This window comes from Ovis canadensis, chromosome 20 (assembly GCF_042477335.2).
Source record: "Ovis canadensis isolate MfBH-ARS-UI-01 breed Bighorn chromosome 20, ARS-UI_OviCan_v2, whole genome shotgun sequence".
Classification (NCBI taxonomy): Eukaryota; Metazoa; Chordata; class Mammalia; order Artiodactyla; family Bovidae; genus Ovis; species Ovis canadensis.
The window spans coordinates 27649847-28226562 of record NC_091264.1 but is presented as its reverse complement, the minus strand read 5'-3'; the positions used below and the strand labels follow the sequence as shown (position 1 = coordinate 28226562).

Genomic DNA, 576716 nt, shown 5'->3' with positions numbered 1-576716 from the left:
CTTTACCTGCGTGCTAAGTTGCTTCAGTCGTGTTCGACTCTTTGCGACCCCATGGACAGTAGCCCGCCAGGTTCCTCTGTGCATGGGGTTCTCCAGGCAAGAATACTGGAGTGGGTTGCCATTCCCTTCTCCAGGGGATCTTCCTGACCCAGGGATCAAACCCAGGTTTCCTGCATTGCAGGCAGATTCTTTACCATCTGAGTTACCAGGGAAGCCCATTTTATAGTAGATTATTTTAATCAGGATTATGTTTAGTGGGTCACTATATCATGCCCCCTTTAATATAAATAAGGGTCGTGGTCCCGACACTGGATGGAAAAGAATTTCCAGACCTGAGAGCCCTGTTTTGGGGGGCCAGGCTCGCTGGAGGCTGACGTTGCTCGGCTGAACTTGTGACTAAAGATGGTCCCCTGGCTCGATGTGATTTTAGACGTGGCGGGAAGATCCCCTCCCACACGCGGGTCTTTCCCCTGTGGTTCTAGGTTACACTTTACGTGCGTGCTAAGTTGCTTCAGTCGTGTCCGACTCTGTGCGACCCCATAGATGGCGGCCCACCAGGCTCCCCCGTCCCTGGGATTCTCCAGGCAAGAACACTGGAGTGGGTTGCCATTTCCTTCTCCAATGCATGAAAGGGAAAAGTGAAAGGGAAGTCGCTCAGTCGTGTCCGACCCTTAGCTGGCCTCAAACCTCACCGTTATTGAAGCTTATCTGTAGATCCGCAGTGGGTTGGGGGACCGGAAGCCCCAGTGTGGGAGAGAGCTCTCTCAGAAAAAGAATTCAAATGGCGATTTTTACAAAAATATGCGACCCTGGGGACACCACGCCGGGGTCCATCGCAGCCTGGGAAGGACCTGTTGTAAACCGAGGCAGATGCTGAAGCCGCAGCTTCTAAACCCAGCTCACTGCTTCTTAGAAATGGAGAAATGAGCGAAAGCGCTGACTGGGCACTGAGGAACGGCTTTCTGACGGGTCAGGAGGGCCGGGAGGGGCGTGGCCTCGAGGAGACGGCAGGAAGGGGCGGTGCCTGAGGCTCCCCCCACACCTGGCTGACCTTCCCTCCCCCGCCCTCTCCCGCGCCCCGGTGGGCTCAGAGCTCAAAGAATCTCCCAGTTAGTGGCAGCCTCTCTTCCCCTTTCCCAGCAGTCAGGGAGGCGTGCTCTACGCAGAAATAATGGCCCAGTTTGAGCTTACCCTCACCTGGGGGTGCCTTGAGAAGAGAAAGCAGTGCCTCCTGAGGGAAAAGCGGGTGGGCTGGTTCTACACCAACCCTGACTGGACTTTTCCCTCTCTGGGTCTCAGCCTTCACGCTGATTCAATGAAGAGGTTGGGATAAATCCGTTTGTACCAACCAAAGGCTTGTGAGAGCCCAAGGTCTCCCAGAGTCTTCCTTGTTGTTGTCGTTCAGTGGCTTAGTGTTGTCCGGCTCTTTGTGACTCCATGGACTGCAGCACAACCAGGCTTCCCTGTCCTTCATTATCCCCCAGAGTGATGTCTTCCTAGCCAGGGACTTTTAAAGGAGATGATGGTGTCTAGTCCCATTCTATTTCATACAGTTTTACTAAATTAAATAATCATTTTCCTCACCCTTTCTAATTAGAAGGCCTTTCTAATTAGGACACAAACCCAGAAGTCATAAAAATAGAAGATTGATAAATTCCACTCCAAAAAATTACACATATATATTTCAAAATTTTCTGCATGACAGAAACTATGATAACAAAACTAAAGGATAAACAACAAACTTGAAAAAGTATTTGTGGTTAATGTCATAAACATACAGCTGATTTTCCCTCATAAATAGCTGGTCGCTCAGTCGTGTCTGACTCTTTGTGATCCCATGAACTGTAGCCTGCCAGGCTCCTCCATCCGTGGCATTTTCCAGGCAAGAATACTGATGTGGATTGCCATTTTCTTCTCCAGATCATAAATAAGGAGCTCCTCCAAATCAATAAAAAATAAAAACAAAACCTACAATCCTCAATAGAAAAAAATGAACAAGGGATATCAACAGACAATCTGCAGGCAGAAAAAAATTCAAATGACTCAAACATTTGAAAAGATGCCAATCTCACCTGTAATAAGAGAACTGCATATTTAAACTAGCACTAACATACCACTTTTACCTATCAGATTGGCCAAGATCAAACATTCATCAGTACCCTGAGTTGGCAAAGATGTGTAGAAACAGCACTCAGATCTTTCTGCTGAGCATGTAAATTGGAACAAACCCTCTGGAGAACAGTCTGGCAGCAGCTATTGAAATTATAAATGCATGTTGAATTCAACCCCGTAATTCCACTTTGCTGTTGTAGTTTTTACATTTAAAACCACCTAACCCTATTAACTGCTTAAAAATAAATTAGAACAAATTAAAAAGCTTCCCCCAGAGCAATGGGAGTACTTACTGAGTGAGCAAGTAGTTCTTGTGACTGGCCTCTCCAGGGCACAGCTTCTTACTCAGCAGCACATGATAGTCGATGTGTATTTTTTGACCATTAAACAACTTTAAATAGTTTTTCAATACTGTCATTTATCATTTTATGTCTAACCACAATGGCTAGTTGGTTAGTAAGGAGAAAGAGAAAAAATATTGATGCTGAAGCATAGCAACTTCACGAGGAATCTTGCAATTTGCCTCAAAGTGTTCATTGCCAGGTTTATAATTTGCATTCATCTTTGATTGAAATTATTGGGTTGGCCAAAAAGGTTGTTCGGTTTTAAGTGAAAATATAAGACATATTTTTCATTTTCACCAAGAACTTTATTGAGCAACATGTTCACCAACCAAAAGAACTTTTTGGCCAACCCAGTATTTAAAACACAACAAGACATCTTGGGTTCTTCCAAAAAAAAATTAAAGCAAATGCTGATTTCTTCCAGTTCGGCTTTGCTTTTATTGGAAATGGAGACCGTATAGTGTTAAATATGGAGACATGCTTAGAAAAACCAGCCTGAAAGTTTCTCTCCCACTGAGTAGAAACCATGCTTAATGTATGGCAGGGAACCTGCTGATTACTCATGATGGAAAATGCAAGAATTCCATGCACCACGTCCTGAAAGTGTTGATGTTCCAACATATAAAATGGTATCAGTCCACTTTTAAATACATTCAATCCCTACCTAAACATGATATAACTTATCATTTTGAAGTTATCCAACAAATCATGTTCTAGCTTAGATAGTAAGTGGCAGTTACACTGGAAAAACTCAACATTAGTCTTTATACATTACGTGGCTCAAAACAGTAAAGAATCTGCCTGCAATGTGGGAGACCTGGGTTTGATCCCAGGGTTGGGAAGATCCCCTGGAGAAGAGAATGGATACCCACTCCAGAATTCTTGCCTGGAAAATTCCATGGACAGAGGAGCCTGATGGGTTTCCATGGGGTTCACAAAGAGTTGGACATGACAGAGTGACTAACATACACACTTTAGTTAAAATGAACTCTACTGTAAAACTTTAATAATACGTCTCTAATATATACATATATATGTTACTGAAAAACACTTAAATTTTTAAAAGTGCTGAAATGCCCTTTAAAACATTTTTTTTGGCAATTCTCAATACTTATTAGTGTTGAAAATGTCAGAAACTTTTAAATAAATAAGAAATGCTATCCAACTTATGACATTCTTGGCTTCTACGACTTCACAGCTGGACATATGATTCTTTAGCATTTGGTACCACAGCTACACAAATACTGATAAAAGAAGTCAAGTGAGAGTTAAACTTCTTTTTCTCGTGGATCGTTCCTATTTTCAGCAACTTAAAAATACTCATCCAGATTTGCAAAACTTCTGCGTGTTAGTCGCTCAGTCGTATTGAGACAAACAAAAAAACTTCTAGTGTCTAACTATCTAGGTTTTTGCACTTTATAGATGAGGACACTGAGACCCAGAGGTTGACATCACTTGCCTAAGATGTGGAAAGCCAGATCTCCAGCTCCTTGACCTGTCACGCAGACGTGGCTGTGACTATAACAACCCCAGCCTCCCCCCTCAACCCCAGCCCCGGCCCTCTCCTCCCATTCTCCTTGTAATCTGGAGACAAACCTGGTGCTTTGGTGATAAAGTAACTCGGAACAATGGTGCCTGGGGTCTGGGAGGTAGGCCAAGCCTGAAGGGCTGTCGAGTGGCAAGGGCCTTAGTGGGGACCTTTGTAGGGTGTGGGGGGCATTAAGTCAGCGTCAGCAATTCTGTTCCGTGGACCGCTCAGTGACGCTCAGTGCTCATCAGTGCCTGACGGGGCCAAAGCCCCTGGAAAACCGCCTGACCAGGCTTTGGTAAATGTTTAAGCACTGGGGGTGGGGTGGTGGTGGTAAGGAGTAAGACTTGGGACTGAGGGGGTTAGGGAAGGGTGTTCAAGTGCAAGAAGCACAGAAACAGAGACTGGACCCCCAGGGGTGGTTGCCCCCACCTCCATCCTGCTCCTCCGAGGCCAGGAAGGGCCAGGAAGGGGCAGCACGGTCCGCTGGCAAGGCCCCAGTTCAGAAGTCCCGCTCTGAGCCATTCCTAGCAAGAAACTCATTTCCCAACTCCTGTCCCAATCAAGATCGGCTAAGTTGGGACTGGGCACTGCATTGGAGTTTGGCTGATTCTTTTTGGGGGTCAGACTCTTTGGGGGTATGCAACTATCTGGCCTCTCTACTCCCATCCCTTTGCCATCTCCTGACTGGGCCAGTTCATGGACCTCTGCCTTCCCAGGATCTTAGACTTCTCCCAGGCACAGAGCCACTGACCCCTGAAAGTCCCCTGGCCCAGGCAAGTGGAAAATAGTAAGAGTTAGTGTAGCTGAGTCATAGAGGAGAGAATGCGAGCTGGACCCGTGAACAAGGCCTGCTCTCCTTTGGCAGAGTCCACTGGGCTTCCCCAGTGGACTTGCCGCCAGCCAGGAGCGCTTGCCTTAAACAGCCAACTCTTCCTCTTCACCGTCAGGTTCGTCATCACCACCATTTGACGACTAGGCAGAATATTGCACAACTGGAGTTTTGTTCCACATATTGTGTCTGCCCTGGATTGGAACCAGTTCCTTTGGGGCCAGAAGATCACTTAGCCCTGTGTTGAGGCTGTTGGTTCCCACTTCTCCTAAATGGTCCAGTGTTCCCCTAAATAGTCCGTTTGGTGTTTGTAGTGACTTTATAAAACACAACCACTGCAAATAATGAAAAGTGGCTGTTTATACAAACATGTCCTGGCTCCTTTCTAAGGCCTAGAAGTAATGACACCCCAGTAACAGCAGCCCAGGAAGCCCCCAGATCTTAGTTTCTAAATACCACGCTCCACTGGAACAAACCAGGGCTCCTGTAGCAATGGCTGATTCAATGGACCAGAGCAGGGAAAGTAGAGCCTGGCACATTTGCTTGTGCCAGAATATAACAAAACGCTCAGAGAATGGTGTGTGTGTGTGTGTGTGTGTGTGTGTGTGTAAGTCACTCAGTCGTGTCTGACTCTTTACAACACATGGACTATAGCCTGTCAGCCTCCTCTGTCCATGGAATTCTCCAGGCAAGAATACTGGAGTGGGTGGCCATTTCCTTCTCCAGGGGATCTTCCCGACCCAGGGATCGAACCTGGGTCTCCTGAATTGCAGGCGGATGCTTTACCGTCTGGGCTATTAAAGTTTGTCATAAATATATGGTTAAACAAATAATGCTTTAATTGTTAATGTATTTTATTTATTTATTTATTTATTTTCGGCTGTACTGGGTCTTCATGGCCACAAGGGATTTTCTCTAGTGTGGAGAGCAGGGGCGCCTCTCTACTACATGAGCCTCTCATCTTGGTGGCTTCTCTTGTTGCAGAGTACAGGTTCTCGGGCACTTGGGCTTCAGTAGGTGTGGCATGTTGGCTCAGTAGTTGCAGCTCACGGGCTCGAGACACAGAGTTCAGTAGGTGTGGTGCACAGGCCTAGTTGCCCTGCAGCACGTGGAGTCTTCCCGGACCGGGGATCTAACTCCTATCTCCTGCATTGGCAGGCAGATTCCTTACCAGTGACCCAACAGGGAAGCCCTAATAGGTGTTTATTAAAAGACAGGTGGGACTTCCCTGATGGTACGGTGGTTAATAATCTGCTTTGCATAGCAGGAGACACGGGTTCGATCCCTGGTCAGGAAACTAAGATCCCACATGAACAGAGCAACTGAGTTCTGCACACTGCGACTACTGGGCCCACAGGAAAAGATCCCACATGATGCAAGTAAGACCTACGTGCAGCCAAATAAATGATTAAATATGTTAAAAATAGAGAGAGAAGGTGACAAAGCAAATGTGGAGAAATGTTGAAGAATCTGGATAAAAGGGACAAAATATGGAGAGATGTTGAAGAATCTGGATAAAAGGGACAAGGGCATTCTTAGCACTGTCCTTGCAGAGTTTCTGTAAAGTTGAAATGATCTTAAAATATTTAAGATATGTAAAAATGAAGTATACCCAAATGCTTTGCAAACTGCAGGGAAGCTAAGGAGGGGACTGTTGTTATGTAATGTGTTAGAATGTGTGATTATTCTCAGGAGGTATGCTGTGCGTGTAAGGGGGTGGGTGACAGTGTTGCCAAGAAGTGTGTGCTTATTTATTTTACATCCCCCAGATTAACCCCTTCTCTTCTGGGGCAACAGGTGATGCAATCCGAGCTGTGGCAAGAGAAGGGCCACACCTGAGCAAACATGGAGCCCAGGCTCAGCTGGGATGAAGGTCGTGCCAAAGTGTTTATGACTCTTCATGCCTTATCATCCCTTCCTGTCACAACGGAGTGTTTCCCTGCCATCTGTTTATACAGACATGTGTAAAACAACATGGCCTCCTGCCTTGCTTGCTCAGAACCTTGGGAATATCGATACAGTGATGCTGGCTCAAACAACTTGCTTCCTGCTTCCTGGGCTGAGTTTTCCCACCCCGTGTAGTCTTCTGTCTCGGATTGGAGAAGGGACCCAGAACAAGGAGTAGGGAACGTCCAACTTCAAGTCACCCAGCAACGTCAGGCAGGATGGGGTCGACTGCGATTCAACGCACTCGGTGTTTTGTTGTCATTGTTTAGTCACTAAGTTGTGTCTGAGTCTTTGGGATCCCTGTGGACTGTATGTAGCCTGCCAGGCTCCTCTGTCCATGGGCTTTCCCAGGCAAGAACACTGGAGTGGGTTGCCATTTCCTCCTCCAGGGAATCTTCCCAACCCAGGGATCAAACCTGCATCTCCTGCATTGGCAGGTGGATTCTTTACTGCTCATGAGCCTAAAATGGACAAGGCCTAACATCAGGCAGTGAACAGGCATTTCTTTAAACTGTTCAATCAGGCACAGAGAGGCACAAGAAGGGAAAGACACCAGTACCACCACTACCATCACCATCCTCATCATTACTTTTATGGGTTGTGTCTTCTCCAAAAACGTTGAAACCCTGCTACTCAGAATGTGACCTTACTTGGAAATAGAGTCTTTACAGATGGTCAGAGAAGATGAGGTCATTAGGGTGGGCCCTAATTCAATGTGACTGGTGTCTTTATAAAAAGGGGGAATTTGGACATAGGCAAACACACTAGGAGAACACCATGTGAAAGCAGAGATCGGGGTAATGGGTCTTCAAGTCAAAGAATGCCAACGCTTGCCATCCAACCTAGGAGAGAGGCACGGAACAGATTCTCCCTCGCACTGTCAGGAGGGACCAGTCTTGCCAACACCTTGACCTCAGACTTGCGTGTACTGGGAGACAATAAAGAACAGTGAGACAGGGAATTCCCTGTAGGCCCAGTGGTTAGAACTCCAAGCTTCTTGCCATTCTGAGCACTTTACTTATCTACTCCTTACTGCAACACTAGGAGGTGGGTCCTATATTACTATCCCCACTTTCCAGAGAACATGCAACTGAAGCTCAGAGAGGTTAAGTCATCTTCCCAAGGCCACACAGCCAGAAGGTGTCTGTGCACTGGCCTCAATGTTCCTCCAGGACTACTTCTTTCCTCTCACTCGCACATATGGCACATTGTGCGTGCTCGATTGTGTCCAACTCTTTGCGACCACATGGGCTGTACCCCACCCCCCCAGATCTCCATGGGATTTCCCAGGCAAGAATACTGGAGCGGGCTGCCATTTCCTTCTCCAGAGGATCTGCCTTACTCAGGGATGGAACCTGCATCTCTTATGTCTCTTGTACTGGCTGGCGCGTTTTGTTGCTTTTTGTTTTTTTAACCAGCTGAGCCACCAGGGACAGCCATCCTTCTCCCCAGCTGTCAGCTGGTGTGTCTATGCTCCAAGCCCATCATCTCCTCCCAGAAGCCTGCTTTAATCAAGCAAATGCTTCAGCCTCATTCCCATGCTTCTCTGGAACCTAGGGACACAGGAGCATGCAGGGATCATGCACTGGGGTGATGCCTTGCGTGGAGTCCTGGCCCTAGACCGGGTCCATTCTTTGCCCTTAGATTACCTGCGTCCCCACAGGCAAGGCTGTCCCAGCCCCGATGCCGGCAGCCATTGGCAGAGGTGTCAGTCACCTTTGCATCCAGTATTCAGGTGGATTGTGATATGCTTTTATTGCTCTGGTTGATAACCAGGGCATTAGCCAGGTACACAGTAATCATGACTCAGAAGGAAACCAGGCTATGCGCAGGTATTCCCAAGGGCTATCAGAAAGGGCCCAGGGGGCATTTAAATTTCCAAGACCAGTGAGAGCACATAGCTCTCCATAGTTCTCATTGTCCCTGGCACTTTTCTCAGCACATCCAAATGTTTGTTGAATTATGTGGACACGTTTTCAACCCAACCAGAGCCCCTAACTCTTTTTTTTAAATCAAATTTACTTGCCCTTCTCCCATCCCTTCCCATCTTTATTCTAATAAATATTTCCCGTTTAAAGGGATATCAGTTTCAAAAGCTCTAATGGCATTCTCAGGTTTGGGCCTGTGATTGATACTTTTAGCCTATTGTCTAACTGTTAGCAGAACCTATAGCTGTTTGCAGAACCTGCAGGCACTTGTAGACTGCAGGTGTTCACAGAGCTTGTCTCCTTTTGCAAAGCCTGTAGCTCTTCACACATCTCACAGCTGGCACAGCTGTGTGCAGCGCCTACCCCTACCCCTATTTGCAGAGCCTCTGGTCTATGCATTTTTCTCTGATTTGTTTGTTTGTTTGTTTGGTTTGGTGGGGAGGGGCCTGCACTGGGTCTTCATCACTGCACATGGCCTTTCTCTAGCTGCAGTGAGTGGGGACTTCTCTCTGGTTCCAGGGCAAGGGCTTCTCATTGTGCTGACTTCTCTTGTTGCCGAGCACAGGCTCTAGGCGCACAGGCCTCAGTAGTCGCAGCAGGTGGGCTCAGTGGTTGTGGCGCACACACTTAGTTTCTTCAAGACATGTGGGATCTTCCCAGACTGGGGATTGAACCCATGTCCACTGCATTGGCAGGCAGATTCTTAACCACTGGACCACAAGGGAAATCCTGTTGAGTGTTTTTTTAAATTTCAAATCACAGTTTTAAAGAGTAACTGCTTTGAAATATATAGCTGTTTGCCGAACTTGAAGGTGTCTGCAGAGCCTAGCGCTGTTTGTAGAGACTGCAGCTGTTGGTGGAGCTCTTTCTTATAGGCAGATGCTATGAAAAGTAAAAGTTAAGTCTCTCAGTCGTGTCCGACCGACTCTTTGGGACCCCGTGGACTGTAGCCCACCAGGCTCCTCCGTCCATGGGATTCTCCAGGCAAGAATACTGGAGTGGGTTGCCATTTCCTTCTCCAGGGGATCTTCCCGACCCAGGGATCAAGCCCAGGTCTCCCACATTAGAGGCAGACGCTTTAACCTCTGAGCCACCAGGGAACATAGGATGTTTGTTAAAGGCATTATAAGCTTAGAGTGAATAGATGTGTGCAAAATCTGTTGAAAGTGATTACCATACCTTCTGGATGCTTGGTTTCTGGCTGGGCTTTTCTCTTCCAGCTAACAATGGGCTCTTCTTAGGAAACAGAGACTGTCCAGTGTGATGCCAAGAGATTCAAAGTTCACTGTCAGTATAAGGAAAGGTCACTGGAAGAAGAGGCTTTCTCTAATGTTGAGGAACAATCATGGACCATTCATGGGCCACTCAGAACAATCCACAAAGGCACATGGAAGAGGTGAGCTACTTGGAGGATCAGCTCTACTGGTCCCCACGTACATGTGGAGAAGCATAGCTGCACTTCCTGCAGACCCCTCCCATGCCGTACCCCTCCCCACCTGGTGCCCGCAGCTTTCAAGCCGCACCCCCCAACCCTCTCCCACTCCATGCATTACAACAAATTGCACTACCACCTCTGTCCTTTCCTTCTCCTTCATTAATATTCCTTTCTCTCAGAGTGCTGGTCCTAGCAACCCCTCCAGGAGAACAGAGAACTGAGAAGTAAATTCGCAACAAGTTCTTAGCCTCTGGGATGTGCTACCCTAACGAGACATTTACATTTTGAAATAAGATCTTTGGAGGCTGCCATGCCTTCTTCCCAGTGGCACTCCCCCCAATGGTGAGATCGGGGCACGGTGACAGACAGCAGGCCTGAACAGGGTACAAGGCAACCTGGCTGCCCAAGGGGAAGGCTTGTCCTGCAGGCACACCCCACTTTTTGGCCACAGCTTTAGTCGAATTGAATCTTGGTTAATCGAATCCTCTTTTCCCAGTGACTCATAGGCCCATTTCAGAGCAAGGACGTGCTGGGAATGAGAAGTGGTTCCCATCCAGGCATGAGCTGAAAGAAGATCAGTTGGTCTCAGGCAGTGGTTGTTACTGAGTAGAAAGAGCTGCCTCTCTATGGCCGTGTGCACTTGTTTTCTTAAACTGCAGCTTGGACTCTGACTCAGTACATGTAATTGATGGCTGTTTTGGTTCTAGTCCTCAGCTCAGAGGCTGAACCAGCTCTCGCCAGTTTCTGTCTCACCCCTGGGATCTTTTTGCGTCTTTGTCTCAGTGAAGCTTCCTCTTCCTCTCCAAGCTCTGAAGCAAGCCACAGCTGCCAACATTTTGGTTTTCCAGCCCGAGAACAGGAGCGGGGCAGTTTGATCCACTGTGGAAAAGGCAGTTGCCAACAAACACCATCTGGGCACTGTGACCCCCGAATCTGGTTCTTCAGATTCCTGAACTCCTGGTCCTTCATCCTCACTGCTGTCTGGGCCTCTTCTTCCAGATGTGCCAAGAGCATCTTACCTGTAAAAAGCCCAAGATCAGCTCATTATCTCTCCCTCTCCATTGGACTCTCTCTGCAATCCGTGCAGTTGTCCAGGCTAAATGAATTCTCTCTCTCTCAGTCCTGAGAGTCCTACCTCTAAAAGGTCCCATATTCTCCAACTTCTGCAGACCGTGCATCATTCCCCTCTCATCCTTATCCAGGCAAAACAGCAGCCTCCTTCCTGCTGTCAGCAGCTCCCATCTCTAATCCAGACCCCAAGGATCAGTATTTGGTCAGTCAGTAATAATGACTGAGCACCTGAAGGAAAAGGCAACCCACTCCAGTATTCTTGCCTGGAAAATCCCATGAGGAGCCTGGTGGGCTACAGTCGGTGTGGTTGCAAAGAGTTGGACATGACTGAAGTGACTAAACCACAACAACATGCCCATTGCAAGGGATATCACAGAAAACAAGACAGACAGTGATGCTTCGAGGAGTTTGTAGACAATAGAGTTTTTCTTTTAGCACTTGTCTGGAAAGAATGTTTCTCTGCTGTTTGGTTTTTATATTTTTAAGACACAAGACACAGGTGGTCATTGAGATAGAATTTGAAAATGCACTTAAGTATAACCAGGAAACTAAAAATCACTCTCTTTTTTTGTTGAGACCTTTGATGTATAACATTGAGCAAGTCTAAGGTAAACAACACATTGATTTAATACGTTTGTATATTGCAATGTGATTGCCACCATAGCATTAGCTAACAGCCTCCCTCAATCACATAATTACCATTACTTTTTTTTGTGGTGAGGACATTTAGCTTAAGATCTAGTTTCTTAGCAAGTTTGTAAAATTCACTCTTCAACTTACCACTCCTTCTAAACTCCTCCTATCATCCCCTAACCCCCTCCCCACCCCCTAAAAATATGGTTAACCTTGTTAGGTGTATTTCTCTTCAGACATTTTTCTTTCTCTTATTTGATTGTTTTAAAATACCACGGATATCCCTTCCCACCTCAAATGTATTTATCTACTCAGCAAATATTTATCACTAAGCATCAGGCACAGGACTGGGTGTTAGGATCACAGAGACAGACAGCCTAGTGGGGGAGACAGCAAAGAATCACACGTATTGGACTTCCCTGGTGGCCCAGCAGTTAAGAATTCACCTGGCAATGCAGGGGACATGGATTCAGTCCCTGGTCCAGGAAGATTCCACACACTGCAGGGCAACTCAGCCCTCACGTCGCAACTACTGAGCCCTCGCTTCACAGCCTGTGCTCCACAAGAAGGGAAGCCACCGCGATGAAAAGCCCGCACACGGCAAGCAAGAGTAACCCCTGCTCTCAGCAACTAGGAAAGCCTGTGAGCTGCAACAAAGCCCCAGTGCAACCGAAAAATAAATAAAAGAAAAGAACAGCGCACATTAATACATGATTCTCAACTGTGATGCTGCTCGTGAAGCCAGGGTGTAGCAAAGCATGAGTACATGTGATGGGGCCTTGAGCTCATCATGAGGACTTGGGGTGGTCAGAGAAGGCTTCTCCAAGGAAGAGTAGGGATCACCAAGATGGAAGTGTTGGGGGAAGAGTGTTTGGGGAGGTAGAGACTGAATTCGTGAAAAGGCTGATATCTCCATTAGCCATCATGGATACGCTGTCAGGGGCCCACCACACTGAAAGGAGCTCATGCAGATATTTTAATTTCTTTTAAAATCAGAAGAAAAGAAATGGGCTTTGGGTTGAAGAAAACGTTTCAAGTGTAAATATTCATGCGTTGTTCTTCAGGTTAGTACATTTGTAAAATGTACTGTATGGAAGAAGGGACCCCCACAGAGGCAGAAGTGCCCTTGAAACTCACCATGTGGTCCTGGCATGAAGGCCACATGGCTGAGTCAGAGAGAGTGGCTCGAGATGGTGGTGGGAGAGACGACCGGAGGGGCAGGCAGGGGTTGGATCCAGAGGTCACGGTAGGTATGCAGGACTTTATCCTTGAGCAACAGAAAAACAGAGACGTGAAGATTCTCTGAATATTTGGTTTAATCTCTATAAAGAAAAATGTCTTTTTTTTTTTTTTTTTAGGCCAAGCTGCATGTGGGATCTTAGTTCACAGACCAGGGATGGAACCCACCCCCCTGCAATGAAAGTGTGGAGTTTTTACCACTGGACTGCCACTGAAGTCCGAGAATGTCTTTTTCTAAAACCACAATGCCATATTATACCTTTAAAATATGAATATCTGGGAATGAATAGGGTGATGGTCTATTAACATTGGGAATGTACTTAAGACCACTGAATTATAAGCTTAAATATGATTAAAGTAGTAAATTTTGTTACTATATTTTGTCACAATAAAAAAAAAAAGGTATCAGATAGTCAGTGGTCCAGCAAAAAATTAAGCAAAATTCCTTAGTATCATCAAATGTCCATTTGATGATGTTAACTTTCCCAATTGTCTCTTAAAAAAATTTTTTTTTAATTGCAGTATAGTTGATGTACAATATTATGTTAGTTACAGGTGTATGGTATAGTGATTCACAATTTTTAAAACCTATATTCCACTTATAGTTGTTACAAACTTTTGGCTATATTTCCTGTGTTGTACAATACATCCTTGTAGTTTATTTTATGCAGAATAGCTCTAATTATTTCTTAAATGTTAGAAATTGTTAAGCTCTTTTAAATGGCAACCCACTCCAGTACTCTTGCCTTGAAAATCCCATGGATGGAGGAGCTTGGGGCAGGCTACTATCCATGGGGCTGCAAAGAGTCGGGCACGACTGAGCAAGTTCACTTTCACTTTCACTTTTAGAATCAAGAACCAAACGAAGTCTCTACATGTAATTGCTCTCTTTAAAGTCCCTTGAAATCCATAGATCTCTGCTGAATCTTTCTCCCTGCCTCTCATGTTTTTTTTCTTTTCTTTTTCCCCTGTGACTTATTTGTTAAAGAAACCAAGTCATTTGACTTGGATTTTATCAATTAAACCCCTGTGGTTTACTTCAATATATTCCTCTGTCCCCTGTATTCCCTAGGAATGTAGTTGTAGCTAGAGACTTCATCAGATTCAAGTTCAGTTTAGGGCAAGTCTATTTCAGGGTGGTGTTGGGTACTTCCCATGGGGGCACCACTTTGTCTCCCTTCTGGGGAGGTTGACGGCCACTGACACTCACTGCCTAGGACACCAGTCCTTCAGGAATGGCCCCCTGGTGTCAGGCAGGGAGGGGAGAGCAGGTTGGAGGCCGAAGTGGCCTGCAGCATCTCCCTGTCCCTCTGGGAAGGGCTTGCCAGAAAGAAGGGGAAGCTGTGGTCCCTGGACTTTTTTCTCTCCACTGCCTCTGAGCACCAATAATTTTCACCCTAGGTAGGGAAGCTTTCCTGTGTAGGTACCTCCTCTTGGCAAATGAAGACACCCTCAGCTGGGCTTTCCTTGTGCCTTAGGTGTTCTGCTGTGAAATCAGTAGTAGGGCCAGCACTGCTGTGCCCCAGGAGGTAAAAATCTGACTTTGCAGGGATATGGGACTGGATGCCGGAGGTGCAAAACTCACGAGGGTCCCACCTTGTCTAAGTACTCAGAGGTCTCTGCCACCAGACCAACCTGGGTCCCTATCCTGGCTTCCCCACCCACCAGACTGGGTGAGTTATTTCCCCTCCCTGAACCACAGTTTCCTCGCAGGTAAAAAAAAAAAGGCAGATAATTACCAGGCTTACCTTAGAGGGTCCTTGTGAGGTTAGACGGAGTGACGTGTTTCAGCGCTGATTGCAGTGCCTGACATGTGAGAAGCACTCAGTGCCCATGACTCCTATCACAGCATGGCTTAGACTAGCCCCCTCCGTCCCCTGACAGTACGGTGGTAAAGAGTAAAGGGGCTGGACCGTGCACCCAACGTGTTCACCTTCAGTAAGGTCCCAACCAAAGGCTTTTCCAGACCAGGTCAGCTTGGGTCGTGGACACAAGGATAGGAGAAGGTTTGGGTGGCTGGTTTGAGGACTGAGGTGCTTTGTGACCAGGGCAGAGATTCCAGTCCCTTACGATATTAAATGAATAGCCCCTTATGTGTTATGAATCCCATAATAAGCTGTGGGGCTCTGAGCCTCTGCAGCCCCAGTGCCTGGTGAGCCATTGCCCAAATACACATGTCTTGGGTCCCCAAGGCCAAAGTCCTGTGTGCACCTAAGTTCTGGTTATTGCCCAGCTAGCTCTTGGGTGTTGGCTCAGGAGGCAGAAATTCCAGGAATCCCAATTCCTCCTTCCCCTTGGCATCGTCCTCCTCCACCTCCTCTTCCCCTCCCCGCCCCCTTCTCCACCAATCCCCAGGCACCTCTCCCATCTGGGGGACAAGTGGCCAATTGTCTCTGAGATCTTTCTGTCTCTTGGGTACAGCTGTGGTGGGGCCAGATGGGGCTGTCGCAGGTATGAGACAGTAGCTTTGAAGGAAGGCTTCCGGGGTGGCTTAGAGCAGCCGGGGGTGGGGGGTGGGGGGGCAGGTGCGGTGAGGGAGGCAGGGAAGAGGCTCCTGTGTGAGCCAAGGACTCAGGCAGTGGGGGATGGGAGGCAGCATATCCTGGGTGCCAGATTCCAGAGTGCTGGGGGTCTTGCCTACAGTGGCGTAAAGTAGAGGGGCTCCGAAAACGGGGATGAGCCCCAGAGATTCTTAACCTCTCCTGAGCCATCCCAGCCTCTCACTGCCCCTGCCCCTGTTCTTCTACTCCCCACTGTCTCCCCTCTGGACTGTGGCCATCCCCTCCTAAAGGACACAGCTGCCTGGGTGAGCTCTTGAATATACTACAGGGATCAGGACATTTGCTGCTTAAAGCACTCCCAGGCACATGAGTTGGACTCCACACTTAAACTTATTTTTGTTTCATACACTCCTCTGGCTGTCTGGTGAAGCCTGTGGACTTCTTCCTAGTAAAATGTTTTTCAGTGCCTAAAATAAAATGTGCCGTGTCCCAAAGGCAACCAGTTATATCCAAACACCATTATCAAAATAGTTCTTAAAAATGAAGTTTGTGTGTAGTAATATATGTGGGTTTGAAATAACATGTAATATTAGAAGGCATATCAGTGGGTCTAATAACTGACATCTTTTTGTTTGTGACAATATTTAGAAATATCTGCCACCCCTTTCTTGTGATAGCCAAAGAACCATGCTGTCTGTGGGTGACCAAGTCTCAGGGGCTGTTAGCACTACTGCAATTTGCCCTTGAAGAGGATGCTAAAGTTCAGGTAGAGGTTAGTTCAAATAAAGGTGTAAAATGTTTTTGCATTCAAGTTCGTGAAGTCCAACTCATGTTTTTGCCTTCTGCGTTCATGACTGATTTTTGTCCCCACCCAGTGCACCTGGTGAACTCTTACCTAGCGTCCAAAGTGAATGTCAAAGTCACCCTCTCTTTGAAGTTACTTGACTCTACCAGATAGGATTGACCCTCTCCTTTATGCTTCCTGCTCCCAGCCCTGGATAGACCTGTACTGCTGCTCTGTCTCCTGGTCATGCAAAGGCCCTCTGGGACAAGGGCAGTGTCATACTATACTCCCTGTGCCAGGTACAGAGTCTGGCATGAAGTAGTTGCTCAAAAACAACAACAACAGCAAAAAATCAAAGGAGTGAAAGAGTGAATACATGAATGTATGAATACGAAGCGCTGCAAGCAGTCACCTGACCACTCTGGTAGGGTCAATATGGTACCATCATCCTACAGGCAAAGAGCAATTCTTCCATTGACCATCCATTCTTCTTATCTCTAAAGCTCCTATCTGTGTTAAGCATGACCCAAAGGGAGCAGGCTGGAAGGGACCAGTGGGGACAGGCCACCATCTCCAAAAGAGGAAGGCTACAGGGGAAGTTGCTCACTGAAAGACAGAGACAACAGCGGTATCCCCACAGGGCCGCCAGGCCTTCCCGGCCATTCTCGGTCAGCCCCTCAGAGCATAGGTGACCTGAGCCAGCAGGGTGAGGATTCTCAGCCCAGAAGGAAAAGCCAGGAGGCTGCAGGGAAGGTGGAGGAGCCATGAGACAGCAGGTGGTGACAGCACCTGCCCAGGTCGACAAGGAGAGCCACAACCTGTGGGCTCAGATCACCCTGAGCAAGGAACCTGGGGCAAGTTACTCCACTTCCCTGAACCTCAGTGTCCCTCACGCGTAAAATGGGCTAATAATCCCCCATGGTGTCACAGCAACCATCAAATGAGCAAACAATGACTAAATGCTTTATTGATCTGCATTATCTCATTGAGTGTTTATTGCATTTCTAGTACAGAGTGAACACTTAAAAAGCACCTAATTGTTATTGCTACAGGCAAATTTGAAAACACAAATTAGCTCCCTGGGCCCTCCATCCTCTCCACTCACCTTTTCTTCTTCTTTTTTTCACTTGCCGGTTTTATTCACTTACTTTTTCATTGGAGTATACTTGCTTTACAATGTTGTGTCAGCTTCTGCTGTACAGCAATGTGAATCAGCCATGTGTATACACATTTCCCCTTCCTCCTGAGTGTCCCTCCTAGCCCCATTCAATCACCCCGATGCTCCCTGCCCAAGGTGCTTACAGAGTCACCCAGCCAGGAACAACTTTGGTGGGCGGTCAGGGTGCGGTGTTCCTGTGAACCATCAGAACTTATAAAATTTTTTCAGTTTTTGCATGAGTGCATTTTTTTTTCTGAGAAAATGTCCATAAATACTCAAAGCAAACAGACAAAAAAAGGTTAAGATGCACAGAGTCTTAAAGCCTTACTCCTTCCCTGAGTTTCAAAAGAGATCTTAGAGGGAAGGACAATGTTTAACACAAAGGGATGACCCTCAAATGGTAGAATCTCAAGAGTCAATGATAGTTGGAGAGAAAAGTTTGGAGGTAGGTCCCATAACTCACGCCCTGCTGTGTTACAAATGAGCCCATCTAAGGAATAGCTTCAGGTGATGTCTAAACTGCTTGCAGTGAGGGCCTCTCTTGTTACGGAGCTGTTTTGGGGGCAGTAGAAATTTCATATGTTGCCACACAGCAATTAAATTCTAATATTATCATGTTCTCTTTTAAAGGAAAAGACACTGGGAATTCCCTGGTGGTCCAGTGTTTAGGACTCTGCGCTTTCACTGCCAAGGCTCTGGGTTTAATCCTTGGTTGGGGAACTAAGACCCCACAAGCCAAATATCATAGCAATACATACAAACATACATACATACATAAAGGAAGATACATTAAAAGGGCAATGGAGACCTATCAGAAATCTTCAAATATAAATAATTCAAAATCCATGCTCAAGCTCAACCCTTAATTTATGAGGACACGTTTCTCCATAGCCTAACTGGCTCTCAGAGCAAAGGACAAGTAGCTTTGGTGTTAAGAGTGATGGAAACCCTGATGAGGCAACACTTATGTGATTTTATCATGATTACTTAGCCATATCTGTTTTCTCAATGCCCAGCTAATTCTTGTCCCTTCAAATAGCTAACACTGGATTTACAAGTCTAATTTTCACTACTTTTTTTTTAAACTGTGTTTTAACCTTAAACTTTATACATAACATAAAATTTTTCATCTTAACCCCTTTGAGGTGGACAGCACAGTAGAGTTAACCATATGTATCTCATTAGATACCAGACCTCCAAACCTCTTTCTCCCACAAAACCGAAACTCTAGATATGCAGTGAATAATTCTTTTCTCCCTCTCCTCAGCCCTGGAAATGACTGTTTCAATTTCTGTTCCCAAGAGTTTGACCAATTTGGATACCTCATATAAGTGGAAGCCTGCAGTACCTGTCTTTTATGTAACTGGATTATTTCAGTTACCATTATGTCCTCAAGATTCATCCATGTTGTAGTATATGACAGGTTTTCCTTCTCTTTTAAGGCCAAATAATATTCTATTATCTGTGTATACCATTTTCACTACTTTGTGTGTGTGTGTGTGTGCTACAACTATATTGCTCAAGATTTCATTTTGTGCTGTGATTGTATTTTGTGTTTCCTGGTATAAAACATAAAGGTAGTCTTATCACGTACCTTGAATTTACTACTCAGAAACCTTTCTAACTGAATAAACAGAGGCTTTGTAGACATGAAAATTTAACAGATACTTTCCCCAGGTTTCTAAATGATCCATTAGAAACAAAGCAAGTTTATAAATTAACTAATAGTCTTTCACAGTGCAAGCTATTTTATAAGCGTTTGTAACTGTCTCTCTTCCAAGCAATACCACAAGACGAAAATAAAAATAAAACCTTTTGAGTTGAGAGCTACAGGTTTTTGTTTGTTTGTTTGTTTAAGGATACAGGTTCTCAGGTGATGTTGAACAACTTTTAATTCTTTCAATGGTTTTTTATATGTCTCTTTAGATCAGTCATGAATTTCAGAGGAGGATTATTCCCACTGAAATTCCTAAACAAAATACAAACAGAGATAATCCTAAGCAGAAATAAAATAGTAAATATCTTAACATTATTAAAGGGTCATCAAACCATTCATTCACCACGAGGATAAACCCTTCATCTAACTGAACCGAGGAAGAAATGACCAAGGTGAGTTGGGATCATTTTGCGGGCAGGGTTTGGGAGCATGACCTTGGAGAAAACAACTGATCTGCTCTACCAGTTTCTGCTGAGACCCACCGGACTCGAGTGAAGGTCTAGTCTAGTACCAAAGTGAAATTCAGTCATTCTCAAAGCTGATTGCCTTGCAAAGAATAGCACTCCAAAGCAATTACCACCCGTAAGCATAATAATAAAGCCATTGGAATGTATTTTTATTAGCGGTATAAGAAAATACACCTCCTCCCCCCATATACCTACATTTTCCTTTTCTGTCCCTGAGGCTCCAGCTGTCCAGACATTCACAGGTTTCAGTACAGTTTCTATTTCCCAAAGCCCCCACTGTCTGTTGTGCAGAGAATGGGCACAGCTCCTGATCTCCATCAGAAATTGCTGATCCAAATGTGTGGATGGGGCCAGGGAAAGGGCGGAGGAGGGGAGGAGAACATTCAACGTAGGATGGAGCCAAAGGAAAGAGGGAGAGGCTGGAGCAGGGAGAACGGAGAGCTGGGTTAAGGGGGTTGGGAAAATGCAGGAAGGTAAGGAAGGGGGCCTGCAGGAGGAGAGGGTGAGGAGAGAATGAACGTGACATGGAGGGGGCGAGAAGGAGGAAGGGGTCGGGGAATGGAGAAATACCGTGGAAAGTAGAAATGATAAAGAGAAAAAAAATCTTCGAATAAAAGCCAATTCACCCCAAACTCTTCTGCAGTGTGTTTGTGAGACAGGGAGACTGAAATAGGAAGAGGCCCTTTATTTTCTTAGGAAAAGAACACAGACCAGAGGTGGGAGAGGAATGGGAGAGAACTTTCCAAACAAAGAGAGAGTCTGTGGCCTCTCCAACTGCCCCGACCCCACGCTGGGTAAACTGTTCACACTGCAGTCCCCGACATTATCCAGAGAGAGGGGTCTGCTCTCCCTCCAGGCTGAGCACTGGAGCGTCATTGTGCAGGGTGAGAGCAGGGCAGGAGTTAAGAAAGAGGCGTCTGTCTGGAGTGCATAAGGGGCTCTGGATGGAGAGTAGGTCGTCTCCAGAGGGGGCCACCCCAAGGCCTTTGTTGAGGGGACTCGGCTCCCAAAGGCTTCAAGAGCGCAGAACCTGGGCTTTCCCAGTTTCCTGTCTCAACCTGCAGGGACACACACATGGTTCCGCAAAGGAGAAATGGAAACATGCACAAACCCAGGGCATTCCTTCAAACCTGCATCCCTAGTCCCTGGGTTCCAGCCTGACTTGAAGATATCCAGCCCCCAAGGAAGAACTACCCTAACTTTTGACCCTTTGAGCAAAGGCCCCCTCTCCCCCAAGGTGAAAGAAAAAAAGGCCAGGGGTCAGTGTGCAGCCGACTGCAATGCCTGCCCCCATAGAGGGGCCTGGGTCAGGGCCAGCTCTCTTACAGAGTGCTGGAGGGAGTGTGCCCCCTCCCTAACTTCTGACTTTGAACAAGCTAACCCACACAGGCTTCAGTTTCCTCACTGCAAAGTGGGTGTAATGACAGGGCCTGATGAAGATGCCTGGAAAGAATATAGTGCAGCCTGAGGCTTATGTTATTTATTATTAGGCTGTGCTCAGTCGTGTCTAACTTTTTGCAACCCCCATGGACTGCAGCCCGCCAGGCTCCTCTTTCCAGGGAATTTTCCAGGAAGAATACTGGAATGGGTTGTTGTTTCCTCCTCCAGGGGATCTTCCTGACCCAGGGATCAAACCAGCATCTCCTGCATCTCCTGAATTGGCATGTGGATTCTTAACCACTAAGCCACCACTTGGTAAATATTAGCAAGCTGAACGAGAAAAAACCTGGGTTAAGTGGTTTTTGTTGTTGTTGTTGTTGTTGTTGTTCTGTTTTGTTTGTTCTTTTAAAAAATAAATTTGGTTCATTAAAAAAATTCGGGTATAATTAAAATATAACATTAATATCAGATGTATTATATTCAGTTCAGTTCAGTTCAGTTCAGTTCAGTCACTCAGTCGTGTCCGACTCTTTGCGACCCCATGAATCGCAGCACGCCAGGCCTCCCTGTTCATCACCATCTCCCGGAGTTCACTCAGACTCACGTCCATCGAGTCCGTGATGCCATCCAGCCACAGGTTGTTGCAAAAGTAATTGCATTTTTTGCATTGTTGAAATTTGCCATTCGCTGTTGGAATACATTCTTAAATAAATGTGTTTATACATCATTTTCCTGGAGGAGGGCATGGCAACTCACTCCAGTACTCTTGCCTGGAGAATCCCCGTGGACAGAGGAGCCTGGCGGGCTGCAGTCCATGGAGTCGCAAAGAGTCAGACACAACTGAGTGACTAAGTAAGTTTACATATACGTCATTTTAACACACATTTCTCAATTTGTGATTTTTGCTAATGATGTTACTTGCTGTTTACTTTATATTTATTTTAGACTATAGAAATGACGTTAGACAAAAAGCACATTCGATTGCTTTTTTAATTTGAGTTCAAAATGGGTTGTAAATTAGTAGAAATAACTATCAACATCAACAACACATTTAGTGCAGGAACTGCTAATGAATGTACAGTGTAGTGGTGGTTCAAGAAGTTCTGCAAAGGAGATGAGAGCCTTGAAGATGAGGAATGTAGTGGCCAGCCACTAGAAGACAGCTACCAACTGAAAGCATCATCAAAGCTGACTCTGCATGAGAAGTTGCCTAAGAATTCAATGTTGACCATGCTATGGTTGTGTGGCATTTGAAGCAAGTTGGAAAGGTGAACAAGTTTGATAAGTGGGTGCCTCATGAGCTGACTGAATATCAAAAAGATCATTGTTTTGAAGTGTCATCTTCTCTTACTGTACACAACAACAACAAATCATTTCTCAATCTGATCGTGACATGCAATGAAAAGTAGATTTTATACAACAGCCAGCAATGATCAGCTCAGTGGCTGGACTAAGATGAAGCGCCAAAGCACTTCTCACAGCCAAACTTGCACCAAAAAAAAAAAGATCATGGTCACTGTTTGGTGTTCTACTGCCCATCTTATCCACTGCAGCTTTCTGAATCCTGGCGAAACCATTACATCTGAGAAGTATGCTCAGCAAATCGATGAGATGCATGGAAAACTGCAATGCCTGCAGCCACATTGGTCAACAGAAAGGGCCCAGTCCTTCCCCATGACAATGCCTGACCGCACATAACACAACCAGTGATTCAAAAGTTGAACAAATTGGGCTACAAAGTTTTGCCTCATCCACCATATTCACCTGACCTCTTGCCAACCAACTTCTGCAAACATCTCAACAGCTTTTTGCAGGGGAAATGCTTCCACAACCAACAGGAGGCAGAAAATGCTTCCCAAGAGTTTATTGAATCCCAAAGCATGGATTTTTATGCTACAGGAATAAACAGTCTTATTTCTCATTGGCAAAAGTGTGTTGATCGTAATGTTTCCTATTTTGATTAATAAAGAAGTGTTTGAACCTAGTTATAATGATTTAAAATTCACAGTCTGAAACTGCAATTACTTTTTCACTGCTGCTGCTAAGGCGCTTCAGTCGTGTCCGACTCTGTGCGACCCCATAGACGGCAGCCCATCAGGATCCCCTGCCCCTGGGATTCTCTAGGCAAGAACACTGGAGTGGGTTGCCATTTCCTTCTCCAATGCATGAAAGTGAAAAGTGAAAGTGAAGTCACTCAGTCATGTCCGACTCTTAGCAACCCCAAGGACCACAGCCTACCAGGCTCCTCTGGCCATGGGATTTTCCAGGCAAGAGTATTGGAGTGGGCTGCCATTGCCTTAACCTAACACAATGTAATGATTTGATATTTGTATATGCTGCAAAATGACCACCACAGTAAGTCTAGTTAACATGTGTCATACACAATTACAGAGAATTTTTTCCTTGTGATGAAGACTTTTCAGATTTACTCTCTTAGCAACTTTCAAATATGCAATACAGTATTATTCAATTATAGTCACCATGCTGTCTGTACATTACACCCCCATATCTTATTTTATAGTTGTAAGTTTATACATTCTAATGCCCTATACCCAACCTCTAACCTACAAATCTGTTCTATGTATTTATGAATTTATTACATGTTTTTTATTCTCCATATAAGTAAGATCATGCGGCATCTGTCTTCCACGTCTGACTCATTTCACTTAACATGATGCCCTTAAAGTTCATCCATATTGTTGCAAATAGCAAGGTTTCTTTTCTATGTATTTCTTTCTCATTTATGTATTCTTTATTAGTATTCCAGTCAGTTCAGTTCAGTCGCTCAGCTATGTCCGACTCTTTGCAACCCTATGGACTGCAGCACAGCAGGCTTACCAACTCCCATAGCTTGTTCAAACTTATGTCCATTGATTCGGTGATGCCATCCAACCATCTCACCCTCTGTTGTCCCTTTCTCCTCCTGCCTTCAATCTCCCAACATCAGGGTCTTTTCCAAGGAGTCAGTTCTTCGCATCAGGTGGCCAAAGTATTGGAGTTTCAGCTTCAGCATCAGTACTTCCAAAGAATATTCAGGACTGATTTCCTTTAGAAGTGACTGGTTTGATCCTGCAGTCTAAGGGACTCTCAAGAGTCTTTTCCAGCACCACAGTTCAAAAGCATCAATTCTTCAGTGCTCAGCTTTCTGTATTGTCCAACTCTCACATCCATACATGACTACTAGAAAAACCATAGCTTTGACTAGACAGACCTTTGTTGGCAGAGTAATGTCTCTGCTTTTTAATATGTTGTCTAGGTTGGTCATAGCTTTCCTTCCAAGGAGCAAGTGTCTTTTAATTTCATGGCACCGGTCACCATCTGCAGTGATTTTAGAACCCGAAAAAATAAAGTCGCTCACTGTTTCCATTGTTTCATCATCTATTTGCCATGAAGTGATGGGACCAGATGCCATGATCTTAGTTTTTTGAATGTTGAGTTTTAAGCCAGCCTTTTCACTCTCCTCTTTCACTTTTATCAAGAGGCTCTTTAGTTTCTCTTTGCTTTCTGCCATAAGGGTGGTGTCATCTGCACATCTGAGGTTATTGATATTTCTCCCAGCAATCTTGATTCCAACTTGTGCTTCATCCAGCCCGACATTTCACCTGATGTACTCTGCATATAAGTTGAATAAGCAAGGTGACAATATACAACCCTAACGTACTCCTTTCCCAATTTGATATGCATCACAGTTTCTTTGTCCATTCATCCATCAGTGGACACTTAGGTTGTCTCCATGTCTTGGTTATTGTAAATAATACGGCAGTGAACATAGGGGTGCATGTAGCTTTTCAAGTTAGTGTTTTCATTTTCTTCAGATAAATACTCAGAAGTGGAATTGCTAGATCATATAGTGGTTCTATTTTTAACTTTTTGAGGAACATTCATACTCTCTTCCATAGTGGCTACATCAATTTACATTCCTACCAACAGTGCTGGCAGGTAATGTGAACCCTTTTCTCCACATCCTGGCAAACACTTGTTATTTGTTGTCTTTTTGATGATAGCCATTCTGACAGGTGTGAGGTGATGTCTCACTGTGGTTTTGATTTGTATTTCTCTAATGATTCATGATGTTGAGCATCTTTTCATGTACCAGTTGGCTGTTTGTATGTCTTCTTTAGAACAATGTCTATTCAGATCTTCTGTCTATTTTTTAATTGAATTGTTTATTTTTGATAATATTGAGTTATATGGATTCTTTATATATTTGGGATATCAATTCCTTATCAGGTACATGATTTGCAAATATTTCCTCCTATTCAAAATGTTACCTTTTCACTGTTGATAATCTTCTTTGCTGGGTAGAGATTTTAATTCAATGTAGTCCCACTTGTTTATTTTTGCTTTTGCTGTTTTGGCTTTTGGAGTCAGATCCAAAAAATTATAGCCTGATGTCAAGGAATTTACCACTTATGTTTTTTTCTTGGAGTTCTATGGTTTCAGGTCTTACATTCAATTCTTTAATCCATTTTGAGTTAATCTTTATGGGTGGTATAAGATAGTAGTCTAGTTTCTTTTTTTGCACGTGACTGTCCAGTTTTCCCAACACCATTTATTTGAAGAGACTATCCTTTCCCCATTGTGTATTCTTGACTCCTTTGTTGTAAACTAATTGACTATATTGTGGGTTTATTTCTGGGTTGCCCTTTCTGTTCCATTGATCCATGAGTTGTTTTTAATGCCAATATCTTATTGTTTTGATTACTGTTGCTTTGGAATATAGGTTGAAATCAGGAAGTGTGTCGCCTCCAGCTATTTTCTTCTTTCTTAAGATTGCGTCAACTATTCTGGATCTTTTGTGATTACATACAAATTTTAGGATTGTTCTATTTCTGTGAAAAATGTCATTGCAATTTCAATGGGGATTGACTCGAATCTGGAGATTGCTTTGGTGACTATGGACGTTTTAACAATAGTAATTCTTCCAATCCATGAGCACAGGATATCTCTCCATTCCATTTATTTGTGTCTTTTTTCATTTCTTTCACCAGTGTCCTACAGTTTTCAGTGTACAGGTCCTTCACCCTCTTAGTTAAATTTATTCATAGATATTTTATTATTTTTCATGCCATTATAAACAGAACTGTTTTCATTTCTCTTAGTGATAGCTCATTATTAGTGTATGGAAACACAACATAGTTTTTATCCTGCAACCTTACTAAATTAATTGATTAGTTCTAGCAGTTTTTGTTTTGTTTTGTTTTTTGGTAGAATCTTTGGGGCTTTCTATGTATAACAACACGTCATCTGAAAACATTGACAATTTCACTTTTTTTTTTTTCCCAATTTGGATGCCTTTTTTTTTTTTTTTTTAATTCAAGACCCATTTGTTCTCTAATTTTGCCAACATGGGAACATCCTTCCACGCAAGATCTTACAGCTTCTCCAACTACCCAGCTGGAGAATTTTAGGATGAGGACCCCAAGGGGTGCCTGCTGGGCTGTTGTCACTGGAGATAGGACCCCTGCTGCCACCACCACTGCCCCCCTTCCCCAATTCTGTCCTCTCCACTAGACTTTCTGTCATCTTTAGTTTCCCAGGAGTTTTTCAGATTCCAAACGGCCTTTGCTCATACTTCTGTACGTGCCTGCTCTCTCAGCCCTGTTGATCCACACCAAAGGGCTAGACGTGCAGGCGTGCATAGGACACACACATCTATTTCTCAGCACACCAACATTCCACACAAAACTATCTTATACGCCTTCAGATTCTTCTTCATCAGAGGACATTCCCAAGGCCATGACTTTCTCTAGCTCTGCACTGCCCTTGTGGGCAGACTAGACATTTGTGGTCACCAGGCCATGTGAGTCAGGCAGCACCCCCAGATAACTGAGGATCGTACCCTGAAGCTCCTCAGCAGGATCCCCATCTTGGGTTGGAGGCCTTATAACAGCAGCACAGTTCTGGAACATTCTGTCCTGAAGCGAGACCTGGAGTGACCAGAGCCATATCTACAGGTCTTACTCTTGCTGACCAGCCTCACAGGACCAAGTTGGGCCAAAGGACCTTGATCTAGGTCTGGATGCCTTTTATTTCTTTTTCTTGCCAAAGTGCTCTGGCTTTGGGTGTGTGCTTTTGACAAATTCATAAATTCACTCACTCCATTTCACAAATGTTTGAATGTTTGCTATATAACACACACTGGGGTTATGTCAGCAAACAGTCCAGACTCCGCAGCTGTCATCATTTTAGTGTTTTATATTAGAAGGAATTTAGTACCAGGAAGAAAATAAGACCAACAAGGAGGATAAGGAGTGTGTGTGTTTACGTGTCTGTGTGTATGTGGGAGGGGGTGTTGCATTTTAAATGTTTGGGAGTATGAAACAGGTCAAGTGTTTCCTGTAGAGTCATAGCGTGTTTGTGGGGAGGGGTATGCACAGGGTTGCTCTTTCCTTGATATGGAGGGCTGGGGGTGGGTTGGAGGGGCGCTCTCACCAGGGCAGGTGAGACTGAAATGAGAGGGAGGAGTCATGCACGCCTTATTGACTGGTTTAGTTCCTGATATCCTCTGACTCTCTACAGCCTCCCCAGTCCCTTTCTAATGGCCTTTCCCCTGTCTTACAGGAAGGTGTGTGAGACAGAGACGGAATCAGGTGTTGTTGGCAGAAACATGAGCAAATGAAAATTGGCTTATAAGGAAAATAGCAATAGTAATAACTTCCTGGCCCCAGTCATTTGGTACACACTGATTTTAGTTCATACACCAGCACTAGTAAGAAACGTGAGGCCATGAGACCACAACCTCTGTGGGCATACGGGGCGCGCATCTGCCCCTGGCTGTGGCCTGGGGCTGGGGGAAAAGAGCGCATGAGATCGGGAGCTGGTTCCAGCGCGCACCTAGCGGTGACTCTGGGGCCCGCCACCCGCCCTGCGCGGGGCGGGGCCTGCACGGGGGCGGGCCCTCGGCAGCCCCTCCTCCAGGGCCGAGAGCTACAGGCCCTTGTAAAAGAGGCTCCCCGAGGCGGGCGCGGTGCTCACTGCTGTGGCGCGCGGAGGAGTGGTGCACGTGGCTCCGGGAGCTCTGCCCCGGGTTCCCTCAGCTCCTTTCCCTCCCGCGATCGGGGGCCCTCCCCCGGCCCCTTTTGTGTCCGCCCACCCCTGGCGCGCGTGAGAAGGGTCCGCACAGTTCCCCCGCGCTCAGTGGACCAACTTGGAGCCGCAACTTTGTTGGTGGAGCTGCGCCGGGTTGAACGGAGCACTGCGCATGCGGAGCTCCAAATTCAAACAGCTGTTTCCAGGGGCTGGAGAGCGGGTGGGACTGGGAGTCGCTGGGGCTAGGGGAGGCTTTCTCCAGGAGGCGGCCTCTCGGGAGCCATGGTTGACCGGGGCCCTCTGCTTACCTCGGCCATTATCTTTTACCTGGCCATCGGGGCGGCGATCTTCGAGGTGCTAGAGGAGCCGTATTGGAAAGAGGCCAAGACAAGCTACTATACCCAGAAAGTGCATCTGCTCAAGGAGTTCCCGTGCCTGGGCAAGGATGGTCTGGACAAGATCCTGCAGGTGAGCCGGAGGTTTAGGAGTGCTGAAGGGGAGCCCCTCGCAACTTTGGATGACCCTCACTCTCTGTGGGTGGTCCTGGGGGATGATCGGTGAGGATATCTCACCGTGAGTCTGACCACTGGAATCCGTCGTTCACCCATGGACACAGGAATCAATGCACGCGCGCGGAGGCTCTTTGGAACCCAGTTTGTGCCGAGAGAGAACTTAGGCTTGACCCGCGGGTGAACTAGGGCCCGAGGTGGCTCGGTGTGGGTGCGCGGGTACCTCCCTGGTTGGAGGAGGCTGTGGGGCGGATAAGGGCGTTTATCTTCCCTTGGAGACGCTCCCAGAGTTCGGGGCACCCCCTGGCGTCTCCACCTCCCAGCTCCCGCGCCAGACCGGCACCCCGCCGGCTCTTTTTCGGCTTTTCTTCACCAGCCCGGGGGAATGGCGCCAGGCTCCCTCGTCCCTCGCAGGGCTCGGGATTAGGGGGCGGTCGGGGCTCTGTCGGGCCTGACCCCCTCCGGGATGCGGGCTGGTGGCTGGAACGCTGGAGACTCGCGCAGGCTTCCGGGAAGGCTTATCTCGTGGAGACATCCCCGAAGGGCTTGGAGTTCAACTTTGTGAAAGTAACCAGTGGAACAAAAGGACAGCACCCGGGGCGTCCCTTTTCGAGGGTGGGGGAAGGGAGGAGAGGTTGTGCAGAATGGGAGGTGGAGGGAGAGTTTCTCCTCCGTGTTGGGGTAGATTTCGTGTGTACTATAGTTGACATTAATCTCACTGGGATAAACTGCGGGGCTTGTTTGGGGACCGAAGGCCTGTACCCCAGTTTCTCGAAGGTTCTTAGCTTCAGCCGTTCACCCTGCTTGGCCTACCGTAATGGCCTCCCTCCAATGGAACCACCAGACCTGGGTAAGAGCCGGTGAAGGCTCTAGGTGGTGAGGTGGAGTGCAGATACTGTCCAAGGTGTGACATTTCTCTTGGGGTAAAAGAGGTCAGAAAGGAACTTTGATGAGGAACGATGTTTAATCTACGTTGCCTCTCCAATCCTCTATGGCTGTATAGTTGCCTCTCATTTTTCCGGGGGCAGTGTCCCTGTATGTAAAATGGGAAGGAACCCGTCTTCACGTGTCTTTCCTGCTCTGCTCTGTTGGAAGGTTGAAAGCATTAGAAAGCATGACAATGTCTTGCCTGTGGATTCCCCTTTTTGTCCTCAAATCGATGGACACCTATATACCCCTGGTGAGCTTATAGGTGCCTGCTGGCAGCTGGTCAAATAGATTTGTCCTCTTAGGAGCCAGTGAAAAGTTTAGGTTAGAAGGTTGGGTGTTGGATTTTAGTGGCAGTCTCCTGTCTAGGAGCAGTTTCCGGGGCTGGGGGCTGTTGGGAGATGAGTTTGGTGGGAGGATGGGCTTCAGGAGGGAGCTGGGTGATCTCACCCCTAAAGCAGATCTGGGTGGCTGTGCCTTCCTTGGGATGGGTGTCTGCCCCTTCCTTGGGATGGGGGTCTGCCCAGTGTGTGCGTGTTGGGGAGAGGGGGGGTCACTTTATAATTTCCCTTGAGGAAACAATTCCTCTGGAGAAGAGTTGTTGTTTACTTTGCTCCAGGGCTTTGTTTAGAGGGGGAGGAAGGCAGGCGGGGACGATAAAGAATCGAGCTGCCCTCGAAGTGTTTCCCTCTCTGCGGCTCCTCCGCCACTGCAGGGGAAGGAAGGAAAGAATTCAAGGCTGAATGTGGGAAAATAAACTTCAAAACACGAGGAGTAGAGAAAGGAGGGGTGGTGGTCCGGGTGAGGCACCCGGGTGCAGCTGGTGGTTATAGCTTTGGAGGTTAGACAGCTTTCTTAAGGTGCTGGAGCAAACAAGAAGTCTGACATTTTTGAGGTCCTTTTAAACCCACCAGCAATTAGCATTCCCCTATCCCCCTCTCCCAAATCCAGCAGGTAACTTTAGGAGAAAGATTTGGGCCTCAGGCTAGTTTGATTGGGACATACTTATAGACAGGCCAGCCTCTCAAGCCATATCGAATATGGCAAGTCCTCTCCCTTCATAGGAAAAACCCCAGAAATGAGAATGGACCAGTGGAAGCGTTATCCCAGCATTGCTTTCCGTCCACAGAAACCTGCCTGGCATTGCTCTCTGATCTGGGACTTGGGGCACTGCTTCAGGTCTCAGGAAATTGGTTTAAGGAAAAATGAAAATTCAAAAATCTTCTTACCCTGCTAGCTGCTCTGGCATTTTCCACCTGAGTTCTGTGTTTTTATCAAGTTCAGAATAATCACCTTTGTAATCCTAACAGAGTCCCTGGTTAGGAATTCCTGGGGTGGGGGCCAACCCCCTGCCCCAAGGGCTGTTGGAAGGGAGGGGGAGGTACAACCTGGTTTGAGGGTTTTCTTAGAGTGGGAATTTTGTGTATTCTTTCAAAGAGGGAAAGGGAGTTAAGGCACCCTTCTTTAGATCTTTGGAAATAGTCCCTGAGTTGTCAGTTGCTTCCTCCCTCTGCATGCTGTGGTTGAACTGAGGTGGAGGAGGCTGACTTTCAAACGCTCTGTGCCACACTGGCCCCAGGCCACGTGGTCGCCCTCCTTCCAGCCTTCGGAACCATCTTGAACCCTTGCTCTCAAGCCTGCTCCTCCAGCTGCTGGGTGAGCCTCTTCCTAAATTGCAGAGGCTCCCACAAGAGGAATTGGCATTGGCTGAGCACCTGGCATGTTGGGCGTTGTGGGCGGCAATCAGGATTTTACGAGAGAGGCCCTAAGCTGGTTTTGCCATCTGGCTTCGCCATTTACCCATCAAACCATTTGACTTGGCCTCTCTTTCCTCACCTGCAAAGTGAGCTTTGAATAAGGTTTGAGTCTGGCGAGGGTCGAATAGATGGAAGCATCAGGCATTGGGTGTGTGCAGGTGTAACTGAAAACACCGAGCCTTGCATCGCTGCACAACTGAGGACGCAGTGACCAGGGCAACCTGCTAGGTCCTTTACCTGCCTTAGTCAGGTACTCTTTATAGCACCCTTCAGTGTTCAGATAAGGAAGCTGAAGCTCAAGAGAATGACCAGGAGGGCACACACAGACTTGGCTAAGACCTGGACATCTGCCACCAGAGCCTGCTCCTTGTCCATACACCCTTGCCCTCCCCCTTAGGCATGTGAAGCTGTTGGTATGTCGGTGAGCTTAATAAATTGGTTCTGCTGGACTCTGGTCGGCTGGGAAATTCTATTTTCTATTTCCCCTTGAACAGGCATGGGCACGCAGGCGTCTCCTGTGTTGTGCCTGGCTGAGTCGGCACCTCCTCCCTTACAGCAGCCGTCCACCCCACCCCGCTTCTCCTTGAGAAGCACAGAAAAACCAGAGGGTTGGGATGCCGGGCAGGAATGAACCTTTCTCAACCTTCAACTCTGCAGCGATCCTAAACAGGAAGGTTTTCCAGGGCTGACTGTGTGCCAGGACTCTGAATAAGCACTTTACTTACACTCTGATCTTAATCTAGTCTTCCCTTTTCAATCAAGATGAAGACTTGAAAAGATGATGTAATTTGCCCAGGTTCTTACAGTACAGGGTCAGGTTTCAAACTGAAGTGAAATTGAAGTATATTGCAGAGTATATGGGAATTAGCCAACAAGTGTTTATTAAGTGCCTGCGGTGTGTGCGGCAGTGGGCAAAGCACTGGGAATGCAAGGATGAATTAGACACAGCCAGGCTCAGACTGGCCTGCTGGGGAGAAGGATGGAAAAATCCACCTTGACAAGACAGTGAGCCAGGGCCCCCAGGTCCAGCCTGACTTTAGCGGGGGCGGGGGGGGGGTGCCACTCAGGAGGAGATGCCCTCCAGCCAGAGTGGGATCTTGATCATTATATGTGTTTTTTTATTGTTTGTTTTCTGACAGCGCCTTACCCCACAGCCTGGAGTAGGAAATGGCAACCTACTCTGGTATTCTTGCCTGGAAAATCCCATGGACAGGGAAGCCTGGTGGGCTGCAACCTGTGGGGTCCCAAAGATTGGGACCCAACTGAGTGACTGAACACACCCCACGGCATGCAGGATCTTAGTTCCCCAACCAGGGATCGAACCCGTTCCCCCTGCAGTGGAAGCACAGAATCCTAACCCCTGGGCCACCTGGGAATTCCCAAGAGTGGGAATAGGGAATTTATGAGGGTGTCAGAGAAGAGGGCGTCGGGATGAGATCAGTGGACGGTATCACTGATGCGATGAACATAAACTTGGGCAAACTTCAGGAGATGGTGAGGGACAGGGAGGCCTGGCGTGCTGCAGTCCGTGGGGTCGCAGACAGTCAGACAGGACTGGATAACTGAACACCAACAGCAAAGCAGGAGAAGAGCGGGAAGAGGATCCTAGCAGAGGGCCAGGAGGGAGACCACAGGCTTCACAATGTGGCTCTTGGGGATCCTTTGTTTCCTGGGGGTGCAGGGGTCACCCCAAGCCCTGCCTTCTGCTGGGGCCCCATCCTAACCAAGTATTCTTGGACTGCTCACAGAGCTGACCTGTTCCTGGAAGCCTCTTGGATCCCACCGACCTCCTTACCTGCCTTGTCCTCTTCCGAGGTTTTCTGTCTGCCCAGTCGCTCTCCTTTTATCTTCTGGGCCCTTCACACTCCCCCACACATATTCTGGTCCATAGAGTAAGGCTGATTCCAACATTGAGATTCTGACACCAATCTTCCTCCTAAAAGTTTAAAAAAATTTAACTACGAATCATGTAAAATTACATCTGACCAAATGCTCAGACTGGGCACATGACTTGAATTTGGTGGTGGGGGGCGGGGGGAAACTAGGGTTAACATGAAAGCCTCTTTTGTTTCAAGCCTTGTTGGAAATTGTAAAGCGCACTGGTCCACTTAACTGCCTTTGTAAGTTAAAGGAGCACAATCGATCTTTTGATTATCCAGGATCACAGAAGCCTCTGGGTCATTCAATCGAAACAACTCTCACCGTCTAGGAGTGCAGAAGTGGGAAGTGGAGAGGTTGGGTTTTTTTGAGAGCAAACAGAAGAGGTTCCTTCCTAAAGGCTCTCGTTTTCTTATTTTTGTTGAGCTCAACATCAAGGGCAGCCAAAACAACAACAACAAAAAATTCTCAGATTGATAAATCTGCTTTCGTTACCTACTCTGGTTAGAATTTTTACAGTTAAGGTGAATTTTTATTGAATCGTTTTGAGTTTTACTAGAGCCCTTAGGATGACTACAGATGGCATAGTAATAGAGGCTTATTGAAGGCAGAGATTAGCAAGTGTTGAAAGGTTCTCGTGAGGGTGGGGGGAGTCCTGTAGGAGGGGGACACAAGGGAGGTGATGACTGCGGCTTCTAAGTGTTTTCCTGGGGTTTTGCCCTATTTATAGTCTGGCGTTTAAAAGAAACACAGTCCTCCGGTTTTGGAGGCTGTGCTTGGCTGGCTCTGACCTCAGGCCAAGAGCTTTCATCTTGAACTTGGTTGTTTGCTGTTAGATTGGCCTCAGCCTTTGAACTCCATGTGTGTGGTGAGGGGGCGGGGGAAGCAGGGGCAGGGAAGTACAAGGCTTTGGGGAACAGGGAAGCCAGGCTCCTGAGACGGAACCTCGAAGAGAGTCTTTGTACAAACTGAGATGCTAGAGCCGAGTAGAACCACGAGTGGCCTCCATCACTGGGATGATAGAGAGAGGCCCAGTGAGGCAGGTGATCGTAGGAGAGCATGAAATAGCATGTGAACACCTCCAGATGTTCCTTGGAAGGAGTGGAGAAGATAGAGGTGAATCCCCTTGGAGATTTTTGCTGAGAGTCCCTCCGGACCCCTGGAATAAATGGGGGAGCCCTGACCTCCTCCTTCTCCCCAAGGATGCGTTGACACGGATAAGAGGGCCTGCTGCTCTCGGCAGGCATCTTTGTCCACGTGCCACTTGGCTCATCGGTGTGGGCCCCTTACTGTTGCTGAAAGAGTCACCACCCAAGCTGTGTGTCTGTTGGCGGCCCCTGCATGCATGGCATTATATCACCTTCACAGGTTGCTTATTGGAAACAGGGCTTGACACGCGGCAAGGCTCATTAAGTGTTAGCTGCCGCTGCCGCCGAACTCCTAAATGCCACTTCTACGTGATGCCCCTTCCATACCCCAGTGTAGAGGGCACGGAGTCAGATCTTCATAGAGCAGAAGAAAGGGCAACTGACTTTCTTTTCTTTTAATTATAGTGAAAAGCACATACCAAAGTATACCCTTTGTACCTTTTTCCTGAGTGCTGTTGAGTAGTGTTACGTGTATTCACGTTACTGTGAAACACGGCAAAACTGAAACTCTAGACCTGGTAAACAGCTCTCCTTCCCCCCACCTCCCGCCTCTCCCCAGGGCTGTGTGACTACCATTTTACTTTCTGTTTCTGTGAATTTGGCTACTCTAGATAGCTTACAAGTGGAATTGTATAGTGTTTGTATTTTGGTTTAAAATGGTACAGCCACTATGGGAGACAGTGTAGAGATTCCTCAAAAAATTAAAAATAGACTGCCAGGTGTGTGTGTTTTCCTGGCTCAGCAGTATCTATTTCTTTGCAATTCAGTGGACTGAAGCTTGCCAGGCTCCCCCAGGCAAAAATACTGGAGTGGGTTGCCATAACTTCTTCCAGGGGATTTCCAGACCCAGGGATCGAACCTGGGTTTCCTGCATTGCAGGCAAATTCTTTACTGTCTGAGCCACCAGGGAAGGCCACATGATCCAGCAATTCCACGTCTGGGTGAACCACCTTTGTATTTATTTATTTATTTGAAGATTTTTGGGGGGAGGGGGGATGTGGACCATTCATCTTTATTGACTTTGTTCCAGTATTGCTTCTGTTTTATGCTTTTTATTTTTTTTTCCCGGCTAGGAGTCCTGCAGAGTCTTAGCTCCCCAACTAGGGATTGAACTCGCTCTCCCTGCATTGGAAGTTGAAGTCTTAACCACTGGATGGCCAGGGAAGTCCCTCCGCCACCCTTGTGAAAAAGCTAGAGAGAGGGCAGGATGGAGGGTCTGTTTTCATTGCAGCCCTCCTCGGGGAGGTGTGAAACTGCCTGATGGTTCTGGGCTGCAGCCATAGGACAGAGGGGTGAGGGTCAGATGACCAGGCTGTCTGGGTTGAGCCAAAGAATTTGAACTCACCAAATTTTTGCAATTTTCCAGTAAGGGAGTCAACAGCATTTCAGAAAGATTCCTCTTCCTTCAACAGCTGTTTGTAACTTAAAAGAAGTGGAGCATTCTGTTCTAAACTAACGTTTCTGCGGGCTGAGGCTTTTACCCCCTCGGTGTTCTGATAAAGATGTCTCCTCCCTCTCTTCTGATGTGAGGGAGTGTGGTTTTTTCCACCAAAGCCCACAGAGCTCACAGCCCCATAAAAGAGCCCACCCACACTCCCTTACACCCAGCTTGCAGTTAGGGTACCTCTCTCTCCCTTCCTTGTTGGTCCAGGTCTGGGTCCCCTCCATTCATGACGCCTTAGTTGCCTTTTTCGGTAATCGTAGGGGGTGGGGTGCTCCAGCTCTGTATAGCTGCCTGAGGTGTCTCGCCTTTTTGTGAGCAATTCATCTGACACCCCAAACTTCAGAAACCTGGGCAGAGTTGGGGGATCACAGGGGGACCCCTGCCTGCCAGCTGTCACTTTGGTGTGACAGAAACCTCACTTCGAAGCCTCAGAAACTAGATGGGGCTTAGCCCTCTGGAGCTCTGTCTAGCTGGGGAGAGAAACAGGGCTGTAGTGCTGAAATGAGGGGAAATATAGTCCTGGTGCCAAGTGATGGGTTGCAGATGGTGAGGCTGGAGAGATGGACGAGGGTCAGGGGGCCTCGGAGGAGGCAGTTCCTGTTTCCTGAGGCCTGCCTGTAGAGCCCTGTGGCCTGCGGTGGGGAGGGGTCTGGCTCTGAGCAAAACGTTGCACCTGCCCTCAGGGAGCCCCTACTCTAGAGAAAGACAGGTAAAGAGGTTGCTACCTGAGTGGTGTTCATAGGTGCAGCTGGAGGTCCCAGGCGTGTACTGTTGAGAGGTGAATTTCTGCTCTTGAACTTAAAGTGGAGGGGGGAGCATTGAGGTGGGCAGAAGCGATGAGTGGAGTGGGCTGCAGCCCCCGTGAACTTTCTGCCAAATACCTGCCAGGTGCCAGCCTGGTTCTTACCTGATCTCATTGAACCTGTCCTGTGGGTTAGGTGTTATTGCTCTGCTGAGGTCAGGGGATTTGCCCAGGGCGGCATGGTTAGCTAGAGGCTGAGAGTCACCCTGCCTTGCTGATTTCAGAGCCTTGGACCTGAAGGGAGGTAGAGTCAGGAGGTGGAAGTGATGGGAGTGGGCAGGGATCGGGGCCCGGGCTGCGGATGATTCCACCTAGCAGTTGCTGAGCACTTGCTTCCCACTGGCAGTGGGAAAGGTTTGTGTGCATCATCTCATAGTCCTGGGGCAACCCTCTGCTGGAGGGTTAGCAACCCCACCTTAGGGCAAGAGCAACAGAGTGGCTCCTCCAACTTCACTCTTTTGCCCGAGGCTGTACAGCTAGGAGGTGGGAGAATGTGGATTTGAACCCAGAGCCCACACTATGAAACATACAAAAACAAGGAGCAAAGGCCCGGAGGTGGGAAAGTATGGGGTATGTGTGGTGGCTGCAGAACCCTAGGGTGCATCGGGAAGTTCTCTGTGTAATTGGCTGAATACTTAGCCACGTGACTTTGAGCAAGTCAGTCTCCTAATCTGTGAAATGGGACTACAGTATAGTATTGCCCTCATTCCTGCAGAATCCATGTAAACACACTTGACCGGCCCAAGCAACTGGTGATTTCCTCTGTTAGCTGCTGCTCTTGTTACCCAAAGCTCGGCCTCTCTGTACACCAGTCCTGAATCAAATCCCAGAGACAGTATTGGCTGAAGTAGAAACGGATAGCTTTATTGTGTTTTGCCAGGCAAAGGGAAACACACTGGGCTTCTGCCTTGAAAAAAATAGATGTTTCTTGAAAAAATGGGTGTCTCTCATCAAAGAGCTTGATGAGGGTTTAGAATAGTGAGTCCAAAGTGGGGTCTCTTTGGGATTAGAGTGTGCAGAGTTTCGGGTGGTCAACTCCTAATATTGATAAGTTTCTCTGGTCCCTTTAATCTTGCCTCAGGTGGTTTCTTGGCTGCTCCTTCCCTGATTAGCCGCCCTTTGGAACTCGGGGAAGGTCACAGAGGCTGGAGTCTTGCCTACAAGAAATGGGGGACAGAAAGGTGTCCAAGCCTAGGAGCCCCACAGGGCCGTACTCTGTTTGACTCTGGCACCTCCATCTCTGGGCTAGGGGCTGTTCCCAATGCCTACTTCAGGCCCCGCCATGTATTGAGCTCCCAACCTGGAGATGGAGACACGGATGATAAAGCCCACCAGAACTCCTGGTGGAGTCACCCACCATTTTTCATTTCCTGCAGACTCATCCACCTCCCAGGAGAAAAGGAAGGTGTATCGCCTCTTGCCTTCCAGCAGAGCCCTGCCTCCTCCTCTGGAGAAAGGGGACGAGTCCTGGGAGGATCCTGGGTCCAGATGACCTCACGGCTGACATCCCTGGAGGGTTGGTCACACCGGATGTGGGGTCTAAGTTGTGCCCTCCTTGGGGTCAGACACCACCCACCTCCCCTCTCCATGGGTCCTTGATAGCCAGGTCCCGCTGGCTGGCTTTGAAGTGTGCATTCTGTTTTTCCCCTTCTCTCTAAATATTTGGGTTTCCTGCTGCAATATTTAGGCAGGGTTGTGTCCTTCTGGCTGGTGTCAGCTCCCATGGCACTCTGTAATCAGGCTGCCTGGCTGGCTCCTCCTGTTAGGCAGAGGCTTGCCCCCAAGCTCTGTGAGAAGTGTCGGGGTAGGGGGGACCCGGGGGCAGGGTCAGCCTGGCTCTTCCTGTAGCCTAGTGGCTGGTCCTGTGGGTTGCCTGGGGACTGGTAGGCCACAGCAGCTGCCAAGGACTCAGTGGAGCCCCTTCCTTTGCATGTGTGCCCAGTGCTTGGGGCCAGAGCTGGGGCTGGGAAGCCCTAGTCTGAACCGCTCGCTGTGAAGGGAATAGCTGGTTCTAACTTGAGTTCTGATTCTGCTGCAGTACTGGTTTGTGCTGTGTGACCCTGGTCAGATTTCACCTCTCTGGACTCTACTTCCCTGGACTCTGTATGTGTTAGTCGCTTAGTCGTGTCCAACTCTTTGCGACCCCATGGACTGTATAGCCTGCTGGGCTCCTCTGTCCATGGGATTCTCCATAGAAGAATACTGGAGTGAGTGGCCGTTTTCCTTCTCCAGTGGATCTTTACTGATCCAGGGATCGAACCTGGGTCTCCTGAATTTGCAGGCAGATTCTTTACTATCTGAGCGATAGGGAAGTTCCACTTTCTTGGAGTAAGTTCATCCATTCATTGAAGAAGGCTTGCTGCTGCTAAGTCGCGTCAGTTGTGTCCGACTCTGTGCGACCCCATAGACGGAAGCCCACCAGATTCCCCCGTCCCTGGGATTCTCCAGGCAAGAACACTGGAGTGGGTTGCCATTTCCTTCTCCAATGCATGAAAGTGAAAAGTGAAAGGGAAATCGTTCAGTCGTGTCCGACTCTTCGCGACCCCATGGACTGCAGCCTACCAGGCTCCTCCGTCCATGGAATTTTCCAGGCAAGAGTACTGGAGTGGGGTGCCATTGCAGGCCTCGTATATTAGGCCTAGCTGGACTGCACACTTCTCTGCTAGACTACACACTTCCCTGGTGGCTCAGACAGTAAGGAATCTGCCTGCAATGCAGGAGACCCGGGTTCGATCCTCATGAAGTCACAATGAGTTGGACATAGATGAGTGACTAACACACACATACCCAGCATAGACCGCAGGAGCCCCATGTGGGCAGGGCCCACACCCTGGTTCTAGCCTGGTAAGCGACTTGCTTGGAATCTGTTTGTGGGACCCCTGGGTGCCCAAGCAATGTACCTGGCTCTGGTTGGGAGGCAGAGAGCTGTGTGGGCCTTTGGGTTGGAAGTCTAGTCGCAAGGGACCCAACCTCCTACAAACTCAATGGCCATGAGTTTGAGCAAACTCTGGCAGATAGTGAAGGTCAGGGAAGCCTGGCGTGCTTCAAGTGCATGGGGTCGCAAAGAGTTGGATACGACTTAGCCATTGAACAACAACAAACCTCCTGCAAGGTCAAGGTGGTTACCTGGGTAAACCGAGCCAGGACAGGCTCTGGCCCCAGCGAGCAGAAGGGAGGCGGCTTTATCAAAATAAAGCTGCATGAGGTGGGGCCTCATTGCCTGGTGGTCAAGCATAGGCTTTCAAGTCACACAGCCTTCGAAAGCTGGACCCCGAGCCTCTGGCTTCATCAGAAAGTGATGGTTCCCATCTCGCTGGGCACAGAGACCACCCAAGGACACACGTGGAAGGTGCACTCCGATCTTTTCCCCTTTGAGGGACTTTACAAGACCAACAGCTCTGCCTCTCTGGATCTGTTTATCTGCAGGAGTCTCCTTATTCCTTTCCCCTGGGCTTCGCAAGACCCATCGTAGTGAGCAGGCCTAGCAGGCCTAGCAGGCCTGCCCTCCCCATGGGAGGTGATTTCTGCTTTCAAGGAACTTGAGACAGAGCGGAGACCCATTCCTTCCTCCGTGCGGATGTTTACCCAGTGTGTATGCAGGCCTGGTGGAAACCTGCTGCAAAGAGGATGAGCAGATCCTCCCGCCTGTCAGGGAGTGTCCCCAGACCCCGTGCCATGGAAACCACGGGGCACGTGGACATGCAGGGGGGCGGGGGGAGAAGCAGGGAAGAAGGAGGAAGGCATGACTGCAGCCTGCCCTGGGCCTTCTCTACCCCTCGCCCACCCCTCGGGGCTGAGCTGACTGGGATGTCGGCCCCAGGGGATGGAGCGGGACTGTTGCCCAGTGTTGCCTGCAGCACCTGGGTGACCTCTGGGGTTTGCATCCCCTGGCCCCACTGGGTTCCCATCCTTGGCCTTACTACGGGCTTCTGCACAGCCACTCCTCTGAGGTGCCTTCCTGTGACCTCTCTGAGGTCTGACTGGGAAATGTCATCCCCTTTGCTTGATGGGAAAACTGAGGCCTGGTGAGAAGCGTTCATTCATTTATTTATTCTGGCTGTGGTGGGTTTTCCTTGCCGCATGCAGACTTTCTGTAGTTGTGATGAGTGGGGTCTCCTCTTCATTGCGGTGCCCGGGTTTCTCATTGCAGTGGCTTCTCGTTGTGCAGCTCAGGTTCTAGGCTCACAGGCTTCAGTACTTGCAGCGTGTGGGCTCAGTAGGTGTGGTACACGGGCTTAATTGCTCCACAGCATGTGGGATCTTCCCTGATCAAGGATCGAACCTGTGTCCCCTGCATTGCAAGGCACATTCTTAACCACTGGACCACCAGCCTTTAAATCAAAGCCCTGAACAGCCTTTAAATCAAAAATCTTCATATGTGTTGGGTTGCAGAGCCTTTATTTCACTTACACTAACCTGGCCTGATTTCCTAACCTGCCCCACCCCAGTACACCCTTTCCTGGAGCGCCAGTTTCCCTACCCACTAGTGAGTTTTTCTGGAATAAAAAGCAGAGGTTCAAATTGTGGTCAACCCCCTCACCGCACAGGGTTTGGGGGGCCATCCAGAGCCTGGGGCAGAAATGACCTGATGCCTCGCTGGTCCTTCACAGGACCCTGCTCCCCAAGGGTTTGAGCCTAAGGAGGTGTTGTTGGCTGGTTTCTTGGAGGCTGGCGGGGATGAGGGAGGAGGAGGGTCTGGGCCTGTGTGCTCCTCCTGGCAGCAAGTCATAAAATGTGAAGCTATAGGGAGCTTAATGGTTATCTAACTAGCCTCCCTTTACAGTCCTGGAACCAAGGCCTTGGGAGGTTATGTAACTTTTCCAAGGTTACTGTGCTCTCTAGGGCGGGGCAGGTAGAATAAAGGAGTAGGTATTGCTAAGTGGGGCAGTTAGGGAAGGCTTCTTGGAGGCAGTGGCCTTGGGAAGTGGGAGGTGGTCACTGCTGCAGCGGTCAGGGATTCTGATAGAGTTGCATCAGGACCACCGACTCAGAAAACTTGTCATGGTTTCCCCCGCAGACTTAGACCACACGGGGGGAGCAGAGTCCAGAGCACATGGGCCACTGCAGAGACCTAGGCTCTGAGTCTGATCCTTGCCAAGAGCCAGGGTCCTTGCAGTGGCCCCAGAAGATCTAGACTCTGCTCCCTGTGGGGTCTTGCCTCTGTCTGGATCCCTATCCTTGATCCCTGCTGCAGACTGGAGGCCATGCCCCTAGGGTGAGGGGGCTGTCTAAAACCCTGCACGCTCACAGCACTTCTCAACCTTTACCAGGAACTCAGGTCTGTGTCCACTGATAACGTCAGTCACCTTGCAGGTGGGGGCAGAGAGAGGCGTTCCAGCCGTCACTCGACAGCAGGGACCGCAGCTGGCACCTGGTGAAGGAAGAGCAGGTGGGAGCCGACCCACACCGCAGGGACTCCCTACAGGGGGACCATAGGCGCTGTGCAAATTCATGTGCAGATAAGACAACTGAGGCAGAGGATTAAATAAGTCATTCCAGGTCACGCAAAAGCTAGTTAATCGGCCTGAACCCAAGCCTCTGGGTTCAGAGCCCCGCAGAGTTGCCCCGTTTAGACTCCGTGATGTCCTAAATCAGGGCCTCTTTTACCAGCTGTGCTGGGCCAGCAGCCCCTCCTAGAGACTGGCTTTCTCCTTGGATCCTGTTGGCTCTAGCCACCCCCTCCCCGCCCCCTCCACCCCAAAGCACACCGGGCTTGCTCACTGGCCCTTTGCTGGGCACCGCTCTCTTCAGCCTTTGTGGGTCCTGACATCGCTGTTTCCTGACCTGGTTTAGGTTTGTTCACCATTTGCAGTGTGAAAGGTTTGAGAGCAGGAGAAACCTGGGTTAGGTAAGTCAGTGCCACAGTTCAGGGCCAGTGCCGTCAGCTCCATCCCTGCTCCCAGCCCGCTCCCCTGGCATCCTTATGGACCTGTCAGGCCCTGACCCTTCACTGCAGGATTTGTGGGTCAGGGCACCCAGAGTCCAAGCTCTCAAGAAAAAAAATCAAAGACCTGGAAGAGGGAAGTACAGCTTGCCTCTTGGCGATGGGGTTCCTGTCTGAATCTCCCCAGCAGCTACAGCCACACTTGTGACTCGTCCCCCACTTGGCTTCCCCAGGGCTAATCCCTCCTGGGACTGTGGTCTCCCCCTGAGGAGGGGACAGCTCTTGCCTTGCCTTTCCCATCACCCGCTCAGATCTGCCTGCATGACTGGGGTCAGGCTGGCTATTTTGCGGCGAGCAGAGGACCCCCGGGGGTGGGTGAGCCCTCCATGGACGTGAGTGTTGGTTTTGGCTTGGGTGCCCCTTGTGTCTCATTCAAGGTTCTTGTTCCCCCCATGCCTCTGGGTGCAGGACAGCACCTGTTCAGACTCTCCGGAGGAGAAAGAACGGCAGCCACATGCCCTCCCCACAGCTCCTGTTCAAATAAAACTCTCTCGCCTGCCTCCCGGGTCGAGGAATGCATCCTGACAGTGTTAGCTTTGGATTTGTGCCCTGCACCGCGCCGCCCCCCCCAACCCCACCCCGCAGCATCCCGCCCCCTTTGGAGCAGTGGGTGGAAGGGCTGCCTCTGGCCGAGGGAGAGTGCTGAGTGGGCTGAGCTCACTGGTGCAGTAATGTCTTGTCAGCACCCCCCGGGGAGCAGGAAAAGGGAGGGTGTCCTGGTTATCAGCTTTTCAACACCCTACCTCACCCAGCCCCCGGGGACACGGGAAGACAGAGCCGGGTCCTGGGCCTGGCTGAGCGGACTTGCTGTGTGACTAGGCAGGTCCCTCCTCTCTCTGAGCCAAGGACTTCTTCACTAAGGCCGATTAGAGTCTCACTGAGCGCCAGCACTTTGCCCATTGCTGGTTCAAGGTTTGTGGGAATTATGAGCTGTATTTAGACATTAGCCTTGCCTTTGAGGTAGAATCTGCTTGCAATGCGGTAGACTCAGGTTCGATCCCTGGGTCGGGAAGATCCCCTGGAGAAGGAAATGGCAACCCACTCCAGTATTCTTGCCTGGAGAATCCCATGGACAGAGGAGTCTGGTGGGCTCCAGTGCGTGAGGTCACAAGAGCTGTACGTGACCTACCTACCTACCTACCTACCTAAGGCCCTGCAATGTTATATGAAGGATTATGCAGGTACAGCAGGCTGTAGGGGACTTTCATATGCTCCAAGGTAGAAATGTTGCTATAGGTGGGGGTTGGGGGGAGATGCCAGGGAGGGCTCCCCTGACCTTGAGGGTTGCCTTCTATGAGCCCCCTCATTTTCTGAGCACCTCCTTGCCCCCACGTTAGAGCACATTGCTCTGGGGTTGTGCCTTGTCTGCACCCCTTCCCTCCTCCCATCAGGCCCTTAACTGTGCCCCACTGGATCTGAGATCGCTCGCTGTGTGAGAGGGTAATGATTAATGGACATCCGAGCCACGATGCCGTATCTACCTCTCCTTTGACCTCTGTCCCCCAGTCCCCACAGCCCAAACGTAGGACCATCAGAACCCACCTCCAATCTGCAAAACTCCTGTCCTTCCAGTGGGGGCCGTGCCTGGCCCGATTCTACCCTGACCTCGCAAGAACTCTGGGACAGCCCCCCACCCCCACCCCACCCTGCTGCTGTGCACAATGCTCCTGAGCGGGGACACTCTGTCCTCTGTTGGGATAGGTCCATAGGTTGCCTGGAGAAGTGCGTCAGTCTCCCTCCCCAACGCCCTGCCCCCTCCGCACCCCAGGTGTGCATGTCTGGACCCAGAGCTGGCTCCCCAAGCCCACGCCAGGGCAACTTCCAAGTCGTGGGGGGGGAGTGGTGGGCACTTTTGAGTCCTGCTCTAGACAGTGCCCGCCTCCACCAAGCCAGGGGTTCAGAGTTCACAGGTTTCCGTGAACGGGCACGCCCGCTCTTTTTGAAATGCCCCAGAGCCTAGAGCTGCTTGATCCCCTGTCTCTCCTACTTGCTCTGTGTTGGAGTCATTGTGTACAAGTCTGAAAATTTTCCCTTCCCGAAGCTGGTTTCCATCTGTGCACACACTCTCCACTCCCCACCCCCCCAGCACCCCGCCATGCTTCCCTGCCCCACCCCACTGCTCTGCTTATAGTTGGATCCCTGCTTATTGAGCGACCCGGTGGGCTTTGACCTGGGGAGTGGGAGACCTGCTGGGGCCCTGGAATACGGGGCGGTTTTCCAGGGCTTCAGTTTGGTGTTCTCAGTGGGCTGAGCTATGAGCTAGACTGGAAGTGAGACAGAAACGAGACGGGGGTGAGGGCAGCCTAGACCCGTTTTCTGAGTTGGTGCCGTTTTCTGAGTTGGTGCCGAGTTTGGGTTGAATCACTGAAACTCGATGTGAAAACAGAAGGCCAGCGGTGCTGAATTGGAAGCAGGGTTATTGATGCCTTTTCTGTCTCTGCCTCCCTAATTTTCTGAAATGCTGTTGTTTTGCAGTTGTACTGTGAGAAATTGAATTTTCTGAAAGGGTAAGATGCACGCACATAGCATCAGCCACTTCTACCCTGGCTATTTTTAATGCATGAGGTACACAAAGCACAAAGAAACACGGGTTTAACGGCAGCGCACACTCTGAAAACTAGTATCACCTCTGAAATTGCTAAACAATGTGTGATTGTTTTTCAGTTGAGCTGCCAGAGGGCTGACTTCCTGGGCAGCAGGGCTGTTGAACACTTTGAAGAGAAGGGTCTCAAAGACTGGAGAAACCAGGCGGGCTTTCAGTGTGCAGACCAAGAAGTCTGAGATTGAACACAATCTGGTAGTCACCAAGAAGAGAATGCAGAGCTGGGGGAGTTGCAGGGGCTGTCCCCTGTGCTGGGGTCAGTGTCTCCTACAAGGAAAGGGGTGCTGCAGAGACCAAGGCCTCAGTGTGTATTCAGCCCTTACCATTCCCACTGGGGCCCAGGAAGACTTTGCCTCCTTGCCTTTAGGGATGGACCGCCGCCCCCGCCCCCAAACCACAAAAAATATACCGCAGGCAAAGGAAAGAATTGGGACAACCCACGACCACGCATGTCATTCAGAGTCAAGAGTATGCTACAGACTGTGACCCAAGGCTTGGGTGAGCCCTGGGGGTCCGGGGGAAAGCAGGCCCTCCCTGCCTAAGTAGATGTGTTGTGTCTGACTGCATCAGTATGGTAATTAGCACTCACAGGCCACGAATCGGTTTTAACATGATGTTACTAACTATTGTACCTGTTTAGTTTTTAATTAAAATTAATGAAATTTAGGGACTTCCCTGGCAGCTGAGACTCTGTGCTTCCAATGCAATATGGGGTGTGGGTTTGATCCCTGGTTAGGGAGCTAAGATTCCACATGCTGCACAGCATGGCCCCAGAATTTAAAAAAAATTGAAATTAATAAAATTTGAACTTAGTTCCTCCATCACACTGCCCACAGTCCTAGGGCTCAGTAGCCACAGGGTTCCTTCAGCACGGAGAGTCTGCTAGTGGAATCTGCTGAGGTTCCTAAGGGCACGTTGGCTTCTCTTGGTGTTTTGTAGATTCTGTCCTGCTCTGGGGTGGGTGAGGGCAGAGCTGGCCGGCAACCTTGGAGTGGGGAGGGTGATGTGCTGAGAACCCATAGATGGAGCGGGTTGCCCCGTCCCCCGCAGTGGGACGCTTGCAAGCTTCTCAGAGGTGAGCATCCCCCAGACTGGTTTGCCAGGGTCTGTTGACTGTCCTGTCAGCTCTGTCCCTCCAGACTCAGGGGAGTGTGTGTTTGGTAGGGACTGTCCTGGCCTCGCCTTGGCTTGCCTGCTGCTTCCTCCTGCCGTCTTCCCATGTCGTGTAATGCCTCCCATCTGCCTGTCTGTCCTTAGATGCGAGGTCCGACTGGGAAGGGCCTGTGTCTTGTTCGTGTCTTCTTTTGTGCTCAGCTAGTACTTAAGGCAATGGCACCCCACTCCAGTACTGTTGCCTGGAAAATCCCATGGACGGAGGAGCCTGGTAGGCTGCAGTCCATGGGGTCGCTAAGAGTCGGACACGACTGAGCGACTTGACTTTCACTTTTCACTTTCATGCATTGGAGAAGGAACTGGCAGCCCACTCCAGTGTTCTTGCCTGGAGAATCCCAGGGACGGGGGAGCCTGGTGGGCTGCCGTCTGTGGGGTCGCGCAGAGTCGGACACGACTGAAGCACCTTAGCAACAGCAGCAGCAGTACTTAAGGAGTCAATCGACCTGAGCTGCGTCGTGTGAGGAAAGATTGCCTGGGACTCTGGTTGCATCTTTCCTTGGGTTAGCTTAGGTTGGGTGGTTGGTTCTGTACGGGGTTTGGGGGCTGGTGTCTGGTCAGCCGTGGCGTGTGTACTGGGCGTGTGTGAAGGACAGGGAAGCCTGGTGTGCTGTAGTCTGTAGGGTCAAGGAGGGTCAGATGCGGCTTAGTGACTGAACCACAACGTAGGGGTGGGAACAACTCCAGAAAGGGGAACAGCTCAGGGCCTCCGAGTGGGAGGAAGGGTGAAAGGAGCCCCATTCCATCTGGTCCTCACGTCACCCTGCTGTTTCTGGGAGGTGACCCATGGGGCAGAGGGCAGACCGTGTCCTGGAAGCCCACTGCTAGGTCTCTAGTTTAGACCCTAGCAGCCCAGACAAGACTGCCATCTTCAGCAGACCTGGGGGTAAATGGACCTCCCTGGATGGACCTGAGAAGTCTCCATGCCAGCTGCCACTCAAAGTATTTAATGAGAAACTCGGTTCTGCAGGGGGGCAGGATGTAGCCACTTGAGGAGGAGGTCTTGCTCCCCCGCTGACCCTTGCATGACTTGGAAATCTGCTGGCATTTGCTTTCCTGTCTTTGAGCCTCCCCTGGCCACACACAATGCACCGGGAGGCTGGGAGAAAGCCCTACCGCCAACAGCAGCAGGTATTTAGAAACCAGGAGTTCCAAGTCGGGGCATCTTCAGCTTTATTGGCGCACCTGCTTCATGCTCATCACGTTCTTGCCTATTGAGCCTTTCGACCCATAACCCTGTGAATTGATGGGGGGAGGCGAGAGGGGGCAGCACTGTCTTCCATTGGGTCAGTCAAGAAACTGAAGCCATGACGAGGAAGGCTGGGAAACATCTGATATTGTGCAGGTCTGGGTGTCAAAAGTTCCTGCATGACCCTAGGAAGGTTAAGGGCTGCCAGAGCCTGGGTAGGTGTTGGGGGGGTTAAGCAGGCTTGGAAAAGGCCTTGCTTAAAATCAACGCCCTGATGAGGGAGGATGAGGGAACGTGTGGCCTGGTCTTGGTCCTTCCTGCCTCCCGGTGTCTCACCATGGGGCTGTCTCAGAGTCTGGGTTCTCCCGCTGCATCACTGGGGGAGTTTCCATTTCCTGTGGCCTCGCCTGTCCCTGGTCCTGAGCCCCAGGTCAGAGGATGGGAGGTGTTCCTAACCCCCACCGCAACCCCTCTAGCTCAGCCTCTAGAGGTGTGAAGAAGGTTGGCTGTACTTTTCCACACCTTCATACAAAACAGCTCTGTGTTGCATTACCCTGGTCATGCCGTGGAAGAGGGGTGGCGTTCTGTCCTCCCAGGGTGGAAAAAGCAGAGGTAGTAGCTGTGCCTTTGTGCTTTATGCTGGGCAGGAAAGGCAAGGGTGGTGGAGTGGCCGGGGTCGGGGGCACGGGTTGCGTGTATCAGGCTCTGTTCCTTTCCCCCAATTTGGGGATCTCTTTCATTTCTCATCCCTGTGATCTCCAGATAGGGGCCTTGGTGGCTGGAGCCCTGATTCACCTGGTGTGGTGCCATGTCTGTGTCCAGCCGCCCGGCCGGGGGCTTGAAGAGTCTGCACCTCGGGGCACCCAGCCCCCCTTGCATCCGGCCCAGGGATGCTCACAGTTGTCAGCAGCATGGTCTTGGCCCTGGTCTCTCATGGTGTCTTCTGGCGATGAGAGCCATCGAGGCAGAAGGCGCCCCACCCTGCAAAGAGTACCACTCACCCCAAAACGCCTGTGCCAGCGCACTGGTGGTTCCTTGTGCAATTTATTCCAGAGACGATGGAGACCAGCTGTTGTCCGTCTCCAGCTGGAGACTGAACCAAAGGAAATGGGCTTGGACTGCAGCCGGTGGGGGGATTTAGGTTGGAGGCAGACAATAAGGAAGGGTTTTGTGGCAGGTGGCTGGCTCTCGGGGCTCCTGCAGGCGGCTTTGTGGAGAGGGAAGAGGGTCAGGTCGGGTCATGCATGGAGGCAGCAGGGCCAGGCTGGGGCGGACAGGGGTGGTTTGTAATAAACCGACGTGGAGGGTGACCTCATGGGTATGGAGAGGCTCCGCTGCCACTCCTCGTGCAGGGCTGATACCACCGCCTAGTATCTTTCTGGCTTTTTCTTGTTTTCATTAGTGAAGAGGTTTACAGTTTAACCACCTGGTCATCTTAAACAAATGATGATAAATGGATAGACTTAATAATCCCTTATCGTCAGAACCCTAAACTTCAAGGATGGGCAGTTACTTATTACCCGGAGCTGCAGCCACAGCAAACGGAGCAGGAAAGGAGGGGAGGCAGATGGAGAGGCCGCTCGCGTGGCCCCTGGTGGGGGCAGTTTGCCGGGGGCCTGGGATGTGGTCCTCTGAGGGCCGGAGGTGAGGGTGTCAGCCACATCCTTCTCCCAAGGGCACGGGCATTCCTGGGTGGCATGAATGTGGGGTTGGTGGGCAGCTTTCATCTCCTGGAGAGGGGGATCCGGGGGTGTCAGTTGCGGGGGAGCCTTGTCCTCAGGATCCCAGGAGAAACAGAGCTTCATTTTTCCCCCCTCCCCTGCCTCCAGGCCCCCACCCTTCATCACCCGCCAGCCTCTTCCCTCCAGAATCCTGATGGTTCCAAAGTCTGCCGTGCAGCTGAGTCACCAGGGCTGGGACCTCTGGGGGCTCTGGACTTGCAGACAGGTGGGGTGGGGTGGGATGACAGGCACACTGGGCAGAGAAACACAAAGCCATTGGCCTGGGCCGGCCACCTCTGCCAGGAGTGCCCACCTCATCCAGCCGGAACCTGTGTTACATACAGCATCAGCACCCACCTCTGTGCCCTGGAAGGCGTACGTCTCAGAGACTGAGTCCCTCGTTTGGCCAATACTGAGTACCTGCCAGTGACAGGTTCTGGGAATGAAAATGAGCGAAACCTCTTTCTCTGAAAGCCTTCAGAGCTCGTGGTCTACCAACCAGACAGCAGATCCTAATAGAACATCCTGGGGCATGGGGAGATAAGTACTGTCGCAAGCTCTGATCTTCCAGGTAGTGGTCGCCAGGAAGGAGGGTGTTCCAGGTGACCCCTGCCCAGCTCTGCGTCTACAGCTCTGGAGGCCCTGTGCCCTGGGCACAAACCCCAAGAATGGAGAGGACCTCACCACCGCCCCCCATTCTTCCCAGTTTACTTTTCTGCCCAGCACACACCCTGTATGTCCAGCACTACACGACACAGCATTTCACGTAATCTGCATCCCAACCCAAGAGAGTCTTGGTGCCCCTCCTTTCCAGAGGCAGAAGGGGAAGCTCAGATCGGCGAGAGGACATGCCCCAGGTGACCTGCTGATGAGCCATGGAGTTGGGGGTTGAAGCTGTGTGTGTCTGTGCCAAAGCCCAGTCTTAGCTCTTCTGCCCCAGGTCTGCCTACAGAGGGTCCCGACTTGAGGGTGTGGTTTCCCAGTGGGTTAGCTTGTCCCAGGGTGTGTTGTCCAGGCTGCCGTGAAGACGGGGGAGGCAGGCTGGCACAGGGAGGGGCTGCTGATGAGCCCGATCTCCGTCAGGTCGTCAGCCCAGGACCGAGAGACGGCGGATCAGCAGTTCCTGTGACCTCCTTTGTGGCCTGCTTGAGCGCTGTTTTTGGAAACCTCAAGGGGCTGGGGACTTGCCTTGCTTTCTGCTTCCATCCTGCTGCCAGGTTGGGGTAAACCAAAGGCGTCTCTGGGGAGGAGAGGGGGACATAAGCAATCATGCATCTGATAGAATCGCAGGATTAAACTGCACACCCTTTTCTAGCTCTCCATCACCCGGGTCTGCCCCTCTCCTATCACTCACCTTCCTTGCTCCACTTTGGTTGGCATTTCTGAGCCTGACCCCAGGTGGGGGCGAGATGGATAGTCTACTTGTTTGGTGGAAAGGGCCCTCAACTGAGAGTCAGGGGGCTTTCGGCTGGTTCTGCTCTGTCCTTTGTCATGAGCTTGCTGTGTGACCTCTTCTGTGTCACTAGCCCTCTCTGATCAGTTTCCTCAGCTACAAAATGGAAATACAGTATCCATGTTGCTTGCCTAGCCTACAGGGTCTTGAGTCTCGAATGAAATTAGGGCCAGAGGAGTTGTTGGTAGGAAAGATACCTGATGAATGGGGTTTTGGCCAGAAGGAGGGAGATGCTGGCTCTGCCTCCAGAGCCTTGTTACAGAGGAGTTGAATGGAGCCCAGAAAGATTTGTCAGCTTGCCTGCAAAGGACAAGCCAGGAGCCAAATCCCCTGCAGGGACCTCTCACTCCCTGGTGACCTACACCCCTGTGGGGAAGGAGGGCCTGTTGGAGGGGTCCTGGCTGACTAATTTCCTGCCTTTGAGTTGTTGGCCCAGAAGTTGGGAGATGGCTCTTGGTAACTATCAAAGTAGAAAGATATCCACACCCCTAGGATCTGGATTCTGGGGGCAGGGAAGGGGCCTGGTCATGAATCCAGGCCAAGCATCCCAGACAGGGCAGAGATGCCAGCAGAAGGCCATGAGCCAGGTCACAGCCGCCCTGGAGCACGACAGTGGTTGTGATTTGGGGATCAGGAAGCTGCAGGTGGGTGAAGGGTGTTCTTCTTGTCCCTTAAGCCTCACTGGACATGCCACCTGCCCCAAGTCCTTCAGAAAATGAAGCAGAGAGTGGAGTCTGAGAACATGGCTCTGGGGTCAACTGGTGTCTCTGTTTGGGTGGGAGGGGGTTCTTGCCTACTCCCCAGGGTCGCTCTCGGGCAGCATGGCTGTGGGACCAAGACTGGCCCTGGAGGTCCCCTGTGTCCGCTCATACCGGGATTTCCAGTGTCACTCATCAGCTGGGCCCTCCAGGTGCCTGAGAACACTTGCTGACATCCCATCCTGAGCTCCGGCCCCTCCAGCCCTAGTCTGTTTGCTTTAGCCAAACCCACAGCCCTCCATGGGGCAGCCGATCCCTGCAGGACTCTGCCCTGGCCTCCGCTCTCATGGGGAGGCGCCCAGCTGCCCCAGGGGAGGAGGAGGCATGTTACCGACCCAGCCTGAGAACAATGGGGGCAGGGTCACCTGCCTTGTTTTCATTGTCCCTCCTGAGAGCAGACGGGCTCCCGGGCCTGAGAAAGTCGGAAACCCAGAGGTTTCTGCTGAAAATGCGCTTACCTCTGGCCTGGGCTTTCCCCACGAGCGTGAGACCTCGCAGTGCCTCTGAGCTCTGCAAGCTGCTGAGAGATGGCCCAGGAGGGGAAACCCGAGGGCAGATGGGAGGACAGCCATCCATCCCTGGCTGCCGTGCTGACCCCTGGGGCGGGCTGGACTGGGCCTTCCCCGTAACTAGGAGAGAGGGTGGTTTGAATCTAGGACGGTGGTTTTGAAATGGGCTGCACATAATATTAGTTATCTGGGACAGCTTTTCAGCAGCTTGGTTCCCAGTCCACACCCCAGACCATTTCTGTCTGAATCTCCCAGGGTAGCACCCATGCAGGAGTATTTCCCCAAGCTGCCCCCAACCCCGGGTGGTCTCCACATGCAGCCCGGTTAAGAAGCAGTACTGGTGACCCTTCCCCTTGGGAGATGCCTTGAGGGTGGGGTTGGGTGCCTCTTTCCACCTTGCCTGGTGAGGATGTGTGGGTTTCTGGGGTTGGGAAGGGATTGTATTTTGTACCCCAGGGCATCCTCCGGTTGCTGTTTCCTCCCTGGGCTGAGGGAGGGCAGCCTGGCTGGCACCAGGCATGGTCCTTTAGGGACCAAGGCGCAGTGAGGCGCCTTCCTCATCCTGCAGTGGGATCTGGGGGGATCAAGGAAGGAAGTGGGGTGAAGAATAAGACTCGCTTCTGACTCAAGCAGCCTGGCTTGCTGGGGCCTCGGGAAGAGCTGGAGCTGGTGGCCAGTAGGCTGAATCCTGAGAATGAAAATGTATTTTCTCAAATGGGCTGTGGATTTTGGGGTGGGGGGGAGGTGGCGGGAGGGGAAATGGAGCTTGGGAGGTGCTGAACTAGGCTCAGAAGTTATGGTTCTGGACAAAGGAAAATACGAATTATACAAAAGTGTCCCCTGCTCAGACAGGGGGACCCCTGTGGTCCTAGGCCAACCTTGGTTCCTGGAGAATCTCAGTAAGTGACCTGAACTGAACCAAGGTCTTCAGACCCTACATTAACTTCCTAGTGTACCAACCAAGTCTCCAGCAATTTGTCTTTCCTTCTTGGCTCCCCTGCTGGCTCAGATGGCAGAGAATCTGCCTGCTGTGCCAGGGACCTGGGTTTGATCCCCAAGTCATGAAGATCCCCTGGAGAAGGGAATGGCTTCCTACTCCTGTATTTCTTACCTGGGGAATTTTATGGACAGAGGAGCCTGGCAGGCGACAGTCCATGGGGTCACAAAGAGTTGGACATGACTGAACGACTGATACTTTCTTTCTACTAAAAACATGATAGGTATTTGGGTAGACACTGGAGCGGGCTTCCCTGGTGACTCAGTGGTAAAGAATCTGCCTTCCAATGCAGGAGACTCGGGCTCAACCCCTGGTCTGGGAAGATCCCCTGGAGTCAGAAATGGCAAGACACTCCAGTATTCTTGCCTGGGAAATCCCAGGGATGGAGGAGCCTTGCAGGCTGCCGTCGATGGGGTCTCAAGGAGTAGGACACAACTGAGCAACTAAACAACAGGCATCGGAGCAAAACTGAAAAAGCAGATAAGCAGGATTGGAGCAAAAGTGAAAATGCAGATAAGCAAAATACAAGTCTACAAAGTCCACATTGCAAGGGCCCAGGTCAAGTCTTAACAGAGACAAGATAGGGCCCTGCCCCCACGTCTCTGCACCTGTTCCCCGCCTGGGAGAGTCAGGGCCGGGGTGAGCCGGGCCCACAGCTGGGAGGCAGGTGTCAGGGTGGCGCCATTGGGCCCCTGCCAATGCCCGGCTCCTAAACAGATCCTGCCCTCCTAGCCACACTTGGCCACCTGGGCTGCGGGGAGGGTCCTGCACATCTTGCCTCCTGGCTGGGGAGCTGGAAGGCTGAGCCCTGCACCCACGTCACCCCCACTTAGGCAGCAGATAAGGGGACTAATCTGAAGCTTGCTAACTGCTTTCTGAGCACCTAGGTCAACCGCAAGGAATACCTGTGAGTGAGGCCTAGGCGTTGTGTTTATTTAAATTCCGGGTAGTTCCACTGGGTGGGGGGAGAACCCCTGCCCCAGGGGTTGGGTGGCATCCACCTTTTCTGAAGACTAGCCCAGCACCCCTCCCCAACCCTGTTGGGGAAGATGCTTTTGATGCTTTTGAGCCATGGTGTTGGAGAAGACTCTTGAGAGTCCCTTGGACTGCAAGGAGATCCAACCAGTCTATCCTAAAGGAGATCAGTCCTGAGTGTTCATTGGAAGGACTGATGCTGAAGCTGAAACTCCAATATTTTGGCCAGCTGATGCAAAGAACTGACTCACTGGAAAAGACCCTGATGCTGGGAGGGATTGAAGGCAGGAGGAGAAGGGGACGACAGAGGAGATTGTTGGATGGCATCACCGACTCGACAGAGATGAGTTTGAGTAAACTCCGGGAGTTGGCAATGGACAGGGAGGCCTGGCATGCTGCAGTCCATGGGGTTGCAAAGAGTCGGACGCGACTGAGCGACTGAACTGAACTGAGGAGCTGAGTCAGCCTGAGCCCGGGCGAGTGAGAGGAGTGGAGATAATGGAGGGCTCAGATAATCGTCTTCACGCCTCTAATTTGTCCTGGGAGTAAGAGGTTAACAGATACTCACCTTCTCGCCAAGATACTGATAGTGTAGGTCTGCCGGCAGTCCCCGAAAGACCTCAGAGGGAGGGCGGGCCACACAGCTGGACGGCGAGCTCTACCCACTGCGCCCCGCCAACCCCGGCCTCTCCCCCGCTCAGGCTGCCGCAGGGAGCCCCAGTGCGTGGGCTCCGGGGTCCGCCCCTGCTCTCCTCTATCTGCTCATCAGTTTGCAGTGTCAAAGAACGTGAGAAACATTGTTCTGAACAAGCCCGACTTGTTCAGCATCTATTTGCCTGAAAAGTGCCTATGATAGGTTTACTAATCCCCACTTCTGTCTGTTCTGTTAAGACTCTGCCCCCGCGACCCATTGCCACAAACTCCCTGTGGGACCATGACCCCACCCCAGCCCCCTTCCCTGAGGATGGACGCACAGTCAAACGTGGACGTACAGGAAGAGCCCAGCCCAGAGACGAGGAGGTGGATGGGCATTGGGCTGACAGTGGAGCCGGGGGATGTCTTAATGGGGGCTTAACAAAAGGTTAAGAGACGCCCTCATGCCTGGCCTCCACCCCACCTTAGTGAGCACGGGGTTGGGGACCAGCGTGTGTCCTTGTTCCGCCGTGCAGGTGGCCGGCCAGGGTGGCTGGGAGCCCCTAGAGGGCAGAGGTCCAGAGAGATGGGCTGTCTGAGGGCTGCGGTGGTGCATCCTGGGTGTGCCTGTTTCCCTGCCTCTGCTGCCTGGGGGGAGCCTGGACACACCCCCCAACCCTCAGGCCTCCTGACTCCAGGGGCCCCTACCTGCTGGTCTCATCCAGGCCTGGCCTCCAGGTGCAGAGACGTAAATTCCACGCCCTTTGATTTATCTTTGTGGGCCTGCAGTGGGGTGTCAGGTCACTGCTGGGGCTGGTTTCCTGAAGGCCACATGTACCGTGTGGTCATGACCCTGACTCCAGTCACCTTCATTCAGGGCTTCCGGGGTGTGTTCAAGAGTGGGTGCTGTTTTTGACCGATGGAGAAACTAAGGCTGATAGTGTGTGATTTACACAGGAACTCGGTGCCGGCACTTGAGAGAGGACCCCCTGCCCACCAAGTAACCCCCAGGTCCGCCGCACGTGTCCATGAGCCTCTGCCCAGGGTGGGGGCACGGATCTGGTTGGAGAACCCTATCTCCCTCCTTTATAGCCCTCTTCCTGCTCTCCGCACACCCACTGCCTCCCAGAAGAGTTTCGGAGGGCGCAGGCCCCCTCTTCTGGCAGGAGGGACGGTCCCTCTAGTCACTCCAGGGACTCTCCCAGCCCCACTGCCACTCGCTCTGCCATCTTGGGCAAGGGGGCTTTTGTTTGCCCCCCTCACCTGACCCCTTTCCCAACCCCTGACCTCCAGGGTCTGCCCTCTGTTCTCGAAACCTGGTGACCGCCCCCATCCCTCCACCCTTGGATGCTTGTGGTCCCAGCAGCCCTGTGTCCCTCCCCTGACCTCACCAGCTCCACTGGGGTTTGACTCTGCTTCCCACCCTCTTGCCAGATAAAGCTGTGCACCTTGTTGCTGATGCACAATATAATCCACGGGGTGGTTTATGAGATCTGCCTGCAGAGTAACCCTGAGAAGGAGCTGAAGGAAGGATGTGGGAGGGGGAGTCAGTCGAGGTCAGGGAAGATGCCCTCATTCTTACGCACTTAATAAATGTGTGCTCCGCAGATAAAAGTCCTGCCCTCACGGAGCTTTCTTTCTAGGGGAGTCAGTCTCTGCATTCCTGTGGCTACTTCCTTTGCATTTGTCTGACTGTGTTCTAGAAACCTGGGGTCACTCCTGTAGCCGAGAAGCCTATACCCTACACCCTCGTCTGTGGACAGAAGAGGTGTTGAGAGCCAGACGGCCTGGGTCCACGCTCTGGCTCCACCACTGCCTTGCAGGTTACTCAGCCTCTGTGCCTTGTTTGCCTCAGCTGTAAATGGAGAGAAGAGAACCTCCTTTACAAGGTTATAAACATTCAACAGGCTGATTTAAAATGCTTTGATTGGTGCTTGTCGTAAAACAAGTGCTCAAATATCAGCTACTGTTCAAATATGAATTATCATAATCTATGAAATAAGGAGTAATAAACCATGCCCTACCTCCCAAGGTGGCCGGGGGGCGGGGGGGGTGGGCCAGGAGGGCCAAGTGAGAGACAGTCATGTTCTTCCTACTCTTCCACGTGCTTTGCACACATGACCATTGGCCTCGTTCTCTTTGCAGTCCAGAGGGACCAAGTGAGCGGAGGTGGAATGGGTTAGGGACGGATGCAGCCAGGGATGGTAAGGGACAACCACTTGGGTGCCTCCGACATGTGGGTCCAGCAGAGGCTGGCATCCTTGAGGTCAATCCTACGTGGCCAGGAAGGGACTCTGTGATCCTAGCGTGAGGCCTGACACAGAGCTGGAGACAAGGTGGGGAGCAGCCCTGTGGGTGCCCCGTAGCCGCCATCCACAGGCTGGCTGCCACCCGAAAGTGTTCTCTTATGGCCTGATGAAGGGGAGGCTGGACCTCAGCCCTGCTGCCCATGTCCGCAGGTGGGCAGGATGGGCCCTTTCTGGAGCTCTGCAGAATGCATCTCCGGGATGGGGGTGCCTGGCAGCTACCTTTGCACAGGAAACCCCAGATCCCTGGGGGATGAGGCGCCGTAGGGAACTCAGACTTCATGGACAGTGAGATTCTGAGAGAGTGGAGTCAGGGCAGCATGTTGCTTGAAGCCTAGGCAGAGGTGTGAGTTGTCTCCTCCCAGAGAGCTCTGTCTGAGTGGATGGGCTGGTTTTAGGGCACTGTTTTTCCAGGTGGTGCAAAGGGGTGGAGATATGCACTGGCCTCCTTCCTGCAGCCAGAACCCAGATCCCGGCTGGCTCCCCTGCCCACCCCGCTTCGTAGATTTTAGCATCCCTTAGGCAGTGGCATCCCACTCCAGTACTCTTGCCTGGAGAATCCCAGGGACGGCAGAGCCTGGTGGGCTGCCATCTATGGGGTCGCACAGAGTCGGACACAACTTAGCAGCAGCAGGTTACTTACTTAACCTCTCAGCCTCAGGTCCTCGTTTGCAAAATGAAAAAAATTATGGTGACTTCCTAGCAGGATTCTTTGCTCATTAAATGGGCTGGAGGCACACAAAGTGCTCAGCCCAACGTTTGGTGCATGGTGACCACCAACCCCCCACCAATAAATCACAGCCACTTCTTTGCAAGGATGACAGGCGGGGCAGGGGTGGGGCGGGGATGGAACTCCATTCTGTCCTCAAACCAGAGCTGGGCCCAGGCTGTCTGTGGGATCCCCCTCTCCCATCGTTCTCTAGGGTGATGTGGAAAATGAAAATATTGTCTTGTGTGAATCTGGAAGCCAAGTTAAATCTTGTGCGTGAACAAGGTCCACCTTCTCCCGAGAAAGCAGCTTCCCTAACCCTGGGGGACCAGATGATGTGTCTAATGGCTCTCCTCACCCAGGGATGACCTCAGTCCTGGGTCAGCCTCTCTGTTCTGAGGGAGAGGGTCCCACCAGCCTTTGGGACCCTGCCCCTGACCTTAATCCGTGAGATGTTCCGACTGGAGCCACAGTGACCCATGGTGGGAACAGGGAGCAGGCTGCCCAAATTCACATCCGGACCTCTGCTCCCTAAGCCTCGCTTTCCTCACCTGTCAGGTGATGTCTGGCAAATTCGGGGAAGAGCCAGTCAGGGAATATGTATAAAAGCCCCGGCAAGAGGCATCTGACACACAGCAGCACTGAAATCCTCCATCTCCCTGCATGGGGATGGAGGCAAGCTGATCCGCAGGCCAGCTGCTTGGAAACCCTGGGCAGAGAAGCTTGGGGCATCCAGGAGCAGGGAGAGCAGGGAAGGGAGGGAGGTGAGGAGCCCAGCTGACTTGCAAGAGAAAGTCTAGAACCTGGCCCAGTTCTGCCAGTTAAGCTCTCAGCCTCTGTCTCCTGACCTGACCTGTGGACGTAACTACTGCCACTGGACTGTCGTAAGGGTGAGTGGCGCTTCTGGCCCTGGGGGGCTTAGGGCTCTTTGGAATGCCCCCATTTGTCCGCCCCTCTCTGGGTGACTGTGGAGAGATAATGGGGGTGAAGGGGACTGTGCATAGGGCTGTGACTCCCTGATAACCCAGGACGGAGGCCCCAAAGGACACACCATTGGTGGGGTGAAGGGCAAGAAGCCAGCTTTGCTGCTGCAAAGCTCCCAACAGTAATGCCTTCTTCAGTTACCCTGTTTTGCCAGCTTACGTGTGATGTCTCCTTGTTATTGTTGTTTAGTCGCTCAGGTGTGTCCAGCTCTTTTGCAGCTCCATGGACAATAGCCCACCAGGCTTCTCTGTCCATGGGATTTCCCAGACAAGAATCCTGGAGTGGGTTGCCATTTCCTTCTCCAGGGGAATCGTCCCCACCCAGGGATTGAATCTGTGTCTCCTGCAGGCGAATTCTTTACCACTGAGTCACCAGCACTTAAGTAAATGGTTCCGGAGTCACAGGTAACCTTCGGCAGTCCGGTGGGGCTCAGTGGGTACAGTGTGGGCATGGCGGTGGGGCTGTCCTGAGCATCGCAGGGCGTCTCACCTCTCTGGTCCCTGCCCACTTCATGCCAGCAGCATCCCATCAGCCACGAGAGTAGATGTGCAAGAGGACAGGGATTCCGTCCTCTCTTGAAGCTCTCTCCCTGGTGCCCAAACGGTGCCCAGCACATGGGAGGCGCCCACTCAGGCAGCACTGGCAAACGTTCCCAGAGGGTGCTGCCTCCCCAGCTGAGAACCCCGTCTGCAGTCACACCTTCAGTATCCCTGAAGGGTACTGGTCTTCCTGGGTCTAAACTTCCTGTGATCAGAAATGGATGTCTAACCAAGGGCAGTGCATTCCGGCGGAACTCATTATCCAACGCATGCACAGCTGTTGCCTCCAGGACCTTGGCCCCTAGGTTAGCATGTCGTGAAGTCTGACAGCCAGGAGTGGAGCAGAGTGCCCCGCGTGTGGCCTGACCTGCAGAGGGCGGTGGGCTGGTTGCCTCCCAGCCCTGAAGAGAGAAGGTGTTGACACTGCCCGAGATTGTATTTCTTTTGGCAGCCACCCTAGTGTTTGTTGGGTTGTGGTCAGCTAAAACCCAAGGCCTTTTCCCTTTGACCCTTTGGGTCAGTCTGTTCTAAGCCAAAGTATAAGACGTGAAAAATTTAAAAGACGTTAGTTTGGGCCCTTTTTTTTTTAAAGCTAGATCTCAACTTAAAGAAAATGGATTACTTATTTATTTATTTTGGCTGTGCTGGACCTGCTGTCCCTGTGCAGGCCTGTCTCGAGTGCCGGTGAGCGAGGGCAGCTCTCTGGATGTGGTGCACAGGCTTCTCCTGGTGGTGACTTCTCTTGTTGAGGAGCGTGGGCTCTGGAGCTCTTGGGCTTCCATAGTTGTGGCACTTGCGCTCAGTAGTTGGGGGTCCCAGGCTCTCGATCACAGTAGCTGAGGTACAAGGGCTTCATCGATCCGTGACGTGTGGGATCATCCCAGACCAGGGATTGAACCTGTATCTCCTGCGTTGGTAGGCGGATTCTTCACCACTGAGCTGGCAGAGGCGCCCTGGGCCCATTTTTCCAGTCCAGATGGTGCCGTTGCAGTGGGTCAGCTGTCTTCCCACCCCAGCCTTGTTCCCAGGTTTGCACCTTTTGCAGATGAAACTGGTCAGCCATCTATCTCCTTGCTGTGCTCTGGATTAAAAGATTCAAGGGGCCTGGTCTTTGGCACGATGATGGAGACCTCGGGCCACACTGATAATGATCAGTACTTCTTGGGGTTGTTTGTCTGCCTTTATGTGGACCGGGATTAATCCCAGTTCCTCCCTGCATTTCTCTGTCTTCTCCACACGAATATCTTTGCACCCATCTGTTCCGCTGCCTCGCTGCTATCTGGATTGACTGCATTCCACCGAACTTCAAGGCTTTGCAGTCTCTTTGGAGTGGGAGATGCACTTAGCTGAGCATGACTTGCTCTGGTGAACCTGTGCTAGCAGCTTCCAGTGCCCACCGCTTCCTCTTTGAATCCGCCAAGTGCTCTGCTATCTCCAGAGAGGAGTCAGCGAGAGTTCAGTTTGGAGTTTCTAGAGTCCACCCTTTCCTTTTGTGTGAGAAGGAGGTGGGGAGGCAGCTTCTGACATCTCTCCTGTTCCTCCGAGACTCCACGGGGTTGACCAGGGGTGGGGTTCCAATGCTGTGATTTCCCGGTCAGTGTCAGCCGTCTCGGGCTGTGCTTCCTGAGGACGGCGCTCCTCTCGGCAGCCCCCACCCCCATAAGATGGGGATCTCAGATAGCAAAGACTGCAGCCAAAGGCGGCTGAGTGGTCCTGCTTTCCTTGCCATCTGTTTACACCCCGGGCCCTGGGACATTTCATTCTCCTGCTTAGAACATAGATGTCATGGCTTAGGAAACCTTTTGAGTTAACCTACAACCGGATGGACCAGTTGGCCTCTTTCCTATCTGAACGTCCTGGTGTAAAGCGTCTGGCCAGCTCCGTGGCACCCTCTTTCTACTTTGCAGAGAAATGAGCAGGAAATAGCAGGGCGGGTGGGGAGGGGGTAGGCAGGGCAGTGAGCCGTGTGGTTTGACAGCCTGTCAGATGAGCATGTCATCATGGAAAATTCTTGACAAAGTCTGCAGATCCACTTACACTGGCCTTCTGCCGCTTCAAACAGCACACTCCTTCAGGACAGCCCACCCTTCTCTCATTTCTCACCAAACTTCAATCATGCCACGGGTAGAACTCCAGTTTTCCTGTCTCCTTCTTACTCCCGTGCGTGTCTCTGTCTTTCCTCGGTCCTAGGCTTGATTTCTAGGGGGAGTTTGTCGCGTTCCTGGTTTCTGGGCTGGATGGTCCATCCTGGGCCTCTCCCTGGGGGCAGGGCCAGGACCCCAGATCTTGGCACTTCCTTGGAGCCGCCTTGTGAAGCCCTGGCCCCCACTGATGGTGGGTGGAGTGAATGGAGGCAACCCTCAAGGATGGGGTGGAGGCTAGGTGGACAGGTTTGGCAGCTGTCTGTGTTCCTGGAATAGATAATAAAGACCTCTCCCTGGGCCTCCCAGTAGACCTCCCCAGGTGACCTCTCACCTGCTCTCCAAAGTGGCCAGGAGCTTCTTGGGAACTGATATGATGGTTTTGAGTCAGCCTGAAAAGTACACACCACCTTGATGACCAGACCAGCTGATGGGTCCACCCTCAGAAGATGGGTCCACAAGCTTCTGAGCTGACCTTAGCCGGTGCCCTGACAATGGGGGCCGGGGTATGAAGGGCCTGTGTGTGGGGGGTGTCCCTCCCAGGGCAATCCCGAAGTAGCACACTTCTCTGGAGGTCCTTCTGTCTTTTCTGTACCATGTCTGCCCTCTTTCAGAGGCATAAAATCTGGCGCGGTTCTCAAAGTGTGGTCCTTGGGCCATAACATCAGCATCACCTGGAAACTTGTTAGAAAGACACGTTCTCTGACATCTTCCAGAGCTACTGAATTCAGTTTACTGGGATTCATAGTCTTCCCAACTATGTGTCCTTGGGCAAATTACTTGACCTCTCTGATCCTCTATAAAATATTTCATCTCCTATAAATTGAAGACAATAATTGCCACTTTCTTATTGTGATGATTTAATAAGAATACTTATAAGGAGGTTCATAAAGTGCTGACCTCCTCTCTGATCTTCACTGTATATCTCCTTTTAGATAGTATCTGATGCTGCAGGACAGGGCGTGGCCATCACAGGGAACCAGACCTTCAACAACTGGAACTGGCCCAATGCGATGATTTTTGCAGCCACAGTCATCACCACCATCGGTAAGCCTTCTGAGATCTTCAGGATACCCTCTCCCATGCCCCAGCTCTGGTCACATGACCTCGTTGGGGTTAAAATCGAGCCAGCTGCACGCTGTCCTTTTGACACACCCCTGGAGATTTAGTAAGTGCTTGGTGACTGGCCATGCGTGGGAGACTGTTTTCTTCCAGAAGTCCTGACCTGGGCTCTTGGAGTAGAAAGGACACAGCAGGGCCAGAGCCATGTGGGAGGTCAAGCAGGTTTAGTCACTGCATAACCCCCAGCCCCTGCTTACTCACCAATCTGGGTGTCTGCACTGGTTATCTATGACTGATAACCAGCCATCCCAGAAGTTAGGGGTTTAGAATATAACTTATTCCCTGCTGGCTCCGACAGTGAAGCATCTGCCTGCAATGCGGGAAACCTGGGTTTGATTCCTGGGTTGGGATCCCTAGAGAAGGGAATGGAACGGCTCCCCACTCCAGTATTCTGGCCTGGAGAATTCCATGGACAGAGAAGCCTGGCAGGCTACAGTCCATGGGGTCGCAGAGAGTTGGACAAGACCGAGTGACTTTCACTTTCACTTTCTTGCAATGGTTCAATCCCTGGTCAGGGAAGATCCCACATGCCCCGGGGCAGCTAAGCCCATGCGCCACAACTACTGAGTCTGTGCTCCACAAAAAGGAAAACCATCGCAATTAGAAGCCTGCACACTGCAACTAGAGAAAGCGCGTGCACAGCAGCAAAGACCCAGCACAGTCAAAAATAAAACAAGGAGTTTTTTTCAAAGAAAAGAAATGAATGGCCGTCTTCGGCGACCATCTGCTACAGTGCTTCTGGAGTGTCTACCCAGGGAAGCTATTGACCTACACCTTCTAATTTGCACAAGGGTCCCATACAGACTAGGACAGGACTTACTAATGGTGGAGGCCTAGTCCACCTTCAGGGAGCTCCCAGTCTGATGGAGAAGACGTAGCCCATACCATCATTTGCTGTGAATGATCAAGATCATAGCATGGTCAAGGAAAATTTCATTGCTTAGGTATTGATATTAGATCAATGTCAAGTGATCTTCGAGAATGGGCTTTCCTCCAGCTGTGTGTGGGGAAGGGGGTGGATGTGGGGGCCACCCTGAGTCTGGGTCCGTCACCCACTGTGGCCCTGTTGGTCTCACTCTCTTCTTCCTCAGGTTATGGCAACGTGGCCCCCAAGACCCCCGCCGGGCGCCTCTTCTGTGTCTTCTACGGCCTCTTTGGGGTGCCGCTCTGTCTGACGTGGATCAGTGCCCTGGGCAAGTTCTTCGGGGGACGCGCCAAGAGGTTGGGCCAGTTCCTCACCAAGAGAGGCGTGAGCCTGGTATGTCTCCATCCCTGGGTCCTGGGCAGAGGTGGGGAGGACCCTGGCAAGTGACTGTGGTTGGGGTGGGAAGGATCCCTGGATCCCAATACGGAAGTGTCGGGACAGATGGCAAGCGAGCCATTTCAGAGCCCCCTGCCCTCCCAGGTGAGGCTGGGAATGTCACTAACCCCCCTCTTTCCATGGGCAGTGAGCCTCCTTGCAGGCCTGGCGCCCAGCTGGCCTCCCCTCTGGCTACCTCCTCAGCACACGCTGGTGCTCTGCTGGGTTCCCCCAGTCTCCCCCGCCCCAAACGTTGTCTGACTTGGTCTCCCTGCCCATCCCTCAGCGCAAGGCGCAGATCACGTGCACAGCCATCTTCATCCTGTGGGGAGTGCTGGTCCACCTGGTGATCCCGCCCTTCGTGTTCATGGTGACGGAGGAGTGGGACTACATCGAGGGCCTCTACTACTCCTTCATCACCATCTCCACCATCGGCTTCGGCGACTTCGTGGCCGGTGAGTCCTGCCCCTTGCCCCTGCCTCCCTGCCCTCTCTTCCTCTGCTTCTCCTCCAGTTTCAGCTCAGCTGTCCTTGCCTGGGGGCCCCGGTAGGCGTCCAGTGTTCTGGGTCTCCATCCAGTGGGGTCCTGACCCGGCCCTGCCGCTTATAGGAGGAGCCCAAGACGGAGAGTCATTGCAGGCATTTTCCCTTCTCCTTTCTTGCATGTGTGCTGAGCTGCTTCAGCCTTATCTGACTCTTTGTGACCCCGTGGACTGTAGCCCACCTGGCTCCCTCTGTCCATGGGATTCTCCAGGCAGGAATACTGGAGTGGGCTGCCATGCCCTCCTCCAGGGGATCATCCTGACGCAGGGATGGAACCCAAGTCTTACGTCTCCTGCACTGGCAGGCGGGTTCTTTACCACTAGTGCCCCCTGGGAAGGCCCTTTCCTTTCTTAGAAGGTGGCTTTTCTCTCCTTCTCTGTTCGTGTTTTGTGTCTGGCCTCTTCCTCTCTTCTCCCCCGTCATGTGAGCTTAGGGGCTTAGGTGCACTATGGGCTAGAGACAGGACCTTCCGCCTGCCAGGTTTGTGTCTGTTACCCCAAGATCCTGTGGGCTGAGTCAGGGGCTTCTCCGCATCACAGCTGCCTCCTTCCATCGCTCACAGGTGATGAGGGCGCTGTGTTGGACACTTGACTCAGAGGCCAGAAACTTGGCTCTTGCCACAGGCAGCTTAAAAGACAAGAAAGGCCTCCTCCCAAGCTGCCCCGCTCCCTCTGGCCCGGACTCTCCCTCCCACCCCTCCCCTCCTTAATCCAGGCGGCGATAAGATTCTTTGACCCCTTTGTCAGCCACTTATGTCCTTGTGCCTGTGGGCTGCACAACATCTTGATTCTTAATCTTCCTGAAAAACCCCCGATCGCCTTTACTGAGCCGATGTGTGCTTGCCCCAATGCCTGCTGCCCTGGCCGCTGACCCCTGCCTCTGCCCCAGGGCCTCTGATCTCTCCCCGCCCCCTTCCTTGGAAGCAGGGACAGGTCACTGCCCTCCCGCCCCATTGTAAATGGAGGCTTGGAAAGCTGGGACTGGCAGCTGAGTGGGCGAGAGAAGCAAGGGAGGCTTGAATGCTGCATTGACTCTGGCAGATCTGAGCCTGCTGCCCTGGAAGACAGATTTAGACGGAGGCACAATCCTGTCTTTGTCTAGCTGATGCGGCCCAGAGCAGGCTAAGGAGAAGCCTTTGCATTAGGGAAGCACAGAAAAATGTTTTAAGTATACTTGCTTAGCTCCAGCAAGATGCCAAACCCTTGCCTCAGTTTCCCCATCTGTAAAATTGGTTAAAAAACAAAAAGGAATAGCGCCTACCAATCACAGGGTGTTAAACAATCAGATGAGTTGCTCTGCACATGTGCAGAGGGTAGGGCCCTGGTTATCATCATAACCTGCTTATGACCAGAGCCCTAAGCAAGATCAACAGCACCTCCTGTCTGCTAGGGAGATAGCCCCTTGCCTTCAGACCCCCTCCAGTCTGATGAGAGGTTTATAGTCCTTGCCCTAAGGGAGCCCCACTCTAGAAATGGCCCCCTTCCTGCAGTTACTTGTACAAGTTACTCCTAGTCTCAGGGCAGGAAGGGGGACATAGGATAGATAATAATATGGATCAACATGCCTGGAAATGTAAGGTGAGATCTCCACGATCCTGGAGGGTGGGGGAGTGGCCAGAGCTGTGAGGGGTAATCCAGGAGGGCTCCCTGGGTCAGGGGTCTGGAGCCTGGCCTCGAAGGAGAGGGCACGGAGAGGGCAGAGCCCTACAGGCCACAGGAGGAGCCAGGAGGAGGAGGGTAGAAACAGGAAGCCAGGAGGCCAGCCAGACATCAGCAGAAGGAGAATCAAGACTGTCTAGGGTATTCTTGCCGGGACCTGTGCTCTTGGATGTCCCAGGCCGCTCCGCCAGCCTCACTTATGCTAAATGAGTGAGTCCATGCCCAGTAGGAGGATGCCAGCTGCCCTCTCACTTAATTTCTATGTAGGTTTTAATGGGACTGTAACACATACACCCAAAAGAGTACACAAAACAGTGTTGTGAATCAGTGTGTTGGTGAGTCATTGCAAGGCCAAGGTTCATGGCTTAGTTCCTGAGCTGGGTGCCGGCTTGTCTCCACCCACCCCCCAAACCCCTCCCCCTCGAGCCTCCTGCAGCCCAGGGAGCCACTCTCCTAACTTCCGACGGTGCAGGAAGGCCAGGCTGGGGTCCAGGACAGGCACACGGTGGCCAGGCCAAGGTCCCCCAGGGTGACGGGGTGTCAGCGTCTGCACAGGCATCCTTTCTTTTTCCTGGTGTATCCCCATCCCTGCTCTGTGCTCTCGAGCCGCGTCTCGGGTGACATGGCCCTGGCCCCCGGTGTGTCTCCGGGTCCCTGCTGGCCCTCTCCCTATTCTCTGGGCTTCCTGACCCGCCCGCAGGTGTGAACCCCAGTGCCAACTACCACGCCCTGTACCGCTACTTCGTGGAGCTCTGGATCTACCTGGGGCTGGCCTGGCTGTCTCTGTTTGTCAACTGGAAGGTGAGCATGTTCGTGGAGGTGCACAAGGCCATTAAGAAGCGGCGCCGGCGGCGGAAAGAGTCCTTTGAGAGCTCCCCACACTCCAGGAAGGCCCTGCGGGTGGCGAGCGGTGCGGCGTCCAAGGACGTCAACATCTTCAGCTTCCTGTCCAAGAAGGAGGAGACGTACAACGACCTCATCAAGCAGATCGGGAAGAAGGCCATGAAAACCGGCGGCGGTGGGGAGCGGGGCCCGGGGCCGGGGCCCCCCGGGGGTGGGCTGCCAGCCCTGCCCGCCTCCCTGACCCCCCTGGTGGTCTACTCCAAGAGCCAAGCGCCCAGCTTGGAAGAGGTGTCCCAGACACTGCGGAGCAAAGGACACGTGTCGCGGCCCAGTGGAGAGGAGGCCGGGGCTGGACCCCCCGAGGAGGGCTCCCCCACCTCCGAGGTGTTCATTAACCAGCTGGACCGCATCAGCGAGGAGGGCGAGCCATGGGATGCCCAGGACTACCACCCACTGATCTTCCAGAACGCCGACATCACTTTTGTGAACGAGGAGGCTGGCCTGTTGGATGAGGACACCTCCAAGTCCTCGCTGGAGGACAACCTAGCCGGCGAGGAGAGGCCCCAGGAGGGGGCCACAGCTGAGGCGCCCCTGAACCTGGGCGAGTTCCCCTCCTCGGACGAGTCCACCTTCACCAGCACAGAGTCGGAGCTCTCCGTGCCTTACGAGCAGCTGATGAACGAATACAATAAGGCAAAGTGCCCCCAAGGCACATGAGGGGGGGCCGGCCCCCCACCCCGCTTCCAGGGCTTCTCTTCTCAGCCTGGGGCATCCTGCCATGGCTGGCCCCTGGCCCCTGGCCCCTGGCCCCTGGTGGGGGGCGCAGCCCTGGAACTGGGAGTGGGGGGCCAGGGGCCGCCCTCACCTTCATCCCCTGCAGCTAGATGCCACAGGTCAGACACGGTGCCCAGGACAGGCCTCTGTTCCCCAGCGAAATGGGTGCCCTGGTAGCGGGAGGCACCTGTCCCGAGCACGGCGGGCGTATCTGATGGTTCACAGACATGTGGGCTGGCAGGGCCACTCCTAGCAAGGCCTGCGTCCGCGGGGGTCGTTGTCCTGTGTTAGGTTAAGACCGTCACACGGCTCTCTTAGGCTGGGGGCTTGGCCATGTGCATTCACCAGTATTAACGGGCTCCTGTGTGCCTGGCACCAAGACAGGCATCTTGGAGAGAGAGTGAGAGTGGTGTGAGAACCTGGGCTTGGGGCTGGGCACTTTAGCACCTCGGGGCCCTGCCTGGGGTTTGTGTTTAACCGCCCCCCAGTCCCACCTCGTCTGCCTGGCAACCCCTGCTGCAAACCTCAGGAGGGAAGAGTCTTTCTAGGGGAGGTGTGGGGAGCTAACAAGGCAGATGCTGAAACACTCCTGATAACAGGGCAAGTCCCAGGCGTGGCCCACGGTCCCACTTGTGGACTTAGTGGGACGGAGCCCAGCCCAGCGCCCCGTTCCCTCAGTCACCCTTTGGCCAAGCAACAGCAGGCAGCCGAAAGCAGTGAAAGAGAGGCTGGGGCTCCAGGAGCTGCAGGAGTGGGCTTATTCTGCCCCGGCTCCTGCCCTGCTGACTCCTCATTCCCTGTTCCCTGAGAATAAGGGCCTCGCCTCTCCCCGGATTGCTCTTGGCTCGCACGTGGGGAACGGCTAGATATGTGAATCCAGCTCCTCCCTCCAGCTGCTGTGTGTGTGTGTGTGTGTGTGCGTGCGTGCATGCGTGTGCGTGCATGTGTGTGTGTGAGAGAGGAAAGGATTTGCGATGGGGGGAGCAAAAAGATAATGTGAAACTGTACACAGACTGTTTCTGGCGAGGGACTGGCAGCATCCTTGGGTTCTCCGAGACATGCACCCTAGAGCCGGCTGCCTCTGCCCTGCATGTTTCATTTTGCTCTTTTGTTAAATGAACTGCTGTTTTTTAAATACCTGACATCTCTTGTTGGCTTCAGAGCCAGAGAGGGGAGGAAAGGTGAAAGAGTGGGGTCCCAAGGGTCGGGATGTCTGGTGTTCGCTCTCCTACCCCTCAACCCAATCGGACCTTTCTCGGTGACCTCAGCCAAGGTCATGGTGTCAGAATGGGGGGAGGGCATCAGTCGCAGGCGACTGCATGCTGGGTTTCGCCTGAACACCCCTTCTGCCCCTCAGGCCCCTCCCCAGTGGTGTTGGGCCAGAGAGGGCCGGAACCCCATCCACCCGCAGCAGTGAAGGTGATGGGTGTGGGTATCCACACCCCACTCGGCCCCTAGCCCAGGGATGTGCTTGCCTGGCATCGGGGTGGGAAGGAGCGGCCTTCTGTCTTTCTGTGAAATGTTTTAACGAGTTTGTCTGTGTCCTGACCCCATTTGGCTGGGGTGTCACTGGCTGTCCTGGAATCACACACACTGTATGTACATACTGGAAATGATGTAAAATGTAATTTATTTTAACATTTTTACAATAAAACGTGAGATGGACAAGCCAGCCTGGTGTGTGCTGTGGGGACAAGGTGGGGGGCAGTCCATGAGGGACTGAGACAGAGGGGACCAAGGACAGCCTGGGGGTCAAGGGGAGAACTGGAGTAATCAGGAAGGGAGCAAACTAATCAAAGAGGTGAGGAGGCGGAGAAGGGGCAGGCTACTTAAGATGTGGCCGGGGCAGGCCTCATGGAGCAGGTGACAGCTGACAGGCCCAAATGAGGACAGGGAAGAGCCTCGCAGAAGGCGTCCAAGAATCAAGAAGCAGTCAGGAATCAGGCGAGAGGAGTAGGGGGGACTGTGGCTGGCTGGTGTCACCGGTCTGCCAGGCCCTGTTCTACACACTTAACACAACAGTCCCGTGAGGTAGGGATTACATCCCCGTCTTCAGGCAAGGAAATGAGCCCAAGAAGTGACTTGGGCAAATCTGCATAGATGGTGAGCCTGGGCTCAAATCCATGCAGCCCCAAGGACCAGAAGAGAGCAATCGCCTGCTTTGTCATTGCTTGTCTGGTGTCCCCTGAAAGGGTGTTCAGGTAGGTGAGTTCGGCCAGGACCCTGGAGACCAGGCCTTCTGAGCTCAGGAGGACAGGCTCAGTTGGGCCTGTCTGCATCCTTTAAGAGAGGGGTCCCCACCCTCCAGAATCTGATGTCTGATGGTCTGAGTTGATGTAAGAATAATAATAGAAATAAAATGCACAATATGTGTAATGCACTTGAATCATCCCCAAACCACCCCCCCGCCCCAGGTCCATGGAAAACTTGTCTTCCGTGGTCATGGTGTCAACAAGGTTAGAGACCGCTGCTTTAAGGAGGAGGATTTGCAGACTTTGTGTGTGGTCCCAGTGGGTTTGAGACTGGGCTCTTCCAGGGCAGTGTCAGGGTTCCCTTCCCACACTGCACAGGATGTTCGTTAGAAGTTTGAATCTGTTGGGAAAAATGGAAAGTTCTGTGATTTCAGGAGTGAAGCGCATTTTTCATGAGGGTGTGGCTGTTTATAGAGGATCATGTCTTTAAAATATCAGCGGGTTCTGCAATGACTTGATACCATCCATCCCTTTGCCAAAGCATCTCTCCACCTCCCTCCCTCCCTCTCCCTCTCCCTCTCCCTCTCCCTCTCTCTCTCTCTCTCTCTCTCTCCCTCTCTCTCTCTCTCTCTCTCACACACACACACACACACACACACACACATACACACACTTCTCTGGTTTGCTATAGGCCCTTACAGCCTCAACATATCGGAAAAGCCCAAACGAACTTTCTGGCCAACCCAATGACAATTTTATTTACTACCTTAGCACATGGCCATCTCACAAATCTCCTTCACCCACAACCCAAGTGGCTCCAAGCACTCCCATTGCACAGGGCTTTTAGCCCCCTTTGCGGTGAAGGACACAAAGGCTCTCAGAGTATGACTTGACCCGTCACAGCTTTGTAGAGTTGCTCACAGATGATAGAAGGAGCAGAGTTGTCTTGGGCCACTGTGATTAGCCGAGATGAGTCAAGAGCTATCTGAGTGGAGCTTTCTAGCAACAGGAAGTGGTGGACAGCAGCTGGAGCTGCAGGGTGGGGCCCAGGAGGGATTCCTGAAGCATCAAGGGCTGAGGAGGGGTACCGTGTGTGTGGAGGAGGGGATAGCCCACACATCACCACCACTGTGCCCGTGAACTCCTAGGGGATGGCAGGTAAGGGACATGGTTTAGAAGCTGAGAGGATCCTGGCAGGGAAATCCCCCTCTTAACACTGGATATGGGGGTGATTGTCAAACCCTCGGAGTTGTATGGGTTCTGGAGCGTACATGTCTACTCCCAGCAGCCCTCCAGGCCTGGACCTTCCCCTACCTGCTCCCAGAAGCCTTCCCATCCTAGTTCTGAGCCAGCACCCCACTGTCCACCAGCAACACCTGGACTCTCTATTCATTCTGTTAGAAGGAATTCTATTCATTCCTCCAACTAGTGCTCACTGAACACCCATCCTGGACCAGGCTGTGTCCTGGGCACCTGGAAAACTACAACGTATAACATGAACAAAAATCCCATTCATGGAGCCTACTGTCGAGTTCCCCTTGCTCTCATTTCTGGCTGTTTTTCATGGTCTGTGCTTGGTATTTCTGTCCTCTCCATACCCCCAAGACTCTTAAAATCTTGTCTCTTCTATCATATATCTTTCAGTCCTCACCATAGGTAGTATTATCATTAACCTCATTTTACAAATGAGGAGACTGAGGCAAATACAGGATTTTTCACAAATTCAAGCATCTGTTGTGCATGTGCGTGCTAAGTCGCTTCAGTCGTGTTCGACTCTTTGCAACCCAATGGAGCATAGCCCACCAGGCTCCCTCTGTCCGTGGGATTTTCCAGGCAAGAATATTGGAGTGGGTTGCCATGCCCTCCTCCAGGGGAATCTCTTCTACCCAGGGATCAAACCCACGTCTCCTGCATTGGCAGGCAGATTCTTTACCACTAGCACCACCTGGGAAGCCCCAAATAACTATTAAATGGCAGCAAAACAGCTTCCCTGACTTGCGTTTCCGATCTTCATTCTACCTTCTGGAAAGTTCCTAATCTGCTAGGGGAGACACCTCTAGAAAACAGATGGTCTCAAAGATCCTGCAACCTTAGTGGGAGAGGCGCTCAGAAATACGAAACAAGCACGAACTCTGGATCCCAGCTGGGCTTCTGACTCCTGTGTGACCCTGGAGGAGTCCCTTAGCTCCGTGCCAGCACCGAGCAAACGAAATCGGGATGTTTGTGTTTCACCCACTGACTGGAAAGGTTATCCTCAGCCTCGATTGCATGGAAGCTTTCTGGAGCCTGGGGCAGAGGCAGGGGGAGGAAGGAGGCAGGCTGGGCTGGGCCACTCCGGGTGGGTCTCCAGAAATGGCTGCCTCTCCTGGGGGAGAGGCTTGGGCCTCAGGCTGAGGCTTGGGCTCAGCCCTGCCTGTCAGTTGCCCATCCCGGAAATAACAGGTCCCCAGTTTTTAGATTCACACACAGTTGGTCCAGGAGTCAGATGCCAGCTTGTGTCTATATAATGCAGTGAGAGAACCTCCCAAAATCTTTGCCCTTTCGCTCCATCCTGACCACCACCCAAGCCACTACAGCCCCTCACCTGGACCTCCTCAACAGCATGGGGCCTGACCTCTGGTTGAGCGCCACAGAGCCCTTGTCAAATGAATTAATGAGCCCCCTTATCTGGTCTCCTCTGCTTGGCCATTGCTGCAACCAGCAGGCTGGAGCCAGACTCGAATCTGACCCCTTGTAGCTCCTGCTTCATTTTTTCCTTTTTTTGGACCACACTGCACAACATGTGGGATCTTAGTCCCCTGACCCAGAACCGAACCCATGCCCCCTGCATTGGAAGCCAAGCCCGGAATCTCGGAGTCTGAACCGCTGGAGCAGGAGGAAAGTCCCTATCTCCAGCTATAAACCCCTCGGGGCTCCCATTGCCCTTCCTGGCACCGCCTCCCACTCCGGTTTCATCTGTCCCCTCCATGTCTCTGGGCCTCAGACATAACGAAATTTCCCAAATGAGCCAGGCCACCCTGTTTGACCCTGCCACGTCCTCCATGTTAGTCGTTCAATTGTGTCTGACTTTTTGCAGCCCCATGGACTGTAGCCCGCCAGCCTCCTCTGTCCATGGCAACCCAGGCCATGCCAACCCACTCCAGTATTCTTGCCTGGAGGATCCCATGGACAGAGAAGCCTGGCAGGCTACAGTCCACAGGGTCATACAGAGTTGGACACAACTGAAAGGACTCAGCACTAATACAGCCCTCTGTTGGGAGTGCCCTTCATTTCTTAGGGATGCGTTCTAAGACTTATGGGATTAAAGGTAGATCTCAGCTTCTCCCAGAAGAGTTCCACCATTACTGGCCCCCACCCCTGCCCCCTCTGCACTTGGATCCTGGGTCAGATGTCCCTCCCCTGAACCCAGGGCCCCTCCTTCAGCAAGCTGGCTGTTTCAATGCTGTTCAAACTGCCTATCTCCTGTTCTGCAGCCTCCGAGAGATGAGGGAGTGGCTTCTTCACCTTGGTTCCAAACCACAAGCTAACCGGCATGGAAAAGGGCTCAGCTTTTCAGTGTTTACTGAACGGAGGGTGAGGGAACCAGAATCCTGGACCCTCCCATTGTAACAGCCCCTCTCTTCCCCGGCCAGAGGCCAAATCAGGAGGTGAGGCTGATTCCAAGAGGGTGAGTCCCTGCAAACCTGGGTGGATGAACTTGAAGGACCTTGTCACAAGCTCTGTTGGCCTGGTGAGTCACCTAATTGTGCTGAGTCACCTGAATCTGGTAGGCAGGCCAGGGACGCACTCTATACTTCTTCACACTCCAGGAAGCCCCTCTGTCTATGCCCCCTCTCGCGTCCCCTGACACTGCTCTGTCCTCACCTCTCATCATGTCCAAGGCGGTAGTGCCCCTTCTGCTCAGCACTCCCTGAAGATGGGGCCTGGGCAGCCTAGCCAGCAGCCCCCAAGTCCCCGTGCTTCCCTCGGGAATACCTCTGCTCACACTGACCCCTCACCTTGGTTTCAGGGCTGCCTAGTTTACAAAGCCCTTTCACTTCCTTTCCTGTGGGATTACTCAACAGCCCAGGAGCCAGGTATAGTATTTTATAGCTCAATTTAAGGGGGTTTTTTTTTCCCCATGAGGAAATTTATTGTTTGGATTTGGTTGTCCAGGAGAGCAAGGCCTAAGAACAGAACTGGAAGATGGTTGGAAGAAGTAGCAGAGAGGGAGAGGAGATAAAGATAGGAAAGGGCACAGGGCAGGCCTTCCGTGGTGGTCCAGGGAGTTCACCTGCCAGTGTAGCAGGGGATGCAGGTTCACCCCCTGCTCTGAGAAGATCCCGTGTGCCTCTGGGCAACTAAGCCCATGCACCAAAACTACCAAACCTGTGCACCCTAGAACCGCCACAAGAAAAGGCACTGCAATGAAAGCCTGCATACCACAACCAGAAGTGGTCCCTGTGTCGCAGCAAAGACCCAGTGCACCCAAAACTAAATTAAAAAAAAATTTTTTTTTAAGCGCACAAGATAACTAAGGGGGCATTGTTGAGCTAGTCTCACTGCAGACAGTCGGGGCTGGGGCTGGATCCTGCTGGGACCCCCCCAACCCGAATACACCTCAGAATTGTCCCTCTAAAGGACCGGAGACCTGTGTTTACCCACCAGTTCCCAACTTTGTTGGTTATGAATGGCCCCAAGGACCTAAGTAAACTTAAAAGCTTTTGCAGGACGAAGGAAACTATAAGCAAGGTGAAAAGACAGCCCTCAGAATGAGAGGAAATAATAGCAAACAAAACAACTTGACAAAGAATTAATCTCCAAATTATACAAGCAGCTCATGCAACTCAATACCAGAAAAACAAACAACCCAGCTGAAAAGTGGGCAGAAGACATTTCTAAACAGACATTTCTCCAAAGAAGACATGTAGATGGCTAATAAACACATGAAAAGATGCTCAACAAGACTCATTATGAGAGAAATGCAAATCAAAACTACAAGGAGGTATCATCTCACACCCGTCAGCATGGCTATCCTTAAAAAGTCCACAAACAGTAAATGCTGGAGAAGGTGAAAGTGAAGGTGCAGTCACTCAGTCATGTCCGACTCTTTGTGACCCCATGGACTGTAGCCTTCCAGGCTCCTCCGTCCATGGGATTCTCCAGCCAAGAATACTGGAGTGGGTTGCCATTTCCTTCTCCAGGGGATCTTCCCGACTCAGGGATCGAACCCAGGTCTCCCTCACTGGGGGCAGACGCTTTAACCTCTGAGCCACCAGGGAAGCTGGAGAGAATATGGATAAAAAGGAATACTCTTACACTGTTGGTGGGGATGCAAACTGATATAACCACCATGCAGAGCCTTTAAAAAACTAGGAGCAAAACTGCCATACGATCTAGCAATCCCCCTACTGGGCATACACCCTGGGAAAACCATGATTGAAAAAGACATATGTACCCCAACGTTCACTGAAGCACCATTTACAATAGCTAGGACACAGAAGCAACCTAGACGTCCATCACTAGAGGAATGGATAAAGCGGTTGTGGTACATACACACAATGGAATATTACTCAGCTGTAAAAAGGAACACATGTGAGTCAGTTCTAATGAGGTGGATGAACCTAGAGCCTATTATACAGAGTGAAGTAAGTCAGGAAAAGAAAGACAAATATCATATATTAATGCATATATATGGAATCTAGAAAGATGGTACCAACAATCCTATGTACAGGGCAGCAAAGAGACACAAAGAATAGACTTTTGGACACAGTGGGAGAAGGAAAGGGTGGGATGATTTGAGAGAACAGTCTTGAAACATACATTACCATATGTAAAACAGTCAGTGGGAGTTTGATGTATGACACAAGGACCCCCAAAGTGACAACCTGGAGGGATCGGGTGGGGAGGGAAGTGAGAGGGGGTTTCAGGACGGAGGGGTCACATGTATGCCTATGGCCAATTCATGTTGATGTATAGGAATATTATACTTTACAATATTGTAAAGTAATAGCAATTAAAATTAATTAATTAATTTTAAAAGGAGTATGGCCCGAGAAATATCAGTCTCCACTTCCCTCCCATACAGGCTGGATGTGGCCCACCATACCGTCCAATGATACCACCATCTCACACTGTCCTCGGCAGACTGACCTTGCCACTCCCCAAACAAGAAGTGGGGTCCATTGGTGGACTTGCATGCGTTCTGGCCCTGGGCTGTTTTGATTGATAGAATACCTCAAGGTGATCTGTGTTAAGAGGCCTGGCAGCTTCTCCTTCCATGCTCTCAGGGAAGCCAGCTGCAAGGTAAGAAATCCAAGTTCCTGGAGACCCAGGCCCTAGAGGGGATCTGCACAGCTGAGGAGCTATCTGGGATGTTCCTGCCCCAGTTGAGGCTGCAGGAAGAGACTGGCCATTCTCCAAATCAAAAAGTCACGAGCAAATACAAGATTGGTATTGTTTCAAACCTCTATGTTTGGGGTTGGTTAGTTATGCAGTGGTAGCTGATGAGAACACAGGCTGGGCTTGCCCCAGGGCTAAGAGACCTCCTGCCAGGTTTTGGAGAAAGTCCTGGAGTGGGAATGCAGAGAGCCACCTAGGTGCCCTGGGGAGGGGTTCGGGCAGCAAGTACAGACTATCCACCATAGCCGCACTAACTTTCTCAGTGAGCTGCGGAAGCTGGACATGGGCACAAACAGCACCTACTGCCCTGACATGCAATCTCTCCTTACCAGGAGGTCCCTTCCTTAAACAGGACCAAAGCTTTTTACCATCAAGATATTGAAGTCTCTTCTACTTTGGGGTCTTCTGTCCTCTCTGCTATGTCTGAACCATACTGGGAGGCCTGGGATCTGCTACCATCTAGCCTTGCATCCTAAATAGGCCACCTCAGCCATTTACAGGATGCTTACTTGCCTGTGACCTCAGAACACATTTAATCCCTGCCACACTGAGAGGTCAGGATTATATGCGGATGACACCACCCTTATGGCAGAAAGTGAAGAGGAACTAAAAAGCCTCTTGATGAAAGTGAAAGAGGAGAGCGAAAAAGTTGGCCTAAAACTCAACATTCAGAAAACGAAGATCATGGCATCCGGTCCCATCACTTCATGGGAAATAGATGGGGAAACAGTGGAAACAGTGTCAGACTTTATCTTTTGGGGCTCCAAAATCACTGAAGATGGTGATTGCAGCCATGAAATTAAAAGACGCTTACTCCTTGGAAGAAAAGTTATGACCAACCTAGATAGCATATTCAAAAGCAGAGACATTACTTTGCCAACAAAGGTCCGTCTAGTCAAGGCTATGGTTTTTCCTGCGGTCATGTATGGATGTGAGAGTTGGACTGTGAAGAAGGCTGAGCACCGAAGAACTGATGCTTTAGAACTGTGGTGTTGGAGAAGACTCTTGAGGGTCCCTTGGACTGCAAGGAGATCCAACCAGTCCATTCTGAAGGAGATCAGCCCTGGGATTTCTTTAGAAGGAATGATGCTAAAGCTGAAACTCCAGTACTTTGGCCACCCCATGCGAAGAGTTGACTCATTGGAAAAGACTCTGATACTGGGAGGGATTGGGGGCAGGAGGAGAAGGGGACGACTGAGGATGAGATGGCTGGATGGCATCACTGACTCGATGGACGTGAGTCTGAGTGAACTCTGGGAGATGGTGATGGACAGGGAGGCCTGGCGTGCTGCGATTCACGGGGTCGCAAAGAGTCGGACATGACTGAACGACTGAACTGACTGAACTGAACTTTGGAAACAGAGGCACAGAGTAGGTATATAACCTGCCCAAAGTCACACAGCTAGAAGCAGAGCCTGGGTTCAAACCTGAGACCCCAAAGCCTGTGCCAGTAAGTACCACACACCCCTGCCAGAGCAGGGTTCAGGGGATCCAGAGAGGGTGCCCTGGCTGCAGCTCCCAGCTCCCCATCCTCTGCAGGACCAATGAGCACATCCCAGCCCTGTGGTGACTACCCAGCAGTCACAGAGGATTCCTGGACTCTGTCTCAAGAGCTTCTGGGGACTTCCCTGGAAGTCCAGTGGTTAAGAATCCACCTTGCAATGCAGGGGATGCAGGTTCAATCCTTGGTCAGGGAACTAAAATCCGACATTGTTCAGTTGCTCAGTCAGACTCTTTGTGACCCCATGGACTGCAGCACACCAGGCTTGACTTCTCCCAGAGTTTGCCCAGGTTCATGTCCTTTGAATCAATGATGTCATCCAACCATCTCATCCTCTGTCATCCCCTTCTCTTGCCCTCAATCTTTCCCAGTGTCAGGGTCTTTTCCAATGAGTCAGCTCTTTCATCGGGTAGCCAAAATATTGGAGCTTCAGCTTCAGCATCAGTCTTTCCAATGAATATTCAGGGTTGATTTCCTTTAGGACTGACTTGTTTGATCATGCTGCTGTCCAAGGGACTCTCAAGAGTCTTCTTCAGCCCCACAGTTCAAAAGCATCAATTCTACATGCTGCAGGGCAACTAAACCCTCCCACCACAACGAGAAAAAGCCCTCAAGCCACAGTGAAGATCCTGGTGTGCCTCAACTAAGACCTGATACAGCCAAATGAATAAATAAATAAATATATTAAAAAAAAAAAAGTTCTGACCCTGCAGATGTGGAGTAAAATTCAGAAATACTCAGGTTCTGGAAATGCCAGGCTGATGATCTCAGAGGGCAGGTTTGCTCTGTGTTTCTGGCATCATCTGCCAATCCCTCCCTGCCTGTGTTTATATTCTGCATTGAAATCTGTGTTTACTTCCAATTAGCTAAAACTTCCTCCTCCTTCTTAGATTCCTTCACCTGCAGCTCTGGCCAGCTGAGCTGTTCATCTGGAGTGTTGACATCACACTATTCAATTCAAAGGGCAGGTACCTGTTGAGTCCCTTGTGGGCTGCCTGGAGCACCTAGTGCTGGTGACTGAGGGGGAAATGAGGAGCAGACAGTAACCCATCAGGTGGTCACCCTGTTTGTGTGTGTGTGTGTGTGTGTGTGTGTGTATCCATCCACTCACATTCCCACCCTCAACTGTTCACTCCAAGGGAAAGGTTCTGACCCAGGGGGTCTGGAGCCCATTCATACCTGCTCATGAGAACTAGTAATTAAAGTTTCAGAAATTTTACAAGCTGATGGTATTAAAAATTAAATTATATAATCAAACTGTGTGAGTCTCCTGCATTGGCAGGCAGATTCTTTACCACTAGCGCCACCTGGGAAACCCTCAAATTGTATGCAGAGCAAAGGTGAAAGGACTCCAAACGCATCATTTCCTAATTACTTTACATGTTAATACTCTCCAGGCTTTTGAGGTTACTGACATCCCTTGGAGGAGCCCAGTGGACACATTACATAATGGTATACTACTGGTTCTCTTGCCAACTTTATTTTTACGACCTCATGCTGTAGCTTAAAATAGCCATAATGGAAGTATTTACACCTCAGAAATGAGCAAACACTATAATTAGGGCTCTCCTCTCTGTAGACAGCCAGATGTTAAATATTTACCAGCATGTCATGGCACTGATCTGGATGGGTTGTGTGGCTGGATAATAGACTGCAGTGAGGTTTTGCCCTCCTTGGGAAGGAGCAAGCAATGTCAGGATTTCAGGGAGAACATACTTCATGAAGTGCCCCTTCCAATCCTGTGGGCCTCTGAGACCATTGCTGAGAGGGGGTGAGTATTCAAGGCCAGGGGTGCTGATTGTGAGGGTAGTGGGTGGGCAGGTGACACCGGTACTTGTCCCATGTATGTATACAGAAGAACACACAGCCAAGGGCCACGCTTCAAATTAGAGGAAGAAAGGGGAAGAGAGGCCTTCTGTAGAATGCCTATCTGCCTTCAGCTGGAGTTCTCCAGCTGCCCAAAATCTAGTCCAGGGCATGCTCCCAGTTGCACTGTGGTTTCAGAAAAGTCCTCATTCCCTGGGTGTCCTTGTAATTAAAGGAGAGACCCTGTTGGCAAACACTAGGTGTGATAACTGAACCTGGACTATTGGCGGGGGTGGGGTGGTGTTGGGAACCTCACTAAGGCTGCAAGAATCATATCACTGAGCAAGAACACCATTGACACACACAATGCTGTGCCTGATTTAAGCCAACACAAGAAGGACTCTAAGGCCTTCCAGAAATTCCCTGCCCCCAATGCAGGGGAAGAGGTGACTTCACAGAGGATGTCCAGGGTCCTAGTTGGAAGTGGATGCTGCCCAGCAAACCCAGCCCCACCCCATAATCCTCCCAGAAGCTCACTCCCTCCTCAGTGAGCCAGTCGTGGTCCAACCATGCGGTGAGCTGCACAGCAGGGGCTAGGGGCTGTCCCTCTAACAACCGCCATTCTTTAGTGACCACTTGCTTTGGGACAGGCTCTGTGTGGGACTTGACAAGGGGCCCCAGGGAAAAGGCTCCTCTTCTTTTGTTCGAGTCCACTTCCATCCTCGCTGTGTGTATTGGTTACAGGAATGGAAGGAGAGTCAGTAGGGTTGGAATGGGTGGGTCCATCATGACCCACATGGAACTGCTGTGTGTTAGTCCAGGTTCTTCAAGAGGTGGGTGTTGGGTTAAACCAGAAAGGACTATGTCAGGGAAAACATCTGTGAGAGGCTGGTGGCACCATCTGACCAAAATGCAAGTCCCATCCTGGGTGACTGAGAGGGAGGCAAGTTTGGGTGAAGCAAGTTAGACTGCCCTGATGGCTGTGGGGGGTTAGGCCAGGATCTGGTGAGCCCCAGATCACTGTCTGGAGCAGCCCATGGTCTGGGCATAAACATGGTGGTGGATTTCAGGGGGAGCAACAGGGGTCGTTGATCAGTTACCTACCTATGGTTGGAGGTCTGCGGGCACTCTTTCACGACTGCCATCACAATAAAGGCAGAACGCTGAAGAATTGATGCTTTTGAACTGTGGGGCTGGAGAAGACTCTTGAGAGTCCCTTGGAAAGCAAGGAGATCAGACCAGTCAATCTTCGAGGAAATCACCCTGCGTACTGTTTGGAAGGACTGATGCTGAAGCTGAAGCTCCAATACTTTGGCCACCTAATAGGAAGAGCTGACTCATTGGAAAAGACTCTGATGCTGGGAGAGATTAAAGGCAGGAGGAGAAGACGGCAACAGAGGATGAGATAGTTGGATGGCATCACCGATTCAATGGACAAGAACTTGGGCAAACTCCACACTTTGGAGAACAGTGTGGAGATTCCTTAAAAAATTGCAAATAGAGCTACCTTATGACCCAGCAATCCCACTGCTGGGAATACACACCGAGAAAACCAGAATTGAAAGAGACACATGTACCCCAATGTTCATCGCAGCACTGTTTATAATAGCCAGGACATGGAAACAACCTAGATGTCCATCAGCAGATGAATGGATAAGAAAGCTGTGGTACATATACACAATGGAGTATTACTCAGCCATTAAAAAGAATACATTTGAATCAGTTCTGATGAGATGGATGAAACTGGAGCCGATTATACAGAGTGAAGTAAGCCAGAAAGAAAAACACCAATACAGTATACTAACACATATATATGGAATTTAGAAAGATGGCAATGACGACCCTGTATGCAAGACAGCAAAAAAGACACAGATGTGTATAATGGACTTTTGGACTCTGAGGGAGAGGGAGAGGGTGGGATTATTTGGGAGAATGGCATTGTAACATGTATACTATCATGTAAGAATCGAATCGCCAGTCTATGTCCGATGCAGGATGCACGGTGATGACCCAGAGAGATGTTATGGGGAGGGAGGTGGGAGGGGGGTTCATGTTTGGGAACGCATGTACACCCGTGGTGGATTCATGTCAATGTATGGCAAAACCAATACAGTATTGTAAAGTAAAATAAAGTAAAAATAAAAATTAAAAAAATAATAATAAATAAATTAAAAAAAAAAAAAAAACTTGGGCAAACTCCAGAAATGGTGAGGGACAGGGAAGTCTGGCGTGCTGCAGTCCATGGGGTCACGAAGAGCTGGACATGACTTGGTGACCCAACAACAGCAATAGCAGAAAGTGTGCTCACATAGAAGTCAGACAGTGGAGAGAGTAGGATGGAGCAGGCAGGGGCACAGAGGAAGGCAGAGGGGCATGAATGTGGGGTGTACAGTGTGTGTGGTGTATACATGCATAGCATGAGGTCAGACAGAGACAGAGAAAGGGGGCTGAGGGAAATAGAAACATAAAGATACAGACAGCAAGAGAGACAATGAACAATACAGAGAAGACAGCTTTCTAGCCCCCAGCTCCAAACTCTATAAGGAATTGCTTATACGTCCCACAAATGGCAACCCACTCCGGTACTCTTGCCTGGAAAATTCCATCGGTGGAAGAACCTCATAGGCTACATACAGTCCATGGGGTTGCAAAGAGTCGGACATGACTGATCAACTTCACTTCCCACCTCTGGATCCCCCGAGATCACCTGCTGAATCCTAACCACAAATTTTCTTTCTGTGACTAGCTAAAGTGGTCTCGGGTCCTTACCCCAGGAGAAGCAGCTCGAGATAGTAATGAGACGTCGTTTCTTCATGCTCCTCTACCACAGGCTGGCATGATTGTACACTAACCTAGATTTTCTCAGCAGTCCCTGCCTCTCCCAGGTCTTCTATTCTGCTCTTCTCCACTTTGCAGGTAACTTCACATTTGTGGCTGCTGGCTTTTTTTCTATCAATAGATGTCTCACAGGTATCTGTCCCATCTTGGGCTGCCTTAAATGTCAGGTTCAGCCCTCTCCTGTCCTCGGGCATGTCACTTAACCTGTCCGCTGTTGTTCAGTCACTCAGTCATGTCCAGCTCTTTTCGATCCTATGGGCTGCAGCACGCCAGGCTTCCCTGTCCTTCACCATCTTCCGGAGCTTGCTCAAAGTCATCTCCATCGAGTTGGTGATGCCATCCAACAATCTCCTCCTCTGTCGTCCCCTTCTGCTCCTGCCTTCAATCTTTCCCAGTATCAGGGTCTTTTCCAATGAGTCAGTTCTTTGCATCAGGTGGCCAGAGTATTGGAGCTTCAGCTTCAGCATCAGCCCTTCCAGTAAATATTCAGGACTGATTTCCTTTAGGATTGACTGGTTTGATCTCCTTGTAGTCCAAGGGACTTTCAAGAATCTTCTCCAGCACCATGGTTCAAAAGCATCAATTCTTCAGTGCTTAGCCTTCTTTATGGTCCAACTCTCACATCCATACATGACTACTGGAAAAACCATAGCTTTGACTATATGGACCTGTGTCGACAGAGTAACATCTCTGCTTTTTAATATGCTGTCTAGCTTTTCTTCCAAGGAGCAAGCATCTTTTAATTTCATGGCTGCAGTCATCATCTGCAGTGATTTTGGAGTCCAAGAAAATAAAGTCTGTCACTGTTTCCACTGTTTCTCCATCTATATGCTATGAAATGTTGGGACCAGATGCCATGATCTTCAGTTTTTGAATGTTGAATTTTAAGCCAGCTTTTTCACTCTCCTCTTTCATTTTCATCAAGAAGCTCTTTAGCTGCTCTTCGCTTTCTGCCATAAAGTATCCTCTGTGTATCTGAGGTTACTGATATTTCTCCCAGCAATCTTGATTCCAGCTTGTGCTTTATGTAGCCCGGCACTCCACATGATGCACTCTGCATGTAAGTTAAATAAGCAGGGAGACAGTATACAGCCTTGATGTACTCCTTTCCCATTTTGAACCCATCTGGGCCTCTGTTAAATAACCAGTCTGGGCCTGTTATTTCTCAGGAAAACTGGGAACTATCAGTTCAGTTCAGTCGCCAGTCGGGTCCGACTCTTTGCGACCCCATGAATCGCAGCACGCCAGGTCTCCCTGTCCATCACCATCTCCTGGAGTTCACTCAGACTCACGTCCATCGAGTAAGTGATGCCATCCAGCCATCTCATCCTCGGTCGTCCCCTTCTCCTCCTGCCCCCAATCCCTCCCAGCATCAGTCTTTTCCAATGAGTCAACTCTTCTCATGAGGTGGCCAAAGTACTGGAGCTTCAGCTTTAGCATCATTCCTTCCAAAGAAATCCCAGGGTTGATCTCCTTCAGATCAACCTGCCTCAAAGATTAGCATGTGGGGCCCAGGGCCACAAGGGTGGCGGGTACATTACAGTCCTTCCACTCACTCTAGGTAACGCTTGACAATAACTCACTGAAGTTCCAGTGAGAAATTTGGACAGCTCTCAGTTTCCAGGTCAGAACCTGACCATCTAGTGCCCCTGTTTACAGCTGCCTCCAGGAGTTGGGAGGCAGTGATAACCTGAGCTTTACCTGAGGCCTCATTTGAATAACTGTTTACATTCCAATCCTTTGTCTCTCTTAATCTTCTCATCAGCCTAATGGAGGAGAACTCAAATTCCTGTTTTGCATGGATAATCTTGTGGCCCATTGGCTTGCCTGCAGTCACAGAGCTAGGCTGCCCTTCAAATCTCCAAGATCACATGGGGGCAGCCCTCCAACCTCTGGGCCTCCAGGTCAGCAGTAGGTACCATGTGAGTCAGAGTATCCAGCTTGGCCTGTCTCCAAAGGACCACTCTTGAGATTCCTCCTTAACTGGCGGTGACCCTCCCTCCAGTGTCTTTCTGTCCCTGGTTCTGAGCAAACTCTTTAACTGAGTTCCACTGGAGCACCCCAGAACGCCTAAACCTACCTCTCAACTCAGCACAGAATGTTACAGCTGAAGAGAATTCATTCCTTTAGGGAGAATCTATTGAGCACCCATGGTAAGCGAAGTACCATTTTAGCCATTGAATATAAGTGATGATCTAATGATTAGATTCTGATCCAATAGCTCTAAACCCTGGCTATGTATTAGAATCACAGGGGCCCTTTCAAAGTATGTTACCCAGATCTCACTCCAACCAATGAAATCAGAATCTTTGCAGAGGAAAGGAGGTGAGACCAGCTATCAGAATTTTATTTAAAAACTTCTTAAATAAATAAACTTCTTAAATAAAGATGGGGACTTCCTTGGCGATCCAGGTGTTGAGAATCCGCCTTTCAAAGCAGGGGACTCGGGTTTAATCTCTTAAGGGGGAAGTAAGATCCCATATGTCGCAGGACAGCTAAACCTGAGCACGACAACTAGAGAGCCCGTGCTCCACTAAAGAGAAGCCCCAGAGAAAGTCCAGGCACCACGATGAAGACCCCGCAAGGCCAAAAGTGAGTTTTAAAAATTAAAAGAAAAACTCCCTAGATGACTTTAATGTTTTCCCAGGATTGAGAACCTCTGATCTAGTTGAAACAGAGATCCCCCTCATGTTACAGAAGAAGGAACTGCAACCCAGAGATGGGCATTGCTTTGCCCAGAGTCACAAATCTGAGCCTGGTTCCTCCACCTTCAACCCGCCCAGTGCTCTTTATGAAGTCAATTGGTAAGAATTTACTAAAGGCATTCTTACATGAACGTGGGGTAGGGCAGAGAGAAAGGTGCTGAGTGTGGTGGATACATTTGAGATACTTTCCCTACCCATTGTTCTTCCTGAAGATGGACAACCTAGGTAGCTGTCTTGGAACCACGTGACTCACCTTGGTAAACCTGATTGGACTAGAAGAGGAAACCTGAACCAGGATGAGCCATTGAGATGGGCTGGCTAGGCATTTGAAATTAGGATGACTCAGTCGGTAAAGAGCCTGCTGCAGTGCAGGAGACCCAGGTTTGATCCCCAAGTCAGGAAGATCCTCTGAAGAAGGGAATGGCAACCTGCTCCAGTACTCTTGCCAGGAGAATTCCATAGATAAAGGAACCAGGCAGGCTGCAGTCCATGGGATCGCAAAGAGTCAGACACGACTGTGGGACTAACTTTCACTTCACTTTGACCTTATTAAAGACAGTGAGCTGTGGGGACCTAAACCTGAAGTCATGGAGGTTTGGGAGCGGTGGCAGGTATTGGGGTCATGTGTAAGCCAGAGGGTGGGGAGAGGAAGGAGGTATGCAGAGAGGAGAAGGAGAATAGAGCAGACCTCTGGCGAGAGAGATGGAGACATGACTGGGCAGTTTCTGTTTCCCCTGATAGCTGTATCCTTTCACTGAAGTGAAGTTGCTCAGTCGTGTCCGACTCTTTGCGACCCCATGGACTGTAGCCCACCAGGCTCCTCCGTCCATGGGGTTCTCCAGGCAAGAATACTGGAGTGGGTTGCCATTTCCTTCTCCAGGGGATCTTCCTGACCCAGGAATCGAACCCATGTCTCCCGCATTGCAGACAGATGCTTTAACCCGAATCTCACCTTTTGTAACTGCTACGTTCTTTGACACTCAAATGGCTTTGACCAATGTAAGTATGGGGAACAGTTCATGCAAAAGTCTATAGGCACCAAAGACCCTTAGGTTCCCCTTACCTTGTCCCCAGCTCTTAACAATGTCCCTCTGAAGCCTGAGTTCCCCGTCATTCAAAGTATTCATGTCTCCCTCTTGGAGATGTCAGCAAGTTGATGTCCTACTCAACCACATGATTCTGAATTTCCAAAATGAGTGGGCAGAGAGGTATTTTAAGATTGTTTTTTCTTTTTCTTGGCATCCAGTGCCCCTTGCCTGACACCTGGTCCCTGGCAAGGAAGCCTGTACCCCTGGGGATGGGAGTGGGGCACACAGCAAACAAAGAGCACGAGAAAGTTCCTTGATCCCCACCCCCAGCATCAGTGCACACGTCCCCGTGGCAGGAGAGTGGCAGGGGTGTGAAAACAATGGGAGCCCATGAGTCATGGGGTAGGCAGGATAACGTTTCCCCAAAAAGGTTCCCTTTAGCCATGTCCGGAGTCACTGACGTAGGCAGCTGCCAGGCAGTGACACCTGGAAAGACCTTCAGTTCTGGGCAGTCACTTGCCCTGCCCTGGATGACCTAGATTTTCTTTTTTATCTTTTAATTCAACTTTTATTTTTAGCAAAGTGATATATGTATATAAATACTTTTGAAAAAGTCAAATAATACTACACAGAGTATCGGAAAACAGCAATTGCCGGCCTCACCCTTCCCCACCTCCAATCCCCAGAGGCAACTTCTTTTAGACTTCCCAGCCTTTTCTTCCTATTTTTCTTCTACTTCTTTAATAACATATAGCTGTTTTTGAAAATTCATTATTTTTTCAATTTATTTTATTAATTTGGTTACCCTGGGTCTTAGTTGAGGCACAAGGGGGTTTTTAGTTGTGACGTGTGGGATCTAATTCCATGACCAATTTTCAGACCTGAACCCCCTGTACTGGGAGCTCAGAGTCTTAGCCATTGGACCACTAGAAAAGTCTCTCCCATTATTATTTTTGCTATCCTACGATGAAAGTGAAAAGTGTTAGTCTCTCAGTGATGTCCGACTCTGTGACCCCATGGACTGTAGCCGGCCAGGTTCAGCTGTCCATGGAATTCTCCAGGCGAAAATACTGGAGTGGGTTGCCATTCCCTTCTCCAGGGGGTTTTCCCAACCCAGAGATCAAACCAAGCTTCCCACATTGCAGGCAGATTCTTTACAGTCTGAGCCATCAAGGAAGGTTACTTTAGTTAATACTATATATTATCTTCCTATCACAAAAAAAGAGAGATTAGCTCCATTCTATCCCCAACACACATATTTTTTTCTCTGTCACCCACAATAGTTCTCAACTCAATGTCAACACTATTATAACTATGTAAATATTTTTAATGTACTTGAGTACACTTATTTTTTCTTGCATGATTTTTTTCAAGTTTTTTGTTTGCTTAACTGGGTGTGTTCCTGTTAATAATTAACTCTCAAACTCCCTGCTATATTTGTAAAACTTCCCTCAGAAGAATAATCTACCAGTTCCAGTTTTTGTTTTTTTTTTTTCTTGGTATATAAAAAGACCCGCTTTCGGAACCAAATAATTTCTGCTCCTGCCTGGCTGGATGGTTACTATCTAGGACAGCTCGCATCCTGAAATGTCTCTTCACCATTAATTGGGAATTCCCTTTGCCTTCTTCCTACATCAGACCCCCTATTTTCTTTTCTTTTCTTTTTTCTTTTTAAAAATAAATATTTATTTACTTATTCTTGGCTGCATTGGGTCTTAGTTGAAGCACACAGGCTTTGTTGCCCTGAGGTGGGATCTTATTTCCCCAACCAGGGATCGAACCCACATCCCCTACATTGGAAGGTGGATTCTTAACCGCTGGACCACCAGAGAAGTCTCCCCTGTTTTCTGAAAACAATCCTTTCTGTTTTTCTTTGTTTACTTTCTTGGTTGATGGAGCATATCCTTCAGTAGCCTTTTGAGAAATGGTGCAAGGGTGGTAAAAGTTTTGAGAGCTTGTATGTCTTAAAATATTTTTTTTTCTGCTTTCATCTTGACTGATAGCATGGTTGGGTGTCTAATTCTAGGTTGGAAATTTTTTCCTTCAGAATTTTGAGAGTTTTTCCTCTTTGTCTTCTAGCTTCCTGGATGGTTGTGGAGAAGTTTAATGATATTTTAATTCCTGGGTCTTTTTATATGACATGTATTCTTTTTTCCCCCTCTTTCTCTCTCTCAGAAAACTTTTTGGAAATCTCTTTATTCCCCAGTACATTGGTTGGTGTAATTTCTCCTTCACAGTGCTGAGTCCACAGGCTCCTGTTAATCTAGAAGCTCATTCCTTTTGGTTCCTTTCTGTGCTTGTTATGTTCTATCTTTTGGAATTAAACCTCTTTGATTGGCTCTCTGACTTTCTGATCTTTACTTTTTGTCATCTTATCCTACTTTCCAAATGATTTTTAAAATTTCATATCCACCTTCCTATTGGTTAAAAAGCAAGTCTCTATTTTTATTTTATTTCTTTTTCTTCCTAACTTTTTATTTTAAAAAGTTGCTAATACACAGAAAAGTTGAAAAAAGAAGTATACATAGCTTTCTTTTCCCTGCCATCTAAGTTAGTGCTGTTCGATAGAAATAAAATGTGAGCCACATATGTAGTTTTAATTTTTAATTTTTTTGGTAATTTTAAACTTTATAGTAGACACATTAAACTGGTTAAGAGAAATAGGTAAATTTAATTTTAATATTTTACTTAGTTCAAAATATCAATTCTACATGCAATCAAAACAAAAATTATTAATGAGGTGTTTTTCATTCTTTTTTATTGTACTAAGCCTTTGAAATTCAGTATGTATTTTATACTGATAGTGGATCTCAATTCAGCTGATGTCAACACAGCTTCTATCTCAAGTGCATAGAAGCCACATGTGAAAAGTAACTACTGTGTTAGACAGTGTAGGACTAGATTGAACAATTGATAATGATATATCTACGACCTGCCTGTATGTTTTGGCAGAATTATTAGAAAGAAATTTGTAGACCATACTATACATGATTTTTAAATACTTTAGACTGCAGATTCTAAAATTAAGGATATTCAGTTACACAGTCACACTTAAGAAAATTAACAATAAACCCCTAATAACTTTAATATCCTAGCCATATTCAAAATTTCCCCAATTGTGTCCAACTTTTCTTTTACAGCTGGTCTATTTGAACTAGGATCCTGTCTTAACTTTCTTCGGTCGGTAGGTCTCCTTAATCTTTTTTTTTTTACCATCTTGTGTGGCTTGCCAGATCTTAGTTCCCTGACCACAGATTGAATCTGGGTCCTCGGCAGTGAAAATGCTGAGTCCTAACCACTGCACTGCCAAGGAATTCAAGGAATTGCATCTATAATAGTTTTATCTTTTTGTTTCTACAACACTGACATTTTAAGGATCTAGGCAAGTTGTCTTGTAGAAGGCCCTCATTCTGTATTTGTCTGATTCTTTTCTCATGATGTTGTTTAATTTTATCCCTCTTTCCCTACCTGCTGTATTTACTGCAGACTGGAAGTTAGATTATGGTAAAATCCAGGTGAAATATTTTTTGCAAGGATGTTACATAGATTGTTATCATATTTTTAATTTTCAAGAGCTATTTCTTTTTCTGTGAGTGTTACTTTCTTTAGCATTCTAGTCTTGTTGCAAAGGTTGCAGTATTTTTATTATATCTGTGACTATTAATTATCTCAAAGAGGCAAAAAAAGATATTCTGCTTTCTACATTATCTCTTGAGTTGTTTTTTTCTTATTTGCTTATTCTGGCTTCTCTTTTTCACAGTGACACCTCTCTTGCAATGCCTTGTGGCCGTTGGCTGTCTATTTATATTAATATTTAAAACTAAGGTGCTGAGAGGATTTAGTGACAAACTTTTTTCCTTTTTTGGTGACTTTTTCATTGAGAAACTTTTATTTTATTGACTCATTTACTTATCTATGTGTTTACTTCTGGCTGTGCTGGGTCTTCATGCTGCTTGTAGCCTTTCTCTAGCAAACAGGGCCTACTCTTCACTGCGGAGCACAGGCTCTGGAGTGCCTGGGCTTCAGTAGTTGTGGTACAAGTTGCTTCAGTCGTGTCCGACTCTTTGTGACCACACGGACTATAGCCTGCCAGGCTCCTCTGTCTATGGGATTCTCTAGGCAAGAATAATGGAGTGGGTTGCCATGCCCTCCAGCAGGGAATCTTCCTGACCCAGAGGTCAAACCCGTGTCTCTTATGTCTCCTGCATTGGCAGGCAGGTTCTTTACCACTAGTGCCACGATGGGCTTAGGTGCCCAACGTGTGGGATCTTAGTTCCCAGACAAGGGATCGAACCCATGTCCCCTGCATTGGGAGGTTGATTCTTTACCACTGGGCCACCAGGGAAGTCCCTGAGAAATCTTTAAATGCCAGTATCTGTAGGACTCTTCTCTTGGGACAGTTTCCCTAGAGAGAATCCCTGGAATTTGCTGGGGGCAATAAACCTGTTTCCAATGTTCTGATGCTGAATGGGGAAGGGCTCATGGAAACTTAACGTTTGGTGTTCAGACTTGCACTTAATCCTCTGCCTCAGCTGTGTAATCGTCTCTGTTGGTAAGCCAGCCCACTTTCTGCCAGAGTAGGGTAAGCAGTGTCCAGCTGTACAAGAAGCGGGAGGGGATCTGGGGTTTTCACAGTCCCTTAACCCACTTCCAAGCAGTCTTCTTCAGCCCCACCTCCCTCTTAGAGGGATCTGGCATTTCCAAGTGCAAGGCGCCCTGAAGCAGCACCTTCTTAGTGCATTCTGCCCATCCTCCCACCCCCGCCTCCCCACCCATGCAGTTAAGGTACAGCTTCTGCCAGGCTAAGTAACTGTTCATCCCTTTTTGGCTCCCGGAATCTTGCTGACTACTGCACACCTTCACTCTTCTTGTCCCTGGAGGCTGTGCCTCATTGTGATCATCTTGGTGGTATAGGAGACCACAGAGATAAACAGCAGTCAGTCCTTTGTGCTTTCTCATCAGCAATGACCCATTCCCTGGAGGTAAAAATTGAGGCTTAGAGAAACTTTGAGGAGATCCCATATCCAATTTCCAACTCTACTAAGACAGCAGCATGGCCAGAGACCTGGGAGAAGCTTGAAGCCTAAATTTTCTGCTCTGGGGTCTGGCTCCTGGCAACCAGGGAAGCCAGGACCTTGACTTAGATGCTAACATGGCCCCTTTACCCAGTTACATCTCCAGACTCCAGCACAGCACTCCTGCCTGTCTGCTTGCTTTCTCTGTCTTCCAGGGCCTGGCCCTCCCTCTATCTCTAAACTTCCCCTCTTTTGCTACTTTTCTTTCTTTTCTCTTTTTTATCTCACTTTCTTATTCTCAGTGTCTCTTCTTCCTTTTTTCTTCCCTCTCACCCTGTTTTTGTCTGTTTCTGTCTTTTCATTTCCCCCCATTTTTTGTCTCTGCCTCACTCCCTTTATCCATCCCCGTCTCCTTCCTTTGGTAAATCAGGACCTTTTTGATCCACACTAGTGATTCTCAGCCAGGACTGAGTTTTCCCTGCTCCCCCAGGAAACACCTGCAGCTGAGGGAGGCGGCTGGTGCCACCGACAGCTGGTGGGGAGAGGCCAGGGATGCTGCGAAACATCCTATGATGTTAGGCCCTACAACAAAGACTCACCCAGCCCAAATGTCAGTAGAGCCGAGGCTGAGGACCACGGGTTCCCTGTAACCCCTACTTCACACATCATCTCTAGTTAGTCCCTCACAAAGAAGGCAAGAATGGAGAGCAGAGGTCCAGAAGAGGGGCCACGCCAGCAGCTGGCTGTGCTGTGTAGCTCAGGCAGTGGATGGGATGCAGCCTTGGGAATCTGCTGGTGTCGTGAAAGTGAAGGTGAAACTGCTAGCTGCTTGGTTGTGTCCAACTCTTTGCCATCCCATGGACCACCAGGCTCTTCTGTCCATGGGATTTCCCAGGCAAGAATACTGGAGTGGGTTGCTGTTTCTTTCTCCAAGGGATCTTCCTGACCCAGGAATCAGACTTGGGTCTCCTGCACTACAGGTGGAATCTTTACCATCTGAGCCATCAGGTAAGGTCTGACACCTTCTTAGGGTCAGACAATATGGCGGGAAAGCTCTCCTTAAGCCACTCTGGCTGCTGCTGCCAGCTGGTTACTTGGCTGTGAGACCGTCCCTGGTCCTGGCTCAGGAGCACAGCCGGCCCTCCACCCACACCACGCTGGCCTCTCCTGCTGTTGTGAGAATGGGAGGAGTAGCCTCCTACGTGTGAGCAGTGGAAACCCACCTCTTCCTGAGCCCAGCCTGCCAGAAGCACCCCTAGAATCAGGATGTGGTGTGATGGGGGCCCAGACAAGAGCCAGCCCAGCTTCCATGCCTGTAACCCTATATTATCAAAGCCTCCACGGACTGCATGGATTTCTTCAAGTTGGTCAAAATAGGGGAGGATTGTGGGGCGGGATGGAGTCTGGCCTTGATGAACTCAGTGAAGGAGAGCAAGAGGAGATCCTGGAGAGCCCTGGCAGGGTTCCCTGGCTCCAGCTCTATCTTTAGATTCTGGTCATCCTCTATGGTCCCTGAATGTTCCTTCTCCCATTCTTACATAGTTATGGAATCTTTACCTGGACACATGGCTGCCCAGCCAAAGACTACATTTCCCAGATGCTCTTGCAGCTATGTGTGGCTTCATGACTAATTTCTAGCCAATGAGATATGAGCAGAAGTGCCAGATGCAACATCTGGATTATGTCTTTAAAAGAAGGCTGCAAATATGATGGCAGGAGCTGAAGCATCTGTTTTGGACCATATGAAGCTATGAGTCGATGGTGACAGAGTACCAAGGTACAAGATGCCTAACTCTGCACCATCACTGAGCTGCCATATTAACTCCATACCACCTCAGACTTTTACATGAGAGAGATGTGAGATTGTTTCTTGTTTAAGCTACTATATTGTGGGGTCTATTTTTCAGTAGCAATCTAGCATGTGTCCTTAACTAACTCCTTAGAGAAGTCTTGCATGAGCTACTCCAAGTCTCAGTTCAGTTCAGTTCAGTTGCTCAGTCATGTCCAACTCTTTGCGACCCCATGAATTGCAGCACACCAGGCCTCCCTGTCCATCACCAACTCCTGGAGTTCACTCAAACTTATGTCCATTGAGTCGGTGATACCATCCAGCCATCTCGTCCTCTGTCATCCCCTTGTCCTCCTGCCCCCAATCCCTCCCAGCATCAGAGTCTTTTCCAATGAGTCAACTCTTCGCATGATGTGGCCAAAGTATTGTAGCTTCAGCTTCAGCATCAGTCCCTCCAATGAACACCCAGGACTGGTCTCCTTTAGAATGGACTGGTTGGATCTCCTTGCAGTCCAAGGGACTCTCAAGAGTCTTCTCCAACACCACAGTTCAAAAGTATCAATTCTTCAGCACTCAGCTTTCTTCACAGTCCAACTCTCACATCCATACATGACCACTGGAAAAACCATAGCCTTGACTAGACAGACCTTTGTTGGCAAAGTAATGTCTCTGCTTTCTAATATGCTGTCTAGGTTGGTCATAACTTTCCTTCGCATCCCCAGAACTTTTCAGATGACAAACTCATGATCCAAGATCACATTTATAGTTAATTTATGACAGACCTGAGGCTTGAAGCCAGATTCAAGCATTGGCCTGGCTGAAGCCCAAGGTTCTTTCCATTTCTGACATTCTAGGATTCTCTGAAACCATCAAGGGGTATGGCTAGCACCAGGGAACTCTGGCTTACTGGAGACTTTTACACCCAGCCTCATTCAATACAATGATCTTTCATACCCTCTGCCCTCTCCAACCAAGTTCCATCTTAATTCAGGACCCTTTTTTGCTTTTTCTTTTTCATTGTAGCATGCAGGATCTTCAGTTGCATCATATGAACTCTTAGCTGTAGCATGTGGGATCTAGTTCTCTAACCAGGGATTGAACCCGGGCCCCTGTATTGGAAATGCAGAGTCTTAGCACCAGGGAAGTCCCTAACTTAGGACCTTTTCTTATGCTGTTCCCTCTGCCTGGAACAGGTTTCTCTCTCCTTCAAATCTCTAATGACGCCTCTTCAGGAAAACCATACCTATCAGTCCCACAAACCTGAAAACTTCAAGAGGGCAGGAACGATGTCTGTTTCTGCTTATTGTCATTATCTTGGTGCTATCTCATTATCATGGTGCCACAGTTTTGAAACAACTGTGAAATCAATGGATAAATGCTCCCTTTGGGAGCATAGACATACCTGTAGTCTGGAAGATGGCTGGGTTGACCTCACTGGGCCCTTGCAGACCCAGGAGTGGAATCCATTAAGAGGGATGCTTTCATCCATGCCGTGCCCACAAGGAAACAACCCTCCAGGGTCCAGGAAGCGCCTAGAGAAAGTCCTTCAGAACTTGACCTGCCTCTGACTCGTAGGTCTGGGTGGAATAAGAGATTCTGCATTTTTAAGAAGCCCCCATGTCATGCTGCTGTTCATTGACCACACTTCGAGTGGCAAGCCCTGGGGGGCCTCAGACTCCTTCTAGGAGTCCATCTGTCCCCTCTCCTGTTCTGTGTGCATGGGGCCCCAGAGCCTGGCTCCTCAGTCCAGGGAGGCAGATCCTTTGTCCTTGCAACTTCCCAGGACAGCAACCAAGATCACGGCCCAGTCTGTTCACCCCAGAGGAGCCACATGGCAAACCTGGCAACCCTGCAGCCCTGTCCCTGCTGCCAGCCACCACTTCCTTCCATCTCTAGGCTGATTCTCCATCTTGGCATTGGCAGCTGCTGTGACGCCCTTGGACTAGAGCCATCTCTGTAACTCTGTGTTTTGCCAGGGTTAATTGACTTTAAAACACAAAGGCTGTGTCTGTGTGCATGTGTGTTTAGGAAGGTTATATCGGAAAAGTGAACACAGCCTTGTCCACAGGGGCCCCCTTGTTGTATGGTGTTTGCATGTGTGTATCTGTCTGTCCGTCCTCAGGTCCTGGGCCTCTGACTCCAGTGCAGGACTCTGCGTTGGTGAAATCTGAAGGGGAAGGCAGGAAGGAAAGACCGGGCACCAGCAGCTTCATCCCTGGGCCTCCTCTTTCTCCTCCACTGAATAAACATCTTGTTTGTCCACCAGACAGTGGCCCCAGGGCTCACACTCCTCCTCCTGCCCTCTGCAGGGCTCAGGACCGGCTAGACCTGCACAGGAAGTCTGACTGAACCATAATCCGGCCTGGAAAGTGCCAAGGAGGAAGGCGCCATGCCAGGCCTGTTGACGGACCTGGCAGTGGGAGGCCAGATGTACCCTCATCACACAGGCTCCGAACGCCTCCTCTTCCCCGCACCACCCCCACCTCCCCGGCGCCACCCGGAGCACAATGGGGCCATTTCAGAGCAAACCCTCAACCGTGAAATCCGTGCTCCCAGGAGGAGTTCCTAGACCCAGCCAAGAAGGCTCTGGGGCTTCAGAGTGTAAAATGAAACTCAGCTTTTGACCACCCATCTCCTTCTCCGCAGGGGCCTGCCGTGACCAGGTGGAGGGCGGGGGACCCAGCACCCTCACAGCCCAGATCCCCTCCTACCGGAGGCAACTAGCAGAGGCAAGGGCAAAGAGAGAATGAGCTCCTTGTCTCTGGAGACACGCCCTGTCGCTGGGAGGCCGGCGATCTTGCCACTTTGAGCGGCTAGGGTTATAGATGTCAAATTCTTCATCCCTCTGCCTCTGGGGCTGACCAAATTGCAATGAAAACCACTAGTCCTGAGTTCAAAGAGTCCTAGAAAAGTCACCTTCACAGCTTCTCTGCACCGCTAGGTCCCTGGGGACTTCCTCTCCTCCATCTCTCATTTGGACAATATTAATCCCCCGGCAGAGCCTCTAGTTTCCAGGTTTACAAATGAATTGGAGGTGGTTTGTTTGTCGGGACAGAAGACAACTAAGGTCATGAAAGTGAAGGAGGGTGTTTTACAAACACGACTGGAATTGCACCCTATACAGGGTCTCTTCCTGCCCACCCCTTGGCTCTCCTTCACATGGAGGCCCAAACAAGGGCCATGAGACACATCCCTGGAAGAGGTGGGCTCTGGGAGCCAAGGCGGGTGTGTATTGGGGGCTTCTTGGCCTGTCTCCCGTGGGGAGCTTGGACAGCTTGCAGTCAGCCCCCCTTCTCCCTTTCTACCTGGAGCCTCCGCTGTCTCTTGTCCCTGTATGGGCTCCTAGGCTCCCCACATCCTGCTTCCTCAGCAGCCAGACCATGTATCTGGGCTTGTGAGGCTGGAAATGAACAGCATCAAGGGTATAGGGGTCACTCTTGTCCTGGTCACTATGGAGGATGCCTCCCCAGTGCGACTGCCACACAAAGAGCCTCAGAGTGCACAGTGGAATCCAAGGCCCCTGAGTTCCTGTGAGGTCTGGAGCCTCAGCCCCAACAGCACGGCCCCAAGATCTTCCCCGACTCATCACTGAGTGTGTTTCTACAGTCCTTGGCGTTGGGACCCTGTACTTGTACTTACTGAGATTTGGTCTTGACTGTTTTAAGACTTCTCCCAGATGCATGTGAGTGTATGCATGTGTTTCTGTCTGTGCGGACGCACACTAGAGAAAAAAAAAAAAGCAGAGTGGGAGAGAAAGGAATAGAGGCAGCAAGACAGTGGCAGGGAGGCAGGGAGACAGGGGGATGACCCAGCAGAGACTGATGGAAACTAGAAACTGTGCGTTTCCTCTCAGATTCTCTCTCTTCCCTCAGCAGGGCTGTATCTCCCCTTAGACTGGGGCTCCCTGAGGCAGGGCTATGTCTCCCCTCAGACTGGGGCTCCCTGAGGCGGGGCTGTATCTCCCCTCAGACTGGGACTCCCTGAGGCGGGGCCGTGTCTCCTCTCAGACTGAGGCTCCCTGAGGCGGAACTGTGTCTCCTCTCAGAATGAGGCTCCCTGAGGCGGGGCTGTGTCTCCTCTCAGACTGGGGCTCCCTGAGAAGGGGCTGTGTCTCCTCTCAGACTGGGGCTCCCTGAGGCGAGGCTGTGTCTCCCCTCAGACTGGGGCTCCCTGAGGCGGGACTGTGTCTCCTCTCAGACTGAGGCTCCCTGAGGCAGGGCTGTGTCTCCCCTCAGACTGGGGCTCCCTGAGGCAGGGCTGTGTCTCCTCTCAGGCTGGGGCTCCCTGAGAAGCTGACCTGCCAGGGAATGAGGAACCACACATCCTCCCAGTGTGTACACCGTGAGTGTGTGATGAGCCTCCTTTCCCTAAGTCTTCAGAGGCTTCTGTAGACATTCCCTGGGAATTCCCTGTTTCTGGGCTGGAGGTTAGAGAAACCCCAGCCCGGGGGTCCTCATGAACAGAGACAATGCGGATGGACTAGTATGTACGGGACTCCCCACAGGGCTGCCTGACCCCCGCTGCTGACCCCTGCTCCCCACCCCACCCCTCATTCCTTCACTCTGCCCCTCTGTCTGCTGTGGGCTGAGAGGCGTGGAGTCTGAGATCGGCCACCCAAGGCAGCCCTGACAGAGCAGTCCTACCACTGTTATTTAGTCCCTCAGCCATGTCCAACTCTGTGACCCTGTGGGCTGTAGCCTGCCAGGCTCCTCTGTCCATGGGATTCTCTGTCCAGGGGATCTTCCTGATCCAGGGACTAAACCCACATCTTCTGATTGGCAGGCCAATTCTTTACCCCTGAACCACCCGGAAAGCCCGCAGTCCTAATGGGGGTGGTCAGCAAACCCAGCTCACAGGCACCAGTGATGGGCTGAGGGACAGCCTGTCCAGGCTTGGCACAGCCAAACCTCCAGCTTCCTCCCCTCCTGCCTGGCCAGCCTCGTGACCAGGCCTCTCTGCTCATCCCTTGGGCCTGTGTGGATGCAGAAAGGCAGGCCCTTTCTTCCTGTCATGATGCTTCTTTGGAGGAGGAGAACAGATCCAGGAACCAGGAAAGACTTGAAAGAGAGAGACAAGGAGGACAAAGGAAACAAAGGACAAACCGTGACGAAAGTGGTGTGTGGACACGGCAACTATGAAATCAGATGAGGTGGCGATGGGTTTTTAATCATCTGTCTTACCATTTTTGCTCTGTCACTGGACAAACAGAACTCCCATTAGAATTTAATCTTCTTCAAAGCTGGGGTCTTTTTGTTGACCATTGCACCCCATGGATCTAGCTGCCCAGCACATAGTAGGTGCTCAATTAATATTTGTTGACTGAGTGACAGATTCTCAGCTGGTGTGGTTTCATAGAATTTGGCCTCTTGTATCGTGCTTCTTTCTTTTTTTAAAATTATTTTTTATTGAAGGATAATTGCTGTACAGGATTTTGCTGTTGTTTTTTTTTTCAATTTTATTTATCTAATTTATTTGGCTGGGCTGGGTCTTTGTCGCTGCATGGGCTTTTCTCATGCGGCTCCCTAGTTGCGGTGCCCAGGCTTCTCATTGCAGTGGCTTCTCTTGTTGCAGAGCATGGGTTCTAGGGCACTTGGGCTTCAGAAGCTGAAGCACGTGGGCTCAGTAGTTTGGCTTCCGGGCTATAGAACACAGACTCAGTAGTTGTGACGCACCAGCATCTGGGCTCTTTCTGGATCAGGGATAGAACCAGGGAAGCTGCGAGGAAAGCCCCTCTTGTATCCTAAACTCTGAGACAAGAGTTTCCTCTGTTCCCTATCTCCACACACTCACAGCCCAGGCCCATGTGGGGCTATGTGGGGTGGGCCCTGCAGCCAGGAGACCTGGGTTCCCGCATCGACTCTGCTCCTCTCAGGAGCACTTGTGATCAGGCAAGTGTCTGCCTCAGGTCTTGGGTTTTTTCATCTGTGAAATGAGAACGGATTAGTTTAGTAGTGGGGAAGCCAGTGTGGGTTTCATCATAACTCGGTCCCCAGGGAGGCCACAGTGAGGGCCTCTAGTGATGTTGAGTTGGGACTGAATGTGGGCACTTGTGGGAGATGAGGCTTCTCCAGCATCAAGCCCAGTTCCTGCTCAGAAAACCCTGCGTGTGTGCATGCTCAGTAGCTTCAGTCATGTCTGACTCTTGGCGGCTATGGACTGTAGCCCCCCAGGCTCCTCTGTTCATGGGGTATCCCAGGTAAGAATACTGGAGTGGGCTGCCATGCCCTCCTCCAGGGGATCTTCCTGACGTAGGGACTGGACCTATGTCTCCTGTGGCTGCTGCATTGCAGGTGGATTCTTTACTTCTGAGCCGCTGGGGAAGCCCCAGGAAACCCTGGAAAGGCCTATTTGAGTCAAAATTGCGTACCCTGAAATCCGATGAGCCTCTCAGTGGAGGAGGAAATCTAGGAAGGGTCCTGGCAGCTCTGAGAAGTTGGGGTGAGTAGGGCAGGAGGAAGCAGAGCCCCTCCTCACCTCTGCAGCCCTCAAGTGCCAACCTGCAACTGAGCATCACACGGGCGCCACTGCCCCCTTGTGGTCACAGTTACAGCACAGCTGAGGAGCTCGTCCCTGGAGACGCTCCAAGTACCAGGGCGTGAAGAGCTCCGGAAAACCAAATTCTCTCCAGCTGGCGTCAAGCTGGGGAACTTAGGGGATCTGTGCCTCTGGCTTCCCTTCCCCCTTTAGGCCCAGCCTCCCAGAACAGAAAACACTAGAAACCAAAGCCACACGGTGTGGTGTACCCAGTCGGAGCTGGGAGATGAGACAGGGGTATTTAAGCTGCCTCCGACATACTGTGTGTTCTGGGGAAGTCAGATAACCTCTACGAGCTTCCACATCCTCGTTTATAAAAGGAGAATAACAATTTCTGTCCTGCCAGCCTCAGTTGTGAGGGCTTGTGAAACACCCTTTGCATAAACCCCTGTGCAGGTACAAAAGGTTCAAGAGACAACCATGAAAAGGAAAGCCTGAAGGAGGTTCTCAACCAGGGGTCCCCAGGGGCAGGCCCCCAGGATGCTCCATCCTTTTGCCTTTAAGAAACTCATCTCATCTGCAGAGCCCCCCAGGAGCCACAGAGTGTCCCTCCAGCCCTCTCCTGGGAGCCTCACCTGGACCCCGGAGTGAAACACCATCATGGGACCTCAGTACCCTCACGTTTGCAGGACAATCGATGCCCAGGAACCTTGATGCTTACCCTTTCCAGCCCCGAGGTACACAGAACAATAACCATCTTTTCTCCAGTTTCTAGTGCCATGTTCTTCACTCTGTCTGACATCTCATCACGAACGTTCATATTTCTAGCAATAGACTCTCTCACGGCTATTTAGGCTTTCTTTTTTAAAACCACGTTCCTTCAAACTCTTCAAGCCTCGATCCATTGGCTATCCTATTCTGAAGCCACATCCACATTTTTAGGCACTTGTTCCAGCAGCACCCCAGAAGTGAGGAAAGAGACACAATGAGGTTCTCCCTCAGCCCTCAACCCCACTCACACCTGCTCTGATTCTTGGCCTCCAAAACTGTGAGACAATACATTTCTGTTGTTTTAAGCCAGCGGTTCATAGTCGCTGTGTTACAGAAACCCTAGCAGGACTTCCCTGGCATTCCAGTAGTTAAGACTCTGCGCTCCCAGTGCAGGGGGCACAGGTTTGATCCCTGGTGAAGGAACTAAGATCCCACATGCTGCACAGTATAGCCAATTTTTTTTTTTTAACTAAAAAATAAAAAGATGCAAAAGCCCTAGCAAATGAACACACACCATTTCATTCTCTCCCTGGTTCTGCTCCAGCCCCAGAATGCCCCTCCTTGAAGGCTCCATCCCCACCCTCCTCTCCTTGCTCTCCAGTTGCCCCATCCACTCCCCTGACTGTCATCCCGGCATCTCTGCAGTGGTCCTAAATAGATTCACAGTCCCCACAAAGCTCCACGAGTCAGGTCCAGATTGGCCTCTTGGCAATAATTGTCTCATTGTTAACATTTCCTGCCCTTATCATGTGCCAGGCTTGGGGTTAGATTTTTCACTTGCACTCTCTCCCTGAATCTTTCTTAGAGGAGAATGCCAACATTATTCAAGTTCCCCAGGGGAGACTGAGGCAAGATTGTCTTTTTGATCACAGCCATTCTAACAGGTATGAGGTGATATCTCATGGTGGTTTTGATTTGCATTTCCCTTATGATTAGTGATGCTGAGCACGTTTCCATGTATCTGTTGGCCATCTGTCTTCTTTGGAATCATGTCTATTCCAATTCTCTGCTCATTTTTAATTGATTATTGCTTTTTTTTTTTTTTTTGCTAGAGCTATATGAGTTCCTTATGTATTTTTGGATATTAACACTTTATAAGATAAAACATTTGCAAGTATCTTCTTCCATTCAGTAGGATGCCTTTTCATTTTTATTAATGGTTTCCTTTGCTGTACAGAAGCTTTTTATTTTTAACATTTTAACTTAATTAAATTCATTTTTTTCCCACTGCACAGCATGCAGAACCTTAATTCCCTAACCAAAGATAGAACCTGTGTCCCCTGCAGTTGAGAGCACAGAATCATAATGATTGGACTGCCAGAGAATTCCCATGGAAGCTCTTTAGTTTGATACAGTCTCACTTGTTTATTTTTGCTTTTCTTGCTTTAGCTTTTGGTGTCAAATCCAAAAAAATCATTATATCAATGTCAAGGAGCTTACCACCTATAGTTTTTGTGAAGTCTTATCTGAAGGCCACGGGCTTTCCAGGTGACTCAGTGGTAGAGAACCTGCCTGCAAAGCAGGAGATTCGGGTTCAGTCCTCGGGTCAGGAAGATCCCCTGGAGAAGGAAGTGACAACCCACTCCAGTATTCTTGGTGGAGAATCCCGTGGACAGAGTAGCCTGGCAGGCTGCAGTCCATGTGGTCGCAAAAAGTCAGACACTACTTGACTAAACAACAGCAAATCCCAAGGCCACAGATTCAAGACGATGCACCACGGCCACAGAAGTGGAGCCCAGAAACAAGGTCACCTCTGGAACCGACTGAGCCCCTTTGTAACCTTTGCCAATCCCTACCCAACATCACCAGCAGGCCTCCTGACCCCATCTCAAGCAAAAATGCCCTTCCCAGTGCTCACCCCATAGCTCCCTAACCAATCACCTACTGCCAACCTTCCAGCAGAAATTTTCTCTATCTTGAAGTGAAGTTGCTCAGTTGTGTCTGACTCTTTGCGACCCCATGGACTGTTGCCTACCAGGCTCCTCAGTCCATGGGATTTTCCAGGCAAGAGTACTGGAGTGGGTTGCCATTTCCTTCTCCAGGGGAATCTTCCCGACCCAGGGATCAAACCTGGATCTCCCGCATTGTAGGCAGACACTTTACTGTCTGAGCTACCAGGGAAGGTCTTGAGGTCTCTGTCTTGAGGCTATAAAAATTGGCTACTAGACCATAAAACCCGACATTGTGAGCCACGTGGCAGAGCAGTTCTCCTGGGTTTCCTTACCCTACTGCTCTCCACCCAGGTGCCCTTTCCCAATAAAATCTCTTGCTTTGTCAGCAAAAAAAAAAAAAAAAAAATGGCTACTAAACCACGAAAAGTGTCAGCTCTCCCTTGAGCCAGCTGTCTATTCTAACAGTGCCTCACGATTATCACTGCTCCTTGCCCTTAGTAAACTCACTACTTTCTGAGATACTCTGTGTCTGGAAATTCTTTTCCAACCCATGTTCAGACTGCCACGACAGCTTTCTTCTAGGAGCTTTATGGTTTCAGGTCTGACCATTCCAGTCTATAATCCAGAGGATCCTCCCTCCTCCCAGTTTTCTCCCTTCCTCTACCTTAGTGACACCTTCCTGGTCACACTGGAAGGAGTCACCCTCTCCTGTGAGAACCTGCCTGGGATCTTGTGTGCGCTCAGCATGCCTCCTCCACCCCAATTCTCCTCTGACCATTCGTATCCTGCTGAATGGTATGTCCAACCAATGTTACTTCGTGACCATTCCTACTGAAGATGCGCTGGCAGATGGAAATACATCCTGAAGGGCATAATATGTAGACAGGACCTGAAATGCTAGGTGGTTTATGATATATGCCAGGTCATAAGGACTTGGGATTTCAAAAAAGGAAAGATAAATACTCTGAGAGATAATCAGACAAAGCTTCCTTCAAGAGAAAAATGCCAGTCATAGCCCAAAAAGATTTCATGAAATTAAAGAGAATGATTGTGTGTGTGTGTGTGTGTGTGTGTGTGTTAGAGGTGGGTGGGCAGAGGGCATCTAGGAACACCACTTTTGGGTCATGAAGAGAGCTTAGTGAACTCCTTGGTGACTAGTAATGTTTCTTTCTTTACCTGTGTAATAGTTAGCTGGCTTAGTAAATAATTCTTGTTTTGTTATTCAGATAAAAGAGACTATACTGTCTCAGAGTTTAAGAAACTCAGGGAGAAAAAAAATGCCAGGCATAAATACAGAAGATTTTGTGAAATTAAAGAGAAAGGTAATATAGTTCAGTTCAGTTCAGTCGCTCAGTCGTGTCCAACTCTTTGCAACCCCATGAACCACAGCACACCTGGCCTTCCTGTCCATCACCAACTCCTGGAGTTTACCTAAACTCGTGTCCATTGAGTTGGTGATGGCATCTAACCATCTCATCCTCTGTCGTCCCCTTCTCCTCCTGCCTTCAATCTTTCCCAACATCAGGGTCTTTTCAAATGAGTCAGCTCTTCACATCAGGTGGCCAAAATATGAGAGTTTCAGTTTCAACATCAGTCCTTCCAATGAACACCCAGGACTGATTTCCTTTAGGATGGACTGGTTGGATCTCCTTGCAGTCCAAGGGACTCTCAAGAGTCTTCTCCAACACCACAGTTCAAAAGCATCAATTCTTCTGCGCTCAGCTTTCTTTATAGTCCAACTCTCACATCCATACATGACTACTGGAAAAACCATATAAGTAATCGCTAATTGACTCTGAAAGGAAAAATGGTCAAAAGAGTTTCAGGAATGAGAATCTAGCCCCAGGATAGTCAGTTTTGCTGCAGGAAGTAAAAGAGTAAAAGGTAAAGACCCTAATGTGTCTTCTTTGTCTTTGTACCACCAATACCCAGAACAGCAGTAGGCACTTGAGAAGTGAGCGTTTGACTCTCTGTATTTATTCTTGAGTTATCAAAAAAGTTGAATGGAAAATTATTGATTTCATTTCGGAACCCAGAAATATGTACACCCAAGCTGACCGGAAGAAGAGCCATATGACTACTGCACTACCACGTTATGGCAATAGTGATAAATTACAGGCTAAACTTCCACAAAGATATACCCTCTTGAATGCCAAAACATCCTGACAAAGATTGTGCTAGTGCTTCCCTGCCAGTGTCTCCCCTTCTCCCCAAGGTCTCAGCTAGCAGGACTCCCACTAAAGCTTCCGAGATAGGCCATTTCCAAGCTGTTCCTCATAATGCAATGGAGGTCTGCAAACTCATTAAAATGCAAAACGGACAGCAGTACTCTCTATCATTTAAGTGTTTAGGGTTCTGTCTAAGATGACTTCCCTTCCAAGCTCTAAAACAGGTGTTTTAAACTTGGGATCCAAGTTAGGGCTTCAGGGGATGCATAAATCCTTTGAAATTGTTTGACAAAGGGTGTAAGTACATGCATACGTGTGTCTTTTCTGAAGAGGGGCTCCATATCGTTTGACCAGATTTTCAGCAAGATCTGTGACTCCAGAAAGATTACAGCACCCATTCTCTGGGGTGACATAGGCCAAGGCAACCTCTCTATGTGTTTTTAATTTAATTTATTGATTTATTATTTTCGGCTGCACTGGGTCCTTGTTACTGCGAGCAGGCTTCCTCTAGTTGTGGCGAGCTGGGGTTGCTCTTCGTTGCAGTGCAGAGGCTTCTCATTGCAGTGGCTTCTCCTGCTGCTGAGGAGGACCGGCTCCAGGGTGAGAGGGCTCAGTAGCTGAGGTTCCTGGGCTTAGCTGCTCTGTGGCACGTGGAATCTTCCCGGACCAGGGATTGAACTCACGTTGCCTGCATTGGCAGGCAGAGGCTTAGCCACTAGACCACCAGGGTAGTCTCTAAGATGATCTTAAAAGGAGGACAGGGACTTGTCTAAATAAATGAGACAGAGAAACAAGATGCTATTGAACTGCTCAGCATAAAGATTTGATCCCACTCCCTCTTCTCCAACTCTCTGCTCTTGACTCTCCCACCCCACCCCCTCCTTTCCACCACCCACGGTGAAGAGTAAAGAGGGGTTCAAACTTCCAGGTTTATAGAAGAAAGGAAGAATTTTATAGCAGTGGGGGCCAGGGGTGGGGGAAGGGGATAGATTAACCGGAATTAGCTTGAGGCAAAGGAATCAGGCCATTCAAGATAACAACAATTTTTTTTTTTCCAATCCCCTTATTTGTCTCCAGATCAGGTGCCTGAGCTCTGCACAGGAAGTTGATAAATGATTTAGTTCTGCTTTCCGCTTGGGGAAAGCGCCTGCTTTATCTCTGTGATTGCTTCTTTATTTGGCAACTCACAAACTTATCTGTTTTCCCTAATAAAATTGCCTGGCCCCTCTCCATAATGTCAGCAGGGCTCTCTGCTTTTCTCTGGACTTTAATATTGTTTAAACTTCAAACTAATTGGACTTTCACTTTGCTTTATTTTCCCATGCTAGACCTAGCCATTGGCGGTTTGGGTTTTGATTGTTTTGCTCCTTCACGAAGTTTCACATGTGAGGCTCCCGAGGATATCTGTATTGCACCTTTTCCCCCCACCCTTTCTTTCCTTGTGTAAACATCTGTCTTCCTCCCATCCTGGGACAGACACAGCTCTGGATGAGGCAGGATTTACAGAGGTAAATAAGGCTCAGGCTGTGTCCTCAGGGACCAGCTTTGCATTTCCTTAGCGAGAGTCGCCAGTGAGAATCATGCCGGACAAGGGTGCCCAGGCTAGGAGCCAGCGGGGCTGAACTCCATCTGCCACTCTGCTTTGCCAAGCCATGCACCCCGGAGCAGAGCTTGTCGACCGCAGGGAGGAAATGCAAAAGGGTACCATATGGGCCAGAAGCAGCCCTTCCCCTAGTGTATAGTTGCTGCTTGCTGAAGTATATTACCGTCCTGGACACCTACTTAGAAGTCCAGAAACTCAGATTTGGTCTTTCTCTCTGAGTTTCAAATTCTTCACCTGTATAATGAGCGTGTTGGACTCAAGGATCTGTGAGGGCCTTTTTGCTTTGAGCACTAATACTAGTAGTTGTCAAATTTAACTAAAGTAGCTCCATCCATCCATCCACCCATCTATCCACTCCATCTATTTTAAGAATATGAGCATCCGGGGGAGGGATGGGGTTAAGGCATTGCAGAACAGAGATGTGACCTGGTGAGACCTTTTCCACAGAGTGTACCCTCTTGATCTCGAGGGTACACTTCGCCTGCCTTTGACGATGATCCTTTCCCTCCCACTGGCAGCCAAGGTATTTATTAATCCATGTCCCACTCCAGTGAGCAACCATCATGTCATTATAGATGCAATCAATACGGTCAGCACCTGCAGTCGGCCACGCAGCGTGGAGAGGCTGGAGTGTGCGTGGGTTGATCCACTTGCTGCATTGACATAAAATACCACTGCAGCCATGAAAGCTAATGAACTTCTCTATCCCAGCCCCTGACCCTATAAGGGGTGGTGGGTGGTTTTACAATCAAAGAACCAGCAGCCTGAATGAGAGACAACAAACAATGATAAGTATTGAATCAAATTGACTTTGGGTGCCTGGAGAGGGCATAGAGCCACAGCCGAGCAGCAGGGTGCTGGTGGGATGCAGAGACGTGAAGTGAGAGATTTCTCATAGGGGAGGGGTCATTCTTCTGGAGGCCCCATCCTGGGTAATAAAGCAGGCTGGCCAGGGGGTTTCTGCTCTGTTGGAACCCCTTGCTTCCATCTGACTCATTAATTTTGTCTTTTAAACCTAGCCCTCTGCCAAAGAGGATTTGCAATGGCTAGCGATAAAAGTACTGTTAGTCAATCAGTCATGTTCCACTTTTTACGATCCCACCAGGCTCCTCTGTCCATGCAAGAATACTGGAGTGGGTTGCCATTCCCTTCTCCAGGGGATCTTCCTGACTCAAGGAATGAATCTCGGTCTCCCATATTGCAGGCAGACTCTTAACCATCTGAGTCACCAGGGAATAAACTTAAAATGAACCAGAAAGCTGTAAAGCCCCACAGCAGGGAGTCCTCATTCATTCAATGTTCTGCTCGCTGAAATTAACAATTCTCTACATCACACCCAGCTGTGTGCTGGATACGCAGGGTGCTTTTGTTGGTTGGTTGTGTTTTATTTTTATTTATTTTTCCTTGCACTGGGTCTGTTGCTGTGTGCAGGCTTTCTCTAGTTGTGGTGTGTGCGCTTCTCACTGCAGTGGCTTCCCTTGTTGGAGAGCACAGGCTCTAGATCACGTGGCCTCAGTAGTGGTGATGCACGGGCTTAACTGCCCTGCGCCATGTGGGATCTTCCTGGACCAGGACCAGGGCCTGGACCTATGTCCCCTGCACTGGCAGACAGACTCTTAGCCACTGGACCCCCAGCAAAGTCCTGGATATTCGGTTTGATCCATATAGCAGTTTACAAGGTGATTGAGGTTCAAGATGTTTATTGAGAAATTGAGTCCCAGACATCAGATGTGGGGACACAGAATGGGCTAAGAGAGAAAACAAGCCCTGGTGACTCAGACAGTAAAGAATCCACTTGCAATGCAGGAGACTGGGGTTCAGTCCCTGGGTCAGGAAGAGCTACCGCACACGGGAGTGGCTACCCACTCCAGTATTCTTGCCTGGAGAATTCCAAGGACAGAGGAACCTGGCGGGCTACAGACCATGAGATTGCAAAGAGTTGGATACGACTGAGGGATTAACACATAGCAACACAGTGACAAGAGAGAAAAGATTCAGGTTTTAGTTCTCATTCCATTGTTTCTGACTTAGGCAATGCAGGGCCTCAATTTTCTCAGCTGTAAAATGGGTAGCTGGGCTAGGTCAGTGGTTTCCAGGGAACTTGTTAAAGCTGCAGATGCCTGAGATCCACAGAGATTCTGCTTTCAAATATCTGCAGAGGAGGCCAGAGTCTGTACTTTAAATGCTCTTGGACCTCTGTCCTGGGGGTTTCTGATGTTGGGGTCTCTGGACATATTTTTTTAAAAACTCTAGGCCAAATATCTGAACTTTAAAAATTTTTCTTTTTTTCTGCCTGTGTCTTGAAGCTTGTGGGATGTTAGTTCCCCAAACAGGGATTAAACCCAGGCCCTCAGCAGTGAAAACATGGAGTTCTAACCACTGGACCACCAGGGAATTCTTCTGATATTTTAAATAACAGTTATTCTCTAGATGGAAATATTTCATAGTCCAACGGCAGGCAGAGGGTAATCAGCTTGAAAAATAAAGGAGCCAAAGAAGACGGCAGAAGGGTGACTTTGGTGTGTGTGGGATCCTAAAAGACGCTTAGGCTCAAATCACTCCTTTCAAGATGTGTGAGGCTTGGCTGTTGCTGTGGTTCTGTCTTCCTCCCACGCCCAAGGGGAGAAGCGGTGCTTTTAAAGCTACTGATGCTACCTTGGAGGGACTTCTCCTGTGGCTCAGTGGGTTAAGAATCTGCCTGCAAAGCAGGAGATGCAGGTTCAATCCCCAGGTCCCCTGGAGGAGGGCCTGACAATCCACTCCAGTATTCTTGCCTAGAGAATCCCATGGACAGAGGAGCCTGGAAGGCTACAGTCCATAGTGTTGCAAAGAGCTGGACATGACTGAAGCGACTGAGCATGCACTCACGCCAACGTGGAGGGCAGGTACAGAGAGAACAGGGAACAGAAGTGTGGGGATGATTATTTGGATTCACCAGTAGAGTCACCTTTTACTGTTAGGATGGGACCAGTTTTGTTTGTTGGTTTGTTTTGGAAAAGTATTTAAGCATACTATATTTTCATAACATTTTAAAACATTTAGTGAGTACTCAAACTTAAAACTAAACTAGTACTTAAACTAAAACAGATACGTAGCAGGATAATACCTAAGAGGTGATCTTTAGTTGAATAAATACAGTTTGTTTTTTTTTTCCCCCAGCCACAAAACTCAGGGTTGACTTGCTTGGTTAGGTGAAGGCAGAAAAGAAAAAAGTTTTCAGGATGGAAAGCACAAGTCCAGTCTTCAGAGTAAATGCAGAGTCCATTTTGAAGCATAGGAAATGTTCATCAAATTCCATTCCAGTGACTTAAGCTGGAATTCCAAGTGCAGCCCCTGGATTGTCCTGGGCGTGACACGGAAGGCAAGTGTGTGATCACTTGAGGCTGTGCGTGTGGGAACATGGATGCCACTCATTGCACAGCAGTGGGAACCTGAGTGGTAGCTGAACTCCAGAAGGAGTGTATGATTTTATGCCAAGAAACTAAGGATCTAGAAGATGGGCACCTGGGAACTCCTTGAAGGATCTTTATTCTTGGTGACAGTCTAGGAAATCCTCTCCTGGTCTGGAATCTGACAAAGGAAACAGGTGCAGACCCCTGTGGTGACTGGCCACAGGTTAGGGGGTGGTTCACTCGCCCAGAGTGGTGGCATCCTCTTGTTAGCAAGATCCTGTTGGCACCCCTGGGACAGCATCACCTGTCATCCATCATGATTTAAGGAGTGAGGCTTCTAGAACTGGGTTGGGGCTGATGGCCAGTCACAAGCTCCCTTCTGGATCCAGATCTTAATGAAAGAAGGATTCACTGAGAAAGCAAATCATGATTTGGAAGACATGGACTGGCTTTGTGGGCAGAACCTGATGTTCAGAGAGGCCCCAGGCTTGGTTTAAAGTGCTGCTGTTTCCATCTCAAAATTCTTTAATCCCTTTCTCTTTAAACTTGTGTTTTGGCTTCATGAGCACAGAATCCCCCTGGAACGAGGATGCCTGGGAGTTGAGTGAGACAAGACGTGAAGCAAGTACGAGGTAAGCTGTAGGGCGGCTGACAGCCTAGAGAGGCCACGCTTCCCATGAGGACCAGAGCTTGCTTCGGACACAGAAAGAAGGCAACGATGTCCTGAGACCCACGAATGACCAAGGAACTCCCTCAAACTCTATTCACTCATGCTTCATGCTACCCGCCTGTATTTGCAATCACTTGCACTGCCATAGAATGAAGGAGAAGAGAGGGCAACTCAGTAGCTTTTTTCCCCTCAGACTTTCTTACTTAGTTGTAAGTCAAAGGCAGAGAGTGTTGGTAGAATGTGGATGAATCAAGAAGCAAACCATTTAGGGACTGCCCTGGTGGCCCAGTGGTTAAGACCCTTCGCTCCCAATGAGGGGACCTGGGTTAGATCCCTGTCAGGGGACTAGATCCCATATGCCATAACTAAGAGCCCACATATCATCCTACTGCCAGGCATGGCATGCTCAGTCATGTCAGACTCTTTGCGACCCCATGGACTGTAGCCTGCCAGGCTCCTCTCTGTCCATGGACTTCTCCAGGCAAGAATACTGGAGTGGGTTGCCATTTCCTTCTCCAGGGAATCTTCCTGACTCAGGAATTGAACCCATGTCTCTTGCGTCTCCTTCATTGGCAGGCGGATTCTTTACCACTGGACCACCCGGGAATCTCCAAGAGCCCACATGTCTCAATTAAAAAAACAAAAAACCCTGCATGCTGCAAGGAAGATCTCAAGTACCACAACTAAGACCTGGCGCAGCCAAATAAATTTTAAAAAAGGAAAAAGAAGCAAGCAGTTTAAAGTATGTGGTTAGTTTTGTGGGGTCATTTCCACTGTTCTGCTATGAACTATATACACATACATTCAGGAGCTACAAAATGAGAATTGTGTAATTTTTGTGATTCTGCATAAGAGATAAGTGTTCCTATATTTGCTTTTAAAACTGCCATCAGATAATGTAAAGATGAATGGTTAAATCTATGCTAATAGTGAACATTTTTAATTTTTCTTTGCTTAGATTGACATTAAATAACAAGTAAAAGACACCATGCCAAGTCAAGAGACCCAGAAGAAAGGAAAGAGGTATATGTTTTAGTACTTTCAAGGACATTTTTTCCTGCTTTTTGACCAAAGGAGCTGTATTTTCATTTTGCGCTGAATCCAGCAGGTTATGTAACTGGCTCTGGGTAGATGACACCTCCAGTTCTGGAAGGTGTGCCAGAAGCGCAGCTGGGCTCAGAGGACCTCTCTGTAGTAAGATTTGGTGAGTGTGTCTTCCTGGAGTTATGGTCACTAATGTTTGAAGCACTGGTGTCTCAGTTCTGCTTATATTCATTTCTGTCCTCAGCTGGCAGTTGCCTCTTCTCCCCAACAAGAGCTGTTTCTGCAGCATCAGTGGTGTACCTCCTGTCACAGACCTTCTGATCAAAAGAGGAGCAAATCTGGTTTTATTACATCTCGTTCCCCCGACCCACCTCCATAATTCATGTTCTTAGACTCTCTGCCTATAAGCTCTCACTTCCTCTGTAACCAAGGGTCCTCACTCTCCATCCCCCCATTCATCCTCCTGCAGAGCCAGGCCTCTCTGCCTGTCCAAGTCATTGAGGACTTGGGTTTCCACTGCAAGGCTGTGCATCCATTTTCAAGGTGCACTTTGATGGGACGCTGTGTCCAGAGGTCAGTGTCCAACTTCTTGGCGCTTCCAGCTTAGGCCTAGCTGACACCTCATCACTCAGTTTGGAATGGAAGTGGACTCTGCATTTGCTGGCCATTCTTCATACTGTGTGAGACATAGCTGTTGTTTGTCCTCTCTGAATTTTTACTATCACGCCTTGGTCATCACTCCAGGACAATTATTTAAAATGAGAGTTTCATCTGCTTTGTGCACTAGAGATTCTTCTTAGCGCGTCCTGAGATTTGTGATAGTATTTGATTCAATTACTGAGCTCAGTACTTCATACATTCCCATCTTCTCTTGCTCAAGCAATAACAGTTCCCCAGCCTGCTCAAGCCTGGAAGTCTTTTTTTCTAGGACATAATTGGGAACAGGCACCATCTTCACTTTATTTAAATTATCTTTATTAGAGAGTCTTCCCTGCCACAGGAGGTTTTGTAAAATTAGTAGTCAGAATGTGTGACCTTTCCAGAGAGTTCCAGCTTTCCAATGAATTCATCACAGTCCGCTCTTTCTCACTTCCCAAAACAGCAAGTACGTTTCCTGTGTATATGAATTATTTCTTCAAGTCGTCTCATCGTATCTTTAAGGACAGATACTTCCCTAGGAAAGTGTTGTTTTTCTTTTTGAGAGGGGGAGGTCCGATTTCTCTAAATGATAGTCGTTTCTGTTTTGATGTTCTGTTCTTAACTGGATAATTTTTATTTTGGAAACTTCACACCTACGGAAAAATTGAGAGATCAGTGTACTGAACATCCTATGTACTCCTCCACAAGAAACACTAATTGTTAACATTTTGCCACCTTTTCCTTTTCTTGGTGTGTGATATATCCTTTTTTGGCTCAATAATTTGGAAGCAAATTACAGATGTGACATACCTGCCCTAAATATTTCAGCATCTATCTCCTGTAAATAAAAGTATTTTCTGACATTAACTATAATACCATGCTCACATCTCATAAAATTAACAAGTCCAAAATTTAAAATAGCACTTAACATTAAGTTCTCCTTATTTCACCCCAAAATGAATCTGATAACTTAAAATCATTCATTCTACCAAGATCATTTGAAACCACTGTGCAATCTGTTATTCAATCGCTTGACACCTACACTTCATGGGAAGGAGTGTTCCTCCCAAAAGAAACTGTCAAACACACCACTCCCAAGCAGGCAGTAAAAATCCTATGTTCCCAGGGCACATTACAAAAATCCAGCTTGGGACTTTCTTGGTGGTCCGGTGGTTGGGAATTTGCCTGTCACTGGGGGGACTTGGGTTCATTCCTGGTCCGGGAAAACCCCACATGCCACATGGTAACTAGGCTTGTGTGCCACAACTACTGAGCTTGTGCTCTAGAGCTGGCCAGCCGCAACTGCTGAGCCCACCCGCCTAGAGCCTGCGCTCTGTACCCAGAGAGACCACTGCAGTGAGGAGCCCACACACTGCAACTAGAGAGGAGCCCCCCACTTGCTGCAGCTAGAGAAAAGCCAGTGCAAGGACATGAAGACCCAGCATAGCCAATAAAAAATATCTTTTAAAAAAACTATTTAAAAAATCCAACTTGGCCAGAGTTCCTCAAGCACAGTGGCCAGTAGCATCTTGCCATAGCAACTTAGGAATTCTTCACTGCTGTCAGACATCGGCTGCTCTTCCGAATTTATTTCTTGATCGTATTCTAAAGCACCAATGCTTCCAAACTCAAGTCTGGGAAATTTAACACATGTGCGTCCTTTTTGGGCATTTCTATTCCAACCAGAGACTCAGATCTCTCTCAGATGATGTTCCTCATGTAATTTCTCTCTCTCTTTTTTTTTTTCGAGTATCATTTGGGTTGAGCCTCTAGTAGTTTCTTCAAGAGGAGTTCATAAGAATAATCTTCTCCAAATTCTGCAAGTCCAAAAAGGTTTGATTTTCTGTTTTTCAAATAGAAAAGTGAAGTGAAAGTTGCTCAGTGGTGTCCGACTCTTTGCAACACCATGGACTATACAGTCCATGGAATTCTCCAGGCCAGAATACTGGAGAGGGTAGCCTATCCCTTCTCCAGTGGATCTTCCCAACCCAGGAATTGGACCAGGGTCTTTTGCATTGCAGGTGGATTCTTTAACAACTGAGCTATCAGGGAAGCCCTTTAAAATAGAAAGCTAGGTATAGCAATTTTAGATCACACATTCTATCCTTTTGAGGAGTTTTAGGATTTGTTCCACTGTCTCCCAGCATTGACTGTTGGTTTAAAGAAGTCTGAAGTCAGTGTGGCTTATTTTGGTCTCTTTTGCTGAACTGCCTTAAATAATCTTTTTCTATGAAGTCCAGCAATTTTGCTAGGCTATGTCTTAGTGGTGAGAATCCTTATTAACTTTTCCTGGAATCAGCTGCCCCCTTTTAATAGCTAGATTTAAATTGTCTTTGATTTCTGAAGTTTTGATGAATTGCATCTTAAAATATTTGTTCAATTAATTGTTCAATTTGCTCAAAATTAAACATTTGTTCAATTTCCTTGGCTTTTCTTATCTTTTGTTTTTGGGTAGTGTTCTTGTATTTTTTAATCGAGGTATTATGTACAAGAAACCACCCAGATTTAAGTATATGATTTGATGGATAAGTTTGAATATATCTATATACCCATGAAACCATTGCCACAATCAAAGAGTGAACACTTTCGTCACCCCCAAATCTTCTCTGTACTATTTATTTATTTATAAAGATTTATTTGGCTGCACGGGATCTTCAATCTTCAGTGTGCCATCATGATCATTAGCTGTGGCATGTGAACCCTTAGTTGCAGCTTGTGGGATCTAGTTCCCTGACCAGGGATAGAACCTGGGCCCACCGAATTGGGAGCATGGTGTCTGAGCCACTAGTCTACCACAACATCCCCTGTACCCTTTGTACTCCATCCATGTGTCCTTTCTTACTGTTCTTATCATTGCCATGTGTCATTGATCTGCTTTCTATCACTTTAGTGTGCATTTTCTAAAATGTTATGTAAGTGGTGTCATACTCTGTGTACTCTTTTGAGGGGGGTCTGGCTTTTATAATTATTGCAATTCACCTTTGCTGTGGCATGGATTGGTAGGAGTGGGGCAAACAGACATCCTTGCCTGAACTTCAGTGGGAATTTTCCCTTGAATCCTTCAGGTAATTCTTTCTCCCTCTCACACCCTCTCTCTTGGCCTCCACTGGTACCTTCTTCACACACATGCACTTCTCATTCAGCTGAAGACTCAAGAGGGCCCTGCCATATCCCTAGCACCCTCTCCCTCTCTGTGTAGCTTGTTTCCCTCTGAAGACTTTCTCTGAAAAAATCTAGACCCCTTAGCCTCTCAGGTCTTCCAGCTCCTTCTACTGAACTGAGAGACCACCAGGCTATGATTGGGTAACCCCCTACCCAACCCATGAAAATATCTAAAAACCCTCTCTCGGAGTAATCTGGGACAACTGTAGGGCTGGCCCATTTATTTCTTCTCAGGGACTACTGAACATCACTGAAAGATATCCAGTTTTTGTTAAATGTTAATTTATTTGATTGAGCCAGGTCTTGGTCGTCACACACAGGACCTATTTCTCTGACCAGGACTGAACCTGGACTTTCTGCATTGGCAGCATGGATTTGTAGCCACTGGACCGTCAGAGAAATTCCAAAATGCTTTGTCTGCTTTTTCAGGTTGTTTTTTTTTTTTTTTTTTTTTTTTTTCAGACAGAGGGTAGATCTGGTCCTTTATTATCCTATCTTGTTCAGAAGCGGAAGTCACCATTATTTACAATTTTGATGAATAAACCTTGAGTGAGGAGTGTTTTTTCTTCACACTTGCAAGAGTTTATGCAGGAAGTTAGGTTCCAAGGCAGCAAGTATTTTCCTTATCACCCAGGAATGTAAGTGAGTTTTTCCTTCTCTGTAGACAATCGACAGAGACTGCCAAGTTCTGGTCCTAAAGCAAAACTTCTCCTCTCCTCATTTTCACACGGAGAGTTTCCTGCAACACATCTCGACCGTGGGACTCCTCACATCACCCCTGCTCCTTCCTCCCTCAGGACCAAACTAGACCCAGGGAAGCTCCAGTTCCTGGGCTGGGCACCCAACTCTCACTCTTCTAAGTATGGGATTCAGGTTTTAAATCTTAAGGTTTGCCCCTCACCTTGCATAAATGTACTTTGCGGGACTTTCTTGGCAGTCCAGTAGTTAAGATACCCCACTTCCACTGCGGTGGACGCAGGCTCAAAACCTGATTGGGGAACTAAGATTCCACATACTACACAGCGTGACCAAAAAGTAAAAAAATATATATAATTTTTTTAAAGTGTACTTTGCAAACTCTCTGAGACCTGCCTCTCCATTCTTTCCTATTTCCTCCCTTGCTCCCAATCAATTTCTACATCTTTTGACTTCTTTCCACCTATTTAGTTTTGACCATCTTATAATTTTGACAAAGTTAGGGTTTGTCTGGTGGCTCAGATGGTAAAGAATCTGCCTGCAATGCAGAAGACTGGGGTTCAATCCCTGGGTTGGGAAGATCGCCTGGAGAAGGGAATGGCAACCCACTCTAGGATTCTGGCCTGGAGAATCCCATGGACAGAAGAGCCTGGTGCGCTACAATACCTGGGGTTGCAAAAGAGTCAGACATCACTGAGTGACTAACACACACAGAGCTGAATTTCTGTTTCATATTCTTTTAGGTGATTTCCAGAAGAACAGGGAAGCGTAAACTTGAGGCCATCATCTTCAAAGTGGAAGGTAAGGATTCTTCAGTTGCTGTGGCTGTTTAGAATATAATTTTTGCATCCTCATTAAGCCTGACACAGTCTCTGATCTCTCGTACTCTATAAGGTTTAAAGCATGACTACTAAATACAGCAATGCCCCATAACCTGGGTCTACATATTGAGGCAGACTATGGCTTCCTTTCCATCTGGGATGCATGGAGATCTTTCCTCTATTGAGTCTGGGGCTTCTCACACATTGATAAAGCTGGTGAGAGTCCAAGTCCATGAGGCTGTCTGAAGTCTGTCTTCCAAGAGCCTGGGCTTGTGAGTTGAACAAACCTGAGCTTGAAGCTCAGCTACAACATTTACCACTTGTTGGACCTTGTCTTCACCAGCATTCTCCAGAGTAGAACCAATAGGATGGATCTAGTGAGACAAATAGATAAGATATAGATTCTAGATGGTGGTGGTTTTGTTGCTAAGTTGTGTCCGACCCTTATAACCCCATGGACTGTAGCCCACCGGGCTCCTCTGTCCATGGGACTTCCCAGGCAAGAATACTGGAGTGGGTTGCCATGCCCTTCTCTAGGGGATCTTCCCAACCCAGGGATCAAATCCATGTGTCCTGCATTGCCGATGAATTCTTTACCCCTGAGCCACCAGGGAAGACCACAGATACTAGATATAGATAGATATAGAGATACAGAGAGAGGATGGAGGTAGATAAGATATGGATGTTATTTATCTATCTAACTATATCAATTTTCTGTCTGTGTTATTTATCATTAGGAAGGGGAGTTTAAGGAATTGGGTCTTGTGATTGTGGAGGCTGGGAAATCCAAAATCTTTGGGGCAGGCTGGAAATTCAGGCATGAACCGATGTTGCAGTCTTGACCTTGAAGGAAGCTGAAAAGCAGAATCCTTCCTGAAGGTGGTGGGAGGGAGGGAGGGAGATGGACCTCAGTCTTTCCTCTTAGGCCTTATCTGATTGGATGAAATTCAACTAGTTTGAGCTTTAGTCAACTGATTTAAATACTAATCACATCTTTTAAAAGTACCTTCAAGGCGACATCTAGATTGGTGTTTGACCAAACAACTGGGCAGCACAGCCTAGCCAACTTGATATGTGACATTAACCAGCACAGACCTTGAGTAACTTATTCAATCACATTGAGTCTCAGTTTTCTCATCTGTGAAGTGGGAATATTTTTATACCTTTCTTGGAGGACCATTATGAAAATAAGACTGAATATGTAAACCACCTAACATAGCATCTGGCAAATTGTGGACACTCAATAAATGAAATCTACTCTTGTTGTGCCTAGACGATACACCTAATATGGTCTCCCGGAATCCAGTTCACTCTTTCCCGTGTCCCTCCTTCTGTATCTCACAGCTAGAATTTAGGCTGAGATACGCTGAGGAAAGATTTGGAAGGAGGAAGCAAGCAAGATGTGCCAGCCACTGCAGGATGCCAGGTTCCAGTTACTGGTCACCAGTTTCTTGGGTTTATACATGGCGGCAGCCCGAGCCGTGACTGCAGTTGCCCGACCTCTGGCCTGCAGCTGTGGAGGTGTGACTTCAAACTGTTAGTGACCCCCGACTCCTGTTCCTCCTACAAGCATCTCATTGATTAGATATAGATATAGATTGTTTATTATTGATTTAGTCAGTTTTAGCTGCAATCGGTCTTCATTACTGCCAGGGCCTTTCTCTCTCTTTTCGTAGTTGTGGCGAGTGAGGACTACTCTCCATCTGTGGTGGGCGGGCTCCTCTTGTTGTGGAGAACAGGATCAAGAGCATGTGGGCTTCGGTAGTTGTGGCTGATGGGCTCAGTATTTGAAGTTCTGGGCTCTAGGGCACAAGCTCAACAGTTGTGGTACATGGACTTAGTTGCTCCAAGACATGTGGGATCTTCCTGGACCAGGGATCAAACCTGCACTGGCAGGGAGATGCTTTACCACTGAGCCACCAGGGAAGCCCCCTAATTGCTTATATTAGGTTGAACTGCTTTGGGTTTGAAACACTTGGAGTGGTTTCTGTCTCTGCCCTGAGTCCTGGCTGCTGCAGAAGACTCCACCGAAGGTCACTTCACCATGTCCTCCTCTCTGCATCTGGGAGGCTCTGCAGGCTGGCACTCTACCCACCAGATCTGGGAAGGTTCTCTGGTGCGTCCTCAGCGGGCCCTGTCAGAGAGAGACAAGGCCCTGTGATCAGAGCTGTCACGATGACGTGGGAATTGGAGAAAGCATCCGCAACAGCCAGCCCAGCCCAGGGCATTTGATTGGCTGCACTGGTGCCCTCGCTTTGCATTGAGATTTCAGTGTAGACAGATAGTTCCACTAACTGGAATCTTCCATTAACAGGATGTTCTTCTTCTGGAGGTTGCTCAGTCCAGAGCTGGGCATTAGTCCTCAGCAGCCAGATTTTATTGCATTGTACTATTTATAGCTGTAAACACCCGGGCATATTTAAAGAAACATCTCCTTCAAAAATAAAAATAAGAAAACCCCACCCGTGTTTCCCAAATGAGGACACAGCCCACAGACCCTTCATTACGGGTAGTAAAAGTGGTCTCTTGACCTCCCCTACCCTCCTCCCCTAGTTTGGAGGGTGATATAAAGAGTGAATCATAGAACAACCCTTAGCGTGCTGGGTGAGAACCACAGACACACTGTGGGTTGCTGGGTGCTGACTTCATAATGAGCCAAAAATTGAGGGTTAAGAAAACAGGGAGAAACAGAGGACCAGGGAACATGAAGACAGACAGGTTGTGACTGCTGAAGGCAGGAAGGGTTTACAGAGGGGAGATGCTCAAGGTTTTTAATAAAAATAGCTTTTACCTTCATCAGGTGCCTACTGTGTACATTCCATTTATGATATTTAATCCTCACAAGCCTGTGAGGTAGGATTATTAGTCCCATTTTACTTATGAAGAAACTGAGGTTTAGAGGGATTAAGAGATGTCCGCCAACACCTCGGTGGAAGCACGATTAGAGTCTGAGCCTAGAGCAAGACTTATAAACGCTGTGCTACGTCGTTGACCCTGAGGATGCTTGGAGGTGTTATACCAAAGAAGGGAATCAAACCCCATTAGGAAAATAACAAGTTGAGAAAATTCTCAGTTAATTGAAACAAAATAGGCTGGATGCTTTGTTCTCATTGCAGGGCTTATCAGAGCCTTTAACATGCTATTGAAACTGATGGAGAGATAGACCATTGAGAGATGGCCAGGAAGGAAGAAGACAAAGTCTTGTTTTCACACATAGTTTATAGAGAGAGCAATGTAATTGCAATTACCTAAGCTGGAATCAAGATTGCTGGGAGAAATATCAATCACCTCAGATATGCAGATGACACCACCCTTATGGTAAAAAGTGAAGAGGAACGAAAAAGCCTCTTGATGAAAGTGAAAGAGGAAAGTGAAAAAGTTGGCTTAAAGCTCAACATTCAGAAAATGAAGATCATGGCATCCGGTCCCATCACTTCATGGGAAATAGATGGGGAAACAGTGGAAACAGTGTCAGACTTTATCTTTTTGGGCTCCAAAATCACTGTAGATGGTGACTGCAGCCATGAAATTAAAAGACGCTTACTCCTTGGAAGGAAAGTTATGACCAACCTAGACAGCATATTCAAAAGCAGAGACATTACTTTGCCAACAAAGGTCCATCTAGTCAAGGCTATGGTTTTTCCAGTGGTCATGTATGGATGTGAGAGTTGGACTGTGAAGAAAGCTGAGCACCGAAGAACTGATGCTTTTGAACTGTGGTGTTGGAGAAGACTCTTGAGAGTCTCTTGGACTGCAAGGAGATCCAACCAGTCCATTCTAAAGGAGATCGGCCCTGGGTGTTCTTTGGAAAGAATGATGCTAAAGCTGAAACTCCAATAGTTTGGCCACCTCATGCAAGAGTTGACTCATTGGAAGAGACTCTGATGCTGAGAGGGATTGGGGGCAGGAGGAAAAGGGGACAACGGAGGATGAGATGGCTGGATGGCATCACCGACTTGATGGACGTGAATTTGAGTGAAATCCAGGAGATGGTGATGGACAGGGAGGCCTGGTGTGCTGAGATTCATGGGGTCAAAAAGAGTCAGACATGACTGAGCGACTGAACTGAACTGAAGAAAACATTCTACATCCAATCCCAGACAAAATACCAAGCAACAGAAATGGAGAAAAATTTGTGTGTCCAGCAGTGGACAGATTTTCAGTGCAGGCAAAAGTAAATACATACACACAGTGAGCAGACCACACACTGGGGGGAGACTTGACTAAACTGGTTATCATTAGGTGAGGTATGCCCCGGTGCTTGTAATTTGTGTTTATTTTTATTTTCTGTCCTCATGATAGAAACATCTGCTGTTTTTATACTGCTTCAAACAGAGCTGGCTACATAAGCAAAATGAGAATGCAGGGCTTCTTGTTCAAGAAGCAGGGAGAAAAATGCCAGTTAATGTACAAAAATAGTGAGCTTTTTTCTTTTTTCTGTGGTTTCTCAGCTAATTGTGGTGGGGTTTATGTGCTTTTTAAAGTCCTTCTAGGTAAAGAAAAATGAAGGTTTTAAACTTTGAGCATGAATTTTTACTGTTCTTTATATTGTGCAACGCCAAGTTTAAAGGGCTTCTCTGAGCATAGGACTCTGTGTGGCTGTCCAGATCGTGTGCCCATGAAGCCACCCTCATCTGGTGAACAAGAAGAAACACTTTTGTTCTACAATTTTAGAGCCGCTGATTTTATGCACCTCAGACAGTACTATTGGATTTCTGACATTTACGGCGTTTCTCCTGTGGGGAGTTATGGCACATTTTTGACCGACAGAATCCACCTTTGAAAGACGATAATGGCCACTTCATTAGAGAGAGAGGAGTCAGCAAGAAAAATGTTTCCCTTGCACTTTTCCAAGCTGTAAATGTCACTGCTCATTGCGAGGAAATGTTTCCAGGGCCAGGGCTGATAAGCCCATCAGGCAGCCTCAGGTGAAGGCATTTCATAAACATGTTTGAAACTTGCTGGACGGACTCAGGGCTGAAGGGACTACAGGAGAGGCTGAGAAATGGTTTCCTTGGAGAAGAACAAACAGGGGTGGAGGCAGGGATACTGGACATCCCCTGGGAGAGCCTGGTGTCTCTAGAGGCTGCCCTGGGCTGAGTTAAGGCTGCTTGTCCATCACTTCTTGGAGGCATGAGAGGCAGGCTTGTGTTTACTGATCCTGCGGGTTGCAGCCTCTCAAACCAGCTCCAATCTCTCATCAGCTGGGGGCACCACGCTGACTAACCTCCACACCTGAGCACCATGGAGGGTGCCGTGGGTCCTGGGTGGCAGGAGTTGTTTCTTCCGGCTTGGTGTTCTCTGCTGGCCGTTCTTTCTGCTGCCTCCACTCAGACCTGTTTTTTATGTGAAGGTCCCAGCTGCCACTTGGGGCAGTGGGCTGTCTGCTTTCCCAAGATCTTTCATTTTTCCTGGCTGCCTCTGTGGTGGGGATGGTCGTGCCAAAGCCCCTCTATCTGGTAAAGGATCTCCTGCCATTTCTCTCTGTCTGCATCCCTCCGTGGTTGATGACCCAAAGCCCTCTGATGACAGTATTCTTAAAAAAAAAATAATAATAAAAATATCTTGGGTTTCACCCCCTTCCCCCAACCAAGGGCTTCCCTGGTGGTCTAGTGGTGAAGAATTGGCCTGCCAATGCAGGGAACATGGGTTTGATCCCTGGTCAGGAAAGATCCCACATGCCCAGGGCAACTAGACCTGTGTACCACCAACTACAGAGCCCATGTGCCCTAGAGCCTGGCTCTGCAACAGGAAGAGCCACTGCAATGAGAAGCCCGGACACTGCAACTAGAGAGTAGCCCCCTGCCCCCATCGCAACCAGAGAGGAAGCCCACATGAAGCAATGAAGGCCCAGCACAGCCAAATAACTAATTTGTGAAAAGCTCCCTTGGAACCAGAGGGCCCCAGAAGGGCTCATATGGCTAAAAGCCCCATGGGAGCAGCCCAGTCTTTGGCTGTTCTTCTGTCTGAGCTTCCCTAAGGGCCTCTGCAGAAACTTCAAGATGCTGTTCTGTATGTCTGTGGCACGTCGTTCACCCGGTGGTCTGCCATGGGCTTTCGTGTTATATTCTCGGTCAGCTGTTGAGCATGATCTGGAAAGGCTGTCCATCAGGCTATCAATGAGAGGGCTGCGCTCTCTCCTGGTCCTCAGACATCACCTGGTCCAACACACCCACCTGGAGGATCTCACTGGTGGCTAGAGCAACCCACTAAAGGGGAGACATGGTGGCTCCAACGGTAGAGTGGCTCCAAATTTATGTTAAATTTTTCTGCTTTAAAAGTATTGGATTGGCCAAAAAGTTCATTCAGGGTTTTCCAATGATCTTATGGAAAAGACTTTTTGGCCAACTTGATAATTTTACTTCATCGATCTTTTTTTTTTGTTGTTTTCTAAGACCTTTAAATTTTTTTTTATTTATTTATTTTAATTGGAGGCTAATTACTTTACAATATTGTAGTGGTTTTTGCCATCCACTGACAAGAATCAGCCACGGGTGTACATGTGTTCCCCATCCTGAACCCCCTCCCATCTCCCTCCCCATCCCAACCCTCAGGGTCGTCTCAGTGCACCAGCCCTGAGCACCATCTCATGCATAGAACCTGGACTAGCAATCTGTTTCATATACGGAAATATATATGTTTCAATGCTATTCTCTCAAATCATCCCACCCTCACCTTCTCCCATAGAGTCCAAAAGTCTGTTCTTTATCTCTGTGTCTCTTTTGCTGTCTTGCATATAGGGTCATCGTTACCATCTTTTAAAATTCCATATATATACGTTAATATACTGTATTTGGTGTTTTTCTTTATGATTTACTTCACTCTGTATAATAGGCTCCAGTTTCATCCACCTCATTAGAACTGATTCAGACACATTCTTTTTAATAGCTGAGTAATATTCCATTGTGTATATGTACCACAGCTTTCTTATCCATTTGTCTGCCGATAGACATCTAGGTTGCTTCCATGTCCTGGCTATTGTAAACAGTGCTGTGATGAACATTGGGGTACACATATCTCTTTCAATTCTGTTTTTTAAGGCTTTTTAAAAAATGTATTTCCATTTTTTAAAACATCTTTATTGAATCTGTTACAATATTGCGTGTTTTATGTTTTGGTTTTTTGGCCATGAGGCATGTGGGATCTTACATCCCCCCGATCTGGGATTGAACCTGCAGCCCCTGCATTGGAAGGTGAAGTCTTAACCACTGCACTGCCAGGGAAGTCCCACTATATCAACCTTTAGGAGGCTTCTGTGACTTTCCATATTTCTGGTGAATACATTTGAAAAGATGATGCGGTGGACACAGGTCACTCAGCAAGTGTGGGCTTCCCTGAGCTTGGAGGCCAGGCCGGGCTGGTTTCAGTGTTTCCTTGCTTCTGGCTATCGTTCTGAGCTCTGACTTTCTGAAACCAGGTCCTGGTCGAGCACCACAGCGTTGGCTGCATGTCTGTCTGCTGGTTTCCCAACGATTGAGGGTTTTATTAACTAGCAAATGTACACACACACACAGTGACGGTGAAAGTCACGCAGTCGTGTCAGACTCTTTGCAACCCCATGGACTGTAGTCCATGGAATTCTCCAGGCCAGAATACTGGAGTGGGTAGCCTTTTCCTTTTCCAGGTGATCTTCCCAACCCAGGGATTGAGCCCACATCTTCCGCACTGCAGGCGGATTCTTTACCAGCTGAGCCACGAGAGAAGCCCTCATATACACACATAAAAGCACAAAATATAGTTTAAAGAAAAATCTTTAGGATCTGAGCACAACTCTTTGAATATCCTTCACGGTAGTGACTCTTTATCTCTGAAAGTATATTTGATTTTTGGAAATGGACGAAGATCATTTGGAGTCTGTGATACGTATTGTGATTCATGATAAGAAATAAATACTTGGTCTCGTCCCCAGTCCCTGATACAAGGCTCCTAAAGTCCTTGTAAGGTCCTCAGTGATAAGAGCACTGGGAACATCTTTTGTTCTAACGAGGCAACTCTGGGTGGGCTCCTGAGCGGGGGCCAGTCACCAGAAAGACCAAGCCATGATTCGAAGCTTGGAAATTTCAGCGCCCCTCCCACTTCTCTAGAGAGGGAAGAGGGGCTAGAAATGGAGTTAATAATGATCATGCTTACGTGAGGAAACCGCCATAAAATCTTGATAGTATGGGGTTAGGAGAGCTTCCAGGCACATGAACTCATCTGCATGCTGGGAGGGTGAAACACCCCAAGTCCACGGAAGCAGAAGATTCCTGCAGCCGGGACTCTCCCGGACTTTGCCCTATGTATCTCTTCCTCTGGTTGTTCACCTATATCCTTTATTATATACTTTACTGAATTGGTAAATGTGAGAAAATGTTTCCCTGAGCTCTGTGAGCTGCTCTAGAAAGTCAATTGAACGCAAGGAGGGGTCACAGGAAAACCTCTGAAACGTAGCCAACCTGGATAGAATCTATGGACTTATGAGTGGCATCAGAACTGTGGGGTAATCTCGTAGGACTAACCCCTTAACCTGTGAGATCTAAAGCAATTTCCAGGCAGATGGTATCAGAATTGAGTTATACTGATAGAACTCCCAGCTGATGTCAGAGACTTCCTTGGTGAACAGAAAAAAACACACATTTGGTGGCCAGAAGTGTCAGAAATGAGGTAGTCTGTGCAGAAGTAAAGGAGAAAAACACAGCAAGAGAAAGACTGAGATTTTTCCAACATAGAGCATGCTAGTTTAGTGGGCTGTGAATTCACGTGGTGGATAAACTGGTGAAATGGGCAATCATGGTGGGGGAGGAACGACAGAATGAAGGCACACATATATAGGTGTGTTAATATGTGCGACTGCCACCCTGAGCCCAGCATTCTGCCTGGTACGGCAGTCGTGGTCCTTTGCTCATGTGTGTGCAAAGGCCGTGTGTCCTTTGGCCGCACTACAGGTGGATACTATCATCACCATTTTCCAGGGGAGGAAACCAAGGTCAGAAGAGATTAAAAAAAAATCCTCCATGACTTAGTGGTAAAATTGAAACTGGAATCTAATGAGAGCTTTTTGAAGTTAAAATTTGGAAGAAACAGAAAGAAGAACATCGTGGTTACAAAGCAATGGGATGATTTTCTAATTTGGCTCCAGGAACTGGCTCTGCAGATTATTTTAAACCAACGAATCTGAAAATGTTTTCAGAGACGGCAGCAGCATCATAATAAAACTAAAGTTCCCAAGGAAACCAGTGTGATGGGAACAAATGCCTCCCTATCCTGCCTCTACATTATTTTTGTTTGAAGTCAGAGAATTTCCTAGTCCCATCTCAGATACAGGTCTTTAGAACCCGGGATCTTGGCACTAGAACAAGCCCAGGAGACATTTATCAGCACCCTCATTCTAGGTAGGTGAAGTTCGGTTCCAGAAACAGGGAGTTACTTACTCAAGCTCACTCTGTGAACTGACACCCATGTGCTTGACAGCTGGCAGAGCTATCTCCCCACTGCAGGCTGCTTCCTCCCAGCTGTGCCCACCCCCACTGATACACCTCCCTAGTAACAAGAGTTAACTTAAAAACAAAAACAAAACTGTGTCAGACACTAAAAAGTGCATTATCTTATCAAGCCTTCAAGGAAACATTATGGGTGAGAAGTGTCATTCCCATTTCGCAGACAGTAAAACCGAGGTCCCAGGAAATCTAATGATAGGATCAGGAGACTGAGGCTCTAGGATTTGAACCCAGGTCTACCCATCTCCAGGTCCCATGCATTTAACCACACTGCCTCGTTTTGGCCCAGATTCTTCTCTGTGTCTCTTCTTGTGTCCCTGAGGAACCCCGGGGGAAATAAGGCACATTCCACTTCAAGTCACTCTCCCTCCTGCCAGTCACTTCCCCTCGGCACGTTTGTTTTGCTGGAGGCCTGCTTTCTTCCCTGGGAACCGGAGGAACAATGAGCGGTGGCCACGCCCCCGGGGCCCCGCCCCCATCCTGGACCGCTTCCTCAGCTTCCCCTTGCTCACGCTTGACCCCGGCGGAGGCTGCGTTGGAGGCCCCTCCAGCTCGCCTACCAAGTGCGTCAATCACTTGTTTACTTGCTTTTCCTGCCTGGCTCTGGGGGTTCCGCTGGCTATTTCTTCCCTCTGGAGGTTCTCCTGAGGTGAGCTTTGATCTTCAGATTGGAAGGGGCAACAGGAAGATGGTGAGAGATGCGAGGAGTCTTGTCAGCATCTGACTCATTCTGTGAAGAAGGAAAAAAAAAAAAAAATCCTCTCTTAAAGCAACTTGAGGATGCTGGTGAGAACTGTGGATCCCTGCCAGTGCCAGGATGGAGGTCTTCCTTTTCTCTGGGACAAAGCTGGAAAAGGGATTAAAATTTCCACAAGTCCGAAGCAAGTTCCCCCAAGCCTTTCTAAACTTAGGCACCCGTGTAATTGACTGAATAATAAACGAGTGCGCAGCCTTTTCACACACAGCCACGACTGCAGACCCCCTTTCCCACCACTGGGGGGAGGTGTTTTTAGGTGTGTGTCTTCTCTTGGACAAGACTGCTTATAAAAACCACGAGCGGCTGGGTCTGATTTGAGAGGTGGCATGGAAACTCCTCTGGGATAGTGCCTGAAATCCAACCCATCAGACAGCTATTTAAAAAAAAATTTTTTTTTTTTTTTTGGCTGCATCGGGTCTTAGTTGCAGTACGTGAAATCTTCGCTGTGGCATGTGGAATCTCTCTAGCTGTGGTATGTGGTCTCCAGGGCTCTTGGGCTCAGTAGTTGCAGTGTGTAGGTTTAGTTGCCCTGTGGCATGCGGGGTCTTAGTTCCCAGACCAGGGATTGAACTCGAGTCCCCTGCATTGGAAGGTGGATTCTTAACCCCTCGACCAGCAGGAAAGTCCCTAGACAACTACTTATTTGGGCTTAGGAGAGCTTTCTGGTCCTCAAAATCCATATTAACATGAAAATGTACTACTGGGTAGGGACGTCTAGACATTAAAATGTCAGTTAAGGTCCCAGCACAGAAGGGACACTCAGAACGTTTTATCTGAAGGTTACCAGTTAACTGAAGGTATATGATTTCATTACTTTGCAGGGCGCTTTGCTTGTTATGTAAATATCTACTATTAAGTAAATTATATGTATAGGACTGTATTTTAAATATACGTAGAGTTGAAAATATAGAACGTTTAACACCTGTGTACTCACCACAAAAACTGAGAAATCAAACATTAACTGGTATCTTACAAGTTCTGCAAATGCTCCTCTTTAAATAAAACCTCCAAACTCTTCTTTGGAAGTAATTGCCATGTTGACTTTGGTGCTAATCATTCTCTTGATTTTCATTATAGTTTTTACTAACTAGGTACATTTTCCTAAACAATGTTTGTTGAGTAGCTCAGGATGACAGGGCAGTGTTGTCTGGTGTTTTGTTTTTTTTTTTTTAATTTAATTGTTTATTTTGACTGTATTGCTGCACGCAGGCTTTTCTCTGGTTATGACATGCGGAGGCTACTCTCTTGGGCTTCTCACCTTGGTGATTTCTCTTGTTGCAGAGTACAGGCTCTAGAGCGCGTGGGCTTCAGTAGTTGTGCACATCAGCTTAGTTACCCCATGGCATGTGGAATCTCCTGGAACAGGGGTCATACCTATGTCCCCTGCATTTGCAGATAGATTATTAACCATTGGACCACCAAGGAACTCTGCCCCTGTTGGATGAAGGTGTTCAGGAGAGAGAGAAACTAAACAGAGTCTCTGGGTCAGTCTGGTTTCAGTTTCTTCAAGAGGTTACAAGAGGCCCTTCTGGGGAAGTAGGTGGACAAGGTCATGAGTGGATCTTGGGAAACCAGAGCTGGACATCTTCAGCCATCTTCTAGGGCTGCTGTGGGGGGTCAAGTATTCAGTATCCAGAAGAAATATAGTCCCAAGCGTGGGCTGCTCTGGGTTTTCTGCTTCCCTAGTGCTCCTTAAGTAGATCAAAGTAGAGCACTTCTTTGGGGGTGAAATGAGCATCCTTAGCTGATCCAGAAAATGGGCTATGCTGCAGGAAAGGCATCAACCTCATTAGAAATGACTAAGGTAAGTCAAGAACAAATCATCTCAGCTACACTCACCCAGGAATTCTCTCAAGTTAAAAACAAAAGAGTCAGTAGCAGTAGGGATCTTGGTGATGACGTGTGCATGCTAAGTTGCTTCAGTCATGTCTAATTCTTTGCGACTCTGTCAATGGGATTCTCCAGGCAAGAATACTGGAGTGGGTTGCCATCTCCTCCTCCAGGAGATCTTCCCAGCCCAGGGATTAAACCCAGGTCTCTTATGTCTCCTGCACTGGCAGGCAGGTTCTTTACCACTAACACCACCTGGGAAGCCCCCTTGGTGACGATAACTCTCTACCTATCTACGCTTTGAGACATTCTGTTCTAATCTGGACTGGTTGTCTTGGATGCCTTATACACAACTGGCAATCTGAGTTCACTGTTTACCATCCTTTTGGGTATTTCTTAATCCTTCTTAAAAGTGCTGGAGCTCCTGTTTCCTGTATTTAATGCCTTTCTCTTTCTTAGCTTACTTTTTTTTGGTGGTGCATGCACTCTAGTAATTCCCTGAGAGAGTATGCATCAGGAGAGAAATTTGTTGAGACTATACAGGTCTGGAAATGTTTTTATTCTATATAACTTGAGTTATAGTTGAGCTAGTTATAGAATTTTAGATGGGGATAACTGTTCCTATTTTGAAGGCATTTCTCCATTGTCTTCTTCCTTCACATATTACTGCTGAGAAATCTAAAGCCATTCTGACTCTAGATCTTTGGTAATAAGGGGAATTATGGGAAAAAAATGTTTATCCATTTTCCCCCCATATACCTCATTTTGAGTAAACAATGACTGTGCTTGGCATGCTAAGTCACTTCAGTCATGTCTGACTCTTTGAGACCCCATGGACTGCAGCCTGTCAGGCTCCTCTGTCCATGGGAATTCACCAGCAAGAATACTGGAGTGGATTTTCATGCCCTCCTCCATGGGATCTTCCTGACCCAGGTATTGAACCTGTATCTCTTATGTCTCCTGCATGGGTTGGTGAGTTCTTTAGCACCTGGGAAGCCCTCTGAGGATTAAGTTACCTGACCTGATGTCAGACAGCTATTAAGTGGCTGAGTTAGGATTCATACCCCAGTCCTGTGATTCCAAAATCTTTTATTTTTTAAATGATGTTTTTCAGAGTAAAGAAATACATGTTGTCATAGATACATTAGAAAACATAAAATTCCAAGTAAATTAAAAAAAATAAAGTCACCAAGACTATTGGGACTCGCCATGATTTATAATATATAATAATAATTTATCATTTATTTGTGTCTCTTAATTTGAACTGTTTGGGTTGGTAAACCTATTCTCTTTACACTATATAGCATCAGCCAAGGGCAGCAGGAATGGCCAAGAGTCAGGGCCTGGAAGGAGAGAGAAGGGTTCTAAGAAGGTCCCTAGGTTGAGAGTTGCTTCAGATTGATACGGTTCAGTACCCTGGAGAGCTCCATAGCAGTACCATCTATGGGAGACTCTGCAGAAAGATGGCTAGGAGTTCTCTATAGTTTTGAATTCCTTTCCAACAATGTGATGTTCAAAGAGACCAAACAGACCTGGAATGGGGGAGGAAGCCAGTCTCTTTGTCTGATTCATTCTCACATCTCTCTAGTTTAATGAGTTTTGTGAGAGTAGGTCATTATTTTCATTACTATGCGTTTTCTCAGGCTGTCTCCCCAGCTGGGGATGCCTGGCTCATTTCTACTTATCCTTTAATGTTCCATTCAATCACTAATTTATCCAAAAAATTTTTTGAGCTCCCTCTGCCTTCCCCTCAGAAAATGTCCCCCCTTTCTTCCTCTGCATCTCTCTTGGTCATTACATACGCTACAATAGATTATAATTGTCTGTCCTCCTAGCTTGACTATGCGTTCCCTGAGGACAGGGACTGTATCTCAGTTATTGTTGGTCTTAGTAAAAACTCAATAAATAGTATTAAATATTTAATAAATGAGTGAATTGCCTGTTGGCAGTTGGGAGCTATTGAAGGTGGTTCTCAATGACTTTGCGCCTCCCCCCTCGTCCCCCTCCCCCACACCCAAAAGACATTTGGCAACGTTTGGAAATTTTTGTTGTTGCACCTCAGGGTGGGTGGTGCTAGTGATACAGTAGGTGGAGACCACGGATGCTTCCCAACATCCTAGCAAACACAGGACATTCTCCACAACAAAGATTAATCTGGCCCCAAATGTTATTCATGTGGAGGTTGGGAAACCCTTTTTAGAATAATGAAATGGACTTAATCTAACTCTTCTTCAATCAGTTTATGAGTCTTCAGAGAGCAGTGAGTCCAACTAGGTCATTTTACAGATGAAAAACTGAGTTAGTTGGTTGTAGGGTAGGGCAAGAACTTGTACCATGGCACCATTTCCACATGGTTAATGTTACTTTTCCACCTGGCTAATGTTACTTTTTAACCATCCAGGACTCTGACTGGTGAAGGGACAGAATGTTTTTTCATATGTGTATATATATATATATATATATATATGTATATGTATATGTATATGTATATGTATATGTATATGTATATGTATATGTATATGTATATGGAAAACATATATATATATATATATATATATATGAGAGAGATAGAGAGGCTTCCCAGGTGACACATTGGTAAAGAATCTGCCTGCCAGTCCAGGAAATAAAGAGACACAGGTTTGATCCCTGGGCCAGCAAGCTCTCCCAGAGTAGGAAACGGCAACCCACTCCCATATTCTTGCCTGGAAAATTCCATGGACAGAGGAGTCTGGCGGGCTCTAGTCCATGGGGTCACAGAGTCAGACATGCCTGAGCATACGTGCGCGCGCACGCACACACACACGTTTGCTTTATTTTTGGCTATGCTAGGTCTTTGTTGCTGCCGTGGGCTTGTCTCTAGTTGTGGCGAGCGGAGGCTGCTCTCTACTTGCAGGGCGTGGGCTCATTACTGCAGTGGCCTCTCTTGCTGTGGAGCACGGCTCTAGATGCACGGGCTTCCACAGCTGGGGCACATGGGCTCAGTAGCTGCGGAGCACGGGCTTAGCTGCCCTGAGGCACGTGGGATCTTCCCAGGCCAGGGACTGAACCCACGTCTCCTGCACTGGCAGTCATGTTCTTTACCACTGAGTGGCCAGCAAAGTCCTAGAATGGTTTTCTTAATGCACGTTATCTGGGGCTCATCAGTTAGGTTTGGGGAACAAGGATGAGAATGTAAAGACTGGAGAAAAAAAAATGTTTGGCATCACAGAACAGGCCCAGCCAGCCTCTTCCCACCCCATGCTCAAATCAGCCTCTTTTTTTTTCCTTTTTTACAAAGATGTGCCACAAATCTAGGACTGAATGAGAAGAGTTTCTCAATGGCTCATTTCTGAACAATTCAATCTGCTCTGGGAAATGAGAGATTAGCCTTTGGAAGAGTAAATTATTTTAAGCCACTCTACATTAGAACCAATTAGAGCTCTGGAGGTCCCAGCCTGCCACAGGAGAATTTACTCTAATTGCTACAAACCAAGGTCCAGTATAACTTTCCTCCCATCAGCAAATAGCAGCATTTGGGCAGAGAAACTCAATCTCCAAGGGAAACTTTGAACCAAATGTGATGGCTATCTCCCTCTTCAAGTGCCTCAGATTTAGAATGCTTTTGATCCCAAAGAATGCCCCAACCATAACTCTCATGAGGCAAATCTGCTATTTCCCCAGCAGCAATCACAATGCTCAGATTTCTCCCATTCAGCTCTGTTGACTTAGAAAAGCCAAGTGATCCAGACACAATACACAGCGAATCAGCAGAGGAAAGAAATGTATAAAAGAAGAATCCATGTGTCATCTTGAATAAAAGTACCTTCCAATAAACTTGGTGAATTGTCTTCAAGGGAATCAGCTGAACATGTTAATCATTTATTGTATAGCATAACTGTCTGGTGCATATGTGATTAGCTGGAAATGATATTTGTGGGCCCACTGAGGCTATGAAATGATGCAGAGGGGTAGCTTGTTGGCACAGGAACAGCTCAACTTTCTTTGCTAAAGTTAGCCTTGGAGCATCAGAGGCTGTTCCTGAGTTGGTTGCTACTGGCATGAGAATATGGGGACAGAAAAGGACAATAGACAGCAGGTCCTAGTAAGAAAAATGTCTTTCCACCTCTATTCCTTGTTCTCTCCCTCTCTCCTGCCCCCCCACCATCCATGAACACCACGAGGAGGAATAGTTTAATAACTCAGAATTGAGACTCAAATAGATCTAGGTTTGAATTCAGTTATACTTTTTTCTGAGCCTTAGATTCTTCACCTATAAATTGGAACTAATAGACCTTATGAACTGTAGCATGCCAGGCACCTCTGTCCATGGGGATTCTCCAGGCAAGAATGCTGGAGTGGGTTGCCATGCCATCCTTCAAGGGGTCTTCCCAACTCAGGGATCTAACCCAGTTCTCCCACATTACAAGTGGATTCTTTAGCATCTGAGCCACCAAGAAAGCCCAAGAATACTGGAGTGGGTAGCCTCCCACTCCAGTGGGAGCCACCAGGCTCCTCTGTCCATGGAATTTCCCAGGCAAGAATACTGGAGTGTGTTGCCATTTCCTCCTCCAGGGGATCTTCCTGACCCAGGAATCGAACTGGGGTCTCCTGCATTGCAGGAGAATTCTCTACCAGCTGAGCTACCATAATGGGATATGGATGGTCAAATATAAAAAAAAAAAAATTCTCTGTTAGGTGGCCACTGGAAGTTCTGAGATCTAATGATTTTCTAAACCTCTTCACAAGATGTAAAATGGCTGGGTTTGTGGTTAACCAAATTGTTGTGGGTTTTTAAAATATTTATTATTTTATTTCTAGGGGCTTCCCTGGTGGCTTAGTGGTAAAGAATCTGCCTGCCCATGCAGGAGACGTGGGTTCCATCCCTGGGCCAGGAAGATCCCCTGGAGGAGGAAATGGCAACACACTCCAGTATTCTTGCTTGGGAAATTCCATGGACAGAGGAGCCTGATGAGCTACAACCCATGGGGTCACAAAGACTTAGTGACTAAACAATAAGAAAATTTTATTTCTAGTTTATCATTAATTTCAACTAACCAAACAATTGCTCAGTTCTGTTTTTAGGTTTCTAGTGAATAGGTTTGGCACTGAGCCGGCTTGGAGAAAGTTCAAAACTATTTGGACAGTGCAATAACCTACAGTTTAGAGAGAATGTCAAATGAGAATCACCTTTCCATTGGTCCAAAGAGAGACTGCTTTTCTGGCGGCTCAGCTGGTAAAGAATCCACCTGCGATGTGGGAGACCTGGGTCCGTTCCCTGGGTGGGGAAGATCCCCTGGAGAAGGGAAAGGCTACCCACTCCAGTACGCTGGCCTGGCGAATTCCATGGACTGTATAGTCCATGGGTTTGCAAAGAGTTGGACACGACTGAGTGACTTTCACTAATTCACTAAAGACAGATCAATGCTTCTGCCATGAAAGAAAAAGGGGGTCAGTTGGTGAGTTGAAGTTAGCATAAATATAGGGTGGTGATGGGTATCTTAAGTGCAAAGGTACCCACAAGCAGCTTGTCATCAGAATAATTGGAAAACTATTACAAAAATAGACAGATTCCTGAGTCCACCCTAGAGAGTCAATGGCCATGGAGCAGCTCAGGATCCTGCTTCTTTTCAATTAAAGTGCCAAGCTGATTCTGATGATCAGTCAACTTTGGAAACAGCTCAGAAGGTGGATGATTCAGGCTATTTCTTTACAAGTGGCTCACTGAGTATTAGCATCTCTATTCCATTTACCTTTGCAAAGATCTGACCCATGTCTCTTCAATATGATGTGAGAAAAGTTTAGGAGAGTCTTAAGAGGCACTTGGAGCTGATTCCATTTCAGAGGCAGTGGTTGTGGACTATGTACCTGAGAAATGACACTCTCTGATGACTATCATCAAATACATTTTCAACATTCAAGTCTAGCATACCGTAAGACCTAAACTTTAGGGTATAAACTTCCATCAATCCCCACCAGGCACTCAAAGTGTCTTCCAATATACCTTGAACTTTTCTCACTTGTTCATATCTTCCTCCTCCATCAGCAATGAGCTCAGCTCCACTAATAGAGGCAGTATGACCTGGTACTTAAGAGGCTGGCTTTGAAATAAGGCACGCTGGAATTCTAGTGTGGTTGTGAGCCAACTTGCACTGTGCTGGTTAACATCCTTGGGAGGCCAGGCAATAATATGGAAAGTGCCTGAGCACTCTCAAGTTTTGCCTAGAGGGAAAACATAAACTTCTATCTTGTTCAAGTCACTATTACTTTTGGTCATTGCTCAAGAATCTGAAACTACATCCTAACAACTAGTAAACCAGCCACTGCAATATAGATGAGAAGAGTTGCTAGAGGAGATGCTCTTGGTGCTTCAAGAGCATACCTGCAGGGACCAAACCCTACCTGGAAGGCAAAGCCTAAGAGGCTTCCTAGCCAAGGTGATATTTTAGTCAAGTATATAAGATGAGTAGCGCTTAGGGAGGTCAGGAAGGGAGGAAAGGATGCCCCAGATAAAGAGGAAAAGTGTAAGCAAAGTTACATAGGCAGGAAACAACAAGGGATGTTTGGGAAACTGTCGTTTAGCATAGCAAAGAGCTGAGTTTGAATGGGCAGTGGGAACTAATGAGGCTGGGGCCTGGGAGTGGATATTGCATGGCAAAAGAAGATGGTGTGGTAACATGATGAAAACTCCTGAGAATCTGAGCATCTTTGAGAATCCCTCAGCTGAGAAACAATCTGAGAATCTCTCACCATGGAATCTCTCTGTGTCCTTAGCAGCTCCTGGTGAGAAAGGAGACAGAAAGCCAAAGATAAGTACCATATGGTTTCCCCTATTAACTTTCTAATGGAGATCCCAGATTCACAGAGGGTTCAGTCCATTGTTCCTACCAGTTGGATTCTTGTGAGGCAGACAGGGATCCCCAATGCCTTCTACAAACCACTGGGGACTGTGGGAGGATGGCTGATTGATAGGCCAGTCAATGCCACCTGAAAGCAACCTCAAAGTGAGGTCAGTGTCTGAGTAAATTTAATTCAAGCCTATCAAGGTAAGGGCCTTCCCTGGTGGCTCAGGTGATAAAGAATCTGCCTGCAATGCAGGAGACCTGGGTTTGATCCCTGGATCAGGAATATCCCCTGGAAAAGGGTAATGGCAATCTACTCCAGTATTCTTAGACATGACTGAATAACTAACACTTTGAATTTTATCAAGGTAATGGGAGAAAGGGATTTGTTTTGGTTCAAACAAGCTCTGGAGAGTGACAGGAATCTGGAAGAAGACAGGAGCAAAAGTTCTACGTCAGTTTTTTGATATGGGAACAATTTCAATTTAACCATCTCAGATGAATAGTGTCTTCCTTAGTCTAAGAACCTACCAAGGTACCAATTCTCCACATGCATTCCAATTTGTCTGGGTTAGAAAGATCTTTTCTTTCCTCTGTTCTTCCCAGGTCTTCAGTTACCCACCAAGTATGGACCATGCTGGCTTCATAATCTCAGTTGCCCATGTTGACTAAGGGTCTACAATGGGCCAAGTACTGGTAGGTACTTCCTATCTGCTCACCTCATCTTGATTATCTGCCTGTGAGATACTATCCCCATTTACAAATGAAGAAATAGAGGGATAAGAGCCTTTCCTAAGGCAAAATAAAAATTAGAAGCTAGGGGGTTTTGTTTTGCTTCTGCAGCTCAATGAATTGTCACAGTCATTACTCATGGAGCTGCCACCAAGTCAGGAGAGAAGCTTGTCAACATCCTTTCCCCCTCTAATCACTGCCTCCTCCCTCCCTACTTCTCTGAGACCTCTTCTGCTTCCAAACTTCAGCTTTATCCCTGACTACATACTACCTCCCTTAGCCTCATGGAGCAATTAAAAATTCAGGGACTTGCCTATGACTGCACGTATGTCAGAGCTGGGACCTGAACCCATGCGTTTGAAGTCCTCTATAGCTTGATTTATTTCTTCCTTTCTGCTTACCTAAGTCTTTTCCATCTGCCAAGGTTGATCAACTCCATGCTTCTCCATGCAGCCTGTTAGAGCCCCCCTGTTTTCACTGATCTTTTCCTGTACTGGTGAGTTCCTTACTGCCTGCTTCACTGACAGGACACTTAGATGCAGATACTGCCTGGCATTGTTTAGCATTTCACATTCTTGTTTCATCTTCCCTATGAGTGTAAGCATTTTTGGAGGTCACTTAACACCTGTTTATATAGACACTTGAACGTGGTCCACACAGAGGAGGAGGCAGAAGTGGATTCCTGGGCTCTGAGGTCAGACTCAGGTTCAAATCCTGGTCTCACTAGTGGCTTGCTGTGTGGCAGTGAATTACTTAACCTCTGTCTAAATGCTTTCTTGAAGAATTGTTGAGAAAATTAATTCAGGGTGTAGCATCATAGTGCCTGGCACACATTAATCATTCTGCAAAGGTCAACTATTATTGGAACTCGACAAGTATCTATTGTTGGTTGATAGTGAGCTACTCAACTGATTCTCAAGGTTAAAAAAATTTATTTTCAAAGAAAGGACTAAGATAGAAAATCTCTTTTCCATAGGATACAGGTCGAGAAAAACAACACGCATGTTGGAAGGAGGCCGGATACTGGATGGGCATAGCCTCACTCCCCCTCCCTCATGTTCACCTTACTAAAGAAGCAGTAATGGCTCCCCAGCGTGCAGAGCACTGAAATGACTAACAGCTGAGCAGGCGACAACCAAGCGGAGCAGGGCCCTGGCTGTGTTCCCACCACTAAGTCATGCAGAAGAGGCCATCTTTACCTCCTCCGAGCCTCCACAGCAGCTAATGCTATTAGGATAAAAGATGGGTCCATTTGGGCCCTAAACCTTGATGTTCAGGTACTCTACAAGGTCAGTGACTGGAGAGAATGCAAGAGCTGAAGCAGGAGTTTCCAGAGAAGAGGCTGAGCAGCTGTCAAGAATCAAGAAATACACCACTCTGGGTATGTATGCATATTTTAACCAAACAGTCTATTTCTTCAAAGGACTACAAAGGGCAAAAGCTTGCCTTCCTTCTAACTTTATTCCCACACATCACAGGAGCAAGCTTGCCTGAAACATACCACCTATTGCTTTCTTTATTCTCAACTTGCAAAGAGATTCTTCCCCAGATACTTTCAGAAAAAATTAAGGAGAGTTTGAGGATGGGATTTGCATACAGAGTATCTTTCCTGTAATTCTGTGGGCTTTGTCTGATCATCTGTCTTGCAAGTTGTAGGAGGCATTTCTCAGAGCATCAATGCTAAGCAAAATAGAACTCAAAATAGAACAATGTGAGGCGTATCTGGTGGGTGGAAAACTGTCATAACCTGAGATTTTGGAAATTACAGGGAGTTAAGGAGATGCAGAAGAGGGTAATGAGGATGTTTCAGATAATGGGATCAGACAGGACTGACAGCAGAGACTGCTGGGCTCTTCTGGACCACAAGATCCCTATAGTTGGGCTGGGATTGAGGGACACAAAAAGGCAAAACTCAAACCAGCAGTAGCTATTAAACCAAAGCAAGTTCTGACCATTAAGCCAAGAGCAGGGGGAGCAGCATGAGCAGGGAGGGGCTCATGTGCCAATATTTTCTAATGTAAATGGAAAATGGACTATCATCAGAAATATTTATTGTCAACAGCAATGCCCAGGAATTATATAACCTCATCAACTTTCTTCCTCTGGCCTCAGTTTCCCCATATTTAAATCTGAAGTCATACTACTCCCCAGTCTCAGTTGGTGACCCTCCTTTGCTTTCTCAGGCCTCCATGTGTAACTTTCTATTAATGTGTCTGCCTCTCCAACTAGACCATAAACTCCTATGGGATGGGACTGTATTTTATTCCTCTGTGTCCTCAAAGCCTGGCACAGAACATGGCTTGTAGCAGGTGTTCAATCAACATTTACGGACTGAATAGTCTCCAAAGTCCCAGGAGGACAGAATCATAGAATGACTAGATTCTGTCCTCCACAGAGTTCACATGAAGTGTTGGCCTAGTTGCTTCCCTAGGAGCTGTCCGGATCAGGCTACTTCAGTTGAAACACTGTGGCCTCCCTTCCCCTTCTTTTCTTTTCAGTTCAGTTCAGTTCATTTCAGTTCAGTTCAGTTCAGTAGCTCAGTCGTGTCTGACTCTTTGTAACCCCATGAGTCGCAGCACACCAAGCTTCCCTGTCCATCACCAACTCCCGGAGTTTACCCAAACTCATGTGCATCAAGTCGGTGATGCCATCCAGCCATCTCATCCTCTGTTGTCCCCTTCTTCTCCTGCCCCTAATCCCTCCCAGCATCAGGGTTTTTTCCAATGAGTCAACTCTTTGCATGAGGTGGCCAAAGTATTGGAGTTTCAGCTTTAGCATCAGTCCTTCCAATGAACACTCAGGACTGATCTCCTTTAGGATGGACTGGTTGGATCTCCTTGCAGTCCAAGGGACTCTCAAGAGTCTTCCCCAACACCACAGTTCAAAAGCATCAATTCTTCGGTGCTCAGCTTTCTTCACAGTCCAACTCTCACATCCATACATGACCACTGGAAAAACCATAGCCTTGACTAGACGGACCTTTGTTGGCAAAGTAATGTCTCTGCTTTTGAATAGGCTATCTAGGTTGGCCATAACTTTCCTTCCAAGGAGTAAGCGTCTTTTAATTTCATGGCTGCAATCACCATCTGCAGTGATTTTGGAGCCCCCAAAAATAAAGTCTGACACTGTTTCCACTGTTTCCCCATCTATTTCCCATGAAGTGATGGGACCAGATGCCATAATCTTCGTTTTCTGAATGTTGAGCTTTAAGCCAACTTTTTCACTCTCTTCTTTCACTCTCATCAAGAAGCGTTTTAGTTCCTCTTCACTTTCTGCCATAAGGGTGGTGTCATCTGCATATCTGAGGTTATTGATATTTCTCCTGGCAATCTCGATTCCAGCTTGTGCTTCTTCCAGCCCAGTGTTTCTCTACATGTACTCTGCATATAAGTTAAACAAGCAGGGTGACAATATACAGCCTTGTCATACTCCTTTTCCTATTTGGAACCAGTCTGTTGTTCCATGTCCAGTTCTAACTGTTGCTTCCTGACCTGCATATAGGTTTCTCAAGAGGCAGGTCAGGTGGTCTGGTATTCCCATCTCTTTTAGAATTTTCCACAGTTTATTGTGATCCACACAGTCAAAGGCTTTGGCATAGTCAGTGTAGCAGAAATAGATGTTTTTCTGGAACTCTCTTGCTTTTTCCATGATCCAGTGGATGTTGGCAATTTGACCTCTGGCTCCTCTGCCTTTTCTAAAACCAGCTTGAATATCTGGAAGTTCATGGTTCATGTATTGCTGAAGCCTGGCTTGGAGAATTTTGGGCATTACTTTACTAGCGTGTGAGATGAGTGCAATTGTGCAGTAGTTTGAGCATTCTTTGGCATTGCCTTTCTTTGGGATTGGAATGAAAACTGACATTTTCCAGTCCTGTGGCCACTGCTGAGTTTTCCAAATTTGCTGGCATATTGAGTGCAGTACTTTCACAGCATCATCTTTCAGGATTTGAAACAGCTCAGTTGGAATTCCATCACCTCCACTAGCTTTGTTTGTAGTGATGCTTTCTAAGGCCCACTTGATTTCACATTCCAGGATGTCTGGCTCTAGGTGAGTGATCACACCATCGTGATTATCTGGTTTGTGAAGATCTTTTTCACGAAGGGGCTTCCCTGATAGCTCAGCTGGTAATGAATCCCACCTGCAATGCAGGAGACCTGGGTTCAATCCCTGGGTTCGGAAGATCCCCTGGAGAAGGGAAAGGCTACCCACTCCAGTATCCTGGCCTGGAGAATTCCATGGACTGTATAGTCTACGGGGTCGCAAAGAGTTGGACACAACTGAGTGACTTTCACTCACTCACTCATCCTTTCTTTTGGTTTGAGTTAAACTTTTTATTTTGTGTTAGAGTATAGCTGACTATTATTGTCCATAATTTTCCCCAACTGCACATATGCACAGTTATTTTTAGTACTTTGTAGTTTCTCTGTATTTTGTTGCCCAGGAAAGGTATGTCCAGGTGCAAGTACTGGAGCAAAGGGTCCCAGGTCCCAGGTCCCAGCTTGTCTCATGCCCACTGAATGGGTCTAGAAATGCCCAGGGGACCAGGAATCTCAGTCCAATGATCTACCTGTCATGGGACAACCGCCTCCCAGGTGAACAGCCCACCTTGCAATTGATGGGAGTCTTCTTGAGGGTCAAAATTGAACATCGACCCGTCCTCACTGGCATGGGCAGTGCTCAGTGCTCTGGTCCTGAGGCTCCCAGAAGCTCCTTGTCTCCAGGGCCTGTGTTCCTACCAACCCAGGGAGTCTGATTTCCGGTTACTGTTTGCTTATCTGCCAAGTTTCTCAATTTCAGTTATCAGCAGCAGGCCCTCAGTATGACAGGTTGTCTTTCAGATTTCAGCAGAATGTGCCAAAGCCCCAGCTCAGAGGCAACTGGTAAATTAAATGCCAGAGAGCAAGGACATTCCTACACCTTTCCTCTGGATGCACAGAGCAGCTTCAGGGCCCGCATCCTGGTAGAAGGGACGAGGATCTCACCTAAAAGATGATGCTGTGAAAGTGCTGCACTCAATATGCTAGCAAATTTGGAAAACTCAGCAGTGGCCACAGGACTGGAAAAGATCAGTTTTCATTCCAATCCCAAAGGAAGGTAATGCCAAAGAATGCTCAAACTACAACATAATTGCACTCATCTCACACACTAGCAAAGTAATGCTCAAAATTCTCCAAGCCAGGCTTCAATAGTACATGAACCATGAACTTCCATTCAAGCTGGATTTAGAAAAGGCAGAGAAACCAGAGATCAAATTGCCAACATCTGTTGGAGCATCAAAAAAGTGAGAGAGTTCTAGAAAAATGTCTACTTCTGTTTTATTGACTATGCCAAAGCCTTTGACTGTGTGGATCATAACCAACTATAGAAAATTCTTCAAGAGATGGAAATTCCAGACCACCTGACCTACCTCCTGAGAAATCTGTATGTAGGTCAGGAAGCAACAGTTAGAACTGGACATGGAATCAACAGACTGGTTCCAAATCAGGAAAGGAGTATGTGAAGACTGGATACTGTCACCCTGCTTATTTAACTTATATGCAGAGTACATCATGAGAAATGCTGGACTGGATGAAGCACAAGATGGAATCAAGATTGTTGGGAGAAATATCAATAATCACAGATATGCAAATGACACAACCCTTATGGCAGAAAGCAAAGAAGAACTAAAGAGCCTCTTGATGAAAGTGAAACAGGAGAGTGAAAAAGTTGGCTTAAAGCTCAACATTCAGAAAATGAAGATCATAGCATCTGGTCCCATCACTTCATGGGAAATAGATGGGGAAACAATGGAAACAGCTACAGACTTTGTTTTGGGGGCCTCCAAAATCATTGCAAATGGTGACTGCAGCCATGAAATTAAAAGACACTTGTCCTTTGAAAGAAAAGTTACGACCAACCTAGACAGCATATTAAAAAGCAGAGACATTACTTTGCCAACAAAGGTCTATCTAGTCAAAGCTATGGTTTTTCCAGTGGTCATGTATGGATGTGAGAGTTGGAGTATAAAGAAAGCTGAGTGCTGAAGAGTTGATGCTTTTGAACTGTGGTGTTGGAGAAGACTCTTGAGAGTCCCTTGGACTGCAAGGAGATCCAACCAGTCCATCCTAAAGGAGATCAGTCCTGAGTGTTCATTGGAAGGACTGATGCTAAAGCTGAAACTCCAATACTTTGGCCACCTGATATGAAGAACTGGCTCACTAGAAAAGACCCTGAGGCTGGGAAAGATTGAAGGCGGGAGGAGAAGGGGACAACAAGGGATGAAATGGTTGGATGGTGTCATCAACTCAATGGACATGACTTTGAGCAAGCTCCAGGAGTTGATGATGGACAGGGAGGCCTGGCATGCTGCAGTCCATGGAGTCTCAAAGAGTCAGACACAACTGAGAAACCGAACTGAACTGATAGCTGATTAACAATGTTGTGATAGTTTCAGGTGACAGTGAAGGGATTCAGCTGTATGAATACATGTACCCATTCCCCGCCCCCCCCCCCCCCCACCGCAAACCCCTCTTCCTTTCTGTTTTCCTAACTTCTTTATTCCCATCTCCTTGGACTGTGCCACTCTAAAGCCATTCTTCTTGCTTCAAACTTCAAGACTGAGCATCTCATACATGTGAAATATCGACCAGCCCTCTCATCACTTCCCTTTCTGTAATCAAGTCCATAGACCTTGCTTAGGTCTTATGTAGGTCTGACCTTAGCTTCCCTTGGAAGAAGGTCCTGAGATTTGAATGGAGGAGGCTTATTGGGGAAATGATTCCCGGGAGCACTGATAGTGGAGCAGGGAAATGAGGCAGGTAAGGGAAGAAAGGCGACATAGGATGCTTTTACGAGCAGGTCCTGCTGTGGGTGGCGGAGGCTTGCTTCTCCTGAAGACCCCTGGAAGATTCTGTGGAATGTATCTCAGAGTCATTCCTCCCAATGAGGAGTGAGGAAGCTGGGGTATTTATCCACCAACTCCAAAACTGGTTGGAGGCTATTTGATGGTTGGGGGGGGGGGGAATGATCCCCCCACTACTGCTGGTCTGCCTCATGCACTAGTTAAACACACTCCTGAAGCCCCCAGGGGCTCACAGAAACAAGCCATCAGCATGTCCAGCAATAGTGAGAGCTGAGGGGATCCAGGCAGTGGCACTGACACCTTATGTGACACGGTCTAGTCTGATGTACCAAAGCCTTCCGTTTTCTCATCCCAGTTTGAATTAAAACATTAAATTCTCCAGTTGGAAGAGACTTGGGAATCATCTACATCAACCAAATCCCTCTTCGGCCCAGGATCCCCTCTACAGCATTCCTGACAAGTGGTTTGTCAGCCTCTGCTTGAATACGGCTAGTGTCAGGAAACTCAACTGCACTGAAATTATTCCACTAGCTGGCTATTTCTGGAAAAACTGAATTGGTGGAAAATTCCTTTTAAAAAAAGATTCCACATTTGTCACCTTGTAATTTGAAACTTTTGACCTACGTTCTGCCTTTTGCATGCATGCTCAGTTTCGTCCAACTCTTTTGAGTCTCGTCCAACACTGTGCAACCTTATGGACTGTAGCCCACCAGGCTCCTCTGTCCATGGAATTCTCCAGGCAAGAATACTGGAGCAGGTTGCCATGCCTTCCTGCAGGGGATCTTCTTGGCCCAGGGATGGAACCCAAGTCTCCTGTGTCTCCTGCATTGGCAGGCAGACACTTTACCGTGGAATTACCTGGGAAGCCCCAGTTCTGCCTTTTGGATCCCCACAAAATGATTCTGTCCCCCATTCACAATAGCCCTTTTAATAGCTTCTAAAACAAACTGGTGTTTTCACTATGACTCTTCTTCTCTGACCCAAATCACCACTGCCTTTACTACGCTTACTAAAATATGGTCTTTAGACCAGTTATTCTCAACCAAGGGCAAATTTGCCTCCAGGGGGGAGTTTCCGCAGGGGTCCCCAACCCACCAGGCCTTCTGTTAGGCCCTGGGCTGCAGAGCAGAAATTGAGCAGCAGTCTACTGAGTGAAGCTTCAACACCTGATCTCCTTCGCTCCCCATCACTTGCATTATTGCTGAACTAACCTCCCTATCCCCACCCCAAGTCCATGGAAAAAATCATCTTCCATGAAACTGGTCCCTGGTGCCAAAAAGGTTGGGGACCACTGATTTGGCGTCGTCTGTGAGAGCTGGACTGTGAAGAAAGCTGAGCACCGAAGAATTGATGCTTTTGAACTGTGGTGTTGGAGAAGACTCTTGAGAGTCCCTTGGACTGCAAGGATCCAACCAGTCCATTCTGAAGGAGATCAGCCCTGGGATTTCTTTGCAAGGAATGATGCTAAAGCTGAAACTCCAATACTTTGGCCACCTCATGGGAAGAGTTGACTCATTGGAAAAGACTCTGATGCTGGGAGGGATTGGGGGCAGGAGGAGAAGGGGACGACAGAGGATGAGATGGCTGGATGGCATCACCGACTCGATGAATGTGAGTCTGAGTGAACTCCGGGAGATGGTGATGGACAGGGAGGTCTGGCGTGCTGCGATTCATGGGGTCGCAAAGAGTCAGACACGACTGAGTGACTGAACTGAACTGAACTGAACTGGAGACATTTTTGGTTGCTACAATAACCAGGGAATACTATTGGCAAGTATGGGCTGGGTCAGGGATACTGCTAAGAATCCTACAAGATACAGGACTGCCCCCCACAACAAAGAATTATCTGGCCCCAAATGCCTAAAGTACCAAGGTTGAGAAGCCCTGCTCTAGAAACATCATTATCCAGACCACTCTCCTCTGGACACTCTGATGGCTTGTCATATAAGCAGGAGAGCATGGTGGTCCTCTCTCAGACAATGGGATTGACTTTAGAAGCTGAAGCATCCACCACATATGCCCCCCTTCCCCAGCCTGGGGTCAGGGAAAAGCTCCAATTCCTATTGAAGCAAACTTCTCTCAAGTCAACGATTAAGAAGTAAGAACAGATATAAAAACATAAGTGCCAATCTAGGAGGTAGTGTTCCCTCTAAGCATCTACACAACCCTTTAATCATGATAAATTTAATTAAATTTATTTTGGTTTCTTTTTTTTACCCTAAAGATATAATTGTAGATTTCTCTATCAAATTTTTATCACCTGAAAATATGATAAATGGTCTTTTATGTTTTTATGCAAGGCATTCCTAAAAACATCAGATAGGACAGACTGATGTTGATCCATTTCTTAACACTTTTTGGGTAAGGCTGTGTTTACCAGCTATGAAGCCACTTAATTGTTGTTTATATTTATTTATCCAACCTAAGAAAATATCAGGTCTAGATGGTTTTAGTACTAAGTCTTGCCAAATATTCATGAACCAGTTAATTCTTACTTTATTCAAACAGTTCTAAAAATGGGGGTTGGGAGGGGAGATGGAGACTTCAGCTTATTTCATAATGGTAGTATAATCCTAAATCCAGAACTTGTCAAGAACAGTATGTGAAAAAAAAACAACTATTGAAAAATCTCATTAATGCACATAGGTACAAAATTCTTTAAAGATTACCAAACTGGACCTAGCTTTGAATTTTATATTTTATAAAGTGGCTGAGTTTTGTTTATTCCAGGAATAGAGGATGGTTTGATAGAAAGTCTATTAATGTAACTCACTACATTAATAAATTGAAGAGGTGGGTAGGAGTCAGGAATGGACCACAGGTACAGAGAACATTCTTTTTTTTTTTTTCTTAAGTAGCTTTTTCTGTGTAACCAAACCCACACCATTTATGTGATATGAAACAAACATTTATTTTTCATACATCTTGGGTAAGCTGGGGGCAGCTATTTTGGGCTGGGCTTAGCTGGTCAGTGAGTCAGCCATATCCACAGAACTCTCATTATCCTTGGACAGCTGGCTAGTTGTGGCAAGTCCATCTCATGGCAGTGCAGAAAATTAAAAGGGCACATTCAACAGGAAAAACACACATCAAGCCCCTCTACCTGCATAATGCCTGCCATCATCCATTTGGCAAAAACAACTTGGATGTTTGAGTTCAAAGTCAAAGAATGGGGAATTATACTCTCCATAGCATGGATACCCTAGGAAGACATGTGGGTATTTTATTACTTATAATTTACAAATATGACATACATGTACACATATTACGTTTATTACGTGCCAATTTATATACACATGAAATATGGTACGTGCAAATAAAACTTAAATTCACACATTAAGTACACTTTGGGATCCTTCTTATTTACTAGGCTCTCAATCTTACCCGAAAAGGAAACGGAGTTAGTTTGGCAGAAGGTGTTCTTCATGATCATCTCTTGCATCTTTACTTTTTCCCATTCTTTCACCCTCTTCCAAAAAGAATTTAAAGAGGTTTACAAAGCACTGAGACAAAATAAATGTATAAGCAGAAAACAAAGAAAAGGGCAAATAAGGTTCCCGAAGCAAGATGGAGCTAGAAATGCCAGGACTTGGCTGGATATTCTGTTTGCTCCGCTTATCCTCTTCCCACCCTTCTCCACTGTTTAACAGCTCCTGCATCTTGGGCTTCTCCTCTAGCTACAGGATTCACTGAGTTCTGATGACCACTCTGTCTTGCTGCCTGAGGCCCAGAGGCTGGTAACACACACTTTCTATGAACTTGCTGCCTCCTTTAATCTTGCCACATCTTTGTTACACGAAACTCTCCTTTCTTAACCTTTTCAAAAGTGCCATGTTTCCTGCCAGAGAGCCTGACTGCAATAGCCCACAAATTGTATGCCTGAAGTCTAAATGCCTGCTAGAAGTAGATGACAAATGCAGTTCTAAGGTCGCAGTGTGATTACTGTCGACTAAAAAAAAAAGCACAGTGTGAGAGTTGTGAGTTAAGTTTTATTTGGAGCAATGTGAGGACTGCAGCCCAGGAGACAGTACCTCAGATAGCTCTGAGAATCTGTTTCAAAGAGATAGGAGGAAAGGACAGTATATACGTGATTTTGGTAAAGGAGGAATACATGCAATTAAGCACTTTTTTGGTGTGTGTGGAATTTCTTCTGGTCTTCTGCTAGTCACAAGAAACAATTGTCACCATGCAGGATTGTAGTGCTTTTCTAGTTACAAGGAGATACAAGAATTGGGCTCCTAAAATCAGTTCTAAGACTATCTAACTATCTGAAGACCTATCCTGCCAGTTTTCCCGGAGCACAGAGTGCCTCATTTCTGCTCTCCACCCTGAGCTCCATCAGGGGGTGCTGAAGGTCAGCAGCTGCAGCAGCACATGATTTAATCCTTGTAGAGGTAGATGGCGGGCACCTATGGCAAGTAACTTACAGCTGACATGACCAAGTGGGAAATAACAATCAATGAAAGAATCTCCAGTCCCTCCAGAGAAGCAGATCTACTTTGGATGGGTAAAAACTTACCCATCATTCTACCAAGATGGGTAAGAAACTTTCTGTGACTTCTCAATGGCAACTCTTTGTGGTATAACAACCCCATTCTTTTTTGTCTCACAGATCATCTCCAACTAGTTAGGGCTCAGTCCTCGTATACCTTCTCTTCTTATCCTCACTCACTCCCTAGTTGATTTCACCTAGTTGCATGGCTTTGATTATCACACACATGCTCATGACTCCCAACATGTATCTCCAGTTTTGACTTTTCTCTGAATTCCAGTTTTCACTGTTGAACTGCCTCCACTGTTTATCCAATGGGCACCTCAAACTCTTGGCATGTTCAAAACAAGACTTGCCAGTCTTCCTCTATCTCAGTAAAGAACCTAGCATTTTTTTTACTTGGTTTCTAAGGTGTGCGGATTGGTGACAGAGGGGCTGGTGGAAATATGTCATCCTTGATTCCTTTTTTCTCACACTCCACATCCAATGCAGCTGCACATCACATTGGCTCAGATATTCAAAACTATATTCAGAATCTGACCAATTCTCACCAACTCCATCACTCCCACTCTAGCCCCCAAAGGCCCAGTCTCTCTTATACCATTGTATTTTCTAACTGGCTTTCTTCCTTCTGTCCTTGCACCCTAACAGCACGCCACCTCCAGCAGCAAGTGTGACCTTTTAAAAATACGTCAGATCATGTCATCTTGTACTCAAAATCCTCCTGTCACTTACCATCACACTCAGAACACAGGGTAAAGTTTTGACTATGGCCTGTAAGGCCTTATATCAACCGACCATTGATGATCTGTGAGCAGGTCAAAGTACTTGAGCTCTCAGGACTTTTGTACTTGCTGTTTCCTCTAATAGAAATGCTCATCTCCAGGTATCTACATGCCTCCACCACTCACTTCATTTATGTCTCTGCTTTTAAACGGCAACTCCTCAGAGAAGCTTTCCCTGGTCACTTGCTCAAAACAGCCCCACCAACCCTATTTCTTACTTTACTTTTCTTCACAGCAGTAACCAGTACCTGTTGTTGTTTAGTTGCTAAGTTGTGTCTGACCTTTTTGTGACCATATGGACTATACCTTGCCAGGCTCCTCTGTCCAGATTCCCCAGGCAGGAATACTGGAGTGGGTTGCCATTTCCTTCTCCAGGATATCTTCCTGACCCAGAGGTCAAACTTGAGTCTTCTGCATTGCAGGCAGAGTCTTTACCACTGAGCCACCTGGGAAGCCCATGATCAGTACCTGAAAGTGAAAGTGAAGTCATTCAGTCAAGTCCCCTCTTTACAACCCCATGAACTATATAGTCCATGGAATTCTCCAGGCCAGGATACTGGAGTGGGTAACCTTTCCCTTCTCCAGGGGATCTTCCTAACTCTGGGATCGAACCCAGGTCTCCCACATTGCAGGCAGTCTCTTTACCAGCTGAGCCACCAGGGAAGCCCAAGAATACTGGAATGGGCAGCCTATCCTTTCTCCAGGGCATCTTCCTAACCTAGGAATTGAACCAGGATCTCCTGCATTGCAGGCGGATTTTTTACCAACTGAGCTATCATAGGAGCCCTTGACATATAGAGTTCTTGATAAACATTTGCTAAGAGAATGAAAGACTCCAATTCTAGTTCATCTAGTTCCTTGACTCACACTCAACAAGACCCCAAAAATATCTGAGTTCTCAATTATGTGAGTGTCACTTAGCTAGATGCTTCAATTCAGTTCAGTCACTCGCCATATCCGACTCTTTGTGACCCCATGGGCTGCAGCACGCTGGGCCTCCCTGTCCATTGCCAACACCCGGAGTTTACTCAAGCTCATGTCCATTGAGTCAATGATGCCATCCAACTCTCTCCTCCTGTCTTCCCCTTCTCCTCCCGCCTTCAATCTTTCCCAGCATCAGGGTCTTTTCCAATGAGTCAGGTGGCCAAAGTATTGGAGTTTCAGCTTCAGCATCAGTCCTTCCAATGAACATTCAGGACTGCTTCCCTTTAGGATGAACTGGTTGGCTCTCCTTGTAGTCCAAGGGACTCTCAAGTCTTCTCTAATACCAAAGTTCAAAAGCACCAAAGCTAGATGCTTCAGTTCAGTTCAGTCGCTCAGTCATGTCCGACTCTTTGTGACCCCATAAATCGCAGCATGCCAGGCCTCCCTGTCCATCACCAACTCCCGGAGTTCACTCAGATTCATGTCCATCGAGTCAGTGATGCCATCCAGCCATCTCATCCTCTGTTGTCCCCTTCTCCTCCTGACCCCAATCCCTCCCAGCATCAAAGTCTTTTCCAATGAGTCAACTCTTCCCATGAGGTGGCCAAAGTACTGGAGTTTCAGCTTTAGCATCATTCCTTCCAAAGAAATCCCAGGGCTGATCTCCTTCAGAATGGACTGGTTGGATCTCCTTGCAGTCCAAGGGACTCTCAAGAGTCTTCTCTAACACCACAGTTCAAAAGCATCAATTCTTCGGCGCTCAGCCTTCTTCACAGTCCAACTCTCACATCCATACCTGACTACTGGAAAAACCATAGCCTTGACTAGACGGACCTTAGTTGGCAAAGTAATGTCTCTGCTAGATGCTTAGAGCTTTAAAATTCTAAACCGTCCCTGACCGGAACTGTGACCTTTTGGGTGAGTAGTGATTGGGCGAAGTCTGTACAACCTGCCTGCCAGTGAGCAGTGCTAGCCCTTTGCCCTTTGCTAAGACTGGCAAACCGCTGAAAAGGAAAAACACAGGCTGTATCCTGCCTTCCTTCTGACACGAAAAGTCCCACAGGTCATGGGCCTTTTTCAATGCCACGGGACCACCTTCTCAATCTGGTGCTAACCTGTGGAGATGCTCCACCTGTTAGGGAGCTGATCCCTGACGTGAGAGAGCATTGCGGCACTTAGCCTAGGGCAAAAGCTGGAAACAATGAGACAACCTTTATGTTTAGGTTCTTAACCACGTAGCTCGAAGATGTGAACACTGCTCTTACACGTTTAGAGTGAATAATTAGCTGCGAACTGCCCACTGAACGTCACACAACAGCGTTGCGCTAGCGCGCACGCGCAGCAGAGAGCGCCGCCACGCAGGCGCACTGCAGCCCGGAACCCCGCAAAGTCGGGCCTGGTTCCCCGCGGGCGAGCGGCGGACGGGCGCGCGCGCGCGCGCGCTTTTTGGGAGCGCGAAGAAGGGGGCGCGCACCATGGAGCAGCGGTTAGCTGAGTTTCGGGCGGCCCGGAAGCGAGCCGGGCTGGTGGCTGAACCCAGCACTTCGAGCCAGAGTACACAAACCTCGGGAGAGAAGGCAGAAGCAGCTACGACTCCAAAAGCACCCTCAGGCTGGCTAAAACGGTTTCTGGCGTGGAAACCGAGGCCACCGAGTGCCCAGGCCCAGCCCAGCCTCGCTCAGGTGAGAGGAGGGAGGCCTTACCCCTAAGGCACCTGGCTTCTGAAACGCCGACGTGGCCTGTTGGGGCTACTCGGCCGAGGCTCCGCCCCGGCACCACGTGGTGGCCTGCAGGCGCCGCCCCCACGTCGTGGAACGGCCCGGCCCAGGCCACGCCCCCCGGGGCTGGAGAAGCCCTTGGACGGCGGAGGGCAGTCTATGGGGTCACAAAGAGTCAGACACGATTGAGGGACTAACACACTTTTCGCTAGCTGAGAGGGGCTGCTGGCGCCTCCCGCCGGCTCGGCGGCGGGGCCTCGCGGCCTCGCGTCTCCTGCCCCCTCCTGTTCTGCCCTGAAGAGTGACCTTGACATTTTCTTTACAGCCAGGGACCCATGCATCTTCGGGAAGTTGAGGGTCTAGGGTCCCAGAAGAAATCACCTCTGCCCTTGTGTTATTCACAGCGAGTTGAGTGATCGTTGTGCCCTCAGTGGCTTTGGGAAACGGCTCCACAACCGTAGGGGCCACAGCCCTCTGCTAATGGAGGGGGAAAGGTCTAATTGGGTGCTGATGAGAAGTGGCAGTAATTAAAGCTTGATTTGATTTCGCATCTGGGCCACTTGCGGCCAGTCGCCCAAATAGCCTGCGCTTAAGAAATGGTGTTTGAACACAGAACTCGCAAAAGTGTGCTGACTGCCTATGGTGGCATGTGTTGTGTATCACTGTTGAAGTAGCCAAGCCTATTCAAGTTTAACAATTAATGTTTAAGGCGAAAACAATAGATTACTATGATAGCTTTTACAACCTATTGTGAGTGTGTTAGTGGTTCAGTCGTGCCCAGCTCCTTGTGATCCCATGGGCTGTAGCCTGTCAGTCTCCTCTGTTGATGGGATTCTCCATGCAAGAATACTGGAGTGGGTAGCCATTACCTTCTTCAGATGATCTTCCTGACCCAGGGATCCCACACAGGTCTCCTGCATTGCAGGTAGATTCTTTACTGTCTGAGCCACCAGGGAAGCCTTATTAGCTTTTGGTAATCTCTCATTCCTCTCTCTGTATCTTGGTTTTCACTCATGAGTAACGTGGCAAGGTGACTTGAGTGTGAGATTGGAGCATGCATGTGGGAACACAGGACAAAACATCAAGGGAAAATCTGTGAGGTGGTCATTTTACCTCCTAAGTGCAATAACGGAGAAGGCGATGGCACCCCACTCCAGTACTCTTGCCTGGAAAATCCCATGGACAGAGGAGCCTGGTAGGCTGCGGTCCATGGGGTCTCGAAGAGTTGGACACGACTGAGCGACTTCCCTTTCACTTTTCACTTTCATGCATTGGAGAAGGAAATGGCATCCCACTCCAGTGTTCTTGCCTGGAGAATCCCAGGGATGGGGGAGCCTGGTGGGCTGCCGTCTATGAGGTCACACAGAGTCGAACACGACTGAAGTGACTTAGCAAGTGCAATAAGTGCCAGAAATTCCTTTTGAAAAGTAAAATGTGCCTTACTCCTCTTAAAATTTCCTAAGATCATCTATCATTGCACCACATCTGGTTATATGGAATTTTTTTTTTGTAATCAAGAACTTATTACTTAGTTTGAATTAGATATTATTCTCCATGACACACAGGGTTCCTACTGACTTGCAGAAAGAGTGTGCAGGGTTCAAACAATCCATTTCCTTGCATACAGTTTGTCTCAGGATGACTTTATTGTGGGTTAGAACTCACAGAGCACAATTGCTTAGGATTTTAGAATCCATTTCCTCTACCCCTTTTCCTCCCCACAGTTACAAAACATCTAGCCTACACAATGAGTTTTTGACTATGTCTCATTTCCAAAGGAATATGAGATCAGTGAGTTGAATCTAGAGGAGCTGAGCTTGGAGAAAATTTCCATTATTGAAAACCCCCAAGCTGATGGCCTGACAAAGGGATGAGAGGCAATGCTATACCTCCTATGCTTCTTATCAGTTACTCTGTTTTTCATAAGGGACTTTGTCTAAAACTCATTTTCATTTACTCAGTATAATTCCTGAGTTTGCTCTGGTGTGAAATTATCACTAAATTGCTACCCACCCCCCACCCCTGCCAATTTCTGATCTATCTTTACCTAATAATTTTGGTGGCACATAGTGGCTTGTCTGAGATTTCTTTATCCTTCTATTCGTAATTGCTTCTTTTTGCTGGCCATTGATACGGAGGCATCCACCTCCTCCTTCCCTCACTCTCGAATTTAGCTTGGGGAAAAGCATTTCCCCCAAATTAAATATTTCTTTCTGCATCAAGCTTCTACCACAGTGGAACAAAAATGCCTGTAATTTTTTTTTTTAATCCTGCCAAGCCCCCACCCCACCCCCGCCTCCCTCCCCAGGCCCCCAGTGCACCATCTAGCCCCAGGGTCTATTGACCACACTCATCCTGCAACTCCTCCCCTCCAGGCCTTGGCTCAAGCTGGCCCACTGTTCAAATGCCCTCTTACTTTGGCATGACCTAGCCAGGCACGGAGAAGGGGATGGCACCCCACTCCAGTACTCTTGCCTGGAAAATCCCCTGGACGGAGGAGCCTGGTAGGTTGCAGTCCATAGGGTCTCAAAGAGACGGACACGACTTCACTTTCACTTTCACTTTTGCTTTCATATTGGAGAAGGAAATGGCAGCCCACTTCAGTGTTCTTGCCTGGAGAATCCGAGGAACAGGGGGGCCTGGTGGGCTGCCATCTATGGGGTCGCGCAGAATCGGACACGACTGAAGCGACTTAGCAACAGCAGCAGCAGCAGCAGCCAGGCACAGGCTTTGCATCACCCCTTCAGATCCAGGAGTCGTCTCTCAAGTTCTCCCTTTTTCCCACCAGCATTCATTCACTCAGTCACGTGCCCATTACGTTCCAGCTACTGTCCTGAGTCCCAGGAGACAGTGCAATAAAGACAAGGCCCTGTTCTCACAGAACTTGCTTTTGAGTTGAAAGAAAAGAATGATTAGTGCTACAGAAGGGAGGAAAATCCAGCATGCTGTGATAGTGAATCCAGGGTGAGGGATGCAGAGTGTCACTTTAAATTGGGTGGGCAGGGAGAACCTCATAGAGGAAGTGACCTTATCATTTTTCTTAAGAAGGAGCCACTCTTGAGAAACCTGGGACAAGGACAAGGGCCCACATGGTGACATTTTTGCTGAGGTTTGTGGAAGAGGGAGCCAGCCAGGTGGTGTGAGGGGAAAGGGCTTTCCTCTCAGAGGGAACCACAAGTGCAAAGGCTCTGAGGTGGGAAGCACTTTGGTATTCTGGGAATGGAAGTCCCCTCCCTAAACTGCACCATATATGCTGTGGTGCCTGTGGTGGCCACAAACACTTTCACACACAGCTTTTACAGTAGGAGGTGCACTGGTTGGAGGCATCTCTGGAGCCCTGCTCTCCTTTGTTTGTTCCCTTTGCCAGTTTAACACCCCTACCCCTACCTCATCTCCTTCTAGCTCTCTAATCCTTCCCCTTAGCATCTCCCATGAAGGCCCCTAGTTAAGTAAAAAGGGCTTTAAAGGGAGATCATCCTAGGATCCTGGACCAACCTCATCTCTGCCCATCACCAGCCATGTGACTTTAGGGGAGTTCCTTGCATCTCCTTATCAGTGTCTCCTTATCAGTAAATTGGGACTAATAAGACCTGCCTCCTGGGTCACAGGAAGTTACTCAGTAAATGGTGGCCATAGCATTATTCTTATTAGTGTTCCTTTAATAATAAAATAAATTCAGTTTACTGTGAATTTCAAGTTGTGCACATTCAAGACGCGTTCTGTATCCATCGTCCATCATTTCTCTCTGATCTCCTTGTCACCAGCCTCATCTCTGCCTAGTCCTCTCTTATTGGGCCTCCTGCATGAGCTATTAACAGTTTACTCTGTTCTTCTCTTGCAGCTCATTCTCTGCCTGACATCTGGAGTAGTCTTAAATACTAATCAGATTGTATGCGTTCCCTGCTAAGACCATCAGTGACTTCCCTATTGTGCACACTGGTTGAATCTGAAAGTGACATTTATTTATTTAATAAATGTATGTAGAGGGGGTGGGGAGTGTAGCTGATTATATGTCAAAGAACTTTCCAATCTAATGGAAAGGTAATAATTGCAACGCATGCTAAGTCACTTCAGTCGCATCTGACTTTTTGCAACCCTATAGATTGTAGCCCTCCAGGCACCTCTGTCCATGAGATTCTCCAGGCAAGAATACTGGAGTGGGTTGCCATTTTCTCCTCCAGGGGATCTTTCCAACCCAGGGTTGATACTAAAAACAACAACAACAACCAAAGGTCTAACAATATAGAATTGCTAAAGCAACATGAATCAGATGACCTATATACTTTTTGGAGATCAGATAACGGTTTTGGTACCTTTTAAGTTGCCACGTGAAGAATACGGGATATAACTGAGTAAATGAACTAAGTCTGCTCTGTACAGAAAACTTATGTGTGCAGTGCTGTTTGGCTCTGGAGACACCAAAAGATAATCAGCAACAGTAGGGTGACCTCATGCAACAACTAGGGACACGTGATCTGTATTAAAAGAGAGACGCTTGAATGACAAACAGTTTGGTACTCAGTGAGAAAGAGGCAATTAGAGCTCTGGGAGGCAGAGGGGCACCCTGCTTGATGGCCCCAGAGGTCAGGGTATACATAGTTCACCAGCCATGCTTGCCTGGAGAGAGTAAGTTCCTGAGAAATGGAGAGGAATATTCCCGGCCACAGATGGGCAATGTCTTTGGGTTGTAAGACCAGAGGATTCATTTCTAGAGCAATAGATTGTGGATCATGTTGTTCAGGAAACTTTCTACAACATTATTTTACAAACTGCAAATCATGACTCATTCGTGGGTAGTGAAAAAAATTTTAAAGGTCTTATCCTAAATTAACTAAATGGAATTTTAAAAATAGAATAGAAAACCAAAGCTTCATATGTAATCAAAGTGTTGATATGTGAAGACTTTTTTCCTGATACACACACATATATATACACCATATATATTTTTTGGGGGGGGAGGGGTTTGCAGTACAAAATGTATTTTTTATTGTGGGTCATACCCAAAAAAGTTTAGAAAATACTGGACTGGAGACCAAACTCGAAAAAGCTCCTTGAATACCTCTGTCTCCCATTACAGCCAGCACAGGGGCCTGTGTTCTGGCACTTCTGTCTTTTGAGAGAATGCAAGGCCTTGGATTCCAGCCCAAGGAGTTTAAAATTTAACTGGTAGGCATTAAAAATGTGTCAAAGGTTTGTGAGCAGAAGGTTGATGGATGTTGTGGCAGATTTATTTAGCAGCTGTAAATGGTTTGGTGTGGGGAGAGAAGGGTTAGGAGGAGGGGAGTCCAGTTAGGAAACCCTGGGGCCGTATACGATGGTCACGGGATGGAAAGGTTGTGGCTTTTTTTTTTTAACATGTAGGATAGTCCTTATTTTAGAATCATGCCACTCAACAACATTTTAGCTCATCTAATCCAGTCAACAAACATATATTGATTCTGTGTGTGAAGCGTGTGCCCGGCTGCTGCCTTATCAATTACAAGGAATTACTGGAGGGGCTACATTAGCTCCTGTTAGCAGCAGACTAATCTGATGAAATGTCTGCCTCAGATGGGAACCCACCTGAACGCTGTAAGGTTTTCATCAAGTCACATTTCACTGATCAGTTTTGGTTCAGAGCAGGATGCATGAGAGCTCTTGGGAGATAGCTGTCTTAGAGAGCAGGGCAGGAAAACCAGACACCAGTGAGGGGGAAGCCTTCCCACGCAAGGACTGCTGCCTCTCCAGATGGGTTTGGATCCTCTCGGCCACACTGCCCGTCATTCTTTCTTTTGTTTGTTTGTGTGTCCTAGGGAGCAGCTGGGCCTGGGGGCCTCGAGTCACAGCCACCACCGAGTCCAGCTGAAGCCACACCACCGCCACGGCCCCCGCCGCCTCAGCCCCTGACCCCGAGGGACCGGTCTCTCCTCACCAGCGTCACCTTGTTGAAGGTGCTCCTCTGGTTGGTCCTGCTGGGCCTCTTTGTGGAACTGGAATTTGGCCTGGCCTATTTTGTCCTGTCCCTGTTCTACTGGATGTATGTGGGGATGCGAGGCCCCGAGGAGAAGACGCAGGGAGAGAAAAGTGCCTACTCCGTGTTCAACCCGGGCTGCGAGGCAATCCAGGGAAGCCTGACCGCCGAGCAGCTGGAGCGCGAGCTGCACCTGAGGCCTCTGCCGCGGAGATAGGACCAGACCAGTGGTGGGCCCCCCAGAGCCCTCGCACCCCCTGGCTTTGACTGAGGACAGCTTGCGGGTCAGGTCTGTGACCCCACAATTCCACACTTCACCTAAGCTCCTGCTACAGTTTTATCTCAGAACTTCTTTTTCATTTTGGTGAAACTCCTGGAAAGACACTCACTGTGGGTCTGATGCAGTTTATAAAAATTGCACACTCAAGACAGGAGACCTGTTTGTCTCTTTATTTGAGAGAAGTGATTCTTAGAACACTAGGAGGGCTTTGGGGAGATAACTGTTGAAAATATTGAGCTGTTTGAAGTAATGGTTTGGTACATCAGAGCTATGTGTTAAAAGTAAATATTTTCTTTAAGTCTTTTTTTTAGAATTAGTTACAGTAAGTCCCTTGCATACATACATGACTTCTGTTCCAAGAGTGCATTTGTAAGTCCAGTTTGTTCCAAGTCCAACACAGTTAGCCTAGGTACCAACTAACCCAATTGACTATATAGTACTGTACTTTAATAGGTTTATAATACTTTTCACACAAATAATACATAAAAAGTAAAACATTTTAAATCTTACGGTACAGTAAGAAAAAGTACAATAAGTACAGTGAGAAAGTACTTGAAAAGTACAGTAGTATGGCACAACAGCTGGCATACAGGGGCTGGCATCAAGTGAATGGGCAGGAAGCATCACTGACTGGAGGAGACAGAAGTGGGAGACGGCAGAGCTGAGGGATCATCAGCGACAGGAGATGGAGGGCAAGCTGCAGTGTCACTCGCGCCTGACGTTGACGTCACAGGTTCTGGCTCTGCTGGATTCAGTTCCACCTATCCTCTTGAAAACACAGTCTTAGTGGTGTCTGAGTTCTTTTCTTCTTGCCATAATGACATGGCAGCACTGGGTTGCATTCTGAACGGCTGCTGCAAACTTTGTGAACTATTCTACATTCAGGTCCGGTGCCTCAGAAACCTAACAGGGCCTCTCAAAGAAAACCCCTTTACTATTTCCTGCATCACGAAGCTCTTCAATTCTTCAGTTACTTCTTCCTCTTGTCTCTCTTTGTGCTTTCTCTGGGCCTCCAGCTCCTTCAGGTCTTCACGAGTAAATTCTTCATGTTGCATAGCAACGAGTTCAATGCAGTTGTCCTCTTGCAGATCTAGCTTGAAATAAAGAAACTATACTACTGTGCTTATACAATACTGTACAGAAAAGTACACAGAAGCACAACCGCTTGTCGAGGATGGACATACATGACAATATACGCCAGACACGTGAAGTGACTTACGAGACTGAACTTGCAAACACACTCACATCTTTAAAAGTTCACAACTTGAAGGTCCCTATGCAGGAGACTTACTATAATTAATTTGTAATTGACACATTTGATTTACACATTAATAGTTTCAGTTGTACAGCAGAGTGATTCAATTACATATATATGTGCATGCATGCATTCTAGGTCACTTCATTCTTGTCTGACTCCGCAACTCTATGGACCGTCACCCACCAGGCTCCTCTGTCCATAGGATTCTCCAGGCAAGAATACTGGAGTGGGTTGCCATACCCTCCTACAGGGAATCTTCCTGACCTAGGGATTTAACCTGCATCTCTTACGTCTCCTGCATTGGCAGGCAGGTTCTTTTTATCACTAGTACCACCTGGGAAGCCTATATATATATGCATATATATATATATATATAGTCTTTTTCAGATTCCTTTCCCATATAGGTTACTACAAAATATGGAGTATAATTCTCTGCTCTGTACAGTAGGTCCTTATTTATTATCTATTTTATGTGTAGTAGTATGTATCTGCTAATCCAAAATTCCTACTTTTTCCCTCCCCCCCAACTTTCCCCTTTTAACCATAAATTTGTTTCCTATGCCTATGAGTCTGTTTCTGTTTTGTAAATAAGTTTATTTGTATTGTTTTTCAGACTCCACATATAAGTGATATCATATGATATTTGTCTCTCTCTGACTCATTTCACTTAGTGTGATAATCTCTAGGTCCATCCATGTTGCTGCAAATGGCATTACTTTTTCTTTTTTACGGCTGAGTAATATTCCATTTCCTGTTTATATTACATCTTCTTTATCTATTCACCTGTCAGCGGACATTTAGGTTGCTCCCTTGTCTTGGCTATTGGAAATAGTGCTGCACTGAACATTGGTGCCCATGCATCTTTCCAAATTATGATTTTCCCTGGATATATGCTCAGGAGTGGGGTTGCAGGATCACATGGTAACTGTCTTTCTAGTTTTTTAAAGAATCTCTGTATTCTTCTCTGTAGTGGCTGTACCAGTTTACATTTCCCCCAACATTGTAAGAGGGTTCCCATTTCTCTACACCCTCTCCAACATTTATTATTTGTAGACTTTTTGTTGATGGCCATTCTGACTAGTGTGAGGTGATACCTCATTGTAGTTTTGATTTGCATTTCTCTAATAATGAGCAGTGTTGAACATCTTTTCATGTGTCATTTGGCCATCTGTATATCTTCCTTGGAGAAATGTCTTTTTAGATCTTCTGCCCCTTTTTTGTTTGAGTTTTTTTGTTTTTTCAATTGAGCTGTATGAGCTGTTTGCATATTCTGGAGGTTAATCCTCTGTGAAAAATGCTATTGGTAATTTGATAGGGATTGCACTGAGTCTGTAGATTACTTTGGATAGTAATATCATTTTTGACAATATTGACTATTCCAGTCCAGAAACAGTGTATCTGTCCTTTTGTGTTATCTTTGATTTCTTTGATCATTTTCTTAAAGTTTTCTGAGTACAAGTCTTTCATCTCCTTTAGTTCAGTTCAGTCGCTCAGTCGTGTCCAACTCTGTGACCCCATGAATCGCAGCATGCCAGGCCTCCCTGTCCATCACCAACTCCCGGAGTATATTCAAACTCATGTCCATCGAGTCAGTGATGCCATCCAGCCATCTCATCCTCTGTTGTCCCCTTCTCCTCCTGCCCCCAATCCCTCCCAGCATCAGAGTCTTTTTCAATGAGTCAACTCTTCCCATGAGGTGGCCAAAGTATTGGAGTTTCAGCTTTAGCATAAGTCCTTCCAATGAACACCCAGGACTGATCTCCTTTAGAATGGACTGGTTGGATCTCCTTGCAGTCCAAGGGACTCTCAAGAGTCTTCTCCAACACCACAGTTCAAAAGCATCAATTCTTCGGTGCTCAGCTTTCTTCACAGTCCAATTCTCACATCCATACATGACCACTGGAAAAACCATAGCCTTGACTAGATGGACCTTTGTTGGCAAAGTAATGTGTCTGCTTTTTAATATGCTGTCTAAGTTGGTCATAACTTTCCTTCCAAGGAGTAAGTGTCTTTTAATTTCATGGCTGCAATCACCATCTGCAGTGATTTGGAGCCCCCCAAAATAAAGTCTGACACTGTTTCCACTGTTTCCCCATCTATTTCCCATGAAGTGATGGGACCGGATGCCATGATCTTCATTTGCTGAATGTTGAGCTTTAAGCCAACTTTTTCACTCTCTTTCACTTTCATCAAGAGGCTTTTTAGTTCCTCTTCACTTTCTGCCATGAGGGTGGTGTCATCTGCATATCTGAGGTTATTGATATTTCTCCTGGCAATCTTGATTCCAGCTTGTGCTTCTTCCAGCCCAGCATTTCTCTACATGTACTCTGCATATAAGTTAAACAAGCAGGGTGACAGTATACAGCCTTGACGTACTCCTTTTCCTATTTGGAACTAGTCTGTTGTTCCATGTCCAGATCTAACTGTTGCTTCCTGACCTGCATATAGGTTTCTCAAGAGGCAAGTCAGGTGGTCTGGTATTCCCATCTCTTTTAGAATTTTCCACAGTTTATTGTGATCCACACAGTCAAAGGCTTTGGCATAGTCAGTGTAGCAGAAACAGATGTTTTTCTGGAACTCTCTTGCTTTTTCGATGATCCAGCAGATGTTGGCAATTTGATCTCTGGTTCCTCTGCCTTTTCTAAAACCAGCTTGAACATCTGGAAGTTCACAGTTCACGTACTGCTGAAGCCTGGCTTGGAGAATTTTGAGCATTACTTTACTAGAGTGTGAGACGAGTGCAATTGTGCAGTAGTTTGAGCATTCTTTGGCATTGCCTTTCTTTGGGCTTGGAATGAAAACTGACCTTTTCCAGTCCTGTGGCCACTGCTGAGTTTTCCAAATTTGCTGGCATCTTGAGTGCAGCGTTTTCACAGCATCATCTTCCAGGATTTGAAAGAGCTCAGCTAGGATCCATCACCTCCACTAGCTTAGCCATTCATCTCCTTGGATAGGTGTATTCTGAGGTATTTTGTTCTGTTTGATGTGATGACAAGTAGGATTGTTGCCTTCATTTCTCTTTCTGATCTTTCATTGTCAGAGAATAGGAATGCAGGAGATTTCTGTGAATTACTTTTGTATCCTGTATCTTTACTAGAGTCATTGATGAGCACTAGTAGGTTTCTGGTAGCATCTTTAGGATTTTCTGTGTAGAGTATCATGTCATCTGCAAACAGTAATTATTTCTTTTTTGAGTTGGATTCCTTTTATCTCCTTTTGTTCTCTGTTTGCCCTCTCTTCCTGCTCTGTTGGTCGCTTGGCCTGAGATGTTTCAGCACTGGAGCCTACAGGCTTTTGGTTGGGGCCAAGTCTTGGTGCCAAAATGGTGGCCTCCAGGAGAGCTCATGCCAATGAATATTCCCTGGTACCTCCACCACCAGACTCCCTGTACCCACAGTAAGCCATGGCTGCCCCATCCTCATGCTACCTCCTCAGGAGACCCTCCAAGATCAACAGGTGGCTCTGGCCCAGGCTCCTATGATGTCACTGCCTTCACCTTGGGTTCTAGTACGAGATACTGTGTGCACTCTCCAAGAGTGGAGTCCCTGTTTCACCCAGTCCTGTGGACTCCTACCACAAGCCCCACTGGCCTTCAAAGCCAGATAGTCTAGGGGCTCCTCATGGTACTTGACCGTTAGACTGGGGAGCCTGGCTTGGGACTCAGAGCTTTCACTCCTGTGGGAGAACTTCTATGATATAATTATTCTCCAGTTTGCAGGTTGCCCACTTGAGGGGTGTGGGATTTGATTATATTGCAAATGCACCCCTTCTACCGTCTCATGGTTTCTTCCATATGTCTTTGGATGTAGAAAATCTTTTTATTTTTTTGTAGCTTCCAGTCTTCCTTTTTTTTTTTTTTCAGGGTTGGGGGGGGGCACTTCCCTGATAGCTCAGTTGGTAAAGAATCTGCCTGCAATGCAGGAGACCTCAGTTTGATTCCTGGATCAGGAAGATCCCCTGGAGAAGGGATAGGCTACCCACTCCAGTATTCTTGGGATTCCCTGGTGGCTCTGCTGGTAAAGAATCTGCCTGCAGTGTGGGAGGCCTGGAGAATCCCATGGACTATACAGTCCATGGGGTCGCAAAGAGTCCGACACGACTGAGCGACTTTCACTTTCAGTCTTTTATTGATAATTGCTCAGCAGTTTTGAGTTTGGCGTACTCGTGAGAGGAGGTGAGCTCAAGGCCTTCCTACTCTGCCATTGTGTCTCTAAGTCCTTTCATATAATTTTTACAGCATTTTTTCCTCCGGAAAGTTGAAGTTGGAAGTTTTGGGAATTTTCTTGTTTTGGGTTTCCCCGCCCCTCCCCTTTCTGCTGTCTGTCTTGCCTTTTTGGTTATTAATGCTGTTGAAACATCTGCTTCTCAGAAACAGACTCCCATTTGCCCATCACTATTTTTTATACTCCTCAGTTATTCTACCTCCACGCAGTGAAGGAAGAATAGAGAAGACAGTGTTCTAAGTGACAGGTGTGGGGAGAGACTTCACAAAATCAAAAATACTGGGAGATTTGATAAATGGCTATTAATGATGAATCCAGCAAGAAAATATTCTTGAGTACGCACAAAGGGAAGCTCTGGAAGTGGAACTCCTGCCTTACTGGCTGCTTGGGTTGTTTCTTATATTCTAAAGACTCAAGAGTGAATGATGACTTTGGCTGTGGGCCTCTGGTGGGAAATTATGTAAATCATAGTAATCAGCCATGAACTTACAGCCGGGGCTCATTAAAATTGGGCGAAGCAAACCATTGAACAGTTGTTGTTTTTTTTTTTTTTAACACAAATCATACTGATTAGTAAGAGGACTCAAGCTTGAAAGCAAAAGTTTTTTCTAAACTTCAGATTTTAAGCAATTAATGTCTCCTTGGTAGGTTTTCAACTTCAGGATTTAGTTATTCTTACATTGGGGCAGTAACATTAATATCCAGATGTTACTAAATAATGGAGGTCTATTTTCTTTGTGGGATCTTAGTGCCCCAACCAGGGGTGCCAAACCCACACCCCCTGCATTGGAAGGATAATTAAACACTCGACTGCCAGGGAAGTCCTGTAGGTCTGTTTTCTTTTTTTAATTCTTGCCTGATTTACTTATAGCAAAATCCTAATTTAAATTCAACTTTTGTTCATTGAATTCCAACACTCTACTAAGTACCTGCGATAGAATAATGAAATAAGCAGGTGTTTTCCCAGTTCTTGGAGCATTCAGTCTAACTGGAAATGGGGTGGTAGACAAAATAAAACAAGCAAGGCCAATAATGGAGTGAGATAAGTTTTAGTTGTAGGAGTGTAGAGCAGATATTCTCATGAATCACACCTAGTAGACAACCCCATGTGTTATATTCAGTAGGTCCTTTTTGATTATTTGATATATATTTGGCTTCCCAGGTGGCTCAGTGATAAGGAATCTGCCTGCCAATGCAGGAGACCTGAGTTCGATCCCAGGTTGGGAAATGGCAACCCACTTGCCTGCGGAATCCCATGGACAGAGGAGCCTGGTGGGATAGTCTGTGGGACTGCAAAGTTGGACACGACTTAGCAACTAAACAACAACAAACCCCGTGTGTTATATTTAGTAGGTCCTTTTTGATTACCTATTTGATACATGTTAGTGTGTATATTTGGAGTAGGCAATGGCACTCCACTCCAGTACTCTTGCCTGGAAAATCCCATGGATGGAGGAGCCTGGTAGGCTGCAGTCCATGGGGTCACTAAGAGTTGGGCAAGACTGAGTGACTTCACTTTCGCTTTTCACTTTCATGCATTGGAGAAGGAAATGGCAACCCACTCCAGTGTTCTTTCCTTGAGAATCCCAGGGATGGGGGAGCCTGGTGGGCTGCCATCTATGGGGTCGCACCGAGTCGGACATGACTGAAGCGACTTAGCAACAGTAGCAGTGTGTATATTTAGCCCTCCTTGAACATTTACTTGCATTGCTCCTCTCCAGCCCCTTCCTGATTGGGAATTTGTCCTTCAGAGTTATCCCTTGAGCAGAAGGTTCCCTTAGCTCATCAAGAAGTCTTGAGACTTCCCTGGTGGTCCAGTGGTTAAGACTTTGCCTTCCAATGCAGGGGGTGCAGGTTTGATCCCTAGTCAGAAAGCTAAGATCCCTCATGCCTTGTGACCAAAAATCCAAAACATAAAACAGAAACAATATTGCAACAAATTCAGTAAAGACTTTAAAAATGAGCCACATACAAAAAAAAAAAATCTTAAGAAAAAAAAATTTTAAGTCTTTTATTCTGTGACTCCTGTCTGAACAGGACCTGTAGAACATATGGGAAGTAGATGAATTCCTATTAAACATGCAAGTTTCTATTAAGATACATGATTTTGTCTTCTGATTTATTTTCTTAAGGCTTTCTTCATCTTGATATTTTACTTGGGCTTTTCTATTTCATAACAGCCAAATACCAAGAAGAAATATCTTTCCCTGGTAAAGGTTTGCTACAAAGCCCAGGGCAATAAGTATTATTCTAGGAAAGAATTAATTTGCATTTTTTAAATGTGTAATTCAGACTTCACCTAAAACAAAATGCCTGTAACTCTGAATTAAGAATGTTTGGGCCAATTAGTAATCCTAGCAAAGGAGAGAGTTCTCTGAAACACAGCACAGAAGAGACTCAATTTAAGAGCCGACTTCACTAGCATCCTTTGAAAATGTAGCCATTTATAATGAGGTGGGGCCTGGATTGCCTTAAACCCACCTTTCATGGGATTTTCTGTGAGTGGTTTGTCAACTCTCCTTGTTCATCTCTTCCCAAAGATTGCATGTAAGAGGCAGCATTGACTTCTAGGAAAGGTAGACCAATTAAATGCCTGGCAGGGAAAAGATGAAAGGATGGGGGTATGTATTTGCTGTTCTTATCAGCCCATTAAGCTTCAGGTTCAGTCTTTGATTTCCTGAATTTAGAAAGGCCTGTTGATCTCAGAATTTCCACTTAGGGCCTGACCATTAGCCCAGCAAGCAGCTTCCATTAAAGGCTGCTTCTGCCATCAGGGAATTTGAAATCCTAGAGATGTGTTCAGTCCCTGTGATAGCTGTGTGCACGGATGAGGTCCTCTCCATCCAAGTCTTATGAGTAATTGTGAATAAAAGAATGCTTTTATTTGCATTATTCCATCCCACCTATTCACAGGGATTGCTACATGAGCCTCTAAATTGTAGGGCTGGAAGAACCCCCAAAATGGCCTCGAATGCATCCCCTACCCCTGCCTTCCCTGATAGCTCAGTTGGTAAAGAATCCACCTGCAATGCAGGAGACCCTGGTTCGATTCCTGGGTCGGGAAGGTCCCCTGGAGAAGGAATAGGCCACCCACTCCAGTATTCTGGCCTGGAGAATTCTACGGACTGTATGGGGTTGCAAAGAGTCGGACACGACTGAGCGACTTTCACCCCTGCCTTGGTCAGGACTGCGTTTTATTCCTGACTAAACATTTTCTTTCCTAGTGATCCCTAAAGAAGATGAATCCAGGTACAAGTTCAGGCATTAGTTAGGAGGTTCTTTCCTGAAAGAGCTTGAGCAGCCCCTGCTTATTTCTTTTTAGTCTAATCTCAGTGGGCACAGAGCACCCTCCCAATTGGTAAGCCATTACTTAGTCCTCTTAGTCATCTCTTGTCTTTGGGCTGAATCATCAGATTGTACCCCTGGGATAACCATTTTCGAGCTATCCCTGACCCATTCTGCAGGTGCAGGTTCTGGATGACGCGAATGTCCCAGTTGGTGGGTGCAGTGACATTTCTCAGAATCTCTGGCATTTTACCAGTATTGATTTAGGCGTGTATATCTTGTGCTATTAGGATCGTGCTTTGAGTCCAGAAAGTTTTCCACATTTGCCTTTTGACTGATCTATGCATTAGGATTAAACTCACAAACTCTGTGCCAAAAAAAAAAAAAAAAAAGGAAAAAAACCTAGAAAGATTTACACAGTTGGCAGAATCAGTCAGGCAGAAAGTAAAATTTTAACTATGTGTTTTTATTTCTTGCCACTCACACTGTTGACCTATTTGCCAGCAAATATTTGTAGCTGCTCTGAGCGTGGTGCTGCTGGGGACACGTAAATGAGCCTCTCCAGGCTGTGTCCACCGTGAGGGACAGGAGGCAGGGTGGGGCTGGGGTGCCATGGAGCATCTTGCCACTAGGGGGTAGCATAGAGCTGCAGCTCTTAAGTCGTGGGTCCCTTAGCCTCACACTTAATTTATGTAATATAGAAAACCCTCTGGAATGTTGTCTGAACCACTTGTACCGCTTTTTCAGACTTTCTCTTCACTTTAAGATTCACAGGGGAAAGAACTCATCAGAGGTCCTGGGAAAGGCCGAGAAAGCTACCAGAGTGATTTATACACAGACTTTAAAATAAAACCCTCTCTCTAGACTTAGCAGGCAGTATTGCAATGAGGGGGTCAGCACTGTGCTTGTCCATGTCTGAGCTTTGTCGGGGGAAAAAAGACAAAGAACTCACCCAGCTGGCAGAAAAACTTGATCCCTAAGCCAAAGGAAGTCAAATTTGAACTGTCTGCTTTGTTTTTGTCACACATACTTTTATTTCACCACACTGGAGCATTGTGAGTTGGTGGAGAGATGCCGTTGAACCCAAATTTGTCAATGACATCTGCAATCCTCACCCTTGGAGATGTGTCTTTTGTTTGGTAGGTGGGTTTATCTTACCAGGCCCTAAGTGATCTGGCCCCTGCCTGCCTTTCCCAGTTACATTTACCTCTTCCATATTCATTCTACACAGAAGTTTGGGATACTAAAAAATAAAAAGCCAGACAGTAAATAGTCTTGACCACTCAACTTCGCCATTGTGGAGCAAAAGCAGCCATAGAACGAATGTGAACAAATGAGTGTGCCAATAAAACTTTATTTATAAAACCAGTGGTGGCCCATAGTCTGCCAGCTCTTGCTCTCTTAACATACCAAATAGACTTCTGCTTTAGGCTGTTTGCTTAGAACTCACTCCCCCAGATGATCCTACGACTTGTTCCCTTACTCCGTTCACGTCTCTCAGATGTCATGTCATCAGAAAGGCTTTCTCTGACTACCCAGTCTAAAATAGAGCTCTGGGGCTTCCCTGGTGGTCCGCTGGTTAAGAATCTGCCGCCAATGCAGGGCTCACGGGTTCCATCCTTGGTTTGGGAAGATCCCACCTGCCACAGGGCAACTGCTGAAGCCCACAGGCTTCACAACAAGAGAAGCCATCACAGTGAGAAGCCGGCACTCACCACAACCAGCACACAGCAACGAAGTCCTAACACAACGAAAAATAGATGAGTGATTGAATGAATTAATACAATAAAATGGAACTCTGCTCTCATATCTCCATTCCTCCCCCCCCCCCCCACCGCCATGATAAATACTTCATGGAGTTGCTTTACTAATAATACTGATCACATTTTGGTAACTCCTCAAGAAAAGCATGTGTGTTTATAGCCAGAAAGTGTATTTTTTTCAGAGTATCTTTTATATGTGTTGCAGTCCATTTACAGTGAACAATCTCTATGTACAGAAATAGCCTTGCTATGCAGAGTTTGTTTTCATTGCATTCCTCTAATGACTTTTCCCCTGAGATTTAGGCCGAGTTTGGCAGTGCCAAACATATCATATGGTGACTCGGCACAGGGTGATGTGAAAGAATTACTTTTACTAGATCCTCATTCATGTTTTCGGCTCTTCCTATAGATTATAAGTTCTGCCCCATATGTAATTTTCCCAGAACTATTTATGGAAAAGGAGAATTTGCTAGAAAATTTGCATGTTTCCCAGAAGCAGAGGAAGCTACAAGGCTGGTCAATACAAAGTGAACAGGGAAACTGGGAGGTGATCAGAGAGGAAATTCATGTCAGGAGCTGGTAACTTTGGAGGACACAGCTCCAGGGAGGAGAGAGACGTCAGATCCTAGAGTCCACTCTAGGGGTGCGTGATCTTCCTGCTGAACCCTTGGGAAATCTATGTTAGTGCACCGCTCTGAGTGAAGCTGAGTGAAGTCTCTCCATGTGTGTGATGCAGAGTGTGTGTGCCACACTTCATGGAGATGACACCAATACTGGAAATCAGGTGACTGGACATATTCTCAAGGCATCTACACCACGGATGCAAAGTATCTCAAGAGCCGTGGCATTTCTAATGTAAAGAGTGACACCAGGGTTAATCCAGTGAAGGGACCTGAAAGGCAAGGGATCCATCCTGCTAGAAGAGAGGCTGTATCTGAAAAGCAGGAAGAGTTCAAGGCAGGAGAATGTGAGAGAACTGCAGTTGCGGGTGATGCTAAGACTCCATGGACATGGCGTCTTTTCTGAGCTTGTGGTCCCATCATACTGTGATTGGCAGTCTTCATGATCTTTACTAGTTTCTAAAAGAAGGTGTTTTTGTAAATGTCTTATGTAAAGTATGGTGTTGTGGATGGTTTTCTTGATTGCTAAGAAATTATGCTCAAGAACTCTACTGCGTTCTTAAGGTAACATGATTCTTTTATATGATATGAATGCACAGAAGATGCCTTTTCATCTGTACTGTTAACTGTATCTTTCCAAAGGATGCTATTGGAAAGACACTGATTAAGTATAACCAGAGTGAGATATCTTTAACTTGGGTATATGTTCTCTACTCTCTGCTTCCCATACCAGGATTCAAAAGATGAAAGACCTTGAAGGTGGTTTCATTGTATGTTGTTGTTTAGTTGCTCGATCATGTCTAACTCTTTGTGACCCCAGGGGCTACAGCCTGCCAGGCTCCTCTGTCTGTGGGATTTCCCGGGCAAGAACACTGGAGTGGGTTGCCATTTCCTCCTCCAGGGCATCTTCCCAACCCAGGAATCGAACCTGCTTCTCCTGCAAGTCTCTTACATTGCAGGCAGAATCTTTACCGCTGAACCACTGGGGAAGCCAGTTTCATTGTAAAGTGGCATCTAAATTAGCAGGTACCCGGGGGGGGGGTGGTCAATAAAAATAGTAAATTCAGTCTCCTAGGAATTCTGAAGGTTCTGAAATTTCTGGGGGACAAAATACATGGCAATAAAACACTAGTCTTTTTAAGCCAGAAATGTACACAGATGGTTATAGATTGTTGAAGAATGGACCTAAAAGGCAGGATAACCATGGCCTTTTCGTTGTAGCTATTAAACTTGCATTCCCAAGTCTTGACCTGTGTTTCTAACTGCACCTTAGGTCTTTAGAACCAAAAGGCTTCTGTAAACATTTATTATTCAAGTCCTTGTTCTTTCATCCTAGAAAAACTGAAAGTTTAAAAAAAGGAAAGAAAGAAAGAAAAACTCCTTGCAATCTCTCCAGGTGTTACCAGCCTGCTTCAGCCCCAGAGAGCTCCCATCCTTTGGCATGGGACTGCTCGGTGTTTATAATTCTCAGCTATTGATTTTATTCTTGGAGGTTGTAACACCAATAAATTCTGAGGTCTATTATAGGTCCTACATGAGGAAGAGCCACAGTAATTCATTCTCACACTGGAGCCCTGGATCAGTAGGGGGAATTTTTTTTTTTTTATTGCATTTGCTCTAGGCTGTGGGTCTTTTTCTAAAATCATTATGTTAGTTAAAATGAGCCTTTGTACCAAAGAAAATAATCTGTCACTGCTTGGGATTAGAGAACTCTCCAGGGGAAGAGCTCAGATTTATGGAAAAAGGAGTTAATAACTGAGTAGATGGGCCCCCTGGCTTGGCCCACTGGAGCTCACCGCTTGTAATCCTTATTCTTTTCTGTACCTCTGCAATCTCCTCTCCTCTTTACTTAGGCTCTTCTTCCCGTTTAAGCAGCCGCTGTTTTCCGTTATTCACTTTGCTCATGTTCCATCTCTTCATTGTCTCTTTCTCGCCTGTCCTTCCCACCCTTGCGGATACTCAGTCTCTTCTCCTTCCTCATCCCCGTATGGAACCTATTTCCCCCTCTTCTCCAGCTCCCTGGCTACATGTGCCACCTGTTCCAGTTTGTATTGCGGTCCCGCCCCCCTGCCACTGTTTCTGGCAAGAGAGACCTGTTTTCAGTATTTCTCTTTAGAGAAATGTGTGTGTAAGAGAAAGGTGGGGAGAAGTTGAAAGATACTGAACAGCATGTTTATAGTCTTTTGAGAGGATAGTAACAGAAGACTCTGGGTTGGGGCAGGGGGCTTCCTACTCCTTGGGGAATGTCAGCATTCTTGACAGATGAGTGAGATCCTTCACAAATTCTGTGTGGAACTCACTTATCCCCACCAGTGGGGATCCATCCCTGGAATGTGGTTTCATATCACATGTGAACACAGATGGGTCTGGCGGCCAGGAATTCTCATTTGTTTCCTCCAGGGCTGGCCCTCAGCAGAGTGGGCAGCTCTGCTTGCGCTTTCTTTAGGCTGGAGCTAAGCCCTGTTAAGCCACTGGGCACCCTTTCCCTGCATCATTGTGACTGCCATGCACACAAATGTGGTGGTCATTACTGGTTTGGGCAGGTGTTTTCCTGGGGGTGGGCAAGGGAGAGGAACCCTCCTGGCTCCATCTTGCTCCTGCTGAGTGGCAGAGCAAAGACCCAGAAAGATGAGACTGTCAACAGAGGAGTGAAAGAGGCTGAAAGCAGCACTGGTACAGATAAACACAGATGTTCTGCCTGCACTTAGGAGCTGGCTGGCTGTATTTGTAGTTTGCTCTCAGACTCAGATTTAGGACTATTAAGCCTGAAAGGGACAATTCCCACAGCTTGTCTAAAAGAGAGCTGTGTTTAAGGAGACACTTGGATAAGCGTAGTGATCTTTATGCGGGGGTGACTGAAATGGTGGAGGGCTCAGGGAGAATCTGCAGTCACACTGCTCTTCTGTGAGAGCGAGTCACAAATTAGGGGGAAAGTTCATTTTTCCAAAGATGAATCTCTTAGGGCAGCTCTATTCAAATTCTGTGGCCGCTTCGCAAACACGGTTTGTGCTTTTTTAAAAGATGGATTTAATGGACTGAGTTCATTTAGACAGGAGATCAAATGAATGAGCAGAATTAGAATACACATCCATTTGGCTGCCAGTCATTGTGTAAGCCACTCGACCACCCGACTTCTCTAATTAAATGACATTGCAGTCCCTGCACAAAGGCTTCGATGGATAAATTAGTACTTGGTAAGTGCTTTGAAGATGAAAATCACGATATGAGTAATGAGCCAGAATTTTTCCTCCCCTGGGGCTGGAAATGGCATCTTTTGTGTTTTCCTGCTGCACTGTGAGTCACCTGGGTCGACACTGCAGGAAACCTCCTCCCCCCAAGGAAGAGTTGGAGAGACACAGTAAGGACAGGTTTTTATTTGACTTACAAGGCAGATTAGGACAGAGTGTGAATCCATTTGCACCTGTACACGAATTACATGCCACACACATTTGCTACCTGTAGTCGCGGGTCATATTTTACATGAGTTTATATATTAAGAAATCGCATGAAGATTACCTCGTTTAAACATTCATGAAGCACAACATCCCTCAAGAGAACTGAAGACAGAAATTCTGTTTTGTCCCTCCCGAGAGCTTCACTCACCTTCCTCTTGGTGCATCTCAGCTCTGTATCCACTGACCCCTGCTCCAAAACGTTCAGGTTTATCTGCTCCGAGGGTATGATGATTATTTTTAGTGGGAGAAGCTTAGAGGAAATGCAGATTTGGAAGTAACACATGAACCATTTGGCAAGATCGAGCTCTGTCTGTCAGCTACGAATCTTGCCCCTTCCTGACTACTCTCACTGGCTCCCCTTGCAGAGAAACCTCAAGATCTAATTTGTTGTATGTTCCAAACTTGGCTGAGAGTACCGCCCCCCCCCCCAAATCCAAATATTCTCATTTATATATATATATATATTTTTTTTTTTTTTTCTCCCGGATTGTACAGAGATAATGAGTCACACTAGATTGTCTGGGCTATGAGAGCTTTGACAGGCCCCATCAGGAAAGGTTGCTTAACCCCAATGTAAGTTAGGATCCATGCTACTGGTTGCAGCCCTCCTCACTGTACTACAGTGCAAGATGCGGTATGTGACTTCAGCCCTGACTGCACCTCCCTTCTAGCTGTACCCTGAAATTGGTCACAGTCAAGAGCATGGCACTCCTAGCACAGCTGGTGGGCTCACCTCTTACTGATGCAGCCAGGGAGAAGCGTGGGAAGCCCACTGCAGGGACGGGAGGTGAGAGGGGGTAAATGTTGCGCTGGGGAAGAGGTAGGATGCTTTAAGGGGAGAGTGTTCCCTTGCTGGCTGAGATCCCAAAAAACCGGCTAGAATGGCAGAAGGGGAAGAGGGAAAATTCACTCCTCAGATAGACTCAGATACAGGCCAAGTCCAAAAGACTTTGAGAGTTAATTGGAAAACAATTATACTTATCTGCTTCCTGCCAATCTGTATCCACAGACAGAGCAGAAGTAATTATAGATAACCGTGGATACACTGTGGCGTTAAGTGTTTCAAATTATACTGCTTAACAACGCTTCCTTGATACAGCCCGCAGTGTGGGGACCGGAGAGCTGGTTTGAGTCAGCAGATAATACCACAGGGGCATGGTGATGCTATCTGCAGAAGTTTCTCACATTGGGTCATGTTTTCCCCCAAGAAAACTTGCTGCAGCCAAGAAAAGGAAAAAAAAAAAAAGAATTGATTCTAATTTGGTTTCTGTTGTGTATTTAGGATGTCATTCACATAGCTGTCTTAGCGGAGGGAGCCGACATGTCTTTTATAGCTTTTGGAGCCAAAAGCAGGGTCAGCACTGTGGATTAGAATCAATTCAGTGGAGGGAAAATAAACCTTCGGAGTGCATCTTGCCTTCCCTGGGCACGTCGCAGGCATTAGCAGTAATGGGAGCTCTGTCTGTGCATGGAGAGAAAGCATCTAGCTCAGTCTCCCACCATTCTTGCCCCGCTGCTGTGCAGTCCCCTGACCTTCACAGTGGGGAGGGGGAATGATTCTGGATTCATCTCTAACTTTATACTGCTATGCACAGGAAAAAATACACACACACACACACACACATACACACACACACACGCACAGTCTTCTTCTAGAAGAAACAGAGGAAGAAGTGGGGACAGGAGCTGCTGAAACGTGGCCCACACAGATAAGGGGGCCAAGCCTGTGGGCACCTGGATGTGAACTGACTCTATTTGCCCTCGGTGGCGGCTGTGCCATCTTTTCCAGGCTTGCTAGTCGTCTCCAACTTCAGGGAGTACTAGAGAGGCAATGCTGAGGGTCAGGTTGTTAGGTCCTTCTCTAGGCTCTTTTAGTCCACTCTGCAGGGCTACTAGAACACACAACTTCTCAAACGAGCACAGGTGCATCAGAAAAACACTAAGCCAGCCCACCGAAAGACCGCTGGATTTGCTATCCGAAACGGCTCCTTGCTGCTTCTGTGTACACTTGAGCTCTAATGCATCTCATTTCTTAATCTGAACACAAGGATGAATGAGGTACGTGGGACGACAGCAAAGCACACCCGCCCCTCTTCTCAGTGGCATAAATCACTGAAATGGCACCTGCACCGACTGACTTGTCTCTCTTCGCTGCTGTGTTTTCTCTTTAACAGAAACTCCACACAACACTGCCAACTTTCACCAAGAGTGTCCTGAATGGCCATTTCTATTTTTCATCTATCCTTTCCAGAGGCTTCACTGGACTGGGAGGCAGAATTTGGCCTGGGTCCTCTCCTAGTTCAGCCACCATCTAGCCCTGTGACCTTGGGCAGATCACCTCTGTGAGCTTCCCTCCTCAATTCTCCAGATCAGAGCAATGAGATGTCCGAGATCTTTCCCTGCTGAGTCTCTGAGAACTCCACTGCTGTACTCTCCAGGATAAAAGTGCATTGAGACAACTGCAAATCACGCCTGCAAATCAGGAAAGCTGCTCTAAAGGGAAGACAATGTAACTGGTTTGTCTCAGTTCTGTGGTTTAGCTGCCCCAAAAAGATTCAGATGAAAAAGATCAGTTGACATGGTTTAAGCCCCTCACAAGGTCAGTGGGGAGCTGGCCAGAGTGCTGAACTCGGCTTCCATTCATGACAGTCATCAGACCTGGCTGCACCGCTCACACACACAGCACCTTACCCTGCCCCAGGACAGAGGCAAGCAAGTTTTCTCGGCAAGCTCCAGACTTTGGGCACCAGGCATGTAAACAGCCAGAGGAATTTCTGAGCACACTGCATTCAATAATTCCCAGATCTGTTAGAGAGCTATATTTAGTTTGGGAATAGCTTTGGAAAGAGTGCATTGCCACTAAAATGAATATTAATAGTGTGGGTCTTAGAGCAAAGAAAATATTTCTTCAATTCAGTATCTGGTATGTATCTGACAAGGAAAACGTTACTTGGTGTTTAAAAGGCTTGGGGCAATTGAGGGTGTGATGAGCACTCTGCAACCAGGAATCAGTACCCGTTGGGAAAAGAACTTAGAGCATAAAACCAAATTGTCTGAGCTTCCTTCCCAAGTGCCTAACTAAACACTTTCTCCCCACAATCTTTCCCCTCAAAAATTTATTTCTTGATAATAATATTAATCTGTCTCTTCGTTGTTGTACAGTTTATTAATGATTCTCAAAAATCTTCCAGCTTACCCAAAATGGAAACACTTGCACCAGAGCTGGATCCCACCCAATCAAACACACCAGCACTCTTCTCACCCTAGCCCCAACTCCAAAGAGAAAACCAATGCCTATTGGGCTGTCTGCCCTCCTGACTGGGGAGGCAGGAATGTCCCCACCCCCTGCTCTCTACATTTTCTCAAAGAGGCAGCCTGCACAAATCCTTTCTTTAGCCTGAGGTTCAACTTCCTTATTAACATAGACACAGCACTCCACTGAAGCTGAAGTATAAGAGGTTTTCTGCTTGATGTGTTTTATGTACCATTATTATTTTCCCTGCACATCCTGTGTCTCTCTGAGGGGCAGAGGAGAGTGTCTGGCACAAGGCTTTAGGGGAGGGTTCCCGCCATTCAAAAAAAGGAGGGAAAGATCAATTCACTTAGGAATTCACCCGGAGACTCTCCCTCTGCCCTCCCAGAAGACGTGCGCTCCCAAGGGTTCTCCTCTGCTCTGCGTCCTCTACCTGTGAACTCAGTTGCCAGCCTCCGTAGCGTGGCTGTTCCCCTTCTGTCTGGGCCTCTGCAGTGGTGCCACATGCCTGCTTTTCCTCCGTGGCTAGATTGAAAGGTTTTGCCTGTCTAAGCTTCCCTGAGGCTCATTATTTATGGGATGAGACTGGAGGCAGGGCGAACATTAAGTAGCTCAAAGCACGGATGAGTCAAATTAATAACTACGGTACAGCCCCAAACAACATCAAAACCACCACTGTGATTTACTGCTTGTTTCCACCAGTTGGGAAAATTCAGAATTGCACGTTTGTACAGACAGAAACTATTCACAGCAAAGACAGAGAAATGAGCAAAGTATATACAAGCTCCCACGTTGGGGGAATTTCACAGGGAAGTAACCAAAGGGAGGGGAAGGCCACCCCCGTTGATCATGGTGGGGACTGGTAGAGTTCCCGGAAGAGTCTCTTTTTGGTCACATCCCCTAAAGTTAAGACAGCGCACTCAAACGCCCATGCAAGGTAAGTAATCCAGTCACAGGTAAAAATTATTTCCATGGAGAGGGGCAGGCTGTCTCTCTCTCAGTGCCTGTGGGTTCCCAACAGTAGAGAGTAATCTACATTCCCAGCACGGACATTCCTAAAGTCCCCTAGATGAGCCCCACAGGATTCTCGAGCATCTCTAGAATACAAGTCAGAGCTCCCACCCAGGGCTGGACTCCTCCACAGTGAACCTGCTCTGGGAGCAGGCACCAAAGCAACTCAAACACCCAAGGAAGCAGTGGGGGCCAGAAAGGGGAAACTCTGAGGCACCTTCTCGATGTTCATTCTCAACACCACCCCCACAACCACTTCTAGAAATCGCTGCTGGAGGGTGGGCAGTGAGATGAGGGGCCAGAGGAGGGGAAACAAGCCTGTGCCCAGCGTCCCCTAAAGAGGAGGCAGGCAGGGGTGGTGATGCCAACCGGAGGCAGGCAGAGTCGGCTGGCGTTACCCGAGCTCCGTGTTTAGCTGAAGTCGTATCCGCCTCTTGCAGAACCATGTCCTCTTACAAGGCCACTAATAAGCCATTGACCTTGAGTTTGAGTCTGGGGCTGATGTTCTGCTCTGTCTGGGGGAACCCCAGGGGCCTTGTGGCTTAATGAGAAGAAATCCTCCTTGTTTTAGCAGCAATTGCTTTTTCCTCTTCACCCGCCACAGTGATCAAATTAACAGGTTGCTTCTCCTCGGAATAAAATGTGTCCTCAGGTCCCAGGAGGCACTGCCCATTTGCCTGTCTGATGCGCTTGGGACGGGAACGCAGGGAAGGAGCGTGTGTGCCTGTGGTGTTCCCCCGGCCCCCTGCCCCCCAGTCCCTGGGAGGGTCTCTTCCACCTGGGGTGGCCACCCAGGCCGGCAGTGAGCCACATGGAGGGAGGCGCCTGAGTCTCAGCTGCAGGAGGTCTGGCAGGAGGCTGCGTACACGCTACTGCCTGCTGTGGCCCCGCAGCTCAGGCTGCTGGTGGGACACTTGAAGGGCTTCATGCTGTTCTCCCTCTGGACGTGCAGGTGCTCCAGCCGCCAGCGCTCCCAGCTCTTCCGGAACTCCATCTGGACCTTCCGCGGGGAAAGGAGGGAAGCAGAGGCCATCAGGCAAACCAACTGCCCACGAAATGGCCTCATGATTACATTAGGAGGGAAGGGAAAAAAATCCAGCACTTTATATTAAGAGACACAAGTCAAGGGCTTCAGGCACCTAAATTAATATCGCCATAAAATTGTTTCTTGTCGTCTCCTATTTTCTGCCTCTTCTCAGGAGGGAGATGGGCTTTGCCGATCTAATTGGTCTCTCGCATCTCTAAACTCTTGTGACTCAGCTAAGTACCTTTCACAATCCATCACAGTATCAGTCAGCGGAAGAGAAGGAGTGGCAGAGAGACGTGGGGAGAAGGGAGGTGGAGAGAGAAGAAAAGGAGAAGAGAGAGTCTGACTTCAGAGCCCTCTCGGACAACTGAGAAGAGGGACAGCCCGCCCCGCCCCTCGCGGTGTCAACACCAGACCCCTCTAAACTCCCCCAAGGGCTTTCATCCTGGCTCCAGGATGGAAGGGAAGAGGAGCTGCGGAGAATGAGGCTGGGACTAGCAGCAGCCTGAAAGAGCAGGCTGCGGACAAGCACTTCTCAGCCTGGATTTGAACTAATCCCAGCCAGGAACTGGACTCAACCCACAGAGGGTGCAGCCCAGGTGAGTTCAGCCAAGCAGAACTGCTGCTGTGCTCAGCTCAGCAGAGCTCAGCCCTCCCCGTCGGCAAGAGCCTTCTCGAGAGGGTGGAAGCTTGGAGCCCATGTGGTTAGAGCAGAAAGATACAATCCAAGTAACAGTGCAGAGCCCCAGTCCCTTGAAGGCTGTGGCGATGCTGCGGCTGGCTCCTGTGATTCCGGTCCCCCAGAGAGGCTGCTGGAAGCTGTACAGCCAGCCCAGGGCATCCAGAGAGCTCAGCCAGCGGACACGCCTCTACATCTGCTTTCCAGAGCTTCTCTGATGCGCTCCACATGTGCCACCAGAACTCCCCACTCCAGAGTGTCTGGGGCCCAGGCCTGCCCTCTCGGGCTCCATCCAGCAGGGTGGCCAGCTGCCAGCAGCTGTGGGTGCGTGGCTCACTGCCAACATCCCATGGGTCTCTGTGCAAACACCGCCCTTCTCTTCCCGCAGGGCTGCCATCCATCTCACTAAGCTCAGCAAGGTGCCTGGCATGGCCACATGCCTAGCCCTTAAAAAAACTTTATCTGCACTGAATGAAGCTGAGATGGCCCAGAGCCTGCCTGCCAGGATGGTCCCCAGGTCCCAGGCAGCATCTCCAAGCCCAGGCTGGGGTAAGGGAGGGAGGCTGAGCAGACGCCACCCACTGACTGTAGCTCTTTGCCAGCTCACTGCCCAGATGAAGGAGTGTGATGCGTGTGTTGATAGCCGGCATGACGATGCCTGAGTCCTGCAGTGGCCTCTGCTTGAGCAGCCGCAGGAAGGCCAGTCTTGTGGCTCAGCCCTTCACTGGGGAGATGAGAAGAGAGACGGCCAACTGAGGCACATCCCTGGGAAGCCAACTCAGGGACCAGAGAGGCCTAACAGATACAGGGAATTGGACAGGACCGGGACTGTGTCCCCCTCTCCCTCCCTCTCCCTCAGCCCTTTCCATGAACCTCTGCTGTGCTCCCCACCCCAATGACAATTGTCATTAGAAACCATCATTTACAGGGCACTTACTATGTCCCCAGTATTCACCATAGATTGTTAACTTTCACAGCAACCCTGTGAGGCAGCTCCTGTTAGTCCTTGCTTAAAGGTAAGGAAGGGCTTCCCTGGTAGCTCAGACAGTAAAGAATCTGCCTGCAATGGAGGAGACCTGGGTTCCATCCCTGGGTTGGGAAGATTCTCCAGAGAAGGGAATGGCAGCCCACTCCAGTATTCTTGCCTGGAGAATCCCATGGAGAGAGGAGCCTGGTGGGCTACAGTCCATGGGGTCGCAAAGAGTCAGACATGACTGAGCAACAAACATTTTCACTTTCACAAAGGTAAGGAAACTGAGGGGCAGAGATTTAAGTATTTCTCCCAGTCACAGCCAGGATCTGACCCTAGATCTGGGCTGACTCTAAAGCCGGGCTCCTAACCCTCGGTCTCCTGCCACTTGGACTATTTAGGCCACGCTCGTTTCTGGCCGTGCCTCCCCCGTCTCGGTAGGTACCCCATGAGAACTGGGACCATATCCTCCTCTCAGAGCTTGCACAGTGCCCGGCATAGAGCAGGTACTCCATACGTGTTCTCTCAATGAGCCAAATGAATAAATGACTAAATGAGCACTGAACATCGGGTTCCTTCTTTTACTGAGCTCTCATAATCAAACAACAAAGATGGCCACACACCCTGGACTCCTGTCCTGGCGTTCCCCCCAGCACGGTTTCTCACACTCAGGTGGCCCTCATCCCTGCCTCCCAGGCCCCTGCACCGGGCACCACGCCAGGCTCTGGGGTTTGGGATGAGTTGGGGGAATCACACAGCTGAACTGGAGCAGAGCTGGGACCAGCACTCAGGCTCCTGAGTCACCAGAGCCACAGAAAAGCCACCCCCAGGCCTCCTCCCCTGTGCCCACACCCTGCCCGCTGGCAGCTGGTGCAGGCCTTGGTGGCCACGCAGGCCCAATGCCAGGGTCACAAGTATCCGGTATTTCTATGGCAACCTGGGTCTGGAGAACAGCTCTTACAGACAGAGGGCTCAGCCCAGGAACCACAAGTGCTTGGTGACATGTCTGTCCGTGTGTCCGGAGGAGCTGGGCCCGAGATGTCTGGGGATGGTTGAAAGGAACCAGGCGGTGCGCCTGAGCAAGGCAGGCACTCTGGGCCCTCTGAACAGGGTCTCTTGGACCCCACGGCACCAGCCTGAGGGGAGAGGTCAGTGGGGATCAGGGCAGCAAGACCTCCCTGGTCCCACTCCAGCCACCAGGAAGCCACCGGAGGGGCACACCCCCTTTCCCATGGTGGGCGGGGCTCTGGCCCATGCATATTGAAGGAGGTCTCTCCCTCCACGAAGAATTCACCCCAATCCCGACTCTGCACTATTTCCAGGCCAGACCTGGAGTGTGTCTCTGACCGTCTCTGATCTTCCACGTTCTCACGTGAGAGAAATGAGAATCTCGAAACCAGAATTTCAGCAGGAAAGTTTTTGTGGGGGAGGCAGAGACAAGCAAATGAGACGGTGGTTTTTAAGGCCCCAAGAATGTGACTTGTAACAGTCACCACCCTTTACATCACATGGAATTTTCCCTGCCTAGCCCTATTTGTTCCCTCAGCACCTCAATGCTCGAGATCTGTGATCCACTTGTGAGCTCATGTGCGTAAGTGCACACGCATGGGCCCACAGAAGACATCTGAGGAGTAGGGGCCAGTTTCTTATACTTCTGCACCCCCACCGACCCCACCTTCCCCACTCCCACCCCCAGCATCAAGAGCCCCTTTACATGAGGCTGTGTCTTCCCCAAGCTCATGTGTTTGGTTGGGGCATCCTGTCCACGCACATGTGTGTGTGTATGTTGGGTGGGGGAAGAGAGAGAGGGGGGGTGATGGAACAACACAGGGACAAGACACCTTCTGAGTGCCGGTGCCTAGTGGGGTGAGCAGCGATTTCAGCTGAGCAGCCTGAACAACCCCACTGGACAACCCCAGGACAGTCAGCGTAGCAGCCCCACCAGGAGTCCACATCCCTCCACGGGCCTTACCTCGTTGTTGACAAAGCAGTACAGGATGGCCACCATTAGCCCCTGGAAACAAGAGTCTTGTCAGCAGAAGGAAGAGCAGGGAGGCACCCTGCAGGCAGGCCTGGTCTGAAGCTCCCAGGGGCCCCAGCCTCAGCATCTCCCTCCTGAGACTGGGCAGCCAAGGCAGGCCCAGGAATGGAGGTAGTGGGCTCCTTCTCCTTGCATTTCCAGAGGAATGAGAAGGCCCCTTGTTCAGAAACTGCAGAATTTCTTCAACCAACCTCTCCTGGAAGAGACCCAACCTGAGAAAATACACTTATCACATGGAATTTTCCCTGCTTGGCCCTATTCATTCACTCAGGAGCCCCAGTGCTCCAGATCCACGATCTGTGTGTGTGTGTGCATGTGCATAAGTGCACACACATGGGCCACACAGACATCTGAGGGGTTGGGCCAGTTTCTTACATGTCTGCACCCCTGTTGATATTCAACTCCCCACCCCCAGCAACACCTAATACTAGTGGAGAGGCTCAGTTCTCAGCTTTGGAAACTACATGACCTGGAAATCTCGTTTTAACATTGCCGAGCCTCAGTTTCCTCCTCTGTAAAATGGGAGACTCCTGCACACCGCCTGGGATTCTGGGAGGATGAACTGCACAATGTCTATAAAGCATGTGCCACTAACGAGCACCCAGGGGATGGCAGATGCTATGCCACGCTGGGTGCCCAAGGTAACATCCAAGAAGGCTTCTCATCCAGTGCGCTCACAGAGAAGACTGGCCTACGTGTCAGGGTACCTGGGACTCTGGCTCTGCTCCAACCACATCACCTGGGGAAGGGCCGCTTTCAGCCCAGGCCCCGGGCTGCCCCTTGGTGGTGCAGGCTGGTCTCGCCCCATCCCCACCCTGGGACTTCTGAACTGGGGCCCCCTGCCGCGAGGTCACCTGGAAGGAGGTGAAGGAGAGCTCCGTGAACAGCTTGACGAAGCGCAGCACTCCCCGGGCGTGCTCGTCCATCACGAAGGCGAAGATGACCTCGTGCGTCCCCAGCAGGGGGATGAGTGTCAGCGTGGACTTGGCGAGCCTGGGGGGTCGGGCAGGGACATCATTCTGGACCTCTCTCATGGACTCTTCTCCCTCTTCAGTGCTCCCAGCGCCCACCAAGGCCTGGCACCTGGGTCACAGAACCCTCCCCCACCGAATGCCCAGGGACGGGCTGCCTGGAGGGGAGGAAGTAGAGGTGGAGACCCCAGAAGCCCAGGAGCTGCCCAGGTACAGGGGTGAGACAAGACTTGGGAGCTCAGGCCAGGTCTGGGTGGAGGAAGAAAGGGCACATAGGGATCCAGGCTTAGCACCCAGGGTCTCCCTCTCTGCCCGAAGGAAGGGCTCAGCGTGCCCGACGAGGGCGACTCCGTTACGCTACCTGCACTTGGTGTCTGTCATGCACATGAGGTTGGCCTGCAGTTTGGACACCACAATGCAGATGACCCGGACAAAGATGAGGAAGTTTACCTGCAGGGCAGAGGGGAGGGCGACTGGAGGCCCTCTCAAGACGCCCTCGAGACCCCATCCTCCCTTAGCACCCGGGCCCACTGCAGCTCCCACCACCTGCCCACAGCATCACTCACCCCGATGGCGAAGAGGATGGGCAGCCGGATTATGAGCCAGTAATTCATGTTGGAGTTCCTGGTCCAACAGCTGGAGCGGAGAGAGACACACAGGCCCTGGCTCGGGCACACAGAGCCCCCAGCTCCCAGTGCAGGCACCGGGCAGCCCCATACACAAGGGGACGCAAAGTGACACACACACACACACACAGCGCCACACAAACACTGCTACAGAGTCACCCGACAACCAGTCCCAGGACACACACACTCATACTCACACACACACACACACACACACACACACACAGATACGCACAGCCCCTTCATGAACCTACAATCACAGTCACATGTGTCCTCACCTTCACACACAAACAGCAGGAACATTTCACTCACAGCTGTTACAGGAAAGCCTAGGGGGACATCACCTACCCCCACAGACCAGCACGTTGTCATCATAAAATCCAGGGAGAGGGAGGGTGGGGGATTGCAGAACTAAATTCATAAATTTAGCTCCTGGTGCCTCAGTTTACCCTCCCAAGAGGCAGTAACTGCACACCCCAGGGGCCAAGGAATCCCGTGGGGTTTGAGGATGGTGACCTCAGCACACCCCTCAGGCCCTCAGAGCAGGACACTCACCCCTCGTCCTCATAAAGGTACTTGACGATGCCCCAGGGGATGACAAACAGCAGGGGAACACCTAAGAGGATGGGGGAGAGAGAGGGCAGAGGGGCTGGCAGGCCAGAGCCACTGCCAGACACACCCGGAGGCCCCCATCCGGGCTCTCCCACCTCCAGCCCCGCTCCTTGCCTGGCCCTTGGCCACGTTTTCTAACAGGTGCAGAATTAGGTTGGTGTGGGTGCTTCAGAAATGCGGCAGCAAGAGGCACCCTTCCCAACTCCCCACACTCCTCCCTAGAGAGCAGTCCCCACCACATGGGGGCCATGTCCGTCCTCACAGTCCACCCCCTCCCATGCGTCAGGGGCCAACTCTTTGATGCCACTCACCCCTGCCTGGGCCCACACACCCATCTCAGTCAACTCCTGTAGCACTGAAAGCCCCTCCAGGTACTCGCCCCAATCCCCACGCAGCTGCCCGTGGCTGGGTGGAAGCCTGGAGCAGAGACAGGAGCCCTGTCCTTGACACAGAGAGCCCAACTGACCATGCACAGGGGCCACAGTGACACCAGCTACCACAATGCTGCCCACATGGATGGGGCAGGATAGTGTGGCAGACAGCCTCTAGGATGACCCCCAATCACCCCACCCTTGGTATTCACACCTGGGTGTGGTCCACACTGGATCCAGATTGGTCTGTGTGACCAACGTACGCAGAAGTGATGGCACGCCATTTCTGAGATTAGGCTGTAGAAGGTCTTCAAGATTGTAAAAGGCAGGTTTTGGGCTCTTTCTTAATCTGGTCACTTGCCCTGGGCGACACCAGCTGCTGGGTCATGTGGGCACTCAGAGAGCCCAGTGTGGTGAGGAATGGAGGCCTCCAGCCAATAGATAGCAAAGACCTGAGCTTCCTGCCAACAACCTCGAGATTGAGCTTGGAAGTGGATCCTCCAATCCATTAAGCCTTGAGATGATAGCTACCCTGGCCAACAGCTCCATGACACCTCTCTTGGAGATCCTAAGCCTGAGGCAGGCAACTCAGTTGAACCCGGAATTCTGACCATAGAAACTGCGAGATAAAGTTGGTGCTTTAAATACCTAAGTGAGAGGTCCTTTGTTACACAGTCATAGGTAACTAATACAATGGCTGCTAGCTCCTTAAGGACAGAACCTAATTCATCTGCTGGGCCTCAGTGACCATCTCACTCTGGAGTTCAGTATATGTTTGCTGACTTACGATTGGATTGTCAGACTTCGCTGTTGGTCCAGTGATTAAGAATCTGCCTGCCAAGCTAGGGGACACGGGTTTGATCCCTGGTCTGGGAAGATTCCACATGCTGCGGGTCAACTAAGCCTGTGGGCCACAGCTACTGAGCCTGCACACCTATGGCCTATGCTCTGCAACAAGAGAAGACGCCACAGTGAGAAGCCCATGCACCACAACTAGAGGAGACCCCGCTCGCTGCACCTAGACAAAGCTGGTGCGTGGCAGTGAAGACCCAGCACAGCTGGGTCTTTAAATATTAAAAAAAAATTTTTTTTTAATTGGATGGTCCATCCTCATGTGACAGATGAGGAGCTGCATCAGCAGCTAAACAGGCCACAGTTGGGACTAGAACACAGGACTGCAATCCCACCGCCTAATGGCTCTCAGCACCAACTCTGTCTACGCCTGTCTCTGTTGGTGCCTCTCAGGGATGGAGATGTGGGTGTCCGAGAGGAATAAGAGTGTGCGCCTAAAGGTGTGTGGACAGGATGTGTGTGAGGTGGTAGCAGGGAGTCCATGTGTATGCAAGTGTGGCTTCAGGAAGGGCATTTCCAGGGCAGAACCCACTTCATCAGCTTTCCTGTGGCCATCACCCACATCCTCAACACATGGATGTCCACTCAACAGCAGCTACCGAGCAGCTTGCGCTCCCGGAGCAGCTGCACTTGACTGTGCAGATGGTCAAGCATGGAGGAAGCGACGTGGCTCACGGCTGACCAGCACAGTCATCAGATCGCCTTCTCCTCAGCTATTCATTTTTACATGACCCTGACCTCCCATCATCCATGCTGCTTTAGTAACAGGCCTTCATGAGACTGGACAAGAGGCAGACAGCTTCCCAAGGCTCCAGCACATAGCACAGAGCCTGTCACGTAGAAGACGCCCAGTGAGAATGGAATGAACGAATGAGAGTCAGTGTATCAGTGAGACAGGGGAAAGAACAGGCCTGAGCCACACACACATCTGGACGCCTCTGTCTTCAACATGCCCAGCCCCCTGCTGGCCTTTCTCTGAGACCCTGCCCCACGACAGGGGTGCTCACTCATGTTAAAAACCAGAACCTGGTGACCTTCATTCATGCATCAGCATCTCCTTAACCAAGTCTTAAACAAATGCCGGCACAGCTCTGCCGCTTGCAAACATTACACACTCCCTGCTGGCTTCATCTTTCTCCCATTTAGAAAATCAACAAGACAGGCTGGAGAAAGAGGCTTGAATGAAGACACGCAGTCTGGCTCTGAGAAGCGATGATTTCCTAGTATGTCACACGCCTCCCCCCTGAGAGGCCTCCTTCTGGTGGGTTATGGGAGTGTCCGGCCACCCGTGGACAACAGCAGAGCCTGACAGGCCTTTTGGGGATTCCCCCGCTGTACCAGTGTCCTAATTTTAATTCCTGCATTTGCATATGCTTCCCAAGCATCCCACTTGCGCCGAGAGCCTCCTAGCATCACAGCAGAGCTCTGGGCTCTCAGCGACTCTGTCTGTCCTTCTGTCTTTGCTCCTCTGTCTCTCTGTATCTCCCCGTCCCAATTCCTCAAGAAAAGGATGATCTGAGTGGGAAGAGGGGGTTCCCCCTGGGTCCTGCCCTTCTGCTCCCTCAGACTCTGGGTCCCAAGCTGGGGCATGAGGTGATGGAAAAAGACTGGAACCCCCTCCCTCATTGCCCCCTCCCTCATTGCCCACTCAGAGACACACAGAACACTGTGTGTCCCAGGCCCCCAAAGTCTCCACCCACCACCCATGCGCCTCTGCACACATCACACCGATCCTTCCATTGCTTCCGCCCTCAGGTCACCATGGTGACAGCACTCCAGCGCTGATGCTATTTCCCAGAATGGACAGAAACAGTCCCCCACTCTGAGGACCTCCTTCCCGGAGCTCCCCTTCATGGCCTAACTCCACCCACCCCTCCAGTTGGCTGCAGGGCTCTTCAGCTTTGCTCACTGCCAGTCTGATGCCCCTGCAGAATGAAGAGGCATGGGAGGGGAGGAAGCCAAGCAGGGAAGGGCTGGGCTCTGGTGGAAGAGGGGAGGAAGGGTAGGAGGAAAGAGCTGTACACTGAGGGCAGGCCCACCTGCCCACTGCAGGGACCTGAGTTTGCTTGGCCGGGCCCTCAGGGGCTAAAGAAAATCCAGCATGACAGGCAGTGGGGCCCAGGGCCTGGGAGTCAGGAGGCCTGGGCCCAGCACCTGCTCTCTACTGCCTCGCCCTCAGGACACTGATCAGAGCCCCTTTCCAGACGCTCTTGTGCAGCAGGGCCTACGGAACAAAGCAGCCAAAGAGCATCAACAAGGGATGAAGTCTGAGGATGGGGCAGGGCAGCTGAGGGGAACCAGACAGCCCAGAGCCAGGGGCCAGGAACCCAGGGCACTTCCCAAGGAGGCAGGTGGGACCAGGCACAGCCTGGCAGGGGCTCAGGGGAAAGAGTCAGTATGGGAAAGGGGGGAACTAAGAGGGGAGCATGGAAATGGGAAGAGAGTGGGTCGCATTCTGGTGTGAGAGGCCCAGAGACTGCCCGCTCCTGGCTCCATCCCAGGCGGGTGCCCGAGGGCCCCTCCAGAGGAAGTGTTGTTGCATCTGTTTCTGGGGTAGAGGGTGGAGGTCGGGGGTGGAGGCTGGTAGTGGGTGCCGCTAGGATGGGTGCCTCAGCCCTGCCCCACCCCACGCCATTCTAACTGGAATCCCATGTGGAGAGAGGCAGAAGCACAACCAGAAATGTTCCAGCAAAAAAAAAGACACAGTGGTTCTCGGCAAACTTTTTTGGCTAGAACATTTCCAGCTGGGCTCCAGGCACTTCCGGGGTCCACCCTTCGCTCAGCTGGCTTCCGGCTGACCCTCTCCCACTCCATCACTCAGCTCAAAGCTCTCCTCTTCATCGGGTGACAGAGCCACGCCCCTCAGCCCCACACCCAGCAACCCCCACCCTGAGACCCAGGACTGTTCATTTCCCTCAGGGCTGGGGTGCCCAGGACTGGGGGTGGGGCTCTGTCCCCCAAGGGTCTGAGGGGCCGGGATCTTTGAGACTGGTACCATGATGGCCAATGGTACGTGTCGTGTGTTTGGCCAGAGAGGCGAAGGCCTCTGCTTCCACTGAGGGGGGAGAGTCATGCAAAGGCAGAGAGGCTGGACGATGACTTGACAGTCTCATTGGCAGCGAGTCCTGTGCTCAGGAGGGGGTTCTCCAAGGGGGCCCTACCCATTGGCTCAGCCGTATGTTCTGAGTACCGGGTTGGCCCTCTGGGTAGCCTGAAGGCAGCAGCTCCAAGAGGGATCAGGGTCTCCCACCCACTGCACTCAGTCGGGGTAGGGGTGAGATGAATGGCGGCGGGCCTTACCCCAGCCAATGCTCAGGTAGAGCCTGAAGACGCGCTGCTCGGAGAAGACGGACAGGGCCAGCAGCGTGTACAGGTACACCCCCTCCACCAGGAGCCAGTAGTAGTTGGCTGCCACGCAGTACTGCATGAGCAGGAACACCAGGCGACAGCCCAGAGACTCCTGGGGGCAGAGGAAGGGTCCCAGGGGACAACGGCTCGGCCCCTGCCTCTCTTGACCCCCCTCCCGGTCCCACCCCAGCTGCTATCCTGCCAGAGTGAATACAGGATGACACAGCTGACACCTTCCCGCCCGGGCCAGCGCTAAGACCTTGACCTGCTCTATCCAGCTCATGGGGTCCTCACTATCCTGGAGGAATGAGACTAATTATCCCCATACTGGTGAGAAAACGGAAGTTTAGAGAAGTAAATAACTTATGCCTGCGAACGAGTAAGTGGTAGAACTGGAATTCAAACCCAGGTCTGTCTCCAAAAACCACTCCCCGGAGTCAAATAGTACTCTCTCTATGGGCAGGGCAGTCTCTCCCTCCTCAGAATGGAAGCTCCTCAGGGTGGACAGCCTCTCCCATCAGACTGGGGGCTCCTCAGGGTGGACAGCCTCTCCCATCAGATGGGACTTGGGGCTCCCCAGGGTGGACAGCCTCTCCCATCAGACTGGGGGCTCCTCAGGGTGGACAGCCTCTCCCATCAGATGGGACTTGGGGCTCCCCAGGGTGGACAGCCTCTCCCATCAGACTGGGGGCTCCCCAGGGTGGACAGCCTCTCCCATCAGATGGGACTTGGGGCTCCCCAGGGTGGACAGCCTCTCCCATCAGACTGCGGGCTCCTCAGGGTGGACAGCCTCTCCCATTAGATGGGACTTGGGGCTCCCCAGGGTGGACAGCCCCTCCCATCAGACTGGGGGCTCCCCAGAGTGGACGGCCTCTCTCATCACACTGAGGGCTCCCTGACGACCAGGTCAGAGCAGCTCTTGCCTTCCTTTGTGCCAGGCCTTGGGGGGGGGCGGTAGGGAAGCCTGCCCTTCACAGACCATCCACCCTCCCCAAGCCCTCCCTGGACACACCACACACCTGGTAGGAGAGGAGCCCGTCCCACTGATGCTGCTGGGCGGCCGTGCTGTACATCCACTTGAGGACCGCGTCCTTGATGAAGACGGACAGTGCTCGGAGGATGAAGGATGCAAAGAGGTTCAGATGAATGTAGTTCCGGGTACAGTGCAGGTGTCTGCAGGAGAAAGCAGGGCCTTCCCTGGCATGATGACCGACAATTATGCTCCATGGGCCCTGGTTCTCAGGCATGTGTCTGTCCCTGGGACTATGCTCCTGTCTTTCTTCCTCCAAGATGCCCTCATTTCCCATAATCTTGAAAATCCTTTGGATTTCACATCCTGCCTATCCATGACGCCTTCAGCTGTGTGGTGATCGCCACCCCGCCCTCATCTACACACTACACTTCTCTCTGCAGCATCTTCCCCCCTACAAAGTCACGTGTAACCCAAGTGATCTGTATGAAGACCACTTTCCCCACTGAGGACTTGCTTGGCTTCCTGATGACAGCCCATGTCTAACATGCCTCCAGGCGGCCTTACAGTGACAGATTGGGGCTAAGCACGTGGCAGGAATTCAAAAAGTGCTGGATACAACTTCAATATCCTTTCGTGTAAAAACAAACTGAAAATATGAGGACATTTCTTGACCCAATGAGGGCTGTCCATCCAAACAAGGAGCCAACCTCACTCTTAACTGAGAAATTTTTAAAAGATTCCCTTTAAATCAGCAACAAAATAAGGACGATCTAGCTGTCAGGTTTAGTTATATCACATCTACTTAACTTTGTCCTACAAATCCTAGCCACTGTAAGAAGGCAAGGGGAAAATGGATAAGAACTGGAAGTAAAGACAAAGTTGTCACTGTTTGTAGCTGATCTTCACAGGAAATCCAAGAGAATCAACACACAAAGTATTAGAACTAGTCAGAGTTCATTCAATAAGGTTGCTGATATGTATGTTTATGTACATCAGCAATAAACAATTAAAAAGTAAATTTAAAAATTCATTTGCACTATTTTTAATTAGTACCTGGAAATAAGTCTGACAGAAGATGGCACAATTTCTATGGGGAATACAGGTAAAGCTTGCTTAAAGTAATTAAAGAAGACTCAAATTAATGGAAGAGTCACCAGATTCATGGATAGAGACACTATCTTGAAAGTGTTGATTCTCTTCACGTTAACCCATAAATTAAATTCACTCTAATAAAAATTCCAACAGTGTTGGTTTTCCTTTTGATGGAATTAAAAAAAAACTTATAAAGAAGAACAAAGTGATTCAGTTATGCACTTCATGTATCTATTCCTTTTCAAATTCTTATCCCAATTAGGTTGTTATAGAATATTGAACAGAGTTCCATGTGTTATACAGTAGGTCCTTGTTGGATATCCATTTTGTTTATTTATTTTTATTTTTCTGGCCACGACGTACAGTATGTAGGATCTTAATTCCCCAACCAGGGATCAAATCAGGGCCCCCTGCATTAGAAGAATAGAGTCTTAACCACTGGACCACCAGGGAAGTCCCAGTTATCCATTTTAAATATAGCAGCGTGTGCACGTCAATCCCAAACTCCCTAACTATCCCACCCTTCCTCCCTGGTAACCATAAGTGCTCTAAGTCTGTGAGTCTGTTTCTCTTTCATAAATAAGTTCTGTTAATCAATTATGCTCCAATATAAAATGAAAAGTTAAAAAAAAAACTTATAACGAGCGCCAAGGGGACTTCCCTGACAGTCCAGTGATTAAGACTCTGTGGTTCAAATGCAGGGGACGTGCATTCAATCCCTGGTTGGGGAAACTAAGATCCCACATGGTATGCAGTGTGGTAAAAATAAATAAATTTATTTATTATTATTTATTTATTTATTTATTTTTTACTTTACAATGTTGTATTGGTTTTTTAAGAGCCAAGGGCCAGGAATAGTACAGACATTCTTAAAGAATCACAATGTAGGGGTCCTGCTGTAAGAAAACCAAGATTTGAAGTAGTTAGGGCACCATGGTTATCAACAAAGGGACAGGTAAGTAGACCAATGGAAAACAATCCAGGTGACAGAGACCCACCCAGGTGTAGATAAGGCTTGCCACACAGCAGAAGCCAGGGGTGGAAAGGGGGCTATCCATAAGTGGTCCTGATGCAATTAACTATATGCATATGTGGAAAAATGAAATTAAATCTTTTATTTTCGCTATAGACAAAAATAAATTCCAGGCTCACCAAAGAGCCATAGGGGATGTGTAATACTTATAATGCTAGGATAAGGAAAGCTTTCTTAAGACCATAAAGAAATTTGGCCTTTGGGGGAAAATTTTTGATAAATTTTTTTATCATTGGAAAGATGAATTTTTATTAATTGATAACACTTACTGATGAATTATGTTTATCAACAGAATCAGATACTTGATATATTTCATTCTGTTAAAATTAAGACTTTTGTTTGTCAATAGAATCAGATACATTGATATATTCCATTCCATTAAAATTAAGGCACCATACAGTAAGTGAAAAAATAAACCACAGACTGAGACGATATATCCTGGATTACTATCCAGAATATATAAGAAATGCCTAAAATCAAAAGAAAAAGCCAAATCAGCCGATAAAAAAGTAAGCCAAGGATATGAACAAGCAATTCACAGAATGAAACATAAAAAGTCTGCTGGATCTCTCTAGGAATCAGTGATATGCAAATTAAAACCATAATGAGATACTTCACACACTTCAGATTAGCAACAATTAAGTCTAAAAATAGGAAATATTGGTGAGGATGTTAAGCCAAGGGAACTCTCATATATTACCAGTAAGAGGGCAAACGGGCCTGACCACTTTGGAAAACAACCTCACAACACCTAATACATTTGCAACGGCACGTCGTATTCAGACCAGGCACTTCTACTAAGAGGCATGTGCCCCTGGAGCCACGCACAGTCATGGGTAAGCATGTTCATCTTAGCAATGTTTATAATTGAGAAAAGAAGAAGAAAGAGAGAAACACTTCAAATGGCCAGTAAAAGGACAACAAATAAACTGCAATATATCATACAATGGAGTGATGGTTCAGATGAATGAAACAGAACCACCTGTATCATTTGTGAATGAACCTCACAAAAATACAACATCAGGCCTAAAATAACACTGCTGAAAGGTATGCCCAACATGCCATTAAAGATACGCAAGATCCATGCTATATGGTTTTTTTTTTAATTAATTAATTTATTTTTTTTTAGATCCATGCTATATGGTTTTATAGATACTTAGAAATACAATAAAAGTATAGACAGAGGCATCAGAATTATAAGCAGCCCCAGAGGAGTTTCTTCTGGTGGGGAGGAAGGGTGATCCTGAGAAACTTAACCTTGCCACTGGGCTCTAGTTCCTGGGCTTCAGGGTGTGTGCATAGGCGATTATAGTCCCAGACACTGTATTTTCAGGTCTCTAAACGTTTCCTAATAAAAGGGGAGACTATTCTTGAGTGAATGTATTTATGGAGCACTGACTGTGTGCCCAGCCCTGACTGTGCCAGAAGCCATGGGGACGCAGGAGGAATGCCACCTCTCCTGCTCCTGCTGGCTGGTGTCCTGAGCTCCCAGCCCTCGGAATTCCTCCTGCCCTTGAACCTGGCCCACCGCCATCAGTGCAGAGGGCGTGGGAAGGGCCTGGTACTCTGGAAGAAATGGGTAGACCTGGGGAAGAAATTTTCCATGGGAGCTGACAAACTCCAAAGAGAGCAGAATCGCTAACCCGCTGAGGTCTCCTAAAATCATACTGAACTCCCCATCATTTGAGACACAGGCTCACAGGAGAAGACCTCCTCTCCTCCCATCATCCACCGTGAAGGCGTGAGGCATGTGTTTGCTTTTCCTTTTTTGCAGTATTACATGCACACATGTACATGGTACAGATTAGCCTAAGTACACAGAGCTGTGGGCTGTGTTTTCAGCCTCAGAGTCTACGGTGTGGCCTCGCTGGATATCTCTTAGGAGAGGACCCTGCTATGCTGTCGCTTCAGTTTGGTGCCCCCTCCTCTATATGGGGACAGAGCGACAGGTCAGGCGGAAGCAGCCCCCTTACCTGAAGCCTAGGAGGATGGCCGAGGCGATGACCAGCGCGGAGAAGGAGAGCGCGTAGCCCACTGTGTAGACGACGTAAAGAGACAGGAGCTGCTGCTCCGGAGAGCTCTGTGTGCACACGGGGGACATGGCATACAGGGGGTGCCCACGATCCTCCTCTCCCACAGCCTGCTTACCCAGGGGACAGGGAGACTCAGCCCCACTGGGATCCCGGAACTGAAGAAGGGAATCACCTATGGTGACGGTCCCTGGATTTCAAGGACCTTGTTCTGAGGCCAGAGAGGTGAACACACACCACCTGTGTCCAGAAGGCATGGTGAGCAAAGCCCCAGAGGCAGGAGGGTGTGCAGGTGGAGACAGACCTACCCACCAGATGGCCCGGGTCCCTGCTCCCATGAAGTTGGCCCCCTGCTGCCCCCTCCTCGCCTCCTCAACTCACGCGGTCCCCTCGCTTGGAATCCTCACACTCGGACAGGTCCCTCCAGGGCAGGCTTGAGTTGTCCTTGTGCAGCCATAGGCCGTCCGCGGTGCAGAACCGGTAGACATGACCCTGCAGCACTGAAGTGGATACACAGGGTGAGCCTCGGCCCAAGGCCAGCTGCCTTGCCCCTTCCCCACCCAGGGGTCGACCCTGTGACCCCTCCACACATGCACACACACACACACACATACACTCAGGTCTTCCTCTCCTGCCACATGTTTGTTTCACCCAGGAACAGGAGAGGTCACAAAGGGGACCTGCCCAGGCCCCGCCTGGGCCTTTCCTCTTAGCCACCCTGGAATGCAGTTTGACGAACCCACACTTTTGCTATAAGGCCACACCATTTCCAAGGCAGAGGAACCAGAGATCAAATTGCCAACATCTGTTGGATCATTGAAAAAGCAGGAGAGTTCCAGAAAAACATCTACTTCTGCTTTGTTGACTATTCCAAAGCCTTTGACTGTGTGGATCACAACGAACTGTGGAAAATTCAAGAGATGGGAATACCAGACCATCTGACCTGCCTCCAGAGAAATCTGTATGCAGGTCAGGAAGCAACAGTTAGAACTGGACATGGGACAACAGACTGGTTCCAAATCAGGAAAGGAGTACGTCAAGGCTGTATATTATCACCCTGCTTATTTAACTTATGCAGAGTACATTATGAGAAACGCTGGACTGGATGAAGCACAAGCTGGAATCAAGATTGCTGGGAGAAATATCAATAACCTCATATATGCAGAAGACACCACCCTTATGGCAGAAAGCAAAGAAGAACTAAAGAGCCTCTTGATGAAAGTGAAAGAGGAGAGTGAAAAAGTTGGCTTAAAACTCAACATTCAGAAAACTAAGATCATGGCATCTGGTCCCATCACTTTATGGCAAATAGATGGGAAAACAATGAAACAGTGATAGACGCTATTTTGGGGGGCTCCAAAATCACTGCAGATGGTGACTGCAGCCATGAAATTAAGACACTTGCTCCTTGGAAGAAAAGTTATGACCAACCTAGACAGCATATTAAACAGCAGAGACATTATTTTGATAGCGAAGGTCCATCTAGTCAAAGCTATGGTTTTTCCAGTAGTCATGTATGGATGTGAGTCATGCTGGACTATAAAGAAAGCTGAGCACTGAAGAATTGATGCTTTTGAACTGTGGTGTTGGAGAACTCTTGAGAGTCCTTTGGACTGCAAGGAGATCCAACTAGTCCATCCTAAAGGAAATCAGTCCTGAATATTCACTGGAAAGATTGATGCTGAAGCTGAAACTCCAATACTTTGGCCACCTGATGTGAAGAACTGACTCACTGGAAGAGACCCTGATGCTGCGAAAAATTGAAGGCGGGAAGAGAAGACCACAGAGGATGAGATGATTTGATGGCATCACTGACTCAATGGACATGAGTTTGAGTGAACCCCAGGAGTTGGTGATGGACAGGGAGGCCTGGCATGCTGCAGTCCATGGGGTCACAAAGAGTCAGATACAACTGAGTGACTGAACTGAACACATGATTTCCAGGTCCCTGCCTCAAATCTCATTCAGACAATGTTCGATGCTGATAAGCTATGGCCCTGGCAGACCCACAGCCACCTCTGAGATTTCTGATTCTTGGAACTCAGGGCCACCTCCTTGAGCAACGTAGACCTCAGCTATAAAGTGGGCACAGAGCTCCTGAGAAAAATAAAGAGACACAGCCCTGCCCTCAATGAGCCCCAGTCTGAGGGGATACAGCCCCGCCTCAGGGAGCCCCAGTCTGAAGGGAGACACAGCTCCGCCTCAGGAAGCCCCAGTCTGAGGGGAGACACAGCCCCCCCTCAGGGAGCCCCAGTCTGAGGGGAGACACAGCCCCGCCTCAGGGAGCCCCAGTCTGAGGGGACACAGCCCCGCTTCAGGGAGCCCCAGTCTGAGGGATCACAGCCCTGCCTCAGGGAGTCCCAGTCTGAGGGGAGACACAGCCCTGCCCTCAGGGAGCCCCAGTCTGAGGGGACACGGCCCTGCCTCAGGGAGCCCCAGTCTGAGGGGACACAGCCCTGCCTCAGGAAGCCCCAGTCTGAGGGGAGACACAGCCCTGCCCTCAGGGAGCTGCAGTCTGAGGGGACACAGCCCTGCCCTCAGGAAATTCTAACCTGATGGAGGAGATCCAGTCCTATTGTCAAAGATGACCTGATTTATCACCGAGGAAACCAGAACTGAAAGAGACACATGTACCCCAATGTTCATCGCAGCACTGTTTATAATAGCCAAGACATGGAAGCAACCTAGATGTCCATCAGCAGATGAATGGATAAGAAAGCTGTGGTACATATACACAATGGAGTATTACTCAGCCATTAAAAGGAATAAATTTGAATCAGTTCTAATGAGATGGATGAAACTGGAGCCGATTATACAGAGTGAAGTAAGCCAGAAAGAAAAACACCAATACAGTATACTGACACATATATATGGAATTTAGAAAGATGGTAATGATGACCCTGTATGTGAGACAGCAAAAGAGACACAGATGTATAGAACAGACTTTTGGACTGTGAGGGAGAAGGAGAGGATGGGATGATCTGGGAGAATGGCATTGAAACACGTATACTATCATGTAAGAAACGAAGTGCCAGTCTATGTTCGATACAAGATACAGGATGCTTGGGGGTGGTGCACGGGGATGATCCAGAGAGATGATATGGGGTGGGAGGTGGGAGGGAGATTCAGGATTGGGAGCTCATATACATCCGTGGCGGATTCATGTCAATGTATGGCAAAACCAATACAGTATTGTAAAGTAAAATAAAGTCAAAATAAAATTTAAAAAAATAAAAGGAATACATAGCTAATGGCAGAGGTACAGTCCTTAGAGACTCTCTGTTCAAAGACGGGGAGAACTGGCTCCTCCCTTCAAGTAACACCAAGTAGCCAGAGATGGAGGCTGTCCTCGGAGACCTCCCAGTCTGAGTGGGGAGCCCCTGTCCTCTAGGAGTTCACCGTCTGAGAGAGGAAGGAAGCACAGTGCCTGACTTCAGAGAATCAAGACTCTCACAGAAAGAAGAAGGTGCTGAGAAAGGAATAACACCAATGCGAAGAAGAGAGGTCACACACAGGCCCAGCAGAATTGGGGGCAGGGCGTCCCTGTGCCCCTCACACCCTGCCTGGGCATCTGGTGCCGGAGCAACTGCCCTGGCAGGCCTCAGTGTCCACCACCCAGGGAGCGGGTTGGCTGGTGGCCCCAAGTTTGCAGTGAGGTCACAGTGATCGGGGCTTACTCGTGTCTGAAAGGAAATGTAAGTCTGACCCCAGGGCCAGGAGACCAGGGACAAAAGCAGGGAGAGATTTTGCACCGGGGGTGGGGGTGTCAAGGAGGGGACTGGGGGCCAGGACAAGTTTTAAAAGACTGAAAAGACTTCCCTGGTGGTCCAGCGGTTAAGAATCCGCCTTCCAATGCAGGGGACACGGGTTCTACCCCTGGTCCAGGAAGATCCCATGTGCCGGGGAGCAACTAAGCCTCTGTACCACAACTACTGAGCCCACATGCCACAACTAAGGCTCAACACAGCCAAAAATAAATTTATATATATATATATATATATATATATATATATATATATATATATATATATTTAATTCTAAAGGAAAAAAAGATTTTAAAGACCAGATTCCCCAGGTGTGGGAAGAAGGCTCAGTGTGAGGGAGAGAGACAGGCCCTGGCTGGCAGCGGCTGCTCAGAAGTTTCCAGGTGGAGAGGCAGCAGCAAGGACAGGTCTGCGCAGGGGGCTCATTAACACACATGTCTGACAGCAGCGGCGCCAGCCCAGGTCCACCCACCAGGGTCCAGGAGGGATGCACCATCGAGGCTGGGGCTGCATTTCCTAGCTCACAAACTGTCAACCCACCCGTTGTTGTCATGTGCCCGACATCATTTTAAGGGCTGGGGCAACCCTCTGCCTACATGGTCAGACACCTGTCAGTGGGACCCTGGTCCCCTGAGCCAGTCCCCAGCTTCCAGCTCACTCTTTCCTTTCTCCCACTGCTCTTCAGAGACCCTGAGCAGGGTCCTAATTTAGGAGACAGCAGGTATCTAGTAATACTGTGGGGCTAAGTCAGCTTTTGGCATCACAGCTTCTGGAAGAACCTGTACTTTAAGAGACATCCCCCAGGGAAGAGAAACAAAAGCCTGAAAAATCTAATGGTGGGACTTCCCTCAGCAGGAGACGTCCCCCGACACAGGATGAACAAAATCAGAAGAGCATAAAGGCAGAGAAGGGGAGGCACCAGGTCTGATTCTAAGCGACTGGATGAGCCCCCAGACATCTCTTTGATCTGCTGCATGAGTGCCTAGGACTCCTCCCCAGGAGTTGAGTCATCTGATACAACAGCAACACCAGCCTTCAGGGGTAATGACCCCAGAGCAATGATGGAGATCTGGGCTGATTCTACGGGGCATGAGACTGGTGTCAGAGCCTTCTCTAAGTCCGTTTAGATGGGAGGAAGTGGGGAGGGGTGAGGAGGCAGAGGGGCCAGGGAAGGGAGAGGACCCAGCAGTGGAGCTCAAACCATGGAAGTACCACCGACCCAGGACGCAGCCTGCAGCAGTGTGATCCTAACACTCAACTCGCCACAGGGGCACAGGCTCTGGCAGCCAGGAGGCACACAAATGGATGCTTTCCTTCCCCTCTCAAGCCCTCTCTGCAGGCTGCACTCTCACAGAATCAGGTTTTGAGTACCTGCAATATGCCTGACACCTGAGAACATCACAACCACCTTACAAGGTTAGGCGCCAAGAATCCCATTTTACAGATAGAGAAACTGAGCCTCTAAGAGGCCGAGTGACTTGCCCAAGATCATCCAGCCAGGGAGTGGCAGAATCAGGATCACAGCCCCTGGCCCTCTGCCTCTAGAGGCCAAAAGGCCAAGAGTCAGCACCCGAACTCGCTGCTAACAGTCCACCATGGCCACGTGCCATTGGTCTGTCCTTCCTCTGGGCCTGGATTCACCAACCTTCCGCATCTTCCCAGCAGGTGCTCTTGGCAGTGTGGGCCCTCTGCACCCAGCCATTCCCGGGCTCTCTTCTCAGGGTGAGCTGGGAGGATGAGGAGGTGGTGGGGAGGTGGAATGTGCACAGATGTGTGTGTTACGGGCACAGTGTCAAGGGACCACTGCATCCCTGCAAAGCTCAGTGAGCCTATGCAAATGCGTCTGTCAATTACCCTTCATTAGCAGCAAATATTAAAAGCCAGGACTGTTCCTGGCCTGGCTGTGGTCCCCAGGCACCCATCTTGGCTGGAGATGGGGTGGGTCAGGGCCCAGCCCAGCTTATCAGGCCAGCCTTATCTGGCCCGGGAGCTACTGGTATATCATAACCAGAAGCTTGGCTCTGGTTTTGTCAACACCAGGAGGCAGCCGGCCACGAGCCAGGAAGCCTAGGGAATATTTCATTAAGTCAGACCCTGGTGCTGGAAATAAAACCCCCAATTAAACACTTCCCCTCCCGGAAACTGCAGCGGCGTCCGTAATCAAGCTAACAGCCACCCTTCCACGTGGACGCAGGCACTCAGGGCTGTGGAGAGGCGCTCATGAATCCATTAGCTCCTGTACCCTGGCAACAGCAGTGGCCAGCACAGACTCCTGGGCCCCCAGCTTCCAGGCCAGGATGCCGAGATTCAAAGTGGGCAGTCACTGGACCTCCCCGGAGTTCAGAAATGAGGGTCAAAGCCAGGGCTGGAACTAAAGGTGCCAGCTTGGACTCCGGGTGAGGGGCTGTGCCTCACATCAAGGACTAGAGGAAGACCTCAAGCTTAAATCCTGGTCCTGCCCTCGACCAGCTATGGGACCTGGGGCAGACCTCCCTGGGTCTCAGTTTCCTCATCTGTAAAATGGAAACCACAATAACTTCCCAGGTCGGTGGTGTGAAGACTAGAAGTGAAAGCATGTGAAATGCCTGGTAGCTCTGTGTGTGTGTGTGTGTGTGTGTGTGTGTGTGTGTGTGTGCGCACGCGCGCTCAATCATGTCCAACTCTTTGCAACCCCGTGGACTGTAGCCCGCCAGGCTCCTCTGTCCATGGAACTTTCCAGGCAAGAATACAAGAGTGGGTTGCCATTTCCTTCTCCAGGGGATCTTCCTGACCCAGGGTCGAACCCACGTCTCTTGCGTCTCCTGCATTGGCAAGTGGATTCTTTACCACTAGCGCCACCTGGGTGCCTGGCTGGCCTTCAGAACACAGTCACAGTGAAAGTCCTGCTCCTGCCCAACCCCGTCCACCCCCACCCTGGCCCCAGTTCCTCAAAAGAGTGCCCTTCACTGGGGCCAGGGTGGGGGTGGACGGGGTTGGGCAGGAGCAGGAACTTAGGACCCTGCCGCAGCTGAAATCCCTCCAGGACCAGCAGGGGGCCTCGGCTTCCTTCCGCAACCCTGGCCTGCTGCAAAAGCTCCTCCAGAGAGGCACCTGTCAGAGTTACCAAGAATTGTGAGTTATAGGCTATTTTTAAAGCATTTTATGACTCTCCTATAATTAGAACCAAGCTCACAAACAGGTAGGGATCAGGAGAGGGTGCAGCTAATGAGACTGGAATGATTTGTAACGAGCAGCTCAGCTGTTGGCCGGGAAGTGAGGTTGCTGGAGGGCCCTCAGGTGGCAGCAGGCTCTTGGACACCACTCGAGCCTCTTGGTTTCCAGAGAGAAAATCTTGTGGACACAAGGCATCTCCTCTGAAGCCCTTCCTTCCCTGACTCACCTGCCCCCACCCTTTCCGTGCAGTCCCCAGTTCTGAATTAGAGGGGTCTGCATTCAAGGACTTGGCTGATGTCCCTGGGATGCTGTACAGTTCTGAGGCCTGGACCCATTTCTGAGCTGGTGCCTAAACATCCTCCGCCGTGGAGGGCCTTCCTCTCCCTCATCCATCTCCATCCACCTGTTCTTTAAGGCCTGGCCCCGATGACACCTACCTCCGGAAGCCTTCCTAATGCCACACCCCAGGCAGAAGTGGTGGCTCTGACCTCCCTCAGCACCACTTCCCAGGCTCCCGAGCAAGCTCTTCAAGCCCCGTGGGAAAGTCACCCCTTCTCCCCAAAGCCCACACACTCACACACCTCTAAGGTCTCACTGACATCCCCAGCTCTTAACACAGACCTGCCCTGGGTAATTGTTTCAAATTTAATTATTTCTCAAGTCATTCCTCTGCCCTGCCCTGTGCCCTAGAAGGCTGACCCCTGTGGACAGTATCACTTGAGTTCCTGGCCCTTTGCTGGGTTTAGCTAATGGGAGGCACTGGCAGGAGGTAGGAAGACAGTTGGAAAGGGAAGCTGGGGTATTTCTCCCTTGCTCCCTTTTTGCCTTGATTCTGAGGTTCTGGCAGTGGTTTTTGCCCCTCTGTGATCACGGCCCTGTCCTGCTGGTGGCCTCTCCAACACCATGACCTCCAGCTGTCATGAGGGCACCACAGCCCTGTTCCTGCCCCACTGGGACCTAGGGATACTAAAGCTTCCCACTCTTATAGTCCTTGGTGCGTTATGTCCTTTGTTGTTTAATTGCTAAGTTGTGCCTGACTCTGCGACACCATGAACTGTAGCCCGCCAGGCTTCTCTGTCCATGGGATTTCCTAGACAAGAATACTGGAGTGGACTGCCATGCTCTCCTCTAGGGGACCTTTCCAATCCAGGGATTGAACCTGTGTCTCCTGCATTACAGGCAGATTCTTTACTGCTGAGCCACCAGGTGAACCCAGACCAACCTCTGAAGTGGTCCCTCTATCAGGTTCTTTTAAGATTCCCAGCTGAGTGTGTTTTCTCCCAGGACATTGACTAAGATCTTCTCCTCTTTCTTCCTCACACTCCTAATTCCCACTACAACATTTTCACTTAGGGCACTCCCTTGATTAACCCAAGAAAGTTTCAGAACTGCCCCCACCCTCCTCCCCCATGCCCTGGGAGGGGGTGAGGGAAGCCCCCCGTGCCAGCTTCTGCCAAGGGGACAGCCAGGACAGGCCAGAGACAGCAATTATGTTGCAGGAACCCAGGGTGGGTATCTCTGTGGGTCCTTGACTCAGAGAGAGGGGAGAGGGAGGCAGAGTCTGTGATCCCAAGCGTCAGAAAAGGGAGTGAGTTAGCTTGGTCAAAAAAGGAAGTGAGGTGGGGAGCTGGGGGCGGGGGTGGAGGCTGGCAGGGGGCCTGTGCAGTGGCTGTTATCTTCATGGAGAAAGCAATAAAACCATGTTCGCTCATAAATGGGCACCACCAGGACCTATTTCCTGCTCAAATAAAATTAAAGGTGATGGATGGAGCCACAAGCAGCAGGCAGAGCTGGGGGTGGCTTAGTGCTGAGTGATGGGCCCTGTCCTGTGCCTGGCTCCCCGGGGTCTAGAGGACCAGCCAGCCAGCCAGTCCCAAACCTTTGGGGAGCCGGGAACCTGTGTGTATTGAGGGAAGCGGAGAAGACAAGTCAGGTAGGTGGAAAAAGTTAACAGAAACCATTTTCTAGGAATCTGAAATCCTCCCAACACCCCCATCACCTAGCTATATCCCCCCTCCCACATGATGTCCAGAGGCACAGAGAGGTCTAGAAGTTCAGTCAAGTTCACACAGCCACTTGGAACAGTGTGAGGCAGAATCATAAGATTTCATCTCCAGGGAGAAGGCAAGCAGTTCACTGCCCTCCCTTGGGGTAGTCCAGCCAGCAGAGGCCCAGGTCGCTCCCCTGTCTCCATGCCCAGACCCACATGCACAGGAACACACATGTGCCCGCACACTGGCGGAAGTCTGGTGCAGAAATGACACACGCTTAATCTGAACCAGACTCCTGGGTTGATTCATGGGTCTGCTATTCACTCACTGTGAGAGCTTGGAAAAGTCACTTAGCATCTCTGGGCCTCAGTTTCCTCCTCTGTAAGAGGGGAGGGTCGTCGGAGTACTAGATGAAGTATTCTTGGAGTACTCAGAGCCCTGAAAGGTTGTTGTGAGGATTAAATGACTGCAGGTACATAAAGCGCTTAAGGAAGAGCTGCATGAAGGGCACCGGGCTGCTCTGTCTCACCCAGGGGCCTGCCTCTTTCCAGCCCAGGCTCTCAGCATGCACCTTGGGGTAGGGGGTCATACCAGGAGGGGACAGCAGGAGAGACAGTCCTCAGGACTCCAGCTGGGGCTTCGTCCGACCTCCATCCCGTGTTCTGAGCTGAAGCTGACGCCAGGCCCTGCCAGGTGCCCTGATGTTCCACTAAGCAGCTGCCTCCTCCAGGAAGCACACTGGCTTCCCACAGCATGACCTTCGTTTCCCACCTGCTTCTGGGCCAGTTTCTGCTTGGTCTCAGACCCCTTCAATGCACTGTCATTAAGAGCACAGGCTGCCTTCAAATCCCGGTCCTGCCATTGACCACGTCATCTAGAGTGAGCGGCGTAAACTTTCTGGGGGCTCGGTTCCCCTATCTGTATTACAAGCATACTGGGGGGTTGTTCTAAAGATTACATGAATACTTGCCTTTTAGGGCAGGATGAGGCACAAAGCAGGCACTGAATAAGTATCGTTATTATAAGACAGTATCTTTTCTCCCTTCCTGAGACTGTGAGCTCTCCGAGGCAAGGGTGCTTGTCTCCTGGGACACACGGGGCGGGGGGCGGGGGGGGGCACACGGTCTCCCCCTCCAGTCAGAGCTCTCTCTGCAATCTCTGTAGGTCTCTGCACTCCAAAGCCCCTCTCACCTACCCAATTACACCCTTCCTACCACAAGGTGTCCCGTACAGGCAGCAGTGAGCTGGGGAGGGCTGGAGGACAATCCTACTAAGGCCTGATCACCACTGCCTGGGTTCCTCTGAGCAGTGAACCCCTTGAAAAGTCGGGAGGTGGCTCCAGGGCACTATCAGGTAAGCGTTAGTCACTCAGTCATGTCCGACTCTTTGCAACCCCATGGCCTATAGCCCGCTAGGCTCCTCTGTCCATGGGATTTTCCAGGTAAGAATACAGGAATGGATTGCCATCCCCTTTCCAGGAGATCTTCCCAACCTAGGGATCGAAACTGTTTCTCCTGCATTGCAGGCAGATTCTTTACCATCTGAGCCACCAGGGAAGTGGGGGACCTACAAACACATGCATACACACACATAGCAATGACGCCTCAAACCACCCCCACCCAAGTACCCAAGAACTTCCTGCCTGATTCCTTTCCTGATTACTAGAAGCAAGCGGGTGCTCACATTTCTTTCTTAAGTCAGAGCCTCATGCTTTCCCTATAGCCACCTGCCAGAACAAGCCTCAGGCCCAGGTTATACCTGCTATCACACCCTACTGCTCCCCACCCCCAAGGAAAGGTAGGCAGACCACCATGAGGAGGCCTAAAGACCTCCGGGGGTGGGGAGACTGTGTCTCAGTGGAAAGGAAGCAGCAAGCACCCTATGCCAACCCCACCCCCACCCGAGCCTCCTGGACACCAGGGAGGCAAGGTCCATGTGGGGAAGGGGACTCACCGCTGCTGGCCCAGGGTAGATACCAGGGGCAGCTGACATTCACAAAGGAGCCTGGTGACCCATCCGGCCAGCAGGCATAGTCATCGAAGGTCCGGTTGCAGAAGAGGTCTGGTGCAGGGGGAAGGAGTTTAGTCCGAGCCTGGCTGGGGTGCTTTCCGCTTTCCCCTGCTCCCCATTTGGGAGGCTACCCAGCAGAAAGCTCCCTGCCTAGCACGTTCCCACCCAACAGGCACCACTTAGCAGCAGTGGGACTCGGAGCCAAGTACTTAAGGTCTCTGTTTTCTCATCTGTAAAATGGGGTTGATTTCCCAGCCCACAGGGCTGTGCAGGGACAAACAGCGTACGCAGCAAAGATACCAGAGCATAATAAGTGCTTAATAAACAATCTTCATGGCCTTTTCTGAAATTCCACACCTCCTGTGACTGGGACAGTGCCTCAGTACCTCTCCAGCCCGAGATCACTTCCTCAGGCGACTGGGTCAGGACCGCTGCTCAGGAACAGAGGCCTGTCTGGCTTCAATCCTCTATTCTTTAAAACAGCCCACACGAGCTCCCTAAACGTTCATTACTGTAAGTATGTGAGTGGGGCCTCCAGCCCGGACATAAGCCGGGAGGCCCTGAGGACACAGAACGGAATAGTCTGGTGTCAGCTCTGGAGGGGCCCTGGCAAGGGGTACAGCGGCTACACGGCTGCACCCCAAGGCATAGGGCAGATGCAGGTCCTAGGCATAGGCAGAGGCAAGGGATGCCAAGCCAGCTTGGGGGGCCTCTGGCGGCTCTGGGGAGCTGCTGGGTGGGGGCCCCGCCTGCTCTCACCTGCGGCCGGGGGCGGGGCCTCGGTCAGGAAGCGCTGGCACTGGCGACGGTACTCTCGCCATTTCTGCACGGTCTCCGAGAGGGACACGGCGGCGCCCTGGGGAGAAGAAAGAAAAAGGGGCCCCTTGGGTCCAATTCAAGTCTATTTTACCCTCTGCCCCACACACTTGGTTTCTTGATCTTTAGGGGATCTTAGGGCCCCAAACCCCACAGGCTTTGGCCACCTTTGCAAGGGGGTGACAACCCAATGAGGGGCTCCAGTGGATGTTTTTCAGAGCATACCTTGCTGCTAAGTCGCATCGGTTGTGTCCGACTCTGTGCGACCCCACAGACGGCAGCCCACCAGGCTCCCCTGTCCCTGGGATTCTCCAGGCAAGAACACTGGAGTGGGTTGCCATTTCCTTCTCCAATGTAGTAAAGTGAAAAGTGAAAGTGAAGTCACTCAGTCATGTCCGACTCTTCGCAACCCCATGGACTGCTGCCTACCAGGCTCCTCTGTCCATGGGATTTTCCAGGAAAGAGTACCAGAGTGGGTCACCAGTGCCTTCTCCGAGCATACCTTGAGGTGTAGTAAATGTCCAGCTCATGGCTACTGAAAGGATGCTGTTGGGGTGAGTGGAGGAGGGGGAGGGGAGAGCATGTGTGTCTCATTCACGGTTTCATCTGCCCCCACCCAGCAGAGATTTCCTGAAGGCCCTGGGGTTCATGACTGCCACGGGCTCCTTTCCAGTGCCCAGTCAACCTGCCTGTGAAGTTCTCACACTTTCATCCACCATTCTAGAAGGGGACACGCAGGCTCAGAGTGGGAGAGGGGCTTAGTCAAGGTCACACAGCACTCCAAGGAGCTGAGCTGAGGCTAGGACCTGGAGCCTCCCAGATCAGTGACTGTTGGAGCAGTGGATGATGTGGGCTGCAGTGGGATTCAGTGCTGCAGACCTTGGTACTATTTCCCACTACCACAGGGGTCCCCAAGCTCCGGGACCTAATGCCTGATCATCTGCGGTGGACCTGATGTAATAATAAAGTGCACAGCAATTGTAGCACACCTGAATCACCCTGAAACCATCCCCCCGACCCCCAGTCCATGGAAAAACTGTCTTCTACAAAACCGGTCCCTTGTGCCGAAAAGGTTGGGGACCCCTGCTCTAGCGTCCCTCCTACAAAATGCAATCATGTCATCTGGGAGGTCAACACAAGCCTGCACTGTCTCCTTCTAGCACAACAACATGGGTCAAACATCAGCCCAGCTCTATCAACTGGAGAAGGAGAAGTCTTGAGGACATGGGGTGAAGGGTCAGAAAAGTTCCAGGACACAGAGATCAGGCCTGCATTGGGAGGGGCCCCCCTATCTGTGAGCAGGGGGATAAGAAGCTCCACTTTCAGATAAGGTAACACAACTGGCTTTTAGACAGACCCAAGCAGATGCCCCCAAGAGAGAATTATCCATTCCCAGACTCTGTAGTGTACTTCCTCTACATATGTCTTGGGACTGTGTTTCTTTTTTATTTGTATTTTTTCCTGAACAGGCTTAAGATTCTAAATATTCTTCACTTAGAGGCTGCAGACACACAAATGACCAGGGAGCCCCTTGGATAAAATTTAGGACCTATACATAATTTAAAACAAAATTTCACTTTTTAAAATCACAACAATAAGCATTTGTGCTGAAATTAAAACAGCTTCCTTTGGGGAGCTTGCATCCTTGACTGGTGGTGCCCTAAGCACACTGGATCTGGTGTCTGGGTAATCTTGCCCAGATTTAAGCTGAGTTGTGGTTTGTAACAGGGATCCCCAGTTTCTGAGATCTAATGCCTGATGATCTGAGGTGAAGTTAATGTAATAATAATAGAAATAAAGTGCACAATAAATATAATGCACTTGTGGGTGTGTTAAGTCGCTTCAGTCATGTCTGACTTTTTGCCACCCTATGGGCAAGTTCCTCTGTCCATGGGATTCTCCAGGCAAGAATCCTGGAGTGGGTTGTTGTGCCCTCCTCCAGGGGAACCTTTCTGACCCAGGGATCGAACTCCAATCTCTTATATCTCCTGCATTGGCAGGCAGTTTCTTTACCACTAGCGCCACCTGGGAAGCTTGAGTCATCCCCAAACCATCCCCTCACCGCGGTAAAACTGTCTTCCACAAAACCAGTTCCTGGTACCAAAGAGGTTGGGGACCACTGGTTTATGAGACGCTTCCCATAAAGACACAGGTTGTCTTGGGCTCATCCCTGGCTGCCTAGGAAGCCCTGGGGAAGGGGGGAAACAAGCTTGCTTGAGCCCCAACCACACTCTTAGAGTAAGTGTGCTGAGACCACAGGTGGAGATATCTGAGACAGTCCTCTTCTGAGGGCAAAGGTCAAGTGTATTTGTAAAAAAAAAAAAAAAAAAGAACAAGAAATCAAACCCAACAGCAAAGGCAGTATCACAATTTTAGCTACAACTGGGGGTCCAAACAGTTTTCACTAAAGCCGGTCCTGGTGGCTCAAACCCCCAGACTCGCTTTCCTTCTCCTCCTGCCCCTGAAAATGGCAGCTGCTGGTGGTTGGGACAGGGAGACTGGGAAGAAATCCCACTCCATCTCTCTTTCCAGGAGGAAAGCAGGCAGGAAGCAAGGTCACTGCTGGGAACTGGGACAGAAGGTGTGTCAGGGGCAGGGAGTGAGAACAGGGAAGCTCGTGGAAGCCAGAAGTCTGGAGGTGGAGGTGGGGAGTGGGGTTAAGGGTAAGGACAACACCAGGAAGGCCAGGCTGGCCACCAACCTCCAGGGGACTTGGAGGCAGAGGCAGCCCTGTCACTTGCTCTGAGCAGAGTTTTGGAAAAGAAACTATCTTCAGACTGGGGCTCCCTGAGGACAGGGCTGTCTCCCCTCAGACTGGGGCTCCCTGAGGCTGGGCTGTCTCCCCTCAGACTGGGGCTCCCTGAGGCAGTGCTGTGTCTCCCCTCTGACTGGGGCTCCCTGAGGCTGGGCTGTGTCTCCTCAGATTGGGGCTCCCTGAGGCAGCGCTGTGTCTCCCCTCTGACTGGGGCTCCCTGAGGACGGGGCTGTGTCTCCTCAGACTGGGGCTCCCTGAGGCGGGGCTGTGTCTCCCCTCTGACTGGGGCTCCCTGAGGCTGGGCTGTGTCTCCTCAGATTGGGGCTCCCTGAGGCAGCGCTGTGTCTCCCCTCTGACTGGGGCTCCCTGAGGACGGGGCTGTCTCCCCTCAGACTGGGGCTCCCTGAGGACGGGGCTGTCTCCCCTCAGACTGGGGCTCCCTGAGGCAGCGCTGTGTCTCCCCTCTGACTGGGGCTCCCTGAGGCTGGGCTGTGTCTCCTCAGATTGGGGCTCCCTGAGGCGGGGCTGTGTCTCCCCTCTGACTGGGGCTCCCTGAGGCAGCGCTGTGTCTCCCCTCTGACTGGCGCTCCCTGAGGCTGGGCTGTGTCTCCTCAGATTGGGGCTCCCTGAGGCAGCGCTGTGTCTCCCCTCTGACTGGGGCTCCCTGAGGCTGGGCTGTGTCTCCTCAGATTGGGGCTCCCTGAGGCAGCGCTGTGTCTCCCCTCTGACTGGGGCTCCCTGAGGCTGGGCTGTGTCTCCTCAGATTGGGGCTCCCTGAGGACGGGGCTGTGCCTCCTCTGACTGGGGCTCCCTGAGGACGGGGCTGTCTCCCCTCAGACTGGGGCTCCTCGAGAACAGGGGCTGGGTCGCCCCCTCAGATAGAGGGCTTCCTGACAACAGGGTTCGCTGCCATCTTCCTGCACCAGCTGAAGTTCTTCAAATACTGCTCACTTCCGCCCCACCTCTCCCCAGTCAAACACACAAACTCCCAGACCTCTGGCCTCTCCCCACCTGGTGTTTATGGAAGTAATACTGTGCCAGACTCTGGGTGGCAGGTCTGATGGAGGGACATGGGGAACACAAAGATGAGGGCAGAGCCCCTGCCTGAGAGAATCCGCAGGCTCCTTGGGGGTGGGGTGGGGACAAATGCTCTTCAGGACACAGCAGAGAAGGCAGGTGACACTGCTCAGGTTGAGGCGGAACTCGGTGCAGATCCGAGAGTTCTGGCGGGGTCAGGGGGCCCTCTGGGGGCTGTGAGCGGAGGTTAAGCAGGGGATCTGTGGGGAGAGATTGGGCCCAGCAAGGGCAGAGGGTGGGCATTTCAGCAGGGGGCCCGGCTGGAACAAAGTGGCAGAGGTGGGACACTACAGCTCCAGGGAGCAAGCCGAGGACAGCTACGGACCGCCGTTCAGGAGAATCTTCTCAGGACCCGGGGCAGCTGGGAGGCTCTGGGCTGGAACAAGGCTGAGGTTACTCGGTGTGGCCAGGCCCGGGGCCCAGGGGAGCATGGTTACACGGAGATGCGTGAATAGCCTTGGCCTTGGGAGCAGAGCCAGGCCTGACCCTGGCTCCCTCATATATTGATTTTCTGACCTTGTCCAAGAGTTTTAACTTCCAGCCTGAGCTCACACCTGCACAGACTGGAAATAACCATAGTCCCTCCCTCTTCATGAGCATTAAGTGAGTTGATGCTAAAGGGCCCCAGTACATGGAAAACTCAGTCAACAACAGCTGTCCTGGATTTCTGCTGTTGATGGGAGAAAGCAAAGCGTGGTCCGGGCAGCCAGGCTCCCCGGGGAGTCAGGGTCGTACCCCTCCTTCATTTCTAGGATCAACAAACTCCTGGCAGGAGGAAACAAACATATTTTCTTGCCAAGGACCGATCACTCAGCTTAATTCGTGGCATCTTCCAGCTGCAAACGTAGCCAATAGCAAAGCCTCCATGCCTTTCAGCAAGCAGGAAACTGCAAGGAGGGGCCTGGTCCTGCCCACTGGCTGCCCCCCACCCCCGCCACACCACACCCTGTCCCGCCCCATTTCATCCCCCTTTGATGTGAGGTTCTGCCCTAGGCCTGGAGAGGAGGGGCTGCAGGGGCTGGGTGGTGGAGAGGATTCAGTGATGGAAGCCCTGCCCCTCACAGGCTGCAGAGCTGGCTGGAGATGGGGCACTTGATGGGCCTGGGTGAGGGCAGGCTGGCAGTTTTTAGAATCAGGACTCACCAGGTGTTATGGGCACTCTCTGCATGGGGGTGAAGGCAAAGGGGGGCAATGCCTGGGTGGAGGTCACAGTAAGGAGGGGGCATCTCTCAGATTCAAGAGTTTGGGGAGGAAGCAGGAGGTGAGAAAGAAGAGGCCAGGAAAAATAAAAATTTTTTTTTTTTTTAAAAAAAAGAAGAGGCCAGGAGGGCGCACTGAACAGACAGGCACAGGTCCTGGGCATAAATCCCAGTTGTCTGTTAATGTGGGACTGATGGGACAAATTTTAACCTTCTGGGGCCTCAATTTCCTCATCTGTAAAATGGGCACATCGCTCTTCTCTAAGAATTCCAGGACAGTTCCAGCAAGATAAAGTAGCAAAAAGCTTTAGGAGTTATCCAGCCCTGTATGAATGGGCAGTGTTCTAAGGAGGAAGAGCAGGGAGAGAAGGATGCAGAGCGGGTGGCTGCTCTCAGGGTGAGGGACTTTCCAACACCCTGGGAGGGCACACCTCCAAACACTGGCTGCTAACCTGAAGAGTTCCTCCTACAGCTTCCTGTCTCAGTATGAATAAGTGCATCAGATTCCTTCCTTCTCCGGGAACCTTTCTGACTGAAGGGAAGGAGGAAAGAGAGGCCTCTGAGGTGGGGAAAATGGGAGAGGAAAAAGAGGGCTCCAGTGGCAACTCTGGGGTCTACCAACTGGTGCAGCCCTGCGTCTTCCCCAAGGCAGGACCCCCGGCCTCATCTTCTCTGCCCGACTTCCAGAGCTCAGCCATCACCGACGGCCTCTGAGACCTGCAGGGATGGGGCTGCTGGTCCCTGCGCTCTTGGCCCCCTTTCTTTTTCCTTAAAGACTCCAGATGCATGAGCAGAAGGGCAGGGAAAGGAAGACCGTACACACATTCTCACATGCACAGATCCCTCCCAGGGACATGCTGCCACACACGCTATCACACATGCCGTGGAGCACACGCTTACACACTAAGACGCAACAGAGCCTCTCTCCCACACACGAACTCGCAGACGGTCAAGCACACACACACAGACCCCTTGGTTGACATATACTCAAGTCACACTGTTGCACACATAGATACAGAGAAAGAGTCACACGTTCTGTCACAAGCACATGATTTCTCACCCACACACGGACACACACTGACAGACACCCATTCACACTCTAAGAGGTCTGTCATACAGACACACACACACACACACACACACACACACACACACACACCCCTCCCCACAGATGCAGTGTCACACTTGGAGTCACACTGTCAGATACACAATGACACGCTGAGATGTTTCAGACACAGGGACTCACAGGCAGGAAGTCACAGAAGGTCACGTGAGTGCAGAGGAGAAACAGGGGTTCATACAACCCCTCTCCTCCCGTCCCTCTCTCCTTATGTCTCTCTCTGTCTCTTTCTCTGTCTCTGTGTATCTCTGTATCTCTTCATCTCTCTCTCACACACAGGGAGGAACCTACTCAGGGGCAGCCTGCCACTAAGGAAGAGCCTACTTCTCCTCAGAGCCAGGCATCCGAGGGCAGGATGTGGTTTCTTGGTATCTCCTGCTTTGATCCCCACTAGAGGCCATGTCTGGGAGGGAGTCCAGCTCAAGAACGAAGTTGCACGCTGACCGTGGCGTCCCCTGGATTCCCTCCACCCTTCACTAGAGGGGCCCCCACCCCCAGCCCTCTTCCACCACCCTGGAGAAGGCTTCCAGATGTCCGAGGACAAGAGAGGGTCAGAGCCCCTGAGTGACTAAAGCTGCTGTCACGGGATGCCAGCGTCTCAATCCGCTCCAGAACTATCTGGCGGGGCTCGTGATCCTTATTTACAGATGAGGAAACTGAGGTTCTGTTTGCGATGGTCAGGAATATTTGAACCCAGTCTTGGCTGGCTCTAATTTTGGGTGTCAAAGGCTTGCCCTCAGTAGACCAGCTCCCTGACAGGGGTCTTGGGGAGGAAAGGAATAGGGGAGGGGGTGGTCCTTCCCAGCAATGATGGAGTGGCCTAGGTCCCCTTCTTCAGAGGTCAATTCGACCACCCCCCCTGCCTGTACCCCCTCCAGCCTGGCCAGGCTGACTGTGGGTAGCTCACTCGGTTTTCCCTTTGGTCCCGCCTGGATGGGCAGGTATTAGGCACCAGCCCAGCCCTGCACCCCTTTCTCCTCTCTGCTGCTGGTCTGCTGGATTCACTTTATACAGGGAACCCTCCTTTTCTGAGATTTATTCCCCCAGCAGGGACATGGAGGGAGCAACCTAGTCTTGCTGATCTCATGAACAGAAAATAGAAGGCAAAATCCACCAGTGTTTATAGAGTCTTACACGCAGGATGAGTTGTGTCGCAATTACTGCAGTCTGACCTCCAAGCTTGTCACTCAGACCTCCGCGGGCCAGGAATGCTCAAAGCAGGGGCACCTCGCGAAACTCCCCTTCTCTGCTCAGAGCCTGGCTCACCCTGCCCTTCTCTGTGTCCCCAGGACTAGAGATATGGCCCTAGGATATTAGGCTTTTACTCTCAGGGGATCAGAAGAGAGGGGATCAGAAGAGAGGGGGTTCAAGAAGCCCCACTCCTCTGGGCAAAGGAACTTTGGGGAGAAGACAGGTGGCCTCCACAACCTCTCTTTTTTTGCTTAATCTGCAAACTTGGCCTGGAGCAGGATGGGACCAGGCACCAGAGCCTTCCACCCCGACCCTGTCCCAGCCTGAGGAGGAGGAGGAGGGGGAGGAGGGAGGAGGGAGGAGGGAAAGGAGGTAAAGGTGAGCCAGAGCAGTCTGCAGTCCTGGCTCCGGAGAGATCCCAAGCATACCAGGGAAGCCATTGTGCGGCAAGGGCAGGAGTTGGGCTGGCAGACAGGAAGAGGGAGGGGAATGAGTCTGGGAAAAACACGGGGGCTGAGGAAGGGCTGGCACCTTAGCTGGGAGACGCATCTGTCCACATCTGGATTCTCAACCAGGGATGGAGTCGGCCCTCACCCAAGCCCCTACTCCTGCCTCCCACCTGGGACAAATTTCAAGGCCTGTACAGGACCCCTCCCCAAAGCTTCAGGTCTAGGGGTAGGAGTGGGAGGTCACGGGAAAACACAGTCCCCCGGCACAGGACAGGCCACCCAAGCCTGCACCTCCTCTCTGTTCAAGCATCTCACAGCATCTCTGGACAACTCCCCTCTCCTAAAGCAGGCTGACACAGCCCCCAGCCCAGGAGCCTGGAGGCAGCAAAGGCAGAGAGGGGCTGTAGGGGTCCCCCGGGGTCAGGTCTCCAAGGGCGTGGGGAGGCCAAGGTGTCTCTGAGTGTCCCAGTATGAGCTCTGGTGCTTGTTGACCACCAAGGAAGTCAAGCTGGGGGTGTCAGATGAGTGTGTGTATGTGTGGAGGGTGCTGCCTGCTTCCAGAGGAACAGGGAGCCTTTTCCGTGTTTGCCTTGGGGCTGGGGAGCCGATGTGGCTCTCAGGTTCCCTCTGGGAGGTCAGGAGGAAGGACAGCAAGCTGCCACCGCAGGGTCCCTGGGGCTGTGAGTCAAAGGCTGTGCCAGGGGAGGAGAGTGGAGCTGGGGGTCCACACCCTGGCCTCTCTGCCTTCCCGGAGGGTCTCCCATAGCGAGCGGTGGCGGGTTGGGGCACAGACACTGCGGGAAGGGGTCTGGGGCAGAGTGGGAGAGGGCAGCTCGGGCTGCAGCCGAGCCACTGGTACGGGTCTGGGGGAGACGGAGTTGGGAAAGTGGTCCGGGGAGATGCCGGGCGCAGAAGTCAGCGCAGGGCGGCCGCGGGACAGCCGGTGGCCCGGCCAAGGGGCCCCGGCGGCCAGGAAGACGGGCGCCTGGCCGGGGCTGGGGGAGCCGTCCGCCGTCCGGGTCCCCACCTCGGCCACCCAGCCCGGGGCACTCCACTGTCCTAGGCCCCGCTCTCCCGAGGCTTGGGTTCCCGCCGCCCGCGGAGTTTCGCTCAAGTCCGGGACGCCCGGCCCGCCGCAGCCCGCACCGCCGCCAACCCCGCCCCGGGGCCCGCGGGTCTCACCTGGGGCCGGGGGCCGGCCCTGCCCACCGCCCCGAGCAGCAGCAGCGCCAGGCGGAGCGGCCCCGGGGCGCCGGCCATGGCGGGGCGCTCAGCACCGGGCCATCGCTGCCACCTGCGGCACGGCGCGCGCCACGGAGCCCCGGCCGCGCGGGCGGGCGCGGGGGAGGAGCCGGCGCGGGGCCGCCCCGCCCGCAGGAGGGGCCGGGCGGGTCCTGGCTTTCCAACCCGGGCCGCCGAGGCCCCCCCCCGGCCGGTCCTTCTCCGGCGGGAGGTCCCGGGCACTGCGCTCCGGGCCGGTGCGCTCGGGTTCCGGGCGCGCAGGAGCCCGGCCGTCCTCATCCCGCACCCGCACCACCTTCCGGATCCCTCTGCTAAGGAAAGCCAAACCGCCCCCAAGCTGTCCAGGGTACCCCAAAGGGAACTGGGGCCGGAGAAGCGCACAGGACTTGGCCAAGGTCACACCTTCCGTCAGACCCCTTCTGGAAAGTGTAACCCCAAGAGCTGCGAGTGGCTAGGAAGATAGATCCACCCGGAGGGGTTACCCCGTCCCCAAGTCCTCTCCTCCTCGAGTTCTGTCCCGAAGGCGGCCCTGGGACAACCAAGGTTGAAGGGACAATGACAAACGATCTATGGAGCCCTGCGGGTGGGGAGGGTCTACAGGCTCACCACCCGCCTCCCGCACCGTAGCCCTGCTCTGAGTCCCCGGGCTCTTATAACCCCTGTGCCCACACGATTACGTGCGCCCAAGGCTGTCCTCTGCCCTCCTGCGTCTTCCTCTCGCTGCTTGGTGCCACTCTCTATTTTACCTGCCTTTATATCCCCACACCCCAGAGCAGTGCAGACCTGGGAGCAGGGGCTGGTGGGGCCCAGACTCACCGTCAGCCAGGCTGTGGGAGACAGTGCCAAGAAAGCACTGACTTTCCTGTTCCCTAAAGACAGTGAGGAGACCCAGTGGGAAGAGGGAATTGTACCCGCCTGCCTTCCCGCAGTCAATCCTAAAGGAAATCAACCCCGAATATTCATTGGAAGGACTGAGGCTGATGCTGAAACTTCAGTACGTTGGCCACCTGATTCGAAGAACTGACTCATTGGAAAAGACCCCGAGGCCGGGAGAGACTGAAGGCGGGAGGAGAAGGGGATGACAGAGGACGAGATGGTTGGATGGCATCACCGACTCCATGGACATGAGTTTGAGCAAGCTCCGGGAGTTGGTGATGGACAGGGAAGCGTGGCGTGCTGCAGTCCATGGGACTGAAGATTCGGGACACGACTTAGCGACTGAAAAACAATCGCCCCCCCCCCCCCCCGCCCCCCACACCACCACCACCAACAACAAAAGAACTTTGAAGTGGAGTGGCAGCAGTATTAGCCTGGAGCTACATGGAGCATGTCTGGACCATTACAAAGGGAAAGGGAGTCTGTTGGAGCAGCTGCTTCTCAGGGAGAGAACAGAACATCTCAAACCCCAGAGAGAGGTGAGATGCTGGGAGAAGGGAAGAGGAAGAGCTGGGAGGAGGCCTCCAGTGGGAGGAACCAGGGGCTCCCATTCAGCAAGTTCTGCCTCCACTACCTGAGGGTCATTTATTCCCTCTTGCCCAGGTGATGCAGTGGTAAAGAATTTGCCTGCCAATGCAGGAGATGTAGGGGATGTGGGTTTGATCCCTGGGTCAGGAAGATCCCCTGGAGGAGGAAATGGCAATTCACTCCAGTGTTCTTGCTTGGAGAATCCCTTGGACAGAGGATCCTGGTGGGCTACAGTCCATGGGGTTACAAAAGAGTGAGAAACAACCGAGCGACTATGCACACACTACCAAGAAGTCAATTTAACAATCACCTTATGTGCCACTTAGGATTAGCTGAAAGGGACAGAAAACCCCGAACAACAGTGGCATAACCAAGGACTCTGTAATGTAATGCAAAGTCAGAGGTTCAGCCCAGGGCTAGGATGGGGTAGGGGGTTGGGGGAGAGGGAGGGTTGGATTTTCTCTGGCTGGGAGGAGAGCTTTGTGTTCAGTCAGTGCAGGGTAGGCACCCTTAGGAACCCAAGCATGGATGGGCAGCAGTGGAGGGATAAATGCCTCAGTGTCTCACCCCTTGGATTCAACAATTCAGAGGTGTACTGCAGTCTCCCAGAGGTCCCAGTGCGATGGAGCCGCAGCTTCCCAGATGGTCACTCGGGTGCTCAATAAAACACTCACTTCCTGGTCTGTCTCGCCTTCCACCAGCAGGGTACTAGTGCTTCCTGAGGGCACCTCCTAAAGAAAAATAAACTAGTTGGGGGGCTTCCCTGGTGGCTCGGTCGGTAAAGAATCTGCCTGCAATGCAGGAGACCCGGGTTCAATCCCCAGGTTGGGAAGATCCTCTGGAGAAGAGAATGGTAAACCACTCCAGTATTCTTGCCTGGAGAATCCCAAGGACAGAGAAGCCTGGCGGGCTACAGTCCATAGCATCAAAAAGAATGGGACACAACTGAATGACTGAGCAACCCACCTGTGTGTGGGTATGGACTGTAGCCTGCAAGGCCCCTCTATCCATGGGATTCTCTGGGCAAGAATACTGGAGTACAAATCTTTACTTTAAAATTTTTTAAATTCTTGCTGGGCAAGCCCAGCTGAAGACAGGGGGCAGAGAAGAGAAGCCAGAGGTGGGGACCGGCCCCCTGAGCCCAGAGGTATTTGGGTGGAAGATGACTCTCCTCTCCTTTGAACACGCGGGGGTCCAGAACCTCTGAGTCTGCTCTGATTCTGATGCTGCCTCTGGTCTCAGCATGCATTAACACCATCCTGGATTCTGTCTCCTCATTAGACTGAGACTCCGGGAGGGCCAGCATGCTGGATTTGAGTGCTGGGTTTGAGTGCTCAGCGTTGGCAGACCCCTCCCTCCCCTCCAGGAGCTGTCTCCGGGTATGACAGGTGATACTCTGTGCTGTGCTCTAATGCTTCCTTGCAGATTCTAGAAGGCTCTGTATTGAATATGGGGACAGTTGGTCTCCTTAACTTGTAAGTAAATATCAGAGTAGGTCCACAGTCTGATTAACCCCTCAATTTTTTTTTTTTAAGCAACTTAACTCTCTCCATCCCTTCTTACCTAGTCCTCTAGAGGGTGAGCTTTCTCATACCCTTACCTGACCTTGTCCCTGACCCCATCCATTGGTTCCCCATCACACAGGACCAAGTCCTCCAAACTTGTTAGCATCTAAGAAAGCTGCCTGGATTGCCCCAGCTCACCTCCAAGCTGGACCTCTGCGCTTTCGAACAAGCAGTCCCCTCTGTCTGAAGATTCCTCCCCCACCGTGCCTGCCTGAGCTCCCACTCCTGCTTCAGGACCCAGCTCAGGCAGTCCCTCTGGGAGACCTCCCCTCCGCTCTGCCCCTCAACACTGCCTCGAGACAGCATAGGTGCTCTCACTGGCAGCAGGAACCTTGGAAGGCTCCCCTAAACATGATTGTCCTCCAGGATCCCCCAACTTCTGCTGGCCCTTAGAGCCTCATGAAGGACGCGCCCTCACCACGAAGCTTTCCATCATCCCCCCAGTTCCTCAGGGCCCCAGTCCCTTGTGTTTACTGAGGTCCTCTGAGCACATGGGAACCTTCTTTACTGTTACTGGTTGATTTCTCAGTTTCCCCGAGGTCTCTGAGCCCCTGGAGGGCAGGGGTCTTGTTTCACTCACCTCGATAGCCACAGCACCCAGCACAGTGCTTCTGGCATTCTAGGTGCTCAGTGACTCTGGTTTGAAATAACACATGATGGGACTTCCCTGGTGGCCCAGAGGCTAAGACTCTGCCCTCCCAATGCAGGAGGCCTGGGTTTGATCTCCAGTCAGGGAATTAGCTCCCATATGCCACAACTAAGAGTTTGCCTACTGCAACTAAAATCTTGCATGCTGCAAATAAGACCTGGTACAGCCAGATAAATATAAAATGAATATTTTAAAAAATAAAGTAAAATAACACATGAAATGTATTGAAGCACTTACCGTGTTCTGTCATGCCCTTATTCTGACTTTCCTTCAGTTTGTGGGCTCCTTGAGGGGCGTGATGTTCCCATGTTCATCTCTGCATGTCCTGCATCAGCACAACCCCAGGTACAGCGTAGGCACACAATAATGCTTGTTGCAATTGAAACAAGTCAGTTCAAGTATCCAGTACATAGTAGGTCCTGGAAAACATATCTTAAGACGGATGTGCTGGAAGAGAGGACAGATGATGTACTGGAGGGGGTGGTTTGACAGCCCTCTTCTCCCGCCCCTCACTATTATCAGGACACTCCAGCTCAGACTCTGCTGTGGTCTGAATGTCTGTGTTCCCACAGGTTCACAATTGAAATCCTAACCCCATACGTGATGGTATTTAGAAGTGGGGCCTTTCGGGGGTGATTGGGTCATCATAGCAGAGCTGTCATACATGGCATGACCCCAGAGGACCCCCTCCCCCTTCCACCGTGTGAGGGCGGTGAAAATGGTCATCTATGAAACCAGGAAGCGGGCTCTCCAGAGACCAAATCCACAAATGCCATGATCCTGGACTTCTAGCCTCCAGTCATTTGTTGTTTATAAGCCACGGTGTCTATGACACTTCGTCTATGACTGTGTCTATGACACAGCTCAAATGGACTAAAACAAGCCCCACTAGAACATAAGGCAGGAAGCGCTCCCTAAGAACAGGGACTTGAAGGGATGGAATACTGCTCCCTAGGCAAACACTAGGGCTTCCCTGGCGGCTCAGATGGTACAGAATCTGCCTACAATGCAGGAGACCTGGGTTTGATCCCTGGGTCGGGACGACCCCCTGGAGGAGGGCAAGGGAACCCACTCCAGTATTCTTGCCTGGAGAATCCCCATGGACAGAGAAGCCTGGTGGGCTACGGTCCTTGGGGGTTGCAAAGAATCAGACGGGACTGAGCAACTAAGCGCAAGACAGCACAGACTAAGGCTAATCATGAACAGAAACAACAGCTGCCTGGTGTTGAGGTCCCACTCCAGATCAGGTGCTGCTAAACGCTTAGTGTGCCCTGATTGCCTCAAGTCTGATGAGTGAGTACTATTACACCCGATTTATGGATGAGGAGACTGAGGCTCAGGGATGACAAGTGAGCTGCTCAGAGAACAACATGGGCGTTGATCCTGGGTCCACCCACCCCCAAGGCTGGTAAAGGAGAGGAGACAGGCTCCAGCTCTGCCAGCCAGTCCTGGGAGCATCTCTCCTGTGGCTCCTGCCTCCCCAGCCCAGAGCTCTGGATCCAGCTCTTTACCCCCACACCAAAGGCTGCTCCTGTGGCCCAAAGTGAGGCTTCCACTAAGAGACCTTGGTTTTCAGATCATCTTCAGAAATGGGAACGGGAGCAACTGATCTGGGCAGCTGAGGAAAAGATGCTGTAAGGCCCTCGACCTAAGGGGACAGAGCCCAGGGAAGGCCCCCACCCCCTCTGTCCCTTATTGAGGGGAAACCTCTCAGTGGGAGACCTGGCCAGTGGGCAGAACTGAGTCTTTCTGTTGAGGGAAGGTAAGGAGGGAGGGGGAAGCAGAGGGCAAAATGCGCTGGGGTGGGGAGAGAAGAAAGCACTGCGAAGGAGGACAAGTGTCTCTTGTCCATACAGCCAGGTTCCTTCCGAACTCCAAGTTCCTAAGAAGCTTGTTTATTTTCCAAAGCTCAAGACCATAGCCCTGTTCTGGCAGACCGGATGAGGAAAGAACCAACACGCAACCTAGAATAAATACATGTGCACACTCAGCGCACACACACAGACATACACACATACACAGCTACACAGATCTTAGGCTCTGTAAGTCCTGGGTTGAAATCCAGCTCATCACTCACCGAACATCTCTGAGCCTTGCTCTCACAGTCTGTAACTTGGGGATAATAATAAAGACCAATATTTACAGAGCCTTTGCCTTGAGCAGGGCAGTGTTCTAGGAGCCGTGTGAGTGTTATCCAGTTAATGCTTACTGTTGCCCTCGCCCTACTCGTCTCCAGGAGAGTCTGAAGATTTGCTGCTAGGAGGAGGCAGAGACCACAGGAGTGGGCCCGGGAATCTGTCTTCTGCCAGGAGTCAGGGGAATGTGCCTGCCTGCGGCTCCCAGGGTGAGGGAGTGTGCCATGCGGTGTGGGGGAGGGAATGCCCACCAGGCCAGGGCTCCACCCCTTTACTTCTGGCTTCTCTTCTCGAGACCCTGCCCTCTGTCCCCCTGACCCAGAGCTTCTGGGAGCAACCCTGCCTTGTGAAGTGTGACCATTTCTATCCCTGTTTTACAAAGGAGGACTCCCAAGTGCAAAACAGTGGAGTGACTAGCCCAAGATAGGTCAAGAGAGCCTGGATGCAGCCCACCCGGACCCCTCGCACTGACTGCACAAACACCGCCACACCTGGCAGGATGGTTGGGCCACCACAATGGCCCTTGTCCAGAACCTGGCACTTGCAAGTCTTCCGTAATTATAAGCATTACCGCTGCCACTGTTGTTCCCCGTGGCCCTCCGTCTTCCCAGCCGTGCCAATGCCCAGAGCTCCAGCTCAGTCCATCCCTTCCTGGTCCAGATGGCTACAGGCACCCCCAGGTCTAGGGGCGGGAGGATGCTGGCTGGACAAGAGAGGCTCTGTCCCCTGTGCAGTCCCCCTGTCGCCGCCCCTATCCTGCAGTCCAGCAGAGCTTCCCAAGTACTGGGTCCTGTTCAAGCACCTGGCAGTCAGCTGGCAGGATTTATAGCCTCTTGAGCTACAGTGATTATCGCTCTTTTGGGCAGAGGCAGCACCACGTGTCACAGTGTCGGTTTCCTAACTGACTCCTCGTTGAGAGAGAAGTCAGTGCCATCACTCCCACTTTACATGGGGGGAAACTGAGTCCCCAGGAGTCAGGGGATTTGTTTGAGCTCACTTAGCAAGGTCGGCAGCGTTTGTGCATCTGTGGAGCAAGGAAGAGAAAAATGAGGTGAGAACAGCAACATTCCTCTCTCTTCTTCACCTGGGGATTCCGGCTAGAAATGACTGGGATCCCTCCATCTCCCCAGCAGGGAAGGGGTTATAGTGTCAGCAGCGGGGAGAAGGTGAGAGAAAACAAGGGTGCAGGCGGGGAGAGAGTCATCGTGCGGAGAGGGGCTTGGCGAGAGCAGGACCTGTGAGGGGCAGGCGTTGCCCTAAGAGCTGTCTGCCCTCTTCCCTTTAACGAGAAGGTGGTGCAGCAATGCTGGCGGAGAGCTCCCCAGACCTGCCGTGTGTTTGTTTCCTGGGGTTGCTATAATAAAGCTCCACACTGGTGGCTTACACAAAAGGATGTATTGTCTCACAGTTCTGGAGGCGTGAGGTCAGAAATCAACGTGTCATCAGAGTTGGGTCCTCCTGAGAGTTCAGAGGGTGAATCTAGTCCAGGCCTCTCTCCCAGCTTCTATAGCTTCAGGCATCTTTGGTTCATAAATGGCATTCTCCCTGTGTCTTCACATTTTCTTCCGTGTACATCTACCTGCTTATTTAACTTATATGCAGAGTACATCATGAGAAATGCTGGACTGGATGATGCACAAGCTGGAATCAAGATTGCCAGGAGAAATATCAGTAACCTCCGATAGGCAGATGACACCACCCTTATGGTAGAAAGAGATGAAGAACTAAAGAGCCTCTTGATGAAAGTGAAAGAGGAGAGTGAAAAAGTTGGTGTAAAACTCAACATTCAGAAAACTAAGACCATGGCATCTGGTCCCATCACTTCACGGGAAATAGATGGGGAAACAATGGAAACAGTGACAGACTTTATTTTTTGGGGGGGCTCCAAAATCACTGCAGATGGTGACTGCAGCCATGAAATGAAAAGACACTCCTTGGAAGAAAAGTTTATGACCAACCTAGACAGTTTATTAAAAAGCAGAGATATTACTGTGCCATCAAAGGTCCATCTAGTCAAAGCCATGGTTTTTCCAGCAGTCATGTATGGATATGAGAGTTGGACTATAAAGACAGCTGAGCACTGAAAAATTGATGCTTTTGAACTGTGGTATTGGAGAAGACTCTTGAGGGTCCCTTAGATCCAACCTGTCAATCCTAAAGGAAATCAGTCCTGAATATTCATTGGAAGGACTGCTGCTGAAGTTGGAACTCCAATACTTTAGCCACTTGATGCAAAGAACTGACTCATTTGAAAAGACCCCAATGCTGGGAAAGATTGAAGTTGGGAGGAGAAGGGGATGGATGACAGAGGATGAGATGGTTGGATGGTATCACTGGCTCAATGGACATGAGTTTGAGTAAGCTCTGGGAGTTGGTGATAGACAGGGAAGCCTGGTGTGCTGCAGTCCATGGGGTCTCAAAGAGTTGGACACAACTGAGCAACTAAACTGAACTGAACCTGTCTCCAAACTTCCCTTTTGTACAAGGACACCAATCGTTGGATTGTGTGTGCCTGTCAAGTCACTTCAATAGTGTGGGACTCTTTGGGACCCCATAGACTATAGCCCCGGAGAAGGCAATGGCACCCCACTCCAGTACTCTTGCCTGGAAAATCCCATGGATGGAGAAGTCTGGTAGGCTGCAGTCCATGGGGTCGCTGAGGGTCGCACACGACTAAACGACTTCACTTTGACTTTTCACTTTCGTGCATTGGAGAAGGAAATGGCAACCCACTCCAGTGTTCTTGCCTGGAGAATCCCAGGGACGGGAGCCTAGTGGGCTGCCATCTATGGGGTCGCACAGAGTCGGACACGACTGAAGTGACTTAGCAGCAGCAGCAGACTGTAGCCCACCGGACTCATTTGTCCATGGGATTCCCTCAGGCAAGAATACTGGAGTGGGTTCTCCATATTGGATTAGGGTCCACCCTAATGACCTCATTTTAACTTGATTACCTCTCTAAAGACCCTGTTTCCAAACAAAGGTCACATTCTAAGGTATTAAGAGTTGAGACTTCAAGATATGTTTTGTGGGAGAATACAGTTCAGCCTGTTAGTTGTTGAGACCACCATATTTCCCAGTCTCCCTTGATGTTCCATGTGGCCAGTGGATCGTGGAGGAAAGTGGTATAGGCCCAGAAAACCTCCCACATGATTCTCCACACCTTCTCCTCCTCCATACCTTCTCTGCCTCCATCAACCAGCTGGACACAGATGATCCAGTGGAGAACTCCAAGGCCCACCAGACAGAAGGAGCCTGGGTCCTTGGATAACTGCATGGGACAGAGTTTCCTGCTGACCTGCCCTGGGGTGTATCATGTTAAGTCACTGAGACTGGGGAGCTGTCACTGCAGCTAATCTACCCCTAGAGACACTGCTGGCGGGTGTCCCTGGGAGCAGTGCTGGTCAGGCCAGGGGGGCCTTCTGGAGGTACCCCTTTTGTACCTGCGAGTAGGTGAGTGAGACCCCTCCTTCTAGGTCTGTGTCCTCCTCGCCTTGGTCAGTGGATAGCAGCATCACAGAGGACATTTGGGATCATGTGGCCAGGGCTCCCATTTGTCCTTATTCATATGGCTCCTATCTTTATATTTTTATTTGTTTATTTGTCTTGGTTGTGATGTGAGGGATCGTCAGTCCTCATTGCAGCATGTGGGATAATTAGATGTGGTGTGTGGGATCTAGTTCCCTGACCAGGGGTCGAACTGGGACCCCCTGCATTGGGACCATGGAGTCTTAGCCACTGGACCACCAGGGAAGTCCCTGGCTCCTATCTTTCACCCCAGGCTATTCCCACCTGTCTGCCTGCTCTCTGGGGCACAAGGAGGGGATGGTTATGACAAGAGCCCACAATGCCCCCTCACTGAATTAACGCTGTGCAAGAAAATTGGAAACGTGCCCAATCTCATGTTTGGAAATCAACTGAAAGGAAGCACCACACTGGCCTTCTCATTGTACAGAGCCTTTCAGCACCTCGTCGAGGCTGAGGAGCCCACTGTGACCAAATGAGAAATGAAACCGTAAACCAGGTCTAAGTTAAGTGGTGTCCCCAGGCTGATAGGCTAACCGGCCCACCAGTGACAGTTTCTTCATCAGAAACTCTCCCTAGCTGTTTCCCTCTGGTAGCGCCCTTCAGACAGCCAGTCACAGGCCTCACAGGCTGGGGCAGGAGATGCTCTGTGGAGGGACTTGAAGGCCCCAGAAGTTCTCTCTGAAAAGAACGGCTCCGAGCCAGGATGGGGAAGCTGTCCAGGATTACTTCCAGGGCTGTCAAGGACAGTGTAGAGCCTAGCAGAGGCCCCCAAGGCAGGGGAGGATGAACAATAGCCCGAGTCTTGCCTGATCGCACACTCTTTAACAAACTCAGGCTGGACAAAATCATCTCCCTTGATGAAAGCGAGGTGATACTTGCGCACTTGCTTCTCCTAAATAGCATAAAACAACCACAAAAGGGAAAATGCAGACGTGTCCAGGCCAGCTCCCAGCCGCCCGCACCGTCATACCTGAGTGTGGATCTGGTGAGCATCTCCGCTGCCTCGGACCTCACAGGCCACACCTGGGGTCCAGCTTGAAGCGATTGCAGCCACCGAGGCCTGCAGGATCTCCAACCCTGTAGGTGCCTCCTGCACTCCACAGGATCACAGTCCAGAAACTTCCACTCGCGTTTCTGGTCCTTTCTCTCAGTTCTGTCTCGATTAGTGATGATAACATGTTAGGATTTGAGACTGGCCTCTCGCTGGAGGAAACTCAGAGTCTCTGTTGTTGCGGCCTGACCTCTAGACCTGGCTTCGAGTGAACTTGCGGCTTTGCCCAGCAGGTGACATTTTTCTGAGGACCCAGTCTATTTCATTTTTCCCCTCCCGAGACCAACCCAGAGTCACTTCCTTCCTTGTTATGAAAGCTTTCACCCTCCATGCACTCGATGATGCCCTGGTTTCTGGCTCATTTGCCAAACGGGATGGCAAACAAAGCTGATGAGCCTACCTGGCACTTAACGGCTCAGATGTCCCATCCCACCAACCCCCAAGTGCTCTCAGGGGGAGCTCCTCAGGGTGGGGTAGGCTCACAGAATTAATACCAAGCATGACAGTTTTGCCATGGAAAAGGGCACAAACACTTCTCCAAAACAAAAGCTGAGTGGTGTGGGAGAGTCTGGAGGGCCCAAGGGTTCCAGCAGAGGAGGCTGTGGAGAATTTGGCAGCACCTGGGCTGGCTCAGCTGTGGTCAACACCAGGGCCAAGGTCCCTGAGCTCATGGAGGAAAATCAAGGACAAGGAGGTTGTCCCCATCATCAAGACAGGTTGTGTAGATCCAGGACACAAAGATCAGGTCTCTGCCCCGCCCATCAAGGAGTTCGAGATCATTGACAGTTTTTTGGGGCTATCCTATCAAGGACAAGGATCTGAAGATCATATCATGCTGGGGCAAAAGCAGACCTAGGCTGGCCTGCAGGCCAGGTTCAAGGTGACTGTAACCACTGGAGACTGCAACAGTCATGTTGGTCTGGATGTCAAGCGGCCCAAGAGGTACACACGGGGCCTTCATCCTGACCACGTTCTTCATAATCCTGGTGGGCTGGGACTGCCGGGGGAACAAGATCAGCAAGCCCCACATGGTGATACAACACTGCCCTGGGCATCGTCTTGGCCCCTGTGCCCAGGAAGCTGCTGCTGATAGCAGGTCTCTGCCAGCTTTGCCAAGGTCACTTCAACATCACATCCAAGACCTGCAGCTTGACCTCACTGACCCACACCACAGTCTCCAGAGGTGACCACCCCGCCCCCCGCCCCCACCACCCGATGGTGCTTTTACACCAAGAAAAATCAGTGAATTAAACCTGAAAGCAATGACCTTTCTGGTGGCCCAGTGGTTAAGACAACACGCTCCTGACACAGGAGGTCCAGGTTCTATCCTTGGTCAGGGAACTAGATCCCACGTGCTATAATTAAGACCCAACACAGCCAACCTAAAACCAAACCAAACCAAAGAAAAATCCCGAGAGCAAACCAACAAACAGAAGGCCCACAGACAGAAAGCACGGCCGGGTACTAAGGAGCAAGTTCTCTTGCAGGCTGTCTTCTACTCCCTGGTTTAGCGGGAAAGGCTGGTCAGGTGTGGGAAGACTTGGGCTCTCACCCTGGTTCTTCTGCTATTGTCCTTTGTCCCCTAAAGCAAATCTCCTCCACTTCCTGAGTCTCGGTTTCCTCACCTGTATAATCATCCCTACCCACAGGACTGTTGTGACATTCAGAATGAGAGGATCCACGTGTTGAGAGCACTGGAAATGGCTAAGCCCAGACATGAGGAAACCCCATGTCATTCCCACAATATTCTTGGCCTTTCTTGGCCCTCCCGGCTGTCTTCAAGTGTCCTGTGCTGCAGCCAACCAGGGTGTGTCGTCATGGTGGTCGTCTTGTCGGCCTGCCTTTATCCACATCTGGCCTTTGCTCCCGCTGTGCCATCCCCCTAAAATGCTCTTCTCCTCTACTGCTTTTGGTCAAATCCCATAGATCCTTCATGGCTCAGCTTAAATTCTACTTCCTCCAAGGGCCTTGCCCAGCCCTTGACTTGAAAAGGTCGAGTCTCTCTCCTGCACTCCCACGCCCGATCTTTCACTGTCATCACTCTCTGCCTTGCTTCGTGGCTGTTTGAGTGCAGACTGTGTGCTTTGCTGCAGCACATGCCTGAGGCCAGGGTCCCTCTTGCATCTTAGCTGAAGGTTAGCATGGAGCTTGTGCACAAAAGATGCTCAAAATCACCCTATTAATTGGCAATGAATTGAGAAGGACCTCAAGAGATAATCGATGTCTTTGGGGCCTGGAGGCAGAAGATGAGCAGCCAGGCTCTAGGCAGCAGGTCCATAAACATCTTTTGACAGAAAAGCCCAACCTCAAAGCCCAGCAATTTTAGATTATATTTGCACGGGAGGCTTTTAAAATAGCAAAACTTTAGATTTATGTCTGTGAACAGATGTGGAAGGGAAAATCAATTCCTCATAGTATTGGCTTATTTGTTTTTTTATCGCAGTGCTAAATATTATGCAGTGAGTGACAAATTAATACGTAAATTGATCTGGAGACACATCCTCCAACTCCCTTGGATGAGAATGGAGTGAAGACCAGCGGGACCTCATGGCTGGACGTGGCCGATATCTAATGTCGTGGGTTGGTCAAGCTGGAGTTTCCCAAGAAGATGACGGAAGTGAAGATGACTCTGATCAAGACTGCTCTTAAAGAGCCCAGACTTTTCCCCAGAAGAGAGCAAATGCGTGCGTAATTCGTTTTGGGGACAAATGGTATGGAAGACGGGTACCACCTTGCCCTTGGCTCTGGAGCCCTTCTGGGGCTCTTAGAGGATGTTAGGAGAAGACCTTGGCCATACCCTAGCTCCTTCCCAACCAGGGCCTCCTCCAGGATGAGAGGAAGAGACAGACCCAAGAGGAGTGACCTGGCAGGGGCCTGCCTGCCCCAAGTGACCACCTGCTCTCCCCTGGTGGGGTCCCTGGAGCAGATAATGTGAGCAAATGAGTGTGAATGTGACCTTCTTCCTGAGGGCACCAGGCCCAGCTCTCCAAGGAGCCTGGAAGGCAGAGCAGGCACGTGAGAGGCAAGGACGAGGCCGGATGAGGAAATGCATCAGCTCACCACCTGGGTCAGTGGTCCCACAGGGTCCCTGAACAGGGGAGGGGCCCGAGGGTGCTGTCAGATCCGGGACCCACCAGGGAACCCTCTGCGTGTGCCAGTTGACTGCTGGAAGCCAAGGACTGGCCTGGGCTCCTGGAGAAAGCAGAGTAGGCAGAAAGAGCAAGGCCATCCTCTAAAAAGATTCCATAAATGTGGAAAAACACTAAAAGTGACTGCTTTCGCCAAGAGAGGGGATGACACATAACAGGCAAAGCTTCTGATTCAGCCTAGCGAAACGCCTAGGTCTGGAGAGAGACAAAGGGAGAGAGATAGGGAGAAGGGCTATTAGGACTGCTTTCTATTTGTCTGGCAGCCTTGCATTCAGGTTCTCACCGAGGGACAATAGAAGAGACACAACAGAAAGGGAGAGGGTTTACGTAATCACAAAGGAATACCCAGAAACTGCAAACGACAGATGGGTCCTTACCCCCCAGACACGGGCTGAAGTCCTCGATCACCTGTCTGGGGAGCCTGGGGTCCCAGTAACAGAAATACCATGAATCTGTCAGCTGGGAGACAGGCAAAGAGTCCCCTTTCATAAACACCATCTTGAAGAGGTTGTGAAAGTGCCAGGAAATTAGAGGCTGAAGCATTGAATATCTGCATAGGGTCAAATGAGGACTTTGCCTGGAAATGGAGAGGAGGTGCTTTAATTAATCAGCCCCGGCCTGAGTGAAAATGAGGGGTGGCTTCTGTGGGGGAAAGGCAGGGAGCTGTCAGAGAGACACATGTGCGAGGCGCAGAGGAATTTCCGTGCTCCTTGATGACACCTGTTCAATTAAAACTGTTTATAAAGAAGCAACTGTAACCCTGTCAGCCTGCCACATCCCACACTCCCAACGTGGGTGGTCACACACGCACTGGGGGATGGAGCAGTGTGGGTCCCCGCCCTCCCTGCGCCTTTTGAGGGGAATGGAACAGATTGGGAGAATCTGCTATAAACCAGTGGCTTCTGAGGAACTGGTATTCATTCAAGGTAGACAAAGATTATTTTCATTTCTTGAGCATGACTCCAAAGTGTTTATATTCATCTCAGAAGGCTATATGTAAATCAAGACTTGAGTGTTCAAAGAATATGGTTCTTTTTTGCGATCAAAGCTGGATGCCAGAAGACTGAACCAATGGAAGTGGACTTTTATCCAGGTGCTGAAGGTACAAAAGTCATCTTCCTCTAAGACCGAATACAGCTCTCTTTCAAGGAGTCTTAGAAATTTAAGGCTGTGAGCAAAGTAGTCATGAAGAATAGATGCTTTCAGATTTCAGTTGTTCTGTATTTTGCGGGCTTTTCAATGTCTATCTGGTGTCTCCACTCAGCCCCAGGGGGCTCCTCCAGGCAGAGACCCCCTCTTCCCCAGCCACTAGGGAGGGACAGGAATCACACACCCCTAGGTCTCTTCTCTCACTGCTCCAGGCACTGGGAAATCTCCCTCCATTTCAGGGATGTTTGTCGGCATGCAGATGTCAGATATACTCTCGCTGAAGTTGTTAAGCTCCTCGGAGGAGGCCGTAAAGAGGAAGCCAGAGGAAACATGTTCATCATTTGCTTTCAGATCAAAGGAGATGGAGAAAGAGGACGAGAGGAGAAAAGCAAGTGTGTGGAGGAAGAAAGGTAGTCCATGGACACCGTGCACCACCTGGGTCCCTCTTGGATCCCAGGCTCTCCTCTCCGAGCCACCAGGAGTGTGGGCTGCAAATGATGTATCTGCCAGGTCCCCTTGTCCCCAGGGCTCGTGTGGGGCCACCAGCAGCACCCTCCCTGTCTTACAGCTCCATGGGGTGGCTGAGGCCTTTGCTGGGACCGCATTGCAGCCTAGCTGCTCCCTCTGCCCACTCCTGCCTCCTTCACTCCCAAGGAGTGCTGTTCCCAAGAGATCTCCCCAGGAAATCTGCACTCAGATCCCTAGGTCTGAGTCTGTTTCCAGAGAATCTGACCTTAAGTCAGGGAGGGAGCAAAATGTTTAGTGTCTGTGATGAGTGGACAATTTTCATCAAATGTACCAAAGGCTCCTAAGCCAATGTTTATACAGCCCTAGATGACCCTGGGTGGATTCCTTGTCCATTCAGTAGGAGGCCTATTTGGGGGATGTATGCTACAGGTCCTAACCCAGAGTGTTGTCCTGTGACATCTTTTTATATTAAAACAAGATCATTTTTTGAAATCTTGAAAATCTATTAGGCACCTAGGTTTAAGTCACTGAGCTATTTTAACTGTGAGTGGCTTTTTGGCAAAAATGGAAAGGCTCTCCATAGTCCTTCTTACTTTTTTTTTTTTTCATTTAGGATAGTGAATTTTCTTCCATACTTTTGCTCTCTTTATCCTTTGCTAAAGTGTGTTCTTTAAAATACCATCTTAGTTTCTTTTTCTTCTTCTGCATATGGACAAGGAAGCCACCCTACAGGGGGCCTGGGTCCTAGGACCAGACTGCTAGTCTTCTCACTGAAGAGTCCAGAGCTAATTCCTTCACCTCCTTCCTGTTAACAATACACCTGCTGGTCTAGAATGTTCAAGAAAGCCCAGAAAAAGCATGTTAAACGAACCGACTAATTCCTTTCAAAATTCTTGAATTTTAAATGTACAATTTGCTTGCACACCATACAAATGCTGCTATTTTGAAATTCATTATTTATTAAAATGAAATAGGTTTTGGCTGTGCTAGGCCGTAGTTACTGTGCGGGCTTTCCTCTAGCTGCAGCAAGCAGGGGCTACTCTCTACCTGTGGTGCCCAGGCCTCTCATTACAGCGGCTTTGTTGGTTGCGGAGCTCGGGGTCTAGAGCGCCAGAGCTTCCGTAGCTGTGGCACGCGGGCTCGGTAGTTGGAGCACAGTGGTGGAGCACGGGCTAGGTTGCTCCATGGCTTGTGGGATCTTCCCGGATGAGGACCGAACCTGTGTCCCCTGCATTGGCAGGCGGATTCTTTACCACTGAGCCACCAGGGAAGCCCTCAAATGCTGATATTTGCCTGACAGTCTCTCTCCCATGCACCTTATCCTTTCCATCCAGACAACAAAAGCGGCTCAAATGAACAAGTCAGAGAAACACGGATGCACCATTTTCTACACACAGTGATTAATTTTATCTCATTACACTCTGGTTTAAAAAAAGAATCCAATACTGCCTTGCAAGGTTCATCAGAGCATACACTGGGTCCAAATCTCAGCTCTGTCAGTTACCAGCTGGGAGAACTTGGGGAGAGTATTTAGCTTTTTTGGGCCTCAGTCTCCTCCTCTGTGAAATGGTGATAATGCTATCAGAATTCATAGGGTTGTTATAATGGCTACATAAGTTAATTCATGTCAAGGGCACACAGTAACACAGTGCTATTAAGTCACAGGCCTCATCGTGGGCAACAGTGAGCGCACAGATCTTTGAGTCTTGTTTCAGAGACCCTGGCAGTTATTTATAAGCACTTGGCTAGGAAAACAGCTCTTTTCCTCAAATTGTAATGACAGAAGAAACATCCAACTAGACTCTCCAGGCTATAAACTGCTATATTTTTCTTTTTTTCCATTATGACAGAATATTAAATATAGTTCCCTGTGCTATACAGAAGGACTTTGTTGTTTATCCATTAAGTACTTAATAGTTTGCACATGCTGACCGAAGATTCCCACTCCAACCTTCCCGCACGTGTCTCCTTTTTGGCGACCACAGATCTGTTCTCTGTGTCTGTGAGTCTGCTTCTGTTTGGCAGATAAGCTCATTTGGGTCATATTTTAGATTCCACATATAAGTGACATCACATGGTACTTGTCTTTCTGACTCACTTCACTTAGCATGATAACCTCTGGTTGCATCCATGTTGCTACAGATGGCATTATTTCGTTCTTTTATATGACTGAGTAATATTCCATTGTATATATGCACCACGTCTTTATCCATCCACCTGACAATGGATGTTTAAGTTTAAACTGCTATATCTTTTCCTGCTCACCATTCATCTCATCAGCTTAGTTTCCGAGTGCCCCAATTTGAACTCCACAGCACCTTTCACATGACCTGTTTTACTGCCTTTCTGATGGTCTTCTTTCTCATTCCAGCGCTCACTTTACTTTGTCGGGTATGGAGATATAGCCTCCCCACTCACCCACTCACTTCCGTTCCCGTGGTTCCCCACGGTCCTTCCGTCATATTCCCAACACAGCCCCTGCAGCATGACCTCCTTCCCCATCACTTGTCTACACTTGCCAGTCAAATTGGGCCACGTGCTGTTCTCTCCTTGTGCATTCACTCAACACTTGTTGGGGTGCCCCAAAGCCAGACTCTGCTTTCCATAAGCCTGGGACATGATGAGGAGACATACATACATGTTATTAATTCCCAGGGTGAAAATTGCTAAATTCAGCTGCAATCCAAGTGAAGAAAGAGCAATAAACCCTACCTGAGGGAGTGCATGGGCTCATGGAAGCCCTCACAGAACATGAGGAAAAGATCAAGCGGTTCTGGGAGAGCTTTTCTTTGCAGCTTTATTGAGGTATAATTGAAACACAGTAAACTGAACACGTTCAAAGAATACGATTTGGCACATTTTAACATGTCTGAAATCACCGCAGTCAAGAGACTCAACACGTCTGTCACCCCCAAAGTCTTCCTCCTGCTCCTTTGCAGTCTTTGTCTCCTTGCCTGTCCTCCAACTCCTCACCGCAGATAACCACTGTTCTGTTGTAGCTACTGATTAGTTTGCTTATTCTAGAATTTTGTGTATAAATGGAACTATATGTTATGCATCTTTTGCCTGGCTTTTTTTTTTCACTCAGCATAATTATTCTGAGGTTCATCCAAGTCTGTTCATTAATAGCTTGTTTCGTGTTACTACTGAGCAGTATTCTGTAGAACGGGTGTGCCTTAGTTGGTTTATCCATCCAGTTGTGGTTGGAATCGAGCTGTTTCCAGTTGTGGGCTATACAAATGAAGTTTCTACGAGCATTCATGGGTGAGCCTTTGTAGGCACCATGCGTTTGTTCCTCTTGGGTAAATGTTCAGGAGTGCAGCGCCTGGATCATATATTCAACTTTTAAGAAACCATCCACTTGTTTTCCAAAGCGGTCGTACCATTTTATTACTACGTTGCCTCTGGCAATACAGGAAAGTTCCAGCTGTTCTATATGGGAAAGTTTTCCTTGATAAGAGAAACAACATGAGGATGAAAATATTTCACGTTCCCTCAGCACGAAATAGTCTGAGTAGCAGAACAAATTGAGCAAGCTGAGTGACAGGGTCGGGGACAGACAGAAACGTTACTTTAGGCCAGCTCATGGAGGGCTTTGGTATTTGGAGTGTATGTTGCAGAAGATGGAAAGTCTTAAGGAGGACTTTACACAGTCTGGTCCCTGTCTCTGGACATCCCATGGTTTCCCATCTTTATACTGTTCTTTCCCTCACACCGTTCCCTTCCTTAGAATGCATCCATCTACTATCTTGGTACCATCTGTGACCAAGACCCAACTGAAATGCTACCTTGTCTTCAAGTTCATCCCTCACCCTGAGTTTAACCATTTCTTTGCACTTCACCCATGGTCCTGAGGCACCTTCACACTACGCGTGAGTCCCGTGTTCACCTGAGGTCTTTGATGAAAGACAGTGGGGCCTGTTCATGCAACATCACCCTCAAGGCCAGTTCCTTTCACAATATATCTCGGGCCACTTCTCTTTCAGTCTTATTTTTATGCAAAGTCCAAACTAAAAGAACATTTTAAATCAACAAAGGCATAAATCCTGTGGCACATTTTGCTGAGACCAAAATGAGACTATGTGGACTGACTCTAAGGAGGAACTAAAAATTACTTTTTCTCTCTTCCGGCTTCAGCCGGCTTAACCACCTAAGTCCTTGGTCCTCTGCTCTTTTATGCTCACCAGGTCTCCGTCACTCAAGTGTGGCAAATTATGTAATTAGTAAAAGAGCAACAATTTTTCTGAGAAAATGGTTATGTGCTTATTCAAGTTCAATGGCTCAAAACATCTAAGGAAAGCATTAAGCGAGCCCAGAGAAGGCAAGCTGACCTGGGCCCCAGCCAGCTCTGTGCAATAGGGAGAGTGGAGGGGTGCTGACCACGAGCAAAACTAGTTTTGGGGGCACCACTTGGAAGCCAGGTGTCCACTCCTGAGGAAGCCTCAGCACCCATCTCTCTCTCCTCGGGGTTGACACAGAACAAAATAATCCTCAACAGTGGAGAATTCCCAGGAAATGCCATGTGTGTGGCTTTAAACAGTCTGATCCATGATCTTTGCTAGATTCACACCCTTCCCATCTCTTTCCCAAATTTTTCATAGGACATTCGAGTCATTAGAAAACACTGGACTGGGACGTCCCTGGTGATCCAGAGGTTAAGAATCCACCTTGAGGGGTTCCCTGGTTGGTGGCTCAGTGGTAATCTGCCTGCAATGCAGGAAAAGCAGGTTTGATCCCTGACCCAGGAAGATCCCACGTGGGACCAACTAAGCCTGTGCGCCTTAGGGCCCATGCTCAGCAACAAGAGAGCCGACGGTGGTGAGAAGCCCAATCACTGCAACTAGAGAAAAACCCACACAGCAAAAAAGACCCAGCAAGCCCAAAATAAGTAAGTAGAATCCACCTTGCAATGCAGGGGATGCGGGTTTGACCCTTGATGGGCAAACTAAGATCCCACATGCAGAGGAGCAACTAGACCCGTGTGCCGCAACTACTGAGCCCATGGGCCCAGCAACAGCCGCCACACGATGCAAGGAAGATCGCGCGCTGCAGCTAGGACCCACAGCTGCCAGATAAACAAGTAAATGTGTATATATTTTTAAAAAGAAAAGAAAACATTGAATCTAATTGTTATTCTCTGAAAACATACCACGACATCCAGGGGGTTAGACAATGTGACTTGCTTCAGTAATTTTGGCAACTGAATGGGAAATGAATACAATGTGCCTTATTTGAGAACTTGTAGTTTGGTTTGCTATAATGTGTTTTGCTTCTGCTCTGCTCACCCAGACAGAGTGGTTGCTTCCAGAGGCTAGCTTCTCTGTTCAGGTCAGTCTTTCCAGAGGATGTTATCTTTTTAGTGGGACTACAGGCTGAGGGAAGAGCCCAAACACCTGGGGCTCACTTACTTGATTTTTTTAAGAAACAGTCCTGGAAAGTGCTATGGCTTTGACATCGAATCAGGATCAAGAGCACACCAGAAGCCATGGCTAGAATACACTGCACCCTATAATGCACTTTCTACTGTTTGAAAGTACAGAAGACCAGGGGTCTCTAACCTTTTTGGCACCAGGGACCAGTTTGTGGAAGACGATTTTTCTATAGATGGAGGGTGGGATGGTTTAGGGATGATTCAAGCACATTACATTTATTGTGTACTTTATTTCTCTTATTATTACATCGGTTCCACTTCAGGTCATCAGGCATTAGATCCCCAGAGGTTGGGGACCCCTGCTCTAGACTATTGGAGAAGGCAATGGCACCCCACTCCAGTACTCTTGCCTGGAAAATCCCATGGACAGAGGAGCCTGGTGGGCTGCAGTCCATGGGGTCGCTAAGAGTCGGACACGACTGACGACTTCCCTTTCACTTTTCACTTTCATGCATTGGAGAAGGCAATGGCAACCCACTCCAGTGTTCTTGCCTGGAGAATCCCAGGAACGGGGGAACCTGGCGGGCTGCAGTTTCTGGGGTCTTACAGAGTCGGACACGACTGAAGCGACTTAGCAGCAGCAGCAGCAGCAGCAGCTCTAGACTATGGTGGAATTTCTTCTGGGTTCTTCTCTAGACACCTTACCTGGGCTCTTTCTTTTCTCTGATCAGAGTGACACAGGGATGAAAGGGGAGCAAGGCAACTTGAAACAATTCTAGAACAGAGGGGAGGAAGCTTGAGGATTTCGCTGGGGGCAGGTAAGAGGATTCTAGATGGGAAGACCATAGAGACACTTCTTCATTAGCCAGAAGCTGCCTGACTGTTCAATATAAGACCCCATCTGTTTTGTTAAATTGACAATTTCCTTTAGCAGGAAATAAAGGTTCATATCGAGTTTCAGACTAGCTACGGAGTAAGAAATAGCTCCACTTTTTAAAGACTTTGCTGTTTAAGGCATTCAGCATGTAACCTAATTCCATTTGATGGAGCTTGTTTTTTCCTTCTACATTTGCTGCCTAGAAATGTGTGCTTCATTATCTCCTGTGGAGCTGGAGTTGGGAGGGGAGAGCTCTCTGGGCCTCAAACACACTTAAAAATAATACTGAATAAAATTAAATTGCAAGGGCAGCTATCTCAGTGGATTTTCTGTCTCAAATATTTCACACCACCAGCTATAAGTCCCAAGGGGGTACTGAGTGGACCCCTCCAGTTCCCACTTCACAAACATGGAAAGAAGACCAAATGCAAAAGAAAACATACTTGCATAAACTCAGGCTTGGGTCGATGTTATTCAAAGGAAAGGTGGGTTTTATCTGAGAGAGACAATTGCCTCTACTAGACTCTTTCTGGGGATGCAACAAATCAATACTTTTAATTTTTGAAAATTCAAATCTTCCAAAGTATTCAAACATGAAAATAGGACTTTATCTAAAAAATAATTATAAATGGAATATGACTGCCTGGAATAAAAAAAAACCTTTACTTTTGAAACATCTTTCAAAATATTGATATGAGAGAAAACACACACATACAAGTGATTGTAAGATATCAATGTTTTAATTTAGAAAGAGTAATCAAGCAATTATCAGGGAGAACGACACGCCTCCCTGAGTCTCTCGACAGCACTGACTGCCCACGTGGCTCCAGGGCCCTCAGCAGGTGGAAAGGAACTTACTTGATGTCACACAGAAGGGCCACACCTCTCAGGATCCAGTGATCTGGGGAGAGGACTGTTCGCAAATACACCACAGTGATGAAGGTCAAGTCAGTCCGCCTGGGCTTCTTGTAAATGGGACACACGTACAACTTGGGGTCCTTGGGTGCCGTGGAATTGATGGCAAAGATGTGCAACACGGGCAGCTGTGTGAAGAGCACCTTGGGGGTGGATTCTGTGAGCTTCCCATTCCGTCTGTCCCAGGCTGCTCCGTCCATGTACAGCCCATAAATGTATACGCCTTCCTGGAAGAGCCAAGTAGAAGATAACAGGAAGTTCTAAAAAGTTACCTGCTGTGAGATGGGCACCCAGTGCTGTTACGAAGGTCATCAGTTTGGAAAGAGAATGCACTGCAATCTTAAAACGCTACCCAAAGAAGAAAACACCAGTGGATACATTCCTTGGTGAAATACTGAGCCCACTGTTCCTCTGTGGCATAGCTGGAGGCTATGGTCTTCCCTGGTAGCTCAGCTGGTAAAGACTCTGCCTGCAAATGCAGGAGATCCCAGTTTGATTCCTGGGTTGGGAAGATCCTCTGGAGGAGGGTATGGCAACCCACTCCAGTATTCTTGCCTGGAGAATCCCATGGACAGAGGAGCCTGGCGGGCTACCATCCATGGGGTTGCAAGGAGTCAGACATGGCTGAGAGCATGACTTAGTCAGACATGACTAAGCACAATACGGCACATGAGTGCTACAGAAATGCTTCTATCACTGGTGATTTGAGCCTGGGGGTAACCAGCCTGGGACCAAAGACTCAGCCAGCAGCGCCAGATTGCCTCTGCTGCAACCAAAAGTCTCTGACAAGGGTGTTCTGAGTTGGTGCGGGGTCCTGCAGAAGCACCCAGGACAGGATTCAGAGCTGGGTGCCACTCGGGATCTCAGCCTGCACTGAGCAAGCCAACAGGTGGTTCTAACTTCATGTGAGTGCCCCCAGAGGTCAGACATGCAGAGCAAGAGCAGAAGTGATGGGCAGGGTGGGGGAGAACCAGTCCAGGAGTGGCTGACCTCATCCTGTATCTGCCTTTCACGCAGTAGGACTTACCCTTGAGGGCCTCACCAGTAAACCAGGAGACCACACACACACACACACACACACACACACACACACACACAGAACAAAATGTAAAAGACATGACTTGAACATCGACACACGCTTGTTAGAGGGGCTGCCTAGTGAACAGCACTGACTGAGGCCAAGTGCGGTGACTGCAAGTGAAAGGTCACAGTGGGTTGGAGTGCTCAGGGAGGTTTGTGGAGGACAGGGCCTTGGAGGGTGCACTGTGCTTGGGAACACAGAGGAGAGAGGGTGGGCATCAACAGAGGCAGGATCATCAGGAAAGTCCAAGCATTTTATTTAGCAGCAGGGCCAATGGTTATAAAATAAGTTAGGGCTTAATGGCAGAAGACTGTTGATACCAGACTGAAGAGCTTGAACTTTATCTTGTAGGCAGTAGGAAGCCATAGAACATGAGCTCAGTAAGAAAAGTCTAAAGGGAATCATGGGGCAGACTCCAACAATCACACAAGCTCATAAGACACACTTATGTAGAAGATGGTGGCCATTTTTCATCTCCAGTGAGGATCAGGTAAGAGAAAGGAAATCTATATTATAATAAAAGAGAGGGAGGTTAGCTACAAAGTGTTTTCTAAAATCTCCCTTGTGTGCTAAGAGTATAAGAACCATACCTCTTGAACCAAAATCTGAAGTACATGATTTGACAGGAAAACCATGGGCAATCCCAGAAAATTAGCACATTAGATACCATCATTAAATCTGGGGCATGGTATGGTGTGTGCACCAGGTCCGACTCTTTGCAACACCATGGATGATAGCCCGCCAAGCGCTTCTGTCCATGGACTTTTCCAGGCAAGTTGTCCTTTCACCCAGGGTCCTGCAGCTAAGAAGGGACATGACTGGAACTGGCCCCAGAGGTCAGGACTGCCAATCCTGTTAGTTTCTACTGCCCTTAACCCTCATTAACTCTGTGAGTGCCCCACAGCAATGGATGGAGACGTGTAGAAAGTCATTTTGAGCACACACAAATGTAACTTGTAATTACAAAGAATGCAGTCTGGGGACTTCCTGGTGTTTATCATTCATTCCCACTCTGGCAAAATGCAGGGGGAGTTGGCACTGAAGTCTCCTGGTTACAACCAAGGAAACTCTCACTGCAAAGCCAGAGGACCTGATGGAGATGCTCATAGGTCCATGTTCAGCAGAACTTGAACTTGGAGCCCCAGCTCCAGAAGAGGCCCTGCTCTTGCCCAGTGGCACCTACCACAGGGGGCGATGTGACCTCCTCCTTGGTCTGCCGCAGAACTTCGTTGTGGATGGTCACGGAGTCCAGGGCCCAGCCTTTGTGGGCACGGGTCACTTCTTGCCTCATTGCAGTCAGGAAGCCTTAGAAAAGGAGAAAGAAGTGATCGTGATGCCTTGGTGCAGACTACTCTAGTAACAAGAGGGGGAATTGTGTAGTTATCTGCTTATCCATCGCCAGATGTGTGCCCATCTGAGAGGAGCTGACATCAAACCTCAGAAGGGATGTTTCTTTCAATGTTTTGTTTCAGTCAACTAAATATGTCTCGCCAGCAGACAGCCGGAAAACAGCACCGTCTCTGCCTCAGACAAGGTCGCAGTTTGAAATTCCCCTGGGATTTCAACTACTCTAGTCTTCTAAGGGTTGTAACCCAGTGTTAGCATATAGTCTCTGTTTGAAAATCCAGTATCAAGCAATAATATTGGAATGGTAAAATATTCTGAGAACAGCATTCCAATTAAAACTGGAATCAAACCATTATCAAGCATCTATTTGCACTAATGAAATAATTTCATTTAGTCTAGGAAATAAGGCATAATGCCAAAATAGAAAGCCTGACTTTCAATTTGATCAAACAAAGCAATCACACCGGAAAGGAACGCTCCATGTTTTAATGTGCATAATACAGTTATTTTAAGACAATACATGGTTCTGTATATTGTGGCCTTTCTTTAAATGTAATATTTGCAAATCATTGCCATGCAATTCAATTAGAGACGTCTCTCTTGGAGAGTAGCATTTCATATTTTAAAACTATACCTTAAACTTCAAAATGGACTTCAAAATCTTAGGATACTTTCAGTTCAGTTCAGTCCCTCAGTCGTGTCCGACTCTTTGTGACCCCATGAATCGCAGCACGCCAGGCCTCCCTGTCCATCACCAACTCCTGAGTTTACCCAAACTCATGTCCCCTGTAACCTATATATTACATTTTGGCCTCCATGTTAATACTGGAAATCATGAGACCCTTTATTCACAATCACAAGTACATTTTGGAAGTGCATGTCCCTATTACTCCTAGATACATAAGCTGTGAGAACTTTAATGCAAAAACCAACACAAAAGTGGTAATATTTTATCAGGTTTGAATGGGAGTGGAAAGAAGAGGGAAAGTTACAAGGCATAAAGGCAGGCAGTGAGTTAACACCTGTTAGAATTGGAAAGAAAGAATAGGAACTCCCCTGGCAGTCCAGTGGCTAAGACTCTGGGCTTTCAATGCAAGGGACCCAGGTTCAAGCCCTCGTCAGAGAACTGGACCCCACATGCCACAGCTAGGAGTTCACATGCTGCAACTAAAGATCTTGCATGACCATGACCTGGCACAGCCAAATGGATAAGTTGTTTTTTTTTTTTTTAAATAGATAAAGTAGGACTCTAGCCTGCCTAGTGAAAAAGTCAGGCTCTCTATATTCTCAAGTCCCCCCCTCATTATTGTTAGACACTTGGGGAGGTACTCATTCATTCATCCATCCATTCGCTAAGTCCCTTAGAAGTGGCCACCATATACCAGGTATGCTAGAGGTGAGATGCCCACAGTGATGAAGAGGCCATCCATGGACCCTGCATTCAAGGAGCTCAGCCTGCAGGGAAAGTGGACAGAAGCAGGACATACACCTTGATGCCATTGTAAGTAAAGAGGTGAGAACAGAGTGGACCACTCAAGAAGACAGCTCAGGGATGGCTGAATTGAGAAGATGAAGTCAAAGACTATTGAAAATAAAAGAGTTTTCCAGATGGGATAATTCCAGGTAAGGGAATAGCATGTGCGCAGGCACGGAAGTCTAGGCCTACAGGTGAGGCAATAGTGGCAGATGAGGTTAGAACAAAGGCAGAGGCAGGGTTTAGGGTCAGACTTTGGACCTGGTGACTTTGTGAATGGTGGGAAGCCACTGATTATCTGAAGCAGGCAAATAATTTAGTTGTATCTGCATCTTATAAAGTTTACTCAGAGCTCTCACTAAAAGCAGGATTTAGGAAACTCAAGAACCCCTGCATTAATCCAAAAGAAAAGTTGGTCAGTCAACCAGAGGACCTAATTGAAGGTCTTTTTTTTTTTTTTTTTTTTAGGTTCACTGGGAGGCATGTGGAACTTCCCTGACCAGGGATTGAACCCATGCCCTTTGCAGTGGAAATGTATAATCATAACCACTGGACCACCAGAGAAGTCCTATAAGTGATTCTTATAAAGTTAAGGTTTCATGGAACTAAGAGTGCCTAGTAGGAAAGGATGGTTTTACGATGCAAAGTGTTAAATACAGGGAGTAGGAAACACGGTAGACATTTGCCTGCAGCAATTGCTGGTCAAGACCCTTCTGTAGTCTACATGTGGAGTCACTTGAGATGGTCTGATCAAGTATGTGATTAAATAAGGGGGATCCCACTTTTTTTAGTAGTCAACATGTCGTGTGTTTGGTAGTCAGGTGTATGCCATGCCATGACAACTCGCTTTAGTTGTGTCCAGCTCTGCAACCCCATGGACTGCAGCCCTCCAGGCTCCTCTGTCCATGGGATTCTCCAGGCAAGAATACTGGAGTGGGTTGCCACGCCATCCTCAGGGAATCTTCCTAATCCAGGGATCAAACCTGGGTCTTTTATGTTTCCTGCATTGGCAAGCAGGTTCTTTATCACTTGTACCACCTGGGAAGCCCAGTCAGGTATATATGATCACAGTAATAAAATCTAATCCTCCATTCTAAGTGACTCCATGAAAATGTCATTTTCATCACTCAACTTTAAGCTTGCATCCAAGTAGAATACTCAGAATTAAATTGACCCTATTTTATGATATTTTAAAATTCATCATTGATCTATGAATCTACAAAGTCATAATGCATAAGGCATGAATAATGACTATCCATATGCACTAGTTGAAAAACTGGATTTTTCTATACTATTTTAAGTTCCAAATTGCAAATTTGACCTCACTTGCTATGGCACTCAGAACAACGTAGTAGATGCCAGGTGAGGGGGTGAGAGAGATCCTTTCTCATGTAACACACCCAAGACAAGGACCTCAGTTGATGGCGGAGTGTTCTGAAAAAGTTCTATTATAGTTAAGGAGATACCACCTTCTCTCATCTCCCTGCTGGGGAATACGCATGATATCGTCTGGCTGACTTCAACAGTAAGCCTCCAAATGTTTAGGAAGCACTCTTGGTTATGCCAGGAGATGAAATCTAGAATGCATATTACCTTGAGCTATTAAGAAAGGAAAATGTTCAATAAATAATTTGAGGCCTGAGAGCAGAGGGTAGGAAATCATTCCATGGCTCATTCCCACTCAGAACATGGAGAAGATACATATTTTTTTTCAAGTTTTGATAGCTTTTTTTGGGCCTCCTAAAAAGAAGAACATGATCTTGCAGAATTCAAACTGAATTGCAAATCCACTGAATTGCTCTTTATTGAATTTTAAAAATGAATGATCATCTTTCTTATAGACTGATATCAAGTCTAATGAAATCAAAATCTCTTGTTTTCTGAAACCTATATAATTTTAAAAGACTATTGATATATTTTTCTTTATAAAGGCTTGAGAAGTAGTACTTTTGTCTTGGCACTAATTTAATTTTAATAATTCTTAAGCCGAATTTCAATCATCAGTGGTGGGAAAAGTGATTCAGGCGTTCATGTGTTTGACTCAGAAGTGAGAAACAAAAAGTTGGGGAAAGTCCTTAACAAAAATAATCTATTTTTCTTGAGATTTCACTACCCACACAAAAATGGGTTTTGATTTAACCATTCAAACATCTGAGTGTCATGTGGGCTAACTGAGGTGCTTTAAATTTTCTTTGCCTTTCTAACTCATACAGTATAATGAATTGTTAAAACACTCGTCAAGCTTGTTCTTTTGCAAAATGTACTTTTAAGCTTGGATTATACTCTGGAAACTCAGGCCTAAAATAACATTTGTTATGTCTTAATTCCTCTAGTAGTCATGACCCAACATTTCAGCAAACAAACTACTGTTGTTTGACCTGTGCAGTCAGTTGGCTTGAAGGAAGCTGTAGAAAGCTTTTGGTATCAATTCAAACAAGGTCTTGGAAGCGACAGAATAAACAACTAATCAGGAATGCTATTGTTGTTGTTCAGTCACTAAGTCACATCCAATTCTTTGCAACCCCAAGAACTGCAGCATGCCAGGCTCCTCTGTTCTCTACTACCTCCCAGAGTTTTCTTAGATTCATGTCCATGGAGTTGGTAATACTATCTAACCTCTGCTGCCTTCTCCTTTTGCCCCCAATCTTTCCAGCATCAGGGTCTTTTCCAGTGAGTTGGCTCTTTGCATCAGGTGGCCAAAGTATTGGAGCATCAGCTTCAGCATTAGTCCTTCCAATGAGTATTCAGGGTTGATTTCCTTTAGGATTGACTGGTTTGGTCTCCTGGCTGTCCAAGGGACTCTTAAGAGTCTTCTCCAACACCACAGTTCAAAAGCATCAATTCCTCTGTGCTCAGCTTTCTTTATAGTCCAACTCTCACATCCATACATGACTACTGGAAAAACCATAGCTTGGACTATACAGACCTTTGTCAGCAGAATGATATCTCTGCTTTCTATCTCTGCTTTTCGGTCCAGGTTTGTCACGTCTTTGCTCCTATCAAGGACAAGTGTCTTTTAATTTCGTGGCTTGCAGTCACCATCCACAGTGACTCTGGAGCCCAAGAAAATAAAATCTGTTACTGCTTCCACTTTTTCCCCTTCTGTTTGCCGTGAAGCGATGGGAACACATGTCATCAAACCAACTTTTTCACTCTCCTCTTTCACCCTCATCAGGAGGCTCTTCAGTTTGTCTTCCCTTTCTGCCATTAGAGTGGTAACATTTGTGCATCTGAGGCTGTTGATATTTCTCCCCGCAATCTTGATTCCAGCCTGTGATTCATCCAGCCCAGCATTTTGCATGATGTACTCTGCATAGACGTTAAATAAGCAGGGTGGTAATATACAGCCTTGACATACTCCTTTCCCAATTTTGAATCAGTCCAGTTCCATGTCCGGTTCAAACTCTTGCTCCTTGACCCGCATATAGGATTATCAAGAGACAGGTAAGGTGGTATGGTACTCCCATCTCTTTAAGAATTTTCCACAGTTTGTTGTGATCTACACAGTCAAAGGCTTTAGCATAACCAAGGAAACAGAAGTAGATATTTTTCTGAAATTCTCTTGCTTTCTCTATGAATGTTGGTAATTTGATCTCTGGGTCCTCTGCTTTTTCTAAACCCAGCTTGTACATCTGGAAGTTCTTGGTTCACATACTGCTGAAGCCTAGCTTGAAGAATTTTGAGCATAACCTTGCTAGTGTGTGAAATAAGCACCATCATGAAGGTTCTTCTCTATTTCACAAGGAGTTGGTTGGTATTCTGTAATGATGATCCTATAGGCAACGCTTTCTTTCCTTTAATAAATGAACCAGTCCTTAGGTAATGAGCCTTTGGTTGTTCAGTATTTCCTGTCTTGTCTGTTACTAAGCCTCCCATGAGCATTTTGAAAGATGAGCAGAAATGATGTTCCTGCCATAAGATTATGACAGGCAGTTTTTTCCCCAAAATGAGAAGCGAATGCAGTTCATTGGTAAGTTAAATAAAAGGTCAGAAATCATTAAGCAAAGATGACGATGATTAACCCAGTTGAATAAAAATGCCTCAGGCACCTTTCCTGATGCTTTGTTCACTGCTGTAAGGTAGGGATCTTAATCTTGGCTGAAAATTTGAAATATCTGGGAAGACTTTGAAATTTCCAATTCCCTGGTCATAGCCCAGATAAGTTAAATCAGAATCTCTAGAAGTGGGACCAGGCTTCAGTACTGTTTTAAGGCAGGGTTTCTCAAAGTTCACAGTTAACACCAAGGGAAAGATCGCTTATTAAAATGCTGTTCTGATTCAGTAGGGAGGTTGAGATTAGGTCCTGAAGATCTTCATTTCTAGCAAGCTCCCAGGTGATGTTGCTGCTGCTGGCTGCTGGCCCACATACTGAGTAGCAATGGACTAAGGCCCAGGTTCCTCACATCTTAGAATGACCCAAAGATATTTTAAGACTGATTATATAGACTCTAATGAACTCATCCCTAGAGGTTCTGAAGTCACTGGTTTGGGCCCCAGGGATTAGCATGTATTAAAACCTCCCCATGTGATTCTACTCTGCGGGCAGGATTGAGAACCTCTGCTCTGTAAAAAATATCTGTGTGACAAGCCAATAAGAGATCACAGACGCATATTTGTTTGCAGAACAAATTTGGCAAGTGGAAAGAGACATGCCCTATGATACAAGCAAAATATGAAGAAGGCTGTCAGTAATGCAAGCTGAGTCTTCTCAGAGTCCCCTGACATGCATGTATTTTCTGAAATGCTGTTAATCCAGGACACGGAGTATAAGCTGGAGCACTGGGGCTAATTCTCTTGGCCAGTTTGGGATCTGCTAACCCCGCTTGGTCTCACATGCCAAAATGTAATTTTGTAACTGCTGTACCTTGCCTGCCCTTTCTCTGCTACTCCATGCCTCCTCTCCCTTCACCCAACCTTACACCTCTCTGCTCCCTCCCCAACCTTTACGCTGTTCCCGCTGGAGTGGGTCTGTGGTTAACAGACTCTCCCATGTGTTCCATGTCTGCACAGAACATTCTCTCTACTTTCCCTTCCTGGAGGCTGGCTCAACCCTAAAGACCCTGTCCTCCCCAACTGCCCCTCCACCCTGGATGAGAATCTCTGCTGCTTGGACAATCACCCTCTGTCCACACGCCCCTCCCCTCACTGTCCCTGCCCAGTGCCCACTGGTCCCCATTCACAGAGCCTCCTTCTGCCTTCTGGGTCTCTTCAGAATCCCACTCAGCATCTTGACCTCTCAGTTCCAAAGACCTGGTCCTCAACTCCACCCCCTTTTCCTCACTTCTTCCCCTATTTAGAGCAGACCCATCTTTTTCATCACTCACCAGCAGAACTCCACTGCTAAACAAATCCAGGTGAGCTTCTTCTTAAACCCATTCCAGGCTGCTGAGCAAACTGAGACGAGCACACAGTTGCCACCATGGTTTAGCCACCGCTAGCCTTGATGGGATTGTCAAAGCCATCTAGCAATCCTTTCCTCCTTAGCCCTTTCTCGAACTTCTGCTACTCTTCTTAAATCTCTCCTCTAACACCCTGCTCCTGAGATTACTTTGCCTCCTCACAGGGAAAAATAGAAAGCATCAGATGGATGGAACTTCTCTTAACTTCTTGCCGCCATACCAGCAAACTCATTGGCATCGACGCTCATTCCTTCCTTGTCACCTTGTTACAGCAGGTGGGGTATCCCTCCTCCCACCTGGAGTGCATCCCTCCACTTGGGGGACCACTCCTGCTTCTTTCGTCCCCTTTGCGGTATCTTTGTTTTCTCTCTCTCTCTCCTGGCTTCTTCTCACCAGTATTTGAATAGGCTCAAGCTTGTCCTACCATTAAAAGAAGGAAAAAAATATTTTCTTCTTACAACTGCTCCTCCAACTCCCTTCTTCTCTTCCAAGTCCAATTTCTCGAGGGAATTTTCCATGCTCTCCACCCTCACTCTCTGTCTCCCCGTTTTCTGGCCTCTCACTCACCCTGAAATCTGACTCCTCCACCTCCCCACCCACTCCACTGAGACTTCTCTCGCCCGCAGTCTCCTGGTTGATAAGGCTATCTGGCCATCTGGGGCCCTACCTTACTTGACCTCTGGCAGCGTCTGTTACTCCTTCCCATACACCCCATCTTCCACCACACTATGCATTCCTGGTTTCCCTCTTTCAAGCTGTTAGGATGTGAGGGGCTATTTACAAGAGTCAGGGTGATCTGGAGGGTGGGCATGTACAAGCAAACGGAGCAGAATCCTGGTGAGGATGGTTTAGGGGGGAGATGGATAGCTGGTAGTCCTGGTGAGGTTTCCAGAGGATGGAATAGTTCACGGAGACAGTTGGAAGTAAGAATCAGAAGCTAAGCCTGGGACTTTTGATGAGTCGGTCATAAGTAGAGAGAAACAATTGCATCTGCGAGAAGGACTGAGGTCATCAGTGAAGGGACCAGGGCCAAGAGCAGAACTTGCCTGAGAAGAGCCCACAAAGTGGGCTGAGAAGCCGCCCTCTGAGAGGTAGGAGGAGAAGCGAGGTAGGTGGTGGATGGAAGCCAAGGTGTGAAATGAAGCTAGCAGGGGGATCCAGCCCTGGTGGCCTTGGAGAGAGCAGTTTCCGTGTGGTGATGAAGCCAGCCAAACGACAAGGAACTAAGGAGGGTGAGGACGGTGGCCATGGGCAGAGACCACGAGGGCTGTGGCTGAGGCTGAAGCCAGGGCATCAAGCCCCTGCCCCGCAAGGGCGAGAAGGATGGGCTCCCATTCACTCGGAGGTGCTTCTAAGGCGGCCACAGTCCTCCAAGGATGGGCTCCCATTCACTCGGAGGTGCTTCTAAGGCGGCCACAGTCCTCCAAGGATGGGCTCCCATTCACTCGGAGGTCCTTCTAAGGCGGCTGCAGTCCTCTGGTCCTGGGATTTAGGGTCAGGGCAGTGAGCGCTATCACCCAGACTGAGGTCTGGAACCCTGGCAACCCTTCACCCAGACTTCCTCAGATGTTAGGGGCAGCTCTGGGGCACACTTGGGATTGTTATAAGATTAGAAAAAAATCCCCAGTCCCTTCCAATCCTAAAGTTCTATTAATAACCCTGCTGTACTCATCTGCCCAACAAACATCAAGCTTTTATGACTATCTTCAAGATAAGCATCCAGAAATTGCTGGCAGCTGCCAATGTTGCCTTAAAAACAAATACACAGGACTTCCCTGGACAGTGGATCGGAGTCCACCTGCCAACACAGGGGCACAGGCTTGGTCCCTGGTCCAGGAAGATTCCACGGGCTGTGGGCAGCTAAAGCCCATGGACCACAGCGACTAAAGCCTGTGTGCTGCAAGTGCTGAAGCCCGAGCGCCTGCAGCTTGTGCCCTGCAACGAGAGAGGCCACCGCAGTGACAAGCCTGTCCTCTGCAATGAGAGAGGCCACCGCAGTGACAAGCCTGTTCCCTGCAACGAGAGAGGCCATCGCAGTGACAAGCCTGTGCCCTGCAATGAGAGAGGCCACCGCAGTGACAAGCCTGTCCCCTGCAATGAGAGAGGCCACCGCAGTGACAAGCCTGTCCCCTGCAACGAGAGAGGCCACCGCAGTGACAAGCCTGTCCCCTGCAACAAGAGAGGCCACCGCAGTGACAAGCCTGTCCCCTGCAATGAGAGAGGCCACTGCAGTGACAAGCCTGTCCCCTGCAACAAGAGAGGCCACCACAGTGACAAGCCTGTCCCCTGCAACGAGAGAGGCCACCACAGTGACAAGCTGTGCACCACAATGAGAAGTAGCCCCCATTCACCACGACTAGAGAAAGCCCACATGCAGCAACAAAGACCCAGCACAAGCAAAAATAAATAAATGGTTTTTTTTTTAAAAAAAAGAACAAATACACAGGCAAGAGGTTATAGGTGATTTTTACAGGAACAAAAGATAACAGGACAAAAATTGTCCATCTCCTTGCTTCAGTAGACTCCCTTCTAACTGAAAATCTTGATTTGTAGTAGTGGATACTAAATTGCTGCTGATATCTGCTACAACAGACCTGGTGTGGCTTGTCAAGACCCTAAAGAACAAAACAGAAAAGCTAGAGCAGTTTGGCATCCAAATGGCATCACGCTCCAGATTGAGTTCAACATTTGGAAAATAATGACAGTGCAGGGTCTCACGCCTCTGTGTGAGAGCACGTCCAGCCTCTGCCTCCCTTTCATTTGCAGCACCTGTGAGTCACACCAAACTGAATGGCAAAGCGAGGCTATCAACTAAAAGGTTCTGGAAGGCAGGCAATTTCCTTGGCTTGAAGTCAAGCGCATGTCCGCTCATAATCTCTGAGTTTAAACACATCCCTATCTACGACACAGACACACACAAATCAGAATCTAAGTCATGTGTACATGATGCTCTGAAAAGGTACACCTGTGGGAACAAGAGACCACACAATCCTTCAAGAACACTGAGCAGCACAGTCTTAAACGATATGTGTGTGTATGTGCGCCAGTTACTGCTGGGAAGCCGCAGTGGAGCACAAAGGTTCTCCTGAGCCTGAGTTATCCACTGAGAGGCAGTTCCACACTATGCCCAAAGCTGGGCCATTGAACAAATGTCACAGGGTCATGGGCACAGAGAGCTTGACCACGTCAATAATCAAATCTAATTGCCACCTGATTGAGCTCATCAGTTGCTACAGAAATTATTGTGAAGGGGGCTGAACACACGAGATTAGTTCCAGGGTGGCTGGCTGACAGCCTCTTCAATAGGACAAAATATCAGACCACCACACAATGACAAAACAGTGCTACAAACAGGGTGAGATCAGACACAGACTGGGGCAGGGAGAGGGTGGCAAATGAGGCCCGTCATCTGTCCCTGCAGCATCATTTAGGCCCAAGGGCGCTCACCAGGGGCATAATGGGAAACACACATCAGACAGTATCAGATGCCAGGTAACATTACAAGAACACAAAACAAATGGTCATAGGTGAAAGAAACATTTTCAAGTAGTCTACAATCTAGGTGATTTTGACTATATATATTTCTGAAAAAATTACGGCATCTTAGCAAACAGCATTGTGTTTTATCAAATCATGGTTTCTTTAAATAATTTACTTAGAGACTTCCCTGGTGGTCCAGTGGCTAAGACTTCGCCTTTCAATGCGGGGTGTGTTTGTTTGATCCCTGGTCCAGGAGTTATGATCTCACATGCCTTTCAACCAAAAAGCCAATACATGAAATGGAAGCAATATTGCATAAAAAATTCAGCAAAGACTTTCAAAATGTTCCACATCAAAAGAAAAATCTTAAAAAAAATAGTCATTGAAAAGTAATTTACTTAAATCTTTTGGGCCAAAACATTATTTCATGGAAGGGGACTGGGTTAGATGATATAAAACCCACGAGTTACACTATGTCGAGAAATCAATGCCAAGGTCAGATAGTGGCCAGAGAAGCTTCCACCTGGAGAAGACTTTATCTGCTTGCACGCTGCCTGTGAACATGCATGGGGTTGCTGCAACCTCTCTGATTTGGCCAGGTAAGATAGAACTGCAAGTGATTTGTCTCCCATGTCAAGAAAAGGCAAAGGAAGCAGAGAAGTGATTGGTAGGTAGGGCAATCTGACTTCCACTCTTCTATGCTACAAACAGAAAGCAAGGCTGTAGGATGTTTGAATAAGTGCAAGACTTTCAGAGACATGGAGAGCCATGAGAGAAGGAGTCCAAGTTCAGTTTAAAAACAGAAATGAAGAAAAAAAAATGGAAAGGATCAACGTTATTAACAAGGCAAATAAGAAAACTGATTTGTATTTATATTTCTTTAAATGTTGCTCTGGTTTGTAATACTTCTTAATAAATAGTAACAAATATTAGTTTATATTAATACTTTGCTATTGAAAGTCACGATTCTAATGGAAAAAAGCAATTGCTCAAAGAGACTGTGCTGTGGGAAAGCCACGGACAAATCAACCCCACTCCCTTGGCTTCTAAATGTTAAAAACACACTTAACAATCTCACCTTTTTTTTTCCTAATCACTGATTTGAAGTCTGCTGGCACACCTGCCCAGCTGGATGTCCCTCCTGCACAAGCTGACGAGTCCAGGGCTCCCTGCTCATCCTCCCAAGTGGCCCTTCTCCCAAGGCTCCCGGTCTTGTGTTTGGCCTTCAGCCTCAGCCACTGCTACCTCCCACTCTCTCAAAGATCCCCATTGAATCACCCCATCAGATCTGCCTCCTCCTCTGCACCTGGTCAAGGTCTCGGGCTGTCTCCCTTGGACCTGGTAAGAGTCTCATTGCTGTGGATATCCTCCTTTCAGTCTACTCTCTGCCTTCACCTCATTTTTGGTGACTTCCTATTGCCTTTATGATGCCGCCCAAACACCCCCCAAAGTCCTCACCCCCCGACACCCCTGCTCCTGCTTCCTGAGCTCAGGCCACACTGGTCTCTCCCTGGACAGGCCTTGTCTGCTCAGGTCTCTGTCCGGGATGCTCTGATCTCCAGCCTCTGCCTCTGCCAACTCCACTCACCAGCCCCGGTGCAGCTCTTCTCAAGCCCGGCCTCGGGGGAAGGTACCTCTCTGTCCTCTCTGCCTGTGCGGCACTTGGTTCTACATGGGTGGAGCATTTACCACATTCTGTTAAAATTGCTCATGTTTATGTCCTACCGACCAGATTATGGGTGCCTTTGGGGCAGGAACCGGGTCTCAAATCTCTCTCTATTGAAAGCACCTAGTGGATAGGCTGGCAAATGAAAGATGGTTGAACAATCCTAATCAAGTTAAATGTTATTTCTATAAGCTCCCAAGCTGGGAATAGCCTGGTGACAGCTTACTGAAACTGAGGGCTGGTATGGAGGAAAGAGACTCATAAGTAGAGACAAGAATCAGAACCACAATAAAAATTTTTTCCTCGCAAAATTCAATGGGAATTCTGGGAGAAAAACAGATCAGTGAAATTTTGGGGCTGTTCTTCACAAATCTAAAGTCTATTGACATAATAATGTGCCATGTATTGGGTTGGCCAAAAATTTCGTTTGGGTTTTTTGATAAGATGGTACAGAAAAACCTGAATAAACTTTTTGGCCAACCCAGTATAATTTGCTAAGTTCCTAAAAACCATCATGATCAATGTTTTAAACTTAGAAAATGTTAAAGCACTTGAAAATTTATGAACTGAATGAATGCATGTACACAGAGAACAAATAAATGTCTATTTATTAAGTATTATTTATACAAAGAAAAATGCACAACTCACAAATATAAAGCTTGATAAATTTTCACCAAGGGAATATAGCCCTGAAACCAATATCCAGATCAAGAAGTAGAACATTCCCAGATCCCTTGAACCTCCTTGTGCCCTTTGGCAATCACTGCCCTTTCCCACAAGGGTAACCACTATTCTGACTTTTAAGACCTTGGATCTATTTTACTTATTTTGGTTCCTTGCATAAATGGAATCATACAATATACATACATCACAAAGAATATGGTGTACATACATTATAATGTGTCCTGCTTGACTTCCTTCATTTAATATTATTTTATGAGATTCAACTATACTGCTGAGAGTAATGATGTGAGTGTCTGCCAAGTTGCTATGGAGTAAGGATAGTGCATCCTAAATTTGCAAGTGTGAATACTTCACAAATTGTATTACTAATGGGCCTATAAGATGCTGGACTGTAAGGAACCCAGTGTCTCTTCATTCTTGCCAAGAGTTACTTGAAAAAACTATCCATGTCATAGCAAGAAAAAAAATTGTTGCATTTCTGAACTTTTATGAACTCTATGAGATCTAGTCTGAAACTTATTCAGTAAATATTTCTATAATGAGGGAATATATGCAGTGGGATCACAAAGCACTTTTTCAGGAGAGGGGAAAAAAATACAAGCAAGCAGGGACAGACTCTAGAAGTGCACTGAATAAAACTTCTGCCACACGGTCATTTTAAAAATCAGTCTAATTTTCTGAACCTTAGGAACACTTTCCTTTGCATATTCTGGTGCTTCATTTTTGTCACTTTGACAAACATTTAAAAACTAATGTTTGAACAAAACCTTTTCAGTATTTCACATTGTTCTAACCACCGACTTGCTTGCTTAAGTGGGTGAGAAGAAAAATGGAATTTTGCCCCTATATTGTGGAAGCAATACAGCAGCCAGAATTTCAGACTGAATTCGTAAAACAAATACAGAAGGTTCATCTGTTGGTCTACACCTCCAAAAGCACAATCCCAGCACGCAGCAAGCCGCACCCCTATACCGTTCTGTGTAACATACATTTATCACACAGCGCTACTATACAACCACTCACGACGTCCAAGTCCTATGAACACCTACCTTGAGGATTGAAGAAACCAGTCATCCAGAACACATTGGGCCTCCCTTCAAATATCCAGGTAGAAAACTGAGCATTTCTTTCCAAAAGTTCAGTAAACCAGAAGCCCAGAGTGGATGAGTCCCAGGACACTCTTTTCCAGATCTGGGGTATACGGGCATCGTACATGTTGTCCAGAGCATCTCTCAAGTTCTGGAAAAAAGACGTAGTTAAAATCTGAGAAAAAGAAAATTCAACAAAAGAGGGAAACGGCTACTGAGATGGTCACAGCTCACCTCACTCATAATGATCGTGCCTTCAATGGCCAATTTTAGATCACTCAGGCTACTGCGAAGTATTGAAATGACTTTTTGCATTCTGTCAATTTCTTGTCTGAGAAATATGTTCATTGAATTAAGATGCCCCATCTTCATCAAACGAGCTTTCACCTAACACAAAGCATACAATAATGGAGATGAAAAAAAAAATTATCTGCCCGTTCTTTTCCAAGGATTCCTCCTCTCTCTAGTCTCTTTTTCCTCTGGATGTATCTCTACAAGCCCAAGTGAACTCTAAAATATCTCTTGCAGAACCAAATTCGCCATTAAATTTCCCATTTTCTGGGCTTCAAAAACTCCTGTCCAACTAAAATGATTTTTATTTCGTACTGATCGTACTTAGTTGATAATTGGAAAAGTACTTTGAAAAGCTGAAATAAAATTTTACTTTTTTTCCCCTTTCAAATGATTAAGTACTAAAGTGTCAGTTAAATATTCTTTTGCAATTTAACCTTTGTAAGAATATAGTCTGGAATACTTTTTCTCACAGTGCTTGTAGAACCATTATTAGAAATGTCACAGAAAGTGAATACAGCCAAAATCTTTACAGAACAGTTACCAATAAATATGATTGGCTGCAGTATCCTGACTGTTGTTGCTCTGGCCAGGGTGACTAAAGAGAGCCTTTCACAATCTAATCAATGAAAATATTTGATTTTGTGGAAGGGCCATAAAGCACCTGTCATTTTTTCCTTCTGGTATATAATTTATTGGTTATTTTGAAGAGATCAATAATAAAGCATCTGGTCACAGGAACAATAAAATATAACAATTATTGGGAAATAGGCCAATACATATACACATTTCAATTCAGTGACATATGCCCCAGAAAAGACTGACTATGAATACTGGCAAGAACTCTCGAGAGAGCTGAACTTTCTGTGGGCCACAATCAAAGAAATGCCAGAACAGGAGGGGTGAGGATAGATACATGGAGTAGGAGGGAAACTGGGAATGAGGCCCCAGTCCGCAGAGTCACCAGAAAGCCAGGGAACTGCAGCATTCTTGGATGCCCACTTGCTCCTCTTGAAGAGGAGGAGTTTCCCTCATGGGAGACTAGAGACAGATGTGCTCTAGGCTTATCTGGACCACCCTCCCTCCGCATGTTACAGAACAGGTTTTCTGGCATGGTGCCCATGTTTCCTACTCAGCAGCGGCCATCTCTGTTTAACTGCAGCTGGGCCACTTCTGGTGTGTGAGGGACAAGAGGGAAACAGTGATGTGAAACTGAACACCTGGATGGGACTACCTGCACAGGTTGAGCAAGTGATCTTGAAATCCTGGTTACATATGCCAGCGTGCAAGCTCAGTTGCTCAGCTGTGTCCAACTCTCTGTGACCCCATGGACTGTAACCCACCAGGATCCTCTGTCCATGGGACTTTCCAAGCAAGAAAACTGTAGTGGGTTGCCATTTTCTCCTCCAGGGGATCTTCCTGATCCAGGGATCAAACCCAGGTCTTCTGGGTCTACTGCCTTGGCAGGCAGCTTCTTTACCACTGAGCCACCTGGGAAGCCCCCTAAACGTGCCAGTGGAGGTCTCTAACCCAGTCTGACACACCAACCTTCAGGTAGTCACCTAAATTCCTGGTTCCAGAACTTACGATTTTGCAGGCTCCATTGCTCTTCTGTTCTCGTCTTGAGCCCTTCAGCCTCTAGCGGCTAAATAGCTTATATATCATCCTGCTTAGATCATGACTGCATTGAGGAAATTAACATTTTAAGGAAAAGGGAAATTATGGAAACACTTTTGCAACCAACACAAGTGAGAAATCAAGCCCAGGTGTTGGCTTCACTATGAAATTGATAGCCCCGGTAACTCTGATATGCTAACAGCCCCAACAAATCACCTTGCCCGACACTTACAGACACGTGCTTAATGTGTCTTAAAACTTAGATTCTAGAAAATCTAAAATCAGAACTGGTTTTACTTTCAGTATCATTATTGTTTCAGCTTAAATTTTTCTTTTTATTAATAAGTAAAATATTTGCTGTACTCTTACATAGAATTTTCATGTTTCTGAAACCAGTTAGTCTTTTCTACAGTAATATGTTTTTAAGTCAATACTGCAATTATGTTTCAATTAACTAAATGTACCTTACAGCCACATTTTTAAGAACACATCTCTTCTGTAAAAGGACACTAAAAAGTAAGTAATCCTGGAAGAGGAGGCTGCTTTAGATGTCTCTTAGTACAAACTCCCTCCCATCTGATAATACATTTAGGGATACCCCTCCCACTCAGATTCTGCTGGGGTGATGACAGAACAGAGATCTTGGTGAAGTAGTCCCAACTAACCCCAAGCAGCTCAAATTATCCCAAGGTCTTGAAACTCTCCTCTGGTAATACAAATCTGCAATCTAGTCACAGAGAGTGCATTTTATCTCACTTTCACATGCCAGAGGGAGGTGGGAAGGGGGTTCAAGATGGGGAACACATGTACACCCGTGGCTGATTCATGTCAATGTATGGCAAAACCAGTACAATATTGTAAAGTAATCAGCCTCCAATTAAAGTAAATAAATTTATATTTAAAGAAATAAAAATCTTTGAAGACAGGTGTTTTGCCTCATCTGTCTTCTGATCGTTCACAATGGACCACACCAAGTATGGACTTACAATACTTATCCACTTAAAAACATTTTTCTTCCCTGACTATAAACATCTCTATGTGAAGTCACTGATTTCAGTATCTTAGCCAAATTCTTGGTATCCATCTACACATCAGAAGCAAAAATTGTTTTAAGAGGCAAGAAAATGTTTTTTATTTCTGGGGGCACTGACTGCAGGTGGGAGGGCTGTATCCCAGGCAGCCACATCTCCCAGACTCAGGGATGCCGGACAGGGAAGACACAGGACCAGAGAAATACCTCCATGAGGGCATCAGCCTTTCACTTTTTGGTTGGAAAGCTAAAATTGCCTCAGCCCAGTGTTGGATTCACATGAAGCTCGCCATCAGTAGTGAGGGGTGGAGACTGAGAACAGGAAAGAGGAGGCCCTGGATGGCCTGTCTTCTTGCTTGAAGAAGGAGGATGTCTTACAGGACTTTCAGACTGCCCAGAAATTTTACCACAATTAAAAATTTATTAAGATCAGCAGTTCTCAAAGTGTGGTCTGGGACCCCTAAAGCTCCTGAGTTCCTTTTAGGAGGTCCATGAAGTTAATTTTTTTTTCATAGTAATTCTAACACATCATTTGGCTTTTTACTTGCCTTCACTGAGGAGTGTCTAGAGGCTGCATGACCTGACCTGTGGTGTCACAGCAGACAGGATGTACCAGCAGATACAAGGGTCTATCTGTCTTCTAGTAAACCAGATATTAAAGAGATGTACAAAACCCCCGCTTTCTCTTTGAATGGTTTTGTTTTGGAAATACATTTATTTTAAAAATATAACTGTTATGCTACCATGTGATGGGTTTATTAATGTCATTTCACAATAAATTAATATTTTTTTAATTTTAGTTTACATTTATAATATATTAAATATCAGTCATTATGATCCATATATAGGCTTCCCCGATGGTTCAGGCAGTAAAGAATCTGCCTGCAATGCAAGAGACACGGGTTTGATCCCTGGTTTGGGAAGATCCCCTGGAGAAAGAAATGTCAACCCATTCCAATACTCTTACCTGGAGAATCCCATGAACAGAGGAGCCTGGCGGGCCACAGTCTTTGGGGTCACAGAGAGTCGGATATGACTGAGCACTCACACACATAATCATAAAAGTAAGAGCTATTTGGGGTCCTTGATCATTTTGTAAAGTGGTCTTGAGATTAAAAAAATTGTTTTGAGGAAAAGCAATGTTGATTAACATGCAAACATCTGCGAGATTCAAGAAGTAGAAAATTATTGCCATCCAAACTGGAGAGTGAATTCATATAAATGGCTTGCTTTCCTATTACCTGGCTGAAAGGACAAGGAGAATAAGACGTACGGAGGGCAAGAGAGAGAAGCAAGGGCTCAATTTAAATAATGGGACAAAGCAGGCTTGGGTAAGACAGACAGGGAGAGTCTCAATCCAGAGGGTTAAAAAACCCAAAGACAGAGGAACCCAAAGATGGGCAAAGGGTACAGCAGAGGCAATTGAGAAGGAAAATGAAACAGAAAAGAAAAGTACAGATTGTAATTTTGCAAGAGGCTTGAGCAAGGGTAAGCAAGAGAAAACCAAAAAGTGAAAAAGGATTGAGCAGGGAGAGGAAGCTACTGAAATGTACTGTCCGAGGACTGTGCTCAGCCTTGTGGAACCCAATGACAGCCCTGCGCGCCGGGGGAAAGGACAGCTTACCTCATGGGGAATGTAATCAGGAGGCAGCTTGCTCAGCATGTCTTCAGATAACCTGTAAACAATGGCTTCCCGAGTCTCTCCCACGCCGCCTCCACTCTCTTTGGGCTGAATGTTGGTAATTGTTTCAAGCACAGCAGAAGCAGTGTTACTCTGGTAACTGACAAAAAGAACTGAACTGTTCAGAATGCAGCAGGAAAATGCACCTTCCGAGATAATTATCAACGCTAAAACAAAATGATGAATCACTTAAGTCAAATCCAGCCCAAAAAAAGGAAAAAAAAAAAAGGAAACTTTACCATCGATCTATGGGAATGAAAAAACTTGAGATCTGCTCTACTTCTTCCTATTAGGACATCAAGAACATCACAGAAATAAAAGTTCTTTATCTTCAGGGAAAAAGATTCCATGAATGCCTTTAATAAGCCAAAGCAGTGCTAGCCAGCCTTGCTTGTACTAACCTAAACCCCTCAAGCTGAACAAGAAGCCCACCTCCTTTTATTCTCCCCTGTTTATGGACTGGTCCTAAGCATCCTCCATTATACAGCAATTTTTTAGCATGAAGAGCACTGCTCATAATTCTTCTCTGAATTATAAATTATTAAATTTCTTGGGTCTTTTCTGTTTTGTCTTCTCACTTTCCCACTTGTTTTATGGTTCCCAAAGTGATATATAGGCAGCACTTGTCTAAATGCAACTACTTATCCTTAAAATTCATATATTCAATAAAGATTTACTGTGTACCCGGCAATGAGTTAGGTATTAGGAGATGGTGGTGAACAGTTCTTTTTCTCTAGGAGAGAAGGGGGACATCAGTCAATACTATCATAATAAGTGCTGTGCAGAAAAAGAACATGATGGTTTAAGATCATATAGCTTCTGTCTGTCTCATTCTCACTCTCTAGTTCCTTTTGGGGGGACTGACCAGATGCTCTGAGGTGCACAAACTTATTTTTTGTCCCAAGGTTGCTGAGTCGACCAGCAGTCTAAACACACAGATGTGGTGTGTGTGTGTATGTGTGTATAGCAATTTATACCAAAAGATCAGGGAAGTTCTCTCTTAAAATGTCATGTAGGGAATTCCCTGACGGTTCAGTGGTTAAGAATTCACCTTGCAATGCAGGGGACGCGGGTTTGATCCCTAGTCCGGGAACTAAGATCCCACATACTGCTGGGCAACTAAGTCCTTGAGTGCCACAACTACCGAGCCCACGCACTCTGGAGCCCGCACAACACAACTAGAGAGACGTCCTTGCACTATAATGAAGAGCCTGCTTCAGTGAAGGATCTAAGACCCAACGCAGCCAAAAATAAATAAATAAATAAATAAATATATGTAATGTAAAATTGCCTTATTTTAAAAAAGGTCATCCCAGTGCACCAGCCCCAAGCATCCTGTATCCTGCATCGAACCTAGACTTTCATGTTGATGTATGGCAAAACCAATACAATATTGTAAAGCTAAAAAAAAAATAATAATAATAAAATAAAATAATTTTAAAAAAGAAACTGGAGAAAAATAAATAAATAAAATAAAAAAGGTCATAGGTAAGTCGAAACCTGAAGAATAAGCAGGTCAGCCAGACAAAAATAGGGTGGAAGTGGGAGGCAAGAGAGGACATTCAGATAAGAGGTAGGGCCTGGAGGTGAGAAGGACTTCCCTGCATTTGAGTAACAGAGACAAGTCCAGTGAGACTGGAGCTAGAAGGAGAGGTAAGGATGCATATAAGGCAAGGACCAGACCATGCATGGTCATGTGGGCTGTTTGAAGAATCTGACATTATCCTAAAGGCAACAGGCAACCACAGAAGACTTCCTCAGCAGGGGTGTGGCAGGACCAGATTTAAATTTTTCTGTCTTTCTTGAACTCCTAATTTACCATCTATAAACGTCTCACAATTAAACTGTTTTGAGTTACTGTTTTGTTTTGCTTGTAAATTTTGTCTCTTGTCCAGATGCAAACCACATTTACATTTCCTTACGAAAGAGGTTAGAGGCAAATTTAATAGGAATCCAACAAATGCTTAAGATTAGTGATTTGTTTTTCTGTTATATTTCCTGAAATAAACCTTGTAATATGGCTATAGGTATAAAAATTTTTAATGTGCATATCTTTTAACCCATCAAGTCTACATATAAGAATTCATCCTCAAGAGAGAACCAGACATTTTAATTTCTGACAGTATAGTACAACTCTCACCCTGAACAACTTCAACGAAAATAGCTAAAAATGCTGGATAAGACATGAAAAACATTACTGAACTGGCAAGAAACTAAGAAATCCTCAGGATCAAAGGAAATATAGAATGAAAGCTGGAATCAAGAAACATAAGCCAAATTTTACCCTGCGGGCATCAACTAAACCCTGGTGTTCTCAAGTGTCTGTTGGGTTGGTGCAGTGAGAAAAGAGGTAAGCCCTATGCCCAAGGAAGAAAGCCTAATAGGAAACTCCTACATAAATTTGGGACTTCACAGGGCTAATCACTCAGTGTTAGGGTTAACTAGAAATAATCTGCCTATCAGAAGGGGATGGTAGGTAAACTGGTCAAGCTTAGTGGGAAAAAAATCTTTCCTAAAAATTCTTAATTAATTATAACATTCATTCATATTACTTGTGTGATTTGAAAAACCTCATGCCAAAAATTTATTTTAAGATGGTCTCAGGAAACCTCAGGTGGTACCGGGGAGATGAAAACAGAAATCTTTTCCGGAACAATATGCCTTCGAATCAAGTCTCAAAGAATCCAACAGTTAATTTCCAATAAACATGAGCTCACAGCCAGAAGTTAAAAATCTTGTAAAGAAACAGGCATTGTGAGAAAGAGCCAACTAATCAAAAGGAAGTAGAACCACACCTGCAAAGATCTCAGATAGTGAATTTTCAGATGCACATTATAAAATGTTTTTATTGTATTGGAAAACAAAAAACATGATTGAAAATAAAAGTATGATACAGGAAACAAGTATGAACAGGATTTTGAAAAAGAGCCAAATAGAACTTGAAAATTAAAGCTTGCATTAGTTTATTCTATTGCTCCTGCAACAAATTATCATAAAATAAGTGATCTAAAAACAATACAAATGTATTATTTCATGGTTCTATAGTTAATAGGTCTGATACGGGTCTCACTGGGCTAAAATTAAGGTGAGCAGACTGGGTTCCTTTCTGTTGGCTATTGGGAAAGATCCATTTCCTTGCTCATTTGAGTTTTTGACAGAATTCACTTTTTTTGCAGTTGTAGGACCATTGTCCCTAATTCCACATCAGCTATAAGGACTCTTCCTAGCTTCTAGGGTCCATCTATATTTCTTTGTTCATGGCCTCCTTCCTACACCTTAAAAGTCAGAAATGGCCAGTTGAGTCGTTCTCTTTGAATCTTTCTTGCTTGTACAATTTCATCTCTCTGACTCAACTCTTCTGCCACAAAAGCTTATGTGATTAAATTGGACCCACCTGGATAATTTAGGCTAACATCCCCATCTCAAGGTCCTTAACCTTAATAGCATCTATAAAGTCATACTTGTCACATTAGGTAACATATTTACAGCTTTTAAGGATTAGGATGTGGACATCTTTGGGGGAAGTCTCTACCCAGTAACAGTTAATGATGGCTTAAACAGAAGATTAGATGTAGCCAAATAAATAATTAGAAAACAGCAAAACAGATCTCAAGACATTATCTGGAATCTGCAGAGGGGGAAATAAATGGGAACTATAAAGTTAAGAGGCATATAGGCTAAAGTAGTACATTTTAACATACTTCTAGAAAAGTTTGAGAAAGATAGAAGGAGAATTAGAAAGAGATAATAACTGAAGAAATAATGACTGAGAATTGATGAAAGATTTGAATCCTCAAGTTCAGGAAACTCAGTGCATCCTAAATAGGAAAAACAAACAAGTAAATAGAAACTCACGTGTAGATACATCAACATAGCACAAAGATGGTGGAATAGAAGGATGTGCTCTCATCTTCTCCTGAGAGAACTCCAAAATTTCAACTCACTGCTGAACAACCACTGAGAGCAGAATGTTGGATCCCACCAAAAAATATACCCCATGTCCAAGGGCAAAGGCGAAGCCCCAACAAGATGGCAGGAGGGGTGAAATCACATTTAGAATCAAATCCCACACCCACCAGCGACTCTCAGAGGGCTCAAATAAAACCTTGTGTGCACCAGGACCCAGAGACCCCGCAGAGACTGAGCCAGCCCTGCCTTTGAGTGTTTGAGTATCTCCTGTGCAGTCACAGGTCAGCAGTGGCCTGCCGCGGGGACAGGGCCTCTAGCTGCAGCAGGCCTGGGTGGCACGGTGGATGGTGTAAGTCCTCTTGGAGGAGGTTGCCATTAGCCCCACCATAGAGCCACCGAGGAGATGACCCAAAAACTGGAGAACAATTATACCAAAGAAGTTTTTGCACTGTTACTAAAGTTCTAGGACCCACAACAGAGTTCCCAACCTGGGGATCCAGCAAAGGGACTGAGAAACCCCAGGGAAATTGACTTTGGAGGCCAGTGGGATTTGATTACAGAACTTCCACAGGAGTCGGGAAACAAACTCTTGGAGGGCACTAACAAAACCTTGTGCCCACCAGGACCCAAGGAAAAGGAGTAGTGACCCCCCAAGAGACTGAGCCAGACCTGTCTGTGAGTGTCCAGGAGTCTCTGGTGCAGGTGTGGATTGACAGTGACCTGTTGTGGGGTCAGGGGCACTGTAGAAACAGTGCTGGCATAAGTCCTTTTGAAGGAGGTCACCATAACAACAGGGAGGGAACACAGCCCCACCCATCAACACAAAATTAGATTAAAGATTTACCATCAGAATAAGACCCAGATTCCCCCAGAGCCAGTCCTTCCCATCAGGAAGATTCCACAAGCCTCTTATCCTTATCCATCAGGGGGCAGACAGAGGAAAACCACAGTCACAGAAAACTGGCCAGGTTGATCACGTGGATCACAGCCTTATCTAACTCAATGAAACCATGAACAATGCCACCCAAGACAGACGGGTCATGCTGGAGAGTTCTGACAAAACATGGTCCACTGAAGAAGGGAACGCCTTGAGAACTGCATGAATGGTATAAAAAGGCAAAAAGATATGACACTGAAAGATGAACTCCACAGGTCAGTAGGTGCCCAATATGCTCCCTGAGAAGAGTGGAGAAATAACTCCAGAAAGAATGAAGAGACAGAGCCAAAGCAAACAAACAAACAAACGCCCAGTTGTGGATGTGACTGGTGATGGAAGTAAAGTCTGACGCTGTAAAGAACAATATTGCATAGGAACCTGGAATGTTAGGTCCATGAATCAAAGTAAATTAGAAGTGGTCAAACAGGAGATAGCAAGAGTGAACATCGACATTTTAGGAATCAGTGAACTAAAATGGACTAGGAATGGGTGAATTTAATTCAGATGACCATTATATCTACTACTGTGGGTAGGAATCCCTTAGAAGAAATGGAGTAGCCCTCATAGTCAACAAAAGAGTCTGAAATGCAATACTTGGGTGCAATCTCAAAAACGACAGAATGATCTCTGTTTGTTTCCAAAGCAAACCATTCAGTATCACAGTAATCCAAGTCTATGTCCCAACCACTAATGCAGAAGAAGCTGAAGTTGAACAGTTCTGTGAAGACCTACAAGACCTTCTAGAACTAACACCCAAAAAAGATGTCCTTTTCATCATAGGGGACTGGAATGCAAAAGTAGAAGGTCAAGAGATAACTGGAGTAACAGGCAAGTTGGCCTTGGAGTACAAAATGAATCAGGGCAAAGGCTAATAGAGTTTTGCCAAGAGAATGCACTGGTCATAGCAAACACCCTCCTCCAACAACACAAGAGACAACTCTACACATGGACATCACCGAAATCTACACCAAAATCTACACATGGTCGACACCAAAATCACATTGATTATATTCTTCGCAGCTAAAGATGGAGAAGCTTTATACAGTCAGCAAAAACAAGACTGGGAGCTGACTGTGGCTCAGATCATGAACTCCTTATTGCCAAATTCAGACTTAAATTGAAGAAAGTAGGGAAAACCACTTGACCATTAAGGTATGACCTAAATCAAATCCCTTATGATTATACAGTGGAAGTGACAAATAGATTCAAGGGATTAGATCTGATAAACAGAGTGCCTGAAGAACTATGGACGGAAGTTCATGACATTGTACAGGAGGCAGTGATCAAAATCATCCCCAAGAAAAAGAAATGCAGCAAGGCAAAATGGTTGTCTGAGGAGGCCTTACAAATAGCTGAGGAAAGAAGAGAAGCAAAAGGCAAAGGAGAAAAGGAAAGATATATCCATCTGAATGAAGAGTTTCAAAGAATAGTAAGGAGAGATAAGAAAGCCTTCCTCAGTGACCTATGCAAAGAAATAGAGGAAAACAATAGAATGGGAGAGACTAGCAATCTCTTCAACAAAATTAGAGATAACAAGAGAACATTTCATGCAAAGATGGGCACAATAAAGGACAGAAACGGTATGGACCTAACAGAAGCAGAAGATATTAAGAAGAGATGTCAAGAATACACAGAAGAACTATATTAAAAAGATCTTAATGATCCAGATAACCACAATAGTGTGGTCACTCACCTAGAGCCAGACATCCTGAAATGTGAAGTCGAATGGGCCTTAGGAAGCATCACTATGAACAAAGCTAGTGGAGGTGATGGAATTCCAGCTGAGCTATTTCAAATCCTAAAAGATGATGCTGTTATATTGCTGCACTCAATATGCCAGAAAATTTGAAAAACTCAGCAGTGTCCACAGGACTGGGAAAGGTCAGTTTTTATTTGAATCCAAAGAAAGGCAATGCCAAAGAATGTTCAAACTATTGCACAACTGCACTCATCTCACACGCTAGCAAAGTAATGTTCAAAATTCTCCAAGCTAGGGTTCAACAGCACAGGAACTGAGAACTTTCAGATGTTCAAGTTGGATTTAGAAAAGGCAGAGATCAAATTGCCAACATCCATTGGATTTTAGAGAGCAAGGGAATTCCAGAAAAACATCTACTTCTGCTTTATTGACTATTGCAAAGCTTTTGATTGTGTGAATCACAACAAACTATGGAAAGTTCTTCAAAGATGGGAATACCAGGCCACCCTACCTGCCTACTGAGAAATCAGTATGGAGTTCAAGAAGCAACAGTTAGAACTGGACATGGAACAATGGATTGGTTCCAAATTGGGAAATGGGTATGTCAAGGCTGTATATTGTCACCCTGCTTATTTAACTTATAGGCAGAGTACATCATGCAAAATACCAGGCTGGATGAAGCATAGACTGGAATCAAGATTGCAGGGAGAAATATCAATAACCTCAGATATGCAGATGACAGCACCCTAATGGCAGAAAGTGAAGAGGAACTAAAGAGCCTCTTGATGAAAGTGAAAGAGGAGAGTGAAGACACTGGTTTAAAACTCAACATTCAAAAAACGAAGATCATGGCATCCAGTCCCATCACTACATGGCAAATAGGTGGGGAAACAATGGAAATAGTGGCAGACTTTATTTTCTTGGGCTCCAAAATCACTGCAAATGGTGACTGCAGTCATGAAATTAAACGATGCTTGCTCCTTGGAAGAAAAGCTATGACCAATCTAGACATTGGTCATATGTCTCTCTTTAATATGTCTCTGCATATTAAAAAGCAGAGGTATCACTTTGTCGAGAAAGGTCCATCCTGTCAAAGCTATATTTTTTTTCAGTAGTCATGTATGAATGTAAGACTTGAACCATAAAGAAAGCTGAGCATCAAAGAATTGATCTTTTTGAACTGTAGAGTTGGAGAAGATTCTTGAGAGTCCCTTGGACTGCAAGGAGATCAAACCAGTCAATCCTAGAGGAGATCAGTCCCGAATATTCATTGGAAGGACTGATGCTAAAGCTGAAGCTCCAATATTTTGGCCAACTGATGCGAAAAACTGACTCATTGGAAAAGACCCTGACACTGGAAAAGATTGAAAGCAGGTGGAGAAGGGGATAGCAGAGAAGAGATGGTTGGATAGCATCACCAACTCGATGGACATGAGTTTGAGCAAACTTTGGGAGTTGGTGATGGACAGGGAAGCCTGGTGTGATGCAGTCCACAGGGTTGCAAAGAGTCAGACACGGCTGAGCAACTGAATTGAACTGAGACATATCACCATTGAATTGTTGAACATTAAAAACAAAGACAATATCTTAAAAGCAGTCAGAGAGAAAAAGAAATTATATAGAAGGAAATGACAATCACACTGGCAACTGATTCCTCAATAGCACCAGTGAAAGCCAGAAGGAAAGAACAGTAAATTCTATGTGCTAGGATTAACTGCAAATACAGAATTGTATCCCATACACAATTATCTTTCATGAATGAGGGCAAGGCTAAAGATTTGAACAGACATTTCAGCAAATGGAGCAGTTGAACTGACAGCCAGTTACACATAAAAAGATGTTCAACCTCATTATTTGCTAGGAAAATACAAATGAAAATCACAATGAGATACCACTTCACATTTAAAAGAATGATTATAATAAAAAAAAAATCCAGATAATAACAAATGCTGACAACAATGTGGAGAAACTTAAGCCCTCATACATCACTGGAGGGTATTGTAAATTGGTGCAGATTCTTTGGAAAATAAGTTGGCAGTTTCCTAAAACGTTAGGGATAGATTAACTATCTGACCCAATAATTACATTCCTAGTTGTCTGAGAAATTACATTCCTAGTTGTCTCTACATTCAAGAGAAATGAAAAGACTTGTCCACACAAAGACTTGCCTGTGAATGTTCTACCAGTATTATTCATAATCATCAAAAAGCGGAAACTACCCACATGCCCATTAATTGTTGAATGGACAAACAAAATGTGATATATTCATATGTGAGTGCTACGTCGCTTCAGCCGTGTCTGACTCTTTGCGACCTTCTGGACTGTAGCCTGCCAGGCTTCTCTGTCCATGGAATTCTCTAGGCAAGAATACTGGAGTGGGTTGCCATGCCCTTCTCCAGGGGATCTTCCCGACCTAGGGATGAAATCCGTGTCTCTTAAGTCTCCTGTACTGGCACAAGGTTCTTTACCGCTAGTGCCACCTGGGAGGCCCATTATATTAATATATATATATTGGAATATTATTTGACAATCAAAAGCAATGAAGCACTGATACATGCTAAAATGTGGATGAACTTTAAAAACATTATGCTAAATGAAAGAATCCATACACAAAAGACACACAGTATATGATTTCAAGATATAGGAAATGTCCAGAAAAGGCCAATCTATAGAAATAGAAAGTAGATTAGTGGTGCTCTGAGGCTAGGGGCGGGAGTGTGAGTTGACTACAAATGGGCTCATGAATTCTTTGGGGGTAATGGAAATATTCTGAAATTAGAGAACTGTCCACTTAACATGAATGAATTTATGACAGGAAAACTATAACTCCATAAAGCTATTTTTTCAAAAAAGAAGGGCAAAATAAGACATTTGCTGGGAAAAAAAAGTTTACAATCAACAGACTCTCAGTGAAAGACATTATAAAGTGTATATTTCAGAAAGGAAGATAATTATTCTGACGGAAGATTTGAGATGTAGAAAAGAATGAGTCCATGCATGGGTAAACATTATGGTATAAAACAACAATTATATGTTTCACTGTGGTGTTAGAAAAGAAAGAAGATAAAATTAAAATGCTGACATGCCAGGAGAGGAGTAATGTAGTTAAAGTTTCCTATGAATTTAATTGAGAAGAGGGTAAAGAAGTTCGTTTTAGGTTCAATTAAAAATTAATGTTAAAATTTCTAGGGTAATCAGAAAAAGAACAGAAGCACAGTACATGACTTCCAAACTAGCCAAGGGGGAAAACACAAAGAGAAAAATTCATATTCAGCAAAAGCTCAAAAAGGAGGAAGAAGAAAAGAAACAAAGCATAGAAACAATATAAAAAAGGCAATGTTTTATATTTATTCTTAGTATTTTATAAATGCTCTTGTATTTATTCAACATTTAATAAATTGGTTTAAAACTAATCAGACAAATATAAAAAGATGTATGTACAAGACTGCTTATGACAGTATTTGTAACAATAAATCCTAAACAAGCTCTATAAAAATCTATACATCTAGTAAAAATGGTGATGTAGTTCTATATTAATTGATAAGTTAGAGTTATTGAATTGATATTATTCAGTGAAAAGTGTTATTCACTCAGCTGTGTTACTCTTTGTAACCCCTCGGACAGAGGAAACTGGTAGGCTCCTCTGTCCATGGAATTCTCCAGGCAAGAATATCGGAGTGGGCAGCCATTCCCTTCTTCATGGAATCTTCCCAGACCTCCTGCATTGCAGGCAGATTCTTTACCATCTAAGCTACCAGGAAGGCCCATGAAATGAAATAGCATAGTACAAAACCATATGGTATGATCTAACTTTTTCTTGATAATATCAAGTGTATAGTAATAGAAAAACTTTAGTATGATGAGTTTTTTTATGTGATTATTACTTTGGGGCTTTCTATTTTGTATATTGCTAATTTTTCTCAATGAAAAAGTAAGATTTTTTTAAATAAAGAGTATTAAAACCATTTCATTTTGAAAAATAGAAAAAAAAAAAAAGCCCTTAGATACAAAGCCCACCACAAGGGTTAAGAACTCAACAGAGATGAATCAGTGAGAAATGTTTTAGGTTCCTTAAAACATGTCTTACAAATCCCTAGTAACATTTATGCTCCACAAAAAGGCCCTCTTCTGCATTTTCTTACAGCATATGGAATGAGAGTCTTACTTTTCTCTTTCTACATCTCTTTCTTCATCTCTTTCTCTTTCTTCATCAAGGTTGTATGAATTAAACAATCTTTTGTGAAACACCCTAGTAACAGGAAGAATTTTAAGGAGCTATAGCTAAAATTATCCAGGATTCTCTGCTTGTGAAAAATTGTATTTTGTGAACAGAGGGAATTCTATTCAGCTAGGCTTTAATTCATTTAGGAAACCAGCTGAAGAATGGAGGAGACGCTTCTATCTTCAGCATTTTTATTGATTGGCATCGGGACGCAGACCTGCGTGTCCAAACAACTGCATCCATTCCGAAAGTCGTGGCTGAAGGACCCAGGCTTTACAGCTGGATTTTGAGTCAGATACAGTGATTATGAGGGTCCTGTGTCAGATCAGTAAATGTCTGTAATCCAACCAGAGTTAGGGTATTAACTCCACATGACCTTTAAGCATATGAATCACACAAGAAGGCCCAATAAGGTAGGAGGTGATTTTTAACAAACGAAAATGGATTTTGTGTAATTTTACATAAAATTTTAACCTCTAAATTAATTTTTGTTGAATAACCTCTATTTAGATGTTGGGGTTTTAGAGTATCACAAAAGACATTTATTTTAAAAGATGGAAGATGAACATGTCAAGCACGCACACAGTTGAACATATGAATAGAGAGCAAAATATTCTGGTAAAATGGCACCAAAGACACTTGCAACCCATTCCTAAACTTTGAAGAATGGTGTTATCTCAGGTTTAAAAATTGTACCACCGGGAAGAGTGGGGAGAAGGGATAGTTAGTGAGTTTGGGTTTGAGATGTACACACTGCTGTATTTAAAATAAATAATTGAATATTGGAAATAAAAGCAAAAATAAACAAATGGGACCTAATTAAAATTAAAAGCTTCTGCACAACAGAGGAAACTATAAGCAAGGTGAAAAGACAGCCTTCAGAATGGGAGAAAATAATAGCAAATGAAGCAACTGACAAAGAACTAATCTCAAAAATATATAAGCAACTCCTGCAGCTCAATTCCAGAAAAATAAACGACCCAATAAAAAAATGGGCCAAAGAACTAAACAGACATTTCTCCAAAGAAGACATACAGATGGCTAACAAACACATGAAAAGATGCTCAACATCACTCATTATCAGAGAAATGCAAATCAAAACCACAATGAGGTACCATTTCACGCCAGTCAGAATGGCTGTGACCCAAAAGTCTACAAGCAATAAATGCTGGAGAGGGTGTAGAGAAAAGGGAACCCTCTTACACTGTTGGTGGGAATGCAAACTAGTACAGCCACTATGGAGAACAGTGTGGAGATTCCTTAAAAAACTGAAAATAGAACTACCTTATGACCCAGCAATCCCACTGCTGGGCATACACACTGAGAAAACCAGAATTGAAAGAGACACGTGTACCCCAATGTTCATCACAGCACTGTTTATAATAGTCAGGACATGGAAGCAACCTAGATGTCCATCGGCAGATGAATAGATAAGAAAGCTGTGGTACATATACACAATGGAATATTACTCAGCCATTAAAAGAATACATTTGAACCAGTTTTAATGAGGTGGATGAAACTGGAGCCTATTATACAGAGTGAAGTAAGCCAGAAAGGAAAACACCAATACAGTATACTAACACATATATATGGAATTTAGAAAGACGGTAACGATAACCCTGTATGCGAGACAGCAAAAGAGACACAGATGTATAGAACAGTCTTTTGGACTCTGTGGGAGAGGGAGAGGGTGGGATGATTTGGAGGAATGGCATGGAAACATGTATAATATCATATAAGAAATGAATCACCAGTCCAGGTTTGATACAGGATCCTTGGGGCTGGTGCACTGGGATGACCCAGAGGGATGATACGGGGAGGGAGCAGGGGGGTGTTCAGGATGGGGAACACGTGTACACCGTGGTGGATTCATGTGGATGTGTGGCAGAACCAATACAATATTGTAAAGTAATTAGCCTCCAATTAAAATAAACAAATTTAAATTTTAAAAAGATGAGTCATCGACAAAGACCTACTGTATAGCACAGGAAACTCTGCTCAATGTTATGCAACAACCTAAACAGGAAAAGAATTTGAAAAAGAATAGATTCATGTACATGTATAATGGAATCACTTTTCTGTACACCCCAAACTGTTACAACATTGTTAATCAACTATGCTCCAATATAAAAAAAAAGTTAAAAAAATTTCACATATGCCAAAAACATCATGCAAAGCATAAGAAAAATGAAAATAACTCTGAAGGGGGGACAAATCCTATGAAAAAAGGTGATGGGACAACAACATGAAGTTAGCAAAAGTGAGGGAGCCACATGCTATCATACACATTTTTCAGAAATCTAAATTTCCACATGATTCATAGTATTCCAAGATCTCATCGAAGCTTTAGATACAGTGAAGGCAGGATATGTGGTGAACGGCTGTATTAGGCAAGATATAGTTGTCATTGTCACTTTACCGAGCATCATGAAATATTAATACAACATTAAATCTCTGACTTTATCACGAACTCCATGTACCCACATTTCCACTGACTCCTAGGGCTCTCTGTTTCCTGAGTCAAACAACCCCCAAACCTAACTCATTGTTTTATTCCCCTTTTCCCTTCACCTGAACTGTTTCTTGCCCCATCTCCTCTGACAACATCAAAGTCTTCGTCCAGCTGCTCAACCTGTGAACTCAGAAATAGCCTTCTTCTGATGTCATATTCCCCAGTGCTTCTTGGTTTCCAGGTCCTACGTTTAAATCATTGCTAGGATCCATCTAGATAATTCCAGCATCTTCATCCCCACTGCCTTCAGAACTGCCCCAAACTCTTCTGAGTGACACCCCAAAGCTTCAAAAGCCAATCTCTGCATTTGCCTCAGCCTCTAGGTCAGAGAACACCTCTCTTCAAGCCCGTCCTTCCCAGGTTTTAGGTACAAAGGACTCGGTTCCCCACATACACCATATCCGTCTCTGGATTGTCCCTTTGTGTAGGTGCCCCAATCTATGTCTTTTCTCTCACTGAGCTAAAGTGTTTATTTATTTTAAATATTTGTTTATGTATTTGACTGCGTTGGATTTGAACTGCGGCATGCGGGATCTTCCTGGCAGCGAATAGACTCTCTAGTTGAAGCACACAGGCTTCCGAGCACATGGGCTTAGTAACTGCAGTTATGCAGGCTTAGTTGACTCGTGGCTTGTGGGATCTAAGTTCCCTGACCAGGGATCAAAACCCATGTCTCCCACATTGCAAGGTGGATTCTTAACCACTGGATCCCCAGGGAAGTCTCTATTTATTTTTAATTGTACATATTGCAGGTGTGCAACTTGATGACTCCATATACATACGCATCCTTCCAGCTCATCACCTTCCTCTTTTCTTGCTCTCTGTCCTTCTTGCGGCCTCCTCACCTCACCCCTATTCCTGGCATACTGCAGTCACCTCCTCCCCACCCCTTCTCTAACCTGAGAACTCCTGCACATCCTCTAAGGTATGGCTCCAATGTGGACTGTCTCACTAGCTTACTTTGACCCCTAAGTTGGAATTTACTGCTCCTTTGCCTTTGCTCTCATAGCAGCATGAATAATACCTCCTGATTTTAGAGTTAACCATATCACACTGCGTAACTATTTGCCACTCATCTATCTTCCCTAACAGACGATGAGCTCCAAGGGCAAGGACTGAGCCGTACTGATCTTTGTATCCCCAGGCTGGCTAGGGAGTAGGTTCTCAATAAATATTTGTTTATTGAATTGAGGCCAACTAGCTTGGATTGCATTAAACCTCAAATATAAAGGAGAACAATTCTCCAATATTTAAAGGGCATGAAAATTTAACTATTTGTTCCTTCTTATGGTAAAAGTATAGTATATTATCATTACTGTCCATTTTTTCCAGGCACATTCCCACATACAAAGGGATATATATATATATAAATGTATTCCTCAAAACACAAGAGAATCAGATATAATTTAAACATGATTAAATTTAAACAGAGACCTTTAAAGTTTACAGAGAAGAAGACAACAGTAAATTTCCATGCATACAAAGAAAACCTGAGCTCATTCTCCCTACCTGTTCTAGCTACAAATAAAAGAGGGGAAAGACTCCATATCTGGGATTCTCAGGAGCTCTCTCGGCTCCCCTTCAGCCTGAATCTTTTCTGGAAACATGCTCTGCACCAGTGGCTGGGTGTCAACAGTGCATACCAGCGCAGACATGACTCACTTGCTCCTGGCTGGCACCAGTCATGCTCACCAGCTCTCCAGGGAGGGACCAATGGAGTTGTTGGTGCTAGATTTCACCTAAGAAATCACTTTCATGGTGGATGATTTCATATTTTTATGAGGGGATCTGAAAATAGTCCTCACACTATGGATGAGGGGGACAAACCCCTGAAAAGACGACCAATTTTCACAGGAGCTGGACAAACTCTCCAGATCGCATCCCCACCACATTTTATTAGGCGCAGAATGCCAGGGCTGTACAGCTTACATTTCATTTTTCCACAAACTTTCTGTTTGTAAAGATAGGAAAGGCAGAAGCCTAGTTAGCTGGTTAGAATGGAGAATTGTGAATATCTCTATATGCCTCAAGTCTTCCCTGGTGGCTCAGAGGTTAAAGCGTCTGCCTGCAATGCAGGAGACCTGGGTTCGATCCCTGGGTTGGGAAGATCCCTGGACAAGGAAATGGCAACCCACTCCAGTACTCTTGCCTGGAGAATCCCATGGATGGAGAAGCCTGGTGGGCTACAGTCCATGGGGTCGCAAAGAGTCGGACATGACTGAGCAACTTCACTCACTCACTCACTATACGCCTCAAAGCCCAAGGGCTTTCAAGAAAACAGTCCTTATAAAAGCTCTGAGATGAAGAACAGGAACTCCATGAGCTTTGGTCCCAAGGCACTTCTAGAAGAAAATCTCTCTTTGGAGTAAACACAGGGCTTGCAGGTCACACTGGGCTTGCAGCTTTGTGATTTGAGGGAGATGTCTAGGTCATCTCTGTTGGGTGGGACAGTCGTGGGTCATGAAAAATAAAATGCACACAAAAAAACAGAATGGGCTATAAAATACACAATTAACCATCTAATGAGCTATTAGTGCACTGTCATATCCAAGCCAGCCTAGATTTATCTATATCTTCACATGTGAAATATCAATGGGCATAAATTTTTTAATAAAAACCTGAAGCTCAAAAGTCAGCCAAAACTAAAGGGAATACAATTAAATTTATCCTGAATGGAAATGAACATAAAAGTTGTAATAAGACATTTGATAAATTTCAGAAGGTAGAAAAATATGCCTAACTGCTAATGACTACAAGAGGGAAAATAATTGTTTCTGACATTGAGGTGGTTGGTATCTTATAAATCTAGATAATAAAATGGGAATAAACTATGCACTTTTTATGGTTCCTATCACCAAGGTATCTAAGCCCTTGGGAGAGATTTTATTTCTTTTAAAGCATTTATTCAGCTGGATTTCCCCCCTCTACTTCAGGGATTGGGCATGCTTAAGCAGGATTGAGGAGATGGTCCCCTCTCCCCTAAATTTCCTTCTCTCAAATTTATGGCCACTAACTTTAGAGTACAGATTCCCATCAACAGGTTCTCTACAGTGGCCCAATTACAGCCGCTGGGCCTGTCTGGAAGCAAGAGTGGTGTTGTACAGGGTGGACAGTCAGAAAAGCTAGTAAGGATTCCTGTAGCTGGTACATCCACACAGATTCAGTCAGCGCATCTTAGAGAGGTCAGTTCAGTTCAGTTGCTCAGTCATGTCCAACTCTGCGACCCCATGAATTGCAGCACGCCAGGCCTCCCTGTCCATCACCAATTCCCAGAGTTCACCCAAACTCATGTCCATCAAGTCAGTGATGCCATCGGCCAACACCTCTCTAGTTACAACTGTTGTCTCTGTACAAATGTGATCAAACCTCTCACCTGGCTCCAGTCCACATGATACACTCTCTTTCCCCTCAGACACATCCCATCATCTTTCCCAACTCAACACACCCAGACAGGACTCTGTAATTCCACACCCCCCACCCCAGCGCAATTCTGTTCGCCGTCCTCCACCATCCTGGCTCCTGGACCAGGAATAACAGGGAATCCTTTACCTCTTTCATCCCACGTAGAACGTGGAGAGTCACTTCTATTCGGTGTGGGAAGGGTGTAGTTGAGAGGAGACCAGGGGTCGGTTTTAGCTGGGAAGTTTATGGGTTTCCCTGGTGGCCCAGATGGTAAAGAATCTGCCTTCAATGCAGCAAACCCAGGTTCGATCCCTGGGTCAGGAAGAAACCCCCCGGAGAAGGAAATGGCTATCCACTCCAGTATTTCTTGCCTGGGAAATCCCATGGAGAGAGGAGCCTGGCAGTCCATGGGATTGCAGTCGGACACGACTGAGCAACTAGCACCCTTTTGACCGCCATTGCTTACTGCCCCCTGGTGGGTGGTGGGGGAACAGTGAGGCATTGGGGCACAGCCCACCAAGAAGGTGGGTTCAGTTGCCAGAAAGGGGGAGGCTAGGAATACAGTCACCTCATATTTCAGAGACCAGAGGAAAGAAACATCAAATTTAGAACAAAGCTCACTCAGAGGTTAGGAAAACGACCAAAGACAGGTGTAGCTTCCGAGCTGAGCGGGAGACAGAAACGGGCCAAGGTCCCTGGAAAGAGGGGGACCCTAGGGAAGACCCTCGGACAGACTAGAGGGGGACGTTCAGAACGCAGAGAGATAAGAGGAGGGTCACAAGTCTTTCCCACCAGCTAGTTGCTTCTGGCAGAAACAGTCCTCCAAGCGAGGCAGAGTTACAGCACTTTGTACGTGACCTCACTTGGTGTTATGAGAGGTTGCGAGACCCTGATGCTCGATCTGGGGAAAAGCCAGCTTATTGAATCTGGAGCACACCTGCCAGCAACGGCAGATGAGCCTCTGGAGAGGGCTGAGAAGAGAGACTTGCCACATGGCATAGAAAGTTCGCTGTGTTCCCTCTGTGCAGCAGCTAGCAGCAACAAATAGACGGAAACCACAGAAGACTCTCGGTCACTGCTCTGTGTTCACCAAATCGGTCTCCCTGTGGGGCCGGTTCTCAGCTTCACTCTACCCTCTCCATCGGTCCTCATCCCTAATCTCTGCTGGTATCATTACACACGTGTATTCACAGGGTCTCCAACATGGCCTCTTAGTCCAAACAGCCCTTAAATACAGGGAAAATGTGCTCAGTTTCCCTTAAAGTAAGAGGAAATAAAGCTATGCTGAGAAGCCATTTGTCACTAGTCATATTGGTGAAAAATAAGCTTCACCAACACTCTGCTTACTGAGTCATACTGTTGACTGTGTGACACTGTAGGTGTCGATTGTTGGTGAGATTGTAAAACAGCACAGTCCTCTGTAAGGAAAACTGAAAATATGCATTAATCCTTGATCTAGCAATCCCACCCACAGCAACTTACCCTGAAAAATACATCTCTAACAATATGGGAAAACCATGAGCATGAGACTATTAATTGAGGAACTACAGGAGACAGCAAAATATTGGAAACAACCAACAGGCCCATCCATAGGAAAATGGATGAATGAGCTATAATACATATGATCCAGGCATATCTGTTTCTCTGCACTTTGGTGTTTTGCTCTTCAAAGAGACTGTAATTTTTACAAATCGAAGGTTTGTGAAAACCCTGTCAGTCAAGTTTATTTGCACCATTTTTTCCAACAGCATTTGCTCATTTCATATCTCTGAGTCACATTTTGGTAATTCTCACAATATTTCTAACTTTTATTATTATTTTATTGTATTTGTTACAGTGATCTGTGATCAGTGACCTTTGATGTTACTAGTATGACCTGCTGAAGACTCAGATAAAGGTCAGCATTTTGAAGCAATAAACTATTTCAAATTAAGATGGGTACATTTGTTTTTTAGACATAATTTCTACTGTACACTTAATTGGCTACAGTTAAGCTAGTGTGAACATAACATTTATATGCACCGGGAAACTAAAAATATCATGTGGCTTGTTTTATTGTGGTAGTCTGAAATATCTCTGAGATGTGCCTTTAATGAGGAAGATACCTACGAACAGGTAGATGATTACAGGATCACTGTTAAGTGAAAAAAGTGAGACACACACAAATATATATGGCGATATATATATATGGATATTATATAGTTACATATATAATTATATGCATAATGGCAATTTTGTATCAGAGAGAAAGGATAATAAGAATATATATGATACTTATGTATGAGCAAAAAGAAATACAGAGGAGATAAGCCAGAAGCTAATGCATTTGGTTGCCTGTGACAGAAGGGGGAATGGTGGGAGGGCTGAGACTTTTCTAAGAACCACATTATATAGCTGTGACTTTTGAGCCATATTCATGTTTCACATATTTAAAACAATCAACAAAAAATTTTTTAAAACCCTAAAATGTAATATAAATAGAAACAAGTGAATGCACCTGTACATCAACTGATAGCATAAACTCACAGAAAAAACAATCTGAATCACTTCTGAACACAGCACTCTGAGCACTCTCAATGGGATATATTCTAGGGGACAAAAAGAACTGCAAAAAAGTCTTGACCTCCAGTTGGTACATCTGTTGTTGGTCATACGGTACTGGTGGTGAAATGGGATGGGTTCCTATAGTCCTTTCCCCTCATGTTTCAGCCTGCCTTTTGTCTGTGGAAAAACTTTAACCAAAGAATAAGTTTAATCAGAAAAGAGAGAAAATGCAGAAACAAAGGAAAATAGTCCAACAAGACTAAATAATAACAGTTCAGTCATTAAGCACACTCAAGAACTTTTAGTATCTCCTCAAGGGCTATAGATAATGTTCTAAGCCACATCCTATGAGCTGTCTTACAGATACTGAAACCCCCACCAGGTGGAAGAACTTAACTACGTGATGACTAGGCTTGTCGCTATGACAAAAACTGCCACAATTCTAGGAATTAACCTCAAGGAAACGGGAACAAACTGACCCTGGAACTAAGGATTAACTGTACTTAAAACAATCAGGATGACGCTGGTTAGACCACCGATGACAAATTTTAAGATGACTGTCAGAGCTGACTGTACTATTTCCACATGTAGCCCTCTGCTTCTGTCTATGAAAGCTTCTGCCCCCGACTGTCAGTGGAAGGGAGTCAGCCTTTGGACAGGTGTCTGCCCTCCCCACCGGTTGCCGGCATCCAAAGTAAACCAAAGTTTTCCTTCCACCAACTTGCTTCTTTATTGGCTTTTGAGCAGTGATCAGCTGGACCCCACTTTCCATAACAGTGTAATTTGGAGCAAATGAGTAAACAAACTGAAGTGCTGAGAACCTGAGTTCTCCCCGTGGGAGAAAGGAGATCACTGTGTGAAATGAGCAAGGACAAGGAAGAGCTCTGAGGTGTATTGGTACTGGAGTTACCCATGAGCTCATGATGTTTTAAAAAGACACATATCTCCTATCTCTGCCCACACACACACAAATAGATGTGGTTATATATGGATATAGCTGTAGATGAATAAACAAATTGACAAATACAGGACAAAAGAAAAGCTCATGGAACAAAATATTAACAGTTGGTGAACCTAGGTAAAGGGTATATGGAAGTTCATTGTACCAGCAACATTTATGAGGGTTTATAATAGTTCAAGAAAGAAAGTCAAGGAAAAAAAGCACAAGTTTGTCTTTATCATTGCCTCCCATCTGGATTAGTTTGGTTGCTCTTCTCTGGACTTTTCTGCTGTTGCTGCTGCTGCTAAGTAGCTTTAGTCGTGTCCAACTCTGTGCGTCCCCATAGACAGCAGCCCACTAGGCTCCCCCGTCCCTGGGATTCTCTAGGCAAGAAGAGTGGAGTGGGTTGCCATTTCCTTCTGCAATGTATAAAAGTGAAAAGTGAAAGTGAAGTCGCTCAGTCGTGTCCGACTCTTCGTGACCCCATGGACTGCAGCCTACCAGGCTCCTCTGTCCATGGGATTTTCCAGGCAAGAGTACTGGAGTGGGTTACCATCGCCTTCTCCGTGATGATAGAGACCGTACCTTTTTTCCTGTTTCCCTGGTTTGCAATAACAACATCATTCTGGTGGGGAAAGCAGACCAGTTTTGGCAGCCCTGGTGGGAAAGGTGGATCTTGCATTTACCTAGGTTGGGGGCGGGAGGACCCTCTATGAAGGGAATACTAAACGGGTATACATGAGTGAGACAGGAGGCTCTGGGTTCCCACACCCCCAGGGCAGGCTGGGCTGGGAGCCCTGCCCTTGAGTTTCTGAAAGCCCCAGGGCTCTTGCTGCCTGAAGTATGGGCTGTGATTATTCAGGAACACAGTCTTCCTTCCCAGGCACGGGGTGGCCAAAAGACTGGCTGTAAAATGCCGATGGGGAAGGGTAAGGGGGCCTGGCTGCGGAGCTTATGCTCCATAGCGAATTGTCTGGAAGCCAGGCAGCATGGCTTTTCCAAGCAGGTAGAGTCCTCGTCCGTGCCAAGGCTGAGTTGCTTCACCATGTTCTTTTGGACTTTTCTAGCTCTGGTTTATCTCTCTTGAGAGCCGGTGACCAAAACTGCTACAACAATCCAGTCAAAGGAATGCCATCCCTGTAAGCCAGGGCGAGACACTGTCAGCCTGGTTTCCTATGTTCCTTGCTAGGATCTTGCGGTACCCAACAGGATCAGACTCTCTGGGTACCAGCCAATGTGGCTCCTGGGGCTCTTGCCAAGGATGGAATCAGAGTTCAGAGCCCTCACAAATGAACCATTTCGATGGCTAATTTACAAGTACATTAAAACTTACTGGCCATTTTTCTGCCCATTCCCTCAAACTCATGAGATCTTTCTGTGGACTATCTCTATTAATTAGACTCTCCATGGCCTAGAAGAATTTACTACCGCTGACACGTTCAACAAAATGTGACACTATTCAACAAATAGTGCCTGAGTAGCAGGTACTATTTAGCCCTGGAACTACAGTAGTGAAAACAGGCAGACATTTCAGACAGAATGGATTAGAAGATTTTAAAGGGAGGAAAGGAAGCCAGGTTGATAGACGACAAATAAATAGATAACTGAATAGAGAGGTGGTGATACAATCGACAGGAAAAAAGCAGGCAAGGAGGATGGAGTTTGGGGTGGGAGTTGGGGAGTGGTTTGCAATTTTTAAATAAGGCAGCCAGGGAAGACATCTTTGAGTAGGTGACATTAAGACCGGAAGAGGTGGAAAAGTGAGCCCCAGTGATATCTGGGGGAAGGATGTTCCAGGAGGTGTACTCTATGGTAGGAAGGACCTGTGGTAGGAGCCATCTGGCCTGTCCAAGTAACAGGAAGCTAGCAGAAGCTGGAGCTAAGCAGCACAATTGCCGGAGAAGGCAAAAGGAGACCGGCTGATAGGTCGGGGTCAGATGGCATCACTGGGCTTTGCAGGTCACCTGCAGGTCATGGTCAGCTCTTGCCCTTGACTTGGAATGAAGACAGGAACCTCAGGAGGGTTCTGGGCAGAGGAGCGGTTTGACACATGTTTCTAAAGTCTTAGCTAAATTAAAACTCCTTCCCACGACTTCCCCAGTGGTCTACTGGTTAAGACTCCATGCCTCCATTGCAGCAGCCACAGGTTCGATCCCTGGTCAGGGAACTAAGATCCCACATCCCTCGTGTGGCCAAAAAATTAACTAATTAATTAAAAACAGCTCCTTCCTTGTGTGCTCTCTTTCAGATGATATTAATTCCCAGCTGGATTTCTGAGGATTCCCTTTCATTTCTTCACTTCTTTCCTGTCTCCTGCTAACTTACAATAGTCTCTTAAAATAACACCTAGAGCTGCCACCAAAGCGCCATAACTGTTCTGTCATGGGGTCTGAAATGAGTGATGGCCATTGGTGGGTCTTTGGAGGTCACGCCCATGACTTTGAAGATGAAAAGAGGCGTGGTAGAGTTTAGAGGATGTGGAGGGGTGAGAATGAACGTGAGTGACAAAGAGGCCAGGAGTCCAAGCCTTCTGCTGGGGCAGGGAGCATGCTCAGAGTGGAGAGACGACACAGCGGGAGCAGAGATGCTAGGCCAGGACAGAGAACCAGGAGGTGGAGATGTCCACGCCCCATCGCAGAGCTGCTGGACCTGCCGCTGCAGGTGAGTGACCAGGAGCGAGGCACAACTTACTCCTCCCAGCTGTCACAGCTTAAAATCTGCAGCAGGAGTCTTGGTTTCTTCCGTTTCCTGAAATGAGGCACTCTGCTGGACAGATACCCTTGGTCTTTGGTCAGTGAGCCCCAGGCATGAACATCCAGGCAGGTTCTCAGCTGCGGCTTCTTGGAGTCCTCTCTGTGGAGCTGGGTGGTCTTGGGTTCAGGTAGGGGGTGAGATCTCATCCAAAGGACAGGCCTGAGAAGGGGCCTGGGACTGGATGCATGTCTTGTCTCTTCCCTACCACCTCTTACCACAGTGACCAGGGCGGGGACATCATGCAGAGCCCTTCCTCCTGGGCTCTGCCTCTGTGTCCTTTGCACCTGTGCTCATTGCATCCTGCCTTCCAAGGCAGCTAGCTACTTACACAAGGATGCAGGTGAGCAAGTAGAAGGAGAGGGGCCATCTCTGAGAGGACCCGCAGAAATACATGTCCTCCTCCTCTTCTCTCTGCCCTCCTGAACCTTTCACATTCTGTTTATGACCATTATTTTAATAGATTTTTTGAGATAAAAGGCAAAGAACTAGGAGGGTACCATCCTACCAGATCAGTAGCATCAAGACCAAGAACGCCAACTGGTTTTATGACACAACAGAGGAGAAATAATCAATGCATAAATTAGAGCTTTAACACTGTCATAAACTCCAGAGCAGTAGGATTTAGCGATGGGCAAGCAGGCCAAGATAGGACAAAATTGTAATTGGGAGATAGGAAGTGACACTACTGTTTTTCACAGTGAAATAAAAAGAAGGGAAAGGAGAGAGATTAAGAGAGAAAATGAAGTGCACAGACTTTGCCAGGCTGGGTTATATCCTTTCAAATTAAAAAACGCTGGGAACTTACGTGATATCGGCATTTGGGTGAAGCCCAAAGACTTCGGGGTTATCTAGAGATGGCAATGACTGGATGTATTCGAAATACTGATCCAAAGTTTTGCACACAGGGATTTTATACCCTGTATAAAAACAGAACGACGGTTCAAACATCTTCTCACTGAACCAGACCTATATCGGAGAGAAAACAGGAGAAATAAATGGAAGAATATCTAAATGAAAACCCCAAACTGCCACTGTCAAGGAAATAGGGTCACCTTATTTCCATTTTAGGCATTTTTTATATCAGGTTTGAAAGATCCTTAACAAAACCACTGACAGTATAGTTAGACATATGCGTGCATGCTCAGTTGCTTCAGTCATGTCCGATTCTTTGTGACCCCAACAGACTGTAGCCCACCATGGGATTATCCCAGCACGAATACTGGAGAGGGTTGCCATTTCCTCCTCCAGGGAGTGTCCCCGACCCAGGGATCAAACCCACTTCTCCTGTGGTTCTTGCACAGCAACGCGGCTGGATTCTTTACCACCGAGCCACCTGGGAAGCATAGTTAGACATAGATTAAGGAAAGAGAGAGGCCACAGTATAAGAACAATGAAAGCCGGTCTCTGTTTAACACCAAAGAAGATCATTTCTAAGGGTGAAGAGGAGACAGCCAGCCTTGCAAGCCCACCCTCTACTGGAGTAATCTGACAAACCTTGAGTTCACTTTAAAAAGGCAGGGGAACGGATTGCAGAAGCAATAACCACACACATAGACACAGACACGCACACACACACACACACACACACACACACATGAGAGCACATCTGGGCATTTTCACTGCCTCCCTTCTCCCCAGAAACAGGGCTCATGCCTGGGGGCTTATGCTTGTGCTCAGCGTGGCCCGCAATGGCACTAAACACCATACAGCCAGGAAAACTTCTTACAAGTATCTCCCCTCCCACCCTGAGCTGGAGAGCACCCTCTGTTAAGTAAGTTATGTCCCTGGACACAAGAAGCAAATATATCCAACCACCTTATTGTTTGCCTGAAGACATCCCTTTCTCATTCTGTATGAACTGATTATTTATAAGGTAACAGCGAGAGGACAAATAAATACTTGGTGTGGATAGACTTATTCTGAAGTGGAGGGGAAAAAAAACGTTGAATGCCTATGAGCCTGCTTTGAGGCAATGACTTCTGTGTCTAAAGGAGTGATTTTCACAGAAGGGAGGGAAATAATGAGATGATGGGAAGAGCAGGGATGCAGGCTGGATGTCCGAATCACTCAGAGGACTCCGTGTGGAAAGAAATGGGGATTGTGGTCACACTTTCTCTGTTATCTTCCCTCCATATCCTGCCTCCTCCAGCTCTTTTTAGGTCCAGTGATTGCTCTGAAACACCCTGTTCCTGATTCTCCCTATTTTATTCATCACAGTTCTCTTCTGTTCAACTCCTGTCCACAAGGCATTGAGCTCGGAACAGGAACAGATTGCAAAGACGAGACACACAGTCCTTTCGTTCAAGGAGCTTGTGACCCAGTAGAGAGAGAAGCCAGTTACATAATCACCATAATACAAAGTGCACTAAGGTAAGAGCCAGAGGAAATAAAAATAGGCAGAGCACTAAGGAGGCGAGCCAGGAAGAAAGAAGAGCCAGATGGATGTCAGGCAAAGCTTTATCTAGGAGGTGATTTTGGAGATATACCTCGAAGGATAGGATTTTCGCAAACGAACTTGTGACTGGGGAGACCACTCATGCAAAGGTATAGAATAACTGATGCAAAGATGTAAGGCAGGTTGGGTACATGATGAAACCAGTGTATTTACCCTAAGATAAATATAACATAGAGGGAAGAGATCAGACAGAAAAAGTGAAGTGAGGTCATATTATGGATGACTGTGGATGTCAAGGAGAGGACCGGTGCATAACTGAAAAAGTGGGGAGCATTTGAAAGTCATCAAAGAAAACAGTGCTATGATTATAGTCATTATTTAGAAAGATGAGGTTTTTAGTGATGCAGATGACAAGGGTGGCAAAGCGTGGCCCTGGGGTCTTCAGCACGCAGACAGCAAATGACCACACTGAGTTCTGAGCTGCCAGGTGACATATGCGTAAAAAAGCAAAATGAACATTCTTCTTGCTTTTCCACTTCTTTAATAAAGTTCAAAAGCATAAAGAGTAAATCCAGAAATAGCTAGACTTAAAACCACAAAAACAGTTGAGTTTCACCAAATCTGGAGAACATATTTGGTATAATCAAAATACAGAATATGAAATCTACATGGAGTTACTTCAGGAGACTCTGAAAGGTAGCCTACAAAAATAAGCAGACATTCTTCAAGGACAAAGAGCAAAGTTCTACAATTACTGGTTTTAAGGGACACAGGCCATAAGATAATGAGAACAGAGAAAACAGACAAGGATTCAAAGCTCCAAATTGCAAGTCACAGTGACAGAGGATCCGATTTGAAGGCTCTGGTTTTCAACTGAAGCAATTTTCACTCAGGGAACACGGACCAGGTAAAGTGGCAGCAGATGACAAGCCTTTGCCTCCCTAGTCACCACATTCTGTTTGAAGACATTAAGCTGAATGTTGATATTTTTCTATATTGAGCTGTCTTATATAAATTTTTAGGAGTCTCCCAGGTGGCACCAGTGGTAAAGAACTAGCCTGCCAATGCAGGAGACTTAAGAGATACAGGTTTGATCCCTGGGTCAGGAAGATCCCCTGGAGGAGGGCATGACAACCCACTCCAGTATTCTTGCTGAGAATCCCATGGACAGAGGAGCCTGGTGGGCTACCATCCATGGGGCTGCAAAGAGTTGGACATGATTGAAATGACTTAGCATGCATACACTCATGTATTTTTAAAAGTAAGTAAATATTTTTATACCAGGCAAATACTAAATAATCAGTATTAAAAGTCAATAAAGGTCAGTTCCCTTTCCTTATCTTCCTTGACCTCTCTCAGTTGACATTTCTTCTTTTTTGATACATTAAAGTATATTAAAGAACTCAGAAATTTGTCCTGTTTCTTTTCTTTTTTCATCCTTTTCTCTACACTTTCTTCTTAGATGATGGTCTCATCTCATCTCCTGACTTTAAATGCCATCTACATATGACAAATTCCAAATTATTTTCTCCAGCCCTGAGCTCTCTTCTGAGCTCCACCCTGTAAATCTAACTGCCTGTTTATCTCCATCCATTCTGTTATTCAACAAATATTTATAGAGTGCCTACTATGTGAGAGCTCCCTTCCAGGTACAGCAATGCATACAGGTGAAGGCCCTGCCCTTCTGGAACTTCCAGTCTTAGACATCTCCACTTGGATGTCCAGTAAGCATCTCAGAGGTTACATGATGAAAACAGATGACATGTGCATATGAAAGCAAAAATTAGGAAATTTCCACCCCCAGCAAAATTTCTTTCCCCAGATATTCTTTCTCTTCTCTGTAAATAATCCCATTCTCCATCCAGTTACTTAGGTCAAAACTAGGAGTGATCCTTGACCCCGCCCCTTCCTTCCCCATCAGCATTCTGCTGGTGGTATCTGTACAATATGGCCAGAATCTATCCACTTTTCACAGTCTCCAGTGCCAAAACTCCAATTTAGGTACTTGTACAATTATTCTAACAAATATGCTTACTAAGACATCTTTTTTTTCCTCTTTTAAATCTCAGATACAGAGGCGAGTTCATCATATTCCTGTATTTTGTTATTCTCAGGTCTCTAGACCCTTTTCATTTTAGTTTTTCCCATTTAGCCGTTATATACACTCCTAGTCTCTTCTTGGGGGGCTTCTATTTAAATATACTTGATATATGTCCCTGAAAGCATGTATTTATCCTTGAGAAATTATACAGGTACCACTCTATGCTGCTGCTGCTGCTGCTAAGTCGCTTTAGTCGTGTCCGACTCTGTGCGACCCCATAGACGGCAGCCCATCAGGCTCCCCCATCCCTGGGATTCTCCAGGCAAGAACACTGGAGTGGATTGCCATTTCCTTCTCCAATGCATGAAAGTGAAACGTGAAAGTGAAGTCATTCAGTCGTGTCCAACTCTTAGCGACCCCATGGACCACTCTATAGGTCTCGTTTTATTTTTGAAAGCTCTGCACTCAATGCTATGTTCCTAAGATTTATGCATGATGTCATATGGACCATTTTTTCCAGGTGCTGCATTGTATTCCATGACAGGCATACAACATTTAACTCCTCAATTCCTCCTCTAACTCCTTATTTAACTCCTCTAACTCCTCAACCTGACAGACTCCCAGGTTGCTTTCAACTTTCCACTCTCCCAGACAGTACTACGGATAACGTCCTTGTACATGTCCACAAACCTGTCTGAGAATTACTCTGTGACATACACTCAAGAGTGGGATTCTGGTTCAGAGAGAAGTCCCATCATACACCACTGATATGACTCAGTGCCACCAGTGCACCTTTGAAAGGTGAGCGATGGTAATACATGTGCTCACCCACTATGCTTATCCATTCTCTCAGGCTTCTTATCTATTCTCTTAGGCTTGTTCCTCTCCACAGTGGATGCTGTGATGTGCCACGAAATCCTTCTCCAGGACCCAGGCACTGGCTCCCCCGGCTGTGTGGAGTACTGGCTCCTGAGGGCTCACAACATTGTCCCTCCCAGGAATCGTCCTGGAAGGGAGCTGCCTCAACTAAGATCATGCCCTTGGGGGAAGGGAGGACCACAGGCAGAATCCATCTAAGAGTCCACTTTTGGAGAACCCAACTGACAATGGTCACCTGCACAGTCTTGCCACGACATTTTTATGTCCATACATTTTATACAAATATGTGGGGTTTTTTTCCTAGAAATGTTCTGGGATGTATCTACTCATAATATTTAATTTCAGTTAAGTTTTGCTCAATTACTTGCCTGGAGATCTGCTTCTGCATATCCTTACCAACACTTATCATCATCCACCTTTCTCCAAATACAGTTTCAAGAAAAACATTAGTAAAGGTTGAAAAACAATTCAGATTTCTGCCCAACCTCCAGTTTACCAAAACACCCCCAGAGCTTATGCTTTGTTGTTAAGTCTCAATTTTGTTAAAGTGGGGAAAAAAAATCTAATTACCAATTTAGATCCTAATACAAAGAACCCAAATAACCATAAAATACTCCTATATCTGATTTTTTTCCACTTAGGTAATGTATATTGCATCTTTAACATGTAAAAGTTTTAAGAACAATTTGAGCCTGGTAGATTCTTGCCTGAAGAGTCCCAGGGACGGAGGAGCCTGGTGGGCTGCCGTCTACGGGGCTGCCGTCTATGAGTCGGACACGACTGAAGCGACTTGGCAGCGGCAGCAGCAGATGTCCTTATACCGTTCATCCTTGGTGTGAAAGCCAGAATTGCTAAGAGATAATATTTTCTAGAAAATGTTTACTCATGTGACCTATGCAGATTTTACTGGGAAATGAGGAAAAAAAAAAAAAACTACTTCATCAATTTTCAATTATCTGTCCTAATGGAAAGAGATGAGAAAACTCAAATTTTGGCTCATTCTCCAGTCACTTATCTTGGGGCTTGAAATTGCCCTGAAGACTTGCAATCAGAGGAAAAGGCAGAGGTATTATGTCCAATATTTTTATAGGAGGGGAGGTGGACATGAACAGCTAGTCTATGATTATAGATCATTGAGAGTTGACCTTTGTTCTGTTCTGGACCACAAGTAGATTGCTAGTTGGTTTGGTTGGCTGATTCTTTTCAGCAGCTCTGCTCTATATTTTTTCCCTTTCAGTTTGGCTTACCTATTATGAACCAAAAATATTCTTATTTAATAGGAAGATGCAATGAGATGTGTTTCTATGGTCTTTTTTTCTAAGTTGACTTACTCTAGCAAAGCAGTTAAGTAGACGTTTATCAAAGTCATCGGTGACTCTGCCCCCATACTGCACCTCTCCAATCATGTACCGAACAGTATTCCACGACACACCCTTTATTAAAAAAATAGAAAAGAGTTATTCATTGTCAACTCAAACAAATAATTCTAAACATTTCGATTCTTTCTCTAAAAGAAAGCTCTGAAAAAAGAAGCACTAGCTAGACTGCATTTAAAATTACTCATTATCTTATATTAATAACTCTTTTGCTCTTACACGACTGGAATTGCTATGGTTTGTTCACCAAAGAAAAACTTACAATACTAAACATCAGTGAATATACTGCTCATTGATTATTTAAAGTAGGGGGAAAAGAAGATTATTTTTCAGTCTGTGGATGTAATTACCTATTATGTTCATTATAGTAATGCCAAGCTGTTAGAGCAGAAAAAAGTCACGTTTAATGAGGAAGGGAGAAAAATCAAGTAATCAACGCTTGAATATGCTTTCTTAGTAATATATTTTCTGAATCTGTATGAGAACATCTAGAAAATTATTCACAAGGTTTTTCTACAATGAAATCTTTCTCTGACTCATTGTGTGAGCTATGAGTACATCAAAGCATTTATTAATTTCCATAGCAATCTTATTCTAGCAACACATTTCAGATATTAATAGTTCTTTATTTTTAAAAAGTTTCAATACATTTGGGGTAGGAGAAGTAAGGATGCTTGATTTTTATTTACTTTCTCTTGGTTAAAATTTTATTTTTCAGCTACATTGCCTTTCAAAGCAACTATTTCAAGATAACTGTCATTTGTACATACAAAAAATGATAAACAATCACAGATACGAACCCATATAATTTTTTCATCAAAATGTCATACTCAAATTTAATATCCCTTTGTAATTTCTAGGAAAAATAATGGTTTGATTCTAGATTTCTCCCCTAGCCAGATAACAATTCATCATGGCTCACCCTCATCATACTGGTACGTGTAGAATCTATGATTATCTTTGTGAGAAGGTATCTACTGTGAGAAGGAAGAGAGGGAGAGACGACAGGCAACTCGTATTTACTGAGTCCTGACTACACACCATACACTGTGGTTTCATACACAAATACTAACTTATTTATTCCTCTTGGAAACCATGACCATTTTATAGATGAAGAAACAGGTTCTGAGAGGCTCATAAACTTGCTCAAAATCACAGAATGAAAAACAGATTTCGAACTCCTTGGAACACACATGTGAAAGAACTGAGTTTGTGTTCTTAGTTCAGTGACCCTGAGGAAGCCCATCATTCTCGTTAGCCTAGTGTTAGTCATTCAGTCCTGTCCGACCCTTTGAAACCCCCTGGGCTGTAGCCCGCCAAGCTCCTCTGTCCGTGGGATTCTCTAGGCAAGAACGCTGGAGTGGGTGGTCATTCCCTTCTCCAGGGGATCTTCCCGATCCGGGTCTCCTGCATTGCAGGTGGATTCTTTCCCATCTGAGCCACCAGGGAAGCCCTCAGCCTAGTACCTCATCAGTAAAACGGGGATGATGTATCTGCCTTCTGTATCTGCCTCGCCCAGTAGTGAAAATAAAAATGAGAGCCTGCACGCATGAGCACCTTGAAAACTGTGAAGTGCTACACGACCGGTGATCGTTGTCACAAATCACCGCTATTTATCTGCATAGCATCTGTTAAGACGTGACTTAAGGTGCAAAGGAAATTTCACATGGGCTGGGAGACAACATTCTCACTTCTGAGGATTCTGAGGCAGCATGACTGAGATGAAGGAAGGAAAGTCTGACTCAAGGTACACTTTCTCCGGAAGTACACTGAGGCACTGGCGTGTGACGTGAAGAAGGCTGTGCTGTTTCTGAGAACGACGAGTTCATCCATCACAGCTCTGACTCCTGTGCGTGTGCTTGGGAGAGACAGAGGTAGGGTGAGGGCGGGGGGCACAAGTGTGAAATGGAGAGCCCAGTGCACTCCGATGGGCAGTGGAGGTGTGACTGGAAACGGCTGGACCAGTAAACAGGTGAGTGGAATGACTGATCCCTTTTGGAAGAACTTGGGGGAACATTAGCAAGATCACTGCATATCCCAGACTGCGAATGTCTCTAGAACTTTGATTTAAAGACAGCAATGAAAACAAACAAAAAGAAATAATTTCACTCACTTTCTTAATGTCACATTCATCAAGGTGATTCTGAATAAACTGAACGCTGGCTGAAAAGTCGGCAGAATTGAATTCATACGGAATATTCCATCCTAAGGGACCAAATTTGCGTCGCTCCTTAAAAACACCAAAGAAAAGTAACTATTGAGTGAGATTTTTAACTTGTATTGCAGCTGATTCCTTTTTATTATTAAAACAAACTACAGTGAAATTAAGGCATGATACTGAAGTAAGTTGACATCATAAAAGAATATATCCCAAACCATTACTTGGTTTGGGATACAGCAAACATTAGAAATACTTTTCCTTGGCTCTAAATGGTTGACAAAAAAAGCAAATCTCCGGCTATTTGCCAAATTGGAGTCCGGGGTTTAAAAAGTCTAGGTCTCCATTGTCAGCTCAAAAAAGTGCAGTAGGTGCTCAAAAATAGCTGTTGAAGGAATTCACTGTTCTAAATTGGACTCTTGAAAGTTTCAAATGTTAAATGTAAGGGTTTGAATTTTTGCTTTTCAAGTTGAATAACCTAAGCTCACAAGGGTGTTCAGACTCCCTGCTAGTATCACTTTGTAATCTTGCGGTTTCAGATTTTGAAAACTAAACATTTTCTATTGTAAAACATGACATAACTGCCTTAAAACATATTGCCCTTGTTTGTCCTCTCCTGTGAAACAGTGGTTAATCATTTCAAACCATCAAATTACTCATAAATAATCAAACAGGGCTCAAGCCAAATGACTCAATTGCTTTGATATTCTGAGACCATTTTAAAGGTATGGGAGTGTCATTACTGATATTTCCAGAACCTGATCACCTTGCAAGCCACATATATTAACTCAAATGTTACCATACCTTCAGCTTTCCCTGCCTCAACATACAGTCAGTCTAAGAAAAGTTCAATTACTTATTCAGGTTAGCTCCTGACCTTTGATCCAAGTGTCACTCATGCAGACAGTAGAATCCTGATCCATCTGTGGGAAGATATAATTCCACTTCTCTACCTCTAAATGTGCACTAGCTTTTCCTTCTCTTTTTTGCTTTCCCTAACCCAAAACACATACACAGATATAGACACACACAGACACACACACACAGAGTTTTCACAAGCCATTCCAATACTTCTTTCTGCAGCTGTTCCATGCTTTAGACCACGAATAACACTACCATTTAAAGGAATCTAAATGAACTTTAATTTGGGCAAATTCACGGACAAGTCAGAGAAGAAACTGAGAAAGTGAGAAGCTTTAATTACTGATTTTTGGTAAAGAAACCACCTGCCAAGGCAGGAGACACAAGAGATGCAGGTTTGATCCCTGGGCCAGCAAGATCCCCTGGAGAATGAAATGGCAAACTGCTCCAGCATTCTTGCCTGGAAAAGTCCATGGACAGAGGAGCCTGGCAGGCTACAGTCCATGGGAGTCACAAAGACTCCCTGGACACAAGTGAACACACACAGCACAGGATATGCTTTTAAGTGTATCCTAAATCAAAATTAATTTGGGTCCAGATGTCCTGGCCCTGGGAGATCAGACTGAGGACAAACAACCCTTAGACATGTAAACTGCTACCATTATTTCTAGAACTGTTCTTCTTTAGGTTGGGTTGTCAGGTATCAGGCATTTGTATGGAGTGACTCCCATTTCCACTGTAGCTAATTAGATCAAAGGTGGACAACCAGCCCAAGACCAGCAACATCCCCTCTCCCAGGAATCTAAACTTAAGAATTCAGAATTGGTATTCAGAGTTTGTCCTAATCAGAGCTCACCGAGGTGAGCCTCGTTCAGGTTTGTTCCAGGAGAAAGGGTGGCTTGGAGGATCTATAGGACACTAACACAAAAATGCATTTGGCTAACCCTTGAGTCTCTAGAATTACTTCCATCCTGAAGACTTCAAAGTGAAAAATGCAAAAATACACTTATAATTAAAATGCAAATGTTTTCCCATTAAAAGAGAGAATCATCTCTAAAATAGTTTTACCCATTTTGACTTAATTTTTAAAATTTACTGGTCAATTAGACAGGAGACTGAATGAAGAATAATTCTTCCTTTCCAATTACTAAAGCTGCTTAAATTGGCTCTACAGAAACATTCCCATTTACATGCACTGAGTGACTGCAATTCAGTTGTTCCTTAAAATGTGATCTTTGAAAACTGTCCTAATGCTGAGATTTGCTTCATTTTACATTACTATCAATTTTTATTTGTAAACATTCACTTCTTAGGTTGGTTCAATAAAATCACAGATGGTTTAATTCCTCTTGGAAAAAAGGACAAAATCTAGGTATCTTTTCTTTCACAAATGAGATCATTTCACTTTCTTGCTATCTTTTTGTACTTATTGATTCCTATAAGTGACAATTAAGAAAAAACAACACCTAAGTAGCACCTTGGAGTTATATCAGGATAGACTCAAACCATTGGGACCTAAGAACTCATTTGGAAGCTCAAAAGCAGAGGACTTTGCTAGAATTTGGAATATTTTTGAATATTGAATCTCTCCAATCCAATTAGTGTTTTTGAAATTAGGAGTCCTAGGTGATAGCATAGAAAAATATTAGAATCAGTGCATTTGCAAGAAGTTTTAATCTAGCTGAGAAAATAAGACTTAGAAACAAGGGAAGGACAACACGGTAGTAAGTATAATTAACTGTCAAAATTTCACAGACGTTAAGCTTGAAGAAGACATTCAATCAAGGGCTCCTGGGAAGAACGAAACTGCAGCTGGTCTTTGAACAGAAGGGAGAAAAGAATCCCGAGCTTGGTCAAGGTCAGGAGCAAAGACAGGAGTGCAGAGCTCATGATCTGTCCAGAGGGAGGCTGCAGAACTGTGCCACTGCAGCAGGGGACAGCCTCTGCTGAGTATATCTGGAACTACAGCCCCACGTGATGATTCAGGGGTGGATGGAACACAGATTTGAACATCAGGAGAAAGAGCTAAACCTGACTCAGCAGAAAGGAGTTGTTAATCCATTACTAAGTTGGAGAGTCGTGATTTTAGGAAGACTAGTCTACTCCCTACTGAATTTAACCAATACAGTTCCTTCTTTCTGTTCCAAAGGATATGTAAAACACAGCTACCAACACAACATGGAAAATGTGGAATCCTCCACAGAACACCGAAGAGAAGCTGTTCAGTGGAATCATCATTTTAACAATGCCAAAGCCATTCCCAGTTTTATGTTAGAATCTACCTCAGCCTTACGATCCTCTCTCCCACAGTCCAGTGCAGAAACATTTCAGGCTCATCTTCAAAGCAAGGCTCTCTTTAGAGCATTGCATCCTATTTATTTAATAACTGGAGCTAACATAAAATGAAAAATAAAATCCATACTGGACAATATAAGAGAAACATCAATAGGTTAAAATAATTAACAGAAATAGTCAGAACCTCTGGGGAAAACTATACAGGAATGTGTAAAAGATATTTTTTAAAAATTCTGTATCATGTTACTATAATTATTTTCAAGAGATGTGCACTAAGAACTTTATTATCACACCTCCCCAAAGCAAGAACTGGTATTCAGAGTCAGAATGTCTGCGATCCAAAAATCTGCAAGCAATAAATGCTGGAGAGGGTGTGGAGAAAAGGGAACCCTCCTACACTGTTGGTGGAAATGCAAACTAGTACAGCCACTATGGAGAACAGCGTGGAGATTCCTTAAAAAATTGCAAACGGAACTGCCTTATGACCCAGCAATCCCACTGTTGGGCATACACACCGAGGAAACCAGAATTGAAAGAGACACATGTACCCCAATGTTCATCGCAGCACTATTTATAATAGCCAGGACATGGAAACAACCTAGATCTCCATCAGCAGATGAATGGATAAGAAAGCTGTGGTACATATACACAATGGAGTATTACTCAGCCGTTAAAAAGAATACATTTGAGTCAGTTCTGATGAGATGGATGAAACTGGAGCCTATTATACAGAGTGAAGTAAGCCAGAAAGAAAAACACCAATACAGTATACTAACACATATATATGGAATTTAGAAAGATGGCAATGATGACCCTGTATGCAAGACAGGAAAAAAGACACAGATGTGTTAGCGGACTTTTGGACTCAGAGGGAGAGGGAGAGGGTGGGATGATTTGGGAGAATGGCATTGAAACGTGTATACTATCATGTAAGAATCGAATCGCCAGTCTATGTCCGATGCAGGATGCAGCCTGCTTGGGGCTGGTGCACGGGGATGATCCAGAGAGATGTTATGGGGAGGGAGGTGGGAGGGGGGTTCATGTTTGCGAACTCATGTACACCCGTGGGGGATTCATGTCAATGTATGGCAAAACCAATACAGTATTGTAAAGTAAAATACAGTAAAAATAAAAAAATTTTTTTAAAAATTTTAATTGAGTATTTGTCAAGGCTTAAACCTAAAAAAAAGTCAGAAAAGTAAACACTTTTCTGAATGAGGAACTGCTAACAGTGGTACTCCCTGAGCCCCACAGATATCGCCATTTTTATTAAATATTAACACATATTTTAAGAGCCATGGTAAAATTTCCAAGTTTGCAACTGCCCCTGCAGGCAGTTAGAGCTGCTAATCAAAGACTCTTGTAATAAACCTCACAAAGTTGTGTATCACCCATAAGTCCCAAAAATGGGCTTCAATGTGGCAAGCCAAAGTGAGAAAGAGAAATATCCAAAGCATGAAAAGGACATAAAAATGACTAATGACACCTCCCCCAAGGGCAGTGGCTCTTTGGCAGTTATTCTCCATTCTCACCAAATACTAGAATCACTTGGGAAGTTTTACAAAGGTCTGAGAACTTCACAACGCCTCCTCCAAGGAATTCTGGATCCAGGCAGTGGCTGAGGATCCAGTCATTAGGATAAGATGCTTCAGATTTTCACAGGTTCAGTTTGCTGGACCACAGCTTAAGATGCTCAGGGTCCATTGTGGTGTGCCACAAGGGGTAGCGCATGGGTCATCAGTGGGAACAAAACAGCCAACGTTTTCCTGACCTTCTGCAGGAAGTGTAGGCAGGAGACTATAGATGGAATTGTTGAGTTTCAGAAGACCCAGACTTTGGAGGAGGATATATTTAAAACTAAAATCCTGAAGGGCGAGTGTGGGCTTGCTCTGAAGCCCAGGATAGTGCTACATTGGACATTCTGGGAAACGGTAGTGAGAGAATATTGATACCAAAGGGGTGCTTCCCTTGTGAGTCATCTTTCAGAGGATGCAGGAATTGTCCTCAAGAAGTAGTGGCCAAGTAAGTGGAGGCGTGCACCAGGGCACTGGGATGAAAGGCTCCCATGGGGAGGGCAGGAGGACTGGCTGCCTGAGGCAGAGACATCAGCTGGCTGCAGTGAGAGCTGACTCGGCAGCAGTAACCTCGGAGCCAAGTTCCTGGAGGAGGAGGGAGGGAAGCTGGGGGAGCAGGGAGTGAGCAGAGCTTGGTGCAGAATTGGTTGGTGCATCTATGCAAGTTTCCATAGCGGCACCCAGGTCACCCCCTTCCCCTGGGCAAGCCTGCTCCCACCTCAAGACACCCTCTGCCACTCTTCTACCCAAGAAAGTTGTCCTTGACCAGTCAAATCTACTTCCCCTCCTTACAGGAGAGGAGGGGTGCTCATTTCATCCTCTGCAACAAGAGTAGGATCCACATAACACACGATGCCCTTGAGCTGGGCTGCATGAAGCCAAACCATGGTTCGGTAGGAGAAACACACTGGAGGGCAGGTGGGGGTTGGCTGTTTTACCACTAGGTCCTGCATTCTCATGTGTGATGGACTCCAACATGAACCCTTTGGAAGTGAGCAGACTCTTCCCAGTATAGACTCCCCCCCCCCCCCCCCCACAACTCCACCATGTCCTTCACCTGCCTTTCATCTGTAGAAAAACTTCAGTCAAAAATTTAATCAGAGAGGTGAGAAAATACAAAAGGAAGAAATAATAATAGCTTCAGTTCAGTTCAGTCGCTCAGTTGTGTTCAACTCTTTGCGACCCCATGAATTGCAGCACGCCAGGCCTCCCTGTCCATCACCAACTCCCGGAGTTTACCCAAACTCATTTCCACTGAGTCAGTGATGCCATCCAGCCATCTCATCCTCTGTCATCCCCTTCTCCTCCTGCCCCCAATCCCTCCCAGCATCAAAGTCTTTTCCAATGAGTCAACTCTTCGCATGAGGTGGCCAAAGTATTGGAGCTTCAGCTTCAACATCAGTCCTTCCAAAGAACACCCAGGACTGATCTCCTTTAGAATGGCCTGGTTGGATCTTCTTGCAGTCCAAAGGACTCTCAAGAGTCTTCTCCAACACCACAGTTCAAAAGCATCAAATCTTCGGCACTCAGCTTTCTTCACAGTCCAACTTTCACATCTGTACATGACCACTGGAAAAACCATAGCCTTGACTAGACAGACCTTTGTTGGCAAAGTAATGTCTCTGCTTTTGAATATGCTATCTAGGTTGGTCATAACTTTTCTTCCAATGAACAAGCGTCTTTTAATTTCATGGCTGCAATCACCACCTGCAGTGATTTTGGAGCCCAAAATAAAGTCTCTCACTCTTTTCAGTTTCCCCATCTATTTCCCATGAAGTGATGGGACCAGATGCCATGATCTTCGTTTTCTGAATGTTGAGCTTTAAGCCAACTTTTTCACTCTCTTCTTTCTCTTTCATCAAGAGGCTTTTTAGTTCCTCTTCACTTTCTGCCATAAGGGTGGTGTCATCTGCATATCTGAGATTATTGATATTTCTCCTGGCAATCTTGATTACAGCTTGTGCTTCTTTCAGCCCAGTGTTTCTCATGATGTACTCTGCATATAAGTTAAATAAGCAGGGCAACAATATACAGCTTAGTCATTAAAAAAAAGGTCAAGGACCTTTGGTTCTTTCTCAAGGACTACAGACAATATTCTGAGCCACTTCCTTTGAGTTGTTTTACAGAGACTGGAACCACCACCAGGTAGAAGTTACCTGTATATTGCCCACAAGCACACAGACATCAGACCAGCTGGAACCAAACAACTGATGATGCTGACTCCTTCTCACCTCATCACCAACTAGTCAGAAGAATGTCCACAAGCTGACTGTAAGACTCCTCACTACCCCCTCCAGGCTGGTACACGCAGTTTCAAGAACCTTAGTCCACTGTGGCCCCCTTTGCCTGAGAAAACAATAAAGCCATTTTCTTCTACTTCACCCAAAACTCTGTCTCCACATCAGCACTGTCTTGTCAGCACTGGAAAAGAGAGGGTGATTTTTGCCATCAATTTCCCTAGTCCAGAAACTTCAGATTATGTGACATGAACCAATTCCCTCTTCTTTTATTCAATCTCTAAAGGACAAAAGTATACACATCATGTTGTAGAAAGCAAGGGCTATCCAGGAAAATTTGGAAGAATCAATTCACCGATTAACAAATCAGGTATTTGGCTTTTATATCCAACAATAGAAAAATATAAGCCAAAATCTTTCTTTGCAGAATAGTCCTTCCTAAAATAGTTGTGTCTTGAACTCTAACATGTACACAAATCACTTGGGCATCTTATTACAACACAGATTCTGATTCAGCAGATCCAGGGTGGGTCCTGAGATTCATCTCTTAGAAGTCTCCAGGTGACATGAATGCTGCTGGTGCAGGAACCACAGCCCCTAAAGAATTCTGGATTTTCTATCAGACTCACTCTATCCTAACCAATTCACTTTGATTCATGGACTTACCGTTCCACGTTCCTATGCAATCCTGTTCTTTATGTCACTGGACTTTACTTTCACCACCAGACACGTCCACAACTGGGCATCATTTCTGCTTTGTCTCTCTCTTCATTCTTTCTGGAGCTACTTCTCTGTTCTTCCCCAATAACATACTGGACATCTACCGACCTAAGAAGCTCATCTTTCAGTGTCATATCTTTTTGCCTTTTCACACTGTCCATGAGGTGTCAAGGTTCCAGTTTGTGGATCACCCACCTGGTGACTTCATGGTGGGGGCTAATGGTGACCTCTTCCAAGAGGACTTATGTTGCATGCTGCACACCCCAGGACTGTGCTGCCCGTGCGCCTGTCCCCACAGCAGCCCACTCCTGACCCGCACCTCCACAGGAGACCCTTAAACACTCACAGGCAGGTCTGGTTCAGTCTCTTGTGGGGGTCACTGCTCCTTTCCCTGGGTCCTGGTGTGCACAAGGTTTTGTTTGCACCCTCCAAGAGTCTCTGGCGTGCATGAGAGAATGCACTGGTCACAATAAACACCCTCTTCCAATGATGCAAGAGACGACTCTACACATGGACATCACCATATGGTCAATGCCCAAATCAGATTGATTATATTCTTTTCAGCCAAAGATGAGAAGCTCTGTACAGTCAGCAAAAATAAAACCAGGAGCTGACTGTGGCTCAGATTATGAACTCCTTATTGCAAAATTCAGACTTTAAATTGAAGCAAGTAGGGAAAACCACTAGACCATTCAGATATGACCTAAATCAAATCCCTTATGATTATACAGTGGAAGTGAGAAATAGATCCAAGGGATTAGATCTGATAAACAGAGTGCCTGAAGAATGACAGATGGAGGTTCGTAACATTGTACAGGAGATGGTGACCAACACCATCCCCCCAAAAGAAATGCAGCAAGGCAAGATGGTTGTCTGAGGAGGCCTTACAAATAGCTGAGAAAAGAAGAGAAGCAAAAGGCAAAGGAGAAAGGGAAAGCTATACCCATCTGAATGCAGAGTTCCAAAGGATAGTAAGGAGAGATTTTTAAAAAATTAAAAAAAGAAAGCCTTCTTAAGTGAACAATGCAAAGAAATAGAGGAAAACAATAGAATGGGAAAGACTAGAGATCTCTTTGGAAAAGGAAGTGGCAAGCCACTCCAGTGTTCTTGCCTGGAGAATCCCAGGGACAGGGAAGCCTGTTGGGCTGCCGTCTATGGGGTTGCACAGAGTCAGACATGACTGAGGCGACTTAGCAGCAGAGATCTCTTCAAGAAAATTAGAGATACCAAGGGAACATTTCATGCAAAGTTGGGCAAAAAGACGGAAACAGCAAAGACCTAACAGAAGGAGAAGAGATTAAGAAGAGGTGGCAAGAATACACAGAAGAACTATAGAAAAAAGGTCTTCATGACCCAGATAACCACAATGGTGTGATCACTCACCTAGAGTCAAACATCTTGGAGTGTGAGGTCAAGTGGGCCTTAGGAAGCATCATTACAAACAAAGCTAGTGGAGGTGATGGAATTCCAGCTGAGCTATTTCAAATCTTAAAAGATGATGCTGTCATACTGCTGCACTCAATATGCCAGCAAATTTAGAAAACTCAGCAGTGGCCACAGGACTAGAAAAGGTCAGTTTTCATTCCAATCCCAAAGAAAGACAATGTCAAAGAATGTTCAAACTATTGCACAGTTGCAATCATTTCACATGCTAGCAAGGTAATGCTCAAAACCCTTCAAGCTAGTCTTCAACAGGATGTGAACCAAGAACTTCCAGATGTTCAAGCTGGGTTTAGAAAAGGCAGAGGAACCAGAAATCAAATTGCCAGCATCTATTGGATCATAGAAAAAGCAAGAGAATTCAAGAAAATCATCTACTTCCACTTCATCGACTATGCTAATGCCTTTGACAGTGTGGATCAAAAAACTATGGAAAACTCTTAAAGAGATGGAAATATCAGACCATCTTAACTGCCTCCTAAGACATTTACATGCAGGTCAAGGAGTAACAGAATTGGACATCAAACAACGGACTGGTTCCAAATTGGGAAAGGAGTTCGTCAAGGCTGTATATTGTCAACCTGCTTATTTACCTTATATGCAGAGTACATCATGCAAAATGCCAGGCTGGATGAAGCACAAGCTGGAATCAAGATTGCTGGAAGAAATATCAATAATCTCAGATACACAGATGACACCACCCTCATGGCAGAAAGTGAAGATGAACTTAAGAACCTCTTGATGAAAGTGAAAGAGGAGAATGAAAAAGCTGGCTTAAAATTCAACATTCAAAAAACTAAGATCATGATATCTGGTCCCATCATTTCATGGCAAATGATAGGGAAAGAATGGAAATAGTGGCAGATTTTATTTTCTTGGGCTCCAAAACCACTGTGGACAGTTACTGCAGCCATGAAATTAAAAGGTGCCTGCTTCTTGGAAGGAAAGCTATGACAAACCTAAAAGTCGCTCAGCAGTGGCCTACCCTTTGCGAACCCATGGATTATACAGTCCATGGAAGTCTCCGGGCCAGAATACTGGAGTAGGTAGCCTTTCCCTTCTCCAGGGGATCTTTCCAACCCAGGGATTAAACCCAGGTATAGACAACATATTAAAAAGCCAAGCTATCACTTTGCCAACAAAGGCCCATATCGTCAAAGCTATGGTTTTTCCAGTAGACCTGTATGGATGTGAGAGTTGGACCATAAAGAAGGTTGGGCACCAAAGAACTGATGCTTTGGAACTGTGGTGTTGGAGAAGACTCTTGAGAGTTCCTTGGACAGAAAGGAGATCAAACCAGTTAATCCCAAAAGAAATAAACCCTGAATACTCATTGGAAGGACTGATGCTGAAGCTGAAGCTCCAATACTTTGGCCACCTGATGTGAAGAGCTGACTCATTGGAAAAGACCCTGATGCTGGGAAAGACTGAGGGCAGGAGGAGAAGGGTGACAGCGGACGTTTTGTCTAACTGAAAAACATTTAAAACATTTCTCTAATTGAAACTAGGAGAGGGGAAATGCTTGAATTACCCACACTCCTTGCGTAATCATAGAGCTGGACAACAGAATGTTAGAAATGGGAAAAATCTTGAAAGATCACTTCCTTCTACCTTGAAACACAGATGGGGAAACAGAGGCCCCAAAAGGGACAAAACTGGACCAACCCTATGTAGCTAACTGATGTCACAAGAAGTCTAAAGCCCAGGCCTCCTGACTCTCTATGAAGTGCTCTAATACACTATGATCGGATTTTAAGAGATCTTCACAATATTTTTTTTTTAATAGACATGCCACTGTGAACTTCATGGCCCTAGTAGTAGAGATTATTTTTGTTAGTTTTAATCCAAATACAAGTCACGTTAAGTGCAAGTACACTTTGGTTCCATGACTGGCCCAGAGTCCTTTTCTTCTTTTTAGCACTTGGATAATGGCCACTAAAAACACAGATTGCCGTCTTGACTGTATGGAAAATACCCGCAATCGTCTATCCATGATAAGCATGGTGGAAAAGTTGAATCACTACTAGGAAAGAATCATAAAATTTACTGTTTGTGAATTGGGCATTAAATATCAGAGTTAAAGCAATATTTGTATTAGAGTGTGATAAGGTCTAGCAAACCCAACAATTCCCAGATAAGAATGTATGAAATCGGCTTCAGTGACTTGAAAACCATAATTTACAATCAATCCAGAGGCCACAGTGGAACTTAGTAAAAATAACCACCCACAAAGCATTTATTCTGACTTTAACTTCTCAGGGTGGGAGACAGAGAAACACCAGTTGTCCCTTGGCACTGCCCTCTCAGCTGGGCAGTGTTTTCCTGGTAAAGTGGAGGCAACAGGGAACCTGTGGGTAACACGCCCAGTATTTCCTGGGGTGGGCACCCAATTCCCCTCCAGTTTTGGGCAGGGCAGGGAAAGACAAGGTCAAGCTCTGCTGGCCGCTGGGCACAGTTGAATCATGACTCCTGGTTCAAACCAATTGATTTATTTTGTCCTCACTCCAACTTCAGGAAAAGAAGAAATGTAGGAAAGAATTCAAGGAGCCCCTATCTCTCTGTGAAATCAGGAGTGAATCAAGTACATTAAAATTACACAGCCTGGACTTCCCCGGTAGTCCAGAGATTAAGAATATGCCTGCCAATGCAGGGGACACAGGTTCAATCCTTGGTCCAGGAAGATTCCACATGCTACAGGGCAACTAAGCCATAGCGCTACAGCTATGGAGCCCACGAGCTCAAGAGCCCATGCTCTGTCACAATGAGAGAAGCCCATGCACCACAACTCTCTCTAATAACTCCCACTCACCACAACTAGATAAAGCCTGTGTCCAGCAACGAAGATCCAGTGCAGCCAAAAGCAAATAAATTACTAATTTTAAAAATTATATAGCTTTCAAATACAGAACAAAATCCAAAATCCAAAAATAGAACAAAGTGGTGACAAATGAAAAAACAAAAACCAGAACCCATGGAGACATTGCTGGGTAGCCACATAGTACAAGCAAATCGGAAAGAATCTGAAGAAGACAGCCGACCCCTGTGACTCATCTTCCAAACACCATGACCACCACTGTCCCAGTGGGGACGAGGGTTAAAACATACTTGCATCCAAGGCAGGCAACATGGGGTGTGACTCCTGGATTCACCATTTCAGTTCAGTTCAGTTCAGTCGCTCAGTCGTGTCCGACTCTTTGCGACCCCATGATTCGCAGCACGCCAGGCCTCCCTGTCCATCACCAACTTCCGGAGTTGACTCAGACTCACGTCCATCGAGTCTGTGATGCCACCCAGCCATCTCATCCTCGGTCGTCCCCTTCTCCTCCTGCCCCCAGTCCCTCCCAGCATCAGAGTCTTTTCCAATGAGTCAACTCTTTGCATGAGGTGGCCAAAGTACTGGAGTTTCAGCTTTAGCATCATTCCTTCCAAAGAACTCCTTTGGATCTCCTTGCAGTCCAAGGGACTCTCAAGAGTCTTCTCCAATACCACAGTTCAAAAGCATCAATTCTTCGGTGCTCAGCCTTCTTCACAGTCCAACTCTCACATCCATACATGACCACAGGAAAAACCATAGCCTTGACTAGACAGATTCACCATTTAGGAAGGACCTTGACCTCTCTGAGTCTCAATTTCCTCATTTTCCAGATGGTGATAAATCCTACCCTGAAAGGTGGTTATTAGCATTACATGAGATGGTATATACAACATTGCCAAATGTCTCTGAGTCTCAATTACCTCACTTTGCAGATGGTGATAAATCCTACCCTGAATGGTGATTGTTAGTATTACATGAGATGGTACAGAGAACACTGCTGGACAGCATAGGCAACTTTCAAGATCCAGTTCCTATCAGCGCAATTCGTTTGTTCATCCCACAAACATTTATTGAGCTCTGGCAATGCTGCAGCTGCTGCTGTGACAAGCGGAGACCCAGCAGTTACAAAAGGACAGTCGTTGCTCTGGAGAATCTTACACTCTGGGGTCGAGGTGGGGGATGGGGGCAGGAAGATGCTTTCAATACATAAGCAAATATGCACATCCTGTGCCAGGTGGGGAAAAAGTGCCGTGAAGGAAAAAGAAAGTGAGGTGAGGACACCAGACGTGGAGCAGGGGGGCAAGCATAACGTCGTTAGTGTCTTCTAAAAGCGCAAACGGTTCCCAGAAGTTACCTGCACAGTGGAGTGCAAAAACGCTACAGCGTAAAGCATTGGCTTCCACATGGGCAAATTACTGATATCCAGAAGGTCTTGATTAATTCCGGCAAATGTTCTTTTCAGACCTGCGCGAACGCCTTGGGGTGGCTCATTAGTGAATTTGAGAGAAGTCTGTCATAAAAAACAAACAGTGAAAAATAAAAATGTAAATAGTACTTTTGTTTCTATAAATTACTGTGAAGGATAAAATAGAAATGACAAGACATCAGAAAACAATATGCTTGTGGTAAATAAAAAGGCACCGTGTAAACTAGTTACATGGATCAGAGCTAAAACCCAATAAATTAATACCAAGTCTTATCATTCTCCTGTGGGAATATTTACTATATAACCTTGGTGATTATAGTCAAGATTTTGATGATAATGGCATTAAGATTTTACAATACAGACTTGACCCAAAAAAGCCCGTTACGTTTGCCATCTTTCAGTAATGACAGAAGTGGCATCTTCATTTGTATAACTCTCAAGGAAAAGACACTCGTCTCATAGTAACAAACCTGAAGCAATGTAATGGGAAACCGAACGTGCGGCTCGGTAGTTATCCACACTCGGAAAGTATCATCGATGGTTTCTGTGATGGTTAAAGTCTCCAGCAATTCTTCCATGAATTCCAGGCCAAGGTGACAATTCTGCAGTAAAACCCAGCCACCCTGTATTCAAAAATGACTTCATGTTAATTCCTCATAACTTTTTTGCTATGATTTAAATAAAACAAAGTGTACATACAAATATTTTTTGAACTTTTGCTCGGGGTATGTGAATACTCTGTTTTAAGCACATATATGTTAATGGAATTATTATACGTCAATACAAACTTTTTTTCCCTGCTTCTGGTAAAGCTGGTTACTTGGAATCAAGCGGCTTAAAAATGACTGTTACTCTGTCACCCCTGGTTCAGAAGGGAACAGAAATTAAAACGAAGTCAGACTTTATTAAGTACAGTGTGTGCACCATCTAATGGTGGGAACGGGTATTTTGGAATTTGTAACTTGTCCTGCCTAAGGTAAATCAGAAGGGACTCAAGCCAAAGCCAAGCCATCCACTGTCACAAAGAGATGCACATGACCTCATGAAAGCTGGAGGAGTTGACGAAAATTCATCAACAATCAAGTTAGGAAGAAAAGAGAGAACTTTAATAGAGCCAAACTGAGGATTATAGCCTGGGAGACAGACTCAGAGGCTATGACTGTCCCACCTGTTAGAAGTCAAAGACACAGGCATACACATTTTCAAGACAAAGGATCATACATCAAAATGACATGCTGACATTTCACATGAAGTTCACCCAAAGATACACAGTCCAGGTAAGCATATACAAAGACATGCTAATCTTTAAGAAGCTACATTGTTAGTGTCAAAGAAATGGGAAAAAGTAAACCTCATCTTTGCATTGGAGCAGGCATCCCCACCCCAGAGGAGGTCTGGCTGATGCATAATGCAGACACAGACTGCACAGGGGAGGCAAGAGGCCCAAACGAGCAGCCAGAGCCAATTTTACAGTATAATTTTCTTCTCCTTCCTTGAAATACAAATTTTACTTCACCAGAGGCAATACATTTGGTGACATTTGCTACCAGTATTCTTGCCTGGAAAATCCTATCTACAGAGGAGCCTGGTGGGCTACAGTCCATGGGGTCGCAGAGTTGGACACAACTGAGTGACTGAGCATGCCTGCTACCGTAATACTAAATCCTTTTTAAAATTTTATTTCTTTTTCATGGAAGGATAATTGCTTTACAACATTGTGTTGGTCTCTGCCATACATCAACATGTATCAGCCATAGGTATACATATGTCCCCTCCCTCTTGAACCTCCCTCCCACCTCCCACCCCAATATTAAATCTTATTCTTTGTCATCTCTCCTCCCAGATGTTCCTGAAACCACAAAATTTATTAAGCACTATCTAAATATTGATAAAACCTTAACAATATGTCATATAACCATCACAGTTCTATAAGAACATAGTTTACTAGCCAGCTGATGCTTTGATATACTTTATGCAACAACATCAAATAAATACAGCTACAAGTTATTGAGCTCAGTATACATATGGTAAGGCATATATATTATGCCTATACTGAAAGAGAAAATACAACTCAGATTGGCTTAAATAGCAAAGGGGACTTTTTGGTCTAGACAACCAGATCGTCAAGAAGATGAACTTCATGATCAGAACTCTGGGTCCTTGTGGATCCAGTTACTCTCTGATTCCCTGCTCTGAATTCCACAATGTCAGCTTTATCCTAAATCTTTCAAGTGACGATGTGGCTGTACCTGTTCATGCTTTGTCTGTATTATTTCTGTTATTTGTTTTGCTTTGTTTTTGCCTATGCCACATGGCATGTGGGATCTTAGTTCCCCAACCAGGGATCAAACGCACACCCCCTGCACTGGAAGCTCGGAATCTTAACCATTAGACAGCCAGGGAAGTTCTGTTTGTTTTTTTATAATGCCAATATTATCAGTATTTATCCCACCTTGAGACACAGAACACAGAAGTTATAAAAAAACTAATATTCCAAAGAAAGTTGATGTGAATGCTGTATTCAAATGTAAAAGCTTCTCACTCATGGAAACTAAAGAAATTATTTAAGGCCCAAAGTCAAACAGTCAGATCATTCAACAGAGTGAATCATTTTATCTGAGTAAAAATAATTATATATAATTGCTTTGGTATATATAAATTAAATACCATATATTATTGAATTTAATTAACTGATAAAGATTAAGGCTTAGGGCACTTGAGAATTAATGGTTAGCCTGAAAACTTGATGACCCAAGCAGAGTTTTAGCCCATTAACCCTCTCCAGTCATTAATTCCCAGGGAAAAGTTGCTAGGGACATTATGAGATCAAAAGCTTAAAAATAAACCAAGATCTTATTTTACTTTTATAAATGGTGCAATTTCTTATTGCTGCTGAAACTGCTATCAACCAAGCTTTTCTAGAAAATTAATGACCTGTGTATTTATTAGGTGTGATGAAAAATATTTCTCAACATTCCATCCAGCTTGCAATTTTCAGTAAAAACTGTTATCAATATTTAAACATAACACCCTCAAATATTTCTTATTTGCCCGAAACTATCCATTAATGAAAAATGAAAGGCTCACTTTAACCGAAAATTGAAATTTGACTGTCTCAATCTGTCACTTCTTAAGCACTATCTATTAATATTAGATCATGACATTCCAAGACTGCTAGAGCTGCATTCTTTATGAACCAGAAAGTGTATCTGCCAAATTACCAAAAAATATTTAGTGAAAATAAAAATGGAGCATATGCTCTAGAAAATGGAACAAGTTTTGTGGGGATGTCAGGAGCCAACTAGCTGGAGGTTCAAAATCCTTAAGTAATCAATGTTTACTCTATATGCATAAACAAAAATGGAAAATTGAGCATCACAGGAAGAACACTCTACCCATCATGGAGGTGGTGCTAGGTAGACCAGATGGCCAGAGGAATCATATCAAGAAAGTTGCATGAAGAGTCGTTTCCATTGCTACATACCTGCTGCATTGACATCTGAATCAGCTTTCGAGCATGTACTTCTTGTCCTTGCCCCATTGAGATAGTTCTGCATTCTGTAATACAGAAGGATCACTATGATAAAATGTAAATTATATACCAGGATTGGGATGAAAAATTAATTGCTGAATTGTCATAGCCTCCCTCCCTCTATGGCTTCTAAGGATATTCTGCTATTCAAATAAGTCTGGCTTTTGGTTGTGTTGATGAGAGAAAGGAGTGGAGCAGACTGGAGGCACTACATGGAAAAGGAAAGAATGAGAGAAAGACAAAAGGCATGAAGCAGAGCTTTTAAAGAGTTCTGGGGTCTTTGGAGATAATGAGGAGACAGACTGATGGGGAGAGTCAGCTGCAACGTTATCACAGGTATTTAGAAGGAAAGAGGATTTCTCAGTTTTGCTCTATGTTTTGATTAGAATAATTTTTTGGTGTTTTAGCAGATGTCTCAGTAAAGATTGGCTACCAATCATTTTATTCTTTTACGACGTCAAGCTTGCAGTGTTTTGTCTGTCTGACTGTTCGGGTTTTGTTTGCCCATTTGTCCATTTTCTGAGATGGAACTCGTAGCAATTCATCCCCATGAGGACTATATTCAGGAGTAACTGCTCCTCAGGATCAAATCCTCTTGGAACTGAGAAAAAGGAGCCTGAAGAAAAAAGTGGCAACCACTCCAAGATTAGAGATGTGATTATAATTCAGCAGAATCTACACTATTTAGGCTTGTTAGTGAGTTTGATGTCCCAGGTGGAGAACCACACTTGTGCCTGTCATATGAATTCACCAAATTGTAGAAGTCTCTGAATCATACTTGGGAAACTGGAATTGGAAATTAACTTTGAAGTAAGCTTTTATGGACCCAGGTCTTCTTTAATTTTAGAGGCATGATCTCTAGATCTCTAGAGGCACAGGGAAAGAAGGTCAGTGGAGATGCTGTGAAGCAATGCATGCTTTTGACTTACTCTACTGGATCAGCCCAAGTCCTCAGAAAAATGGGCTGCCGTGGTTGGGCAAACAATGAGGCTGATTTGGAAACTGCTGGTAGAAGCTACAGAGAATGAGAAAAATTCACAGGCTGGAGACAGCAGCATGTCAGGAACCAGGGAAGAAACTGCCAGGGCACACCATTTAACATATAGCACCATGGGATTAACGGCCAGGGATTCCGTGAGTGCTGGTAGGGTGTAGCATTAGAATTATTTGTGGACTCAGGGTCACAGGGTGAAACTTGGCAGTGTGTGCCTGAGAGAGGATTGGCAGAGCACTGCTTGAAGAACTAGGAAGTGCAATTGTCCATAGGTCACTGAACACAGCTGGATTCTCCCAACAAAGCCCTCATGAATCTCTCCTGCTGAAGGGGAACTAGGCACTGTTCCCAGGGCATATGAGAAGAACCCACAAACCCTACAAAAGAAGAAAAGGAAGGTGGAACTCGAATGGAAGGAGGCTGTGAATTGTACAAAGAGACACTGAGTCTCTCTTGTTTTGGAAGAACCCACAAGTGTTGGGTAGGCCAATGGAGGAAGGTGTGATATGGACAGTAAGTATTAACACAAGAGCGTGAGCCATAATCTATCTCCTCTGCCCTTCCGACTCTTCTGTGATACACTGTTTAAAAGGAAGAACTAGTTTTTGTTCAGGGGTAGCCTGAGTTTCTTGTCTCGACCTGGGTAAGAGGTCAAGAAGATACTTAAAGGCATCCCTTCAAAATAAACCCAGAGTCTGAATGTGACCCCTTCTGGATGTCTACACTCTCATGCCCCTAGTCCATCACCTCATGCCTGTATTCTTGCAGGAGCCTGCTCACTGGTGACCTCTCTCCCACTCTTTCTCCTACTAGTTATTCTTCCCACAGCAGACAGAGGGATTTGATTGAATCCCGAATCAGATTACGTCCACCCTCTGCTCAGAAACATCTGACGGTGTCTCATTTCATTCTGTGCAAAATTCAGAATCCAATTCAAATTCTGACCTCTATGACCCTACACAAATGGGTCCCATTGCTCCCGCAATCTACACACACACACTTTTTAGGATCCCACCACAATTCACTCACTCTTCTCCAATTGCACGGGCCTCCTCCCTCATGTCATCGTCAAACTGAGGTGGTTTTACTTCTTTTCCAGTGTGAATGCCATTTATTTCTTCCTTTGGTCTGACTAAAACTTCCACTACAGTGCTGAGTAGAAGTGCCAAGTAGACATTCTTCTCTTGCTCCTGATGTTTTGGGGAAAATATCCCATCTTTCAGCATTAAGCATGATGTTAGCTGTGGGTTTCTGTAGGTGCCCTTCATCAGGTTGAAGAAGTTCCCTTTTATTCCTAGTTTGTTGAGGGCTTTCATCATGAAAGAATGTTGGATTTTTTTTCAATGCTTTTTCTGCAACTATTGAGATAACCGTGTGATTTTTTGTTCTTTATTCTATTAATATGGGGTATGAAGTGAAGTGAAGCTGCTCAGTCGTGTCCGACTCTTTGCAACCCCATGGACTGTAGCCTACAAGGCTCCTCTATCCATGGAATTTTCCAGGCAAGAGTACTGGAGTGGGTTGCCATTTCCTTATCCAGGGGATCTTCCTGAGCCAGGGATTAAACCCAGATCACCCTCATTGCAGGCAGACACTTTACTGTCTGAGCCACCAGGGAAATATGTGGCATTACATTGATTAATTTTCATATGTTGAACCAACCTTGTATTCTTGGGGTAAATCCACTTGGTCATGGTGTATAATTCATTTTGTGTGGTACTGAATTCAACAGCATTTTGTTGAGAACTTTTGCTTTTATAATTAGCAGGATATTGGTTTCCGTCTACTGTCTTTGTCTAGATTTGGTATCAGAGTAACATGGTCTCATAGAATGAGTTGGGAAGTAATCTCTCCTCTTTTATTTTTTGGAAAGAACTGGTGTTATTCATTAAACATTTGGTAGAATGTGAAGGCCTCTAGTCCTGGATTTCCTACAAATCAATCTTTTTACTTCTCAAAGCTCTATTTGGGTTTTCTATTTTTTCCTTAGTCAGTTTCAGTAGTTTTCTCTTTCTGATAATTTGCCCATTTCATCTAGGTTATCTGTCTAATTTGTTGGCATAATTGTTCATAGTATTCTGTATGATCTTTTCTATTTTTTCAAGTCAATAGTGATGTCCCCTGATCAAAGAAATTTTCACATATTGAGGTATGGGAAAGTCATTCTGACTCATACATGAGTTTACTTGAACTTAATGCTAACTAAAACAGCCTGTTTGTGGCTGTTTTACATACACTGTACATTAGCTCTAACTGTCAGAGAAAAGGGTACATTGACCAGAATTAAAGAATGCATTAGAAATAAAAATTTCATAAATTCTTCCCTTCCTGAGATGATAGTGCCAGTACTTCATCAATGATGAGGCTCCCTTCCCAGGTGTCAAGGTATACTGACTTGCTATACTGTACTTGCTAACCTGTTTTTTTCTTGAAACCTTGAAGGAATGTGTCCTGACTTGTTTGATGCTGACTTTGATGTCCTGTTTGATGTTCTTTGTTCTGACAAGATATGAAACGATGCTGAAAGCCATGCTTCTCTGGAGCAGCTCCTCTCACTTATCTGAGAGCTGCCAGTCCTCAGTCTGGCTCAAATAAAACTCTTTTCTATTCCTATTATAGTTTGTCCATTGATTATTTTCACTGACATCCCTCTTTCATTCCTGATTTAGTTATCTTAAGTCTTCTCATCTTTATTCTTGGTCGGTTAGGGCAAAAGTTTGTCAATTTTGTTGATCTTTTCAAAGCAAATCCACTTGGTTGATTGATGCTTTGTTGTTTTTAACCCTCTCTTGCATTTTTTTCACTCAGATACTTATTATTTCCTTCCTTTTGGTTGCTTCAGGTTTAGTTTGCTCTTCTTTCCTTGGTTTCTTAAAGTGGAAGCTTTAGTTATTGATCTGCAATCTTTCTTCATTTTTAAAATAGGTTGATAAATATTTGATAAATTTCTGAATAGTCTGGAAAAACTAGATTGATTGACGTTGGAATAGTGAGGAAGCTTCGCACTTGAGGAAGTTCAAAAGACAAAGACCAGTGAGAGAAGAGGCAGTGCAGGCTGAATTTCCAGGGAGAGCGGGGAAGGCTGCCAGGAAGGACATCATGATGGGGACTGCCGTAAGGAGGCAGGATGCAGAGGATGTTGCAGGAATTGTTTTTGCAGGTATAGCAGCATAATTGTCCTTTGGTGGTATGGGACGTTTTCATTTTCTGGTTTGCAGACTTTTTCCCCCCCCTTTTTTTTTGCTGCTTGGTTACATTTGAAAGACCTTTAGGAAGATTTCAACTGCTTTTCTGTTTCTTTCCAAAATTTGACTTGAGTGTCTTTCACATCTCCTCTTTCTTTTTAAAATTTTTTTAAAAATCAGATTAAATGATATATGTTTATAGTGAAAGCTTTGTAAAATATAGGAGACTACAAAGAAGAAAACAAAAATCACCAATATCCTTCCAGAGAGATCTACACTCTAATCATCTCAGTGCACAATCCGCAATCACTTACCCTCATTTCAAAATTCAAAGCACTCTGAAAACTGACAGCTTTGCCACAAAATCACTTTGGTGGTAAAAGCTGACCTGAATGGATATGAGCCTATTTATAGTCTTTATTTATCCCTATCTTTATAAATATTAATATTTTCATCTGTGATGTATTATATAATACATGAAATATTACTTTTCTAAAAGCTGGACAATTCTAATTTCTGCAGTGCATCTGACTGCAAGAGCTTTCAATAAGAGATTACAGACCTATCCATATTAAAAATTATATATATATGTACAATAATACATATACATGCCGTTTTATATATCTACTTCTTAAATATGTTGTATTTTATTGTCATTAAACATTACTGATAAACAGTTTTTAATGGCAGCACAATGTTCCATCATGTTAATGCATTCTTGCCAAGTTAGCCACTATCCTTTTGTATATTTGAGACATTCCTAATTTTTTAATACTATAAATAGCACTAGACTTAACATCCTTGTAAATGAATCTTAGTGTGCATCTTTCAGTTTGTTTTATGATAAATTGGTATGTGTAGAATAGTTGGGAAAAAGCACTCAAACATTTTAAAGATTCATGGTGTATATGAAAAAGGACTGCCAGTGTCTCCAGCTGAAATAGAATATTGCAATTCCCAACCTACACTTCTACCTTTTCTTTGGAAACTGGGCAGGGCCCTGTGGAGCCCTCCCAGTTACAGAAATCTTTCCTTATCTGTAAGAAAAAGGCTTTTTTCCAGACCTTCCCTGAGATCCAAAGGGCAAACTCAAACAGTTACTGATTAGGGAAGTGAGGAAATGCAGAAACAAAAGAAACGTAGTCTGAAACACTTCGTGCAGGACTTTCCTAGTGGTCCAGGGGCTGAGAATCAGCCTGCTAATGCTGGGGACATGGATTCGATCCCCGATCTGGGAAGATCCCACACGCCGCAGGGCAGCTAAGCCTGTAGCTCCACAACTACTGAGCCTGTGTGCTGCAGCTGCTGAAGTCTGCGCCCCCTAGAGTCCATGCTCTGCATCAAGAGAAGCCACGACAGTGAGAAGCCAGTGCATTGCGACTAAAGAGTAACCGCCACTCGCCCACGTACAGCAACAAAGATCCAGAGCAGCCAAAAATAATTAATTTTTTTTAAAAAAGAAACCATAGCCCAGAGATAAAGAGTCGTTATTTCCTCCTAAAGGGGTATACGTAACAATATATCTTGGAGCTTTTTCTTACAGGAATTATTGCCCCACCTAAGCAGAGGATGGTAACTTCAGGCCGAGCACACGGTTCCTGGAGCACCACCCTGTTACCTCACCGCCAGCCAATCAGAAAAAAGTCCTACACCCTGCAGCCCTCACCCCAAATTTTGCCTTTAAAAACTCTTCCCTGAAAACCATCAGGAAGTTTAGGTCTTTTGAGAACAAGCCACCCACACTCCTTGTTTGGTCCTTGCAATTAACCTTTCTCTGCTCCAAACTCTGACCTTTCCGTTTGTTTGGCCTCACTGTGCATCAGGCACATGAGCTTGGATTCAACAGCAATTTGTGTTTTAATTTTATTTGCGGCGCTTTTGACATACCAAAGTTTGAAAACTTCATCCAAACTTCTTTTCCTCTGATTTTGGATTCTGGTATTACGATTAAGGAAATCTTAGCCACTCCAGTAGTATCAACATATTCTTTTATAGTTCAAATCTTTTAAAACCTTAATCAACCTAGAATGTACTTTAGAGCTTAATCTGAGGTAAGATTCTTGCTTTCTTCTAAAGTTAACCTGCTATGGCAACACTGTTTATTGACTAGCCCATTTTTCTTCCACTGATTTGAAATGTGAATCTCATCACAGGCTAAGCTATTGTATATACTAGAGTCTAATTTGGGGCCTTTCATTTTGCTCTATTGATCTGTTTATCTACTCTGAGCCAGTTCCTCACTGATTAAATTATTGCAATTTGATAAAGTTTAGAAATCTGATTGGGCTTGTTCTCCACATTCTTCTTTTTCCTTTTCAAGCTGTCTTGGCTATTGTTGTCCATTTATTACTCTAGATGATCTAAGATCCCTCTACTATCCAATTAGGGGGAAAATGATGTTGGAATTTCAATTAGACTTGCATTCAATTTATAGATTAATTTAGAGACTATTGACATCTTTACAATACTGAATCTTTATAATGGGGATGTGGTTTAACTCTCTATTTAATTTATCCTACTTTCATGCCTTTAAGAAAGTTTTATAGTTTTCTTCTAATAGGTATTCTAAAGATTATTTCTCAGTTTTATTTTTATTGAGATACTGAATGGGATTTTTACATTTCAGAAGAATGTTTCATTGATTTTTAAAATATATTTATTTTTGTGACCAGCTACCTTACTAAAATACCCTGCTAAATCTAATAGCTTTTCAGTTGATTCATTTGTGTTCTTCAGTTAGACAATTACACTATCTGAGAATAATGATGGCTCTTGTCCCTCTTTTCCAGTAGTTATATCTTTTATTTATGATTCTTACAAAGCATTAGCTATATCCTCCACAGTAATACTAAATGAGAGTGGTGATAGCAGACATCTTTATCTTGTTCCTGACTTTAATGGGCATCACGTCTCTAGTTGTTCACCAGAAAGCATGAAGCTGTTTGAAGTTCATATTCACTATCATATTGATACAATAGTCTTCTGTTCCCATTTTTAAAAGCCAAATACAAATGCTGAATTTTCACAAAATGCCTTTTTAGCAATGATCAGGGTAATGGCAGCCTAAGGAAAAAGTCTTTCACTTGTTGTGATGAGATTTCTTAATACTGTGTCTTTCTCAGATTTGCCCATGCATCCTACTTGATCAAGGCATGCTGCTATTTTTTGCATTTTTTTATATTATGCTAAATTCTTCCTGCTTGCACTTAGATTAAGGTCCTTACATTTATATTAATAAATAGGATCAATCTGTTGTTTTCTTTCTTTGATATAGTGACTATCTTGGTCTGTTTTTTATATCAAGATAATGTTATTCCCTTAAAATACAGAGGAAAATGCATCCTATTTTCCTATGTTGTGAAATGGAATATAGAAAAGTTTTAAAGGACCTACCAAAAAAATCATTCAAGCTTAGTGTCTTTGCAGAAGTAATAATTTTAAAACTTGTAATTTTCCTCATCTTAATTATCGGTCCATTCAGACTTTTCAATTTTTTCCAAGAAATTTTTGTAAATTTATATTTTTCTACAAACATCCATTTTAATGAGATTTTTAAACTTTTTTTAACCATAACTATATATCATTATCTTGTTACTTTTTTCACCTGTATATACTTTATTTTACTCATTTTCTCATTTCTATTTTTGTTTGCTTGCATGTTCAGTCACTTCAGTTGTGTCTGACTCTTTGTGACCCCATGGACTGTAGCCCACCAGGCTTCTCTGTCCATGAGATTCTCCCAGCAAGAATACTGGAGTAGGCTGCCATGCTCTCCTCCACCAGGGATTGAACTCTCATCTCCTGTGTCTCCTGCACTGCAGGCAGATTCTTCACCGCTGAGCCACCAGGGAAGCCTAATTATTATTTGTAAGTTTATATTTCATTTGTCCTCTTTCATTCGTGTCTGGATTCTATTTTCAAATCCATTCTTCTTCTCCTTCACCCAAGCTCCTAGTAGGATTTTTCTCATGCTAATACCATCTGTTTTCTTCTTCTTTCCCAGGCATCCAGTGCTTTTGTGCCAAATTTATCTTCTCTGAATTTCTCAACACAGAGCCTGACATGTTCCATAGTGAGAAGTTCTCCTTTTTTTTTTTTTTTTTTCTATGAAAACCTATTTGATCTGGTCCCATCCCTCAAGTTGCTGTCAGGGAACTTGCTAATTCATCCTCTAAATCCACTGAGATGGTTGGATGGCATCACCGACTTGTTGGACATGGGTTTGGGTGGACTCCGGGAGTTGGTGATGGACAGGAAGGCTTGGTTCGTGGGGTCGCAAAGAGTCGGACACGGCTGAGCGACTGAACTGAACTGACTGACTGAAAGGCACTGAGGGGATGAAAAAAAGGCCACTGACAAGGGATTTGGGAGCCCTGAGGTTAAGTCCTGAATTATCTGCCACCAGCTAGTTCTCTGGCCTTGTTTCCAGACCTTAGTTTCCTCAGCTGTAATACAAGGCACTCGAATTCCAGGATTTTTCAGAATTTTGTGAACCTTGAGCACTTTATGATTATCTATTATCCAAATAAAACATCTCTAGTTGAGACTAGAGTAATATGTTATTCTGTCTACATAATAGTTTCATTTTACAGCTATTTGGGGAGTTTTTAACCCAAATCAGTGAACAGAATGATGCTTCCTAACATTCCTAAACATTCCTTTGCTCTAAAAAAAATGAGCAATGAGTTTCTTATAAACATCATTGGATCCTTCAGTGTTAAAATTAAATCTAATGTGTTTCCTAACAAAGTAATCAATAGAAGGTTGAACAATTGCTGGAAAAACTAAAGAAGTATCAAGAAATGGAATCACAAAATTGCCAAGCAAAGCAGTATGATACTGTGTAATAATACTAGGTGACAGCATTGTTCTGGCCTTATGTACTTATCTAAAGTTATAATCTCTCCCAAAGGAGACCCTGAATTATTTTCTTATTTCTGTTCTTACACCAATGTCCTAGACAACAGCATTGTTTTGAGGTAAATTTGAAATGGTAACTTCAGTGGGAACTGCCCCTCTTCTAGGAAGAGTATCCCCTTCTAAGAAATGCCCCCAACTCTAGGCTCCATATATGTGGTTCTTGCTATGAACCCATTTACACAGCAACCATTCATTGACTGGCCCAGAAAGGAGTACACAGCCAAAGGAAAACCAATGAGCTTCTTCCTTGGGTATTTGGACCTGGGACCAAGAGAGTAAGAGGAGTTTGCCTGGGTGAAAACAAATAGGGCCATCCCAGGTACAAAAGCCCCTCTGTGGTCCCCATTTCTTGTTTGTAGAAAAATGCTTTAGTCTCTTAGGCCTTCCCAGGGTTCCAAAATGCAGACTCAAGCACTTACTAATTGGAAACAAAGGAAGAGTAGTGGAGCAAAAGTAATGATAGCTTCAACAACAATCCTAACTTCTCAGGACTTCCCCAGCGGTCCAGTGGTTGAGGCTCCATGCTTCCACTGCAGGGAGCATGCGTTCAAGCTCTGGTTGGGGAACTAAGATCCCACATGCACATGATAAAGCCAAAAAACAAAGCAATCTTAGTTCCTCCTCAAGGAATATATATAACAGTCTGATGAATATCTTTGAGTTGTTAGGGACAAGCTAAGACCCTTGCCCAGATGGAGGGTGTATGACTACATGCAGTCCACAAGTATGGAGACACTGGACTGGCTGGAACCAAAAGGCTGATGATTAACTACTACCCTTTTACTTCACTATCAACCCATCAGAAGAAAGTCATGCACCCTGTAATTTCACTCTAAATGCTGTTTTTAAAAATCCTTTCCTCAAAATCTTTTGAGCATGAACTGCCTATTCTGCAGATTATATGGCACCTGCAATAAACACTGTGGGCTTTCCAGGTGGTGCTAGTGGTAAAGAACCCGATGGACAATGCACAAGATGCAAGAGATGCAGGTTCAATCCCTGAGTTGGGAAGATCCCCTCAAGGAGGGCATGGCAACCCACTCCATTTCTTGCCTGGAGAATTCTACGGACAGAAGAGCCTGGTAGGTTACAGTGCATGGGGTTGCAAAGAGTCGGACAGGGTCGCATAGAATTGGACACGACTGAAGCGACTTAGCACGTGTGCATGCACGCGCAAACACTGTACTTTCCTTCACCACAACTTGGGTCAGTAAAATGGCTTTACTACCCGGCAGGCAGGTGGATTCAGTTCAGTAACACTAGTAGTGCTGAACTTACTGAAAAATGTAAGTGTTGAAGCCCATGAGCCACTGGAATCCATGAATTCTGTTGTGTGGAGATTGCTTTGTAGCAAGACAAAAGAGGAATCTATATGCAGACAGGACACTGAAGCAACTGGACAAAAATCCATGGAGAAGTAGATCTCAGAGGGATTGTCAAAGTTCAAAGCTTTGAGAGGAGCACCACTCTAAGGCTGATACAGAGGACTGCATACTGCAGTGAATATTAGAACAAAATGGCCACCTTTAAAGGTGGTTAACGAGACTCTCCAGTCATTATGTATGAATGTGAGAGTTGGACCATTAAGAAGGCTGAACGGTGAAGAATTGACACTTTTGAGCTATGGTGTTGGAGAAGACTCTTGAGAGTCCTTTGGACTGCAAGGAGATCCAACCAGTTAATCCTAAAGGAAATCAATCCTGAGAATTGATTAGAAAGACTGATGCTGAAGCTGAAGCTCCAATGTTTTGGCCAGCTGATGTGAAAAGCAGACTCATTGGAAAAGACCCAGATGCTGGGAAAGACTGAAGGCAGGAGGAAAAGGGGACGACAGAGGACGGGATGGTTGGATGGCATCACTGACTCAACGGACATGACTTTGAGCAAGCTCTGGGGGGCGGTGGGGGGCGGGTAGTGAAGGACAGGGAAGCCTGGGGTGCTGTAGTGCATGGGTTGCAAGGAGTTGGACACAATGGAGCAACTCAACAACAACAATGAGACTTAACCATGAGTATGTGCCAAGAGAACCTGGGAGCTCTTTGCATTGGGTCTCAGTGTTCAGACAGAAGTAGCTACTGAATCCATGTAGCACATAGAATGGTGTGATGACAGTGATGAGGAGTGAACAAAGACCATGCTACCTTAAGCTACCGGTTTACAGTAACTTTAGTGCAGATGTGGTAAATACTTGGAGATCACTAAACAGATTTTATATTATGCTTTTTCTAGCTAGATAATAAATTCAAGGTTTTATTTTATATTGTAGATTTAGGGATTCACAATCACTTTCATAATCCTTATAAAGACAAAAATGAATTGCTCCTATGAGATATAGGTATAGAGATATGAAACTAAGAAGATTCCAAAAGGCAATTCCAACAACATTCAGATTTTCAGAGTATTAAGAGAAAACTGCTCTCCTATAAACAGCCATCCTAGAAGAGAATGGCTCAATCATGATGTCTTTGCATCATTCGGGTACTTTTTCTTTAGTCCTGTTGACTCACACTTATATGTTTCTAATTCCTTACCCTACCTCCTTCCCTCAGAGTAACTTTCCTTCTCCCCAACATGACCCCCTAATTTTTATCTACTTTTAGATACTACTCAAAATGTCATCACGCTTTCCTCTATAGCCCACGCAGTCCGGGCAGCTCTGCCTCTCATCCCTGGGCATGTCCGCACCTCTGCTACAGCAGTTTGTCACGCTATCTTCTATTGCCTGTTTACATGTCTGTCTTTCCCAGCTATGTTGTATTCACCTCTGTACTCCGTGAATCTAGCACACTGCCTATACTCAGGGGTTATTGAATGAAAGTATCAATGAACGAATCCTTAAATTACTATGCACTATAATACAAGGGTTACATTTTTTCAATTTGTGACAAAATAGGCTTTGTTATAAATTTATACAGACACAGCAATAAAATTTGCTGTTGAATGTTCATTCTTGCCAGTCTGCTATCCATGTGGTATGGACATCTGATTACAACTTTAAAAAAATCAGTACATGATGGATGAGAATGTTCTTCTCTGCACAAAGATATCTATACCCTCCTTCTAGGAGATCCGAAAATGGGGGAAAGAAGAAGTTTAATATTTTTTCTAACTCAGTTTTATGAATATATTTATAAGAATCGGCTATAAAATTATGAAAGGAAAAAACTGAAGCAAAAACATGGAGGCTTTGCTAAATCTCATAGATTGCTGTTCATACCCAGCTTCAGTTTCTTGGCCAGCGCGTCAATTTGAATTGTGGGATCGGATCCCATGGACAGAAAACATATCAGAGGTGTTCTTGTATCACTTTCTTCCCAAGTTTTCTCCAGATTTAAGATAACTGGTTCTGTATACTTTTCCTCCAAAGAATCTGCAATATACTTTCTTGCTTGAAAAACAGTACGGTCTGGGCACCAAGACCTAGAAATGGAAACAAGTTAGAGGAAATAAATTCAGATTTTAAAAATTCTATTTAGTTCTAAGCACTTAAAGAACACATAGTTAATTAGCAAAAGGATAACAAGCAAATCCTCCTTTTTGCAGATATGTGTAAGATGGACGGCGAGATTTTCAGTCTTCAGATGAGTGCAAGTTTAATCGTGTGGTTTTGATGCCAGGCATTGGCAAGGAGCAGGGCAGAGTTAGTTATGTTGCCACTCTAGAAGGGAACTTAGAAATCCGTTAACTTTCAAGTGTCTCATTTTCAGGAGAAGCAGTGACTATTCTGAATTTTTTTAAAATAAATTCCTGTTGGGTTTTTAAAAAATCTATTTATTGATTTACTTGGCTGTGATGGGGCTTATTTGCAGCACATGGAATCTTTTTTTTTTAATTTATTTTTGGATGCACTGGGTCTTTGTTGCTACATGCAGCCCTTCTCTAGCTGCAGCGAGCAGGGGCTCCTCTTCAGGCTTCTCATTGCAGTGGCCTCTCTTGTTGTGGAGCACAGGCTCTAGGCCCGTGAGCTTCAGTAGTTGCAGCATATAGGTTCAGTAGTCGTGGTCATAGGCTTAGTTGCTCAATGGTGTGTGGGATCTTCCTGGACCAGGGATGGAACCCATGTCCCCTGCACTGGCAGGTAGATTCTTATCACATGAGATCTTTGATCTTCATTGAGGCACACAGGATCATTTTAGTTGAGGCCTGTGGGATCTAGTTCCCTGACCAAGGAATCAAACCCAGGCCCAGGCATAAGAGTGTGGAGTCTTAGCCACTGGACCATCAGGGAGGTTTTAATTAGCTACTTAACACACACACACACACACACACACACACACACATATCAGTGATTATCCCTAGTAACTAGACTATCAGCTTCAGGTAAGCAATTACTCATTCAAACAAATACACAAGAGCATATCCACTCTTTGATAGATATTTATAGAGCAAATACATTAGGGCCTGCTCTCGATGCCAGGGATACAGCAGGGATGCAAAAGGGGGTGTCCTCTGGCCGCTCCAGTACACAATGGGGCCTGGCCGGCTGCACACTGGGAGCTCTGCAGTCTTCAGAGGGAGATAATGTGTCAAAGGTGACAGAAGTTGCTTGATTTGAAAGCATTTGTTAATACTTAATACTATCCATGTAGCCTACACTGTAGCAGGTTCTATACACTGTGACTCATTAAATAAATGTCATTTGATATTTCTGGATCACAGTCAAGTGCTATGGTTTCTTATTGTTTAGTAGATTGCATTATTAATTTGACATGTATTCAATTTTCAAAGGATGGATGAAAGATAGACACATGTCATCTAATAAAAACAAATAATTGTTCTGTTCTGAGGTCACCACTGCTGACAGCTCTGATCACTCTCAAGGGGTGACAACATCTAGGAAACAACTTTTTCTAAGAACACTCAGTGGTATAATCTTAGGCAAGACCAAAACTACTCCAAAATAATAATCCTACATCTTTTTGTTATTCTTTTGGTGGTTTCATCCTCCCCAGCTCCACCCTCCTGTCTTGTCCATCACACACACACACACACACACACACACACACACACACCCCTTCCAATACAGAAGCCTTCTTTGAGCTACTGTATACTGAGAAAACATGAAAAGTGAGAAGAAAAAGAAAAGAAAAAAAAATCAACATCCATTTTAAACTTTTGCTTCCATTTCAATAGCTACAAACACCATTTGTATGTTTTAATAGTACAATCTTCTTGGTTTTAGCTTAAAAATTGCCTTGTAACTCTGTGAGATCTACTCTTTTACAGAAGTAAATTCAATAATAAATGATTTACTCAGTGATAAATGGTGGCCAAAGTGAATAGTAAAAACATTTTCATATATGTTTTGCTAAAAGCACTGTCATGAATACATTGTTAACATATGCCCTTCACCATTTTTATTTGCCATCCCAAACTTCAATTTGGAAGCATAAACATCCATTACAGTCACTACTGGGACACAGGGAAGTAAACTCACTGAGGTGGGATCTGTAATTTGACACTATGACAAGTGATGCTTCTAGGTCTGATAATACCTGCTCTCACCTGATAAGTAAAAGTTTGCGGCAGGTATCCAGTGAGTCATTATATCCATCAGGGATGATTTCCTCCTCTGGAGCATCTTTATCAAACCAACTTTTCCACCCTTTCTCATTACGAGATATCTAAAATACACAAGCTAATTAGCAAGCCTCAGGAATATATGCAATTAAAATTAAACAACGTAAAAAGGTCATTCTTTACAGGTAGATAATTTTTCTATATAAATTTATTTATTCTAACGCATATATACAGGTAGATAATTTTTTAAACATAACCACACTGTCTTACATTTTTCTTCAGAATCAATGGCTCGAATAGCTTGGATATTGCTATTCCCTTTCCCCATTGCTTCTCTACATTATTCACTAAAATGAGGACCATGTATCAGTTACACTCAAAGACTGGAAAGGAAAAATCACAGACCAGGGTTTCTCAGCCTTGGCCCCATAAGCATTCAGGGCCAGACTAACTTTATGTTGTGAGGGGCTGTCCTGTGCATCGCAGGATGTTTCGCAGCATCCCTGGCCTCTCCCCACTAGTCACCAGAGCACCTTTGCCTCTAGTTCATGGCAATCAGAAACGTCTCCAGAATCATCATATGTACTCTGGGGTGTGCACCAGGTTGCCTTTGAATGAGAGCCGCAGTTGTCTTAAAGCTGCATTTTTTGTGTGTCAGCTCCTCTGATTCAAGGGCTTGTCACCAGGAGGTCCCAATTTAAATGACCCAGGTGTGTTTGGGTTTACAGATCTATACTTTTTCCCTAGTCCTTTATTACCTGGTTCATAATTTCTGCAAACTGTGGAAGTTTACTCAGTTCCACAAGATTCAGCCAGGTCATATCGAGGATCCAGCGAAACGGCTTGGGCGGGCAGGCTTTCAGATCCAGAGCTGCTCCCCCTGGGGAAAGGCATTAGTGGGAATCAGGTCAGCTTGTGCTCCATAGTTTAGAAATTTACTTTCAAATTAAGAAAAAAAAATCCGGATAACCATATCACACACAAAAATGGGAAAGTTGGAAAATAATCACATTACAGAAAATGTGGTTCTCTTTTTTGTGTACATTTCCTTTGAGTCTAAGTGATTTATACCATCGTATACAGATAGCAACTCCTTGTCATTTTTCCATGCAAAGAATTTTTCTCAGGTGGTTGCAGGTGTTTGCCTTTTTATTGTCCTTAACTATTTGATATCAGTGAATAGATTGATCTTTTCATAGGTGAGTTTAAAAATCACTTCTTAGTGAAATCCCTCCTCCAGAAGCTTGATATTCAATACTATTTTTCAATCAGGTCAGAAAGACGGATACATGCATAGGGAGGGAAAAAGGAAGGAAGGAGTATAATACATCTGTGGGTTTTAAGGAAGCAATTAATGTTCAGATCATTTACTCATTCATTTACTCAACAAATACTCACTGAGCCACTTCTCTGTTTCCAGAATATTCCAGGCACTAGGGATACCAAACAAGACCCCTGCTCTCACCAAGTCTAGTAGAGAACATATGTGAATGCACTGGAACATATTTTGGAGCAAAATGAAAGTTGTTCAGTCGTATCCGACTCTTTGCAACTCCATGGACTGTAGCCTGTCAGGCTCCTCTGTCCATGGAATTCTCCAAACCAAAATACTGGAGTGGATAGCCATTCCCTCTCCAGGGGATCTTCCCAACCAGGGATTGAACCCAGGTCTCCTGCATTGCAGGTGGATTCTTCACCATCTGAGCCACCAGGGAAGCCCATTTTGAAAGCAAATCAGCAGTTAAATGAGCACATTCAATGTGACAATCTCCACCAAGAGGTATGACTATATTTCAGTTTAAAAAGTTCTCTATTGAATGTCTTTAGTAATGTTTTATCATAATTACTCCACCTCTGCTGTTTAATTCAGATGCATAGGAAATAGCAGTTCTTGAACTTTTAAACTCTATAATCCTCTTAAAGAACTCATCAAATCCCGCCATTTCACTCATTAGCTTGGGGACAGAAACAGGGGAGGTGGCGGAGGGAATTACAGGTCTCTGCTCTCCCCTCTAGCATCTTCCTGAGAAGGTGAACCACCTGGAGTACCTTCCTGTAAATCCTTTCCCTCCACCGTGGAGTCAGGGGCTCTGAGTGCCGCAATACCCCTCCATCCCCACAGTGACCAGATGAAAGAGAAAGCCTTACTCTAGGATCATTTCTGCTAACACTGAGTTTACCGTAGGAGAAGCAAGCCCTAGAGAAAGTCACCTGCAGATTTAAGGGATTTTCTCCTCTCACACGGACTTCCCAGGTGGTGCTAGTTGTAAAGAACCGGCTTGCTAATACAGGAGACATAAGAGATGAGGGTTTGATCCCTGGGTTGGGCAGATCCCCTGGAGGAGGCCATGGCAATCCACTCCAGTATTTTTGCCTGGAGAATCCCATGGACAGAGGAGCCTGGTGGGCTACAGCCCACAGGGTCACAAAGAGTCGGACACAACTGAGCAACTTAGCATGTATGCACGCAGTGCTCTAACACGGAGTAAGACGTGTCCCTTTTCTTCTTGGTTGTCTCCCCCCAACACACACACACACACACAAAATGATTTCATGTCATCACACACCTAAAAGACATCGAGAGAAGACATTTAAGTTACATAGGTGGTTTCAACATACCATGCGCCAAAACTAACCGAGAATAATCACAGCCTGTCCTGTTCCCCCCAAATATCCTGGCTCTGCCACTTACAGGCTACATAAACTTGGACAAAGAACTCAATTTCTCCCAGTACCCCCTTCTGTCAAATGAGTATAATAGTAGAATACATCAGATTGATTGCTGTGAAGATTAAATAAATTAATGTATGTAGAAAGCTAACAACCCTTGTGGCCCAAAGTAAAAGCTATACAATCATGAGCTGTTATTTTGTCATTAACTCTCTGTCTGTTTTGTAAGGCTTGGGTCCAATCCAACCTGAAAGGCAAGAGAAGACCCCCTAAGGTGTCTTTTTGTCTGTGGTTTATGACAAAAGAAAGATGATGTCTTTCTAAAATAACCAGGCAGGGGGAACAGGTGTATCAATTACTCTATAGTACAGGATTGCCCCTGGTAGCTGTTCCATTTTTCAAAGTATTCTGACATTCTCAGTTGAAGAAGAAAGTCAAAGGCACCTTCCAGATATTGCAGAAAACAAGTAGGAATTAATACAAAAGGATGGTCACTCTTGGGAAATCAAACATTTCTGCTCTGATAAATAAGTCCCTTTTCTTTCCCCTTCAAGTACTGAGTTCAAAATGGTAAAAGACATCAATGATCTAAGGGCCATATTTGTTAACTTTGTAAAAAAAAAAAAAGCATTAAAAACAAAGTTCTACCATCTTTAAAAAAATAATTTGGTCAAACTCTAAGCCAGTTTAAAATTACTACAAACTGTAGATTAAACCAGTTTTGACTTTTTAAAAACTCTCACTGTGTGCTGTGCTGACTGTGCTTCTGACAATCCACCTCCCATAAAATTCCAAATTAATCTTCTGTAGCATGGTTCTGTTCATACTACTTCCCTGCTCATAAAATATTCCATGACTCCCTATCGTCAAGTAAATTAAATTCAAATTCCTCTCACTGACTCTCCTAACCTTACACAGTCTGGTTCTGAATCTCCAGTTTTATGAAATGGGGTCACAGATGTGCTCTAACCACAGCTCAGAGGTGTAGCCTTCTTTTTCTGTGACAAATCAAATCCTCCTCACAAATTCCCACCCCAAAGTCTTGCTGTTTGTCGGTCTCCTCTGATTTAAAGACTTTCTTTCAAAGAATCTCATCTCTTTTGGGGAATGGCCGTGGCTTGGCTGGTTGTGCTGGCCAGGGAGAAGTAGAGTGGGGTGGGTTTGTGTCTTGATGGGGAGATGCTTCAGATCTACAAGGTAGAGTGGGGTGGGTTTGTGTCTTGATGGGGAGACGCTTCAGATCTTCAACCCCCCTCCCCTCCCCACCCCACCTCTCCTCCGGTCTTCGTCTGTCTTAGTCACAGCCTGGGATCCTCTGAGCCATGACAAATCCTATCTGGGGGCATCAGGCTGCTGTCCACAGAGGTTGGTACTTTGTCACTAGCTACAAAGTTCCCCTGCCCTGCAACTTCCTGATTGGAACCTCAGCCCTCTCTGCATTTCCATGTCCACACTTCTGCTGCTAAACCTCGGGCTTATCCATCTATCCACTACCTTCCACCATTGATGCTGTGATGCAGCTTCCATGTTGGATGTAGCTCAGGGCAGAATGCACTTCCCTGCTCTCTCCGAATTTAGATGAGGCCATGCATCCTTCTGGGCTTCCCTGGTGGCTCAGAAGGTAAAGCGTCTGCCTGCAATGCGGGAGACCTGGGTTTGATCCCTGGGTTGGGAAGATCCCCTGGAGAAGGAAATGGCAACCCACTCCAGTACCTTGCCTGGAAAATTCCATGAACAGAGGAACCTTGTAAACTACAGTCCACGGGGTCGCAAAGAGTCAGGCACGACTGAGCGACGTCACTTCACTATGCATCCCTCTATAGCTAATGAAATATGAGTACAAGTGACTCGTGTGACGTTTAAGAGCCAGCACACAATTTGCCATATCGTGTCCCTTTTCCATAGTGATTATGGCAAGCAATTTGGATTCCTGGGTGACCGTGACAAGCAGGTCAGATAAAAGAGTAAAGGAGAAGTACACTTCTGCTGTGTTGAAATTCAGGGATTGTTTTTATGACCACAAAACCTGGCCTATCCTGACTAAAACTAGGTTCCCACTCTGACACTTCTCCAACTAGCTCTCCTGCAACCGTCGTGACCGGAAATCTTTGCACAGAGCAGAACTCTTAGACTCATTTCTGACCCTCTCTTGGCTCCTACACCCAGTCCTTTGCCATTTTACTTTCATGATCTCTCATATCTGTTTGTCTTTACTTCCCCGTTGTCTTCACCCTAGGATGGGAATGCAGCATTTCTTGTGGTTGGGAAGATTTTAACAGACTCCCTTGAACTTCATTAATCCTACACTTCTCTGCCAGAGTCACCTTCCTAAAGAACAATAAAAGGATCACATCACCACCTCACACAACCCCTTAATTTCCTACCAGATCAAGAAATCCTTCCCCTGGGAATCAAGGCTCACCAATTTACATACTCCATTCATTTCTTTTCTCATGCTGCTCTGCTCAGCATGGAAGTTTTCTTCATTTCTGTCTATCATTCAATGTCCATTTCAAATGCTACTTTCTTCTTTTAGGGAAGAAGGGCAGCCAGAAAATGATTTACTAAACAACTTACCAAAGAGCAAAAAATATATTTATATAGAAAAGATTGGAGCATTTTCCCATGTATCAAATAACGTAGAAAACTTCACAGCTTAACCTGCAAAGGCAAATTTTCCAAGGAGCTTTTTATGATCTCACTAACGACATGCAATCGCTCCCTTCTTTTAGACATAACATTTTGTTTAACTGAACTGAATGAAAATACTGCTCTTTTCTCTTCTTAATCATACTTTGTGTGTGTGTAATATAGTTTTATTAAAATATAAAAGAGATAGAGAAAGCTTCTGACATAGACATCAGAAGGGGGCAGAAAGAATACCCGCTTGCTAGTGTTAGCAATGGAGTTATATACTCTTCAATGAATCAAAAGAATGTCTGGAGTTTGTAAGGATCTCACCACACCTACACCCGTAATTTAAATTTCTTAATCATACTTTTAACATGGAGATAAGCAATGTATAGGATTCACTTTAAATATGAAATACAAGTGTGCTTTCTTTTTAAATTTACACTCTTATAACATCACTATAATCCCCTGCTTAAGGAATTGCTCTCTTGCAGTAGAAAGCTCATCCTCTGAATCACTATTTCCCCTTTTGGCATTTGAATGTCCTAATCCTAAACAACAAAGCTCAAAACTTAACGACATAACTAAAAATCGCAGAGTTAACACAGACCTGAAGTAAGTCAACTTGAGTAACCAGAGCAAAATGAATAGAAATCGGGTCGGGGTGGGGGGAATGAATTTCACTTCCAATAGAACTTAATTCCTCTGTGTATTATAAGAATGGGTCTACAGGACATCAAAAAGCACATCAAAAGCAATCTCCTTTATGTAGTACATCCACATCCCAAGCCCTTCACCTTTAATGAGAGCCTGAAACTCTCTGTGCTTCACAGTTCCTCTCTGAAGATCGATCTTTAAGGTCATGAGGAGTACAAAGAGGAACTTGTGGTTCTCGTACAAGCCTCTGACAGAATATGTAAAAACTTCGTAGGTCAGATATTCAATAATATTTGTAATTCTCTTTTGAGGCAGCGGAGACTTCTCAGACCTGCAATATGTTTTAAAAATCAAAGAAGTAAAAATCCGTTTCTAAGAGAGTAGGCACACACACACAATTTGTGCGGGGAGGTTGTTGGGTAGTGAGGCCCCACCTGGCCATGGACTGGTCAAACAGTTTCAAGAACTGGGCCAGTGAGGTCTGGTACATGATGTTGACCATGCTCATCTCCGTGATGAGGAAGTAGAGGATGCTGCCGCGGGTGGCCGCGGGCCGGAACTCCTCCTGGGCAGTGTTAATCTTGACCTCCGTTTCTGCAGCGACGTGTAGTTTTTCACTGACTTCGGCGGCTGTCAGCTTGGTGGTGCGGAGGACACCGATGAGAGATTCATCATCTACCAAGGAACCTGAAAACCAAAGAGGAAAGCTGGGGAACGCAAGATGGGCAATTCACAAAGAGAGATGCATCACTTCCCTATTCATCCCGTTAGTTTTCAACTTGACTTCTTCAAAGCCCACAGGGTGAAAGGGTGAATCCTGGGACACGGAAAGGCTTCTAGTCCAGCTATCTATCTGAGGCTTCACTTCATTCCAACATTCTGGCCTGAAAATGTGCAAAAGGCAGTTCTCAAGAGAGCCCACATGTCTGTTCTTCACATGTCTAAAGAAAACTCATGTCTCCCACCAGTCCCAGTGGTTTCAGCTGTTTCTTATGTGACGGTGCTCTTGCCTCCTTTATCATCTTGATGGGTCTCCTCATATGACATCATGGGCTTTTCCGTCCCATTTGTCTCACAGCGCAGGCTGACCCAAACATTACCCACTGGCTTGCAGGTGAACTGTACACTTGCTACTCCTGCTTTAGTCCAACAGGCCTTGACACTGAGAACTCTGGTCCTCCTATGTCTCTAATAAGTTAGGAGATAGCGGAAGTGTCTGACCAGGAAGAAAAATGCTGATTTTAGTTTTTCGTTTTACCCTTCTGAATAGACCTAAACATGTCTATGACAATAAACTCAGTTTTAAGACACGTAAAGATGCTCTGGATGTGCTGAGCTAACAGTCAGGATATCTTCAGAGTGCAAAGTTCTGGCCCACCTGGGACCAGGTGGATGCTACTGGAAGGTGGGCATGTTAGGTCTGTGAGAGAAGTCCAAATTGTGACTAATCTTACAGGAAAGAGGTCTTGATCCAGTACATTCTTGGCTGGATCAGGGGAGGAACCCTCAGTCAGTCCTTGTTGGTAATATTTACAATGCCCAGAGGTATCCACCCAAATGGCTGGGAGAAGTCACAGACCAAGAGACAGGCAACTTCATCAGCACAAGCAGTGCAATTAAGGCAGATAAAAGACCTTTGCCATGAAGCCACCTTAAAGTGCTAGAGGCTGTTGTGAGGGTAACACTTAATGTATTTCTGGGAGGGTAAGTTTTCCCTTTTTTAAGAACATATACACACAGGAGTTAAGGTGCTTCTGGAAAGCATTCCTTTGCTGTTGTTCAGTTGCTAAGTCTCATCTGACCATGACTCCATGAACTGCAGCACACAGGGCTTCCCTGTCCTTCACTATCTCCCAGAGTTTGCTCAAACTAACATCCACTAAGTTTAAGTATTTATTATTAGTTCGCTAATGAACGATAGAATTAAGGTTGCTGTATTTTGCCTATTACAGAACAGTATATCTCCAAATCAGGGGGTGGAATGATGACCTGACTGCCCAGAGGTGAACCTATCCCAACATCTAAGTGGGAGGTCAGGTCAAGTCAAGAGGGACTGAGCTCTGTAAGTGTCTCTGACAAGATTACACACATCAAAACCCGATGTGGCAACAGCTATTCAACACCAAATGAAAGAATTGATCTAAAAACACACACACAAAAATTGAGCACATTAGTTTCCTTCAGGCAAGCAAATTAGCCTATTATGAGTTACCTAGCTGTATTGGGAGCCCTTGTTTTTCTCAGGAGAGAGCAATTATACCAAGAAAACTGTGTTATTATCAAATGCTCAGATGCCGGTTGCTAATTTAAACATCAGATTCCCTGCAGTCTCTCTGTAATATCTAGATGGAAATTGCCTCGCTTGTTTTTGCATTGATAACTCAACTGTTTCCTGACATCTATAATCATGAGGGCATTGAAAAGAGGGTACAAGAAATCTATCCACAATCCATTATGTGATTATTTCTTAATAACACAATACCTTTTGTAGCACTTAATTTGTAGAGGAGGTTATCTTCAAGTTCTTTCATCTTCCGCTTATTAAAAGTCACATCCTCCAAAAGTTTAACCCTCTCAGACTCTAACTCCTGTTATTAAAAAACAAACAAACAAAAAATATCATCAGAAGTGTAATTATCAGTTATTATGGCGGCGGCTGCTGCTGCTGAGTTGCTTCAGTCGTGTCTGACTCTGTGCGACCCCATAGACGGCAGCCCACCAGGCTCCCCTATCCCTGGGATTCTCCAGGCAAGAACACTGGAGTGGGTTGCCATTTCCTTCTCCAATGCGTGAAAGTGAAAAGTGAAAGTGCAGTCACTCAGTCATGTCCAACTCTTAGCGACCCCATGGACTGAAGCCCACCAGGCTCCTCCGTCCATGGGATTTTCCAGGCAAGAGTACTGGAATGGGTTGCCATTGCCTTCTCCGTCAAATGACACTGTTGTTAGTCAAATCTGTATTTTGGTTTCTCTCGACCATTTAAAAAAAATTATGCCCACTAGCATTAAGTTTCCGTAGCACGTACACTGGCATGCATGGGATAACTCTGCTAAAATAATTCTATCCAGGCTTTTTCCACCTCTACATTTATTTAAATCAGAGTGTCCCGTTCTCTTGGTCCTGTTCCCACATACCGCCCTCAGTGAGAAATACTAACTTTATTTGCAGTCAGAAGGGGCAGAAACAAAGAGGCATTAAAACCAAGAAATGAATAGAATACTCAAGTGATTGGAGCTTCTGAGTTGGGACCTGACTACAGGAACACCAGGTACTTGACCTGACATAGTCAGTTGCCAATATAAATCCACTTTCCATTGTTTTACATCTCCTTCTATCAGAATGGCTAAATTAGATGTTTGGAGGGTATATTTTTTTCCTACATAAGTGACGCTTTCTTAAAATTATACTTTGAAAAAAATTTTTCAAACTTTCAGAAAACTTGCAAAACTGGTACCGTGAACTCTCATATACCCGTCACCTATATCCTTCATCAAATAACATTTTGCTTTGCCATTATTTCTCCTCTATAATAATTATCACTGCTAAACTGTGTGCATGTGTCATCATCCTTTACCTTTAAAAACTGAAACATATCTCCTAGGAAACAGGACACTCTCTTATACAACCACAGTGCAATTTGCAAATTCAGAAAATGTAACATGACTATAATACTCATGCTAAATATAGAGTAAATTAAATGGTCTCAAAAGCATTCTTCACAGCATTCTATTTCGATCTTACATGGAATCACACTGTACTTAGAACTTCATTTAAAATGTGTTTTTAAACTACTTATTTGAGAAAGTTTCTCAAAAAACTTCCAGAAATTCTTCCTAAATCAATTTGTCCATGAAAACCCACAGCATGGCAGTTATCTGTACATCTACGATGGCTGGCATCATAAACTTGTGTGTAGGCTATATCCCTCTAACTAGATTCTGAGCATCTACAGGGCGGGAACGTGTCCCCCTAAATTCATTTTTTTTAAAGATTTATTTGTTCATTTTTGGTTGCCCTGGGTTTTTGTTGCTGTGCATGGGCCTTCTCTAGTTGTGGAAAGCAGGGGCTACTCTTTGTCACGTGTACGGGCTTCTCATTCCGGCAGCTTCTCTTGCTGTAGAGCGTGGGCTCTAGGGCATGCAAGCTTCAGCTGCTCCAGAGTGCTGGCTCAGTAGTTGTGCTGCACAGGCTTTTGTGGTACATGGGCTTAGTTGTCACTTGGCATGTGGGAATTTTCCCAGATCAGTGATTGAACCCATGCCCTCTGCACTGGCAGGTGGATTCTTAACCACCAGACCACAAGGGATACTCCCTCCTACCCATTCATTTTTTAAAATGCAGCAAAGAGTCAGACACGACTAAGCAACCGAGTACAGTTGCTAGCAGAGACAGGCCTAATACCCCTGTCCTCTAACTCCCATGCTAGGGCATACTGCCATTGTACTAGCGGTTTGGGGGTATTTGATGGGTTGGTGATAAGATCATGGCTGTGTCTGACTTTGTGACCCCATGGACTGTAGCCTGCCAGGCTCCTCACCCATGGGATTTTTCAGGTAAGAATATTGGAGTGGGTTGCCATTCCCTTCTCCGGGGGATCTTGCCAACCCAGGGATCAAACCCAGGTCTCCCGTATTGCAGGTGGATTCTTTATCATCTGAGCCACAAGGGAAGCCCAAGGGGAATAATTAATGAATTGTCTGCATTAAAACAGTCACCCCCTGGGTGGCAGTATAGGAATATGTGGACAAGACGAAATCCTGTTAGCATCCTTTTCAGTGTGATATGGAAAAACAAGCATTGTGGTACAGCAGACACTCGTGAGTTTTACAGCATGACCTGTAGACCTTATCTACGAGGCTTGGCAGGGTGGAAAGTCCATGTGCTCTTATGGGTTAGGACCTTATTCTCCCTGGTCTCCATTTGTTCATCCGTAAAGATGGGGTATAAGAGCAGGATTGTTAGGAAGGTTAAACATCACAGTCATGAGAGTTCATGGACCAGTCTTGTAACTTTTCTGCAAGTGTGAAAAAATTTTTTCAAAGTATAATTTTAAGAATGCATTATTTATGTAGAAAAAAAAATACACCCTCCAAACATTGCAGACTATTTTCCCAGCAAGGTTGGTATGAATACCTTAGCAGCTCTCTTGAAGAGGAAGCTAAGGCCCAGAGGAGTGGGTATAGGGGGTCTGGGGCTGAGGAGTGTACCCTAGACAGAGGTATGGCCTGCCGTAAGAAGTTAGTGAAGCTCTCACTGCGGATCTGAACCGATGAGGCAGCATCTCAGAACAGATCAACAGCACCAGGCAGACCAAGAGGGAAGGACTGATTTTCAATAGTTGATACCATGTGGCCTTAAGAAGTGACAGAGGCAGTGAACTGAGGGGCCTCTGCTCTCTGCCAGACTCTAGAAGTGAGAGTGCCCTTTCTGGTTTGCATAAGCCCTGGGCTGTTTTTTTGGGAATAAGATCACACAGCTAATGAAAGGGGAAGCTGGGACTGGGCCCCTTTCACCCCACTACTCTGGCTGTCTTTCAAGGGCTTGCCCCAAGTCAGCCATTTCTTATTAACCAGGTGGGATTTTACTTCTCATTTTACTGAGCCCTCTATTTTTTGGTGTCAGTATCCTTCCCTTTTTGAATCTTTCCTTTGTATCTGTTGCCATCTATTCACATCTCCTCTTTTCCTCCTTTTTCTGCCATTCTTTTTCCACCCTCCCATTACTATTTCTAACCTGGCCTTCTCCTTGAACCCTTAATACTAAAATTAGTTGTGCTAAGTCAATTTCAGTCGTGTCCAACTCTTTGCAACCCCATGGATCATAGCCCATCAGGCTCCTCTGTCCATGGGATTCTCCAGACAAGAATACTGGAGTGGGTTGCCATTTTCACCTCCAGGGGATCTTCCCAACCCAGGGATCAAACTCACGTCTCTTATGTCTCCTGCACTGGTGGGCAGGTTCTTTAGCGCTAGCACCACCTAGGAAGCCCTTAAAATTCGTTATATTTAAGCAAATATAAACTTTCTCAGATTTTATGAAAATAGATTTTATACAATTAAAATATATAAAATTATATTTTATATATAACATTTAATGTTTTCTGAGCTTTATCTTAAAACTTAGTTTATCAGGCCCTTAAAATTTTCCAGCTTTAAGTTGTTCTTTGCTTTATCAGAACTCTCAATTCTACTTCATTTCTCTGCTTCAGTATAAGTTTATTTAATTAAAATAAAAGTAAGGCTCCCTACATCATTAGATTATTAGAGTGTGGTAGTTCTTGCCTGGAGAATCCCAGGGACGGGGGAGCCTGGTGGGCTGCCGTCTATGGGGTCGCACAGAGTCGGACACAACTGAAGCGACTTAGCAGCACTAACAGCAGCAGTATCAATTATAGCCAAGTATATCAACTACTATTGCAGTGTAGTAGTTAAAACTACTAATAATATTCATCCAGAGCAATTTCTTTTTCTTCAAGATCATCATTTCATTGAATTTTTCAGGTGAAAACTCAAGATCATTCATCTATAGGGCTGCAGATATGAAAGTCAATATATCCAGCACCTGAAAGTCAGAAGTAGCGAGTGGTGTGTGTGCACAACATGCTTTCAGGGGTCAGAAAAGAGGTGAGTTGCACGATTTCTCAACAGGACCTGAGACTACAAAACAAATATTTATGCTAACAAAGGTAAATATGATTTGTTTCATTTTTCCCTTTCCATATAGTCAACAGTTTCCTAATACATTAAAACATTATTATAATTTATTATAAGTAGAAGTTCTTTACCTTGAGACGTTATTACCTGTTTCTCTGTTAGAATTACCCTCCTTAGTAACTGGTTCTCAAGTCCTTTCATGGTAACAGTAAAATCAATGACTGACGTTTTAGCATTGATCTCAGGGGTAAAGGCAGGGTTTGGTAACTTTGTCGTAATATAAAGTTTAAATGTATCCATGACATCACATTCCTTATCGCCGACTTTCACCTACATCAATTCAAATATTAAATTACACACAGCTTAAAGGGCAGACAAGGAATTTGGGTTCAATTTAGGAGACAATTTACCAAAGGTCAATGCAGTGAAACCTGAATGAATTACAACAACCAGCTGTAAAACTTTAATCACCGAACTTATACGATAAATCACATTTTCTTAGAATAATTTAAACTTGTGGTTTAAATTCTGTCTCTGCCTAAAGATGATTTTAGCCATGATGCCAAGAAAATTAAATGAAAAATGTATCCAAAACAAATGTTGAATAAAGCAGTGGTCCCCAACCCTTTTTGGTACCAGGGGCTGGTTTCATGGAGGACGATTTCTCCACGTCCTGGGGGAGAGGGGTGGTTTGAATGATTGAATGATTGAAGCTCATTGCATTTATTGTGCACTTTATTTCCACTATTATCACATTGGCTCCACCTCAGATCATCAGGCATTAGATCCCAGAGGTTGGGGGCCCCTGGAATAAAGGAAAACTCAGACATGTCTAACATTTGACTGCTTTTCTTCACCTGAGGAAAGTTCCTACTACAGAAATTTGTTGTGTTTATAAGAAGTGCTATTTCTTTTTGCATTTCGCAGTCGTATCTGAAGGACATTTGATAAGAGATAGGGTTAATGAAACTTTCAGAGGAAAAAAATGTCAACTTTTTTCCTCAGAGAGATAACACTTATCTTTAAATTCTAAAATTTTAAATGACTTAAATGTTTAATTAATATTAATCTTGCATATGAGTGAAAACCACATCACTAAGGCACTCAGGCATCACGGCCTTCACATTGCAGGTAAGAATCTGGGTCTTTTTAAAGCCCTTTCAGGAATGGACGTACTAAAACCTCCTTTGGCATATTAAATATGGCATATGAAAGAATTCACATTATGAAGAAAATTCCTCTAAATAAATCTATCTTTATTTAATGAGAAAATTGGCATTCTTATTCACTGATTTTCATGAAATTAAGTTATTCAGGGCAAAAAATTATCAATCAGAAATGCTGTCATTTAGTAAAAACAAGAAAACTAAAAGAATGAAACCAATTAAAAAAGAAACACTTGTACTGAAAACAATTCATGTTATCACCAGTCATCAGAAACCATATTCTGCTGCTTCCAGCAAAGTTCATGAGTTTGAATTGAAAGTTAATAGAGAAATAAAATCAATGTCCCTCAGTTCAGTTCAGTTCAGTCACTCAGTTGTGTCTGACTCTTTGAGACCCCATGAATTGCAGCACGCCAGGCCTCCCTGTCCATCACCAATGCCCGGAGTTTACTCAAACTCATGTCCAACGAGTCGGTGATGCCATCCAGACATCTCATCCTCTGTCGTCTCCTTCTCCTCCTGCTCCCAATCCCTCCCAGTATCAGGGTCTTTTCCAATGAGTCAACTCTTCGCATGAGGTAGCCAAAGTATTGGAGTTTCAGCTTTAGCATCAATCCTTCCAATGAAAACCCAGCACTGATCTCCTTTAGGATGGAATAGTTGGACCTCCTTGCAGTCCAAGGGACTCTCAAGAGTCTTCTCCAACACCACAGTTCAAAAGCATCAATTCTTCAGCACTCAGGTTTCTTCACAGTCCAACTCTCACAGCCATACATGACCACAGGAAAAACCATAGCCTTGACTAGACAGACCTTTGTTGGCAAAGCAATGTCTCTGCTTTTTAATATGGTATCTAGGTTGGTCATAATTTTCCTTCCAAGGAGTAAGTGCCTTTTAATTTCATGGCTGCAATCACCTGAGCTTGTAAAGAACAGAAATGGTATGGACCTAACAGAAGCAGAAGATATTAAGAAGAGATGGCAAGAATACACAGAAGAACTGTACAAAAAAAGAGCTTCACGACCCAGATAATCATGATGGTGTGATCACTCACCTAGAGCCAGACGTTCTGGAATGTGAAGTCAAGTGGGCCTTAGAAAGCATCACTACGAACAAAGCTAGTGGAGGTGATGGAATTCCAGTTGAGCTATTTCAAATCCTGAAAGATAATGCTGTGAAAGTGCTGCCCTCAAGATGCCAGCAAATTTGGAAAACAGCAGTGGCCACAGGACTGGAAAAGGTCAGTTTTCATTTCAATCCCAAAGAAAAGCAATGCCCAAGAATGCTCAAACTACCACACAATTGCACTCATCTCACATGCTAGTAAAATAATGCTCAAAATTCTCCAAGCCAGGCTTCAGCAATAAGTGAACCATGAACTTCCAGATATTCAAGCTGGTTTTAGAAAAGGCAGAGGAACCAGAGATCAAATTGCCAACAACTGCTGGATCATCGAAAAAGCAAGAGAGTTCCAGAAAAACATCTATTTCTGCTTTATTGACTATGCCAAAGCCTTTGACTGTGTGGATCATAATAAACTGTGGAAAATTCTGAAAGAGATGGGAATAGCAGACCACCTGACCTGCCCCTTGAGAAACCTATATGCAGGTCAATGTCCTGAGACATCACTAAAAATGCCATTTTATTCAGTGAGGAAACAGGTTTTACTGTAAAGAAGAATACATGGTTTGGAAACCACCTTTCTCAGAGCTGCTAAAATATACATATTTTGTGTGTAACAATAATATATCATTATCACCAGATGCCTTTCCTTAACATCTTGTTTAGTTTCAGACAAATGGCTATTGTTAGCAAGATATTGTTCTCGCCCCTGTATATATATACATATATATATATATATTACATATATATATATTTTAAGGAAACACTGAACATGAGTTTGGAAATAATTCTTTCAGCTTCAAATACTACCACCTGAAGAAAACTGTCTTTGTTGCTGTGCTCAAAAAAATAAGTAGATGTCACCATTGCTCTTTTCTTTTTTCAAAGCTTACCTTGAAAGTGGTGCCCGACTTAATGAAATTCTTTTCTAATACATTATCCAGGGCTGGATCCAGCTCTTCACGGATGTCCTCAATAAGAAGGGGTCGGCCCAAGGAAAGACTGTCCTCCAGGTGTGTGCGGAAATATTTATGGTTCAGAGAGGTTACCTAAAAATAAAGAGTTCATTGCTGCAGAAATGTTACAAAGAATGTGCCTGTTTCTGAGTGGAAACCAGAAATATTTGGGCAAGGGGCCAAGAATTCTAAGGACTGTCAAGGAAGCTTTAATTATAAATATAAAAGTAACAAACAAAACATAATTTTCAAAACTTGGGGGGGGTCACGACTTTGTGGAAGCCCTGGGTGTGTAATGGGGGTCTCTCCCATTGAAAGAGAAACAAGTGTCATTCCTTAGTGGAAGTTAGAGCTCTGCTCTGGCAGGTGGAAGAGAGGTAATCAAGGATTAACCCTTTAAACTTACATAGCTACAATCATTCAAAGAAAGCAAACTAACTTGCATTTTTATGATACTCACTTATCTTCTCAGGACACCTATGAGATGAATAAGTGATTTTTTAAAAAGCACAGGGATGTCAGAAATGACATACTGAATCAACCTAAGGTTCATCCGTGTTTTCTGTCTCAGTGGCATAACATAAGAATATGGTACTTTGCATAAAATCAACCTAAAAGACTATACATTTTCAACATATTCTTACATTTAAAAAAATTAGGATTCTGAATGTCTGGTGGGGTTCTCCATTTTTAGATCAATGTTTGTTATTAGTTAAAACACCCCAACTGGGCTAGTTGATCTTTGCATTAGCCAACGGACTTGGAACTCCTTACTTCTTCAGCAATCTCTCCCTCTACCTGTGAGGATTCCCAAAGGTTCAGTCCTCAGCTCTCCACCTTCTTATCCTCTATTCTCTGAATTCAACTATTGCGGTTATGCTACTGTGAGTGCTGATCTTAAGATACAAGAGAGGGCTTCCCTGGTGGTCCAGTGGTTAAGACACTGGGCTTCCACAGCAGGGGCACAGATTCTATCCAAGGACTAAGAACCAAGAATTTAGAAAGACAATAATGACAACCCTATATACAAGAAAGCAAAAGAGACACAGATGTGAAGAGCAGACTGTTGGACTACGTGGGAGAAGGCGAGGGTGGGATGGTATGAAAGAATAGCATTGAAACATGTATATTACCATATGCAAAAGAGATGGCCAGTGCAGGTTCAGCGCATGAAGCAGGGCATCAGAGCTGGTGCTCTGAAACGACCAGATGGATGGGGTGGGAAGGAAGGTGGGAGGGGGTTCAGGATGGTGGGACACACGTACACCTGTGGCTGATTCATGTCGATGTATGGCAAAAACCACCACAATACTGAAAAGTAATTAGCTTCCAATTAAAATAAAATTTAAAAAAAGATCCCTCATGCCACAAGCAGCCAAATAAACAGAAGAAAAAAATAAAAACTAAAAAAAATTAAAAAGGAAGATCCATTGAGACATCAGGTGACTCAGTTCAGTTCAGTCTCTCAGTCGTGTCCGACTCTTTGTGACCCCATGAATCGCAGCACACCAGGCCTCCCTGTCCATCACCAACTCCCAGAGTTCACTCAAACTCACATCCATTGAGTCGGTGATGCCATCCAGCCATCTCATCCTCTGTCGTCCCCTTTTCCTCCTGCCCCCAATCCCTCCCAGCATCAGAGTCTTTTCCAATGAGTCAACTCTTCGCATGAGGTGGCTGAAGTACTGGAGTTTCAGCTTTAGCATCATTCCTTCCAAAGAACACCCAGGATCTCCTTCAGAATGGACTGGTTGGATCTCCTTGCAGTCCAAGGGACTCTCAAGGGTCTTCTCCAACATTAGGAAGGTGAAATTTAAAAATAGTATCTCTCACTTGCAATGAAAAGAGGTGTGGAATTGAAAAATAAGTCTATCTTTGTCCTGTTTTAATCAAAACAGAACTAACTAAAAACAGAATATCTTGCACACGATGGAACTTTCCCCCTAGATGAATAGCTTTATTTATATACATGATGTGCTGTGCAAGACCTCACTATAAGTTGATAAGGTAAATGAATCCAAACAAAGAGCTTTAACTAGCTTATTTAAATAAGATGAAATAAGGTCCCAAGAAGACTGAATGTAATTGTCCTGCTCTATTCCCCAAGAAGCAAACTCTGTTTTTGTGATGTCTTTCCCAAGTGTGATGGTTAATTTTATCTGTCAACTTGACTGGGCTAATGAATGCCCAGATAGCTGGCAAGCATTATTTCAAGGTGTGTTTGTGAGGTTGTTTCTGGAAGAGATTAGCATTTGAGTCGACAATCTGAACAAAGATTATGGCCCTCGCCCACGTAGGTGGGCATTGTCCAATCCATTAAGGACCTGAACAGAACAGAAAGCTGGAGGAAGTGCCAATTTGTTCTCTGCACAGGTTAGGACATCCGTCTTCTCCTGCCCTTGGACATCAGCTCCTGACTCTGAGGACTTCAGACTGGGCCTGGAACTGACCCCATGGCTCCCGCGGTTCTCAGGCCTTCGGGGTTTGGACTGGAATGACGCCACCAGCTTTCCTGGGGCTCCAGCCTGTGGGCAGCAGATCAGGGACTTCTCAGCCTCCATAAGCCCATGAGTCACCCCTTCATAATAAATCTCTTTCTGTGTATCTGTACCTGGATATGCTTTCAGTTCTGTTTCTCTGAAAAACCCTGACTAATATACCAATTAAAGAAATAATTTTCAAATTGTTGATTTATTAAATTACCTTTTAACCACCTTTAATATCTTTGTAAATGTGAAGTAATATCTTGGAGTCATAGTTTCGGGTTGGATTTGCTTGATTTTTCTTATGGAGGAATACTGTGTGGTGGCCACATGAGAGTCTGTACCACCCACACAGATACTCTGGAACTAGGTCTTTACTCAGTGAATTCTTCACAGGGGAATTAAGCACATACATTCTTTATTCAGAAGTCTGAGCTGTAGGTGCTGGAAATGGCTTTGAAGATGACCTTGGTAAAGCTGCTAAGGTGAAATGCAGCCCTGGACATGCCAAATATGTTTTGTTTTTCATTTATAAAGTGTTTCATTTTTCATTTTGCTTTCCTTACCGAGCACAGAAGTGACGGTTTCGCTTCATTTTCTTTTCATTTAAGTGTGTTTGTGCACGTGCTTATCCACATATTCAGAAAAATACTATGCTGTCTGAGTCAAAAAGATGCAGTTCAATTTACGTACATCCCAGAAGTTGATGGTTTTTAAAATAAGGAAGTGTGTCTGATATATTTCTCTTACTTCCTCAGGAAGCTTCTTGGGATGAGGCTGCATCAGGAAGGACATGACTGAAGACTATTAATGAATTAAATGGAAAAATAAAGCCACAATCAGAAAAAATAAGACCAAGATGAGCAGGGAAATCAGCAGCCAGGGGGGGCAAGAGGAGTGAGGAACGGAGCTAGGAACAAGTCGCAGCTGAGCTGGACCCGGGGCCTGAGCTCAGGACGAGGAAGACCCTGGTACACACCACTCATGCACGTCTGCGTGTACAGCTCCTCAGAAGCTACTTTCCACCAACCCCACGTTTCTCAGCTCTTCCCCTCCACTTCTACTCTCTGATCTTTGCCAGGATTTTTCTGAGTTTTCTAAGTCAACATAGATTGGAGTCTTAATTAGGTGGGAGAGTCTTGGGGGGTGCTCCAGAGCAATAGGCAATGTCCCCGTGCCTGCAAAGTCTTGATCTCAGAAGGAAATCTTTCACTATTTCACCACTAAATGTGGTGTTTCTTGAAGGCTTTTTGTAAGTACTCTTTATCTGATTAAGGAAGGGCCCTTTTAATCTTGGGCTTCCCTCGGGGCTCAGATGGTAAAGAGCCTGCCTGCAACGCAGGAGACCCAGGTTTGAGCCCGGGGTTGGGGACATCCCCTGGAGAAGGGAATGGCTACCCACTCCAGTATTCTGGCCTGGAGAATTCAATGAACAGAGGAGCCTGGCGGGCTCCTGTCCATGGGGTCACAAAAAGTTGGACACGACTGAGCCACTAACTCTCCTAATCTCAGTTTGCTAGAAGTTTTGATTTTACCAACTTATTTTTCCTGCGTTTATCAAGATGACCACATGGTTTTTTCTGTTTTTTTTTTTTTTTTCCTGTAATGATTACACACTAATTCAATAAATGCAGAAAACGTATAGATGGCATAAAACCATAAATCTAACAAGAAGTTTATGGAGTTGTTGTTGTTGTTCAGCTGCCCTGTCATATCCAACTCTTTGTGACCCCATGGACTGCAGCACGCCAGGCCTCCCTGTCCCTCACCATCTCTGGGAGTTTGCCCAAGTTTATACTATAAATGAAAGTCATGTCCAACTCTTTGCAACCCCATGGACTGTAGTCCAGGGAATTCTCCAAGTCAGAATACTGGAGGGAGAAGCTGTTCCCTTCTCCAGGGGATCTTTTCAACCCAGGGATCAAACCCAGGTCTTCTGGATTGAAGGTGGATTCTCTTTCTCCAGAGGATCTTTCCAGCGCAGGAATCAAACTGGGATCTCCTGCATTGCAGGTGGATTCTTTACCAGTTGAGCTACCAGGGAAGCCAAGCTTCTAATATAGTAGAGATAAAAGACAAATGTGCAGAGAACAGTAATTTAAGGCATACTTCTAGTCCACAGCAGAAATACAAGGTGTGTGTGGAATCAGGACAGGCTGTATGAAGCTGTGGATTTAGGCAAGTCTGGTGAAAGGTAGTATTGGATGTGGACTCTGAATAATGCTCATGACTTTCATCTTGGATATAAGTAAAGTGGGCAATTGGGTGGAGGAAACATTCTGGTTAGTATAATAGACACACTACAAGCAAAACTTTGGGTCCTTATGGCTTGAAACTCAGAACAACGTCGAGGAAACAGTGAATAATCCATATTGTAATACTGAATTGAAATATCAATGTCACAGGATCCTCAAAGGAACCAGGAATGTTGAAATCCTGCCCGTGTCTACCTCCGCCTTAAGAGTAACACCTTGGTCGATTCTAAGTCCAATGCTGAACTCTAGAGTACGAGCACGTACCTGAGTTAGGCTGGAGCAAGAGGCTTTAACCTGAGGAATCACAAGTCCTGTGCTTGATATTCTCCCGCAAGCACAATCTCAGGGCCCAGAATAAAAGCCTCATCCAACATGAGCAAAAGCGATGCAGCCAGGGCAATGGACAGAGGGCAGGAAAGTGAGACCAAGAGAGATCACAAAAGAGAGAGAATAATCAGCATCAGGACTTCCCTGGTGGTCCAGCGGCCAAGACTCCCTGCTCCCAATGCAGGAGGTCTGGGTTCGACTCCTGTTCAGGGAACTAGATCTCACATGATACAACCAAGAGTTCACATACTGCAACTAAAAAAGATCTCTTGTGTCACAACTAATAATCTGGGCAGTTAAATAAATAAGTAAATATGTTTAAAAAGCAAATGATCAGAGCCTTTGCCCCAAATCACTGTCATAAAACTCAAAGGTGTGAATTAGCAAACGACTATCATAGAGATGACAATTTAATGACTAACAGATTCAACTGAAATTGTGGGAAAACTTCATGATTTCAAGAACCACCCACCAAATGGTACATACCTGCAAGTCGTTTTCCTTTTCCTTTGATTTAATCCACGTTTTGCCTTGAGTCTGTGGGTCGATGAGGAGTGGGTATCTGGTGGCCTTTGTCACAATGATGCCATTCTGAATTGAGAGGTCGTCTCCTGGTAAGCCCTGCAGCCCCCACTCACCAATCTGCATAACAGGAAATGGATGTGGCCACGCAAAGGAAGACAAGAAAGCTTTTCTTAGTAATTAACAATGCCACAGATAATTTAAAATTTAGACTTTTTTTTTTAGATTAGGACTATGCAACATTCACGTAAAAACACTCAAAGTTACAAATGTGAACCAAATGACACTAAATTTATCATCTAATAAATCCTTTCCCTAGTAACCCCAGACTGGGTGGGATCTAGATTGGCTGGAGTTAGCAGAGACGATGAATATTCTGAGAAGTCAGAGTAGGCAAGCCCTAAGGGTTCAGCCTCTGAAATTTCCCCTTCCTGCCCTCTGGTTCTGCTCACATTGGGGAAGGGGCACTGCACAGCTGGAGGCAGAGAAATTAGGGGACAAGGAATATCACATTGGCATGAACTCATCAATGACAGTTTTCTAAATATTCCTTTCAAAATCAAGAAGGCGCCGTGCTCAGTCACTCCATCATGGCCAACTCTTTGTGACCCCATGAACTGTAACCTGCCAGGCTCCTCTGTCCATGGGATTTTCCATGAAAAAATACTGGAGTTGTTTGCCACTTCCTACTCCAGGGGATATTCCTGACCCAGGGACAGGACTTGCAACTTCTGCATTGGCAGGGGGACTCTTTACCACTGTGCCACCGGGAAGCCTGACTCCACATGTTCAATGAAATCACCCAAGATGCAGAGAAGCCTCCACTTCGTTAAATTATCTTAGCTCCTCTGAAGGCCATAATCAGTGTGTTTCCAATACATTATCTAGTACCTGTGGGGACCAGCTGAACACTGTTTGAATTGGAAAAGATAATTTTTTGACTTTTAAATAGAGATAACTTGAAATTAATAGCTTGGCTTCCCTAGGGAAACTGCAACTGGGGAACATATTTACAAATCAAAAATCAGCTCGTGAATACAAATTGCCTGGAAAGCATTGAATACCACAAGAGGTCTGTAAGATATACTGAAAATTAACAATGGCATCAAATTCCTAGCAAGAAAGGTTAGTCTAGCAGTGCACGCTATCACTCAGCAATGCCAGAATGTGCTATTGTATTACACTGTTAGACATTATAAAAAGATGGTTAATAATCAAAAGAAGGTTGATAATACCAATACTTACAGTGTAGCTAATGCCTACATCTTCCTAGAATGTTTGTAAGAGAATGAGATTCAATATGAGTGGTGTGAATAATGGAGGATTATAAGAAGAGCTCAATATTAGAAAGCCTGTAGCTCAAAAATTGTCTTTTCACTCAAAGCAGTGCAATTGAAGACGTGGGTTTGATACCTGGGTTGGGAAGATCCCCTGGAGAAGGAAAGGGCAACCCCCTCCAGTATTCTTGACTGGAGAATACCATGGACAGAGGAACCTGATGGGCCACAGTCCATGGGGTCACAAAGAGTCGGACCTGACCGAGAGACCAATTTGAAAGCAAGATTTCTTAAAATGCAAAAGAACTTTTTGTATCACAAAGAAAAAATATTTTGTAATGCTTCACCACTTTGAAAATGATCTTTCCAATTAAATGCAAAAAGAATAAGTCAGGCATACCTTGATTTCTTGTGAATAAAATGAAACTCAACTAATGATATGAGGAAAGTAACACTTACTGTTGGAGGATCCACCAACATTGAAATAAGATTCAGGTTTTCAGTGAAAGGAATCTTCCGTGCTTTCAACTCTATCTCCCATTGCTCTTTCAGCAAATAGTTCCTAAATATCTGATTGAAAGGACCAAGGTAGGACAGGAATCCAGTGCACAGCAGAATATCCCCTACAAGCCTGTTAAGAAACAATAAAGTGGATCACCAACACGTTTTAAGCTCTCCCAGTAGGGAATCTGAAAGGCCATCGGGCAGCTTCGTTACTAGGTGAACTTCTTCTCTGCTCCCTGCTTAACACTTGGCAACAAGACATGGAGAGGGTAAAGGAGCCAGCCTAAAGGCTCCAGATGGGGTAGGAGTGGCCGCATTTCGGGTAAGTCCAGGAGCAAGAAAGAGGCTCCTTCCTGAAGCCTAGAGAGCCTGAAGCTTGACTTCCAGATGAGGAAGAAACAAGTCCTAGTCCTGTTCATATTTAGTCTTGATTAAACCACTACTTCTTTGTCTTCCTCTTTCTTTTTTCTTTTGCCATTCTCCTACTCCCCTCTCATTCCCTCTCTTTCAGTTTTCAGAAGGCACCAGCCCAAAATGCCCTTCCATTTAGAACAAATTGTCAGTCTACACTTTCAAAATCCTTGAGGTGAAAGGTGTCGAACTGGAACCAGTATCTAGATTGTTCTGGCAAATCCAAATGATATCAGAAGCACCCCCACACAAATAGTGAGTTAAAAAATGTTTCACCAAGTTTTCTTCTCTCTGTTTTAGAGTGTGGGTCACTCAAGCTCTAAGCACTTTCTTAGATGGTGGGATCCTGGCATGTGGACATGGAAACAGAGGAGAAAAGCACTTCAAGGAATCTGACTTTATGCTCCCCCATGTCACAAGAGGCAGCCTTTAGGGTGATGACTAAGAAGGAGAGCAATTATAACAAAGACTAAAGTTGATACCTATTAATCTGAGCTTTGAACTCTTTGCTTTGCTGAGTCCATCGAACTTTTTCTCCACTCAGTCCATCAATGAGGGTGGAAGCTGCCTGCATCTTTTTCCGGCACATGTCAGCATCATTAAGCAAATCCTACATTCATAAAAGGAGAATGTCTCAGAGAACTTTTTAAACTGCTTAATCAAACATCCATTATATTGACATGTAAAAATACCTGGAGGAATTTCTCAATGTGCAAAATAAATATAATCTAAAAATACACTGTCAGTAAAATTTTACATATTACATTTTTATAATTCATTCATAATACAGTTATTTCACCTTACAAAATTTCAAAAGGAGCCATTTTGAAAGGGAGAATCCAAATTTCATAGCTTAAATAGGATTTCTATTAAATATTTTCAAAACAATAAATATACCTTTTAAAGTCTTGGATTTAATAATGACTCTGAGCTCTTTGCAGTTTATAAAGGATTTTTTTCTACAGAAAAAAATATACACAACAGTAGTATGCTGCAGCCAGCTTGTATCAGCTCGAAGGAGTCAACTTAACATTTTTTCAGAAAATCTGTGAGCTGGCGTTAAACACAGCCAGTATTAAAAACTAAATTATATAAGCTTACAATTAAGCCCATTATATTAAAGGTAATGAATAATCAAAATTCATCAATTCCTAATTGTTGACTATATTTTTGTATTGTCTATACTCCTGGATTAATTAAGTTCATCGCATCTGCATGGTGGCAATAGTATGGCGTGCTCATTTTCTCTCTCAACTGCCTCATCGATAGCTTAGAACTGACAGTGGAGGAGGTACCTAGACCGCAGAAATGAGCAAACACTGCAAGTCAAGGCTTTCTTCTCCCCTCGGCCCCTGCCCCCACACACTGATCCTTTCCTGCAGGTGCTGTTGGAGAGGATGGGGTGACATCCTCAATCCACCCACTTTTGATGCCTGAGCGGGTGAGGGCTCTGAGCTCTGACTGGGCCCCTGGTCCAGGAGTCTTGGTCCTGTTTCTTCCTGTGGCCTGGAGTTTGATGCGGAGGGCAGTGATGCCCAGCTCCTTGCATCTCTGGGCTACATCCTGGGCAGCCGACAAGGCAGCGTATGGAGAGGACGCATCTCGGTCAGCCTCCACCTTCATACCACCAGTTACATGGCAGATAGCTTCCTTGCCAGAAAGATCAGTGTCGTGGATAAAAGTGCTGTTGAGGGATGCAAAGATGTGCCACACACCAAATACACTCTCTCCTTCAGCCGCCCGAGGGCCAAAGCTGGTGCCCTGTTCTTCCTTCTTTTCCTTCCCTTTGCGAGGTGCCATTTCTGCTCATCTTCTCCAGACTCCGCCACCAGAAAGAGAGCCAAGCTGATCGTTGAACGTTTACCAGATCACCGCTGCTACAGCCTATACCATGAGGTCATATTAGGATCCCCGTTTGAGAGTAAAGTTAGTAGGTTAGTCACTTCCACTGCACAATTCATAGTAAGTGTCTGATATAAATCTCAAACCCACAAACCCAGTGTTCTGACTCCAAAGTCAGTACTCCTGTGTATCACATCACAGCAAACAATTATTAAAAACAGAAAAAAGAATGTAGAGTCTTGAAGGTCCAAAAAAAGTAGACGTGGCCAGTGAGAAAGGGCACTCAGGTCAGTATTTTTTCGTTGTAAACATCTGCCTGATCCCTAAATACAACACATACTGGGTAGCATTTCAGTATGTCATATCAGCAATTTGTGCACATTTAATCTCACCATTTTTTCATTCATTGCTGCATCAAATTTGGCTTGCACTTTATCCAGCTCAGCTTGTTTTTCATCCAGCAGTGCCTGGGCCTTGCCCAGTTCAGCGTTGGCAACTGCTAAGCGGCCCTCCTGCTTGGCCAGGTTAGCCTTAAAAGGAAGAAGAGGTGATTGGTGTAGAGGTGTATTAGTGCTGTGAAACTTTCATGCTTGTAATTGGTAAATAATAACACAAGTTACTACATAATTTTTGGCTTATTTGGAAGTTGTTTATTTCATTGTCTTCAGCTGGGGAAGCAGAGAAATGTCATTGAAGTTCCTTTTTTTCCTTTTAATTATTAATGTTCCATATGGAAAACACAGAAATGTATGGGAAGGAGAAAAATAATCACTTGTGATTTTACACAGAAAAGAGTCTATGAGTATTGTGTTAACAAATGGATAACTACCATTTTGGTATTTTTTTCACTTAGAGTAGTATAATCATTTCCTTACTTCATTAAACACTTTCTTTATGAACATTAGTTACATGGCTGCATGATATACCACAATTTGGATATATCGTAATTTCCTTAACTTATATACATTTCTTCCCCCCTCCATTTTAAACTGTTATAAATCCTATTAAGTATGGAAACATTTAGTATTGTTTTGATGGTAAGAATTTTTGAACTGAAATGGCTCTAATGAAAACCAGTAGCTTTTCATCTTTCTCTCAGTCCTACGGCATGATAATTACTTGTTTTTTATAAATTTCAAGTAATTAATTAGTAAAGCAATATAGCTCTAGAGGTTTCTGGGGTAGAAGTTCCTTGATAACTTTCTCATTTTCTTTCTCAATATTTGCGGTTTTGAAATTAGCTTTTTCTCGGGAAATTTTCATTTCACTTAGATTTTCTAATGTATTTACAAATAACTTTAAATTTTGCCTCAATTATTTAAATCTACAATTTGTAATTATATGGATTTACGTACTATAGGCATTTATTTTTGTGTATTTTCTTGTTGATTAGTTTTTGTATTTATGTGTTTACTTATTTGGTAGCATTGGGTCTTGGTTGCCGCGCGGCAAGTGGGATCTTAGTTGCCTGACGAGGGGTGGAATCCACATCCCCTGCACTGGAAGGCAGATTCTTGACTACTGGACTGCCAGCGAAGTCCCTGATTAGTTTTTCATACATATCATACATATAGCTGTTGTTCAGTCACTAACTCATGTCTGACTCTTTGCAACCCCGAGGACTGCAGCATGCCAGGTCTCCCTACCCTTCACTATCTCCCGGAGCTTGCTCAAACTCATGTCCATTGAGTCAGTAATGCCATCCAACCATTTCTTCTTCTGTCATCCCCTTCTCCTCCGGCCCTGAATCTTTCCCAGCATCAGGATCTTTTCCAATGAGTTAGCTCTTATATGTATGTGTATATTGCAAAGCACCAATTCTTTAATTTTGCTACTTTTTTCGGATTTTTAACATTATTTTTATTAACTCTTTCTACTTTTACTAACCTCTGTGTGTGTGTATATGTGTTTGTGCACACTTATATATATATATATATATATATATATATATATATATATATCTCCTACTCTTTAGTTCTCTGGTTCACTTAAAGGTTAAGAAGGTAGCATTTTGGCCATCTCACAAAGTTTGACAGAAAGCAACAAAAATCTGTAAAGCAATTATCCTTCAATAAAAAATAAATAAATTTTAAAAGCTTTCATAACTAGATTTTTGTCATCATTTCCTAAACAGAATTGACTGTTTTTTTTTTTTTAAGTGTTCTAATTTTACTGCTTATAGTCAGAGAATGAGGTTTCAGCAAGTTTTGCTTTTGGGGATTGAATCAAAGTTTTCTTTTGGGACTGAATATCATCTATTTTTGTAAATATTTCTTGGACATTAGAAATAATTTCATATACTTTGTTCATATCGAAGAAAGTCCAATGTAGCTATTCAAGCTTAAAAATAACATATTATAAAATCTCTATATAATTACTAATTTATGCCTGCTCAGGACTAGCTAGATAAAAGCGCAAGACGAAACTGTAGAGCTCCTTGTTTAAAAATTATTAAGGACTTTAAGAGGGTAATAGCAGAGCATTAAGCCAAGTATGGTCCCTTCTAAAGCTGGCCTTCTGCCTACCAGACCTGTCATGGATTGATAGTATATCCCATAATCTCAAATTATAGGAATTAAAAAAAAAACTCCACATAAAATATTAATGGATTTTGGCTTATGTAATTTGATGTTATTTTTATTTCATAAAGCATTATTACAATTAATTCTCGCTGTGAATCATAATTTTTACCCATAAAAATAACTGCTCTTATAAGTGCTTTTTTTCCTTGAATTCTACATTTATAGTAATATTTAGTGTATTTGCTATATTTGCTTATCATTTCTCTTTGTTAAAACTTTCCTATTTTTAATTTTTTTTTCTATTTTTCAAGTTGCCTCTGTGCACAATTTAAAGAGTCAGCCATTTGTATAAGGCTTATTATGAAAACAGTAACCCTCTGCCCACTTGCTCACCACGTTCAATTCCACAGAACAACCACTTCCAACTTTTCTAGCTTTATGGGATGGGCTGGGAGCAGGAAGTGGGGGATATTATGTGTCTGGGTGGTATATTTTGTTAATCTTTTGAACTCCTGAAAATGTATTTTTGTTCTCTCAGACATAAAGGACAATATGGCCTAGTATAGATGGTATGTGTGCAAGAGAGAGAGTGAGATAGAATGTGTTTATTCCTTAGTACTTAAATTGCATCCCTAAGAATATCTTTTGGGGACTTCCCTGGTGGCCTAGTAGTTAAGACTTTGACTTCCAATGCAGGGGGTGTGGGTTTGATCCCAGGTCGGGGAGCAAGGATTCCACATGCCTTGGGGCTGAAAAACCAAGACACAAAACAGAAGCAATTCTGTAACAAATTCAATAAAGACTATAAAAATGGTCCACATATTAAAAAAAAAAAAGAATGTTTTTTTGTTCCCTCATACATTGAGGATAAGGAAATGGCAACCCACTCCAGTACTCTTGCCTGGAGAATTCCATGGACAGAGGAGCCTGGCGGGCTACAGTACACGGGGTCACAAAGAGTCGGACACGACTGAGCGACTATCACTCACTTGCTCATACTGAGGGCAGTTTGGTCAGTCACTAAAGTCTTAGAGGCCAGTAATTTCCTCTGCATATGTTTTTCTGTTATTTTCTAGTATTTAGGGTTGTGGCATGACTGTGACGTCCTGATTTCTCTTCTTTTGTAAGCCATCTTCTACATTTTGTTTCTTAGGTACCTATAAGCTTCTCTTCCTGTCTTTGAAATTTAAAACATTTCTAGGTGTTGATCTTAATTTTCATAAATTTTGTTTGGAATATAGTAATCAAATTCAATCTCCAAACCTAATCACCAAACTTAAAGATATGGCCAATTTTCTTTCATGATAGCTCAGTCATGTCTGACTCTGCAACCCCATGGACTGTAGTCCATGGAATTCTCTAGGCCAGAATACTGGAGTAGCCTTTCCCTTCTCAGCAGATCTTCCCGACCCAGGAATCGAACTGGGGTCTCCTGAATTGCAGGTGGATTCTTTACCAGCTGAGCTACCAGGGAAGCCCCAACTACTATTTCCAATAAACTCATACCTTGTATAAGTCAACAAGTTGGTTTTGGTTTCTTGTCTGTGACGCCAAGAAGCATGCAACAGTTGTAAAAAGAGTGAGAAACAGTGACAGGGCATACAGAGAAAAAGAAAAGCCTGGTAATGGAGAAACCTACCTTTGTTCATCTAAATTATGCTTTGTTTTTTAACGGCAGTGATACTGATGACTGATTTTACTAAACACTGATTTACTGGGAGAAGGAGGGAAATTTTTACCTTCAGAGGCAACACTTCTCTGTTGACTCCATAAAATGTTGCCATAGCAAGTGTCCAAGACAGCAGACCAGCCACATTCCCACAGACTTTTTTGGCACTTTCAAAAGTGTAATCATCCATGTTAAAATACGGCTGTAGTAACTCAACAGTCTCTTCATTTATTGTGTCCTTGGGGAACTGCTGAAGACTCCACAGGAATCCTGTTGCACTCATCAACTGAAAAAGTATTACAGCCTGTAAACTCTGGAAGAAAATACGTACTTTCCTTCTGAGTTAGTATGTACTTCTAAATTGAATTTTTTTTCAAAGAAGTAATAATTGATTGGCTCTAAACATACAAATCAAGACTATGGCAGTAGTCAACCTACAGCTGTAAATTGCAAGCTGTCTTCCTGTTTCCATGGAGAAGAGCAAAGAAGAAAAACAACGTAAGTTTCCCATCTAGTGAGTGGCGTCTAAATGCCACCAACCACACAAGCCCCTTTATATAGACTGAGTTGGGTTGACCTCAAGATTGTGCCAACACTTCCTTCACTGAGTAATATGCATTTAAGTGCATATTATGTTTTTTTTTTAATTGGACTATAGTTGCTTTACAATGTTGTGTTAGTTTCTGCTGTAAGCAAAGTGAATCAGCCACACATACACATATACCCCCCCGCCTCTTCCTTGCATCTCTTCCCATTTAGGTTATCACAGATCACTGAATAGAGTTCCCTGTGCCATACAGTAGGTTCTCACTAGTTATCTATTTTATACATATATTATTTGTGTGTGTGTGGGGGGGGGGACAATAATATTCTATGGTCCAGATGTACCACTGTTTATCTAACTACTCACATACTGAAAGGCATCTTGGTTGCACCCACGTTTTGGAAATTATGAATAAAGCTGCTATAAAAACCCCTGTGAGCAGGCTTTCATGTGGATATAAGTTTTCAGCTCATTTGGGTAAATACTGAGGAGCATGATTGCTGAATTGAATGGTAAGAGTATATTTACTTTTGTACCATGGCTTCTTTTTCAACATCTTTATTTAGGTATAATTTACAATAAAATTTCCCCATTAAAAAAAAAAGACTGTGCTAATACCAGGTATGGGTACCAGACAAATTTTTATAAAAAGCAGGCATTCACCTTTAAAATCTTACATTTTAAAGAGGCATTACATTTTGAGAGAGGCAATTTAAGATAAATTCTTCGGTATACAATGATCAATTATTTGTCTGCCATTGTCTCTGGTCTATATTGAGTGTCCTGGGATGCAGACACCTGGTACACCTCAAAGGACTTATAGAGATAGATTTTACTTACTTTTAATGACTCGCCCCATGATGGCTTGCAGCAAGGTTTTTCTGGATCCATAGTGACAGGGTCAATTTTCTTTTGAAATAGTAACAGAACACAGTCCATGATTCTCATAATAAGATGAGGGGGCTTTGCAAGTTTCCTGACTGTGGCAATATCATTTGGCTTGATAGTCTGTATTCGGGGTTAGGGATCAGAATATTTTTTGTTGAGTAGTATTCCTAGTCATATGGAACTTTCATACTTTTAAAAAATTAAAATGGAAAATTTTAAAACATGTTTTCTTCCCAATTCCTGACATTTACATCAAGGGTCTGCATTCCAAGATTCTTACATAATGGATCTTTCATGGTTAAGTTAGGGTTTCTGTTTCTTTGTTTGCATTTCCCCCAAAAGTTCTCAATGAATTGGTTTAGAATATCACTACCAATCATTGGCCATCACCCCAGACCTCCACTAGCAACAACTGTCATTAATGTTTATCATTTAGATAATTTCATCTTCAAAGCATAGAGTCTATATTACATATGAGTATTAGAAGAGGGGCGAGGCCCTGAATATCAGAAACCTCACCTTCAGTTTTCATTTTGAAGGTTGCCCTGTCCATGGAAAGGAGAGAATCCGAAGGAGACAAGAAAAGTTATTGTACCATATGACTCATACAAATATTTTTGAAAGCTTCTATCTGTGAGCTGAGTTAGAAATAGGACATCTCCTGACATTTGAGTCCAGAAGGACTGGGACATCATATGATCCATAAAAACTCCTAAGACTTGTTTGGCTCAGTGATCACTCTCATGTGTTATCATAGGACCCACAAAAGAAGTGAGGGTGGAAAGTGTGTCCAGGTCATTGTCACGATTTTATTAAATGATGATCCTAAATCTATTAATGCATTTAACAATCACAGGCATTCTCCCATAAAAAATAAGAGCAAAACCAAAATAGGCCTGTCCTCAGAATCTTTCAAACAGAAAGAAACACAATTACCCTAAACTATGATTATCTGCCATGGCAGAAGTCTAGGAGTGACAGGAAAACAAAGGGGGTTCAGGACTTCCTGGAAGGGGTGAAATCTGAGCTTGGTCTTGCAGACTGACTCTTACTAGTTAGTGAAAGTTAGGAAAAGTCAGTGTTCTTGGCAGAGAGAGAGAGAGACCCATTTAAAAGTAACAGACCACAATTATTGCAGAAGCACTTAGGTGTTTCCATATGGCTGGATCATGTTGTGTGTAGGGACAAAATAAGATAAAATTGAAGGGGCAGACAGGAGCCAGGTATCACAGCAGTAGCACGAATATTTATTGAGTTCCTTCCAGGTACCCAGTGAACTATTCATTACTTTTTAATGCGTACATTGATTTTTCAAAGATCAAGGAAGAATCAGAATCTTGACAGAGACCCAAGAGAGTTAAGTAAATTTTACTTGAGACTATCTATCATATGGGCATGAGAAGCAAATGGAGATCTGCTTGCCTCTGAAGCTGTCCCTTCTTGCTTCATAGTCCTGGGTACCTATCTTGGGACTTTAAATTAGAGAAATGGGAACCGTAAGAGGATTTTTAAAAAATGTTAAAGAGTGCATGACATAACCTAGTCAGGATGCTGAAGGAACTGAGAAGGCTGTCTGTATAATCTGAATCCCTTAGGTTAAAGTTTAAGCCAATAACCACTAGCATTATTCCTCAGTTCTCATGGAAAGATGCTTTGTGGAATGAAAGTAAGTTACGGCAAGTTCAATTCAGTTCACTTCAGTCACTCAGTCATGTCCAACTCTTTGCGACCCCGTGAATCGCAGCATGCCAGGCCTCCCTGTCCATCACCAACTCCCGGAATACACTCAAACTCATGTCCAACAAGTCGGTGATGCCATCCAGCCATCTCATCCTCGGTTGTCCCCTTTTCCTCCTGCCCCCAGTCCCTCCCAGCATCAGAGTCTTTTCCAATGAGTCAACTTTTCGCATGAGGTGGCCAAAGTATTTGAGTTTCAGTTTTAGCATCATTCCTTCCAAAGAACACCCAGGGCTGATCTCCTTTAGAATGGACTGGCTGGATCTCCTTGCAGTCCAAGGGACTCTCAAGAGTCTTCTCCAACACCACAGTTCAAAAGCATCAATTCTTTGGCACTCAGCTTTCTTCACAGTCCAACTCTCACATCCACACATGACCACTGGAAAAACCATAGCCTTGACTAGACGGACCTTTGTTGGCAAAGTAATGTCTCTGCTTTTGGATATGCTATCTAGGTTGGTCATAACTTTTCTTCCAAGGAATAAGCATCTTTTAATTTCATGGCTGCAGTCACCATCTGCAGTGATTTTGGAGCCCAAAAAAATAAAGCCTGACACTGTTTCCACTGTTTCCCCATCTATTTCCCATGAAGTGATGGGACCGGATGCCATGATCTTCGTTTTCTGAATGTTGAGCGTTAAGCCAACTTTTTCACTCTCTTCTTTCACTCTCATCAAGAGGCTTTTTAGCTCCTCTTCACTTTCTGCCATAAGGGTGGTGTCATCTGCATATCTGAGGTTATTGTTATGTCTCCTGGCAATCTTGATTCCAGCTTGTGCTTCTTCCAGACCAGCATTTCTCATGATGTACTCTGCATAGAAGTTAAATAAGCAGGGTGACAATATACAGCCTTGTCATACTCCTTTTCCTATTTGAAACCAGTCTGTTGTTCCACATCCAGTTCTAACTGTTGCTTCCTGACCTGCATATAGGTTTCTCAAGAGGCAGGTCAGGTGGTCTGGTATTCCCATCTCTTTCAGAATTTTCCACAGTGTATTGTGATCCACACAAAGGCTTTGGCATAGTCAATAAAGCAGAAATAGATGTTTTTCTGGAACTCTCTTTCTTTTTCCATGATCCAGTGGATGTTGGCAATTTGATCTCTGGTTCCTCTGCCTTTTCTAAACCCAGCTTGAACATCTGGAAGTTCATAGTTCATGTACTGCTGAAGCCTGGCTTGGAGAATTTTGAGCATTACTTTACTAGCATGTGAGATGAGTGCAATTGTGCAGTAGTTTGAGCATTCTTTGGCATTGCCTTTCTTTGGGACTGGAATGAAAACTGACGTTTTCCAGTCCTGTGGCCACTGCTGAGTTTTCCAAATTTGCTGGCATATTGAGTGCCGCACTTTCACAGCATCATCTTTCAGGATTTGAAATGGCTCAACTGGAATTCCATCACCTCCACTATCTTTGTTCATAGTGGTGCTTTCTAAGGCCCACTTGACTTCACATTCCAGAATGTCTGGCTCTAGGTGAGTGATCATACCATCGTGATTATCTTGGTAGTGAAGATCTTTTTTGTACAGTTCTTCTGTGTATTCTTGCCATCTCTTCTTAATATCTTCTGCTTCTGTTAGGTCCATACCATTTCTGTCCTTTATCGAGCCAATCTTTGCATGAAATGTTCCCTTGGTATCTCTAATTTTCTTGAAGAAATCTCTAGTCTTTTCCATTCTGTTGTTTTCCTCTATTTCTTTGCATTGATAGCTGAGAAAGGCTTTATTATCTCTTCTTGCTATTCTTTGGAACTCTGCATTCAGATGCTTATATCTTTTCTTTTCTCCTTTGCTTTTCGCTTCTCTTCTTTTCACAGCTATTTGTAAGCCATGCCCTGTGGGTGGGTCCAAGATGGGTGGGTCATGGTGGAGAGGTCTGACAGAATGTGGTCCACTGGAGAAGGGAATGGCAAACCACTTCAGTATTCTTGCCTTGAGAACCCCATTGCCGGGGTCCAGCCCCGTTGGAACCAGGGTAATTCAAAGGTGGACGGAGTCAGTGAGGAGAGATTTATTTAATTAGAAATGTAAGATTAGATTAGGAAAAAATAGTGTAGTAGAAAAATGAGTGAAGAAAAGAGGCAGATTAACTTGGTTTACATGGAAAACCAATAAAGTTCCAGACAAGGAACTTGCACCGTCTACATTGGGCCACAGGCGCCCGCTTGAATAGCGGAGGGTGCCCCACCTTGGGCTCCCTCTCGCGTGGGTCTCATAACCCCGGGCAAGTAGACTCGGTGAGCCTCCACATTCCAAGGGATCAGCCTGAAAAGGAGAGGGAGGGAGAGGGAGCAAGAGAAAGAATCGACAAGGGGGAGGCCAGGCTTGTGCAAAAACCCCTCTCCGACTTTATTATTTAAAAGGTGTTTATATACCCTAAGTTTTACATAATGGAAGATACAGAGTCATGCAGGGGCAGAAGTCCTGACCCTTTCTGTATATCTTTTTGTATACAGAAGGTCTCAGGTGATTTACATTATCTTCTGGCCAAGAGGCTTGTTAACACTTTCTGGCTCTCTTCTTTAATGAATGTTAATCTCGTTTCCCCTGAAGTGTTTTTCTTTAATCTACATCACCCTTAAAGCACTAACGTTACATCTCTATAGAACAAAGGCACAGTGGGTTATAACTAAGATGGTACTTAACTCAAAGATCTATGTTGCTACCTGTTTTTTCTATATACCAACTATATCAACAAACAAAAGATATGAAAATTTGGCAGCAAGTATTGGCTCAACAATGAGATGCTTAATCAGTTTTATTCTAATGATCTTGACTCCTCGGAAGCCCCTGCATTCCTAGGATGTTTTAAGCTTCCTGTGCCTGCTGCAAACAATCACATGTGCAGCTGTAAGAGTCCTGCAGGCAGGCTAAAAAGCCATCAGAGGGGTTCTTGGATTGAAACACTCGTATTATGTCCAGGAGACTTACTATATAAAAGTTCTAAATTAACCTTTCCCAGAAAAGGGTGGTGAGGGGATAGCCCCCTGTTAATGTTAGAAGAGTGGATGAAAAGCATAATGTAGTACGGCAGGCAGACTCTGGTTTTGGGGGTGGATGCTCAGGAAATTTCAGGGGTTCCCCCTGAAGCCTGATCACGCCCTTGCGTTTTGTCAGGCTTCCTTCCTCATGACCTTTGCCATGGGCGGGGTTCCTCACGCTGGCTCCCGTCACCCCATGAACAGTATGAAAATGCAAGATGATAGGATACTGAAAGAGGAACTCCCCAGGTTGGTAGGTGCCCAATATGCTACTGGAGATCAGTGGAGAAATAACTCCAGAAAGAATGAAGGGATGGAGCCAAAGCAAAAACAATACCCAGCTGTGGATGTGACTGGTGATAGAAGCAAGGTCTGATGCTGTAAAGAACAACATTGCATAGGAACCTGGAATGTTAGGTCCATGAACCAAGGAAAATTGGAAGTGGTCAAACAGGAGATGGCAAGAGTGAACGTTGACATTCTAGGAATCAGCAAACTAAAATGGACTGGAATGGGTGAATTTAAATCAGATGACCATTATATCTACTACTGCAGGCAGGAATCCCTTAGAAGAAATGGAGTAGCCATCATGGTCAACAAAAGAGTCCAGAATGCAGTACTTGGATGCAATCTCAAAAATGACAGAATGATCTCTGTTTGTTTCCAAGGCAAACCATTCAATATCACAGTAATCCAAGTCTATGCCCCAACCAGTAATGCTGAAGAAGCTGAAGTTGAACGGTTCTGTGAAGACCTACAAGACCTTTTAGAACTAACACCCAAAAAAGATGTCCTTTTCATTATAGGGGACTGGAATGCAAAAGTAGGAAGTCAAGAAACACCTGGAGTAACAGGCAAATTTGGCCTTGAAATGCACAATGAAGCAGGGCAAAGGCTTGTTAGGACCTAACCTGAGCCATGACAGGCTCAGCAAGCTACACTAGGCCTAAAAGTTTCGGATTCTCATAGACCTGAGTCATGATTCCGGGAACTATACCCCCGAGCCAATCAGGAGAGTCCCCATTCATGCCATGCTTGAGCCAATCCGGATAGGGATGCGGGATTTAAAATTCACGCGCGTACAGCTTAGCCGATCATCACACGCCAGCTACACTGTTGCTGAGACAAAGAACTGCCTGTATAAACGCAGTTGTTACTCAGAACTTGGGGCTCTTGTCGGATTCCACTGCGCTGGATGAGACCTGAGCCCTAGCTCGAGCTAGCAATAAAACCCCTTTATGCTTTTGCATTGCTGTGGATGTCTTATTCTCTCAGTTTTGGGGACTTGGACTCTGGGCATAACAGGCTAATACAGTTTTGCCAAGAGAACGCACTGTTCATAGCAAACACCCTCTTCCAACAACACAAGAGAAGACTCTACACATGGACATCACCAGATGGTCAACACTGAAATCAGATTGATTATATTCTTTGCAGCCAAAGATGGAGAAGCTGTATACAGTCAGCAAAAGCAAGACCGGGAGCTGACTGTGGCTCAGATCATGAGCTCCTTATTGCCAAATTCACATTTAGATTGAAGAAAGTAGGGGAAAACCACTACACCATTCAGGTATGACCTAAATAAAATCTCTTATGATTATACAGTGGAAGTGAGAAATAGATTTAAGGGACTAGATCTGATAGAGTGCCTGATGAACTATGGACGGAGGTTTGTGTCATTGTACATGAGACAGGGATCAAGATGATCCCCATGGAAAAGAAATGCAAAAAAAAAGTTATGGGAAGTAAAGACTTAAAAAAATAAACTTAGGAAATGTAATCAGCAGATATATTTGCTTCAAGACTCAGAGATTACAATCACATTAAGAAAGAAAATAAAGAATTCAATTCAGTTTTCTGATTACAAGAATCCCATGACTAAATTTTATGTAATGAAACATGGTGCCAGCTAGGACTTGTGTTGGGAGGGAAAACAATGCACTGCTCACATTCAGGGCTGCTTCTGCTTCTTCCAGTGCAGGTCTAGCTGCCTCGAGCTTGGTCTCAGCTATTACTTTTTCACTATCGATTTCATCCACTATTTTTTGGGCTTTGTCTTTTACTTCTTGCACTTCATTTTTCACTTTGGCTGAAGCCTGAGCACTTACTGTGACTTCTGCTAATACCTGTTAAAGAAAGGAAACGTGAGGATCAATAGAAACCTTTTCAGCATAATTTACAGATTTGAGTATATGATATAAAACAAGAAATGAGAGAAAATTCATCCCCCATTAAATTGTCTATATTTTAGGATGTATTAAAGTAACTCCTCTGAGCAGTTCTGTCGTCTTTGTTTCCTAAGCTTCTCTCGGTCATGAACTATATTAATAAATATTTTAAACTTTCAGAAAAATGATATTTATACTCTGTGTTATTTCTAGAAAATTAAAACTATTCAAAGTCAGTGCCACGGAATAAGGTCAGAAACCATATGAAGCCTCATGTAATAACAAAAAAAATAGCTAATGTTTGTTGACTGCCTACCATATATCTGGATGCTAAGGGTCTACCTTATGTCATATGCTAAGTGCCTCTCCCAGGCTCTAATATTTCAATAACTGGCTAAAGGTCGAGACTTAAGCATCTATTCTTAAGTGACTGCGAGTGGAAGGTGAAAGCAGCCTGAGACTGGGGGAGAAGCAGTAGGTAGAGAAGTAACACATATATATCCCTATCACCTTGGGAGGAGCATCTTTAAAAAAGACTCAATCGACTCTTCTTTTTATTCTTTTCCTTCCTTAAAACCAACTTCAGATCAAACTTGGGCTACCCCCAGAAACCTAGAGTCTGCAGAGACCTTAAAGAGAAGATTTAATATAATTTATTGTCAAGCAGAAATTTCCTATACAGATGACAGAAAATGAGAGAGAACCAGAGAAGGAAAAGAAAAACAGTCTTAGACCAAGTAGAGGATATAATAGTTTAGGTATGTTTTGGTATAAATTAAACAAAAATATCTAATGGTCTTTGTAAATGTTGCTATTGTTGTTTAGTTGCTAAGTCGTATCCGACTCTTTTGCAACCCCATGTGGGCTGTATCTTACTGGAAATAACCTGTAGGTTTATATTCTGTTTACTTTTTAATAACATTTTTAAACAATGCTTTTTTTTAAAATGTGGGAAGATATCCTTCACAGTGTAAATGCCAACTCACTTCATCTGCTTTTACGGAAGCCACTGCCAACTCCTTCTCCTTTACTGCAAGATCCTGAGAGAGTTTTGCAACAGATTCACTTGCCTCCATCAGCTTATCAAGACCTTTACAAACACACACATAGACACTTTCACTAAATATATGATTATCCCCTCATCAAAAACTTATTCAATATTTACTACTTATAAAGAACCATGGGCTGGGTGCATGCTGTCTCTTCAGTCATGTGCAACTCTTTGCAACCCCATGGACTGTAGCCCACCAGGTTTCTCTGTTCATGGGATTTTCCAGGCAAGAATACTGGAGTGGGTTGGTGTGCCTTCCTCCAGGGGATCTTCCTGACCAAGGGATCGAACCCATATCTCTTATGTCTCTTGCACTGGCAAGCAGGTCCTTTACCACCTGGGATGCCACTAGGGCCCCCTGGGAAGCCCTAAGCCACCATAATGTATACTATAACAAACACAAAATAGCTATGGATAAGATATCTTAAAATACATATATTATAGAAGCAATAATACTGACCATATTTCTAACAGTTTCGGTTCAGCAGGAAATGAAGAAAATAGGTCTGATTGAAGAATAGCATCTAGTTACATTTAAGGGAAACTCATATTGCTATAACAAGTAAAATGAATTTAGCCAGGAAACTTATTTGACAAATGTATGCTCTCCTTGGCTTTGCAAACAGTTTGTAACTATCGTTTTTTGCCTTTGAATCACATTGCAGCTGAGACGGCAAATGAGACATAATATATTAACATTTTTGTGGTTCTCTGCTATAAAAGTGAAAATAACTGCTAAAACTTCTGCAACTGTTCCTGAGACTCTCAGTGCTCTAGACAAAAATAACTGGTTAACTGAAAATCTCACTAGGCGCTAGACAGAGGTGTGCTGGTAAACATTTAGAGTCTGGGTCTGGAGTGAGGGCATTCATTTGGATGGTTCCAGTTTCCACAGTGTAGATAATCCTGCCTTGTCTGATTTCAAGCTACCAAGAGGTTCTCAGCAACACACCATTATATAATATTTCTACCACAAAGATAGAATAGAAACAATAATGTTCCCCAAGAACATTAATAATAAAATAAAGTAAAAATAACTAAGAAGTAACGAGTTTTTAGTATTGCTTGCCCTCATTAACATAATTAATTTAATTGTAAGTTTATTAACTTTTAATAAAGGCTGTGGTTATCAACCAGATCATAACATTCCTAATTTAACAATCAGTTCCCATGAGCCAGTGCAGGCAGCTTCAGCACATCACTGATTCTAGAGCATCATATGCAAAAGCTGTAGGAAAGTCATGAGAAAGCCAGCAGAAGGAAGTCTCTCTTACAGGGCACCCACCATCACTGTAACTTCACAGACCTTTATGCTTTGTGACCACATTCTGCGTAGAAGTAAAAATACAGCACTAAGGCATTTCAGGATTATTTGGGCCAAATGCTTTCTGGACATAAAACCTGTTTTCCTACTTACGCTACATACACTGGACACTTAGAAAACCACTGCTCACGTAAAGTCTCTTTCTGTTTTCATTTGTTCACGTTTGTTTCTGTTTTGTCTTTTCCTTTGTCAGAAATCTGAGAAGCAGTAACACGGCAAAGTTTACCCAAATTGAGGGAAACGGCAAAGAAACCATAAATTGAAATTGTGGTCAGTACCCAAGAGCTGGCTTTTCCCCATCTGTTAAGCAGCAGCTCAACAACCACGGTGACTCAGTACCCAACAGGATGGACCCAAAGCTGAAAGAGCTGGAAGAAATGGTTCCCCAAGAAAAACAGGCCACCTCTGTTTACACTTATTCTGCCCAGACTTTCTTGACAGGTCAAAAGACCCATAAAGATATCCCTCAAAATAATCTACTACCAGCAATATTTCAACATTGATTATAAATCAATATTTCAATTTGAAAAATAAGTATTTCATTTTCAAACAACAATGTCCACCAAACAAAATATTGGGATCTCTTTCAGACAAGCCCTAAAAGACCAGATTCTGTTCCACTTACCAATATTCATACGTTCAGCTTGTTCATTAATATATTTCACCTTTTCAGTGTAAATGTTTTTATAACCATTTATAAATGAGAGGTAAGACTTGGGAGTCACGTGTGCTCTTCGGCGGTATCTGAGAGTAGAACAGAAAAAAAGACCTTCAGGTGAGGCAGCAGGAATACTATATCTCTAACTGATTCTTTGACCTGACCCTTATCCACATTCTGGGCTTCTGTTTCCTCTTCTGGAAAACTGAGAAGAGACTCACTGTCCTACACCTCCTAGGATCTTGTGAAGATCAAAAAATAAAACAGCATATGTAAACACACTTTGTAAACTTTAATGTTCTATACAGATATTAGGGATAAGTGGTTGAAATGAATTTGTGCTGAGATCTGTTTTCATTCACCAGGTATTTGCTACACATCTCTTCCCCACTAGAAACCCAGATAAGTGGGCTTACAAAGGTGAAAGCCAATCTCTCCCCTGAATTTCTGGATTATTGTTGAAATCAAGGCACATTTGATCCAAACATCCAACTCACTATGGTTTCAGTATAGTAATTATATTTAACAATAGAAACAAGTAAAAGGAAAATTTTTTATACAGGAGAAACTCAAGCCAAAGAAGAGATCTTCACATACTATAAATTTATATTTTTATATTACATTAAGTTTATTTTATATTAAATTTTTACTTTCAGAGTTCTGAACATTAAAAAGAATTTTTAAGGACTCTGGCATATATGTGACTATAATAAAACATTATATAAATATTTTTTAAAGATTTTTTTTATGCAGGCTGTTTTTAAAGCCTTTTATTGAATTTGATACAACTCTGCTTCCGTTTTTGGCTGCGAAGCATGTAGGATCTTTCTTAGCTACCTGATCAGAGATCAAACCAGCACCTCCTACGTTGGAAAGCAAAATCTTAACCACTGGACTTCCAGGAACGTCCCAAATTATGCATATATATTGCATTCAGAATAAACTTCTACAATAAGAGGATATGAAAACTTTGAAAAATACACCAAATTTTCAAAAATAAAGACATGGGTTTTTGTAGCTGCACAAAGGTGAAAACTTCTCTTCACAAGTTGACAGCAGCAGAGGTGGAGTGCAAGTTAAGCAGAAAGAAAATCTTCCAACAAAGAGAATTAATATATGCAGATTTACCAAGAGAATCTGGGAGACTATCTATGACTGTTTAAGAGAATGGTCCATGTACAGTTTTAAGTAAAGAAAACGACACAGGATAAACAAGTTTTTGTGAGATAGGATCCCCTACCCCTTGGAAAATCAATTAAGTGCTACCCAGACTCTCCATCTGGTCCTATTACTTCATGGCAAATAGATGGGGAAACAATGGAAACAGTGACAGACTTTATTTTCTTGGGCTCCAAAATCACTGCAGATGGTGATTGTAGCCATGAAATTAAAAGATGCTTGCTCCTTGGAAGAAAAGCTATGACCAACCTAGACAGCATATTAAAAAGCAGAGACATTACTTTGATGACAAAGGTCCGTCTACTTAAAGCTATGGTTTTTTCAGTAGTCATGTATGGATGTGAGAGTCAGACTATAAAGAAAGCTGAGGGCTGAAGAATTCATGCTTTTGAACTGTGGTGTTGAAGAAAACTCTTGAGAGTCCCTTGGACTGCAAGGAGATCCAACCAGTCAATCTTAAAGGAAATCAGTCCTGAGTACTCATTGGAAGGACTGATGCTGAAGTTGAAGCTCCAATACTTTGGCCACCTGATGCGAAGAACTGATTCCTTAGAAAAGACCCTGATGCTGGGAAAGACTGAAGGCAGGAGGAGAAGGTGACAACAGAGGATGAGATGGTTGGATGGCATTATCGACTCAATGGACATGCGTTTGAGTAAGCTCCGGAAGTTGGTGATGGACAGGGAGACCTTGTGTGTGTCCATGGGGTTGCAAAGAGTTGGACAGAACTGAGCGACTGAACTGAAGACTCTCTGTGCAGAAAAATAGGCCCAGTCTTTCTGGGAGGTACTGCACGCCCTGAAGCTCATCCATGAACCCTAAGGAAGAAGTGCTCTGTTATAGAAACCATGTTGGCCCACCTTTATTTATAGCAATCATACCAGTGACTATCACACTTTGGAAAAGACTGCTATATTCTTGAACTGTCAACACCAGCTTTCACATCATGAACACCATTTCTGCTTTTAGGGACTGGACTCTTCTACTGTCAATTAAACTTTAGTTTCATAATTATTTGTCAAGAAAACACAGACAAGATTAAGTGATGCATATACATGATCCCTTAGCATAAGGCAATAATGAAACTTTAGAACTGTGGACTTCTTTAACCAAATAAATAATGAACTTGAATAAGAAACAAATTTTAAACAGTTTCTAATGAATTATTTTAAGTCATTTCCAAAAAATAAATTAAGCAAGTGAATTTAAATAATCATTAAGTATCTGTTACTTTGAAGCCCGGAGGGAAAGGAATAGTTAAAAGTATGGACACTAGTTAATTTTAAAATCTCAATTATTTGTCATCATTTTATTACATAATCACTAGAAAATCAAAGCAAGGGACAAATCTAAGTGCAGCTGGGATTTCGAGCTCCATCACTGTGACGAGTGTCTTACTGGATGTTCCATTTTATTCCTCTTTGGGGTGAACCTTGTGTTTCTGTAGCTATTACACTTATGCATCATCACTTACCTCTGGAAATAACTTTCGCAGCTCTCTGAAACCATGTCGTGAAAGAGGCCCATTGTTTCTACGACTTGTCTTTTAGTGTCACTAGAGCAGACAATACTATAGCCTGAAACGAAATAGGAGGCCACAGCAACCAGCGCCTCCCTAGGCCAGCGGCTGAACCAGTCCATGGTGCAGCCCGATATCAAGCCAGGAAATTTCAAAGAGCGGGCACGGAACTTCTCACCAACCTAGCGACAGAAATGTCAAAAAGTATTATAAATTTAAAAAAAATTATATATTAAAAAAACACAGAGGGATTATAAGTCAGGCAGAGGGATTATAAGTCAGGCAGAGAGACCTTTTTATATTCTGAGCCAACAGCCTGATACAACAAATTCTTTTAGAAATCTTCTTAACTGCATGAATATGTAAATTAAGTGTCCAGGTGCAAGGAGGTAATAGTTCCACACTCTTTCCTTTCCTAAGACTCGATCTGCTCAATTCTAGAAGCTACCATGTAAGAAGACACTGACATCTTCTTTGCCCATGTGCTACAAATACACAATGGAATATTACTCAGCTATAAAAAGGAATGAATTTGAGTCAGTTGTAGTGAAGTAGATGAATCTATAGCCTGTTATACAGAGTGAAGTAAGTCAGAAAGCAAAAACAAATATTGTATACTAACACATATATAAGAACCTAGAAAAACAGTACCGATGAGCCTATTTACAAGGGAGAAATAGAGATGCAGACAAAAAGAACGGACTTGTGGACACAGCGAGAGAAGGGAGAGTCGGAGGAATCGAGACAGTAGCAGTGATATATATACACTATCATGTAAAAGAGAGATCACCAGCGGGAAGCTGCTGCACAACACAGGGAGCCCAGCCTGGCACTCTGTGATGGCCTAGATGGGTGGGACAGGAGGTGGGTGGGGGCTCAAGAGTGATTCTTAAGCAAAAAAAAAAAAAAGCTAAATTTGATACTTAAAATTTAAAGAAAATTTTAAACAATCTGACATTAAAGATCTGTTCCAAGAAAGGAAAAATGGATGGAAAAAAAAAAAGGAAACTGACAAACCACATTTCTAGAGAGAGACAACCAGGACAGTGAAAGGCCTGGAACCAGGGCAAGTGAGATCTGCAGAGGAATGGGAGGTGTTTGGTCTAAAAAAGAAACGACGTAGGGAGTCTGCAGAAACTTTCCCCAAATATCTGGAGAGCTGAATGCAGGAGAGGGATTGGATTCACTTTACAGGACAAACGAAATCACAGGTGAAAAGTCAGAGACAAAATTCCACTGTTTGTAAAGAAGATCTTTCTGGCTGTTAGACTACCTAAAAATTAAGCAAGATGCCCTATAAGTTAGTGTGCCACCTCCCCCACCCCCAAGAGCGGAACTGCCTAATAGAATTTTCTATGATGATGGAGAGGATCTGTATGTGTGCTTTCCATAGTAATCTCTAGCCACGTGCAGCTACTGAGTATTTGAAATGAAGCTAGTGGGACTGAGAAATTGGATTTTCATTTTTACTTAATTTTAACTGATCAAAAATCAAATGACCACACATGGCTAATGGTTAGAATACTGGATAGCACAGTGAGTGAGAGACATTCAAACCTACATCAGGGACATTCTAGATGGTATGACTATATTGGCGCTAAAGCTAGACAAGACTACATCACCAAATCCCTTAAAATCAAATAATTTCTGTCTCTAGGCAATCAAAGTTGTAGGGTATGCAATAATTGCTAACAAGTATACTCAATTTTCACTCTTTAGTATGATTTTGGCCAGTGGAGATTGGTGGTAGTAAAGAAGTAACAAGTGTTCATTTCTGAGCAAATCATCTCATCAGAGAAGGTGAACTAAGTACATTCAAGGAAGTAATTCCTCCTACATGGAAATAACTAAAGTAAAAACTCACTGGAGAAAAGCAGAGAACAACGTGCAAGTTCTTCCTTGATCTTGAAATGAAGTACTCATACAGATTATCGAAGGTGGGAGGATGGCGAGGGAGCTCCCTTTTCATGACCGATATCAGCCCTTGGGTGATTTCATCCATCTCGTCCCGTGCAAACAAATTGGAGATCTTTGAGGAACAGGCAAGAAAGGGTTCAGTATTTTGAGAGTTCCCCACGCCAACGCACTGCCAAAGTCTGGTCCTTCCCCATTCCCCCCACCCCCACCACCACATGTCATTTCTTTTCATATTTTTTCCTGCGTCTCTACAGTCAAATCCCTAGTTTGCCAGAAATTACAAGAGTGCAACTTTTTATTTAGCAGCTTAATCAGGAGCAAATTAAGTTTCCTTTTGCTCAAATAGCTATTACCAAAAAGCCATCTTGTTTACCATTCCAGTCACCACTTTAAATGTCCAGCGATGCCTTCCGTTCTGATTCACAGTCAGTCTCAACTATGGTTCCAGAATAGTTAACTAGAGCATGCGAAAGTAAGCATCCATACTGTGAAGGGAAGACTTCACACGCAAGGTGCGCTTGCAGGGCTGGCCTTTGCCTGGCATCCGAGAAACAGGCTTTTGGAAGGAATCCGCCATGACTAATCGATAAGGCTGTTCCACTGTACCTAGACTATTTACAAAAACATTGGGATATGTGGTGAACATCTGCTTTCCTTCTGGGAGTCTGGAATTTTGGCAATTGTGGCTAGGCAGAGAACAACTACATGACCAGCCCCTAAGAGAATCTTGAATTCTGAGTCTCAGATGAGCTTCCTGGAACAGAAAGAGCACGTTTCTGCACTTGACTTCACGTTTCTTCACTTTCATTTCACACCAAAAACACATTCTGTATGGACCCTGTAGTGAGAACATATTAATAGGAAGCATGTATATGGATTTCCCGACTCCCCCGGATGTGTCTTTTTCTTTACTGATCCAGCTGAAAACCCTTACTGTGCTGCTGCAATACATCTTAGTCATAGGCTCAACATATGCTGAGTCCTGTGCATCCTTCTAATAAAGCACCACGCATGTTGGTGGTCAAAGAAGTGATGATAAAAATGGTGTCAGCAGTGGTGACATTCAGTTCAGTTCAATTGCTCAGCCATGTCCAACTCTTTGCAATCCCAGGGACTGCAGCATGACAGGCCTCCCTCTCCATCACCAACTCCCAGAGTTTATTCAAACTCATGTCCATTGAGTCGGTGATGCTACCCAACCATCTCTTCCTCTGAAGTCCCCTTCTCCTCCTGCCTTCAATCTTTCCCAGCATCAGGGTCTTTTCCAATGAGTCAGTTCTTCGCATCAGATGGCCAAAGTATTGGAGTTGCAGCTTCAGCATCAGTCCTTCCAATGAATATTCAGGACTGGTTTCCAGCAGGATGGCTTGGTTGGATCTTCCTTGCAGTCCAAGGGACTCTCAAGAGTCTTCTCCAACATCACAGTTCAAAAGCATCAGTTGTTTGGTGCTCAGTGTTGACATACACATCTACTTACAGGTAGGGTAACTTTTTCAACCATTCTATACTCCTGATATTTAGATACATAAATGATATAGATAGATAAATTTTGCTTCTCCTAAAATAAATTACAGGATCAAGCCAAAGATTTATGAGACAAATAAGGAACCATATTTAAAATGGAAGAAAACATATAAAATATCTGCAGGTAAGCAGCATTAATTTCACAGAAACTTCAAAAAAATGGATTGAACCTCATGTTCTAAAATGAAAAATGGGTACCAAATGGCTTCATTTCTTTTTTAAATAATTATTATTTATTTATTTGGCTGTGCCAGGTCTTAGTTGCATCTGTCCAGGATCTTTGCTGCAGCATGCAAACTCTAGTTGCAGCATGTGATATCTACTACCCTGACTAGGGATTGGTCCTGGGCGCCCTGCGTTGGGAGCTCAGAGTCTTAGCCACTGAGCCACCAGGGAGTCCCTAAACACCTCACTTCTGAAAGACTGCTGCTTTCTCTATTCAGATTTACACTTTAAAAATATGACTTCTTTCTCTACTTTGGAGACATACCTCCCCTGAAGATAGCAGGTTGTTGAGATATTCTAGAAATGCCTCATCTTTTATTTCGTTGTCAGTAAAGATAAAAGTGATGCCTTTGCCATCAGCACCAGCAACTTTGTACAAGGCTTTTAAATCATCTGTGAGATTACTCACATTATAAGACCTAAGAAGAGAAGGAGCAGAAAGCTTTAAATGAAAATATAGTCATCATTTATCTCAAAACACAATATAATCCATGATAATTAGAGCATAATCTGTACCTGCTCCAATAGATTCTAAGTTAATAGTGCCTGCTAGAAAACACAGAGCTAAACAGCTGTACATTACCACTCTAAATAAATAGGTTTTATTTAGCTTGAGAAGTTAGTGAGGAATTTACTACAAGTGACTCAGACAGAATAATTGGGAACAAGGAAAACAACTTTTATTCCCTACAGTCCAACAGTGCTCAGCCAACAGATGTTTTCCCAAGTGAATATATATGTAATATTTAAAACTAATCAGATATTTGGATGAGCTTAGATTGGTAAGAAGGTATAGATAAATTATAAGTAAAGTTAGTGATAAATTACATATAATGGTAATTTGCACATCTCATTAAGCAACTAGATTCAGAGATGCATTATGCAATGTGATATAAATAATAGAAATGTTATAATTATGTGGTCACAGATTCTGAAGAGAGACAAGCTTGGTCTCTGTTTTTCTTGTTTACCCTGTTTCCTACTAAATGCACGTGCTACCAGAAGTGATATGATATGTAAAAACAAGGCAGACATTTTCTTAAATGTGGCATGTAAATCCTCGTGGGTAGATGCCAATGAAAGGGATTATAAAGAAGTCCTTATTTGAAGGAGGTTTCATAATGTAAGTAATAGGGAGTTCTGTGTAATCCATAGGGTCTAATGGAAAGACTACTGGCATTAAAACCAGGAAGACCAGAGTTCAAATCCCTGCCCTGCAGTTTTATAAAAGTCCCTTCATGTTTTACAGTTTGTTTCCTCATCTTCAAAATGAAGATAATTACCAATTTGTAAAGGTTATTATGGGCATTCGAGATGATGTAGCTTCAGTTCAGTTCAGTTCAGTCGCTCAGTCATGTCCAACTCTTTGAGACCCCATGGACTGCAACACACCAGGCCTCCCTGTCCATCACCAACTCCCAGAGTTTACTCAAACTCATGTCCACTGAGTTGGTGATGCCATCCAACTATGTCATCCTCTGTCGTCCCCTTCTCCTCCTGCCTTCAATCTTTCCCAGCATCAGAGTCTTCTCAAATGAGTCAGCTCTTTGCATCAGATGACCAAAGTACCAGAGTTTCAGCTTCAACATCAGTCCTTCCAATAAATAGTCAGGACTGATTTCCCTTAGGATGGACCGGTTGGATCTCCTTGCAGTCCAAGGGACTCTCAAGAGTCTTCTCCAACACCACAGTTCAAAAGCATCAATTCTTCAGCACTCAGCTTTCTTTACAGTCCAACTCTCACATCTATACATGACTACTGTAAAAATCATAGCCTTGACTAGATGGACCTTTGTTGGCAAAGTAATGTCTCTGCTTCTTAATATGCTGTCTAGGTAGGTCATACTTATATGCAGTGTACATCATGAGAAACTCTGGGCTTGAAGAAGCACAAGCTGGAATCAAGATTGCCGGGAGAAATATCAATAACCTCAGATATGCAGATGACACCACCCTTATGGCAAAAAGTGAAGAGGAACTAAAAAGCCTCTTGGTGAAAAAGGAGAGTGAAAAAGTTGGCTTAAAGCTCAACAGTCAGAAAACGAAGATCATGGCATCTGGTTCCATCACTTCATGGGAAACAGATGGGGAAACAGTGGAAACAGTGTCAGACTTTATTTTGAGGGGCTCCAAAATCACTGCAGATGGTGATTGCAGCCATGAAATTAAAAGACACTTACTCCTTGGAAGAAAAGTTATGACCAACCTAGATAGCATATTTAAAAGCAGAGACATTACTTTGCCAACAAAGGTCCATCTAGTCAAGGTTATGGTTTTTCCAGTGGTCATGTATGGATGTGAGAGTTGGACTGTGAAGAAAGCTGAGTGCCAAAGAATTGATGCTTTTGAACTGTGGTGTTGGAGAAGACTCTTGAGAGTCCCTTGGACTGCAAGGAGATCCAACCAGTCCATTCTGAAGGAGATCGGCCCTGGGTGTTCTTTGGAAGGAATGATGCTAAAGCTGAAACTCCACTACTTTGACCACCTCATGCGAAGAGTTGACTCATCAGAAAAGACCCTGATGCTGGGAGGGATTGGGGGCAGGAGGAGAAGGGGATGACAGAGGATAAGATAGCTGGATGGCATCACCGACTCGATGGATGTGAGTTTGAGTGAACTCCTGGAGTTGGTGATGGACAGGGAGGCCTGGCATGCTGTGATTCATGGGGTCGCAAAGAGTCGGACATGACTGAACAACTGAACTGAAATGAACTGAGGTTGGTCATAACCTTTCTTCCAAGGAGTAAGCTTAACTACACTTAAATGTATAAATAGCTTACTTTTATTTTTTTAACCTTTTTATTTTATACTGGAGTATAGCCAATTAACAATGCTGCGACAATTTCCGGTGGACAGCAAAGGGACTCAGCCATACATAAACATGTATCCATTCTCCCCTAAACTCCCCTCTCTCCCAGGCTGCCACATAACATTGAGCAGAGTTCCCTATGCTATACAGTAGGTCCTTGTTGGTTATCCATTTTAAATACAGCAATGCGTACATAATTCTATATCCCAAACTCCCTAACTAACCATTCCTCCTATTCTTCCCCTGGCAACCGTAAGTTCATTCTCTAAGTCTGTGAGTCTGTTTTAGTTTTGTAAATAAGTTCATCTGTATCATTTCTTTTTAGATTCTGCATATAAGAGATGTCATAGCTTATTTTTAAATTAGGAGAGGAAGTGAAGCCCTTCTGGGTGGCACTATAGTTAAAAGTCTTATAGATCTCAGCAAAAGGAATACTATCAAAAAGAAACGATCTATCCCCTCAAAATAATTCCTAAGGGGGAGAACTCATTAAAAAGGGAAACAGGTAAGTTGGTTTTCTGAGAAGTAGCTGCACCTGTGAGAGCGACCTAGTCCACATCCTTACTCAGAACTGCCCGGTGTTGATAGAGTAACCCTCTCACTGACCACTCAATGAAGTCACAAAGCCATTTTGCTCATTTTTAAAAATTAAGCAGACTGTTAGGCATTGCTTTTACAATATATAGACATGGTCACAGCACACCCTTTCTAGGTCCAGACTCTTCTCGCTGCTTTCTTTCATATCTAAGCCTCTCGAGGAGTTTTAAAATTTGTTTATATTTGCTTCTTTCACTTCCTTAATGGTGGCTTCTGGCCCCATCTGATCCACCCAAAGGTTTGACACCACTCTTCATGCTTTAATCTCGTTTTTAGGCTAATTCTCTGGCTCCTGGGGTTTCTGGAAACCACTCCAGATTTCCTCCGCTGCCTGGCCTCTTCTCCTCACTCCCCCTGCATTGTTATACCCACCACTTCTATCTCGAGGAGTATACTCAGACATGTGCAAGAATATTCATAACAGCTGTGTTTGCAAATCAAAAACCCCGCAAATGTTTATCAACAATATGATGGATAAGCAACTGTGGCAATATGTGATAGAATGGAAGGCTCCACAGCAATAAAAATGGATAAATTGCTGCTGCATGTAGCATCACGGATGAATCTCACAAACACCGTGCAAGCAACAAACACTGGACACTAAAAAAGGAAACCCCATACATTTTGACTGACATAAGCTAAAAAATAGGCAAAATAAATCAATGGGCTTAGAAGTTAGAATATTGTTCCCCTTAGGAGGGTAGTGACTGGGACAAGACCAAAGGTGTACTTCTGGACTGCACCCCTTCTGGGTGCTAGTGATGATGTTTTATTTCTTTATCTGTGAACTAACTACATAGGTGTACTAACTTTTTGACACTCATGATTTGTGAACATTTTTTTTAATGTATATTACCCTGAAATAAAAACAAAAAATACAATAAATTGTTGTAATCTTTTTAATTTTTGTTTATTTGGCTATGCCCAGCAGCATGCAGGATCTCAGTTTCCTGACCAGGGATCAAACTGTTACCTCCAGCAGTAGAAACAGGGAGTCTTAACCACTGAACCTCCAGATAAATCCTATTGTAATTTTTTAAATTTTATTTCATTTTTTAGTTGAAGGATAATTGCTTTACAATGCTGTGTTGCTTTCTGCCATACTACGATGCAAATCAGTCATAATTATATATGTAATTTTTTTAATCGAACATTTCACTCCAGTGAAATCAACGATAGAGAAAAAAAAATATTGGCGTGTTTCATTTTATCTTACCTGGTTAATGTTATCTGGAATATTTGATATCCAGCTATAAAAGAGGCCAATCTTGAAAGACTTTGTTTTCCTGAACCACCGACACCCACAAGCAATGCATTTCCACATGATGTTCGGATTATTCGTGAAATCTGTTTTGAAATAAAATAGTATATATTTGAAAATAGAATTCAGCTGTTTACATCTGCTTGCAATAAATGGGTCCACGGTTTGACCACATGCTTCAAGACTACATTAGACTTTTTCATTTAATGTAAAAGGTTTCATACTGATTTATTCAATTCCAGTTCTTTCATTGCCCATCTATATTTACATCATGAAAAAGAGTGCAAATTGGCTTTCCTATCTCCTATTTTAAAATGATTTTCTCTGTGTGTGTGTGTAATTTTATTATTTTCATACTCAACAGGTAATGGAACTGCTCTTCCCAATCTGCAGGAGCAGTTTACAACTGTTTGCTTATTATCATCAGTCTAACACACTGACTTAAGCAGAAAACAAATGCTACTTAGCTCTACAACAAATGCTACCTCTACCATATCTCTGCCGGTGAAAATTTTTTTAAAGTATCAAAATTCTATTTACAATGGAGGCATGGAAACATCTGTAGAAAAAACTTAGGCAAACAGCCTTTAGCCTTGTGTTGCTTTTCTAAGGAGATTCCCTCACAGAGAGGATAAGGCCCAAACTGTGGTTTGAATCTTATGCAGGTCAGTTGGAGACATTGCTAAAAAGCTGTCTTTTACATTAATACCACTGATTAGAGCTTCCCTGGTGGCTCAGAGGTTAAAGCGTCTGCCTCCAATGCAGGAGACCTGGGTTCGATCCCTGGGTCGGGAAGATCCCCTGGAGAAGGAAATGGCAACCCACTCCAGTATTCTTGCCTGGAGAATCCCATGGATGGAGGAGCCTGGTAGGCTACAGTCCACGGGGTCGCAAAGAGTCGGACATGACTGAGCGACTTCACCTTCACCACTGATTAGAAGAAAATCTAGATGGATCATTAAATTCATTTATCACCACAACAAAGAATTTTTTAAAATTCAAGTTTTACAGGGGGCAGACACCTTGATATGTGTCAAATCTACTATTATATTTTAAATACGTTAATCACTTACGTGGTTTTGCACCTAGAACAGGGTACCAGGCCCCTAAGACCAAGCCACTGTGGGTACTCAATAATTATTTGTTGGGACTTCCCTGGTGGTCTAGTGGTTGGGAATCTGCCTTGCAATGCAAGGAATTCAGGTTCAATCCCTGGTCTGGAAACTAAGATCCCACAAGCCTCAGAACAACTAAGCCTATGGGCACAACTACTGAGCCCACGTACCACAACCAGCGAGTCCATGTGCCATGATGAAAGAGCCCGCATGCCACAACTAAGAGCCAACGTGGCCTAAATAAATAAATAAATATTTTTAAATAATAACTATTAATTGTTGAATAGATGAATGTAAATTCGCCAATTTTGCAGAAGACGATTCTATAATAAACACAGAGTCAACTGTCTCCTCTTTATGAAAACCTTCCTATTCCAATTTGTTGGAGAAACTCCTTTTTCCTCTATAAATTATACAAACAACTCCTTCTGCAGCCTTTCACACCTGGATCCAAGCCATACTCCTTTCAGGTCATGCCTCCAGTTGGTTCCCATTTTTATCAGTCCTGTATATCCATGTTTCCCCTTTCCCCATAGTCTGTAGGTCAATCATGAAGTCAACATTTTTAAACACATCAACTTCTCCTCCACGGGCAATGGGATTTCCATTACACCAAAACATAGTTTGAGGGAATATTTTTTTCCTAGGGTTCTCCAGCTTATTGTCTAAAAAGGTAAAACTCTGACTCAGCGAGTCAAACACAAAACCCCTCAGTTTGCCCTTGAAAAACATTTGCTGTCATATGCTGCTGCTAAGTCGCTTCAGTCGTGTCCGACTCTGTGCGACCCCATAGACGGCAGCCCACCAGGCTCCCCCGTCCCTGGGATCCTCCAGGCAAGAACACTGGAGTGGGTTGCCATTTCCTTCTCCCATGCATGAAAGTGAAAAGTGAAAGGGAAGTCGCTCAGTAGTACCCGACTCTTAGCAACCCCATGGACTGCAGCCCACCAGGCTCCTCTGTCCATGGGATTTTCCAGGCAAGAGTACTGGAGTGGGCTGCCATTGCCTTCTCCGTTGCTGTCATATAGATGAATTCAAATAAGAGGTTTCTGATTAAGCCTTTGTTTTGTAAGAGAGTGAACTGACTTAACCTATAGATTCTCTTCTATTAACTATCAGATACTATAAAAGTATTCTCTAAAATAGTTTATCTGTGAAATTCACTAAGCTTTTACATTATCTATTTATATCAGTAAACAATCAATAGTGAGAACCTTAATAAGATGAGTCATTGCATCTTTGAAAAACACCAGATCAAGAGATGTTCCTCTAATGATTTCATTGAACTGTCTCTGGTAAAACTGGAGTTTTTCAGACAGAAATTCAAAGGATGGTACCTAAGAGTAGGGAGAGAGAAAAATAATATTTAAGACCCCAAATTCAGGAATGCTGTAATTGTAAAGATATTCACAAGTAATCCTTTCAAAAAAAAGTTAAACCTAATGGATTTCCAAAAATGTGTCGTGAATGAATTGACTTTTAGTTATTTCCATTTTCAGATCCTGAAGCCTAACTGGTTGGTTTCCAATATGAAATTATTCATAACCTTTTCCTTTAGGAATCCTAGCAACAACTACTATCCATGTTAATTAAGGCTGTAATATAACAAATGTATTTCTCAGTTTTTATTTGCTTCTTAACAGTGCTTAGGGAGCTTTAAAAATATATAGAAATTTTACATTGTTTATGTAGTCAAATTATTCTGAAATCAACATTCACTTATTTCTTTTGCAAATGGTTGCTCCCCATTTAATTCTTTGACCAATATTTATTTGGAAATTACTGTATGTGATCCTGTTTTTAAAAAATCTCTCTGGAGTCTTGTTTCAAGCATCATTAAATCTATATATTAACTTATGGAAAACAATGTGTGGCCATTTAACCAAGTAAAGTTTTATCATGTTTATTCCTAGATGTTTTACATATTTGTTGCTAACTGAATGAAATACTTTTATGTTGTATTTCCTAGCTTGGGATTATTGGCAAGAGATGGCAATCCTTTTTCTATAAAGAGCAAGGTAGTAAATACTTTAGACTTTGTGGCCCATACGGTCATTCAACTCCACCTTTGTAGTACAAAAGCAGTCGTAGACAATATATAAAAAAATGGGCTTGGTTGTGCTCCAGTACAAGTTTACTTGTGAACATTGAAATATGAATTCTGTGTAATTTTCATGTGTCACACAATATTATTATTCTTTGATTTTTTTTCTACCCATTTAAAAATGCAAAACCCTTCTTAGCTCACAAATCTGACAAAAACAGGCAGTAGGCTGGATTTGGCCCATTGGCTAATATAGAGGATATTTATTCAGTTATAGATCTATATCACACTTGGTCATATAACTGAAAGTTGGAACTGATTTTTAAAAATCTCTTGGATTATATTAAGAGACAATCATATCTGTCAGTAATAACCCTTTTGTTTTTCCTATCTGATAATTACATCTATTTTCTTCTTGTCATTTTGCTGCACTGCCTAGAACTTTCAAAACAATATTAAGTAATCGAGATAACTGCACACACATTTGTCTTATACCTGACTTTAATGGGACTGCTGCTGAATTTCTTTGAAATAAATATTTCACTTGGTGTATGATGACATGAAACACAACATATAACTATTGTAGAAGTTATGACAACTCCAAAGTGGGACTCTGGTGCAGGGAGAAATATCTAGCCAGATGAGTGATCGAAAAAGACGGAAAATAAATACCAATTCATAGACTTTGGGCACTTCAAACGTGGTGTCTTCGGGTTCATCTCCAGTTGGTTCAGGCATCTCACGGAGAAAATCTACAAAGTACGGTTCAGGAAGAATATATGACCCCACATCTGGGCTAACATTTTCTTCAACCGAACGGACAAGTTGTGTATTAAACCATTGCTCATCATCAGGCGTTATAAACCTAAAAGAAAAATACAGGAGTAAGAAATGCAAACTAGGAAGGCATCTGTTCTAACTGAACATGGTTTTAACCTCTCTCCACATCTTCTCAGCCCTCACCCTGTACATCCATTACCTCAAAATACAGAAACAGTATGTTCAGCCTTCTGATCAGAGGCAGACCGAACTCCATCCAAGAGAGTTATAACACTAACAGTGTCACTTACAGAAAATACTGACTGTCTCTCTCTGTGGCCAGACTTAAGCTCCTCTGAATCCTCTTCCCAACTAGGCCCCAAATTTTGGACTTCCATGTCCTTCTTTGCATCACCCATTTTTAGCAAGAATCCCGTTAGATCAGTTTAGGCAGCTGCCGCTGCTAAGTCGCTTCAGTCGTGTCCGACTCTGTGCGACCCCATAGACAGCAGTCCACCAGGCTCCCCTGTCTCTGGGATTCTCCAGGCAAGAACACTGGAGTGGGTTGCCATTTCCTTCTCCAATGCATGAAAGTGAAAAGTGAAGTGAAGATGCTCAGTCGTTTCTGACTCTAAGCGACCCCATGGACTGCAGCCTACCAGGCTCCTCCATCCATGGGCTTGTCCAGGCAAGAGTACTGGAGTGGGGTGCCATTGCCTTCTCCAAGTTTAGGCAGAATCCTCCCATAACCCCCTTATTTCCTCTTAGTAATTTCCCATCCAAACTCCCCCATCTTGTTCCCCAGTTATAATTTCCCACTTTTCCCTGCTTGTATTCAAAGTTGAGCCCAATTTCTCAGCCCTACTGCAAAACCTCACTGTATAGTCCCTACATCTATCACAATAGTCTTGAATAAAGGGTGAGTGTCTTATTGTTTTAACAAGTGTGATTGATTTTTTTTTCTTTAACAAAACAGGTAAGTCCCTTGGGTGAGGCCCAAGATCCCGGAAACTTGCAACAGAAGAGGAGAATTTGACAGCCAGCAGTGGGAGAGCATCCTCTTTCTGGGTCTGTGTGCACCCAGTGTATGAAGGTCCTTTTCACACTTATAACATCAGAGTGGGAAGGGAGGAAGGAGTGGGACTAATATTTGACAGAGGCCACTTTATGTGAGACATTGCAGCAGGTCCTTTACAGCTTTGTAAGAACAGCACTGGGTTTCTCTGGTAGCACAGCAGTAAAGAATCCACCTGCCAATGCAGGAGACAACAGGTTCAATTCCTTGGCTCAGGAAGATCCCCTGGAGAAGGAAATGGCAACCCACTCTAGTATCCTTGCCTGGGAAATCCCATGGACAGAGGAACTGGATGGGCTACAGTCCATGGGGTTGCAAAAGAGTCAGCTGTGAACAACAAGACCAGCATTACCATCATATTTTATAGAGGAATGAACAGAGGCTCAGAAAGATGACTTAGTTTATGTACCAAATGTCACCATGCAACCGAGCTCTCACTACACACATTTCAAGTTTTTTTAGAAACTATACATAACTAAAATTTGCCTCTGAATGTTGTCAACACGCTGATAATGCGGGCATATTTTTTAAATGTCTTATTGAAATAATACTCAAGGAAATTGGTGGAGTGTTTTTTTCAAGGTGACCAGCAGGTGGGAAATGACATCCATGTGTCACAAGCCTCAGAGCAATTTAAGAAAATATTCTACTTATTTGAGTCGCCAATACAGGAGTTAATCTAGTAGTATAAACTGCTTATATATTACATTTAAACTCAAGCACTGCAATATACACCTGTCCGCAATTACTCTGTTGCACTCATGTTTGAAAAGTGACAGAAGAACATGAACTGAAGCACACTCGTCGGCTTTTATGGTTAACATTCCTTGCCAAATTCGGGAAAGATCTCGCAGATTGAAAATGTAATGAAATTTAGAAGGAGTAGGCAGCATCTTCACCTAGAGTTGAGAGAAAAAGTAACACTCTTCAATTTCAATTCAAGATAAAACTAAAAATCTTTTAGAATGATTTTATTTCACCGTTCCAATTTTATATAAAATAGACTGGGCAAATAAATTAAGTTTATATTTTTGTTACAGCATTTATGGAATAAACTGAAATATAATTGTAAAGACCATAACGCTTTTAGTAGGATGGACTCAAGATAACACACTAGATGCAGACTCCAACTCTTGTTCTACCCCCATGAGTTGACTTTGATCAAGCCATTGCTCCTTGAGTTTTTAAAAACTGTGAATTGTAAGAATAAGCATTCCTAATCATTATTAACCTTATTAGTATGTCTATAGAAATTGTTGCTACTGTTGTTCAGTTGCTCAGTCATGTTCAACTCTTTGTGACCCCATCGACTGTAGCATGCCAGGCTTCCCTGTCCTTCACTATCTCCCAGATTTGCTCAGATTCATGTCCATTGAGTCAATGATGCCATCCAACCATCTCATCCTCTGTCACCTCCTTTTCCTCTTGCCCTCAGTCTTTTCCAGCATCCGGGTCTTTTCCAGTGAGCTGGCTCTTCACAGCAGGTGGCCAAAGCATTGGAGCTTCAGCGTCAGTCCTTTCAATGAATATTCTGGATTTACTTCCTTTAGGATTGACTGGTTTGATCTCCTTGCTGAACAAGGGACTCTCAAGAGTCTTCTCTAGCACTACAGTTAAAAGGCATCAATTCTTTGGTGCTCAGCCTTCTTTATGGTTCAACTCTCATACCCATAAATGACTACTGGAAAAACCATAGCTTTGATTATAAGGGCCTTTGTTGGCAAAGTGATGTCTCTGCTTTTTAATATGCTGACTAGGTTTGTCATAGCTTTTCTTCCAAGGAGAAAGCGTCTTTTAATTTCACGGCTGCAGTCACCATCTACAGTGATTTTGGAGCCCAAGAAAATAAAGTCTGCCACTGTTTCACTGTTTTCCCATCTATCTGTCATGAAGTGATGGGTCTGGATGCCATGATCTTAGTTTTTTCACGGTGAGTTTTAAACAAGCTTTTTCACTCTCCTCTTTTACCTTCACCAAGAGGCTGTTTAGTTCCTCTTTGCTTTTTGCCATAAGGGTGGCATCATCTGCATATCTGAGGTTATTGATATTTCTCTCAGCAATCTTGATTCCAGCTTGTGCTTCCTCCAGCCCAGTGTTTCTCATGATGTACTCTGCATATAAGTTAAATAAGCAGGGTGACAATACTGCTTTCCCAATTTTGAACCAGACTGTTATTCCATGTTCAGTTCTAACTGTTGCTTCTTGACCTGCATACAGGTTTCTCAGGAGGAAGATGGTAGTCTGGTATTCCCATCTCTTTAAGAATTTTCCATAGTTTGTTGTGATCCTACGTCAAAATGGAAATATGTCATAACAAAAAAACTGATTGTGAGCTGGTGGTCATGTGGTTAAGAATAATGAAAGTTCATGTCTAAAGTCAATAAAAACCATCTTTTATAGGTTGCTTTGATTAAGGTCCTGAGTGCATTTGGATTTCCACAAATACATTTGTTTATCATAATCTAGATTTCACTTATGGATCCAAACTCGGTCAATATGCTTTCATATACCTCTATATCCACAATAGAATTGGCAGGCAAGTATGATATGCAGCTATAATTACTTAGTAGTTTTTGTGGGTTTTGCTTGTTTGTTTGAACACTAAGTTACTTATTATTTCTACCCACTTCTAAATCCAAATAGGCAAAACTATAATATGACACCTTTTACATTCTTATACAAAGAGGTACCAGTTAAGGGATAAACTTGAGGCATTAGGTGTGGGAAGTACTGCTACCCAAGTGTAAAGATTGTAATTGATGCCATCAGCATCATTTTGAAAGTGAGACAATGAGAACTTTGGAAATATAAAGCAAATTTTCCATATGAGTAATTCAGGAAAGTAAATGCTTTCTTTAGCACTTATTCATGGAATATGCCCTTTCTATATTGAAAAAGTACCCTATTGAGTTTACAGGGTAATTTCTACAGGCTAATTTACAGTGCAAGTTAAAAACAGCAGGTAGCAAGTGAAGATAGAATAAAGAGAAATGATATATTAGCAACCACCTTTCACTTTCCCTCTTTGCTTTCAGTTCCATTCCAAGCTAAAATGTTCATACTACTCACCAAAATGCAAAGCAGGCACTTATATTACAAATATGCAAAAATAAAGGGATAAGGCTATGTGAACATTACTTTTTCTTTTCTGTGAAAAACTGCAGCTATGATGGCAGCTGTTGGCAACTTAAGCAACCATTAGGGAGAATTAAATGAAGTCCTTTCTTACCCTATTCTTTCGTATTTATTAATCTGCTTCTTACCTCATCTTTCAACATTTTCTTTTAATTTTTGTCAACTTCTTTTTTTTCTCACCTGCTTCTGCTTTAAAGCTATGTAAAGTAATAGAAAGTAAAGAGATATACTAGGCATGAGTGGATTAAAAGAGTGCTTTGTGAAAATGGGAAATTTGAAGAAAAGATACAAAGAAGGCTGCTTATTTGAGGCTGGGGAAGAGTAGGAAGATTCATTCATTTTTTATGACTATTTTTGAGTATCTCCCACTACCCTTACCAAGATATCATGGTAAATAGGACAGGTAAATCTTCTGCCATCAGGGGCCTGTTCAAGTGGGAGAGCCTGGCAATAAATAGGAAGCAAATATAAACTAACAGACAAATAATCATGATAAAAGTCATAGTAAGAACAAATGAAGGATCAGGAGACAGATAAGGCCTATAATGGGGTCATGGACAGTTATTTTAGAGAAAATCATCTAAGAAAGCCCCTCTGATGGTAAGATGGTGAGAAGAGTCAAACAAAGTACAAAGGTCCAGAAGCATGAAAAGCTTGCGGGTGTTCAGGAAACAGCGAGAAGGGCAGTGTGGCTGCAGAAGAACAATGGGAGGGAAGTAGGGTGTTTATGTATGGCCAGTGGCTCGGTCATGTCCGACTCTGCGACTCTATGCACTGTAGCCTGCCAGGCTTCTCTGTCTGTGGGATTTTCCCAGCAAGAATACTGGAGTGGGTTACCATTTTCTACTCCAGGGGATCTTCCCAACCAGGAATCAAGCCTGTGTCTCCTGCATTGCAGGTGGATTCTTTACCACTGAGCTACTGAGCGGTGAGCAGGGGCCAACTCAGGCTGACAGGCCAGAGGGCAGGTGGAATGTTTCACTGCAGTGTAACTGGGAATCTACTGGTGATTCTAAGATTGAGTAAGGAGCAACTTCCCTGGTGGTCCAGTGCTTAAGACCATACTTCCACTGTGGGGGACACGGGTTCGATTCCTGCTCAGGGAACTGAGATCTCATATGCTTGTACTATGGGGCCAAAAATAAATAAATAAAATGAAGGAGTAGCATCATCTATTTGTTAAAAAGAGTATCTTTTAAAACAAAGGGAACCATGATCTCCGATATACTTTTAGAAAAGCATTTTTAGGACCATGTAAAGAACAGATTCTAGGAGGACAAGGAGACTGATTAGGAAGCTGCTGCCTGGTCTAGAGGGCAGGTAATGGAAACATCCATCAGGGTGATCACAGTCAGGTGGCAGTAAGCACTCAACTTCTGGATATACTATTTTGAAAGGCTGCTTACTAAGATTTGCTGATGGACTAGATGTAGGGAATGAGAGAGAGAAATCAAGGATGTAGTCCTGTGTTGTAGCCTGAGAAGCAGGATAATTAAGATAGGAAAGTCTGATAGAGGACCGTATTTACAGACATGTTAACTTTGAGATCGTTACTAGACATCAAAGTGGTGATGTCTACTAAGTAAGCCCATTAGAAACAAGTCTGGAGCTGAGGAGAGAGGCCTGGGATGGAGGCATTGATTTTGAAGTCATCAGCCCAGAGATGGTGTTTAAAGCCACAAAGCTGGATGAGGCTACCTGGGTAATTATGGAGGCAGAGACGAGGTTCCAGGATGGAGATCAGGTGCACCACAGTGCTTAGAGGAAGGGGGAGAGTGGGGACTTAGAGAAGGCAGCCAGTGAGGTAAGAAGCATGAGGCCTTTCTGAAGCCAAGAGAAGAATGTGTTTAGAGGGATCATCAAATGCCTCTAAAGGGTCAAGTCAGAGGAGGACGAAATCAGCCTCTGGATTTGGTAAGACTGCGGTCCTGATGACCTCGATGAGAGCAGTGGAAATGAGAGCTTGTGCGAAACGTGTTAAAAAGATAAAGAAAGGTGAGGAAGTAGAACTGATTAACACTCATGAAAGAGGCTTTGATGGAAAAATACCAGGAAGACCGAAGTAGTCCAGAAAAATATGTACAAGGACTTGTTAAATTGAACAACAGTCCCACTGGAAAAAGACGGATCTTATGACAGAGAATTATCTCAGACATTCAGACGTTCTGAAACTCCAGTCTGGAGCAGGCCCCATGCAAAGAACTGGTCACTGCAGCAGGGCTACACGGAAGAAATCCCCCAGTTCCCCCAGGGGTCTGAGAGGCTGCCACACTCCAGGTTTTCCCAGGACATCAGCTTCTGTCCAGATGTGCGTAAACGGCCAAACGAACGTCTGAACTATGACAAGTAATCCTCATCTCCTTCACCACTTTTTTTTTTTTTGGCACATATATCAACGCTGGGTTTGTGTGTGTGTGTGTGTGTGTGTTTAAATCTGACCTATCTTTAATTACTTTTTCATGAGTCTACCTTCAGACTACCTTCAGCTATCTTTAGCTATCTGGTGATAGCTACAATGCTCCCTGAGTTTTACTTAGAGCATTGATCTCTGCAATAAAATCTAGACTACTTTATTAAGTACATTGTATCCATTTACTAATTCATGCTCCACCTCAGAGGAACCCACAAGCTGGGCTTTAAGTTCTGACTAGCTAAGAATATCTGGAAATCCATGTAGTCACTCAGTCAACATCTGAGTGTCTGACACAGTTTGGCTCTTGGGGTTGGGGAGGGGAAGACAGACATAAAGAGTTACAAATCAGAGAAATAAGTGAAAAAGCAGTGTTCTCATTTCAGCAAAAGTCTACTTTATCTTGAATGCAATGTCTGGTTTACAGTAATATCTCATACATATGAAAAGCATCATTCAGTCAGAATATTTGCTCCCTGGAAGGAAAAGGTGTCATAAATCTATTCGAGCCCCTAATTTATCTTTTCCCCAAAAAACACTGCTACCCAATATGTGATGAGAACTTCCTGAGCCACAAGGTGATAACTAGACTGAAAAATTAGTGACTTTTTTCTTTCCTGATTACTGATAACGGACAATTTTGTACCTTAGTCCACTGCCATAGCACTCTGCTCGCTGAAACCAAATTCAAAATCATGTCACATATTTCAGGTTTGAACCTTCTGCAAGAATCAAAGTACCCACAGCCAATAACTCCTGAAAAATAAACAAGATTGAAAGTACAAGCTTACTTCAAGATCACAAAGCACATGTTTATCCCAGTGAAAAAATCATTACAAGGTGTGAAGAATTTCTCTCAAAGAATCAGCTAAGACTGGGAGTCAGCAGTGGGACCAGCAAAGCTTAGTACGCACTGAAAAGTATTTTATATGTATTAACCCTTTTAATTTTTCCAACATCCTACGAGAAAGAAACTGAGGTAGGTATTATTATTATTTCCATTTCACTTATTTTTTATTGAAATATAGTCAACACACACTATTCTGGTATTTTCAGGTGTACAACATAGTGGTTCAACATTTAAATCATCACACTGGTCAGAATGGCTATTATGAAAAAGCCCACAAACAATAAATGCTATAGAGGGCGTAGAGGAAAAGGAGCCCTCTTACACTTGCTGGGAATGTAAACTGGTATGGCTACTATGGAGAACAGTATGGAGGTTCCTTTAAAAACTGAAAGCAGAGCTACCATATGATCCAGCTACCCATGTCCTGAGCATATATCTGGAGAAAACCATAATGTGAAGGGATACATGCACCCAGTGTTCACTGTAGCACTACTGACAATAGCCAAGACATGGAAGCAATCTAAACGTCCATTGACAGATGAACAGCTAAAGACGTGGTACATATGTACAATGGAATACCGCTCAGCCATCAAAACGAATGAAATAATGCCATCTGCAGCAACATGGATGGACCTAGAGATGATCATACTCAAACAAAGACAAACATGATATCTCTTATACGTGGAATCTAAAAAAATAATTATAATAATACAGATGGACTTACAAAACAGACCCACACACATAGAAAATAAGGTTTCCAAAGGGAAAAGAGGGGGATAAACTAGGAGTCTGGGATTACCATATACACATTACTACTATATATGATGGCACCCCACTCCAGTACTCTTGCCTGGAAAATCCCATGGATGGAGGAGCCTGGTAGGATGCAGTCCATGGGTCGCTAAGAGTCGGACACGACTGAGTGACTTCACTTTCACTTTTCACTTTCATGCATTGGAGAAGGAAACGGCAACCCACTCCAGTGTTCTTGCCTGGAGAATCCCAGGGACGGGGGAGCCTGGTGGGCTGCCGTCTATGGGGTTGTACAGAGTTGGACATGACTGAAGCGACTTAGCACCATTATATACGAAATAGATAATGAACAAGGACCCACTGTATAGCACAGAGAACTATACTCAACATTTTGTAATAACCTATAAGGGGAAAGAATCTGAAAAAAATGGATATATATGTATGTACAACTGAATCACTTTGCTGTACACCTGGAACTAATGCAACATTGTAAATCAATTATACCTCAGTTAAAGAAATGATCACTACAGTAAGCCTAATAACCATCTGTCACCATGAAAAACTATTTCTATATTATTGACTATATTTCTGTATATTATATCCCTAGGACTAATTTATTTTATAACTGAAAGTTTGTACCTCTGAATCCCCTTCACCTATTTCACTAATCCTTCCGTTCTTATCCCTTCTGGCAACCACCAAGTTGATCTCTGTATCCAGGAGTCCATTTCTATTTTGTTTTGTTTGCTAATTTGTTTTATTTCCCAGAGTCCACATATAAGTGAGACCATAGGTATTTGTCTTTCTCTGTCTGACATGACTTGCCATTTGCAACAACATGGATGGACACAGAGGGTGTTATTATTCTCATTTTAATATGAGTTTACTAACTTATCCAAGATCACCCAGCTTGTACGTGGGTGAATCTAAGATTTGGACCTAAAGGAAACTTGGCTCTGGAACCCGTAAAGCAGCCTTCACACTGAAGAGCAGAAGAGCTAGAAGCCAGTCTAGGTTTGATACAGGATACAGGACGCTTGGGGCTGGTGCACTGGGATGACCCAGAGAGATGATATGGGGAGGATGGCGGGAGGGGTTTCAGGATTGGGAACTTATGTACACCCGTGGTGGATTCATGTCAATGTATGGCAAAACCAATACAGTATTGTAAAGTAAAAAATAATAATAATAATAATAAAAGAACTATTTCCTCGCCTTATAGTTAAGGAGAGCAGGTACAGATAAGTAAAGCAAAATGTTCCAGGTCACATGAATTGGTTGTTGACATTAGTAGAATGTCAGGACCCCCATCTCCTGACCTGCAGTCAGCAACACCCTGGCCTGAGTGGTGATGTAATGGTTCCTAGGAAACACCCAGCCCAGTGACAGTCTGACATGATCACCTTCAAGAACGACTGTGTTGTACGTCTACAGACCATTTCTAAAGTCTCCAAATGCATTTGATGTTAGACTGCAAAAACAGATTTAACCCTACTTCGTGCCAGTGAGACTCAGTGTTGAGCTTTATGTTCAGTACCGAGCATGGTATTTTCAGAGGAAAATGAGTATGAATATCTGCCCAGAGACACGTAGCAGGTTTGCAAAGGGCGGGGCAGCCCAAGAAACTGGGCTTTGCTCACATAGACCAAAGAAGGGCAGCCCTGAGGGAACATGAAATGGTCCAAAATCATGGTTGGCTTTGCTAGACACCTATAAGGCCTCTTTGCTTTCTGAAGTCCTCTGATTCTACATTTTTAGCTTCCTGTGGCACAAATGTGTTATATAAGATGTATGGGGTCAGGAATCAGAAAACAGGATCATGTGTGTGTGCTAAGTCACTTCAGTCATGTCCAACTCTTTGTGACCCTATGGACTGTAGCCTGCCGGGCTCCTCTGTCCATGGGATTCTCCAGGCAAGAATACTGGAGTGGGTTGCCATGCCCCCCTCCAAGGGATCTTCCTAACCCAGGGATCGAACCTGGATCTCCTGCATTGGAAGGTGGGTTCTTTACCACTAATGCCACTTGGAAGCCCCAGAGAGCAGGATCAGCACCACATAACTGGGCAATTATTTCACTTCTCTGAGCCTGTTTCTAGTGTGTTTCTGTATCTCATTTTCAACATTAACCATATCAAAGACTGTACAAAATAGTTTAACAAGTAAGTAAACACTCACATACAGACCACTAGACTTGGGGGTGCCCCGGCACATCAGAAGTCTCTTTTGGCCAATCCCTCCTCCCTCCAGAGGCAGCCCACTGCTTTGACTTTGTGAGAATCAGCAACTCGCTTTCCCCAAAACAGCTCTGCCACTTATTTTCTTGAACTTTAACCCCTTTCTTTTACCTTTAATTTTTGAAATTCAATTTAATGGAATTATGTTATAGGCTCCTCTGTGACTTGCTTTTTCCCCTTAATGTTGTTGCATGTAGCTGAGTTTGCTCACATTCACAGCTGCAGAGCACAACATGTATGCCCACACCACAATGTATTTATCTGACTTCACTGTTGATACACATTTGGGTTACTACACGGTTTTTGCTGTCATGAACACTATTCTATGAACCTTCTTGTGTAAGTCTTCTGGCGTACATGTGCAAAATCAACTACAGACGGATTAAGGACTCAAATATGGAAGACAAAACTATGTAACATTTGGAAGGAAACATAGGCAAATATCTATATGACCTCTAGGTAGGAAAGGACTTCTCACATGAGATTCCGAAAGCATCACCATAAAGGAAGAAACTGATGAACGGGCATATTCTTGGAAGTGGAACGGCGGTGGGTGTGCACACATTCTACAGCCAGTAATAACGTCCAGTCATTATCAAGAGCTTGTGGCAATGTATACTCCCACCAGCAGGGGGGAGTCTCACTTGCTTCACATTTTCACTGATGCCCGATATTTTGGTCAGAATTCTTCATTTTTGCAAATCTAGTGATTATAAACGGCTTTCCCCTGGTGTTTTAAACGTTCATATTTCCAATGTTTACCATTTGTTTATTGGTCATCTTGTTTTCTTAAAGTGCCTGACTTTTGGTCCATATTTATATTAGGATGTTTGCTTTTTATCTGACTGAGGCATAGAAATTTTCAAAGTATTCAGATTACTAAGTCTTTTGCTTTGTTACATGTTGAAATTTTTTTCTTCCATTTTGGGACTTGTCTTTATTTTATTAATACTCTTTTAATGTTGCTTTTTGAATGAACAAAAACTCTTCATTTTAGTCAAATTTATCATTTTCTTCCTTTATGGTCTATGCTTTCTGAGTCTCACTTGAGAAGTTCTTTCCTACCCAGAGATCCTTCAGATATTTTCCAATATTTTTTCCAAATGTTTTAGAGCTTTGCCTTCTATATTTAAATCTTCAAAACTTCTGTATTGACTGTATGCTTGGTGTGAGGTAGGGGTCCAATTTCCATTATTTTCCCATAAGAATTACTAAATATTCCAGCACCATTTACTGAAAATTTTCTTTTCTCATCTATAGTACTTGCTATGTCAAGCAACTATGACCACATATGCATGGGTCAGTCTCTCTCATATGTCTTCATGTATGTAATTGTTATGGAATAGTTTGTGTGAGCCTAAATTTAGCGTCAAAATGTCACTTTCAAATTTTAAAAAAGTATGAGTTAGATTAATAACTACTGACCTGAAAAGATGTTCATTATACATTATCAAAGAAAATTTCAAGTTAAATAGGAAATGTATATCATATGATTTTGTTTTGGCAAAAACAATGACAAAACTCTGGTGTGTAGATGTCTTCTGTGTTTGTAAATGTTTAAAAGAATTATAATTATGTTTGAAAGAATTATAATGTTTAAAAGAACCATATACTTTAATAAAGAATGTAAGGTTATACTCCAAAGAATATATCATTTTCACTAACATAGCAATGTGCTACATTTGACTTGGTGTATTATATTGCTAATCCATGATCAATGTGCTATCATTCATTAGCTCAAATTTCTCTGATTAATCATGTCAAGAAAACCAGACACAAAGGTCTGCTTATCTCTAAAGCTAACCTTAAACAAGGCTATTTCTAAATATTCCTGAGTCTTACAACAGGCTATAAACATGATTCTTCTTAGTATTTAGTTCCTGGTATTTAGTTGTCCATTTCAGATACTTAATCCTACCTCACACTGAGACTTTTTATCTCTTAAGTAAGGTTTTGCATGGTTTATGTCCATTATATAATGCAATAAAAAATTAAACACCAAGAACTGTCATACCAAAAATTTTGTCTATTGAAGTGTTTGAAGGCAATGTGCAATTAAACACAGTAAATTGTCTTTTTAAACGTTGCGGAATATCGTTTCGACCACCTCCAGGATGGATCATTGCTGCTATGAGCTGTACGTCAACAATGGTGGTGAAATCTCCAGGCTTATCCAAGCTGTACATTCCTTCCATTTCCATCATCTGTCGCACAATCTCATTAGTTATCTGGAATTTTAAACAGTAATATTTTAGCAACACACCGCTACCAATTTTTCTCCAAATTTCCTATAAAACAGTATAGATGAGATCAGAAAAAAATGCTCACTCTTATCAATGAAGTGTTTGTGAATGTTGCCTTCAAGGCAATTTAACTTAAATTGTACCACCCACGAACTCTAAACCATATGCCTGGTGCAAATCCAATGCACTCTTACCACATTGATAAATCTAGATAAAGGAGTTAGAGAATATTTGGTACAATTACAAGAGTTCTCAAAGTTACAAGTTTTACTACAGATATCTTTCACATTTCACATTCAACTTTTCAAAATACCTCAAATCAGATTATGGGATACTTTTACTCCTAACTGTTTTGGTATTGGATTTTATATCCCCAGCTTTCTTCTCTACAACCTATACCACTGCTAACATTCCCTCTGTATTGAGTTTTTTTTCCTCTTTTAGTTCTAGAGGTTTGGTTCTTCCCAGGCTCATCTTGAGACCCTGGATCACTTTCCAAGACATTCTTCTCCACTCATCCCTGAACTGTAATCTTTATACAGGTTCCCATCCTTGGCTCTTCTCTATTTCTTTTCTGTTTCTATCTCAACTGCACATCCTAAAGAATCTCAACTCTATAACTCTAGCTTCAGATTATCTTCCAAACTCCGCACTTGTACATCCAAATTCCTACTGGGCATCTCTGAACAGATGACGTACAAGCCCTTCAAATACAACACTCTTTCACTTAACATTTAATGAATGGCTACTCTGTGTCTGACCCTGTTGAAACATAGACAAAAATCCCTGTCTTCATGAAGCATACCTTCTTGTGGTGGAGACAAAACATACATGTGCACACCTGTATGTATGCATGAATATATATCTATATAGGTATGTTATAAGCCCTTCAGAGAAAATGAGCAGAGAAAGGAAACAGGCAGTGCTCATGGTGCAGCTGAATGTGGAAGCAGGAAAGGCTTCATCTCACAAGACATAGAACCAAAAACTCGTAGGAAGTGAGAAAGCTAACCATTCAGATATCTAGGGGAAAGGCATTCCAGGCAGAGGAAACAGCAGATGAAGAGGCTCTGAGTAAATGTTACATTCCGTGTGTATAAGAATCAGTAAATGTGGCTGGAGGAGATACATGGGAAGATGAGATCAGAGTAGGGTCTTTGGATCACAGGGAGGATTTTGGCGTTTATATGCTACCTGTCTCATGGGAGAATTTTGAGCAGAGGAGTGTGTCAGAATCTGACATGTGTTTTAATTGGTTACTGATAGGCAGATAGCTTGAGAGGCGCAAGGGAAATGGGGAGACAATGAGGAGATGTGTGTTATAATCAAGAAGAGAGATGGCAGCTTGCACCAGGCTTTAGCAATGGAGTGATGAGTAGTGGTCAAGATTTCCGTATAGTTTGAAGACAGGCTGAATGTGAAGCTGCTATATCTTGAGATGGAGAAGACTATTGTAGGAGCAGGTTTGGGGAGTAACGGGAATTTCATTTTGGACATGTTAAGTTGGACATCCAACTAGATATTCCTGATTGGATTTTTTAAAAATCTGAATTCAGGAGTTCTTCATCTTTTAGATAACTAAATACACTTCCCTCTCTCCTCACCTTATAGGAACTGGTGAAAGGCTTATCTGACCAGGATCTCTGCTGAATGGGAGGGGAAAAGGCAAAGAAAAAGAACAACAAAGTCTCCCTGGGAGGTTGCAGCCTCAGAGCGACACTAGCTCAGACTTGCACCATGAGTGTGCATAGCCTAAATGGGCCAGAGACATTCAAATATTAACCTTTCTTTGAGGTGATCCCAGCTGAATAAGCGTTTAAGAATCTGACAGAAGAAAACGCAAAACCTGTCCAGTTGAGGGCACATTCATCTGAAGCTTTAAGAAACAGCCACAGGTAATTTCTCAAGGGCAATGACTTTGGAAGCAGTCAAAGAGGCAGAAAACAAGACACTTTGAACATAAACAAGAGCTACTGAAACACAAGAGAACAGAAACAGATGCTGTAGACTTCAGATGGTGGTATTAACAGACACAGACTTCAAAGCAACTGCGCTCAGCGTGTTGAAAGAAATAGGCAATGCTTTGAAAATGGATGCAAGGAGTAAAAACTGTAAAAAGTGATAACATAATTGAAAGAAAAAAGAACCAGAAAGCAACTGAAATTAAAACTCGGTGGATGAATCTGACAGCAGAGTGGACAAAGCGGAGAAGAACATCAGTGAGATGGATGGTAGAAGAGGAGAAATTATCTAGACGATAAGTATTGGGCAGAGAAAAGGTTAAGATGTACAGAAAAGAAGTACAGAAACATAGAGGGCAAAGGAGAAAATCTAATACACACTGGGAGTGTGATAAGAGGGGAAAGTAAGTGAGGCAGAGGCAATATTTGCAGAGAGAAGAATAAAACTGTTCTAGAAGTGATAAAAGAGACAAATCCACAGATTGGTGAGTTCCAATAAATCGCAAGCAAATAAACACAAATAAATCTACACCAAGGAACATCATTCAGAAAAGAAAAAAAATTATAGGAAAGTAAGGTGGCAAGAGAAAAAAGGCAGACCTACTTCAGAGGTACCGTGATTAAGTGGTAGTTGACATCTCAACAGCAACAAGGAAAACAGAAGGCAGAAATCATATATTTAAAGTGATGAAAGAAAATAACTGCCAATCTCGAAAATAAAGACTTTCGTAGGCAAAAAAAAAAAACCTCCAAAAACAAACAAAACAAAAGTTTGTCATTAAAAGATTTTCTCCTAAGGAAGTTCTAAAAGTAGAAGAAACATGATATCAGATGGGAGGCCCAGGAATAAAGATGAATAAAGAGTGAAAAAAGCGGTAAAGAAATGAGTAAGGCAAACAAAGAGTGAATATAAAAATCAGTAGGGCTTCCCTGGCGGCTCAGCAGTAAAGAATCTGCCAGTGGAGGAGACATGGGTTTGATCCCTGGTCCAGGAAGATGACACGTGCTGTGGAAAAACTAAGCCCGTGCACCACAACTACTGAGCCTGTGTCCTGGAATCCAGGAGCTGCAACTACTGAGCCCACATGGTGCAGCTATGGATGCCTGCCTGCCCTAGAGCCTGTGCCCTGCGACAAGAAAAGCCATTGCAATGAGAAGCCCACGTACCATATCTAGAAAGTAGCCCCTGCTCATCACGGAGAAGGCGATGGCACCCCACTCCAGTAGTCTTGCCTGGGAAATCCCATAGATGGAAGAGCCTGGTGGGCTGCCATCTATGGGGTCGCAAAGAGTCGGACACGACTAAGAGTCTTCACTTTCACTTTTCACTTTCATGCATTGGAGAAGGAAATGGCAACCCACTCCAGTGTTCTTGCCTGGAGAATCCCAGGGTCAGGGGAGCCTGGTGAGCTGCCGTCTATGGGGTCACACAGAGTCAGACACGACTGAAGCAACTTAGCAGCAGCAGCAGCTCATCACAGCTAGAGAAAAGCACTTGCAGCAATGAAGACCCAACACAGCCAAAAGTAAATAAATAAGCATTTTTTTACATCTTAAAAAAGAAACAGTAAAAATAATGTCTCATGAGAGCTTGCTTTGAAAATAGAGATGCAGATAGTCAAAAAACAAGTGATAAGATGCTCAACATCACCAATTATTAGGGAAATACAAATCAAAACTACCATGAGGTATCCTATTACACAGGTCAGAATGGCCATCATCAAAAAATCTATAAACAATAAATGGCGGAGAGAGTGTGGAGAAAAGGGAACACTCTTACACTGTTGGTGGGAATATAAAGAGGTACAGCCACTATGGAGAACAGTATGGAAGTTCCTTAAAAAGTCAAAAATAGAACTACCACATGATCCAACAATCCCACCCCTGGGCATCTATCAGGAGAAAACCATAACTCAAAAAGATACATGTACCCCAGTGTTCACTGCAGCACTATTTACAATAGCCAGGACATGGAAGTGACCTAAATGTCCATTGACAGAGCAATGGATAAAGATACAGAACATATATACAATGGGATATTACTCAGCCACAAAAGGAACAAAATAATGTCATTTGCGGAAACATGGATGGACGTAGAGACTGTCCAACTAAGTAAGCCAGACAGAGAAAGACAAATGTGACGATATCGCTTATATGTGGAATCTAAAAAATATATAACATGAACTTATTTACAAAACAGAAACAGAGTCATAGATGTAGAAAACCAGCTTATGGTTACCAGAAGGGAAATGTGGGGAGGGGAGGGATAAACCGGGAGACTGGGATTAACATACACACACTAACACAAATATAATAGATAATAAGGACTTACTGTATAGCACAGGAAACCCCACACAGTACTCTGTAATGACCTATGTGGGATAAGGATCTAAAAAAGAGTGGATCTATGTATAACTGATTCACTTTGCTGAACGCCTGAACTAACACAGCCTTGTAAATCAACTACACTCCTATAAAAATAAAACTGGCATTACACAATATAATGGCTAACAATACAATTTATGGTAACGCAAATTGAGATGTAGACTTAAAATACAAGTCAACAATAAAAGGATAAATCAGAAGAAAGATAAAGGAAAGGAAAGTGTTCAAAGGTCACTGGATATACAAAATGGGAAAGAAGGGCTAGATTTTCCTTATTTCAGATTATGTATGCAGGATGTACTGTCAAGGGTAACCACTAAAACACAGAAATTGACTGCAGTAAATGGATAGTAAAGAAAACAAAAGGGAACAAAAATCAATGTGTTCTCCGTGGAATAGGAAGAAGACTGCAGGACTTCTATGATCAGCTGAGGGCAAGGAAACGAAGGTGTCCAAGGTCTGAGAAAAAGACAGGAGCCTGAAAGTAAATGCCAGGACCGGAATAGACAGGATAAAGATACATAACATGAAACGTGCGGTGCAATTGCTGGGCAGTACCAAGAGCTTAGCAGAGGTCCATAAATATGATTTTAAAGTGAAACCAATATTGTGTGTGTTTCTCCAGCTAAGTATAACTGCAAAGGTGCAGGTAGGCAGTGAGCAAAAAGGTTTAATGAGAATTTAACATGGTTAAGGCTTTCACAGATGAGTAGAGGGTTTATGCTCCCGTGATTATAACGATAGATCATGGAATTATAGCTGGGGGAAGGAAGAAAGTGAGGAAATGAGAAGAAATGAAGGAGAGTTTGATGACGGTAGGAACAGTGGTTGACGGCTCCATCTGGTCGATGTTTGATGGCTCCATCAGCAGTGGTTGATGCCCAGCCGTGGGATTTCTGGATCATATGGTAGTTCTATTTTTAGTTTTTAAAGGACCCTCCATACCATTCTCCATAATGGCTGTACCTCTTTACACTCCCACCAAAAGTGTAAGAATGTTCCCTTTTCTCCACACCCTTTCCACCATTTACTGTTTGTAGATTTTTTTTTTTGATGATGGCCATCTGTAGTAGAGGAAATGATCTATAGAGTGTGGACATAGTGATCAGAGAATAAAAGGCTTGAAATTGAGATAATGAAGGGATGACAGTTATTGATAATGACAAGGTGTAGGGTATGACTGCATCAACCAGTGATTCAGACAGAGTGGAAGACATGATTATAGGCGAGTCCAGGTCAAGGAACTAAGAGGCCAAGATAAAGGCTGGCATCACTGAGAATTATGACAAGCAGGACTGGCTTTGTAATTTGTGGGGCCCAGGTCAAAATGAAAATGCAGTGTCTCTGTTCAAAAATCATTATTAGGAATTTCAAGACAATCAGAGCAGAGCATTAAACTATGTGCAAGGTCCTCTGACGTGCGAGTCTCTGTGCTATGACATATTGTACATACTATGAAAATGACCCTGGAGCCTGGGGCAGCCCTGGACAGAGAGTACCAGTGATTCAGGGACTGAAATCTTCAGCGAGGGGTTATGGGGGTTGGAGGGCGACACAGCATCAAGGGAACCGAGGACCTCTCCCTCACATCCAGGTGAGAAGTATGCAGGGAAAGCAGCATCCTCGGTTTCCCATTGGAGCAAAATGGTGAGGAAAAGCTCAGAGGAGAAGCTGAATCTTCAGGGAATTTTGCAATGCAGGAGATCTGTGTTCCATCCCTGGGTCAGGAAGATCCCCCGGAGGAAGAAATGGCAACTCACTCCAGTATTCTTGCCTGGGAGATCCCATGGACAGAGGAGCTTGGCAGGCTACAGTCCATGGGGTCACAAAGAGTCGGACACAGCTGATCGACTGACACTTTCACTTTTCACTTTGTGGATGAACCATGACCTCTGAGGGCACACAGAGGGTTTTCAGGAGGAGGGAATGTAGGAGATGGGGTCAGAGAAGGGCCAAGCAGAACTGATGGGAATTAGTCTCAGGCTGAGCATGGATGGACCTGGGAGTCCTGATCTCCTGGTGACATCAAAGGTGAACCTGACGTTGGTGGAAGGGATGTGAGCGGTCCTGTGGGCTCCAGTGGGTATTGCTGAAAAGGAAGTGGACAGCAGTGGGGAGAGGCGTTGGGGATTCCACCAGGAACATGCTGAACCCAGGCAGTAGCATCTGTGAGGGCCTCTAAGCAAAGTGAATCTGGGGTTGATAGACGATCACAAATAGGTCAGTGGTGTATAAAAGAGCTATCTCTCTTTTTTAGTGTTTTCTGATTGAAAAGCAGAGACATTACTTTGCCAACAAAGGTCTGTCTAGTCAAGGCTATGGTTTTTCCAGTGGTCATGTATGGATGTGAGAGTTGGACTGTGAAGAAGGCTGAGAGCCAAAGAATTGATGCTTTTGAACTGTGGTGTTGGAGAAGACTCTTGAGAGTCCCTTGGACTGCAAGGAGATCCAACCAGTCCATTCTGGAGGAGATCAGCCCTGGGATTTCTTTGGAAGGAATGATGCTGAAGCTCCAGTACTTTGGCCACCTCATGCGAAGAGCTGACTCATTGGAAAGGACTCTGATGCTGGGAGGGATTGGGGGCAGGAGGAGAAGGGGACGACAGAGGATGAGATGGCTGGATGGCATCACTAACTCGATGGATGTGAGTCTGAGTGAACTCCAGGAGTTGGCAATGGACAGGGAGGCCTGGCGTGCTGCGATTCATGGGGTCGCAAAGAGTCGGACATGACTGAGCGACTGAACTGAACTGAACTGAAACATCACATACTCCTGGAAAAGAGTATGTAGAGTGAGAAATAAGAGAACAAAGATAAAACCCTGGGGAAAGGAAGGGAGAAGCCAGAAAGTACACTGAAATCAAGCAGCCAAAGAGACAGAAGGGAACATGGGGAGAAGCATACAGGGATTTCAAGAAAGGAGAATGTCACCTATTACCAAGAGGTCGAAAAAGACTGAGAATTATTACTAGGCTTAATCAAGAGATGGTTATTGATCTCTTTATATATAACCAAGTCAAAGTGAAAGTGCCACTCTTATCATCTGACTCTGCAACCCTGTGGACTGTAGACCATCAGATTCCTCTGTCCATGGAATTCTCCAGGCAAGAATACTGGGACATGTTGCCATTTCCTCCTCCAGGGGATCTTCCCGACTCAGGGATGGAACCTGGGTCTCCTGCACTGCAGGCAGATTCTTTACCATCTGAGCCACCAGCCCATACATATAACCAAGAATACCGGTTGAATATCACCTACATGAGATATTTTAGTCATACCTGATCTCCCCATTCATTAATCACGGGCATATTAATGTCATCAATAAATACAGTCATCTTTCTGCCTCCAGGTGGCCCATATGTGCTTCCCATCCGCTTGTCCACATAGCTTTCAATTGTTCTCTAGAGAAAAGGAAACGGTCTGTTTCATGCATTACACTTCAATCCATTTCTAAAAATGATGAACACGCTTTTCAGAGTAGAATATAGCTGACTTATTTATTTAATGGGTGATATTATTATTCAAATAAATACTGTGAACTTTATTTTTTTTATTTTTATTTTTTAAGTTGTTGGACTGTTTATCATTAATTTACATCAAACGACACTCCAGTGTTCAGCTTCAGCTTCGCTTTTGGCCAAAACATGCTATTTGAATGTGGCTTCAGAATGTGGCTTCCTATTTAACTTAGGAAGGTTAAATAGCTGAATGGCAACTGCAATACTGATTCTTTCAAGATACGTCTACAGTCATATTCATGGCTTCCAAGTCCTTGGATTCAACCAACTTCCATCAAAAGTATTCGGGGTGGGGGGGGGCGGGGGGAATTCCAGCAAGTTTCAAAAAGCAAAACTTGAATTTGTCTCACACTGGAAACTATTCACATAGCATTTACAACCATTTACATAGAATTATCATGTATTAGGTATTATAAATAATCTAGGGATTATTTCAGAGTATATGGGAGGATATCTGAGGTTATATGCAAACACTACCCACTGTATGCAATTGAGTACTCCCAGGAGTCTTGGCATTAATCCTCCATGGATACCTAGGGACAACTATATATATCAATGTTTTATTTGCATATACATGTATCGACTACTTAATATATTTAATAAGTTAATGACTACTGCAACCGATAGATTTTACCTGAAACATCATTGGTTCTGTGGCAGATGAAAAGTTTAGACTTTTGGCTAACTGTACTTCTGGGTCATATTTTTTCAAATAGGCCTTAATCATTACAGTTTTTGCAGTTCCTTGCTCCCCTGTGAGTAAAACAGCCTGCAATGGTAGGATAATCACGTTAAAAGGTGTGATAAAATGTTTAGTTTTAAACATATTATGGTTCTAGTAGCCATTCTTTCATTCTATAAATTAACAGTAGGTTTTAGTTACTTTTAAGAATTAAACCTACATCAAAATAAATGCTAGCTGAATTAAAGACATAAATGTAAAATGCATGCTGGAAGAAAATGTACTGGAAGAAAATGTGGGTGAGTGGTCACGTGACCAGGGGAGGGACTTTCCTTAGCAAGCTGAAAATCAGCAGAGTTCAAGCGTATTTTGGGAACCGGAGTTCATTTGCCAAACAGGTTTCTTTGAAATGACACTACCCCCAGCCCTTCGTACTTTACTTCCTCCACTTGTGCTTGTAAAAAGAGTTGTATTTCTTACATGGTTTGCAATGTTCTAAGAAAGAGAAAACACAGGCCACTAGTCCCACATATCAAAGGGATGATTTTAGTGAGTCCAGACTCGTATCTTTCCATACATGGAAAATGCTAAATTCCTTAACTTGAGATACCTGGGTTTTTGTTAGTTTGTTTTCATTAACAAACATCATTTCATGATGTTCCGACTACCTGATCTTTGGTTACAAAAATTTCTATATATCCTGACTTCCCCCCTCAAACTTTGGCTCATCAGAACACTATCTGAGATGCTGTGTCCTGGACTTGAAGTCTGAAGAATGTCCACCAAATAAAACATAACTCTCAGCTTTTAGATTGTGCATTTTTTTTCAGTCAACAAAACTATCAAACTTACTTTATGCTGTTTTGCAATGGTGTCTATCAAAAAATTTGTTCTAACATTGTCAACATTTGGAACCAAAATTGATGAATATTCTGGAATACTGTCAGTTGGATAATAATATGGCTGAAGTTTCTTATTCCAATGCTCCCAATCACCTATACAGTAATTAAACTGGATCTTAATAAAACTGCATTCTTCAAAAGTTATCTCAGAATACAAAAATATAAGTGCTATAAACAATCAACAGAAATAAACATTTAAAACATCCTCATAAAACATGTTAACCTATCTGCTTAGCTAATGTACGTGGCACCTGATAATTTAAATTTGTTTTGCCTCTTTACAAAATCACCTTTAACTTATTAATTATTTATCTGGAGAGCTCTGACCTAAAATGGAATTACAACCAATGATATGTTTAGTATCTAGTAAGAAAGCCACATTAACTAAAAGGATGCGAAAGACCAAAACAGGGATAATAGATTACCAGACTTAGGACGTTTATCATGAGAAATGGAAAAAATAAACCTGGCCCTAAAACTAGGTAACACAATGCCCAGATTCATGACTTATAGTCACTATCACTAGCTTCCCTAGCAGCTCAGACTGTGAATTTGCCTGCAATGCAGGAGACCTGGTTCCATCCCTGGGTTGGGAAGATGCCCTGGGTAAGAATGGCTACCCACTCTAGTATTCTTGCCTGGAGGATCCCATGGACAGAGAAGCAGAGTTGTACATAACTGAGCGACTAACACAACAACATTATTGTTATAATAAGTATTATAAGTACATTTCATCAATTCTAAGAAAAGTATCTTATTTACATTTAGCATCTCTGGAATGCAGCGTTCAATCTATGGTGTCAGCATCGCTGCCAGTCATGCCAACTTGGCCAGAGATGTTTGTATTGTGGTCATTTAAACGGAATGACCCTCATTGTTGATTGCATTCTTGAATTTAACTGCCATTTTAAAGATCTTCCAAAAGAACTGCGATTCAGAAATTTACCTGAAAAGTAACTGTGTACATCGAATGCACGGAAAGGGAGAAGAAGAGTACACATTTGATAGCAGCAAAGCAAATATTCATCATTGGAGGAACAGCCTTGATCTCAGCTTTCCTTGCAAATTCTGGAGTCCTGTGGTCTGTGTATGTTTAAGCTTTAAGTTTAGTGGCTAAAGGGTTTCCATAGTGGGTGCATCTTGTGCACCACTGTGTAGTTAGCAAAGTGGGCACACTGCTGGATGTGAGAGCTGCACTTGTTCCACATTCTTGAGTCTTCTCCAACACCACAGTTCAAAAGCATCAATTCTTTGGCGCTCAGCTTTCTTCACAGTCCAACTCTCACATCCATACATGACCACAGGAAAAATCATAGCCTTGACTAGACAGACCTTTGTTGGCAAAGTAATGTCTCTGCTTTTGAATATACTGTCTAGGTTGGTCATAACTTTCCTTTCAAGGAGTAAGCGTCTTTTAATTTCATGGCTGCACTCACCATCTGCAGTGACTTTGAAGCCCCCCAAAATAGTCAGCCACTGTTTCCACTGTTTCCCCATCTATTTGCCATGAAGTGATGGGACTGGATGCCCTGATCTTTGTTTTCTGAATGTTGAGCTTTAAGCCAACTTTTTCACTCTCGTCTTTCACTTTCATCAAGAGGCTCTTTTGAAATGATACCCCATTGCAATTTTAATTTGCATTTCCCTGATGACCAATCATGTTGAATATCTCTTCATATTCTTTGTTTCACCATTCATAAATCTTTGGTACAGCATCAATTTAAAGTTATTGCCCATTTAAAAAATTTAGATTGGCTGTCTACTTGTTATTATTGAATTGCAAGAGTTCTCTATGTATTCTGGATAAAATTCTTTTATCAGATAAATGTTTCTCAAATATTTGTTTCCATTCTGTGGCCAAAATGGTTCATTTTATTTTCATAGTAACTTTTAAAGAGGTGTTAACTTTAGTGAAATCATGACATAGTGTTCCACCTTTGTTTTTTAAAAATTGATTTGGTTATTCTTTGCATTTCCATAAAAGTTTATAATTCATTTATAAATTTCAACCAAAAAATAGCCTATTGAGATTTTTCACTTGATTACACTAAGTCTATAGATCAGTTCAGGGAAAGTAACATCTTAACAATACCGTATTTTCTGATTTGTAAACTGGATTTATCTTTCTATTTATTCAAGGCTTCTTTAATTTCTCTCAGCAGTTTTATAGTTTTCAGTATACAAATTTTATACAAATTTCATTAAATTTATCCCTATATATTTCATTTTTTGGATGCTATTTTGAATTCTATATTAAAATTTCAGTTTCCAATTTGTTGTGAGCATACAGAAATACAAATTATTATTATATACTGTTCTTTCATTCTGTGACCTTGCTAAACTCATTATGCTAGTTCTAACATTTTGGAGGGAGGTTATAATATCTGCAAGTAAAGAGAAATTTACTTGGTTTTTCCCAATTTGTAGATATTTCATTTGTGTGTTTGTTTGTATTTATTTATTCACTGCCTTTTTGCACTGGCTAAAACATCGGGTACAATGCTGAACAGAAGTGGTGAGAAAGGATATTCTTATTTCTGAACCGGGGAAGTATTCAGTCTTTCACCATTAAGTATTTGTTCAGTTACTAAGTCACGTCTGATTCTGTGTGACTCCATGGACTGCAGCACACCATTCAGTATAATTTAGCTCTTTTGAAGATATTCTTTATCATAATGATGATGTTTCTAATTCTAGTATCCTGAGAGTTTTGCCATAGTTTTATCATAGAAAAATTGATAGCATCCTTCTACCATAGAAGAATGTTAAAATTTTGTCAAATGTACTTTCTGCATCTATTTAGATGACATATAAATTGCTTGGTTTTTAGTATGTCAATATAGTGAATTCCACTGACTGGTTTTTAAATGTTAATCCAATCTTCCACTCCTAGAATAAACGCCCAGCATCTACACTGTCAAATGTACTTTCATTAACATAGTTTCTAACAATCACTTCTTATTTTAACATCTTTAGGGTCTGTAGTAATGTTTCCTCTCTCTACCTGGCTCATGTAATCTACATCTTCTCTTTTTTCCCCCTAATATCTCTGGTAAGAGATTGACCAATTTTACCGCTCTTTCCAAAGAACCATCTTTGGATTGGCTCTAGATCGCAAGAGAATTATCATCTAGATTTAAGGATTCATTTCATAATTAGCTTCTTTTAAGGAGAGGTAAGCTGGGCCCTGACACATATGGCGGGTTAGGGGGCTGAAGCATGGGACATTGCCAAGTCTGCTACACATAAGTAGGGTCCCTATCTGCTTGCTTCATTCTCTGCTTATTCTGATGTTTCCAGCAAAGAAGTTCTAAGACTGCATACCACACTTTGCATCATGAAGAATCTGTGTTCTCTATACTTCTACCCTTCCTTTTCAAGCAATAGAAAAAGAGGTACTGCTAACTTATCTATGTTAGACTTCACTTCAGTTCAGTTCAGTTCAGTTCAGTCGCTCAGTCGTGTCTGACTCTTTGCGACCCCATGAATCGCAGCCCTCCAGGCCTCCCTGTCCATCACCAACTCCCAGAGTTCACTCAGACTCACGTCCATCAAGTCAGTGATGCCATCCAGCCATCTCATCCTGGGTTGTCCCCTTCTCCTCCTGCCCCCAATCCCTCCCAGCATCAGAGTCTTTTCTAATGAGTCAACTCTTCGCATGAGGTGGCCAAAGTACTGGAGTTTCAGCTTTATCATTCCTTCCAAAGAAATCCCAGGGCTGATCTCCTTCAGAATGGACTGGTTGGATCTCCTTGCAGTCCAAGGGACTCTCAAGAGTCTTCTCCAACACCACAGTTCAAAAGCATCAATTCTTCGGCACTCAGCTTTCTTCACAGGCCAACTCTCACATCCATACATGACCACTGGAAAAACCATAGCCTTGACTAGACGGACCTTAGTCGGCAAACTAATGTCTGCTTTTTAATATGCTATCTAGGTTGGTCATAACTTTTCTTCCAAGGAGTAAGCGTCTTTTAATTTCATGGCTGCAGTCACCATTTGCAGTGATTTTGGAGCCCCTCAAAAAATAAAGCCTGACACTGTTTCCACTGTTTCCCCATCTATTTCCCAAGAAGTGATGGGACTGGATGCCATGATCTTTGTTTTCTGAATGTTGAGCTTTAAGCCAACATTTTCACTCTCCACTTTCACTTTCATCAAGAGGCTTTTTAGGTCCTCTTCACTTTCTGCCATAAGGGTGGTGTTATCTGCATATCTGAGGTTATTGATATTTCTCCCGGCAATCTTGATTCCAGCTTGGGCTTCTTCCAGCCCAGTGTTTCTCATGATGTACTCTGCGTATAAGTTTAATAAGCAGGGTGACAATATACAGCCTTGATGTACTCCTTTTCCTATTTGGAACCAGTCTGTTGTTCCATGTCCAGTTCTAACTGTTGCTTCCTGACTTGCATACAGATTTCTCAAGAGGCAGGTCAGGTGGTCTGGTATTCCCATCTCTTTCAGAATTTTCCACAGTTTATTGTGATCCACACAGTCAAAGGCTTTGGCATAGTCAATAAAGCAGAAATAAATGTTTTTCTGGAACTCTCTTGCTTTTTCCATGATCCAGCGGATGTTGGCACTTTGATCTCTGGTTCCTCTGCCTTTTCTAAAACCAGCTTGAACATCGGGAAGTGCGCGATTCACGTATTGCTAAAGCCTGGCTTGGAGAATTTTGAGCATTACTTTACTAGCGTGTGAGATGAGTGCAATTGTGTGGTAATTTGAGCATTCTCTGGCATTGCCTTTCTTAGATAACTGCAAAAGGGGAGGTCAAGAGCCTGTATAACCATTCCCAGTTTATATGCAAAATCCTAGTCTTATTTCCATAGATGCACTTTAAAAATAGTATTAGCAATTATGTTATTCACAATTGGCTTAATATTTCCTATAGAAGATTTTATGGAGTTTATCTCTTTTCCATTAAAAAAAATGTTATTTTGTTTCAGATGTAAGTCACTGTGCTTACCATAATCAGTAACATAGAACTCATACATGGTTTGAGTCAAGCCTTTAGGTATTTCTGGTAAGTCTAACTTGCTTTCATGACTTCGCATAAAAGCTTCAAGCTTGTCTCTGCTTTCCAGTTCCAGAAGGGCTCCTATACTCCACATCAGAGCAAACACAAATAATTTATGAAGATGTTCGACACACGAAATGCCACCTTCTTCTTTGGAGGGGATTAAACCTTCCAGAAGATTGAGAGACTGAAAATATTTAAAATACAACAAAATTAAGTGTTATATTTAGATTTTAAAATAAACATTTAAATATAATAATAACTTTAAAAGAAGGAGAGAACGAGAGAAGAAAACAAATATATCTCCAGTTATGGTTTGATCAGTGTCCTACAGCCAGTGGCATTTAGAAGAAAAGTCATTCTGCTTTAGGCAGGCTGTGTGACTGCACAGAAAAGACACCAAACTGGGAATGTAGAGGTGTGGCTTCTTCCCCCAACTCATGCCAATAACATCTCTGAGTCCCAGTTTCCTGATCTGAAAAGCAAAAAGCCTAGACTGGATGTTTCCTTAGGTAGTTTCCGGTTCTAAAGTTTGGTTATTCCAAATTTTATAGACCAAATATTTTATTTATTTTTAACATGTTGTAAGGCTTAGCACACTGTGGCCCCTGGGGCCAGCAACTTGCTTAGCAAATGAAGTGTTTCTGAAACAGAGTCACTCTCGTCCATTCTGTCTGGCCGCTTCTATACTGCAACAGTAGAGCTGAGGGGTTGGGATGGAAAGTTGTGCAAAGCCTAGAACATTGCCTATTTGCCCCTTCAAGAAAGGTTTGTCAACTCCCACATGGCATCAGAAAAAAAAATAGTATCTATAGTAAGACATCCTTTGTCTTTCAAAATGAAATCATTTCAATGATTTGTGAGCTTCGTGAATTATATCTAAGCCACCCAGCCTCCCTGAGTGATGTCCTTCGCACTGACAGAGAATCAGAGCACTAGACTGGATAATGAGCAATCACCTATGGACTAGAATCAGGAGAGCCTCTGAAAAATCTAAGGGACAGGGTAGGGAGGGAGATGGGAGGGAGGTTCAGGATGGAGGGGACACATGTATACCTATGGCCAATTCATATTGCTGTATGACAAAAACCATCATCAAATTGCAAAGTAATTATCCTCCAATTAAATAAATCTTTTAAAAAAGCAAGTATAAAAGAAACAGGAAAAAGAGAAAGAGGGAAATTCACGATTAGTTCTGTTTCTTCCAAAGACTTAAAAGGAATACTGAGTAGAGGGGAAAAACGTGAGGTTACAAACTACTTGGAGAGCTGCTTCAAGGCTTCCCCTGTCTAATACATACACTAAATATGCAAAGCCGAGACTTCCACCCACATTTTCCTGCTCGCCACCAGCTCCTTCTTGTGCTTTCTGTACAACTACCAGCTCCATTTATCTTGTCTGCTCTCATTTTTGGACACTCTTTCTGGGAAGGTTAGACTGAGCTTGAATGATGGGAAAGATAGTTCATTCCTCTTCCCCTGACAATACCGCCCTGGGAGGTGAAGCTCAGGAAAAGATGGAAGTAAGTGAATCAATAAGATCTTTAATAGGAATCCAAATCTCAGACCCTTCACCGCCACATCACAGAAAGATTCTGATGGACTCTGTGAATCTTCCATTTCAGATACCTCTAAACTGCAACTGAGTGTGTGCCTGGGAGGTGGGGGGAATTTCAAATCTTAAGTAATGAGTGTACAAAAAAAAAAATCTTACTTGCACAATATAGTTGCACTCTAAGAGCTGCATTTTCGGATTGAGGTTCAGTTTCATATATGTATATGCATCCTCAAATATTTTATCATACAGAGTTAGGAATACATTATTTTCCTGAGTAGTACGCTTCTTCAACCATGCCTACAGCAAAGAAACGGAATCTCTGTTTATAAGAGAGCAAGACATGGAAAGACACTAAACGCGCTTCTGTAGGTCTCCAGTCCCCACCTGCAGTATTGGTTTCCAGCTGAGAGCAGAGCTGCTGATGTACACCATGCCCATCCTAGAAACCGTGGCTGGAGAGGCGTTCTCGATATTGTGGACTTCAAACAAAAGCTTGCAGGTTGGGGCCATGGGGATGCGATCTCCGTTGGCCAGTGTGAGGGTCTTATTGTCATCCAACACGGAGTTTAAGTTCTCAATCCAAATGGCATCCACAGGGCCGTCTAAAATGAGGAAGATGTTTTCACCTGCCAATAATAAGAACAGAAAATCACTTTTCACCTGTGGATGATCAAAACGGAAAATTAAAAGAAATACTGAGTTGCAGATAAACTGGTAGGAGAAAAGAATAATCAGCAGAAAAGAGTTTGTACCTTTTTTAGCTTTTAATGTTTTTCTCCACAGAGTAGAAAAAATCCCATCTGTCCAGTCATTGGTCGCTGTGTCCAGTCGGCCAAACATCTGAGGAGCCGTAATAGCCTTGGGATTCATCCTCATCTCCCTGTGGGGCCTTCCACACTCCGTCAGTGCCTTCATCAGGATTGTTATGACCGTTGTCTTCCCAGACCCGCTGGGCCCAAGAGTCATCAAACCGTGACGGACCAGAGACGTCTCATACAACTACACAATGAGAGGATCAATCGGAAAATATAACTTAGGAGCCTCCTGCTCACGTTCACAAAGTCATGCGGAAAAATTTTAAAAGCTTTAAACAGGATCTTAAAAGCTTTAGATAGTAAATGGTTCACTACTTAAAAATGGAATATGACCCCCCAAAAAACTTTGTTTCATGGAAGGTGAGTAGCAAACTTAAAGAATGTTAAAAGTGAGAAAGTGATGACAATGTGGGACTTTAATTACATTTTGGAAGCAATCAATTCAGGATCTAGTTTTTGCATCTCCAACTACTTGATATGACAAACTCCTTGTCATTTCAGTTTGCTGATAACATAGAGGTGGTTTTTCCACAAACAGGCTTTCTCTGTATCGCATGTGGTAATGTCGTCCCCTAGTGGTGGAAAGCAGCGATACAAAGCATCTCTGCCAAGACCCAAGTTAAACATCAGCCTTCTCGTTCCCCAGAGGCACAGCTGGAGGTTGAGTTTCCTGTGCAAGTGAGTGGTCACCAGGGAAACTTTTAATGGAGTAAGGGAAGGACAGGAACGGGGACAGGCCAAGCATGGTGTGACTGAAGACAAAAATCCTGTAGAGGGGAGACTTAAGACTGGCCCTCGGGGCACATTTATACCTCTCTGTTTCACCTGGAAGCAGGAGAACTTGACTTTTCGACTGCATCACCCATAAGTCTTTATTGAGTGTTCTGTTTTTGTTTTGTTTTGTTTTGTTTTTTAATTTGGCTGTGCCAGCTCTCAGTTTCAGCATGCAGGATCAAGTTCCCTAACCAGGGATCAATTCCCTGCATTGGGAATGCATAGTCTTAACCACTAGACCACCAGCGAACTCCCCACAGCACTCATATGTCCTTAACAAAGGAAGGGTTGTTTGGGGGTAGGGGAGAAAAAACTCCCATGCACTGTCGCCCTCCTGCCCATTGACTCTTAGAAGTGTAGGGTCATGTGCCAGGTGTTATTAAAACTGGATATGGCAAATGAAGAAGTAACAGTTTCATTACATTTTCAGCCAAGGTAAATGAAGAGTCATGATTTGTGATCTGGGTCAGAGACAGCGAGGGATCAATTCAGTTCAGGTCAGTCACTCAGTTGTGTCTGACTCTTTGTGACCCCGTGAACCACAGCACACCAGGCCTCCCTGTCCATCATCAACTCCCGGAGTCCACCCAAACCCATGTCCATTGAGTTGGTGATGCCATCCAACCATCTCATCCTCTGTCACCTCCTTCTCCTCCTGCCTTCAATCTTTCTCGGCATCAGGGTCTTTTAAAATGAGTCAGCTCTTGCATCAGGTGGCCAAAGTATTGGAGCTTCAGCATCAGTCCTTTCAATGAATATTCAGGGTTGATTTCCTTTAGGATTGACTGGTTTGATCTCCTTGCTATCCAAGAAATTCTCAAGAGACTTCTCTAGTACCATAGTTCAAATGCATCAATTCTTCAGTGCTCAATCTTCTTTATGGTCCAACTCTCACATCCTGTATGACTACTGGCAAAACCATAGCTTTGACTATACAGACCTTTTTCAGCAAAGTGATGTCTCTGCTTTTTAATATGCTGTCTAGGTTTGTCATTGCTTTTCTTCCAAGGAGCGAGTGTCTTTTAATTTCATGGCTGCAAGTCACTGTCCACAGTAATTTTGGAGCCCAAGAAAATAAAATCTGTCACTGTTTCTACTGTTTCCCCATCTATTTGCCATGAAGTGATGGGACCGGATGTGATGATCTTAGTTTTCTGAATATTGAGTTTTAAGCCAGCTTTTTCACTCTGCACTTGCACCCTCATTAAAAGGCTCTTTAATTCCTCTTCACTTTCTACCATTAGACAGGTTTCATCTGCATATCTGAGGTTGTTGATATTTCTCCTGGCAATCTTGATTCCAGCTTGTGCTTTATCCAGCCTGGCACTTTTCACAATGTACTCTGCATAGAAGTTAAGTAAGCAGGGTGACAATATATAGCCTTGATGTACTCCTTTCCCAATTTTGAACCAGGCTATTGTTCCATATCCAATTCTAACTCTTGCTTCTTGTCTTGCATACAGGTTTTTCGGGAGGAAGATAAGGTGGTCTGGTGTTCCCATCTCTTTAAGAATTTTCCACAGTTTGTTGTGATTCATACAGTCAAAAGTGTTAGCATGGTCAATGAAACAGAAGTAGATTTTTTTTTAATTCCCTTGCTTTTTCTATCATCTAGCAGATGTTGGCAATTTGACCTCTGGTTCCTCTACCTTTTCTAAATCCAGCTTGTACATCTGAAGTTCTCAATTCACCGTACGCACATCACATGTAAAGTGAGGTTTTCCCAGAATTTTTTTAATGGTATGATTTCCATTACATAGATGATGAAAAATACTTTGATTTCTCCTCATATATTTTCTTTGTAAGATTTGAGTCTTTCTCATACACTTGCACTGCTTACAAGAGTAAGAATCATTACTTTTCAAATGCGGTTTTTGACACTTTCCACAATTTCAGTGCTTTCATTTTCCAAGGCACTGGAAAGTACTCCCAATGCGTCAAGCTCATAGGGATTTAATTCAGCAACTCTGCAACAGTTTCAGGGATCTGCTTGATAAAATCATTGATAGGTTGTCACAAGGATAAAATGCAATTGACAGAAACACACCAAGAGACACAGGCAAAGGATTTAGTTTAGGTATGAACATGCCCACACACAAAGCAGAAGCAAGGAGCACCCCCAGATTCCCCGGGCTCCATGCCCCACGAAGGCCCTCAGAGACAGCATTCCATTTCCCTGTGGTTTTTTTTTTTTTGTGGGGGGGTCATGCTGCATGGCAGAGAAGGCAATGGCACCCCACTCCAGTACTCTTGCCTGGAAAATCCCATGGACAGAGGAGCCTGGTGGGCTGCAGTCCATGGGGTCACTAAGGGTCGGACACAACTGAGCGACTTCACTTTCACTTTTCACTTTCATACATTGGAGAAGGAAATGGCACCCCACTCCAGTGTTCTTGCCTGGAGAATCCCAGGGACAGGGGAGCCTAGTGGGCTGCCGTCTATGGGGTCACATAGAGTCAGACACGACTGAAGCGACTTAGCAGCAGTAGTATGCTGCATGGCTCGTGAGATTCCAGTTCCCCAACCAAGAATGGAACCCAAGGCCCCTGCACTGGAAACAGAGAGTCCCAACTAGTGGACCACAAGGGCAGTCCCTCCCTCCATTTTCATAACCTACTATCTCCTCCCAGCTATTCTCGAGATTTTGGTTACCACCTAACCTCTGGGGTGTAAGTAACTTCAGTAAGTGCTTGGTTAGTGTGAAGCAGGGTAAAACCACGCTAAAGTCCCTAGGACAAACACCCCCTGCTAAGGACTCTTCTTGCAACGATGTGCTTTATTTAGTCTCAACCTTAACATCAAGCAAGATTAATATCACAAGTTCTTCTCTCCAAATGACAACCTTTAACAACACTCGTTGATCATCAAACTGATAATAGATGAAAAATATTTTACCTGCACGAGTTTGAGATTCCAGGGTGGATGGTTAATCAAACCTTCCAGCTGAACCTGGTTGGTGACTGCAGCTTGCAGTTCCACGTAACTATTACTATCTAGTTGTAATCCTGGAAACAGGTCATTGATTAAGCTGAGGAACAGGGGTTCATCTTCATCAATCTAAGGTGGTAAAGAATAAATTTACTCATTTAGGTCAAAAATGAAGCTCATAGCACTTATCATTTCATGCCCAAATAATCATATTATTCTCCTGGCCACACCTGTATGCTCTAGCACTTTCTCCCAACCACCACCACTGAGTCCACATTACCTACAGCATTGTACCCAAATCTCCCTGGCATTTACATTAAAAAGAATGAAATAATGCCATTTTCAGCAGCACGGATGGACCTAGAGATGGTTGTACTGAGTGAAGTAAGTCAGACGTAGAAGGGGAAACATCGTATGACATGCCTTATATGCGGAATCTAAAAGGAAATGATAGGAATGAACTTACAAACCAGAAAGAGACTCATAGACTTAGAGAATGAACTGAACGGTTGCCAGGGTGGACGGAGGAGAGGATGGGGGCAAGGGATACTTAGAGTCTGGGATGGACACATAGACACTGCTAAAATGGATAGCCAGCAAAGATCTGCTTTATAGCACAGGGAACTCTATTCAATAACACGTGGCGGCCTGGACGGGAGGGAAGTTTGGTGGAAACTGGATTTATATACATGTGTGACTGAGTCCCTTTGCTGTTCAACCTGAAACTGTCACAACATTGTTAATCGGCCATACCCCACGACCAAATGTTTAAAAACCTCTGTCGGCATTTAATGTCTTCTCAATTTACTGCTCCAGGGTCTGATCTCATTCCTTTATCATACGACAGGCATACGCATTCACCTTAAAAACGTGTAGGTAATAGCTCCAATCCCAAGAGAACAGAGTATTAACATGCTACTTTAATTCGGAAAACATCTGTAATTTAACATCAGAAAGTCTTGTGGATTTTGGTTCCAGTTTCTCAACTGACTATGATAGTGGGTGAGTCCTACAAATGTGGCTCCCTCATATGGAGATCCATGTCCCCCAGGGCGGCTGTGAGACTCAAACAAGACAGTACCCATGAAAAGATTCTGTAATAAAGTGAAGTATGCAGATGCTAGTCGTTAGTTTTGTAACTAGAACGCTAGCTCCTGAGGTCCACTTCTTCCTCAACCATGTACTCCCGGGGCACGGACACCATACGCAGCACAAAGAAGCCCCTGAATAAAAGCCACATGAATCTGCCCATCAGCTAGTTCATGACAACCTGGCTGTGCCTGTGACAAGTGTGAAAGCAGTGAAATAATTATTGTAATCCCCACAGCAAACCGGAGAAGGCGATGGCACCCCACTCCAGTACTCTTGCCTGGAAAATCCCATGGACGGAGGAGCCTGGTGGGCTGCAGTCCATGGGGTCACTAAGAGTCGGACACAACTGAGCGACTTCACTTTCACGCACTGGAGAAGGAAATGACAACCCACTCCAGTACTCTGAAGTGACTTAGCAGCAGCAGCCACAGCAAACATTTAATGCACATTTAGAAAATAGAAATGGTGTTGATGTTTTGGCAGAGACATAGTTAAAGCTAGTCACATACAGACAAAGCAAAAAGCTCTGGTGGTCCCCTATGAATCCAGATTTTCAGGTTTAGAATCTGTGTTACGTTATGAATGATGGACTGACATTTGGGAGCTGAAGCCCACTGATGAAGCCTATTTTATGGCATTTGCAAGGATGCATTTCTGGCCCCTGTTGTTCATACAAAGCCATGGGTTTTTTTTCTTGGGGGCGGGAGGAGGGTGCCTTCTTCCAGAAGTTCAGTCAGTGGTAACATACATAACCCAACACACACCCATGTTAACAGCTCTGTATGAGCCCACCCCCACTTGTCAGCTAGGTCAAAATCTTGAGAGAGAAATTAACCCAGAGAAGAAAGATACCAGTTTAGAAAGGTTCATATCTCTCAGTCCTCTCATGACCGTGCTTAATTCACTATCTTCTGGCCTGGCTCTTTTTTGAGATCCGAGTGTCCTCAATACAGATAGAATATTTCTCAACCCAAAGTCGTAATGAACCTAGGATGAGAAAGGAAATTAAAAGGATCATCCAGTTGAAAAATTAAAAGTGCAGACTCACTGTGTACATATAGTACTTATATACTATAGTTTTGGAGCGGCTGAGTGGCAAAGTTCTGTTAGCTCACTTCTCCTGCCTTTCTTTTGACTGAAAAAGTTGACTTCACTGGAAACATCAAGCTGTGTGACAGTGCTCACACATGATTTTCTGAGAACAATACACTCTGACAGTCTGAAGGGCAAACATTTAAAATGCATGACCAACAGGTCACATACTATGTGATTCGCTTTATGTAACATGCTTGAAAAACACAATTACAGAGATGTAGAAAAGATTAGGCCTATGAGGGCTATAGAATTTGGGAGAGAGGTAAGCATGGCTATAAAGGGTAGTGGAAGGGTACTTGGTGGGGATAAACAATTCTGTTTTCTATGACATAATTGGATAGATGTACACACACTCAAGGGCTTCCCTGGTGGCTCAGAGGTTAAAGCATCTGCCTGCAATGTAGGAGACTCGGGCTCAATCCCTGAGTTGGGAAGATCCCCTGCAGAAGGAAATGGCAACCCGCTTCAGTATTCTTGCCTGGAGAATCCCATGGAGAGAAGGAGCCTAGTAGGCTACAGTCCATGGGGTTGCAAAGGGTTGGACACGACTGAGACTTCACTTTCACTACACACACTCAGACGGTAAAAGCGTCTGTCTGTAATGCAGGAGACCCAGGTTCGATCCCTGGGTTGGGAAGATCCCCTGGAGAAGGAAATGGCATCCCACTCCAGTATTCTTGCCTGGAAAATCCCATGGATGGCAGAGTAGCCTAGTAGGCTACTGTCCATGGGGTCGCAAAAAGTCAGACACAACTGAGCGACTTCACTTCACTTCACTTCACACACACACACACACACACACACACACACACACACGAGTGCATGAAAAACTGGTGAAGTCTTAGGAATCTCTGTTTATTATTGTTCATTGTCAATCTTCTGGTTTTGTTATTGTACTACAATTATGTCAACAGGATGAAGAGTACACAGGATGTCTCGTACATGTCTTCGCAACTTCCTGGGAATCTATAATTATTTCAACTTAAGAAAGTTTTTAAAATACATAATCTAAAGGTCAAGTTAATTATAAACATATCTTAGGAAAGAGTCAAGGAATTTTTTTAACTCCTTAATCAGTACTTATCAAAATTGCAAGTTAAAAAACAAGTTCTATAGGGAACGGGAAAACAGATGTACAAAGTTACCTGCTTAGTAAGTTGCTCTTCACAGAGTTTGTAAAGTACATAAAACTTTTGAGCCAAGATAACGTTTTCAAGAAAACCACAGCTTGCAAGTTTAACTCGCATAATGATCTGCAAATTAACAGTGAGGCTTTTCAGTTTTAGTGAAGAACAGGTAAAGAACATAAATTGTATTATGGTTTTAAATCCTGATTCATACCTGTCTATCAGGAACCATCATAGCAACGGTTCTGAACTGAATTTTCAAGTTCTCTGGTAGTTCCTGGCGCCCAGCATACCCAGGGTTCTAAAAGTTAAAATTATTTAATTTTTAATTGTTGACATAATTTCCATTTCTTGAATACAAATTATCAATACATTTCAAATGCCTAATTCAGATTCTAAGAAGGTTTTGAAAAACATTTGATTCAAAAAATATCCCTCTTTTCACAAAAATATGTATTGGACCATACATATTTATTAATGTCACCTTACTCTCTCTCACACATTTCCATTTTCATTATACTAATAAAGTAATACACATGTGCATATGTACGTGCATACACACACACACACCACTTTATGGAGCAAAAAATAAGCCTCTGCGTATCTATTTGTTAAAGAAAATGAAATAAAACTGAATAAATACTAGGATAATTATGATCTAAAATATGTTACTTAAAGAAAAAGAAAATTTAGAATTTCATACTAATCAATTTACTGAGGCAATTTTTATTTCCTCTCTTCAATTGTTCTTTTTTCCTTTGCCAGAAAATATTTTTATCTTGCCTTACCTTTTGAAGGACATTTGCATGGAGTATACAACTATAGTTGCTAGGTTTGTCCTTTTCATTAATGTTTCCTATTTGCTTTGTGTGCGTGTGTGCTTTGTTTTTAAATTGGAAGATAACTGCTTTACAATATTGTGTTGGTTTCTGCTGTACAACAACACAAATTATTCTTTACAGTCAGGATTATAGAGTTCTGTGGCTGACAAATAGCCACAAATAGCTGACAAATAGTTTCTTTTTACTATTAAAAAAAACACACAGTGATGAAGGGAAACAAAGACAGGAATGAGGAGAAAAACATTAAAAAGGACAAAAGTAGAGGTGAGAAGGAAGCTGCTGCTGCTGCTGCTAAGTCACTTCAGTCGTGTCCGACTCTGTGTGACCCCATAGACGGCAGCCCACCAGGCTCCTCCATCCCTGGGATTCTCCAGGCAAGAACACTGGAGTGGGTTGCCATTTCCTTCTCCAATGCATGAAAGTGAAAAGTGAAAGGGAAGTCACTCAGTAGTGTCCGACTCTTCACCACCCCATGGACTGCAGCCCACCAGGCTCCTCCTCCATCCATGGGATTTTCCAGGCAAGAGTACTGGAGTGGGGTGCCATCGCCTTCTCCCGAGAAGAAAGCTAATAAGTAGCAAAAGACTGGGGATAGACCAGACCCCAAAATCCCAAGCGATAGGTGAGGGTATTTGAAGACAAGTAAGGCAAAGAGGAAAGTGCATAAGGAAACCTTCAGTCCCTGAGCATTTATTGGGCATGGTCAATAGGCCAGATAACTTGCCAGGTGCTGCGGACATAAAGATGGCTGGCTGCCTTTCAACACTCCTATTTTTCATCCTTAGTCACAGAACTTCAGCTGCAAGCTGGGTGCATCACCAACCCAGATTTTTTTTTTTTTAATTTTAGTTTTTTATTTTTTAAATTTTAAAATCTTTAATTCTTACATGCATTCCCAAACATGATCCCCCCTCCCACCTCCCTCCCCATAACATCTTTCTGGGTCATCCCCATGCACCAGCCCCAAGCATGCTGCATCCTGCGTCAGACATAGACTGGCGATTCAATTCACATGATAGTATACATGTTAGAATGTCATTCTCCCAAATCATCCCACCCTCTCCCTCTCCCTCTGAGTCCAAAAGTCCGTTATACACATCTGTGTCTCTTTCCCTGTCTTGCATACAGGGTCGCCATTGCCATCTTCCTAAATTCCATATATATGTGTTAGTATACTGTATTGGTGTTTTTCTTTCTGGCTTACTTCACTCTGTATAATCGGCTCCAGTTTCATCCACCTCATCAGAACTGATTGAAATGAATTCTTTTTAACGGCTGAGTAATACTCCATTGTGTATATGTACCACAGCTTTCTTATCCATTCATCTGCTGATGGACATCTAGGTTGTTTCCATGTCCTGGCTATTATAAACAGTGCTGCGATGAACATTGGGGTACATGTGTCTCTTTCAATTCTGGTTTCCTCGGTGTGTATGCCCAGAAGTGGGATTGCTGGGTCATAAGGCAGTTCTATTTGCAATTTTTTAAGGAATCTCCACACTGTTCTCCATAGTGGCTGTACTAGTTTGCATTCCCACCAACAGTGTAGGAGGGTTCCCTTTTCTCCACACCCTCTCCAGCATTTATTGCTTGCAGATTTTTGGATCGCAGCCATTCTGACTGGTGTGAAGTGGTACCTCATTGTGGTTTTGATTTGCATTTCTCTAATAATGAGTGATGTTGAGCATCTTTTCATGTGTTTGTTAGCCATCCGTATGTCTTCTTTGGAGAAATGTCTATTTATTTAAAACTACATTTCCCAGCCTGCCCTGCAGCTGGTGAGATTAAATTCTACCCTGTGAGTCACAAAGGGACACAGTGTATGAAAGGGACAGTGTATGAAATACACTTGATGTCTGATTGAAGGGAGTTGATTCAGTCAATTGCCTGCAACAGAGATGCTTCTGTAGCACCTTGGGCTATAAGGCAACCTTGAAAATGGAAACCATGATGGTGTAGAAACCTCGAAGAATCTTAAAAGAATACATCCTTAAGTTACTATTCTTCATATCTCAGGTATTCACAGCCTAATGCAATATCTAATTGATATTTCCAAAATTATTCTTAATCCAAGGGCAAGCTTCTTTTAAATTCTTCTAAGCCACACTATCACACTGAGTAAACTCTTTCATTCGGTTTCACAACTTATAACTGATCACTTCAGAATTATTCTATTCAGCAATTATTCTAATTGCTTCACTGGTTGTTTGCTTTAGCCAAAGTTTGTGACTAGTGTCACTTCTGGACAGGAAACCCTAAGAACCAGAGCATAATTCTTCTTGTTCTCTTTTTCCTTTGCTGTAGCTACCAGTCACAGCTGAGACAGTACCAGAGACAGGACGTGTAAAGCATCTTCTGCCCTCTCCACCACAACACCACACACCCACAGCGGGCGTGTGGTATGAAAGTAATAAATCTTTGAGGTGTTCAGTTCAGTCAGTTCAGTCCATCAGTCGCATCTGACCCTTTGTGACCCCATGGACTGCAGCATGCCAGGCTTCCCTGGCGTGTTCAGGTGTTAGGGAGAGCAATTTATGCGGTCACACCTAACTTTAAGGGTCAGGGAGATACAGTCCTGTGGTGTTTTGCATGGTGGGTATTTTCTTCCCTGGCTGTGCTTCACGGCATGTGGGATCTTACTTTCCCCAACCAGGGATCAAAGCTGGCCACCCCGTGCAGCGGCAGCACACAGAGTCTTAGCCACTGGACTGAGTTTGAGGTGGAAAGCCACTAGAATTGGGGCATTGTTATTGTAGCTTCCCTGTCTGATACAACATACAGAAGGCCCATTACCTTTACACAAAATTAGTGCTCAATAAACAGTGACTAATTTTATCATTAACAAACCACTGTTTTACCTTCTGTCTAGTCTATTTTTCCTACTCGAAAAAAAATCATTTAAATAGGGATGATTCCTGGGTGGTCATTTATGCTTAATTTTATTTAAGTCTATAACAATTAAACCAATAAATTGTATTTAAAATCTATGTTTTTCAATGTCTTTTAAAACCACATCAAAAAGTATGAAATACTTAGGAATACACCCGATCAAGGGGGTGAAAATAATGAAATAACGCCATTTGCAGCAACATGATGGACCTAGACACCATCATACTAAGTGAAGTAGGTCAGACAAAGACAAATATCATAGGATATCACTCAAAGGTAGAGTCTAGGATACAAACGACAAAGAAAACAAATTTAGGATGACCGAAGGGGAAAGTGGGTGGAGGAGGAACAAATTAGAAATTTGGGATTAGCAGATACAAAGTACTATACATAAAACAGATAAACAACAGGATCCTAGTGTTTATATCACAGGGAACTGTATTCAAAACCTTATAGTAACCTATAATAAAAAAGAATATTATATATATATATAACAGAGTCACTTTGCTGTACACCAGAAACTAATACATTGTATATCAACCATACTTCAATAAAAATTTTTAAAATATGTAACACCTATGTTCTCACCATTGTTAAGAAGATTCCAAATTCTGGATTTAAATCAACACAATCACCATCAGAAAAAATAAACTGTTTTTTTCTCTCTTTTCTTGCTGTCAAGACGATGTAAATTTGTTGGGCTGCCACTGATAACACAGGCAATTCAATTCTGTTAAACTCATCAAAACACCCCCAGGAACCTGACTGTGCAAGACCTGGTGTAAAAAACAGTTAGTTTGATAAGTTTTACTTTGTAATATACCTTCTTGATAGAAATCATTTCTCCAGAGCACCCTCAAACAATTATATAGTGAAATACAATTTATATAAACTTCACATCTAGCTGTTTATAAAGACATATTTAATTTCAGTGATATAGAGAAGTTTAATTATTTGTACATCATCACCAAAACGATGAAAACAGTATACTGCTGAAATGAAAGTACAGACTCATCATTCCACCAGGGATGCAGAAGGGTGATAAAAACTGATTCAGTCTGGACGTGCCACCCCCAGTGGGGATGGAGGTGAGGGAGCTATAATGTTTGGGGAAATTAACAAAATAAGGGATGCCCTATCTGGGTCAGATCACTCTGTCCCTTTCTTGTTGCACTGAGAGAAATGCCTGGAAGCTGAGTGAGACAAAGAATGGTCAAAAGATGTTTATTTCTTCCTTATGAAACCCAGCACAAAGGAAGACCTGGATATCAGGAACACTGCTCCTGTCTAATCTCAAAGGATGAAAAACCTTTATTATCTTTAACTGCACGAAACACTCTTCTCTCTCTCTTTGTTTTAAGCAAGCGAATAGGATTTATTAAAGAGAAGGAAAGTACAAAGCTCTCAGCGTAGACACTGAGAGGGGTTAGAGAGTCCCCCCAAAACACTCTTCTTTTATTTTATTGCTTCCACCCACCTACCCCCACTTCTTCTTCTCTCTCCTTAGGGAATTTCCATTTTATGGATATTGGAACTTACATATCTATTCCTATGACTCTGAATTTTTTCTGTCAAACTTTCCATTTCTTTCTGCAATATGCTCTCTTGGCTAGATATGCCAACTTAAAAAAAAATTCAGGTTTTGTTTTTTTTCGATTTCTGATTATTCCAATTGTTATTCTTTTCATAGCAGCCTATTTTTCTCTTTAATTGGTTATATGTGATAAATTCCTGAATCTCTCTGAAGCTATGAATTTTAGTTACTTTTGCATTTTCTTCTGTTTAGGTAGGTGGTCAGGGGGTCTCTTTACTGTTTGGAGGGAATGACTCACTCCTTAATTTCTTCAAATATTTGATGAGACATGGTTATTTCTGCATATGGGTGTATCTTCTCATTGCAAATGCAAATTCCTGTTTGCATCATGTATGGCTGCCTCTGGCGATTGGGGGGAAGGCATGAGAGAGGCAGGAGAGCTTATCCGTTGGGTCTGGGGCTTGGGGACTGACCTGGTGCAGGGCTTGCCTCTGGCACAACCCCCACCTGGCAATGATATTTGTCAGGACTCCACCTTCAGAGCATTGACATGGGGTAGAAATACTTGAGACAGCCACTTTCTTTTCTTTTCCTCTGCTTTCTGCCATACTTTTGGCATTCTAGGATTTACCCGGTGCTCGAGTCTGCTTCCCTCAGCCATCTTCAACCACTAAGCCAGGAGTGGTCCACAGAACATTCTTTCATTAAGTGATTCTTTGGGTTTAAATTATTTTTTTTTCAAGGACAGGCAACTACAATGAACAATATAGTGAATATCCATGTACCCACCTACCAAATCTTAACAATTTTGCTTCAGATTTCATCCTAAAAAATAAAATAATGGAACTACAATTCAAGTCCATGTAGGTCTTTCTTGGATCCACACTCCCTCCTTCTCCAGAGGTAACTTCTACTCTGAATTTGATGTCAACAGTTCTTATGCATGCCTGTAAACGACTGCCAGCGTGCATTCACCAATACTCTATACTTGGCTTGTTCAAAATTTGTGTGTATCTGTTTATTTTTCTATATACTATATCTATAAAATACTGTATCTACGCACTATAAATATATACAGTGTATCATCAAATAAATTGATTTATTTACTGTTCTCTGAAGCAATTCTACCAACTTATACACACAGAAGTACTAAGATTTACAGTTTCTACACACCCTTACCAACCAATTAACAACAGTGAGAACAGTATTGTTTTGTATTTCTTAATGATTTGAAGAAACTCTTCCTTTTCTTTTTTTTTGGCCATGCCACACACACGTGGACATCTTAGTTTCCTGACCAGGGGTAGAGCCCCTGGGCTGCTGCAGTGTAAGTGTGGAGTCTTAACCACTAGACCAACAGGGAAGTCTAAAGAAAATCTTTCTTAATGCTAGATATTAATCTTTTGTCAGCCATACATGCTAAAACATCTTTTCCCAGTCTTTGAGAAGTCTTTTTAACTTCTCAAAAAGAGACATATCACAAAAGACTGTAAAATTATACACACACACATTCACACACACAGAATTGACCCTTGAACAACACAGGGATTAGGGGCTTGGACACGCCACAAAGTCAAAAATCCATTTGTAACTTTGCAGTCAGCCCTCTCACATCCACAGTTCCACGTATAGGGGTTCAACCAGCATGAGGTCGTATAGTACTCAAGTATGTATTTTGTTTAAAAAATCTGTGTATTAGTGGAACTTCACAGTTGAGGTCTGAGTTGTTCAATGTATACATTTCGAACAGGCAAGTAACTAAAGATAAGAGCTGGATGAGCAATCCCATGGTATCTGTTACAGGGATATCCTCCTACCCTGCTTAAATGTATTCATCCTTTCTTTATAGTTTGTGGTTTTTGTATAAAAAGTCCCTTTCTACTCTGAGAACAGATATATGCCTTTGTTACCTTCTAAAGATCATACAGGTTTTGCTTATCATAGTTAAGCACTTAATCCCCCAAAATTATTTTTATGCATGTTGTACGGATTCAATTTTTATATATGCAGACATCCAATTTCCCTTGTTAAATATTAATCATCTGGTGTACCAGAATGACACTGCAAATTCTATCTCTTCATCACTGATTTTCAATACCACCTTTTCTATATGTCGGTGTTCCTGGCCTATTTCTGCATTCTCTGCTATGTTCCACTTGTCTGTTTATCAAGTCGCTTTAGTCATGTCTGACTTTTTATGACCCTACAGACTGTAGCTCACCAGACTCCTCTGTCCATGGGATTCTCCAGGCAAGAATACTGGAATGGGTTACCATGCCCTCCTCCAGGGGATCTTCCTGACCCAGGGATCTCTCATGTCTCCTACATTGCACTGGGGTTTTTTACCACTAGCACCACCTAAGTGATATCTTTCTGAGATTTTCATTTTCTAACTTTTGTTATGGATAACTAAAATTTGTGTTTATTTCATATTCAAGTAAGCTTGCTAAATTCTACTTTCTGTAGCTTTGTTGATTTCATTGTTTACGATATCACTTGTGTTCCTTTCTTTCCAGTCTTTGTGCTTTTGCTGTCCCTGTTGTTGTTCCTTACTGCACTCGGTAGGATGCAGAACACAGTGGTGAGTGGGAGGAACAGCAATGGAAATCCTCATCTTATACCTCGTCTCAGAGAACGCTTCCAAATTTTCAGTACTACAATGTTTGCAGTGGGTGTTCTTTATCGAGTGCGCTCTATGGATGGATATCTGGGGAAAGAATCTAAAGATCGGCAGGCATAAGGTGGAGAGAGTGTGCTTCGAGATGTTTGAGAAACATCACAAAGGTCAGCATGGCTGCAGGAGAGACAGTGAGGGGACAGAGTCAGGAGTCGAGATGAGAAGGCCAGAGCAATGCCACGGGAAGGGGCAGGTGTGACTGTACAAAACGAGGACCAGCGTAAGGATTTCGGCTCTTATTGGGAGCGAAGCCAGGGCCCGGCTTTCAGTAGAAGAGTGTCGTGACCTGACTTACAATTAGAAGGCTCTAGATTTGAGATTAGAATGGAGAGCACAGGGGTAAACTCAGGGAGACCAATTAGGAGGCTTATTGGAGCAGCATAGGCAAGAGATAATGATTGGCTTGAACCAGGATGACAGCAGCAGGATAATAAAAGGTGGCTGGTGCTGGATGCGTTCTGAAAGTAGAGCTAATAGTGTTTGCTGACAGTTGGATGTGAGCATGAGAGAAAGAGAGGTGAAAAGGATAAGTCAAAGATTTCTGTTGAAATGTCTGGAAGAACAGAGTGGGTCTTTAGTGTGTCAAGGAAGGCTGAAGAAGTCAAGATGGGGAGGGGGGATCGGAAGTTTGGTTTGGGATTCAGTGACTCTGGACCTGTTAGATATTTAAGGGGCAATGTCAAAAAGCAGGTATCAGTTGTATTATGTGAATTCAGAGTTTCAAGGAGAAGTCCAAGATAAGATGTAAATTTGATCATTTAGATATCATTTAATGTTTATTGCTGGGAGAAATATCTATGACCTTAGATATGCAGATGATACCACTCTAATGGTAGAAAGTGAAGAGGAACTAAAGAGCCTCTTGATGAGGGTGAAAGAGGAGGGTGAAAAAGCTGACTTAAAACTCGATAGTCAAAAAAATAACATCATGGCATCCCGTCCCATCACTTCATGGCAAATAGATGGGGAAACAATGAAAACAGTGACAGACTTTATTTTCTTGGACTCCAAAATCACTGCAGATGGTGACTGCAGCCATGAAATTAAAAGACGCTTGCTTCTTGGAAGGAAAACCATGACAAACCTAGACAACGTATTAAAAAGCAGAGACATCACTTTGCTGCCAAAAGTTCATATAGTCAAAGCTATGGTTTTTCCAGTAGTCATGTATGGATATGATTTGGGCCATAAAGAAGGCTGAGTGCCAGAGAATTGATGCTTTCAAATTGTCATGCTGGAGAAGACTCTTGAGAGTCCCTTGGACTACAAGGAGAGCAAACCAGTCAATTCTAAAGGAAATCAACTGTGAATAATCTTTGGAAGGACTGATGCTGAAGCTGAAGCTCCAATATTTTGGCCACCTGATGTGGAGAGCAGACTCTTTGGAAAAGACCCTGATGCTGGGAAAGATTGAGGGCAAGAGGAGAAGGGGACAACAGAGGATGAGATGGTTAGATAGCATCACTGACTCAATGGACATGAGTTTGAGCAAACTCCGGGAGATAGTGAAGGACAGGGGAGCCTGGGGTGTTGCAGTCCACGGGGTTGCAAACAGTCAGACACGACTTAGTGACTGAATAACAATGAAAGTTTGGGTCTGCACGAGACCACCAGAGAAGACCAGCAAGGCCTGAGTTCTAAGACTGAACTGCTCCCTGATCTTTCTTCTTTGTCCATCTGAAACCATCTGCCATCTATCTTTCCAGATTTTTCCAATATTTCCCATCTGCCAGGACCCCTCTCCCTTCTTTTTCCAGTGTTACCATCCTTTTAAAAAAATATTTCAGTAATTCCCTGGTGGTCCAGTGGTTAGGATTCTGTGCTCTTACTGCCAAGGGCCCGGATTTGATCACTGGTCAGGGAACTAAAATCCCATAAGCTTCACGGTGCAGCCAAAAATAAATAAATAATAAAAATCTTTATTTCAGTGGGATCTAATGCAATAAAGGAAGTCACATGTGTCATTGGTTTGCTATCCTGATCTTATCTCCTCCACCATTGTTTCAGGCAGTATTAAATTGATTCTGTTTTCATAATCTAATACACATTCAACTCATGGACTGTAGTGCGAGAAGTAGTATTGAAGGATATTTAATTGATGATACCCAGCCATTTTTGGCCCAGAAGAATGGCAATATCATATGCATCAATCTACATTAATTTTGGTTATGTGGGACACTATCACTTTGGGCTTCTATCAGAAAATACCATTTAAATGCAATAAAAATAAATCCACCAAAAATAACATAACAGTGTTTGACACTTGCCTTTAAAAATCCTTCCTAGCCCTCTGAAGTCCATTTGATCTGAGCAATTAAACACGACCACGTATTTCCCCAAACATCTTCCCATGTCTTTCGTAGTTTCGGTTTTGCCAGTGCCCGCAGGTCCTGCTGGAGCCCCTCCCATGTTCATTCCCAAAGCCTGCGCCAAAGTGATGTAGCACCTGCAGACGTGAATCAGACAAAGCGTTGTGGATATGAGGTAGCATGTGTTACAGTGAGGCACAAGCAAAAGTCCAACGTGATTGGAATGAGACCGTTTATTTTAGAGTTTGAGCTGCCTCCATAAGAGAGGGGTTTCCCAGGTGGTGCTAGTGGTAAAGAACCGGCCTGTCAATGCCAGTCATAAGAGGTGCAGGTTCGATCCCTGGGTCAGGATGATCCCCTGGAGAGGGGAACGGCAACCCATTCCAGTATTCTTGCCTGGAAAATCCCTTGGGCAGAGGAGCCTAGCAGGCTACAGTCCATTGGATGACAAAGAGTCAGACACGACTGAGCTACTAATGCTTTCTCGTAAGAGATGGGCAACCAAACAAGGCTGGAGTAGCTGCTATTCATTAGAAGTAATACAGTGTTTGCAAAGGCATGCAACGCTGACGTAAAACCTGCAGGCCTTCCTTGCATTGTGGTCGGGAGAAATCTGAAGTCAGAGAACCAAGTAAGCAGTGGTGTGCTGGAAGATGTTTAACAATGAGCCCTTTAGGAAAAAAAAAAAAATAAAGCTGATTTCTTTTTCTGCCTCGCCACATGGCATGCAGGATCTTAGTTCCCCAAGCAAGGATAGAACCCGTGTCCTCTGCAGTGGAAGTGTTGAGTCCTACCACTGGACCACCAGGAAATTCCAAATATAATTTTTTACATCTGCTGATTTCTGTGGCATAAATACGTCCACCATGGCCAGTGGTAATGCGGGCAATGTGATAGCACAAAACTGGGAAGAAGAGCATGATGTTGGCTCTTGCAGGCTGGTCCAAGCCAGCGCCACCAGCACACCACTGCCGGTAACCCATGTCTCTATGAAGTGTTTCACTCACTTAGACGCATGTAAAGAACAATATAATGAACCCCCTTGTATCCATAATGCAGCTTCGTTACATTTGTTTCAGATCTAAGCAAACTTAGTAAAGCTTCATGAGACATGAAGCTTTATACATAAACATCAATCGAAGGGAAAACACCCTGAAAAATTTAGACTGTGATGGAACCGGACATATAGAAGGAGGTCGGATGAGTCTAGAAGAGGCTGAAGACATAATTTTTCTGTATCATAATTTTACCTGGAGTCAGCTCTATTTAAAATAACAGCAGAATTAGTTGTTCTATGACCCAGTTTAAGTCGATTCTACAAACATTTACTGTCTCCTACACATGGCCCATAGAACCAGGTATTTGCACGACATGTAAGAATGGCAAAGACCCAGGGCTTGTCTAGTGTCATATACTAGAAAGAATGGTGAGGGGATATGCCATTAACTGATGATTCATTTAGACCTGGCCAAGAAACATCACTTTAGGAATCAACTTCCACATATGAAAAAGCAGGTGACACTGTTTCCAAGGTGTACCTTCCTTCTTTGCAATTCTAATGACCCTCTTTAGAGACATTTGTCCATCCTGTAATCTTAACTTCATTACTCAACTTCTTTTTTTCTTTCCTTTTTTTTTTTTCAACTTCATTACTAAACTTCTCATAGTCAACATCCAAGCACTCTTTTATTGTTTTACTTTTGTCTATTTCATAAAAATTTAACCTACATGTACTTTTAAATAACAACAGTTATTTCATTGTTAGACTTTGATGAGCTAGCTCAGAGCTGACACGACAGCATTATGCTTTTGTTAACATTTCAAACGCAAATTTAAGACAATTCTAAGTACATAATTTAATTATAAGAATGGAATAACAAAAATGGTTTCTTACCGATCTGTTAATGGGGTGATAACAAGACGATCAGTGCACCCCAGAAATTCATTCTGGTAAATAAAGTCAACATCTGTAATAGACACCACTGTTTGATCCAAATCTTCCTTAAAGTAAAATCTACTCTGTTTTAGCCATTCAAAATCAGTTACAGATCTGATATGCATTTTTACCTTGAAAACATGAAATACAAAGAGATTACATACTGAATTGCAATAGCATAAAACATAGCATATAGGCAATTTTTATTAACTCATTCAGTAGCTGATTCTTGTCATATAATATATATTTACTGAGTCTTTCCTTGGAATGAATATTTCATGAGTCTTTCCTTGGGGTGCTGTGCTGGGTAAACAAAAACAGACATGGTTCCCGCCTTCTGAAGCTGACAAAACAGGGCAAAAGACAAATCAGATAAACAAGTGAATGCAATAAAGTAGGAAGAGAAACTGAAGGTCATGAAATTATGTAGCAAGAAGACCTGGCCTAGTCTAGGTCTGAGGGAGATACTCAGAGAAAGAAACATCTAAGCTAAACCCTGCAAAAATAATAGGAATTAGCTAGGGAAATAAAACAGAAGGGGCGATGAAGGCATGAAAGGGCAAAACATTCTAGACAAAGACCCAGAAGATCTGGCTGGTGTGTTCAAGAAACTGAAAGAAGTTCAGTACTGCTGACGCATCCAGGACTCTGGAGAAAGAGTGAGAACTGAGGCTTCACAGGGCAGAGGAAAGGGGCTGGGCACTGTCCTCACGGCAATGGGAGAGGCATGGCCCTGTATGTACACACGCCTTCTTGCACCAGCCTTGTGGCCAAACCAATCAATCTGCCCAGTCATCAGCTTACACTCATGGGCCAAGAGGCTTATACCCATGGGAGGCAAAGAGGCTCCCACCACCATGGATGCAAGAGACAGAATGCTAATGAGCACATTTAGGAGCAACATCCCACCACAATACTTTCCATCAGCAAACCTGGAGAAACCCCAGTCCTGCCCACTCGGGGGAATCAATATAAGAAGTGGCAAGTGGTCCCTTTCACTGCTTCTCCACCCAGAGGCCCAATTCCAGGCCATTCAAGCTGACACTGAAAAATACTCTGGCAACTGCACAATGCTCAGTTCTCCATCTCATTAAGTCTTCCTGCTATTTACTGTTTGCTGCTGTTTCATTGTCTATGATCTTGCTTCCCCCTCCAGTTAAGAATTCTATCTTCCCTTTTAAAGAATAGTTTGTTTCACCACCTTAAGAGGACTACTTTCAGGTAACAGTCAGGTGCCACCCACAGGGACTATGTTCTCGAGCACAGGACTCTCAGCCATGGAGATGTAGTCAGCTAGCTACTTGCAACACTATTAGATGGCAAAGAGAGGGTGGACCGGGGCTTGCCTGGTTTTCAAGTAGTTAAGAAACTCCTGTGAATGCAGGGGACACAAGTTCAATCCCTGGTCCAGGAACTAAGATCCTACATGCCATGAGGCAACTAAGACCGTGCACCCCAACTCTGAACCTGCCTGCCCTAGAGTCCATCCTCCGCAGCAAGAGAAGCCACAATGAGAAGCCCATGTACCGCAGCTAGAAAGCAGCATTCGCCACCACTAGAGAAAGCCTGCACATAGCAACAAAGGACCAGCACAGCCAAAAATAAATAAAAATAAGTGCACTTTTAAAAATAAAGAGGGGGTCAAGGAGGAAAGCATAAAGAAGAATAGCTGATATTTATTGAGTTGTTACTGTATATCAAAATACATTATCTTCTAAGCCTTATACATGGAAAAATAAAATGCATATATGTGGGCTACAAGATACTATTTTACTTGGAATGCAAACTGAGTATGAGTTAGCAATTGAGATAAAAAGAAAAACAGCTTCATAGTTTTAACTATGTGGGCTACAAGATACTATTTTACTTGGAATGCAAACTGAGTATGAGTTAGCAATTGAGATAAAAAGAAAAACAGCTTCATAGTTTTAACTATGTGTATAGTAGTTTCTTTGAAAAAAAAGAAAACCCCATTCTGTAAGGAAAGTAAAGCTATGCTCAGCATTTTGATTTTAAAAAGAAGGTTCTTCTATGAGACCTCAACTTTAAGAGACAGTGAGAAATGTACAAATATTCTCAATTACATTCATAGCAGGTATAGTAATGGATTCCATACGACTGCTTCTTGAAGTGGACTTAAAGGAAAACCAAAGTATAATGGTAATGGAAATTAAGCAAATCTGTAGAAGGCCAAAGCAATATGGTCTAAGTATGTGGCTTTTTGATGATTAGCATGAACCAGAGAAATTCTAGAGCAGTGTTTCTTGAGCTTTAATATGCTTATGAATAACCTGGAAGTGGTACTGAAATACAGAGGATGATTCAGTAGATCTGCAGAGGAGATAGGGAGGTAGGGAGGCTGAAGATTCTGCTTTTCAAACAAGCTCCTAGGTGAGACCAGTGCAATCAGTTGTCATACATACTTTGAGAAAGAAGGATCTAGATTACAGGGAAATAAATGGGCTCCATGCCCTTCAATCTTCGGTAAATACAACTTATCTGATCAGAACTTTTGATACAAGTTGGAAACAGGTAGCCTGGGAATCATAGTCTCTAAAAAAATGGGCCCCAAGTTGCAGGAACTGTGGGTCTCTGATGAAGGAAAAAGATACCTTAAAGACAGATCAAGTCAGGGACTTCCCTGGTGGTCCAGTGGTTCAGAATCTGCCTGCCAATGCAGGGGACACGGGTCCAAGCCCTGGTCTGGGAACTAAGAGCCCACGTGCCTGAGAGCCACAGCAACTGAAGCCCATGAGCCTAGAGCCCACGTCCTGCACAAGAGACGTCACCACAATGAGGAGCCAGTGCACCTCAGCCAGAGAGTAGTCCTCACTTGCCACAGCTAGAGAAAGCCCGCTGGCAGCAATGAAGAGCCCATGTACCCCAACAAAGACCCAGCTCAGCCAAAAAGTGAATAAATAAAAATTTAAGAAACAAAGTAGAGAAGCATGTTCAGAGTTTTTTTTAAACAGAATAATGCAATGGTAGTCAAAAACGAAGCTAGTCAAAAATATCAAAACTACCTGGGCTTCCTATCCCACAATAGACAACTACTGCTCAAGACCACTTGTTAGGGTCCTGTTTCCAAAGGGAATTCAAATATCCCTCCTACTCCCACTCTGCAGAACCTTGCCCAGATCAAGCCCATGAAGACTTGCTGGACACTATCAACTGAACAGCCCCAGGAGTTCCCTGAAGCTTGGTTCTACTCAATCTGAACTTTTTTCACAACTGGCTCATCAGTTGGAGGAGCTAATCTAGAAGACACGGCTGCAGGTGGACCCATGAGCTCGACGGACCCAGGCAATCACAGGTTCCTCATCCGCTTCTCTATCTCTGGTATGGGCATTCTGCCCACTGTTCCCATAGTGGGAACTATTTTCATGGAACTATTTTCACCCTTGAGAGAGGAACATGCCGGTGAGACCATCTGGATGGTATAGGAGGTAGTTAAGGCCTCTATGAAAACTTATAAGATTCTGGCAGACAATGAAATAGAGTTACAGATGTAGAAAACAAACCTGCCAGGGGGTAAGCGGGGAGGGATAAACTGGGAGATCAGGATTGACATATACACAGTACTATATACAAAACAGGTAACTAATAAAGACCTACTGAATAGCACAGGAAACTCTACTCAATATGCTGTAATGACCTATATGGGGTAAGAATCTAAAAAAGGGGGGGAAATATGGATATGTATAACTCATTCACTTTGCTGTACAGCAGAAACTAACATCACACTGTAAATCAACTATATTTCAGTAAAAATATTTTAAAAATTCTCCAGACAAATGCAGAGATTTACTCCTCTAGAGGCTGCCCAAGACAAGCCTCATTAAGTATTCAATAAATTTCCTCACTAAAATTGCTAACTACCAGTCTGAAGTGGCATGTCTCTTTCTTCAGACTCTTCTTGCCCTCTGAGTGCAGGGGCCAAGTTGTGAACTAACATTGCCATAACTCACAACCAAGCCCACCTAAATTATATCATATCCCTGGTTATCGGCTTAAAGAAACAGTTCAAATCACATCAGTTGATTCCAGACTTTCAGAATGCCAAACCTGAATACACACACATGACTGTTAAAACTACCAAATATATCAGCATATATTTGTTCACATTGTAAAGGCAAAGCTGGTTGTGAGAAAGGACCAAACAGATGGAAGGTTCATATAAGCTAGGAAGTATGTATAATACTTAACTGTTAATTATTAGAAGCACTAACTTATTAATTAATACACTAGATTACTTTAAATTAAGAAAAAAATACTTTACCAGGTCATCAAAAATATCTCTCTGATGCACATGGATGGTAATTAGAGTTTCAAATTTCACTCTGTCAAACTTGCTCAGGTCATGTGTTGTCTGACTAATTAGAGTATTTAGAATATCCAAAAATTTCTGATTTGTCACTTGCATGATTTTCCTGTCATCTTTTGCATTATTTAAAGCCTCTTCTGAATCATGCGTCCACAACATCTGAATTCCCAGAAGCCCAACCTAGAAATCCAGCAGACAAATAAGTTTACCAAATATTTAAAGCACACCTGCAATAAAAGTTAGTGGTCACTTATTCACGTTGAGGTGAGCAGTCTTACTGATTTTAAACTAAAAAAGGGACATGCATTTCTTCACTCTCAAAGGGGAAAATCATTGAAAGTTCAAACAGTTGATTATTTATTTCAGTGTGGACGGATAATAATTTAACTGCTACGAAGTATATGTGCATTAATGGAAGATGCTTGGGGAATTTTTCTATAGAGGGCTTGAGACCCATATACATTTATACAATGACTTTCCTTTCTGAAAAAAAAAAAAGGAAATAATAGATTATTGTGTATTCTTCTTCAGCAGAGTTTTCCAAAGGTTTGTTTGCATCTTCTAAACAGGATATGTTACCTATCTCTTTCCTTAATCTCATTCTAATGTCCTTATCTTTTATGTACATCTACTTCTCTTTCTACATAGAGATCTACAAGAGACAGAGACAGAAAGTCAGAAAGGCGGAAGCGTGTCCTTTGTCTCCTGAAGAAGGAATAGGAAAACTGTGAGTTGATGCTCACGATGCTCACGTTACCTACGTTTTCCGCCCCAGGAAAGGAAATGAAAGTGGTCAGAACTTGCCCTCCCCTCACCCCCTCGTCTGCAACAACTGTCCCTTTGGGAGTTTCTGTTCTTCCCCAGAGTCAGGCAACAGATCCAAGATCATATGAACCAAACAGGAATTCCACATCTGGTAGAGGAAGGAAAGTGTGCAAGTGGCACATGGATTCTACAGGCATGGCGTTCAATGTAGGTAAAGCAGGAATGCAGGATACAGGATGCTCGGGGCTGGTGCACTGGGATGACCCAGAGGGATGGTACAGGGAGGGAGGTGGGAGGGGGGGTTCAGGATGGGGAACATGTGTACACCCGTGGCAGATTCATGTTGACGTATGGCAAAACCAATACAATATTGTAAAGTAATTAGCCTCCAATTAAAATAAATAAATTTGAAAAAAATCCTCTCCTTATCCCTGCTTCCTCTGGAACATCAATAATTTTCCTGCTAGAGCAGTGGCCAGTCCTGGGTCTGCAGGTGAAGATAAATGAAGCCCTGGGATGGAAAGGAAATAGCTGCTATCAGGAAGCTCCGGATAGCAAGCAGATACTCTTTGCACAAAACAGAGAGAAACAAGGCAGAAATGGTAGTGCAAGGCTGTCTGATTTAAAGACCAAAGAGACTTACAAACCCTGCAAAATCACTACATAGTGGTACTTCTTAAAAACTGACTATAAATTATGTTTCTCACTAGGTTTAAGAAGGCAGGGGACTTCATGGTGAAAACTGGAGGATGTTTCATTACAATTAAAAAAAACAAAATAAAAATAAAAACCAAAATTCTCATCAATATTATTTGGTGTCTATGATGAGCACATTAAAAAATACTGAAAAGGAACACACTAAAATACTGTCATCATTTCCAGGTGGTGGAAATATGGGAAAATTTTCTTTTCACTTTTATATTCTTCAAATGTTCCCAATTTTTTCCAACAAGGATCCATTATGTTCAAAATCTTCAAAATGCATTTGAGAAAAAAAAGGTGAAATTTTAAACAATTTCAGATAAAAAATTAACACAGTAATGGGAAAACTGATTCTGGAAAACTGCTTTTTAAAATGCAATTTAAAGAGACTAATATATATATTTAGTGAACATATTAAATAAGTATATATTGAATGAAAATACAGAAAATGAATATATATATTCATTACTCTTTAAAGCAATTTTTCCATACAACTGAAATTTGCCTACTACAATGTTATGATTTTTATCTAAAAATCTTTTATCTAAAAATACATACACACATTATACAAAAGTCCTAAAAGTTGGTCAATTTTCCTATTATATCCTGTCCAACTTCACCACTGCTTTAAATTTGCTTTTCAACTGTTCCAACTGTAATGCTATATCTCCTTCCAACTGTAATCATGCTTTCCTGCAGGAGGGAAACTATGTTGATTTAGCCTAAGGAGCTATTTTCCTCAGCTTATCAAATACAGTATTTTATAAAGCTTTGTCACAAGGGTAATAATGCTAATAAGAATATTAAAGCTTGCCAAGAATATTATACAATACAAAAACAATATTAATGTATTCTCTTCAGTGAAGATTGACTCTGTATTTGTACTTGTGTTATTTGAATAATTTCATAACATTTCAGCTGTCTCCACTGTGTATGCAGTAATTCAGGATTTGGGGTTTGGGATGGGAAGAGCAGCTGGATTTTGCTAAACCCACCTATATTTTTCTTGCCTTCTAGCCATGAAATTATGGAGAAGGCAATGGCAACCCACTCCAGTGCTCTTGCCTGGAAAATCCCATGGACAGAGAAGCCTGGTGGGCTGCAGTGCATGGGGTCGCTAAGAGTTGGACACGACTGAGCGACTTTACTTTCACTTTTCACTTTCATGCATTGGAGAAGGAAATGGCAACCCACTCCAGTGTTCTTGCCTGGAGAATCCCAGGGATGGGGGAACCTGGTGGGCTGCCGTCTATGGGGTCGCACAGAGTCGGACACGACTGAAGCGACTTAGCAGCAGCAGCCATGAACGAAAGTCATGACCAACCTAGACAGCATGTTAAAAAGCAGAGACATTACTTTGTCGACAAAGGTCTGTCTACTCAAGGCTATGGTTTTTCCAGTGGTCATGTATGGATGTCAGAGTTGGGCTATAAAGAAAGCTGAGAGCTGAACAATTGATGCTTTTGAACTGTGGTGTTGGAGAAGACTCTTAAGAGTCCCTTGGACTTCAAGGAGATCCAACCAGTCCATCCTAAAGGAGATCAGTCCTGGGTGTTCATTGAAAGGACTGATGTTGAACCAAAAACTCCAATACTTTGGCCACCTGATGCAAAGAGCTGACTCATTTGAAAAGACCCTGATGCTGGGAAAGATTGAAGGCAGGAGGAGAAGGAGGTGACAGAGGATGAGATGGTTGGATGGCACCACCAACTTAATGGACATGGGTTTGGGTGGACTCCGGGAGTTGGTGATGGACAGGGAGGCCTGGCGTGCCGCGGTTCACGGGGTCACAAAGAATCGGACACAACTGAGTGACTGAACTGAACTGAATTGATCCCTCGCTGTCTCTGACCCAGATCACAAATCATGACTCTTCATTTACCTTGGCTGAAAATGTAATGAAACTGTTACTTCTTCATTTGCCATATCCAGTTTTAATAACACCTGGCACATGACCCTACACTTCTAAGAGTCAAAGGGCAGGAGGGCTTTTCACGAAAACACCTGCTCCAGCCTCTTCAATGTCTTCTCTCTAAAAACTTAGCTCATGAGAAGAACTCCTTCAACAGATTATGCCAATTTTTAACTACTTGAAGGGAAAATAAACAAAAGGCAAGATGGATTTCATTTCAGGAAAAGATATGGTGACTCTTTTTATATATGTCCATATCTGTATCTGTCTCTATATTCATCTACGTATGGATAGAGATAGATGTTTTTATACATAGACAGGTGTCTAAGATGAAATTTCTCATTAGTGCTTTAGTCTCCATGAAGATCCTCAACAATGGGAGCAGTGCAAACCCTCTTCTGGGGGATGGAGTGGGTTGGACTAGAGTGGAGGAGAGGACAAGCAGGTGGGTGGGGCCGGGGGGTGGGTGGGCCTCTCTAGCTTGTTCAAAGCTAGAACGGCTTCCTTGGAGAAGGAAATGGCAACCCACTCCAATATTCCTGCCTGAAGCAGTCCATGGACAGGGGAGCCTGGCAGTCTACAGTCCATGGGGTCACAAAGAGTTGAACATGACGAAGCAACTAACACACATAAAACAGCTTCCACACCATCAGGCTGATTGTCTCCTGAATATCTGTCCCCCTTATTTCTACTCTTTGAATGTTGTGTAGTCTCACCTGTGCTGGAAAGTGATTGAGGAACGGTAACAGTTGAAATCCTGAATCACTGATTTGATAGAATGCGGATCTAATTATATTATGCAATGACGACATCTGCATTTTTAATAGGTCCAGAAGCCAAATCTCCACGGGACCTTTGGCCATAACAGGACTATCCAACTGAAAAAGTATATTACAAACAGGTTACAAATAGATAGTAATTTCATATTTTTACAAATGTCCTAAATCACAGTACCTCAAGACAAAGCAAACAATTTCACACAAAATACTTAAAACATGAGTAAAATTAATTAATAATGTAGCAAGAAGTATGAATATTGTTTGGTCTAAAACTTTCATTGTACAGGTGATAAATGAACCCCAGAGAAATTAAATGAGTTATCTACACTAGTCTGTAACAAAGCCAGGACTACAGAACTAGAACTTGACTCAACTCCTTCCCTTTCTCTCATAAAAGAACTGCATTCTAAACTTTAAAGAAACCCTAACAAAAGTTTAATCAAGTTAAATTACAATGATTTTTTCTCCTTCTCTTGATATGACAGCCATGATACGATCGTAGTCTTTTGCATGAAAGGTCACCTCGTTTATGTTGTCAGACACTGCAGGGAGATGTGGCTACAAGAAAGCACAAGACAGAGCAAACACATCATACGTGAGGTTAAACACAAAAGCTGCAGGAGACGTGGGTTCAATCCCTGGGTCGGGAAGATTCCCCTGGGGGAGGAAACGGCAACCTATTCCAGTATTCTCGGCTGGATAATTCCGTGGACAGAAAAGTCTGGCAGGCTACAGTCCATGGGGTCGCAAAGAGTCAGACACAACGGGTCAACTGAGCATGAAAACACAAAAGCCATTGAGACATTTCCTAAAATCTTTGCTATTTTTTTAAAATATTTGTAAAAGATTAAGAATTTACTTCACTGTCTCAAAAAAAAAAAAAAAACCCACCTCTTCTTTGACCCTTGACTGACTTGGGAGCCTACTTTTTATTTTATTTTTTTTTCTTTATCCATAAAGTTTTATTTTGTATTTCCTAAGACTTTTCTTTATATATTCACAGTAAAACTGTCAAAATTAGGAAAATTAGCATTGATACAATACTATTGTTTTATTCACAGTTCATAGTAACCGTTTCCCCATTGTCTCAATAAAGTCCCTTATGTTGGTTTATTTGTTTTTCTGTTTTAGGCTCCATATCAGGATTATCATTAGATTCAGTTTTCACGTCTCTTTAGTTTCCTTTCATCTGGAGCAGGTTCTCAACCTTTGTCTTCCTGACAAAGCATTTTGGAGGAGTATAGGCCAGTTGTTTTGTAGACTGTTCCTTATTTGGGGTTTAGCTTATGTCTCCTCATGATTAGATTCAGGATGCATTTTTTTACAGTGACATCAAATAAGTGACAATGTATTCTTCCCAGGATGTCAAGAAGCTCATGGTGTTGGTTTGTCCCATTATTTTTGTTTACATTTATTATGTGGTAAAAATAGTTGTTGTTGTTGTTTAGTCACTCAAACGTGCCCAACTCTTTGTGATTCCACAGACTGTAGCTCTCCAGGCTCCTGTGTCCATGGGATTTCTTTTCTTTTTTTTTTTTGCATAGCATATTTTCTTTTTTTTTAATTTTAATTTTTACTTTATTTTACTTTACAATACTGTATTGGTTTTGCCATACATTGACATGAATCCACCACGGGTGTACATGAGCTCCCAAACATGAACCCCCCCTCCCACCTCCCACCCCATATCATCTCTCTGGATCATCCCCATGCACCAGCCCCAAGCACCCTGTATCCTGCATCAAACATAGACTGGCGATTCATTTCTTACATGATAGTATACATGTTTCAGTGCCATTCTCCCAAATCATCCCACCCTCTCCCTCTCCCTCAGAGTCCAAAAGTCCGTTATACACATCTGTGTCTCTTTTGCTGACTCACATACAGGGTCATCATTGCCATCTTTCTAAATTCCATATATATGTGTTAGTATACTGTATTGGTTTTTTTCTTTCTGGCTTACTTCACTCTGTATAATCGGCTCCAGTTTCATCCATCTCATTAGAACTGATTCAAATGTATTCTTTTTAATGGCTGAGTAATACTCCATTGTGTATATGTACCACAGCTTTCTTATCCATTTATCTGCTGATGGACATCTAGGTTGTTTCCATGTCCTGGCTATTACAAACAGTGCTGTGATGAACATTGGGGTACATGTGTCTCTTTCTATTCTGGTTTCCTTGGTGTGTATGCCCAGTAGTGGGATTGCTGGGTCATAAGGCAGTTCTATTTGCAATTTTTTAAGAGAAATGCAAATCAAGACCACAATGAGGTACCACTTCACACCAGTCAGAATGGCTGCGATCCAAAAGTCTGCAAGCAATAAATGCTCGAGAGGGTGTGGAGAAAAGGGAGCCCTCTTGCACTGTTGGTGGGAATGCAAACTAGTACAGCCACTATGGAGAACAGTGTGGAGATTCCTTAAAAAATTGCAAATAGGAAGCCTACTTTTTAAAATCGAGCCCTACACAATGTTTCCTCCACGACCTACAGATGCCCCCTCCTCTTACATTAAGGAGATTGAACCAGTAACTGCCATCTTCCTCCCAACGGAGACTGAACCACACGGTCCCTGTCCCCTTCCCTCCCAGGGACAGGTCAGTCCTCCTCTCTTGGCTCTGTGTCTGCCTTACACAGCTTCTACTTCCTTCCTGTCCTTTCTTATCCCCACAACTCCCTGGAAACCAACAAGAAAGGTATTATTAGCTGTTTCCCAGCTTCCCAAACCAGAAATGGTCCTGGGGTGGGGTTTGAGTGCCTCCACTCTCAGTTCTCTGTAGTTTTTCTCTTCCTCCTGAAATTACTGCCCTTCGAAATGGCTAAAAGCATTTGAGAAGCATTCTGGACAGGAAAAAAGGGACAAATTTAAACCACAATCCCTATCTGATCTAAGAATATTTAGATTTAAATACTCATAACAATGAGTTACATTTAGTGAGCACATACTTTATGTCAGGTACTTTTGATGCGTTAACTTGCATAATTCTTATGACAAGCCTATGAGGTGGAAATGATTAATATTCTGATTTTACAGACAAGAAAACTGAGACACAGGAAAATTAAGTAACTGGCTAAGATCACCCAGCTGGTGAGTTGCATAATTGATGGCTCTTGCCTCCAGCTGATGGGCTCCAAATCCAAAGAAAATGAGGCATTTTATAACCAATGTCAGTTTTAACACTCTTCTTTCCTGACTGCACTTTTAAGATGTTAACTTCATTTTTATTTTTTATTACACAGGCTATGGAAAAAAAGGATTTAGGTAACAGACATTTAGATGACACACCTGGATGGTATGGGAATCACTGGCTTGTCCAAGAATTTCCAGGAGAACTGGATCAGACACAAAGAAGAATCTTGGAAATAGTAATCGCTTCTTCTCCAAATACCTTTAAATAAAGTCACATTACCAAATAATTTTTCCTGAATTACTAATTTGGGGGGTTTTAGCCAAGACACAATCACTAATATCGATAAGATAGTAGCAAATACTTATAGCCATTTCCCATTTGAAAAGTCCTGCTCCACCTTAGATGGCACTTAGGAAAATAAGTGGAAATAAGAACGTGTGATTCAGAGCAAGGCATTGTCTATAGTATTCTTTCTCATCAAGAGCCCTCCTGCAACCCTTCTAAGAGTACTGTGAACCTCAAGCTTAAATGCCGGGTGAACATATAATTTATCTCCAAATCAGGATATTTTGAGAGTGAAAGGAGGGGGTGGGGGTAACTAGCCATTCAGTCAGGACAAAGGCAAAAATTTGGACAAACCGGGGTATATTTTTGCCCTATTTCAAAAGAAATTGAGAAAGAACTGCCTTTGAAGAAAATTATCTGTGAATTTGTCTGGCTAATTGCTCTCTGAGTACACCTCTCTACTCCACACCTGCCGTGTGCTGATTGGTAGCCCCCAAAAGACACGGGAGCTACCCCATGTCCTATTTCCTACCCACATCCTATTTCCTGGAATCTGTGAATGCGGTCTCATTTGGAAAAGAGGCCTTTGCAAATGTACTGAAGTTAAATATCTCGAGAGGAGCTCATCTTGGATTATCCAGATGAGCCCTAAGTCCAATGACAAGTATCCTCGTAAGAGACACACAGGAAGAAGAGGAGAAGGGCATATGAAGACAGAGACTGGAGTTATGCAGCCACAAGCCAAGGGTAGTCCCAGAGCCACCAGAACCTGGGAGAGGCCAGGGAAAATTCTCCCTAGAGCCTTCAGAAGGGGCTGCTACCTTGACTTTAGACTTACAGTCTCCAGAACTGTGAGAAAATAAGTTCCTGTCATCTTAAACCACCCCGTTTGCGGTAATTTGTCACAGCAGCCCTACAAAACTCATACAATGCCTTAATTCACCCACCCTAACTTGAAGATGTCTTTTTTTGCAAAGAAATTAAATTTATGTGAAATGTTAAATTCCTAACACCACTTCAACCATCACTACTGAACCGGAAATGCAGTCAATTCTATTAATTTGGGATAAAACATCGTTACATATAAAATGTTAGGCAATGAAAAAATTAAACTCTTACCCTGTAAGTGACTTCTGACATACTTCTAATTGTTCGTGTAAATGAGGTAAAAGCTGCCCCATGGTTTCATCTCCAACACAGCAACTAATCACATTGGGATTCTCATGAGCTCGCTGCATTATCTTTATCCATGACTTGTCAATATTCTGAAAACGTTTTGCTTCCTAAAGACAAACCCATAGTCAGTAAAAGTTGGCATGTGGATGACTGAATGAAGCAAAGTCTTCACTCTGGCATCTCCTATAGTTCCTCAAGCCACCTTATTAATCTTAGGCTACATAATTTAAAGGAGCATTTTTTTTTATCTGAATTAACTCTGAACAACAGAAACCCAAAGCCATAAAACTGCTTATTGAAATGCTGTCCTATCACAACAGGGTTTATGACTAATTCATTTCCTTACATTTAATACATTTTTCAAAGTGCCGCATGATTAATTTTCAGTGCTATCAACTTAAATCCCAAATCTAGTCTTTCAGCACCCCAGGTGTTTTGGTTTGATGAGCAAACTCAAGAAGCATGAAAATAATTTGATCTCAGTATCTTTGGAATAATTAAATCTTAATAGTGCCCCAGGAAAAAGAAAAGGAGAAAACAGTAAAAATCTAAAACAAAGCTTCATTTACATTTTTGCAAATGAAAATTTACTATTTACTATGAATGATATTAAGCTTGTATTCGATTGCAAAAACTGCCTTTAGAAATTGGCATAATCTTGCCTCTATCAAAAGTTTTAAGTGCATTTTTGAAAAAAATATAACTTTCTGATTAAAAAAGAAAAGATTTCTGTTTTAAAAATGTGTTACAAAGGGAAACCAGCTACTTTCAAAATGCTTTTGTCCTTGATTTTTAATCTACAAAGATTTGCGACCCCATGGACTGTAGCCTGCCAGGCTCCTCTGTCCATGGAATGGTTTCTGTTACAACTATTCAACTGTGCCTTTTGTAAAATTAGTCCTATTCTTTTGAATTTCCATACCTATGGCATCGCTATGAGACTTCCCTAGTGGCTCAGATGGTAAAGAATCCACCTGCATTGCAGGAGAATCAGATTCAGTCCCTGGGTTGGGAAGATCCCCTAGAGAAGGGAATGGCTCCCCACTCTAGTATTCTTGCCTGGAGAATTCCATGGACAGACAATGTGCCATTGTAATCCTAAAGCAGTCACAGACAGGACATAAATGAATGGACATGGCTGTATTCCAATAAAGCTATATTTACAGAAATAGGTGAGTTGGCCACAGTTTGCAAACCACTGGCGCAAATCATCAAGACATGACCATATGTCTTTCTGAAGATTTCTACAGAGACATACAGACAACATACACCAAACTATTCTATCAGCAGTTACAAAAGCCGTATTTACCTGTGGTAGCTGTTTGGCTATGTCGCCACCTACAAAGACAGCTTCAAGATAAACCCAAAGGTTCTGCACTACTAGCCACTCTTCAATTATATCTGAGGAAGTAGACAATTTATACACCCAATTCTGGATATTTTTTTTAAATGGAGCATTATATCTAAAAAGTAAGAATGGAAAAATATTACATTTTAAGAAAGAGTCAGATAATAGTAGGCTTTAACAAAGTAATTTATAGGAGAAATATTCCTTTGACAATGAACTTTTTTCCTCCAAAAACCAGCTCCTATTAAACTTCATAAAGTTAATGAGATATTTGCATTTTTATGAATAAAACATAGAATTATAGTGATCTCACTTACTGTTCCAATGTATCAGTGATAAACCAAGAAATCTGCCTAGTTTTAAGCTACAGAGGTCTAGCAAAGGAATTGTACTGGTTGCTCCTTGGAGTATAGGTTAAATACGGACTAAGATGGCCTGCCAAGACTTCTGTGAACCAAATCCAAGTGGGGACTGCCCATGAGAATAGGGCCCTGTTGTCACTGGTCTGTGGAACTACTAACACAAGGCCTGGGTCAAACTTGAGGTCTGATGTTCACTACAAATGTGCTCTTCCTTACCCACAGACTGCTAATTCCACCAGGCACTGTCCTTTGATTCTGCAGTGTTAAAGATCCAGAATTGCTACTCCCTAAAAGCCTGGTGGCTCAGACGGAAGCATCTGTCTACAATGCGGGAGACCCGGGTTCGAGCCCTGGGTTGGGAAGATCACCTAGAGAAGGAAATGGCAATCCACTCCAGTACTATTGCCTGGAAAATCCCATGGACAGAGGAGCCTGGTAGGCTACAGTCTATGGGGTCGCAAAGAGTCAGACATGACTGAGCGACTTCACTTTCACTTTCAAAAGCCCTTGTGGTTGTTGTTCAGTCGCTCAGTCGTGTCCAACTCTTTCAATCCCATGGACCGCAGCATGCCAGGGTTCCCTGTCCTTCACCAACTCCCAGAGCTTGCTCAAACTCATGTCTATTGAGTCGATGATGCCATCCAACCATCTCATCCTCTGTCGCTCCCCTCTCTTCCTGCCCTCAATCTTTCCCAGCATCAGGGTCTTTTCCAATGAGCTCTTCACATCAGGTGGCCAAAGTATTGGAGCTTCAGCATCAGTTCTTCTAACAAACATTCAGAGTTGACTTCCTTTAGGATTGACTGGCTGGATCTCCTTGCTGTCTAAGGGACTCTCAAGTGTCTTCTCCAGCACCACAGTATGAAAGCATCAGTTCTTCAATGCTCAGCCTTCTTTATGGTCCAACTCTCACAGTGTACATGACTACTGGAAACACCATAGCTTTGACTATACAGACTTGTTGGCAAAGTGATGTTGCTTCTTTTTAATATGCTGTCTAGGTTTGTCATAGTTTTTCTTCCAAGGAGCAAGTGTCTTTTAATTTCATGGCTGCAGCCACCATCCATGGTGACTCTGGAACCCAAAGAAATAAAGTCTGTTACTTTTTCCATTTCTTCCCCATCCTGCTTCTTCTCCATCGTGGCTAGCTAAAGAGTTCATGAGACTACAAGGTGTCTAAAAAGCTGGGCACAGATAAGAAAGACAAGAAATAGAGTGGATGCCATGAGGAAGTGATGGGAAGATACTGGGTAAAGACCTAATTACCTACAGTTGGATTAAGAAGCCAACTTCAGTTTGTGGCAATGCAAGCATATGGCTTTGAAGTTGTGTAGCGGCACTTCCTGGTGGGTGACATGTGTACAGTCTTAAAAGTTTTCTTGATCCAAGACAGAGTGATTTGAAGGGACTCATATATAGAATGGGGTTCTTCTGGGTATAGTCTGATGCTTAAGTGTAACCTTTGATTTCTATGGAAGCCTATGTTATACATGGAGATATAAAGTGGTTGTAAAAAATTGCCCCAAGGAGGTAAATGAGTTGATCTAGTAGTAAGAGGCATTTTTTTTCTCAACTCACAATTTATAATGTGCATCTGACCATCAGTCTAGAGCTGAAAGGCAGTCAATATGCCAAAAGCACCTTCAAAATCAATACATGCAGACCAAAAGGGTGTGGATAAGCATTTTAGGGAGCTGAAGCACCTAGATAAATGGAGTTAAAAATAACTTTGTCCAGAAATTTTTGAGAAGAGTCATCTTTGATGGTGTATAACTTCCCAACATGAAAAGGGGGGACTTGAAATAAAATCACTAATGACAAGTTTTTGTCCCTTGGCCAGGTATTTGCACTGCACAACTTTGTGTGGTAGAACCTGTTAATGACAGAAAAGAAGGCTCATGGAACCCCATGGAATCAGGGACCCACCAGGAAAGTGTCACAATCCAGGTACTTGAGGTGAGTCGTCACACCCATGGAAATACACAATTTTTTCTGACATCACATCTGAATAGCCCTAGAGATTCCTCTGGCACTTGCTACAAGAGAAGGCTATGGTTGGCTCTGGAAGAGGCATTCTGGATCCACTTGGTCCTGCAAAGTTTTCTAGAAGGAGGATCTCCCATAGTGTTTTGACTTCTCAGATATCCTTATACTCTTTCTAGCAGGACCTCAACATTGAGTTTACTAGTACAATAAATTAGTACTATAACCACTCAGATTACTTTGCCAAACAAAGCTATGGTGTTTCCAGTAGCCATGTATAGATGTAAGAGTTGGGTCAGAAAGAAGCCTGAGTGCCAAAAAATTGATGCTTTTGAACTGTGGTGTTGGAGAAGACTCTTGAGAGTCCTTTGTACTGCAGGGAGATCAAACCCAGTTAATTCAAAGGAAATCAATCCTGAATATTCATTGGAAGGACTGATGCTGAAGTTCAAGATCCAATACTTTGGTAACCTGATGCAAAGAGCCAAGTCATTAGCAAAGACCCTGATGCTGGGAAAGAGTGAAGGCAGGAGGAGAAGGGGATGACAGAGGAAGAGATTGTTGGGTGGTATCACTGACTCAATGGACATGAGTTTGAGCAAACTTTGGGAGATGGTGAAGGATAGGGAAGCCTGGCATGCAAGTTAACAGTAAAATTAAGAAGAGTTTCAAGTCCTGAATTCCTGGGTTGCACAATCAGGCTCAGATCAATCAACAGCCTTTCTTCAAGAGATCAAGATTTCAGGAAATCAAGATGGCAGACTTTGCAATGAACCACAGCAAAGCAGCAGCCTGTGAAGCCCAGGAACCACTGAATAGCCAATGGTCACCTTTGCCAGGTTATTCAGATTATTCAGCTTATTCAGATTCCCTGAAAGCAGAGGATGAGCCCTAGGAGTTTAAGCCCAGCAACTTCACCCTAGAACTCCTAGGAGTTTTGTGAGTTAATGCATTATCCAAATGCAAGACTGCCTTTGGGCCAGAGGTATTACAGGATGTCATTCATTAAACAGTGATCCCAACCTGCAGATAGGGTGTTATAATCCCCATGCACCCTGGGCACTGACCTCTGTGAATGACCTCTGAAATAATGTGACACATTTCTTAGGTGTGTTAGGGTAAAGACCAGTTAAGAATCACTGGATAGTCAGGTAGGGGATTAGAGGTTGGTAATACTCAGACCAGGGCCTGAGAGTATATTTAATCTGACTAGGTCCCATCTCCTAAGGCTGTGCTTGAGATCACAAGTCACTTTCAAGCTGATTCAGTAGTCCCATGATAGACAGGTCGCCTCATTTAGGCTGCAGTGGACCCCTCATTTAGGCTGCACAGAGGTAGGCTTTTCACCATAAGAATCCAAATGTGAGTGTCAAGCCCCTAATAGTATATTCCTTCATGTTTGCCAGCCTACTCTTCTTGGGCTATTGGGAGAACACTTGAGCAGGTTCAGCCAAGGAGGACAATGACAAAAAAATCAAAGAATGAGAGAGAAAGAAGATAAAATGAAGATGTCATCTTGGTAGGGAGTCGAGATATTCAGATGAGCTGCCAATTTGGGGGAGAATAATTGTGATGGGGAGGTGAGCACCATAAAAACAAAATTGAGGCCATGATTATTAGGGAAAATAGGTAGTTCATGTAACGACTGACAAGAGTCAGAATCTCGTGTTGTGTCACAGCTTCGAAACTGGAGTTTTATCTAAAATTATATAACTCTAAATGGCAAATCAAAACCTTCCCCTGCAAATTATAAAATTACCTGTTGCTTAGTAAGGAACCCAAAACCATTAAACTATCCTCCATCAAGGTGATAATCTCTCCTGATTCAGTTCCTTTGAGCAGGAGTTCTCCCTTTCCCTTAAAGGCTGCAAAACTCAGGTTCTGATTGGTCCAGTTCTCAATCACCTGAGTCAGCTTGGCTTCAATATCCTTCTCCTTAATGGCAGATATGCAAATATCCTTCAGAGGGAAATCAAAGAATACATTATGACATTTTCAATTACAAATTCAGTGCATTAAAATCACAGCATTTTTTAGTTTGGCCCTAGAAAATCATTCGGGTTCCCAGGTTGCACAGTGGTGAAGAACCTGCCTGTCAAAGCAGGAGCCACAGGTTCAATCCCCAGGTGGAGAAGATTCCCTGGAGAAGGGAATGGCAGCCCACTTCAGTATTCTAGGAAAATTCCATGGACAGAGTAGCTTGATGGGCTTCAGTCCCTGGGATTGCAAAGAGCTGGACATTACCGAGATACATGAGATATGGAACTTAAATCGTGTTTCTTGTTTATATTTTTAACTGTTGTTTTTCAGCCAACATGGACATAATCACAGCTGCGCTCAGTGGCTTGTTATAAGAAGCAAATGAGAATGTGAGATTCTTTTGAACTCTTTAAAGTAATATATAAACATTGCTCTAGTCCCACCTTTTCTGACCCTAATATGAATATCTCACTTGATTAAAAGTTAATTCTAATTTTTACATATTTTCCTGTTTTCCTGAGAATTTTTGATATGAAAGTCTCACAAAGGTAAATAAAATTAAGGTATTTTCCCAACATACCCCAATTGATTTTCCTACTTGGAATCACAGAATCTCAAAGATGGGAAAGGATATGAAGGTGCAAGGAATTTCCACAAATTAGTGTGTAGTAGAGCTTCCCTAGTAGCTCAAACAGTAAAGCATTTGCCTGTAATGCGGGAGACCTGGGTTCGATCCCTGGGTTGGGAAGCTCCCCTGGAGAAGGAAATGGCTACCCACTCCAGTATTTTTGCCTGGACAATTCCATGGACAGAGGAGCCTGGTAGGCTCCGTGGCATTGTAAAGAGTCGGACACGACTGAGTGACTAACATACACTGTGTAGTAAATGTAATAAGAGTGGTGTTAACTGTTGTGAGTTCTGAGAAGGGAGAAATGACTTTTGCCTACAGTCAGGAGGAAAGGCTTCACGGAGGAGGGAACATCTGAGAATAAGCAGGATTCCAACAGGGGGAGGGAGAGGACGTTTTATAGGAAGGGAAAAGGCTTCCTTTCGAGGCAGTGAATGAAGTAATAGTAAGCAGCCAGCTAGGCTACTAGCAGGGTACAGGGAGCAAAGAAAACAGAATGTACTGGCATAGACAACACTGAGACTCTATTTAGGGGGAAAATAACTAATAACTGAATCCTAGCATTCCTTGGACTTGCGAAATGAAGTTTTCAAAAGCACAGCCTATGAATAGCTATACTCTTAAGTGTAAAAACCTCGTAAGAATGAAGTGATCATCAAAGTTTGTTTTTTTTTAATTCCTTGATTATTTCCTTCAATAGTATTTGAATAGCATTTATAGGACAAAAATGCTTCAAAAACAAAACTTTTGGCATACATATATTGTTAAAAAGAAGCAACCCCTCCCAAATTCAGGGCTTATGTCCATGAGACCCACAAGCCCATATTGAACTAAGAAATAGCTCTTGAATAGCTTGCTTGTACTCACCCAACCCAGTGCCCAGCACAGAGGCAGATCACTAAAAAGCTTTCTGTGAAAAAAGGGGCCTATTTGCTCAATACACAAATATACCCAAAGAGCAGAAATATACAACAAAACACATAAATAAAGGGTCAAGAGTTAAAGACAAGGAGAGATCTTAAAAACAGCAAGAAAAAACAGCTTGTTAAGTACAAGGGAACCCCCATGAGACTACCAGCAGATTTTCCAGCAGAAACTTTGCAGGACAAAAGGGAGTGACACAACATATTCAAAGTGTTGAAAGAAAAAAAAGAAAAAAAAACCTGCCACCAAGAATACAGTACATGGTGAAGCTGTCCTTCAGAATTGAAAGAGTGCTAAACAGGTTTTCAGACAAGCACAAGCTTAAAGGAGTTCATCATCACTAGAGAAGTCTTACCAAAAAAAGTTACATGGACTTCCTTCAGCTAAAATGAAACCGAGCTAGTTAGTAACAGAAGACTATATAAAAGTATAAATCTCACTGGTAAAGAGAAATAAACAGTAAAGTTCAGAATAGTCTAATGTTGTAAAAGGTGCTGGGTTAATCACTTATAAATCTAGTATGAAGGTTAAAAGACAAAATTAGTAAAAATAATGGTAACTATAATAATTTGTCAGTAGATACACAAGATAAAAAGATGTAAACTGTGGCACCAAAACAAAATGAAGGGGGGGAGTAAAAATGTAGAGTTTTAGATCGCATTCCAACTTTAGTAGCTAGCAATTTAAGATGGACACAAGTAAATGCAAAGATAATCCATGAGCATAGATTAGAAGAATTAGTATCATCAAAATGTCTACACTACCTAAAGCAATCTACAGTTTCAAAGCAATCTCTATCAAAATTTCAATGACATGTTTCAAGAAATACAACAAGGGGACTTCCTTGGTGGTCCATGGTTAAGAATCTGCCTTCCAAGGCAGGGGATTAGGTTCGATTCCTGGTCGAGGAACTAAGATCCCACATGCCTTGGGGCAGCTAACCTGCCCTCCTCAAAGAAAGATCCTGCATGCTGCAACAAAGATCTCACGTGCTGCAACTAAAACCGGGCACAAATAAATAAATAAAAGAAACAGAACAAAAAATCCTAAACATTTTATGAAACCACATAAGACTCCATTTAGCCAAAGGACTCTTGAGAAAAAGGAACAAAGCTGGAGTTATAATGCTTCCTGCTTTCAAACTATACCAAAGCTATGGTAATAAAAAAAAGTATGGTATTGGCATAAAAACAGAGACAATGGAACAGAATAAACATACATATATGTTTAATTAATTTATGAGAAAAGAGCCAGGAATATACAATGGGGAAAGGACAGTCTCTTCAATAAACAGTGCTGGGAAACCAGGATAACAACATGTAAAAGGACGAAACTAGACCACTATCTTTTACCACACAAAAAATTAGCTTAAAATGGACTAAAGACCCAAAACCATAAAACTCCTATAAGACAACAGAGGTGGTAAGTTCCTTGAAATCAGTCTTGGCAATGATTTTTTTGGACTTGACACCAAAGCCAAGGTAACAAAAGTTAAAATAAACATGTGGGATAGCATCAAACTAAAAAGCTTCTCACAGCAAAGGAAACAACCAACAAAATGAAAAGGGAACTTACTAAACAGGAGAAAATATTCACAAATAATAACTCTGATAAGGGGTTAATATTCAATATATATACAGCAGATTCATACAACTCAGCAGCGAAAACCACCAATCTGATTTTAAAATGGACAGAGGTTCTAAATAGCTATTAAAGGAATCCTTGCACATTGTTGATGGAAATGTAAATAACACTAAGCATAAAAATGGAAATTAACTGATTAAAAATCTTGAAGGAAATACATAATAATTTATTTGCTAGACTAATAGTAAAAAGTATAGAATTAGAAGGTTGGAAAGTATTCTGAGGAATCCACCAAGAAAACAATGTAGAAATAAACAGAATTTTTTAAAAGAGTATAGTTAAGGGACAAGCAGGACAGATTAAGGAGCTCCAAAACTAATTCAAATAATTATATTATCTCCTTGAGTTACAGCATTATTTTGCAAAACCAAGGAATGTTCAGGATCATTTGAAATTTTGAGGGTACATTATATAGAGCAATCAGTACACCCATGAATAAAATGTTTATTTGTACAATTTTCAGGAAAAAAAAGGAGACATTCTTTAACAGATCATTTGTAAGACCTTAAATCCTATGTACCTCAATATCATCCTTATTTTTAAGGAGTGGTGCTTCCATAATATTTCTAAGACAAAAAGAATCTGACTCCACATCAAATGGGGTTCCGGTTAACTCAGAGATACGATCCCAGTGCCTCTGTTTCATTGCCTTATTGGTCATCATTTCTAGTAGAGGACATGACTCACTGAAATCATCAATTCTTTTTTTCAGATCCAAAAAAGCTTGCCAATCTTTAAGTCCTTTTGGCAGTTTACGACATCTTTAAGAAAAAAAATTATTTCATCTATACATTTCTTTGCAGAAGGTGTTATGAATACATAGCAATATATCAGAAGATAAAATCATTTGTGAAATTCCTATAGGATCCTAAAATAGGCACTATAAATTGGTAAGTTTAATGCGATTGAAACTCACCTGTTTTGAAACTCCAGAAGTTCTGCATTAATTTTTTCAATATCTACATCTCCCCAAAGTATCTCATAATAACCACTAATATTGCCCATCACAGTATCATACAGTCCATACAGCTTCTGCAGCAAGTTGAGTTCCTTTCTGGGAAACCAAATAATTAAGTCATTATGTAACATATATTTTAAAGATAAATTCCATTATTGGATAGGAATTCATCTAATCAAATATTTCATACATTATGTGTATAATGTCTTATACCAACATGCATACAACTCCGTCAGTTTCCAAACAAAGCTCCATCAATTAGGTCAAGGTTTATAGCTCTCAAACATTCCAAATTATAATATTATGTGTCATTACCAGTGTGTTTAATTATTACAACCATACCAATCACTGCAAACAATATGACCAAAACTTGGTAACAAGAGCAAAGTTAAGGCTAATGTTTTCTTTGATCTCTTTACTTTCAAATGCAAGCTGCATTTTTATGATCATGTCTGCCTTTAAGTCTGCCTTTTAAACATCACATTCCTACCAAAAGCTTTCCCTTGTGTGCCCAGATGCAGTTATATCCAAAACAGGAAGAAAGGAGGGATTCTGGGGCAAGTAAAGGAAAACTTCTTCATTGCATGGCACCTGTGCTCGGTCACGTCAGACTCTTTGCGACCCCATGGACTGTAACCCACCAGGCTCCTCCGTCCATGGGATTTCCCAGGCAAGACTACTGGAGTAGGTTGCCATTTCTTTCTCCAGGGGATCTTCCCACCCCAGGGATTGAATCCAGGACTCCCACATTACAGGCAGATTCTCTGCCAGCTGAGCCACAAGGGACACCCCAAAATCCCATGGATCTGGAGAAGCCTGGTAGGCTGCAGTCCATGGGGTCGCTGAGGGTCGGACACGACTGAGCGACTTCATTTTGACTTTTCACTTTTGTGCATTGGAGAAGGAAATGGCAACCCACTCCAGTGTTCTTGCCTGGAGAATCCCAGGGACGGGGGAGCCTGGTAGGCTGCCATCTACGGGGTCGCAGAATCGGACACGACTGAAGCGACTTAGCAGCAGCAGCAGAGCCACACGGGAAGCCCAAGAATACTGGAGTGGGTAGCCTATCCCTTCTCCAGAGGATCTTCCCAACCCAGGAGTCAAACCGGGGTCTCTTGTGTCTTCTGCATTTCCAGGCAGATTCTTTACCGCTGTGCCACCTGTGAATACTACACTTAAAAGTGAAAGTGAAAGTCGTTCCCTCGTGTCCGACTCTTTACGCCCCCGTGGACTGTATAGTCCATGTGACTCTCCAGGCCAGAATATTGGAGTGGGTGCCTTTCCCTTCTCCAGGGGATCTTCCCAACCCAGGGATTGAACTCAGGTTCCCTGCATTGCAGGCAGATTCTTTACCAGCTGAGCCACAAAGGAAACCCAAAGCCTACCCCCTTCTCCAGGAGATCTTCCCGACCCAGGAATTGGACCGGGGTCTCCTGCATTGGAGGCAGATTTTTTACCAACTGAGCTATTAGGGAAAACCACACTTGATGTTAGCCAAAAGGCTATATTTTTTATATGGAGACTGTGTGTTCAATGGAATAGGAATAGCTAGGAATGAGGGGACTATTTAGGAATTTTCCAAGCCAGACCCTTCTCTGTACAATGAAGGGTTTAATGATGGCATGTTCACCTAATGGACAGTTAATTATTTATAATAAACTTGTTCAATTTCTAAACTTACCTAGTTTTGTGTAAAACCTCATAGTCAGTCACAGGCAACCCAAAAAGTTGTTCTCCAGATGAATATGTAACGAATTTCCTCCATAGATCATCAAAATTGGCCTATAAAAGGTTTTTAAATTATAGTAAGACGTAATTAATTCAGAACCCATTAAAGTAGAATTTATTATAATCAGGATAAAAGCTATATTGAAGTTTATTTAATATTATCTATGAAACAAGGATTTGTGAAGCAAATTTATGCTGATACCAAGCTATCAGAGGAAAAGTTAAGTACTCAGGAAAATTAACTTTCAAGCATTCTGAAAGTAATCCTTTTATATAAAATTATTTCTTTAATAAATTAAGTGGTCCCCAGACATACATTTCAAGCTCCTATAAATACATCTGAAAGTAATGAAACTACATTTGTAAAATTCTATAATTCAGACTTTTCTACTATTTTAGACCATCATTTTTCCTACACGGTTCAAATGAATAAAGAAGTAGTATAATCCACTCAATCTTGGGTATTCCTAGTAAAGAAGAAAACACTGATTTTTGGACAGCAGCTCTGTATTTCCTTGGTGAGATGACCATGGAAGCCACCTAAGTATAAATGCAGGGAATGTCAATGTAACCACAAAAATGTAATTTTACCTGAAAGATCTGCAGCCTGTTGCTAGCTTCTTGGGGTGGTATATTTGGAACCATGGGTCCTTCCTGTAATGAATAATATAATCAGCATTTTAATTCCTAATCACACATATTTATCAATTTATTAGGTTTATCTATTATTTCCTTTTAAAAATCATAAACATGATTTTTAATTTATATGATCTAACTTTGTCCTGTACATGAAGCTTTCATTTATTTTTTGTAACAGTTTCATTGAGATATTATTCACATATTATATAGTCCACTCATTTAAAATGTACCCTTCAACAGTTTTTATTATATTCACAGACTATGATCACAATCAATTTTAGTACATTTGCATCACTCTAACTTCCATTCATTTTTTTAAGGACCTTGACATAGCTAACAAAATATGTGATTAAATTACATCTTATATGACATTTACAATACAAGAACTCTGTTTCATTTCATTTACAATCATAAATGATGGTGCTGTGGTTGTGCATTAGAATAACTGATACATAGTCCTGAGAACAACTTCCTCTCACTGACAGTCTAGCCCGATATGGAAACAGAGACAAACATAGGTTGAATACTTGAAATTAGCAGAAGGCAGTCTTTGGTGGCCATGAGCCAGAAAAAAGTTTGCAAAAAAGACCCCAAATGGTCTGTACAATCATAAATTTTATGGATATGCTAAATAATATGGCATATTTCCAGTATAACAGAATAATAGAAAAATAAAATATCAACTAGTCTAACCTAAAAGAGATGTTCAATACACATTAAAGAAAAAGTGTTATAGAAGTAGCACCAAGGGCTTAAATTATCTTATGATTTTATATCTACTATGATCACTAAAAGAAAGTAGAATATGTTAGGGACTACATCCAACTTCTGAGTTTAAACTTCATAAAGCTCAAACATTATCAGTCATATACCACGTTGAATAGTCTGTGGGACTAACCAAGGATGACATTTATCATTTATGTTCAGAGACCCTTCTGGTTCTCTAAGAGTTAGAGCTGGGAAGAAATCAGTTGCATGATACCCCGGCATTTGGACATTCATAGTTTCTTAACAGCTTTCCAACAATGGTACTACATTTTTAATTGTGAATATGTTGGCCCTAAGAAAGGACAAAAGCAGATTCTGTGTTCCTTTCATGATTTCCAAAAGTGTTGCTCCTTTTAGCAGTTAAATTGTTTCTCTTCTCTCTTATATAAAACATGCTTAAAGGAACAGCTATGCCCTCTTTTTGATAGCTGCAACTATGCGAAGATAGCCTCTTGCACACAACGTACAAATCACAGTATATTTCTCAGGGTTCATCACTTTCATCTCATATAAACATTGTGCCAAATATCTTAACACAGAGCGTGAAACACGTAATTACCGTCTCGTACGCTTCTGCAAAGTTCATTACATCCTCACGGAAAACTTCCACAGATTCAAGTAGATTACTTTTAAACTTTGGCTGCACTTGTACTAATTCATCTTGTACAGAAACCTAGAATTTAAAAAAAAAAAAAAAGGCTCAATGTGAGAGTGAAAGCAATGTATTTAAATGAAAAATACAAATTCTACTCCAGCAAGCTTGTTAATCTCACAGATATGCTATGAACGAGGATGTGTCTGAAATGTTAATTTGTTAAAACACACACACACACACACACACACAACTCAGAAATAAACAATCCAAATGCACCAATGAGTCTCAAATCATTTTAGCTCATGACCTAAGAGGCAAAGCTATTTAACTGCAGTTAGGAAAATATTTTCTGGCTGACCCAGTTCAGGCAGTTAATATTGCCAAGGAAACAATTAAGACTATGAACCTAGTCTAGGTCACATGTTGTCTCCAGGACCAGGCCACGGTCTGGGATTAGAAATCTCTAGTAGGTTCCTGTGGTTGCAATAATTAGAGCAGTTCCCAGTAAGAAAATGATATTACTCTAGGTAAAAAGAACAGCAAATGTCTTCCACAACGATTTTCAAACCTTCTGCTTAAATCTGCAATCATTGCTATTGCTGTTGTTCAGTCATCAAGTTGAGTCCAATTCTTCGCAATCCCATGTACTGCAGCACACCAGACTTCCCTGTCCTTCTCCATCTCCCAGAGCTTGCCCAAGTTCATGTCCATTGAATCAGTGATGCCATTCAACCATCTCATCCTCTGTCACCCTCTTATTCTGCCTTCAATCTTTCCCAGCATCAGGGTCTCTTCCAATGAGTCAGCTGTTCGCATCAGGTGGTCAAAGTATTGGAGCTTCAGCTTTAGCATCAGTCCTTCCAAAGAGTATTCTGGGTTGATTTCCTTTAAGATTGACTGGTTTGAGCTCTTTTCTTTCCATGGGACTCTCAAGAGTCTTCTCCAGCACAATAGTTCGAAAGCATCGATTCCACTGGAGGAGACTATGAGAACCCCAGGAACTGTATAAAACGGCAGTCATTATACCTAACACCTAATTCATGCTTTCTATCTGCCAGGTTCTTTACATATGTTAACTCATTCAATCCTCACAACCACCCTGCGTGGTATATACTACTATTATATCCATTTTACAAGCGAAGAAACCAACACACAGAGACTAACTTCCTCAAGGTTCCAGCACTAGTATGTGACAAGGTCAAGATTCAAAACTTGCTCTTAACTGCTCTCAACAGTAGCATCTTTCAGGGCTGGAACATATACTGCTTTAAGCTTAATGGTGACTGTAGTAAAGAATGGGTCAGTAGGTTTAACACTAACAGAGATAAACCCAAGTGACTCTTTTAAACTGAACAATAATAGAAAATTGGGCTTTACTAGATCTCAACTGAGGGCTCCCCCATATCCTTCCTAGGACTCACTGTCTAGACTAACCAGCAAGTACTTTTTAAAAATAAGCAGTTAGTCAATACTGAACATGAAGCCCCAAAATAAAAATTATTATTAAAAAAGTTTATACAATCTTCTCAAGCCTTAAACTGCATTTTTTAAAGCTTCTAAAATATTCCTAAAGGACCTCATGAAGAAATTAAGAAACAAAGGTTATTAACTTGCACCAGATCACCCAACTGGCTGTGGCAGAGCCAGAATCACAAGTCATGACCCCAGTTTCAGCTCTGTGTCCTTGCTACTGTGTCCTGCTTCAATCTCAGTGACAAATCTCTCCATAAATAGGAAACTTTAATCCAACATTAATTAATATGCAACAAAAATTTTAGATTAATTTAAGAATCTGGACCCTCCCTTGGAGTTCACTTATCTTTTAAATTGTTAGCTTCTTCTGTACAACAAAGTGAATCAACCATATGCATACGTATATCCCCTCCCTCTTGAGCCTCCCTTGCACCCCTCCCATCCTCCTCCTCGCAGTCATTACAGAGCACTGAGCTGAGCTCCCGGTGCTGTACAGCAGGGTCCCACTGGCTGTCTGTTTTACACATGGAAGTGTATATATGTCAATCCTAATCTCCTGATTCATCCCACCATCCCTTTTCCATTCACTTTTTTTAAATTTATTTTTTATTGAAGGACAACTGCTTTACAGAATTTTGCTGTTTTCTATCAAACCTCAACATGGATCAGCCATAGGTATAATGTTTAAATATTTATCAACTTCAAAAATGCTTAGAGAAAAATTTATAGCCATAAATGCCAACATTAAAAGAAAAAAAAAAAAACACCTCAAATCAGTAACCTAACCATCCACCTTAACAAACTAGACAAAGAAGAAGAAACTAAACCCAAAGAAAGCAGAAGGAAGAAAACAATTTAAAAAGAGCACAGATAAATGATACAGAGAATAAGAAAGCAATAGAGAAAATAAACAAACTAAAAGTTTCTTTTTTGAAAACAGCAATGAAAGTGACAAAGTTTTACCTAGTATAACCAAAGCCTTCTTCAGCGATCAGTGCAAAGAAATAGAGGAAAACAACAGAATGGGAAAGACTAGAGATCTCTTCAAGAAAATTAGAGATACCAAGGGAACATTTCATGCAAAGATGGGCTCAATAAAGGACAGAAATGGTCTGGACCTAACAGAAGCAGAAGATATTAAGAAGAGGTGGCAAGAATACATGGAAGAACTGTACAAAAAAGATCTTCATGACCCAGATAATCATGATGATGTGATCACTAATCTAGAGCAGACATCTTGGAATGCGAAGTCAAGTGGGCCTTAGAAAGCATCACTACAAACAAAACTAGTGGAGGTGATGGAATTCCAGTGGAGCTGTTTCAAATCCTGAAAGATGATGCTGTGAAAGTGCTGCACTCAAGATGCCAGCAAGTTTGGAAAACTCAGCAGTGGCCACAGGACTGGAAAAGGTCAGTTTTCATTCCAATTCCAAAGAAAGGCAATGCCAAAGAATGCTCAAACTACCACACAATTGCACTCATCTCACATGCTAGTAAAGTAATGCTCAAAATTCTCCAAGCCAGACTTCAGCAATACGTGAACCGTGAACTCCCTGATGTTCAAGCTGGTTTTAGAAAAGGCAGAGGAACCAGAGATCAAATTGCCAACATCCGCTGGGTCATGGAAAAAGCAAGAGAGTTCCAGAAAAACATCTATTTCTGCTTTATTGACTATGCCAAAGCCTTTGACTGTGTGGATCACAAGAAACTGTGGAAAATTCTGAAAGAGATGGGAATACCAGACCACCTAATCTGCCTCTTGAGAAATATGTATGCAGGTCAGGAAGCAACAGTTAGAACTGGATATGGAACAACAGACTGGTTCCAAATAGGAAAAGGAGTACGTCAAGGCTGTATATTGTCACCCTGCTTATTTAACTTCTATGCAGAGTACATCATGAGAAACGCTGGACTGGAAGAAACACAAGCTGGAATCAAGATTGCCAGGAGAAATATCAATAACCTCAGATATGCAGATGACACCACCCTTATGGCAGAAAGTGGAGAGGAGCTAAAAAGCCTCTTGATGAAAGTGAAAGAGGAGAGTGAAAAAGTTGGCTTAAAGCTCAACATTCAGAAAACGAAGATAATGGCATCCGGTCCCATCACTTCATGGGAAATTGATGGGGAAACAGTAGAAACAGTGTCAGACTTTATTTGGGGGGGCTCCAAAGTCCCTGCAGATGGTGACTGCAGCCATGAAATTAAAAGATGCTTACTCCTTGGAAGAAAAGTTATTACCAACCTAGATAGTATATTCAAAAGCAGAGACATTACTTTGCCGACTAAGGTCCGCCTAGTCAAGGCTATGGTTTTTCCTGTGGTCATGTATGGATGTGAGAGTTGGACTGTGAAGAAGGCTGAGCACCGAAGAATTGATGCTTTTGAACCGTGGTGTTGGAGAAGACTCTTGAGGGTCCCGTGGATTGCAAGGAGATCCAACCAGTCCATTCTGAAGGAGATCAACCCTGGGATTTCTTTGGAAGGAATGATGCTAAAGCTGAAGCTCCAGTACTTTGGCCACTTCATGCAAAGAGTTGACTCATTGGAAAAGACTCTGATGCTGGGAGGGATTGGGAGCAGGAGGAGAAGGGGACGACCCAGGATGAGATGGCTGGATGGCATCACAGACTTGATGGACGTGAGTCTGAGTGAACTCCGGGAGATGGTGATGGACAGGGAGGCCTGGCGTGCTGCGATTCATGGGGTCACAAAGAGTCAGACAGGACTGAGCGACTGAACTGAACTGAACCAAAAATAAAAGAAAAAGGACTCAAATTACTAAAATTAGAAAAGAAAGGAGGGATATCACTACTTACTTTACAGAGTGATATAAATATATAAATAAATAAATTATAAATTTATTTATATATTTATACAGATATATTTTTTTAATATAAATATATATGCTGCTGCCACTAAGTCACTTCAGTCGTGTCCAACTCTGTGCAACCCCACAGACAGCAGCCCACCAGTCTCCCCCGTCCCTGGGATTCTCCAGCCAAGAACACTGGAGTGGGTTGCCATTGCCTTCTCCAATGCATGAAAGTGAAAAGTGAAAGTGAAGCCGCTCAGTCGTGTCCGACTCTTCACCACCCCATGGACTACAGCCTACTAGGCTCCTCCGTCCATGGGATTTTCCAGGCAAGAGTACTGGAGTGAGTTGCCACTGCCTTCTCCAAATAAATATATATAATATAATGTATAAATAAATATATATACAGAGTGATATATATATAAATAAAAAGAATTATAAAGATATAATGAACAGAGTGAAAAGGCAATCTACAGAATGGGTGAAAATACTTGCCAATCATATACCTGTAAGAAGTTAATATCCAGAATATATAAAGAACTTCTACCATTCAACAACAATAACAAAAACAAACAATCCAACTTAAAACCAGTCAAGGAACTTGAAAAGACATTTCTCCAAAGAAGATATACAAACGGCCAACAAGCACATGAAAAGATGCTCAGCGTCACTTTTCATTAGTGAAGTCAGTGAAGTCGCTCAGTCGTGTCCAACTCTTTGCGACGCCACGGCCTGTAGCCTACCAGGCTCCTCCCTCCATGGGATTCTCCAGGCAAAAGTATTGGAGTGGGTTGCCATTTTCCTTCTCCAGGGGCTCTTCCCAACCCAGGGATCGAACCCCAGTCTCCCACATTCCAGGCAGATGCTTTAACCTCTGAGCCACCAGGGATATGCAAATCAAAACCACAATGAGAGACCACCTCACCCATTAGGTTGCCTACTATCAAGAATACAAAAAATAACAAGTGAGGATGTGAAGAAATTGGAACCCTTATGAACTGTTGGTGGGAACATAAAATAGTGCAGCTGCTATGGAAACAATATGGCCGGCAGTTCTGAAAAATTAAAAATAGAGTTGCTATGTGGTCCAGCAATTCTGTTGCTGCTAAGTCGCTTCAGTCGTATCCGACTCTATGCAACCCCACAGACGGCAGCCCACCAGGCTCCCCTGTCCCTGGTATTCTCCAGGCAAGAACACTGGAGTGGGTTGCCATTTCCTTCTCCAATGCATGAAAGTGAAAAGTGAAAGTGAAGACGCTCAGTCCAACTCTTAGCGACCCCATGGACTGCAGCCTACCAGGCTCCTTCATCCATGGGATTTTCCAGGGAAGAGTACTGGAGTGGGTAAATATCCAAAAGAACTGAAAGCAGGGTATCAAAGAGATAACTGTACATCCATGTCCATACCAGCATTATTAACAACAGCCAAAAGGTGGGAGGAACACAATCGCCCACTGATGAATGAATGAATAAGCAAAGTGTGGTATATGCACGTGATGGGATATTAGTCAACACTGAAAAGGAAGGAAATTCTGACATATGTTACAATACAGATGAATCTTGATGATATTACGCTAACTGAAATAAGTCAGTAACAGAAAGGATAAATATTGTATGATTTCACTTACATGGGAGAAATGGAGAGCTGTTGTTTAATGGGTAGTTTCCATTTTGCAACGCAAAAAAGTTCTGGAGGTTGGCTGCACAGCAATGTGAATACATGTAACACTACTGAACTCTACATGTAAAAATGATTAAGATGGTAAACTTTAGGTTATGTGTATTTTGCTCCATTATATATATTTTTTTTACCTTAGTACAAAGCTACTGTAATCAAGACTGGGGATCAAGCTACTGTAATCAAGACTGGTAAACTTTAGGTTATGTGTATTTTGCTCCATTATATATATATATATATATATATATATATATATATATATATATTTTTTTTTTTTTACCTTAGTACAAAGCTACTGTAATCAAGGCATGGGGCAGGCATATGGATCAACAAATTAAAGTTGAGAGTACAGAAATGAATCCTTACAGTTAACTGTTTTTCTGCTGGGTGACAAGATAATTTGTTGGTGAAAGCAGTCTTTAGAACAAATGTTCCTGAGACAACAGGATATCCACACATGTTAACATGACGTTGGACCCCTAACTCACACCATACACAAAGATTAACTCAAAATGTAACAAAGACTAAATGTAAGGGTAAAATTATAAAACTCTCATAAGAAAACATAGTAGTGACTTCATGACCCTGGATTAGGCAATGGTTACCTACATACAATACCAAAAAACAAGAAACAAAAGAGAAAAAATAGACAAACTGGACTTGATCAAAATTAAAAATTTTGTACTTCAAAAGACACCATCAAGAAAGTGAAAAAACCCTCAGAATGAGAGAAAATATTTGCAAATCTTTTGATTAAAGGACTTACATCCAGAATATATAAAGAACTCTTACAACTCAAAGAGACAAATAACCCAATTTAAAAAACAAATAACAGATTTAAATTCAACCTTTCTTCAAAGAAGATATACAAATGGCTAATGAGTACATGTAAAAAGATGCTAAAAATTATTAGCCATTAGGAAAATGAGGTGCTGGTATGTGAGACAGTATGGATAAACCTTAACAACATTATTCTAAGTGAAAGAAGCCAGTCACAAAAGACTAGATATTTTATGATTCTACCTATGTTTAAGCATCCAGAAAACGCAAATTCAAAGAGATAAAAAGTAGATTAGTGATTGCCAGGGGCTGTAGTGAAGAAGAGAATGAGGAGTGATTACTAATGGGTATGAGGTTTCTTTTGGGATGATGAAAATGTTCTAAAATTAAATAATAACGGTTGTACAACTCTGCATATAGTAACAATCACCGAATTGTATACTTTGAAATGGTAAATGTTATAGGATGTGGATTATATGCCAATAAAGCTGTGAAGGTAATATATATTGAGCTTTTGAAAAGTTTGAAATGTATTTTTTTCTGGATATAGTCACTTAATAAAAGAAGGATTACATTTGTACTCACCGCTTTACTCTGCAATTTGTTGAAAGAATATCTCAAGGTGTCTACTGCTTCTGATTCTTCTTTGGTGACTTCAACTTCAAATCGGTTTAAAATAGCATAGGCTTCCTGTGCAGTGGGGGCAGATTCAGACACATCACAAGGAATACAACTGACAAATGACTTACAGGCCTTCTACAAACACATTCCTATGTCTTTTATTAAAATTACCTATTTATTTGGCTGTACTAGGTCTTACAGCATGTGGGATCTTTAGTTGCAGCATGAACTCTCAATTGCAGTACGTGGGATCTAGTTCCCTGACCAGGGATCCCCCCAGCACAGCACCGTAGCCAACAGACCACCAGGGAAATCCCCACTATGTCTTAAAAGGATGGCTTCCCCAAATTAAATGTGTATAAAAAACTCCTTTAGAGTATCACTGACATCAGATATTGACTCTAGAGACCTCAGGCCCTGAAATCTGAACTTAATAAGCACCAAGGTGATTCTGGTGGAGAGGAGACCAATCCCTTTGAGATATCCTCCAAGGAAAAACACCCTAGAATAACTTTCTGCCTCTCTCTTCCTGATCTTGTGCCAACACCATGCAAAATGTCTTCTCATATTCTATTACAATAGAGGTTGGCTATATAAGGAATGGAATGACTTGATATTCTGAAGACCAGACACTAGTGAACAAACAAAAGAAAAACAAATTCATAGGTACAGAGAGCATGTTGGTGGTAACCAGAAAGGAAGGAGGATAGAGGACAGAGGGATGAGTGAGGGGGGTTAACTGGATGGTGATAGCTGGTAATGAGATTTAAAGGTGGTGATGGCTTTACATTGCATATAAATATTGAGTTATAATTTGCACAACTGAAATCTGTATAATGGTATATACCGATTTTGCCTAATTTTCTTTAGAGTGATGAGTTGGCAATCAGCTTTACCAAAGGAATTCATGCTGAAAAAACTGCACTTTGGCAGTCAGGAAAAAATGGTATGATAACATGTTAAATCTTGAGAAGTGAGGGGTCAGTATTCAAAATATCTGAATACTAAGATTTAAAGAAGTAGTAAAGGTATGAATTTCATTAGCTACCAAAGAGCACAAACTCTAAATGGGTTAAAGAAAGCAAGGCTCAGTCATGAACACCGAGTACCAAAAGGAGATACCAATTCCCCAGGTTTGCAGGCAATAGGGGGGAGTGCACTGTCCACAGAGAATCTAAAAAAGTTACAAAATGAACTGGATCTGATCTTTATTATCACCATGAGCCAGAAATTCTAAGTATTAGTCTTAAGTACTTGTGGTAGAATAACAGCCTCCCTATTGTTATCCACACCCTAATCTCCAGCACCTGGGAATATATGTCACCTAACACAGCAAAGGAGACTTTGCAGATGTGATTAAGAATAAAGAATTTGAGAGGGGGAGATTATCCTGGATTAACCATGTGGGCCCAATGTAATCACAAAGATTCCTTTAAGGGAAAGAAGGAGGCAGGAGATTTAGAGACAGAGATGTGAGGACAGAAGCAGGGGTAAGAGTGATGCCACTGCTGGGAGGGAACCAGGAACCAAGGGATGAAAGCTGCCTCTGGAAGCTGGACAACACAAGGAAACAGTTCTTCCCTGGAGCCCCTGCTGACATGTTGATTTCAGCCCCATTCCACACTTCTGACCTTGAGAACTATAAAATAATAAATATGCATTGTATTAAGCCATTGAGGTTACGATAATTTGTTACAGAGGCTAAACAGAAAACTAAAACAGTACTCTTTCCTAAAAACACCTCCTGTTGATCTAAATCCCAACAGCTACTTTTGAACCTAAATGGACCATTCCCAACCATGGTATGCTGCTGGTCATAGGGGAGACACATAGCTCATTTCTAAGAAAGTCAAAGATATTTGGGGAACTTGTCTAATATGTCAGGACTGAAGTCAGAGGATACAACCACTCTTTTCTGTAAAATATAGGTACCAGCATAAAAAAACTGAACACTGTCTAGACCAGTACAGCATTATTAATACATCTTCCTTGGTATACTGTTCACTGTTGATAATTATCAAAATCCCTCTAAGAACATCAACATCAGAGAGGAAAAACAGGAAGACTGTGCCAGAAAATAAATAAATCAACTTTTTAGTGTTTCTCTATTAAAAAACAAAAAGTAGCATTTCAAAGAGAGGAAAATGCAAACATTTCTTACTTCAATTGGTCCCAAAGTCATGTCCATTTGAATTTCATTATCACGGATACAAGACAAGGCTTCCATTGCAAATCTGACATCATCTAAGTCACGAATAGGTCTAGATAACTTTTTCAAGTATTCATTGATAAATGCTATCATGTCTGACATTTTCTTTTTGTATTCTTCATTCAAATATCGACAGAGTAGCATCTTCCATGCTTTAGCCTCAATTGATAAGGCCAATTTCATTGGCTCTGGTGAAGACAGGAAAAGATCAAAATAAAATACTAGGTGACATTCTCAAACAATTCACTTCATGTATAATCTGAGCATTTATCATTGTCCATTTCATTGTCACCAGCCACACTGAGCACTTGAAATGTAGCTAGTCTGAATTAAATGTTCTGTAAGATTACCAGATTTTGAAGACTTAATTCCTATCCCAGTGAAGTATGTTATGCTGTTCACAAGAAAGACACCGAAGTCTATAGAGAAGAATTTTGGAAATTCATTCGAACACTATCCAGTGTGAACCTTGCTCTGTTTCTGGCATCCTATTAGCAGCCCTCACTCATTTCCCTGAATTCCTCCAGGTAACCTCTGCATGAGACCAGCAGCCTGTGATGCTGGGAACACTAGGCCCGTCCAACAGAGCTCCCCCTCACTATAGTTAGCCATAGAATCAGCTTGGGCTTGTGATTTCACACACTGTCTCATCACCCTCTGATACTCTAACCCCACTGGACTAACTTCTCAGACCTCCAGCTGTTCTGATTCTTATCTCTTGTACACAGCCCACTCCCTCCAGTAACACATAGTTCCACCTATAGTTTCAGTTGTTTGGGTGCCAGCTTAGTGTTAACTGCATTAAGCCACTCTGGTATAATATTATATATATACACAATGTATATCTATATTTAACATATATACGAAAAATATTGGCAGTCCAAAATACTTAATAGTTATAATACTGCAGATTAATAACAGCCTCCTAAATGAAGTCACATTTCATGTGAAAATGCAGATACTTTACATAGTATTTTAAAAATACCTGTATGCAATTCAAGTGCTCCTACAACTATAATAGGCTTCAACTCATCGATCTCCTGTTCAAAAGTCGCGTAGTGTAGAATTTCAGATCTGATTTCAGTCAGAGAGGGATTGTTAGCCAAAAACTCCTGTGGCAAGGAAAGAATCAACACTTTCTTTGGCTTTTTGACAATGTGAATCTTATACTTCTAATAGGTAAATTAGAAAATTGCATCTGCTTATATATTTTTCCTCACGTATGTGCTATCAGGCCAGGGGCTCAGTAGAGAAAGGGATGAACTACTCTTCCGTTAGTACTGGAAGAGGAGGCTACGTGAGGAGCTTTCACATTCCTGGTTGGTTGTTTATAGTCCTAAAGTTTCCTTGAGTTTCTAACCAAATACACAGGTAAGCCTCTGTAACTTTGACACACCCCTGAACACCTGGCCTCTGGTATGAATTGAACAAAATCTGCTAGAGCCTCATTATTATCAATTGCCCTAGCGTCAGTGTCAGAATTACACAAGACGTGTTAGGTGCGTGGCATTTACAGGTTCTCGGCCTCTGTTCTTGCCCGCTCATCATTATCACTGACGTTTTCCTGGTCTTCCCCCAAGAGTTAAACAATTGCAACCTGACCTGCATTGCCAGCAGTGGAAACACACCTTCACTTTCACATCTCGGTCCTCTGTCCAGAGCGTCTTGTACTTCTGAAAGTCCTGCAGGGCTTCATGAACTGCCTTTCTCAGAGAGTTTACGGAGGAAGAAAGGAGGAGGACCAGCTTGGAAATATCCTTGTGCTCTGCCACTCCCGGGTAAAAATTCTTCAGCTTCCGTGCGGGAATCATTTCTTCAAAGGATCCTGAGAACAGACATTTTTACTCTATAGATAACTCATGCATTCAACTTTAAATACTACCAATTGTAAACATCTATAGACTTTTCAAACTTTAAAGTCTTAAAGACCCATCTCCCTCCAGGTAATTAACAGCTAATCTCTCACTAGTTTCATTGATTCTTATTAAATCGTTGTGTCATATTTTGAGGTCTAGGTTTCTTTAAAGTATATGTGCACAGGCGCACTCAGTCGTTCAATCACGTCCGACTCTTTTGCGACCTCATTGACTATAGTGGCCCGCCAGGTTCCTCTGTCCATGGGACTTCCCAGGCAAGAATACTAGGGTGGGTTTCCATTTCCTTCTCCAGGGGATCTTCCTGACCCAGGGGTCAAATCCACTTCTCCTGCATCTCCTGCATTGGCAGGTGGATTCTTTATCACTGATCTATCTGGGATGCCTTCATTAAAGTGAGGAAACTGCTATTCAGAGGAAAGAACTGAAAACCAGTTGAAAGACACTGATTAACAACCTCCCCCAAAACAAAACGTCCTCCAAGGAAAGATCAAAAGAGTTGAAATAGCTATCCCACAGAACAGCCTTGTGGTTAAAGGAGAGGTATGGGCTCCCTGGGGCTTCCCTGGGGCTCAGCTGTATAGAATCTGCCTGCCAGTGCAGGAACAGGGGCTGATCCCTGGGTCAGAAAGATCCCCTAGAGAAGGAAATGGCAACCCACGCCAGTATTCTTGCCTGGAAAATCCCACGGACAGAGGAGTCTGGCGGGCTACAGTCCATGGGGTTACAAAGAGTCAGACATGACTTAGCGACTAAATGCAACAACAACTACATTTATTACCCAAATGCCTTACGCTAATTATTTAAACTTCATAGAAATACTTGAGAGGACTAAATGATACAACATATGCTTGTCTTCAGCTCAGCGTCTAGTATATAGAGACCACACAACCACTATTAAACATCACAATACACATCTCTTGCTAAAAGTCAGTATTCTCAAGTATTCTTCATCAGGTACAGACCATACAGATACTTTTGTTTGGCCCAGACAGTTCACTACTTTTGTTAAAGCAGTTGTTAACAATTTAAAAATCATGAGATTTCATGAAAAATTTGATATTTCCACCTTCTCTTTTAAAATGGTTTAATCTGGTATTCCTGCCTAGCAACAGCTGGCTGAAGTACCCATAAATGATACTGACTTGGGGTGGGGGTAGAAGAAAAGGGGAGATGTTGATCAAGAGGTACAAACTTTCATTAATATAATGAATAAATTCTGGAAATGTATATGTACTGGTGATCGATAGTATTATAATAATAATATGTACTTGAAGTCTGCTAAGAAAGTAGACCTCAGGTGTTCTCACCACACACGCACACACACACAAATGATTAACTATGAGAGGTGATGAATACGTTACTTACTCTGATTGTGGCAACCATTTCACAAAAGTATGCATATATCAAAACATCATACTGTACACCTCAGATATGTGCAACTTTTCTCAAAAATAAATAAAAATTTAATGTGGCATAATAGCAAGAAAGAAAAAGAAAAAAAGTTTGGCTTTCTATACAAGAGAAAGTATCCAAAAATATCCATGGAATTTGGGGTCAGTGTCATATTACACCCTTAGTTATTTAAGGGAATAGCTTAAATAAACTTTATGTACAAAGCACATATGACCAGATTTTCTAAGCACCATGTTCTAGCAAACTAAGTTTATCAGACCAAATACAAGCCTGAACATAGAATTAGTTCTAAGATTTGTTTTCATTTTTAACTTTGAATCTGAGACTATGATAGTAGAACAGTGATAAATATCCTTGTTCACCCATGACCAAAATCTGAAATGTCTGCATGCAATGTGTAAGATGGAACATGGAGAACACTAGTTTTTTAAATGCAAAATTTAACCAACAAACATATAAAACTGACTTTAAAAAGATATGTTCTAATATCCAGGAAAATCAGAAAGACTTTTTTACTGTTATAATTCTGAGACTCTACTGATCTGAGATTTAATATTCTTACTGTCTTCCTTCTTCAGTTGCTTTCCTGGGCTTGGATGGGACAAGTCCATAGTCGTACGGGAGGTACTGCTAATGACCCTCTTGATGGGACGGGACTGCTGGCCCCAGTGAGCTACTCCTCTGCTGACCTCCAGGGTTAACTGGATCATACGGTTAATGGCTTGTTGAATGTCATCCAAGCTAGGAACCATTACCTGTGGAAAGAAGAAATGAGTCCAAGGTGCTCCCAGCACAGACAAAGCCACACCTCTGACTGCCATCATCCCCTCTCCCTTCGGAGTGGGGAAAGCCTCTGCCGGCCCAGTGGAAGTCTGCTTCAAGGAGAGGGATATTAGAGGAAGGTAGGCTGCAGACTTAACCACCTTCAAGCTTTCCCACTCTACCCATTCCTGCAGGCAGAAAGGTCAAGCACAGTGCTTGCCACCCTTTCCCTGTGAGGGTGGCTGGACGCAGGTATGTGCATGTGCGGCATGAAGCAGAAAAACTGAAGAAGCTATACTGCCAAGATTTGACTTCAGTTCTTTCAAATGTGCCAAATAAGCATAGAAGCTGTCCTCCAGGAGGCCAGACTGTGTACATGTGGTGTTAGGTGAGCCATAGATCATTCCTGCCTGGCCTTAACCCTTGGATCATCACAGAACGCACCACAGTCACCCTGACGACTCAGTGCTCCACATACCAACAAGCAGCAGTAGGGGTGGTGGTAGAGAAAAGTGCCCTGAGAAAACATAAGGGACCCGTGCAGTCAAGGCACAGGTTTGTTCTTTCTTTCCTTCTGTTCTGCCGTGGATTGCCTCACAGCTGGGTGCTCAGGACACAGATTTGGACTTCTGAGATGGTCTTATTTAGATAATGTCTGAAGTAAGAAAAAGCAAGATGATTTGTAGGGTACTTGCTAATTATGGCCCACCAGACACTTAACTCTGATACCCACCTTCAATATACCATGAGCTCTGCGGAAGTAATTTTTATAATAGATATTAATGATACACTTTGATTTTTGTTAAATGCTGCTGCTGCTGCTAAGTCACTTCAGTCATGTCTGACTCTGTGCGATCCCATAGATGGCAGCCCACCAGGCTCCCGTGTCCCTGGGATTCTCCAGGCAAGAACACTGGAGTGGGTTGCCATTTCCTTCTCCAATGCGTGAAAGTGGAAAGTGAAGTCGCTCAGTCGTGTCCAACTCTTCGCAGCCCCATGGACTGCACCCTACCAGGCTCCTCCGACCATGGGATTTTCCAGGCAAGAGTACTGGAGTGGGTTGCCATTGTTAAATGCTGAGGTGAAGTCAAAAAGCACACAGGACCAAGAGATTAATGAGATACTTCTTTTTAAGTCTCTGCTGAACTTGCTACAATATTTCTTCTGTTTGTTTTGGTTTGTTTTTTTTTTTTTTTGGCCACAAGGCACGTGGGATCTCAGCTCCCCAACCAGGAATCAAACCCGTTTCCCCTGCACTCAAAGGCAAAGTCTTAACTACTGGACGGCCAGGCAAGTCCCTAAACTTCTTAAACACAGTACCAAAATATCACTGTATTAACTTGAATATTTCATAATACTTACCACATTAGGAATCGCAAGATGTACTTCAGATTTTAAAAAAGAAATAACATCTTCTGATCGCTTTCGTCCATAAGGGCTGTAATAAGATGGACATTTAACTCAGAAACCTTAACCTAATATTTCATAAATAGCATGGTTATTCTACAACTTTCAACCCTGAAAAATAAGGGCAATTTTCAAAATGCTGAATTACTTGAAGAGGCTATTATTTACAATGGAACCATAGATTTCATGAACTAGTTCATGGACTAAGAAAACTTTTAATCTTCTTTGAAATGACATATTAGTCTTTCACCTGTTTCTAATATTTTAATGTTGCATTCTCTCAGGCAGTACCACCTAAAAATGTTCACCTCAAGCACTTCTTTTTCCCAGTCCCACAACAGGTGCTGAAAATCACTAACAAAAACCATATACCTTCATATACTTTATTCTGTGTGTGTGTACAAGATTAAACAGGAGGTTTCAAGTCAAAGCCTTCCAAAAGTAATTTTTACAACAGTATCAATTATGCTCAGACAGAAGTACAGACATACAGACACATGAGTGCAATTAATGAATGATATACATCGGCCTGAAAATTATTAGTAGTTTGATTATCTCCCTCTGTCTGATCTCTGTCCCATCCCAGATGAAATGTAGTAAGTGTAAACTTTCCACAGAAAGAAATGTTATCATTACTGAAAAACTATTCCTCCGTTCATAATGGAGGATCAATGGTTCCCAGGTAAACATATTATTGCAAGGAACTCTTTGAACTAGAAGCGAGCAAACAAAGGAAAAAGCCTCTAATTCTTAGTCTCACTGTGAAATTCAAGACGCGTAGACTGTATTTGAAAGAGTACAATCTGAGAAAAAGAAAGAGTTTTATAAAGTATAATCAAGCAGCTGAACTAACAGCAGCAATGGACAGCATACTAGATCCTTCAGTGACTTATTTGACAAACTAGAGGATTAGCTTAAGGAATTCTCCAATCATTCCCATGCAAAATATGAGACATAAATTACTTGAGGAAAAGGTAATAAAGATAAGCTTATCCTCCACTTAGTGTACCACAGGTGCTTTTCCAAGCACTTTTCCATAAATTGAAGTATTTCATGCTCACATTAACTCTTGACACAGATCCCATGATTATTATTTCCTTATTGTAGAGGAGGAAACCAAGGCAGAGAAAGATTAAGTAACTCACAGCAGAGGGTCACTCAGCTCAGAGACGCTCTACTACCTAGGATCCACTGTGGAAACCCTACATACTGTAAATTTAAGCATAGCCCTTCTCAAATCTTAAGAATACACTTATTTTTTTCACCTTGAAAAGTTTCTCTGTGTGCCTCAGGATTAATGGGGAAAAAACACATTATCTGTGAATTTCCAGAATACATGGGGGAAATCTGTAAGCAGCAAAAAACTTACATAGAAAAGAAAAATCAGATTAGCAGCAGAACTCACATCTGAATATGGAAACAAAAGAAGCCGGTAAAACAGTATTTGTGGAGTGCGAGAGAAAGAAGCTATGATCCAAGCTGACTAAATAGTCTTCATGGGTGCAGGAAAGAGAGATGTGTTAGACAAGGGAGGATTCTGCAGTAGTATCCTCATATATGCCTCTTCAAAAATCACAGAAGTACAGTTTCAAATTAGCATGGAATTCTGAGTTCAGACTTCAAAAATGCCTCCCTGTGCCAAGTACATCACAATCATGGATAGACCATGAAGGACCTGAAAATACTCAAACAGAAGGTTAGCATCACCATACATCAGGCAGGCATCAGAAACACACAGTAGCCTGGCCAGGGCTCTGGTCAGGAAACAAGAAGTGATAGTGGGACTTGGCCCCTGTGGACTATGGGGGGCTAAAGTGGTCCATGTGAGAGGGGACTCATCTAGGCTTGCTACTAGACCCCAGACATTGAAGCGATGTTCCCCCACTTGTAAAGACAGGCAAAACAACAAGATGTTTGCCAACCTCTTGCCCGTAGCTGCAGCTTTTCCAAAGGATGTTTTCACCTAAGGTAAAAGGAGCGAATCCACAGCATCTTCATTTTGCCACTAAGCTGAGCCGCCCATGTGCTCCCCCACGGAACCTGCCACGTCCCAGCATCTCTTCAGGGGATACGTAACTGTGAACAAACACGACTCAGACCTGCACTCAAGGTGCCAAGGGTCATGTGGAGACAAGAGAAAGGAAGAGACACGAAAGGAAGGAGGGAGAAACACACGAAAACAACCAAAGAAAAACTCTCGTCCAAGGAGAGTCTACAGATAAATTCCAATACGCGTGCCTAAGTCTAACGTAAAGAAAGAGGACTAAAGACATCAGTACTTGAAACAAAACCTCACTCCAGATAGAGTTTAACGTACAGAAGTGTGACAAACTCAAATATAAATATATTCAGGATGTTCCAAGAGATAAATGAAGCCATCTTCCAAAGAGTAATAAATTGCTAAGCTAAAAAGGCAAGAATGATACAGTATCTGGAGGATAAGGACAAAAATATCAATTGAAATATTTAAGATACAGTAGATGAGGCCACCTTTGGGCCAGATACAGAGATACTTGACAACGATGTAGCCCAGAAAGACAAAAAAGATGAAAGATATGACAGCGAGGAGACAGGAAATACAGACTCACATGCCCGAGCATCTGAGATGGCCAAATAACCATGGTGCCCGCAACAGTTCTGGTTCAAGTCCACCCTGAATCTTCATCTAGATAGTGCCTCTTCACTCAAAAGTGTTTCCAAGGTGGAACAATAGATTATGTGCTCAACCTACTCAACATTCAGCTACAGGAGTTCCATATCAAGAGAATGAAAAGACTATCTCAGAAGCAATAACTCGAGAGGAAATTGCTGAGGATTTTCCAGGATTAAAGAACACTACAAGTCATCAAACAGAAAGTACACTCTGAGAATAAAACATGACTAAATAAAGACAAATCCACCCCGGGAAAGGAAGCTGCAGAACATCAAGGATAGAAAAACAATTTTCAGTTAGACTCACTGCACACCTCTCATCAGCAACAATATACGTCAGGAAAAAAATGAAGAAATATGTTCAAAGTGCTGAGAGAAAAGCAAAAGTTTTTTATACAGCCAAGTTGGTTCAGACTTAAAATGAAGACTAAGAGGGTTTATACCTCACCCACGCTTACTGAGGAACTAGTGGTATAAAATAAATACACAATAACCTGGAGATTTTAATAAAATATTCCAGTAAATATATTATACTGTTCAAAAAATAGGTAAAAGCAAAATATCACACAGAAATTATAAAGTTCATGCCAAACCCCTTGTAGTTAGACATAAGGTGAGAAAATGGAAAAAAATATAGACAGTGTTTTTTTAAAAACCAGAGATAAATATATGTATTCTAAATTTGAAGGTAACTACTTAAAGGACTGAAGTATAGGAAAGAGAATATAAGGGGGGAATTACCCATCCCAATGGGAATTACCCATTTATTATTTACAGATAATAAATGAAGCAAGGAAAAAGGATAGTAAGAAACTACAAAATAAAATGTCATAAATTAACTGTAACTGTATCAAAAAAATCCAAAAATGTCCCAAATCAATTAAAATCCATTAAATGGCAGAGATAATCAGATTAAATAAAAATAATCAGGTATATAATCCTTTTAAGAGGCAAAACAAAAAACTTTACAGAAAAAAAAATGAAATGAAGAGATAGAAAAAGATATACCAAAAAATCTGGGAAAGTAAAATTAACGACAGAGCAAAAAGAATGAGAAATCAGGATTAATATGGATAGAGAGGCTCATCAAAAAAAAAAAAAAGAAATAGTGTTCTAGCAGACTTAACTATATAATGTCTCATGCACCTAGCCACATAGCCTTAAAAGATATAAAAAGAAAACTGACCAAAACAGAAGGAAAAATTGACAACTTCACAATCACACTGGGAGATCTGAATAGTGCAATTTAATTAAAATTCAGCAATGAGTAACCAAGGAATAAACCTAGCAAAAATGTACAAGACTTTTACACAGAGAATTAAAAAACCTTATTGAGAAATATTTTTAAAATGAAAAATAAGTGGAGAGGTAATCCATGATTCTGAAAGGAAGACTCACTATAGTAAGGATGCTAATTCCCTCCAAATTTACCTATAGATTCAATGTAATTTAAGTAATTATCCCAAAAGAAAAATTAATTTTCTTTTTAACTAATTAACTATATGGGAAAGAAATACTGGTCTCCTACTTTACACTAAACACAAAAATAAATACCATGTGGATTAAACCCTTAACTGTAAAAGATAAAACTTTAAAACTTTCAGAAGACATGATGCAGTAGAGAAAAATTTCCTTTGAAAGGCATAGAAATCACAAATCACTAAGGAAAAGATTGATAAATTTGAATTTAAACTCAACAAAGAATACCATAAATAGTACAAAAAGGCACAAGGAGAGAAGATATCTGCTATGATATCAACAAAGTAATATATTGAGACCATCCATGAATAAATCCAATCACACAGTAAAACAGACAGAAGGAAGGAAGGAGGTTGGGAAGGAGGGAGAAGGGAAAGAAGGAACTAGAAAAAGGAAGGGAAGGAAAGGAAAAAGAAGGAAAGATAATTTTTTTAAAAAAGAAAGCACAAATGGCTCATGAACATAAAAAATATGTTTAACCTCATCAGTAACCAGGAAAGTGATCATTTAAATCCCAGTGAGATGCCATTTTACACCTATACACACTGGCAATGATCTTTTAATTGAACAAAATCAACTGTGTGCAAGGATGAGGAACCATGGGCACTCTCGTGCTAGACTCGTTGTTGCTGTTGTTCAGTTGCTAAGTTGTGTCTGATTCTTTGTAACACCATGGACTGTAGCACGCCAGGCTCCTCTGTCCTCCACTATCTCCCAGAGTTAGCTCAAATTCATGTCAACTGAGTTGGTGATGCTATCTAATCAGCCCATCCTCTGCTGTCCCTTCTCCTTTTGCCTTCAATCTTTCCCAGCATCAGGGTCTTCTCCAATAAGTTGGCCCTTTGCATCAGGTGGCCAAAGTATTGGAGCTTCAGCTTCAGCATCAGTCCTTCTAGTAAATATTCAGGGTTGATTTCCTTTAGTATTGACTGGTGTTGATCTCCATGCTGTCCAAAGGACTCTCAAGAATCTTCTCTAGCACCACAGTTCAAAAGCATCAATTCTCTGGCACTCAGCCCTCTTTATTGTCCAACTCTCACATCCATACATGACTACCAGTAAAACCATGGCTTTGTCTATGCAGACCTTTGCTAGCAAAGTGATGTCTCTGCCTTTTAATATGCTCTCTAGGTTTGTCATAGCTTTCCTTCCAAGGAGCAAGAATGCTAGGCACTGCCTGGTAAAGGGAAGAGTGCACACACCCCAGGGCCCAGCCATCCCACTCAGCAGATGCAGCACGAGATAGGCACAAGAGTGTTCATAACAGCCCGAACTGCAAACACCCCAAACGATCAAAACCAATAGAACTGATAAAACAGACTGTGTGCACTCCAGCTAAACAGAAGTGAAAATAAATTATATCCGCATAAATGCACCTCAAAAACAATACTGAACACAGTTCAAATACAGACAAAATTAAACAACACAAAAATGGGGTAAACTGTATTAAAAAAAAAAAAAAAAGGCAAAAGACAGTGATAAACATCAAGTTCCAAACAGTGGCTACTGTGAGCAGAGAAGGGACCAGTAAGGGGACTGTAGTGTTCAGTGTTCTTTATTCTTGGGCTGGTTGCTAGGAATATGGTTGTTCATTCATTACTATTTTTATAATGTTACACACTTGTTTTTATACAGTATTTTCATAAGTGCCATGTTTTAAATTTTATAACTTTAAAAAATGCTTTAGCATTGTGCTGTGATAGTATTACCAGACATATTTTCCACTTGCCTGGCAACAAATATTCTTCTTTTCATTGTGTCCAAAGATAACCGTGTAGCTTTTTGAAGACTGTCTAGTAATTGATGAGAGAAAAAAGCGTAGACCTCTTTACATTCCTATAATGAGAAATCACATTAAATTTGGTACAAAAAAATCTAACACCCCCAAAGCAATAATATTAGAAGTGACATGCAAAAGGTGAAAATAATAAACTTTACAATCTCAATTATATTATGGAAATAAATTCAGCACTATATTACTCTTTTATTTTTTAAAACAAGTAAGAATATATGAAAAATGTGCTTTCATAAACACCCCAGCAAATTAGAAGGTGTTACTCCAAAGCCAAAATCCAAAAACAGCTAATTGAAAATAATCCTGGTTTGCTCAATATTCAATAATTCACTCAACAAAACTGAAACATTTAGGGGTGTGTACTTCTCAATGCTTAGAGGTGTGGACACAGGATATTATTTTTAGTCTCCAACCACAGAAGTCTCAGTTTGGTGAATAAATATGTTTTAAGATGCATAAGGACTTCACTGGCAATCCAGGGGTGGGGACTTTGTACTTCCACTACAGGGGGCGTGGGTTCAATGCCTGGTCAGGGAACTGGGATCCCACGCACCACACCATGCAGTCAAATAATAATAATAAAGCTGCATTTAAAAAAGTGTATGATACCCAAATGTATGGGATGAAACTTCCACCGTCTTGATACCATGGTTTGCCCCTCTCTGTCAGCCCTACTCTCCCTCCAGCAAAGCAGTAGCCATACTTATTGGTCAGAGCACAGAATAAATATTGAGCCTGGGCAGGTGTCGGGGCACCACGTCTAGCTTCACACCCACACCCACGGCCAGGCTCTGGCCACACTGTTCCTGTCCACCCTATGCCCTGCCCCGCTCTGAGACTGGGTAGGCCAGTTAGGTTAAGTTGGTTCAGAAGGGAGGCCTGTCAGGTGTTAACAAAGAGGAATATGATCAGGGTTGGTCAAGCACCAGGCTACAGCGCAGGCAGGATATCATGAGATGTTTACGTTAGGCCTCTGTGGAAGTGATGTGGAAGACGGATTTGAGAGGCAGAGGCTGTTGAGGAGGTGCCCGCCCTGATGCAGCTCAGCCAGTGTTACAGGGAATGCAGCTGGAAGTGAAGGACTCTTCAGCTACTTTCCACTGACTGATAGTGGCTGCCTAGTGTCTGGCACTGCGAAGCAATCCACAGCTAAAATCTAGACTCAGCAGCAAAGTGTTTCCCAATCAAGTAGTTATACCATCCTTGAGTCAGAAGGTGAAAATGAAACACAAGTGTGCTGTTTATTTCCAAAAGTATGTTGGAGTGTGGGGTGTGTGTGTGTGTGTGTGTGTGTGTGTGTGTGTGTGTGTGTATCCGTACCAGTTTTGTCCAACTCTTGAAACCCCATGGTCTATAGCCCACTGGGCTCCCCTGTCCATGGAATTTTCCAGGCAAAAATACTGGAGTGGGTTGCCATTTCCTCCTCCAGAGGAATCTTCCCAACACAGGGATCAAACCCATGTCTCTTGCATTGCAGGCAGATGCTCTACCACAAGCACCACTTGTGTGGTTAGAGAGTATGAAAGCAAGTAAAATGGAGAAAGAATGAAAAGATGGGTATGGAGGGTTAAAAAAATTAACGGGGGACTTCCCTGGTGGTCCAGTGGTTAAAAATCTGCCTTCCAATGCAGGGGACATGGGTTTGCTCTGTGGTCGGGGAACAAAGATCCCACAAGCTGCAGAGCAACTAAGCCTGCTTACCACAGCAACTGAGCCCAAGAGCTCTAGAATCCTCTTACCACAACTAGAGACTCTGTGCACCACGATGAAAATCCCAGGTGACACAAGTAAGACCCGACCCAGCGAAATAAATAGATGTTAAAAGAAAAGAAAACTGATGGCAGCAGGAGAAATCAGGAATCAGTACAACCATGGAGTGGCATTCAGAGCTGATGAACGGCCAGAAGGCCTAAGAAGGATGAGGAAGCCTAGTGTCTCCTCAACTTCCCTTCTCAACACATCTCAGCGTAATGTGAAACTCTGCCTACCTGGGGTTCCTCCTGCAAGGCAGTCCACAGGATATCCACAGTGCTTACATTAAAATATGCAGATCCCTGGACCCCAGATGAATCAAAGTCTCGTGTTGCAATATAGGTAACTCCATTAAAAACAGTAACTGAGAACAAAGTTCTCCATCCTAAATCAAATGGATTGGCACTATGGTCCCAGATGTAACATTTACTACCTAAGAAAACACGGTCAGTCACAATGGGGACGGTAAGTATATAAACTGTAATTGACACAATCACATTAAAAGCAGATGATATTGGGGGAAAAACTGTAAGGACTGCTGTAGCTTGTCAGATTCCACAGTGTAGGATAGAAAATTATATTTTCTGAATTTTGTTATAAATCCACACAGATTGGCTGCAGAACTGCCTGGGGGGTGGGGGGTGGGGAGGGAAACACCATTTGGCATTATCTGCAATCCTATGAAACATAATTCTGTGAAATTGCATGAGATTGTTTCACAATAATACCTTCTTAAATTCATCTTCTTTATCATCTTTAACATCAGCCTCAGGCACAGCATCATAATCGGTGCCTTCAACATCTTCTCCCTCACTTCCAAAAACAACGTGCTTTCTCAGCTCTATAGAAAAGATAAAATAAAAATAGAATATTTAATACTTAGCAATTGGTTTATTCTATATGACCAAACCTTCTTAGGAAGCTCCTTCTTTGAAAAATTCTTAATCGAAAAATTAAAAATTTGTTCCTGGGGGAATCACCCTTGAATTTAATTTAAATCAAGTACACTCTTCAAACACACTCTTAGTATCTGTAATTAAGGAATATTTAAAGAGGGCTCTACATATTAGCTTTCTAAAATATCTGTTTAAGTTTTGACTTTGCTATCCTAACAAGCTGGTATGTTTGTGTTTTTGATACTTCTGATGAAAACCACTTAAACTAAGTGAAGAATCTCTAAGAGAAAGAAGACATGTTGTGGATATTTAAGCTCTGAGTTTTTGTTTGTTTTTTTTTAAAGCATACAAATTTATTTAATATAAGTTTTACATGACACAAGAGATTTCAAAAGGAAATTAAGATCCAAAGAAGTGATTAAACTTGCAGGGTTTCACACTAGGTTCGATAAAGAGTAGAAAATCATAGGGAAAATGTGATAGGACTACAAGTAGTAAACTGTGGGGATTTAGCAAGGCCCGCTCATTCTGATTCCTCTCAGCATCCTCCCATCTTTGAAAATAAAGATGCTCCTTTCCTCTCTGGGTACATGGAAGCCTCTCAGATGAGAGGAGAAAGTGGAGGTTGGAGAGTCCTTCCCATACCACCTGGAGTGGCTCAGATGGTAAAGAAACTGCCTGCAATGCAGGAGACCCAGGTTCAATCCCTGGGTCAGGAAAATTCCCTGGAGTAGGAAATGGCAACCCACTCCAGTATTCTCGTCTGGAGAATTCCATGGACAGAGGAGACTGGTGGGCTACAGTCCATAGGGTCACAAAGGGTCAGACACAACTGATAGACTAACACTTTCACTTTCCTGTACCACCACCTCTCAAATTCCTTTAGCTTAAAATATTCAATATGCATGGTAGCACATTTGGGGGTGGTATATTCTGAGCCCCAACATTTCTCTCCTAACTTATGTTTTTCCTTCTTTCATTTCCTTTCCCTTAAAAATTCTTTCTATAGCATGCCATGCCAATACTAGAGAGGGGGTTCTGTAAACTTCTACTCCCGCCTCAGTCTTCTCCCCATATTCCCTGTGCCCTGCCTAATGAATCTAAAGACTTGTTAATTTGATTAGCATATTGATGCTACTTTTCCAACAACTTTGCTTCATAGGTGGGATGAGCCCCTGTGTTTCCCCCCAAAAAGCAAAGCTTTCTTCCAATAGTTTCAAGTTTATCCCTTGCAAAAACTTCTCACATTTAGGAACTTTGGTGCAGAATCTTGCAAGTGGATCATAACTGGCTATAACTCATTAAAGAAACACATTTAACATTTCTAGCAGTAAGTGAACATGGAAAGATAATAACAACTTTTAACTAAAAATAATGGTTTGTCTGATCTCTGGGTTGGGAAGATCCCCTGATGAAGGCAATAGCAACCCACTCCAGTATTCTTGCCTGGAGAATTCCATGAAGAGGAGCCTGGCAGGCTAGTCTGTGGGGTTGCAGAGAGTCAGACACAACTGAGCCACTAACACTTTCACACACACACAATGGTTTTCCCTTCAAATTAAAACTACAAATTATCTATATTTATTACCTAAACTCCCCTCAGTAAATATATTATTTTCAGCACTTCTTACAGGTCTTATACATTTAGGAAAGCAAAATGTATTTTATATCTTAAACAATTTGTTTACTGAATTAAATTGAAGCTTTTGCTTAACGAAAATGTGCATTTTCACCCACTTTTTCCCTTGTTACTGGAAAGGGATATTTGCCTGCACATGGCTTGCTCCTCCACCTGTCCACCTGTCCTTAACTTACAGTTCTTAACTTTCCATTGACTAGGTCTCAAAAAACAGCTGATTTTCGCAGGCACAGCACAAACCCATTAATTAATTCCTATTGTGTGGGCCCTCTCTATATTCAGGAGAACATTTTGGAATAAAAGCCTGAAAAGGATATTACAGAGATAATTTTTAAATTTGGGGGGGGGTCTTTGTGAGTTGTTTATTTCTGTTTCACATATGATATTTAACATGTTTCAATGCCATTCTCCCATATCATTCCACCCTTGCCCTCTCCCAGAGTCCAAAACACTGTTCAATATATCTGTGTCTCTTTTGCCATCTCACATACAGGGTTATCATTACCTTCTTTCTAAATTCCATATATATGCGTTAGTATACTGTATTGGTGTTTTTCTTTCTGGCTTACTTCACTCTGTATAATAGGCTCCAGTTTCATCCATCTCATTAGAACTGATTCAAATGTATTCTTTTTAATGGCTGAGTAATATTCCATTGTGTATATGTACCACAGGTTTCTTATCCATTCATTTGCTGATGGACATCTAGGTTGTTTCCATGTCCTGGCTATTATAAACAGTGCTGCGATGAACATTGGGGTACACGTGTCTCTTTCATTTCTGGTTTCCTCAGTGGGATTACTGGGTCATATGGCAGTTCTATTTCCAGTTTTTTAAGGAATCTCTTCACTGTTCTCCATAGTGGCTGTACTAGTTTGCATTCCCACCAACAGCGTAAGAGGGTTCCCTTTTTTCCACAACCTCTCCAGCATTTATTGCTTGTAGACTTTTGGATAGCAGCCATTCTGACTGGAGTGAAATGGCACCTCATTGTGGTTTTGATTTGCAAGACAGAGGGTGAGATGGCTGGATGGCATCACGGACTCGATGGACGTGAGTCTGAGTGAACTCCGGGAGATGGTGATGGACAGGGAGGCCTGGCGTGCTGCGATTCATGGGGTCACAAAGAGTTGGACACGACTGAGTGACTGAACTGAACTGAACTGATAATGAGTGATGTTGAGCATCTTTTCAAGTGTTTGTTAGTCATCTGTATGTCTTCTTTGGAGAAATGTCTGTTTAGCTCTTTGGCCCACTTTTTGATTGGGTCTTTATTTTTCTGGAATTGAGCTGCAGGAGTTGCTTGTATATTTTTGAGATTAATTCTTTGTCCGTTGCTTTGTTTGCTATTATTTTCTCCCATTCTGAAGGCTGTCTTTTCACCTTGCTTATAGTTTCCTTTGTTGTGCAGAAGTTTTTAATTTTAATTTAATTTAATTCTAATTTGTTTATTTTTGCTTTTATTTCCAATATTCTGGGAGGTGGGTCATAGAGGATCCTGCTGTGGTTTATGTCGGAGAGTGTTTTGCCTATGTTTTCCTCTAGGAGTTTAACAGTTTCTGGTCTTACATTTAGATCTTTAATCCATTTTGAGTTTATTTTTGTGTATGGTGTTAGAAAATGTTCTAGTTTCATACTTTTACAAGTCATTGACCAGTTTTCCCAGCACCACTTATTAAAGAGATGTCTTTTCTCCATTGTATATTCTAGCCTCCTTTGTCAAAGATAAGGTGTCCATAGGTGAGTGGATTTATCTCTGGGCTTTCTATTTTGTTCCATTGATCTATATTTCTGTCTTTGTACCAGTACCATACTGTCTTGATGACTGTAGCTTTGCAGTAGAGACTGAAGTCAGGCAGGTTGATTCCTCCAGTTCCAATTGCTCCAGTTCCAAGCAATCTTTCTCAAGATTGCTTTGGCTATTCGAGTTTTTTTTTTTTTTTTTTGTATTTTCATACAAATTGTGAAATTATTTGTTCTAGTTCTCTGACAAATACTATTGGTAGCTTAATAGGGGTTGCATTGACGCTATAGATTGCTTTGGGTAGTATACTCATTTTCACTATATTGATTCTTCCAGTCCATGAACATGGTATATTTCTCCATCTATTTGTGTCCTCTTTGATTTCTTTCACCAGTGTTTTATAGTTTTCTATATATATGTCTTTTGTTTCTTTAGGTAGATATATTCCTAAGTATTTTATTCTTTTCATTGCAATGGTGAATGGAATTGTTTCCTTAATTTCTCTTTCTGTTTTCTCATTGTTAGTGTATAAGAATGCAAGGGATTTCTTTACACTCATTTTTAAAGTTTCTATGAGAAACATTTGAAGATGAAATACTTTTTATAATTATTTGTTTAATACAAGGTGACTAGACATATTTGGATTATGCAGAAATATAAAGAAAAATATAAATAAAACCATAATTCAATTATCCAAAGAAAGTACAATTTATAAAAATTGTAAAATTTTTTATTATCATCCTGTACTAGTCATGATTAAACCAGGTTTAGTCATAATTAAACCACTCATGATTAAACTTAGTCATGATTAGACCTCTTAAGAGAAATATTGCCTCTTTCACTTGTTTTAATAAATAAAAGAAAAGTAAATCATTTATAAACTCGAGTTATAGCTAAGATTACTTGTATGTGTGTGTGTGTGCATTCAATTGTGCCTGACTCTTTGCAAGCTCATGGACTGTAGCCTGCCAGGCTCCTCTGTCCATGGGATTTTCCAGCCAAATATACTGGAGTGGGTTGCCATTTCCTCCTCCAGGGGATCTTCTCAACCTAGGGATTGAATCCACGTTTCTGGCATCTCCTGCATTAGCAGGCGGATTCTTAACCAATGTAAGCTCAGAGTTTCTCATCCTCAGCACTACTGACTACTTTGTTGTTGGGGGGCTGTCCTGTGCAGTGGAGGATGTTCAGCAGCATCTCTGCCCTCTATTCAGATGGTTGTCATGCAGTGTGACAACCAGCATGGTAGAATGAATACACAAAAAAGAAAAAGTTAACATAGCAGGCCAGAGACTGCTATCCATGTTAAGGCCTGCTTGCAAGGTTGGTCCTTAACAGGTGTCTGGGAATTTGGAGTTGGGGCTTCCCAGGTGGCTCAGTGGTACAGAATCTGTCTGTCAATGCAGGAGATGTAGGTTGATCCCTGAGTATGGAAAATCCCCTGGAGAAGGAAATGGCAACCTGCTCCAGTATTCTTGCCTGGGAAATCCCATGTGCAGAGGAGCCTGGTGGGCTACAGTCCATGGGGTGGCAAAAGAGTCAGACACAACTTACCAACTAAACAACAATGACAACCTGGATTTCAGAGGGGTGCCCACCATTCCCTAACTCATAAAAAGGGTTCACTGTGCCTACACTGTGCAAATCGCATGGTTTATGCTGAACACCTGATCTCCTTCCCAGAGTCTGGAATTTGGATACACACTATGCACAGAGGACCTTCTTGAGAGCGTATCTGGAGCATTCGTGATTCAAACAGTTTAACCAGTCGCATTACCTGGTAAGTGTCTTGCTCCTTTCCCACTGTACTTAACTTCATAAATACTCTCAAATATTGATATAAGTTCTTTGACAGCTTCTTCCACATGCTTACTTTTATGGTTTAGCACCTCAGCCCATTCTTTTGTGTATGTCTATTAAATAAAGAAATGACTATTAATTTCCAGATACTTAAAACTACTGTGAAGCTTCTTAATATGACTTTAATTTGTCAAACTCTAATTAATGCTATTTGAAAATACCTAGAGATAGTGGCCAGTAGCATAACGATTCAGACTCCAAACTGGCAACAGCTAAAAGCAGCCTGAGAAACCTGTTAAGTTTCAAGTGAGGAAAAGGAGGAGAAAGAATAAAAATTCAAAGTTGTTTTGTGTTTTGGCCATGCCATGAAGTGTACAGGATCTTAGTTCCCTGATCAGGAATGGAAACTGTGCCCCCTTCAGTGGAAGCATGGAGTCTTAACCACAGGACTGCCAGGGAAGTGCCAAATTCAAAGTTTTTTACCTTACCTGATCCAATCACTCATCAAGATCTACACTCACGTTCATATGAATAAAAAGAAAGAAGCCTGAAGACATAAGAGAGATAAAGATGTCACAAGTTGAAAGTGAGAAATGGTTTTAGAAAATGACAATCCAAAGTGTTGTTTTGAGATTCAAATCAGACAGGGTGTTTAACTGAGCATCGTGTTGTATGCCAGGCATCAATTTAAGACCTTTATGTGTATGAACTCATTTAATTAAACGACAACCTCTTGGGATAGGTAACATTATTGTCCTCATTTCACAGATGAGAAAACTGAGTCTAGGAAAGAATAAAAAATTTGCCCAAGGTCACACAGTCGGTGGGTAAGAATAGGGGTTTGAAACCAGCTTTGTGTGATTCTAAAAGTCTGTGCTTTTTGCCTTTTGAATGTTTCTAATAACAAATACTTTAGAAAGAAATTGAGAACTAGTTAAATCCAGAAAAGAAAACTGGCTTATAAAACTGAACAAGGCTTTCGACATACACTGTCCATGCACTTTAGAAAAGAGAAAAGTAAATGGTAGCAGCCAACTTGGCCCTTTAAAATCACTTTTGCGAAGGAGCCCAAGCCTATCTATGCAAATTCTCTCCAGACACGCTTTGGGAGATCCCTAGTCTCCTTGCACAGCTCTCAGGCGGTCCTCTCTTGGCTACTAGGTTGAGAGAGAGACTCCTAAGCTTGTCCCCCAGATTTATACCACCCCACCTGTATTTGAAACCATCTCCATCTTTTCTCAATCTCAGGGGAAACGATGTTCCTCCTCTTACTGAAAGACAGTCTCCCTTCCCTCCTATCCCCACCAACTCTTCAGACCTCATTCCTCCACTCATTCACTCCATTCTTTCTAATTTATTCAACACACTGTTAAACTGTGGAATGCAATGGAGGCTGAGAGTCACTTCAGTCCAGCAGGGAAAACAAGTGTTAAGCAAGTGGACACAATTCCAGCTGATCACAGAAGAGACACATATCCTCTACTTGCTTTGAAATCCCCTAAGGAGACACAGGAGACTCAGGTTCGATCCCTGGGTCAGGAAGATGCCCTGGAGAAGGAAATGAGAACCCATTCCAGTATTCTTACCTGGAAAGTCCCACGGACAGAGGAGCCTGGTGGGCTACAGTCCATGGGGTTGCAAGGGAGTCTTACACAACTGAGCACACACACACACACGTACAAGGAAGGAACCAGACTACTAGTTAAACATGCCAGATTAAACACATGTTTATTTTGGCACTCCCCTGGAAACCTCTACAAAATAACATAAAATCATCTTTTATGTTAAAAGAACATGCTCACAAGAATAAATTAGGATGCCATGGAAAGTCCTCTGTATGTTTTCAATACCATGTAATAATGAAATTAATGGTATTTGACAATTTGTGCCAGTACAAATGAATATCCACTTGCAAAATAATGAAACTGGATCCTTACACCATACACAAAAACTAACTCAAAATGAAGCACGGATCTAAATGTGACAGTGAAACCCATAAAACTCTCAAAAGAAAACATAAGCATGTATCTTCATCATCTTGGATAGGGCAAAGTTTTCTTTGATATTTGACACCAAAGCAGAGCAGCAACAACAGAAACAGATGAAATGGACGTCATCAAAATTTGAAACTTTGTGGCTTCAAAGGATACCATCAAGAAAGTGAAAAGACAGCCCACAGAATGGGAGAAAAATTCTGCAATCTGATAAGGGACTAGTATCCAGAACATACAAATAACTATTACAACTAAAAAATAAAAAGTCAGATAACCCAATTTTACAATGAACAAAGGGTTTGAATCAGTTCAGTTCAGTTCAGTCACTCAGTTGTGTCCAACTCTTTGCGACCAACTCTTTCCCATGAAGTGATGGGACCAGATGCCATGAATTGCAGCACACCAGGCCTTCCTGTCCATCACCAACTCCCAGAGTTCACCCAAACTCATGCCCATCGAGTCAGTGATGCCATCCAGCCATCTCATCCTCTGTCGTCCCCTTCTCCTGCCCCCAATCCCTCCCAGCATCAGAGTCTTTTCCAATGAGTCAACTCTTCCCGTGAGGTGGCCAAAGTACTGGAGTTTCAGCTTTAGCATCATTCCTTCCAATGAACACACAGGACTGATCTCCTTTAGAATGGACTGGTTGGATCTCCTTGTAGTCCAAGGGACTCTCAAAGAGTCTTCTCCAATACCACAGTTCAAAAGCATCAATTCTTCAGCACTCAGCTTTCTTTACAGTCCAACTTTCACATCCATACATGACCATTGGAAAAACCATAGCCTTGACTAGATGGAACTTTGTTGGCAAAGTAATGTCTCTGCTTTTGAATATGCTATCTAGGTTGGTCATAACTTTCCTTCCAAGGAGTAAGCATCTTTTAATTTCATGGCTTCAATCACCATCTGCAGTGATTTTGGAGCCCCCCAAAATAAAGTCTGACACTGTTTCCACTGTTTCCCCATCTGTCTCCCATGAAGTGATGGGACCACATTCCATGATCTTAGTTTTCTGAAAGTTGAGTAGACATTTCTAATACCACTTCATACCTACTAAGAAGATGATAATCAAGAAGATGGATAGTAAGTGTTGGCAAGGGTGTAGAGAAACTGGAACCCTCACGTGCTGCTGGTGGGAACGTTAAATAATGCAGCCAGCTTGGTAAAGTCTGACTGTTCTTCAAAAGATTGAACATGTACTTAACATATAACCCAACAATTCCACTTCTAAATATATGTCCAGGAGAAATGAAAATATGTCCCTGCAAAAACTTGTACATCTATGTTCACAGCAGCATTATTCATAAAGGCCAAAAAGTGAGAATCCGAATGTCCATCAACTGATGAATGGATAACTAAAACATGGTCCACCCACACCACACACTATGATTCAGCAGTGAAAAGAAATGTAGTACTGATACATGGGACAGTATGAATGAACACTGAGCTAAGTCAAAAAAGCCAGTCACAATATACCACATACCATATGATTCCTTTTGTAAGAAATGTCTACAGTAGACAAATCTATGGAGACAGAAGGCAAATTAGTGGTGGCCTGGGGCTGGGAGAGTTGAGAGAAAATTATAATGACTGTTAATGAGCATGGGATTTCTTTTGGGGACATGAACTGTTCTAAACTTGATTGTGGTGACGGCTGCACAATTCTGTCACTATGTTAAAACCACTGAATTGTACGCTTTTTTTTTTTTTTTTTTTTTTGGCTGCACCACATAGCTTATCAGATCTTAGTTCCCCAACCAGGGATCAAACTCATGCTCCCTGCAGTGGGAAGCACAGAGTCCTAACCACTGGATCGCCAGGCAGTTCCCAAATTGTACACTTCAAATGGGTGAATTATATTTCAATAAATTTTTCAAAAAAACAGTAACTAGTGCCAGAAATAACTGGAAGCAGGAATTGAGGGGAATGGAGCAGGGAAAAGAGAAGTGGGAGAGTGAAGGTAGCTTGAGTGAGCATTTGTAGAAGTTTAGTTGTGAATAAGAAGTGAAGGAGATGTGAGAGCGTTTTTCTTTGCTGGCAAGAAAAGAGGGAGACTACTGGGGGCGGGGTCCCCTAGAGAGGACAAAGTTGAAGATCTAGATGAAGGAAGACTGGTGGAGGTAGGCTGCCAAGAACAAGAAGGCGTGGACTCCAGAGCCCACGAGTAGGACCTCAACTATGAAAAGAGGTGAGGACTTTCTCCACGGAACCAGAAGGAAGGAAGAGTTGGATGCAGAAGTCAGCAATGCACCAAGAGCTCTGGGACGGTGCGAACTATTTACATGACTTTAATTCCAGAAACTACAAATAATCCTTGCCACTCCGTGAAATCCAGCTTGGGAGACAGTCCAGGTGCAGGTTATTCTCTGTTTGCCTCCTGAAACCCATTCCTAGCTCTTCTCTGCTCTGCCCTGTGCAGAGGGAAACTGCCTCCTGGGGCTCCCTGATTCTCTGATTTTCGGTTGGGTTTGACCCGGTGGGATGCACCAGCAGAAAATAGGAGGGTGGGAGAGGAGGGTACCTCCCACGCCCTCCTTGGCAGAGGAGGGTAGGGCTGCATCTCTGGTAGAGGCTGTGTGTCTTCACAAATTCAGCTCCTACGGGATGAGCCCCTCCATGTGGTTCCAGTTCTCACTGGACTCTGAAAGCACTCTTTCCTCCTTTGGTGCCTTCAGCCCCAGCAGTGCTGATGACTTTCACCCTTGAGACTCCTGGAGAGTCTCACCTTCCTGGGATCTGCGCCAATACCATCCCAAACACAATAATCCAGCCCCATCCTAGTTCCTGAACCCTGATCAAAGAACTCACATTTGATTCTTGCTATGAATGAGGTCACCTCAGATACCCATGACAGCTCAAACTGCCAAGAAAGCCAGGAGTAAGAAACTTAGATGTACACATTCCACTGCAAAGAAATTTCCTATCTCAGTTGGCGACCAGTGGGCACAGCTATCCTCTTTAACAAGTGGCAAAATAATGCCATGAGATAACAGACTGTAAAAACTGCCTCCATATGATGTCACTACCAGTTGGGTAGTGGCCAACTTTGTGAGATGCCTCACAAAGCAAGACATCTTGTCCTGATAAGGACCATATCTCTTCATGAGAAGAACAGCTAGTCCTTGAAGATTAATAAGACCATTCCCACAGCTGAGTGAAGAACAGACTGCAGTGCCAAGGAGCATGACAGGGATGAAACAGAAGGCAGTCAAACTGATTTTGCGAGCAGCTTTCTATCTTTAAAAATTGAGATATAATTCATATAACACAAACTGACCCTTGTAAAGTACACAGTTCATTGATTTTTAGTATATTCACAAAGCTGGGGAGCCATCACTGACATCTGATTCCAGAACATTTTCATCATCCCCAAAAGAATCTCCCTATATCCATTGGCAGTCACTCCCCACCACTCCGGCAACCACTAATGTACTTTCTGTCTCTATGGAGACAGGTTGATTTTGCAGATAGAATTTTTAATACCTTTTCATCTATTTCCCTGTATTCTCCTATCTTAACTTGGGTCATAATATTGCCCTGATTTCCAATTCCATTTGTATATCTATCAATATACAGATATGTTGATCAGGATCAGATATACCAATACACACCACCCCAGCTATTTTAACAGACAGAATGAGAGAATTGAATATTTTAAAAATTGGTTAAACAACTATTAAGGGATCAAAAGGGCAAAAAGGAACACAGAGGTCACAGAAAGTAACTGCAGGAAGCAGCCCCCATCCCCAGGCATGAAGCAGCCCCCACCCCCAGGCATGGAGCAGCCCAGGGAGGAGGGTGAAGTTATTGGAACCTGGTACTGGGAGGTGAGGGAGATGCTCAGCTAGCGCTGCTACCTCAGAAGCTCAGAGAAGGGCCTCTTGATGTTGGTATATCTGATAGACACATGAGGCTGATTCTGGAAAGGCTGGAAAAAGCTAACTAACAACCACTAACAACCACTGCCAGGGTAATGGTGTCAGCAACAGAAGGCAATACAAGAAAGAGCAAGCCTGTTTTCTCCTCCAGCCTACCTATACTGCAAGCTTAAAAGGGAACCAACTGGCCAAGGATAAATGTAATTTGCAGAGTCCCAGCCCCAGCATCATAGAGAAGAAGGACTAATTGGAGCTAAAAGAAGATAGCTTTTAAATAATTAACAAAATCCGTCCTATAACCATATCCTTATCTTAGATGTCCCAAAATAAGGAATACTTGCCATTACTGCAAATAAGCCCTGGTTCCCAATACGGTCTGAAACCACTGGTTAGGCAAAATAACCTCGCATGCCCCCAGATCAACATTATGTACGCCATGTTTCCAAAACTGATTTCTCTCCAAAGTGTTCTCCAACATGCTTTGTCATTACAAATCTTATTCTGTCTTCCCTGTAATGGTCTGCCTAAGTGACAGGCTTGTGTGAAGGCAGCCCACGTGTTACTCGATCTTGGATCCCTCTAGGACACGTGACTGGGGCACACTGATTGCCAAACACGCTCTTCCAAGTTTCACCTCCTGTATCTTGCCCGGGGCCACCCATGTAACCACCACTCTCACACTTGGTCACCCTTTATCCTCATTTCCCTTGTTTGGGTGATCTGCTTCTCCTTTTATGCACATGAAAGTTCTGTGTTTATATGTTCAAAGAAAATTTTCTTTGAACATAGTGTGAATTCAGTAAACGTAGTGTGAATTTCACCCGACTGAGAAGAGGACAGTGCCAGAACAGTTATATGCACACACCAATAGAAATGATTTTCATTGTCAAGAGGACAAAATGAAAAAAATTAATGGAGAAATGTCCCTACTCCTTTGTACGCTGCTAGTTTATAAGTAAGACCTGGTATGAAGTACGTGGGCTTCCCTGGTAGCTCAGCTGGTAAAGAATCTGCCTGCAATGCAAGAGACCCTGGTTTGATTCCTGGGTCAAGAAGATCCCCTGGAGAAGGCAATGGCAACCCACCCCAGTATTCTTGGGCTTCCCTGGTAGCTCAGATGGTAAAGAATCTACCTGCAAAGTGGGAGACCTGGGTTCAATCCCTGGGTTGGCAAGATCCCCTAGAGAAAGGAACAGCTACCCACTCCAGTATTCTTGCCCGGAGAATTCCATGGACAGAGGAGCTTGGCAGGCTACAGTCCATGGGGTCACAGAGAGTCAGACACAACTGAGCGACTTTCACTTTCATAATCAGATTCCAGAATGAGCGAGAAGGAAATGACAAGCTGTTAACCCCTCATCCCCAGGCAGGAAATAGGAGACTTCTTCGGAAAACTTTAATTGCTGGAAAAAGACCCATACAACAGTTGAAGGAATCTCCCTCCTAAAATAACATGGAGTCCGGGAACAGAGCAGACTCTATTTGCCAACTCAAGAAATACCACCCAACGTATATTAGGGATGCAGAAATAATAATATAAAAACAGGCGAAAGTTACAAATGAGTGCCACTCCTAGCACCTAGGGTATGATCTTCAAATATCATTTTCCACGAGTAACACTGAAGGGCTAGATGGAAAATTGAGTTATCCCAGATCTGGGGCAGGAAATGTACAAGATGAACCCAAGATTTCCAGTGGTTCCAGGAAGCAAGAAAGCTTTCAAAGACTACAAGACTTGCGTCAAAAACACAGAAGCCTGCCTGAAGAATTCCACTGGATAAAGATGATAAAATTTAAATAGAAAAAAGAATAATGACTCCCATGGACTGAATCCCTCAAATACATAATAATCCATATATTCATAATGATCTTTAAATAATTTAAACTACAATGAGAATTTTAGAAGTTGCCACTGAGCCAACTCATTATTTTGAAAACTAGTATATAAAAGGAAAACTGAAGCACTGAACTTGAATTTTCTATACATTGTTTCATAGTAACCAACCAGTTAATGAAGGAAATTTCTTCTTTATAGAAGTATTTTATCCATAAATGCTAAAGTCAGAAAATCAACATTTTGCGATCTCTAGGCAACAATAATGGCTCTAGCAATAATAATCAAAGATTGCTAAACTCTTCAGAAGAAAAGTTGGTGGGAAACTTTATAATGATGGATAAAGCTGACTGTGTTTGAGCCCACTAATTAATCTTAAAATCACAAAAAGGGAAAAAACAATAAAATGTGCCTCCTGGTGTGAAGCAAAAGGAAGTACACAGTGAACTATTCTGTCAGGAAAAGTAAAAGTAACTGAACCTGAACTGAATCAATCGAATTTTAATGTAATTAAAATACATAGGAAATTCAAGGAATAGAGGACTAGATCAACATGTTAAATCACACTACTGGGACTTCTCTGGTGTTTCAGTGGCTAAGACTTCATGCTTCCAATGCAAGGGGCCCCGGTTCAATCCCTGACCAGGGAACTAGATTCCACATGCCCCAACTGAGAGTTCACATGTTGTAGATCCTGTTAAAGATCCTGTGAGCCACAGCTCAGACCCAGTGCAGACAAATAAAATAAATAAATGATATATATATTTTTTTAATTTTTAAAAATCACCCTACTAGGATATGATAAGCAAAAGTCTAAAACATGGAAAATTCTATAGGACAAACGATCCATTTCTTCAATAAATAAAGAGCATTAAAAGAAAGAAGAAGGCAAAAAATAAAAAAAACATTGAATAGACATTTCTCCAAGAAACGTACAAATGGCCAACAAAGACGTGAAAGGTGCACGCATCAGCAATCATTAGGAAAAGGCAAGTCAAAACCACAAGGGGGCTTCCCAGCCATTCAGATTATTATGGAACATGCTTTAATTTTCAAAAATGAAAGATAAGAACTGTCAGCAAGCAAGTAGAGAAACTGGAACCCTTGTACACTGCTAGTGGCAAAGTAAAGCAGTATGGCCACCGTGAAAAATATCTGGTGATTTCTCAAAAGCTAAACATAGAATTACCATATGACCAGTAATTCCACTCTGAGTATATACCCAAAAGAATTGAAGGTAGGGACGGATAATTACACATTAGTGCTTAACTCATAGTTAAAAGGTGGTAAGAGCCCAAATGTCCACCAACAGATGAATGGATAAACAAAATGTGACATATATATATACCACAGAACATTTCAGATCTAAAAAGGAACCAAATTCTGATACCTGCTACAATATGGATTAACCTTGAAAACATTATGCTAAGTGAAGTAACACAGATACAAAAGGGCAATATTGCATGATTTCACCTACATAAGATACCTAAAATAGACAAACCCATAAACACAGAAAGCAGAATAGAGGTTACCAGAGGTTGGGTGGAGAGAAGGAAAATGGGAAGTCATTGTTTAATAGGTACAGAGTTCCTGTGTAAGATGATTTTCAAAATAAATGTTCTGGAAATAGAAGGTTACAAAACACTGAATTTTACTTAACGCCACTGAACTGTACATTAAAAATGGTTAAAATTATAAAGTTTGCAGTATGTATATTTTACTGCAATAAAAACTTGCAAGCAAAGAAATGGGAGATGACAAAAAGAAATTTAAAAGATACATAAATCAAATGCAATGTGTGAATCTATTTGGCTCCTAATTCAAACACACCAATTCTAAAAAATAGTTTCTACAAAAGCTAAATATATTCATAACCTATGATTATGACCCAGCAAACTCACTTAGAAGAATACACTCACCAAAACAGGTGCTTAGGTTCACAAAAACAAAACAAAAAGCAACCATGTACAAGAGTTCTCAGTGCATATAACCAAAAGCTGTGAACTATCCAAATGCACCAAACAGTAGAATAAATATATAAATTGTAATAAACTCAGACACTGAAATACTAGTCAGCAATGAATGAGAATGAAAGAACTAGTGTCTCATGCAACTACACAGATGAATCTCACAGACCCTGAGCAAAATAAGCCAGACATAAAGAATATATGCTCCTTGATTTCATTTGTGTGAAGTTTAAAACAAGTATAACTAATATACAGTGATAGAAGCCAAAATATTGGTGACTTTGGGGGAGAGGTGCTTGCTGCCTGGAATGGAGCAGAAGGGATCATTTGCAATGAAGAAATGTTCTCTACCTTGCTGTGGAGAAGGTTACAAGGGTATGTCATATGTAAACATTCACTGACTAGTGCACCTAAGATTTGTGCACTTTGCTGTATACACATTATATCTCAATTAAAAAAAAAAAAAAAGGTATGGGCCTAAAGTGAGAAGTTGAAGCTACAGCTTTTATGGGGACTTTTTTCCCCCATAAACAAACAAACAAACAAACAAAAACAAATGAGGCCTTGGATCCCTCACAAGGGTAGCAGGCAGGAACTTAAGACCTATCCTTGCCCTCCCCACCACACCATCAGGCAAATCAAGGGCCACGCTCTCCAGGACAGTCAGCAATCTCGGTCGAGGCTCTAGGAGAGACAGATACATTCTCCCTTAGAAATTTACAACCACTAGCTCACCCTCACTCAAGTTTATGGCTTGAGATCACACTACCTCAAAGTTCTGAAAAAGAACCACTCAGAGACCTTGATACATGAGAGCTACAATCTGGGCATGCAGGGGCTGCTCCATGCCTAAATAGTTCTGAAGCAAGAGGCTGGCTGGCTACCCTACCCAGACAGCTCAGAAAGTTGTCCTGCGAAGAGGACACCACATCTCCATAGAAAGAGAGGTTAAGGGCACCTGTTTCCCATGGCCAGGTTACATCCCTTGAGATGGAACCATCCTTGCTTGTCTTGAAAAGGACATTAGCAAGGTGACCTAAACCAGTAAGGAGGTGGGAAGCATAAGGCAGGCAAGGAAAAAAAAGGGCTCAGAGTTCAAGACAAAAAGTAATTGCTTCTGAGAAAGACTGTGTTATGTGCCAGGCCTCAAGAATGACTAGACAGGATTCCTGTCTTTTGTGCTTTTGAGCCAATGGAGGATAGGTAGGTATTCAAGTCAGTTCAATTTAGTGTGATGCTCAGGAGCTTAGGCAGGTGCCACAGCCATTGAAGGATTTAAGGGAGTTCTTACAACCGGAGGATGATGGATATGATGGGGCCAACACGGGGGCAGAAAGACCAGTTAGATCACAACATCAAATGCCACACTCATGGGCATTAAAAGCCTGATCTGGAGTTTAGGCTTTTTGAGTATGAGCTACTCATTCTCTTTGCTTGGCCCTTGTGATAAACCTTTGCTCAAAAGAGAAGAAAAGGCATGACCTAAGATACGTGTGGTAGATAGGGAAAAGAAGCGGCAATTCAAGAAGAATAGTCAGAGATGAAACCTGGCTGAGCCCTACAAGACTGACTGGCTTTGGGGAGGGGAGCGAGAAAGGGACTCTGGATGACACCCAGGTGTTCGGGTGACTTGAGGACAAAAGTTTGTGGTAGTTAAAACCATGAGAGTAGACGATATTGCCCTGGGAGCACGCACAGAGGATGAAGGGCAGCGAACACCAACAGGACCCCAGGGGATGCCAGCATGAGCTTGAGGACATTATTAGGATACTGTCTAAGGCGTGACCATGAGCTTGAGCTGTTGCCACCTTCTAAGTCTTTGGAGCTGAGGATGTTAAAAAAAAAAAATCCAGAATGTCTAAATGCCATGAACACAGATTTCTACTTTTAGAATGCAAATTCACATTTTAGTTTATGAGTTAGCATTTCTATGACTAAAATATAACACATAAATGCATACCTCATTGAGTGTCAACATATCTTCTACTTTGGTAGCACCGCTTTCAGGCAGGGAAATTAACAATGTTTTGGCTATCTCCTTTAGAACTGCATCAATATGCATTTCACACAAGTCATTGATCTACCAATGAGAAAACACATATTGAAGAAAACTCCTCCTTCATCCAAAAAGCACTTGAGTTATAAACTAACCTGGAGGGCCATATCTGGAAACTTGCATCCTGAGCCAAGCATAATTTGGTAGGAATTTTAGGAGTAAATCTTCTCTTGATGTGGAATTAAGCTTTATTGAGCTGCAACATGTGTCATAACCTCACATGCAAGATCTCCTTCCAGCCCATGAATCAGTACTTTCCTAGTTTTACAGCAGAGAAACCAAGGCTCCGAGAAGTCAAGAAACCCAGAGAGGAACACAGAGCTGGTAAAAGTCAAAATATCCTACCTAGGTTTATCTGATTTTCAAGCCTCTGGGTTTCGTCTGTTACACCATGCTGCCACCATAGACAGACTAGCACGTCTAAAAGTTTATGCATGTTTTAAGTAGAAAACATGTCAGAAATCGACAGATAGTCTCCAAGTGGGTAACTACCTCATCTAATTAACATCAGATACATTTAAGCCCTCCATTCCACCATCTTCCACAGTCTACAACTGTACCATTTTCTAAACTACGCTGTGGAGCTGAACCATCATTTTAACATATTACAGGCAAGGTAATTCAGGCACAAGAACAAGGCAATTCTAAATTAAGAGGCCCCAAATCAGTTCAAGAAGTACAAAGCTTTTTTTTTTTAATGTAATGATGTCCTTTTAGTTAAAAGTCACTTAAATAGACTTAAATAGCTTTCACAGGTTAATCAAACTACTACGTATAGCCTGAGTATTAATGCATGTAGTTTTTAAAAATATATCTCTCATACCTTCTTTAAGAGTTGGTTGAACATACCCAAAACTGAGTCAACTTCCTGAAAAAAGCTTTCTAGTGTTAAAGATGACCATGTCAATATTGTGAGCCCTTGTCTTAACACAGCTTCCACCTAGAAAAAGAAAAAAATGGTTTCCCTTATTAAAAAGGAGCATCTGCATTCATAAAAAGGCTGCCTTTTATTACCTGGAAAAATTATGGGTTGTATTTCCTTAATTCTATTTCCCCTCCATTATGCCTAGCAAAGGTGACTTTTTGTTTTTAATCATCTTTGGCTGTCCATGAAGCAATCATGGATTCTTAGAAAGTGCTCATTATTTAGATTTATTTGTTTTTCAAAGGCAACAAAACCTAGACAAGAAATCATTCTGCAGGGAAAATAGAGCTATAAAGTTGAACTAGAAAGAGGGTCTTGCCAAGAATAGATGTTCTAGAATCCATAATCTATAGAACTGGAATCTGATTTTAAACGACAGGGAAATGAATATAAACCATCAACATCACCAACCTTTTTCATTTTAGGGGTCATCAGATTGACAAACACAGGAGTCACCTCCTGACATAAGTCATCATAATGTTGCAGGAGACCCTGTTAAAAGTCAAAATGGCATGTTTTACTTTGATTTATTTTAAGCAACAGTCACATTTTGATTCATATCTAGAAGGTTTCATTTTACCCATTTCCTCATAGCCCTGAAAAATGGAGGCTGATTATTTGTACTAATTTGCTATACTTTCCTTTCACCTGTAAATTAACTGAGCATCCCCTTTAAACAGTAAGTCATGGGAGCTTCCTAGATTTACATTTCTAATAACTATTATTTGTCTTTTTAGATTTTAGATGCATGCAATTTTAAATGGTTTAGACCATTATCTTTTCCTTAAGTCTGTCATTACACATTTTCACCCCTTCTGTTGCCTGTTTTCTGATATATTGCAGCTTACTTATTCCTGAAGCCACATTTGTCTTCTTGAATCAAAATAAAGGTCTACACAAAGCTTTTATACTTTTAGATGTTTTTTTAGAGAAAGAACCATGATGATCAACTTTTGATCATTTTGTAACTTATTGCGTTGTGTGATGGGAGATGTAGTTTCAGGCTAATTCTTTCCCAAATTAATAATATTAAATTGTTTCAATGTTTTCTTAATAGTTTCAAAGTGATTAATTCCCTTCCTCCTTTCTCTTACTTGTAGTTGAACTTTTATGTACACTTTACACTTGGCAAAGGACTCTGACTTTCCTAATATCATTCAATACTAACTAAAATACTGCAAGATTCAGTGCATGTGACATTAACCTCAATTTATAACAGTATATTGACACGCAGTCCTGTAAAGTCATAACTAACCAGTATGAAAACCTAGGGCTTTTGATGATGAAGCCAAAGTTTCTACAATGCCTGCGGGGGCATTCTGAGGGTGTGTGTGTGTGTGTGTGTGTGTGTGTGTGTTTTGGTAAAAGCTACAATTATGAAACTCCTAGAGCAAAGCACATGCATAAATCTTTGTGACCTTGGATTAGGCAAAGATTTCTTAGAAATGACATTAAAATTACATGGGACAAAAGATAAAATACATACATTGGATTTCATCAAAATTTTAAAAAGTTTGTGTTCCAAAGGATAGTACCAAGAAAACAAAAAGACAACCTACAGAACAGGAGAAAACAGACATTCTGCAAAAGACCTACAAATTACCAACATGCACATGAAAACATCCTCAACATCAACAGCCATGAAGATATGCAAGTCAAAACCATATGCAAATACCACTTCACATCCAAGTGATGTTCAGATGAAGAAGACACTAACAAATGTTGGGAAGGATGTGGAAAAATGGAACCATCATACACTGTTGGTGAGAACATAAAATAAAGTAGCCTTTTTTGGAAAACAGTATGTCAGTTACTCAAAAGGTTAAACATAGAGTTATGAAGTTACTAAAACCCAGCAATTTCACTCCTAGGTTATATTCCTAAGAGGATGAAAACATATCCACACAAAAACTTGTATACAAATATTCACAGCAGCATCACTCATGATGCAAAAATATAAAAATAACCCAAATGTCTATTAACTGATGAACGAATGCCTAAAATGTGGTATAATCACACAATGGAATATTATTTAGCCATTAGCCATAGCTCAGTTGGTAAAAAATCCACCTGCAATGCAGGAGACCCCAGTTCGATTCCTGGGTTGGAAAGATCCCCTGGAGAATGGAAAAGCTACCCACTCCAGTATTCTGGCCTGGAGAATTCCATTGACTGTATAGTCCAAGGGGTCGCAAAGAGTCGGACACGACTGAGTGACTTTCTCACTCACACACTCAAAAACGAGTACTGATCCATGGGGACAATATGAATGAACTCTGAAAATAGTGTGTTAGGTTAAAAAAGTGAATCGCAAACCATCATATATGATTCCATTTGTATAAATGCCCAGGGTAGGCAAATCCATAGAGAAACTAAGTGATTGCCAGGGGAAGATGTGGCAAGAGTTGAGGGGGAAATGGGGAATGACTGCTAACAGATTTCTTTTGGGAATGATGAAAATGTTCTAAAATTGATAATGATGATGGTTGTGTAACTTTGTGAATATACTAAAACCATTAAACTGTACACTTAAAATGGATAAATTGTGTGGTATGTGAATTATATCTCAATAAGCCTGTTTTTCTAAACTGGTTTTGAGAATATCTATTCTAATACTCTGATCTTTTTGGTTGTTGCTCCATTTTACTCCATAATATTGAGATTCATTTTCCATTCATGCCATTTTACAGTCATTAATTCATATCTTACTAGTATCCTTAATTGAACATATTATAAAATATAATGCACTTAATCTATAAAATTATAATATTAATAGTGTTTTAAACTTGCTATTCATCATTGTCATTATCCAGAAATCTACATCTGATTTCTGATAATCACTTTTTGCTTTCTGATAATCCTTTCTCTTTTTTCCTTGCTGTTTGCATGTTAGTATTTTAATGCCCTCGAGAATCACAATGGAACAGAATACAGTCCAGAAATAAACAAACCCATGCATATATGGTCAATTCACTTACAAAGAACTAAGAGCACACTAAGAAGACAAAAGAATTCAATGGTGAAAGGACAGTCTCTTTGGTAAACAATATTGGGAAAACTGTGCAGTCATATGAAAAAGAATAAAACTGGACCACCATCTTATACCACACCCAAAAATTAACTCAAAATGGATTAAAGCATTAAATTTAAGACCTGAAGCCATAAAACTCCTAGAAGTAAACATAGTGGGTAATGAGATACCACCTCACATCTATCAATAAAATATAAATAACTGGTGAGGATGTGGAGAGTAAGGAACCTTCAGACACTGTTGGTAAAAGGTAAATTGTGCAAACATTATCAAAAACAGTATGAAGTTTCCTTACAAAACTAAAGTAAAACTACCATCAGTTCAGTTCAGTCACTCAGTCATGTCCGACTCTTTGTGACCCCATGGACTGCAGCACGCCAGGCCCCCCTGTCCATCACCAACTCCTGAGTTTACTCAAACTCATGTCCATTGAGTCAGTGATGCCTACCATAAGACCTAGCAATTCCACTTGGGGATTTTCATTCAAAGAATATGAAAACACTAATTTGAAAATATATATGCACTCCAATGTTCATTGCAACATTATTCACAACAGCCAAAACATGGAAACAACTTTCCATCAGTGGGTGAATGGATAAAAAGGTGACATACATACAATGGAATATTATTCAACCATGAGAAAGAAGGACATCTTGCCATTTGTGACCACATGGATGGACCTCGAGGGCACTGCGCTAAGTGAAATAAGTCAGACAGGAGAAGATAAATACTGTATAATATCACTTACATGTGGAATCTAAGACATGCGAACTCATAAAAAGAGTAGCAAAGTAATTGTCAGGGGTAGGGAAAACAGGAAGATATTGCTAACAGGGTACAAACTTTAAGCTATAAGATTGGTAAGGTCTGAGAACCTGAAGTACAACATAGTGACGATAGTTGATAACATACAATCAAACTGCCGCACAATTGCACTCATCTCACATGCTAGCAAAGTAATGCTCGAAATTCTCTAAGCCAGGCTTCAATAGTACGTGAACCATGAACTTCCAGATGCTCAAGCTGGATTTAGAAAAGGCAGAGGAACCAGAGATCAAATTGCCAATATCCGTTGGATCATAGAAAAAGGAAGAGAATTCCAAAAAAACATCTACTTCTACTTTATTGATTATGCCAAAGCCTTTGACTGTGTAGATCACAACAAACTGTGGAAAATTCTTCGAGAGATGGGAATACCAGACCATCTTACCTGTCGCCTGAGAAATCTGTATGCAGGTCAAGAAGCAACAGGTAGAACCAGACATGGAACAACAGACTGGTTCCAAATTTGGAAAGTAGTACATCAAGGCTGTATATTGCCACCCTACTTATTTAACTTCTATGCAGAATACATCATATGAAATGCCAGGCTGGATGAAGCACAAGCTGGGATCAAGACTGCCAGGAGAAATATCAATAACCTCATACACACAGATGACACCACCCTTATGGCAGAAAGCTAAGAGGAATTAAAGAGCCTCTTGATGAAAGTGAAAGAGAGTGAAAAAGTTGGCATAAAACTCAACATTCAAAAAGCTAAGATCACGGCATCTAGTACCATCACTTCATGGCAAACAGATGGGGAAGCAATGGAAACAGTGTCAGACTTTATTTTCTTTTTTTTTTTTTTTTTTAGTTTTTTATTTTTTAAATTTTAAAATCTTTAGACTTTATTTTCCTGGGCTCCAAAATCACTAAAGATGGTGACTGCAGTCATGAAATTAAAAGACACTTGCTCCTTGGAAGAAAAGCTATGACCAACATAGACAGCATATTAAAAAGCAGAGATGTTACCTTGCAGACAAAGATCCATCTAGTCAAAGCTATGGTTTTCCCATTAATCATGTACAGATGTAAGAGTTGGACTATAAAAAAAAAAAAAACCGAGTGCCGAAGAGTTGATGCTTTTGAACTGTGGTGTTGGAGAAGACTCTTGAGAGTCCCTTGGACTGCAAGGAGATCAAACCAGTCCATCCTAAAGGAAAGCAGTCCTGAATATTCATTGGAAGGACTGATGCTGAAGCTGAAACTCCAATACTTTGGCCACCTGACGTGAAGAACTGTCTCATTTGCAAAGACCCTGATGCTGGGAAAGATTGAAGGCAGGAGGAGACGGGGATGACAGAGGATGAGATGGTTGGATGGTATCACCAACTCAATGGACATGAGTTTGAGCAGGCCCTGGGAGTTGGTGATGGACAGGGAAACCTGGCATGCTGCAGTCCATGGGGTCACAAAGAGTCAGACATGACTGAGCAACTGAACTGAAGAGAGTAGAATTTAAATGTTTTCACCAATGTGTGTGTGTGTGTTTATATGTTTTATATATATATATATATATATATATATAAAATGATGGGTATGTTAGTTAACTGACTAAATGGAAGGAATCCTTTCATAATATGGGCTTCTGGCTTCCCAGTGGCTCAGACGGTAAAGAATTTGCCTGTAAGTCGGGAGACCCAGGTTGATCCCTGGGTCAGAAAGATCCCTGGAGAAGGGAATGGCAACCCAATCCTGCATTCTTGCCTGGACAGAGGAACCTGGCGGGCTACAGTCCATGGAGTCACAAAGAGCTGGACACAACTGAGTGACTAACACATTCTACAACGTATTTTCATAACATATATGTATATCAAATCATCATGACCTACACTTTATCTAACAATTTTATTTGTCATCTGTCCCTCAATAAAGCTGAAAAAATTTAAAAAGAATCAACATAATAACAAATTTCTCCTCAATGCAGCATCAACACAACTGCAAAGATGTCTTTTTCTTTAAAAAAAAAAAAAAAAAACCTCTTTCAAAATAATTAGAAAGTAGGGAAATTCCCTTGTGGTCCAGTGGTTAAGAATCCGCCTTGCAATGCGGGAGATGCAGGTTCAATCCCTGGCTTGGGAACTAGGGTCCCAGATGCCATGGCACATCTAGGCCCGAGTGCCACAACCACTGAGCCCTCGGGCCACAACTCGAGCGTCCATGCACCACAGCAAAAGATCCCATGTGCCCCAACTAAGACCCAACTAAGATCCAAACAAACAAATATTTCTTAAAAAGAAAAGAAAAGAGAATCCATCTTACCTGCAGGTACAATTTATCTCCTTTCAATTTACTTTCCAATTTTAGCAATCTCTTTGCCTGTTCTGGTACGTCCAGCTGCATTTTTATCATGCACTTAGTTTCCCGAACAACTTCCAAAATTTTGGGGTCAAAATTAACCAGCAACTTTCCTGTTTCTGGATGTCGCACAAAGAGTGTGGCTTGCAAAGCTACAAATAAACAATTGCTGACATGACTTACTCTAGACTTCTGCTTCCAGTCCTGTTTATATGACTGTCTTCCCCACTGAACCACTGACTTCTTAAGGACAGAATGGTAGTTTTGGCTGTCAAGTGCTAAGGCACAGTATCTGACGCACTGTCAGCACTCAAAACTTAGATAAACGAATGCAGAGTGTTTGCAAACCATAAAATCAGATCCAGAGACATAAATATGAACCGAGAATGCTCAGCCTTTGTGCTATAAACTGTAATACAGTACTTTTCTGAGTGGGTCTAAGAGGGCTGTGATGCAGTGTTAGTTTATTTTTACAGAGTATGATTTAACCGCTGGGAGAGAGAGCTGAAAGATGTGCCCAACTACAAAATACGACACACCTCATAGAGTTCAAACTCTTTTCTATACCTAACACTAAATTGGCTTCTTAAATTTAAGAAGGTTTGTCTGACTTAAATTGATAACTAGGTTCAGTATCAGTAATAAATATTTATTAAACATCATTGAGTTGTGAACTCCTAGAATGCAGAGGAAGAATTTTTTTTAGCCTACATGAACATCAGTCATATAACAGGCACTTTCAGATATGCTTTTTATTAAGAAGTTAAATATATAATCCCAAACTGTTCATGCTGGGTAGCCTTCAATCATTTGTTATCCTAACATGAATTACTTTTAGAGGCACCATAATAGTACAGCTGTAAACTAGTATGTGCTAGCTTCAGCTGCATCTCATACTAGCACCGCTAACGTGAGAATTTCACACGTATCTTCCAAGCCTCAAATTACTTCAGAGAATATGGCTGCATCAAACTTCTAGTAAAACAAAATAGACTGCATATCCCTTTGAAGTTTGTTGACTTTTACTCAACAGAATGAGTTTTGATGTGATTATTAACAATGATGGTTTCAGGAGGATTTCAACTAAAAACCAGTTCATTTAGAATCTTTTAAAACTTTGGCTGGAAATCATTTATCTTCGCAAGTAAATGCCAAGATAACCTTAGGACATTCATGTAATGAAATCTATCTTCCTTAAGGCAAAGCTGAGCTTTCTTGAAAGGACAAAATGGTCAGCGAGACCACTAAGAATAACGACAGCCAGGGAGTCAACTCTGGGACTAAGTGACCCTTCTATGTGAATACTAGATACTAGTGATACTAGAGAAACTTCATAGAGCAAATGAGGAGACCAGTACTAGGTCTCCAATTACTATCCCAAGTTCCTATACAGCTAAATATAGTTACATCAACATAACAAGAGGTCTTTCAGAGTAATTCACTTGCACGAGCCCGTGTTCACATGAAAGGCAAGTCTGGGGACTTCCATGGCAGTCTGGTGGCTAAGACTGCACGCTCCCAGTGCAGGGGTTCTCTCCCTGGTCAGGGAACTAGACCCCACATGCGGCAACTAAGACCTGGCCCAGCCAAATAAATAAACAATTTTATTTTTTTTTTAAAGAAAGGCAAATTTGAATCCTGGCCCTGCCACTTCCCAGCTCTGTGATCTCAGGAAAATCACTTAACTTCTCAGCACCTCAGTTTCTTCATCTGTAAAATGACAGTAAGAATAATAGCTCAGAGAACTGCCATGAGAACTAATGGGGGTTGTATATATAAAGTGTGTTTTGTTAGCTTTGACTGCTATTTAAAGGACACAAAGACGAAACAGACGTGGAGAGTATTGCTGGAATGTGTAGGGGAGATAAGACAGATCTATAAAGCCACAAATGTCATGATAAAATGTGTGGAGGCCTCTGGAGGAAGAAGACATTATTATCTGCCAGGAAGAATAAGGAAAGGCTTTATGGACCAGGTGACTGTTGAACTTGTTAGTGTGCAGATTAAAAGGGAAAGCTGGCAGAACAAAAAAAAAAAAAATAGAGAAGTGCATCATATTGTATAAGCAAAACGAAACACACTCCATATTTTGATTGCTAAAACTTCTCTTTGATCTTTTCCATAATGTAAATTTTAACCTTCTTTTAAATTTTGAGACCGTTGCTCCATTAGCAGGCTTTCATTAAGATCCATTGGATCTTATCATATGCATTACCCAGAAACAGCTGGGCTGATAGAAGTGGTGTATTAAAGGCTTAACTGAGGTGCCAGTTGAGAAAATACCCCACAGGGTTGAAGTCTTATCCTTCGGGATGCAGCCATGCCGTGGATCAGTGACCTATATGTAGTGCCGTGAGTTTGGAGCCAAGAGGCAGAACTAGGAGTGGCCCCTCTCGCCATCACTCCTAGGGACCCAAACTGTGAATCTGCGCTTCCTACTCCTGCAATTCTGTGCTCTCCTGAAGTGGCGATCCCTGGCATGAGAGGGAGACACCTTCCCACCATGGGACATAGTCAGGGTTCTGCCAGGGTTATGGATAAGAGATTAAGCTTGATATGGGACAATGTAGGAACCTGAACTGACCAACAACTGAGCCCACACAATGACAGCAACATCCCAGGTGATGGGAGCATGGATGGATGATGGCTTAAAACCATCCATCTCCTACATTACTTAACTGCCCAATACCCTGCCACCCCTCAGAGGTACTCAGACACAACCCTAATATTCTTTATTTACTGGAGATCAAATTTTAACTTAAATTCAGTTATAGAAAGAAAGCAGGGGGGAGGAAGAGAGAAGGGAAAAAAAGAAGGGAGAGAAGAAGCGAGGAAGCAAGGGAGGGAGGGAGGGGGGGAGGGAGGGAGGAATAATGGAGGAAAGGATGGGTGGAAGGAAGGACAGACGGAAGGAAGGAGCGACTGAAGGAAGGATACAGTGAGGACAAGCAAGCTGTGATCCTTTCTCTCTGGGACTGAGATTTGAATCTACAGCATGATCATCTGATTTTAAAAAATCTTCTCAAACCTATGGAGAAATAAAGAGCTTTGATATTGACTTTTAAATACTGTTTTTCAGGGGAAACTCATAATCTGCATATACCAATTTTAAGGTCATGACAATTTTTGCTTATAAAATCAGAATATTATTAACTGTAAAGAAATAAATAATTGTATCAGCCCCAAATCTAAATTTAACCATCATACAGTTATATTAAAAAAGACATAAAAATTCTCCAGAAGCACAAACTCATTCAAAGCGACCTAATACTCCCTCCTCTGCAGGGTCACTGCAGTCTTACACACACCGTATTGTAACTGGGAGATCTCTCTGATCCAGGCTGTGTGATAGACCACCTCGAATTCCACCAGAACATAGGAAATTTTATTATACTGACGAATGACAGCTTTGCCTTCTGCACTTGACAAAATTTCCGAGTTTTTCTGTTTTTTTAAGGGAAGAAAAATGATTTATTTTTAAAAGTCTGCTGTCTGCTTTCTATTCAAACCATAAAGCTGTTGTTTATATTTTAAATGATATCAAATCAAATAACAATGCTACTCATTTAGATTTTGCCTCAGGAAAAGATCAGAGATGAGGAAGGTCAGACAAGCTAGAGAAGGAAGCAGGGAAATATAAATGGTAAAAAGCAGAAAGTGAGACAGAAAATAGGATTTAAAAAACAAGGTATCTAGTCTTACAGCTGGCCGCAGGCACTAGGGCCTCCACCTCCAATTCTCTGTTTCCTCCCCACTTTTCTGGCAAGTTACAATGAACTGATTTTCCTAGAACTGTGAGTATCAGGGAAAATTCTTAAATTTCAGCATCCAAAAAAAAAAAAAAGGAAATGTAGATTCCCTCCCTCCCTTCTTCCTTCCCTTCTTCCCTCTCTCTCTCTCCCCTCCTCCCTCCTTCCCCACCCATTTTTTTTTAAGTAAATATATATCAAAGAACAAAAACAAGATTTTCTATGTAAAAATTGAACATTCTTTTTTTTGTTTGTTTTCATTCACATGTATCAAGAACAGGGCAATCTCTGCTCTGTCACTATAAAGTCAATAAGCAACCAAGTACCCATCCTGGCTTCTTGTCTAAGGCCAGCATTTTGTTTTATTTATTTATTTTTTTAATATTGAGGACAGTAAAACAAATGATACCAGCCAAACAAAAACAACAAAAACAATATTTAATAATACTCAAATAATAAAATCCCTTGCAAGACTATTATATTTTGTTCTCTACTTAGGCAGAAATACAACACCAGGCAAACCAACTTTGCTTTGCTACACCATCTCTTTAAAACACAAAGCAAGAAAAGGAAAACCAAAACAAACAAACAAAGCGAGATGACAAACTGGCAATTTCAGAATTCCAACAAGGCTTAAGACTACCCTGGTGTTTTTCAGAAATCTAATCGTCTTAAGAACACAGAGGATGAATGTACTCCATTACACCTGCTCTTGGTCTCAGTCCTACACAGAGGAATATATTCTGAGCACATCCTCACCTTCACTGAAGGCGAGAGGAGAAGGGGACAATAGAGGATGAGATGGTTGGATGGCATCACTGACGGACATGAGTTTGAGTAGGCTCTGGAAGTTGGTGACGGACAGGGAAGCCTGCCATCCTGCAGTCCATGGGGTCACAGAGTCAGACAGGACTGAGCGTCTGAACTGAACCGAACTGAATGGGTATCAGTGACCTATCCATCCACACATAGACTTAAGTTTCAGTACCAGGCCTGTGCTCTATCATTTTCAAAACAATTATTTTACAAAAGCCTTTATAAAGTGTCCTGTATGATTAAAGGTCATACATTTCTAAGATTACCCTTCTGACAGATTAGCTATAATTAATCAGGCTTATCTACCAAACATCAAAGGAATTGGCTTATTCTCTTTCAAGCATATTTGCAAACTAAATTTTCTTTGCCTGGTAAAAGAATTAGCTCTAGTTATGCTACTGGATACAAATGCTGTAGTATAAAATATATCTCTTGTATTAAAAACCACCACAAGGGACTTCCCCAGGAGTCAAGTGGTTAAGACTCCACGCTTTCAATGCAGGGAGCACTAGCTCAATCCCTAGTGGGGGAATTAAGATCCCACATGCTTCAGGGCATGCCAAAAAAAGAAAAAGTAAACCCACCATGATCCACATACTGTAAATTTTAACTATTGGCTTACGAAGAAATAGTTGATGGGCTCACTTATCCGGCGATACAGCTGCCTCACCCAGAGGATCTTTCCTGCTATAGGGGGCATGTTGCGAGCAAGAGGGGGGTCATCTTTTTGAGAATGATAAAGCTGTAATTAAAGGTCTGGCTTTAATGTTTGAAATTCAATACAGTGGAAAAGGTAAAACATATATACAGCCATATTTTTATTGATGTATTACCATTATTGACATGTTTTATAAACAAGAGGTTGTCAATAAGTATGCAGAAGCACTCTAGCCCTATCAACCCGAGGCTCAAAAACTATGATGATTACAATATATGACACTTGATTCTCTCTCAACCCTTACTTCCCATTATACGTATACATTTCTTCTGCCTTTTATCCCTAATCCTAAAGATATACTCAAAAGTGGGAACACATAGCTATATTACATCTGTCATAATATTCTCCAGAGCCCACATTTTTTTACAGGTTATACACATATATTTTAATTTTACAGAATGACACAAGAAGAGGATAAGAATCCAAGAATTAACTACCTTTTACTTTTACTTCTCTGTTTCTCGGCCCCATTAATTGTACTGCTAATTTCACATTTCCAAGTAAATTCTTATTCCAATGCTGTGTTATCTAATTCAGAATCACAAACTATGATAAAAGCCTTCCCAATCGTTTTTTTTCTCCTATTTTTAAAATTTAGATATTTTTCTAAATTTTTACAATGTTGTGTTGGTTTCTGCCATAAAAATGATATTGATGAACCTGTTTGCAGGGAAGGAATGGAGACACAGATGAAGAATGGATTTGTGGACCCAGTGGGTGAGGGAGAGAATGGGACGAATGGAGAAAGTAGCATCAGCATATACACAGTATCAGCTGGTGAGAAGCTGCTGTGTAGCACAGAGAGCCCAGTCTGGTGCTCTGTGATGACCTGAAGGGATGGGATGAGGGGAGGGGAGGGAAGCTAAAGGAGGGGATGTATAATTATGGCTGATTCGCATTCCTTTATGGCAGAAACCTGAGCCCATATTTTGATGTACAAAAAACATTAACGTAAATGGGCTTCCCTACACATACATGAACACTGTCATAAGAAGATAATCCTTAAGAGGAGAGAGGTGTAATCTGGCTTTCCAGGGACACATGCTGTCAGGACCTTCCCCATGGAGAGGAGCATCAAAGATACTCAGCAGTGACAGGATCGGTTTGAAAAGCTTGGCACAAGATAATGATGGCAAATACTTGCAGCGTATTTTTCTTTTTGTATGAAAAGTGATGTTCCATTGATAAACATGATACTCGCCTTCTTGGTAGCTTCAAGTTCAGCCACATAATACTGAAGAATACGCTCAATGGTATGGTTTATTTCTAACTGCAGACAGGGAATGTTCAGTTTCTGGAATCTAAAAGCAAGTGAAGGTGAATAATTAAAAGGTCAATGAGAAACATACTTAAGAGTTGCTGCAGTCCTAAAAATCCATTCACTCATTTGACAAATATTCCCACCAGGCCTCATGCATTGCCCTAGGATACAGTGATGTACAAGACAGGTGTGGTTTCAGCCCTCTTGAAGCCAACATTCATTGAAAAGGTAGAGATTGGTCATAACTGACATAAATAGTTATTTCAATTGTAAGAGTGCCAGAAATTGCTTGTAACAGAGGAAACCCTGCCAAGCCTGGGGAGTCAAGAAAGACTTCCCAAAGAAAATGACATTTGAATGGAGATTGAAAAGTTGAGCTTTTCAAAACTGGCTTAGCAAAGATGGAAAGCAGTTGACTGACTGTCCCTCTGCCAATATTACTGCTCACGTCATCCCCAGTCATAATACTGATAATAAACATTTTGTCAGCCAAACATCACTTAACTCTTAGAGACTAAGGGTGTACAGGGAGTACTAGAACCATAACATCCTGATAATAAAATGAACAAAAAGAGACAGAGAAATTGCCGAGAAAGTGGTACCGCCATCAGTCTGTCTGGTACTCTCACTCATCAAAACCATTTTATATCTGTTTTAACTCTCACGATCACCTCACGAGGTAAAGTTTTACAGGTATGATTCATCATTAGGAAGACATGGAACTACAGCAAAGTCAGACCCAAGCCCAGATCCACTGGCTCTCAGGGGAGAGTTCCAAGAGGGTCCCTGACATGGGTAGTGAGCCCTCTCTGAGCTGGAAGAAAACGGCTTCTGGTCCAGCCCACTCCTCTAATCCAGGCTCCCCTGTCCTGTAGGGGAGCACTGCTGTCAGAACAGAGAAAGCTGCAGGGGTGCTCAAGAAGGAAAACAGAAAGTTTGGAGGCCTACTGTGCATATGGGCATGTGTGCTAAGTCGCTTCAGTCATGTCTGACTCTTTGCGACCCCATGGACTGTAGCCCCCCAGGCTCCTCTGTCCATGGGATTCTCCAGGCAAGACTACTAGAGTGGGTTGCCATTTTCTTCTCCAGGAGCTCATCTCAACCTGGGGATCAAACCTGGGTCTCCTCCACTGCAGGCAGATTTTTTACCATCTGTCCTATCAGGGAAGCCAGAGACCTATTACTCTTAGATAATTTCACTTTCAGAATTCCTTTCAGTATGTAGAATCAAACATTATTTTTTCCCTTTCTAATAACACTTATGAAATTAACCTTAAGATATTACACAGCTGAGGGAAAATATGACATCATTTCCTATTGAAAGACTTTCCTCAATAAAATTCAATGAAAAACATCATCCCATGTTTCAAATTTTCACCAGTCTATTTATGGTAATTGAAAGATTACGGTTTGACTGAAGTAAGTCACAAAGAAAAACACCAATACTGTATATTAATGCATATATATGGAATTTAGAAAGATGGTAACAACAACCCTGTATGCGAGACAGCAAAAGAGACACAGATATAAAGAAAAGACTTTGGGACTCTGTGGGAGAAAGCAAGGGTGGGATGATTTGAGAGAATATCATTGAAACATGTATACTACCACATGTGAAATAGATCACTAGGCCAAGTCCAATGCATGAAACAGGGCACTCAAAGCTGGTGCACGGGGACCAACCCAGAGGGATGGGATGGGGAGGGAGGTGGGAAGGGGGTTTGGGATGGGGGACACATGTATATCCATGGCTGATTCATGTCAATGTATGGCAAAAACCACCACAATATTGTTAAGTAATTAGCCTCCAATTAAAATTAATTAATTAATTTTAAAAATAAAATCATAAAAAGATTACTGTTTATAAGTTTCAAAGTTTACATAGAGATTTCTCAAAATTTGTTTTGAAATGGTTATTTCCAGGTATAAAGTTATCCCACCTAGCAATTACACTGCTTAATGCATTATAAATACCTTTGAAGCAGTTGAAGAGCCTGCTGAGAAGATAAAATTTTTCCAAAAGTACTGTTCATAAATGCCTGTATCTGTACCTGAAATGCAATAGTAATGTTTGAATGATTTTTTTGGATTAAAGAGAAGATTGGTTTTGTTTAACAACAATGAATGATTCTCCTATAGAATCAAAACAACCTTAAACACATCTATCATCTAAGCATCTAGAACTGCACTCCAGTATGGTAGCCACTGGCCACATGCTTCCACTGAGCACTTGAAAGTCACTACTTGGAAGTGAGATGTGCTGTAAATATAAAATAAAATACACATAAAACTTCAAAGACTTAGTACGAAAAAGAGAGTATAAAATATCTCATACTTCGTTTTGTTAGTGATGTATTAAAATGATAATATTTTTATTATGTTGGGTCGAATAAACTATATCATTAAAATTAACATTACCTATTTCTTCTTGCTTGTACACATGTGGCTATTAAAGAGTTAAAATTACATATGCGGTTTGCATTTGCTGCTTATTATTTATTGTATGTTGACCTACAGAATTTATGAAAGGAGTGAAAGTCCCTTACTGAGCACATTTCTTTGGGACATTTAGGATTTCTTAGCATGTCTGTAGAGCAATGTAATGACACTATGCTCAGTCGTATCCGACTCTTTGCGACCCCATGGACTGTAGCCCCCCAGGCTCCTCTGCCCATAGGATTCTCCAGGCAAGAACACTGGAGTGGGTTGCCATGTCCTTCTCTAATGACACTATAGACACCCATAGTGAACAGGTGTCACTGTCCAATACCACTGCTCTCAGGAACATCTTGATCATGCTAATGAGGAATGAGATGCAGAAGATATTCTTCCAAGGCTCCGACCATCCTTAGCAGTGAACTCCAAACTCTTGGTGCCCAGCTGATGGAACTGAAGCACTCTGTAAATTTACTTTCACTTATTGATTATATTGGTACTGTCTACAAATATATACCACACCCATTAATGAAACACTGGAAAACCAAGGAAAGTTAAAACACTGACATCTCTTTCTAAATACTAAAAACTATGGCATCTAAGTTTACTGAAAGCTAAATCTGTATCTAAGACCACACAGTAAAGTCTTTATAACATATAATCTTTATTAATGAATCATAAAAATAATTTACACAATAATTTTTTAAAAAGACAAATTCCCATTGTCATAATGATATAATTCCCAAAACCAAATACTAAAAGTAAAATATATCTTCATATCAGAGTCTAACTTTCAAAAACTGTAAGGAAATCTGTGTCAAAAAGAAAAAGTATGGTTAGAATTTTAGGATCTTTTTAATATATATTGCACAAATTATATATATAATGTGGTTTTTAAGGAGTCTTTTAAAACACGAGGGAAAAAATATAATTTTCTTCACCTTCTTAGCAAGGATTTAAGACCCAGGAAGTGGACACTGTATATTCTTATCCCTCTCTGTGTTTCCAGGACATTGTGCAGCAAAGAGGAGGCCTGGAGCTACATCTGGGCTAACAGTTTTCAGTAAGACAGTGTGTTAGCAGGTGGCTCAGACAGTAAGGAACTCACCTGCAGTGCAGGAGACCCAGGTTCAATCTCTGGGTTGGGAAGATCCCATGGAGAAGGGAGTGGCTACCCACTCCAGCATTTTTGCCTGGAGAATTCCTATCCCTCCCTGTGTTTCCAGGACCTTATGCAGCAAGGAGGAGACCTGGGGCTACACCTGGGCTAAGAGTTTTCAGGAAGATAGTAACTGAGGTCATATAAGCCCAAAAAGTGACAGAGAAATATGTTACAGTCTCATCCCTCTGGGGTTCCTTCAGCTCTGACAGACAGATGAGGGCCTTTTCAGAGCCATCCTCTAAGCTGTAGTGAGAATGTGGTTATAAAGTGCAGTGCCAAGGGAAGAGGGATCTGTCTTCCTAACCTGTTCTCAAATCTTCTCACACTTGACCAAGAACAAGGCTAACAAATTCCCTCTTAGACTGGGAAAGTGACATGGGTCCCTGGCACAACAAAAACCGAATCTAATTTTTAATGCAAATGAAGAATAAACCCTAGCCACAATAAGCCCTTTGGGCTTCTGGTTAGTTACTGGTACCCTTTACTGAATAAACTCATTTTTCATTTTTTAAAAAAGATGGAAAATATTTTGTGGACTAGTTAGAAAATTATTCATACCAGCAAGTATTTTTGATCAATTTGCAAGAGTAATTTGTAATAAATAGTAACTATGTTAATTTCAGTATAGTACTATTGACTACATTTCAGCTTTACTAAAGTAAAATTATGTATAATTACTCACCTCTAAAGCACTGATTTTTGTCATAAAATCTAAGAAATCTGTGTCAAATTCTGTCCTTCTTGGATCCAGAATGTCATACTGTTTCTTCTTAACCCCTTGATGTATATTTTTAAATTTTATTGCCAAAATGTCTATTCCCTCTATGGTAGAATTGTTTAAGGTTGAGTATGTTTGCACAATAGTTATCATTTCTGTAATCTTAAAAACAAAAGTGTTACTTTATTTAAAAAATTAGCACCCTTCCCCAGAATAAACTCTTAATGAATCGATGATTAAAAAAAAAAAAAAACAATAAACAGGATCTAGAATCATTTAAATAAACCCAACCAGAGGAGATAAAATAGAAGACAAATCTCTACTCCAGTCGTTATTACTCTTGAACTATTTAAGACAGAAGATGTTTCAACATAAGGAAAGAGTTTACAGCCTTTCTCAGAATTTGATCACTTGAAAGGCAGGGAGTAAAATTCCTTGCAGATGTCTAAACAGTTTCAGCTTTTTATTCCTCAAAATCACTTCACTGGATTCAAAAGCATTACTGTCCTTCTTGGCACTCCCGACAGTTCTGATATGTAACACTAGCAATAAATCCACATTCAGGTAAAAGAAAGGCCCCACAATCCTGAAGGATGCCTGCAGTCACTTCTGACCCTTAAAGAACACGTGGGAGACAACTACTGTTTGATTCCACTTATATGAGGTATCTCAAATAGTCAAATTCACAGCGTCAGAAAGTACATTGGTAGACTCCAGGGGCTGGCAGGTGAGGGTTGCGGGGGGAGGGGGAACAAGGAGTTAGTGTTTAATGGAGACAGAGTTTGAGTTTAGGAAGGTGAAAAATTCGGGAGAAAGATGATGATAAGAGCTGTAGAGCAATGTAAATATACTTAGGGCCACTGAACTGTATAGATAAATATGGTTAAAATCGTATGTTTTATATTACGTGACTTTCAGCACAATAAAAGAAACCTGTTTTCTAAAAAGAACCCTGGGCAATCCTCATTATGAACGTTATTTCAGAAACAGTTGGCTCCATCTCAACATACCAACACTGCCTACTTCACCATAAAGAAAAAGTCTTTCATGTCCACAGGCTCTCAGCTCCTCAGTCTTCATCAGCGATTCCTCATCATGATTCTTGCTCTGGAGAACAATACTCAAAGCTTCCCACACCTCTTCTCCCCCACAAATGTTCAGGGTGAGAAGAAAACCAAATACAGAGCTCTGGGAAACACCAATATTCACCAAAATTTACATGGCAGGAAGAGGAAGAAACAAAGGCTATATCATACACACTTCATCTCAGTTCTTTAGGGCAGACTAACACACAATACATCATCAGGTCTCCACCTACCAAAAGGTAACTTTCAGGTGCCCTAAGCTGACACACTAGAATTCTCCTCACTTATTCCTTAAAGATTCCCAACATCTCTGCCCAATTCTGAGGTCTTGACTCTTCAACTCCAAGCTCTATTCTGTCTGTCCTTTGACTTTGGCAGTCGGTCATCCAGATATCTGAATCTCAGCTTTCCCTAACAGGATCTGGCTTAGTTTTCCCTTCTGTCTCTCCTTAACAGCTATTTAAGAGCTCACTGGGCAGGTCCAACAGTGGTCCCTGCTATGCCCCACTCAGTTGGGGAAGTCCACCAAGGCAGCTCAATAATCACCTCTTAGTTCAGTTCAATCACTTAGTCATGTCTGACTCTTTGTGACCCCATGGACTGCAGCACACCAGGCTTCCCTGTCCATCACCAACTCTTGGAGCTTACTCAAACTCATGTCCATCAAGTCGGTGATGCCATCCAGCCATCCAACCATCTCATCCTCTGTTGTCCCCTTCTCCTCCCACCTTCAGTCTTGCCCAGCATCAGGGTCTTTTCCAATGAGTCAGTTCTTCACATCAGGTGGCCAAAGTATTGGAGTTTTAGCTTCAGCATCAGATCTTTCAATGAATATTCAGGACTGATTTCCTTTAGGATGGACTGGTTGGATCTCCTTGCAGTCCAAGGGACTCTCAAGAGTCTTCTCCAACACCACAGTTCAAAAGCATCAATTCTTCAGCGCTTAGCTTTCTTCACAGTCCAACTCTCATATCCATACATGACCACTGGAAAAACCATCGCCTTGACTAGACAGACCTTTGTTGGCAAAGTAATGTCTCTGCTTTTTAACATGCTGTCTTGGTTGCTTAGAGCTTTTCTTCCAAAGAGTAAGCTCCTTTTAATTTCATGATTGCTGTCACCATCTGCAGTGATTTGGGAGCCCCCCAAAACAAAGTCTCTCACTGTTTCCATTGCTTCCGCATTTGCCATGAAGTGATGGGACTGGATGCCATGATCTTAGTTTTCTGAATGTTGGGTTTTAAGCCAACTGTTTCACTCATCTCTTTCACTTTCATCAAGAGGCTCTTTAGTTTTTCTCCTCTTTCTTCCATAAGGGTGTTGTCATCTGTATATCTGAGGTTATTGATAATTCTCCTGGTAATCTTGATTCCAGCTTGTGCTTCATCCAACCTGCATTTCACATGATATACTCTGCATATAAGTTAAATAAGCAGGGTGACAATAGACAGCCTTAACATACTGCTTTCCCAATTTGGAACCAGTCTGTTGTTCCATGTCCAATTTTAACTGTTGCTTCTTGACCTGCATTCAGATTTCTCAGGAGGCAGGTCAGGTGGTCTGGTATTCCCATCTCTTTAAAAATTTTCACAATTTGTCGTGATCCACACAGTCAAAGGTTTTGGCGTAGACAATAAAGCAGAAATAGATGGTTTTCTGAAACTCTCTTGCTTTTTCAATGATCCAACAGATGTTGGAACCACCTCTACAGGATTATAAAAAAAAAATTCTGGCCACATTTCAGGGTAACTATTGTGCCCCATCTTCGAGAATCTGGAAACCAATATCCACCAATTATACCTGGGAGAGATGCCAACCAGCCAAAGGACTCTTAGCACAGGAGAGCTGGAATACCTAGCAGCCAGAATGCACTTCAAGTGAGGCCCCTGGAGAGTGCTACACTGGCTCTGGCTGTTGAGCCTTTGTGGCATGAAGGTGTAATCCTTCAGACTGTAGGCAGGCTTCTCTAGAGGTAGGACGGGGTGAGTAGGGTGAGTAGCTGAAGCAGCTAGCCATTATCACCTACTCCTCTAGCATCAGGAATGCTTGCACTGCTACTTTACAGATGGATCCCCAGCACTAGACCTGCCACCGAAGATCTTTATTGCAAATGGGTTAACCATTAAGATCCAGCCCTGAAGCTCTACCAAGCCTAAAACTGCACCCAAGTTGGCGAGGGTCCTTGCTCCTGGAAAAATTAAGAGTAACTAGGAATCACCTCCAGGTTTACATTCTAATGGTTTCAGACATACTAAACATCTCTGTGGAACAGGTTCTGACAATAGGACTTATTTATTCATTTGACCCATGCCGATACCATTCCAATTGGACATTTGTCCTCAAGAAATTCCCACTGTTCACGAAGCCGTCTCATACAACATTTCCTAGATGCATCACTAAACGCACAAGCAACAAAAGAAACACTTGATAAATCAGACTTGATGAAAATTTAAAACTTCATGCTTCAAAGAACACAATCAAGAAAATGAAAAGATAGCCCACAGCGAGAGAAAATATTTGAAAATCATATCTGATAAGAGACTTAAATCCAGAATACATAAATAATGCTTATAAACTCAACTATAAAAATACAAATACCCAAATTTAAAATGTGCAAAGACTCTGAACAGAAATTTCTCCAAAGAAGAAATACGAATGGACAATAAGCTCATGAAAAGATGCTCAAAACCATTAGCCATCGAGTCATCAGGGAAATGCAAATCAAAACCACAATGTGATATCACTTCATATCCACTACAACGACTAAATTCAAAAGGACAGATAATAACAAGCATTACAATGATGTAGAGAAACTGGAACCCTCATACATTTCTTATGAGAATAAAAAACGATGCAAGTACTTTGGAAAACAGTTTGGTACTTCCTCAAAAAAGGTAAACATGGAGTTATTATATGACCCAACAATTCCATTCCTATGCATAAACTCAAGAGAAATAACAACTCAAAAACACATACAGAAATGTTTGTAGCAGTGTTACTCATAATAGCCAAAAATGGAAAAACCCAAATGTCCATCAACTAATAAATGGACAAATAAAATATAGTATACCCATATGAGAGGAGGGTATGGCAACCCACTCCAGTATTCTTGCCTGGAGAATCCCCATGGACAGAGGAGCCTGGTGAGGTATAGTCCATAAGGTTGCAAAGAGTTAGACACGACTGTGCAACTAGGCACACATACCTGTATGATGGAATATTATCCTGTAACAAAAAGGAATGCTACCATACAGATGAGGCTTGAAAATATCATACTAAATTAAAGGACTCAGTCACAAAAGAGCACATATTATATGATTCCATTTATATGGAATGTCCAGAATAGGCAAATCTATAGATTTTCAGAAAGTAGATTAGCAGTTGCTTAGGGTTGGGAAAGACTCTGATGCTGGGAGGGGTTGGGGGCAGGAGGAGAAGGGGACGACAGAGGATGAGATGGCTGGATGGCATCACCGACTCGATGGATGTGAGTCTGGGTGAACCCCGGGAGTTGGTGATGGACAGGGAGGCCTGGCGTGCTGCAATTCATGGGGTCGCAAAGAGTCGGACATGACTGAGCGACTGAACTGAACTGAGGGTTGGGAGAGGGGAGAAAGGGGTATCATTGCTAATGGACACAAGGTTTTCTTTTAGTGGGAATGAAATGTAAAATTAAATGGTGGTGATGGCTGCACAATCCTGTGAGTAAATTAGAAAATATTGACTTGTACACTTTAAATGAATAAATTATGTGGTATGTGAATTATATCACAATAAAGGTGTTAGAGAAACAAATAAAAACAGAACCAATAGAAGTATGTAGGAAGGACCCAACTCAGTAACCTGGTTCTGTTCAGCACCCGTACTTTCCCATCCTGGCATACCTATGAAATGCCTTTCAACTTGTGTAATGCCCCCACCAATGTACCAAAAATGATGAGCAGGTCCCTAACTACTCCCAAGACCTAGGGAGCTTGCAGAATGGTGGGGCCATGGGGAGGATGGTGCCTAGATGGTATCTCTGTAGGCTTTCCAAAGGCTGACTGCAAGAAGACTCTAGGATGGGCTGTCCTATATCCCCTGGCAAAACCTCACTTCTCTCCAGCCAGTCCTAAACAATGAATGAATCCAAGGTGCAGAAGTTTCTAATCCACATCTGCCAGCAAAGACAGCACACACATAATGTCTATGTTAGACCATACATGCTTCCCTAGAAAGAGAAGGTACCCACACATCCACATATGAAACAACTACCTAGTTCTGCCAGCTACTGCACACATGTCCTCTCACACCTGTTCTCAGCTGCTATAATGCTTAAGAGCAGAGACTTGAGTTCACGCTCCATAGGTGAAGACAGAATTGAGGTCTCAAGAGAAGAGAAAGTCTACAACAGCTTTTGTGTGACTGGCAGAAGACAGTAACTAGGAATGAAAAAATAAGTTATAATAAAATGCAGCAATCTATGAGTAACATTGGACGAGTCAGATCAATAGTGAGATAAGAGATCTCAACAGTGCTACATGAGGTATGAAATAACTGAAACAGCATGGTTGTCAGTGAAAACTGTGGCTGCTTACCTTCTCCAGTCTTTTGCAGAAAGCTTCAAATTTTCCAAATATGTACATTTCTGAAACCTCAAACGATTTTTCCCCTGAAGACTCTAAAATCTGTTTCCTTGTTTTATGAAAAGATGCCTGATATTCCTTGAATAGAAAAATGCAGTCCTATGAGAGATTTAAAACAAGGTGATATATAGTGAGCCTTTTGTTCATAAGTGAAAAATTAAAAACTTCTATCCTCACACAGAACTAATCACAGCAGCCCCTCAACAGGGCTGTTGCTGCTAACACTAAAAATTCAAGTTCTCTGCCCACATATAGAAAGGTCTGTGAAAATCAATTTTTTTTCTATTTTACAAAATATTCTCATCTTCTTTATTCTCATTATTTCCCCTTAACTCTTATCCTTATCAAAGTATGACACATACTATTTGTTGTCAGATTTTCATGGCTAATTAGAACTTTCAGGTCAAAAATGATGTATCAATTCTGTTATCAATTATCTATTCAGTTGGCACCTTTTAATCAGCATTATTCACATACAGGTATAAAAAACATTAAGATTGTGTAGTGCTAATTTATTATTCAACTGTTATTTCTCCACAAGGAGAGCATAAAGTCTCTGACAGATGAAATCCTAATATTTGACTAGATGGGGAAACAGTGGAAACAGTGGCTGACTTCATTTTTGGGGGCTCCAAAGTCACTGCAGATGGTGATTGCAGCCATGAAATTAAAAGACGCTTACTCCTTAGAAGGAAAGTTATGACCAACCTAGACCGCATATTCAAAAGCAGAGATATTACTTTGTCAACAAAGGTCCATCTAGTCAAGACTATGGTTTTTCCAGTGGTCATGTATGGATGTGAAAGTTGGACTATAAAGAAAGCTGAGTGCAGAAGAATTGATGCTTTTGAACTGTGGTGTTGGAGAAGACTCTTGAGAGTCCCTTAGACTGCAAGGAGATCCAACCAGTCTAAAGGTGATCAGTCCTGGGTGTTCATTGGAAGGACTGACGTTGAAGCTGAAACTCCAGTACTTTGGCCACCTGATGCAAAGAGCTGACTCGTTTGAAAAGACCCTGATGCTGGGAAAGATTGAGGGCAGGAGGAGAAGGGGACAACAGAGGATGAGATGGTTGGACTGCATCACCGACTCAATGGACATGGGTTTGGGTAGACTCCGGCAGTTGGTGATGGACAGGGAGCCCTGCCGTGCTGTGGTTCATGGGGTCACAAAGAGTCAGACACGACTGAGCAACTGAACTGGGATACCACTGGGCAGTTCCACCAGACAAAAAGAGAGGACAGTGTTACCAGTCTCTAGTAGGAATTCACTGTCATGTCAAGTGAACCAAACCATCTTTTAAAAAATATTCAACTTTTTCAAAGCCACCATTGTTCAGTCAAATCTCTAACATACTGTCACCTCCCTAGTTCTGACTCTTCCATCTCCCTCTTGACTCCAGAAGGACCGACGTGATTACATTGGGCCCACTTAGATAATCCAGGATAACCTCGCCATCCTTAATTCCTCCTACGATCTGAATTTCCCCTTGACATTTAATGTAACAAATTCCAGGGATTAGGATGCGCACATCTTTATTCTGTCTACCTCAGCCACTAAATCAGAATATCTGTGAGTGAGACACAGAAATCCGTATGTTCAACCAGTTTCTCAGCTGATTCCTATAAACATTCAGGTTTCCATAACTAGTCACATACCTACTTCTAACTATAACAGATTGTCCCCCATATCAATTTCTAAAACAAAATCTCACTCTCTTCAAGGTTACTGATAATTTTTCACTCGACTTCCTTGAGATGCTAGGAATACAGATAAGATCCTTATCCTCCTGGAATATGCCATCTGATAGAAATTACTTTATATTATTTCTTCACTACTAACCAATTCCTTCATGTTGGATAGATAAGGTCCTGAATAATAATTCTTACCATTGCTTCTTCCAACCCATTTGAAAATTATTCCCCAAAACTATACAGTAAAAGTTTCCTGAAAAGATTTCAGATGTGATAGAAATTGGGTTAAACTAGAATTCAGAAAACCGAACTTTCATTTCTAATTCAGTAAGTAAATATCTAGTGACCTGACGGATATTAAAAGAATTATGAGAATAAATTGCTAAGTTCTATGTCAAGAGTTCTGGCTCCTGCTAATAGGTCAACTTGGAGGGAATGATCTCTGCCTCCCACTCCAAAAATTAACACTGGAGAAATTCTAGATGGCAACATGGAATCCAAAAAATAATAACAACAAAAACAGAAATGATTAAACTTCCAGGAAGAGTATGGGTTGTTTTGAATCTGAGGATTGAGTGAGCAAGAATGATTAAAAAAACAATGGAAGAAGATAAGTAATACTGTTAACAAATAAGGGGACATATTATATAATAAAGTAAAGATTAATAAGATAATATTATCAACATTATGTCAATAATTTCAACTTTTAGAAAAACTGAATAAACTCCTCGAAAATATAAACTTACCAAACTGACTCAAGAATAAATGAAATAAAAGTGAAAAAATTAGTTTAAAAAAAAAAATGAAACTATGTATTTTTTAAACATATATGCCAGGGACTAATATCTAGACTATACAAAGAACTCTTACAACTCAACAAAAGCAGAACAAACTCAGTTCAAAAGTGAGTAAGGGATTTGAAAGCTATTTCTCCAAGGAAGATATACAAATTGCCAATATGTATTTGAAAATAAGCTCAACTGTTACTAGGCATTCAGTCAGTTCAGTCGCTCAGTTATGTCCGACTCTTTGCGGCCCCATGAATCGCAGCACACCAGGCCTCCCTGTCCATCACCAACTCCCAGAGTTCACTCAGGCTCACGTCCATCAAGTCCGTGATGCCATCCAGCCATCTCATCCTGGGTCGTCCCCTTCTCCTCCTGCTCCCAATCCCTCCCAGCATCAAAGTCTTTTCCAATGAGTCAACTCTTCACATGAGGTGGCCAAAGTACTGGAGTTTCAGCTTTAGCATCATTCCTTCCAAAGAAATCCCAGGGTTGATCTCCTTCAGAATGGACTGGTTGGATCTCCTTGCAGTCTCTCAAGACTCTCAAGAGTCTTCTCCAACACCACAGTTCAAAAGCATCAATTCTTCGGCGCTCAAAGAAAAAGAAAAAATAACAAGCACTGGTGTGTATGTGAAGAAACTGGAACTCTCATTTATTGCTGGTGAGAATGTAAAATGGAACAGCAGCTATGGAAAACTGCTTAATGGTTGTACAAAAAGTTAAATATAGAATATCCATATGATCCAGCAATTCCATTTTTAGGTATACACTCAAAGAGACTCAAAGAGGTCATTACGCAACAATGTTCATATCAGCATTATTCACAATAGTCAGAAAGTGGTTAACAACCCAAATGTCTATCAAAAGATGAATGGATAAACAAAATGTGGTATATCCACACAATGGATAATACTCAGCCATAAAAAAGAATGAAATTCTAATACATGCCACAATATGAACTTTGAAAACATGTATGTTAAAAAAGGGACCAGCACTGAAGGACAAATACTGCCTGATTCCACCTAAATAAAACACCTAGAATAGACAAATACATGAAGACAGAAAGTAGAACAGAGATGACCAGGGGCGTGGAGACAGGGAATCAGCTGCTGTTTAATGGATAAAGAGTCTCAGTCTGTGGAGATGAAAACATTCCAGAAATTGATAGTGGTAACGGTTACACAATATTGTAAATGAGCTTAATGCCACTGAACCACAAATTTTAAAACAGTTAAAAGGGTAAATTTTACCTTGTGTATATTTTATCACAATTTTTAAAATTTTAATGATAAAAGGAAACAATAATTTTTAAATCTTTCCACAAAAAACTCAAGCGCAATGAGTTACATGAGTTCTATCTGGATATTTTTTTCGTATAGTACTTGCAGTTTTATAGTACTCAGCAGTGTATAGTTTGTATAGTACTCAGCAGTGGCCACAGGACTAGAAAAGGTCAGTTTTTATTCCAATCCCAAAGAAAGGCAATGCCAAGGAATGCTCAAACTACCACACAGTTGCACACATCCCACACACTAGCAAAGTAATGCTTAAATTCTCCAAGCCAGGCTTCAACAGTACGTGAACTGTGAACTTCCAGATGTTCAAGCTGGATTTAGAAAAGGGAGAGGAACCAGAGATCAAATTGTCAACATCCGTTGGATCATCAAAAAAGCAAGAGAGTTCCAGAAAAACATCTACTTCTGCTTTATTGACTACGCCAAAGACTTTGACTGAAAATTCTTAAAGAGAAGGGAATACCAGACCACCTGACCCATCTCCTGAGATATACGTATGCAGGTCAAGAAACAACAGTTAGAAGTGGGCATGGAAAAACAGACTGGTTCCAAATTGGGAAAGGAGTACATCAAGGCTATATATTGTCACCCTGCTTATTTAACTTATATGCAGAGTACATCACACGAAACGCTGGGCTGGATGAAGCACAAGCTAGAATCAAGATTGCCAGGAGAAATATCAATAACCTCATACGCATAGATGACACCACCCTTATGGCAGAAAGCTAAGAGGAACTAAAGAGCCTCTTGATGAAAGTGAAAGACGAGAGTGAAAAAGTTGGCTTAAAACTCAACATTCAGAAAACTAAGATCATGGCATCTGATCCCATCATTTCATGGCAAATAGATGGGGAAGCAATGGAAACAGTGAGAGACTTTATTTTGGGGGGGCTCCAAAATCACTGCAGATTTGTGACTGCAGTCATGAAATTAAAAGATGCTTGATCCTTGGTAGAAAAGCTCTGGCCAACCTAGACAGCATATTAAAAAGCAGAGATATTACTTTGCCAACAAAGGTCCGTCTAGTCAAAGCTATGGTTTTCCCAGTAGTCATGTATGGAGGAAAAAGTTGGATTATAAAGAAAGCTGAGTGCTGAAGAATTCATGATTTTGAACTGTGGTGTTGGAGAAGACTCTTGAGAGTGCCTGGACTGCAAGATCAAACTAGTCCATCCTAAGAAGATCAGTCCTGAATATTCACTGGAAGGACTGATGCTGAAGCTGAAATTCTGATACTTTGGCCACCTGATGTGAAGAACTGACTCAATGGAAAAGACCCTGATGCTGGGAAAGATTGAAGGTGGGAGGAAAAGGGGACAACAGAGGATGAGATGGTTGGAGGGCATCACCGACTTGATGGACATGAGTTTGAGTAAGCTCCAAGAGTTGGTGACAGACAGGGGGTTGCTGCAGTGCATGGGGTAGAAAAGTCGGACATGACTGAGTGACCGGACTGAACTCAACTTAACTTGCAGTTTTACTTTTTAAATGCACATACAACAGTCTGTCATTATGTCATTTCATGGCTCTATCTGACTTCAGCACTTGTTCTTGAGCATCATTCCTTGCTTTCACCATCTTAGCAAGTTTCATATGTCATTTTGGTAGTACTTTTTATAGTGCCAGATACTGCTTCTGCTATTTTTCCCCATCTTCCAGGTGCATTTACTACCCAATAAATACATTTTCAAAGGTTGTTCCAAAAGCTTCTGTTCTTCTATTGTCAAGACGTGAAATCTGCACATGGATTTTCAAATTGTTCCGAAGGTGCTGACAGAACCTTCAGCACTTCAAGGTACTGACAGTTTGAGGCTCCTCTCCATACAGTATGCCATCTTTTCGATGATGGCCAAGTTTTTAGAGACTCTTCTTTGCCAATGAAATCTTTGGCAGTTTTCTTGACTCCCAGAAGTAGAATACACATTCATGTAATTGGTAATAATTTCTCATCTTGAATTTGTCCCAGCAAGGAAGAGGCTCACGGATTTAATTAGCAATTGCAGATCAATTCTCTTCTGATCAATTTTTACTGCCATTTCCACCTTCAACAGTTGATGTCTCTGCATTTTTAGATACTTGGCACATACTCAACTTCCTTTCTCTTCTACTTTGCTCATTTTCTTCTATCTGTTTTGCCAGAGCAATTATTCCTATTTCTTTTGTAGGTGATGTGAGTTTTTCACTGAAGTACAGTAAGCTTGCAAGTTCAAGGGTATCACCAAGTTTTTCCACTTCTTCCATTACTTTAATTGACTTCATTGCATCATCAGAAATGTGATTCCAGATCTTCCATGAATTTTGAAGTTTTTGCTACCTTTCCCTTTTCTTATGGAGATATAGTTGACATATAACATTACATCAGGTGGCGCTAGTGTTAAAGAACCCACCTGCCAATACAGGAGACATAGACGTGGGTCCCATCCCTGGGTTGGGAAGATCCCCTGGAGGAGGGCATGGCAACCACTCCAGTATCCTTGCCTGGAGAATCCCATGGACAGAGGAGCCTGGTGGCCTATGGTCCACAGGGTTGCAAAGAGCTGGACATGACTGAGCAACTTAGCATGCACACACAACATTATATTAGTTTCAGGTGTAAAACATAATGATTTTATATTGCCTTTCCCTCTTAATGGCTTTTTTCCTCTGGATATCTTTTTTCTTCTTTGCCAGTAATCCATTTTGACAAACTTCCTCTTCTCTCTCCTTAGTTACCCAAACAGCTTCTAATTGAGCTCATCTCTATTTTCTTTAGCTTCTTTCTTCTTCATTTTTCCTTCTGTTTTTCTTCTTGCATCACAGTTATATGCATTAGCAACTGACCTTCCATTCATTTCTTCTTTTTTCTTTATGCCCTTGTTGCTCTGTTCTGCTTTTCAATCTCTCTCTTCTTATCATGACATTCTGCTTTTTATTCCCTTCATCTAAATAAGAAAACTCTCTCCAAGAATAAAAATTGTACCAGCAGGAATAAAATACCTCTACAAAAAGGATGAATTCATATCATTAGGTTTATGTTTTCTTTTCTACCGCCTGGAATACATTTCAAACACTTGGGAAAACACTTAGAAGAAACTATCTGTTGCTTCACTTCTAGAAGGAACTGAGTTATCAAAAGCAAGAACTATATTCTTAATTTCTCCTCTTGTCACCAAATCAGACTTTTCATAACCTCTATTTATGCAAGTGAAGTTGTCATTATCTCCTTCTTTAAATGGCTCACCAGCTCTTCGGGTACTGTTTTTTTTTTTAATATAAATTTATCAATTTCAATTGGAGGTTAATTACTTTACAATATTGTATTGGTTTTGCCATACATCAACATGAATCTGCCACAGGTATACACGTGTTCCCCAACCGCTGCTTTACATGCTGCTTTGGTCTGTCTCTATCCAAAAACTGCATAATGATTCTGGTTCTTCCAGTCTTTGGGTTTAAGTGTTTTCAGGAAGAGAAACTATCCTAACTGCAACTCCTCATCTCCTGTTTCCTCTGACCCCTCTTCCTTCTCCTCTGGTTGAGAGGGCAGAGTGTGCTGATGGCAGTGCTCAGGACCCACCCTGAGAGCACAGCAGCTCGTGTCCTGGGCGGGGCACCGAGCATCCTTCCTTGCTCTGCCTCCCAGTCTCAGCCTCCCGCCTTAACTCCACAAAGCCCAGGATCCAGCACATGAAGAAAGCAAACCACTTCCAGGTGGAGACTTCCTGGTAGGGCAATTTCTTTCAGACTTTCAAAATAACACATCACTTTGATTTTCTACAGGCTCCTCCAGAGACTGGAAAAGATGAGAGTACTTTCTTCCCCTCCTTCAGTCATATTCATTCTGAAAATTTAGTGCCAGAAACACTGACAAGGATACTGTGAGAAAAGAAAATTTACAGGCTCTCTCTCTCATGAGTATAGTTGCAAAAGGTCCTACAGAAAAGTGTAGCAAAGTGAATTTAAGAATGTCTTTAAAAAGATAATTATACCATAAGTTGAGTTTACCCTAGGGATAGCAGAATAGTTTCAATTTCAGTTCAGTTCAGTCGCTCAGTCGTGTCCGACTCTCTGTGACCCCATGAACCGCAGCAAGCCAGGCCTCCCTGTCCATCACCAACTCCCGGAGTTCACTCAAACTCACGTCCATTGAGTCAGTGATGCCATCCAGCCATCTCATCCTCTGTCATCCCCTTCTCCTCCTGCCCCCAATCCCTCCCAGCATCAGAGTCTTTTCCAATGAGTTAACTCTTCGCATGAGGTGGTCAAAGTATTGGAGTTTCAGCTTCAGCATCATTCCTTCCAAAGAACACCCAGGGCTGATCTCCTTTAGAATGGACTGGTTGGATCTCCTTGCAGTCCAAGGGACTCTCAAGAGTCTTCTCCAACACCACAGTTCAAAAGCATCAATTCTTCGGCACTCAGCTTTCTTCACAGTCCAACTCTCACATCCATACATGACCACTGGAAAAACCATAGCCTTGACTTTAGATAACCTAAAAATGTTATCTAAGCTATACTCCAGTACTCTGGCCACCTGATGCGAAGAACTGACTCATTTGAAAAGACCCTGATGCTGGAAAGATTGAAGGCGGGAGGAGAAGGGGACGACAGAGGATTAGATGGTTGGATGGTATTACTGACTCAATGGACATGAGTTTGAGTGAACTGCAGGAGTTGGTGATGGACAGGGAGGCCTGGATTGCTGCAGTCCTTGGGGTCACAAAGAGTTGGACACAACTGAGCAACTGAACTGAACTGAACTGAACTGAAGCCACTCTCTCAATCCATCCACCCTCTCCCTCCCACACTGTGTCCACAAGTCTTTCTGTCTGTCTGTGTCTCCATTGCTGCCCTGCAAATAGCTTCATCGGTACCATCTTTCCAGATTCCATGCACATGTGTTAATATACAATATCTGTCTTTCTCTTCCTAACTTACTTCACTCTGTACAATAGGGTCTAGGTTCATCCCCCTCTTTAGGACTGACTCAAATACACAAGGAGCTCAATCCAGTGCTCTATGACAACCTAGAGGGGTGGGATCGGTTGGGAGAGATGGGAAGGAGGTTCGAGAGCGAAGAGACATATGTATACCTGTGACCAACTGATGTTGATGTGTGGCAGAAACCAGCACAATATTGTAAAGCGAATATCTTATAATAAAAAATTTTCAAAATGTCATCTATTATGTTAACAGATTAAAGAGAAAAATTTTATAACCTCCTTGATGAATAAGTGCATAAAAACTTTCTTCAAAACCCATTCATAACTTTTAATAATATCTCCTAGTAACCAAAATCAGGAGTAAAACGTCCTGGAATCTAATCAATGATGTACTAAAGCATCAAACCAAATGGGGAAATGTTAGAAGCATTTTCTTCCAAAAGAAGATCAAAATAAGATGCCAACTATCACAAGATCTACTTAAGGATGTATGACAGTCCCAGCCAATGAAAAAGGCAAGAAAATGAAATTTAACAGGGGATGGAATAAGAGGAGTGGTCAGAGCATATGTAACAGTAAACAAGAGGTGTCTGATACAGGCACCCCACGGAGAAGCTGAGGATTAAATGGTGCCCTACCAGGAGCACTAAACATAGAGGGAAGTGGATAATTTTAATGAAGTTCTTTTTATTTGCTCATGCTACTCCGTACAATACTTTTTCAAAGTTAGCATACTTCATCAATGAAAAAAGTAAACAAAATTGAGCCAGATGGTAAGAGCTTTAAGAAAATAAAAATACTTGTACAAACCTGAATTTTCTTTAGTACCACTGGTGTTTCCTGATCCCATACATGATTAGTTCCCCCATCAGTAATATATGCTTTACATGCTGTCACCATTTGGTTGGTCACCTAAAATAAATATCATTCCAAAATAACTATATGTAGAGAAAGAAATAAAACAAGTTTTTAAAAGCATAAGCATGTTCTAAATCAAAAACGTGACAAATAGCAAACATAAAGTTAATTAATTACAGAATACAAAAAACAGAGAAATACACATTTCAGTCAAAACAAAGAAAAGCCAAAGTCATATTTACCTACTTCATTTAACTCAGCGTCACTGGGGCTAACAGTTTCAAAGTCAACTATATTTACCCCTTGTCTATTTCTCTCCTAATTAGGACTTAATCCAGTCCAACTATGGTTCTTCACTATCCTTCACATGCAAACTAAATATTAACTTAACCACCTCTCACATCCCCCAAAATAGTGAAGAAAACAAAAAAAAAGATAGCCATTTACATGGTCAGGAAGTTAGATCGAGATGGCACACTGACATACAGAAATTTTAGAGAATTCCTAAAATATGGAATCAAATCTAAGGGGGGGGGAGGACTAGAGAAAGCCAGTAACCTTCTGGAGAAGGTTACTTGAAGGTGAAACCGCTATGGAAATTTTTAAGATAGGAGGCAATGTGAGGTGACCCTTAGCTGCAACCCTGAACACTGAATTTGGAGCAACTTGTACAGCAGGCAACAGTGACATATGCTGAAAGGATAAACCAATAAGTAGACCACAGCTTTGGGGAGGTGTGACCCGAGGAGCTACTGCACCCACAAGAGGACACATCAGAGAGAAAGCTACTCCCACTCCCTCCAACAGTAAGTTATGCCCCTCACTCACGAGAGACAGACAAAATAAACAAAACCCAGAGGCAAATCAGGAATCTCAAACACAAAGATGGGCAGACAACCAAGAATCATCAAGCAACTGAAGAAAACAAACACGGCGACAGAAGCATTAAATTCAGCAGAGAGAGAAAAGACAGCAAAGACATGCGTGAAATCTTTTAAAGTAGCTTTTATTAACTAAATTAGTTTGTGAGAAAGAGATGAGAGGATTTTTACATCATGAAAAGGAAACAACAAAAGAACTTGGAAACTGAAATTTGTATTGACCAGTAATTGGGATACAAATAAAGAGGCAGTGAGTGAGCTGAAAGGTCAAAGGACAAAGATGGACCCAAAAGATAATAATTAATGAATATAGATTTTAGATTCAAGAAAAGGGAATAAATTGTATAGGTGGATATAATCAGGAGTAAAGAGGAAAAGTTCCCCCAAATGAAGAGAGACGACAGTCTTTTTGAAGTAAAACAAACTCAGCAAGTAGAGAACAAAATACACGTAAAAAGAGCGTTACTTTGAAATTTTAGAAGTTCAAGAATAAAGGAAAAAATCCTAAAATCTTCCTATGAGAATAAAATAGGTTTCCTACAAAGGAAGAACAGTAAGACACAACAACATAGTACACAATGGCATCTTCGAAGTTCCAGGGAAAAATTATATTGAACTTAAGAAATCCAAACTAACATTTGAGCGGTAGCACAAAATGAAGCAATTTTCAGACACGCAGGAATTCAAAGAGCTCACCACAGAAACCCTCTCTGGAAGAATTACTGAAGAATTTTTTTCAGCAAAAGAAATAATAAATCCAAGACAAAGGAAGAGGTGGAAATCACAACACAGATCAAAGAAACTAGCAATAGTTAGATTTCAGTCTGAATGCCTGTTGATTCACAATGTTGAAAAAATAGCAACACTAACATGGAACTAGCAATCTCCACGTGGAACACGTAGCAAAGAGGAAGACAAGCAACGGGGAAGTATCCTAAAGTTCTTGCCATGTTTGGGACATAGATAATGAATGATTAAACCTATCCTTTGATTTAAAAAACAAAGGTTGAAATGTGACTGTTATGTTCTGCTTGAGTTATTTACAAGTAAATTCTATTCATGTGTTTCTTGGATAATTTTTTCAATTATTTAAAACAATCAAATGACACTACATGGTAAGATTTTACATAAACTACAGTGTGCATAGAAGTAGCTAAGAAGCATTATTAACAATACACCCAACTTTTACCTCTTATGCAAAACTATTTGGAATAAATAAATTAGAAAATCATCAGACACATTTAAACAAGTCTTGGGCACTTACCTCTGACAAGCAGAAAAGTCCCCCTTCAATTAAGTACAATTGACTCCAGGCAACATCTTTCTTTTCTTGTCCACAAAGTATGAAAACCCAGAATTTCCCTTTTCCCTTCTCTGGCTCAAATGGAAAGCACTGCTAACTTTTTCACAGGGTGACATGTATGGCTTCTTCCCTTGAAACTCACCTTGATAAACAATGAGGTCATTCTCTCAGAAGTATTATAGTACCTGGACACACTGTGAATCATTCTGATAGCATTTATCAAATTTTGTATTCCACGTGCCATGGAAACCTAAAATTGAAATATAGCAAGTGAATTCCACCATATGTTCATATTTTTAATAACCAGAAAGCTATAATATTCAAAACTCTAAACTTACATAAAATAGTGTAACATTTTACTAAATGCCAAGTGGTATCCTTGACAGGATACTGAAACAGAGACATCAGTTTTGACAAGTGTGCCAAGGTAATGCAAGATGTTAACAGGAGAAATTAGCTGAAGAGAATTCTGTACTATCATTTGCAACTTTTCTGTACATGTAAACTTCAGCTTTTATTTATGCGAATTTCCTCGAAGTTCAGTGGTTAAAGCTTGGCGCTTCCACTGCAGGGGTCCCGGGTTCAATCCCTGGTTAGGGAACTAAGATGCTGCAAGCCATATGACATGGCCTAAAAAAAAATTTATTTTTTGTCATTTAAAGAAAAGATTTTGGAAGTGAAATTTATTTAAGGATTAACAGCTTAAGTTGTTCTTTTTAAAGATGAAGAAACAGATATCTTAAGGGGTAAAATGACTAATGTATGGTTAAAAGGCTGGTTATTGGTTATTCGACTCAATTCGCCTATCAGCAAACCTAGGAAGTACTCCCAGGTTCTAACAGTACTGACAGAATTCCAAATATAAGGAAACTATCCTGGAGGAGGTCAAGGCAGCGTGGGAGAGATGCAAACAAACCACTGAAACAAGTAGAATGGCATGGACCAAAGCAGAGCAAGTGCATCCGAGCTATCAAACTATTGGTAACATACACTGAAAGGTTACTATGCACCAGGCACTAAGCAAAGAGCTTCACATATTATCTAAATTTACGCTGACAATGACCCTTTAGGGCAGGTTTGATTTCATCAGATCTAAAACATCACTGATTGTAAGACTGCCCCGCTGCTTTAGGTGCTACTAAGAAAGGGGGAGAAAAAGCAACAGAGTTCCAGAAAAACATTTACTTCTGCTTTATTGATTATACCAAAGCCTTTGACTGTGTGGATCACAACAAACTGTGGAAAATTCTTCAAGAGATGGGAATACCAGACCACCTTACCTCACTCCTAAGAAATCTGCATGCGGGTCAAGAGACAGCAGTTAGAACTGGACATGGATCAACAGATTGGATCCAAATCAGGAAAGGAGTATGTCAAGGCTGTATACTGTCACCCTGCTTATTTAACTTATATGCAGATACATCATACAAAATGCCAGGCTTGATGAAGCACAAGCTGAAATCAAGCTTGCCGGGAGAAATATCAATAACCTCAGATACACAGATGACACCACCCTTATGGCAGAAAGCAAAGAAGAACTAAAGAGCCTCTTGATGAAAGTGAAAGAGGAGAGTGAAAAAGCTGGCTTAAAACTCAACATTCAGAAAATTAAGATGGTGGCATCCAGTCCCATCACTTCATGGCAAATAGATGGGGAAACAATGGAAACAGTGGCAGACTTTATTCTTTTGGGCTCCAAAATCACTGAAGATTGTGACTGCAGTTGTGCAATTAAAAGATGCTTGCTCCTTGGAAGAAAAGCTATGACCAACCCAGACAGCATATTAAAAAGGAGAGCCATTCCTTTGCCAACAAAGGTCCATCTAGTCAAAGCTATGGCTTTTCTACTAGTCATGTATGGACCTTAGAGCTGGACCATAAAGAAAGCTGAGCGCCGAAGAAATTATGCTTTTGAACTGTGGTGTTGGAGAAGACTCTTGAGAATCCCTTGGACTGCAAGGAGATCAAACCAGTCAATCTTAAAGGAAATCAGTCCTGAATATTCATTGGAAGGACTGAAAGTCCTATACGTTGGCCACCTGATGCAAAGAACTGACTCATTGGAAAAGACCCTGATGCTGGGAAAGATTGAAGGTGGGAGGAGACAGGGATGATAGAGGATGAGATGGTTGGATAGCATCACCAACTTGTGGACACGAGTTTGAGTAAGCTCCAGGAGTTGGTGATGGACAGGAAAGCCTGGCATGCTGCAGTCCATGGGGTCACAAAGAGTCGGACACGACTGAGCGACTGGATTGAACTGAAGAAAGCGGGGTGGGATGCTCAAGACAGGGAGTCTAACTCCCACAAAAAACTAAGCCACCAAACTATGCATGAAATTAACAACCCATGAAGAAAGATAGGAGCAAAGCCTATGTGTCCCAATCCTGCTCTTCGAGAGGCGATGGAAAATAAACTCTTCTGAGATTTTGTACCACAAGCTGGTGCTCACTCACTGCCATCTGAATTCACACTAACACTGTCAAAAGCAAAACATACACTTACCCCCCCCCCAGGAAAGAACTAATCATCTCAGATGGTGTAATGTTCACAATGATTCATAAAACTTGACTGGCTATAAAATGTACTCTGAGTACATTAAATGTGAGATGTGAAAAAAATGAGTCAGAATCTATAAAGTATTAACTATTCCCATTTTGCAAATGAGAAAATAGAAATCTGGAGAAATACCTTGTCCAAGTCCCACAGCTCTAATATAAGCATAGCTATGTGCCTGAGATTTTGAGATCCTGTTTTTAACCTTGATGCAAATCACTATGGAAGAGCAGATAAGGTCAGTGGTATTCCTGACCTCCAGTAGTTTGCCTTTTAATCGTTAGGACAATTTAAAATATATAAAAAGATTTTTTTTATGGTGGTGGAATAAATAAAACCAGGAAAAACAACCACTGATGAGGGTACTACATGTCGTAGGTATGAGGTGTAATCATGACATCAGTTCAGTTCAGTTGTTCAGTCGTGTCCAACTCTTTGCGACCCCATGAACCACAGCACACCAGGCCTCTCTGTCTATCACCAACTCCCAGAGTCCAGTCAAACCCATGTCCATTGAGTTGGTGATGCCATCCAACCATCTCATCCTCTGTTGTCCCCTTCTCCTCCTGCCCTCAATCTTTCCAGCATCAGGGTCTTTTCAAATGAGTCAGCTCTTCGCATGAGGTGGCCAGAGTATTGGAGTTTCAGCTTTAACATCAGTCCTTCCAGTGAATACCCAGGATTGATCTCCTTTAGGATGGACTGGTTTGATCTCCTTACAGTCCAAGGGACTCTCAAGAGTCTTCTCCAACACCACCATTCAAAAGCATCAAGACATAATTAAATCAATTTTATGTGGCTTATGAAAATTAGTATCATCACTTTTCATATTATATCGTTATCTGTACATCAACAAGATTCTAATGAAAATATGCCTAGAATTCCTTCCTCCCTCAATAAGGCAACCTTATAAAGAATGAAAAAGGCCTGGGGATTATATCAAATGGGCCCACCAGGAAAATGCCCTTCATCTGAATTTTAAACATTATTATTTATAATAATAGCTCCTTGGGTGCACAGTTCTTGACTATACATAGAGTTTAGACATTTTATACATAAAATAGATAAGAGTAGATATGCCTATAGTGCAATACCAGGATGAAAACATGAAACGCAAAATTCATAAAATTTTATCAACAAGAAATAGAAGCATATGCATCCACTTTTCCTGCTCAACTGGCAGTTACAAACTCAACAGCAACTGCTTTTAATGAGAATAAAGAAAATGAAGGGAAAAAAAGAATTTTTAAAACCACAGAAATGGCTTATGAGCGGGAAGAAATTATAAGACCTAATACTAATAGTACGTCACTAATTTTAAAAGATAACGTTCAAAATATTCCTACATCAAAGAATGTCAGAAGCTCAATAATAACAAAATAACAATAGTAATAAAGTACATCCATGGCTAGAGCAACTGAACAAAGCTTTTTTCCTCTATTTTATACAATTTCCATATGATTGTATGTGTGAATGTGAAGGGTGGGTCACCAGTCTGCTTAACATTTCTACTCTTGGGTAGAATTAAATCACTTGAATGTCATTACCAATGATTAAGGAAAACAACAAAAAATGGAATAAACTGAGAAATAACATCATCCCTCATCCTCACTGAATAAAGTTTTTTAAATTACTAGGATGAAAAGAAGTAAAACCAAAACTAAATGATTTGAAAATTATATAGTTTTAAACAAGTCTTTTGAATCATGATGTTGAAATTAGTATACCTTAAAACTCTGAGGTCTTGGTAACAATAAAAAGCATTGTTATTTTCTTCCAAGTTTACTTTTTATAGTGAAAAGTTTTAAATATATAGAAAAGTACATAGAACATTATAAAATTTATATATATTCTCTTTCAGCATGCTTATTTTTATTTTATTTTTATATGATTTTTAAAGAATATATATTATTTTATTATGTTGAGGTACATTCCTACTATACCCAATTTACTGAGAATTTTTGTAGTATTTCATCAAATGCTTTTTCTGCATCTATTGATAATCACATGTTATCTTTCATTCTGCTAACATGAGGTATCACAATTATTGACTGGCATATGTTGAACCATCTGTGCATTCCAGAAATAAACACCCCTTGGTCATAGTGTGTGATTCTTTGAATGTGCTATGGAATTTGGCTTGCTACTGTTTCGTTGAGAATTTTTATATCTATATTCATCAGGGATATTGACCTGTAATTTTATTTTTTTGAGGTGTCCTTATCTGGCTTTGGTATTATTAGGGTAATGCTGGTTGAGCAGCCTCTCTTGCTCACTCTAGGGTAAGTGAGTTGTTCTGCGCATAGGTCCTTGTGATGTGCAATAGAAACAGACCCTCTCCAGTCAGTCTCCCCTTCAGAAGAGATCACATCCCCAACCCACAGCTTCTTTGCAGCCTCATGATTGACCTTGAAGCAGATGTATTCAGCTACGTTGTGCCTGAATTCCTGACATGCAAAAACTGTGATATAATAAACGCTTATTCTTTTAAGTCACTCAGTTCTGGTATAATCTGTTATAAGCAATGAACAATTAATATATTTGTCTTGCTCAACATATAAATGAGGTCATAGTTATGATAATGCCACATATTTAAATGTGGGTTAAAATAATAAACATAGTTTATGATTCATTACAAATATATAATAGGAAAAGACATCTTTTAAATAACTTTTGTGCAGTACACATTTTTCCCAATATACACATATGATTTTAAACATGCTAATTTTTAAACTGTATTGATTTTTAACTGGAGGATAGTTGCTTTACAATATTGTGCTGTTTCTGCCATACATCAACATGTATCAGCCCTAGGCAAACATATGTCTCCTCCTCCTCCTCCCTCCCATCTCCCACCCCATCCTACCCTTCTATGTTGTCACAGCACTGGGTTTGAGCTCCAGGTGTCTGTCATACAGCAAACTCCCGCCAACTATCTATTTTACATATGGTAATGTATATGTTTCAATGCTACTCTGTCAGTTCAGCCCACCCTCTCCTCCCCCCACAGTAAACACGCTAATTTTTAAAGCTACACTTTAAAAAGTATACTTACTAGATCATAGTTATAGAGAGGCTGACATACTTTTTCTAGAGTGTACAAATATCTGACATTATCTTTTGATTCATTAGCTGTATCTGTGATCCTTGCATCCAAATCACGCCAGTTCTAAGAAAAGAAAGTTTGAGTCCTGTGAAACATCCAAATATACCAGTAAGGTCTATCATGTGCTAAGATTTAACCAAGAAATTCAAGCTGTCTTCCCTGGCCATACATATACTAAGATAGTAGATATTTAAATGTGATTAACATACCTTTTTCTCATATTATTTAAGACTTATAGTGGAGAAGGCAATGGCACCCCACTCCAGTGGTCTTGCCTGGAAAATCCCATGGACGGAGGAGCCTGATAGGCTGCAGTCCATGGGGTCGCCAAGAGTCGGACACGACTGAGCGACTTCACTTTCACTTTTCACTTTCATGCACTGGAGAAGGAGATGGCAACCCACTCCAGTGTTCTCGCCTGGAGAATCCCAGGGACGGGGGAGCCTGGTGGGCTGCTGTCTATGGGGTCACACAGAGTTGGACACGACTGAAGTGACTTAGCAGCAACCGCAGCATAGTTACTATAAATATCTTAAGTGACTTAAGTCTCATTACTTTTGTAATTAATATTCTGTCTGTAGGCTTCAACCAGATGTGCTTCTACCTGGAGTACTTTTCTAGGTTAGTTATTTGTGACATTACATTATGCTGAGTCTTCAAGAATGGGTCAAGTTATTAGAAGAACACATTATTCCAAGAAAATATCCCTATCAGCAAAGTGACCTTCTCATACTCAGTAATAATGTACAGAGATGCTCAGGAACCATGGAGACTTACCTCATGCAATATACATAACCACTGATAAACAGCCACAGCAGTAAAGAACTATCAGAATTAGGACAAATAATACTACCTACAAACTAATATCTGAAATTTTTTTCAATGATAGAAAGATATAAACCAACATTTCTCAGGAGAACAAATGCAAGGAGCCAGTAAACTTTAAAAGATACTCAACTTCACTATTAACAAGCAAAAGCCAAGATATGACTAGCCATTTTCTACATGTCAGACTGGCACAAAAAATTTTAAACTGATAATAAATACTAACAAAGTTGTAGAGTATATACCCCAGGAAAATACTTGATTGTAGGCACGTAGAAGATTTAACTGTATTAATGTTTGTGAACATATAAAAAAGGAACAAATTTCCTCAAAAAATTAAACACAGAGCTAGTGTTTGACCCAGAAATCCCACTCTTAGGCATATACAAGAAAATGTCCACACAAGAATCCGTATAAAAATGTTCACAGCGGCATTATTCATAATAGCCAAAAAGAAGAAACAATGCAAATATTTATAAACTGATAAACAAATTGTGGTGTTTATCTATAATGGAATATTATTCAACTGTGAAAAAGAATAAGTACTGATACATGCTAAAACATGGATAAACCTTGAAAACATTAAGCCAAGTGAAAGAAACCAGTAACGAAAGACCACATACTATATGATTCCATTTATATGAAATGTCCAATCTACAAATCTACAGAGATAAAAAATGGACTGGTGGTTACTTAGGACTGGTGTGAGGGGAAAGAGACAGGTAGAGATGGAAAGTGACAGCTAAAAGGTACAGTGGTTTCTTTTTGAAGTAATGAAAATATTCTAAAATTGATGATTACACAATTCTATGATTACAGTAAAAGCCACTGAATTTTGCTCCTTAGATGAAAGAGATGAACAGCATGTGAATTTTACCTTGAGATTGTTGAAAAAAAAAGAAACTATTTCACTGTCTAAAAATAGGAAAATGATTAGCTAGAACCTGGTGCATTAATTTTCTGGAAAACTACACAGCTTGATCTGACAGGCATAAATCTCTAAGATGTGCTACTAGGAGAAGAGGGAGATAAAGAAAAACAGAATATGACACTGCGCAATTTTTAAAAATTAGAGACACAAAACAAACGTGTGTGTGTGTTTATATATGTATTAGGAAGAAACAGAAAAGAACCTGGAAAGAATCAAGCCAAACCATTAAACCTCCAGGAAAGGAGGTAGACTAGTGGGGTGAGATGTACGGTACAGGACATTTTTGCTTTTGACTTTCTTGTAGTTATCTATTTCAATGAGCTGGTAACAATTTACAGTTTCAAAAACAGTTTAAAAATAAATGGCAATCACCCTATACTAGTATTATCAAAATTGGTATGTGAAATATTGAGAAATAAATCTTCACTTTTATACTTCCTTTTCCTCTTCTGGAAGTAATTATGGTATATGAGAAAGCCTTACTCAAAGTTTTAGCATTTCTAAATACACAATGCCAAGTATATGATGCAAAGAAGCAATTCAAGAAGGGTAATTTTCCAGTTGTTTATTTTGAAGTATACCTAACTTTAAAACACAAGGCCTTTTACCTTTAAGAGTTTGGAGTGTGCAACATTAAGCACATTTATAACAGCCTTACAACTTGGCCCTTTAATCTGTTCAATGATATAATTGAATTTGGCTGACATGCGTTTCCAGTGTTCCAATTCAGTGAGTGGACCCGAGTCATCAGCTTCTTTTCTCATCTGCTCACTCTCAATAAGTACCTGTAATCAAAAAAGTTCACAGCTTAGAAATGTTACTTTCTTCTTTTAAAATCTCATTATTTGCACTTTTTTAAAGAAAGTTAAAAGTATAAATGACAGTCAACACTGAATAATATTAAGAACTCTTAGTAAACCAAGACTAGAAGAGAATATTTTTACCATGATAATGAGTATCTACCAAAAATCAACAGCAAACATCATACTTAAAAATGAAATTTTAGAAAATACCACTTTGAAACCAAGGACAAGACAATTTCATCACTATCACCACCCACTTCTATTCAACCTGGACATGGAGATCACAGAACAATATAAGGAAAGTAAACAAAAGGTACAAGAACTGTGAAAAAAAAAAAACAAAAATGGCATAATCACAGATGGAATGGTTGGCCACATTTTAAAAATTCAAGAATATATAAAGACAGACTTTTATAACTAATAAAAGCAAACAATTCAGTAAGGTTTTGGCTGTATGTATTTAAATATTAGTATCATTTCTTTACAAGCCATCTAACAATCTAAAAATGTAATTTCTAAAATGACAGCATATGCTACAATAAATAGCAACAACGTTAAGATATCTAGAGTTTAACAAAAGATGTACGAGATCTTTTTGGAGAAAATTAGAAAATTTACTTTCACCACACAAAATAAATAAATAAATGGAGAAATATACCATGTTCATGGATTGGGAAATTCAGTAATATAAAAATGGCAATTTTCTCTAAATTAATGTATACATTCAATGAAATTTCCAGTCAAAATCTCGACAAGGCTTTTTTTCATGATACCTAACAAACTAGTATTAAAATTAATTTGGGAGAACATTTAACCAGAAATAATGTAATTCTGAACAAAAACACTTGAAAGGGAATTAGCATACTAAATGTTGATTTAGTAAAAAGCAATAGAAATCAATGCAGTATGGTATGAATGCAAAAAACAAACAAGTAGACCAATGGGATAGATAAAAGAGTCTAGAAACTTGATACATAACACAAATTTGTCAGCAAAGAATGGACTACCAAATACAGCTCTGGGACAACTGGCTCACTATACGGAAAGACAAAATTAGATTCCTACTTCGCTTTATACGTGCATGCTTCCTTCATGTCCAACTCTCTGCAACCCTATGGACTGTAGCCCACCAGGCCCCTGGATTCTCCAGGCAGAAACATGGAATAGGATGCCATGCCCTCCTCCAGGGGATCTTCTTCAGGGATCGTTTCCACATCTCCTGCAGCTCCTACACCACAGGCAGATTCTTCACTGCTGAGCCACTGGGGAAGCCTTTACATTATACACAGATACAAATAATTCCAGATACACTAAAGCTTAAATGGTTAAAAAAAATGGCAAAACCTTTAAAGAAGATATAGAGGATGGGGGCAAAACTATAAAGAAAGACATGGAATGGAGTATCATAACTGTCAAGAAAATTGTAACCACTGGAAGAAAAAGAAGTTAAAATTAGGAAGAGAAATGCATGGAGATTGCACGGTGCAGATAATGCTCTATTTCTTAACTTGCAAAAGGTACACAGGTGTTCATTTTACAATAATTTATTTACCTTATTAATTTTTAGTATTATTCATTTGTTACTCATTTTTGTATATTTCAGCATTTAAAATAAATAATTTAGGAGAATATCTTCACAACACGAGAGTACGAAAAGTGTTTCCTAAATACAAAAAGCACAAAGCTTCTAGTCACTGGAGGTAGCTAAATTGAGGCTAGATTGACATTTGTATCTCACATACATCCATTAAAATGTAAAACTTCCACATGACTAAAGACACCAATACCAACTGAAAATTCAGGACACAATAGGGAGCAATAAAAGATGAACAGCCTGAAAACATTATTCAAACTGAGTCTCAACAATTCAGTAAGATGTCATCAAGCAATCTGAAAGAAAACTAGGTAAAGGATAAGAACAGCCAATTCAACAAGGAGAGATCTAAATATCCATTAAGCATGCACAACCTCAGGACTTCCCTGGTGGTCCAGCGGTTAAAACTCCACTCTTTCTAGAGAATAGACTTATGGACTTGGGGAGAAGGGAGGAGACCGTGAGATGTATGGAAAGAGTAACATGGAAACTCACATTACCATATGTAAAATAGCTAACCAATGGGAATTTGCTGTATGGCTCAGGAAACTCAAACAGGGGCTCTGTATCAATCTAGAGGGGTGAGATGGGGAGGGAGATGGGAGGGAGGTTCAAAAGGGAGGGGATATATGTATACCTATGGCTGATTCATGTTGAGGTTTGACAGAAAACAATAAAATTCTGTAAAGCAATTATCCTTCGATAAAAAATAAATAAATTAAAAAAAAAAAACCTCCACTCTTTGAGTGCAGGGGCCGAGGACTATGATCCCACATGTCACACCCAAATTTAAAAAAAAGAAAAAAAAGCACAGCCTCAACAATGTTTGGGGTAATGTAAAATATATCAAAATACAATTTCACACCCAACATACTGACAACCATTAAAAATCTGACATTCCTAGTGTAATGGAAGATTTGAAGACATGGAAACTCTCATTTACTTAAGTAAAAAATTATAAATTAATATAACCATTGTTTGGAAGGCTTTGCAGTTAGTAATAAAAGACTGCTATAGTACTTCTCTCAGCCATCCCCTAGGAAACTCTTGAACAAGTGCAAACAAGACCTGAACAAAGATATTCAATGAAGATGTATCAACATTATTATTGTTTGTAATAGGACAAAAACGTAGAAACAACTTTGTTAGAAAATGGATGACATCATTCAGTTCAGTTCAGTTCAGTTCAGTCACTCAGTCGTGTTCAACTCTTTGCCACCCCGTGGACTGCACGTGCCAGGCCTCCCTGTCCATCACCAACTTCCAGAGTTTACCCAAACTCATGTCCATTGAGTCGGTGATGCCATCCAACTATCTCATCCTCTGTCGTCCCCTTCTCCTCCCGCCTTCAATCTTTCCCAGCATCAGAGTCTTTTCCAATGAGTCAGTTCTTTGCATCAGGTGGCCAAAATTTCAGCTACAACATCAGTCCTTTCAATGAATATTCAGGACTAATCTCCTTTAGGATGGACTGGTTGGATCTCCATGCAGCCCAAGGGACTCTTAAGAGTCTTCTCCAACACCACAGTTCAAAAGCATCGGTTCTTCAGCACTCAGCTTTCTTTATAATCCAATTCTCACACCCATACATGACTAATGGAAAAACCATAGCTTTGACTATCCTGACCTTTGTCAAGCAAAGTAATGTCTCTGCTTTTTAATATGCTGTCTAGGTTAGTCAGAGCTTTTCTTCCAAGGAGCAAGCATCTTTTAATTGCATAACTGCAGTCACAATCAGCAGTGATTTTGGAGACCAAAAGAATAAAGTCTGCCACTGTTTCCATTGTTTCCCCATCTATTTGCCATGAAGTGATGGGACCGGATGCCATGATCTTCGTTTTCTGAATGTTGAGCTTTAAGCCACCTTTTTCACTCTCCTCTTTCACTTTCATCAGGAAGCTTTTTAGTTCTTCTTTGCTTTCTGCTATAAGGATGGTGTCTTCTGCATATCTGAGGTTATTGATATTTCCCCAGAAATCTTGATTCCAGCTTGTGCTTCATCCAGCCCAGCGTTTCTCATGATGTACTCTGCATATAAGTTAAATTAGCAGGGTGACAATATACAGCCTTGATGTACTCCTTTCCCAATTTGGAACCAGTTTGCTGTTCCATGTCCAGTTCTAACTGTTGCTTCCTGACCTGCATGCAGATTTCTCAAGAGGCAGGTCAGTGGTCTGGTATTCCCATCTCTCTCAGAATTTTCCACAGTTTATTGTGATCCACACAGTCAAAGGCTTTGGCATAATCAATAAAGCAGAAGTAGATGTTTTTCTGGAACTCTCTTGCTTTTTCAATGATCCAACAGATCACTGAAGATATTAAGATATCTTACAATATCAGAAACAGAATATATTAAGAAGAGGTGGGAAGAACACACAGAACTAAACAAAAATAGGTCTTCATAACCCAGATAACCATGATGGTGTGATCACTCACCTAGAGCCAGATATTCTGGAATGCGAAGTCAAGTAGGCCCTATGAAGCACCACTACGAACAAAGCTAGTGGAGGTGATGGAATTCCAGCTAAGCTATTTCAAATCCTAAAAGATGATGCTGTTAAAGTGCTGCACTCAATATGCCAGCAAATTTGGAAAACTCAGCAGTGGCCATGGGACTGGAAAAGGCCAGTTTTCATTCTAATCTTAAAGAAAGCCAATGCCAAAGAATGTTTAAACTGCCACACAATTGCATTCATCTCACATGCTAGCAAAGTAATGCCCAAAATTCTCCAAGCTAGGCTTCAACAGTATGTGAACTGTGAACTTCCAGATGTTCAAGCTGAATTTAGAAAAGGCAGAGCAACAAGAGATTAAATTGCCAACATCCATTGGATCATCGAAAAAGCAAGAGAGTTCCAGAAAATCATCTACATCTGCTTCCGTTCGGTCCTTACCATTTTCGTCCTTTATCCTGCCCATCCTTGCATGAGATGTTCCTTTGATATTTCCTATTTTCCTGAAGAGATCTCTAGTCTTTCCCATTCTATTGCTTTCCTCTACTTCTTTGCATTATTCATTTAAGAAGGCCTTCTTATCTCTCCTTGCTATTCTCTGGAACTCTGCATTCAGTTGGGTATATCTTTGCCTTTCTCCTTTGTCTTTAGCGTCTCTTCTTTCCTGATATCTGTAAAGCTCCTCAGACAATTCCTTTGCCTTCTTGCATTTCTTTTCCTTTGAGATGGTTTGGTCACTACCTCCAAAATCATCTCAAAAACACTGTACAACATTATGAACCTCCATCCATAGTTCTTCAGGAACTCTGTCTACCAGGTCTAATTCCTTGAATCTATTCATCACTTCCACTGTATAATCATAAGGGATTTAGAACATATCTGAATGACCTACATGTTTTCCCTATTTTCTTCAATTTAAGCCTGAATTTTGCAATAAGGAGGTCATGATTTGAGCTACAGTCAGCTCCTGATCTTACTTTTGCTGACTGTATAGAACTTCTCCATCTTTGGCTACAAAGGGCAATCAATCTGATCTTGGTATTGACCATCTGGTGATGTCTATATGTAGAATCATCTCTTGTGTTGTTGGAAGAGGGCATTTGCAATGACCAGTGCATTCTCTTGGCAAAAATGTTAGCTTTTGCCCTGCTTCATTTTGTACTCCAAGGCCAAACTTGCCTGTTATTCTGGTATCTCTTGACTTCCTACATTTGCATTCCAATCCCCTATGATGAAAAGGACATCTCTTTTTATCCTATTTTTATATTTTTGGTGTTAGCTCTAGGTTTTGTAGGTCTTCCTAGAACTGTTCATCTTTTTTGACATCAGTGGTTGGGGCATAAACTTGGATTACTGTGATGTTGAATGGTTTGCCTTGGAAATGAACTAAGATCATTCTGTCATTTTCGAGACTGTACTCAGGTACTGTATTCTATAATTGACTATGAAGGCTACTCTATTTCTTCTAAGGGATTCTTGCCCACAGTAATAGATATAATGGTCATCTGAATTAAATTCTCCCATTCCTATCCATCATAGTTCACTGATTCCTAAGATGTTGATATTGAGCCTTACTATCTCCGGCTTGACCACATCCAGTTTACCTTGATTCATGGACCTAACATTCCAGCTTCCTATGCAATACTGTTCTTTACCGCATCTAACTTTACTTTCACCACCAGACACGTCCCCAACCAAGCATCATTTCAGCTTTGGCCCAGCTACTTCATTCTTACTGGAGCTATTAGTAATTGCCCTCCACTCTTCACCATGGTAGCATATTGAACACCTTCCAACCTGGGGGACTCATCTTGCAGCATCATATCTTTTTGCCTTTTCATACTGTCCCTGGGGGTCTCCAGGCAAGAATGCTATTGAAGTGCTGTACTCAGCATGTCAGCAAATTTGGAAAACTCAATAGTAGCCACAGGACTGGAAAAGGTCAGTTTTCATTCCAATCCCAAAGAAGAGCAAGTTCTTTATATATTATGGATACTAACTCTTTGTTACACATGCTGATAATATTTTTCTCCCAGAAAGTCAATTATCTTTTAATGTTGCTTACAGTGATTTCTGCCATATGGATATTACTTTAATTTTTTTAGGTAGTCAAATGTGTCAGGTTTTTCTTTCATGGCTTCTGGGTTTTCCATCTGTCTTAATTAGATACTAATATAGCCCTACATAATGTTCTGATTTACCTATAGTTTTTGTTCTACTTTTCACATTACTCTCTCAAGGCTGGATTTGTTCACAGCGTGTTTTTGAGATTCATTCATCTTGTTGCATGTATCTCTTCTTTTAGTTTTAGCGATGATCCATCCTAAATCAATTTTTGTGTATGACAAGAGGTCGGGTTTATCTTAGATGTAATTTTTTAATATTTACTTATTTAATGGCTGCGCTGGGTCTTTTTTGCTGCACGTGGGCTTTCTCTAGTTGTGGTGAGCGGGGGCTACTCCTCCTTGCAGTGTACAGCTTTCCCATTGTGGTGGCTTCTCTTGTTTCGAAGCACAGGCTCTAGAACGCAGACTCTGGCTTCCGTTGTTCGACATCATGTCTAATCTTCCTGGACCAGGGATCGGACACATGTCCCCTGTACTGGCAGGCAGATCCTTATCCACTGTGCCACCAAGGACGTCCTAGATATAATTTTTAATGATTTCTTGCACTGATTCTGCTTAACTGGAGACCATTTGCTGCAGTTGGCCAACTTGATTTTCTTATTTCAAGTTGCCTAATATCCTCACGTTAAGCTATTATCTTTTGCTCGCTCATTTTTATAAAAGAAGATATATTTTGATTGATCATGAAAACTGGAGGAGATCTCCTCAGCTCTATGCAGGACAGAGCTTGATCTCTACAATGGCTTACAACTCCCCTACTTCCTCAGTGGCATTAAAGGTAACTGGAAGTAGACAAATACTCATTTTTATTACCTAGTGACTGCTACTGCTGCTGCTAAGTCACTTCAGTCATATCCAACTCTGTGCGACCCCATAGATAGCAGCCCACCAGGCTCCCCCGTCCCTGGGATTCTCCAGGCAAGAACACTGGAGTGGGTTGCCATTTCCTTCTCCAATGCATGAAAGGGAAAAGTGAAAGTGAAGTCACTCAGTCATGTCTGACTCTTGGCAACCCCATGGACTGCAGCCTACCAGGCTCCTCCGTCCATGGGATTTTCCAGGCAAAAGTACTAGAGTTGGGTGCCATTGCCTTCTCCATACCTAGTGACACCTGGAAGCAAATTCTAGGGTCAGCATCCAGGCCTTGATGGAGTTTCCAAAACTCCTCCAGAGTCTCCACTCTAGCTACACTTCCCTCCTTCTAGCAGCTCTGAGAGGTAAAATCAGAGATGCTTTTCTCTAACTCTCGCTTGCTCAAGACTTTTCTCCCCTAGTCCTCACTCAATTAAAGATTTTCTTCTCCAGTTCCACTCTCCTGTGCTCATGAACTGGAGATCTGTGAGCTGGTTTCTAGAGTCTATTTAGAGCAATTATATAGTATCTGGTTTGGGGCAGCCTTTGTAGTATAAGTTGGCACCTCACAGAATGTGACACCATTTCTATCACTGCTTTTCTTACTGACAGAGAAGATGTATTTGGCCACAGAGCTGCAGACTTGCAAGTGTAGCACTAATATGAACGAGCCTAGTTTGAACCTCTCTGTCAACACAGACAATTTCACTGATGAACCAAAAAGCATTTATTAATTATCTAGCATTGTGGCTATGGGCTCTTCATTGTGTACTTTTCCTCTCTCTCTAATGAAAAGCATAAACAATATATAAAATACTGCAGATAAATGCTAGCTATTCCTGATTCTTTATTCATCCTCAAGCCATACTGTTATGGTTTCCTCCTTAAAGAGAGAAATATCTTAAAGGTGATTTTAAATGGTCCAAGGAGAACAATGATTTTGTTCTGGAATCAAGAACAGGCTGAATTTCATAGCAGAATCTGGAAGGCTCCTCTTCCCTTTACGTTCAGGAACAAAATGCAATGATTAGGACACAGATGAGAACCACAGTCCATATCTGATGAAGTCATTCGAGCCAGCTCACCTGTTCGATCTGTTTGTACCATATCATCAGCACGTCCTCTAGCTGACGAACAGTTTCTGAATTGCTCGCTGCCACTGTCACTTCTTCAAAGGTGTGCAGTTTGGAAAAATCAACATTGTCTATTTTTTTTAACTTAACTGTTCCCTCAATACTTATTCTAGCACCTAAAAGGGAAAAAATAATATTGAGAAGAGATGGTAATGTCAGTGTGTTAAACATCAATGTGTGATTTCAAGCTGTAATTACTAAAATGTTAGAGATTTAATATTTTATAGAAGTATAATTCTAATTGATCATTAGACTGTGTTATGATTATTTAAATTATTTATTTTTATCAATATGAGATGATTTATAGTTTAAAGAGAGTTAATAATAAAGTATATATTTTTAAATATGGTAAAAATTTTCACAAATAATATAGGAAGAGACTTCTTCCTCAACAGAAAATATAAAAGAAAATGTATCTTATGCCTTCAAAAATTCCTGGAAAGAGAAGCTGTAATGATTAAATGTCTTACCTCTAGGTCCCATAATTACTTTGATTAACATCATCTTTTAAGATGGAAATTTTTTCTCTAAAGTTTATTTTGAATAACATATCTTATAGCTAATTTGCTTATTTGTAACAATCATTAAACATTAAATATTATACTTACCATCTAAAAAGGAAAGGTATCTGTTGATGGTTTCAATGAAAATGTGTTTTTCAGATTCTCCTTGCTGGGACTGGTTTAAAGCACCCCAATTATTTGTTGCAAGAATAGCTGGTAGAAATATATTTGCCAGCATATTTCTAATCCCAACTAGCAGTCCTTCTGATGCATCCAGAACAGTAAATAGCACTTCCTGAAAGGATAATGTTCAAAGGTTATTTTATATGCTGGTCCCATTAAGAACTGAAAACCAAAATCTATTTTTACATCGCAATAAGTATAGATAATACATCTTATAAACTATTAGGAAAACTTAAGTGGTGAATATTAGGGTTCTAAAATCAATAAATTTATATTCTGCCTGCATTTAACCATTCAGACGCTTGCACATCAAACAAACATTTTTTTCCCTGGTGCTTTAAATTCTGCCTAGGGAAGAAGTTATGGCCTGGAGCATACACAATGTGAGGGAAATGAAATTAAGCCTCCTGCAGAAAGAAAGTTCTAGGTTGACAGTTGCTGTGTCTATGAAAAGGAGACCAGAAAACTGTCAGCGCAAAGACAGAACAATGAAACTAGCCTTCTGCTCAGAAATTTGACACAAAAAAACCGCTGGTGAAAGGGTACAAACTTTCAGTTGTAAGATGACTAGGTTCTGGGGATATAATGTACAACATGGTGACTATGTTAACAATGTGCCATGCTAAGTTACTTCAGTCATGTCCGACTCTCTGCAACCCTATGGACCATAGCCCACCAGGCTCCTCTGTCCATGGGATTCTCTAGGCAAGAACACTCAAGTGGGTTGCCATGCCCTCCTCCAGGGGATCTTCCCGACCCCAGGATCAAACCAGAGTCTCCTGTGGCTCCTGCATTGGCAGACAGGTTCGTTATCACTAGCACCACCTGGGAAGCCCCACAGTCAACAATCAGTTTCGTTCAGTCACTCCAGTCATGTCCAACTCTTTGCAACCCCATGGACTGCAGCATATCAGGCTTCCCCGCCCATCGCCAACTCCCGGAGCTTGCTCAAACTCATGTCCATCGAGTCGGTGATGCCATCCAACCATTCCATTCTCTGTTCCATTCTCCTTCTGCCTTCAATCTTGCCCAGCATCAGGGTCTTTTCCAGTGAGTTGGTTCTTCACATCAGGTGGCCAAAGTATTAGAGTTTCAGCTTCAGCATCAATCCTTCCAATGAATATTCAGGACTGATCTCCTTTAGGATGAACTGGTTTGATCTCCTTGCAGTCCAAGGGACTCTCAAGAGTCTTCTCCAACACCACAGTTCAAAAGCATAAATTACCATATCATATATTTGAAAGCTGCTGGGACATCCCCGGCAGTCCAGTTGTTAAGACTTCACCTTCTAATGCAGGGGATGCAATCTTTGATTGGGGAGCTAAGAACCCACATACCTTTTAGGCAAAACACCAAAACATAAAACAGAAGCAATATTGTAATAAGTGCAATAAAGAGTTTAAAAATGGTCCACATCAAAAAAAAAAACTTAGAAAAAAGTTGCTAAGGGAGTAGATCTTAAATATCATTACCAAAAAAGAAAAGTAGTTAATTATATGAAGTTAATGCTGTGCTGGTAATCATCTCACAATGTATTAAATAAATTATTTGCATACCTTAAATTTACATAGTGTTATATGTCAATTGTATCACAATAAAGCTGGCAAAAATATTTAACTATATATTTGAAAAAAAGTAAACATACTTCCTGAATATTTTTAGTATTTATAGGGATATCGTTGCGACAGCGAACAAAAAATACACACTGTCCTTTTAGTTTCTCCGGGGCTGCGTTGTCTACATACAATCTCATCATTTTTGCCCCTTTGGTTGCTCCAGCAATAGTTCGACCACATTCTGAAAACAAAAGTCAGAAATTAACATATCACATAACTGATTAAATGTGATAAATTTCTGTGATTCTTACACTGGTGTTCCTTGCCTCACTTTATTATAAGAACTTTTCAATATGATTGTGGGATAAAATTTTTTGCCTACAAAAAGATGTTAGTAATTGCAAATTTTAACATTGCCACCTCCGCAGGTGCCTTTCCCTGAGCTCTGCACTTTGCTCCTTCCGGCCTGGCCTCAGGCAGGGCCTTCATGCAAACTCTTCTGCCATCCCATTGTCCACCTTCTACCTCCCTAACCCTTGCTAATCTTACATATTTTAGCCAGAATGCCACCTCTCGGGGAAACCTTCAGTGACTCCGCTAAGAAGATCCTGTCCCCTGCTAAATATTCTCACAGCACCCAACTTATATGAAATCCTTCCTTGAGCTAATTTCAATGAAAACTTATCATTTAATTAGGTATCTATCTTCAGTGTTTGAAGATTCTTGAGAGTCCCTCGGACTGCAAGGAGATTAAACCGGTCAATCCTAAAAGAAATCAACCCTGAATAGTCACTGGAAAGACTGATGCTAGAGGTGAAGCTCCAATACCTTGGCCATTTGATGTGAAGAGCCAACTCATTAGAAAAGACCCAGATGCTGGGAAAGATTCAGGACAGGAGGAGAAGGGAGAGATGGAGGATGAGATGGTCAGATAGCATCATTGACTCAATGATTCTGAGCAAATTCTGGGAGATAATGAAGGACAGGGAAGCCTGCTGTGCTGCAGTCCACAGGGTTTCAAAGAGTCAGACACGACTGAGCAACTGAACAACAACAACAAGATGAAAACAGAAGAACGTTATCAAGTGTTCTATTTTACAGTGCAAACTTTAAAAGAGATAGGAGTTTGGAGGATAGTGATGGACATGGTTTGGAAAACTCTAGGAAGGCTCTGAAGAAAAGAGAATGCATGAAGTGATCCCAAAGAAGGGTAGTATTTGTCTAGGTGGAGAGAAGGGCATTCAGAGAGAGTCAGGATAGAGAGTGGAGAAAGGGGCACAGAAATGACTCTGGTATGAACAGAGAACAATGAAGACTGACTTAGAGGGAGCAGCAAGTTCTGGTTAAGAGGAGACTGCTGCTGCTAAGTCACATCAGTCGTGTCCAACTCTGTGTGACCCCACAAATAGCAGCCCACCAGGCTCCCGTCCATGGGATTCTCCAGGCAAGAAGACTGGAGTGGGTTGCCATTTTCTTCTCCAGTGCATGAAAGTAAAAAATGAAAGTGAAAGTGAAGTCGTGTCTGACTCTTCGAGACCCCATGGACTGTAGCCTGCCAGGCTCCTCCATCCATGGGATTTCCCAAGCAAGAGTACTGGAGTGGGGTGCCATTGCCTTCTCCCAAGAGAAGACTAGGAGGTGCAACTAAGCAAGTACTGTGTGTCCAGCTTATGACAGGCCTTGGTGCAATAAATGAAGAGTTTGGGCCTAATAAAAGGTTTACTTACCAAGAATAAGTACTGTAGACTTCAGAGAGGGCATCTGACAACAGATACTATTTTTGGATCTAGAATCCAGAGACGGGCATGAGATATGAGCCTAGTTTAAAGGCAGCAGAGGAGGAAAGCAAGAAAGAACCAATAGAGGGGACACAGTGAAGGTAAAATCCACAGGATTTATAAGATAAGTAGCCTAAGAGCAAAGGATGGGCCATGTACCTACTTATTAAGACAAAAGTTTACCAACCTGGTAAAGTAGCAATTCTTTTTGGAATAATGTGGAAAGCACGGAAAGCCAGATATTCCAACTACAGCTGCAGCAGACACAGGATGCTCGCCTAGGACCATAGGGAGCAACGGCTGTGCTTTCAGGTGGTTTCCTGACTATTTCTGGTCATCTGACAACATGTGTACAGAATGGCTCTCTACCTGTTTCAGGGAAAAGGCTATTAAACCCTAGTGAAAATGTATATTTGCAGGGGAAGTCAATGACTTTTATAAGGATGTTTTCTTCTTCAATCATTATGGTAATCCTGTAAGCTCCTGATAATTTCCTTTATAAACATAGGATTGTCTATGTATAAGAGAAAAGATATGCTACATTTTCACATTCATTCATGAACAGCTGGCACATTACCCTTGTAGAACATACTTACCAAGACCAGGTACATCTCCTTCTTGGTACAAAAATTTCAGTGTCTTACAACCATCTTTCATAAAAAAGAAAGTAAATGGGTCCAGCTGTTAAGTAAACGAGAAATGACTTGTTTAGTGGCTAAGTCATGTCCAACTCTTTTGTGGCCCCATGGACTGTAGCCTACCAGGCTCCTCTGTCCATGGGATTTCCCAGGCAAGAATACTGGAATGGGTTGCCATTTCCTTCTCCAGGGGATCTTCTCCAACCAGGGATCAAACCCAGGTCTCCAGCATTCCAGGCAGATTCTTTATCACTTAGCCACCTGGGGAAGCCCAATAAAATGACTAGGAAACTATAATAAAATAAACCAACAGAGGAAAACCAGTAAGACCTCAAAGCTTGTAAGAGTGGGCACGGGGGAACAGCAGGAAGCAGGCTGAAAGGAGGAGCTGGGGGACAGGGACTGCTCGGGAGAACACGGCCAGAAACAAGGCCAAGGAGGGAAGGATCAGGCTTCTTCCCCCTATTCCCTCCAGTCTCTTACTGGTGCCTCCCAGAGGCTGAGCCACATGGAAGCAAGAGAGCAAGGGCACGTGGTAGATTCCAGAAAGGTCATCTTTCAGGTAACAGAACAGTAAAAGAGAATGGATCTGAAAGCCAACAAATGAACCACCACACCTGTTCTTCATACACCCAGTTTCCTAAACCACACAACAAAACGTACCATCCCCTGATCCTTATTCCTTCTGCTTCCTCATGCATCCACTAACCCTGATGCCAATCTACTATAAGTCCTGGCTTTGAACATGTAATGAAATAAACACTCTAATCTCTCCCAGATTGTGACATTTGTCTCCATTCCTGGCTGTATGATCTTCCTTCCACTGTGGCTTTGCAGCTTACAAGGAACTCTTAAGGAAACACCTTTCTTGGCCTGAATTTTCCCTTAATCCTAGATTTCCCATTTCTTGCTACCTTAGCAGTATCTGACCTGGTCCATGATAGTCTTAAGGAATCACTTAACCACATAAACCCAAATCCAAGACATACCCCTGGAATGACAAGTGGAATGGTTTGCAGCCACCAGGCACTCCAGCATGCTAGCCAGTGAGAAAAACTTCCTCCAAGCAGAAAATGCCAGTCAAGAAAACCAGGGGGCAAATATCAATACTTAAGGGTGATAGTATCACCTCTGTAGGCATCCATCTCCCAAGTCCTAGCATCAGTCCTCCTCTGAAGGCACTGCCTAGTCCCAATGTCTATGCCTAAAACTTCTGCAGAGCTACTGGGATTCCAATTATGAAGTCAACCAACTATGTGGCCTTACAAATTCCAGGTGAAACAAGGTTGATCACCTGTATAGTTTCCTCCCTAACCAAGCACAGGAATGGTTCTTGGGACAGGCCTGAAGCCTGCGCCATCTAAGAAACACTTTTTTTAGAAATTTGCCTTTCCTTCATCTCTTGGTCATCTGCTCAGTGATGAGTACAGGGCTGTTTCGTGTTACTTTCTTCTACTAGGAGAACAGGCAGACACACAAACAGAGTTGTCAGAGGAGCCAAAATAGTAAGGAAAGGCGGCCAGGAGAGATTGAAACAAATGGTGGCTCAGCGGTAAAGAATCCACCTGTCAATGCAGGAAACACAGATTCCATCCCTGATCCAGGAAGATCCCACATGTGTTGGAGCAACTAAGCCTGTGCTCTAGAGCCTAGGAGCTGCAACTGTTGAACCCACATGCTGCAACTCTGAAGCCCACGCTCCCTAGAGCCCATGTTCCACAAGAGAAGTCACTGCAGTGAGAAGCCCACACACTCTAACTAGACTGTATACCCTACTCTACACAACCAGAGAAAAGCCCACTCAGAACAAAGACCCAGCACAGCCATAAATAACTAATTTTTTAAAAGCAATACAAACAAACAAAACAGCTTGAGAATGGCAAAGAGAATCCTATTGCCATTGGGTGGTATGACCCATAGCCAGTACAGATTTCAGAATTTGTGGGGCCCAGTATAAAATGAAAATGCAGAACCAAATGTTTAAAAATTATTAATAATTTCAAGATGGCAATAGGAGATCATTAATCCAAGCGCAAGGCCCTTCAGCACAGGGGCTTACTCAGCTAACAGCCTGCATGCCTTTAAAGCCATCTTTGGCCACATCCACATTCCCACATGGAACTTTGGTGACCTGAGAAACTGTGACTTTCACTGATCCTAGACTTGATGACAAGCTCAAGCAGTTAACAGTAATTTTATTGAAAATTAAGTTAGGACTTCCCTGGTGCCACAGTGGATAAGAATCTGCCTACCAATGCAGGAGGCACAGATTCAATCCTTGGTCCAGGAGGATTCCATATGCCATGGAGCAACTAGGCCTGTGTGCCACAGCTACTGAGTCCTCGCTCTAGAGCCTGAGATCCATAACTACTGAGCCTGTGCGCTGCAACTACTGAAACCCACGAGCCTAGAGCGCATGCTCCACAGCAAGAGACGCTGATATAACAAGAAGCCCGCAGACCACAATGTGTAGCCCTCACTCACCACAACTAGAGAAAGCCTGTACAAAGCAACAAAGACCCAAAGCAGCCAAAAATAAATAAAAATAAATATTTTTAAAAGAGAATCAATGTCGATAAGGAATTTACAACAAAAAGTATCAAATTGTTTTAAAAGAAAATTAATTTAGAACCTGAGCTATAAGGAAGCTATAACACTGCTTCTGGGAACTGCTATGAAAGTCACAGTTTATCATATATTACTATAATTAGGGTGACCATATATAGTAAATTCATCATCCAAAATTGGGACCGTTTTTGGAGTGAAAAGAGGAACTGTTAATAATTATGCCAGAAAAGTAGGCAGTAGGGTGTCCCTGGCATGCAGAGATACATGGGAACCACCTCACTGTTTTCCAGTATATTCATGCAACAGTCACTGAGCCCTGGCTCTATTTTTGCAGTTTGTTTTTCTATCCAAATAATTTTCACTTGTAGGTTATATAAGCTGTACTTTTAAAATATCACTCTACCTGTGCTTTACTGTTCTTCTTAACTTCTGAAGCCATTCTGAATTAGAATCTTAGCTCAATTCTAGTTGCCAACTCTTTTCCTTCCTTCCTTCCTCCACACCGGTAGGCCAAACTAGAAATATCATCCAGTTGGCTATAATTACATAAAATAAAGCTTCCTCTCTAATCAGGTAAATTCCAACCACCTCTTTCTAAATGTTTTGTTGTTCACAATGATCCATGTTTCTTAAATCAATCACTCCTCTAAAAGCAGCTAAAAGAGAATGAGAAGACTCAGACTTACAGACGGGCAATCCAAAATTAATTCTTCAACAGTTACTATGTCCAGGCCAAGCTTTTCTGACAGAACTTCAAATATATATTTGTAGGAAGGGTCAATTTTCATTTTTCGGTTTTCTCTTGCATCTCTATATCTTGCCTAAAGAATGAAAACCACAGGTAAAAATTAAAAATGCAATTATTAAGAAAAATCACCAAAACGTTTCATTTGAGATAAAACTGACACATATGAAAAACATAAGCAAAACCTGTCTCTCTTTTAATGTTTCCTGTAGATTTGGAATGCCACTCATACTTCGGCGATATTTGGATGATCTCCGGGAAGACTGAGAGAGCACATCAGAAAGCATTGACTGGGCCATTCGCGGTGCAGGCCTGGGTCGCACCCTGCCTGGTTCCAACTCATCATCATCTGGCATAACTATCCTTTCATCAGAAGGAAAGAGATTCAAATAATCACTTAAAGAGGAAGTAGGGCCTTTCTCGGAAAGAGAGCCTGTATCTCCCTCAGACACCGCTTCTCGAAGGGTTGGGGCCTCCTCGCTGGAAGGAGGAGGAGGAGTCTCTTCTTCTGCAGGGGGCGGAGCCTCATCTCCTGGATCTGGAGGAGCAACCTCTTCTGAACCAGGAGGCGCTGGTTCTCCGGACGAGGGAGGGGCATCTTCTTCCGGAGGGGGTGGGGGGTCGCCTTCCTCAGCGCTCATGTTATCCAGTCCTTCCACCAGCAGAGCACTTTAAAACTTCAAAACCTAGGATGATAAAAGGTTTCCTTTTAAAACTATTCAAAAAGTTGAGCGCGATATGTTAATTTGTTACTACCCTTGAAGCTAGACAGGTGAACAAAATTATGTATTTCTCCCTACTGCATTATCTAAAGAAACTAAGTTTATGGGGCTAGGGAGAGAATTTTTTTAAGTGAGACAGCATACACACACACACACACACACACACACACACACGTATACACACACATCTGTCTAGGGGCTTTTTCAAACTGTGTAAGTGCTTCTCCTGATCATGATATGACCCTAGGGTACATACCCCATTCCCAGTGGAATCTAGTTCAGTTCAGTTCAGTCGCTCAGTCGTGTCCGATTCTTTGCAACCGCATGAATCACAGGCACGCCAGGCCTCCCTGTCCATCACCAACTCCCGGAGTTCACTCAAACTCACTTCCATTGAGTCGGTGATGCCATCCAGCCATCTCATCCTCTGTCGTCCCCTTTTCCTCCTGCCCCCAGTCCCTCCCAGCATCAGAGTCTTTTCCAATGAGTCAACTCTTCCCATGAGGTGGCCAAAGTACTGGAGTTTCAGCTTTAGCATCATTCCTTCCAAAGAATACCCAGGGCTGATCTCCTTTAGAATGGACTGGTTGGATCTCCTTGCAGTCCAAGGGACTCTCAAGAGTCTTCTCCAACACCACAGTTCAAAAGCATCAATTCTTTGGCGCTCAGCTTTCTTCACGGTCCAAGTCTCACATCCATACGTGACTACTGAAAAAACCATAGCCTTGACTAGACAGACCTTTGTTGGCAAAGTAATGTCTCTGCTTTGAATATACTATCTAGGTTGGTCATAACTTTTCTTCCAAGGAGTAAGTGTCTTTTAATTTCATGGCTGCAGTCACCATCTGCCCTGATTTTGGAGCCCAAAAAGATAAAGTCTGACACTGTTTCCACTGTTTCCCCATCTATTTGCCATGAAGTGATGGGACCAGATGCCATGATCTTTGTTTTCTGAATGTTGAGCTTTAAGCCAACTTTTTCACTCTCCTTTTTCACTTTCATCAAGAGGCTTTTTAGTTCCTCTTCACTTTCTACTATAAGGGTGGTGTCATCTGCATATCTGAGGTTATTGATATTTCTCCCAGCAAGAGGAGGGAAAAAAATCAAATTTAGGACAATAATCAAATCTCCATCAAAATAAACAGGCATTCGGAATAAGGCTAAGATTCTAACTCTCACAGAATAAGAGTGAATAATTAAAGAGCAAAAAAAAAAAACAGATTACAAAGCAGCTACTTCAAAAGAAGATAAAGAAGCTTTCTAGTGAGAAATTCTGAAGTCACTGGTGCAGACCTGGCCTAAGTGAGATGGTGCTTCATATGAAGGGACACCAGCAGCCCCTCATCAGACACAGAGATTACCTATAATCTGCACCCAACATCTGCCCTCTCCAGGTTTTCCAAAGCACCCATAAACAGCTGAAATTTTCTTTGATATACTACTTTGGTCTATTCCAGAACAGAAAGATCCACACTGACCTTTCAGCTGCCAGGCAACCTGTTGACCCACCAACATCCAAGATGTACAAATAAGAACTCAAACTGCCTGAAGTTTTTGCTTAATTTTTTTTCTCATCTCTCTCTCTCCTCTCTTATGGATCCTGTTTTTTGTCTTTGATTTTTGGCCACAGTCTAAGGTCTGGGCTTCCCTGGTGGCCCAGACGGTAAAGAATCTGCTTGCAATGCAGGAAATCAGGGATCCATCTCTGGGTTAGGAAGATCCCCTGAAGAAGGGAATGGCAACCTACTCCAATATTCCTACCTGGGAAATCTTATGCAGAGAGGAGCCTGGCAGGCTACAGACCATGGGGTCGCAAAGAGTCTGACACAACTGAGTGACTAACATACACACACACACACACACACACACACACACAATCTAAGGTCTAGCTTCTTCACACTAGAGGAAATTTGCTTAGGCAGTGACTACTTAGATGTCTGTGAATTACTATTGGACACAACAAAGATATACAATACCCAGGGGTTGTGTGTGCATTACAATCTTACACTTGAAACTGGCCTATAGGAGAAAGTTGTGCTATCTATAATATGTCAAGATCAAGCATGATGATACATACTAGTGAAGTCATATCAACTACCTGTCACTCTGAATAAATTTTTGCTTTTGAATTCTACAAAATAATTCATTTTACTTGGTAAGAGAATCATGCCTTCTTTCAAAGGGTATCAACAGGTATTGTTGTCGAGTTTCTGAAACCAAAGCAAAATTTAATTTCAATAAATGGTAAAGTATGTGTACTGATTGAGTTCAGTGGGGCTGGAGAGCATCTCTATAGGCAATCAAGGCTCTTTCTAGAGACATACAGTAATTTGAGCCAGTATAGAGATACCATTATGTAAGCCATGAAAGAAAGGCTAAAATTGAAATATATTTTGCTTAAAAAATCAAGGAAGGATTCAACAAATCTTAATAAGGTTCCCATCTAAAAATTACTACTATTTCTTAAGTGTTGGCACAGATTAAATTTTCAGAAAATTTTGTTACTTAAAGATTCCAGATAGTTAAGATTCATGACACATAATTTTAGAACTAGAAAATAAGTGTTAGAAATCATCTAGCTTAATTTTCCCTTTTTACTGATAATGAAACTAAGATCCAGAGAAGTTACAGGTCTTATCCAATTACACAGCCAAGAATGATCTTTCTAATGAGGGAAGTAAACACATCAACACTTATAATTTCACTAGAACCAGCCAAAGTGTGCACAAAAATCTATAGTGTCAAAAGAGAAAGTGCAGGAGGAAAATCCCTAAAAATGAGCTGTCATTTAAGACAAGTCTTGGTAGGATACATATGAGTTCCAAGCAGAAGACTGAAGTTGCTGTAGTCGTTGAGCCGCTAAGTCATGTCAGACTCTTTTGTGACTATAACTCGCACTCCTCTGTCCATGGGATTCTCCAGGCAAGAATACTGGAGTGGGGTGCCATTCCCTTCTCCAGGGCATCTTCTTGACCCAGGGATTGAACTTGAGTTTCCTGCTTGGCACGCAGATTCTTTACCACTGAGCCACCAGGGAAGCCCAGAGAAGACTGGGGAGGTAATATTAATTGCCAGCAAGTAAATCCCAGTTTCTGTGCTTGCTGAGACATAGAACTGTGGTTGATAAATATATATGGAGAGAGAATGTAAATAATATGAATTTTAATACACTTAATATATTTAATACTCAATATATATATTTGATGAAAATTGACATTATAATAATCATCGTCTAGACATAAAAAATGGAGTTGGGCTGACATTGAGGACCTGGTCTCAGACACATCCCCAAACCACTGAGAACTTGAATTTTATCTGAATTGTATCAAAGTGAAGGACACCACGAACCATTTTCAAAACAGCAGCTGCTGGCAGCTGCAACCTTATAGTCTCAAGGTTTCCCCTTGTACTTAACTATGCAACCATTTCAGATCCCAACAAATCCTTAAAGCACCCTTACTTCTTGCCAGTTTCAACTATTATTCTTGATAAACCATTCATGTAATTTAACTGTAAACTTGTGATTTTTGCCTTTTTAAGCCTCCTTCATTTTGGAGTCCTGCATAATACAATTCAAGTGCTTTTTGAATCTGTGTCTCTCAGGCTGCAGTCCTAACAAACCCCAAATAAACACCTTTTAATTTCCATCAGGTCTCTGTTTCTCAAATTTTGGTTAACATAGAGTGTTGTGTGTGTGTGTGTGTGTGTGTGTGTATGTGTCTACATACACATATGTAGATCTATACCATGTATGCATGCATGCTAAGGAGCTTCAGTCGTGTCCTACTATTTGCGACCCTATGGACCATAGCCTGCCAGGCTCCTCTGTCCATGGGATTCTCTGGCAAGAATATTGGAGTGGGTTGCCAGTGGGTTGCTATGCACTCCTCCAGGGGATCTTCTTGACCCACAGTTCAAACCCAAGTCTCTTGGATCTCCTGCATTGGCAGGTGAGTTCTTTACCACTAGCACCAGCTAGGAAGCCCAATACATAGCACAGTCATACATATTTTGAACATTTTTTCTAACACTAGTAAACTCAATTTATTTCAGGCTTTCAACACTTACTTTCTGCTAAGATGATAGATTTCACTTCTTTTAAAAAGAAAATGACCAGAGAGAACAAGATGGCGGAGGACTAGGTGGACATGGAGGACATCTCTCTCCTCAGATACATCAGGAATACACCTTCAGACACAGAAGTGCACGCAGAACACCAGCTGAGAGTGGACAGGAGTACCTGACCAGCGGAAAAGAACATGTGCTGCTAAGCTGCTAAGTCCCTTCAGTCATGTCCGACTCTGTGCGACCCCATAGACGGCAGCTCACCAGGCTCCACCATCCCTGGTATTCTCCAGCCAAGAACACTGGAGTGGGTTGCCATTTCCTTCTCCAATGCATGAAAGTGAAAAGTGAAAGTGATGTTGCTCAGCTGTGTCTGACTCTTAGCAACCCCATGGACTGCAGCCCACCAGGCTCCTCCGTCCATGGGATTGTCCAGACAAGAGTACTGGAGTGGGCTGCCATTGCCTTCTCCAAAAGAACATATAGACCCATGCAAAACTTGGTAGGATGAAGGAACTAGGGAGAAAACCAGGAGTGTTAGTAGGACTGGACCTTCCCACAAAGGGTGGAGGAACTGAATCAGGGGTTCCACCCCCACACTGGGACAATTGTCTGAGTCAGAGGAGAAACATTTAAGGATGAGACTGAAACAGGTGATCTGTGGCAGCCTAAATGGAATGAGAATCAGACAGTCCTTGCCTCAATCTTACATACCCCAGACAGGGACGCAGATCCCCTGTAAGGGGCAGCAGCTGGGAGCTGGAGTTCAGGGATTGTGGAGCAATCCCAGGGTGAGGGCTGCCGTTGATGGTGGAGAGGGAGATCGATGGGATGTGAGGGAGGAGACTGTGGTGGGAAATGACTGTGGAGGAAAGCCAGGCAGCCAAGGAAGCAAGGCGATACTGCTGAGTCACGCAGCAGGTGGAGCCATCGCCATAGCCTCTCTCCCTCTACAAGTCAGCACTGGCAGCTGAACAGCATAGAGAGGCTGGCCTATCAAATGCCTGACACACTGAACTACAGACCCGGACCCCACCCAGGGTGCCCCTTTAAGTGCCTGATGGGCCAATCTACAGAGTAGGACCCCAGCCAGGGGGGCCCCTCTATGTGCCTGACACATGGAACAACAGAGGACCCCAGGCAAGGGAGCTTGCTAAGTGCCGGAAAGGGCAGAGCTACAGAGAAAGAGTGGCCAAAGAGGCCTTCTGATCACCAGCTACATGAGGCTTGAAAAAAGACTCTGATGGGGCCAGAACTCCTGCAGCAGAGGCAGTCCATGTCCCTGCACACTTGGCGCCGCCAGGGTCCCCACAAGCCAAGCAGCTGTGCCACCTTCACGCTCAACTCTCACTGGGGCAGAGCTGCCATGGGCAAAAAAAGTCTTGCGTCTATGCGTGCAGAGTTGCTTCAGTCCTGTCTGACTCTTTGCGATCCTGTAGACTGTGGTCTGCCAGGCTTCTCTGGCAGGGACGGGGGTTCTCCAGGCAAGAACAAGGGAGCCTATTGGCCAATGCTGGTTGCCACGCCCTTCTAGAGCACTGTATTTCCTGCTGCCCTAGCCACCAACTCCCCTGAGTACCTGGTGCGGCCAGAACCCCTGTGACCCAAGCAGCTGCACTACCTCCACACCTGGCCCTCACAGGGGCAAACCCAAGTCCTCCAGGGCAGCCTCAGGAGCAAACCCCAGTGGATGACCCACATGCAGAGGTGGAAATAAAACCACAATTGAAACCCAGGGGCAGTGTGGCTAACGAAGAAGACCCAAAAACCTTCCCACCTGCTGTACAAGCTGCAGATTAAATCCACACAATCAACTAGGCAGATTCTGTGTCTATGGAATACAGAAAAGGTCATGGAGTGCTCCCACAAAAGAAAATGCACTAGTTGATAGCTGTAGACACTGGAGGCAAGAACACACAGGAGTAGAACCAGATTAGAATCTGAGCTGCCCCTACAGCAGGTCCATAGATCAGCACAGTGCTGGAGGGCATCTAGGGAGGTAAGGTGGACTGTGACTACCAGCAAGGGAAACGACTCTGACAGCAGTGACTCAAGAAAAACATTTATTATTCTTATGTTTTCACTTGTTCTGTAGATTCTTTGGGATTTTTTCTTTATTTCCCCCTCTGTTGTAGTTGTCAGTTTTATTGGCACTATGAAGTCTAATTAAACTTTTGAGCTTTTTTTCCTTTTATTCTCAGTCACATTTTTTATTGTTGTCATAAACCCCTGCCTCTATGGTTGGGCTTTGGCAATTCTAGGGAATTTCCCTTTTCTTTTTTCCCTTCCTCCCCTTTTTAAAAAAAAAATTTTTTTTAACCTATTATTATTTTTTCTACATTTATTCCTTTGCTTTTCCTACTGTTCTCTTCCCCTTTCAGTTAATCTTTCATGTATATAAACCTTCATCTACCTCTATTTAACTTTATGTATCTTTTCTTTCTTTCCTTTCCTCTCAACATATTTGTTAGTTTTATTTTCATTGTTTTATTCTCCAGTTGGCACCTGCCTTTAGTTTTGCTGTCCAGTTTGTGCTGTAGTTAGGTTTGTTCTGGTAGATATAATTTTGGTTCCCTTTGTTTGCTGGCTCTATTGTGCTTTATTTTCGTTGGACTGTTTTGATTTTGCTTATGGGTGTATATGTATATGTGTATATTCAGTCACACTTTTTATTGTTGTTATAAACCTCTGCATCTACGTTGGGCTTTTGCAGTTCTATGGAGTTTTTTCCTCTTTTTCTTTCTTCTGCTTTTTTCTCTTCTCTTTTTTATAATTCTTTTAATTTTTTTAAACCTATTATATTTTTTCTACATTTATTCCTTTGTTTGCCTTTCCTACTGTTCTTTTCCCCTTGGAGTTAATATTCAATGTACATAAACCTTCTTCATCTACCTCCTATTTAACTTTGCATATCTATTCTTTCTTTCTTTCTTTCTTTCTTTCTTTCTTTCCTTTCTTTTCCTCTCAACATATTTGTTAGTTTTGTTTTCAATGCTTTATTCCCCACTTGGCACCTTGCTTTAGTTTTGTTTTCTACTTTGTGCTTTAGTTAGTTTTTTTCTTAACTGGGAAATATAATTTTTGATTTCCTTTGTTTGCTGGGTCAGGCTATTGTACTTCATTTGTGTTGGACTGTTTTGACTTTGCTCATGGGTGTGTATCTGTATATCCCATTATTTTAATTATTATCTGCTTGATTTTGTAACTGTCATTTGTCTGGGGTTCATCTTTGGTTTCTCGTTTTTGGATATTTGTTTTAATCTCACTTAATGCCGTAACAAACTACTTGTGGAATCTTCACTCCTGACCAGAGATCAAGCCCCAAGTCTTTGGAGTGGAAGCACTGACTCCAAGACCCTAGACCACCGGAGAACTAACCCTAGGGAGTATCAAATAGTGGGAACTCACACAGAGGAAACCCCTTGAATACAACACCAGGCATCACCCAACCAATAGTAGCACCCTGTGCAGGGCACCTCATCTAAACAAGAAACAAAACAAAAGTACAAACCCAGTCATCAGCAGACAGGATTACCACCTCACTCAGCCTTGCCCATCAGAGGAAAAACAAACAAACAAAATCTCAGCACAAATCTCACTCTATAAGCTTACACAAACCACTGGACCAACCTTAGGAGGGCAGAGACCAAAAGGAAGAAATAACTCAACCTTGAAGCCTGGGAAAAGGGGACCTCAAAAAATATATATAATGAAAAGGCAGAGAAATACTACACAAAAGAAGGAACAAACTAGAAACAGAGAAGTCCAAATAAATGAAGAGGAAATAGGCAAACTACCTGAAAAAGAATTCAAAATTATGATAGTAAAGATGATCAAAAACCTTGAAAACAAAATAAAGAAAATGCAAGAATCAATTAACAAAAACCTAGAAGAATTAAAGAATAAACATACAGAGACAAACAACACAATTACTGAAATTAAAAATATTCTAGAAGGAATCAATAGCAGAATATCTGAAGAAGAATGAATCAGTGAGCTGGAAGACAAAATGGTGCAAATAACTTCCAAAGAGCAAGATAAAATGAAAAGAAATAAAAGAAATGAGGATAGTCTCAGAGACCTCTGGGACAATACTAAATGCACCAACATTTGAATTATAGGGGTCCCAGAAAAAGAAGAGAAAAAGAAAGGGTTTGAGAAAATTTTTGAAGAGATTATAGTTGAAAATTTCCTCAACATGAAAAAGGAAATAGTCTATCAAGTCCAAGAGGCACAAAGACTCCCATACAGGATAAACCCAAGGAGAAACATGCCAAGACACATACTACTCAAACTAACAAAGACTAAACACAAAGAAAGAATATTAAAAGCAGCAAGGCAGAAGCAACAAGTAACATACAAGGGAAACCCCATATGCTTAAGAGCTGATCTTTCAGCAGAAACTCTGCAAGCAGAAGGAAATGGCAGGGTATATTTAAAGTACTAAAAGGGGAAAATCTACAACCAAGATTACCCAGCAAGGATCTCATTCAAAATTGATGGAGAAATAGAAAGCTCTTCAGACAAGCAAAAGTTAAGAGAATTCAGAACCACCAAATCCGCTTTACAACAAATGTTAAAGGGATTTATATAGTCAAGAAATACAAGAGAAGAAAAAAGATCTGCAAAATCAACCCCAAGCAATTAAGAAAATGGCAATAGGAACATACATATCAATAATTACTTTAAATGTAAATGGATGAAATCCTGTAACCAAAAGACACAGACTGGCTGAATGGTTACAAAAACAAGACCCATATATATGCTGTCTAAAAGAAACCCACTTCAGACCTAAAGGCACATATAGACTGAAAGTGAGAAGATGGAAAATATATTCCATGCAAATAGGAAGCAAAAGAAAGCTGGAGTAGCAATCCTCATATCAGACAAAACAGACGTTAAAATAAAGAAGATCACAAGAGATAAGGAAGGACACTACATAATGATCAAGGGATCAATCCAAGAGGAAGACATAACAATTGTAAATATCTATGCTCCCAACACAGAAGCACCTCAATACATAAGACATAAAAGGAGAAACTGACAGTAACACAATAATAGTAGGAGACTTTAACACCCTGCTCACACCAATGGACAGATCATCAAAACAGAAAATTAATAAGGAAACACAAGTTTTAAATGATACATTGGATGAGATGGATCTCACTGATATCTTCAGAACATTCCATCCAAACACAGAAGAATACAACTTCTTCTCAAGTGCACACGGAACATTCTCCAGGATAGACCACATCCTGGGTCACAAATCAAACCTCAGTAAATTTAAGAAAACTGAAATCATATCAGCATCTACTCTGACCACAACACTATGAGACTAGATATCAATTACAAGAAAAAAACTGTAAGAAACACAAACACATGGAGATTAAACAACATATTTCTAAATAACCAACAGGTTACTGAAGAAATCAGAAGGAAAATCAAAGAATTTCTAGAAACAAATGACAATGAAAACATGACAACTCAAAACCTATGAGATGCAGCAAAAGCAGTTCTAAGAGGGAAGTTTACAGCAATACAATCCTAACTCAAGAAACAAGAAAAACATCAAATAGACAACCTAACTTTACACCTAAAACAAATGGAAAAAGAAGAACCAAAAAAACCCAAAATTAGTAGAAGGAAATAAATCATAAAGATCTGAGCAGAAATAAGTGAAAAAGAAATGAAAGAAAAAATAGTAAAGATTAATAAAGCTAAAAGCTAGTTGTTTGAGAAGATAAAACTGATAAACCTTTAGCCAGACTCATCAAGAACAAAAGAGAGAAGAATCAAATCAACAAAATTAGGAATGAAAAAGGAGAGGTTACAACAGACAATGCAGAAATACAAAGGATTATAAGAGACTATTATGGACAACCTAAGGCAATAAAATGGATACCCTGGAAGAAACGGATAGATTCTTAAATAAGTTGAATCTTCCAAGACTGAACCAGGAAGAAATAGAAATTATGAACAACCACTGAAGCACTGAAATTGAAGTTGTTATCAAAAATCTGCCAAAAAAACAAAAGCCCAGGACCAGATGGCTTCACAGGAGAATTCTAACAAACATTTAGAGAAGAGCTAATGCTTATCCTGCTAAAACTCTTTCAAAAAATTGCAGAGGAAGGAACACTTCCAATCTTATTCTATGAGGCCACCATCACTGATACCAAAACCAGACAAAGACAACACACAAAAAAGAAAACTACAGGCCAATATCACTGATGAACATAGATGAAAAAGTCCTCAACAAAATCTTAGCAAACCGAGTTCAGCAACACATCAGAAAGCTCATACACCATGATCAAGCTGAGTTTATTCCAGGGAGCAAGGATTCTTCAATATATGCAAATCAATCAACTGTGATACACCATACCAATAAAAACCATATGATCACCTCAATAAATGCAGAAAAAGCCTTTGACAAAATTCAGCACCCATTTATGATTAAAACTCTTCTGTACACAGAAAATTATAAGACACTGATGAAAGCAATCAAAGATGACATAAACAGATGGAGAGATATTCCATGTTCCTGGGTAGGAAGAATCAATATTGTGAAAATGACTATACTACCAAATACAGTCTACAGATTCAATGTCATCCCTATCAAATTACCAATGACATTTTTCACAGAACTAGAACAAAAAATTTCACAATTCATATGGAAACACAAAAGATCTCAAATAGCCAAAGCAGTCTTGAGGAAGAAGAATGGAGCTGGAGGAATCAACCTTCCTGACTTCAGATTATACTACAAAGCTACAGTCATCAAGACAGTATGGTACTGGCACAAAAACAGAAATACACACCAGTGGAACAAGATAGAAAGCCCAGAAATAAACCCATGCACCTATAGGTACCTTATTTTTTTTACAAAGGAGGCAAGAATATACAATGGCACAAAGACAGCCTCTTCAATAAATGATGTTGGGAAAACTGGACAGTTACATGTAAAAGAATGAAATTAAAACACTTCCTGACACCATACACAAAGATAAACTCAAAATGGACTAAATACCTAAATGTAAGACCAGAAACTATAAAACTCTTAGAGGAAAACATAGCAGAACACTTGAAGACATAAATCAAAGCAAGATCCTCTATGATGCACCTCCTGGAGCAACAGAAATAAGAAAAAGTAAACAAGTGGGACCTCATTAAACTTAAAAGCTTTTGCACCGCAAAGGAAACTATAAGTGAGGTGAAAAGACAACCCTCAGAATAGAGAAAATACTAGCAAATGAAACAACTGACAAAGGATTAATTTTCAAAATATACAAGTAGCTCACACAACTCAATGCCAGAAAAACAAACAACCCAATCAAAAAGTGGGAAAAAGACCTAAACAGACATTTATCCAAAGAAGACATACAGATGGCTAACAAACATATGAAAAGATGTTCAACATCGCTCATTATTAGAGAAATGCAAGTCAAAACTAAAACGAGGTATCATCTCACATGGATCAGAATGGCCCTCATCAGAAAGTTTACAAACAATAAATGCTGGAATGGGTGTGGAGAAAAGGGAACACTCTTGCACTGTTGGTGGGAATGTAAATTGATACAGCCACTATGGAAGACAGTATGGAGATTCCTTAAAAAAAAAAAACTAGGAATAAAACCACCATATAATCCAGCAATCCCACTCCTAGGCATATACCCTGAGGAAACTGAAATTGAAAAAGACACATGTATCCCAGTGTTCATTGCAGCACTATTTACAGGAGCTAGAACATGGAAGCAACCTAGATGTCCATCGACAGATGAATGGATAAGGAAGTTGTGGTGCATACACACAATGAAGTATTACTCAGCCATAGAAAGGAATGCATTTGAGTCAGTTCTAATGAGGTGGATGAACCTAGAACCTATTATACAGAGTGAAGTGAGTCAGAAAGAGATAAATAGTGTATTCTAACACACATATACAGAATCTAGAAAATGGCACTGAAGAACTTATTTACAGGGCAGCAGTGGAGAAACAGACATAGATAATAGACTTATGGACATGGGGAGAGGGGAGGAGAGGGTGAGATGTATGGAAAGAGTAACATGGAAACTTTCATTACCATGTGTCAAATACACAGCCAACAGGAATTTGCTTTATGGCTCAGGAAACTCAAACAGGGGCTCTGTATCAACCTAGAGGGGTGGGATGGGGAGGGGGATGGGAGGGAGGTTCAAAAGGGAGGGGATATATGTATACCTATGGCTGATTCATGTTGAGGTCTGACAGAAAACAACAAAACTCTGTAAAGCAATTATCCTTCAATAAAAAAATAAATTAAAAAGAAAAAAATAAAGACCTCATAATAGGCAAAGGTTAAAAGTAAAAATAAATAAATGATGGGAGTTTAAAACAGTATAACCTCCATGGAAAAAACAGTTTGGCAGTTCTTCAAAATCCAAATATAGAATTACCATATGACCCAGTAACTCCACTCCTCGGTGGAATTCTACTAGTAATTCTACCCAAGAGAATAACATATGTGCACACAAAACACTGTACACAAATGTTCACAGCAGCATTATTCATAATAGTCAAAAAGTTAAAACAGTCCAAATGTTTGATCAGATGATGAATGGATAAACAAAATGGGGTACAGTAATATACTAAAATATTATTCAGGAAAGAAAGAAAGAAAGGACTTTATATTCTGCAATGTAGATGAACCTTGAAAGCATCACACTAAGTGAAAGAAGCCAGACACAAAAGGCCACATTTTGTTTGAGTCTATTTACATAAAATATAAATATAAAAGAATATCCAGAAAAGGCAAACCCATAGAGACTAAGTTAAGTGGTTGCCAGGAGGTGAGGGAAAGAATTGAAACCAGCTGCTAACAAGCATGAGTTTTTTTTAATGGGTGATAGGAATGTTCTGGAATTATATAGTGGCTATGGCAGCACAAATCAGTGAATATAATAAAAACTACTGAAGACTACATTTTAACCTAGTGAACTTTATCTTACATGAAGTATATCTCAATTTTAAAATGTTATTAATATTTTAAAAAGAACAGTAAACAGGATAAGCACTGCACTAAGAAAATGACCACATCACTCATCTCACATGCTAGGAAAGTAATGCTCAAAATTCTCCAAGCCAGGCTTCAGCAATACATGAACCGTGAACTTCCAGATGTTCAAGCTGATTTAAGAAAAGGCAGAGGAACCAGAGATCAAATTGCCAGCATCCGCTGGATCATTGAAAAAGCAAGAGAGTTCCAGAACAAACATCTATTTCTGCTTTATTGACTATGCCAAAGCCTTTGACTGTGTGGATCACAAGAAACTGTGGAAAATTCTGAAAGAGATGGGAATACCAAACCACCTAACCTGCCTCTTGAGAAACCTGTATGCAGGTCAGGAAGCAACAGTTAGAACTGGATATGGAACAACAGACTGGTTCCAAATAGCAAAAGGAGTACGTCAAGGCTGCATATTGTCACCCTGCTTATTTAACTTCTGTGCAGAGTACATCATGAGAAACGCTGGGCTGGAAGAAGTACAAGCTGGAACCAAGACTGCCAGGAGAAATATCAATAACCTCGGATATGCAGATGACACCACCCTTATGGCAGAAAGTGAAGAGGAACTAAAAAGCCTCTTGATGAAAGTGAAAGAGGAGAGTGAAAAAGTTGGCTTAAAGCTCAACATTCAGAAAACGAAGATCATGGCATCTGGTCCCTTCACTTCATGGGAAATAGATGGGGAAACAGTGGAAACAATGTCAGACTTTATCTTTTTGGGCTCCAAAATCACTGCAGGTAGTGACTGCAGCCATGAAATTAAAGAAGAGTTGACTCATTGGAAAAGACTGATGCTGGGAGGGATTGGGGGCAGGAGGAAAAGAGGATGACAGAGGATGAGATGGCTGGATGGCATCACTGACTCAATGGACGTGAGTCTGAGTGAACTCCGGGAGTTGGTGATGGACAGGGAAGCCTGGCGTGCTGCGATTCATGGGGTTGCAGAGTTGGACACAACTGAGCGACTGAACTGAACTGAACTGAAGAAAACGACCAATTTTTGTTGACAGTTTATCAAGAGGTCTTAGTTTGTAAAAATCCTCCTCAAACCTACAAGGGGCGGGGCGGGGGGGGAAGCATTCTGATACTAGATACTAGAGAAAGGTAAAAATACTAGACAAAGCTAGAAGAACCAGTATAAGTATTGAGGAACTACATCATCTGCAGGCACCAGCTTTGCCTCCTTGCTCACCTATTTGTAATCTTTCAATGAAAGGATATTAAACACCCAAAACGCTCAAGTTAGCCTGAACGCCACCAGTTAGGTTAAACAATATCTATAACTAAGGGTTAGGCTAAATCAATAGGCTTAGAGAAGGAAAACTCAAAACAAATAAAAAGGAAAGAAAGCTGAGAGGAAGACAAATAGTGTGCAAAGAAAACAACAAAAAACACCCCAAATCTTCTCTCTCCTTTTCTGTGACACAGCTGCACCTGCCATTCAAAGTGGTATGAGTAACTAAGCCATGTCCAGGGCTATGATATTCACTCTGGGACAGAAAACAAGACAAGACCCTTGTCCTCCAAAATTCACAATCTTATTGGGGAGATAAAGTAGTCTGCAAATCAACAACAGTGTAAATTTGTGACATTCTACTGGAAAAGGAAATTAGAAAAGGAAAAAAATGATGGTGGAAAAAACAGACAAAAACGATGTCGTGCAGGATTTGGACATAAGTTGGCCTTGAAGGAAAGGATTTAGTTAGAAGCAAAAAGAAAAAAATCTAGAGAAAGAAGTAGAATGATGAAAACCTAGAGGGCTGGGACAGGGGGTCTGGGGGAAGAAGGCTCAAGAGAAAGGGGACATATGTACACATATAGCTGATTCACTTTGTTGAACAGCAGAAACTATCACAACATTGTAAAGCAATTATACTTTAATAATAAAAATATTTTTTTAAGTTTCAGTTCAGTTCACTCAGTCGTGACTCTTTGTGACCCCATGAATCGCAGCACGCCAGGCCTCCCTGTCCATTAAAGACATAAATTCATGTTGATGTATGGCAGAAAGCATCACAATACTGTAATTATCCTCCAATTAATAATAAAATTTAAATTTTTTTAAAAAAGAAGCTACCAAAAAAAAAAGAAGTAAAAAGGTAAAGCCATGAAAAAGTATGAAGAGGTCAGAGGGGGTGAATTTAGTTGGGGAAAAATGCTTAGAATAATGCCATATTGTATTTATTCTCCCAAAAGACCACAAATTGCAAGGACTCAGAATCAGTTACATAAATAATAAAATGCAGTTTTTATACAAGCACCGATTCCTAATGTCAACATTTTACAGAACAGGCTCAGTTCTACTCAGAGCTTTTTTTCTAGCACTCCTAGGTCATACTTGAAAACCTCCTAATTAAGAATTCCCCCAGCTTATCATAAAACACACTGAAAGAAGTCGCCATGAGTTACTCTGATCCTATGGTGATCTAATAAACATAGTCTGTAGCCTCAATTCAGGTAAACATTTAAATATAACATTTCCACCTCTATATGTGTCTCCTTACCTCAGTTTTCTTGGGGTTTATGTGAAGCTGTTTAGGGAAGGGAAAAATAGCATTTAAATTCTGAAACTTATTAGAATACTCCTCTCAGAATACATGTTTTATGTAAAGAGTTCAATTTGTTCTCTATGAATTGAGTGCTGGCATATATATTTCAAGTTAAGGACAGGATAAACTCTTATTTTGTGAACATAGTGTTTCTGGCCACTAGTTTATACACATTGACAATCAGGAAAATGATAACCAGGAATTAATCTCTATTATGACTGAGAAAGAAGTAAATTCTAAATAATTTGTTATAGTTTACATTTTTAAAGAAAATCGTATATCTGAGACACTCAAAATAAATAAATAAATTACCACTGCCATTTTGGGGAGATTCTGCTTAGGGAAGCTGTAGAATTCTTACTCTAATGAAATCATTTGAGTTGCTTTTTCTATGTGGTTTCCAAATGTCAAATCATATATGGTGTGTAATGAACTCTAAATAAAAAATATCAGCTTTACCATTTCCAAAGACTGCTGCAGTTATTTCATTGTAACTTAGAAAATGCACACAACTATTTTATATAGAATTCCTAAAAACTGCAGCAAAAATTTTAATAGATTACATAGTTGAAATAGAAAAAAAATTTTAGTAAATATGTTAGCTTACTATATATACATATTCATATCTTTGTATGTATACAACATGTTTGCAAAAGTAAAAAGAAGCAAGAAAACAAACACACTTCTTGGAAACAAGCAAAATGTTCCTTAATAAAAGGACCCATTGATTGTACTGTAATACTCTATTCAATAAAGTTTTAATTTGACATTAGCAATAAAATAGAGGTAAAGCTATATATATATATATATAGAAACATTTCAAATTCATTACATGGAAAAAATAAATTTTTGAAGCATATGTATGCATATGCATAACATTACATCTATTCTAAGATGCTCACTTTAAGAAGGTTTAATTGGCAACCTTTTTTCCTTTCCTCATATTTTTTTCCCTTTATGTTTTTACATAAAGTATGGAGTATGGAATTTCCATTTATGTAGTTGCATATAATTATAATCAGTAGTAGTTTAGATTTGATAAAAATACATTAAAACTTTCTGGGAAAGACACAGTGAACTATGAACCATTATCTTGAGTGAGAAAGGCTGGATGAAAGAAGTAGAGGAAGAGTTGTGCTTTTGAATTTGATAACTTAATGGATTTTTGAAAATTATTATCATGTGTATATTTTACTTGTGTTCTATGAGTCTGTATCATATACTATAACACAAATAATTTTCCTCCTATATACCTTAAGACTTAAAATTTGGAACCTAAATTTCCTTCTAAATTTTAGGATTTAGTGCGACTCATTCTGCAGTGAAAGGGCAGCTTTACTGGCTGTAAGAGGATAAACACCTTTTCATCTTCTCCTGCTCGTCCTTCCTTGTCCTCCTCCCCAGACAACTTGATGCCACACGCACTCATTCGAAATTTCCACTACCCCTTCTCTTTAAGTTCAATTCTGGAGGTTCACTGAACCTCCACAAAGGCATCCCTGGTTATTTCCAGGAGCAAGCTGCCATTTCAACCACACCCCTTTCTCTTGTGCGCATCTCTGTAACCCTATCCCTTCCCCATTACTAAGGGTCTCTGCGCGCTTGGTCCCTATGGCTACATACACAACCGAGACGCCCCTCTAAAGAAAAGTCCACAACGGAAGAGGTGTGGGGGAGATGACAGACTGCTAAAAACGCACAGGGTGGTCAGTACGCCAGGAAAAGGTGAATGAACAAGAGAACTGACACAGACTAGCAGGGAAAGAAACTTCTGGAAAAAACCTGACAGAGATGACTTTGACTTGGGTCTCTAGAGCCGTCAGTAAAGGGCGGAAGAAAGTGAAAGGCTCTCAGTCGTGTCGGACTCTTTGTAACCCCATGCGCTGTAGCCCGCCAGGCTCCTCTGTCCGTGGAATTCTCCATGCAAGAATACTGGAGTGGATAGCCTGCTCCAGGGGATCTTCCCAGCCCAGGGACCAAACCCAGCTCTCCCGCATTGCGGGTGGCCACCAGGAAGCCCAAGAATACTGGAGTGGGTAGCCCATCCCTTCTCCAGGATCTTCCCTACCCAGGAATCTCACCGAGGTCTCCTGCATTGCGGGCGGATTCTTTACCAGCTGAGCCCCCAGGGAAACCCCAAAGGACGGGAAAGGGGGAGTATTCTAGCAAGAAAGCAGGAAAGGCTCAGCTTGCTTGGGGAAAGTGTCAAATTTAGTGGTGAGATTTTCGTGGTGCAGAGGAGTGGGGAGGAGACGGGAGCAGAAGCAAAGCCTGAAGGGATAGACATTTTGTTGGTCTTACTTTTGAATTCTTAAAAGCGGGAGTGGGCTGTGGAATCTCTCAGACGTCCAGCGGAAGATACTGGGATCGGCCAGGGCATGGGGCTCAGCTGGGGGCCGTAGCGGGGTGGGAACCGGGGAGGCTGGGAGGTGGACGCAGAGCGAGGCGAGTCGGCCGGGCCTCCGCCGGGCGGGGAACCGGGTCTCCGCGCGTCCCTGAGGGCGCCGCGCCGCTCAGCTCAGCTGCGCCAGGAGCTGCTCCAGCTCGGCCTCCGCGGCCACCGAGGCTCGGCCGTTGGGATCCCGAGGCCTGCTCGCTCCCCGGCGCCCGCGCGCGGTTCTGCCGGGCGCGGCTCCACGCGGGGCGCGGGGGGTCGTCGGGGCGGCGGGCGCAGGGAGAAGGGCTTCCCCACCTCACCCCCGCGAGCCCACAGGCTGCGGCGGACACTCACCGAGCGAGCCCGGCAACTTAAAGCCTTGTTTAGGGCTCTCCAGCCACGGAGAGCAGCTGCCTAGAGATGGAATGTTTGAAGGGTGTGGAATATTGGGGAGGATTCCAAGGGCTTTGAGGGGATTGACAGAAAGTTTTTCTGTGACATTTAACGTTTTCTTAAGTTACTCCGTGTCTCACTAGAGACCATTAAATGTTTTCTTTTGAATTTGTTTGCTCAAACACCTATGACTGGTAATACAGAGAGTAGAAAGACCAAAAAACGGACAAGTTTACCACGCCCCTCCCACCCCCCGGTCCCCCGCCCCGTCGCCTTTTCTGGTTCATTTCTGCTTTTCCAGGTGAAGTGGCGTGATGGGTATCCATTTTAATTAGGTGTTCAAGTCAATCTTTGAATGTAGAGCAGATGGAACTAAAATGAGGGCTGGAAGATCTGTTAAACGAAACAAGTAAAATTAAATAAGCCATGGTCTATGCAAATGAAGAAATACTGCAGGGGAAATATAAAAGAGTTATAAAAGTTACTAGAATTTTCGTACCCAGAGATCGTGAGTTTTAACAGACTGGCATATTTATTTCTAGTTTTATTTTCATCTACTTATGTGAAAATATTTTTGTGAGATCGTGTTCTCCATATAGTTTTGGGTCCTGCTTTTTATCTCTAAATTTTTTGACTTTCAAGGATTTTCATGTATTTTAACAGTCCTTTAGCAGTCCTTAGGGCTTGCCTGGTAGCTCAGATGGTAAAGAATCTGCCTGCAATTTAGGAGACCAGGGTTCAATCCCTGGGTTGGGAAGATTCCCTGGAGAAGAGAATGGCAACTCACTCCAGTATTCTTGCCTGGAGAATCCCATGGACAGAGGAGCCTGGCGGGCTACAGTCCGGGTTGCAAAGAGTCGGACACAGCTGAGCAACTAACATACGCCAGTCCTTAAGAATATAATTTTAATTGTCTAGTATTTTATTGCGGAGGTGATGGCACCCCACTCCAGCACTCTTGCCTGGAAAATCCCATGGACGGAGGAGGCTGGTAGGCTGCAGTCCATGGGGTCGCTAAGAGTCAGACACACTGAGCGACTTCACTTTCACTTTTCACTTTCATGCACTGGAGAAGGAAATGGCAACCCACTCCAGTGTTCTTGCCTGGAGAATCCCAGGGACGGGGGCGCCATCTCTGGGGTAGCACAGAATCGGACAAGACTGAAGGGACTTAGCAGCAGCAGCAGCAGCAGTATTTTATTGAATAGTTGCATATTGAATTTTCAATAAATTCACTTACAATTAGCACACACACACACACAAAAAAAAAGAAAGAAAGGAAAAGAATACTTCGGTCATCATACAGTATGAGGCAGTCCACATGGGCCCACAGGGCCCTTGCCCACCTTGCTGAGAGAGCTAAACTGGCAAGACCTAACTGTCCTTTGACTCTGAACTGTTTCTTTAGCTAGTGTGTAGGCAATTAAGCAACCCATGCAGCAACCATGGTATGAGTGAGGAGCAACTGCTCACTTCCCTGGGGAGGGGTACTAGCTTGTTTACTGCTTGCCACAGAAGATGCTAAGTGTTTAGCCCTGGAGTCTTAGCTGTCTCACAATCCACTGCCTGCGATCTCAGAGAGAATGCAGTAAGCAATCCCGAAGAGAGATCTTAGTTCTCTGCCCAAGAAGTGGACCTGGGTAGCCAGGGTGAAAACCAGGAATCCTCGCCACTAGTCCACCAGGGCCTAGAGGCTAGAGACAAAGTACCCCTGGCTCTTACCTGCATTGAAAGCAAGAATGTTTTAAGGAGGTAAAATCTGTAAAAACAGGAAAAAGTTTATTATTAAGAGACACAGCATAACATGTGGGAGAGCACACAGAGAAACAGTTTATTTATTTGAGACAGAAACAAGACAGAAATAAACACCTGGAGAGAAGTGTGGGCATCTTGACTGAGGAGTATAGAAGTCAGAAGTTAGGCATAAATATACACCCAGAAAGAAAGAATATGGGTGTCCTCTCTAGTGAGGAGGAGCAGTTAGGAGGTGATTTAAATCACTTATGTAGGACAATTCGTCCAGGTCTTTATCTTTGGCCAATTATCCTGTTTCTTTTTTCACACCTCATCTGTCCTGTGATCCTCCCCAAGATGCCTGCACAGCTTTTGTTAATATAAATTCTACTGCAGAGGCCTGTGGGTGCATGTCCACACATATTATGGAGTGGCATCTTCTCCCTTTTTGACTCCCAAGGAGTCTTTCTACACATGTGAAAACTGGGACGTTTTTCTTGACCTCAGTTGTGGTTGTCTTCTCTCTTTATTCCAGCAGAATAAACTAACTTTGTCCTTGGAGTGTCTAGGTGAGAACAGAGCTTCAATTTTACTCCACTTGGCAAACACCAGCTGTCCAGCCCAGGGGCCGATCTATCTCCAACCTCACCTGCATCTGGGCCCATACTGTTGCCCAGCACTGGCCTTCTGTGTGATGCTTCTGCCATTTGTTGGGCCATAATAAAGGGTCTCTCTCTGATCCATCCTTACTTCATCATCTATTTTTGACACCCATAGAGTTATGGCAGATTTAATCCTTGCCATCTTCCCAGTCAGAGGTATAGCTATATTTGATGTAGTCAGAAATAAGTTACAGAATATCATATTCTTTAAAGAGCCTTAAATATATCTATATGCCTTAAACTACAAATTCCTCTTTTGAAAATATATTCTAAAGAAATAAAACTAAACATGGACAGAGTTTTTGTTCCAAAGATGTAGATTGTAGCATTAGGTTTGTTAGTATTGCAGTCCATGCAAAAGTTTCATTAATTCTAGCAGAAAACTAGGTTCACGGAAAACTACCAAATAATAACATTCCTGAGGATGCCTGAGGTACGGGCATAGTTTTCTTGAGACTTAATAGAAAGAAAACACCGTGTAGTACATATAAAACGTTGAATGGTTAGACTGCCCAAGACCCTGAGAATTTAATGTTCCTGCAAATACAAGGAGGGAATGTATACAAAAACACTTAGCACAGTAGTACACAGTAATGGCTTAATCAATGCCAGTTATTAGTGTTAGCATATGTAGTAAAGAAAAAAATTACTGAACTGGAAATTAGAGGACCTGAATTTTAGGCCTGGGACTGTGTTACCCAATTACTCAACTAATTACTTCTGAAAGTCTCATTGTGAAATTGCTATAGTCCTGGGTGTCCTCGTTTATAAAATGAAATGTGGGAGATGAGTTCCCTTCCTGTTCAAAAAAATCCTAAGTCCATGATGTTTCCTTTCACGCCTCATCATCCTCCTCCAGGGGATGATACTATTGACGGAAAGAAAAACATCAAGAAATGTCTAGATGTTGGAAGGAGCATGCAATTAAAGTACACAGCTTATCAATATTTGTTGTTAATAATTGTCCTAACACAGCCACTTGTTCTTATTATCAAGTAATAATTTAGGTAGTCATTCAAGTAAAATATCTTGAACATATATATCTCAAGTAATTATCCACAGTTCATTCTTCCAGGATTTCTTCCAGGATTATTGGTTTATGGCTGAAACAGCACACCTATATTCTGTTTAGTTGTCCATTTTATTTAATAAAAAGACGAAAAAAGAGAATGACAATTGGAACTTAGGGAACAAGTAAAACAATGTTCATTAAGGACAATTAACTCTACCATAAAGTTATTTTAAATATACTCTAAGTAAATTTCCTAATCTTAATTTTACTAACAAAAACAACAAAACAGCTATATGTGCCTTGAAGTGGGTTGAATTATGTCCCCCTAAAATATGTCCAGTAGTCTTGTATGGATGTGAGAGTTTTTTCCAGCAGTCATATGTGGATGTGAAAGTTGGACCATAAAGAAAACTGAGGGCCAAAGAATTGATGCTTTTGAACTGTGGTATTAGAGAACATTCTTGAGAGTCCCTTAGACTGCAAGGAGATCAAATCAGTCCATCCTAAAGGAAGTCAGTCCTGAATGTTCATTGGAAGGACTGATGCTGAAGTTGAAACTCTAATACTTTGGCCATCTGATGCAAAGAGCTGACTCATTGGAAAAGACCCTGATGGTGGGAAAGATTGAAGGCAGGAGGATAAGGGGACATCAGAGGATGAGATGGTTGGATGGCATCACCGACTCGATGGACATGAGTTTGAGCAAGCTCCAGGAGATGGTGACGGACAGGGAAGCTTGGCACGCTGCAGTCCATAGGGTCACAAAGAGTCAGACACAACTGAGCGACTGAACTGAATACATCATATCCTTGTGTGCATGCTCAGTCTCTTCAGTTATGTCCGACTCTTTGTGACCCTAGGCACTGTAACCTGTCAGGCTACTGCAGAGGGTTGCCATGCCCTCCTCCAGGGGAGCTTTCTGACTCAAGGATCAAACCCAGGTCTCCTGCATTGCAGGCAGAATTTTTTATCATCTGGGCCACCAGGGAAGCCTCATTATATTCACACAGAGTTTAAAACTTGGCAAAAATTGTATTGGTCATGTGCATTCCTTTGCAACTTTTAATTATTTAACTTCTGTTTGTGAGATTTATCAGTGTTAGAGTACGTTCCTCAGACATCTTCACTTATGTATATCATTCCACTGTATGAAAATAACACAATTTATTTTCTCACAGTTGGACATTTAGGTTTCATCAATCTTTTTTTCTATTCAAATCTTGGATCTTATACTTAGAGGGTAAGCACGATAATCTTCTGGATATATACTTAGTAGGACACACTGTCTTTAACTTCTTGTTGTTTTTAGCTGCTAAGTTGTGTCTGATCCTTTTGCAACCCCCATGGACTGTAGCCCACCAGGCTCCTCTGTCCATGGGATTTCCCAGGTAAGAATACCGGAGGGGATTGCCATTTCCTCCTCCAGGGAATATTCCTGACCCAGGGATAGAACCTGCGTCTCCTGGTTGGCAGATAGATTCTTTACTACTGAGCCACCAGGAAAGCCCCTAATCTTACATACCTCAGTCGAAATGCTACCTCTCAGGGAAAACTTCACTGATTCCCTCAAGAAGGTCCTGTCCTCTACTAAATATACTCGTTCATTTCAGTCACTCAATCATGTACGACTCTGCGACCCCATGGACTGCAGCATGCCAGGCTTCCCTGTCCATCACCAACTCCTGGAGCTTGCTCAAACTCATGTCCATTGAGTCGGTGATGCCATCCAACCATCTCATCCTCTATCATCCCCTTCTCCTCCTGCCTTCAGTCTTTCCCACTCTTTTCCAATGAGTCAGCTCTTTGCATCAGGTGGCCAAAGTATTAGAGTTTCAGCTTCAGCATCAGTCCTTCCAATGAACATTCAAGACTGATTTCCTTTAGGATGGGCTGTTTGGATCGTTTTTCAGGCCAAGGGACTCTCAAGAGTCTTCTCTAACACCTCAGTCAAAAGCATCAATTCTTTGGTGCTCAGCTTTCTTTATGGTTCAACTCTCACATCCATACATGACTACTGGAAAAACCATAGCTTTGACTAGACAGATCTTTGTCAGTGAAGTAATGTCTCTGCTTTTTAATAGGCTGTCTAGTTTTGTAGCACCCAATTTATGTTAAATTGTTCCTTGGTCTAATTTCAATGAAAATCTATCATTTAATTAGAAATCTATTTTCAGTGTTTAAAAACTGTTAATATGAGAATTCAATAAAACCAAAAATAAACAAATGAGACCTAATTAAACTTAAAAGCTTTTGCACAATGAAGGAAACTATAAGCAAGGTGAAAAGACAGCCTTCAGGATAGGAGAAATAATAGCAAATGAAGCAACTGACAAAGAACTAATCTCCAAAATATACAAGCAGCTCATGCAGCTTCAATACCAGAAACAAACAAACCAATCAAAAAATGGGCCAAAAAACTAAACAGACATTTCTCCAAAGAAGACATACAGATGGATAACAAACACGTGAAAAGATGCTCAACATCACTCATTATCAGAGAAATGCAAATCAAAACCACAGTGAGGTACCATCTCACGCTGGTCATAATGGCTGCCATCAAAAAGTCTACAAACAGTAAATGCTCGAGTGGATGTGGAGAAAAGGGAACCCTCTTACACCGTTAATGGGAATGCAAACTAGTACAGCCACTACGGAGAACAGTGTGGAGGTTCCTTAAAAAACTGGAAATAGAACTGCCATCAGTACAGTTCAGTCACTCAGTCATGTCCGACTCTTTGCAACCCCATGAATTGCAGCATGCCAGGCCTTCCTGTCCATCACCAACTCCCGGAGTTCACTCAAACTCACGTCCATCAAGTCAGTGATGCCATCCAGCCATCTCATCCTCTTTTGTCCCCTTCTCCTCCTGCCCCCAATCCCTCCCAGCACCAGGGTCTTTTCCAATGAGTCAACTCTTCTCATGGGGTGGCCAAAGTACTGGAGTTTCAGCTTTAGCATCATTCCTTCCAAAGAACACCCAGGACTGATCTCCTTTAGAATGGACTGGTTGGATCTCCTTGCAGTCCAAGGGACTCTCAAGAGTCTTCTCCAACACCACAGTTCAAAAGCATCAATTCTTCGGCGCTCAGCTTTCTTCACAGTCCCAACTCTCACATCCATACATGACCACTGGAAAAACCATAGCCTTAACTAGACGGACCTTTGTTGGCAAAGTAATGTCTCTGCTTTTGAATATGATATCTAGGTTGGTCATAACTT

The 576716-nt window shown here is 43.9% G+C and overlaps 4 protein-coding genes and 1 pseudogene across 4 annotated transcripts; 2 read left to right on the top strand and 3 right to left on the bottom strand.

Moving 5' to 3' along the window:
- The first annotated feature begins 28019 nt into the window (after positions 1-28019).
- KCNK5 (potassium two pore domain channel subfamily K member 5) lies at positions 28020-69111 on the top strand. Its single transcript, XM_069564320.1, has 5 exons — positions 28020-28577; positions 62140-62251; positions 63418-63584; positions 63913-64081; positions 66527-69111. The coding sequence occupies exons 1-5, from the start codon at positions 28392-28394 to the stop codon at positions 67384-67386; spliced, it is 1494 nt and encodes a 497-aa protein (XP_069420421.1). The 5' UTR covers positions 28020-28391; the 3' UTR covers positions 67387-69111.
- Positions 69112-149680: 80569 nt separating this feature from the next.
- SAYSD1 (SAYSVFN motif domain containing 1) lies at positions 149681-156919 on the top strand. The gene is made up of 2 exons (XM_069564674.1): positions 149681-150367; positions 156196-156919. Exons 1-2 carry the CDS (start codon positions 150161-150163, stop codon positions 156568-156570), a joined length of 582 nt encoding a protein of 193 aa, XP_069420775.1. The 5' UTR covers positions 149681-150160; the 3' UTR covers positions 156571-156919.
- Positions 156920-174384: 17465 nt separating this feature from the next.
- GLP1R (glucagon like peptide 1 receptor) lies at positions 174385-212986 on the bottom strand. Its single transcript, XM_069564673.1, has 13 exons — positions 212834-212986; positions 203804-203900; positions 202988-203095; positions 192508-192626; positions 192070-192176; positions 188018-188171; positions 186951-187110; positions 182371-182431; positions 181756-181825; positions 181551-181639; positions 181073-181211; positions 180150-180191; positions 174385-176501 (listed from the first exon to the last, which is right to left on the bottom strand). Exons 1-13 carry the CDS (start codon positions 212909-212911, stop codon positions 176334-176336), a joined length of 1392 nt encoding a protein of 463 aa, XP_069420774.1. The 5' UTR covers positions 212912-212986; the 3' UTR covers positions 174385-176333.
- Positions 212987-235020: 22034 nt separating this feature from the next.
- DNAH8 (dynein axonemal heavy chain 8) lies at positions 235021-570136 on the bottom strand. Its single transcript, XM_069564262.1, has 93 exons — positions 569621-570136; positions 551126-551626; positions 550882-551016; positions 547586-547670; positions 545301-545452; positions 543578-543767; positions 542922-543085; positions 534617-534793; positions 532202-532315; positions 526733-526840; positions 524359-524460; positions 514802-514948; positions 509104-509301; positions 506798-506874; positions 504764-504863; positions 503467-503586; positions 501588-501723; positions 498244-498431; positions 492540-492620; positions 492027-492143; positions 491108-491227; positions 479452-479587; positions 474124-474236; positions 471578-471684; positions 465673-465748; positions 464111-464303; positions 461887-462083; positions 461244-461370; positions 460211-460446; positions 458014-458118; positions 450647-450760; positions 449272-449334; positions 448634-448734; positions 446911-447048; positions 446515-446755; positions 442578-442777; positions 438435-438588; positions 437069-437232; positions 435820-435922; positions 432984-433088; positions 432468-432629; positions 428328-428552; positions 424007-424179; positions 422071-422249; positions 416181-416368; positions 412076-412162; positions 411880-411987; positions 410492-410626; positions 408515-408676; positions 404783-405029; positions 404415-404656; positions 404187-404327; positions 402423-402660; positions 397404-397546; positions 396504-396638; positions 395630-395752; positions 387777-387990; positions 382571-382680; positions 377115-377278; positions 375218-375410; positions 373716-373838; positions 371342-371472; positions 366985-367138; positions 364918-365082; positions 363009-363235; positions 360323-360441; positions 358309-358412; positions 357104-357280; positions 350391-350558; positions 349077-349292; positions 345208-345345; positions 343456-343583; positions 342518-342689; positions 340746-340901; positions 335132-335287; positions 332098-332280; positions 327780-327885; positions 325732-325984; positions 325438-325628; positions 320098-320219; positions 319325-319443; positions 317037-317239; positions 304673-304746; positions 301659-301811; positions 301117-301272; positions 287776-287892; positions 285618-285719; positions 279777-279937; positions 255996-256152; positions 251668-251820; positions 251395-251584; positions 237479-237600; positions 235021-235441 (listed from the first exon to the last, which is right to left on the bottom strand). Exons 2-93 carry the CDS (start codon positions 551579-551581, stop codon positions 235154-235156), a joined length of 14193 nt encoding a protein of 4730 aa, XP_069420363.1. The 5' UTR covers positions 551582-551626; positions 569621-570136; the 3' UTR covers positions 235021-235153.
- Positions 520142-523061, bottom strand: LOC138425877 (dnaJ homolog subfamily C member 2-like; annotated as a pseudogene).
- Positions 570137-576716: the final 6580 nt, after the last annotated feature.

Excerpts from the sequence above, each read along its gene's own strand:
- DNAH8 (XM_069564262.1), bottom strand. The coding sequence starts at position 551,581 with ATGAGCGCTGAGGAAGGCGACCCCCCACCCCCTCCGGAAGAAGATGCC. Across the intron at positions 371,473-373,715 it reads CAATGACTCATCTTATTAAG|ATTTCACGAATAATCCGAAC; the intron begins GTTCTCACTATT and ends ATTTCAAAACAG. Across the intron at positions 357,281-358,308 it reads CTTCCGTAAAAGCAGATGAA|GTATTAGCAGAAGTCACAGT; the intron begins GTGAGTTGGCAT and ends TTTCTTTAACAG.
- GLP1R (XM_069564673.1), bottom strand. The coding sequence starts at position 212,911 with ATGGCCGGCGCCCCGGGGCCGCTCCGCCTGGCGCTGCTGCTGCTCGGG. Across the intron at positions 181,826-182,370 it reads TACCTTTATGAGGACGAGGG|CTGTTGGACCAGGAACTCCA; the intron begins GTGAGTGTCCTG and ends TCTCCGCTCCAG. Across the intron at positions 181,640-181,755 it reads CCATCCTCTTCGCCATCGGG|GTAAACTTCCTCATCTTTGT; the intron begins GTGAGTGATGCT and ends TCTGCCCTGCAG.
- KCNK5 (XM_069564320.1), top strand. The coding sequence starts at position 28,392 with ATGGTTGACCGGGGCCCTCTGCTTACCTCGGCCATTATCTTTTACCTG. Across the intron at positions 28,578-62,139 it reads GTCTGGACAAGATCCTGCAG|ATAGTATCTGATGCTGCAGG; the intron begins GTGAGCCGGAGG and ends ATCTCCTTTTAG. Across the intron at positions 63,585-63,912 it reads CCAAGAGAGGCGTGAGCCTG|CGCAAGGCGCAGATCACGTG; the intron begins GTATGTCTCCAT and ends CCCATCCCTCAG.
- SAYSD1 (XM_069564674.1), top strand. The coding sequence starts at position 150,161 with ATGGAGCAGCGGTTAGCTGAGTTTCGGGCGGCCCGGAAGCGAGCCGGG. Across the intron at positions 150,368-156,195 it reads CCCAGCCCAGCCTCGCTCAG|GGAGCAGCTGGGCCTGGGGG; the intron begins GTGAGAGGAGGG and ends TGTGTGTCCTAG.